Genomic DNA, 462,687 nt, shown 5'->3' with positions numbered 1-462,687 from the left:
TGGTTAGATAATAATTAATAAATATTAATTGCTAATATTAATTAAATAATTATTTATTAATTTGATAATAATTAACTATTTACTTAATTTTTAAATGATAAATGATTTTAATAGTCATTTTATTTATTTATTTACTCTTGTTCCTCTTTACTATAAATACTTACTCTTTTCCATAGGGTTCCGGCGCTTCTAGTTTTAGAAATTAAGCCCTGAGTGTAGCGATATAGAAGAAATTCAAATTAAGAGTATTTATTCTATAAAGGTGTACAAACTTGTCCCTAATGTTTGAGATCTAATTTGGCTGAAATTTAAATTAATTTTTTGCTAAAGCCTACTTTCGGTCCAATTGTTTCTGCAGTACTTGTTTCATTTAGAAATCTTAGTTTACTTGTGGCTTTTTTTTTTTTTTTTTTTTCAAATGAACTCGCATAAGCTTTTTCTGTATAATATATGATTAATTTTAATAGATTTAAAAAAAGAAATTGCATAAAATTATAAGTGGCTAGATAATAAAACTTGTTTGTAATTTCTTGATGTAAAGCAGCAACAAGAAACATAAACAAATGAACTATTCAAGCTGTAACTGAAAGGAAGTGTAATACTTAATCAGCAGACTCTTTAAAATCAGCAGCTGCATTATGTAATTCTATATAAAAATTGAGACTTAATTTTAATTTAAATCTTAATTCTTTGAATTTTACTTTTTAGGAAAAATAAAAAATAAAATTTCCAAAAGTATTCAGATAGAAGATGTTAACTTTTTTATCTAAAATAATGAGTAAAAGATATTAAAAGAATAGTTGCATATCCTCTATTATGTTTTGTTACTAATATTGTATATTTAGAATTTTATCTTTTAGGTTTCTATATTTATTTCACTTATGTATTGTTTAATTTATAAAAATAATAACGAAATGAAACATGTAGTCATTTTCTGGATTGTCATCCTCATTTTTTTATTTCAGACAAGTAAATCCTAGATATTAATAGGTGGTGTGGTGTGTGTGATTATGGCAAAGCCTCGAGGGCTATGCGCCTGAAGGGCGGGATGCCTTCGTGGAGGACTTTCTAAGGGAAACTGGCTTGTATACACGTCACACATGGGGAAAACCACGAAAACGCCCATGCAGCCAGCCCGTTCGCGGTATTCGAACCTCGGACCGAACTACCTCGGACCGAACTTCAGCGACTTTACTGCTCGGCGGCTGGTGAGCAGATATTAATAGGACTGAATGCTGTATGTGTTTGTTTTGGTATCAAAAAAGAAATATGTTTATATAATAATTTAAATATTACATTTCATTTAGCATATTCAGTTTAACCATTCTATGAAAATAAAAAAAAATAGAGTTATCAGTTTAGTTGTGGTAAAATATTATTCATACACAGATAAATGCACTCATAAAAACATTATGCAGTTTATTTTAACGTCATTTGACTGTCATCGTACTTTCTGTGAACACATGGAAAAAGGGTGGATGTTTATTTAATATGATTACCTGTGCACAGACATAATGATTACATTCGTAGATACTAGCAAAATATAATTCTGCAGGTAAATTTATATAATTAAATGCAAAAGTCAAAATTGGTACTAAATTTTAAACACTATATTCAACAAAATCTTAGTAAATATGGATCTTAATATTATAAATAAAATTTTGTATGAAATATACCATGGTGCACTGTATAGTAATGGAATGCAAATTTTAAAACTATAATAAATAAAACATTTGCTCAAGTTATATTATTCATTCATAATACATACATATCGCATTTTATTCTCGAGTGTCAAGATGTAGGAACATCTTTTTACTCGACTTCTGATTAGGATCGGGTGGAATCATAACAAATTATAAGTACAGTCGGTCACAAAAGAATTTGAACACCGGTACCCATTCAGAAAATTTACTTTTCCGTTGAGAAACAAAAAGGTGGCTCGTGTCAATCTTGGTTCGATCAGAACACCAAAGGATGGCTGACGTCCATCCTGGCTAGGTGTCGAGAGAAAAAAAAACACGAGCTATCTAGGTGAGCTGGGAAACAACATACAGCTGCTCCAGCGATCCAAGTTTGCGAGCAGAGAAAAACGTAAACGGTGGCTGCGGCTCGACTTGGTTGGCGAAGAGCGAAAAAACAAAAGGGTCTCAAGAGTCTATCTCAGTTGGATGGGGAAAACAAAAGGATGGTTCATGTCAAATTCGGCTAGGTGTCGGAAAAAATGCAACACGACCTATCTAAGTGAGCTGGGAAACAAAATGGCTGCTCAAGTGATCGAGGTTTGCGTGCAGAGGAAAAATAAAAAAAAAAACGGTCGCTACGCCCCGTCTCGGTTCGCGAAGAGAGAAAGAACAGAATCGTCTCACTCATCCATTTAGTTGGATGGGAAAAACAAAAGGATGGCTCACGTCAAATTTGTCTAGGGGTAGGAAAAAAATACAACACGACCTATCTGAGTGAGCTGAGAAACAAAATGGTAGATCAAGTGATCAAGGTTTAAGAGCAGAGGTAAAAAAACAAACGGTCGCTACGCCCCATCTCGGTTTGCGAAGAGAGAAAGAACACAATGGTCTCACTCATTCATCTTAGTTCGATGGATAAATAAAAGGGTGGCTCACGTAAAATTTGTCTAGGTGTAGGAAAAAAAAATACAACATGACCTATCTGGGTGAGACGCGATACAAAATGACTGATCAAACGATCCAGGTTTGCGTGCAGAGAAAAAAAAAACCAAACGGTCGTTGCGTCCCATCTTGGCTCGCGTAGAGAGAAAGAACACGACGGTCTCTTCAGAAAGTCCTCATTGGATGAGAAACAAAATAGCTGCTCCCACCGTCAGGGTTTGAGATGAGAAATAAAAGGGTGGTTCTCAAACTATCGAGGTTTAAGAGCACGAAATGGTTCGAGTTCAATGAGCTTTCGTGAGACTAGAAAAATAGTTTAGCTTATTCGTCAAAATGTCCCGTTTATTACATCTTACACTTCTTTGACAAATTGCTTCGAAATATGAAAAAGAAACTATCCAGCTCGTGTAAAGTTCAGAAATGGCAAAATATTCCCAAAGAATTCCTTTTCTTGAGAAAGCATATCCTGTGTCCAGATGAGGTAGAGGTAGAGGTAGAAAGCATGCTGCATCTTCGAGAGCCAGCACTGTTCTGAACAGAAACGTGGAATGTTTTGGTAGATAAGCGAGGAAGTGAAAGTAAAAAAACCAAATCGTCTTGGCTGTCGAGTGGGAAAGAATTCTCAGAGCTCAGAAAAAAATTCTGAGTCGCTGAGTTGTTAAAAAAAACTTTTTGTTAATTTTTATTATGTCTTTAGACATAATAAAAATTAACGATCTCCCCCTTTTGTCTGGGAATGATGACTCACCTTTCTAAAAATAGACCCTAGCTCATTGTTCTTCTTGGAATTCTATTTTTAGAAAGGATGAGTCATGATCTATTTTTAGAAAGGGTGAGACTTCATCCTTAACAAAAAGTTTTTTTTTTTTTTTTTTTTTTTTTTTTTTTTTTTTAGTTTAACAACTCAGCGACTCAGAATTTTTTTCTGAGCTCTGAGAATTCTTTCCCAGTCGACAACCAAGACGATTTGGCTTTTACTTTCACTTTAAATTCCTCGCTTATCTATAAAAACATTCCGAGTTTCAGTGCAGATCCGTGCTGTCTGTTGAAGAGGCAACACATCTCTCTTTCTCTCTCTACTCAATCTGGATCCAGGATGCTCATCAGAGGAAATTCTTTTTAGGAATTGTTTACAACTTCTGAACCTTAAACGAGTTGGATGTCAATTGCTTGCTTATTTATAAAAGCATTCCGCGTTTCAATGCAGATCTGTGCTGGCTATCGAAGAGGTGACACGTCTGTACTCAATCTAGACCCATGATGTTTTTTTAAGAGGAAATTCTTTTAGGAATTGTTGACAACTTCTGAACCTTTGAGTTGGATGTTTCTTTTCGTATTTCGAAGCACTTTGTCAAAGAAGGAGATTCCAATGGAATTGTTTAAGGATGTCGTCTATTGAAATTGGAAAACAAAAAAGGAAATATCATTTCCGTCCTGAGAGTTTTAAGATGAGAATGCTTTTCCGAAATTTATTCCTGTTTTAGTCTGGATAGACATGGTCTTCATGAAAGGTAAGTCTTTTACAAATATTTTTACTCAAACTATTCTTTTAAACACTGTCTAGTAGAGCATTGTAAGATGTAATAGATTTATAAAAAACAATTTTTTGTTCCTAATGTTATTGTCATACCGGGCATAATTCATATGTTTCACTGTACTCTTTAGATCTGATTCTCTCTTCTTAAAGAGGAGTGTAGAAAACATCTGTATGCAGAGAGAGTTGAAAGGATTTCCCCGGGCCCACCCATGATTATTTTAAAACATATGTGTGATGTTTAGTTTACTCTCTTTTGGATATCTTTTCCAACATACCGTGGGGCAAAAGGATTTATGATCGGCTGCCCCCCCTCTTTACGCTATGATTTCAAAACTGTCCTCTTAAAGACCTTCACGGATCAGCAACGAGAATCTAAAGCAAAATGCTTCTATTGATTACCTATTTCTAAAGGATCCGAGAGACATTTTTTTAGATTGGTTTTTATTTTCTGAGCTCAGAGAAAAAATAATCTCTCACAGATAATTTATTTTTTGAACTCCCTGAAATAGGTCTCAAGTGAAACGGTCTGGACTCAAATCCTTTCCGTTCTACAGGTCCCTCCGTTTAAGAGGACCATTGAGGTGTGAGGGGGGCAGTTTGTGATATTTATTTCCATTTCCACGACAGACAACATTCTTGTGATTTAGAGAGGTATGAGAGACGAGCTTGAGGATTTTGTTTTCCGTTAACATTGTGAAAGGGATCGAGTCGGCTGCGAAAAATTTATCAGAGCTCAGAAAAAAATTCTGAGTCAGTCCCGAGAGCTGACATTGCTCTAGGTTGAAAATGCTTTTAGAAATCTATTCCCGCTTTCGTCTGGATAGAAATAATTTTCATGAAAGGCATGTCCCATTTTTCATTTCTCAAGTAGTTGTTTAAAGTATGCTTCTAAACATTTCCGAGTGAAATATTGTCAGATTTTCTGTTTATAGAGTGAAACTGTATTAAATATGTTTTTTTAGTTCCTAATGTTGTTACCATACGACCCCCCTCTCTTTGAACACTTGAGAAGATCGTGTTGAGAGATCTTGTTTTGGTTATCCCAGATCACCCTGGTATAGCTAAAGCGAAACTCGAAAGTCTGTCAACAAAAACATATTTCATATTTGCTTTCAAAAGCTACGAGAATCCAAACGAGCTATGGTAATTCCTAGAAGGGGAGGGGCAGAAAATAGATATTCAGGTGAGTCCACAGCACGAACTGCACGGAAGGGAAACGGGAAAGTCTTCCATAGCTTATTGGTATCTACGATACATAGTATATTTGTAGCTACATGATAGGTATAATTCCTAAATAAATAAAATTATTGCTAAAAATTAAAATTTTTTGAATCAAATTTATTAGGAATATTAAACACGCGTACAGTCGGTCACAAAAGTATTCGAACACCGGTACCCTGTCAGAAAATGACAAGATGGCGTTTTTTCTCTCTCTCTGTCGTGTTATTCCATCCTAGGTTTTCTTCTACCCACATCTTGGGAAAAACAGGAAAAATAGTCACGATCTCTCTTTGAATGGGAACGCCATTTTGAGAAAAGCGGACAACTCCATCTTGGAGAATGAACATGACCGCTCTAAACTCTTTCTCTCTCTTTGAATTGGGAGGCTATTTTGAGAAAAGCGGACGACCCCATCTTGGAGAACGAACGTGACCGCTTTACACACCCTTTCTCTCTCTCTTTGAATTGGGAAGCCATTTTGGGAAAAAATCAGACGAACCTATCTTGGAGAACTGAAATGAAGGCCCCTCCCTCTCTCTTTGAAATGGGAAGCCATTTTGGGACCCTCTATTCTTGGGAGGAGGGGGGAACTGAACTCTACACCCCGCTGTCTCTGAATACGGAAAGCCATTTTGGGAAAAGCGGACCCTCTTCTTATCTTGGAGAACTGGAAATGAACGCTCTACACGATCTCTCTTTGAATTGAGAAGGTATTTCGGGACCTTCTAACCTTGGAGAATGGAAATGAAAACTCTCTATCCTCTCTCTTTGAAATGGGTAGCCATTTTGGAAGATTATCCGCCCCCCATCCTAACTTTGGAAAACTGAAATGAACGCTCTACACCTTCTCTCTCTCTGAACTTAGAAAGTCCTCCACGAAGGCATCCCTGCCCGTAGACAGATAGCCCTAGCGTGCTTTGCCATAATTAAATAAGCCAAACCAAACCAACTCCCTTTCTGAAATGAGTAGCCATTTGAAGACTCCCTAACTTTGGAAAAAACAGAAATGAATGCTCTACACCATCTCTCTTTGAAAATGGGGTGCCCTTTTGAGACCTAGCTCCCTAAAGTTGGAAAAAAAACTGAAATAATAACTGAATAAAACTGAAATAAAACGCTCTACACCCTCTCTCGTTAAATGAGGTTGCCTTTTGGGGACCCTCTCATCTTGGAAAAAAGAACTGAAGTGAAGGCTCTACACAATCTCTCTTTGAATGGGATCCAAATTTTGGGAAACGTGGAGCACCTCATACTGGAAAACTGAAGTGAAACACCAAGATTGGACTATATATAATATTTTTTTATTAATATCATGACCCTCCTACAATTTGTTAAAAAATTGTTTTTTGTTTTTATCCCATTTCCGATGTGATTTCATAAATACAATTCCATAACAGTTCAATTTCATTCAAGGTTAACTGATCTAAACAATCTTTGACCCACCCATCCGTATTATTATTTTCTTCTTCCTGTTCCATCAAACTTTGTAAGGCCATATAATCATTCCATAAGGGAAGGGCTGGATCCTCGCAAGGCTGTCTTGAAACACTTGGAGTCTCTTTGGGATGAGTGGGGGGATCTAGGATGTCTGGACCCGGCTGTGATTCTGCCTTCATGATTTCTGGACCCGTTGGAGCTTGTGGACCCGGCTGAAATTCTACCTCTATGACTTCTGGACCCGTTGAAGCTTGTGGATCCGGCTGAAATTCTACCTCTACGATATCGGGACAGGTTGGAGAAGAAGAAGAAGAAAAGGATATTGGAAGAGGTTCTGAACACGTCTGAGAGGAGTCCGAAAGAGGCTGCCTGTCTGAACAAGTCGGGGAAGAAGAAGATTCTGGGGTCTTGAGCGGATCTTGGACGCCAGGCAAGTTCCGGTAAGTCCACCGTTTTTCAAGAGGTAATTTTTTTCTTCCTCCTCATCTTCAATCGTGATGACTTCAATTTCATTCCGTTGACGGGTCAATCTTGTTTCGGGCCATGACGGTTTGGTCTGTCTCCTTTTATCATCTAAGGAAGGGATGGGTGAAGGTAGCTGTGGGTTCTCCTCTTCTTGAAACACCATCGGCGTTTGGAAAGGAATCTCCTTTTTCAATTGTTTTCAAAGCGTTCACGAGCACCGATCGACGAGAAAGAGGCTCTTCTGGGTCGTGACGATGAGATATTGTGTTTTTGGAGTGACGATATAGTTTTGAAAATGTCTAACGATATATTTCTTATATTTCATCCTGTCGATGACTTTAAAACTTCTTTCCTTCAGATCGGAGGACGATGATTCGTAATAGGTGAGGGCAGCGGCTGTGGTCTGAACAATATGAACTTCGTCCTTGGCCGTCCTTCTCACTCCAAACGTAAAGTATCGTTTCGTGAGAAAAATATTCTTCCACCGAAAACTCGTGCGCGGATCCGTATATCTCCGGTCTGTTTGAATGGGCCGTCTCAAAGCTCGATCCATCCGGTTCCAAGAGAAGGGAGATTCCTCTTTCGTTTGTTGCGATTCGAATAAATTTCTATATATATTCTGAACGAGCTGGTTGGAGGATTCGACATCCTGCTTGAAAGAAACGATCAAGGGCTGGTAAATGCGGAATAAATGTCGCACAATGACACGCCAAAAGATTTTCAGGTTGGCGATTTGCTTCAGCGTCTTCAAATCCTCCCCGTTCGAAATCCGTTGAGTCGGAAAAACTTCTAACAGCGACATGGCTCACAATGGAAAGAAATTATCTCCCCAGTACTCTCGCCCTTTTATATATACACACAGACATAGAGTCTGTATGACGGCCGGTTTTTTTTTTTTTTTTTTTTGCTTTTTTTGTTTCTCTCTCTCCTTTCCAAGAAATCTTATCTTCATGACCTCTTTTTTTAAAGATGAGTGGGTGGGAATGAGGAAGTGAAAGTAATAATTTTTTTTAAAAAAATTAACCAACAATGACCTTCTTCTTTTTATTGGAGTCACCCTTTTCATCCCAAGGATGTCCAGAGATAGAGGAAGAAGGGAGAGGAGGGGGAAAGGTCACACTCTCTTTCTCTATAAATAAAACGGGAGAGCCCAAAAGTCGTATTTTTGTCGAAGTGGATCATGAGGAGGAATCCCCAGCTCACCACGTGTATTCCTTTCAAATATAAAAATGTTGACCTTTCCTTTTATATCATGCAAGGAGTCGTTTACTTGAAAGCTTCCGATGTTTCAAAATGTGCGGGTTATCATATCGTGGGGAGCTGTCAAAAGATGCGGCACGAATTTCTGCCCAACGAAAATGTTTTGACGGTTCGTGGCATTCCTACTTTGGATGCACAAATTTTGCTAATGAAACAGGCCAAATATTTTTACACGTACAACTTTCTAACCGTCTCGCAAATGAATAGGATTATGGATCGTCTTGAGAAGAAAAAGGGGATTCTCGTTCATTTTAGTGAATGGTTGCACAAATGTCTGCACGAACCTCTCTCCATCGAGAGGACTGGGAAAAATTCCTATTATATTCTTCTCGAGGACCCTTCTTCGTCTCATCTTAACGACTTTTGAAAAAATTATAGAGCAAGAAAAAATAGAATGGTGGAACAACTACCCCCTCCCCCTCCCCGAGAATCAGGAGGAGCCTGTTCAGAAGGAAAGAAACCTTTCCAAAAGCCTATCATCATCCTCCTCGATGAGGATGAGGAGAAGCCTCTTCAGTTTCCTCTCCCTTTGTCAAAACCCGTCGAGGATGAAAAACCTCTCCCTTTCTCAAGACCCCTCGAGGAGGAGATTCCCCTCGAGAATGAGGGATCTCTCCCTTTGTCAAACCTCCTCGAAGATGAAAAACCTCTTTCTTTCTCAAGACCTCTCGAGAAGGAGGGACCTCTCGAGCATAAGGGACCTTTCGAAAATGAGGAACCTCTCCCTTTCACAAACCCCCTCGAAGATGAGGGATCTCTCGATTTATCAAGACCCCTCAGGGATAAGGAAACCGAAACTCCTCTCTCTTTCTCAAGACTTCTCGAAGAGCAGAGATCTCTCCCTTTCGAAGATGAGGGACCTCTCGATTTGTCAAGACCCCTCGAGGATAAGGGAACAGAAATTCCTCTCCCTTTCTCAAGACTCCTCAAGTAGGAGAGACCGCTCAATGTCTCAAGACAGGACCCCACTGTATCTCTTGAGGATCCGAGGAATACTATTCCTATTCAAAAGCAATCTATCAACGATCATCAGAAAAGATCTTCTGATGAGACTAGACTTCCATGTAGAAAACGACTCTGCCATAATAATAATATACCCACCCCCTCTCAACAACAGATCTACAAAATTTGCAGATAAAATGCATTCAAACCAATCCCTTTATAGTAACCCTTCTGATTGGAGAACCCGTGCATTAGCCTCGAAAAATGAGATTCCAGAATGTTTCTATTACCAGAATGTTAACCCAATAGACAGGTCTATCTCAGAATTTTCTTTAAAAAAAAATAAATAAATAATCGAAAGACCATTCTTAAATAAAAGGTAAAGTCTCGAGTCGGCTAGAAAAAAATTTTCAGAGCTGAGAAAAAATTCTCCAACTCAGAAAAAAAAATTGTTCATTTTTATCATGTCTTTAGACATGATAAAAATTAACTATCCCTCCCCTTTTTGTCTGGGAATGTTGTCTCACTCTTTTGAAAAACAAACCGTGACTTATTCTTGGAATGATTGCCATTAGAAAGGATGAGTTATGGTCTATATTTAGAAAGGGTGAGACATCATTCCCAGACAAAAAGGGAAGGGGAAGTTAATTTTATCATGTCTAAAGACATGATAAAAATTAACTATTTTTTTTAATCTGAGTTGGAGAATTTTATCTCAGCTCTGAGAAATTTTTTTTCCCAGCCGATTCGACACTTTACCATTTTTTTGAGAATGATTTCTCCCTGATCAATTATTTAAGAATTCCAAGTTTCGCTTCAGAACCATCTGTGCTTTTGAAGAAGTAACGTTATATGTATTTTTTATGAGTTCTGTCAAGGTTGAATTGTGCAGGATCGACGGTGCGAATTTCTTCTATGTGTCTTTAAATAATAATAATACCGAACCGCTTTTTGTAGAGCGCAATGGAAAAAACCTTTTGTATGGTTAGGACAATTCATGCGTTCGATCCCATTGTATTTGAAAATCTCTTGCGTCGATCCCGAAATGCAACAAATGGATCTTTGCAACCATTTCTCTAAAAACCGCCGTTTCGTTTCTCCTCGCACCCAAATCACGGAAAATTGTTCCGTCAACATCGTTAACACCCATGGAAAATAACTGTACGGAATTTCTCCTTCGTACTACGACAAGCCGTGATAATAATCACTCGCCCACACAGCGGTTCGTTTTTCTTTTTCGGTGAGCATTTTCCATATGAACGGGGGTTTAAAACAAATACCCCTCGAGAAGTACCGTCCAACGTGACGTAAGCCAATTCCTTCACAATAAAGTATCCTTGAGAATCGTAGAAACCTTCAAAGTCGAGCACGAGTTCCATGTTTTTTTTCTTTTTCTTTCCAAGGTGACCTTTATTATTATTATGGATGTATTGAGATGCGCACGATATTCAAAAAAATATATATGAATGTGACCTTTCCCAGAATTCATACGACCTGTCACGTGCTCCCTTCTCTCTATAAAAGAGGAGATCGCCGAGAGAGAGCGCTATCCTTTTTTTCTTCAAGACACACACAGCGAGAGAGAGAGAATTTTTTCAATTGAAGATGGACATCTTGAGTGCCAAACCTCTCAAAGTTTCCTACATTGTTCTGGACATGGAATCCTTTCTCTGCCATGATCCAAAGACTGGAGATATATGTTTCATCTTGAAAGAACTGTTCTACATCACTTACGATTTAACCTTATGCGGATTCATGATTTTTCTCCCTCCTGTCCATTACCATGATTTATCGTCCCGCAATCGAGCTGCGGTCAAACAGACCATTCGTAACTGACACGGGCTGCAATGGACCGAGGGTCGTCTTTCCTACGAGCATCTTCCTACGATCCTGAAAATGCCGACCGAAAATGTGGAGGCGATCTACGTCAATGGATATGATAAAGCCGAATTTTTCAGCAAGCTCTGCCAGCTGTCCGTTTACGAGTTTTACGTCCCGGGGAAAACCGAGTGGTGGTACAAGACGAAATGCACGCGACATCAATTTTTCCGCAAGCAGCAGTTGATTCATTGTGCCGAGAACAAGGTGAAGAATTTTCGATACCATTTGGAGGAGGGCAGTTACGTTCTCCGGAAACTACATTGTTACCCCTCCGAGAGCAAAGCCGTCGAAGAAGAAGAGGAGGCGGAAGAGGAAGAAGTAGTGTACGAGGTCGAATCTCCCCAGGAGAATACGCGCGACGATGATGATTAGGAGGAGGATGAACTTTCTAATAATAATAATATTAAATGTTTAAGTTGGGACGCTTTAGAAACCCAAGAATATTGGTCTGAACCTTTATCTCACCTAGACCTCAAAGAGAATCCTCAAGAGTACTCTTTGTGGTCCTCTTCTAAAATTTGGTCTTGGAGAGATCCCTTCAATGTTCATGAATGGAATGCTATGTGAATCCCTAGAGAAAAATAATAAAGAGTTCCTTTTTTTGTAATGTGTTGATTTCTTTCCTATCCCATTTCTTTTCCATAACTCCACCAAAATCGACGAGAAGAAGAAGAATCTTCCAAGATACACAAGACGTAGAAAGATTTCCCAACGATCCATGAATCACACTTTCCCGCATGATATATATAGAAACCCTCTGTTCTAGCCAATACGTCAAGACTCCCCTAAACTAAGAGAGACCATGAGTACCGAGGAAAGCTTAGCGGAACAAGTGGAAAGACTTTCAAAGAGATTAGAAGAGTTAAGAAGGGATAGATTTACAGTTCTGCCGGCTAAAGGGGAAACTATCATCGACTTCAACAAACCGCTGTACTTTCATACCCTACCCCCAAAGAACGAGACGAGTGGACTCGCCGTTGAACAGTTCCAATGAGAAACAGAACGTCACTCATTTGAATAACCAATTTCAACACATTAATATTTCATAAGTATTTTGTTTTTTTCCCTAATACTTCATAAGTATTTTGTTTTTTTCCCTTTTTTGTTTTTTATCATGTCTTTAGACATGATAAAAATTAACTCTACCCCCCTTTTGTCTGGGAATGTTGTCTCACACTTTCTAAAAATAGACCATCACTCATCCTTTCTAAAGAGTAGAATTCCAAGAATGTGATCTGGTCTATTTTTAGAAATAGTGAGACCACATTCCCAGACAAAAGGGGGAGGTAGTTAATTTTTTTTGAGCCAAAGAAATTTTTTTTCTCGGCTCTCAGAAATTTTCCCCAGCCGACTCGATCGACAAGACGACACCATTTTTTTAAAAAATGAACTCTCCCTGATCTCTTTAAGTATTCCAAGTTTCGCTTCCGTTCAGTCTATGCTAAATACAAACTACTACGTGGTGTATGGAAACAGACTCTGTTCATCGATAACTCATTTTTCACTGTAGATCCTCCCCCTGTTTCATCAAGCCCTCTCTATCGCTCTGCATGAAAGATATGTATCCATTAGCTTCCCATGACCACCTTTCCCTAGCCAAGATTGGATTCAAGAGGTTATCGAAAAAAACTGGGTTGAGTAAAGGAAAAAGTACATTGGATAAAACCCGTTTGTTTCTTCCTTTCCAATGTACTATTTCCTTCACTCAACGCGGTTTTTTTCGCCTCCTCCCTGACAGACGGGAAAAAAACAAAGAGCAGGAGGTACCGTATAGAGATCGTCCAAAAAATACCATCCCTTTTATATAGACCGAGTGATGCCACCTCATCTCATCATGATTTCTTTTTTTTAGGAGGGCTCGATGATGAAATTCCAATACAGATGAGAGTCCAAGATGGGCTTAAAAGCCATTGCATTGAGCATGCATAAATCTGCTCGAAAGAATCTCGAATAAGAAGAATATAAAAAAGGGGGAAGGAGGAAAACGAGTCCTTTGCTATATATATAATATTTCTCTCGTTTTGGAAGGGTTCCAAGCCGACCCGTTCTCTTTCTTGAAAAACTCCAACCAGATGAGTTCCCCCCCCAAGGTGACCTTCACGGGATAACTCCTTCAGGGTAAATCCACCCTCTTATGTGAAACGGTGACTCTGATGAGATCGAGATAAACAAGTCCTGTGAGTTGTTTTGTGACCTTGACGCGATCCAAGAAGGGCGGAGAAGTAAAAACACAAAATCTCCTCACGACCCTCAGATATCATTTCATAAATATATTTTTTATCAAAGAGTTTCTTTCATCCCGATCCTTTTAAGAAAGAGGTTGGAATGACCCTGACATTTGGATGGGGTCGCGATCCCGATAGATGTCGCGCGAGTATAAAAGTTTGTGTCTTCGAGAGATTTCTTCAGAACAGAAGAAGACGTGAACTGAGCTGGTAAGTCCTTTTTGTCCTATGAATATGTATATAAAAATCGATCTTATTCCTTGTTTTTAATAATAATAATAACTTCATTTAAAGAACTCTCTTCATAGCCCTTTGATGCTTTGAAAAGAAAATGTCTCTTTCAAGACGATGTCTCCAAAACGTTTTATTTTTTTTCTTTCTAGATGTTCCCTGTTTTTTTTTTCCTATTTGTGGGAGAAATAACCGTATTCATTTTTTCATCGGCATGGAGAGTCCAAATAACTTTATCGTGCTCGATCTAGAAGGTTTCCAGTCCTACAACCACAAGAAGGGCGAATTTACCTACGTGTTAAAAGAATTGGGCTATGCGACAAAAAATCTTTTGACCGTGGGATCGTTGACGTTTGCCCCTCCTCAACCCTTCCACCAAGTGAGTGCCCAAAACTAAAAGACAAATGCCTGGCTGACGAGAAACCGGCACGGGTTTCATTGGAACAAAGGCCATATTCCCTACAACCATTTAGGACCCATTCTCCAATCGCTCACTCACAACTTCTCCACGATTTATGTGGTGGGATGCCAGAAAGCCAATATATAACGGCCCTCTAAATCCATTTTTTGTGGCGAGAACTTTAGATGCAGTGACAATTCGCTTGCAATTTATCAATAGAAGTATTAATATTACTAACGTTTATTTTCCACCGACGGCCGATTTAGATAGCAATTTAACCGAACTTTGTTCACATATTATTCATAATGATCATTTGCTTATTGCGGGTGATTTTAATGCTACGAGTCCTCTTTGGGGTGGAAATCAAGAAGATCATAGGGCTGCTAAAGTTCTTGATTTTATCCACGAAAACAGACTGTGTGTTCTTAATTCCTCCGATTCAGAGCCAACATTCTTGACTGTCAGAGCCAAGGGTTGGCCTGATATTACATTAGCTTCATCTCCTTTTGCAATTTCTATTACAAATTGGAGGGTGTTGACAGGTTTGTCTATTAGTGATCATCAAATTATTTTGTTTGAAATTGGAATCGCGGAAGACATAATTTTGAAACGTATATTTAAAACTTCATATGGTGGACATGAAAAATTTATTGAGAAACTTCGCCCACGAATTTCTCAATTTATAAATTTATTTGAATTTAATACTTCTCGAGAGGATTTAGAAAATAACTACGACTTTTTTATTGGTTCATTGATGGATGCAGCAACAGCCTCCTATAAGTCGAAAAGAGTACGGATTAAAACCTCTACATCATGGTGGTCTGACTCGCTCACAATAAAAAGGAACAAAGTTCGTGCTTTAAGGAGACGTATGCAAAAAGAAAGGGATGACAATATAAGGCATTCACTTAAAATTTCTTATAAGAAGGAACTAGCAATTTTTAAAAGATTGATTATAAAGATAAAAAGTGAATCTTGGAAGGCATTTTGTGCTGCTATTGAAAATCCTTATGGCATCACTCAAAAGATTGCAGTAGACAGAGTATTTCGACCTCTTCAGTTGCCAGTAGAGGTAGCTCCGGACTGTACTTCTCTGGGAGAGAAATATAAAAAAAATTTAGAAGAGTTATTTCCATTGGATTTGGAGATTGACGATATGGATTTACATAAAGTAATGCGAGAAAAATTTAAAAATCAAACTTGGAATTCTACTTTAAGTGACTCTGCCCTCCTGGAGTTTGAGGAGTTAGAAAATACAATTCGTTCTCTACCGTCTAAGAAGGCCCCCGGACCAGACGGTTTTGATAATATTATCATAAAGATACTTTTCAAAAAATTCCCCCAATTGTTATCTTTATATCGAGCATGTTGGAAATTGGCTTTATTTCCACGACAGATGAAAATTGCCGAAACAGTTTTATTTGGCAAAAAAGGTAAAGATCCTGCTATTTTGTCTTGTTATAGACCAGTGAGTCTTCTTTCTTCTTTAAATAAACTCTTTGAAAAATTAATATTGAACAGATTAAATTATTTTCTAGTTGAAAATAAAGTGATCAGCGACTTTTAATTTGGATTTAAAAAGGGGGTTTCAACTGAAATGGCTGTTTTAAATCTGCTAAACAGAGTAAAAGGCAACAGGGATGGTAACAGGCACACGTTAATCATCTCCATTGATATACGTGGTGCATTTGACAGGGTCTGGTGGCCTGACATAATTGATGCATTGGATAGCGCAAACTGCCCTGTAGAAATTTTGAATTTAATTCGAATTATTTGGAACAACGCAAAATTCAATTAACCCTGGATAATGAAATTTTAATAAAAGATTTGCAAAGAGGCTGTCCACAGGGTGCCTATTTAGGAACAACCCTGTGGAACTTAGTCGCTAATACGGCCTTTGGTATGTTTGAAAATACTGAACAAGTAACTCTGCAAGCTTATGCCGATGATTTTCTGTTAATTATCTCAGGCGTAAAGGACATTGAAGTAAGAGCTCAACAAGCGATTAATAAGTTTGTAGAGTGGGCACACATGCATAAATTAAGAATTTCAGAAGAAAAAACTACTATGTTGTTTATCGGTAGGAAAAGAAAAATGGGTCGAAATCCGTCTATAAAAATCCATGGAAGGCCAATAAAATGTGCAAACACCTTGAAATATTTAGGCTTTGTTATCAGCAATACGCTGTCTTGGTTTCCACATGTGAAACATCTTAAACAGAGATGTGCCGTTCTTACGAATGGCATGACAAAGACTATGGGCCTTAACTGGGGTACTTCCCCAAAAATCTTGCGGCTGTGGTATAAAACAATCACTGAAAGAGTTCTTTTGTACGGAGTCTCCATTTGGGGTTTTGATATGAACAAAACTATGAGTGGCTTACTGAATTCAATACAGAGGCATCAGCTATTACTTATTTCCAAAGGTTATAGAACAACCTCGACAACCTCACTGCAGATTTTGGCGGGTATACCTCCATTAGATCTGCAGGCTCAAAGAGACTCTTTCTTAGGACGGATCCTACGATTACGATTGAATGGGTATTTATGGAACCAACATCACCTAGTAAATGATTGTGAACTACGGGTTCCATCTAATCTTGGCCATCCTGCCTCTTTAAAACTCAAATCTGCAGTCAATTTATACTATACGGCTCCAGTAGCCAGTGACATTGCTCTATTTACAGATGGTTCTAAAACTGAACGTGGAACAGGTTGTGCATTTTGTGTATTTAACAATACTCAAAAGGTATATACATGGACTCGAAGGCTTGATAACAGAAATACTGTTTTTCAGGCAGAACTTATAGCGATAAACGCTGCTCTCACTTATGTTAAAAGAAATCTATCGGGCAAGACTAAAATCTTCAGTGATTCATTATCTAGTCTGCAGGCTATCTCAGACATTACGAATAGAAATCCGATTGTACAAGTTATTCAAGAGAAATTGCTAAGATTTAATTCATCTGAAAGACCACTTCTTACCTGGGTGCCAGCTCATGTTGGCATACTGGGCAATGAAGAAGCAGATACTTTAGCTAAATGGGCTGCTAATGATATCAACGGAATTGAAAATCCAACGAAATTGCCCTTTTCACACTTGAAGAGCGAGACTTTAAATACACTGCTTGTGAAATGGCAGGAAAAATGGATTAATGACTCCACAGGAAGACGAGTCTTCTCTTTCTTTCCAAAAGTTTCACTCAGTCAAAGAAGCACATCGAATTTTTATACTCAATTTTTCACTGGTCATGGACCTTTTAATACATATCTCTTTCGATTTGGACTACGTACGACTGAGCTTTGTTCTTGCGGGGAGTTAGGAGACCCTGAACACGTTATCTTTCACTGTCCATTTACTAAAAACCTTCACTTGAATAAACCTTTAGATCAACACAGGCCAAAATGGGCTGAATTGATATTAAAAAACTCTAGTGAGAGTAAGAAATTTAAGGAAATTATGCTTTTCTGTCAGGAATTAAATTTTTCTGTAAATAATTCTCTCAGATCATCTCTATTGGGAGTGAGTAATTGACTTTCAGCGACTGTTAGATTTTTACTGTATAATGGTAATTGTTTAACTTTGTGTGTTTGATGCTTATTATTGTTCAGTTTTGTTGTTTCCACTACTTATGTTATTGATTTAAAATTAGAAATGGTTTTACGTAGAACAGACGTATCTGACATTGAATGCATGTATGCTCTTATAAATTGTAACGGTTACTTGTAGCCTATTACTTTCTTATATTGTACAAATAGTCGGTTTTATTTGTGATGCACATAGTATTTGTTGTATGGTACTGAAATCGTTCTTAATCATATATTTATATCATGATTATTTTGTTCAGTTTTGTAATTGTTAATTAAATTTAACAGAAAATTTTTGTGATAATTTTATTATTTTGCATATTTTAATGCGTTCTTTTGTAATTGAATCGATTCACTTTGGTGAATTTGATAGGCATTAATTGTGCATTCTATTATAAAAATTTGCATTCATGATAGTTATTTTATATTAATTTTCTTTACTTTAATCTTGAATGCATTTTGTATTTGATTTTGAAATTCTGTAAAATTTTATGTTGGCATTTTTCTAGTATTGCATTTGTCTTAGCGATGCCAGCAAACCTAATCTAGAATAATTATTTTGTATACCTTTTTGCACTTTTCTGAATTGAATAGTTGACCTGTTTTTGTGAATTTGATTGGTTTTACTTGAGTTCTCTATTGTAAAATGTGCATTTAAGGCAGTATTTTATAATAATTTTCTTTGACTTAGTTTTGAATGAATGTGGTTTTTGGAATTGGAAATTTTTCATATCTTTATGTTGGCATTATTCTTGTACTGTATTTCTATCGCGTTGCCAGCAAACCTGATGTAGAGTTTTTATATTACTTGGAGTGGTTTTGTTTTTAAACCAAATTTATGTTTTGTATTGTAATAATATCTCAGGTTCAGTGTATTTTATGATAATATTGTTCAGTTATCAAAGTTATTGGTTCTTAATTCTGAATTCATATGAAAAAATTTTATTTGGCAGTTTATTGCTGTCTTAGTTTATCTTTATGCATTTTTTTCTAAATTGAATGGTTCTTCTTGAAATTGTGAATCTAATTGATATTAATTGCGTATAATACAGTAATGGATGTATTATATTTTGTTTGTACCATAGTTTTTATTTATATTAGTTGGACTCAGTTTTGAAAGTATTTCATATTTTCAGTACAAATTATGTTAGTATACTCGGTTTATTGTTTGAATGCTTATAGGTACTACTTGTAACATGCTTTCTTTAGGGTCTATTATGACTATGTTACTTATGTTCTTGTGTTCTTGAAGGCCTTGTATGCCACTGTAAACTTTTTCTGCTTAGTCATAATAAATAGCTTCTGGAGGCAGGGGCTTTAATCCGTGTAAGGCAGACATCATGTCAGCTAGGTAATGGAGCCCCTGTTCTCTGGTTAACAGTATTAGCGATTTTATTTATCCATTGTTTATAACAAGATGAAAAAAAAGAGGTAGGATAGTTTACAGTTCAAATATAGGGGATGAAAAGGTAACTTATGCCAAACTTAGGTTTGTTCTTTATTAACAGGTCAGTTTTGGACTGAGGACCAAGACTGTTTAAATTACAGTTAAACCACATAATCGAAAATAATTGAACAAATAATAGAGCGGAATTGCTAAGCCTGTATTCAAAGGAGTCGTTCAGGTACATTTGAAGTAGAGATTTCATCTATTGAAGCGTGCAGCATACAAGGGGTAACCACTAATTGGAAGTCGAGAGATAGAGCAGTTTTTCCTACTCTGTCACTTATTGTTTTGAACAGCTGAAACAGGCAGGGCATTCATTGTTTAGGAACCTGTTTTTCTTACTTGTTCTCATGCTTTATCTAGCATTCTTTCTATTCCAATTATTGGTACTTGAAAAAGCCGGAAACCGCCTCCGGTGTTTCTCTGTTTTTCAATGAAACTGTAATTCCAGCCTGAGCTGGGCTGAAATCGGATATTTTATTATTTAACATTTTGTAATTTATTTAATTTGTTAATATTTTTATTTATTTCTTAACATTTTATTTAATTTAATCATTGACGTTTTATTATTTTATGTATGTATTTTTGTCATCATTCCGGACGGTCTTCCATAGAGCTGTAAAATTTTAGAAATTAGACCCTGCGTAATAGGTAATGCTAAACTACAATATATAGTTTTACCTATTCTTAAAATGCGAGGAAGGCACGAATTAGACCCGTGTATTACATATTTTCATAAATCAAATAAAAATTTAGAAATATACACTGGTGTGCAAAAATTAAGGACGAAGTCGAAAAATTAGCATATCAGCTGAACGAAGAGGCAGAGCGGACAGAAAGACCAATCAGGAGATTAAGTAAGGTGATGTACGGTAGCACATGCGCAGATATGCAGGTAGACGTAATGGGGGAGTGTCTGAGTAGTATAAAGCATGTTGTCGGTGTAAGATCAGTATTTCTGGCAAAGAGATTGCACGCCGTATAGCAGTTAAAATCACACCGAGTTGCTGCCTCAGCGAGAAATGGCGAATAATCAATCTGTTAGACGACATCTGGATGCTTTTACCCGAGGTCGAATCATTGGGAAGTTGGAGGAAGGCCGCAGTGTGACAAGTGTGGCTGCAGAGTTCGGAATTGCTCACAGCATCGTTTCAAGGCTTTGGAGACAATTTCAAACTACAGGAACAGCTATCCGGGGGTTTAGTAGTGGTCGTCCACGAGGAACCACACCCGCAGATGACCGGTATATTGCCTTACAGGCCAGAAGAAACAGGCGGCAGACAGAGGGAGAAATCGCTAGACACGCAACACAGCGACTGGACGACCGATATCGCGTTTTACCGTGGCCAGAAGACTGCACGGTGGTGGTCTGTTTGCACGACGCCCTGTACGGTGTGTACCTCTAACGCCTGCCCATCGGAGAAATGGCCGGGAACACCGGAATTGGAGAGACAATGAATGGGGACGAGTACTCTTTACAGATGAGAGCAGATTCAGTCTGAGTAGCGATTCTCATAGCATACTCATCTGGAGAGAGCGGGGAAGCCGCAATCATCCCTCGAACATCATTGAAAGGGACAGGTATGGAGGTGGCGGTGTTCTCGTTTGGGGAGGCATCATGCTTGGTAGTCGTACAGACCTTCACATCTTCGAGGCAGGTTCAGTCAACGGGACCCGTTATTGTAACAAGATTCTTCTTCCATATGTGCGTCTTTTTAGAGGCGCTATGGGTCCGCAGTTCCTTTTCATGGACGACAATGCACCATGTCATCGCACAGTAGCTGCTGAACAGCTCTTAGAGAGTGAGGATATTGAACGTATGGATTGGCCGGCACGATCTCCGGATCTCAATCCCATCGAGCATGTATGGTATTTTCTAGGCAGACGCTTGGCAGCTCGTACCTTACCACCAGTAACGATTCCGGAGCTTCGATTGGCGCTGCAAGACGAATGGGCAGCAATGCCTCAACAACTCATTGACACCCTCATTCTCAGCATGGGCAGATGCTGTGAAACCTGCCTAGCAGTCAGGGGAGATCATATCCCCTATTAAAGACCGGAAGTTTCTTGCTGGACACCCATCACAGGGATGTTTCGGCCTTCAGTCGCATTGCGCTCCATGCTACTTTTTCAATAAAGCTTCTTTTTATCCCTCTGATTTCTCTTTTAGTAAGTGTTGCTTACATTACTCATGTCCTTACGTATTGGGGATCTTACGGTATTAAATGTGTTGATTTGGAAAGCTTTTGTACAAAGTTATATTGAAAAAACCGTCTCGTCCTTAATTTTTGCACACCAGTGTAATTATCGCTTTTAAGTAACTCAGTTTACTAAACAATTACAAATTGAATAAATTGAAAGGAAAATTAAAGATCTTAGACTCTGCAGAATGCTGAGTTTCTCTTCTCAAGACGGCAGGGAGAAATACGCATGTTAGCGGAACCCAATACAATGAAATGAATGTAACAGTGAAAAATTTTTAGAAGGACTCTATTGAGGATGTTTCTAACAATAGAAATGCAGAACTAATGCTCGACCTTAAAATGCTATAATTCGTTTCGAGCTGATTTATGTGTTAAGTAAATAGCAATGCAAATTTAATTTTAGGAAGTAGACACTTGATATCATTTTTAATTAAAAGAAAAAATAATAATAATAATAATAATAATAACTTTATGGCGTTTCTAATTTAAAAATTATTTTAAATATTCTAATTTTAAAAATTTTGATAGTAAAATTTTCATTGAGATATTATGCTATAAATTTTCAGACTACAATTTTGTTCCTTTAAATTTTCGAAAATACCTATTATTAAGTATTTTTCGGTACTTATATTAATATTGATACAGATAATATAGAAAGCACCAAACGTAGGTATGATGTATTTCAATTTGTCCTTAGTATTTCCTCATATATATTATTAACACTTTGTCGTTTGAAAACGTTTCTAATGTTTCACCATAGTAAGCCTTCTCTTTCCGAATGTATTCAGTTTCTTTTCGCTTTCTTTTTCTGCTTCTTTTTTTATTTTATTTATTTATTTATTTAATGTTAATATATCCTGAGTTTTACTCTAGCTAGTAACTAGAGTAGCTACTAGCTAGCATTCATTATAGTACATTCATTTGTAAGGTCCCTCACTTGAAATTCGAAGTTAATGTTGGAAGTGGGGAACCTAGGAACTGATAAGCGAATAATCGCTAGAGTTCGAAGACAGGAAACAACAAGAGAGAAGGGTAAATAACCCTTTATTATTTCTATAAGATTTCACAAAACTCCGCCTGGGAGTGAACAAATAAAGTCCGCACTTTGGACTTGAACTTAAAAGACTAAGAATTAAACTAAAACTAAGATTAACTAACTAAGTATAGCCAAAGCTATCACAATGAGAGTTGGCCCCTTAACCTATTTTACTACGAAGCTTAGCAAGGGCCTGAGTACGGCCGAGCGTATAACAGCTTTGAGAGAGAGAGAGCGGCCAAAAAGGCAGACGCGAGTAGTTCAGAAACTCTGTTTCTCTTTCTGGCTAAGTAACTTCGTGGTTTAAATACCGTTCCTTCTCATTAAATATTCAGCAAATTCCAAAACTACGTTCTGGCCGGAAGTAGTAAGTTGAAGTTAAGAATTTGACAGCAATGGAACTTTAACTTAAAATTTAACTGTTAATAAAATTAAAATAATTCTTACATAGCTTCCGACCAGACTTTAAATACTCTAAAAATATGGTTTCAAAACGACCTTGTTTAAGACTTTAAAGTCTGAAAACTTACATTAACTACACTCTTCCAACTTTTACATTAACTAAATAAAGTTTAAATAAATAAAGCTAAATAAAGAACTAACTAAAGTTTCGTTTTTAGGGCCAACTTTACAACAATTCTAAAAGCTAGACTAAAGCTAGGAAAAATAAAAATTTACAATACATTCTTTCTGGACATTATATCTTGACATAAATCTTCTTCCTACATACTCTTTATTCAGCTAGACTTATTTCAGGTCTTGATCCTTCCATATCTGGAAGGAAATGTCATTAGTAATGCATTTTTACAAAACTTTACTTTAAATCCTAACTTTACGATTTTAATTCATTATTTGGCCCTTATGCACTTTCATTCATCTACAGATTTATTTCACCCATACTCTCCAGCAAATGTACTGAAATGTACTTAGGGTCTTCTATGTGGTGTTACCGCGAACAAACTACCGCTACACAACACCTAACTTTGTTAAAATTTGACACACTAGACCTGCCAAGACTCCCTACACGAAAACTGTTTCCTACTGTAGTAAGCAAAAGCTTATATTTTACTTTTAAACGTGTTAACTGGAGAGCCTAACATTAAACACATATATAAATATTACATTCTTCCGTAACTCACGTACACAGAAATAAAAATTTATTTTCTATGTCCTTTTAATCTTTACGATATTTCAACACAAAGATCAAACATTTCTACATGAACACGAACATTTAAATATTTACACATTACTTTTGAATTCATTTTACATCAACAGTCATAGTTGCTTACTTTACCAAAATTCACACGAAATCTTAACTTTACGTTAACATATTATAGTATTCCAATAGTCTTCCGACTAAACTTATTCAGAACTTACTTCTCGCAACTTGCGAGTTCTTAACAAAAAGTATTTAACGCTAGTAGCTTCTCGCCAAATTACTAACATAAAAATCTATGCTTACGAACATTTACAAAATATCGCTATCTGCGATTTAAGTTTTCTAAACAGATTTAGCAACTTATAACAATATGATATAATTTGAACTTCAAAGAAAAATTAGCAAAGAAATTTTCACTTATCTTTTCCTGTACTCCTGCATCCTGTCTTTACAGAATTGATCAAATGTAGAAAACCTGATAACCTCCACTCTTCTTCTCGATGTTCGATGTTCCGCTCCATTCAGTTCCAGTGCTTTCCTTTTCTATCCTTTATGTAGGAATCTGGGACTCTTCCGGGCAGGTTGTGGATTCTGGAATGCCAATTTCCTTTTTGACTCCGGTGGGGCTCTCCGTCCTTCAGGGTCTTTGAATCTTCTGTTGACCCTTCTAACTTGTTGCTCCGGCACGGTTGTGTCTACAGGTCTTTTCTGGCTTTTCGGTCTCCACGGTGGTCCTCCTTGGGTCTGCCTTGTAGTTGTTGATGCTGGAAACTGTGGTTTACGTCTACTTTTAATTCGTCGTTGAATTTTCTCCTTTCCTGGAACCTTGTCAGCAGGCCTCCCTCGTGTGGTCGATGGCACTTGAGTTTTTGCAGCATCCTGGGTTCTGACTCGTCGATCTGTCGGTGCTAATTTCCTCCTTTTTTGTGCGCTTGTAGCCTTAGTGGTATGGGTTTCCTTGGTCGAAGTTTGTTGGCTCTGCTTTCTTTTTTGCGTTGGGGGGACTCGAGCTGTACTCCTGAGCTGGCGGGCTTCTCTCCTTACTTCCAGAATCCTGTAATAAATCCTGCAATATTTTAAAGTCAGTGCGGCTGTAATAAGGTTTTAACTGATCGATATTTGCCACCAGTTGTTGGCATTTTCGGCCTTTAAATAAAACGTGGCTTCTCTTATTTTTTCCACCACGTACGGCCCTTCAAACCTGGGCTCAAACTTCGCCACTCTGTTTTCTGGTGCCGACGATAACGAATATTTCAACTTCAGCACTTTTTGTCCCACTGTATATTCCAATTCCCTTCTATTTCTATCATAATAAATCTTTTGTTTTTGTCTTGCTATATCAGAACTTTTAATAGCTTCGTCAATAATTTTTTGAACGTCCTTTAACTTAAATTCTTCTTGTCGCTGTTGTACAAAGAATGGCTTATCCAACGGCGTTATGATTTTTCTTCCTAAAAATAACTCCGCGGGGGTTTTCTGCTTAGTATCGTGCTTTGCGGTTCCCAAGGCAAAACCTAACTGATTGACACAGCTGTCCCAGCGGTCATGAAAGTTTTTCACATATCCTCTGATAATTTTTACAATATTCTTATTTACGCGTTCCGCTATATTCGACTGCGGTCTATATGGTACCATTTTTAGATGGCGTATGCCAAGTCCTGTGCACAAATTTTTAAATATACTACTAACAGACTGTTTTCCGTTATCTGATATTACTTTTAGTGGGGCCCCGTATTTTAATATATATTTATTTAAGAAAGAATCTTCGACTATTTTAGCTGAAGCTCGTTTAAGAGGGACTATTTCTACCCATTTTGAAAAATGGTCAACGATTGTTAAAAGATATTTGTTTTTATTTATTTTTGTCCTAGGGTAGGGTCCTAGTAAATCTATTCCAACTATTTCGTTTGGAAAAGTGGTCTTTATGTTTTTTAAATACCCGGCCGGGCTGTAATTAACATCGTTTATTAATTGGCACATATGACACGACTTAACATACGCCGTAACAACTTTCTGTAACTGCGTAAAATAAACCGCTTCGCGTACCCTCTTTAGTGTTTTTCGTACTCCGAAATGTGCTGCAGAAGTTAGATCGTGTAACTCCTCTAAAATACTTAAACGTAGACTCGCTGGGATTACTGGTCGGTATTCCTGATTTTCATTAGTTACTTTTGTGTAAAATAACAATTTGTCGATTATTTCATAATGCTGTGCCCTATTGCGGATAGCTGTTAAATCTATATGTTCAAATTTTTCATGGTCTTCCAAGTATGCGTAGATGTCTTTAAACTCTGGGTCCTTTTTTAATTCTTCGATTATTGTTTCACGGGACTCAATAACTCTTGAGGTGAGCATGGCACACTTGATAGTGTTTCCCTCTTCATCAATTTTTATTCGCGAAAGGGCATCGGCGACCAAGTTTTCCTTTCCCGGAGTATGTTTTATAATTAAGTTGAACTCTTGTAATTTTAAAGTCCAACGTATCAAGCGAGGCGATAAATTTTTTCCTGAATATAAGCGACCCACTGCCGCATGATCTGAGTAGACCGTTATCGGTGAACTTCCGAAGTAGACCCGAAACTTGTGGACTGCTAATAACACAGTGAGCGTTTCTCGCTCAGTAGCGGAATAGTTCCTTTGCGTAGCATTCAAGGTTTTCGAAAAGAAAGCTATAGGTTGCCCATTTTGGGAGAGCACCGCTCCAACTGCATAATCGGATGCATCCGCTGAAATTTCTAGACCTTGCTCGCCTTCTGGGAATTTAAGGACTGGGGCATTGATTAGGGCATTCTTTAATTGTTCAAACGCGGTGTTCGCTTCGGCTGTCCAAGAAAATCTACTTTTCTTTCTTTTTAGCACTAGAAGAGGCTCAACTATTTTCGCAAAGTCTTTTATAAACATTCTATAATAGGAGCATAAGCCCAAAAATGAAGACAATTTCTTAGCCGTATTTGGGGGAGGATAACTTTTAATTGACTTAATTTTTTAATCATCAGTCTCTATTCCCTTATTCGAGATTTTGTACCCGAGGTATCGTAATTCCTTCGCCGCAAACTTGCATTTTCTTGCATTTATTTTGAAACCGGCCTCGTTAAGTAAGGCAAAAACTTCTTCCAAATGTTTCAAAATCTAATGTTTCGCTGGTAACTATGATATCGTCAAGATAAATTATTGTGCTTTTACCTAAAACTGGCTTTAAGACTATGTCCATAGCTTTTTGGAACGTAGCTGGCGCTTTATTCTTAAAAAGACATAGACGCCTGACTTTGTTATAAGCGCGGTCTTCTGGACATCCTCCGGCTTCACGGCTATTTGAAAGTAACCCGACGTGAGGTCTAGGGTTGTCATGAATTTAATCGAGCGAATGTTTCTGATGATTTCATCAATTATTGGTAGGGGATATGTGGGATATTTTGTTATACTGTTTAACTTACGATAATCAACTACAAACTTATACGCGTCCGGGTGTTCAGGCGGTAGCCCGTTCTTTTTTCTACAAAGGACCACCGGACTTGCGTAAGGGCTCGTGCTTGGTACAATTATTTTATTCTTTAGCATAGTTTTTATATTGGTTTCCAAAATTTCTTCTTTTACTTTATCGTATCGGTAAGGTTTTGACCGGACTGGAGGGGCATTCCCAGTGTCTATGGAATGACTAACTACCTGACAAAACCCAGGTTTTTCGTTAAACAAAGAATTAAATTTTCTTACCAATTCTTCAATCTTCTTTTTCTCTTCTAACTTCAAATGTTCCAGATTCAATTCCGGCATGGAAACTTCACCTTCTTGTACCGGGTCCATGTGCACCTGAAAAGTAGAATTCTGAAAATTAAGATTTGCACCGGATGCGCGTAAAAAATCGATCCCCAATATCACTGATGTGAGTAAATTTTTCACGACTAAAAGATTAATTTTTAGGACCTCGTTTTTAATCTGAACATGCAGTACGGTTTTCCCCAAACATACGCACTGTTTGCCTTGGGCGGCAATTACTTTCTGTCCCGTGGCTTTAAACAGTCTGTAACGACGAAAATGTTTTTTGAAAAAAGTTTCCGATAGGAATGAACATTGTGCCCCTGTGTTCAGGAGTGCAGTGGTTGGTACATTATTTACCAAAATCTGTATCTCTGACATAGCAAGATTTTGTACTACGACTGTATTTAGACAAATTTCTGAGGGGTCTTCTGTCCTACTCGGTGACCGTTGCCCCTTCTCGATCACCGGTTTGCGTTTAAAGTCTGGTTACCTGCCGCCTCTTTTCGCTGATTTTTATATCCACCGCCCTTAGATTTATCTGCGCTTTTGCTATTAAACTTTTCACTTTTTCCCGTCTGCCGATATGCCTTGTACTGAGCTTGTGGTTTCTTTTGGGGAGTAAATCTTGAGTACTGGCCAAACGGACTTGCACGCGCTTTCTCTGCGTTTCTTCTACTTTGAAATTTCATTGCAAGCTGGAACAGAATTTCCAACGTTTGCGGATTACGCACTTCGAGAAAATCTTGTGCTGATGGTAGAAGACGCGGTAGAATTAGTTCGATAATTTCTTTATCGGGCCTTTTCCCGTATAATAAATTAAAAATATGTACTTTTCTTAAAATGAACTCTGTCAAATCCTCGAAACCGCCTTGGTATTTACTATACAATTCTGATTCAAGCTTCGCACGATCTTTAACCACTGGAAATGCATTTATTAATGCAGATTTGAAATTTTCCCAGTTATATGATTCAGATCCTGGGTCCCCCAACAAGAACTTTCCTATACTCTTCTGCCAGCTAAGGGCTTGACCTTTTAAGGCTGTCGTAGCGATGATCACTTTTTGTAGCTGATTCACAGGGTGTAAAGTGAAATGTAGGTCTAGTTGTTCCAAAAATGTCAGGACTGAGCCCTTGCCATCGAAAGTGGCTGCGGGTTTCATGGCTGTGTGCAGCGTTTCCACGAGGAATCCAAACCCTTCTACTGGATTCGTGGAAGTTGTAGGGACCTGAAAGGTCGGAGGGGTCAACGTAAACTTCCCGGTTTCTAACGACATGGTCCGTTTAGAATTCTTTTCGGGCGCCAATTGTAAGGTCCCTCACTTGAAATTCGAAGTTAATGTTGGAAGTGAGGAACCTAGGAACTGATAAGCGAATAATCTCTAGAGTTCGAAGACAGGAAACAACAAGAGAGAAGGGTAAATAACCCTTTATTATTTCTATAAGATTTCACAAAACTCCGCCTGGGAGTGAACAAATAAAGTCCGCACTTTGGACTTGAATTTAAAAGACTAAGAATTAAACTAAAACTAAGATTAACTAACTAAGTATAGCTAAAGCTATCACAATGAGAGTTGGCCCCTTAACCTATTTTACTACGAAGCTTAGCAAGGGCCTGAGTACGGCCGAGCGTATAACAGCTTTGAGAGAGAGAGAGCGGCGAAAAAGGCAGACGCGCGTAGTTCAGAAACTCTGTTTCTCTTTCTGGCTCAGTAAGTAACTTCGTGGTTTAAATACCGCTCCTTCTCATTAAATATTCAGAAAATTCCAAAACTACGTTCTGGCCGGAAGTAGTAAGCTGAAGTTAAGAATTTGACAGGAAAGGAACTTTAACTTAAAATTTAACTGTTAATAAAATTAAAATAATCCTTACACATTATATTCATATAGCTACTAGCTAGCATTCATTATAGTACAAAAACTAATATAGCTTGTCAATATCAACACATTTTTATCTTCAATAAAATCCACGAATTCGATTGATGCTGTAAAAATTACAATTTAATACTTTAGCCAATTATTCTGATTATAGTGATTTAAATTCGATTTTAGGCAACATATGCATTCTTTCAGAAAACGCGATATTTTGAGCACCACTGTTACAAGTAAATACTGTACATTCAACCATTTCATAATATGTAAATGTGGCATAACTTCTTTTCGAGTGCTTGCACTGAGAGTCTCCTTCAAGTAAACTTTAATGGAACTTTATTTCATGAAAATTTGAAAGTATTATAAAAGCCTCAGAATTATTTCCATTGCAAACTTTTATGAATTAGGCAGAAAAATATATAAGAAAAACATCAATGAGAAAATATTATCGAATATACATTTCATGACAGTAGTAAAACATTTTTTCAGTACCGACGGTATTAGAAAGCTCAATATTGTGATAAGCTAAATAAAATAAAACGGTATTAAAAGTTTAATATTGTGATAAGTAAAAGTATACTAATCTATAACACTCATTTGATATTTTTGCCATTAGAACTATGATGTAATTCTAACCGCTAAAGTAACATTGTATTTGTATTAACTATGATTATAATTGTAATTTCAATTAAATTTATCAGTACTCGTTGTTTTCTGCACCTTGAGGGAGACGCATTATTTTTTTTTTTTTTTATTATTATATAAAATACTGTCCTCGGAAAAAAATGTCTCTAGACATGATTCTGCCTCCAAAATTAATGGATGAGATGAACAGAAATAATCTTGGAACAGCCTTTGGGCAAGCGCTGCGAGTATGCGAAATGTAAGACTGTAATTAAACTTCGACCATCCTGGGGACTACACTTACTTAGAATATTGCCATTCGACAAATTATAAGACCTTTCATTTATCTTTAGAGTTTAAGCTATCTGTTATTGACTGAGAAAAGCTGGTAATTCATTGTAGTTACTTTGTAGTTAAAACTACAACTAATGCAGTTATAATTGTAATTGTGCCGTCCAGATAGTATAGTAGTTAGGGAAGCCTGAGTGCGATACCGAAGGGCCTGAGTTCGAATCCCGGAGAAGGCATGGTTATAACTGTTCGTTCTTTCATAGGAGGCGATGGTGGCTCACATATTAGGTGCCTCCATAATAAAGAGACCACCCCATCTGGCCTTGTATAGACTAATGGACTGTGTTACACTGTAACTGTTCACAATCTGCCATTGGGGAAAAAATAAAAAAAAAATAATTGTAATACAATGATTGTTCGAATTACAATATAACTTCAAAAGCAATTAGATTTTTCGCTCAGCAGAGTAATAAGTCTGCTTTTGAATACTGCTAGATCAAATCGGATGCCAATTTCGGCAAACAATCTAAACGTTTATATAGCTCCGTGGATTTCCTTATGTGTAACATGAATACAAATCATTTTATTTTAGAAAGTTCTCTATGAGTACATCATTCTTCTTAAACGTTTCGTTGAATTCAATTAAATAAAGATCTTTTCCTGCTTTTATTAACGGGTGATGTGAACATGAGCCAGCTTCCCTTAGAAAGTCATCTACAGAAGCATCTTTGCAGTCTTTACCGTAATCCAAATAATATAACAATGAGAGGTGCATAAAAAACACCTTTATTTGTTGTTACGTGAAACAATGATGGAAAATAGTTCATGCAAGTACTTTCACTTGTAATTGAATAATGCATTTTAACTATTTATGGAAAATGTGTGTTATGTTGAATAAAAGACCAATTCGTAATTTTTTTTTCCAATGGCAGATAGTAGCCGTTTATAGACATTGATCACTACTAAGGCCGGTCATGTTATTAAAGAGGGAACTAATACGTGGGCCACCGTTGCCACCTATGAAGAGGACGAACAAATTACATTCATGCCCTATCCAGGATTCGAACCCAGGCTCTTCGGTACGGCAACCAGAGTTACGAACCACTTTACTGTCTGGGCGGTAATTCATAATAAATGGATTTAGTAAAATGTCTAGTAGACACAGTAATTAAGCATACTGATTGCTGATCAGAATCCTTTTTTTACCAGCTAAAGCAATAGATAAAATTATGAGACTTAGTTTAGTCCTTGATGATCCCCTTTCAGAAAAGAAGAGGATAAATGTAATTTTTATGATTTATTTCTTATGTAATGTAAACAAGACAAACTTCCCGTAACAAATCCTTTGCGAAAACATCCCTTTGCACTGGCATAAACTCTTTGCTTGCTTTTCCTTAATCTTGTAATTTACGTTCACATGTATATCGAAAATCATAAACATGCATATTTGCTTACTAACGTTATGTGCATTTCGGTCTATATAAAATATTTCCTTTAAATAAACTCCAATTTATGCTGGTACCACAAACTACAATATATGTAAGATGATTCAGAAGACATGACAGAAAATATTAATATTTTTCTTATAGGTGATTGTCCCGTTGTATTATTTAAAAACTCATTATCCAAAATGCAGAAACATTTCGAATATAATATTATTAACTGTAATTTTCAAATATTATCACGATTTCCTTAGCCTCTGTCACTGAAATTATAAGGGGCAGTTGTTTTTCTGATCAAATAATTACAATCATCTGCTGCGCAATTTTAATTAAGAGGTCATTACAATCGTAATGTAATTTTTGTTAGATTATATAATTACAGTTATACTGTTTATTCAATTATATTTCACAATTAAAATGCAATTATAATTAAAATGCATTTGCGTAAATTGTATATGTAATCAAAAATTGTTACATTGTAATTACAAAATAATTACATAATATTATTACAATTACCATGTGTTTTCAATAGCATTCTACAATTACATTTGCAATTAAGATCATGATTTTCCTGGGCTACGTAACTGCTTTTATCAGAAACAATTGCTATCCTAATTACATTATTATAATTACTTACTGGAGTTACAATGACAGTGTAATTGTAATTAGATTATATGATTGCAGTTGCATTGAATATGAAATTGGATTTCACAAATATAGAGTAATTGTAATTTAAATGAAATTACGTAAATTGTAATTGTAATTAAAAAAGCGGCTACTTTTTAACTATAACTACTTATTAATTGCATAATTTTATTACAATTGCATACTACACTTAGAATTACAATTATGATCATGATTTCACTAGGTTAAGTAATTCTAATTATCAGAGACAATTACTTTCCTAATTACGTAATTATAATTACCTACTGCAATTGCAGTTAAAAAAATAAAAATTGTAATTAGCTAATATTACCGTAGTTGTGATTAGATGCAATAAAATTTTTAATTGTAATTAGATTATATAATTATAATGTTTGTGATTATCATTGCATTGTAATTGTAAGACTTAAGAATTAAAATGCAATTACATACATTATTGTTACATTTAAAAAGTACTTACTTTCTAATTGTAATTGCAAAGCAATTGCGAAGCTAATTATAATTGCAATATAATTGAAATCACATATTTCAAAATATTGTTGCAGTTTCTTGCAATTTTAATTTTAATTCCAATTACATTTTGCAAACTGCATCTAAAATTTGGAGAATAATTAGGCTGGAAAATGAAAATTCTCTTTACGAACATAAACATTTAAGTTTAATATAGCCGGTATAAGCACAGAACAGCAGGAAGTTTTGAACGAGCTATTTATTCGGAGCTTATTCAAAACCTAACGATAAAACCCATTTGCCCCTAGCGAATAGATAGTTTCCTCTCCTCAATTACCTCCCGTAGAGAAAAATTATCACCAGTCAGTTTACATTAAGAGCAGAGAGGGGAGGGCACTCTGAGACAGGCCGTATATATGCTGCTTAGCCGTTTCGTGCCAAAATTTAAGTTTACGTATATATGCTGCCTTGCCACTATGAGAGCCATTATTTTCGAACGCATATATACGGCCTTGCCGCCTGGAGGTGAGTCATCCAGGTATGTAATTTGCTGTGTTCTCTAAAATCAACTGTTAAGTAATCTTTAATGTCAAAATGTTTTCTTAAGTTAACTGCTAAGTTAACTGACCCTTCGTGTTAAATAAACATATGGTTATAATTCCGGCAATAAACATGGCGGAAGTTTTTCGTCAGTTTTAGCTGAAGCGTATTTGGATGAAATCAGTCGAATTTCTCTGCGTCGGCAGCGAATTTTCCGTGATCGAAGCAATGCGTTCTATTTACATACAATATAGGCAAAGGATAATTAATTATCGTCAAGATTAATGACTTCCGGGCCCAGGAGAGTGTCGTTGGTGAGGTAAGTAGTTCAGCTTCGTATTTTAGAATCCATAGAATGTTAGAAAAATTACTTTTCGTATTTCTTCAAAATGAGTACTTTAATTTCACTGTCACTTATTGACGATCAACTGATTTTATAAATACAAAATCAATTGCGGAATGTGCATATGTTTGTGCAGTAAAATGTCGCCAATACTGTTGGTGATGTTTCTTTTATTATCGCAAATAGTTTATACTGTTTGTAAAATTGTATCCTACGTTTCATGTAAACTTTGTGCTGGGTTATCACAAAGGTTAAAAATGTGATGCGCCTTATTTTTATTTAATTTTACTGTACGACTGGTAATTTAAAGTAGCATTCTATTTTGATTCTAATATATTGTCGCCAAATCTGCTAGTTAGCGCCAGTGTTAAAAACTTGATAGTGTGATATAAATTATAAATAATTTTGTTTTTTCTTTATAGTAAGATCAATATATTCTGCGTTTTTTAGGAATTTTGAAGAAGTTAAGTATTAATTTAAATATTCGACAAATTGCTTTGAATTAATACTTACTTTTGAGCCCATTATCATGCTTTATCTAGTAGTAAATCTTCATGTTGTATTTTTAAGTATACTTTAAATTTATTTAAATGTGTGAACAAGAAATATGTTTTAAGTAGCTTTACAAAATTAATTCTATTTTTGTATAAAAATTAAAATTTATCAGAATATTGCATTCTTAAAAGTGTGATTAAATTCATTTAATACATGTAACTGTTATTAAATACTAGTGTTTTAGATTTTAATGTTAAATTTCATGCATGTTTTTGTTAAATTTGCAAGTACATTTTAAAGAAAATCAATTTGTTCATAAATTTGTCGTGAAAGATTTTATGTTCAGCTAAATCAAATTTACTTTTGTGTGACCTCAATTTTGAGGCACCGAAAGTGAATTTGTTTTGGCGTTTTCATAATTTTGATTGGAAAACTTAGTGCTACTGAGAAAGAATGATCAAACGATTTTTACCTTATTATTGTAATGAATTGCAGGATTTTTCATAATGTGATGTTGCATATGTTTTACTCTTCTTTGTTATTAAATACATAAAAGAGTATATTCCTAATCTGATACTCCTTTTGTAAGAGTGTAATGTATCATAATGTGATACTTGAGATTTGTTTTTAGAGTACATAACAGTATTTTTTTTGGACATGCTAACAGAACCAGTGTATTTTATATACTTGTTGCTTTAAAACATGTTTTAAATCAAGGCTATTTTTTCCTGCCTTCTCAGTATGCACATAAAACTTTCTTAAGCTATATTTTTAACGAATTAATGAGGTACCGTATTTATGCGAATCTAATGCGCCATCGAATCTAATGCGCATCCCCATTTTAAAACTTTAAATAATAAAAAAATTGTTTGTCGGCGAATGTAATGCGCATCAATGATATAAGGAATTTATTGAATCTTATTTTATACAACAATGGATTTGTATATAAACTATCAATTAATGGTATGATAATTTTATTTAAATTTAGATACCGTATTTTATACAACAATGGATTTATACATAAAGTAGCAGAACATAGAATTAACCTATTAGTGGGCTATTATCATGTGAAACAATCATTGTTAATTAGCATTACCGTATATACGGTACCTATCGTAAAATATGAACATGAAATAAATCGTAACATTTCTATCTAGCTAACAGTTTCTACAATCAGTGATTAACCTTCTTAGTGGCCGAGACCCTCAACTAAAATCTCTTCATCTCAAGTCTTGAAAAGAAACCAGATTCTACTATTTCTTCTGCCCATTCTGTATTAGAGCTGGAGCAAACCGCATGTATTCGTTACCGAGTAACGGGTACATCGGTTGACTCGAAGTACCGATTCGGTACTCACAAATCAATTTCGTTACTCGCATCCATTTCGTTACTCATACGATGCGAGTAGGAATGATGCGGTTTCTACTCGAATACGAATGATGCGGTTGTTCGAATACGAATGATGCGGTTGTTCGAATACGAATACGGTTGCTGTTCGAATACGAATGATGAGGTTGCTAACAATACCTGTGCGTCACAATGCGCGCATATTTTTTTTATTGATAATTTCGTACTTTTTTGTGTAATTCATCGGGTAAACTCTTATTTATATTATGTGTTTGTATTTTAGTTGAAATAATACTTAGTTGATGATATTTAATAAGATGAGCCATTTTGACAGCGTGAAGCGTTATTTTGTACTTACATTAAGATTTATAGTGCATATTATGTTTGTAATTTGAAAATTTGGATAATTTAAATAATTATTGATTTTCTCTTGAGGGTGCCATTGGGATATTTTTATTGATTTGAAATATTTATATACTGCACGTAGGTATTGTTTATATAAGAATATGTAGGTCAATATACGTTCTTTACTTACTTGTACGAAGTAAAAAGGAAGTAAGTACTGTAATCGCGAAAAATATTGGGCATCATATTTCTACGGAAACATCCATTTTTGACCATTACATAATCCATGTGGATAATGTTTTTGGGTGACGTATGTACGTACGGACACAATGAAGGACTCTTTCTTCCCAAAACGGATTGCTAAGTAGGATTAAAGGGATATGATTCTAAGCTGATACTTAAAAGGGATTTTTTTCATGACGTGTACGTATGTATGTATACATTTCTCATAACTCCAAAATGATTACTTGTAGAACGTTGAAAATTTGTATATGGGACCGCTGTAACATCTAGATGTGCACCACCCATTTTTATTGCAATCGCCGATACTATCAAACGTAAATATATATATTAAATAAATTATAATTAAATGCAAAAGTATATATATATATATATATATATAAACTATAGGAATATAGTCTATATATCATATATAATATTATATCCATCTTCCTTACATGGCTTTTATTTTCGCAATCGTTGGCTGCAGTCAGGGTTTAATTTTTAAAATTAGAAATGATGGAGCCTACGGAAGGCTATCAGGAAAGATGAAAATAAATAAAAAAGTTAAATAAAAAAATCTGAAAGGTTTTAGATTTTAAATTACGTCCAAAGAGGCCTTTTTTTAACGTTTTGCGTGCTACCTTTGTTTATTAAATATCATGTTCTACGTACTCAAACCATAAAATTCAGTTCAACAGCAATATCGCAAAATAATTTTAAAATGAACATATCTTTAGAATTTCCGATACACAGTCTCGCGCGCTGGAGATAAAAATATTTTTTTTTCGTACATTGTTGCCACTCTTCACTTTGAAATCTCTAAGTTTGTTAATCAAAAACAGTGAAGTGTTACAAAATATGAAATCGATAATAAAACAAATTGCAAATTCAAATTAGGACTTATACATACCCATATTCTATGGAAGATTACGTTATTCGAATTTCCATGGCTCTAGGTGCCGCTGTTTTATCACAAGGCGAGAAAAATACTTACGTTCATACAGATTCTTCATTATTTAATTTCTTTAAATATAGTACAGGGAGTGCTGGAGATAAAAACCTTTTTATCTCCAGCACGCGGAACTGTGTATCGGAAATTCTAAAGATATGCTCAATTTAAAACTACTTTGCGATATTGCTCTTGAACTGAATTTTATTGTTTAAGTGCAAAGAACGTGATATTTAATAAATAAAGGTAACACACAAAATGTTAAAAAAAAGTCCCTTTGGACGTAATTTAAAATCTGAAACTTTTCAGATTTTTCTTTTATTCTGCAAATGTAAATAACTTGGATAAATTAAAAAAAAAAATCATTTTGTGTAGTTTCATTTTAGCCCAAAGGGCATTAGCCCAGAAAGGATATTAATTTCGTTTTGGCATTTTGCGTCCATTCACTTTCTGTGTTGATTCACTTTTCTGGAAGCCCTAATTTGGAGTTTGGTTTACTATTTATTTCATATTTTGTCAGACATTAAAGAATTTTTGATTAACAAACTCAACAATTTCAAAGCGAGAAATGACAACATTGTAAGGGATTTAAAAAAAAAAAAAAATTACCTTCAGCGCGCGAGACTCTGAATCGGAAATTCTAAAGATCTGTTTATTTTTAAATTATTTTGCGATATTGCTGTTGAATTGAATTTTATGGTTAAGTGCGAAGAGCATGATATTTAATAAATAAAGGTAACGCACAAAACATTAAAAAAAACGCCCCTTATTGCATAATTTATTATTTTAATAATATATATTATTAATAAGTATTTAATAATATATATTATTAAATAATTATTAATAATATATATAATATTTTATAATTTATTATTTAAATATTATTTTATTATTATTATCATTACTGTTTTATCAGTAATGTTCACAATTTTGAAATTCTAAGTTCCATAACCGACAAAATAATTCAAGCTTATGATATTTGTTATTCTTCTACAAAATCGCTTATCCTATGCGCTTTTTAATTGCAATTCCACACCTGCGTCCTTAGATATCGTTTTCAAGTCCCTAATGAAGGAAGTGCTTTTAATCTTATATAAATCCGTGAATTCCATTATATAATCAACGCATTCATCTTTGATGTATTCCTAGAGAATATATGCATTGATTGCAGATAACTGAAGTGAGTTCTAATTTGTTCATTGTTTTCATGTATATATGATATGATAAATTATGTTTCTTTTTCCTAGTACATTGATCTCAGTAAACAGTAGATCGTTTATTTTCATAAAAGAAAAAAAAAAAAAAAATTCTTTAAAATAACTATATTTTCAAACGAGGAAAACTTAAAATTGATTGCAATCAAAAAACATAATATTTCAGTAGTTTGTTTTCCTTTACTTCGAGAATAAGAGTTTCTGCAGAGCAACTTTCTTCAATGCCTTGCTTAGAATAGAATAGCAGAGTTTGGACACTATGATAGTTAGTTTAATTAATAAGGTATTTTCCCCCTCCTTTACGTAATCCATCGCGGTGTAATTAGAAGCATACTCGACGCGTATTCGAGAGCTCCAAGGTTCGAATCCCGGCAAAGGGCAATGTACATTTTTCACGTCTGCACCATCAAAAGCCGTAATGACTCAAAGTCCGTAGAAGAACAGGTTAGCTCACTTGAGTACCAATGATTATGCTATATAAATTTAATATTTGTGACATAAAAAAATTAATTTTACAGTCACGTTCAAATTTACATTAAACTTAAATCAATGCAAAAGTCTATAAGAGCCAATATAGAGCGAGAACTCACTTTCGTTTGTTTACGCAAGAGAGGTAACCTACGATTCTTCTTAACTAAGAGACTAAAACTATCTGCCTATGAACAAGGATGCTTTCGTGAAGACTTCTGAAGACAAAATATCTCGTATTCACGCTACAGAAAAGGAAACCATTAAAACTCCCATGCAGTCCACCCGTTCACTAGGATTTCAACCTAGGTCAAACTACCTGTTCAGTGACATTACCGCTAGGTCGATACTATGAAATTGAAGAATTCTTAAAGCATACGAAAAATTTACTGCATTTTTCTACTTCTTCACAATCAAATTGAAATATTTTCCTCTTTTGATCTTGTTTTTGTTATAAATACGTATTTTTTAACTAAAGATTTGTCCATAACATGTTGAAATGAATGATAATTTGGAATTAATTGTTTCTCTTTAATGCATAGCCGATAGATTGCAATTTTCTTGATCTAATTTAATCCTATCAAAAATTCTGTTCTAGTAACGCTTACAAAAGGCACTAGTAGTATGTTTTTTTAAGTCTTGAATAACTTCTGAAACATCCATAAACAGTATTATTGGGTTTGATTGCTTTTTTAATTAACTATAATGAAAGAATATAAACTTTCCCGAGTTTGCAGCGCACCTGATATAGCATACGAGGGCTATTAACCTAAGGCAAAGGACGCATACGAGAAGGATTTTTCAAGGGCAACTAGCTCGTGTTCGCATTGCTCATGGGGAAAAAAAAATGCAAAAACGACTAAGTAGCCACCTCATTCTCTGGGTATTTTAACGCCGGCTTAACACAATTACAGTACTCTTATTCACTCTGCCAGTGGTTGGCCTTTTACTAAGGCTGAGAATTTTAATAATATTAGTATTTAGTATTGCAAAACATTTACAAATGAAATTGATGCTTTCAAGGAAAAGTTTAGTTCAATCTATTAATACCGAGAAGAAGATAAAACTGAAAGCATATTGATCAAATATCAGGTCTGTCTTCTAAATTGGGTATTAAAAATCATTCAAGTGATTGTTATAGATTTGTGCATATTGTATGGATTTTTTAAAATTCCCAAACCGAAATTGCGGTAACACCATTAATTTCTTTCGACATATTTCATCCTCTGAAAATTTCGCTCTCTGTTTGAAAACAAAATAAGGATCCTGTTAACAGCTGTACGAAAAGTGAGAAGCTCTTTTTTTTTTTACTTCTCATTCACTGCTTTATGGCAGTGTTTAAGCAACACTTTTTACAATACACTATAATAAAATATGTATAACATTTTTTTACGCATACGTATTAAACGACTACGTTTTCATACTGTTTAGATAATCACTAGACGTCTGTGTTTGTAGACAGATTTGATAAAATTAAATGGAAATGCACGGAAAAGCTATTTACCTTGAGGTAGACATCTTTATAGAGAGACTTTGTAGGAAAAATTGCTGGTATTCACGTCACAACTGCAGTTTTAATGAGAAGAAAAAATAAATAAAATCTGAAAACGTTTTCAGATTTTACATTACGCCCAATTTTAAGGTTTTGTGTGTTACTTTCATTTATTAAATATCATGTTCTTCGCACTTAAACAATAGAATTCAATTCAACAGCAATATCGAAAAATAATTTTAAAATGAGCGTATCATTAGAATTTCCAAAACACAGTCTCGAGCGTTGGAGATAATCCCCCCCCGTACAATATTGTCATTGCTCACTTTGAAATCGTTGAGTTTGTTTATCAAGAATTCCTTACAGTGTTCCAAAATATGAAATCGATAATAAAACAAATTCCAAATTAGGGCTTCCAGATGACCATATTTGGTGGAAGATTACGTTATTCAAAATCTGATGTCTCTAAGTACCATTGTTTTATCACAATGCGAGAAACATACATACATTTATGAAGATTCTTCATTATTTAATTTCTTTAAATATAATACAGGGCTGTAATATTTGATGGCAACAGTTTGAAAAGTGAATCAACGCAGAAAGTGAATCGACGTAAAATGCCAAAACGAAATTAATAGCCCTTCTGGGCTAACGCCCTTTGGAATAATAAAATATTTTTATTCGGATTTAAATTGCTCATTATTTGTAAGATTGCTGTTATGAAAATTAGTCCATTTTCCCAAACATATACGAAACAATAAGCTATTTAAATATATGTTTATTATACTATAGATTACTGCGGGAGATGAATTCAATTATCTCCTTTAAAATATGTAGTGAAAGATCCATAAGTAGCTGGTATTGGTATAATAATAACAATAATTTTAATAATAAACGAAGTTAAGGAAAAGTTGTATAGAAAAGAATGATAATATTTATTTTATTACTCGTTTACTTCTATATTTAATAAAAATCACTCTGCTCATTACTGTGCTTACTTAATAAAGTTCAGAACCTCTAACATATGATAGCATACGTCGAGGCGTTGCAACCATGGCCGGCGCTAGGCATTTTGTCGATCGGCGTAACTTTTGAAGGTTTTAAATTTTGCTTTCCGGTGCATTACTAAATTAAAAAAACATTTTCAGCTTCTAAATGCCTCTGCCTTGTGTATTACCTAAAGTCCAAAATTTTTGCCATCCCTAAATTTTGCTGCTCAGTGTTTTTCTAAATTCTAAAAATTTTCCCGCCTTTTTATTCTACCGCTCCTGCTGTGACGTCAGTCCTGGTTTCAACGAGTATCAGTTTAAAGCTTACGATTATTTAAAATTCTTGTAACATGTTTATTATTGTAGTATTTCCGAAAATAAAGATGTTTCTATGTTTATAACGTTAATATCAGTCTTATGCTGTCAAAAGTCTGTGATTAAAACATCTCTTGTATATTTAAATTTTCAATACTATACCGATATGCTTCTATTAAAACAAATCTTCATTAAATGTTAAGGTACGTTAAAACATTAACATTTTTAAAATTTATTTTAATGATTCTGTTCAACTTATTGTGTTGCGGATATTCGATTCTAATTAAAAAACAGGAACTTTGATTAAATACTCTGGATTTATATATTAGCTTCAAACTGTCAAACCAGATTTTAGTTGAAGAGCGGTTATTATTCAATTATTTTTATTCTCCATTTCAGATACTAGATGAAGAAATAAATTCCATTTTTACTTTCAGTACGTGTTGAAAGTATTTCTGCTGTCTTGGCAAATTCGATAGCAGTATTAAAAATTCGAACAAAACATAGATGTTTGGCGACTCAACAGTTATGTGCAGCAACCCCAAAATAACAAGCTAAATTTCAGAAAAGCGAAACCCTTCCCAGCAGGGAGCCTATTAGTGCAATCACTCCCGTCGAAATTGCTGGGGGAAAGAAATCCTAACGCGAGCGTATATATGCTTGCTGGCCGCTTAGAGCAATATTTTGGTTGGACGTATATATGCTTGCTGGGCGCTTAGAAGAGGATTTTGGTTGGACGTATATATGCTTGCTGGCCGCTTAGAGCACAATTTTGGTTGAATGTATATATACGGCTCGGCCACTTGGAGGGTTAATAGTAAACGTCTTTATTCACTAATGTTTTCATCACTGGAATCCTCGCAGCTCTTTTCGTCAGAAGCAGATTCATTTCTTCTTTCCTCATCATCGTCATCCTCGGCGTTCCAGAGCACGTCATCGTCACTGCCATTCAATGAATTTGAACAGCATTTCTTGAAAGATTTCATAATCATTGGTGCTTCGATGCTTTTCCAGGCAGCAGAAACCCAGTGTGCAAGAATGTGCGGTGCAGCACGCTTAATTTTTCCTGTCGGGGTCAATACAAGGTTTGGCTCACAAAACCATTTTTCGTACTCCGCCTGAACGTACCCCTTAAAAGGTTTATTTATACTAACGTCCAGGGGTTGTAACACAGATGTAATCCCTCCAGGAATGATAACAAGATCACTGCCTAGGCTGTGCATCATCTTTTTTACGTCGTCGGTGAGATGACCACGAAATGCGTCCAGACAAAGCATTGATGGTTGATTAGAGAGCCCACCGGGACGGCGTTTCCATACATTTCGGAGCCAATCAAGCATTAATGATTCCGTCATCCACCCCTTCTCTTGGTTTCGAATCAGGACATCATCTGGGAACAGCTTTTCATTCTTAGGGGTTTTAGGGTATGTTTTCCGTTTGAAGATTAAGAAAGGGGGAAGTTTGCACCCGTCTGCTGTTATTGCCAGCATCACTGTTACGCGTTGTTTTTCACATCCCGAAGTTTTGATGATAACTTCCTTAGTCCCCTTATCCGCAATGGTGTAGTTACGAGGCATATCAAACCAAATTGCCGTCTCGTCAGCGTTGCCAATTTACCCCATTGAAAAATTCTTTTCCTTCCGAAGTGTGATGACATACCGCTGAAATGTTAGTAGTTTTCCCTCAAAATCTGCAGGAAGCTTTTGGCATATTGTTGTACGGCGTCTTAGAGATAAGCCCATCCGCTTCATAAACCGATCCACCCATCCACGGCTAGCCTTTAACTCTTGTTTCGGTATTCCAAGAACTTCAGCCTCCTCTTTTGCTTTATTTCTTATGGTGTCACTAGTCACAGGTTGTCCATTCTTCCTCCTTTTACGTACAAATTCCAAAACTTTTTCTTCAATTTTAGGGTGTCTTCCTTTGCGAGGGCCAGTGAATTTCTTTCTATTAGCTTTAGTTGCAAACAGTGCCAATTTCTGTTGCCGCCACAAGCGAACATTGCTCTCAGCTACGTTGAACTCTCTCCCTGTCTTTCTATTGCCATTTTTTTTTCAGCATAAAGAATTACTTTACGTTTGAAAGTAGCATCATATGACATTCTTCTCTGTTTGCCCTCCATTTCGTGACTACGTACTCTGCAGTTTGTATCCTCTATGCAATAATGTATCAACGATAAATGTAACGGTAAACGTAGTCGAGAAATTTGGTTGACGTCATCGGCGAACTTTTCACTCGAATCTAAAGGCCCACTAGCGGAACTTTGAGCCTAAGAAACGCAGGCGAATTTAAAGACTCGTTTGAGAGCTTTTTAACAGCAATTTTTTCGTATTATGAGGGAATATTTAACTCTTAAACTCTTGAATAATGTTATAAGTTAGGCTGTTTATTTAAATGTGTACATATTCAGTTTCAGTTTAAAAAAAAAAAGAGTAACATTTTCGCCATTTAGTGAAGCTAGCAACTTCCGCGTGCATTTCTTAGGCTCAAAGTTCCGCTAGTGTAAATGGGCCTTTATGCGCCATCGAATCTAATGCGCACCCCAATTTTGAATACTACATTTGGCCAAAAACGATGCGCATTAGATTCGCGTAAATACGGTATATGTTTTAGGTTAGCTGCTTTAGTAGAAAAAGAACTAAACTAAAATGATATACCTTAACATTTTATTGAAAATAAGAATATTATCTTAGCAGTGTTGGCTAAGATTTATTCAGACCTTTCCCCCCCCCCCATTTATTTTAATATTTCCATATACATTCATTTAAATAAGAATCCAGTAAAGTAAGATCATTCTATATAAAGCTGTTGAAAATAGAAAAAAATATCAAATTACTGTTGTATTTTAATAAGATTTTAATATAATGGAATAAATTGCAAGTCTTTTTCCTAATGTAGTGCAATTTATTTCTATTTTTGCATTATTTTCATTATATGTGCTTTGCTAATGCTTGTTACAAGAGGCCTTAATCTACAGATCTGTAGATAAATGATATTTTTATGTTTTTACATATGGAAATTAATTAATAAGAAGAACTGTGATTTAAGCATTGTCCTTGCAGTGGTAGAGATTGAATCTTATATAGGTTATGGAATTATTATTAAATATTCAGATAAGTGTAATATTAACAGCATACGTATGTTTTTTTCATCATTTAATGCATGTAAATTCTTATAAATTTATCAGTATTTTTTGTATGTATTATAAAAAGTAGCTATCAATAACAAATAATTGATTAGTAAATAATACCTGCAAATTCCGTATGTAAAAGTATTATTTTTATTTATTTATGTGTGTATTATTTTTTAACTTCGTTTTACCTAAATAAAGGTGAAAAAATGTTTTTGATGTGGAATTTTTACTCTACTAAATCTATACAAAAATTTATTTTTTTGCCATCAGAGAACTGAAGTATTTTTTTCAGCATTCTGCACTTCAATCTAAGCATTTTAATTTAAAGGTGCATGTCTTGAACCAGTATTTAAAATCATAAAGCCTTTAGCTGCCTTTTCTGGAAACACATGCAAAATAACATTTTTAACCAGTTTGCTACAATAATAGATGTTAGATTCCATACGAGCAAACTTCAAATAGCATATTTAAAATAAAAAACATGCTTTATATGCAGACATGCTATTAATTTTTTTCAGAAGTTTAAACTATGAACTTGCTAGATATATTAAAGCGCCAGCATGCACTTATCAGCATATACTTATATTTATCATGTAAAAATTTATTGACAATTTTAAAAAATTATCTGTTGATTCAGGAAAGCTTTAGAAACTTAAAAAATATTGAAGTTGTATTCATACCAATTTGTACCCACAGCTTTAATGGCCTCTAAATATTTTAACATGTAATGTAAATAAAATTAATATGCTTAACTCCATCAGTACTGAAATGCCATAGCTGAGAAATTAAGAATTATCATACAAATAGAGCACTGAGAGACTTCTAATTTTTATATGACACATGAAATTACCTTGAATTCTAAAAGGAACCATGCCGCCAACCATGTAGCATCAATGTCTCTCTTATGTATAAAGTAATCTAATTTAATGTTATAAATAAACAGTAATTTAGCTATGTTTGACGAGTCAACATATATAACAGAGAAAATTGACAAAAATCTAATTCCTCTTACTCTTGTAAAAAGCGCCAAACAAATGAGTGTGCGATTCTGCACTTTAGCTATAAAATTTATGTGTTACTAAGAAGATCATCTGTTATCAGACAAACAGACAAAGTAGACAGATGTCTTGTTTTGCACCCGCTAAGTCTTTCTGCACCGATGGGCGAAAAATCAAGCATAGGTGCGAAAGAAAGGTATATAGAAAGGGGGAAATTTTCGTATTTGAGGAGAGTAAAAAGGAACTTCGTACATTTTTTACGAGTTCAAAAGGCCAGAAAGAAAAGATGGGACAAAATAAAATTTAAAATAAATGGCCCAAAAATAACAGAAGGGAAAAAAAGGGCCTATAGAAAGAAAAGGAAAAGAAGTAGAAAATATCTTAAAATACGATTGTGTCCATGAGTGTAGTTAAGGAGTTCATCTGCAAAAATTAGTGTCTTTAAGAAGCAAACTTTAGCTAAGTTTTATTAAAGTATGTTAATAAAAATAATAATAATATAATATATAGTTTAGATACGTTCTGGCAACAGTGAGTGTTGTCGTCATCAGGAGATCGTGCTTCGCGATACTATCGTTCAAAAAATAGCTGTAGTCTGTAATTCCAATAAAAAGCATCGTATTTTTGCTCTGCTATTTGTTTTCTCTCTATTTTTAGAAATACCTTTTTAGGTTATGTATTTTTTAAGAAATACTTTTTTAGGTTATGGGTCAAGCAAACTCCCATATTGCGTCAAATGTTTTGAACTGATGTTTTCTCGAAGAAACGGAACTCCTTAACACTAATCAAGTAAGTGTTTTGTTTTCGTTATAGCAATCGAAAGTTGTTTAGAAATCAAAGTATGGAATTATCTAAGGTCCAAGTAAAGCCTTTATCAGGTGAAAGCGATTGGCTTTTATGGAAATACAGGATAAAATTTGTTTTAAATTATCATCCTGGTGCTTTAGAAATTGTAGAAGGAACTATAGTGAAACCAGAAATTCTTCCTGTAGATGCTCCGATTGCTCAACAAGAGAAATATAATGAAGCTGTTAAGAAGTTTCAAAATGCAAACACTAGTGCTATGATGGTATTAACGAATTCCATGACGGAAGAAACTCTGCAAAAAGTTATGAGATTTCAGACTGCTAGAGAAGTGTGGTTGGAATTACATAAGTTATTTGAAGCATCATCAGAAAATCAATTGTATAATATATGCATGCAATTTTTTCAATTCAAGTGGAATGAAAATGATAATATGGCAGCTCATCTTTCCAAATTAAAAAACTTATGGAATGAGTTGAATTCAGGACTTGAAAAGAAAAATGAAAATAATTTACCTGACATGCTACTCAATTGCAAGATTTTAGATGTCTTACCAGGACAATATCATTTGTTTAAGTCAAGTTGGTTACTCTTGGGTGAAGACAAAAGAACAGTTGATGAGTTAACAGCACAGCTTTGATCTCATGAAAGAGAATTTAAAAGTAATGAGAAAGGCAATACAAATGAACAAGTGGCATTAGTAATGTCAAAATCTGAAAAACAAAAGCAATATAAAAAAGACAAATTCAGAAGAAAACCAAGAAAAGAAGATATTTGGAATTATTGCAAAAAGAAAGGACACTGGGTAAAAGATTGTAAACAGTGGATTGCTGATGGAAGACCACCCAAGAATACGTTAACGAAAACCAATGACGGAAATACAGGCAGTGTAATATTGATGTCCATTGACGAAGAGGCTAAAGGCCTCATTCAATTGAAACAGCGATGATCGCTCAAACAGCGATCGTTGTATCCAGCATTAGCGATCACTTTTGAAAACGAGTGATTTTTCGTATTGATTTGAAACACTTCCCTACCAGTCGAACTCGTAGGGGTTGCCAGAGGTTACTTGATGCGCGATGCTGTTTGTTACGTAGTCGGAAGCTGTGTTTGTTTCGAAATAACCATTTTGCCACCTAGCGACTTGGAAGTTGGTGAGCTCTTCAATTTATGCTTTCGTTTTGTATTTCTAAGTCCATTTGAATTGTGACTTTATGTGTTTCATATAATTTAAGTGTTACTTCATCTAGTGTGACTTTTGATTTTGAGCGAAACTGGTAAAATAATTAACTTTTTTTGTGCTGCGCGATGCTAAGCCTAATTAGGCTTAGTAAGTGCAACATCATATCCGAGCTGTAATTTATTCTTTTTGGTCATCCTGATTCTAAGTTGAGAGTCCGTCTCACGCGCTATAATTGTTTTTTTTACGAAGACGATATGGAAACGGTAAAGGATACGCACCTTAAGGATCTGGACTTACTTCTTACCCTGGAAAAAGAAATTGCAAATTATTCGGCGAATTTCGTCGACGGCAAACCGAATAGTGAGCAACTAGCTGTGCTAAACAATCTGAGGCAACAGTATCATAAAACCCTTAATGATACTTATAACACTCCCGAAAGCCTTGTAAAACAAGTAGAAAAAATAGCCATTTCACAAAACACTAAAACCAAAGATGAATGGAAACAAGTTCCCAGAAAACGCACACGAAATAACAGTAACTCCTCGGTTAAAGAGGATTTACCCCCCTTAAAAAGTCAATCAAAATTTGACTCTCTTCCTAGCGAAGAAAACTTAGATAATATGGAACAAGACACTGAAATTGATACTTCTGCGAGTTACACCACGACTTCTGCAATTAACGACCACGACTACTGTATCACAGGATTTAAACAACCACGTAAATATGCTGGCAAAATTCCACCACTTATTATCACAGACCCTAAAATAAATTGGAAAGAATTACGTAAAGAAATAAAAGAAGATTTAGGCATCGAAAAAGTTGAAGGAAAAATAGAAGGCGAAAACTTCAGGATTAAGCTGTTTTCTGCCGACGACTACCGCAAAGTTCAGGATAGGCTTGATTCTCGAAAGATTCCCTATCACACATTTTTACTGAACTCTGACAAAATGGTTAGAAGCATAATAAAAGGGTTATCAAATGACACAGACATAAAAGAAATTGAAGATGATCTTAAATCTCAAAACATTCCAGTACTAAAATGCAAACAAATACAGCGCATGCGCGATGGCATAGCTGTGAACCTACCCGTTTTTTATGTTGAAACTCCACGCACTGAAGCTGGAAAATTAATTAATCATGTACGTCACATTACTGATATTAGAGTAAAAGTGGTTTCGTACAAAAGCAGGCCCGGACCGACGCAGTGTTTCAACTGCCAACGGTACGGGCATACTCAACGTGCATGTAAAAATATGCCCCGGTGTCTCAGATGCGCCGAGAATCACAAATCCTTCCAGTGCCCTCAAAAAGTTAAAGAATTTCCTGCGAAATGTGTCCTCTGTGGAGGAGGGCATGCATCCTGTAGTAAGGAATGCCCCAAAAGACCAGGAAATACAGCTATTGAAAAAATTAATGAAGAAGAAACACCAAAAAGTTCCCAAAATAAGCAAGATCAACAGACTCCGGCTACTCTCAGCCAATCACGTAATTTGGGCACTGCCCCGTACAACCAATCATATGCGGCGATTACCAAGAGCAACCCGAAGACGGTTAACGACAGGAAATCCCTCAAGAATAATAAGAAATCTGTAAATAACGATAAAGAAGATCAATCCTCCAAAAATAAACGAAAATCAGTAAACATAGACACAGAAGAACAATCCTTTGAAGAATTCACCGGGTTCATTACTGAAATTTACCAAATTTACCAGCAATACAAGCAGGCTTCTAACCCCGACTCCAGGCTCAAGACTGCAATGACAGCACTAAAGATATTCATCCAGAACGAGCATGAATAATTACGCCCATACGGCTAATCCAAATACCATGCAACATATTAATTATGCCAAGTTTATGTTTTATAATAGTAATGGTATTAAAAATCAAAAAATTGAAATTCAAAACTACATCAACCAGCACAGTCTGGATGTTATTTTATTAAGTGAAACCCACCTCAAACCGAATGACAAATTTAAAATTCCCAACTACAACATCTATAGATCTGACCGTCTTCATAACCGTGGTGGTGGTACAGCTATTCTCATGAAAAAATGCCTAAACAGTACCATCTTTCCTCTTCCCCTTACGAGCTTTGAAGCAAGTGCATGTATTTTGAACAGTGACAATAAAGAATATCTCATCATTGCTGTTTATAAGCCACCCAACAATAGCCTCAATACTCAAGATCTTGACTATATTCTCAACTTAGGTTATCCAACTATTATTGCTGGGGACCTAAATTGTAAACACGCTAACTGGAACTCCAGGCGAAATAATCCAGGCGGAATTATTCTTAATAATTACATCATCAACAACCCTGATATCAACATTTATGGTCCAGATGAACCTACGCATCTTCATCAAATCTCAAATACTTCTGATGTATTAGACATCTTAATTACCTTCAATGTTCCTCAAATACCTTTTCTCCAAGTGGATAATGAACTTTCTTCAGATCACCTACCAGTACGCTTTATATGGCTTAAAGCATGGTCTTCTGCCTATAAAGTGTCGCATTAATTGGGAAAACTATGCTTATCACCTTGAAGAAAACATATCTGCTACCACTAAAATAACTAATAACAGCGAAATTAATGATGCCACAGTCTATCTTAGCAGTAAAATCAACGAAGCCATCAACCACGCCAAATTTATTCCAAAACAGACTAATTATACACTCCCACACAATATTAGAAAGAAAATTACAGAGAAAAATAGACTAAGAAAAATTTATCAACGTTCACACTCCACCCAAGACAAAAGAAGATTTAATGCTGCAAATCGAAACCTCAGAAAACTTATCCAAGAGTACAGAAACAATTGCTGGGATAACTTCATTGAAAGTCTTTCGCACACCGACCACTCTGTGTGGAAAGTTACTAAAGCTATCCGAAGCACTCCCTCCAATATTGGACCCATTCTTGATGATAATAATACCAAAATTTACGATCATAAGAAAATTGTCAACCTCTTCGCTGATAACTTTAATATAAATATTTATATTAACAACAGTTTAATATAAATAATTTCCCACACCCGAATGATATCAATATTATCAATCACGTGACCGATTTCAAGCAAAGATCCTGAAAATCAAAACAACCCGACTTCTCCCAAAGAAATACAGAAAATTATAAAGAAACTTTGTAAGGATCTTAAGTTTTACTAACGTTTATTTTATTTTAAATCTTTACTATCACTTCTTATTTTCTACTTCCGGCCAGAATTATAAGCGTTAAGGATTTTATGCAAAGTTTGTCTGGCGAACGCCAAGTATTTAAGTGGTGGCCTTTTGCCAAGCGAGAGAGAGGAAGCAGTGAGTCAACGCAGGCCGCTTACCTTAGAAGTTACGCAGTTGCTGTTTGCCTTCCAGGCCAGAGATTTTAATCCTCTTGATAAATTAAAACGTATTGTAGTGTTCACAGTCTCTGTGCTACATACGCTTCCTGTTATTATAAGGCCAATCTTCCACGTGTATTATTCTAAAGTTAAATTAGAGTTTAGTTTTATTTTTATACTTTTACGTTAGACCCCGAGTGGCGGGTCAGTGTATTCCGAAGTACGGAAGTTATTGTATATAGAGAAAAATAAAGGGTTTTGTATACCCTTCGTCTGTATCCTGTCTACTTACTACAATTAGTGAACATAGCTTTAGTAAGCTCTCTGTTCCGAGTCAGGTCCTTGTATGTTCCCGAAGAAGGTTAGAAGGAACATTGAACCTGATAGTGGCGCCCAACGAAGAAGAATAACCATGGCCGAGTTTCAAGAAGAACCTGTGCTGCCTGCAGAAACGGCTCAGAATCCAGAAATGCCAGCTGCCGCCCTGGAAGGATTCGGTTACATCGTCCAGACCATGCGCGCTTCGATGAAACCAGAAGCAACGTTTAACGGAAACTCACCGGTAACCAGTTTTTTGGAAAAATTGGATGACCACTTCATGCTCTACCCCGTGCACGAGTTTCAAAAAGTTACCTTAGCTACCAGCGCTTTGAGGGGCCAAGCGCTTAACTGGTTCAAATGTATAGGCAGAAGTCTCTTGGGTCAAGCAGGAAGTCCCACCTATACTTACGAAAATTTCAAGACTACCCTACTAAAAGCCTTCCCTGTTGTAAGGGATCGTGCGAAATTAGAAACGGAACTTTTCAGTATATATCAACAAAGAATCGAAAACCTCTCGAGCTTTATTTTAAGAAAAATTCACGTTTTCAAGCTCTTGTATGGAAACCGTCCGGATCCTGAAATAATTCAAGTGATTTTGCCGAGGTTACTGCCCCAAGTGCAAGACTTTATTGAATTAAGAAATCCGACTACACTGGAAAAGTTATTTGAGCTAGCAATCCAGTTTGAAAGTAGAAGAACGGCGGACGTCGAAAGAAGACGCCAATATCAACAGGGAAACCAATTTGGTACGCCAAGACTACAGCAAACTCAAGCATACGGCTACGGAGAAAAAGCGAATCAGTGGGCAAGGAAACCCGAGCATTCAAAAACAGCCGGCGAACGTCGACAGTTCAATAGCAACCCAGGAAAAAAGTCTCAAGGCCAGGGCAAAAAGAAGGAAAGCACGGAAAGGAAAAGTAAGTTAAACTAAAACGGATTTCTGCTGACGAGAGGGTGCGGAAATCCGAAGGCCACGAAAACCCCTCTTCCTACAAGTTAAATACAGTAATGGTGAAAAATTTGACTCTTCCGAAGATCGAAGTCTTGGTGAATAATATCCCAGCCACCGCACTCCTGGATATCGGCGCGCAGTGTTCCTGTGTGGCAGAAGAGTTTTTTAGAAAGTATTTTCGCAAATACCGCATATATAATGCGGATAATACAACAGTGTTAGCGGCGCAAGGAGAAAAATGTAAGTGCGTAGGTAAAGTACCTTTGTATATCCGTATCAAGGACGAACAAATAAAGGTGATGTTTTTTATAGTAAAGAATCTGCAAGCACATTTAATCTTAGGGATAGATTTTCTTTCAGACGGACAAGCAACACTGGATTTTAATGAAGCGTCCCTTAAGCTGACAATGAGACCAGTTCGTACTGAAAAGGCTGAACCGCCAAGGTTAAATCTTGACCACCTGCCTAATGACGAGCAAGATAGAATCCGACAAGTGGTAAGTGAATTTGCTTCGTTATTTAGTGATATTCCAGGATTTACTCAGGTTACTAACCATAGTATTGACACCGGAGATGCATTGCCAGTTCGTCAAAAACCATACCGGTATGATAAGAATAAGGAAAAAAATTATAGAATGGCATATTACCGATATGGTACGTAAAAAAATCATAACGCCCATCTCAAGTAGTTATGCTAGCCCGGTGGTTTTATATAAGAAAAATAATGATTATCCTTTGGAGCATCCAAAAAGGTGGAGATTCGCTATTGATTACCGTAAATTAAATTCCATAACAAAATATCCGGTATATCCGTTACCGATCATAGAAGAAATTTTAAGGAACATAAAATCAACCAAATTTATGACGACTTTAGACTTAACGACTGGTTATTTTCAAATAGGGGTGAGGCCTGAGGACGTGCCTAAGACTGCTTTTATAACCAAGTCTGGCACTTATGCATTTTTGCGTATGCCGTTTGGCCTTTCAGGGGCCCCAGCAACATTTCAGCGATGCATGGACATTGTGTTAAGACCTGTTCTTGGAAAGTCCACATTTATCTATTTAGACGATATCATTATTACTAGCGATAATCTCGACCAACATGTACAGGATTTAAGACAGGTGTTTTCTTTATTAAATGAGGCCGGTCTAAAAGTTAATGTCGAAAAGTGCAAATTTGCAGCCCCTGAATTAAAATATTTAGGTTACAAAATATCTCAAAAAGGGATCGAGACAGATGAATCAAAAATAATCGCTGTACAAAAGTATCCGACTCCAAACACGGCAAAGAAGCTCTCTTCTTTTCTAGGACTTTGTTCATATTATAGGTCCTTTATAAAAGATTTTGCGGCTATCGCTGAGCCATTGTTAAAATTAAAAAGGAAAAAGGCAAGATTCTCGTGGACGGCCGAAGCCAATAGTGCTTTCGAAAAATTAAAACAAGCATTAACGCAAGCCCCTGTATTGAAATTTCCTGAAAAGGATGAAAATTTAGAAATTTCAGCGGATGCTTCGGATTATGCGGTAGGAGCGGTACTTTCGCAAAATCAGCAGCCCGTGGCATTTTTTAGCCGAACTTTAAATCAAACACAAAGAAACTATTCCTCGCCCGAGAGAGAGGCACTTGCAGTTCTGTTAGCAGTGCAAAAGTTCCGAGTGTATTTTGGAAAGGCGCCGATAACAGTATACTCTGATCATGCGGCGGTAACTAGATTGTACTCAGGAAAAAATTTATCCCCAAGGTTAATAAGATGGGCACTCAAGCTGCAAGAATATAATCTGGTAATCAAGCATACCCCTGGAAAGGAAAATATCGTAGCAGATGCCCTATCAAGGATTAAAATAGACGAACAAGGCAATACCGTAAAGATGGCAATGCTTACAGCGTGTACAATAAATTCCCGAGAAACTGTAATAACCGAACTGGGTAAGGATCCTGAGTTTGGAAGCATTTATGAGTATTTGAAGGATCCTGAAAATTTTAGCCACCAAGATATTGTGGCGATAAGAAATAGGGCGGCCCATTACGAACTAATAGATGGTCTATTATTCTATACAAAAACTACGAATTCCAACAACGAATTTCGACCTGTTATCCCAGCAAGTCTTAGATTAAATATCCTGCAGGAGCTCCATGACAGCCCTTTAGCTTCTCATGCTGGTATTCGAAAAACTATCCAACGCGTACGCGAGGCAGTCTACTTTCCTGAACTGCAAAAGTTAACAAGGGCGTATGTCCAGTCCTGCCCAACATGTCAAGCAGTTAATTATATTAATTTCCGCCCGGCCGGGTTTCTAAATAGTATTAAATCCGAATTTCCAAATGAAATAATTGGCATCGATTTATTGGGTCCTTTCCCAAAAAGTCAGTTAAATAAAAGTCGCTATCTCCTTGTTATGGTTGATCATTTTAGTAAATGGACCGAAATTGTTCCCTTAAAACGAGCCTCCGCGAAATTAGTTACTGATTCTATTTTAAATAAATATATTTTAAAGTACGGGGCGCCCCTAAAAGTTATATCGGATAATGGTCCTCAATTTGTAAGTAATATATTTGAAGACATGTGCCAAAAACTGGGCATACGTCATTTAAAAATGGTCCCGTATCGGCCGCAATCAAATATAGCGGAACGGGTCAACAGAAATATAGTGAAAATTATCCGTAGTTATGTTAAAAATTTTCATAAAAGCTGGGATAACTATGTCAATGAATTTGCTTTCGCCCTTAGGACCGCAAAACATGATACAACGGGCAAAACTCCTGCTGAGTTATTTCTAGGCAGAAAGATTATAACACCGTTAGATAAATTATTTTATGTGCAACAAAGAGCCCCAGAATTTAAAATGGGTGATATAGAAAAACTAATAAAAGAAGCAAAAAAGAATACGGAAGTAGCACAAAGAAAACAGAAGCTATATTATGAATTGAAACGACGGGGAGTAACTTATAAAGTAGGGGATGAAGTTTTAAAAATTAAGCATTCACTTTCTTCAGCACCAGAAGATAAAACTGCCAAATTTTTTCCACGATTTGAAGGACCATATGTTATAGAAAAAATAACTCACCTTGTTGTAGTGTTAAAAGCCAGAAATGGTGAAACCTGTTCCGCAAACATTGATCAAATCAAGCCCTACTTCGATCGTAATAAAATGCAAATCTTTTCAGATCTTTTGCAGGATCCCGCACGGCAGACACCGCAGGTACAAGTTCCAGAGGTGGAAAAACGACAAGTACAAGGGCAAGCCAATGAGAGACAGAAGCAAGTGAAAAGAAAATTGCCCCGCGGAAAAATTGAAGGTAATAAGAAAAAGAAGCCGTTCCACCGTCCAGAAAACAGAGTTCACGAACACCCCCAGAATGAAGAAGGGAGAAGGACGACGTATGTGAAGAGGACCAGGAGAAATGACGGCAACTATAACCCGGCTTTCAAACGGAAGATCTACTCATCCGACAGAACTCTCCGCAGCAAAAGTCGCCGAACTGCGGAAGGGCCATCAGCGGCGGAGGAAAAAGAACAAGGAAAATTTGAACGGCCAACAACGAGGTCCAAGCAGGATCACGACAGAATTTTCCCGGTTCCGCCAAGACCAGCTGCCTTCAAACGGCCAAGACCACAAGCAGAGGAGAAAAGGAAGGTGTTCAAGGGTGGCCGAACTGGTGAAAAACGGAAGCTTCCAGAGGAAAGCACTGAAGGGCGAGCCCGTACAAGAAGGAGGATAAATCAAGCTACTATCTGCAGTACCTTTAAAGACTGGGCCCAGAAAAGGATGTCCGAATATTACAAAGATAAGTAAAATTTTATGTTGCTTTGCAAACTTAAGTTAATCTTTCATTCTTACTGCAAGTGGCAGATTTCAAGAAGTTTACCTCATGCGAGGTCTACCTTTATCGCCAAAAGGGCGAGAAATGAGTTGTGACCGATTTTCTTATTATGTTTTTCAATTACTCGCGCGTAAAACTAAAGTTGATGTATAATAGCGTTGTGTAAAGACTTAAATATTGTAAAAAGTTATTGTATAAATTTTTTTTAAAACATTCTAGCAAGAAAGAAGTTTTAGTCTGAAAGACTTTTTGAAATGTAGTATTATTTCAATGTAGAAAGAATTGGCACTTGCTTTGAAAAGAATAGAAGTTAACAATGTACTACTAATGTATGTTTTCAAATGTGTAAAATTAACGGCATGTTGATATGTGCTTATATACATGTGAACTGTTATTTTAAATGTTAAGAAATACCGTGATATGGTAAAAGTGAAAGTAATGTTAAAAATTTGTTATTCGTGTGACTGTAAAGACTAAATCATGGCGAATATGTGTTAAAGGTTGAATGATGTAGTTAGGCTCTCTGACGCTACACTTTAGAGTTAGCCACTTTTAGAATAGTACCTCAGGGTTTAGAGTTGAAATTAGGGTGTGTTAAGAGGTCTCGTTATGTTGAATTTTAACACGTTAGTGTTTTGATTGTAGGAGGAAGTGTGGCACACGTAGACAGAAACACATTCGTGTTTGGTGTTCTTTTACAACACATGTCAGAGAGCACGGGGAGAGATAATTAAAATAGTCATGAATGAAATAAGAATGTTAAGAGCAGTATAATTGTATATGTTACTTGCCATGTCATTGTGTAACATTTCATTAAACTAGTTTTCCTTCCAGATCTCTGGAAGGAACCAGAATTGAATAAAAGCTCCTGTTTAGATGCAGTACAGATGAAAAAAAAAAGATTGTTGTATATCCTGGGAGCTGCTATTGTAACAAATTTCTTTCTTTTAAATTTCTAGTTTCTAGCGAAGTGTGTTTGTAAAAGGTTGGCCTCGCGTTAGATTCTAGAGCTAAAAGTTTTCAACAAGGTCGTTTTAGACCTCAGTTTCAAACTAATTAACTCTGGCGGGAAGTATGTAAGGATCTTAAGTTTTACTAACGTTTATTTTATTTTAAATCTTTACTATCACTTCTTATTTTCTACTTCCGGCCAGAATTATAAAAGTTAAGGATTTTATGCAAAGTTTGTCTGGCGAACGCCAAGTATTTAAGTGGTGGCCTTTTGCCAAGCGAGAGAGAGGAAGCAGTGAGTCAACGCAGGCCGCTTACCTTAGAAGTTACGCAGTTGCTATTTGCCTTCCAGACCAGAGATTTTAATCCTCTTGATAAATTAAAACGTATTGGAGTGTTCACAGTCTCTGTGCTACATACGCTTCCTGTTATTATAAGGCCAATCTTCCACGTGTATTATTCTAAAGTTAAATTAGAGTTTAGTTTTATTTTTATACTTTTACGTTAGACCCCGAGTGGCGGGTCAGTGTATTCCGAAGTACGGAAGTTATTGTATATAGAGAAAAATAAAGGGTTTTGTATACCCTTCGTCTGTATCCTGTCTACTTACCACAATTAGTGAACATAGCTTTAGTAAGCTCTCTGTTCCGAGTTAGGTCCTTGTATGTTCCCGAAGAAGGTTAGAAGGAACATTGAACCTGATAACTTAATCCAAAGACAGCATCTGGATATGACAATATCACTAATGAGGCCCTGCAATACCTCCCAAGGAAAGGTATCGTTCTTATTACAAATATTTTTAACGCATGTTTAAGACTTAATACATTCCCAAAAAATTGGAAACACGCCATTCTAACTGTCATTAAAAAGCCTGGCAAAGCTGGAAATCTCACAAGTAACTTTAGACCGATCAGTCTTCTGCCTGCGATTGCCAAACTTTTCGAAAGGCTTATCGAGTCTCGACTCACCACTTTTATTAATGAAAATAACATCATCAAAGACCATCAATTTGGATTTCGCCAGGGATTCTCAACGACTCAGCAGATCGCCCGAATCGTAAAATTCATAGGCGAAAATTTTAATAAAAAGGAAGTAGTTGCTGCTATTTTTATGGATGTAGAGAAAGCCTTCGATAAAGTTTGGCATCACGGTCTTATCATCAAGCTGATGAACTATAATTTCCCACCTGCCATCATCCATCTAATCGCTGATTTTTTAAAGAACAGAACTTTTCAAGTTAAGATTCAAGATAATTATTCTACCACAAGAAAAATTCACGCGGGTTTACCACAGGGGTCGGTAATTTCCCCGCTTCTCTATAATTTATTTATTAATGATCTTCCTAATATTGAAAATATTCTCACTGCATGCTATGCCGATGACACGGCACTTTTATGTCACTCACTTAATCCATATCATGCAAGAAATAAACTACAGAATGCCATTAATTACATTTCACCCTGGTTTAAAGGATGGAAAATTAAAATTAACCCCGAAAAATTAAAAGTGATTCACTTTAAAAAAGGAAATATCCCTCAAGACTTAGAAGAAATTACAATGGACGGACAAATCGTGTCACGTGACCACCAAGTAAAATATCTAGGTGTTTATCTTGACCAGAAGTTAACTTTCAAATTTCATGTTAATTATATCAGAGACAAAGCACAACGTGCCTTAATGAGCATATACCCTCTGATGTGCAAATATTCGAAGTTAAATATCAACGCTAAAAGAACACTTTATCTACAGGCAATCCGACCCATAATTCTATATGCCGCTCCGGCGTGGGCAGCTACTGCACGTTCAAACCGAGCAAGGCTTCAAAGTTTTCAGAGTAAAACTCTCAGATTCCTCTCGAACTCTCCGTGGTTCGTTAGGAACACTGTCATCCATAATTCTTTAAAGATTTTACCATTAGATGCTGAATTACTAAAGATTACATTCAAATTCTACGAAAAATGTGATTCCTCCACTCACGAAGTTATTAAAAACATAGGGGAGTACGACTATCTAATCGAACAGCCGCATAAACGGCCCAGAACTATACATCATAATGTTAGATGGTAGTTCTTGTATATATTTTATTATTTTCAACTATTTAATCTAGATTTTGTTTCATCTTTATCATCCTTTTCATCTTACTAATGTACGATACTGTGTCAAATATACGATAATGTGTAAAAGATATGCCAAAATTTAGTTGCTATTATAGCTTATCCAACGAAGACTTCATCTGTGGCCGATATAAGTCGCCACTCCTGATCAACTTCTTCACTACTGAAGACTTTGCACTTTTATTACAAGTGCACAGGTCTTTTCCAGTTTATGGAATTTAACGAACTTTTACAGGTCCTTAGGGGATTGATAAACATGTAGTGGTAAAGGCCCTCGGGTCGAACACCACTTAACGAATGATGATCTCCGATCTCCGATCGAAATAACCAATGAAAGAGCTACCAGATGTGCAGGTTGACTCCTCGTAACCATTCTTTAGGGTTGCAGTTCACGTTTGGTGTGCCATCTTTGGCTTTTCAGCGCTATTGTTTCAAAGTTTTATCTATGAAAATTCTTCAAAGGTATTATTTTATTTTAATTCTTTTATGAAAACAGCTAACCTAAAAGACACATTCCATTCACATAAATCATATACATGTGAAAAATATAGGTCAAGTAATTTTTGCATACTGAAAAAAAAGTGATTCAAAAGACCTTTTAAAGCAAAAGAAAAGAAAAATGTACTTAGTTCTATTAACAACTCAAAAAATACAATGTAATATATTCTAAAAGGAAAATTATATAATACACAATGATGTAAATTACATATATTTAATAAATACATAAAACTCTATAATGACTCTAATGTTCATAACTATATAATAAATGCCAACACATATCACATCATGGTACATAACACTGCTATGAAAGGAAGAATTTTTAATTAGAAACATACCTTTTATATTTATTTGATAACATAGACGAATAAAATATAAAGATGACAAGAAGTTATGAAAACAACGTTATGCAACTTAAGAAACAGTAAGAAGCCTTTTAAGTTATTGCAATATCATAAGGCACTGATTAGGAAGTAAATATCATTTTTTCATTCTTTTACATAAGTAATACTTTTTTTCATTAAAAACTTTAGCAGTGAAAGCCAAAACAGATTTATCATTGGCGCCTCTAATGCAAGGTCACACAAAAATAAACTTGATTTAGCAAATTTCTAAAACATTAAAATCAAAAATAGTAAATTACAGTAACATATATTATTAAATTATTTTAATTACACATAAAAAATTGTCTGAATTAAATTAAGAATCACTAACTAAGCTTGTACAGCATTTTAAAAAATATTTTATGTTGATACATTGGAAATAAATTGACAGCAATCGCAGTTAAATGAAAGAGCTGGAAATACAGTCTACATGATGTATAAATACAGTCAAAATTATTCGTTAAATACCTAAATTGATGCTTACCTTCTTCAAAATGAATATAAATACGATATATTAATGTTACTTTAAGGAAACATAATATAATGTATAATTTCAATCATGTTACCCAATGTTTAAATTTTTTTTTTTTTTTTTTTTTTTTTACATTAGAGGCCGACTGACAGATTTGGCGACAATATAATAAGGTCAAAAAATAACATACGATTTTAAACCATGAATCCCGCATTAAAATTTAAATAAAAAGTGCACTTCGTAGTTATAATCACGCACAAAATTGAAATCAAATGTATAATATAATTATTTAAACTTTGTCCTTTCGCGATAATAACAATAAAGAAAATCACATCAGCATCTACTTATCGCCGTCGGTATCTGTGTATTGACTATACACATTCTGATATTCATTTTGTACATATAAAATCAGTTTGTCATTAATTAGCAATACTTAAATGATAATACACATTTCGCTGAAACATGAACAGTTATTTTTTTAACAATTATGAAAGCATACGAAGCTGAACTTACTTCAAAAGCGCACGGTCTTGCGATCGGAATCTATTCCAATGGACAAGAATTAATTACCCATTTTCTTCGTATTTCTTCATTTCTTGGGAAATAGAACATACTAAAGTTATTTCTGGAACGATATGAATAATTTGATGCAGTGCATCCACGCATATTTCTCTGAATTAGCTAGCAATCCATCAACACAAATGTAAACAACACAACGCTAAATCAATGTCCACTAGCAACAAGTGCACTTAATTTGGATATAACACAGATGATGTGTCTGCTGCCCTTGCTAGGATCCTTATACACCCTATACTTTGATATAAGTTGATGCTCACTCAGCAGATCTAAAGCATTTCCTTTAGAACACTTGATTTCTGTCCTCGTGAAAGCACAAACAACACAGCCGCCATATTGATTCGATCGTTTTTCGCCGAGGAATGATGGGTTCCAAGTGATCGCTATGAGAACGAGCGATCGCGAGCTCAGAGTGATCGTTGCGTTTCAATTGAATACCAAAACAGCAAAATCAGTCGCAATTGATGACGTTGTAGGGTTTATATTTATTTTAACTAACATTTATTTTAAGTTTAAACTATCTTTCCTGTCAAGCCTTACTTTCCCCTGGAACTGCCAATGCCAGAATATGTAAATTTTAGTAGAACGCGCAAGGATTCAAATTATCAGCGGAAATATTATGATTTAAATAGAAAGGAAACGAGTTCGGTGTGTGATGTTCTTACTTCACGAGCGCGGAGGTAGTTAGCGAGAAATTGAAGAACCCCGCGTGTCGGCCTATGTGCTTGCCGGGAAGTAGTGTTAATCGTTCAAGTGAGCTTCAGTTTGCTGAATTAGCAGCGGTATTGTAAAACGCGGTGAGTTAGTTATTTTTAGAGAGCCTCGTAGTTAGAGTCTTGTCTTTAGTTTCTTTTCAGGTTATTATTTTTATTTGACCGCCGAGTTGGCGCAGTCTGTGAGCGTCAAGAGCACGCAATTGTAAATTTTTACGTTGAATAAAAAGGGACTTAAACCCTTCACAAGACTCTGTCTTTTATCCAGTTTTCACAGTCACCTCTTGGTTGCGTGCAAGTTGGAGGCGCGCAACGTTACAACGTATGACGACTAAATGTTTCAAATGAATGAGGCCTTAAGACTGATCAAACATCTTTTTTGATTGATAGTGGAGCTACAAGATATATCATGAATATACATTGGCACCCGAACACTTATCGAACTGAAATGGCCGAAAATTGGATGGAAGCCGCTGGACAACACCAAGAAATGGCAAACCAGTTGGAAGGATTTGGATACCTGGTCCAGACTTTGAGAGCGTCAATCAAGCCAAACGTCCATTTCGACGGAAAAAATTCGGTGGCGGTATTTCTAGAAGGTCTAGAAAACCACTTTCAGCTCTACCCTGTTCCTGAAAGACAAAAAGTTGCCATCGCCACATCAGCACTAAGAGGACAGGCCGCGCTATGGTGGAAAATATAGGCAAATTTTTATTAGGGGAATTTGGAAGCCAGACATATACATTTGAAAATTTCAAAAAATCGTTAGTAAAGGCCTTCCCCATAGTGAAAGATCGCGCACGGCTGGAAGCCGAACTATATAGTTTCTATCAACGGGATATAGCAGAATTGACGGACTTTATTCTACGAAAAATTAAGCTAACGGATATGCTGTATGGGAAGAAACCCGATGCGGAGATTATTGAAATAATCTTGCCAAGATTGTTACCCGCTGTTCAAGACTACTTTGAAATTAGAAACCCAAGCACATTGCAGGAACTCTTCGAATTGGAGGTGAAGTTTCAAAATCGCAGAATAGCGGGAAAAGCGAGAGGGGAAACATATTCTCAAAGTACCCGAAGGAAATCTTCAAATGAGGAAACCAGAAATGGAAATCGCTCTTATGGGGGAAAGAGCTATCAAGCTAACTCATCGAAACTCGAAGGTCAAGGCCCAAAAAGAAAATTTGAAAATAAACATCCGCGTACCCAGAAGGCACAGATTGAAAGGAAAGCTTTAAACGAGTAGAGGGGCCTGTGAAAGGGAGGGTCCAGACCCCGGAAGTTTTAAAAAAACCCTCAAATAGACATTTAAATATGGTCATCGTAAAAAACTCACAGCTACCAATTATACAAGTCCTGGTTGGCGATGTACCAGTAGAAGCCCTCATCGATACAGGAGCAGAAGGAAATTTTATGAGTGAAAATTTCTTCAAAAAGAATTTTTATAGGGTACGATTATTTAAAACCAAAAATACGGAAATTATAGCGGCGCAAGGAAAAACATGTCACTGCATCGGGAAATTATCATTAAACTTACAGGTAAAAGAGGAAAGTCTCAAAGTATTAATTTTTGTAGTGAAAAATCTGCAAAATTCTCTTATTTTAGGTATGAAGTTTTTAAGGGCCGCGAGGGCCAAATTAAATTTTCAAGATAGTTCCGTGGTGTTGGAGATGGACCAGAGGGTGGTGGAACCTGTGGAGACACCGCAAGTGGACCTTAGCCATCTGAATGACCATGAAAGGAAAGCAATACAGCAAGTGGTGAGTAATTTTTCTCATTTATTTTCCGAAAAACCAGGAAAATGCCAAATAGTCACGCACAAGATTCAATTAAATGCCGAAAAACCTTGTAGGACTAAACCTTATCGGTATGACAAACAAAAAGACGTAATCATCGAGGAACATATTCAGGAGATGTTAAAGAATAAAATAATAACGCCCATAAATAGTGAGTACGCGAGTCCAGTCGTACTATGTAGGAAAAAGAACGAGTTTCCTCCTTCGGATAAAAGGGCTTGGAGGTTTGCTATTGATTACAGAAAACTAAATAGTATTACCAAATTTCCAGTTTACCCTTTGCCGGTTATAGACGAGATCATTAGACAGATCAAATCGACAAGATATATGTCTACTTTGGACTTAACGTCTGGCTACTATCAAATAGCTATGAGACCCGAAGATATACATAAAACCGCGTTTATAACAAAATCGGGCACTTATGCATTTTTACGCATGCCTTTTGGGTTGTGTGGGGCCCCATCAACATTCCAGAGAGCTATGGACATTGTTCTAAAGCCTGTCCTAGGAAAATCAACTTTAATTTATCTAGATGATATAATTATAACGAGTAGTACGTTGGAACAACACATTAATGATCTAGAACAAGTTTTTAAATTATTAAAAGAGGCCGGTCTTACAATTAACGCCTCAAAATGCAAGTTCGCAACTAAAGAACTTAAATATCTCGGTTATAAAATTTCGCAAAAGGGTATAAAAACGCAAGATTCAAAAATAAAAGCTATTAAGAATTTCCCACCGCCCAACACCGCCAAGAAACTTTCTTCCTTCCTTGGGTTATGTTCTTACTATCGATCTTTCATAAAAGATTTCGCTAATATTGTTGAACCACTCTTAGTAATCAAAAGAAAAAAGGGTAAATTTACGTGGACAGCGGAAGCTAACACAGCTTTTGAAAGATTAAAAGAAGCGCTTATTAATGCCCCTGTTTTAAAATTCCCGGAGGGGGACGAAAACTTGGAAATTGCAGCAGATGCGTCAGACTATGCGGTGGGTGCGGTTCTTATGCAAAATAACCATCCTCTGGCTTTTTTAGTAAAACATTGAATCAGACACAAAGGAATTATACAGCTACAGAAAGAGAAACATTAGCCGTATTAATGGCTGTACACAAATTTCGAGTTTATTTCGGCAAAGCGCCAGTAACAGTCTTTTCGGATCATGCGGCTGTTGGTAGACTTTACTCGGGGAAATCCTAACGCCCAGGTTAATAAGGTGGGCTTTAAAACTCCAAGAATATAATATCACAATAAGATATAAACCGGGTAAGGAAAACAATGTAGCTGACGCACTTTCTCGTATAAAACTGGACGATGAAGGAAATGAACTTAAATGCGCTGTGTTGACTTCAAAAATTTTAGATTCTAGAGATACGGTTATTACTGAACTGAAAGCTGATCCTGAATTTGGAAATATCTATGCTTATTTGAAAGACCCCGAAAGCTTCGAGCACACAGATATCGATGCGATAAGAAAAAGAGCAAAAAACAATGAAATAATAGATAATTTATTATTCTATACGAAAACAACAAACGAAAATCTTGAGTATAAACCAGTCATCCCAGCCTCGCTTCGATTAAACATTTTGAAGGAGTTGCACGAAGCAAAAACAGCGGGCCATCTAGGAGGCAGAAAGACTTTAAAAAGGGTACGCGAGGCGGTATATTTCCCGCAATTATACAAAATAGTAACGGCGTATGTCAGGTCCTGCAATCAATGTCAGTTAATAAATGATATTAATTACAGCCCGGCCGGGTACTTAAATAGCATTCGCGCTACATTTCCGAATGAAATTTTAGGCATAGATCTTCTTGGTCCCTTCCCCCAGAGCGAGTTAAATAAAAATCGTTTTCTTTTAGTAATAGTAGATCATTTTTCAAAATGGACAGAAATTGTTCCACTTGAAGAAATTGTCCCACTTGACAGAAATTGCGCGTCAGCCAAAACAGTCGCAGATGCATTCTTACACAGATACATTTTAAAATACGGTGCACCGATAAAAGTCATTAGCGATAACAGAAAACAATTCATTAGTCAAATATTTGAAAACATATGCAATGGACTTGGCATACGCCATATCAAAATGGTTCCGTATAGACCACAGGCTAACATAGCAGAAAGAGTTAATAAAAACATAAAAAAAATAATTCGCAGTTACGTGAGCACACATCACAAGCGCTGGGATGGCTACATAAATGAATTAACTTATGCTTTAAGAACGGCAAATCATGATACTACGGGGAAAACTCCAGCAGAATTATTCTTAGGCCGAAAATTAATTACGCCTTTAGATAAATTATTCTTTGTGCAACAAAGAGAGCAGGAGTTTAAACAAAAAGATGTGCAAAAGCTGATTGATCAGGCGCTTAAAAGCTCGGCTACGGCAAGAAAAGGCAGAAAATATATTATGATAGAAAACGCCGTGAAGCAGATTTTAAAGTTGGGGATAAAGTATTGAAGCGGAAATTTTCTTTATCAAGTGCCCCAGACAATTTTACGGCAAAGCTAGCTCCAAAGTTTGAAGGCCCCCATGTAATTCAGGAAATCAAAGGAGTAGTATTATATCTTAAGAACGAGAGAGGGGAAATCTGTAAAGCAAGTCCCGACCAGGTGAAAAAATACTATAATCCGAATGATTTTGAAATCCTTAAAAGTTTCTTGCAGGACTCAAGTCTAAACGAAACAGAAGGTCCAGAGACAACAACAACTATTCCACCACCCAAGAAACAGAGAACTGAAGAGAGACCTAGCCCTTCTACAACCCGGACGTCGGTATCAAAAAGAAAAAATAATTTTCAAACTCCAGCGTTTAAGAAAAACTAAAATACAGATACACCGGGTAAAGAAACCGTGGTAAAGATAAAAACACCACCTACAAAGGATTGCAGGAAAAATTATACATCAAGGAGAACGCGCACACGGCCACAGAGTCAGGTGCCAGCAAGGCCGCCGTTCCGGAAACTGAAACGGCAACAGGAGGCACAAAAATACGACGAACAGAAGAAATTCAAGAAGGACTCCAGACCGGAGGACGTCAAGACCAGCCGTCCCAGGGAAAAACGGAAATGCCAACAACCAGACGATTACTCCGTTAAGAGGCCAGCATGTAGAGGACGCAAAAGAAAAAGTAATATGGACGACACTCGGAGATCAATAAGAAGAAGATTGCAATCCATGAAACCTCTAACTTGGGAACAATATTGCCAAAAACGAATGACGGAGTTTCAAGCATCGAAAACTCAAAGATAAGTTAAAACCTTCTATATTTTTTTTTTCCTCTTTTGTTCCGAAATGCTATGCATAAGTACGAAGTTCTATGTTTTGACGAAAGTCAATATGTCTCGGTTGAGACTTAGTTTTGTTTTACTTTATTTAGCTAAGGCAAAAGTATTATTTTCCTTAAGTAGAAAAGCTAAAAACAAGCATTTTCTGTTGGTCGAAAGACTAATTCTGTTATGTTAAAGCCAAAATTTGGCCGAAGATAAAAATAACTTCGTATTCTTGTATTAATAAGAATTTTAGTTTCAGTGCCGCCAGCTTGGCGAAGAATGAGTAAAGTAAAAATTTATTTTCTCTTATTCATTTTATGGTAAATTGTAAAAATCATATGTATTAAAATTTTGTAAATGTACGTAAATACTTGAATGTTATGTAAAAGTAGAATTTAGTCTAGAAGCATAAAATTGTAGATGCTAAAAGTGAATGCTTAAAAGCAATGAAGTCAAAATTTAAGTATTAAATTGTAGATAAAGTCATGCTTTAGAGCGAAAGCCTGCATGTTTAAAGATGAATGAGGGGGAAGTTAGAATGAATGTGTTTTGTAGGGTTCTCCACCTACATTTGAATTTTTAAGAATATTAAAGTAGCTCATTGAGTTGTAGAATGTCGAGTAAGGTGTGTCTATTTGGTCGTTGAATTCTAACAAATCATGGTGGTTAGGGGAAGTGTTGTAAGACTAAAACACGAATATTCCCGTTTGACACCACACACGGTGGAGAGCCAGGGTAAAGTTAAATTAATGCTTGAAAAATTGAATGAATGTGAAGTAAGCAATAACTAAGAAAAACGAATCGTTTAAAAACAAAAATTTATTGTGTCAAGAAAGTGTAAATTATAATGTATTTAGAAAGATACTGATACTTATTCCTTCCAGATGCTGGAAGGAAAGACCAAGATTGATTGATGAAGTCCAGGAAAAGTTGCTGTAAGAAGAGAAAGTTATAACTATCAACAGAAATTTTAGTATACAATTTGTTACATAAGATTTTTTTTGTGTAAACGAGGTTCTCGCCAGTTAGTTCAGAATTAGAGAAACTTACAACAGGTCGTTTGTAGGACCTGCTTCCAAGTTTTCCAAATTCTGGCAGCGGCAAATGTAGGGTTTATATTTATTTTAACTAACATTTATTTTAAGTTTAAACTATCTTTCCTGTCAAGCCTTACTTTCCCCTGGAACTGCCACTGCCAGAATATGTAAATTTTAGTAGAACGCGCAAGGATTCAAATTATCAGCGGAAGTATTATGATTTAAATAAAAAGGAAACGAGTTCGGTGTGTGATGTTCTTACTTCACGAGCGCGGAGGTAGTTAGCGAGAAATTGAAGAACCCCGCGTGTCGGCCTATGTGCTTGCCGGGAAGTAGTGTTAATCGTTCAAGTGAGCTTCAGTTTGCTGAATTAGCAACGGTATTGTAAAACGCGGTGAGTTAGTTATTTTTAGAGAGCCTCGTAGTTAGAGTCTTGTCTTTAGTTTCTTTTCAGGTTATTATTTTTATTTGACCGCCGAGTTGGCGCAGTCTGTGAGCGTCAAGAGCACGCAATTGTAAATTTTTACGTTGAATAAAAAGGGACTTAAACCCTTCACAAGACTCTGTCTTTTATCCAGTTTTCACAGTCACCTCTTGGTTGCGTGCAAGTTGGAGGCGCGCAACGTTACAACGTATGACGACTAACGATCACTAAATGTTTCAATTGAATGAGGCCTTAAGACTGATCAAACATCTTTTTTGATTGATAGTGGAGCTACAAGATATATCATGAATTGTTTCACATACTTTATTGACTTTATGAAGTTTGATAGTCCCTATAGCATCAAGGCTGCTGGAAAAGAAACTTTAGTTGCTCTTGGTAAAGGTACAGTATGTGTCAAAACAACTATTAGTAGTAAAATCCAAAGAATTTACCTTAAAGATGTTTGGTATGTCCCTGAGATAAACAGAAATTTGTTTTCTTTACTTGCTGCTCGAGATAGAAACCCGAATAGTAAATTTATTTCAACAGTTACAGAATGTTGGTTAAAGATTAATGGTCAAGTAGTGCTTTTTGGAACTCGCAAAGTATATGGTACTTTATACAAGGCAGCTATCGAACCTATTATGCCTGATAAAATTATAGAAGTTCATGCTGCTGAAGCAGACAATTCCTTGTTAGAGTTGTATCATCAGAGATGGGGACATCAAGATAAACGTCACATTAAGAACATGCTTGAGAAAGAATTAGGAATTAAAATCCCATTTGAAAGAAAATTGTGTGAACCATGCATTTTTGGCAAAGCATACCGTTTACCATTTGGCATAAGAAAGCCAGCCAGCAAGCCTGGTGAATTAATTTCAGCTGATGTCTGTGGACCTTTTGATGAATCTTTCCAGAAGAAAAGATACTTAGTTGTGTTTAAAGATAGCTACACAAAGTTTCGTTGTGGGTATTTTATCAAGGAAAAATCTGCTGTTGTAAATATGTTACAACACATGCTTGCACACGCTAAAATTTTAGGACATTCAGTCAAAGAATTTCTCAGCGATAATAGAGGCGAGTTTGACAATGACAAAGTGCGTGCTATTTTGCATTCTGAAGGTATAACTCAAAGACTAACAGCACCTTATTCTCCTGAACAAAATGGCTCTAGTGAAAGAGACATACGTACAATAATCGAAATGGCAAGAACATTTAAGTACTCAAATTCTGAAGCTCATTTTCCTGCAGCAATGTAGGCTGAATTAGTCAACACTGCCATATATGTACTAAACAGAACTGGCAAATCATCAGTAGAAGGCATGAGTCCTTATGAGCTAAGGTTTAAAAAGAAACCTCGAATTAAGCATCTTCGTATAGTAGGATCTGTGTGCTATGCCCATATTCCTAAACAAAGAAGAAGGAAAATGGCTAATAAGGCTACAAAAGCTTATTTAATTGGTTATGATGGAGACGAAAGATACCGACTATGGATCAAAAAAACCAATAGTGTGATCTGTTCATGTGATATTATATTTAACGAAAAGCTCACAAATTGTGAAGAAAGGGTGCAGTTACCTATTCAAGATCAAGATAGCCTAATTTCTGGCTCTGAACATCAACAAAATTCAGAAAAAGATAAGTCAGAAAATCTTTGTGAAGAAGATAATTCAGAAAAAGAATACAACAAAAAAATATCTGGAAATATATCAGAAGAACATTTTGAAAGACAAGAATGTGAAGATATTAATTTTCAAAATAATGCACAGTCAAGATACCTAAGAGATAGAGCTGACTTGAGAAAGCCAAAGCCTTTTGAAGATTATATAATGATAAGTGAAGCTTTTATTATTGATTATGAAGAGCCCGAATCTTATGAAGAAGCGATCAACTGTAAGCAAAGTGTTAATTGGAAAGAAGCTATGGATTCAGAGATGAAATCATGGATAGAGAATGAAACATGGAGTTTAGAAAAATTACCAAAAGATTCTAAAGCTATACCATGCAAGTGGGTTTATAAGATCAAAAGGAATCCTGATGGATCTATTGATAAATTCAAGACTAGACTTGTTGCCAAAGGATATACTCAACGTTTTGGAGTTGATTATGATCAAACGTTTAGTCCAGTAACAAAGTTAGGAACTATTCGTTCAGTTTTGAGCATCGCAGCCAATGAGAAAATGCACCTCTCTCAGTTTGATGTCGGTTCAGCATTCTTCTATGGAAAACTTGAAGAATCTATATACATGCAGCAACCAGAAGGATATAGTGACGGTTCGAAGAAAGTCTGTAAGTTGAAACGCAGTTTGTATGGACTAAAACAATCATCACGCTGCTGGAATAAATATTTTGGAGATTTTATGTCACAGCTTGGCTTCAAGACAAGTGAAGCTGATCCATGCTTATATATAGAAACAATAACGGCAAGAAGCTAATCGTATGTTTCTATGTAGATGATGGTTTAGTAGCATCAAGAGATCTACAAGAATCTGAAAAATTTCTCAGAGTATTGTAGTCGAGATTCAGAATCACAACTAAACCAGCAGTATACTTTTTTGGACTTGAAATTAAACATCTTGAAGATGGAAGTATTAAAATTAGTCAGCAAGCTTATGCAAGAAAAATTCTTCAAAAATTTGGGATGGAAGATTACAAGCCAGTGTCAACTCCTATCCTGAAGGAAGGTCTAACTGAAAAGAAAAAGGAAGATAAATCAAACAGAGAAATTTTTCCTTATAGAGAAGCTGTAGAAGCTTTAATGTATCTTATGTTAGGCACAAGACCAGATTTAGCTTACTGTGTTGGCATTCTATCACGTTACTTAGAAAATCCTTCGAAAGATGATTGGAAAAAAGTGAAACGTGTATTCAGATACATAGCAGGTTCTCTAACTAAAGGTGTTACATACAAGAATAAGTACAAACCAGGAATTCTAGAATGCTATAGTGATGCAGATTTTGGAGGCTGTCAAGAAACAGGAAAATCAACGAGTGGAGTAATAATATTATATAGTGGTGGAGCTATATCATGGATTAGCCAAAGGCAAACAGTTGTTGCAACTTCGACGACTGAAGCAGAAGTAATTGCAGCTAGTGAATGTTCTAGAGAAGTAATTTGGTTAAAGCGACTATTTAGTGATGTAACCAAGTTACGTGAAACTCCAGTAATTCAAGTAGACAACGCCGTTACAGTGAGACTGTCACAAAATCTGGAGTTTCATCGACGCACAAAACACATTGATATCAAGCACTTTTTCATACGAGAGAAAGTTCTAGAAAAGGAAATCATTGTGCAGCAGGTACCTACAGAGGCGCAAGTTGCTGACATAATGACTAAACCTTTATTTAAACCGAGACTGTTAATTCTTTGTGATAAGATGGGACTTTTGTGACTTTTTTCTTTTAATTTATTATTATTATTTTTTTACAAGGAGAAGTATTAAAGTATGTTAATAAAAATAATAATAATATAATATATAGTTTAGATAAGTTCTGGCAACAGTGAGTGTTGTCGTCATCAGGAGATCGTGCTTCGCGATACTGTCGTTCAAAAAATAGCTATAGTCTGTAATTCCAATAAAAAGCATCGTATTTTTGCTCTGCTATTTGTTTTCTCTCTATTTTTAGAAATACCTTTTTAGATTATGTATTTTTTAAGAAATACTTTTTTAAGTTTAATAAAAAAAATAAATGAATAAATTCCTACATGGTAATGTGTATGCCCTTATCTTGAGATCTAATTAGAAAAGGCATATATCATCACAAAGATGTACATAATATTTTAACTAAAGTAACATTAAATATTATCCAAAATATTCATGTATATTTCAGAAAAACAGTAATTGACAAAATCATAAATCCATACACAGTGTGAGAGCATTTCAGCAAAAATAAATTATACAGTTTATTTTTCTTAAATATTAGTTAAATATAAAATTAATTTATTAATTTAACCGTTGTAATTTATTATAGTACAAGTTTAACAAATTCCGTCACACTGTATTTTTATTTGCTCATAATTTTAAGCTTGAGACCTGAAAAAAAAAAGTCGAGGATCTTAGTTACAAAAATCACAATCTATACTCATCGATGGTCAAGAGATCCCCATTTTTCCCTCACAAGAAATTCCTAAGCACGAAAAGGGGGGGCCTCCGAAGGGTGTGAGTTGCTAATAAGAACGGACTACTGATAAGGAATGTGGCGTCTCTACGGAATAGTTACGAAGAAAAGAACCACATGACCTGCTACTATTACCAACTATTGTATAATGTTAGAATCTTATGAAAAATAATAAATAAAGAAATTTAATGGCATTTTAGTGATAGAGAAACAGATATTGTATAGAGAACAGAATGTTACTTATCTGAATATTCCGTGTCAGGGCCTCTTTTGGATTTCTCGTGTTGATAGTGAACAGCTAACAAAACACCTGAAGTTTCGAAGAAGCGAAGTTTCCTTTTTCAATTTGATGAATGAGACATTGCATAGGAAAGGTGCATTAAACTTTTTTAGAGTGTTGAAAACATTTACTTAAACACTTATTTAAAAAATTTCGGAGCTATGTTTAGACACTGCCTCTAGCTTTCGTGATCGCATCGCCAGTCAAGAATGTAAACTTATACACCCTCATCTATTATCTGTAGTTTAAAAAAAACCTTGCAACGTTAGGGTCACCAGTCTTTTAATGTGGGTAATGATGGAAAAATGAAATCAAAATTAAATAACCAAAGCATTTCATAATTTTAATAAATGCTTATTTTGGTCTGAAAAAAAGCAACATATTTATTTTTATCTGACTTCCATACTTGTTTGCAAGATATTACTTATTTTTTTACACTTTTGAACTGAGGTTTGCGGATATATGCGACGACAAACGCTGAGAGTTTACAGAAGTTAGCGGGTCTCACGTGACGATGGCAACACTAAGGTTACCGTAATTTGCGCCAAAATTGAAAAATGAAGCCAAATGTAATTTTTCGAAGTAAGCAATACACGTTTTCGCCATTTTGCTTGCACGTGCTGCTGTGGGGGAAGCAAGGTACGTAGTATTAGCGCTGATATTTTGTGTTTTAATTATCTTATTTTAGTTATGTGTTTGTCTAAGCAATCTGAAAAGATGAAAATACTCATAATCGGGGATTCTATGATTAAATATTTACAAGAATATTTGTCTGCGAATTTACCTGATTACGAAGTTGATTTTCGTTGCTTTTCAGGAGCTAGGATTGAGAGGTTGACACGTGAGATTGCCTTTATGAACAACCATTTTCATTTAGTTTTTGTCCACGTTGGTACCAATAATTCAAATGACGATTTAGATGAAATTCATCGTAAATATGGTTGTCTATATAAGGGAATTGAACGATTAAACCCGAAGGTCATTCTGTTTTCAGGTGTTCTCCCACGATGCCCGGATTTATATCGAGATTGTAACACGTATCACCTACAAGAACTTAATAGGAAGATACTAAACATAAATTCAAGATTTCTCGCAACATACGAAGGTAAAGATGGGTTTTTCTTTTGCAGCTCTTTTGACTATTCTTGGAGTACTTGTTTATCCAGAGACGGTTTACACCTAAATCGGAGAGGTAATCAGCAGCTGGGGAAAATTTTTGTAAAAGATATCAGGATAAGTTTGACTGTTGCAGAGGTAAGCGCACCATTTTGTTCTACATCCCTTAGCAGTTTCCCAGCATTAACCAGTATTCCTTCTGTTCTGAGTACTCATTTGGGTAGTAATGTTGGTGCTTCTGTTTCCAAACCACTCTTTTCAGATGTTGTGAAACGTTCTTTAGTTTCCAGTGTTCGGGTTTGTAATTCTAGAGATTTTTTGTCCCCTGTTTCTTCTTCTAAACCGCTTTATTCAGATGTTTTAAAGCATGATTGTTTTACTAGCTCTGTTTTGAATACTAATCCCAATATTCCGAGTTTATCAGATTTTCCACTTCTTGAATATTCACTTGGCACTAGTGTAAATTTTTTGGATCCACCTCCTAAGCCACTTTACTCAGATGTTTTAAAACATGGATTTTCTAGTATGATTTTAGATAGCAGTTCCAGTGTTTTGGATGTATTGGATTTTCCAACTCTCGAATGTACTGTCCACACTACATCAGGTGTTTTAAATTCTACTGGATCTCAACTTCCTGATACTGTAAACGTAACTGTAAAATTTTAAATAAGGATAATTTATGTACTACCATAAAGAATGATGAAATAGAAAATAAATATCCAAGAACGTGCGAGGTATGCATGAAGTCATATGCTTCAAGACAGTCATTTTTTAATCATAAAAAAAAGGTGTAAATCTGTGTCTTCTGAAATTGATTCAAAATCATATATTTGTGACAACTGTGAAATAGACTGTAAAACCCGCAGTAACCTTTTTCATCATAAGAAGTTTTGCTGTTCTAAAAATAATTTAAATATTCGTAAACCGTGTGTTTTTCCTGATTGCAAGGCATCCTTCCAGTTTATTAGTGATCATAATAAACATTTGGCTGAATTTCACAATTCTGAGATGGATGTGAAGGAGCTTACATTTTCATCAATGGTGGAGTTTCAGCTGTGGTTAGAATGTCATTCTAAGGAAACATTCAGTTCTTTTAAGAAGTGTTCTGGAAGTAAACATAAAGTTAATAAAGCATACCATTATTATTGTTGTCACTTCACTGTAACACAAAAAAAAAAAAAAAAAAAAAAACAGTGCCAATTTCAAGTAGAAAAAATCTTAGTTTCTTTACCATTAGGCTTCAGATGTCCATCCAGAATTTTAGTTTCTGAGGAACAAGATCTTGCGACAGCTATTTTTTATTCAGGTCACAATCATAAGCTGTCGTTTGAAAATACCAAATTTCAACAGCTTAGTCAGAATTGTCGTGATCAAATCAAAACTTATGCTCAGTTAGGTGTTTCTACCGATCAAATTCAAGAATTTATCTGAGATGGAAGTGGATCACGTGATAATAGAGAGAGCTTAAGTATTAAAGATAATTTTGTAACATGTAGGACTATAAATTACTATGTAAAGCATGTAATGATTTCTTCTCTTAGTGATGATTCACTTTCTGTTGCTGCCATAGTTGAGAAACTTAGGCAGGAATCGTATGACCCTATTCTTATTTACAAACCTCAAGGAAAACCAGCATTGTATGGTCCGAAAGGCCTTGACACACTGTCTTTTGCACTAGGATTGCAGACAAGGGAGCAAAAAGAAATGATGATTAAAGGTTGTAGCAGGATTTTATGTATAGATTCTACTCACAAAACAAATCAGTATGGTTTTTATTTGCTAAATTTAATTGTCCCAGATGAATTTGGTAGTGGTTACCCCATAGCACATTTTATTTCAAATCAGTTGGATCAGGATACGATGTACAATTTATTTCTTAGTATCAAATGTGTAATACCTGAGCTTATTGTTAATGACAGATGATGATAAAACTACACATCCTGCATTTGAAAAACCATTTGGTCCAGGTATTAAACATATACTATGTAAATGGCATGTACATTGTGCATGGCAACGTAGTTTATTTCGAATGGTTTCAAGTCAAAAACATAGGGATGGAATTTATTTTAATTTAGTTATATTGCTTGAAGAAACTAATTCTTCTTTATTTATTTCTATGATGGATAATTTCCTTCAAAAGTTTCGAGCTGTTGCACCATCGTTCGTAAATTATTTTGAGGAGTATTATTATCTGTGGTCAATGGCATGCAGAAACTTCCCTCATGCATTCACAGATACTAACATGTATTGCGAGTCATTTCACAATAAATTGAAAACTATACTTAAAACGTAAATTTAACAGATGCCTCGATAATTTAATTAATGTGCTTTTAAAAATTTAAGAAGATATTTACATGGCTTATAAGTATAAAGTTGAAATTAACTGTAAAGAGAGCATCTACCCGCCAACTTATAATAAATGACATGAATCTGGAATAAAAATACCTGATAGTGATGTAACAGAAACACATCCTTGTTTGTGGTCTATAAAATTACAGACATGTAAAAATATTCAATATACAGTTAAGCGGTTGCATGAACTATGTTCAGAAACAGATCGTTATTCAAAGTGTATTAACCTCTCCTGTCTAAATCTGTGTCATCATTTATATAATTGTAATTGTCCAGACTTCAGCACACTATGTAAACACGTACATAAAATACACTCAATTACATGCAGGCAACCAAGTCCTTCTGTAATTGCAACAGATATCCTTAAAGAAGAAAACTCCTCCCCTCTAGAATTGATTAAAAAATCTAATGCTATTTCAGATACTGTTGTGTGTAACACTGAACCTAAAATTAACACTTGTAAGACTTTAATGTCTGAATTATTAGTTATATTGCCGCATCCAACAATCCAAAAGATATTAATACCTAGTATAACAAAGAATTTAAAAGATATAGTTTCTAATTGTAAAGGTGCAATAAAATCAAACCATTTGAAAGATTTTTTTGATAAAATGCCATTTACTCAGATTGCTCCAAATTTAAAATTATCACGTCAAACTCTGTTTCGTACAACATCTGTGAAAGGTATAAAACGTAAAATTCTAGATTATCCCGATACTTATAATAAAAAAAATGTCACGGAAGGTTTGTTAGGGTTATCAAATAATATTAATGTGAATGATCATAAATCATCACAGGATACCACAATTAAGGTTAAGGGTAGCAATTTACTTAAATATAATTCTTTTACCTCTGAGCTTAATGTATCTGATATTTCAAAATGTGTTCTGCGAGCTGGGGAAACACTTCTAACATTTCTCGATATAAAATCTCTTGATCCTTATATTTCAAATGAAGAAATTTTAGCCCTGAAGGCTGTAAATAATAATTTTCAGCTTGGCTGGCTTAGTGACAATATTATTGATGCTTTTTGTTTTTACTATTCTTCATAATACTTCTTCCATAGCTGTCAAATGTTACCATACACCATTTTTTCAGTCAGGTAATAAAACTCAAAATGTATGGAAAAAAGCTGATTTTGCATCTGTTGATTTCTTTTTTATTCCAGCTCTTATCAATAATAATCATTGGGTTTTACTTGTTGCAAAGATTAGAGATAGAATGTTTCAGTTTTATGATCCACTTGGTTTTAATGCCGTTCAAAATTCTGTGTATTCATTAATTCATTTGTGGCAAAGTATCCTTAATAATGTTTTAGATATATGTGATAATTGGTATTGTTCGTTTCCCAATCACGCTATTCAGAATGATGGCATGAGTTGTGGAGTATTCATTTGTTATTATGCCTATCAGATTAGCAGAAATTTAGATGTTAAACAGGCTTTCAATTCATATGAATTTAGGAAGTTTATTTTTACACAATTAGGTGGAGAGATTGTGAAAATATAGATGTTAAATATATAATTCATTTGTTTTAAATATTATTTAATTTTTGTTTTCTGACCTATTGATATAGCATTAAACTCACGTAGGTAGTATTTTATCTTGTGTTTCCTGTGCCCTAAGCTTTTTTATATATTTTACTGTCGTAACTTGTAAATTCAAAGACTGCATTTAGTATGAATTTTCTTTTTTCTTGAAGAACCTTGAATTGAGTGTTTGTAAAATTTAATTCCGAAATGTATTTCCCGTATTAAATTGGTCTTGTCTTGTTATTTTTAGTAACACTTGATGGTACTTAGCTTCAAAATTGGCTGTTTAAAGCCTTGTAACATAGTTTTTATGGTGTGCGGAAAAAATGTCACCCGGAAAAAAGGGAAACGGAAAAAATGTCACTCGGAAAATAAGGAACGGAAAAAAAGGAACTCTAAAATGTCACCGATTGGAGATAGGGAAACCTGCCAAACTGGCAGGGTTATAGCGGGCTCTCTTGAGGGAGGTTTTAAGGGTAAGACGTTGAGCTGGCTGCAGCTGAGCAAGGTCATTTCGATAGCAGGTTTTTCCAACTTGCCTGCGGGAAAATCGTATGTTCTCCCCCGTGGTTTGCTTCACCCGTTTCCTTAAAGAAACCGACCCACCTCACCCGGAAGGAAAGAATTCACGGGGAGCAAATGTTTCTCCTCTGTTAAATAATGATTGCCGGTCTTTAAACTAAATTTCATCCATCCGTAACTGGAAACTAACAGCTTGTTCACATTAAAGTGTTGATAAATGACGAATTGTCAGTAAAGACGGCACACGAAAGCTGCTAAACAGAACTATTGGCGTAGTATAATCTGTTATTTTTTATTACGATTTAACGAATCTAGCAATAATATTATATTATGCATTCCGTTATTATTTAAGCTATCCGTAATATGAAATATAATTTTCTAAACATTAACGGTTTATCATCAGTTAATTTATAAAACGACAGATATTTTATAGTGTAATTTTTTTTCCACTTTAACGGTTTATCATTAGGTGGTGTTCCAAAGAGACTTTTATCCTGGAGGACTATTCTTTTCGTTTTGCGATTTTGCGCTGAATCACTATAAACGGGGAATCACTTTTCAAACTGTTGCCACCAAATGTTAGAGTCCTGCATTATATTCTAAGAAATTAAATAATGAAAAATCTGCATAAATATATCCATATTTCTCGCATTGTGATAAAACAACGGTACATAGAGCCATCGAATTTTGAAGGACATAATCCTCCTGCGAATATGGGCATCTGGAAGCCCAAATTTGATATTTGTTTCATTATCTATTTCATATTTTGTAAAACTTTAACGAATTTTTGATTAACAAACTCAACGATTTAAAAGCGAGGAATGGCAACACTATATGAAAAAAAAAAATTATCTACAGCGCGTGGAACTGTGTATCGGAAATTCTTCTAAAGATATGCGTTCTTAAAATTCTTTTGCAACATTGCTATTTAAATGAATTTTATGGTTTAAGTGCAAAGAACATGATATTTAATAAATAAAGGTAGCACATAAAACGTTAAAAAAAAAAAACGCCTTCTTTGGACGTAGTTTAAAACCTGAAACCTTTGAAACTTTTTTTTTTTTTTTTTTTTTAATATGAATGATGGTCCTTCAGCCGACTTCGACTTGACCAGAAGCAGTTGTCATTTTATTATGCAGTCACCTAATAGGTGGGCCACCTTTCCCTCCTATGAAGGGACGGACAATTAGAACTATGCATTTCCCTGGATTCGAACCCAAGCCGTTAGGTATCGCAGTTGGCTCCCCTAACCACTACACCGTCTGGGCGGCATTTATCATTAGTTAGTTTATAAAATATTATATTCTATACTAATTAATATAGTTATTTTAAAATAATTAGCTAAACCGGCTTGGCTAGTTCCCCCACCCGCCAAATACTTATTCGAGGAAATAACTTAATTATACGCTTTAACGGTAACATATATTTTACAATTTATTTATTTTATAATAAAATTTTTCCCATATATAAATAGATACGGCCATACACGCAATCGAATCGGCTTAATGTACTTTCATTTATAGAATAATGCACTTCCGAATGTGAACAGGGAACTTTCTTCTGGTGATTATCTTCCTATGATGATCAGTATTTCTGAGAACTTGGACATCAGTGCTGAGAGCTATTTCTCTAATTCGCAAAAGCTCAAAATCTTATGAACCTGTGGTCATCTTAGAAAGGGTTTACTGTACTTTCTGTCTCTAACTCTGGCAATTTATTGGTATGAAAAAATTTCTTGTAGTAGAATATAATCCATTCATGCAAGCCCTGTTATAAGAATAATTTAATAAAGAAGCAAAATTATCATTTTATTCAAAATTGCATTTTTCGAGTGAGGTAGTAAGTAGTTCTGACTTTCTTATCAGTTAAATGTTGCTATTTCTGACTTTTAACTTGGTAATTTAACATTTTTTTTTTTTTTTTTAGCCCAAAGGGGCATTAGACCCAAAGGGCTATTAGTCTCAAAACGACATTTTGCGTGGTTTCACTTTTCAAACTGTTGCTACAAAATATTATTGCCATGCATTATATTTAAAGAAACTAAATAATGAAGATTCTGCATGAATGTTTCTCTCATTTTCAAAAAACAACAGTACCTAGAGCCATCCAATTTTGAATAACGTAGTACTCCAATCGAACATGAGCACTTGAAATTTGGAATTTGTTTTATTAGCTATTCCCAAAAATACATTTTGCAAAACTTTAACGAATTTTTTAATTAACAAACTCATCGATTTAAAAGCGTGCAACGGGAACACTGTACGAAAAAAGAAATGTATCTCCAGCGCCCGAAACTGTGTATTGGAAATTCTTAAATTTTGCGCTTTTTAAATATTTTGTGATATTGCTGTGGAATTGAATTTTATGGTAAAGTGCGAAGAACATTATATTTAATAAATAAAGGTACCACACAAAACGCTAAAAAAATCCTTTTGGGCGCAATATGAAATATGAAAGCTTTCAGATTTTCCTTTAAATAATTAAAAATATGCATAAATGTATGTATATTTCTCGCATTGTGATAAAACAATGGTACATAGAGCCATCGAATTTTGAATGACATAATCCTCCTACGAATATGGGCATGTGGAAGACCAAATTTGAAATCTGGAATATGATTTATTATCGATTTTATATTTTTCAAAACTTTAACGAATTTTTGAGTAACAAACTCAGCGATAAGGGAGCAACGGCAACACTCTACGGGTGGAAAAAACCTTTTTGTCTCCAGCGCGCGGAACTGTGTATCGGAAATTCTAAAGATATGCTGCGGCATTGCTATTGAATGGAATTTTATGGTTTAAGTGCAAAGAACATGATATTTAATAAATAAAGGTAACACACAAAACATTAAAAAAACGCCCTTTGGACGTAATTGAAAATCTGAAAACTCAGATATTTTTTTTTTTTCCCAGTGGCGTGGTAAAATGAATCATTAAAAACGAAGCTGAGCTTCTTAATTACATTTTGCAGCTTTAGAATGATACCGCCAATTTGATTATCCAGAACTCGAAATATTGAATAAATTTGAGTTAAATAAAATTCAAAATTAATGCGAAAGAATTTGTTTTAGCAAACTTCGTGAGATAGATTATGTTCTGCTGTTCGGTAATTTTTAATTAGGACCGTAAAAGAAATGTTTCTTGACAAAGAGGCGAAAACTGTTGAAAACAGTCAATTCCCTATTTATGAGAAAATTTATGACTTTGGAGATAAAAAAGTACATATAAATATTATAGTTCTCATGTTCATGTTTAAATAATTAGTAAGAAATATGGATTCTAATGCAGCAATTGTAGTGTAATTCTAAATGAACTATTTATAACATTGTTATCAATGAAGCAACAATCGTATAGTTAAAAAAATGAATGCAAAATTCTATTCTTATTGTTTTGAGCTCAAGTTCTATGTTTCAAGAGCTTTCAAGTCTGAATTAATTACTTTTCAGACTTAAAATTGCAGTATAACTTTTGTATTTAAAATTTTGTTAGCAGTTTCTTAGCAGTTCTAAAACAAATATCATGCAGAATTTTAGCAGTATTAGAAAAGGACTCAAAAACAAGGAAACTTCCTATCTTTTGGCTTTTTTAATTGTTGAAGTGTATGGAGTCAAAATTAAAGCTACTAACAACCAGTTTTTAAGGTTGTTATTAATTAAAACATCTGTAATTTTTAATAAGCATCATGTTTATGAGGAAATGACAATTCAGATAATAAGTATTATCTGAATTATCGTTTCCTAGTCATTCCTAGTATCATCAGGGCTGGTGCCAGAGCATATGCAATCGGTGTGGCCGCACCTGGCGGCAGAATTGAGAGAACGCAAAATTTTTAGAACTTTGTAAAGAGCTGGGCGGCAGAATTTTGAAGTTGTAAAGCAGGCACCGTGCGGCAAAACGTCTAGCGCCGGCCTTGAGCATCATTCCAAGTCTTAGTAAATCAGCTTAGAATAATTAGAACTGATTTATAATAATTTAGCAAAACTGCGCTACAGTAACATATCATTGATAAAAGTATATCCCAGGAGAAAATATTCTTATCATTATACTATAATGTTCCCTTAAAAAGAATGTAATATTTAGCAATCATACTTAGTATTGCCGATTTTTCAAGAAACACAAAATTCACAAGGTTTTGCAAGCGAGTACACCATTCAATACTTTACAAATGAATCGCACTTGATCAAACAAACCATAGGCACAACCGTCCAGGAGTAATTTAGTCAGGTATTTTTTTAAATGTTAATATGCAAAATATAGAATTAATACTAAATATGCATAAATTTTAGACTTGAGCCTTCTTGACGTGGTGTAGTGGTCTGCACGCTGGGCGCGTATTCCAGAGATCCGCGGTTCGATTCCCAGAGAGGGGGTTGCTCATTTTTCAAGTCTTCTGCTTCCATAAAATATCGAATGTCTCTGCAATCTAAGTGAAGAAATATTCGACATAACAGACATTTAACTTTTTCTTATAATATAAATTTTGCGTGGGAACAGTTTTACATTGAGCTGAAAATAAATTTATGTATTCTGCATTAAAAATTTACATTCATTCAATTAATTATTTATGTGTACTGAAAATTGTTTTTTCATTTTATGTAAAATTTATCTGGCGAAATTGAATTTAGAAATTTTCTGCATTGGCTATAATTTTCTTCCTTCTGCAAAGATTGGTATATACGTAAACGAGACATATTTTGTCGAATGCCGTAACAGCATTGCCGTATCCTTTTGTGTTAATATATTCAAAAATTTTAAATGCTATTACGTAAATTACAGCATTATATGTTACATGAAGGGGATTAAATTGAATCCAAATTCAAAATATATACATGTCTTTTCACTCATATTTCTAACAATTTTATTTTCATAGGAAAAGTTACCAAACACTGACGATATAATAAAATTGACAGTCATTTGTGTTCTATATTCTTAAGCAGATTACATAATGCAGCTCATCAGCACTCCAGCGGTCGCCAGGGCTGTAGCTAGAAGGGGTCAAGGGGGGCATCTGTCCCCTGGCGCAGAATCCAAGGGGCGCCAAACTGATATTACGACATTGTAGAATTAAATGTTTTCCATCCTTAGCAAGCAGTAAGGGGCGCGAAATCTTCAGTTGTTCCTGGGCGCTGAAAACCCTAGCTACGACTCTGGCGGTCGCTTAACACTGATAGTTCGACAGGGGCTCAAATCCCAGCAAACAAGCTGGTTGCAAGATAATTTAGTTATTTCTTCATGTGTAAGGTAAATACAATCAAGTTTCCCTTTCTCATACTTCATTAAGTCCTCCACGAAGGCATCCCTTCTCTTAGACATACATTATGCTTTGCCATGATTCAAATAACCACCAAAGAAGAAATGAAGAGAAAATGCAGTAGATACTAGCTATTCAAGGGATAGAACAATTATTAATAGATGTAGAAGAGCATTTTTGAAATCATTTCTTGAGTACCAATTCCGGGGAGTTCTAAATCACCGAGAGTTCTTAAATGTTAAATAATTTCAGTGCCTTTAATTGAGTCTGAAAACTGGATTGATGGAGTTGAATTTTTTGAATTTTAAAATTTGCAATTTGCTAGAAAAGACGAATTTTCTGCTCAAGTGCTTGCAACAATATTGAAAATTCAAAATTTGCGAATCTATGGGCGACGTGCGTCATTAATTACATCAAATGCTTCTAATAATTCTTCTAATAACTATTTTAGAGTTTAACATAAAAACTCTAAAATTGCAGGGACTGTAAATAATCTAAAGATATTTAGAAATACAACAAGATTTGACAGTTGAGGAAAATTGAAAAATACACTATTTATCATAAAAGATGAACTGAAAATAATTATAATGTAAGAAAGAAAAATGTTTTCCTTTCTTTTTGTTTATTTTCACAATTTAAAACAAAATGATATAAATCTAAAATTTGGTTACTTAGGGAAATTGCTATAAATTATGCATAAAACAAATCAGTGCGAGAATGGTTTTGCATACGAACTGCGACTGCAACACATTTCAACCAGTTTTAACCAGCTTCAGATGTTAAAAAGTTCCAGAATTAAGATCTTCTTATTGTAAATGCACAAAGTTTAAATCTTGGCATAAAATTAAATAACTTGGGCATTTAAAGCCCGAATATTGGAAAATATCATAATTAAGAATTTTAAAATTTTTGCAATAACATACGTACAAAATAATGATCAACAATTGATTCAAGGCTTTCGTACGAATACAATAATCCGAATGGAATGTAAAAGATTATTACTATTCTATTTTATATTGAAAGTTGTTACACTACCTTGAAAAATCAATATTATAATTTTTAAGGCATACATGTAACTGAAATTATTTAAATGCCACAAAAATGCAAATATAATGAGACTTTTCTATAATGCGACCACTAATGGCCGCTTCAAGCGATTTTTAAGCCACTTATATAGATGGTTGCATTAGAGAGGCAAATGTATAAAAGCCTGTTTGTTTATGTTGTAGGAAACACTTTTAGAGTTCACCGTCATGAGATTCTCTGTACTTATATGTAAAACAGTTACAAATAATACGTCTTGATAAAGCGATCTGACATATTTAGGCTTCTAAAATGATGTCAAAAATTTCAAAAAGGAAATGTAACAGAAAAAAAATCCTGATTTGGTTAATTTAAAGCAGTTAACACAGTTTATGATAAATAAAACATTAATTAAAGCATCACAGGCTTCAGTATGAGAAAAAATTAGCATAATCATCAAATCAGATTATTTAGGTTATGACAAAGTACCATAAGATTATCTGCCGAAGTGAATATGGATGCCTTCATGGAAGACTGTTTATAGCGAGTAATTGACAAAAATTATTTCATACGTCTGATAGAAACTGACTTGTATTTATGTTACACATGGAGAAAAACACGAAAATTTCCTGGTAAGCAGCACATCCGCCATGGTTTGAACACCAGTCGAACTACCAATATTCAACGATTTTTACCTCTCGACTGCTAGTGGTCGAAGGCCATTTAAGTTATCCTCTGAATTTCAAAGTTATCGGTCTATGCTTTATTACACAATTATTCATGCTCAGAGTTTTGGAAACAAGAGATAAATTAAAAACTGGAATTCTAGATAACCAAGTTAAATAATTAAATTTATTTAATTTTCCATTTTGATACGTTTTACGTTATGAATACGAAAAGCTCCCACGTATGACTTATTTGGAGCTCAATTTGGAGAGTAGAAGGAATAAGCTTCTTTAATTTGGTTTGATTTACTTGACTATAACAAAGCGCACGAAAGGTATCTGCCTAAGAGAACGGTTGCCTTCGTGGAGGGCTTCCTAAGGAAAACTAACTCGTAACCACGTTATATCGGGGAAAAACCACGAAAAGCTGCTTTGCTAGGAATCGAACCCAGATCTAACAACCAGGGTATTCAGCAACTTAACCGGTCGGACGCTTTTAAGTTTCCATAAGCTTTACACGTAATTGTAATTAATATAACTACTATAAGTAAAAATACTTTCTAAGATATCCATCAGATTTCAGCCTATCAGCGGCCGAGCGGTAAAGATGCTGAACACTGGTAGTTCGGTCCGAGATTCCAATACCGCGAATGGGCTGGCTGCATGGGCACTTTCGTGGTTTTCCCCATGTGTAATATGTATACGAGCCAGTTTCCCTTAGAAAGTTCTCCACAAATGCATCCCTCCCTTTAGGTAGATAGCCCTCGTGCGCTTTGCCATAATTGAATAATCCTAATCCATCCATGTTTCTAGTTGATTTTTGGTATTCTGTGAAGATCACCACCCTAGAAAGATGATATTCAGTGCAAGCGTTTGTTTATACCTATAGAAATGCCTGTCACTTTTGGAAGTGATCGTCTTAAGGAGATGGTCGCCAATCGTTTATGAGCTACTAGATGGTCAGGCTCTGAGTAGGTTACGCATTGGTGCATTGTAAAATGCATTAAATCCTCTCTAATACGATCATCCGCGTTTCTAATTATTTTGGCCTTTGGTGGAAGTGGTCGTGTTAAAGAGATAATACTCGGTACAAGTGTTAATTTCTACTCTGAGAAATTATTTTGGAAGAGGTCGCCATAAGAGGGTTCATTGCATATTAAATGTTTAAATCCAGATCGCGTGGTTATAGGATCCATTTTAATTAGATTTTAAAATTTTAGTAAAATAAAAAATCTGAAAGGTTTCAGATTTTAAATTACGTTCAAATGGGCCTTTTTTTTAACATTTTGTGTGTTACTTTTATTTATTAAATATCATATTCTTCGCACTTAGACCATAAAATTCAGTTCAAGAGCAGTATCGCAAAATAATTTTAAATTGAGCACATTTTTAGAATTTCCGATTCACAGTCTCACGCGCTGGAGATAAAAATGTTTTTTCTGTACAACGTTGCCATGGCTCGCTTTGAAATTCTTGAGTTTGTTAATCAAAAATTCGTTACAAAATATAAAATCGATAATGAAACTAATTCCAAATTTCAAATTTGGGCTTCCAGCAGTAGGATTATGTCATTCGAAACTCGATGGCTCTAGGTACCGTTGTTTTATCACAATATTTGGTGGCAACAGTTTGAAAAGTGAAACGGACATTCAGAGTGATTCGACGCAAAATCACAAACTGAAAACATTAGTCCCTCAGGGACTAATAATTTTGAAATAAACCTCTTAATTTTAATAACTGTGGTATTCTTGTTTTCAAACTTAAGTGAAATTAAACAATTGTTTCCTGTGCAGATGCGTTACTTTTAATCAAAATCAAATGAGAAAAAAAAATTATGCGAAAATTAATTAGGTAAAAAATTTAGTCCTGTTCTTATCGCAAACCGTAACTTGAAATTGCATCTACAACTGTTGCTTATACCAAAGCTCAGGATGAATTAGTTTTCTATAGTGCGTCAATAAATGTTTCACTAAACCGCAGCTTAAGGCTATAACTATATGGGGTGCGAGGAGAGTAATTACTAAAGACCTGACAATGACCGACGCTGGACAACCCGCTTTCCCCCCTGGCTTCCATCGCGAAAGCTTTCTTCTCTAAACAACCCTCTATTTTTAACCTTAACGAAGAAACCATGGAGGTAGGCTCCATGGAAGAAACAAGCAGCCAACACATCTGCTTGCTTCTACTCGCACATGTTTCCGGTCATCCGAAGTTACGGTTGTTGAGATAAAACTTTTATCACCCAGCTTGGCGATCTTTCTAAACATGCCTTATATTTCTCATTGCAAACGAAGGGTGACATTTTTTCCTTTCCTTATTTTCCGGGGACATTCTTTCCGTTTCCCTTTTTTCCGGGTGACATTTTTTCCTACAACCAGTTTTTATATAGGCCTTAAATTATCATTTTTCTTTCAACTAGCTGATATAATTTTCTTTGAATGTTCAGAATTGACGTTACCAAAAGAGCAGCTATGTAAAAATGTTAGTTTAGGGGAACCAGCATGGTAACGAGCTTGCACAGTACCTCTTGGGTGGCATGGAAACCTGTGTATTTTTATATTGTCTCAATGGATTTGAAAAAAAAAAAATTTAAGTATTCTTTATAGTTAATGCTTAAGTTAGATTTTCACAATGTGTTATGTGTTAAAATACTGTTTTTATGCTTTTCTAGTACTATAACCTTTTAACAGTGACAGGAGGATAAAAGCACCAAAAATAAACCCACTGTGGTTGTTGCCTATGCGACAAAAGTAAATTCTTCTAGCTGTTGCCTATGATCTAAAGTGATACTTCGGTTCCTTTGCAAAGTAGTATAAACACAAAGTAAAGATCCAATTGTAATTCAAAAAGTAAAAACTCAAAATATATGAAATACTAATTAAGAAAATGGTGAAAGCTTAACTTGATTCAAAGTTAAAAGTTTATATGTATGTAGAATAAAGTTTAAGCTATCTCAAAACATATTAGAAAAAATACTACAAAAAATGTTAAAAAACAAAAACTACTACTAAGCAGCGGTAAATGGGAAAATGCAAGGCGACGCTGCTTAGCTGTAGTTTTTTTGGGAGGGTAGTATTTTTTCTAATGTGTTTTGAGATAACTTAAACTTTATTCTACATATTAACTTTTAAGTTTAAATCAAGTTAAGCTTTCTAATTTTCTTAACTATTATTTCATATATTTTATGTTTTTACTTTTTGAATTACAATTGAATCTTTACTTTGTGTTTATACTACTTAGCAAAGGAACCAAAGTATCACTTTAGCTCATAGGCAATAGCTAGAAGAATTTACTTTTTTAATTTTATTTACATAAATATATTTAATGTACATGTAAAATTTCTTTTTCATACATTCTTAATGTTAAATTTTCATTTTTGTCTTATGAGAATATGTTTTTGTACACTTGTTTTTACAAAGTTTGCATTGTTTTTAAATAATCAAAGGCAGAAGTGTCATAAAGCAATTTTTTCAGGTAAGAAAATAAAACTTGCTCTAATAAGAATTATACATTCCGATTTGAAGATTGCATTTCAAGTTTGATAGAATGACCAGTTTCTGTTTTTTTATGAGCAATTTGAATAATTTTACTAAACAGCTTTTTAAATCTTGATTTTTACTGGAGAAAAAGACGAAACTCTTTCACATCTATTAATTATAAAAGTCAACTAATTTCTGGTCAGGACAATAATTACTTGGTTTGTTGATTGCACTTCGCTTTTAATTCCATTTTAAATATGTTAATGAGTAAATTCATTCCTTTTAATAGAATTCTATTTTTATTTTTCAAAGAAGAAAATGTATTCAATAATCCCCCTGAGAAAATTCGTAATATCTCAATTTAATTTTTATTATTACTAATATTGGGAGAGTCAGCGGTGGTCCTAAACTGACTGAGTAGTCTTAATTTTTCACTTGTCAGATATACTTTCTTTACTCATTAGCAGATGTTATTTCGTTGACATTTTTAAATTAAGACAAGTTGTTAATCAAATCTATTATTTATAGCTATATATCAAAAGTGCATATACTAGTTTCAAATTTTCTTTTTTTTTTTTTTTTTTTTTTTTTTTTTTTTTTTTTTTTTTAATGAACCATTAAAACCCAGCAGGTAATCGAATATATGTTTATCAGTAGCTATCTGTAGAGTGAAACAGTAACTGCCAGCAGTGTGAAGCTAAAACACAACTTTTAAATGTTTTAATTTTAATAAAATACAATAAGGTATTCGTATTTGCATAGAGTTGGGGATTATCATCAAGATAAAAAATTTGGCAATTAGGGCATTAATGTTTTAGAGCTTAGGATAAAAATGCAGATTTAAAATAGTTAATTTTCATGGTGTTCCAAATGGAGGAAATGTAGATTGTATTTATAAAACTACCTTTTAATACATTTTTGAATTGCCACAAGAAGGCATGCAGCTTCTCTTAAAAGATCACAAGATAAACTATTTCGTATTTCAAAATTTCACAAAGGACATTATATGACCTCTAATGCAAAAGGATATTGTCTGATTTTGACTTAGCAAGAAAGGAAGGTAAGAAAACAGTTATAAAGCAATTCAAGAAAGGGCCAGCTTACCAAAAATTTTAGTTCAAGGAATTCGACTTTCAAAAAGGATGACTCTTAGTTTGTAATAAGTACTATTTTCACAATAAAAACTTCTTAATATTCAGTTAATTGATTAAAAAAAAAGCATACGACTGCTGTCACAAACATCCTGAGGGTAGTTGACCCTATCAGTTTTACCTGTGGCTAAGTGAATAAAACAGCTCTAAACTTTTATCACTTAACAAAGGTTTGAATGCTGGCAAAGAGGCTAGTTTCACACTGCTTTTATAGCTTTGCTCATACTGTGTATGTAAATATTAGCCAGTCTTTATGAAGTTCTCCATGCTGTGAGGAATTCAGAAGGCAAGAGGTAGTGTAAATAAATTTATTGGGGTTCTTTCTAGGCTATATGCAAAAATAAATAAACTCACTGTAGGGTGAGGGGGGGAGAACTATAACAACCAGACATTGTGAATAAAGTTTCCATTTAGCACTGATTGTAGATAAAAGCTCCTGTTTCAAAATAATTCAAGACGAGGCTGTTTAGAATTAATCGTCTCTCCAAGTCAGTGGTTCCCGGACTGAGTTGGATGCTGTCTGGTAAGGTAACGCGAGCCCGGCTACCTCACTGTAAACTCTTGGCAGAGATACTAATGTCACTCTACGCAGAGCGAAATAAAATTTGCGCAAGCTGGAAAAACCAAGATAATGTTTCTCTCTTCACTTATTGTAACTCACTCTCACTCCTTCCCTAAAACTGTGTTCCATGATTTTGTTCCATTTGTCCTGGGCATGTTGAAAAAATATTGAGGATCCTCATTTGTTCGTAATTTTAAAAGTTCCTCTTGACTGGCAAGAAAACCTTGATTAAAAACCGGATATAATGAAGACAGCCTGGGGGCTCAAGCCAGGTGGTCTGAGACAACGCACCTATAAACTGATGAAAGGGAACAGAACAATGTCTCCCTTCGGACAACTATAAGAGGAACAAAAACTTGAGTTTGTTTTGTGGCTGCTGGTCACTTTCTTTCTGAGAATTCGTTAAGAAATGCTCTGTCCATGGGAACTTTCAAAGCCGCCATTCTTTTTCTCAGAATGTTGTGGTGGTCGATACAATAGCTTAAGCCGTTACAATGCCCTGTTCTGTTAATCAGTTAAACATTAACTTTTGCAAAGTTCGAACATAGATAGAATTTTTTTTAACAGATCAGTGCATATTTTGCTGATTGGAGATTTTCCTTTCTGGGAGCTATAGAAAAAGTTATTTTTTTAATCAAAATCCTCAATGTCTTGGAGTCAGTCTTCATCTTATTTTGAAAAATTCCATAACTTGTTCTGGAATTTTCAAATATATTTTAGGAAATGACTGAAAAGAATTAAGCATAATTTCCTGCTTTTTATATGAAAACCAGATTTCTGTTTTTCGGTAACTTATTGGGAATTTCTTCTTGTATGACTGGTTTCATAAAGGCTGATTACGTACAAAATATACAGATGATTGATGAATTAGATATTAATGAAGTTTTTAATTTGGTTTCATAAAGGCTGATTACATACAAAATATACAGATGATTGATGAATTAGATATTAATGAAGTTTTTAATGTAACAGGATATTTAATCTTGATTGTGCTGTTATTAAGGATTTAAATTTTGTGTAACATTAAAAGTGAAATTATAAATTTAAGTTTTATTGTCTTTATGTAACATATTTTTTTATGCTTTAAAACACTTTTTTGTTGAAATAATTTTTTTTTCTAGTTGCTTGGTAGCTGAATGATCTCTTATATGGATGGATGCCATGCCAGTATAAGAAGAGATTAAGTCCCAATGGCAATTGTTTTTGTGATTGACTGTGCAATATATTTGTAAAGCTTTCAGAAAATAATTGCTTTTAGGACTTATAAAAATATGTTTCCCATATAGAATTTAAAGAACATCTGGTAAAGTTACATTTGAATTCTTGTTTATTGTTAAAAAAGCAGATGGTATATTTCACAGAAGATCGATGATATGTTTCACTTGTTTTTATTCCAGATTTCTGTTATTTTCAAATATTGCAACTATAAATATTCCTCAGATTTAAGAAATGTGGCCAGCTCATCTCTAACCATTTTGAGACGTGGAATTGACAGAATAATAACGAGCTTTAAGTGAACTATCAGTATCTAGTTGATCATTTATAAATGAAATCTAATTAATTTGTTAACTTTATGGCTCAGTCTTAATTATAAACACTAGTCATTTTTTAGTATTCATTCCTCCCATCAAATATAAAAAAAAAAAAAATAATGATACATGAAGTCATCCTGTGGTCATATATGGTTTCGGATTCACAAATCAATGACTTAATCATATATTTTTTTTAAATCTTTAGAATTCTCAATATAGTGTCAACTATGTCAGTCCATTTCTTTGTGTAGTTGCTAAATTGTATCCTTAAAAATAACACATAACAGTAACATTTGGTGGAAGCATTTTTATTGGAAAAGTGAAATAAATATGAAATTATGGACTAAGGCTAATACATTTAATTGCTTCATAATGAATTTATTCTCATAGCTTTTAGCACAATTCCAAAATACATTTAACGCTTATAAATATAATATGTTGTTCTCAATCACGTACCTATTTTAAATACCAAATTTCAGAAGTTTCTCTTGTCTTTTTACAAAAGCTTGTTCCAAGTGTTAAAAGTATCACTTCCAGTGTATTAATATTAAGAAAAATCTAGTTGTTCCCATTGATATAAAAGTCTTAAATGCCAAAACTGGAAAGTAAGAAGATGCAGATTTGATATAGTATGGAGAAAAACTGTAAAATTAAAAAAGATATGAATGGGTGCATTAAATACAAAGTAATGCTTTTTGCTTTAATAATAAGCAAAAACCACTACTTTGTATTTAATGCACCCATTCATATCTTTTTTTTAATTTATATCCTTTTTTATACTAAGTTCCAATACAGCTTGCAAAAGAATTTTTTTCCATTAAAAGAAAAAAAAGATAAGACCGGATTTTAACCATATTTAGGCATAAAACTCTTGAAGCAGTTCTAATTGAAAAGTTAACCCTTTAACTGTCAAGTTATTTTGATGATTTGGGTACACAAATTGTCAAATTTTTTTATTGGAAAAACCAAATGTACCCGAAATAAACATCTCCCGATATATATTCGGGTATGACAATACGATGCACTCAAAAAAAAAAAAAAATTACCCTGAGAAATACTCGGGCATGACAGTTAAAAGGTTAAATATAATGGGAAAAGAAACTTTATTTAAAAAATTCCATAATTTAGAGCTTAATCTTACTAAGCATGCTACCTATAAATATTTATATTCATTATTTGTAAAGAAATTATAAGTAATTTTATGATCATTATATGTACTATTCTTCTGTATCTAAAATTCAATTTTTTTTTAATTTTATTTTTCTGTAGAAATCAGAATTCAGAAACCTAAATATATATGATTTATGGATTCTAATTTTCTCTATGATTATTTTTGATTTAAAATATTTGCATCAATAATGTTTTAGTAAATTTTGATATTTCTGCTTTAATAAAAGGAAAATTTCTAATAAAATATGCATATAATTTATAAGATTTTTATTTATTCAATTTTATATAGAGAGATATTTTAAGCTAATCTAATTAAATGGATTACAATTAATGATTTAATTAAAAATTAATAAATGGGTAATAAAAATATGCTTTATTGGAAGTTCCAGCAAGCGTTATTGTTGATGAAAAAGTTTTCACACACAAACAGACATCATTCTAAAAACAGCTGAAACATGTTGTTGAGTTCCCTAATTCGCGCTTTTTCGTGGAAAACATCCTTTAGAACAGCGAAAAAAAGGTTGTAAAGCCCTTTAGAAAGGCACGATCCAAATCACTTTTCTGCCCTCCTTTATTACTGTTCCCTAATGAGAAGAGTCATTATAGGGGCCCACCAGCGGCCGAGCGCTAACGCCGCTGAACACTGGTAGTTCGGTCCGAGGTTCGAATCCCGCGAACGGGCAGGCTGCATGGGCGTTTTCGTGGTTTTTCCCATGTATACGAGCTAGTTTCCCATAAAAAGTCCTCCATGAAGGCATCCCTCCCTTAAGGCAGATAGCCCTCGAGTGCTTTGCCGTAATCTAATAAACCAAACCATTATAGTGGTTATTTGTGCCCTCCCCATGAAAGTAGTAAAATTTACAGAATGAAAAACATTCTAAAATTTCGTAACATGAGTTTGACACCTGAAGAGATATGTAGCTAGCCACTGCTCAGAAAAATGAAATGTAAGTGAAATATAAACGCATAAGCATAGGGCCCGTACGCACTTGGGGCTATAGGGCGTATGCACTTGAGGTTACGCATGTGTTCCTCAGCGGACACATGCGTTAGAACACATGCGTTAAGACGGCCTTGGCATAACTACACTGAAGTGCAAAATTAAGAAAATTTGCAAATTATGTCTATTTTTACAAAAAGTATTGAACCAAAGATACTAATTATGGCTCTAAAGAATTATGATGAAACATGTCGAATATAAAGCGTACGCATATCTGCGGAGGGTATCTAGGCCGCACGAAGGGTTTTCGGCGATTTGTGTTCTTCACAACATTTGCTGTGTTTCTCGCAAGAGTGGGGGTAAATTTTATGACGTATCAGGTAAAATTAGTAGCCAAAAATGTATAGATGATGGAATAAGGGGGGGATTATCAGTAGATTGGAGATAGGACAGTCAAAAGCGCAGATGGCTGCAATGTAAAGTCCAGTGTCATTTGCAATTTCCGGAAGTAGTTTCAGTACAATGGATCTATATCGTTCCTATTTTATATGCACTTCCGAGAAGTACACAATGGATCTATATCAAGAAGACCTGGACAAGGTCCACAAACATTTAAAACGATGAAAGAATCATAATTTAGCACATTCAGGGTGGCGACACAGGACCGCTACAGCTGTTACGTGAGATGTGTGCCGTCAATGTAACTCGAGGTTTACGGTCTACAGTTGCCTCAAAGCTTCGTGAGATAGGGCTGTATGCCAGGAAAATCTCTGGTTGCGTTCTGCTCACTGCAGCACGGAAGAGAGCATGTTTAGCATAGTATAGATGACACGTGCCTTGAGCCAGATTTCAGCGGAACAGCGTGCTTTTTCACAGGTGAGCCGCGATTCATCCTGGGGCACTGATTCTTAGCGTATCTTTATCTGGAGAGAGTATGCAACAAGATACCACCCCCTCTTCATCAGAAAAAAGATCATTATGGTTGTGGAAGTGTAATGGTTTGAACAGGCATTATGTTGAATAGCCACACACCCTGCATGTGTTTGACAAATGCTTCCAGACTATTACAAGGTACAGAGAGACCTTAGAGCTCTCTTTTCGACTTTCCAGGAGCGCAGTTGGTGGTGGGTTCCTGTTAATAAACGATAACGGTCGTCTATAAAGGGCTCAGCTAGTCAACCATTACTTGTAAAGTAAAGTAAGTATATTTGTCAACATAGACTGGCCAGCTAGATGTCCTCACCTTAATCCTATAAAACATGTCTTCGACGACGCTTTTGGTAGTCCAGTTTAATCTCGCCATTTCCCCCTCCAAGAACTAAAGCGAAGTTGAAAACTGCCTTGCTGTAGAAGTGGGATCGCCTGACACAAGGATTCCTTAACTGCCTCATGTCCAGTATGGCGTCACCTTGCGCGACCTGTCTGGCTGTTAGAGGGACACATAGCCCATATTACACTTATTTTTAGTTCGATATCACAACGTGGATTTTCGACATCCTTGCATCGTGAACTTTATTGACAATCGCGCATATATGATATGATTTTTGAATAGTACATCTCTTTCTCTGTTATAAATGTATATTCATAGCAAATTTCGTTTAAAATCTGCTCATTAGTTTTCAGAAGTTCATTGCTAGTTGCCTAAAATATGGATACTTTTGTGGAGGAACCCACCAGCGAAAGAGTGGTAAGATCGCTGAACACTGGTAGGTCAACAGGGGTTAAAATTCAGGCGAACATGAAAGGTTTCATGGCTTTCCTCATATAAAACGTGAATGTGTGCCTGCTTTCCTTAGGAAGTCTTCTACGATGGCATCTCTTCCCACACAGATAGTTCTCGAATTTCTTTAATTAATTAATTTAACTTTTAAGTTCGTCGAAGACTTCGAGAGAAAGCGGCTTATAAATCACGTTAGACACGAGGGAAAAGCAACAAGCTGCAATTTCGAGTTTTGACTTCCCAGCAGCTACACTGACTACCAATAAGTATTTGGACACCTGTGATAGAAAAGAAAAAATAATTTTATTCAAAATCAATAATTGGTAGAGCCTCCACGAGAGGTAATTACAGCGTGGACCCTCCAGGGCATACTTTTCACAAGTCATTGTATGACAGCTAGTGGTATATTCTTCCACTCGGCTTGGAGAAGACATAGAAGTTCCTTTGCCAATTTTGCACGGGTATTGCACCCCTGAATTCGGCGATGCAACTCGTCCCAGAGGTTTTCGATAAGGTTCAGGTCTGGACTCTTGGCAGGCCAGTCCATTCGATGAACTCCATTGGCACCATACCAAGCCTTGGTTAACGTCGAAACATGACAACTGGCATTGTCGTCCTGAAAGTAACAGGGGTCCAACCCGTAAAACTGCCACAACGTAGGAAGCACATTATCATCCAAAATAGTGCAGTAGGCATCGGAGTTGAGCTTACCATGAATGGGGACCAAGGGTCCCAGCCCATACCAGGAGAAACACCCCCAGACCATAATTCCACCTCCGCCGAAATTGACTGTTGGCACAATGCATTCTGGCAGGAGACGTTCTCCAGGTAGACGCCAGACCCAGACCCTGCCATCCGAACGGTAAAGGGTGAACCTTGATTCGTCACTCCAAAGAACCCGTTTCCACTGATCTACGGTCCAATTTCGATGTGCTTTGCACCACATTAACCGAACAGCGCAGTTGGACTTTGTGATCAAAGGCTTATGGGCAGCATCACGACCATTAAAACCAAGCAAATGTGCTTCCTTACGGATGGTATGCATTGAAACAATACTCCCGGATGCCTGTAGAAACTCCTCGCGGATGAGGGACATTGGTTGGGTGTGGTTCTTCCGAATTTCTCTGGACAGCACTCGTCGGTCTCTATCTTCCAGTTTCGTTGGTCTGCCGACTCGGGGCACATTCCGACAATCATTGCACACCTTGCACTTCTTAATCACATAGGCCACTGTCGATGTACTTCAGATCATTAGATATGTCCCTTAAGGATCGGCCACATTTGTGATACCCGATAATTATACCTTTCTCGAAATCAGAGAGCTCCGAACTGCGAGGCATCTTGCACGCGACTAAAGCCGATGCTGTTTCCTACACGATATATACCTGCGGAGTCCGTGACGTACCTTAGGACCGCAGATATCATCATTTGCATAGGTGTCCAAATACTTATTGGTAGTCAGTGTATAACCACTAGATTATGCATATGAATCAACATGAAAATGTCAAGCTTATTTTTCCAGCGTAGAGTTGTCATCCCATTTGTGAAACGCACTGTTCGTTTCTCCTCTATTCAGATATTTTTTCCCTTATATTATTTTGGATATGCTTCCTATACAGAATAATAGTTCAATATCCATTTGTTTTATTTTCATTTAATAAATTTAAAAAAAAGTTTGGGGGATGAAAAGAAATTACCCATCAATAATTTATGGCCTTTGTTTTTAAGTGCCACTCCTTTCTTTCACGACATTATAGGATACCAACAAAATGCTTCGTAACTTGCCCAGAAATATTATCAGTAAATTTGCCAGCATACTTAACGCCTGTTTCACACTAAATTACTTTCCTGATCTCTGTTATCAAGCAAAGACCTTTCTTCTCCCCAAACCTGACGGATATCGACCTATCAGTCTGTTATCCAGCCTAGGAAAAATTTAGGAACGAATTATACTTACAAGAATCGAGCCATATTTTCATCTTTTACCTAACGATCAATAAGGCATCAGAAAAAATCTTAGTATGACTTGCCAACTCGTGAGAATTGTTGAATTCGCCGGATCTGCATTTCACAATAAGTGTTGCGCTCCTTATGCTGGACGTGGCAAAAGCATTTGACCGCCTCTGCCATGAGAGGCTCATCTTCAAGCTTATCAAACTAGGACTTCCTAGAGAACTTATTCTTCTGATCTTCTCCTTTTTGCAAAACTGTACATTCTTCGTTGCACAAGGAAATGAAAAATCAACTCCAAGACCTATAAGATCCAGTATCCCGCAAGGCAGTATCCTTGGTTCTGAGCTTTACCGCCGAATTTCGTGTTTTTTTTAGGGATGCATGCCGCTCCAAATCTGCAAGAGTAACGATGATTTTCGCCAGCTAAACGCTTTTACTTACTGCTCAACAACAGCCTGTATCCCCTCAAAGCACACATATTCCATTACAAAATCTCTTTATTTCATCCCCTCTATCTGCCTTTCATTTTTGGCTGATATTTTTTAATCACTTTGTATATGTGTATGTTTGTATAAGATAAAAATTCTATTTTTATTTCAGGCCCTTTAATTTTTAATATGGAAATTCTTCCTTTTTGAATTGCGTTATATACCAGGCTCTGTTTTATTTCAAATAAAATTTAAGAAGTAAACATTATTTACCGATAGCTTTGAGGGAACGCTTTGATGATTCAAAATGTCTTATTGCAACATAATCTCTCTCCAAAAATTCAAAATATTTTAAAACGCGGCAAACTCTTCCAAGCCCGCATCTGTTAACATAATTAGTACCTAATTTACCTGCTGAAATGTACATGTGTGTGCAAATTAAATGCCCATCACTTGAAACTGTACGTTGCTAAAAACGAAGGATCAAATATTTCGAATCATAAATTCGTCACAATCAAGAATAACGCCATAATAAAAAAAAACTGAATGATTTTTTTTAAAAGTACAAATTTGGTAAATTACTTTAGAAGTTCCAAAAACTCTTGATTTGGAATATTATTTTTCGTCCTATCTAACGGTACAAAAATCGAAATTCTGCACTGTTTAAAACATGGATATGAGAGAAAATACATTACCCAACATTGGAAAATGCAGCACCAAGCAGAACAGGCCTAAAAATTACGCAAATTTCAGGGTAGACGCACCTCACCGAATTATGCGAATGATGTGAGATGTGCAGCTCTCCAACGCACGTTGAAAAAGATATAAGGGAAGGAATTTGCAGAATGTTCAACTTTAGTGCCGTTATTTCTGCTAGGGAAATCATCGTACAAAATCTGTTCTTAACTTAGAGGACGCGTCTAATACCAGAGAATGCCAGGCCGTCAACGGAGGCAGTTATAGCAGAATTTAAGAGGGGCATGGTGATCGGACTGAGAAATGCAGGTTGGTCCATACGGCAAATCTCAGCTGACACACACCTTGATGCGTCCACAGTACCAGCTGTGGCAACGATGGTTGGAACAAGGAAATGTGCCAAGTTCGACGGGTGCCGGTGCAGCCAGAATGACGTCAGCACGTATGGACCGACGCATTCGACGACAGGAGGTGGTGCACTCGCAAGTCACTTCTACCTCCATTCTGCAGCATGTTCAAGACAACCTGCATGCTCCAATATCGACCAGAGCTATTTGCCGTCGATTGGTGGCTAGTGGCCTGCATTCGTGGCGTCCGCTAAGAAACTGCAATTGACCCCACATCATACACTCCAACGTCTGCAATGGTGCCGTGCTCGAGCGATGTGGACGACGGAATGGCACAAAGGTCGTGTTCTCAGGATGAGACAAGCTTCTGTTTCTCCAATGATAGTCTCCGTGTACGAGTGTGGCGTCGATGTGGAGACAGGTTCAATCCCGGCAGCAATTGTGGAACGCTCCACTGCGCGACATCATGGTTTGGGGGCCAACTGCTTACGATTCCAGGTCACCTCTAGTTCGTATTCAAAGCACTATGACGGCCCAATGATACGTGGATTATGTGCTGCGGCTGCTGACACTTCTGTACCTTCAGGGAGTGGCCAATGCCCTCTATCAGCAGTACAACGCCCGACCACACACTGCTCGCATGAGCCAACGTATTCTGGAAGGTATCTTTTTGTTAGTCAAATTGCGCTTTGCGACGCTGCCAACGGCCTCACAGGCCACAGAACAACCCTCTTTTCGGCCTGTGTTATTGAAGTAAATCCACTTTTCATCACAAGTGACGATCCGGTCCAGAATTTTGTCCTTGCGTTGATATTCGAGCAGATTAGTGCAGGCCCAAACACGTATATCCTTATCTTTTTTAGGCAGTTCATGTGGCACCCAGCGATTGAACTTATACGTCAAGTTTATGCGACGTATAGCGCGGCTAATTGATATGGGACTAACGTCTAACTCCTTAGCAAGCTCTCGATGAGTTCTATACTGATTTTCTTCTACAAGTTCTCGCAAGCGGGCCTCATCAACGTCAGTAGGCCTGCCAGAGCGCTCTGCTTTTGAGCCCAGTCCTTGTTTTTGAACTTTCGGTTCCAAACCTTTTTAGTGTCATATGTTACGACATTAGTACCTAAAGCTGTAGCACATGATTTGGTGACATTTTGTAGCTGATTTTTTGAAACAGAATTGGAAGTAAATGATGGTTCTAATCTGGTAGCGTGATAGTTCTATTTCAGACACCTTGTACTTAATAGTAACGATAATTTTTTACAAATTTCACAACACAGTGTATAAGCTAGTTCTCCCGCCTTATTAGCATGCATTCGCAGTTTAGTGGTCAGCACGCTGGGCGCGTATTCCATAGGTCCGTGGTTCGATTACCGGCGAAGGTGTTGCTCATTTTTAACTTCTCCTGCTCCCAAAACATACCTAATATCTCTACAGTGGCGCCCGAACTAAAAGGGTGGTTGATGATGATTCTCCACACCCAGGATTTGGCGATTGGGTCCCCTAAAACCCCAGACGCCCTTTAAAAGGGAGAGTATATAAAGAATTTCTCCTGCCTTCGTAGTGTAGTGGTCAGCACACTCGGCGAGTATTCTAGAGGTCTGTGGTTCGATTCCCGGCCAAGGTGTTTGCTAATTTTCCCCTTGTTCTGCTTCCAAAAAATACCTAACATCTCTATGAGTGTTCTAAAACAAATCTCTTTTTTTCAAATGCCAAAAATCATTTGACAAAATATGATTAAACACGCCAGCGTATTATGTTTGCGAAGACGTTATTTGCGGTGGCGGGAAAGTTTCGTTAAAACCCAATATTGATGTATGTTATTGATTCCCCTTAAAAAGTCGGGATCTGTCCATGGAATCAGCAATAATTCTTCTGCTTTACTCTACTATTTAGTTTTTATTTACACTGCTGTACATTTATTTATAATCTGGTAGCTTATATTCAAATCTAAAAATGCTTTCTTAATTGTCAATTATTACCACAATAGTCCACTTTTGCATTCTAAATTTCATTTCGAATTTCCCAGGAGAAAATTTCCTTTATTTTGCTTTGTTATTCTCCCTCCTTTCAGCATGCCTTCGTGATGTAACGGTTAGCACACTCGTTTCGTATTCGAAAGGATGAGTTTCGAGTCCTGACGACGAGGGTATTTCTCATTTTCCATATCCTCTTGCTCGAAAATAACCTAATGACTCTACAGTGGCCCCGACCTAAAAGATGGTGGATGATGATTCTTCGATCAGGATTTGGCGATTGGGTTCCCTAAGGTATTTTCCCCCCTCCTTTCTCCATGCTTTCGAGGTGTAATGGTAGTACACTCGGTGCGTATTCGAGAGGCCTAGGTTCGAGTCCCGGCGAAGGCATTGCTAATTTTTCACATCTCCCATATCAAAGAAATCCTGACAATCTATAACTGAATTGAATTATTTATATAAATATAAAAAAGAGGGATTGTCATTGATTAGAATGAACACAAAATTATTTCTGAAAACATTTTTTAGAAATTTGATATTTAGCTTTAAATATAAGTAACCTAATCTGAAGAGAAGGTGAAAATGTAATAAATTGATAAAAGAACTAATTTTGTAGGGGGGGGGGAGGAATTCTCGTAGTAGAAATGAAAGAAGTAATATATGTTTTAATCTTACAACAACAACAAACAAACAAACAAACAAAAAAAAAAAAAAAAAAAAAAACTGAGATATGTAAATTTAACGAGTTATCTTTTGACTTTCATTTTCTAATCAGTGAAAAATTAACATTAATAAAATTTAAGCTATCCAAATGAAGAAGCTTATAATTTAGCATTTAAATACCTAAATGATATACAAATAAAAATTTCATCACAACTTTCTAGCTTTAAAAAACAGTTATTTGAACAGTAAGACTGCTTTAAATCTTTTGAAGATAATTCTCTAAATACAGCCTAGTTCAATCATAATGAAATTTGAAGCTGAAATAAGGCTAATATTCCCAGTTACTGTTGCTGATGGTAAGAGAAGCTTCTATAATCTTAAAATAAGAAAAAATTATGAAACATCTTCATCTATTCTCTGTATAGAATATGAATTAAGCTATCAAATTCCTTCTGGAAAAAATACTGATGATTTTATTCTATAAAGGTAAGGAGAATTAAATTATATACAGTCAAAAGTCTTTAATCCGGACTCGTCGGGACTTCGGCGATTCCGAATTATCGATTTTTCCAGATTATAGATCATCAGTTTAAATCTGGTAAGATGGCATGCAGAAGTTATAAAATTAAAAATATGAAACCGTAATTTATGAAATAAAGAACAATTATGATCTAAAGGATATCAAAATTGACAAAAAAAAAAGCTTAATATTTATTTGTTTTTTTTATTAAACATTTCTTTCAATGTAAGTTGTTTAAGTTGCTTTGTTTTATGTGATAATACTTTATCTTTAATTCTATAAACAGACATAATTTCTTCTTCAGTTACAAAGTTCCGCTGTTCAAGTCCTATAATTGCTGTGTCGAGAATACCGACTAATTTGTCAATCGAAATTTTTCCGTTTTCAATAACCTCTGTGTGACTTTCTTCACTATCGGAAGCGAACTATAATGAGGAGGAATTTGATTTAAATCATATCAAAGACGGAGTACATGGAGATAAAATACTGCATTTAGTAAGGAATTATAAGACAAATAAAATAAAAACATCTGCCCTGAAGATAAGGATAGTGCTGACAGATCAACTTCCAATTCATTGCGCGCCGTGTCGTTTCCCTTCCCCCGCAGAGCAGCGTGAAATTGATAAACATATTTCGGAATGATTAGATAATCAAAGGATATGCCTTTATCCATTTTTTGCAGCAATTCCACTTTTGGTTTAATGGACTTCGAAACATACTTTCGCTTTGTAGATCCTTTACATATTAGTAAATATATATCGGAAATTCTATTTGACATAATCGAAAGTTCAAGCTTACTTTTATACAATTGCTGTAACAGTCTGCAAAAAATAATAAGCCGTATCCAATTCGAAGATTAAGGAACAACGCAATCTGCAACATTACCTGAATTAGATAATTTCAGCTTAGCTTATACCGTCCGTTATACATTAAACGCGCTTGCGTAAACGTATTATGCGCATGCGCACACGCATATTCGCAGCCGTAAAGGTCTTACACGCATGCGTCAAAGCGACGCATGCGCAGAAATTTTGTAGATTTGAGGTCCGGATTATAGATCATTCCGGATTATGGGTGTCCGAATTAACGACTTTTGACTGTATATAAAATTACATAATTAGTACAGCATTTTTTACATTGCTATCTATTCTGTTTCTTTGATATTTGCTATTTTTTAAACATTTCTCAGTTTATAAATATAGATCATTAATTGTAACATAATTTTTCTGAATATATAAAGCTATGATTGAACATATTATAAGTGTTAGAATGTTGTGATTTGAAATATTTATCTTCAATGAATATGAAAGCGTATAAATATCATTAATTTCAATAAACATAGGGGTATGCCTCTGCTTAAGGCAAAAAAATATCTATGTAATGCTCTACTTAGTTAGAGTCAGCATTGCAATATATGTTTTAAAAATTCCTCAGTGTAACCTCAAAAATATGTATTGATATTTATAATTATAAAAACACATAATTTCTAGACCTTTCACCAGAAAACGTTGAGGCATTATTTCCAATTCAATCAGTTCTTATGATTCAGAGAACGTAAAGAGATAATATAAAAATCAGCTCTGTGCTTCAAATCCTTAATGCATTATTTATGGAACTCCTAAATGTATTCTTTTCATGTGGTATCTATTGTCATGACTTTGAGCACACATGTTTGGGACAAGAATATTTGCATCTGATAAATGTTTGTTAATATAAATATTCAGTTTAAATTGAATTTTCAGAATATATTTTCATATGTGAAATTTTCAGAAATTTTTATACATGGAACCTACCTTCATCCACATTAAGAAACCTTATAATGTATTTTGCTTATATCATTTAATGACTATTATCTAAAAATATGTCGCATTACTTAGCATTCCTGACTGCATAACTTTTCTTCTGTTTTATCTTCTCAGAAACAAAATAAATCATTATATTTTAATGCTTTTCTGCATAAATTATTTTCTTTTATTTAGTCCCAGAAATAAAATAAACCAACTTACTTTAATGTTTTTTTCTGAAATAATTTAAAGTAGTCTTTTAGATATTTTCAGTAAAAATTTGGATATAAAAGTTCAGCTGAACTTTGGGAAGTGGCCATTACATGTTTTGCTATGCTTTTGTACACTAAAGCCTACATTTAATAATTTTATTGCATCGAATCTACTGTCTCTTATTTTAGATTACAAGTGAATCATTTCTTATGGGATTCACGATTAGGCCTTTTCAACACTAGATTTTTTTTCACTTGTTGTAATCTCAACTATTTCTAAATGTTAGGTTAGGTTATTTAACTATGGCAAAGCCTTGAGGGCTATCTGCCTAAGGGGAGGGATGCCTTTGTGGAGGACTTTCTAAGGGAAACTGGCTCGTATACACGTTACACATGGGTAAAACCACGAAAACGGCCATGCAGCCAACCCATTTGCGGGATTCGAACCTTGGACCGAACTACCAGTGTTCAGCGACTTTACCGCTCGGCTGCTGGTGGGCCCCTATTTCTAAATAATGTCATCTGGTGTGACCGCACAGATTCTAGTGCCAGCTCTCATGAGGTTTCAGGTGGTTTATAGACGTCTTTTATTTCCTTTCAGAGGCAGATGTAAATGCTCCAAGTCCTTATATGCATCATAAGAGAGTGATTTTTTATTACTGAAAAACAGCTAAAACGGAAGCAAAATGCATGGTCTTTTTCTTCACTATGATTAATTAATTATGATCTCCATTGTTCAAGTTCCTGATGCAATGATTTGGTGAATATTTTCTAAAATAAAATAATTATCCCCTTTCTCTAGCAGATCTTTCAGTTCTTTGGCATCACTTACAGAAGGATTCTATCTTATCACATCAATGTTGAAGTACATTACTCAATTTCTTTTATGAAGAGAAAAATGCTAAAGTAATGCAATTATTGCTCTCATTATTACTAATGTCAAAATTACTAGGATAACACGTCCTGATTTTGGTGGGACAGTCCTGCTTTTTGGAGGACTATCCCGTGCCCCACAGATTTTTAAAAATGTCCCGCTTTTTTAGAAAACATCTGCATTTCTTATTTTAAATGTACTGTTAAAATATATTACCTATTATTTATTAATTATTATAGTAAATATAAAGAAATAAAAAATACATAAATAAAAAAAACACATAAAATGTATGCAGAGTACACTAAAATAGGCGATGTAACGAGTTAGATTTACTCGGTGGTGTTCGATCATTGTCACTACGTCTCGTCAAGGAATATCTATTGTTAATGGAGGAACAGCTAGCATTAGCTCAAGGGCTATTTGCTTTCCACACTATAAACCACAATCAAAGTTTCAGATCAATTGATTGTACATCGTAAATGATCAAAACATTGTACGACAAAAAATTTGCAGAAGCAACGACAAAAACTGAAGCAATTATTTGTAATGTTTTTTCACTATATTCGTTTTCACAATTGCAGAAACATTAGATTTTAAATGCACATTTATATCCATATATTATGATGCTTCCAACCACAAAAATTTTAAATTATTTTCCACAATTGTTAAACTTTTTGATCTAGAAACAGAAATTAAAATTAGAATATTAGATTTTATTTCACTGCCGGGTGAAACTTCAGAAATAATTTTTGATTCAATAAGTACTATTTTAAAAAATAATAATTTGAACTATAAAATCATTGCCTATTGTGAGGATAACACTAATGCAAATTTTGGTGGAAAAGCTAGAAGAAGCATCAATAACGTTTTTACGAACTTAACGAACATTTGAACCACAAAATTATTAGAGTAGCTTGTTGGAAAGAAGGAACGGAAGACCCTCAGATGTATCCCCAGGGGTGTTCTCTATCAAAATTTGGATGGCTGCAGCATTAACGCAGTGGAATTATACCTGTATTACCAACAGTTTAATTTGCATATTCCACCACATGATGAAATGATGCTTGGTACTGAATTTGGAAAGAAATGAAGGACAGAAGATATGCTTCTAGTTCCATATAATTTGATATTAGTCTAACACTGACATACAGTGTGTTCATTTTAAAGCAGGTAAGAAACAAAATCATTATTTCAGTCTTGTATCTCTATTATTACAGTTGTTTTAAAGGGAGAATCAAGTAATAGAAAATAAAATAAAAAATAGAAATGCAAAACTCAAATAATGATTTTTTTAAATGATCTGTCTTATAATAAATGCACTGTGTTATGAATAACACAACATATTGCATTACACTTTACTCATATCTCATCACAAGCAACTTCAGTCCCGTCTTCCCTAGGATACTATGTTCAGCTGTTTCTTTGTAATATACATGTCAACAACCTTATATTTATGTTAGAAGATAGGGATGTAAATGTATTGATGTATGCTGAAAATTTGGTGACATGGTCTTCCATCCTCAAAAAAGGTACACAGAAATAGTTAATTAAATGATGTCATGAAGACTTGAGTACTTGGTGCCAATTAAATAACATGCATAGAAACAGAAAAGCCTGCCTGTATAACTTTTGTATTGTGTCACAAGCCTTTTGACTTGGAGTTTTATATAATAATATCCATGTGCCTCAATACTAAACTTTTAACTAAATGGGAATTGTCTTAAATAGAAATTTGTCTTGGAATTAATGGATTGGAGGAATTATCATTGAAATAATTGTTTCTAAACTTTTAACTACATGGTAATTGTCTTAAATAGGAATTGGTCTTGGAATTAATGGGTGGAGGAACTACTGTTAAAGATAAATAATTTTTTCAATGTAATTAAACAACAGGAGTAAGGTGGGGATATGCGACTTCCACTTTATTTACAACTTACAAACCTACTTACTGTTATGAAATATTCCAGCACTCAATTAATAACTGCCTTTGAGGATTTGAAGAACAAATTGGAACAAATGCAAAATCAGATTCTTCACCTTGACTGGCATTGAAAAAAACAACCTTAAGAGTTACTTTTATACTGAACTGGACAACTGTGCATGTCTCATGAGATACAAATTTCCAACTCAAGTTTCAACAACATTCTTAGACTTTCATAGATGTCTCAGATAAACTTTGAGCCACAAAGCTTAAAATTCAGCAGGGTTTTGTTTAATTTACATTGAGGGAAAAACTCAAGGATTTTGATGATTTACTAGACTGGTGCCCTAGTGAAGATACAATAGTTGTGTTTTGATTAGCAGTGGAATATCATTGCTGGGCTGTTCACATGAGTAAGACTGGAATTTTTAATAGTCTTGATTATCTCTGCCATTCTGGCTTTATGGATAGTGATCACTTCCTTCTTTGTCCTGCTCTAACAAAGAATTCTCTACTTAAACATAATTGGGAAGCTCGAAATAACATGAGACTTTTTACACACTATTTTAAACTTTAGTAATTTAAATTTAGCATTTTAAACTTTAGTAATTTAAATTCTGGCTTGGCTATTGAATTCTAATTTTATGCTTATATGCTATATTTTAATATTGTTTTATCACCTAAGGACAAATTTTCAAAGGTTTTTCTTTTTAAGTATATAGTTTACGAAACTTAACTCATAATATCCTAAAATATGATTTTAACTAACAAGGAATAAATAACATTTTTATGACTTGAGTACCAAGTATAATAACTGAAATTCAAATATTTCTTATTCGTAACATATTTTACTTGTATTCACTATCAAACATGCCAAACTTGAATAACACTGAATCTTGAAGGATCTTAATATCCAGTACTGTAAGCCTGAATACAGATGATACTGTAAGCAGCTTCTGTTTTATTACTTGATAAATACAAAGTTCTAAGATTGAAAACGAGGAAAAAAAAAAAAAAAAAAAAAAAAGGATTAAAAACCTAGGAATTGAAATACCACAACATATAAGGGAGAGTTAAATAAGCACGTAACTAAAAAAATAAGAAAACTGTAGCATGTTTTTCTTTAGTACTACTACTTTAATACATTTTATTACCTGTTACAAGTTTGATTGTTATGGCATTTGGATTTACAAAGTAGATCAGCTGATTTGCACAAACAGATGTTCGTAGTACACTTTTTTTAACAGCTGCATTTTCTAAGTCCTTGTACCCCAACTAAAGAAATTTTTTTTTTTTACTATTTCACATACACTTACTTCTTCTATACCAACTTCTTCAATGTTCAAAAAAATTTTCTTTACAAAAAATAAACTGCATTCCTGTTTACAACGATTTTAATTTACCGAACTTACTATCAAAAACATAAAAACTCATCATCTTAAATATCTCTAATAACGGCTATTATTGATTTTGGATCCATTTTTGATCTATCAATATCAGGTACTTTTATTTTAACATTTTTCCAAAAGTATTTGTCCAAATGTAGGTTTTGGAAAGTTTTTAGTAGACACAGTCTTCATCTTCTTTGCCTGCTTCTGAAGTCCTTCCTTAACTGTCTCTCGAAACACTTTCACATTTTGAGTTTTCTTGATAATTGCACCCGTTGTGTCAGAGCATATATCTGGTTCTTTCATTTCAATTCAAACTTTAGTATCTGCTTCCATTGTTATGTCTGATTATTTTTCATATGCATTATTATTATCTTGCAATTCTAAATCAACTGTTGATTCGAGATTAGTTTTCCCATTTTCTGTATTAATCACACATTCATTAGTAATACATACTTATAACTTTTTTCTAAATCCTGTTCAGTGGTCAAGTTACTAATCAAATTATGTGGCAAAACTGAGTTAGCAAGTCCTAGCTTCATAAGACAACTTTGCAGGACATCAGGATAGCTTCATTAAGATGAACATTTGAATCCTTCCTGATATGCTTTGTTTTTTATTTTTGAACAAATTTTAATCCTTCTGACCAATTTCCTATCTTATTTCTTTCCAACATGTTCTCAACATCTTGGTTCACCCGTTCGACAGAACTTTGTGACTGACTGTGTCTCGGTTTTCAGTGAGCTATTTTTATATCACTCCACATTTCACATAAACTGTTTATGATTTGATTTGGTTGCAAAATTCCCTCCTATTATCAGAGTGAAGAATGCTCAGGGATCCAAAAGCTATGAAAATATCCAGAAAGTGATATGCTACTTCAACAATTCTTTTACTGTGTAAACATCGGAGTAGGACAAATTGTGTAAGATGATCTTGATGCACTCAAATGAATTTCATATCATGATCAGTATTGGACTGCATATCTATTAGGTTGACTTGGCATCGAGAATTCATTTCACTATGCACAACTGATTTAATTACAATCCCATCTTTCACAGTTTTTTGTTTCTTCTGACATAGTTCGCATAGTCTTAAATATGTGAAAATAGGTTCTACTGTTACATTCTTGTACTTACGATTCAGTTCTTTAATCATGCAAGTTCCTTCACCATGGCCAATTGCAATATGAGTGCTGTGTTAAAGACTTCATCAGTTGTAACATAATATAGGATTTTTGCAAATAGTGATATTATAAGTTTGTCCTTTCCTCCAATTAGAATACGACAGCATTTCAACCTTCTGTAATGAACTGTTTGTTTCTCCATCACATATTTCTCACTTGTTGAATAAAAGCAGTTATCAGGCTTATTTTTTACAAATTCAGACAAAATGTCATAATGTTTTTCCGCATAACATCACTCATTTCCCATCAGCAAAATAAAAAAAGCAAAGTATGTAAAAATGGAAACAAACTTCAGGGAAAGTGCAGAATCACCCCTGTTTAGCGCATTTCTCAAAATCGCCAACTTGAAAATAACAAGTCTAAGAATTGCACAAACTCAGTGTCCATGTAAACAACAACCTATTTTTGCTTAAAATAACATCAGAGAATTACACAAACTCGGCACTATGCACTCCCTTGACTTTGTCAATGTGAACATCGATAAGTGGGCGATTCTGCACTTGCGCCCAAACTTCTTCTTTTTTAGATCGTAGCTGCTTACATTTGTTTAAATTATGTCCAAGTTAGACTGCGAATGGTGCAAATAAGGAGAGGCAGGAACAGAAAAGTGTCATGACGGAATTTGTGTGCGGAGGCTTATTCAAGGTTGATTTAAATCCCTCGTTTCAGGATTTTACCAGAAGGCATTGGTAACTCCTCGGTTTTACCTCAAAGGCTGAAGTGGAATCATATTAAAGCATACTTCGAGCTTTTAACAAGCTACTTTGGTAAAAAGCTAGGTTTTACTGGTAAAACCTAGGATTTACCAGACTTTAGGATCTTACAGTAACATATCTCCATTCATACTGCGTATAATATTTTACTCGTAAAATGTATACGATTCTCTGATATTCTTATATATATTGATTCAAATAATGAATAAAACTTAAATGCAATAATGAAAAATATGTGCAAATGATTTTTTAAAAAGTACGTAGCTTTTTCATAATATTTATTAAATTATAAAATGAACAAATATAATTTTTTCACAATTTTTATTTATTAAATTATAAAATGAACAAATATCATTATTTCACAATTCACTTTATTACAGATACTTTAATAATCCCATTAAAATATTCTCGTGCTTTCATGAAAAGCAGTATTCAGCAGAATTACTAGATTTTATTTTAAATGATTTTATTTTAAATTAGATTTTATTTTAAATGATGTTACGATCATCAGTTATGTTATGATCATGTTATCAAAAACAGCAGAAATATTAAAGAATATGAAGATTTAAAAATTATTAGAACACTGCTCGTATTTTGTTATACTTCTAACTCGGAAAAAAAAAATCTTCCGGATTCTACAATTCTGAAGTTTTAGTTACATGCTCCATTACATAACGCATTTGTAATCTAAGTTTGTTTTATTTGGTTATTAATGCAGTTATATGTAATCATGTCGAAACATTTATCAATACGTAATGGATGTAGTTACCAAATAATTTTTTGCCATCGGTGTTTGTTTACATCATGATATTAAGGATTTTCTATAAACTAAACTTCTCGAAATTCACATAAAAAAGTGGAAAACAGCCAATTATAGTAACCCAGACAAATAGTTTGTGACGTATTGTTGCCACCAGTCACGTGAGACCCGCTAACTTCCGTAAACCGTCAGCGTTTGTAGTCGCATAATTGTAACGGACTTTTTTGAACTCAACTCGTTGGTGCCATATAGCCTTACACAAAGTTAACATACAATTAAGTGGTGTTCGACCCGAAGGCCTTTACCACTACATGTTTATCATTCCCTTAAAGACCTGGAAAAGTTCGTTAAATTCCATAAAAATTTAAAATCCTGCGCACTTATAATAAAAGTGTAAATTCTTTAGCAGTGAAGTTGATCAGGGGTGACGCCATCTATTGGCCATGGATGAAGTCTTCGTTGGATAAGCAACTGCAAAGAAGTATGCAAAATTATGTAGCCAATTAGAAAATCTTAATAATTATATAAAAACATTCAATTATGTTCCACTACGCCTATTCTTACAGCTTCTATCTCTGCTTACTCCAATTTTCGAGTTACAATAGGTTATTTGAAATACTGTAATGTTCTTTACTGTTTATATTAAAATGTCGGTTTCTGTTGTACGTTTTTACCAAGACAGATAAATTAATTCTGATATTTGGCTTTACGGGCAGTGCAGGATTTTTACATAAGCTATAAAGTAGGGCTTTCACTTTCTTGGGGGCCCCCAAGATTATAATATAATATAAAAATAAACTTATAAAGGGCTCCCATATCTCAAATACCTTAGGGTCTCATCAAATTAAATCCGGCTCTGCCTAAAGTTTCTATCACAAGTCACATCATGCACTTCTCAAGCGTTGGATAAAACAAAAGTTGAATGAATTTTTCCTTGGTACGGCATTTTATATGATAACGAAAACACCCTTCTTTTTTCCGAGCGTAAAATTATGAAATTATGAACCTGTAAAAGTGTAAGCCGCATACAGAAAATTTACGTAATGTGAAGGATACATGCATGTTTTTTTTTTAACGCCATTTATTTATTTTAAAAATTGCGAAATCAGACCTAAAGATAGTGCATTTTTTCCTTGATCTAAACTCGGGTTTTGCATGAGAAAAGTACTTGTGCTTGACGTCGGCAAGAGCGCGTCGTAACGGCTGCGGAGTGAGATACAACCAAGGAGGTTAGAACTCTTGGATACAACGGCTCTCAGAGCAAAGAATCCAAGGAAGTTAGAATAGAACGTTCTTTGTTGTTGTAGTCAGAGGTACTTGGTTTTAGCTATGTGAAATTCTTTTAAAGACTTTTTAAATGTAATGCTGTAAGTGAAATGGTTTTGACTATTGGGTGAAAACTTTGCTCTTGATTTTCATAATGGTTATTCAAAATAATTGTCTAAACGTTTTCATGGTAATTTGTTTTTAAAGTTGTTGTCGGATAATTATAATGTATTTCAGTGTTTTCAATTTATTTAGGGGTGCCTTTAATTTTCTTTAAATATTTTTTTCTGTTTCAGTTAGTTATTGCAAATTTTGCTTTTAAAATTTCACTGTAAAATTTTAACTATGGATTCATAAAAATTTATTACGTTTTGTATGGCATGTGTTTTTTCCCCTTTTTAAGTTTACAGAAGAAATTAATTAAGAAATTTATTTCATTTAAATTTTGTCTTCGTATGGCTCGCTGTTTAAATTGAAAGTAAAAATTGGACAGGATTTCTATAATTCGCCCATAATTCCAACTAACATCCTTTTTCTCATAAAACTCCAGAAATGTATGAAAATAAAACATTTTGAGTTATTTCAAAGAAAAAATTTATTATCTCCTCGAACTGCGCTGTTTAAATTTCACCCTGCGCTGGTGTTTCACTCGGTACAGCGGCGCAGAGGCGAAACAGGTTTACATTGCGTCTATGGAAGCTTTCATTCTTCTCCGTAGAGATTCTTTGCTCAGAGGGAGGTGTTTGTGAAGTGTAACGGGCCGACGTTGCGGAAGATGTTTGTAAATAAATGCAGTTTGAAATACCGAAATCTTTCCCTCTGCAATATAATTTATTCTAAGAATTTTGATTGAAGAAAATAGTTACCCAAAATGCTTTATATCATAATTGTTATTTAAAATACTAAACATAATTATTTTGAGAGAAATGCTTTAGAAAGATGAGTATCAAAGCGTTTGACTTAGTTCCTGCAATAGAGAGAGTTTGTTGGTCTGAGAAAGTCAAAACAGTGGTACATTAAGTTATCAGTTTTGCTTTTCCTGATGTATTTATATTGTGAATAACTGGTACTTTATTGTTTAACTTAAAACCTATAATTAAGTTGTTTAAAAAAGCGTTTATTGAATACTGTCTATAACTATGCCGCGATTAATTTATTGGAATATGCTTATTTGTTCAAAATTGAAAGTTAGCTTCTAAAATCATACTTATTGAATTCTTTAAAACTGTTCGTTAAAGAAATTAAATTCAGATTGTCTTGGAAGTTTTATAGAAATTGACTATGAACCAACATATATAAAACTTAAATTAAAGTGACCAGATATCCTGAATTTAAAAGCAACATCGCACTTCAGGAAATGTTTTATAAGATATTGTATATCTTGTAAACATTCCTAGATTTTTCATAAACAGATGACAGGACTTTTATTAGTGTCACGCTTTGTGATCTTGGAAATATTTCTCTGGGTATGTTTAATAGTAAAATAAATGCATTCTAAATTTTTGTATGTTTGTATATAAGTATTTTGAAAACTCGCTAAGTCTACAAAAAGAATAGTTCTAAAAGAATTTTTTGAATTTCTGTTCTTCAACAGTGTTTCATACTTAGAGAATATGCAATGCCATTAAATAATTTATAGAATTTTAAATAGGTTACCATTGTAAAAAATAGTGCAGGAAATTAAAATTTTTCAAGAAACTGTTTCATTGAAGATCTGATAAAAATTATTTCATGAAATATTATATTTAGAAAGATGTGTAACAACTGTAAAAGTAAACAGTTGTCTAAGTCCAAAACTGAAATCGAGTAAAACAAACAGGAAATTTTCCAACTTTTTTAACAATCTTGTGTTTTTGAAATATATAACATTAATTTATTTTACAAATTCAAAAGTAACTAAGCTGAACTTGTTATGAACAAATACAGCAATAGGACATGTGAGTAGATAATAAATACAGTAAAACTGATGGTGACGATTTCCTTGGATTATCACATCTAAAAATGATGATATTTCCAAGAACATTATAAATGTTGGTATTGAATATTACATAATATAATATTCTAAGGCAGCCATTTCTGAATGTAACTAACTACATTCGGAATTAAGCCGCCCAGGTGGTTTAGTAGTTAGGAGAGCCAACTGCGATACCAAAGGGCCTGTGTTCGAATCCCAGAGGTCAGTCCCGTCATAGAAGTCAAAGGTGACTTAAATAATAATAAATAATATTAAATAATAATAAATATTAAATAATAATATTAAATAATAAACTTAAATAATAATAAATAATATAAAGGTGACTTAAATAATAATAAATAATATATTTAGTTTCTTTATTTACTCCCAGTTAGTCAAATATTGTAAATAGTGGTAGTATACCACTTCTGGCATTAACTGTGGTCAAGCCGAAGTTGGCTGAGAGCCCTGTACAATATTTGACTAACTGGGAGTAAATAAAGAAACTAAATATATTATGTTAATCATTGGATGTAATATGATTATGCTTCAAATAGAGGTTTTTAAAATTTTTTTTTGTCGACAAAATTGTTTTTTCCGTGACAGAAATCTGGTCACTTTAACTTACATGCATATTTATATATGCACACTGTGCAAAAAAAAAAAAGGGGGACAGTTATATAACTCTTGTCTAGCACAACTTAGGATATGTATTAGATTTATATATAGCGTTGTTCTAATTAATACAGGTATTTTGACAAAAAATCTGACATTTTTCTGAAATGACGTGACAATTTTTTTTCCATATTTTGATTCTGTGATTCAAATTATAGTTTAGTCGTTATTTTTACAAATTTTTACGAAAAGTTTTGTAAAAGTTTATTCGATTCTTCCTTTCATATTTTAAATTTTTTTAAAAAATTTTGAATTATAACCTATAAAAATTTCGGGTTAATCTTTGGATTATGGTAACTTGGCGATTTTTTGGCGAAAATTTGGCGACCAACCCTGCAACCGCAACCTGTTAGTTTTTGTTTGGACGCCATTTTGTTTTCATAGAGTAAAGGCATTTTTTTTTTTTTTTTTACTCAACAATTTTTTTGCAACAATCTGCTAGCCGAATTACGCTTATGCTAGAACTTTTATGGAACAAAAGTGCTTAATCATGACGAAGATTAGGTGTGAAATTGGGAGAAGGTGCAGAATTGCAAACTGCTTGCTGCATTTTTAAGAATTGCACATACACGGTATCCATGTACACGTCGACCTATTTTCACTTAAAAAAAAATCCCAGAATTGCACAAAAATAACATTGCGCACACTCTTGACTTTATCCATGTACACTGCTAAACCTAGCTAGTAACCTTTATTGCCTTACCAAAATGTCTCCAAACTACCTGTTACCATATTCTAAAGATTAGCCAAATTTCGCATCATCTTAAAGTAGATGCCAAGCATACCTGCAAAAATTAATGTTTTATTCAAAATTTCTTAAAATATACGTGAATTTACATTTTGGCATGTTTTGAAATTTGCTGTATTCTTTATAAGCAATAATAAAGAAAATGTGGTTTACGCACTTTGTTAAAATTATTTGAAAGTATGAACAATGACTTTATTTCTGCTTGTGGACAATGAAGAAAAGAGAAAGGGAAGATGGTTTGCTATAAATTAAGAATTTCTCCAAGTGACTTATTTTTGGTGCAACTAAAAAAATTCGCCATGATAAATTTTTAAATTTCACACCAAAAATTACAAAATTTAATATCTAGGTATAATGAGTCATAGAATCGAAATATGGAAAAAAATTGGTATGTTATTTCAGAATAAGTCTGATTTTGTGTTTAAATACCTATTTTAAACAAAGTTATATATAAATCTAATATATATCCTAAGTTGCTCTTTCAAGACATGGAAAACTCAATTTGAATTTCGTCAACGGGCCCAGTAGAACAGGAGATATATAGAACTGTCCCATTGTTTTTTTGTGTGCAGTATACATGACCTCATTTATTATGTCAACAAGTCCTTTTTATGATTAAGAGTTGGAATTTCAGTTAAAAGTTTTTCAGGTATTTCTTAAGTATGTGTGTGCATTTAAAATATATGCATATATGTTTACATCCATCCATAAGTAAATGCATGTACAAAGTTTTCTGAATTTTCTTTCTGAATCCAATCCTGATAACAGAAGAGTACCCACTTTATATTTAACCTCATCATTTCACTCCTTATCTGTTTTTTTACCCCCTAATTTGCCAACTAGACTCTTTCCTCACAATAGAATTTCTTATTTCTAGGAAAATTCATCTTTTTATTATTTATGAACAAAACAATATCTGTGAGCGATAGAAGTAGCCAATTAACATAGTTGCCAATGAATTAGCAACTATTTGTAGGGTGCTGATAATCAGATAAGTTATTCATGCCGATTTTAAAATAAATATCAGTATAATTTAATGAAATATGAAAATTGTGCATTGTGCATACCTATGGAAAATTGTAAATAAATATGAATTAAGTATTTTTTATGTTACATATTTATGTAGTTCCACTTGTTTTGGTATAGATGAAGTCAATATATGTGAAACATTAATATAATAATACATGATAGAAATATCCAACTAACGCAAGACTCAGAAAGTTGCTGTAATAAGTTAGGGTAGGGATATAAAAATTATGCATTTGTTTTTTGTGTTCTTATATAAAACCAAAATAAATTATACTTCCATATTGTTATGGATGCTGTTATTTAAAAATGTTAACATATGTTTTAAACCATCACTTTACGGCCAGCAACTCTAATCATAATGACTTGATAAGTCTCTGCTCATCATAAACAGAGCTCTGAGTAAAATTTCCACTTTGGCATAGTCCGTTGACAGCAGGTCTAACAGATTTAAAACTGCAAGTTTAGGAGTTGCCTGGTGGAAGTCCTTAGGGAAGAAAGAGAAAATGTTTTTGATGCTGTATTTTAAAGCCAGCTTGGAAGTATTGATCCACAAAACGTATGTGTGAAGTAAACATGTTTGTTATTCAAGTTCTTAAATTTTTTTTCATTAAAACTTGCCATTTAACTTGGCTTTGTTTAAATAATGGTGCTTTAATGATTAGGAAGCATGAAATAAGTTTTGTAGTTTCACAGACATTATGTTTATGATAATATATTTCTCTACTTTGTGTTATGCATAAGTATGTCTGCATATTTTACAGATAGAATGCTTGGAAAGTTGTGGGAAGAATCTATTTGTTGGAACTCAAGAATGGTTTGTGATTTTGCTTGAATTATGAATTTAGGACGGTTAAATCTGAAAAATATAGTGTTTTTTTTTAGTTCTGGTTCTGTGTTTTTTTTTTTTTTTTAGTTCTGGAGTCATTAATCATCTTTTGTAGGTTGATTGCCGGGTGACTGAGTTTTTGAAATTTTCAAATTTTAATTGATGTTAGGTTTTATTAAATATTCTTTTTCTAAATATTAAAATTTTTGTTATTGGGTGTACAAATAAGTTTTGAGGGATTTACTAAGATGGCATTACTGGTATAAAATCCTATCAGACAATCTTGTAACTATAATTGTGTTAAAGTGCCAGCATTTCCGTCTAAAAATCAGTCCGTTTCATTTCGAAGTGTAAACTATAAACTTTCTTTTTGCTCAACTCATGTCAGCCTTTGTACCAACAAAGCAAAACTTGTTGGATGCGCTTTTTTTTTTGTTTTAATATGAAGAAAAGTGTAGCTCTTGGACATCGATTGCTGTGTGAAGCATATGGGGAACATGCTCCATCAGTAAAAACATGTGACCCATGAAGTTTGAAGATGCTGAGTTGGAGAGGTTATTGGACTTTAAGATTCATGCTTCATTCATTCACCTTGAGGAGCTTCCCCAAACCTTGGGAGTTAATCAAAAAGCAATTTCAAAGCATCTCAAGACCATGAGTTTGGTGCAAAAACAAGGAAATTAGGTTCCTTATGAACTCAAGCCAAGAGATGTCAAACGGCATTTTTTTCATGTGCGAACAACTGCTCCAAAGGCAAAATCGAAAGGGGTTTTTGCATCGAATCGTGACATGGGACAAAAAGGGAACAAGAAATGGGGTAAGCCCGGCCATGCATAAAAAAAAAAAAAAAAAAAATCTTTAACAGCCAAACTGAATACTCATGGCAAGAAGCCTATGCTATGCATCTGGTGGGATCAGCTTGTAGTGATCTATTATGAGCCTTATGAAACCATCACTGGGGAATGTTACAAACAACGTTTGATGCAACTGAGTCGAGTATTGAAGCTCAGACACGTTCAGTATGCCAAAAGACATGACAAAGTGATTTTTCAGCAGGACAACGCTAGCCTACATGCTGCAAAAGTTGTCAAGGGAATTTTGGAGGCGCTTCAATGGGATGTCCTACCCTACCTGCCGTATTCACCAGACATTCCTTTTTAGGATTTCCACTTGTTTCGGTATATGACTTATAACTTATCCAAGCTGCACTTCACTTCATAAAAGAAGCCAAAAATTGGGTCAGTTCTTGGATTGCTCGAAAAGATTAGGAATATTTTAAACACACAATCGTATGCTACATGAGAGATAAGAGAAAAGGGGAAGCTAATAATGGCAGTACTTAGTATAAAAAAATTTTTCCAATTTCTCTGAATAAAGCTTTAAAGCTGGAAAAAAATGATAAACTTATTTGTACATCCAATATTTATTGTATAAAAATAAATATTGGTTGGTGCAAAAACAAGGAAATTAGGTTCCTTATGAACTCAAGCCAAGAGATGTCAAACGGCATTTTTTTCATGTGCGAACAACTGCTCCAAAGGCAAAATCGAAAGGGGTTTTTGCATCGAATCGTGACATAGGACAAAAAGGGAACAAGAAATGGGGTAAGCCCGGCCATGCATTAAAAAAAAAAAAAAAAAAAAAAAAAAATCTTTAACAGCCAAACTGAATACTCATGGCAAGAAGCCTATGCTATGCATCTGGTGGGATCAGCTTGTAGTGATCTATTATGAGCCTTATGAAACCATCACTGGGGAATGTTACAAACAACGTTTGATGCAACTGAGTCGAGTATTGAAGCTCAGACACGTTCAGTATGCCAAAAGACATGACAAAGTGATTTTTCAGCAGGACAACGCTAGCCTACATGCTGCAAAAGTTGTCAAGGGAATTTTGGAGGCGCTTCAATGGGATGTCCTACCCTACCTGCCGTATTCACCAGACATTCCTTTTTAGGATTTCCACTTGTTTCGGTATATGACTTATAACTTATCCAAGCTGCACTTCACTTCATAAAAGAAGCCAAAAATTGGGTCAGTTCTTGGATTGCTCGAAAAGATTAGGAATATTTTAAACACACAATCGTATGCTACATGAGAGATAAGAGAAAAGGGGAAGCTAATAATGGCAGTACTTAGTATAAAAAAATTTTTCCAATTTCTCTGAATAAAGCTTTAAAGCTGGAAAAAAATGATAAACTTATTTGTACATCCAATATTTATTGTATAAAAATAAATATTGGTTGGTGCAAAAACAAGGAAATTAGGTTCCTTATGAACTCAAGCCAAGAGATGTCAAACGGCATTTTTTTCATGTGCGAACAACTGCTCCAAAGGCAAAATCGAAAGGGGTTTTTGCATCGAATCGTGACATAGGACAAAAAGGGAACAAGAAATGGGGTAAGCCCGGCCATGCATTAAAAAAAAAAAAAAAAAAAAAAAAAAAAATCTTTAACAGCCAAACTGAATACTCATGGCAAGAAGCCTATGCTATGCATCTGGTGGGATCAGCTTGTAGTGATCTATTATGAGCCTTATGAAACCATCACTGGGGAATGTTACAAACAACGTTTGATGCAACTGTGTCGAGTATTGAAGCTCAGACACGTTCAGTATGCCAAAAGACATGACAAAGTGATTTTTCAGCAGGACAATGCTAGCCTACATGCTGCAAAAGTTGTCAAGGGAACTTTGGAGGCGCTTCAATGGGATGTCCTACCCTACCTGCCGTATTCACCAGACATTCCTTCTTAGGATTTCCACTTGTTTTGGTATATGACTTATAACTTATCCAAGCTGCACTTCACTTCATAAAAGAAGCCAAAAATTGGGTCAGTTCTTGGATTGCTCGAAAAGATTAGGAATATTTTAAACACACAATCGTATGCTACATGAGAGATAAGAGAAAAGGGGAAGCTAATAATGGCAGTACTTAGTATAAAAAAATTTTTCCAATTTCTCTGAATAAAGCTTTAAAGCTGGAAAAAAATGATAAACTTATTTGTACATCCAATATTTATTGTATAAAAATAAATATTAAATGTATAATTAAGTAATGCTAGAATAAATAAAATTGAAAATTCAATATAATTTAAAAATTTTCTTAAAATTTATTGAAAGGGGGGGTGAAAAACTTTGCTAAACTATTCATGTATAAATTTTCTAAATAAATAGCTGAGTAAATTAATTATATGATAAATATCAATTTGAAAATTTTCAGCTGAACTAACAATTTTCTATGGTTTTTTTAAAAATTGTAATTGCAAATCTAATACCTGATGTAAATAATAAAATGTTTGCTATTCATTTAATACTACAGTACAAAGTCCGTAATCCGGACTCGTCGGGATTTAGGCGATTCCGCATTGGGTTTTTCCCAATCCGGATTATGTCAAAAAGAGTTTCCGATTCTGGATCTGCCAAAGGATCTACAAAGCGAAAGCATGTTTTGATGTCCATCAAACAAAAAGTGGAATTGCTGCAAAAAATGGATAAAGGCATATCTGTCTCAAAATTATGCGAGGAGTATAACATTGGAAAATCAACTGTATATGACATAAGCAAAAAGAAAAAGGAACTTTTTGAAATTTTTGTGGATTCCAACACCCCACCTGCAATGAATAACAGAAAAAGGGTTCGTTATGCTAAAAGTGACAATCAGGACAAAGTGATGATTGAATAGGTCAGACAGAGGGTTCCATTGATGGGTCCAATGCTAATGGCTCAAGCCAAAACAGAGAGTGCACATATTCGACAGGTTAGTTTATCAAATTTAAAAATCGCCATGGTATAAGACAATTAAAAATTCCAGCTGAAAAAGCTTCAGCTAATACTGAAGCTGCTGAAAAATTTACAGATGAATTCATTGAACTCATTACTAGTGAACAATTACCTCCAGAACAAATTTACAACGCTGATGAAACTGATCCTTTCTTATAAAATGTACCGTGAAATACCTTGGCAACCTCTACAGAAAAGGCTCCAACTGGTGTCAAAGATTCCAAAGCGAGACTAACAATTTTAGCGTGTGCAAATGCTGCAGGAACGCACAAGTGCCAACTTTTCATAATCAGAAAACATGCACGACATCGAGCATTTAAAGGAGTAACGATGTTCCCCATTATATATAGCGCAAATAAAATAGCATGGATGACAATAGTTGATGAATGATTGGTATGAAAATCATTTTATACCCGAGGCTCGGCGACATTTGAATTCGGTTGTTTTACCTGATGACTCAAAAATAGTCCTGATTGTTGATAACTGTTCAGTGCATACATCACTTATAGTTTTAGTGAAAGATAATGTATCCCTATTATTCTTCCCTCCAAATTGTACGTGTATCATTCAGCCTATGGATATGGGAATAGTGCACACGCTGAAATGCAAATATAAAGTAGCATTTTTAAAATCTCTGTTAAATTTCTTGAACAGTGGCAAGACTATTCGAGACATTTTGAAATTTTTTAGCATAAAATCTGCTGTGTGGAGCATCGCAAGATCATGGGAGGATGTGTATCTCCAGATATGTTAAAAAATGCTTGGCATAATTTATGGCCAGCTACCATATTTAATGGTGAGGACGATGAAGATGATAGCTGCGGATTTGAAGGTTTTCGGACACCTTTCTATGTTTTAATTTTCTAAATGTACTACAACTTCATACGTACATTTTTTTTTTTTTTTTTTTTTTACAGAAAAAACCTATTACTGTACTGAGAGCTTTATCTGCTTTAAATCGGATCTTACCAAAGGTGAAATTTTCCAGTTATTGGATCTTGTAAAAAAATGTGGAGAAGCGGTAATAAATGAAGATGATATTTTTCATTATGATGACAATGCCCCAATCATCTATCAATTAACGGATGGCGGAATCTGTAGTATGGTTCTAGATCCAGAAAATACTGCTTCCGATAGTGAAGAAAGTGAAAGAGAGGTTACTGAAAACGAAAAAATTTCGATTGGCAAGTTAGTCGGTATTCTCGACACAACAATTACGGGACTTGAACAACAGAACTTTGTAACTGAACAAGAAATTATGTCTGTTTATAGAATTAAAGAGAAAGTATTATCACAGAAAACGAAGCAACTTGAACAACTTACATTGAAAGAAATGTTTAATAAAATAAAGAAATAAATATTAAGCTTTTTTTTTTTTTTGTAAATTTTGATACCCTTTAGATTATACCTGCTCTTTATTTCATAAATTACGGTTTCATATTTTTAATTTTATATTTTCTGCATGCCATTTTACCAGATTTAAATTGATAATGTATAATCTGGAAAAATCCCTAATCCGGAATCGCCGAAGTCCCGGCGAGTCCGGATTAAAGACTTTGTACTGTACAGTCAAAAGTCGTTAATTCGGACACCCATAATCCGGAATGATCTATAATCCGGACCTCAAAGCTAAAAACTTTCTGCGCATGCGCCGCATTGGCACATGCGCACATGCGTTTTACGCGTGTGCGTAAGACCTTGACTACTGTGCATATGCGTGTGCGCAAGTGCAGAATACCTTTTCGCCTGCGCGTTTAATGTATAACGGACGGTGTAAGCTAAAATTATCTAATTATCTATTTCAGTTAATGTTAATGAATGCATTGTTCCTTAATCTTCGAATTGGATCCCGCTTATTATTTTTTGCAGACTGTAAGAGTAATTTTATAAAAGTAAACTTGAACTTTCGATTATGTCAAATATGACAAATAGAATTTCTGATGCTGGAACTTCCAAAGGATCTACAAAACGAAAGTATGTTTCGATGTCCAACAAACAAAAAGTGGAGTTGCTGAAAAAATGGATAAAGACATGACGAATGTGACAGAGAGGTTAGTGAAAACGAAAAAATTTCGATTGACAAGTTATTAATCGGTATTCTCGGCACAGCAATTAACGGGACCTTGAACAGCAGAACTTTGTAACTGAACAAGAAATTATGTCTGTTTATAGAATTAAAGAGAAAGTATGATCACATAAAACGAAGCAACTTAAACAACTTACATTGACAGAAATGTTTAATAAATTAAACAAATAAAATATTAAGCTTTTTTTTTTTTGTAAATTTTGATACCCTTTAGATCATAATTGTTCTTTATTTCATAAATTACGATTTCATATTTTTAATTTTAGAATTTCTGCATGCCATATTACGAGATTTAAACTGATGATCTATAATCTGGAAAAATCGATAATCCGGAATCGCCGAAGTCCCGACGAGTCCGGATTAACGACTTTTGACTGTAATATGTAATGTCTGGGTTAAAATGTCTTTATCAAAATTTAGCATTACTTCTTTGATTATCTATGATGTCATTTAGATAAATGATCGTAGGCATGTTTATAGTACTGTTTATTTCATTAATGAATTTATAGAATTTAATTTGTATATTTCAGACAGTTTTGTATGTGTATGCGTATTGAATTTTTACCTTATTTTTTCTTTTAGTTTTATTATTCATTACATTTTGGAAGAAAAACATCACATCGAAGGAACTGTAATATTTGAACCAACAAAACAAAACCAGAAATATTTTGACTATGTGAGTATTTTTTCTACCTAAATTTATGTCATTTCTCCTATTTATTCACCTTTCTATGTTTTAATTTTCTAAATGTACTACAACTTCATACGTACATATTTTTTTTTTTTTTTTTTTTTATTTACAGAAAAAACCTATTACTGTACTGAGAGCTTTATCTGCTTTAAATCGGATCTTACTTCTATGTGATGGGAATCTTGTGGTGCTCAATATGTTTGATCTGGAGGTGAGCGGTATGGTAAAAATATATTTCAGGGTACCCTTTCAGGGCCATTTAAACCTTCATTTTACACGCCAGTCAATCAATGTTTTCTTTCCCATTAGTTCCAAAGTGTACAGAAACTACAGGTTAATCATACCACCAGCAGGCATAATGGTGTATAACACCAGATAAGCAACATACTTCGTAACCAACATCCAACACATAAATAAGCCCTTAAAAATATTTTCCCAACTGTCAAAGTCACCACAATTACACATTGCAACCAATCACATCATAATAGGGTTTCCATAACATTCAGCTGCTCAAGTTACCATAAACGAAGCAACAACTTTGGTGATAATCCAAGGGGTACTCTAAAATATAAATTAGCCAGCAGTATTTCTTAGTAAATTTATTATGTAATGTTAAGCTGAATTTTTCTTTTCAAATTTAATTTGTTTTTATTGTTTTGGCTACAAATTTGAGTAAGCTCTGATTAACCACCAAACCATCTTGTAAAGCCGTGAGTCATTGGTGGCTAATTTTTTGCTAGTCTAATACATGAAACACAGTAACCATTTTAAAAAATGGTGGCACACTGAAAATTGCATTAAACAACAATGAATTAATGAAATTAAAATCCGTAGTGAAATGCTGAAAATTACATGAAACAACAAAAATTAACAAAATTAAAAATGCAACAAACTTTCATAGTAAAACACTTTACATTTTTTTTTTCAGTCTTCTGCCGATGTGTACAGTGATCTGTTTTAACTTAAAAAAAGGAAGGGGGAGAAATTCTAAAGTTTCAGATTTTAAATTACGTCCAAGGGGACTTTTTTTTTTTTAACATTTGTGTGTTACCTTTATTTATTAAATATCATGTTCTTCGCACTTAAACCATAAAATTCAGTTCAAGAGCAATATCACAAAATAATTTTAAATTGAGCATATCTTTAGAATTTCTGATACACACTCTCATGCGGAGATAAAAATATTTTTTCTCTACAACATTGCCATTGCTCGCTTTGAAATCGTTGAGTTTGTTAATCAAAAATTCATTAAAGTGTTACAAAATATGAAATCGATAATAAAACAAATTTCAAATTTGGGCTTCTAGATGCCCATATTCGCAGTAGGATTACATCATTCAAAATTTGATGGCTCTAGGTACCGTTGTTTTATCACAATGCGAGAAACATACATACATTTATTCAGATTATTCATTACTTGATTTCTTCAAATATAATACAGGGCGATAATATTTGGTGGCAAGAGTCCGAAAAGTGAAACGGACATTCAGAGTGATTGCAGAATTCTCAGCATTACAGAGTAACTGGATACTGGGGTCCATGTACATATCGACCTGTTTTTACCTGAAAAAAAATCAGAGAATTGAAGGAAAAGCTATCAACACAAAAATAAACCAGAGCACTTATTCGTGAAAAGGTATCATCACAGTCATCTAAGAAAAGCTGATAAAGAAACATCCACAAGGAAACATTAGCGATAAGAAACATTGATAATGAAACACTGAAAATTATACAAAACACCAACAAATATACAAAATAAAAATTTTTTTGGCACAATAATAATAACATAATAAAACATTTTCCTTCCCCCCTACATTCTTTATTACTCGGCAAAACACAATATTTCTGAAAAAAGGCAGTACTTTCTTTTTCATTAGCAGACAAACTCCACAGTGACTATACAATTCATTACATGAAAAAAACAAAATTACACACTAACCACAACAAGCAGAAACCAGAAGATGTCCTTTGAATTTTGAAACTGCAGCTGCGTGCCTCACATGCTGATATTATGTGCACACAATCATTCATATGTTGCCAGATAAATACATTTTAATAAAGTTCTGGGTTGCTTTCTTTGGCAGCATAGCGCTTCTTTGTCTGGTGATTCTTGTTAGGGCTGGGTGGTTAATCAGAGAGTACCGAAGTTTGTAATAAATAAAAAATGTGGAATATATTTTTTGTATTAACTCTTGTTCTAAATTAAATTCAATTATTTCAAGTAATAATTTTTTAGCAGTTTTGTAATAAGCTGGAAGTTTTATTTATGTGTAAAACTAATTCAAATATTATTTTCTTTTCTTCTTCTTCTTTTTTTTTTTTTTTTTTTTTTTTGTTTTTTTTACTATCCCCTCCCTGCAGAAGGGTCACAAAAAGTGTTGATGAATCAATGCACTATGTTGTCAAAAAACATTTATTTGGCAACTCACACTGTCGCTCAGAAGCACTAATGCGCCAACTGAGATGTGGGTGTAGCATTTTGCCAGTCGGCTTCCAACTTCTTTGGACACCTTTCCTAGTGTGACTGCAGATTATGATACTTTCTATGGAAATTTCATTATTTTAGCATAACACTAGAGAACATGCTGTAGTTTTTATCATCTTTCGCGAAATTTCAGACTTAGCATTGTGTGCACATGGAATATAATGTAGCTTAGAGACATCATACATTTTTTCTTCCCTTCTCATTTTAGGATTTTGATGCTGTGTTTGTGCATGAATTGTGTGTGATGTTATTTTTCAAAGTTCTCTGATTTAGAAAAAAAAAATGGATTGGTGTGGACATGGGGAGAACAAAGTCCAAAAACCGATAAGTGTACATGTATCGCAAGGAAAAAAAAAAGTAGCAGTATTGGATGCATTGGGCTAAAGTAGATGAAAAGGTTTTCCTTTCCAAGGTTGGCAATGAGTTCATGATTTTTTGAGTGGGGTCTAGATGATTAGAAAGTACCATAATTTCTAGTACAGTACAAAGTTTATAATCCGGACTCGTCAGGACTTTGGCGATTCCGGATTAGGGGTTTTTCCGGATTATAGATCATGAATTCAAATCTGGTAAGATGGCATACAGAAATTATACAATTAAAAATATGAAACCGTAATTTATGAAATAAAGAGCAATTACGATGTAAAGAGTATCAAAATTTACAAAAGGAAATCTTAATATTTATTTGTTTACATTATTAAACATTTCTTTCAATGTAAGTTGTTTAAGTAGCTTCGTTTTTTGTGCTAATACCTTCTCTTTAATTCTATAAACAGACATAATTTCTTGTTCAGTTGAAAAGTTCCACTGTTCAAGTCCTGTAATTGCTGTAATTGCTAACTTGTCAATCGAAATTTTTTCATTTTCAATAACCTCTCTGTCACTTTCTTCACTATCGGAAGCGGTATTTTCTGTATCTAGAACCATTCTACAGATTTCGCCATCCATTAATTGAGTGATGATTGGGGCATTGTCGTCGCAATGAAAAACTTCTGTTATATCATCTTCATTTATTACTGCTTCTCCGTATTTCTTTACAAAATTCAATAACTGGAAAATTTCACTTTTAGTTTGCGATGTCCGAAAACCTTCAAATTCGAGGCTATCATCTTCATCGTCTTCACCATGAAATATGGTAGCTGGCCATAAGTTATGCCAAGCATTTTTTAATGTATCAGGAGACACATCCTCCCACGATCTTGCGATGCTCCATACAGCAGATTTTATGCTAAAAAATTTCAAAAAGTCTTGAATAGTCTAGCCATTGTTCAAGAAATTCAACATAGATTTTAAAAATGCTACTTTATATTTGCATTTCAGCGCATGCACTATTCCCATATCCATAGGCTGAATGATAGATGTACAATTTGGAGGAAAGAATAATATGGATACATTTTCTTTCACTAAAACTTTAAGTGAAGTATGCAGTAAACAGTTGTCAGCAACCAGGACTATTTTTGAGTCATCAGACTAACCAACTGAAGTCAAATGTTGCCGAGCTTTGGGTATAAAATGATTTTCATACCAATCATTCATCAACTATTGTCATCCATGCTATTTTATTTGCGCTATATATAATGGGGAACATCGTTACTCCTTTAAATGCTCGAGGTCGTGCATTTCCGATTACGAAAAGTTGGCACTTGTGCGTTCCTGCAGCATTTGCACACGCTAAAATTGTTAGTCTCGCTTTGGAATTTTTGACACCAGTTGGAGCCTTTTCTGTAGAGGTTGCCAAGGTATTTCACGGTACATTTTATAAGAAAGGATCAGTTTCATCAGCGTTGTAAATTTGTTCTGGAGATAATTGTTCACTAGTAATGAGTTCAATGAATTCATCTGTAAATTGTTCAGCAGCTTCAGTATTAGCTGAAGCTTTTTCAGCTGGAATTTTTAATTGTCTTATACCATGGCGATTTTTAAATTTGATTAACTAACCTGTCGAATATGTGCACTCTCTGTTTAAGTTCATTTCTGCATGAAATATTTTTTGGCTTATTAGCATTGGACGCATCAGTGGCATGCCCTCACTGCGACGCTGTCTGACCCATTCAATCATCACTTTGTCATGATCGTCACTTTTAGCATAACAAACCCTTTTTCTGTTATTCATTGCAGGTGGGGTGTTGGAATGCACAAAAATTTCAAAAAGTTCCTTTTTCATTTTGCTTATGTCATATACAGTTGATTTTCCAATGTTATACTCATTGCCTTTATCCATTTTTTGCAGCAATTACACTTTTTGTTTAATGGACTTCGAAACATGCTTTTGCTATGTAGATCCTTCGGCAGCTCCAGAATCGGAAACTCTTTTTGACATAATCAAAAGTTCAATCTTACTTTTTATAAAATTGCTCTTAACAGTCTGCGAAAAATAATAAGCCGGATCCAATTAGAAGATTAAGGAACAACAGTGCAATGTGTAACATTAACGAAAATGCCTTAGAATCAGTAAAGATAAATTTAGCCTAGCTTATACCATCCGTTGTACATTAAACGCGCATGCTTAAAGCATACAAAAAAAAAAAAAAAAATGTTTGTGGCTTTAAAGTCCGGATTATAGATCATTCCAGATAATGGACGTCCAGATTACAGACTTTGTACTGTATATGAATTTGATTAAAAATTTCATTGTGATTGCTAAATTTCTTAAATATATAGAAAATTTAAAGGCTAGTGAAAAATGTGTCTTCATTGCATTTTTAAAACTGCTATCATGTATATCTGTTACTCTGTTATGGTTTATTATGGTAGATAGCAATTCCCTTCAGAAACATAGTCAACATATTAGTGTACCTAACCTCTGACAATAAAGAGAAAAACCATTTGTTTTTTCTTTAAATGCATCAGCTGGGCATTCCATGAAAAACATGTTCCAGAGCATGATGCTATCTTCACTATCTTTTTTGATATGTCACATTCATATCAGTATCCATTCTAAATTGAGAAACAATAATTCATTGGAGATATGTCTTAGCTCCATTCCTGGTTTCAAAAAGCCATGCAAATTGATGTCATTTTTCCTACAAAGCAATCAACATTTGTGCTTTGCTAGTACAGTAGAAGTCCAGAAATCCATACTGCTTAGGACCAGAGATTGTGCAGATTTTAGGATTTTGCAGAGTTCAGAACAGAAGAGATAAATCCTAATATTCAGACTGAAAGTGCAAAATAAATAAGGCATATTAGGTACATTTAAATAAATTTTTATATACATTATTACATTAATTTATTATATGCATTAAATTATTATTTTATGCATATATTTATTAAACTATTTATTTATATTAGTGATTACAAGGATATTTAAAAGCATTAAGGATGTATACAATAAAGACATATAAAAATAAGGGATATTAATAAAGCATAAAAGGGTTTATTTATTTTTTTTTTTTTTGTTTCAAACATTTTTGGATTGAGGTTTGTTTTAAAACTTTTGGTTGCTCTAGAGTAACGTTTTACTTCCTTGCACAAAGTAAAAAGGAAGTATTGTTATCAAAAAAAAATTTCGGGTATCATATTTCAACAAAAATATCCATTTTGACTGCTATCGAATGCAATTTAATTATGTTTTTGCATGACATCTGTATTAAGGACAGAATAAAGGACTCTTTCCCCCCCAAAAAATTATGAAATTGATTAAAAATGGATTCAGAAGAAATTTTTTCGTGGCGTGTGTGCATATGTACAACTTAAAAACGAGTAGACTCAAAAGGTTGAAATTTTGTATATAGGACTGCTATAACATGTAGATGTGCATCTCCTATTTTGCTTGTAATCAGCCACACCAGAAGTATATATATGTGTATATATATTGTTACGTTTTTCTTTTCTGACACCAACAGTTACATTATTTTCTTTTCTTTACGTTCGTACGGGGTTCATGTGGATTTGGAGTGAATAATGACAACACTACTTGATGGAATATCGAAACACACTTTATTTACCAATGTTAATCAGGACAGCTCCAAAATCACTTTTAAAGTCATCAAACTGTTATAAACACGCTGACATGTTCAGCGACACAGCCTTCACACTGTCTGGCAATAATGGTGGAGACAACTTCACTGCAAAGCACCAGAGTACGGCTCCCGACTCTGCTCAGGCATTCTCGTAACTTCACATACTCTCGAAACTCACGACGCTACATCTTGTCGTGCACTCGATGACACACAGAGCACAGCTCCCGTCTTTCCGGTTCAGTCGTTCCCGGAATTCAACATACTCTCTCGATGATGCACTACCCGCGATACACTAAAAGACTCCTTTGGTGCACTTGACGACCCACTTTTCACTTGCTGCCCGGCTGTCAACTCGATCGACTCCGCACAGATTAACTTGAGACACACTAACTATCTCGCAATCTAGACGAGACACACTCACTGACCAGCAGGTTTTATATAGCTTTCGGCTTGTGTTCGAAAATATTCTAGACTAAACTGTTAAGAATTTGTTCCAGAAGGTTCTCCATCCGTTCATTGCATATCGCCAATTTTGTCACCAAATGTTGCCAAGTAGACGATTTCATGCCAAATGTGGCAACCTTGCCTTCCCTTGAAATTTTTAAGGCAACCGTAAAACTGCTTTGCGTGGAAGCTATCCCACTGCACCTGTACATTTCGTAACACTGCGTCCTCCCAAGAACTGCACGTCCCGGGCAGTACAACCCTTGGTCAGAAGCCAAATTCGATACAATCAAATCACTTTAAAACATACAGATAACATAACCAAAGAAACAAATATTTGCACTATGTACAAGTTACATTCACAAATTAAACACGTAACAGTTTTAAATTATACAAATTAAAGTTCTGGATGAATTTCATTCTGTCTTTTCATTAAGTTATACTCGGGTCAAATACTTTTCCACTGCAGTTCTCAGACGCATTTCTGTTTTGCATATCACAATATGAAGATGATATAGTCCTTTCAGACCATCCACAGGAAGGTGAGAAACAGTTTGTTCACCACTCTGTAGTTCATTCGCAGCATGCACACAGTTCACCTCGATATTTTTAGCAGCTGGTACATAATTGTTTTCTCCCCGTTTCCTGGGAACCAGCTTCAAATTCTGCATCAGGGTCATGAACAGAACCCGATTCTTCACAAACAGAAGCATCCTGGTTTAGAATCAAGTCCTTGTCTACAAAATCTGCACTATGAGACACACATATAGTATGCAATCGTGGGTGAATTTTCTTGCAATACTGGAGCGCACTACCTAAGCTGTATATCAGCTTCTTCCATCTCTGCATCACATGCACTTTCAGATGGTTCAGTTCTTGCTAACTGCGACTTTGTAATTTCACTATCAGTTTTGTTGAACTAAACAGCCGCATTTTCACTTTCTTCCATTTCCACTTCAGGCACTTGAGAATCAGGAACTTTATTTACATGAATTATTTCTTCACCTCTTTCAGAAGTTTTACAAGCCACTTCGTTTGTTTCTTCATCTTTACAAACAGTATTATCACTGTCTTCCAGTTCAACTGCGGACACCTGGGGATGAAAAGCATCTTCCCTGTCTTTTTCTTCATCTTTTCGTTCTCTTTCTTTAATCTCGTAAGATGTTTCATCCTTTATTTCTTCCGCATTCTTGGATACTTCAACAGCTACTTCCTTCATTTCTTCATCCTCTGATTCTTCAGATGCCACTTCCATCATTTTCGCATCTTTTATTTCTCCAGTTTCTTCTGCAAGCTCCACTTTCATCTGTGGGAGTTGCTCTTGCAGCTTTTCTCAGACGGTTTTCATCTCTTCTCATCTGGTCTTCATCTCTTCCAGTCTGGCTTTCGTCTCAGCTGTCATCTCTTTATATCCAGATTTTATCTTATCATATCCGGCTTTTATCTCGACATATCCGGCTTTTAACTCTTTCAGTTCAGCTTTCATCTCTTCCTGTCTGGCTTTCATCTCTTTAGTTCGGCTTTGAACTCGGCTAAAAAGTCTATCAAAGTCTTTGTTTCCTCCGCCATGACTTTCCTCTGCAGGCGGGTCACTGGCATTCACTCGCAAACCCCACTTCTGACACCAATTGTTACGTTTTTCTTTTTTGACACCAGTTGTTGCTTTATTTTCTTTTCTTTACATTCAAACGGGGTTCGTGTGGATTTGGAGTGAATAATGACAACGCTACTCTTTGGAATATTGAAAAACATTTTATTTACCAGTATTATTCAGAACACCATCAAAATCACTTTTTCAGTCATCGAACTGTTATAAGCACGCTGACACATTCAGCGACACAGCCTTCACACTTTCAGGCAATAACGGTGGAGACAGCTTCACTGCAAAGCACCAGAGTACAGCTCCCGACTCTGCTCGGTCGTTCTCGGAATTCCATGTACTCTCGAAACTTTCCACGCTACAACTCAAGATGCACTCGACGACACACAGAGCACAGCTCCCAACTCTTCGGTTCAGTCGTTTCTGGAGCTTAACACACTCTCTTAACAATGCACTAACCGTGATACACTAAGAGACTCTTTGGTGCACCCGACGACCCACTCAGCACTAGCTGCCCATCGATCAACTCCGCATGGATCCGTCAACTCGATCGACTCCGCATGGACTGACTAACGACGAGGCACACACTGACTTGCCCTCTCGATGAGGCATACTAACTGACTCACCTCCAGTAGAGCGGTGCTTCGTGACACCCGGGGTACCTAGGCTGAAGGCACTACCCCCTGTAGAACAATTTTGGACGTTTCAATTTGCGTTAAACACCAGCCAAAAAATTTTCCTCAAACGTTAAAAAGAAGAAATTAAATCGATAAAAGCTGTTGGTAATTAAAGATGAGTAGCTAAGCTAAAAATTTAAAAAATAAGGATAACAGATTTTGAAAGATGCAAAAACTTAGTAACTGAAGGCCAGAGGGTCGTCGAACAAGTGAGCAAGAAACATGTTGCTGCAATATTCAAAAAGTCCATAAGAAGTGAGAAGTAAACAAAAGTTTACTCACTGCTGGTCATCTGCATAACTTGCTGCACGGTCAAGTATTCCTCTCAATTTTTCCGCTAAATTGGCACTCTGAAGGAAACTGAGAATTTCTGAGAAAACTTTTAGCAGTTCTTGGATTATCCGGGCCTAAAAACTGGTATAGAACACCTTCCAGAATGTTTGTCGAGGCTGCGGGCCTGCTTCTCACTTTCTCACTGTAGCTAGCACTACCTGGGGTTCTGGTCTGCTGAGGAACTGACTTAGATAATTCCGGGAAATTTTCTCATGTGGCATATAAGGTGGTTTCTTTCCTTTTATCATGCTGCATTCGGCGACAAAATCTTTCTTCCTGAACTTTACAGGCATCGATCTAGTGGACTGGAACGATTTTTGATACTCCCCCTCGCTTGACTCATCATCCATCCCATCATTCGGCATCCTAAAGAAGGACATTTTGAATCGTACCTGCAGGTACCTCCTTAGTTAAAGAAATAAACTCGTAAAAGTCACAATAAATCAGAGCTCACAAAAGGTACAACCGTCTCCTATCACCGTCACTGCACTAACTGACTGCAAACCAGCAGGGTTTGTATAGCTTTTGGCTTGTGTTCGAGAACATTCTGGGTTAAACCGGTAAGAATTCGTTCCAGAAGGTTCTCCATCCGTCCATGGCATATCGCCAATTTTGTCGCCAAATGGGCAATTTCATGCCAAATGTGACAACCCTGCCTTCCCTTGCCATTTTTATGGCAACCCTAAAACTGCTTTGCGTTGAAGCTTTCCCACTGCACCTGTACATTTTGTAACAATATATACACTGGTGTGCAAAACTTAAGCAACAGCAGGTTTTTTTGCCATAACTCCACGAGAAATCAACTGAGAGAAATGAAATTCAGAAATGAAGGAGAGTATTATGTACGTAAAGCATGATGAAAGCATCGGAGCTGAAAAAGGAATAGAATGCATACGGTATGGAATCAAACAAAAAAAAGCTTTATTGAATGCATAGTATTGTGACTCATGATTGTTTTTCCACGAGCAAGAACGACAATCAGATTTTCCTTAATATGGGATATGCCCTTCCCTGACTGCAATGGTTGCTTCGCACCGTCTCCACATACTCAGAACCAGCTGGTGCAACATTTCTTGCGGTAGGAGTGTCCATTCCTCAATCAGCATCTGTTTGAGTTGTTGGGTATTCTCCGGAGGATGTAAGCGTGCTGCAATGCGTCTCCCCAAAGCATCCCACACATGTTCGATGGGATTTAAATCTGGGGAGTACGCTGGCCAATCCATTCGAGTGATATCTTCACTTTCCAGTAGCTCCTCAACAGCAAGAGTCCGATGTGGACGTGTATTGTCATCCATAAAAATTAAGTCTGGGCCAATGGCACCTCGGAACAGACGCACATGGGGAAAGAGTACCTTCTCACAATAGCGATCCCCGGTTACAGACCCTCTGTCGAAAACGTGGAGCTCAGTTCGCCCGTTCAGCATAATGCCTCCCCAGACAAGAGCTCCATGACCATCGTTACGGTGTCTTTCCTTGATGTTACTGGGATAAAACCTGGTCCCGACCTCTCTCCAAATCAAAATGAGTTGAGAATCGCTTCTGGTACTGAACCGACTCTCATTTGTAAAGAGGACATGACTCCATTGATCAGTTTTCCAGTTTTTGTGCTCTCTGCACCACTGTAAATGGTGGCGTCGGTGGCCAACTTTCAACGGGAGGCAGTGTTCAGGAAGGCGGGCGAATAGGCCCCTTTGTGAAGGCGTCTGGCCACAGAAAATCGTGACACTTGTTGCCCTGTTGCTGTACAGAGTTGCTGAGCAATGGCACTTGCTGACTGCTGTAGGCCTCTTTTCGTCTGCAGGACGATATATCGGTCATTCCCTGCAGTTGTCGTCCTCGGGCGGCCACCACCAACCTTTCTGACAGCTGTACCTGTGGTTTGGAACGCTTTCCAAGCGTGCAAAATGACACTTTTGTTGATTCCGAACTCTGCAGCTACACTGGTGACAGTACGCCCCTCCTCCAGCTTTCCGAGCATTCTTCCACGTGTGAGTCGTCCAGGTGATTTCTTCTAGCCATATTTCACGAACTGGCTCGCTGGCACTTGCAGCGAATATGTTGAATTGCGTCTCCGTCCTTCCTTTTATTCTACCGTTGAGCTGCGCGCGCCAACATCATGCGTTTTGTGTACGCTCACGATGCCTCTGACGTTTCGTTTCTGATATTTGCATACGCATGACGTTTCTACTGACTTATGTGTTCATTGTACTGATCTCCAGACCTCCTTTTCTGAAATTTCGTGGCTATCTGCTAAATTTTTACATTGTTGCTTAAGTTTTGCACACCAGTTTATATCCTCTGTGTTACTCGGCTCAGTAATATCAGTTTCTTTATTCTTATAGGTTTGTAAATTGTGCATTTTTTTGCTTTAAAAATGATTGAATTATGTTGTTCTTATTTTCAAGTTAAGGTTTTTATGCCTTTAGTCAACCTGCATGTTATAGTTGTAGAATGATCAACAATTTAAAAGTTGTTTAAGTGCAGCTAAGCCTAATTCTTTTTGCCATAGCAACCATATTTGTTTACTTTTGAAACTTAGCAGGATAGTGGATTTGTTGCCAATATAGAGAAACTAAGCTTCGCTACAACAAAGTAATGTCTTCTTTTATTATTGTGAATTAAATTTATGTTTAATCCATTGTGGAATTATCATTTAAGTTATTAAATTATCTCATATATTGATTCAGCGTAGCATCCAAACAAATTAAGTCAATTTCTATGCCTTCAGTGTCTTTTTGCCGAGTGAGACAAGAAGTAAACTTTCAGTTTTGTGCACTCACACAAAAAAAATCTTCTTGCTTGTTGGCCAAATTGCTTGTTTTTATCAACAAATTGTAATTTTAATTGTAAATTTTTTAAAAAAGTTTTTTTAACTGAATCTGGTACGTTATGTTTTTCTATATTTGAATTTTTAATGAAGATATTTTGAGTTTCTATTATTTTTGCCTTGTCGCGAAGTGAGAACTGAATCAATTGAATGAGAAATACATCTCTAATAAAATTCGAGGAAATAAGTATTTCACATTAGTAGAAAATACTGTCTCCAGTCTGTTTAGGACAAAGGAGAATGTTTACGAGTAGCACATGCACATTTACATAAGCAGCTTTGTATCCTCCGTGAAAAACTGTTTAACTTCTTTTATACATCATTTTAGATTTATTATAGTTTTTGAATAGAACTTCGGCAACAGTGAGATAATTCTTCAGATGATATAACTTTTTTGCATTCTGAATTATAAAATGAATGAGATGTAATGTTATTAAGTGAAACTAGTGACGGAGTATCGCTATAGTAAATAAATATAGTGAATTTTAAAAAGCACATTTATTATGTTGTGTTTTATGCACTATCGACGAAGTAGATTTAATTAAATTCAATAAATTCAAATGAAATGCTGGAAAAAATGTGCATAATTTCATGTTCTATACAAGGAAGTCATGTGGTGTATATGTCAGATTTTTTTTTGCAAATTATATAGAGTCGTAAGCTCTTGCTCTGTGACACAGCTCTGTTTTTCTAAAAATTTTAGGTATTTTTCACCATGTACCAAATCCTTGTTAATAGATATTTTCTCATTTATATCAAATTCACTATCTGTGTCGGTGTCGGAATCATTTTCTTGATGTGGCAAGTTCAAAACAGATCCAATGATTTCATCATCGGTCATCTGATATGCCAGTGTTGGCTCATCTGTACACATCATCCATTCAATGATATCTTTTCTTGGAAAGTCTCCTCATATATTCTTTCTTTCGAATATAAAAGCAATTCTCTTGTTTTAACATTTGCTGCACTGACCCTAAAACCAGAAAATTTACTGTTATCACTCTCAGTTTCAGTAAACAGAGAAGGTGGTATTAATACATTTAATACTGTGCATTATGCCCTGGTCCATTGGTTGGATCAATGATGTAGTATTTGGGAGCCAAAAAAGGGGGGCACGGCATTATCATATGTTAAAATGATTGCATCTGGATGTGGAGAGCAGGTGTCTAACGATAGTAATATCTTGCAATTTGATGGTAACCTCACACTGTTACAGTGCCTTCTACCCTCATTAATGAAATGCTGCATGAATCATTCGGTAATAAGTTGTTTTGTAAATCAGGAATTTTTATTATTCCTGTGAATCACAGGTAAGGATTTTACTCCTTTCAGAGCTCTGGCATTGGAGCTCTTACCCAGTAGCACTAGTTTACACTTGTAAGTTCCAGCTGCATTGCTGCATATTAAAATAGTAGCTCTTTCTTTAACTTCTTTCATCTCTGAAGGTGCTTTTTTTTTTTTTTTTTTTTTTTTGTGGGTTGTTACAAATGCTTTTCTTGGCAAACATCACCAAAAATGTGCAGTCTCATCCATATTAAAAACCTGTTCTGGGCTAAGATTTTCTTCTGCCTTTAACACAAAATTCATCAATACATTCCTCTGCAGCATCTTTATCTGCAGAAAGTTTTCCCCTACATACTTTCAAATAACGTATACCCTGTCTCTGCTTAAATCTGTCCAACCAACTGCTGCTGAAATCACATGGCTCCTCTATTTTTAAATCAGCATGAATGTGTTTTCCCTTTTCTCTCAGGAGCAGTCCTGAAATTGCTGCCTCATCACTCTGCCACAGCCGAAACCACTCATACAGACAGCATCGAGGTTTGCCGATTTCACCTTATCCAAAGATTAACGGTTTGAGATACCAGTGTTAAAGTCAGGGCTGTGGAGTTGGTGTCGGAACTGGAGTTGCTAAAAACAGGTCAAGTCCGATTCCAGTTTTTGTTGGACAGTTTGAATTTGAAATGAAATTAAAGTGAATTGAAAAAAAGTAATGACAAGCTGAGTTATTATTTTTGTTTATGGACTACATTGCTAAATAGTTATTTTATATTTTATCAACATATTAATAAATAAATATAAGGGTTTAGGATGGATGTGATATTTGCTATTAGTGATTAAACTGATTCATTAGTTACTTCATTTAGTTACAAATCTCACTGGTAAATTTAAGTAAGCAGCAATAGCAGCAAGAGCTTTCAAAATTGATGCCATTCTTAGGAAGTGAGCTGGAAAAGAAGCAATTATTGAACAAGCAACACTATGGGGAAGTACATATGTGATGATATAGAGGTTGTTAGAATTAAAAACTTTTTTAGAAAATTTCAATAACCCTAATGTTTCACTAACAAAAATCTTGCAGAATTGCAAACTCTTCTTTCTACACCATATATAGCCACAAAAATGCTGCAATCTGAAGAATTAACAGGAGGCGAGAATGGAAGAATGTGATGTTTGTACTTTTTTTAAATGGAGGGTTTATTGCTGAAGGAATCATTTCATCAATGAAGAAAAGAGAAACTAGTTTGCTAGGCAATGAGATTTTGCTGGGTTCAATATATATAGATCCAAAACACCAAATTTTGTTGGATGACGAACAAATTAAGAAGGCAAAGAAATCCATCTATGAACTTTCAATAAGAATGAAATTATTTTCAGAACAATTAGAGTATTCCAATCAGGACAGTCAAACTGCAGACATTACAACTGAGTCTCTATCATCCTCTTTCAGTGATGAATTAGATTTTGAGAAATAGTTTTGGATAATATTGAAAAGGCCAAGGCAAAGTGAATGAAAATAAAGACCCAAGAGCCTTTAGATATAAAAATGAAAAAATACAAACAAGATTTCTACACCACCTTTGAATAAATAGAGAAATATAATTGCTGTTGCAGGACACCTCTTTTAGAACTTATAAAAATCTATTCTGAAAAGTTAAAGGAAGTAGCCCTAACAGTAACAGCGCTTCTTCCTACTCAAGTCAGGGCGGAAAGACTCTTCTTAGCTCTGAAATTTATGAAATTTGATCTATGGTCCTCTAACAAAGAAGATCTTGCCGAAGTTTTACTGTTTCTTAGAAATAACTAATGCCAGTTTTTCCATTAATAAATGCTAATTAATATAAATATAATTTGCTATGTCATCAATTTTTCTTTTCTGTAGCATCTGTTACTTCTTTTATATTACAGGGTTCGTACAGTCCTTAAGAGTCCTTAAAAGTCCTTAACTTTGGCCAAAATCAGCAGAAGGTCCTTAATTTTAATCATCTGAAATTTCTGTCTGTTTTTATGACTGCCATTTTGTGTGTGAATTAGCATTTTGGAGGAATATTTTTGGCGATTCACTGACACATACGGTTATCTTTTGAATGTGTTCATGGGTTGTAATTTGTTTCTATTTCTAATAAAAATGATGGGATACTCGAGTTTCTAAGCAAGAAGTGAAACATAAACATTTCGAAATTCCTTTTTTCTAATAAAGAACTCTTAAACAACTTTTCGCTTTTATCGATGTGAATTCTTTTATTAAACAGCTCTAAATTTGGCGAGTTGTCAATATTTTGGCGATTTTAGGATCAGTTTCTATAGAAAATTTTTAATTCCGAAATCTGACAATTTTTCGACCAGTTTTTTTAAAGCATCATAACATTGATAAATTTCATTAAAATAATGGTAATATATTGAAATTATATATAAAAAAAAACATTAAAATAAAACATTCTGTTTTTCGCTGTCATATTATAAAGTTTCATTTTGGCAACTTATACAATATTATGAATCTGATAAATAACGCGTATTGCTATAAAGCATAATTTACGAAACAGCTCTTAGCAAGAGCAAAATTAGCTATGCAATTAATTAAAAATGTCTTCTTTTTAATTTTTTCATAGTAAGCGTTTTTCCCATGCAATTGTCTCGGAATATTCAAAATTCTCAGAATAGGCATCAGTTTTCTCTATAAGATTAATTTTACACTTTTTCCCTCCGTCTTTTTTTTTTTTTCAAAATATTTCTGACTTTTTGCTGTTACAGAATTGGTTGGAATAATTTTTCTTTAATATTTTAGACATTGCAGCTTGGAAAGTTTAGAAGGGTTTGAAGTCAAGATTTATAGACCCACGATTCTAGAAGATTCGAGAAATATGTGACAAAATGAAAAATGTCTCCATGATATCGACACGTAATGGATGTATTTTACAGAAAGTTTGCGATGAATTTCTTACCTTTTGGAGAACGTCTGGAAGAACAATGAAAACATAATATTTGAATGTCTTACTCCTGATACTAGAATCTTTTTCTTAACATGTTTATCTTCCCTTTATTTTCTCTACCTTTCACTAGTCACAAGCATAAAAAATATCAAAAATGCTTCTCATCTTATCACTGGGCAGGCATTATAGAAAGGGATTTTTTTATTAATAAAGAAATTGAAAACTTACAGTTTAAAAGATTCATCTAATATGCCTTAATGCATCATACACAGAGCTGGCACAAGGCATTTTCCCACCTGATGCAATCTCTGTGGATCCTAAATTCTAAACGTTTTGCTATTTCTAGATTTTGTTGTTTGGTGTGTCACTAAATTCTAAAAATTCTGCCACACCAGCTTTGTAACCTGGTTTTACCATATATATTTCATATTTCTTCTGAATGTTCATATTACTAAAGAAATAGGATTGGCCACTTTTTCTATACATTCTAAATGCATTTAGTGTTTTTTAGAATAACAGAAATAATTAGATCCAAAAATTCTAAAATGAAAAGGAATTGTGTTGAAGAAAGAAATTGAATACATAAAGAAAATTACTCCTCAAAGATATGTGCAGTTATTATTATGTAACTTACCAATTGTTTATAATTTCAGCCTTTCAGTTTATGATTCAGTCGGGAGTCTGGGACTATTTAACTTTTACCAGATCAAGTAAAGCCTCATAGGTACCTTGTGGAGATGTTGACAAGTTAGGAGATAAGCACGCAGAAACTAGCGAGAGCATTGGTTTGCATATTGAGACAACTCTCTAATTGTTAGAAAAGATGCTTAAAGAGAAGGAAATCTATATAAACTAGCCAAAATGTTTGGAAAGGCTTCAAATTAAAATGATGAATAAATGTTTTGTAACAACACTCAACAAAACATAAATGTTTTGTAGCTTTTAATGTGTATCCTAATATCGTTTAAGAATCAATGTCATAGATTACATGTATTTTAAACTGTGAAATTTTATTAGATTTTAATAGGCTTTTTTAACAAATATTGTTAAAAAATAAAATTTAATAGTGCCATGTAAATCCATAAAGACTAAGGTTATCTAATTACGTAATTTAATTATTTATAACTAACTGCTTACCCTTAAAAGTTATCTCTACATATTAAAGCGAGTTATTGCCTTTCATTAACACTTACTGTGGTCACAAGATAAAACACAAAAATTTAAAAATTCAAGTAAAACTTATTCTTTGCATCTAGTGAAACTTAAAAATAATACAAAATAACTTATCATCTCTGGTACTTTAATCGCTTATTAGAACATTAAAGTATATTAACTGGGCTACAATCCCTTGGAACTTTACACAAAGCTGTGACACTAACTGCATCACACAGAGCCTGACTAAGTTTCAATACTTTCCAACTGTGTCTACATCAGACCTTTTAGGTTTGTTCTAATGAGCAGGTCTCTATCTAGACAAGCAACAGCATTGACAACATTCAATCTTTTGTTATGAACCATGCTGATTATATGATATTACTTCTCATTTTAACCTATACCGTTTGACATAAAATCTACCTGCTATTTACTAAACCTCTAGACTGACTAAGTATGTAAGAAAATGAGACACAAAAAAATCAACATAAAGCTAACTATTAGTAAAACGTAAGTAAATGTCATCTTCTTTCAAATATGTCCAACTATTATAAGTGTAAAATATTTAATCCTACCAGATAAATTGTATAAAGTTTATTTTATTCTCAAACTTATTAATCATTGTGTTAATTAATTCATGTTTAGTAATAATGCATACTACTCAGGGATCTATTTTATTTTTAGGATGGTATTACAAAAGTGAAATTCAGGCATAGAATAGTATTTTTAATTGAATTTATTCAGTTTCCATTTGCTCATAGGTCCTTAATTTTTTCATTAATGGTCCTTAAAAGTCCTTAAAAGTACTTAATTTCTGTGTGCAGAAATGTGTACGAACCCTGTATCGGGGGAAAAAAAAAAAAAAAAAAAAAAAAAAAAAAAGCTGCAATGTATATGTTTACATATACATATGTGAAGGAGTCTTTAAAATCCCAGGGTTCAGATTTGGAGTCTGTCATTCTCCCTCCCGACTCCACATCCCTGGTTAGAATCATTGCTGCTGTAAAAAAATTCAGGAGCTTTTCTTTAATTTTCCATATACAGTCAAAAGTCCTTAATCCGGACTCGTCGGTACTTCGGCGATTCCGGATTATCGATTTTTCCGGATTATAGATCATCAGTTTAAATCTCGTAAGATGGCATGCAGAAATTCTAAAATTAAAAATATGAAACCGTAATTTATGAAATAAAGAACAATTATGATCTAAAGGGTATCAAAATTTGCAAAAAGAAAAAGCTTAATATTTATTTGTTTACTTTATTAAACATTTCTTTCAATGTAAGTTGTTTATGTTTTGCTTCGTTTCATGTGATAATACTTTCTCTTTAATTCTATTAAACAGACATAATTTCTTGTTCAATTACAAAGTTCCGCTGTTCAAGTCCTATAATTGCTGTGTCTAGAACACCGATTAATTTGTCAATCGAAATTTTTTCGTTTTCAATAACCTCTGTCACTTTCTTCGCTATGGAAAGCGAATTATAATGACGAGGAACTTGTTTTAAATCATATCAAAGATGGAGCATATTGAGATGAAATACTAGATTTGGTAAGGAATTATAAGCCAAATAAAATAAAAACATCTGTGCTGAAGATAAGGATAGTGTTGACAGATCAACTTCCAATTCATTACGCGCCCGCCGCGGCGATCCCCCCCCCCCCCGCCGAGCAGCGTGAAATTTATAAACAGGTTTCGGATTTCAAAACGTACTTTCGCTTTAGATCCTTTACATATTAACAAATATATATCGGAAATTCTATTTGATATAATCGAAAGTTTAAGCTTACTTTTATAAAATTGCTCTTACAGTCTGCAAAAAATAATAAGCCGGATCCAATTCGAAAATTAAGGAACCACGCAATCATCAACATTAACTGAAATAGATAATTAGATAATTTTAGCTTATACGTCCATTATACATAAAACGCGCACGCGAAAACGTATTCTGCACTTGCGCACACTCATATGCGCAGTCGTAAAAGGTCTTACGCGCACGCGTAAACGCCTATGCGCATGTGTGAACGCGGCGCATGCGCAGAAAGTTTTTAGTTTTGAGGTCCGGATTATAGATCATTCCGAATTATGGGTGTCCGAATTAACGACTTTTGACTGTATTCCATATTGCAATTCCATACAATTCTGTTAAAACAGGGTTCGTATCCGTCCTTACAAGTGCTTTTAAGTCCTTATATTTGAAAATAAAATATAAGGGCCTTATAGGTGCTTACGTTTTCTTTAAAGGCCCTTATTTTTTTTGTTTTTAGTGCTTATTTTTTGCTTTTAGTGCTTTTTTTTAATGAACGCGCATTTTTCCTCCCGTACCAAAGCCGAAACTAAATAAACAACTTTTCTTCCTTATATGGAACGTCAAATGGTGAATCATACTCCCGGAAATAGCTTTCCCCCCCTTTCTCTGCATGGAGGTCCTTACTTCCTAGCTCCATGTTTCTCTGCATTAACGTAACCTATGGTGTGCGCGAGAGTATAGACAGGTGCACGTCGTTCTTTTGGTCAAAGAATTGCGAAAACCGTAGAAAATTCCGGTAATTCGGTATTCTTTTCCGCCCACCCAAATACTACACACGTTTGAATTTCTATCAAGATTTTAATTTGCATTCTCGTTCCGCGTGGTCAGTTCATATTTGTGTTTATTATGATCGTTATGCTTATATTATGAGCATATGTATGAATATTTATAGTAATATAGTTGCAGTAGCTCCTGAAGTGTAGATAAACTTCCAAAAATGGGTGTATTTTTACACAGATTAGCTTTCTAAGGAATAATATTCGGAATGGCTTAAATAAAAGGAAAGTAATCGAATAGTCAGAATATTCCCCTAATACATTATACAGTACGGAGGTTGTGAGGTTCTCCCCTTTCTCCGCAAAATCTCTAGTATTGAAGCAGCGGACTTTTTTTGTCACTGTCCAATTTGGATTGAATACGACTAAAAGTTTTGCGGTCTACCCAACCCAAGCGAAGAATGAAAATTGCGGAAATTTAACGCAATCTGTTCAAAATTAGAATAAAAAAACCCCAGATTAGCAAGTCTCTTTCTTTTCCTTTATTTAGTTCTTTATTCTCCGAATACCGGCAGTTGTTGATTCCGATTGCGTAATATCACATATGGAAGAATTACGCCGCACGTATTGCGCAATAATGTTTGCGATATTTTGCAGAGATAATTAATGAAAATTTAGAAAATGTTCAGAATTTTGATTTAAATTATTTAAATATTAATATGAGTGGGAAAATAAATTGTATTTATTATTAGATGCCAAGCGAATACAATTAATATGGCTTATTATTATTTATTTTCTATGTTTTGAACTGAAATTTCATCATTAAATCTTGTAATATAGTTTAGTTCTGCATAGTTCTTTTTTTTCTCTCATTGTAAACTAATTCTGTAAATTGAACTGTCATTTAAAATTATATATATATATATATATATATATAAAAAAAAAAAAAAGAGTTGTTTTCCATGGTTGAGGTAATGCTCATTCTCTTGATAAATATTGCATTGCTCATATTTTAAATTGCAAGTCTAATTTTTCTTTTAAGGTTATGCAGTTGTGTATAATGTAATTAGACGGGTGCTTATTTTTTTTCTTAAAATGTGCTTGAAAAGTGCTTATAGGTGCTTATTTTTTTTTAATTAAAATGTGGCTATGAACCCTGTATAAACCAAAGAGTAATACCTGCCAGTATCTTTCGCAAAATTTCCACTTTTTGCATTACCATCATTGCAACGTCTATACTTTTTCTAACGTTGTAAGCAGTAAAATCATGATCATGTTTGTATTAAAAAGCGCTGAAATTTAAAATATTTTAAAATTTATCCACACAATATCCGGAGAAAAAAACAAAACAGCAGCATTAAACAATCTTGTGAAATAACAAAGCTCAGAAAATACAATGTGAATCGTGAACTTGAAAGCAAATTTGAGTGAATCCTCTGCAGATTGGAGGGGAAAAAACTTTTACCATGATGTCAATATTTTAGTATTTCTATTATGACTTATTATTATTTGGTAAGTTATTTTTCTTCGGTATTTCATTCTCCATGTAACAGTTTCCGGAACCTATAAATTGAATGTTTATATTTTGAGAGGCAACGCGGATTTCAGCTCGGTGGATTTTCGGTATTTGACTGTATGTACTTTGACTAAAGCACTACCAAAGGAAACTTAAATCAGAACAGGATTCATTGTAAACTTGTATTGAAGATGTACCTAGTGACCCTATAGCTCATAGGCTGATAGGCCATATAACTCATTGATCTGTATTAATTCATCAAGCATTTCAGACCAATTATTTCAGCTGATGTTCATTTTAGGTGTAATAGCTTGTAAGGCTTTATATAGATGATAAGTCATATAATCATAATTATCCCATTCTTACCATAATATAATTGGCTTTTACATGTGTAGAGTGATAGAGTACCATCCTTCTCTGATAGATCACCTTTCTGATTTCTTTTTCTAATCATCCTTTTTCTGCTTTTTTATAACAGCAGATATTACTTTGCTTTTGGACAGTAAGTATTAATTCTTTGCTCTTGTACTCTTAATCTTTACTCTTGTACTTTGTGTTGCAGTCATTATGCACCTGGAAAGCCTTTTATTAAATTTCTCTTTAATTTGTGAACCTCTTTTTCTTTTTGTTTGCCTGTTTGTTTATTTCAAGAAAACCGTATCTGGCATATCATAATTGTACTTTGAATTCTTTTCAGTAGACACATCTGAAAAACATAGTAAGTTTTATAAGGGTTTTCTTGCTTGTGACATACTTGCACATGCTGTACTTGTTCTCCATATTTCTGCCACAGGTTAAGTTTTGCTAGAGACTGGCTATTCTTATTTTCTTTTGAATGGCATACATTAGTCTTTCTCTTCATGAAAATCAGGGTATCTTCTGGTTGCATTCTGAAGGCTGTTATGAATTGAAAATTAATTCCATGTTAAATTCTAAGGAAACTCAAAGATTAATGGTTGAAAACAAAAACAAATTTCTTAAATTATCACAAGAAAAGTTGACGAACGATCTCAAAATATTTTTATAAGTAGATTACTGTGACAAAATAGTTATAAAATAAAAAAGTGAAAATACAGAACTTGATGATAAAGAACTAAAAATGATTTTTAATGTTTCTAATCCAGAAACATAGAATGTGGAGGAACTAACATGCCCTGTAAAGAGTAGGGGGGAAAAAAGGGATACAAACATTAAATTAAATAATTAACCATGAACTGAAATCAAATTACTGTTTATTCTGGCATATGTGCACTTTTAATACAAAAATTAAGATAAAAATTTGTGGGTGTGCATTATATGCTGGATATAAAAATGATAGATTTAAAAATAAGGAAAACATGAGCATAAAAAAATTTGATTTCTGAATGTACATAAAGGCTAGTGATTCTAGATTACTGGCGATTCTAGTGATTTTCTAGGATCCAGTTCACAACAAATTCTTCTAGGATAGGCCATTTCGTTACTTCTTTCCACAAAGTACATTCATTCTTTGGCATATTAATTACTATATCATTTTTCTTTCACTCACATGTGGAGATTTCACCAATATCAATCATCCTAATATAAAGAAAGCTAAAATCATTATGGAAACTATGATTATTAGTTGAAGTTTAAACTTTTAACTTGAATAGTAAATCTGCAAGAAAATCTTTGGTTGTATAATATATTTCATTTTTTAATGGCAATCTCTTTTAATGGGAAACTCTTAAGAAAATTTAATCCTAAATCTGAAGTAATTTTTTTTTTTTTTTTTTTTTTTTTTTTTTTTTGAAAATGTATATGTGTATATTTTTAACAACTGAATGTTAGAATTATTACAAAGTAAAATTAGAAAACTAGTTCTAAACTCTTTATTTTTTTTTAAAATTATGTTAGGTGCTTATTTTGATACTCTTTTATAATGCTAGTTACCAGTTTGATATCATTTATAATTTTATATGAAGGCAAAACAGTAATTCAAAGATTAATTTCTAGTCAAGGTACTATATTAAAAATTTCTCTTTCACATTTGAATTTTAGGCTCAAACTCATGAGATAATAAAATTTTCAATATCATTGATGTTGCATGTTATAATTTAAACATGGCAATAAGAGTATATTTTATTGAAAAAATATATAGGCATTTTAAATAAGTATTAACATTTCATGTATTTCAGTTTTATTTTAATTAAGAATTTAATTTAATTACAGATTAACTACATCCATGTAACTTAATTGAAATTTTTTTGTTTCTAGATTATTCCAGCTATGACCAAACTAAAAGGTATCTCTTGTTTCTGTCTGAATGAAAATCCAGATACAAATAATCCTTTTAGTGTTGAAGTAAGTTTACTTCCTGCTTTCTTAAGTGAGGAATATTTGCATTAAATTTAAGTAAAATTAAGACAGGGAAGGACATATTATTGATATGAACAGCTGTGAAATGCCAAATATTTTCTGTTAGCATTCTTAACATTGACTATAAATCTCATTTAAAACTTGAATATTATAAATAAATTCCCTGGTGATATATATACTTTTTCTTTATTCTAAAAAAGATTTTTACGTTAGATATTTTTGAAGGCATAAAAATATCTTTATATTCTTTTAAAGGTAATTGAATATAATATCTATGTATCACAATAATAATAGTTACTATGTTATTTTTATTGAATATTTACATTTTTTTCTGCTTGAACTTTGTATTCAATTAATACCGTGGAACCTTGGAACACGAACATTTCCCATCTCAAATAAATCAATTCACGAACAAATTATCTGAACAAGAAATCTCTCAGGTTACAAATAGTGCAAGTTATAAACACTCATGTGGCTTCAAATGTTTTTCAAAGGTGTTTTGAAGTAACTTCAAATACAGAATAATCCTTAGGGATTTCTGGAAACACAATTTTAATATTTTTCATTGCTTTAATTCTGATTAATTAAGCTTGGCTGCAAATGGCTTGGATAGAAAAGAGGACGTAAAAAACAAGGATGGAAAGAAAAGGAAATAATCTGAATGCTAACAGTATAATTTTCTATAATCTTATGGAACTGGAGCAAATGTTGAATGATAGAAAAAATTATCCTCTTGTTTGCCCCTAGTTACATGTTCTTTTATCTCCATTTGTTGTGTATTTAAATGACCTCATTTGAAGTGCCCCCTTAAAAGGATGTTTCTAGAATCCACCTTGAGAGTAAATAGGAGTTTTTAGTGTCTTTTAAAGTTGTTGTTTTTGAATACAAAATAAATTGCTTATTAATTCTGAATGTGTCATATAAAAGTTTTAGATAAAAAAATAATATAAAGCTGTGTTTAAGGAATGTTAATCAGGAGGCTTTGCTTTTATCCAGTTTTAAATAATAGTATTTGGTTCTTACGTTAAACACCTTAGTAGAAGTCGCAAATTTTCAGAATGTGCCAAACTCTGGTAACTATGCATATAAACATTGTGCAGCAACCATGGTCATAATAATACTTCATTCAATCAACATTATGATTTTTGTATTTGTTCTATTTTAAGTCCAATGGTTTTTAGAGACAAATCTTGATATTTTATACATTCAACTTAGTTTTAAAATATCACATGTGGAGTTTGCCAGCAACTAAAGGAACTGTGGTAAATAATCTAAAGGCAACAATGATGAGATGAATTTGGTTGATAGCCAGTGCATAATTCGGAAAACATGAAATTTTCTGATTTTTTTTTTAAGTGAAAACAGATCACCATGTACATGGGAGGAACAATAGTGCTTAAAAATTAGAGTTTTGCCAAAAATGTATTTTATTTTCTAAATGTATCATATATCTTTATTTAATAACTTACATTTATATATTAAAATGTTTCTAAATTGATTTGCTGATTTACAATAAGTATCGATAATTTGGGAACGTTTTTAAAAAAAAAAGTTGAAAAAATCATTAACTTGTAGTGGTAATTTTTACCTTTTCATCTATAAAAGAGTGCCTGATTGTGCCTAGATGATTGCATTAATATGTAATTTTGTACTATTTTACTATTAATATTCATTTTCATTTCTAGATATGTGTTGCAAAAAGAAAACAGTTGATGATTTGTCATGTAACAGATGATAAAATTATTCATTTGCGGGACATTGTTATATCTGAGCCAGCATTAGTAATGGTATGTGACATCAAATATGAGCTATGATAAGCTAGTTTTGCTTGTATAAATGTATTCTGGAGATACTAAAAATTATATGACTAATTGTTTTAAGATACTCACTTTTATAATTTTGCAATCATAGGCTATGGATGGTCAATATGTTGGTCTAGCTTTATCTTCTAAGTATGTTGTACTAGATACGGAAAGTGGTCATGCTCAAGATCTTTTTCCATATGATAGTAATACTACTACTCCTCTAGTCAAACGCATTACCAAGGTTCTATAATTTTTATTTGCTATTTTTCATTTATTTTATTTCATTTAATTAAAATGCTTCATTTAATTTAAATGCTTTATATGTAAATATAGTTTTCATTTTGGTTTTAAAATTATTGCCTATTTAAGCAATGTTGCTGATACACATTGTAGACCTTTGGTTCATTATCAAAACTTTAAAAAGTGTCATAATCATTTCAATTTATAATAGTTTAAAAGATTTGGAATATTTGAAACTAAAACCAGTACTGTTCTGTTATCGGGACCGGATTCAGAAATGTATGTGCATGTGTATGTAAGTATGTGCATATGTATACACACACATGCATTCGTGCTTACATATATACATGCATATGTGAACATGTATTACATACACAAATTTCTAGATCTGGTTCCTGATAACAGAACAGTACCCTAAATTCATTTAACTTTCTTTGTTTTTATCGTATTGGTTAAATATAGGAATGAAATAAATCTTTAAAAGATTAATTTAAAAGTATTCCTGTCATTTTATCTTCTGGTGTTTTCTTCATTATAATGAGAACTAATTTAATGAAGAATAAAAAAATATAACTTTTTGTATGTAATTATGAATTAAAGTTGTATAATTTTTAATAACAATCTTTTATTTTGTGCCATATCATATTCATAGCAGTTTGTAGATTTTCTGTTCTATGAAATGATTTGTGTTATCTTCATTCATTCTTTCATCATCAAGGGAAGAAAAAAAATATGATTTAAGATATTTGCTATATACAGTCCGTTATCCGGAATGATCTAAAATCTGGACCTCAAAGCCACGAAAATTTTTTTTTGGGTATTCTTTATGCATGCACATTTGATTTTTCTTTCAGTAATAAAACATGTGGAAATTTTCACTTAAAAATTCCGATTCTTAATTTCACTTAGGCTCTAAAACAATCATGGAAGCATAAATTTGTGAGATTAATAATTTGGCTGTGTAGCTGAGTGTCTGCTTGGCTTACATCTCAAACTGAAACATTCACCTATTTTATATACCTGACGCCAAACTGGAGAGTCATTATTATACAGTCAAAAGTCGTTAATCCGGACTCGTCGGGACTTCGGCGATTCCGGATTGTCGACTTTTCCGGATTATAGATCATCAGTTTAAATCTGGTAAGATGGCATGCAGAAATTATAAAATTAAAAATATGAAACTGTAATTTATGAAATAAAGAACAATTATGATCTAAAGGTTATCAAAATTTACAAAAAAAAAAAAAGCTTAATATTTATTTGTTTACTTTATTAAACATTTCTTTCAATGTAAGTTGTTTAAGTTGCTTCGTTTTATGTGATAATACTTTCTCTTTAATTCTAAAAACAGACATAATTTCTTGTTCAGTTACAAAGTTCCGCTGTTCAAGTCCTATAATTGCTGTGTCGAGAATACCGACTAATTTGTCAATCGAAATTTTTTTGTTTTCAATAACCTCTGTGTCACTTTCTTCACTATCGTAAGCAAATTATAATGACGAGGAATTTGATTTAAATGATATCAAAGACGGAATACATCCAGATGAAATACTACATTTAGTAAGGAATTATAAGCCAAATAAAATGAAAATATCTGCTCTGAAGCTAAGGATAGTGCTGACAGATCAACTTCTAATTCATCGCGCGCCGCGGCGTTCCATCCCGCTGCCGCAGAGCAGCGTGAAATTGATAAACAGATTTCGGAATCGTTACATCATTTTTTGTAGCAATTCCACTTTTATTTAATGGACTTCGAAACATACTTTCGCTTTCTGTAGATCCTTTACATAATAGTAAATATATATCAGAAATTCTATTTGACATAATCGAAGTTCAAGCTTACTTTTATAAAATTGCTCTAACAGTCTGCAAAAAATAATAAGCCGGATCCAATTCAAAGATTAAGGAACAACGCAATCTGCAACATTAACTGAATTAGATAATTTTAGCTTAGCTTATACCATCCGTTATACATTAAACGTGCATTCGTAAACGTATTTTGCGCATGCGCACACGCGTATTCGCAGCTGTAAATGTCTTACGCGCATACGTCAACGCGACGCATGTGCAGAAAGTTTGTAGCTTTGAGGTCTGGATTATGGGTGTCCGAATTAATGACTTTTGACTGCATTTTGCTTTCATCACTGCATGTTTATCAATACGTGACAGCTTCAGTAATAACACATGCAGTGATGTCTAAACTTTTTTATTATATTAGTAATTGAATAACAAGAGTATGGCAACCTTTTATGCTAACATTATGCTTGGCGATGATTATAGATTTTTAAACGCTCTAAGAAATGTTGACGAAGAAAAATTCAACAAAAATTTCTTTTCATATGCTAAAAATAGATCTTGTTAATGAAACTCATAGGCCAAAAGATTACATTTAGTGTTATTTAAGAGTAACTGATATGTTATTCACCATAAGCCCAGAAGCGGCTTCAGAGAATATGTCGGCACCGTATGGCATAATTTAGGGAAGACAAAATTTTTGGAATTTGGGAAGCACCAAGGGGCAAAATTAAGGATGAGATTTTTTTTTTAATGCAAACTTTTCGTAATGGGAAAATATGCACAACATCGAGCATTTAAAGCAGTGACTGTTTTGCCTGTTATATATCGTGCAAATAAAAGAGCATGGATGACTCAAGCGTTAATGAATGATTGGTTTGAAAATCATTTTATACCCGAGGATCGGCAACATTTGAATTCAGTTGGTTTACTTGATGACTCAAAAATAGTCCTGATTGTAGACAACTGTTTGGCTCAAATTTCACTTGAAGTTTTAGTGAAAGATAATGTATCCGTATTATTCTTCTCTCCAAATTATACGTCTATCATTCAGCCTATGGATATCAGAATAGTGCGCACACTGAAATGCAAATATAAAGTAACATTTTTAAAATCCATGTTAAATTTCTGGAACAGTGGCAAAACTATTCAAGAATTTTTGAAATATTTTAGCATAAAATCTGCTGTATGGACCATCGCAAGATCATGGGAGGATGTGTCTCCAGATATGTTAAAAAATGCTTTGCATAATTTATGGCCAGCTACCATATTTCATGGTAAGGATGATGAAGATAGCTGCAAATTTGAAGGTTTTCAGATATTGAAAACTAAAGGTGAAATTTTCCAATTAATGGATTTTGTAAAGAAATGTGGAGAAGCGGTAATGAATGAAGATGGTATAACAGAAGTTTTTCATTGTGATGACAATGTCCCAATCATCAATCAATTAACGGACGAGGAAATATGTTGTATGGTTCTAGATCCAGAAAATAGCGCTTCCGATAGTGAAAAAAGTGACAGAGAGGTTATTAAAAATGAAAACATTTCGATTGACAAGTTAGTCGGTATTCTCGACACAGCAATTACAGGAATAGTGGAAGTTCGTAAATGAACAAGAAATTATGTCTGTTTATAGAATTAAAGAGAAAGTATTAGCACAAAAAACAAAGCAACTTAAACAACTTACATTGAAAGAAATGTTTAGTAAAGTAAACAAATAAATATTAAGCTTTTTTTTTTTTTTTTTTGTAAATTTTGATACCCTTTAGATCATAATTGCTTTTTATTTCATAAATTACGGTTTCATATTTTTAATTGTATAATTTCTGCATGCCATCTTACCAGATTTAAACTGATGATCTAATATCCGGAAAAATCCCAAATCCAGAACCGTTGAAGTCTTGACAAATCCAGATTTCGGACATTGTACTGTATAATGATGAAGTACTTTATTTCCCAACATATTTAATTTTAAATTTTATTCTTTGCACATCATAGTACAGTGGATCTAGCAACAATACTGCCAGCATTTTAACCTTTTTTAAGACATGAAGAGAATGTTTTAAACTTTTTATTTGAAAATAAATAGAAATAATAATTAACTAAATAAGATTTAAGCTGTGTTTACCTCTATTAAATTGTCTTCTTTGAAATCACCGTATGACTGATGCTTATAAATTTTTTTAAATAATTAAAAAAAAAAAAATATTCAGTAGAATATTTCTGAAATTTTAATTTTATTATACTTTTGAGATATTTTAATGTTAAATACAATGCGGTTTTTATATTCATTACCTCCTGTTAAATTGCATTATGCAATTAGGGCACTTATTATCCATGTGGTCTGACAGTGCAGTTCTGAGAAGTGTTGCTATTCTATATTGCATAAAATCATTGTCTTTCAGTTTAAAAACAGGTTTTGCATAAAGAATTTTAATGCTCTTAAATTGTATACTTCTTAATAACTCTTCTTACTTTACTTTTAATAATATTTGTAAATTATTTAATCTGTCTAATTTGTAATATACAGTTCAATCAGTTAGCATAAGAAGCTAAAAATTTGACAGTTTACTTATATCAGCTGTTATTCATAATATCGTTATATAAATTAAAAAATACTGTACATACCATAAAACTTCAAAATATTAATTAAGTAGCAGCTATGCCCCCAGCCTTCATCTGGCTTTTAAATGTACTGGAAAAATGATTGAAGAGATTCTTAAATGTTAAATTTAAAAACTGTGCAGAATTTTACTCTGGAGGACAACTGTATGTATATATATATACAGTCAAAAGTCGTTAATTCGGACACCCATAATCTGGACCTCAAAGCTAAAAACTTTCTGCGCATGCGCCGCATTGGCACATGCGCACAGGCGTTTTGCGCGTGTGCGTAAGACCTTGACTACTGCGCATATGCGTGTGCGCAAGTGCAGAATACGTTTTCGCCTGCGTGTTTAATGTATAATGGACGGTGTAAGCTAAAATTATCTATTTCAGTTAATGTTAATGATTGCGTTGTTCCTTAATATTCGAATTGGATCCGGCTTATTATTTTTTGCAGGCTGTAAGAGCAATTTTATAAAAGTAAACTTGAACTTTCGATTATGTCAAATAGAATTTCCGATGCTGGAACTACCAAAGGATCTACAAAACGAAAGTATGTTTCGATGTCCAACAAACAAAAACAAACAAAAATTGCTGCAAAAAATGGATAAAGACATGAAGAAGGTGACAGAGAGGTTAGTGAAAACGAAAAAATTTCGATTGACAAGTTAGTCGGTATTTTCGGCACAGCAATTAACGGGACTTGAACGGCGGAACTTTGTAACCGAACAAGAAATTATGTCTGTTTATAGAATTAAAGAGAAAGTATTATCACACAAAATGGAGCAACTTAAACAACTTACATTGAAAGAAATGTTTAATAAAGTAAACAAATAAATATTAAGCTTTTTTTTTTTTTTTTTTTTTTTTTTTTTTTTTTGTAAATTTTGATACTCTTTAGATCATAATTGTTCTTTATTTCATAAATTACGGTTTCATATTTTTAATTTTAGAATTTCTGCATGCCATCTTACGAGATTTAAACTGATGATCTATAATCCGGAAAAATCGATAATCCGGAATCGCCGAAGTCCCGACGAGTCCAGATTAACGACTTTTGACTGTATATACAAATGTATTACATATAACAAAATTACAATGAAATAAGCAATATCCCTTAATACAATTATTAATTATCCTAATAAATAAATTAACCAACTTCCCATTGCCTTCTCTCGACAAACGTCCAGGTATCCAAGAGAAACATTTGATTTAAAAACTGCACAGAATTATCGCCCTATTTTTCCAACGGGCAACAGTGCTGATTTTCAACAGTCAGCATTCCAGTATACAATTGAATGAAAAACTGTTGCCAAAACCACATTTATAAAAGAATGAGACTATTTAAAATGATGCAATAAAATCAAAAAAGATAAAATAAAAAAAGAAATTTGATTCGAATTTTGAAAAAATAGCTTTGAGGTGCACTGGCTCTTGTCTAGAAGCACCTATATACCAAATTTCGTAGCCCTGAGTCTATTAGCTTACATGCAGCATGAAAGAAAGACACACAGACTCTTTCTTTTATTATGTGTAGAGATTAAATATAATATAAAAGAATTTAAAGTACTTACATATTATGCTCTACACCAGGGTTTTTTAAACTGTGGGTCTCGACTCCCAAGGGGGGGGGTGCGGGACCTGCAGCAGAAGGTCGCCAAAAATTTTAGTAGTTTTGCTATTTTTTTAATTTATTATAATAATTTTACAATTATCAAATATTTTTACATGATGTATCTGAAAATAGATAAAGATAAGACAACACAGACAAAGAAAAAAATTAAAACCTTTCGACGCATTTCTTTTTATAATATAAATGTTCATTTTCCTTGCTTTGCACGTGACACTGTCATTTTGTCTGTTACTTATTTAAAATTTTCACATTGTTCTGTGTCTTAAAATTATAAATTAATGACCTAAAACTGCAATAGTGTATTGCAGTACAAGTGAAAAAAAATTGGCAGTTTCACTCACGCGTGTGTCAGATTTACACAATATTTATGGAGTCCCACAAAATTTTTATAAATATTGTGGGGTCCTGAGGATTGTGAAAAATCTTAGTGATAGAAAGGGGTCGCGATTGAAAAAGTTTAAGAAGCCCTGCTCTAGACCAGTATGAAATAGTCTCCAAGCAGCATGATTTAGCCATAATTATGGATTGATGCAAATATTATTGCATAGAATAGGAAAACATATGAAGAAGGTGAAGTAATTGAAACTGCATTTTTAGAAGGTATATGCATTAATTTGATAGTTTCAAAAATACAACTGAGATAATGTTTGCTGTTAAATCTGTACAGCTTTCTACAAATACAGTAATGAGAAGGGTTGAGTTTATGAGATCAGATGTTACCTCACAACTTAACACAGATTTTGTTTGCTGCACTATTTCTCCCTGCAGCTTGATGAAACGACTGAAATAGTTGATACAGCTCAATTGACCGTTTTTGGAAGAATTGTTTCTGATAATTTTGATATAAGAGAGCAGCTGGTAAAGATTATACTGTTAACAGGACACACTACAGGACAGGATATATTTTTAGCAGTTAAAGATCTTATCAACACTGAAAATATTCCTATAAATAAGTTAGTTTGCTTAGCAAATAAAGGAGCTTCTGCGATGGGAGGTGTAGAGAGAAGGGGTGCCTTGTGCCGTAATGACATCTGCTTTCCAAAATTTCTGTCTTACCATTGGGGACATTTCTGTCTTAGCATACACCAGGAGGCACTGTGTGGAAAGTTTTTAAGTATGGACAATGTAACGAAAACAGTGAACAAAGTGAAATAGTTATGGCATATGCACTCGGAGACGTTTGTTCAGAGGACTGATTGAGGAGCTATATTGCCAGTATGGTGATTTAGTGCTTCATACAGAACCTCGTTGGTTGAGTGGAGGCAGAGTTTTACAGCGTTTCCAAGAATTTCTTCCTGCCTTAGTAGAATTTTTGAAAGAATGAAGTGAATCTTTCCGGGAATTAAAAGATCTGGTTTGGCTGCAGGATTTTGCTTTTCTCACAGACATCACCGAAAAGTTAAATATCCTTAAGTTGCAGCTTCAAGGTAAGGATAATAAAAATGGCAGAACAATTTCAGATGTTGAAGGTTTTATTAGAAATTAAAGATTTATTAAAAATTAAATTGTCAGAAATTAAAGGTTTTATTAGCTCTTAATTTAGAAAAAAAAAATGTCCTGCCTCATCTGTCTGAAAATGTTATATTTACTGAATGCACACGAATCTTAAGTCAGAGATTTTGAATGCAGCCTTATTTCCTTGTCTACAAACATTTCTTTTCTTGGCAATTTGCCGTACCTGTGTTATATCTATTTCTAAAGCAATCCAACCACCCATTATAAAAATCACCATGTCGAAATTCTTGGCAATTTTTTCAGCTAGAAATTTCATAATTTTTCCATTAATTAGGAAATCAGCTTTACACTAATTTTTGAATCACAGTAACAAACATTTCTCAAGATCTCTCTTTCTTTTCTTTTGCTCTTTCTTTTCTTCTTTTCTTTTTTCTTTTTTTTTTTTTTCATCTTTTTTCTTTTTTAACATTGTCATTGTAGATAAAGAGAGATTCTATTTCTTACACACACTTATTTATTTATTTATTTTTCATGCTGCAGTCTGATAAAAATAACTGTCTACCTGTTTTACGAGTTGACAGAGCTTTATGTTATAAGTTGTCATATCTTTTTAGAGTTGAAAATAAATCTAGTTTTTTTTTTTTTTTTTTTTTTTAAATCTTTTCTCTGAATAACAGAATATATGTTTTTTTCTGAAAAATGTTTATCAAGAAGCAAAGATTCTTTCTTGTGCACATGAAAACACAGCTATTGAAAAACTGATTTAAGAAAAACCACTAAATTCTAGGACATTCTGGGGTACAAAGTGATTGTCTTTCTTTAAAACATTTTGTTATATCTAGCTACTTAAAAAATGTGAAAATAAAAGTGTTTATCTGCTGCTGTAAAAGAGAATAGATTAGGAATAGTATTCCAATAGCTAAATATTTTAAGCATACTTAAAACTGACAAATTTTTATTTCTTAACATCTTAAAAAGGTGTCTTTTAGAAGGACTGTGAATAATGGAGAGACTGAATTATTGAATAAATCATCATATAGGAATTTATATTGAAAAGGATATTAATTTTTTTTGTTCCTCGTAAAATCATGAGAATTCCAGTACATTCCAGTGCATTATGAAATCTCAGACTAGAATTTACACTAGAAACAGTCAAAACTTTCATTTGCATTAAAATGCAAAAATATTCTTTCTTTTTTTTTTTTTAATGTATGAGAAAAATGTAATTAATATAATTAGCAAACTAAATTTAGAATAAGAAATACTCATTTTTGCCATTCTCATTTTCATCAAGCTCAATTTATAATTTTACAGACATGTACATCATAATTTGCAATTAATAAAAGATATCTATAGTGCGATGTACTATATATGTTAAATCGACTAACTTCAAAATATTAAATATAATTTAATTTATGAAATCTGTCCAGATCTGCCGCTCTCATGGATTATACCTTAACTAGTTTAAGATATAATCCAGGAGATAAAGGCTAAAAAAAACATATTTTTGTTTAATTAACTTAGAAGCCAAACAACAAAAAATCAGTGTTATATTTTCAAATTTTTCACAGGACTATACTTCAGGTCAACCTAACTTGAGAACACTGAATATAGTAGAGAGTGTATGCGTCCGCCATAGAATATAGTTCTACCATTTCAAGAAGTAATATTGTAAAAATTATGCTATGAAAACATGAATGCTGTTAAACAAAGAGAATGGAAGGAAAAAATGTGTGAAACGATAGATTATGTTGCGTCCAGCTTCTTGTTTAAAAATTTGTTAAATCGTGTCAATCATTCAATGACCAGCAGGAAGGCATCCCCCTTTTTTGGTATTATTGGCGAAACTGGAAATTCCAGCAACACTGACCTCACTCCACTCTTAAGGAGAAAAGCAATTAAAGCATTCATTCACTGACTGGGAGGAGAAAAAAGTAATTGTTGTGGTATCTGCTTCATCTTGGACATATGTGTATAATTTTCAACCTCATGAAGCTGGAAAACTTCATAAACCTGAAAAACCAGTACCGCTAAGATAATCATAATGAATGCTTTTGTCAAATTACGGGAGCATTTTCCTAATAAATACGGTAGTGATATTCTTACTTGTTATAATCTTAGCGGGACTGAATCATGGAGGTAGGAAGTTAGGAAGTTCTTACCTCAATGGACTGAATACCTCGGTTAAAAAAAAAGCCCTTTTCCGGGCCACAAATTAAAAATACAAGGGCCGTTTTCAAGGCCAAAAATAAAATTTAAAAAAAAAAAAAAAAAAAAAAGGGGGGGGGGCAGAACTATAAACAGTTGTAAATAACATTATAAATACAAGCTAACAAATCCCTTAGGAAATATAATATGAAAGTGTCCCACCAATAGCCGTGTGGTTAAATCGCTGAATACTGGTAGTTTGACATCGTTTGAACTCAAGCGAATGGGCTGTATTTATGGTCGGTTTTGATCTTTTTTCCATGTGTAATGTGAATACGAGCTTGTTTCCTTTAGAAAGTCCTCCACGAATGCATCTTACCCCTTAGTCGAATAGCTCTTGTATGCTTTGCTATATTCAAATCAGTTAACCTAACCAATACAGAAGTACTGATCAATTAACTATGGTAGAAGAAACAAGGGTTTCTGCCTAAAGAAAGAGATGGCTTCATGGGGATTTTATAAGGGTAAAGGACTTCTTTTATATAATATACTGAGGAACTCGTATGCAGTTCAGAGCTTACAGTCATTACAAACGAACTTGTTGCATATTACCAATGTTTCACGGCTTAAGCAACTCTATCATTAATACGCTTGATTTGCAGATGATTCCATCTAAGGAAAGGCATAGCCCTTTTATGCTTGTTGTTTTTATACCTCGAAGGAAATGTATATTTTTTTGACCTAGCTTATACAGCCCTACACGACAAAATATAATTCGCAGATTCTCAGAGAGCTGAATGTCTGCTTTTTATAAATTGATAAGTGTAAAAACAATGTATTCCCCCTTCACAAAGCAAAAGACGCACCTTTCACGCCACATCGCGCATAGACGTTTTATTCTTCAAAGCATAAAAACTAATTTATTTTTTAAATACAAGCAAAATGTCGTTTAATATGGTAAATGTCTTAAAAGTAGTAAATGCAATGAACCTTTCAGATTTTCTTTTTTTAATACAATTTTATTTTTATGAACTAAAAAAGTTGTAACTAATATAAGACATTTCTAATGTTATAATTGTAATTGATTAGTGGAATTAAATGGTATACGATTAATTAGTTGGTATAAGATCATTTGTTTCTTAACTTTTATGTTTCATAATTTTAAAGTTTTAATATTTTTCTAATACCTTGAAATTTTTAATGGTAAACTCTTTAGTTGTTAGACTGCAATCTGAAGATCTCAGTTTCCAGTCTTTTTATTCATTTTATTTTTGATTTTAAACAGTAATCAGAAAGATAGGATAAAAACATACTGTAAGAGGGTGATTATGTGGGTCTGACTGGGAAGTGTATGTGTCTTAGGATGCAATTAATATAGGATATAATTTTTAAAATGTCTGCTATAAAATATTGTCAGTTTTTTAAACAATCACAAATTAAAATCAAATTAACGTCTTTAAAAAATTTTCCCCTCATTCACTGTTTTGGTAGTAACAAGCTGCATAAACTCTTAAAATTTAAGAGAAAATAATACCAGATTTTCAAAATTTATATATTTTATTTTTAACTAAGCGAACGGTCTTGGGGGAAAAAATTTGATCCAAACTGCAAGCAATACATTGTTAGCTCTTCCTTTTCAAGTTTTAAGTAATGATTCTGGTTTTAAATGTCATCAAATTCGTATACGTCACATTTAAATAATAGTGAAATATTTCATATAAATTAAGGTAATGAATAACATGCCCTACATTTTACACTACAGTGAACTATCAATTTCAATTGCAGCTTGACTGCATAAAAAGATTCTTATTTAAATACGCTGGAATTGGCAAGAAGCCGCCAAATGTGTAGCGAATTAGAGGAATTGAATATCCGCGGGCAGTTAACTGCGTATGGATAACTTGAAGAACAGGGTGAGAAGCTGTGAGAAGGTCGTTCTAGCCGTGTATGTATTCTCAGGTTAGCTTGTCGCGAAGTATAGTTTCGATGGTTTTACTGAACCATAAGCCTCAGCTGCAAAAGTGTAAATGAAGGAGGTAAGATATAATGATTAGATAAGATAAGAAAACCTGGACAAGGAGATAAGCTACTGGCGCCATCTGTTGATGAAAAGATGATGTTTTTTTTTCTGTTAAAAGAATCTTTCTGTTCTAGTTAATGACACTAATTCCAATGCATCTTTGCCTTCACCCTTTAAAGAAATTATGTTTTAGTTCTAGTTTCATCAACAGATGGCGCCAGTAGCTTATCTCCTGTCTGGGCTTTCTTATCTTATCTTATCATTATATCTACCTCGTTCATTTACGCTTTTGCAGCTGAGGATGATGGTTAGGTAAAACCATCGAAACTAGTCCTGTGAAAAATTTTAAAATATAACCCTGATTTTTTGTTGTTTGGCTTCTAAGTTAATATTTGTTCAGCGTGTTATTGTATCTTAATATTTTTGTCTGTTTATTGCTAGAATTATGAGATTTGATGAAAAAAATCAAGGAAGTTTACTGATAAAGACAATTATATCATGACGATAAGAAAGAAAAGTCAAGGATGAATGATTTATTTTAAGTTTATTTATTTATTTACTTAACACATTTGTAATGTAAAATATATTTATGCACTTTTTTTTTTTAATGTTAAGGAAGAATTTCTACTTGGTGGTCCAAGTGCCTTAGGTATGTTTGTAACTACGGCAGGAATCTCTGAAAGACCTCCTTTACAATGGGGAGATAATGTTATATCTGTTGCATATTCTCATCCGTATGTTGTTGTGCTAAGTTCAGATTACTTAACAGTTTACAGGTTTGCATATTTATGGTTGTTCTAAATTGTTTTTATATAATTTTTCACAGATTTTAAATATGAATTGTTAAGATGGCTTTTATTAGAAAATTTCAATTCATTTTAAGGTTTTCTAAAAAAGTTTTTTTAAGAAGTTTTCTAACATGTTTTCCTTATAATGTTAGAGATAGAACTTCATTTATGATCTTTCTGTATTGCATACAATGCATATTTAAATTTTATGACATTGATACTGAGGATTGTCATATAAATGGCAATTGTTTTATTTTGCTTTGAATTGAATGGTTAATAATAAAATACTGGATGAGATAACCTTTAACTGGTGCAAGATTCTACAAATTTACAAAGCTTAATTTGATGCTGATTTCAACTGGCAAATATCATTTTGTTGAATTTTGTATAAACTAATACCAATGAACTAGTGCAAATTATTTTCAGACATTTTTTAATACAAAAAGGCTATTAGTCTCAAAATATAACTTCATATTGTCCATTTTAAACTCGTTTCACTTTTCATTCAATGAAAAGGTAATCTTACATCTTGCAATTAGTTAAAATATAAGATATTCATCTTTCAAATCTAATCTGTTATTGATTAACAAGCTAAGCTATTTAAAAGCAATAAACATAGTTCTTAAAAATATTATTATTATTTACTTTTTAATCTGATTGATTTAAAAGGCATTTAATTTATCATATATGTGATTTAAAACATTAAATATTTTTATATAATTGCATGATATATTTCTCCAGTATTATCATCCTGTAAAATGTTTTGCTATTTTTCCCTGCGCCATCTCTATTGATAACCATACTAATCTGGAAGCCCTTTAACGTCTAAGCCCCTTCAGTTTTTTTTTTCCTCCTTAATGTGCGAGGAGAAAGAATTTTAAAAGAGCTTCTTGACTAATGATGCAGAGAATTATTAACAGTGTCAACGACATAATATTTACAACTAAATATTAAATATGTAAATAAGCCTGCAGTATTTTCATGTAACAAAAGTATCTTTTCATATTTATTTATTCTGTGATTAGGAATTGATTTTAGTTAAAAATGAAATTTCTTTTCAACAATTTCCTAACAGTCTCGCCAAAAGACTAAAAATTCTTTACATGATTTAAAGATTAAAAAAATGTAAATGTAATGTATGTAAAAATTATTAAATGGTTAATTTCATTATTGAATTTTGAATACAATGCAACTGAAATTAGGAACTGATTTACTCCGAATTGCCTTAGCCATAGCAGTTACTCATTTAGCACTACCCAGGAGGCATGTGTGAATTAAGGATATCATGGGCACGAGTAGCATTGCCTCCCAGAACATTGTGAAGACCAGATGGAAGGAGCAGGAATCAAATTACAAATGAAATAAATTAGGCCTACCTCAAGGAGCAATTAACAGCTGCATGCTCTTTAGCATTTATATAAATGATTTGGTAACCAAGTTAAAAAAGGATTAAAGGTATTAATGTCTGTATGTTCACAGACGATGTTGTTATTGCACAGAAGGCAGAAAATTCCAGAAAATATGAAGTCCAAAGGAAAAACTTAAAATTATAATGAATAATGCACTTGAAGTCCTGCTGACCTGATCCAAAGAGAGCAATATTATTATACATACATACATACATACATACATACATTATATATATATAAAACAGTTTACCAGTTCTCTCTGAGACATGTGAACACAGACTTTGAATTAAATACAGACAATGCTACTCTTCAAAAAAAGCACTAGTATCACATATTTAGGCGTAGTGCTGGGCAACAAATTAAACTTAACTAATCATGTGAATATTGTTATAGAAAACATAGAGAAAAGATCCTCAATTTTGAAAAGACTAGCCAGTACCAAATGGGGAAGCTCACAGACTACTCTAAGTAAAACTTACACTTATATTAAACCTATTTTCAAATATGGAAGTGAGGTGTTAATCTCTACCACACAAGGGAAGATTGATTTTTTGGAAAGAGTGCAAAGCAGAGCTTTTCGAATTATCACAGGAGCAGTGAAAACTACCCTGATTACAGCTATGCAAAGCTATACTTCCAACCCACCAATTGCTACTGAAATCAAGAAACAAGCAGCTGGTGCATTCATTAAAATGAAAGCATTGCATAGAGCACAGTGGATGAATGAATGCAAACCAAGTACTATGAAGATCCAAATGTTTCCCCTAGAGGCTTGTGAGAAATTATTACAAGAAATAGATGAAAACAAACCAATGAATTGTAACAAGGTAATGGTTAATCCATTGAAGATACTGATATCAAATACCAGCTAGATATTAATGGCTTGAGAAAGATAAACATTTATGTTGCAATATTAAAAGCAAACACATTATATATGTGTTTTAATAATGGGAAGTATATTTAAGTTGTGGGATTGTTTTCTTGTTTCCTTGCAGAGTATGGGAATATTACAGTTACGTAGAGTTCAGTGAATGCGCATGGGCTGTCATCGATAATCACAGCTGGATTCGTTTAAACTTTCCAATTTTTATGGATGACTTTTAAATGTGTGAAATTTTGACTGTTCAATTTTCTTAAATTTGTTGGCAAGTTATGGCTCAAAAGAAAAGTTGGCGTTGCTATAACATAGCATATGAGCTATGTATGATTGCATATGCTAAAGGACAGGGAAACAGGGTTGCAAAGAGGCATTTCGGGCCACCCCCAACTAAGAAAATGATAAAAACTTGGTGGAATCAGGAAGAGGATCTAAAAAAAAGCAACTGTTAGCGTAAATTTAGGTATTTTGCATAATGAAACTCGAAAGGCATACGAAACGAATGTACGCCAAGATATATATTGGCGAGAGAAAGTAAAGTTCACGTGCAATGCAATATGTTTGACTTTCACCTTAGCTACGTGGAGTATATCACGCCCGAAGGTCTAAATCAGTTAGTGCTTTCTCTTTCAGGTACTGTGTCGAAGTATGTTCATGTTTCTTTTTTTTATTGCCTAAATAGGTAAGCCTGATGATATTTAGAACTGATGATGATTCTATGTAAGTTATTCTTTTCAATACTTCAAGTTTTAATGTCTGTGAAGATTATTACTTTTTGTTATGCTTAAGTTAAGCAAAATTATCCTATTTTATTAAATAAATACTGTGCGTGAGGAAACTTACTCATTATGCCTTCAGTGCTAATGCACAAACCAACAAGAGGTTATAAGACTGAGTACGGTAATTGCCTTGTGGAAAATGAAATTCTAAAATTGAAATTTTGTAATGTTTTGTAATGTTTAATTTTGTAAGATTCCAGAGGCATAAAGTGTTAAAACTATTTGTTGAAAATTCTAGTTACAAAGTTTATAAGAATAATTGTAACAAATAATAATGTCTATTCTAAAAGAATCAATTTGTATAGAAAAGTTAACAGATGAAAATTACTCAGTGTGGAAATTTAAAATAGAACAACTTCTAATAAAAGAAGGTTTAGATGATGTTGTTTTTGAAGAAAAATCGGAAAATGTTACTGATATTTGGTTAAAGAATGATCGTAAAGCTAAAGCTTTAATATGCCTAAATATTTCGGATTCGCAAATTATCCATGTTTTGCATAGTAAATCTGCAAAAGAAGTTTGGCAGAAGTTAAAATGTGTCCATGAACGTGTAAATTTCAGAAACAAGTTATTTCTTCCTAGAAAACTATATTCCATTAGATATGAGAAAACTATATTCCATTAGATATAGATAAAGTTCTAAAATGCAGGAACATATCAAAGGAGTACTAGAATTGGCTGAAAAGCTGCATAGTATAGGTGAAGAAATTAAAGAAAATAACTTAATAGCAATGTTACTATGTTCTTTACCAAATTCATACAACTCCTTAATAACTGCAATAGAAAGTAAATCGGAAGCTGGATTGTCGCTAGAATATGTTAAAAACAAAATAATAGATAAGTATTGTAGATGTGTGGAAAATAAGAAAGTTAAAAAATACGATTCACTTGCTTTAAAAAGTAAAAGTGAAAATAAATCAAAGTATGTTACACGATATTGTACTTATTGTAAGAGAAATAACCATACGATAAATGACTGTTTTCATTTAAAACGCAGCGCTAGAACTTCCCCGAAAACAGATGTAAATAACAGTAAAGTAAGAAATTATTCTCAAAATTATAAAAGTAATGCATGCCAAATAGCAAATACGCAAAGTGTAGAAAACATAACAAAACTTAAAGAAAATAAGTATCTTAAAAGTATTGAAACTGAAAATTCGCAGATTCAGTTTAATCAAGTTCTAAAAGTGGAAAATAAACATGAAAACACGCAAACGCAAGAATGGGTTATCGACTCAGGAGCCTCAACTCATATGAGGAGTGATAAGAATTTTTTCTCTCAGTTAAATGACTCTAATAAACAAATAGTAACTGTAGCCAATGGTGCTAAATTAAATTCTTATGGTATTAGTGAAGGCTATTTTAAAGTTCAAAACTTAAAGGGTCAGGTTACACAAATAAAATTAGAAAATGTATTGTATGTACCATGTTTAGATAGTAATTTACTTTCTGTTCAATCTGTTACGAATAAAGGTTGCATTGTTACATTTGATAGTAATAAGTGTTACATAAAGCGTAACAATATACTCGTAGCCGACGGCAACGCTCAGCAAGGTTTATATAAATTGACCGTAAACTCAATTGACAAGAAAGCATATTTAGCTAATGATGGTTCATGTTCTAATACGAACTGTATACTAAAATGGCATCAAAGATTAGGCCACAGAAATATAGATGCCATAAAAACACTTGAGAAAAATGATTTGGCAGACGGCATTAAACTTGGCAGATGCACTCATAGTGTGGAATGTTCTACTTGTGTAAAAGCAAAACTAACTGAAAAATCTTATCCCCAAACTGTTTTTAGATCTAAAAATCCACTGGATTTAGTGCACACAGATGTGTGTAGGCCAATTGAAGTCAACAGCTTAGGAGGGAAAAGATATTTCGTAACTTTCATTGATGACTATTCGCGTTATACTCAAATTTATTTTATTACTTCAAAAGATGAAGTATTCGACAAACTTAAACAGTATGTTGCATCGACAACAAATAAATTTAGAAAGAAAATAAAGGTTCTCAGATCCGACAACAGTACAGAATACTGTAACGAAACTACTGAAAATTATTTAAAGAAACTTGGTATTTTTCATCAAACTTTGGTTCCTTATTGTCCAGCACAGAACGGCGTCGCAGAAAGGAAAAATCGCTCTTTAATAGAAATGACAAAAGCTATGCTAATAAACTGTAAATTACCGAAAGGATTCTGGGCTGAAGCAGCAGCTACTGCTGCATATCTTCAAAATAGGTTACCAACTAAAGCCACAGATAGAACACCATATGAATTGTGGAATGGTAGAAAACCAAACTTAAGTCACTTACGAGTATTTGGCTGTAAAGCATTTTATTATGTGAACAAACAAAAACGGCGAAAATTCAACAACAAAGCTGAAGAAGGAATATTCATAGGATACGATTTACGAAGTAAGGGATACAGGATTTATGTAGGTGGAAGGAAAATAATAGTAAGTAGAACTGTTAAATTTTCAGAAAACGTGTCTTTATCTGACAAACATACTGAAAATAATGCTGCAGATTTAGAATTAATTCACTTCAATAACTCACAAGAAGATGAAAAAAATAATGAAGAAACATCTCTTGACGATGATTTTACAGAAGATTCAGAAAGTTCTGAAAAGTTAATTAAATGTGAAGAAAACGTAGAAAGAAGGGTTTCTAGCAGATCAACCGAAGGGGTCCCACCGGAAAGATTCTCTTATAAAGCAGAAGACGAAGAATCAATCTTACCTAAAAATAAAGATTCAGAAAGCTTTGAAGAAATTCTAAACTTACCAAAACCCGAACAAGAAGCTTGGATCAAGGCTATGCAAGAAGAAATACATTCTCTAAAAGAAAATGAAACCTATACACTTACAGAATTACCATCAGGAAAACATGCAGTAGGCAGCAAATGGGTGTTTAAGACAAAATATGATGAAACTGTTAAAAATATAAAATACAAAGCACGCTTAGTAGCTAAAGGATTTACTCAAAAATACGGCAGTGATTATGATGAAACGTTTTCACCAGTAGTGAAACACACTACGATAAGAGTTTTCTTAGCATGGGCAGCGTATAATAATGCCAAGGTACATCAACTAGATGTTAAAACAGCTTTTTTGTATGACAACTTAAATGAAGAAATATATATGGAACAACCAGAAGGATTCGTGGTTCCGGAAGAAAGACATAAAGTTTGTAAATTACAGAAGTCGATTTATGGTCTCAAACAAGCAGCTAGGTGCTGGAATGCAGAAATTGAAAATACATTGAAGAATCTTGGGCTCAGTCAAAGCAAAGCAGATCCATGTCTTTTCACAAAAGTGGTTCATGATAAAAGAATTAATTTAATAGTGTATGTTGATGACATCCTAATAAGTTCTACAGAAGGACTAATTCTTCAAGCAATTAATGATTTAAAGAAACGTTACCAAATAACGCATCTTGGTGAAGCTAAATATTTCATAGGCATGGAAATAAATCGCAAGGAAGATGGAAGTTATCTCTTATCACAGAAAAATAAAATAAATCAACTTGTCAAGCAATTTCAACTTGAAGAAGCGAAACCCGCTAGCACACCAATGGAAACAAACTATTATAACCTAAACAAAGAAGGAAATCTCTTATCTTCAAATGATAAATTTCGCCAAGCTATTGGAAGTCTTTTGTATATATCGTCTATCACAAGACCAGATATCACAGCTTCAGCTCGCGTACTCAGCAGAAGGTGTAATAATCCACATCAAAAGGACTGGAATGCTGTTAAAAGAATCATTAGATACTTAAACATGACAAAGAATCTATCCTTACAAATTTCGTCGAGTGAAGAACCTAATATTACAGTTTATTCAAATGCTGATTGGGGACAAGATATTGAAGATAGAAAATCTACATTAGGAAGTGTTATTTTATTAGGAAAAAACTGTATTTCATGGTTTTCAAGAAAACAAACTTGTGTTTCTTTATCCTTAGCAGAAGCTGAATGATATTATGACTAAACCAATTCCTAAAGCTAAATTTCAGTTTTGCAGGAATGAATTGCAATTGATATGAGTTTCATTAGCAAAACAGGGGCAATGTTAGCATAAATTTAGGTATTTTGTATAATGAAATTCAAAAGGCATACGAAACAAACGTGCGCCAAGATATATATTGGCAAGAGAAAGTAAAGTTCGCTTGCAATGTAGTATATTTGACTTTCTCCTTAGCTACGTGGTGTATATCACAGCCAAAGGACTAAATGAGTTAGTGCTTTCAGGTACTGTGTCGAAGTATGTTCGTGTTTCTTTTTTTTATTACCTAAATAGGTAAGCCTGATGATATTTAGAACTGGTGATGATTCTATGTAAGTTATTCTTTTCAATACTTCAAGTTTTAATGTCTGTAAAGATTATTACTTTTTATTATGCTTAAATTAAGCAAAATTATCCTATTTTATTAAATAAAGATTTCGTAGTTAATTTTTTGACTTATGATTGTTTAATGAAAACTGCGCGTGAGGAAACTTTCTCATTACGCCTTCAGTGCTAATGCACATACCAACAGCAACTCTCAGTAACCTTAACGTATGCAGGGGAACTGCACAATAGCAAGCAGCAGCACTTGAAGCAGAGCTGAATACGTGGATTTTAGACCACAGAAAAGCGGGACTTTCAGTCTCTACAAGAATGATTATTCATCAAGCGAAAGTGACAGACAGAGAGATTGCCGATTTTACTGCATCAACATCAAGGTGTTCAAGATTCATGAAGAGAAACCAGCTATGTATGCGGACTAAAACAAAATTATAGCAAAAGATGCCAGACGAATATGAAGAAAAAAGTATTGAATTTCATCGATTCGTCATAAATGCACGAAAACGAGAAAATTTTGAACTGGCACAAATAGGAAACATGGACAAGGTTCCTCTGACTTTTGATGTGCCCTCAAACAAAACTGTAGATTCCAAAGGTAAAAAAAGTGTTACTGTTAAAACTTCAGGGCACCAAAAAAATCACAGCATGTTTATTTTATCTTGCTGTGCTGATGGAACAGAATCCAAGGAAAAATTACCTAAAGGAGTGTTTATACATGTCCATGCAAAAGCCCGGATGTATGGAGGAGGAATGAAGGTATGGATAGATAAAATTTGGTTGAGGCACCCTGGTAGACTGTTGAAGGAACCTTTACTGCTAGTATGGGATCAGTTTCATTCTCACAGAACAGAAGATGTTAAAAATAAACTCAAAGAATTGAAAACTCTGTTAGCTGTAATTCCAGAAGGCCTAACTAGTCAGCTTCAACCTTTAAGGCTCGTCAACTCGAAGCGATTTTCTCATAGAGCAACAATTTTAAGGATCTGCGCATGCGTCAAAAATCGGTCATGTTCTCTGCCGCAATTTCAAAACTGGTGTTCACTGCTCACTAGTGTACAATAAAATCGGAGTCTCTAGCCAATAAGATTGCTTTGAGTGATCACGTGTTTTTCTCCTCATTTGGAATAATAAACATGGCTGTATTTCGTTGGAGCGAAACTCAAATTTTTGAACTAATAGATTTCTATAGAGAAAATGTTGTGTTGTGGGACACAAGTAATGGAAATTTTAAAATAAAAAATTAAGGGATTCTCTTATTTTGGTAAGCTTTGTTTTCCCCATTATTTTATATATTCAAATATTTTCTATTTGGGGTGAAAATTATTTTAACCCCAAGAAAAGTTCTCAAAACTATTAATGATATCATGTCATGGGTACTAGATGAAAATATTCAGAAACTACTTGAAACTGTAGTCACACTTATTGAAAAAATTCAGAAAGCAAAATCTCTAGTCGAGAAATTACAGGCCGATTTAAAGCAGTGCAGAGATTCATTGACTTCGCCGAAAATGGGAGTTAATCAGGTGACGAAGTATATAGCTTTTCTGACATCTCCTACACGAGCGATCATAGCCCAGTGGTAAGGAGCAGAGCAGGCTTTCTTCGTACATCGAGATCGTGGGTTCGATCCCCCACCTTAATTTTGGACTTTGTGTGCCTGGAAGAACTTTTTAATTTAGTTTCTCCATCACTAAATTCGAACTGCATGACTTAAAAGCCACTTTTTATTTTTTTGCCTTTTTATTTTTCGAATGGTCGTTGGCATGTGTTTTAGGTCTACTGGTCGAAAGAAAGTCAGAAACTCAGTTTTGTGTTAATTGAGTTTTGTGAAAGCAAATTACAGCCCAATTTAATACAATATTGCTAAATTTTATTAGCTGATTAACTGATAGCATCATATGATCATAGTTTTCAGGCTGTATTAGTTACTTAATTATGCTGATATTAGTTTTTTAATGTTCAATAAATATACTACTTAAGACTTTGTGATATTTCTTATTTGAAATTTTTGCACTAAAATTACACTGTTGCTTTGTAATGTAGTAATCTTTATTACTACTTTTTACTTATACTGGTTTGATATTCGTGACATTATTGTCTATTTATTCATTAATAAAGGTTTTGATTTGAAGCACAGTAGTTATTTATTTTTTCTGAAACATGGTTATTTTATTATTTCAAGATTTAAGTGCACAAATAGGAGTGCTAGAAAATGAAATTTAAAAATAAATAAATAAAATAAAAAAAAGGAGTAATCTGTGTACTCAGTACACAGAAGAAAAGCATATTTTTTTTTTTTAAATTTTGCTGCAAACTAAATTTAGCAAAAAATCAGAATCACGGGGCATAATCTGTAAATACTTTCCGAATAGTACCGTGTCTTCAATATGCAACTCCCGGAGCAGGGTATTACAAAGGCACCATGAATTTCTTGTTGTTTAACCCAATTTCCAAACAATTTTCTTTTTTTTTTTTCCTTCTGTAGCAGTAGCTAAGTTCAAAATTGTAGCTGTATCTATAGTAGAAATTTAAAATAGTCATCCATTATTTCGACTATTTGACAACACCGTAAGCTTTGTTTACAAATCATAGACAGTGTGACGCTATAGAGGGTGAAAACACTTCCTTTCACAGTGATTGGCTGAGTGAATTCCTGTACTATCGAGAAAATCGTTCCATGTGGCAGGCGAGCTATCTCAGATATTGTCCGCCAGCGAAGTTGGCCGAGAAAATCGCTACATGTAGACAGGCCTTTAGATGTCTGCATTAATAAACCACAAGAGATTTATGAAGGAGAAGTGGAACAGTTAGATGCAGTCTTCAGATTTTGAGGTTGCACCATCAGGAAGAAGGAAAAGGCCTAGCAGTTCACAAGTTTGTGAATGGTTCAAAGCTTCATGGGTTTCTGTGAAAACAGAGACAGTAGTTAAATCACTTACGAAATGGGGCATTACTAATGCACTGGTACAGAGAGCAATTTGTTGTATGAGGACTCAGAGTCTGATTTAGAAGAGGTTTCAAGTGACTCTTCATTGAGCTCGGGAGATGAGTGTCTGAGTTTTCAGGAAAAAGATTAAAAGGTGTTCTTTCCCAGATAGATTAGGTATTTGCAGAAAGTATTACTTTGTATTTGTATTGCTTTATATTTAAAATATTATAAATTCATTATGATGATCAATAATAAAGTTTTATCCTTCAAAATGTGTATAAAAAGGGGGTTTATCAGTGGAAATTATTACGAGTAATAGAAATGGATGGACTAGGGGAAATAATGAAACATTTTGTAGGATTCCAACACCAGAAAGTTATATGTCTTCTGTATATTTGAAAAATGAAGAAAGCTATCATATAATTATACAGAAATATTTAATGTTTTTAGTACGATGTATCATGAATTAAATGCATTTTAAATCAATTGGATTAAAAATAAAGAAAAAAAATATTCTTAAGAACTGTGTATATTGCTTTTAAATAGCTTACCTTGCTAATCAATAACAGATTAGATTTTAAAGATACCTTACATTTTTCCAAATTGCAAGATGTAAGATTCACTTTTCATTGAATGAAATACTGGATGAGTTGAATTCATGGAATGAAAAGTGAAACGAGTTTGCAATGAACACTATGAAGTCATAATTCGAGACTGATAGCCCTTTTGGATTTAAAAGAAAAAGTTTGAAAATAATATGCATTGGTTCATTGGTATTAGTTTATGCAAAATTCAATAAAATGAGAATGAATTTATTTTGCAACACAAAGGTAAAAATTTCTATCTCTCATGAGATAAATGAAAAATAAATAATGAACTGCATCTGGTAACATTTTACTACAACACAATTAATTAGCAGTCACATGCAGAAAGTAAAATATGCTCATGATAAGCAATATGCTGTTTTAAAATTTTGAGTTCATCTGCAGAAAACTGTCACAGAAGTGTATTATATGTTTCAATAGGAGTAGATGAAGATATTCTACCATAATCAACATTTCAGTCCTTTAAACACTGGTGGAGCAGTGTGTAAAGATGAATATTTGAATTTTGTTCACAAAGCAAGGATGGTTTCAGCACTTCAGCTATTACTGTGAACAAGATTATAATAAATATAGCAACAACAGTTGTCTATGAATATTGATGCATAACACTGCCTGAACTAGTGAAGATTTCTTATGGTAGTATATACAGAATCCTGAAGCAGATTTAAAACGAGATGACAGTGCATGCATTTCCATTAATTGAAATATAGATTTAACCTTACAAATCTCTGTTTTACATGACTTGTCGTACTCTTCAGATAGATAGTAGATAGTACTTGTGTTGCGGTCCACTATTTTTCTTTGTTACAGCTATGAAATAAATATATGTCTTTCTTATTTAAAATCCCCCCCATTTCACGTTTGGATTACTTTTCAAGAATTAAGGAATTTGGTTATTATTACAATATCTAAGTTAAAATAACATTTCAAATAACGATTATTGGGGATTTTAAGGCAATAAAAATTTTAAATTAGGTTAAAAAGCAACCTAATGTGGCATATTTTAAAATTAAACTCTATTGACTTCGAGGACAGCAAAAGGTCCCTCTTTCTTAGGGAATTTAATCCACTATTTTTAAATACATTTTTTCCTTTGCATGTTATAATAATTGAAACAAAATTTCTCTGCTACAGTAAAAATTCCTAAATGCAAGTATTTAAAATGACAGACATACTGATAAGAGATGAGACAGACATACTGATCACATTATGAACAAATTTTTATCAAAGAATAATTTATTGAATTTGACATTTTTCTTAGTAAATTTTAACTGTTAGATTATATTATTACACCATGTTATCAGTTTGAAAAGCAAGTTATATGTCAGATTTTGGTTGACACAAAATAATAAATAGATTTTTGGAAAGTGAGGTATATCAGTATTTATAAATATGATTAACTGGAACAGAAAATTTACTATTACATCCACACTCTAAAATTAAATGTGTTGTTTTGATTATTTTACAATATTTAAGACATGGCTTTAAATGCAAAATTGTGTACATGAGTTAGTTAAAAAAAAAAAAAAATCAAAGACTAAACGTCATGAAAAAATTTCAAAAACAATACAATTTAATTTAAAAAATTTAATTCAAAAACAATACATCCTTTTCACTCATGATAAATAAATTTTACAGACTTCTTCATCCAAAATTAAATTTGACTTAACCTAAACTAGTTTGACCTCCTTAGAAATTCTTCAGCAACAGTTTTTTCAAGTTTTAATATCAAATTCTAACCAGTTGAGATCCCTTCAGAAAGTTTGATAATGCAATTAATTGAATTGTGAATTAATAGAATAGAATAGAACAATTAATAGAAAAGTATAAAACATCATTTAAACTTAATTAAAAATTTTGGTACTTCCTGACTATCTGCAGAGCAATGAAAATTGAGAATTTTGAGATTTTGTGAATTGCGAAAATGTTTGTTTGGTTAGTTTATGGTTCATATCTACTGTTCTATTCACAAATAGTAATCAAAAGTAAAAACAGGCATTCTATAAGAAACAGGAAATTTTAGGAGACAAAAAAACAACAATAATAAAAAAAATCTGTGGGGCTGATGTTGACATATTTTTCAGCCAGTAAAATGCTATTCAGAAATAAAGATTAATTTTTTTTCCCAATGGCAGGCACAAATAAAGGTTAAATATAAAGCATGTAAATACATGTGTGTGGTGTGTATATTCATGCTTGCTATTATCATGCATATATGCTTGCAAGTTTAGCAAATGTTGAAGCTGTGAGTGCAGATGATCAGAAAGTACTAAAATTTTTCGTGTATAAGAAGAAATTACCTTGATAATAATAACTCAGTTTTTTAGCATTTATATTTATAATAGTGCATTAGAAATAAACAGCAACATATATACCGGGTGGTTATAATTAAACTTCACCTATAAAAGGCATCCTACAGCATAAGCGCGTGAACAGAATGCACGAAATTTTATATATGAGCTTATACATGAGATGCACTCACGGAATTTAAAAAAAAAAAAAAATTTAGCTCCAAAATGTCCAGCAGAGGGCACCTTTTCGGGAAAACATGAAATTTAACACAATAAACGACCAAACTGGAATACAGAAACAATATTAACATTTATTGACTAGATTCTGAGCACCTTGTCATCGAACCACATTAAGTAAAGGGAAAAACAAAAACAGTTCAGTTTGCAGAAACAAGAACAGATTAGAATGAACTTGGGCAAGAGGAGCAGTTCTTAATTGTTTCCAAGATGATGTAGGGAAAGGTGCTCCATGTGACCACCCTCATTCACCTGCAAAATTTCAAGTCGATGAACAGTGTGTTCAACTGAGGGTCATAACTGATCAGTTGTGAGGCTTCTCACATGAAGCGTTATGAAGTCATTAAACGTTGCAACACCTCCATGATACACCAGACTTTTTAAATAGCCCCATAACCAGAAATCAGAGTTAGATCCAGCGAATGTGGTGGCCATAGATTAGAAAAGGAGCGACTAATAACACGTTCCTCTGTGAAGTGTTAGAGGAATAGTGACTTCACAGACCCATGGATATGTGTAGGCTCACTATCCTGCATGAAAATGGTCGATGTAAAGACCTGCCTTTGCTGTAATTGCAGCACAACAAACATCTGCAACATATCATGGTACCGACGGGCCATAACGAAACATGTGACAGGCCCACTTTCACCGATTTCCTCAAAGAAGAATAGTCCAAGGATGAATGTCGCCGTGAATCCACACCAGACATTGACCTTTAGAGCAGAATTTCAGTGTGGATCCACGGATTTTCCTTAGCCCAAATCCGGCAATTCTGTGTGTTTACTGTCCTATTGAAGTAAAAATGAGCCTCGTCACTCCACAGAATATTAAAAAGCCATGCCAGATCAACAGTCATTCTGTTGAGAAAACTGACTGCAAATGAGAGATGTTGTGGCTTGTCCATATCGAGCAGCTCCTGGGTGTGGCAGATCTTGTATGGGAAGTAGTGTGTTATGTTTCTGAGTACTTTTCGGACGGTGCTGTAAGAATAGCCTGTCTGTCGAGAAACTGCACGCACACTACTGCCCCGAAACTCTGATACCTGTGACTTGTATCAACAGCTGTTTTGATGGCATCAACAAGTACCCGTGTAACATGTTTATGGCCTCTTCCAGGTTGAACTCCTAATTTCCCCATCTCTTCAAATCTCTTAATCATGGCCCAGATACTTTTAGTAGACATTGGTCCATGCCGTAAGTTCTTTCTACGACGAAATTCAGGAGTGCAGCAGAAGCATTTCCCTTGTTTTTGTAAAACAGCTTCACCAATAATGCATGTTCAACTAAAGAGACTGTCATTAGTACAACCAAAAACATCAACTTAAACATGACAAGTCTGTAAACGTTTTATACACTAACTTATTTTACATAAAGATTCCTCTTCTTCCCAAGCATGCCAGTCTCGACATTTTTCTCCTGCAACTGACCGGTTTTGCATTTTATTACTCATAATTCTTGTTCTGGATTGTTAATATTGTTTCTATACAAAATTCATATATGAATTTATATTTAGTCTCATATACAAAATTTCATTGCATTCCATTCACCTGTTTGCGCTGTATGATGCCTTTTATAGGGAATAATTATAACAACCCGGTTATATTCTTATCAGATGGTTTATGTCAACTTAAACAAAACTGTCAGTAAAATTTGGTAGTAATAATTCTGGATATTTGGCAACTTTCAAGATTCAACAAAATTTATCAATAATTATATAATAATGACAATAATATAGTAACAGGAACTTAATATTAAACTGCATATGACTATAAAATAAACCCGTATATAAATAATGGTGCACTGGTTTCTAAAACAATGCGCAGGTATATAAAAATACATGTATTATGGTAGCCAGAGGTTCCCAAACCTTTTCAGTATGCAGCGCACTTAGAGTTTTTTTAAATTTTTTTCATGGCTCAGAAATAAAAACAACATTTTAGTGGAAAATATAGTAATTTTAATTGATCAAAAACATAAAAATAAAAGAAACCTTCAGTAACAAATAATAAACTCATTGTGACAGGTGAGCTTCTTAATACCTGTACAGTTTTTCAAATCGCAGAAAACGACTTGAGACAGCTATTCTCATTTTTTGCTTTATGTTGATTTTTGAACCATATTTGGATTTTATTTGAGTGACAGCTGAAAACCAAGTTTCGCACAGATGGGATGCCGCAAAGGGAGTGAGGATCCTTAGAGCTTTAGAAGAAGTTAGATATTAAATTTTGATTGAAATTGAAAACTTTTAAAACTCCAAAACTTTTGATTGAAATCCGAAACTAATTATAGTCTTTTCATCTTGCGAACGAAAAGGATCTTGGATCAACATAAATTTCTCTACGTTATCTTCCACAAAGTAATTTTGCAAACCAGTTAATGAGCTTTAAAAGGCATTCCAAGAAAAGGGACAGTAAATCCTATAGAACAAGAACTTTGTTAGAAGTTGTGTATTGGTACAATGTAGTTATCCTAAGTGCCAGCTTTTTCCTAAACCTAATCTTTTCTACAAGTTTCAAGATGTGCATACATTGCCCTGTAGTGACATAGTCAAGAACTTTAGTTTGTCAAAAATGCCGCCGTAATGTGATAGTGTCAGCAGAAAGTCTGATTTGAAAAAATTCTTAGCAATCGCATGACCTTCCTCTTGTAGAAAAGTGTGAAATTCTTGATGCCGTCTGAAGGCACGAGACTGGGCGTTATCAGGCAAAAGCTACAGTGAAGTGCAATAGTATAGCATAGCCGTGTATTGAGTTTCCATATCCTTGCATAGGTTTTTGAAAAAAAAAAAAAAAAATTGCTTACAGCGGTTTAGTTTTTATGTATTTCCCTAAGTCTAAGACACATTGTATTGCCATACTCAACTGAGGACTAAACAACTTCTATGCAAAACGCTCCCAGTCAGTAATGCAGTGAGTCCACACAGCATGCGGTGTTTCACTGCAAATAAATGCCTGTAATCCCACATAGCAACATTACAATGATTGAGCACCATCAGTACATACACAGATGCACTTTTTCCAACCTAAATCATTTTTCATTATAGCTTTATCGAGCATTTTGAATAAGTCTCAAGCCTTTGCACTTCAGATATGCTCTTACAGAACAGAGGATCTTCAACATTATCATCCAGGAAGCATACATAATGCACAAGATTTGCATCTTTATTACTGTCAGTAGCCTCATCTAATTACGAACCGAGTTCATTTTCTCTATCAAATGATCACTGAGATTCTGAGCTACACATTGAATTCTTCGACATATGAGCTATACATTGAATTCTCATAGTTCTGTTGCATACAAGTGCCTTAGAAATGAGTTCTGTACCATAATATTAACTATGGCAGTAGCAGCTCTTCTGCGATAGTGTGCGGTTTTTTGCACTTAATCATTCTGTGAGCTATCTTGATAGATGCTAGCTGTGATTTACTTGGAACTGACACTTGTTTCGTGAACACACTGGTTTGCTTTTGTAAATCTTGCAACTTCCTACGAAACAAAATGCGAGATTTGTCGACCAAGTAATGGTGAATTGCCTCAAGATGTCCCTTTAGCTTACTTGAGTGCATACATCTGTCATCATTGTATTTCATCGTTGTTTACATCTGCTGAAATAAAGCAAAATCAAAGTAACTTTCCTTGTAGTTATGACGTTTTCGCTTTTTTTATTCTATGCCAGTTTCAAAGCCTTGTCACTCAAACTTGAACTATTGTTACTATCTGTTTTCTTGTTTAATAAAAAACTTTTTATTCTGTCAAATATCAGTATGGATTCAACTGATATTTCGAATCATACTGATATTTGACATACTGAATCGTTCTTTATTGCAATATTTCATCGAGATCACGACTTTTTTTTCATAGACGAATAAGATTGTACGACCTTCCCCATCTGTTCCTGAGTTTGATACTGATGGTCGCAAGTGAGAAAACAAAGCATCAACAGACGCCACTGCTGTGAATCGAAAACTGCAGTCTTGTGACAAAAGTAATAGCTTCAAAACTATATGAGAATAATAGAGTACAATCTGACGAAACAACATAAAATTATTGAAAACTGAAAGAACTAAATGACAGAAGAAAATAGCGCTTAAAAAAACGGCATGTTAAAAATATAATTTTATATTTTAAATATAATATTAATGAAAGTATAATTAATAAAAAATATGGCCAAGCTTTCAACGAAAATCTTCTTGCGGCACACACTTTGGAAACCCCTGGTAGCTATTCAATTTCTTCAGCTTTGCTAATATTTTCATGTTCATTTTAGATAACTAAAGTATTTAAAAAAACAATAAAAGTGCTAAGAATATTTATAAGCAAACTTAAAAAAAGTTTTAAGCTTTTGATTGAATGACCATATTTTGTCTTCAGTCACAAGTTGAAGCTTAAAATGATATGCAATTTTAAAAGTGTTTAATATTTGTTTAAATATTAAAGAGTTTAAGAAAAACTTCTAATCCCGCATGTTTTAAAATTGAGCTATAAACTAGTTTAAAATACTGTTTCAACCATGCATATTTTTAACAAAATTATATAAACTCTTATTTTTATATAATTATTCAAGCTATTTAGTGTAAATTTATTGCTTCAAAAAATTAATAAGCAATCTGATCATGCATAATATTTGGTGTGTGGTATAAACTACATAAAAAAATTTCAGCCACACAGTTCATTTATACTGATAATCCTAGTGCTTAAAATTGGATTTTGCACAATGTTTTTTTTTAATTAATTTTTTTTTGGGGGGGAAGTGCTAGATATTAAAGACAAGACTTTTTTAGTCTTGTCTTTAATTAGACTAGATATTAAAGTATTAAATATTTGTCTTTAATTAGACTAGATATTAAAGACAAGACTAGATATTAAAGACAAGACTAGTTTTTTTTCACATTTTATGCAATACATACTAAACTGAAACCATAAAACAAAAATGCACAAAACGTTCTTTTTATTTATTTATTTGTTTTTAAATAGCTTCAGAATGAGAAAAAAATTAGATTGTAAAGTTTTTCCATGAAATACTTTATATGAAATGCACTTTACATGATATATAACTTCCATCCATTTATTATGTTAAAGCAGCTAGAGAGAAGGTTTTAAGATAAAGCTTGTTACTTATGCTTCAGTAGCATAAGTAACAAGCTTTATCTTAAAACCTCCAGATTTTTTAATCATGTCCTGAATGATCTATTCAAAATTTAATTCTACACCTTTTGGAATGTGATAAAAACTTTAAAAAGTATCTCAAAAGCTGTTGAGATAAAGTGTTCAAACCAAAAGAAATAAAACAAAAACTATATTGCTGTAAATGTATCTGAGTTAGAAGAACACTTTGCAATGGAAGATAATATTGAAAGTGCTGGTTTTATCAACATATAGATACAATGGCCAAAAGGCAAGAAAAAAATTCTTCATAAATAAGATAATAAGGAATTTGCATTTGGCACATGCGAAACACGTGGTAAGCAAGCATTTATCATATTTGGCATAGTGTAATACTTGCAGAACAAGATGAATTAGTACATTTAGATAAGATGAGATGAGTTATCATGTAAGAAAAGGCTCTACGAAAAGAAATTCTTTTACTTGACGATTAAAAACAAAAGTTAGGGGATATTTTACTGCATTTGGTGTTGGGGAAAAAAAAAAAAAAAAAAAAAAAAAAAACTGCATTTAAGTTCTACAATGAAAATGATTCAAAATATAGAGTTTTAAATGTTCTATTGCCCTGAAGTGATCAACGTTTCTCAGCATTCTCCAAGCTCAAACACTATCAAACATGTAAAGAATTAACTGGAAAACAGAAGAAGAAAATATAATAGTATTTCTTAAAATGCCAAACTGAAAATAATTATGACGAAGAGATGAAATAAAATAGCCTGATAGTACATGAAAACATTTGTGAATTTATGACAAAATGTGTGTGAAATATAATTTAATTAAAGAACACTATAATAATATAAATATTAAATGTTCTCTTGTTTGCAAATTTTGTTAAATGTCAATTGTGTGTTTTTATGTATACAAGCACTTAACCTTTTATTTATTCATATGCTACTTTTGAGACTTTCATTTATAAATCTTCTGGTAATTTCAAAATAAATTCATTCTCATTCTTCTCAGTTTAACTAGACTGGAGAAATTTATTTTTTCTTACCCTCCTACTTGCAGTGCATTATAAATATTTGAAAGAGAAACAATTTTTAGTTCAACCACGTCATTAGACAGTGAATGTCTGTTTATGTTACAAATTCTGCAAAGCATCTGTATAGCAACATTATGAAAGCAATGTACATGATAGTGGTGAAGACTTAATAATGGAACAATAATGGTATGTTTTAATGAAGTGATGGTAAGAGATTCACACAGCACTTCGGGGGGGGATGCATTGAATCTGAACAATGTAGTGAATGAACCTTAACAGAAAATACTGACAGCAGCAAAAGGGAAAATTTTAGAAATAAAGGAGTTTTAGATAAAAGTAAGGAGGCCCATCATGCAGCAGCACCAAAGTCCAGGGTTCGATCCCCGGGCTGGGCAAGGTCGACTCAGCCTTTCATCCCTTGGGTCGATAAAATGAGTACGAAGTTCGCTTGAGGACTAAACACTGGGGTTTCTGCGACAAGCTGACCACTTGTTCAGGGCATATGTTTATGCACCCCAGGGCCCACAGTCAAGAAAGCAGGTTTCGGGGCACTGTTGTTGGCTTTGGCTCACTAGGGCTGTTGCACCACTAAATTTAGTTTAATTTAGGTAAAAATAAAGATACATATGAAAACAGCACTATAGAGGGTGTAAAAACACTATTTTTAAAAAGAAGACTTTGAGAGCTAGAAGAAGAAGAATTATTTTATGTATGGCAGCTATTACACCATACATCATAGCTAGAGAGAAATGTAGAAGGAAAGGCTTATATTAAAGATATCATTAAAATCCAGACCTGTACAAGATAATATGAAATGTCAGCTACAAAATCCTTGATAATCTCGTGAATTGTATTCCATAGTAACTTCTAATCACAATAAACCAGAGAATTTGTATCAGTTTATGATGATTTATTACTTAAAAAATATATAATGGGCTTTTTATGTGATAGGATGACAAAATTACAGTGTAAGGAAGCCAACATGCATGTAATGTTCTAATCTTAAATTTAACAACTGTATATGAAACAGAGATTTAGTAGATTTTAGAGGTGCAGTAGTTAAAATTTTCAACCATTTTTATGTTTTTACTTTAGAAATGATTTATTGATCTATCTATTTCCGAAACATGTTTAACAAATAACAAATGCTTCAAAAAGTATTGTACTGTTACTATTTAGCAATGGTCTTGCAATTGTTTTTTTTTTTTTTTTTTTTTTTTTTTTTTTTTTTTTTTTTTTGTAGTACTTGCAAATTTGCATCTCTTTACTGTGTCAGTGAAAAAGAATACATGCATAAGTTCAGTTTTTAGTCAGCTGTAAAAAAATCTTGGTAGTACTTCTGTTTTATGATGTATGAAAAGTTTCATTACCTTCTGTGCAACAAAAGTTAATGATCAGTTAAAAGTTAATGCGAGTTCTTTTGCAACACTTTCTAGACAAATTATATTTAAAAACATTCTCAATTTAAAAAAAAAATGCTTTTTTGTAACATGTAGTTGGGGGAAAATAAATAATAATATATATGAATAAAATTTGAAGTCCTAACCTAGGTGTTTTTTCTGCATAAAATTTCAAAAAACAAGTGTCTGAAAACAAATGGGAACAATTATGCACTCGGTAAAAATAAACAGCATAGATAAAATTGGCAAAGCAGTTTAAATAATAATAATAATAAAACTGAGTAAACTTATGACACTGTATTTCACTTGTTTAATATACACTTGGATAACAGCTCAAATCATGTATTTGAAAACATGTAATTGGGATATACACATAATTCACTTCCCATTCAGAATATTTAAAGTATAAAGCAAGATGAAAAAAGTTAAGTGTCAGTATACAGTTTTTAAAGAATTATGCAATGTTTATAACAGAATGTTAACTCACTTAAATATAAAGCTGAAGATTGATAACACATTTAACTGTCAAAATTAAATATAAACAACAGTGGTTATGTTGTACCAGTTATGTTGTAAATTCAAAAAGCAAGAAAGTAAACATGCAAGTATTACAACAGAACTCAGTTCATATGCAACAAAATATCCATAGAACATCTAATCTGTATAGCATAGCCATCTTTACTTTTCAAATCAGACCTTCAACGGGAGAATGATGGTTATTTTAGGAACTAGCAGTTTGCTCGGACAGAATGTGCAATGCCATGAAAGAATATGGTTCTACAGAAGTTTTTACATTATTTCATAATAAACTATTTATTTCATAACTTTTTCTTTATCTCATAAAATAATTAATGGGATGATAGTTAAATAATGAGGAATTCATTAAAATGTAAGATTTTGCTGGTACAACATAATCACTAATGACAACCACTAATATTTTTGAACATATAAATGATTTTTGGAATCTTAGAGTAATCGTAAATAAATGTATAGAACATCACCTCTCAAATGATCACTTCTGAAAGTGACCAACATCTCTGAGATTGTAAGTAAATATGAATAATAATATTTCCATAACACGATAATTTCTACTGAAAACCAAAACTTCTGGAATCGTGGATTGTCATCAGAGAGAATTCTTAGTGCAAAATTATTGCACAGCTGTAATTCATTACCATTAACAGTGTATGCTATTGAAAAGTATTTTTTGCCCTGTAATTTAAAAAAAAAAAAAAAAAAAAACACACCTTTTTTTAAAATTTGCCTACATTTATATGAACATTTGTAATCTGTAAGTAATTATACAAGCAATTTAAACATATTTTTATAAAAAATATGTGCTAGTTAGAACATAGTAAATGCACTAGAAACTGGTAATGCTTATATATATTTTTTAAAATGCCTGAAAAAATAGTTAAAATTTATATCAAAATAACAAGAATAACCTGAATATCAATATTTTTATTGTAGCATTTAGGAACAACTCTTAGCAAAATATGTAGGAAAATGCAAATAATTTGCATGCTTTTAGATGTGCAATGTCAAAAAACTAAAATTTTTAGATTTGAGAACAAATATTCTCAGAATGTTTGACAATGGAAGTCCTCCAGAAAATGCAGTATGAATATCCTCAGGATGTGAAATTGGGGAAGTCCTGAGGACATCTGATAATCAACATCTTCAGGACATCCTCACATATCCTGGGACATAGTGACTTAAACGAGACATCCTCAGAATGTTAAATTATAATGTCCTCAGGAGATCTGAGAATCAACATACTCAGGATATCCTAAGTATGCCTCAGGATATTGCGACTAAATAGGACATCCTGAGAATATTCTGTGCTATGAAAGTCAGAACATTCTTAGGATATTTTTGTGCTATGTGGCTAAGGTTTATGGTAAAAAAATCGTGTTTCTTAATTTAATGCTGTCAAATGAAAATTTTGAAAATTCATTAATTATAAAATTAGGGATATAAAAATTGTTAGTATTGAGATAAATTTCCAATATATGCGTTGGCAGTGAAAAGGTTTTCAAACAGAAGCTTTGTAAATCATTTATGATGAAAAAAGCTTTATTCAATAGTTTAAAAGTGTTCTACATTTGCATTGTTATGATATGAAATTGGATTCATTATATTATATTCTGATTAAAAAATTTTTGTCATATTCTTTGATTTAAAAAATTTAATTTTATCTGCTACTGTACTTCTTTTCTATAATTTATTCTAATAATCTTTGAAAACTTCTGTTACTGTACATGCTTTAAGGACAAAATGTTCTTTAAGAGACAAGCTTGTTTTAAAATTTTATATTAAACCTTATATAGTTTTCACACCTTTAAAGTTAGATGCCATCTCCACATTAAATTCAAAAATATGATTTAAAATTTATTCCAGACCTCTTAGAAAATGTATAGTAAGTTAAATAGCAAACAATAAAAAATATACAGTTTTTTATCGGTGAGAGAGTTTGTGTATCACAAATATACCTTTATTTTACAACAGATTTTCCTAAAGAATCATTTAGATGTTTAAATTCATTTTTGAAATAGTAGTAGCTTTATGCTTAAAGGGAAAATATACAAAAGGGAAAGGAAGGTGGAATATGAATATTTATTCATACTGTAAGGAATTAAATATTTCATTGATATTATACAATGATTTATATTAAAAACCAAATAAACACCAAATATATGTACATTTAAAATAAAAAGAGTTAATCTGTTTTTATGCTTATTTAATCTTTTGTAAGATACTTTACTATTACATTGATTTCGGTTTTTTTTTTTTTTTTTTTTTTTTTTTTTGCAAATGCTGTTAATGTAAAATGTTATTTTTTATTAAATGATTAGTCTTATTGCTTTTCTTTTATTTTTTTCTAAATAAATATATAAGCATATTTTAAAAGTGTCTGAATATTTTTTATGTGTGCCAGTTAAATTTTTTTATGCAATGTACCTATATCTTAGCCCTAAAATAATTTCATAATGGTTTTATGTATTTAACAGCTGTAATGACTAGGCGCTTAAAAATCAGCAGTTTGAAAAAATATGAAAAATTTAGAGAAAAAAATATTTAAATATATTTTTCATTACATTGATACACAGCAGTGATTAATTAAATATTTTTATATTATTTACACTGATATATCAAAGGCTCACCAACGGCCTAAGCGTTAAAGTCACTGAACACTGGTAGTTTGAATCCTGGTGAATTCGCTCACTGTATGGGCATTTTCATGGTTTTCTCCATTTGTAATATGTGTATGAACCAGTTTTCCTTAGAAAGTCTTCCACAAAGGCATCTCCTCCCTTAGGCAGTTAGCTCTCCTGTGCTTTGCTGTGATCAACTAAACCAAACTATTATATCGAATGTGTTTATACCATTTTATACATGTTCTAATTTAACCCTAATAGTTATCATCAAGTCAAATTATAAAATTTTATTTTGACATGCATTAGTTCTTAGGAATTATTTTTACAGTAAATTTCTTTTGACAGTGTATTGGATCAGCAACCCAAGCAGCGTGTTACTTTCCATGGAGGTAGCTGTTTAGATAACTTTGATGGTAAAATGTATGTAGCATCAGCAGATATCATATGTGCTTTGCTTCCAGTTCCATGGGAGAAACAAGTAAATGTTATTTTTTTAATGAATAATTTATTTAAAATTAAATACTTCTTTGTAGAATTTCTTTTTTGATAAAATTATCTTTTATAATTTCATAATATTGTTTTTTTTTTTATTAGGTACAGTCGCTTTTAGCTGATAAGAAGGTGGCTGAAGCTTTGGAACTTGCAAAGTATTCAAATAAATCTGAATTATCAAAAGATCAGTTTAGAAGTGTATGTTGCAGAAATTTTATGTATAATTTGAATATTCTCTTATTAGTCTTCATTACCTATATTTCAGCAAACTATTTAATAGCATTATATTTTTGATTACAAATTATTATAATATCTGGTATTAGCTTATGCAGTTCCCTTTTTAATTTTCAAAATCATTCATAGATATTGAGGCGAATTCATCAACAAGCTGGCTTTATAGAATTTTCATTGTTTCATTTTGATGAAGCTAAAGAACACTTTCTTGAAGGGCAGTTGGATGTGCGTGAGGTAACTAACTAATGCATAATTTTGCAATTTATTTTTCAAAGTATTGTATAACAAAACTATGTTATTGCTGTATTTCTTAGGTATTGTAGTTCTACAAAGAAAATTGAAAAATTTGAGTAGAATTAGTTATGTCTAAACCTGTACAATTTTAAAATAGTGCTGGATAGACCTAGCTGTCATTTAGAGCTTAACACCTTGATTTAAATTAGTCATAACATCAGAAAAATTTTAAGTAACTACAACTTTTTAAAGTGTAGAACTCGTAGATTGCAATAGAAATTATATTAGAGCCCAAACTCTGATATCTCTGTGGGTGATTAAAGGCTGGGTGTGATCAGATGTAAGTAACTGTGTTGAACATTTATACAGAAAGATAATCAAAGTTAGGGATCTTCAACCTGTCATGCCCTAGGGCTACATCAATAAATTCATAAATATTTATGAGTCACACGTCTGTCAAATAAGTAGCATAGGCTGAAAATTTAAAAAAGAGAGGCAGGTTTACAAGACTACAATTAAATTTTAAGGAAGAGAAATGGAATTACTGATTTTTGTCGTATCAAATATTTTGTGCTTTTTGTTCAAAAGAATAAAATTTGTTGGAAGTCAAATCAGTATACTTTTTTATGAAAGAGAATGGAGGTACATAACGATTTTTTTCAGTTTCTCTTGACACTTTTCTCTGCCTCTGAATGGTGATGCAAAAATCAGTGGAAACGCATTGATTTAGATAACTTTAAATGGCAATAACGTGAACTTTAAAACTTGCTTTCTGTTTGTTTGATGCAGCTCGAATGCTGCTGATGAGAGGCTAAGTAGATTCTAGATTAGATCAATTTGTTTGGTATTCTGATAAATTCCCTTTTAAACTAGATTGAATATTAATTTAAATATAAATACAACTGAACTACAGATATAGAAATTTAGCTGTGGCATTTAGACTTTATGTAGAACTTTTTTAGATACGCTATGCCATTATTGTCTATTGAACATTTTGGTGTACTAGCCAGGAATTTGTATTTTCAATTCTTTGGTTCGATGCTTTCTTTATGTTTGGATTTATGTTGGTTCACTTCAAATGAGCTGAAAAAGGCTGCATTTGGATATTATCTATGTGGGTACGTATTTACACTTCTTGTTCTGTTTCATTTGAACTGGCCTAACTGTCAAGGTTTTGATTCTATCAAATAGTTGGATATACACCTGAAGGGTAAGGACATTTATTTTCTTTATGTCAGTGGAACTGAAAAAGGTGAAAAATGTAAGAGCTCAATAACAAAGCATATTAGTAAAATAAATAAGAATATTGAAGGAAATAAGCCTCCGAGTAATGAAAAGGCATTATTAAATCAGTTGAAGCCTAAAATGGAAAATATCAAATTAACTGATAATTCTATATTGAAAGAACTTGTGGAAGTTAATTCTGTAGAAGAGTAGGATTATAATCTATTAGAATACAAAAATAAATTGTTGAAATAGAAGAATTATCAGAAAGTAGTAGAGATAGCAATTCTGATCAAGGAGTAAATGTGTCTATTTCAAATTATCTTCTGATTTGAAGCATGGGAACTTCATTTATAAAATTACCTAAATTGACTACAAATAAGTTTTTTAGTGATTCAAACGATTGGCAGGAATTTTGGAGTCTGTATGAAGCAGCTATGCGTAACAACAACTCATTATCAAAAGTAAATAAATTTAATTACTTAAAGTCGCTATTAGGTATAGTAGTGTATAATACCATTTCCAGACTTTCGCTTACAAATGAGAATTATGAGTCAGCTATAGAATTGTCAACTAGCAGGTTTGGCAGAAAAGATTTAGCAATAAATTCACATGAATAAACTTTAAAACTTTTCCCTGCAGAAATGTAGGGGATTTAAAGAAGCTTAGAAAACTATATGATGAGTGTGAAACTCAGATTTTTAAAGTCAGTGAATGTGATATTAGAAACGTATGGTAGCTTACTTTGACCAATATTGTTAAAATTAATTCCATTGTATATTACATTAGAATATAGTTACAGTAGAAACAGTGACCACATGTTGAATGGTAAAGAATTAATGTAATTTATTCATAAAGAAATCGAAAGCTGGGAAAGAGTTGCGCAGTTGAATAACAGTGAAGAAACAAAAACAAAACATCAAGCGAAATTATTCTTAACTTAAAGCATAAATCAAACAATTGTTTTTACTCTCCACATGATAATGTAAGCAACAAGGTGCAATAAACAGTTTGATAAAAGTTTGCCCAAAACTTATGAATACATTGCTCCAGTCACTAGAATTGCATATATTGCTATGAACTGCACGATTCTCAGCATTATGAAATTAAAACCATGGATGAGAAAAAAGAAATATTTAAAAAAATCAATTTGTTGTTTTTTTATACCTTAAAACCTCAGCATAGAATAAAAGAATGTAAAGAAAGAAAAATGTGGGAAATATGTAATAAAAAAACACAATCGATCTATTTGTTTCCAATTTGAAACAAGATCAAATAAAAGTAAAGTCATATTAGCAATTTTGTTCTGTAAATATGTTCAAATTAGTCAATTAAAAACTGAAACTTCTCAATGTACATTGCTACAAATGTGTACTATAATGATATGCCCATTCTCTGATAAGGGTAATTTAGAACCAGTTCATATTCTATAGGACAATGGTTCAATGAGAATAATTATAATTCTGGACAGAAGCGAGTAAAATACCTGCTGCTCGAAAAGAGAATTTGTTAGTATTTGCCTTTGGGGTTATCCAGGCAAGAGAACAAAATTATAATGTTGTTGAAAGTCAGAATCGAAAACAGAAATCAACCATCCCTAAACATAGAAATTGAAGCTTAGAAACTAAGAAGAACTAACCAAACTATTATTAAAGTAAAACAAAACTAAACTATTAGTTTGATTACAGTTGGCTGATTCTTGTAAATGCAGTGGCAGAAATATTGCTATTCTGACTGGTGCAGATAACTGTCATGAAGTAATAACAGTGTAAGGTCCAACTATGGCCGGTATGAGGTTTTGTATGCAATTAATGGATTCAGATTATTTTTTTCATTTATTCACATGCACAACATAGTTTATACAGTCAAAAGTCTTTAATCCGGAATGATCTATAATCCGGACCTTAAAGCAACAAACTTTCTGCGCATACATAACTGCATAATGCATGTATGCATGTGCATAATACCTTTACGCATGTGCATATGCGTTTACGTATTCGCATAATACGTTAACACATGCGCGTTTAATGTATGACGAACGGTATAAGCTAAGCGAAAATTATCTAATTATCTATTTCAGTTAATGTTGCAGATTGCGTTGTTCCTCAATCTTCTAGTTGGATCCGGCTTATTACTTTTTGCAGACTGTTAGAGCAATTTTATAAAAGTAAGCTTGAACTTTCGATTATGTCAAATAGAATTTCTGATTCTGGAGCTGCAAAGGATCTACAAAGCGAAAGCATGTTTCGATGGATGTCCATCAAACAAAAAGTGGAATACGTAAACACTGCAAAAAATGGGTAAAGGCATATCCTTTGTTTCTCTAACCATTCCAAAATCTAACCGATAAACCAGAATCGCCCGACGCGTCCGGATTAAAGACTTTTGACTGTATATATTTTATACAAATGGAAATACATCAGTTGATCAGTTGAAGTTCCAACGTGTCCGGATTAAAGACTTTTGACTGCATATATTTTATACAAATGGAAATACATCAGTTGATAGAATTCTAAAAATTTATAAAACTACCGCACTGAGCATTCGGCCTTTTCCACTATAAGCCAGTCTCGAACTCACCCTTTTTCATCCTGAAGAGCGCTATTTCTTTTAGGGATTACTATTTTGGAAGACTAGGCACTACAAACAGGTAGACTTAAATGTTTTAAAAATAAAGTTACAGCTTCCGAAATAATTTTTGGATGGTGCCTTTAAGGCCAGAATTAATAAATGGTTCTCAACTCAGTTAAAGCAGTTTGGGGAATTTGAAGTGCTGGCAATTGAACAAGGAAAGAAAAGTAGTAAAACAGATAATTATATTGTGAAGAATTTTAACATAACTGTCAAATTTAAAGAAAAGCGATACAAAGTTAAATTACCTTGGAATGGAAATTCATCTGATTTAAAATCGAATTATGTAAATGCCAAAACTCTCCTCAATAAATTGGTTAAAAGTTAAGAAATGATCCACTGCTTCATCTGCAGTATCAGCCAATTATAGAACAGTATTTAAAAATGAATATAACTGAGGAAATTAATCAAAGTTCTGAAGAAACAGGAAGAATTTATTACATGCCTCACCACCCAGTTATTTGACCTGACATACTCTTAAAAGTTGTATTTGATGCATCCAGCCATTTTAAAAATGAATATTCTTGAAATGATTGTCTCTATTCAGGTCCTAATAAATCCACTGTTGTTAAGAGATATTAATACACCTTTTAAAACATAATATAGAATTTACTGCGAACATCGAGCCAGCCTTTCTCAAAATTTCTTTGTCATCTGAAGATAGGGGATGCTGTGAGATTTTTGTGGGTAAATAACCTTACAGACAAAGATGGAAAACCCACCACAAAAATGCTTAGTGTGACTGTGTTTTGTTTGGCCCTACATCCAGCCCATTTTTGCTTGCCACTACTATCAAATACCACATAAATACCTTTATAGAAACAAATCAGAAGCAGTAAAACTACTGAGTGAATGTTTATATGTAGACGATTTAAAAGGTGGTGATGAAGAGGAAAATAAAGCTAAACACCCATATAAAGGCATCAAAAATATACTGAAAGCTGCCTGTTTCATCATAGGAAAATGGAAGACAAATTTTGTGAATTTGCAGAATGTTTTTGACGAGCATGAAAATATTGAAATCTGAAAGTTCTGGAACAGAAGGTGTTGAGATATAAATAGAATTACAAGGAAGGTATTTTGAAGATGGAATCAAATCTAACTTATCAGGCTAAAATAAAGTTAATCACAAAGCGAGAACTTCTGAAAAACTATTAGCAAATTTTATAATCCTACTGGATTCCATTCACTAGTAGGGCAAATACACTCATGTCCATAAATTAAGGATAATTCGGAGTCACGCGGAAATCGAACTCTAAAATAAATATATCACCTGTAAAATTACTACACTCATCTTCAAGAATCATATGCAAATTTCAGGAAGTAACCAGATGACACCGATGGTACGTCACAATGACGAGAGTGTAAGAGAGTGATATATAAGGAATACAGGCAAAGAAGTAAAATTGTTTGCAGGTGCTTTATAAGCATTTCAGTGCAATAACTGAATAGTTATGACACAAAGGACGCATTTGGATGACTTTTTTACGTGGTAGAATTATCGGCCGTCTGGAATGGGGGCGTACCCAACTGGAAGTATCAGACGAATTTGGAACTTCCCAGAGTGTCATCTCCAGGCTTTGGCAACGATTCCAAGATGATGGTAATGTGAGTAGACGTTACAGCACAGGTCGCCCCAGAGTTACAACGCCGAATGAGGACTGGTATTTGGCCGTTACTGCCAAAAGAAACAGGCGGAGCACAGCCTCAGACCTGTCTCGTCAGCTCTCTTCAGCCGTTGGTACGACAATTTAAAGGCAGACCGTGTACAGACGCTTAGTGCAAATTGGTCTATATGCTCGTAGACCTGTCAGATGTGTTCCACTTATTGCAACTCACTGTCGCCTGTGGTTAGCCAGGAGTAGAGAGCATGCATTGTGGACACCGCAACAGTGGGTTTGTGTGATGTTTTCCGACGAGTTCAGGTTTAGCTTGCAGTCTGATTTACTGCCTTGGCTGATTTCTTTGGCCAATCTGCTACTGGTTCTAATATAGGTATTTTGACTCAAAATCGGACTTTTTCTGAAATTACATAGCAATTTTTTTCCATATTTCGATTCTATGACTCAAATTTTGGCAAACTGCCAAATTTTGTAAAAATTCCATGAGAAGTTAAAAAATTAGCTCTCAAAATTTTAGCTTCTTAATGTTAATTGAATTTTATGTATATTTATTAATATCTCTTTTTTAATAAACTTGCTTGATTTCTTCTTCCAGGATTCGAAATTTAGATTCATTCCATATAAAAGTCACCCATTTTTTATGATTTATTTTTTTTATTTGTATTTTTAAATAATTATTAGAAATTTTTGAAAAAAATTTTTAAATTATAACCTATAAAATTTTGACCAGCATCTTAAAGTAGATGTATTTCTAAGCAAAACTGCAAAAAATTACAGTTCTTTATTTGAAATTTCCTAGGATATACGTGAATTTGCATATTGGCGTATTTTAAAATTTGGCATATTTGCTATAAGCGATAATAATCCCAAATATGGTTTACGCACTTTGTTAAAATTATTTTAAATAATGCATGATGACATTTTTCCCTCGCTCGTTTACAAAAAAACATACAAAGGAAAGGAAAATAGATTGCTATAAATTAAGAAGTTTGCCAAGTAAATTATTCTTGGCGCAAACTGAAAAAAAAAAAATGTGCAAAAATAAATTTTTGAATTTCTACATAAATTTTGCACCAAATTTTACAAAATGTAATATTTAGGCATAATTCGAGTCGTGGAATCGAAATATGGAAAAAAATTGGCATGTCATTTCAGAAAAAGTCCAATTTGGGTCAAAATACCCATATTGCAGTAAAGCTATATATAAATCTAATATATATATATCTTACATCGCGTTTTCGAGATATGAAAAATGAAATTTGAATTTTGTCAATCGGCCCAATAGAACGGGAGATATAGAACTGACTTCTTTTTTCCCCCTGCGCAGTGTACTTCTGCATAATCTTTTTTGATGCTGAAGAACTGTTGAAATTGCCTGTGATTACATCCTTTGAACTAGAAGAAATTAACCAGTTTTGCAGCATCAGTCATCACATGTTCAAAGTTTGAGAAGGACATCCTACACAAATCTTGATGGATGATTCGGTGGAAAGCCATAGTACTATTTCTACATGCCTTCACATCAGATTTGAGTATTCCTGTTTCTCTTGTTTTCTGTCCACTATCTGTCATTATTACAAACATATTGATAAATTTTAACACACATTTAGCCAAGGTTTATGCCATACTTGAATACAAATTTGATCCTAGTGTTGTACCTTTAAGTGCAACAACACTGGTTTATTCCTGTATAATTGTGAAGTTACTATCAGTGCCACAAATACAAATGGCCATTTGTGGACTATCTGTTGCATCCATTGATTCATCCAAGGCTGCAGAGTAAAGCTTGAAGTCCTTGTATTTGAATTTTAACTTATTGAATATACCTATTGCCAGATCCTCCTTGCATCTCGCTGCTGTTACAGACAAGCTAATTTTTAAATAGCTTGAATCTGTGATGGAGAAAGCACTTCAACTGCACACTGGAAACATTCTGGTACAAACTCTCTCTCAATGAAAGGTTTTCCAATTTTGGTAATTTTTACTGCTATAACACAGCTAATGTGAACACCATTTTTCTACTCTATTCGCTCTGAAGAAAGAGGAAAAAAAACTATCGACAATTTAGCTTTGATTTTTATTCACTGGCTTTATCACTTTGAAAATGTTCTTCCAGTGGAGAATATTTCCCAATGTACTCAGGCCATAATGGCTCTTGATGTTATATATTCTTTCATTACTGTTACACTCTGATTGCAAATAAAGCAAACAGCCTTGTATGAAGGTATGAGAGAGACCTGGATGTAGTTTTCTTTGTGTTTATTTTAGTGAAGAAGGTCAGCAGAGTGAGGTGTGTAAAATATATTGACCCTCAACAAAAGCAGATTCCATACAGTTGATTTAAGCTAGGTTATTCAAATTCATATCAGATTCTGAAATTATGAAGTATTTTAGGTGAGATAAATAGCAGACATCTCTCAAACTTCTCTGTGGGAAAGTTAAATTAAAGCAAAGAATTTGAAACAATTACATTGTCAGTTAAGGCTCAATGGGCCACAAAAATATCTGATAAGCCACAGGTTGAAAACTCCTGATCTAAGTGAAGTTCAGATAATTCTTCTGTCTACAAGAATGTGGTCAATCAGTAGTTTAGATATTCACCTGGCTAAATATAGTGTCAGAGTATTTAACTAATTTTCTGTATTAAATACTGGATTTGTTCTTTGTTGGATAATGGAGTAGTTTTCAAAGCTGCTAATGGAGCTGTCTTTGCACAGCTTCATGCTTAGCTATTATATCTCTGAGGCAGGTTGCATCTTCTGAGATATTTACCAAATTTGCAACATTGTGGTATCATTTGAATTGAAAATAAGGTAAAGAAAAGCAAGAAGATATTCATTGTTTGTAGCTTGAATGAGCTTTCCTCTTTATCATAGATAACAATAAATTGTCACCCAGAATATTGATGGATTTGGTCAATCTTATACATGTTTTCTCTGCATTAATTCTAAAAATGTGAGGATTTTTACCTGGCAATGAGATAAGTTAGAACTTTTTTTATATTACCTTGCTTTTTAAAATACTTATCTCACGTATTTTTTAAAGATTAATGATCGGAAGTTTATGAAAAAAGTGACAGAAATGTGAATAGTTATGCAAATTTGGCTAGTTATTTCTATATGAATGTATATAGGACTTAACAAATTTTCATAAAATGTCTTGATACTTATGAAGCTAAATATTTACATTTAATCATTCAATTAAAATAGGTTAAAAAATTGCTTTTTAATCATTTTGCTTCCTTGTGCGAAGTAAAGGAAGTATTGTAATCGTGAAAAATTTCGGGTATCATATTTCAACGAAAATATCCATTTCAAACACTCTCAAAACCATTTGAACAATGTTTTTGCATGACATCTGTATGTATATGGACATAATAAAGGACTGTTTTTGCCAAAAAGGATTATAAATTGATTTAAAATGGATTTAGAAGAGATGTTTTCTTGACGTCTGTACGTATGTATATATAAATGTATCTCACGTAACTCAAGGACAAGTAGGCTCAGGGCATTGAAATTTTCTATATGGAATTGCTATAACATGTAACTGTGCAACTCCCTTTTTCGTTGTAATTGGCTGCACCAATGATATACCGGGTGGCCATAATTAAACTGACAGTGCTCACAGTGTTCTGTAGCGCGATCTATTTGTGAAAATGACACCATATTTTGTAGGAAGATTAAACAAGGCGGGGGACGAAGGATTCCGTGAAAAAACAAATTAGTTCCAAAAGTCACCGCTAGGGGAATATTTGGCGCTGTGTAATAGAAAATAGAGTTTTAACAAATGCAAATTAATACGGAATAAAATTACCTTTTATTATGCACATTTTCTGATTTAGTTCAAGTGCAATATGGCAATACTTTTAAAAAAGCGTAAAATCTACATAAACACCAATAAAGTCTCGTGATCTGCAATATCACGTACGCTGAGCAGAAGAAGTTCTTTATTCAAATTTCACATTACATCCATTCGCACAGTGCCAGCTGCTTGAGTTTTAAAAGGCAATGTGTTACGTTTCGAATCAATCGGATTGAAAGTTTATTTGCAATGTCTCCTTCTTTTATCGAGCGTGCGTTACTGGTAAAATTTTTTTACCTCAACCAGTGCAACGCATCAGCCGCTCTTCGTACTTTTAGAACACACACACACACACAAAAAAAAAAAAAAAAAAATGCATAAAGGTAACGGTCCTGTGTCAGTTAATGGGCTAAAAGCAATTTTTGCGATGTTTGAGAAAACAGGTTCTCTGAAGGTTCAGTCAGGCAGAGGACGAAAACCTGTACCACAGGATACAATCAAAACAGTTGCCACGGCGATTGTCGACAGAGGACCAGACAATATTGCTGCCACCTCTAGCGCTCGTGGAGTAGCTCGGAATATGGATATACCTTACAGTATGGTATGGAAAATCTTACGAAAGATTATCAACTTCTATTCGTACGAGATCAGCCGTGTACAGGAGTTACTGTACCCCGACCATGATAAGCGATTGACTTTTGCTCTCACCTTTCTTGCCAGAATGGAGGTGGATGATGCTTGGCCATGGAAAATCTTATGGGGAGACGAGGCCCACTTTTACCTGAATTGAACTGTGAATACCCAGAACTGCCGAATATGGGATGACAAACCACCACATGCAATCAGAGCAATTCCCTTACATTCACCAAAGGTAACTGTTTGGTGTGGGTTCACAGCGGAATTTATCGTAGGTCCATTCTTCTATGAGAACATTACCGTGAAAGGACCGGAAACCTGTTCTCTTAAGCCCCGTTCATGTGCAACGCTCCTTCGCACAGCTACCGTTAGCAAGGGGAGAAAAAGGAGACATGAAAGAGTTTCGTCTTTAGAACCCGTTCAGAAGACCACCGTCTTCCTTCCCCTTTACACCTAAAGCCTCTGTGAATAATCACGTCTCCGAATTGGCAGATTTCTAATACTGTTTACACATTTTTAACGTGGTTTAATGTTGTTAATTTTGTAATCTGTACTTTCGCAACTGGTACCTGAACTTTCGTAATGGTTCCTTAAAAATATATGCTTTTTAATTATTATTAATATTTTATAAGCTGTTATTTAGTTCACTCTTGGTGCTTGTCGCTATGGTTAAAAGATGGTAATGGATTTTTAAACTGCTTCCCGATAAGCTATAGAACTCAAACTTCGTACATACACTGCTTGTGGATGTGGTGTCATGCTTTTGATTTTTAGAGGATTAGATTTTTTTCAAATTTAAAGTTAAAACGACTTTTTGCAAATATTAACAAATAAACTGAGAATCTCAGAATATTATAGCTTCACCATAACACACTGTGGAAGAAAAAAATTAAATGAAATTTTTAGCGTAATTTTTTTAAAAATATTTTGGGAGAATTTTTGAAAATTATTCATATTTTTAGACTTTTTGACGCCCATTAATTTTAAAATTTCATATCTAAAAATACATCGGTTACAAAATTCCGACATTTTCACAGCTTATAGAACAAACTTTTCGCATTTAAAAAAAATGATAAAGGAAATTAATTGGATGATTTTTTTTTTTTTTTTTACTTTTTTGAAAGATATGCAATGAAGCAGAATGGGAAATATTGGTTTTTCTTGGGCATCAATTGGAAACATCGGTTTCAAAGTAATAATCTCATTATACCACACTATTTTTATGACATTATTTATGCTATATAAGTTGTTATTGTTAGCAGTTGTTAGTTCAGCGGGAGATTGTAGATATTTCTGAGTTAACTTTCTCTTAAGATGGGTTTTGCATTCCGTTGTGTTTAACGTTCTTATTAGATTGAAGCATAACTACTGATAATACTTAGTGATATTCTAAACACCACTTGTACGAGTATTCTGTGAAAAATCCCAGAACTTTGAAGTGTTTATGTTGATGAAATAAATTTAATTAAGCTATCATCGGATTTGAGTGCAATGACAATCATTTACGAGCTATTATCAATCTATTACAAACCCGTACGCACGCAACAATATTATAATTAATTAATGTAATAAAATTGTTTTGAACGTGTTTTACAAAACAAAAACAGGTAAAGAAAAATTCTGCTTGCGTTTTATGAGTTTTTGCAATTTTTCTGGCCACTTAAGGTTTTAAAAAAAGGTTTGTAATTTATGTTTATATTTACCAATTGAATAAATAGTACTAGGTTTGATTTATATACATATGTGTGTATTGAAATTCAGTAATAAAATTTTAAAGATTTGAAATGATTAAATGTCTATTTAGACAGTTTGTATTCTTTAAACTGCAAATGCAAACTGAGAAACCTTTTGCACTTTTTTCAATAAATCCTTTTACTTAAAGTCCTAAAACACATACAGGTATGGACTAAATTTTTTATTATTTTTACTGCTTATATAAAATTATATACTTTATAGAAACAAGGATGGGTTTTGCAAAATACTGAAAGGAAAAAATTATTTGAAATGAAAATGTGACTGAGATCATATTTGTTTTAAAGATTTTAGATAAAAGTGTATTTTTTTCCCCTCACAAACTAATTCATTAATTGCAAAATCATTCCTTGAAGTTATTAAGAACACTCTAATAAATACAATAAAAAACTGTGGGGGAGACATTGAAAATTGTAGGAGAAGAAAGACATTTTAATTGTAAAATTTTTCTTCAAAAATTTAAATTAAAAAAAAATATTAGCAAAATTTTTTTCAGCTTAAAATTATTTTGTCTCACAAAACCATTTAATAATATTCAAGTAGATGAAAATGCTTAAATTTTTTTTAAAAAAATCATTCAAAAGGTACCGAGTCCCTTTTCGCATTGAAGCCGATATGCACTTGTCTTAACTTTAGTTTTAATTTGAACGATATTTCTGGAATACCTAGCATCAGATAACCTTCTCTGTATTTGTCTGTAATTTCCGTATCTTATACAGTTCTATCTAATTTTTGGAGGGATGCTATCACATCCCCAGACATCTATCAGCTCGATTGTTTCGCTGACAGTCCAGCGAGCAGTAACTAAAATTATAACTAAAATTAAGTGAACCGCACAGTATAGTACGGGAAATCTCCCCATTTGCCCTGCTCCCGAGAGGTAAGGAACATTCAACCAAGTTCTACCTCCAATTCGGCGAGGCAGTTAATGCTTGTCCCATGTGAACAGGACACGTTGGAAGAACCGGTTTTCGCTGCCGGTCGAATCTGCTCTTGTGAACGGGGCTTTACTGGAGAGAAATATTGCCACATGTTTAACAGCTTTGTAATTCCGGCACTTCAGCAAAGACAATGGCTGGGGAAATCATTTTCATGCAAGATGGAGCACCTCCACACATTGCTGTACAGGTGCAACAGATGCTACGACAGAGATTCACAACAGAAAGAGTCATTAGCCACTACTTTTCAACTGCATGGCCACCTCGGTCGCCTGATCTTACCCCATGCGACTTCTGACTATGGGGGTTACCTTAAGTCCAAGGTCTATCAAGGAGTGGTCCAGGACCTGGCTACATTGAAGGATAACATATCATGGACTGTACAGGAGATTCCTGCAGACATGTTACTTTCTGCTATTGTGCATACTGTGCAAAGAATGCAATATGTGGTCCACAACAACGGCAGCTACATTGAACCTCATTTGAATGTAAAATAAAAGGTTCATTAGCATTTGTTAACACTCTATTTTCTATTACACAGCGCCAAATATTTCCCTAGTGGTGACTTTTGGAACTAATTTGTTTTTTCGTGGAATCCTTCGTCCCCCGTCTTGTTTAATCTTCCTACAAATTGTGGCATCATTCTCGCAAATAGATCGCACTACAGAACACTGTGAGCACTATCAGTTTAATTATATCCACCCGGTATATTATATGTATTTATTTCTTAATTATTGTTCATTGAACAGCAGTTGGTTTGTTCTCCTTGAAAAGTCAACTAATTTCCGATCAATGGCAATTAATTACTTGCTTTTGATTTATTTCTTTTTACAATTGAAATTTGTTATTCATGATTTAATTCAAGTCCTCGTTAAACATTTTTAACAATTTACATTCAACTTACTTACAATTTTCGGAATTGAACTTACTAACTATGGATTCGCTCTTTTAAGATAATACTACTAAAATTAATCTTAGGAGATAATATAATCAATATTTCTTTCGTAAATAAATTATTATTAACTTACTTTGCAGCAATTGCGCAAGTAATAGAATAACTGGATTTCGCATGAAGTGAATTTAAGGTCATACAACATTTATATGTGTATATACAGTCAAAAGTCGTTAATTCGGACACCCATAATTCGGAATGATCTATAATCCGGACCTCAAAACTAAAAACTTTCTGCGCATGAGCCGCGTTGACACATGCGCATAGGCGTTTACGCGTGCGCGTAAGACCTTTTACGACTGCGCATATGAGTGTGTGCAAGTGCAGAATACATTTTTGCATGCGCGTTTTATGTATAATTGATGTATAAGCTAAAATTATCTAATTATCTATTTCAGTTAATGTTGATGATTGCGTTGTTCCTTAATTTTCGAATTGGATCCGGCTTATTATTTTTTGCAGACTGTAAGAGCAATTTTATAAAAGTAAGCTTAAACTTTCGATTATATCAAATAGAATTTCCGATATATATTTGTTAATATGTAAAGGATCTAAAGCGAAAGTATGTTTTGAAATCCGAAATCTGTTTATCAATTTCACGCTGCTCGGCGGGCGCGTAATGAATTGGAAGTTGATCTGTCAGCACTATCCTTATCTTCAGCGCAGATGTTTTTATTTTATTTGGCTTATAATTCCTTACCAAATGTAGTATTTCATCTCGATATGCTCCGTCTTTGATATGATTTAAAACAAGTTCCTCGTCATTATAATTAGCTTCCGATAGCGAAGAAAGTGACAGAGGTTATTGAAAACGAAAAAATTTCGTTTGACAAATTAGTCGGTGTTCTCGACACAGCAATTATAGGACTTGAACAGCGGATCTTTGTAACTGAACAAGAAATTGTGTCTGTTTAATAGAATTAAAGAGAAAGTATTATCACATGAAACGAAGCAAAACTTAAACAACTTACATTGAAAGAAATGTTTAATAAAGTAAACAAATAAATATTAAGCTTTTTCTTTTTGCAAATTTTGATACCCTTTAGATCATAATTGTTCTTTATTTCATAAATTACGGTTTCATATTTTTAATTTTAGAATTTCTGCATGCCATCTTACAAGATTTAAACTGATCATCTATAATCCGGAATCGCCGAAGTCCCGACAAGTCCGGATTAACGACTTTTGACTGTATATATATATATATATAAGTAACAGAGTGTATATATATATATATATCTACACAATCTGTTACCTGGATCGGAGAGCTTAATTTTATAACATGTAATTGTGCAACTCCCTTTTGCATTGCAATTGGCTGCACAAACCGTATATAAATGTATATACCCACTCTGTTACCTGGCTCGGAGAGCTTACTTTTTTTATTTTATATGTTAGTAAAATGTTCATTTTTTGCTTTAAAAATGATAGAATGATGCGGTTTTAGTTCCGGTTAAGGTTTTTATATCTTTAGTTAGTATGCATGCAATAGTTGCATTGCAATTGGCTGCACCAACCGTATATAAATGTATATACCCACTCTGTTACCTGGCTCGGAGAGCTTACTTTTTTTATTCTTATATGTTAGTAAAATGTTCATTTTTTGCTTTAAAAATGATTGAATGATGCGGTTTTAGTTCCGGTTAAGGTTTTTATGTCTTTAGTTAGTATGCAATCAATAGTTGTAGAATTATCAACAATTTAACAGTTTAAGTCGCAAGTTAAGCTTAATGAACCACTATTTGTGTACACATGAAACTTGGTAGAATAGTGAATTAAGTCAGTTCCTGCACCTTCAGTGTCTTTTTGCGTAATGGAATCAAAAGTAAACTTTCAGTTTTGTGCACTGGAAAATCTGCCTTCTTACACGCTGGCCGAATTGCTATTTTTGCTTATTAAGTCTAATTTTAATTGTAAATCTTTTTAAAACTGTTTTAACTGTATTTGGTGTTTTGTGTTTTTATGTCTTTTACAATTTTTAATGAAGGTGTTTTGAGTTTTTATGTATTTTTGCTTTGCTGTAAAGTAAGAACTGAATTAATTGAATGAGAAATATACCTCTATACAAATTCGAGGAAATAAGTTCAAATGAAATGCTGCCCAAAATGTGTATTATTTAATAGGCCATACAAGGAAGGCATGTAGTGACAACATCAGATTTTTTATCATTTGTAGAGCAAAACTTATATGTTATGATTATATAAATGTTATCCCATCTCTTTTAATGGTCATTAAAAGAAACAATGTAAAAAATCTGATGTGTACACCACGACTTCCTTGTAGGGAATATTAAATTATATACATTTTTTCCTTTATTTCATTTAAACTTATTTCCTCGAATTTCATTAGAGATATATTTCTCATTCAGTTAATTCAGTTCTAAATTCGCAGCAAGGCAAATATACTGTAATTTCTGGAAGAAAGGCCGCATCAGCGTAAACGCTGCACTCGAGAAAAATGACGGGGAAAAAATTAAAATTACACATAAGCACCGCATCAGCATAAAGGCCGCAATAGATTAAATTGCGCATGACATCATCGTGGGCCGTATAGATGCAAAATCTCAACTTGTGTCTTGATATATGACATATCAGTTAAGAAAAATGCATGAAATGAAACTGTAACTCACAAATAAATTAAAGGTAAGAAATGTTAAATATATTTGCATTCATGAATATATTTATATTTACCCACTAAAGAAGTCCATATTTGTAATACTCAGACTATGTCATAAAAATGTTTCAACAACGAAATATTAAATTTGGATCACAAAAGGAAATTTAAAATTTTACTTACAAAAGGAATTACAGCAAACTATACATCATATGAAGCCATCAAAATCTGATTCTTCACTATCTGAATTAAAAAGATTTGGTAAATCTTGATCTAAGTCTTCCAGATCGTCACATTCATCCTCTTGGTTTACAGTCTCTTTATCTAAGGATTTAATTTCAGCTTCTTTGAAGCCTGCTATTATTGACGGTGTTTTTACCGATTTCCACACACTTCCTACCCACTTTGCAACTTCTTCATAAGATGCTCTACGCATTTTACCGCTTTTGGTATACATATGCAATCCTTCACTCATCCAACACTCCCACCGCTTTTGGACTTCAGCTTTGAAAGATTTATTACCTGACAAATCTAATGATTGTAAGATTTTTGTCAAACCACCAGGAAATATTGCTATGGTTGTAGACAATTTTTGACATCTGGTTTTCACTGACTCAAGTAAATGAGCACGCATGGAATCCATTATCAATAACCCTTTTGGTTGGAAAAAAGATCCCTTACAACACTGCCAAACTTTTTGTAGCCACTCATGCATGAGTGTTTCGCACATCCAGCCGTTCTCGTTTGCACAAATTATTACGTCATTAGGAAAATCTCCCTTCGGAATAGTTTTCTGTTTAAAAATGATCATCGGCTTTAGCTTGTCATCGTTTGCGGCACAAGCTAATGCACATGTAAATGACGTTCTTTCACGCCCCATCGTAAGCACAGATACAGTTTTTGCACCAGTTTCATCAACAGTTCTGTTTACAGGAGAGTAGAAAGCTAACGACGTTTCATCCATTTATTATCTGTGACCGAAGAAGTTTTTTTTTTTTTTTTTGTCAATAATATCTGTCACATATTTTAGAAAAGATGCCTTTCATCCTGCCATTCCATTGGTAATTGCTGCCCGACTGTTGTTCTAGTACGCACAGAAATATTTTTTCTTTTCATAAATCTGCTACACCAGCAAGGTTGAAATCATTTATGTTCATTTGTTTTGCTATAAATTTTGCTTGTAAGCGAATTTTTACAGTCGAAATTGCCATTCCCTTTCCTCGTTGCTCCTTTATCCAGTTTGCAAGGTCATTCTCTAGATTCAGCCACCTTACAGTACCACTTCTTTTGGCTCGTTTCTGTTGTAGCATATTTTTAAGTTCTTCTTTTTCAGTTCTCCAACGTCGAATACATCTCTCGTCCACTTCAAACTCTTCGAGCTGCTGCTCTATTTCCAATTTGTTCAGCACGTGAAATTACATTAAGCTTAAAACCAGCAGTATAGCTTCTGTGCGGTTTAGGTGCCATTTTCATCCAACAAGTACTTGTACCCAAACTGATGGGATCTGTATCTGGCAGAATGCCAAGAAAATTCGATTCATGCTGAAGGGGAAATATGTCAGAGTTCGTTATTGCGAAGCAGGTGGAGTCGTGTCCACCTTTGAAAAAAAAAAAAATGCAGAAAAGGCAGGGGTGGGGAGAGGATGGGTCCTGGAAGATTCATCGAATGGCAGAGGAGAGAGACTATTCAAAATGATGAGAAGAATGCTGATTTGAAAGGGGGAAGAATGTTATTGTTCTGAGATCCCATTTAGGGTGAATAAGGCATGTAGGTCCGTTCAAGGGAAAAAATGTAAATAAAATAACGTTCGCAAAAAGCAACTCAGTGGTCTTTTGTGTGGGAACAGCACCAGTCTATGTACAATGACAAGGCCATCCAAACTATGAACAATGACAAAGTTATTCTAACTATGTACAATGACAATCATAGGAAATCAATAGGAAATATTTTATTTTTAGTGCACCTAAACCCCGCACCCGCTGAAAATTTAAGTTTTAAACACTTAAACACCGCGACATTTCTTTCTGAAATTACGGTACATAAAACCTAAAAATATATTTATTAAAAATTAAAAGATGTATGAAAAGTGTAAAACACCAAATACAATTAAAACGATTAAAAGTACAATTTCTATGGAAAAACAAGCAGTTTCGCCAGCGGAAAGGCAGATTTTTTCTTGTGCAAAGCTGAAAGTTTATTTTTGGTGCCACTTGGCAAAAAGGCACTGAAGGTGCAGAAGCTGACTTAATTCACTATTCTGCTGAGTTTCAAGTGTAAACAAATATGGCTGTTAGGGTAAAAAAAATAGGCTTTGTCGCACTTAAATAACTTTTAAATTGTTGATAATTCTACGACTATTGAATGTAGGTTAACTAAAAGTTTAAGAACCTTAACCAGAACATAAGAACAACTTAATTCAATCATTTTTAAAGCAAAAAGTGCACAATTTACCTGCATATATACTCACTCTGTTATATATATATATATACTTTTGGTGCAGCTGATTGCAACAAACCAATCCTAGGAGGTGCACAACTACATGCTATAGCAGTCCTGTTTACAAAATTTCAATGTTGTGGGGCTACTTGCTTTTGAGTTATGCGAGATACATACATATATACGTACATACGCACAGATGTCATGAAAAAATCGCTTCTGAATCCATTTTAAATCCTTTTTGAAACCTGTTTTGGGGAAAAAGAGTCCTTTATTCTGTCCTTATGTACAGATGTCATGCAAAAACATTGTTAAATTGCATTTGATAGTGGTCAAAATGCATATTTTCATTGAAATATGACACCCAAAATTTTCAAAATTACAACACTTCCTGCACTTCGTACAAGGAAGTGAAAAATGTATGAGGAAGGAAAAAGTAGAATGAACTCCCCCCCACCCTCTGTTTTCTGCTTTGTATAGGAACATAGCTCCAACTTTTTACTTTAAGAAGGCAGATGAAAGAAAAAATGCCAGTAAAATTTAAAATGATAAATGCATAAATATTTTAGTAATTACTAAATATTTATGCATTTTTAACACCATAGTAATTTTTGCTTCCATATGCATAGTTTTATAGTAAATTCCAGAGGAGGGAAAAAATGTTTTGTACAGTGTATGGATATAATTTTATGATGATTTTTAAAGTGTATTTTATTGATTTCAGTTAATAAGTATATTTCCTGATCTGCTTCCATCAAATTCTTCATTTGCTCGGATAAATCCTCCTCTGCATGATATTGGTAATGTAAATGAGATGTGTTCATATGACTCGCAGGCTATTTCAGACTGTAGACAATTTTTGCTTAGCTATTTAGAGGGTGTTAGAAATTCTGCTGATTCTGCTGGATGCAAACTGGTATGTTTATTCTTTACTACGTTGAGTAATCTAAGTTATCAATGAATCATTGTTTAAGAAACAGTTATTAAATATAATTTTATAATTGAATATTTAATTTTTGCATTAAATTTGATTTTTAGTAATTTTTATAAAATGCATGACAAAATGTAAGCTAGAATAAATCTCTAATAAATAACTAACTTAATTAGCAATAGCTCTTTAAATTTCTTCATTAGATTTTGATGTGCCCCCTTCTCGCATTTGTAATGCATGAAAATTTCTGTCAACTGCATCATTTCTAGATTAATCCATACATATGACTTAATAACAGTGATGATGTTACTAATGCGGAACCTAAACCAAAACTTTGACATAACTAATTCGGAACATGAACTAAAAATTTCGAGAACTTAAACCTTTCTCTTAATAGACTGCCATATTGGATAATTGTGCAGTTTTGCTTCAGTTCTCTCATCATTAAGATGCTCGCTCACTAACAAGTCACTTATCTTCTGCTAGCTTTTGTCCATTGTTCTAAAAATATAATCCGTACAAGATTGTGGGATGCATAGCACATCTCCAATGATATCTTCTGAAAATATAATCCGTATAAAAGATAATCTGCAATGAAAAAATATATGTCCTAAGAATTAAATTATAAAGGAATAAAATTATGTGTGGGATTTATGGTTACATGTATCTCAAATATCATCTTTCTAGCTAAGCAGTAAAGCCCCTTGTAGTTATTACAATGTAAAGAACCATCGGCAGTCCATAGCAGCTTTCTCCAAGTCATCCTAGTTTGATTTGGTTTGGTTTATTAGATTACGGCAAAGCACTTGAGGGCTATCTGCCTTAAGGGAGGGATGCCTTCATGAAGACTTTTTAAGGGAAACTGGCTCGTATACACATTACACATGGGGAAAACCACAAAAACACCCATGCAGCCAGCCTGTTCGCGAGATTCGAACCTCTGACCAAACTACCAGTGTTCAGCGACATTACCGCTCGGTCACTGGTGGGCCCCAAGTCATCCTGTTACACATATATATAATAAATCCACTGGTGACTTGAGGATTAGAAGATAGCTGTTAACAATGAGCATTATTTATAATTACGTGGCAAGGCTTTAATGTGTAGATTCACCAGATGATATATTGTAGACAGAATCAATGAAGATAACACATTTATTTATTCATGAGCATTTTCAATAAGCATAAACATGTTCACGTATCATTTTAGGTGTGCTTATCATGCCTTCCATACTTTTATATAATGGGTTGCATTTTAGAACAGTGGACACAGCGGAATAATGTGTACACAAATGTTGTCAGTAGCAAGCAAGGTGAAGCAGGGGGAAGAAGGACATACAGTAGCTCAATTATTTATAAGCTCTGGATCTATTATCCAGCTGAATTTTGATTGGCTATGAGATAGCTACACTGCCGAGAAATTTTGACCCATTGCAGATGGTAGAAGGAGGGAGGGACATGTAAAAATCTAAAAAGAAAATTTAAAGGTCTAATTGCCAATAGTTAATAATTTTGTTATTGATTTATTTTTACATTTTATGTTTTACATATTCCCCCTTCAGTGAGAAAAAGCTTTGAAAGCCTTTTGAGAAAAAAGCATTATGATGTTAGCAAAGCAAGAGAAATGTGGTGGGTTTTCTTATATCTTAAAATATAAAACATATAAAAGTCTAATTTGGAAATATTACAGCATAAAATTAGAATGCAATTTGAAAGTCTCTGAAATGTAAGTTTGGAAAAGTTCTTTCAGTCCTTGAATAACATTCTTTAATAAATTTTAGAATTCTGGTGTTTTGAAAGTCTGTTCTAAAATCTATTCAGTGTATAATCCATATATTTGAATTATATATTCATGAAATCCTATAAAAATTAAAAATTATTTATTTAGTATAAAACAAAATTACACGTTCTTATTTGAAATCAATAGACAGTAATAAATACAACACAATAATTTAATAATAAAACTCTGATAAAAATGGGCATGTGTTCACCAAGCAAATCAGTGTGACTAGCTGCTGATGGCTGTGGGATGAATGCTTGTATACAATGACACATGTTACTTATAAAACGTAACTAGATTTTAGCATTTTTTAGTAAAATCAAAGCTTCAGTTTAGTAAATAATTTAAAATTTAAATAAAGAAATAAAATTTCTTTTACATCATGTACGGGTAATGAAAAATAAATATACAAAAATTAAAATTCAAGTTAAAATAAATAACTTGTGTAATCAAATTATGTCTTAGAAATTTAGTAAATGTAATTTTACACTACTTTAAAACAATGATTTTTAAGAAACCTTTTAATTAAAAAAAGCCAGATCTCGAGGGGGGAAAATCAAATTTGGAAGTATAATTGTCATAATTAAATTTAAAATCATCAGAGTTGTTTAGGGAAGGCCTTACTTAAAAAATTTATAACTATTTCTCATTAAATTTAACATAATTTGAAACAGCTTTATTGATATTATGATTTTTATTATTATTATAATATTTTTTAAAATTAAAACTGGAAGACCTCACAGCTTTGTCTAAATACTAACTAACATATCCATCTTATGAGCAAATCCAAGTTAACAAATTGTTGTATGTATTTTCACCAATGGTTGAGGGGTGCTCGCAGCATCTACTAAAATGCCTCTGTTCCTTGTTTAAAGACAGTGCCTTTTTGAACTGCATTAAAAAATTTCATTTATTTAAAAAAATAAAAACGCACTCTATTATATAAAAAAATAAGAATAATTCAATGAAAAATTTCATTATTTCATAAGGGAGTAAAAATTTTCTCATAGTATATTCTGTAACATTCAATTACTTTTGACTTTCATTTATCATATTTTTATATTATCTGTATTGATTTCACTTCTTATTATATTACTCATAATCAGTTTCATTGTAATAATTCAAATTCTAAAATTATTAATATTTTTTAATTAATTATATCATTACAGTATTCGCTATCAAAGTATTAAATATTTTGTATATTATACTGAAAAAAATTGTATCGTATTCTACACCATATTTTCAAAAAACAGGTGATTCATTTAAAAATTTTTAACAATTGAAAATTTTTCAACATGAATTCAAATTATGATTATATATCTTAATGACGATCTCTAAAAGTAGTTTAAAAATTCTGAAAATTCATTACATAATTTTATTAAACATAATTATGAATAATTAAATTTTTTGATACTGTTATTGATTTTGTATTTATTTACTTTGCTATTTTTAATAGAATTGTTTCATTTCCCCATGCAACGCTGCCTGCGAAAAATTTGAAGAGAAAGCTACGCCGGAAAAATAAAAAATGCAGGACCACGAGCATTTAATAAATAGATATCTCGTAGTTGCTTTTGCTATCCAGAAAAATTGGGAAAGTGTGAGAATGTGCTCGTGCATAATAAAAAGTGTATAAAAGCTGGAGGGAAACATCTCAGTTCAGTTCTGTTGTTTAGCAGTTGTTTACTTATTGCTATTAATGATTGTAGCACATTTGCGGTGAAATCCAATTCTCTTTCTCTGTTTTGAATTAAGTTCTGTTGAGCGTTTTAGTAGTTTAAAATATAACTACTGTGAGGTATTACAATATTGTACGAATATCTCAGGAAATTTACCATTTTGTTTTATTTGTTTAACAATAATAAATTTTATTCCCTTTTCATTGGACTTGTGCATTCAATTCATTACAAACCTATATGCATTCAACAATACTATGAAATTTTAATTTTATATTTTCATCAAACAGTGCTACATTTAAAAAAAAAATATAGTAACAAAACTACATTATGTGTTAAAATTTCAGAATAGAACCAATTGATAAATAAATTATTCATATCATTATGATTAGAGAAAGCAGAAAGGAAATATCATCTAGCACACAGTTCAAGCATAATTTCCACTCCTGTACCACTAAAAACGAACCTAATTTAATTGCATAAGAGCCAAAGGAAGCTACACAGTTCTGTGACCCTTCACAGCGTTTTTGAACATATCAGCAGATTACTTTTATTCTGTAAATGCTAGGCGTGAATATTTTTTTAAGAACTGGTAAGCATGGCAGAATGATGATAATTTTTTTTTTCACTTCTGAATACTGAGGAAGTGGTTTAATATAATTTCCATTCCGAGGATTAGAAGATGGCTAAGAAAGGCTTTAATACGTAGATTCACAAGATGACATAACAGAGACAGACTTTATGAAAACAACATATTTATTTATGCATGGGCATTCTTGATAGGCATAAACATATTCACATATCATTTTAGGTGCTTATCACAGCATCCACTCTTGTATATAACAGATTACATTTTAGAACATTGAATGAAACAGAAAATGAATATGCATGTTGTCAGCAGGAAGTGAGGCAAAGCAGGGGTGAAAAAAAGTGTCACAGCCTCCAGTGGAACGGTGCTTTGGTACACCAGGATACCTGGGCCGAAGGCCCTACCCCTTGTAGAACGTTCTTAACTTTGTGAATGTTGACAAGAAATAATCTATTCATTCTAGAATTTGGATAAGCTAAACATTAAGAAACTTCGTTAAAAAGATTAAACCAAATGATTAAAAAAATATTTTTTGAAAAGTGAGAAAAACTAGGGAATAATTGATTTGTAATATTTAAGGATAGATAATACACTAATAATAGAAGGTTAGACCAGGTCATCGAGCTGATGATCAAGTGGTGATTAATGAAGCATAAAGCCCAAAGTAGAAAGTAATTACTCCCTACTAGTGTATTCCATAAGTTGCTGCACAGTCTGGAACACAGTACGAAGTTTCTACGCAATATTAACATTCCGAAGAAACTGAATATATCCATGATGAGTTTGTCTAGTTTCTGGATGTTCGGGCTGGATAAGCATGAGAAAAGTCCATCAAACATGCTAGGCACAGAGGTTCGTCTATTCTTAACTTAATTGCTGCATTTGGTCCTACTAGTTGTCTGTGCTGCAGGTTTGTCTGTCCTACGTAGCTCAGGGAAATTCTCTGCTGATCCTTCAGGAGCAAGTTGCCGCTGTGGTCTTGGTTGTGTTTTCTTCGCAAATCTCGCCTAGTAAGTCTCACACCCACAAAAGCTGCTCACGTGGTCTTTGGCGCAAGTAAATGCAGCGTGGCTTTTCATTCATTTTTTTGGACACATGTTGCTGCGGTGCAAATCTCCACATTTGGCACAGCACACAGGATTGTTACACAGATGCTGTGTATGTCCAAAGGCCTGGCAGGGAAAACACTGCACAGGCCTTTTCCTCGGCTTCTACTTTTCGACACGAATGTCGAAACTGAACATATGGTTCAATTGAAAGATGTGATTACCTTCAATGTTATGCTTCAATTCAATGAGCAAGATAGGCTGCTTCACCCGAGCACCAATCTTAAAGCTTGAGAACTGCTTAACTTTCACTACCGAAAATTTTCACCCGACCAGATCATTGTGAATCGCCTTTTCCTGAATCGATGCCAGGAGATCCTTAATGATCACCCTGATATTTCTCTCGTTCTGAAGCTGAAACGTATGAAACGCAATGCCTCTTTCACTTTGAATTTTCGTCATTTTCTTGAAATCAGCTTCATTTTTCACATGCACATGAATCGACCTCAACTTAGCACACGATTTGTGACTTTCGGTACAATTCTGGGCGAAAAAGTCGTCGATCACTAACCAATCAGGAGTGTCACTGGGGAACAGAATGGGCAGGGGCGTGTCAACTGCTGGCGCTTCTCCTCCCTCCTTCTCTGTGCTGGTTTGATCTAAGACCTGGAAACGATTGCCTTGCGAAACGTTCATCTTTTCCACAACTTGCGGCACCTTTGCTGTTTTTTTGGGTGATTGCCACTCAATATCTGTCTCACTTTTCCTTTCCTTATGCTCAGCAGGCTTCTCAGGAGTTTCCCGCATTGTAGTCTCCTTATCATGTCGCCCATTCTCTGATTCTTCCATAAATGGTAATCTACAAAATTCCTCCCATGAAGAAGCTCCACATATGCCGGCCAATTCCATCAGCATTTCCATCCTTTGGGCCTTAGCCAAGTCATCCACAGACTGACTGCTAGTAGAGGGTTCTTCACCTTTCGCATCCATCACTTTCGCCTTCTTACTTTTATTTTTTATTGGCTTCTGTTCTAACAAAAAGTCTTCTTTCCTCAACGGGAAGGTTTTGTTTGACTTAAACGAGACTTCAGATTCTCCTTCGCTAACTTCCACATCTGAATCTTTGTTCGTCCAAAAAGACATCTTAATTTACCCGAAGGTAAATCTTAATTTACCCGAAGGTAAACGAAAACTCAGTCACTGACTGTCTATGGTTACTGGGTCAGATACGTTAAAAAATATAAGAGATCCGGTCTGCGAACTACACACCTGCAGTCCTCGACTCGCTCACAAAAAGTGACACAGAGTAGCTCAGCTTTTTATAAGCTCTGGAAATATTTTTTCCATCTGAATTTTGATTGGCTACAAGATAGCCACACTGCTGAGAAATTTTGATGCATTATAGATGCTAAAATAGGGACATGCAAAATTTTCAAAAGAACTTTAGAAGTCTAATTGCAACTTGTTAACAATTTTGTTAATGATTCCATTTCATATTTTATATTTTACATATATATTTTCATCTCCTTTAAGAACATAAGATATTTAAATAAACATGTATGATAAGAATCACATAGAACTGCTTTAAGTGCACCTTTTCATTTACTTTTTGTTTCTTTTTTTTTTTATTTCATAAGTTAAACTAAATAGCTTTATCAGTTTTGTCATTAGTTTATTTGCAAAATTTGTTCATTACTGTAAAGTTAAAACTTTATTGAAAGACTAAAGTTGACTAAACATAGTTTGATTCTTTAAAAAATTTATCAATTAATTTTTATGGTAAATAATGACCAAATACTTCTGTGTTGTAAGAAATTATGGAAAAATAATATAAATCATATTATTCTGAACAATATCTTTTATCCTAAGAAAAGGACAAGATGTCTACTTCCATTCATATATCTCTTTTACTGAGTACAGAAAAAAAAACCTTCATCAACATAATTTTTAGCTATTAATTAGGTTTTAAAATATAACTGTTTATCATTATTTTATTATTACTTTTTGTTTGTCAATATTAATATCCTTTATATGTTGCTCTTAAACAATATGAATGATGGTTTATTTGACATGGAAAAATATTTTAATTCTTTCAAATTTTAAACATTTTACCTATGTGGAAGTTTTATGGCAACATTTAGTTTTAAATTTGCAAAAATTTGAAATTGAATTTTTAAAAACAATTCCTTTAAAATGTAGTATTTTTGGAGTTTTATGTAAATAAAAAAGCAATATATTATTGTGTGTTTTTTATTATATGTAAGCATCCATGTGCAGTCAACCTCTGTGTAATAATGCTATTACTTTAGGAAGTTGACACAGCACTATTGAAACTTTACGCTGAAATGGATTATCCTGCTCTTTTGTCATTTTTAAATGGTCCAGACATTGGATGTCAAGCTAAAGAAAGTGTTGATGTTCTTACTTCTCATGAAAGATATCATGCCTTAGCTTTGTTTCATGTTAAGTTGGGAGAAAATGACTTGGCACTTAGCATCTGGGCAAAGTTTGTATATATTGGCTATAATTATTAGCAATTATTGAATCACAATTTTATAAATATCCATTACTATTAGCCATTGCATGTAGAACAGTTTTTCTGTTTGCCGATTTTCCTTTTACTGTTTCGAAAACAAACAAGCAAACAAAAAATCAAACTTTTTAATTAAAAAAAATTTTTTTCCCCAAAACTTTCAATTTTTCCATTGCTTTTAAATATTACTTAAAAATTACAAATTTGTGAACTGGAATTTATTTAGATTTCAAATTGTAATTTTTTTTATCTATTGACTTACTTAATTTTACTTTGAAATACAGGAATTATAATATGAATATTTTCCTTTAAATGTGATTATTATGTACATATATAATTAATTATGTATATGTATATGTATATATATATATATATATATATATATATATATATATATATAAATTGCACTTTAAAAGTCATGTTTAAATTAATTTCAGTATGGCATTTCAGTGTATATTTTTATGAAAATGAAAAATTCTTTAGAAATTGCAATAAATAATATCAATAATGTATTATCATGTTTTATATATATTAACAGAAAAATGTTTAAATATCATCTCTTTAGATGGTTTAATGCTAAATGTTTGTCAAATTTAATTTCTTATGTTCAAAGAATTATTAAATGCTGCTGTTCTAATTTTGTGATGAAAAACGCATTCTGTCAGTTATCTTTTGTTACACTTATATCTGACTTCTCTTTATTTATGATCTCTTCCATTATACCCTCCAACATTATTTCAAAATATTTTGCAGTCTTTTTATTTTCTCCCAATGCTGCTATATTTCTTTGAATTTTAAGATTCTGTCAATTATAAGTCTCTTTGCATAATTTCTGTACCTGTAACAGAACAAAAGCCTTTGATTCTAGACAAATAAAATAAGCAAATATTTCTTTGAATTTTAAGATTCTGTTAGTTATAAGGTTCATTGCATAATTTCAGTACCTTTAATAGAACGAAAGCCTTTGATTCTAGACAGATAAAATGAGCGTAATAAAACAGTGAGACGTATCTAAAAATATTTTTAATATTTATTTTTATTTTTTAACAAATCCATTTAAATAAATAATGTAAAAAATGAGTTATTTCAGAATAATCATTAATTCAAAAACTTATGATTCATAGATACCACTAATTCTAAGAACTGACCTATTTTTATAACTTTTATACAAAGAGAAAAAGTGTGCCTTAAAAATCAAAGAATTATAATACAGTCAAAAGTCGTTAATTCGGACACCCATAATCCGGAATGATCTATAATCCGGACCTCAAAGCTAAAAACTTTCTGCGCATGCGCCGCTTTGGCACAAGCGTTTTACGCGTGCGCGTAAGGCCTTGACTACTGCGCATATGCGTGTGCGCAAGTGCAGAATACGTTTTAGCCTGCACGTTTAATGTATAACGGACGGTGTAAGCTAAAATTATCTAATTATCTATTTCACTTAATGTTAATGATTGCGTTGTTCCTTAATCTTCGAATTGGATCCAGCTTATTATTTTTTGCAGACTGTAAGAGCAATTTTATATAAAAGTAAACTTGAACTTTCGATTATGTCAAATAGAATTTCCGATGCTGGAACTTTCAAAGGATCTACAAAACAAAAGTATATTTCGATGTCCAACAAACAAAAAGTGGAATTGCTGCAAAAAATGGATAAAGACATGAAGAATGTGACAGAGAGGTTAGTGAAAACGAAAAAATTTCGATTGACAAGTTAGTCGGTATTCTCGTCACAGCAATTAACGGGACTTGAACAGCAGAACTTTGTAACTGAACAAGAAATTATGTCTGTTTATAGAATTAAAGAGAAAGTATTATCACATAAAATGAAGCAACTTAAACAACTTACATTGAAAGAAATGTTTAATAAAGTAAACAAATAAATATTAAGCTTTTTTTTTTGTGTGTAAATTTTGATACCCTTTAGATCATAATTGTTCTTTATTTCATAAATTACGGTTTCATATTTTTAATTTTAGAATTTCTGCATGCCATCTTACGAGATTTAAAGTGATGATCTATAATCCGGAAAAATCAATAATCTGGAATCGCCGAAGTCCCGACGAGTCCGGATTAACGACTTTTGACTGTATTAAGTTATATTGATTTATTTTTTGAGGGGGGGGAATCATCTTAAGGGAAATCTGTGTTACTTTCAAGTATATACTATTTCTGGTATTTGCAAGGTAATTTAATACAATCAAAATTTGCAGCAATACATCTGTATGTATTTACTTATAAATATTTTTTTTAAATTAGCTAACTCTTTTCATTAACATGGATTGAAGTATGATGGAATTGTCAGAACATTTATATAATAAAAAAATTTTAATGATATAGTAAGCAATCTATCGCTTTTAGTTATTTATTTTTTAGATGAGTTAAAATGCTATTTATAAATGTAAAAACAAATCCAAATGATTGGGAATATATAAATGAAAATAGTTCTATCAATTAACTTAATAACCTGTTACAATTTTAATTCTCTTAAATTTAAATTCTTCTAATTTTACAAAACAAACAGTTTTATGAGTTGTTCAACCGTATACATTAAGAATCTTGCACAGCATTGCCATAAAATAGTCATCACATTTATTAATGGATGTACATCATGCTTCAGTGAGATAACGTGTAAGCACCTGTGGTGTGGTACTCCATATTTCAGTAGTTTCATTAAAAAAAAAAAAAAAAAAAAAAAAAAAAAAAACAATAAAGCTTTTACTATATTTGAACGTGCAGTAAAATGGTGAGGGGGGGGAATGATTAAAATAACAATCAATTTAGTGACACCATCTAAAAATATAAATTAATAACGAAAAGCTGCACATCACATACCACATCATTATCAAAAATTTTATACATCAAAATTGGGGGGGGGAATTCTAGAGAAAAGTTTAAAATTGTACATTTAGACATTCACTTTAACTTTTGAAATCAAGTTATCAATGTATGTTAAATAAACATTTGTTAATCAATGAGGAATAATGTCTCAGCTTATATTATTATTATCATCATCTTAATATTAAGTCTCAGCTTATCAGCAAAAATTAAAACTAATGTTTGGATTTATGTCAGAGAAGCTTATTTAAATTTAATTAACATATTTGTTTTATGTTTGCTGAAATGATTCTAACTTTTAAGTTTTGTATTACAGTTTATTTAGCTTGTACATGAAATTATGAACTAACTAGTCATACAATATTAAAATTCTAATTAATTTTTTTATTTGCATCACCGTAAAATGATAAAACTAAGTTATTGTAAATGGCAAACAAAACTGAAAATAAGTAATCATGCTGTTAGTAATTTAAACTGGGCAAAAAAGCATGTGTAGCTCGGCATAAATTTTGAATAAAACTCTGTTGATTTTGAGAACATTCAGGAATGAATTCCTCTTTTTTCAGGAGCAAAAGGAGCAATAGACATTTCATAACAAAAGCAATGAAAAGGATAAAATGAAAGTACATCTAATGCCATTTCTCAAGAAAAGTAGTAATATACTATAAAAAAGCTGAGATATGAGAATTTCAAAAGCATTGAGAAGAATGGATTGGAATTAATGTCGTTAGCTAAAGAAAATAAATTTTTATGTATTTTGAAAAACTTCAAGGAAATTAGTTTACCAGCTGAAGAAGATTTATGGATAATATTTTTAACCAGAGCTAAAATTATGATTAAAGGCCTAAGTGTTATTAATTAATATATCTTTTATGGTACTTAATGCTTAATATATCATTTAAGCATTAAGTACCATAAAAGTTGTTATTAATAATTATAATAATTACTGTATTTGACGGCTTATAAGATGCACCCTTATGTAGAAGGCCACACACAAGGAAAAAATGTTTCAATAGTCCGCGCGGGGTACCACAATAACTTAAAATGCGGTTTCTTTTAGTTATCGCGTTTCGTAAAAGCCAAATAAACAATCCTTGAATGCAATTACCAAACATATTTTTATTACGGAAAATTAACAAACGGCAAGCTATTTTAAACATGATATGTAAATTTCAATAATGAATAAATGAATAAATGACAAGCAATCAAACATAATACAAAATATAGCAGAAATAACAAAAAACACAGATTCAAGGAAAATGTTGCCTTTCATGAAATTAGACTTTAAACACTTTCAAAACCATAAAAATCCTTTTTACTATCATCATCATTGAAAACGAGAATATCGTCATCACTACTGTTTCCGTCATTGCTAGTATCACCTACGAATAATGCGTCATCTTCTGCACAACATGTTAGAACTACCGTATATTGGGTTTTTTCATGACCTGTGGTTTTTATGGTTATTGATTTAGACCCTTTAAAAACTCACAGTCTTGTTGGATGGTACATCAAATGTGAATGGAATTTCATCCATATTTCCTATTTGACCGAGCTCAAAAGAAGTTTTCTTGCATGCATTCATAACAAACCTATGAAATGCTAGTATTTTTTCTTCAGAATCTGCTGTCATTTTCTGTGCAATAGTTGTTTTGTGCGCATTGATAAGCCTTGCCTTTTCATGAACCTGAAGCACCAGCCCTCAGACCCTGAAAAGTTCTGATTCCCATGTTTTTCTGCAAATCCTTTGTCCTCATTGATTATCATTTTAGTTGAAACACTTATCCCAGATTTCCTCTTATCTATCTCCAACATTTTTACAGCATTTTTAAGTTCAGGCCAAGATGGAGCTGGGCATTGAAGGTTATGTTTTTGTTTTTTAGCAGTCTTCAGTTGATCTTCTTGAAAAAATGATACGTACTTGCAGTCGCTAAGTACATATCATTTTTTCAGTAGGTGGTGGACCGAAATGCCTTGCTGCTGCTCTGTTTCCATGTACTTTGTAGTTTAACACTCCTAATTTATACGCAATTGTATAGCTTAATCTCTTGATTCCAGTAGTCATATTTTCCAGGGTATTTTTTTAAAACAAATAGTTTTAAGCACCGATACCAACACGTTAATTCTGAGTAGCACGATACCGACACGTGTGTCGGCTGAGTCAAAAAAAGTCTATGTAAAGAAGGAAAGGCTCCATAGACGTAATGTGACCGTCGAACCTGTTCGAACTTCGACATCAGCTTCGAGCTTGGGCGCTTTTTGGCGACTGATATTTTACGCATGCGCAAAATAATTATGGCAGATGTAGAAAAAGTTATGTGTGTCTAGACCTTTATGCGGGCTAAAAATAGCATTCAGTATTGAAAGTTAACCTGTGTCCTTCACGTATAAGACGTAGGTAACTTTTTTGAGACCAAATTTAGGAAAAAAAGTGCGTCTTATATGCTGTCAAATATGGTAAGTTTGATAATTGAATGAAAATCAGGCATAAAGCTAAGAAAACACAGATGAAATAAAAAATTAGATTGCTGTAATACCAGTTACCAAAATGTATCGAATGAAGTTTGAGAAAAATGTCAAATAAAGCAAATATCATTGGAATAGAAGATAGGATATATTTTTAATAATTAGGAAATGAAAAAATTTTTTATCATGAAATCAGTTAAATTTATGAGCAAAAGAAAAGAAACCTTTTTTCCCTTTTCTGTATTACCCTCCCCCCCCCTTTTTTTTTTTTTTTTTTCTGGCGTGTAGATGAAAATGTGATGTGAACAAAATATTTTTTTTTAAAGTTTAATGTACATTAAAATTAATAATTCATGTTTCAAAATCTGGAGAAGTGTAATATTAGCTGTAACAAAATGAAAGAAACTACACAAGAGGTGTAAAATAAGATACCTTTCTGGTAAAGCTATACGATTTGGTACTTTTTTTTGTTTTTGTTAATTTTGTTCTGGCATATTTCATTGACACCCATTGCCATCAATTTGGTTTGGCTTCTTTCCTGGTAATTAGTTTTATAGCCATCTCTCATTAAATCTTTTTTTTTTTTTTAATTGCAATGGATTTTACTTCTTCAGATTTACCATGGAAAAATGGTTATCTTGTTTCTTCAAGAGAGAGAGATTCTTATTGAAAAAAGATTGTGTTTGACTAAGTACATGAAATTAAAATGTGATTCAAAGCCAGAATGGTTAAGCAACCACAAACATGGTTTGTAGGACTACATATTCCTTTTATTACTCCTGATTCATATGTGTCAGGAAAGTACAAAGTTTTGTTGACTGAAGCTTGTTTCAATTGCATCAAAACATAACAGATAATTGGAATAATTGCATGAGAGTCTCATGAACTAGTTCTTGTTATCATCCTTGTAAAATTGATGGATGTTGCGAAATTGTTGAAATTGATGAAAGCTTAGTCGCAGAAAGAAAAAAAGTAACATATGCCATGTCTTTCTCCCACAATGGGGTTATAAAGGATTTTGCTATAAAATTAGAAAATATTTCCGTGTTTTCCTGATGATTATTTTTCATGTAAATTCGAGACAAAGGCATAGGGAAAGAAAGAAACCAAAATGAATATGTGTGGCTCTGAAAATGAGTGATGTGGTTTTAAAAAAAGTATCCAAAATTATATGAATATTAAAATGAATAAAAAATTGATATAATATACATGGTATAAAAATTAATTATAAAAAATGATTGTGCTAAAGCAATTTTAAAATGATTCAAAAATCAGAAATATAGTAAAAATGTAAAAAAATAAAATGCTAAAAATGAAAACTGAAGCAAATTTGTCAACAGTAAACTGTTCAAGAAATTAGTCCTGTGTTCTAATACATTGAAATGGAAGTAATCCTCACACTTAAAATGATGACCTTGTAGTAGATACTGAATTTTTAATATGCTGTAGAAGAATATTGCATGGGAACCATAGCTGTAACTTTTATTCTTAGGCATTACAATAACAGTAACTATGCTTAAAAAAGATATTATATATATTAGGTGTTAATTTACAGTAGGCGAACTGAAGTAAGTTTTTTCATTAATTTCCCAATTTGTATCATTTGTTTGATTAAAAATATGTAAGAAGTATTCAGTATTTGTTTTTACTTCTTTGAAGAAATTTCTCATAATTATATTTTATTTACATCAGCATGGTACAGTAATACTATTAGACAATTTATAATTTGCTTATTGAGGAATATTCATAAAATATATTTTGCAACACATAATCTATTATTTATAGTTTTTGTACAGTGTTAACTTTTTCATTAAGTTAATGTATAGTATTCATGATTATAAAAATATTTTTAAGTAATGTGAACTGAATTGTTTAATTTTTAAGTTCTGGGTTCAAATAATATTAATTTTTGTATAAAATCTTTGGGAAAAGTAAGGAAATCAAAATGCTTAAACTTTGAGTAATTAAATTAACCCTGCCTTTAACGTACTAGTCAGATAACTGATTAATATAGAAAATACTGAGATTCTTGAATTGCTGAAATGTTTTATTACTTATGTTTCACTGTCAGTTGCAAAATAATGTTTGTCTCCCATCTTAGGTTTTCCATTAAAAATGTTTGATTTTAATTTTGTATTAGATTTATTGTGTTTATTTGCATGTAAAATAATGTGATATTTCAGTCTTTAGAGTCTGTTAATAGACTTGCATTATCATTTATAGATGCAAGTTTACTAATGTAATAAATTATATAATAAGCTGTGTAAAAGGTTTTTAGAAATACCCTACAAAAATTATTTTTCTTAAATAAAAAATTATGAACAGTGCAATATGTTATACCTTAAATATATTGCATATTCGTAAGGATGTAGTATTCCTCATTTCTTTTAAGTAAATATGTTTCCAAGTACTCATTTTTTTAAATGCATTATCTACTTTTTACGGTTGTATGTATGCTTTTGATTGCTGTTAAGTACATGCATTTATGCATAATACTTATTTTACATTTATTCTTAATTTTTAATACAATATTTTTTCATTATATTAATTATTTTTAAAATTACAGAATTATATCTGAAGAGTATTCAGACTCACAGTATCCAGGATTATCTCATTTTGTAGAATTTCTATGCAAGTAAGTACACTCATATATACATCTATCAAAAATTATGAGTTTTGTTTTTATATAGTATAAGGGACATATGTACGATTTAAATTTTTTCCCCGGAAAACATTAAAAATTGCACAAGTATGTAATTATACTTATAGGACTGTATATTTGAATTTAGTTTTGTGTGAAAGAAAGATAATACTTGAACTTTTAAATATACAGTACAAATTCTGAAATTCAGAATGATCTGAAATCCGGACCTCTGGACCACCAGGAACCATTTTTCATAAAAAATTTTTATATGTTTTATGGATATGCATTTGATATTTTTCCATTGTAAAACAAGTGGAGAGTTCTGATTCTTAATTTCGTTTTTGAACTAAATAAAATGCCTTCATGTTAACCCTTTCAGGATGGGCGTCCCATCCACGCATCGCTAGAGACTACATTCAGAGGACAAGGGATGCGTATTCGCATTTTAAGCTGGAACGTTTTTCTGAAGGCCACTAGATGGCATTCTATGTTCATTACTTTTGAAATTAACACAGTTTTAGGTTCCTGACCTTGAGTTTGATATATTCTGTCTGACTTTGGCATTTTACTCATCAACTGTTGTGAGGGGGGGAAGCAAAAGCGTAAACAGAAGTGGGCTCTTTAAATTGCTGCGTGCTAATGTAAATATTCGCGTGCCTGATTTATATCCAATTCCTTTTTTAATTCTATTTTTTCCTTTACTATATACGGTCTTCCAGGGTTACCCAGTCAGTTTTGCATTGACTTCAAATATATTCCCGTTTTTTCTCTTTTTATTTCTGGAAGTCTTACCTCTTGTCTATTATGGCGCCAAGGCGCTATTTATCAGAGGAAGAATACCCTCGTATGGTTAATGAACCATTTACTAACGCAGATAAGAGTGATGATTCTTTTTCTAAAGATTTAAAAAGTGATACTTTTTCTAAGAGTTAGAAAGTGATACTTCTCCGTGCTTCCAGATTTACCACACTCAGTCTTCATTTTAAATTTTGTTACTTCTTACTGTAAATAGGCTTTATTGTGTTGTTTTATTAATTTTAGACTGTATTGATGGATTTTATCAATTAAAACTTTGGAATAATTTGAATAGCGCTTCCGAAAATTATTTTACAAGATAAGGAAATTTTTAAGTATATTTTCATGTAAAATTAAGAAAAAAACGTTATTAAGTGCTAATTTTAACATATATAAGAGCTCAAGTAATAATCTAAAATGATACCAAAATTTATGAGGCTAAAAGTGAAACTTTTTTTTTTTTTTTTTTTTCTGATTTTTTTTTTTTATAAAATTAGGCTTAGCGATGCAAAACCTCCGTCCTGTACGGTGACTGCATTCGATTCCCTTCCGCCCCGCACGAGCGACTTAAACAGAGGTGCGCCGTCGCGAAAAGGTTAAAGAAACAATAATCAAAGCCAAACATTCTGCATAAAAATCCTTGATTTTACATTTATTGAATAACTGTATTCGTGATGCCAACCTAGCAAATCATAATTTATTGTTTTTTTCCTGTCATTATTGTGGGACTACTAACATAATGCCAGCTTGACGAATGAGTCACACAATGACAGGGTTCGTAGCGGTCCTTATAAGTGCTTGTAAGTCCTTATATTTGAAAATAAAATATAAAGGCCCATTACCAAAGCCGAAACTAAATAAACAACTTTTCTTCCAAATATGGAATGTCAGATGGTGAATCATACTCCCGGAAATAGCTTTTCCCCTTTCTCTGCATTAACATAACCTTTGGTGTGCACGAAGAGTACAGACAGGTGCCCGTCGTTCTATTAGTCAAAGAAATGCGAAAGCAGTAGAAAATTCCGGTACATTCGGCATTCTTTTCCTCCCACCCAAATACTACACACGTTTGAATTTCTATCAAGATCTTAATAATTTGCATTCTCGGTCTGCTTGGTCAGTTCATATTCATGTTTATTATGATCGTTATACTTATATTATGAGCATATGTATGAATGTTTATAATAACGTAGTTGCAGTAACTGCTGAAGTATAGTAAACTTTCAAAAATGGTTGTGTTTTAACACAGATTAGCTTTCTAAGGAATAATATTCGGAATGGCTTATATAAAGGGAAAGTAATCGAGTACAGTCAAAAGTCATTAATCCGGACTCGTCGGGACTTCGGCGATTCCGGATTATCGATTTTTCCGGATTATAGATCATCAGTTTAAATCTGGTAAAATGGCATGCTGAAATTATAAAAGTAAAAATATGAAACTGTAATTTACGAAATAAAGAACAATTATGATCTAAAGGGTATCAAAATTTACAAAAAAAAGCTTAATATTTATTTGTTTACTTTATTAAACATTTCTTTCAATGTAAGTTGTTTCAGTTGCTTCGTTTTTTATGTGATAATGCATTCTCTTTAATTCTATAAACAGACATAATTTCTTGTTCAGTTACGAAGTTCCGCTGTTCAAGTCCTATAATTGCTGTGTCGAGAATAACGACTAATTTGTCAATCGAAATTTTTTCGTTTTCAATAACCTATGTCACTTTCTTCGCTATCGGAAGCGAATTATAATGACGAGGCATTTGATTTAAATCATATCAAAGACGGAGTACATCGAGATGAAATACTACACTGAGTAAGCAATTATAAGCCAAATAAAATAAAAACGTCTGCTCTTAAGGTAAGGATAGTGCTGACAAATCAACTTCCAATTCATTGCACGCCGCCGCCGCGTTAAAGATAAACAAAGTTTAGATAAACAAACGTTTAAGTTTAGATAAACAAAGAATATGCCTTTATCCATTTTTTGTTTAATGGACTCCGAAAGATACTTTCGCTTTGTATATCCTTTACATATTAGTAAATATATATCGGAAATTCTATTTGACATAATCGAAAGTTCAAGCTTACTTTTATAAAATTGCTCGAACAGTCTGCAAAAAATAATAATCCGGATCCAACTCGAACATTAAGGAACAACGCAATCTGCAGTATTAACTGAAATAGATAATTAGATAATTTTAGCTTAGCTTATCCCGTCCGTTATACATTAAACGCGCAATCGTAAACGTATTTTGCGCACGCGCACACGCAAATTTGCAGCGGTAAAGGTCTTACGCGCATGCGTCAAAGTGACGCATGCGCAGAAAGTTTGTAGCTTTGAGGTCCGGATTATAGATCATTCCGGATTATGGGTGTCCGAATAACCGACTTTTGACTGTAGTCAAAATAATTTTGTTTTTTTGGCCAATACATTAGACAGTACGAAGATTGGGAGGTTCTCCCCTTTCTCTGAAAAATCTCGAATATTGAAACTGTTACAGTTCGCTGCAAGCAACAGATGGTTTTTTTTTTTTTTTTTTTTTGTCATTTTCCAATCTGGATTGAATAGGACTAAAAGTTCTGCGGTTTACCAACCCAAGTGAAAAATGATTCTATTCCGGAAATTTAACACCGTCTGTTGAAAATTAGAATGAAAAACACACCAGTTATTTAGTTCTTTATTCTCCCAATACCGGCAGCTGTTGATTCTTATTGCGTAATATCACGTAGGGAAGAATTACGGTGCATGTATTGTGCAATAACGCTTGCCATATTTTGCAGAGATAATTAATTTTGATGTTCTGTCTGAGATTTGTTTATGAACATTTAAAAGAGTTTTACTGTGCTTGCTAAGCAGAATATTTTTCAGTTCCATTGATTTATTTTTATATGATGCGCATATCGAAATGTCAAAAGCATTTATTTAGCGGAAAAATTTTAACGAGCGGCTACAATCTACCCCTCCACTCCTCTTTTTCAAGTTACGCTCGACTGTCCGAATATTTGCCAATATCTAAGTATGCGGGTTAGTTAAGCTTTTACTGTTAAAGGATGACTGCATGAAGCAAATTTCTGTCTTCTGATTTCAGAAATGTTCCTCTTTTTTACTTAAATTTCTTTGCTTGCAATATCTGTTAAGGGAAATCTGATATACAATGAAAATTTAGAAAATGTTCAGAATTTAGATTTAAATTATTTAAATATCAGTCTGAGTGGAAAAATAAATTGTATTTATTATTAGGTTCCAAGTGAATACAATAAATATGCCTTATTATTATTTATTTTCTCTATTTTGAACTGAAATTTCATCATTAAATCTTGTAATATAGTTTAGTTCTGCATAGTTTTTTTCTCCTCTCATTGTAAACTAGTTCTGTAAATTGAACTGTTATTAAAAAAAAAAAAAAAAGAAAAGAAAAAAAAGAAAGTAATTATTTTCCATGGTTGAGGTAATGCTTATTCTTTCTTAATAAATACTGCATTTCTCATATTTCAAATTACAAGTCTAATTTTTAAGGTTATGCAGTTGTGTATAATATAATTAGACAGGTGCTTATTTTTTTTCTTAAAATGTGCTTGAAAAGTGCTTATAGGTGCTTATTTTTTTAACTAAAATGTGGCTATGAACCCTGAATGATGTCTAAACAATATTTTTTTAACATTGTTGCATTTGTATGGGTTCGTAATAGGTTGAGTGCACACATGTCTAATGATGGATTGATAAAATTAATTTTATTAAAAAAAAAAAAAAAAAAAAAAACTTCAGAGTTCTGGAACATTCTACAAAAATACTCCTATAATCTTCACAGTGCAGTCAAAAGTCGTTAATCCGGACTCGTCGGGACTTTGGCGATTCCGGATTATCGATTTTTCCAGATTATAGATCATCAGTTTAAATCTCGTAAGATGGCATGCAGAAATTCTAAAATTAAAAATATGAAACGTTAATTTATAAAATAAAGAACAATTATGATCTAAAGGGTATCAAAATTTAGGAAAAAAAAAAAGCTTAATATTTATTTGTTTACTTTATTAAACATTTCTTTCAATGTAAGTTGTTTAAGTTGCTTCATTTTATGAGATAATACTTTCTCTTTAATTCTATAAACAGACATAATTTCTTGTTCAGTTACAAAGTTCTGCTGTTCAAGTCCCGTTAATTGCTGTGCCGAGAATACCGACTAACTTGTCAATCGAAATTTTTTCGTTTTCACTAACCTTTCTGTCACCTTCTTCATGTCTTTATCCATTTTTTGCAGCAATTCCACTTTTTGTTTGATGGACATTGGAACATACTTTCGTTTTGTAGATCCTTTGAGAGCTCCAGTATCGGAAATTCTATTTGACATAATCGAAAGTTCAAGTTTACTTTTATAAAATTGCTCTTACAGTCTGCAAAAAATAATAAGCCGGAAATAATTTGAGGATTAAGGAACAACGCAATCATCAACATTAACTGAAATAGATAATTTTAGCTTATACCATCCATTATACATAAAACGTGCACGCGAAAACGTATTCTGCGTTTGCGCACACACATATGCGCAGTCGTAAAGGTCTTACGCGCACGCGTAAACGCCCCAGAAAGTTTTTAGCTTTGAGGTCCGGATTATAGATCATTCCGGGTTATGGGTGTCCGAATTAACGACTTTAGACTGTATCACAAAGTGCAATCAGTAGTGACAGTTCAAACTACTGAGAACATTAAACACAATGCAAATCAAAGTGCAGCTAAAGAGCAAAGCTAAACCAGGGATAATACTCAACTCATGCTGATCTAACAGCTGACAACAACAACTGAGAGCAGGTAATCCCTCCAGCCTTATATACTTTTCACCTAGCCGCCGAGAAAATTCTCGTACTTTCGAAATTAGTTTAAGGCAACACGAAGGTCGAATTATGGTTATAGCTAATATACTGATCAATAACATTCATTCAATTACAATACCTCTTACAATGATACACGGATTGGACCAAAATGTTGCCTAATGGGCACCAAGTTTGGTGACTTTTGGTGATGGCAGCAACAATTAATCACCAAAACTTGCCAGCTTGATGAATCTGTTGCCACTTGGTGAAGTACTCAATGACCACCAGGAGGTATTTGTTGCCATCAGCAGTTCGTGTCAGGGGTCTCAGGATGTCAAAGGCGATACAGTCAAAAGGCAACTCCTACGTAGTAACATTGTAGCTTCCCTTAATTGTGTTACTTCAGTCCTTGCATGACCGCAGTAAAAGTGCTCTTGAAATCTCTTAATTATAAAAAAATGTAAGTCTTCATTATTCCAAAGTGGCCTCCTGTAGGACTGCTGTATGGTTCTTAAAGGACGTCCAGGATCTGGGATCTTGGGAGTATCACCTGCCATTGGAAAGCCTTTCCACCTTCCGATTCGAACTTCCAGTGCAAGACGCCGCTTCGAATATGGAGTAAGTCCTAGTATTGTTTTGTTGTAAGACTATAGATCAAAATCCTGCCAGGCAGGTTTCCTGTTTGAAGATTCCATTAAATCAGTTATGAGTTTAATGTCGTTGTCTGCCAAGTAGTCTTTCCTGACTTCTTTTTCTTTCCACGGGTCTCGGTCAGTCACTGTTGAGGTTGTAACTTGTCATGCAACCGAATTAAGAAGCTAGTATTTCGCTTTGTCTCAGGAACAATATCTGCAGCCTTCTGGGCAGCCCGAAAGACAGGGCATCGTCATTTCCATATGAAGGTCTCTTACGATGATGGATAGTTATGTCACATTCCTGGAGCACATATCCACCTGGCTATTTGATTCTCGGGATTCCTGAAATTTAAAAGCCAGGTAAATAGTGCATGATCTGTGTGGAGCAGGAATTTTCTGCTGTAGAGATAATCATGGAAATATGCACCAGGTGTATGTCTTCAAGTATGTGAGCACTCTTTCCTGGTGACACAGTAATTCCTTTCCACTTTAAACAGCCACTTGCAGCAGTATGTGACAACACATTCTTTACTGCTTATTTCTTAGAGCAAAACAGCATTGAAAGCATCATTGCTTGCATCCATGTTGAGAATAAATGATTTGTCGAGCTGAGGGTATGTTAAAGCATCCTGCAGTTTGTTAAATACACCCTTACAATCTTTTGTCCACAAGAACTTTTGCTTGCTCTCTGTCAACATATGAAGGAGTCTTGCAGTTGAAAAGTCCATCACAGATCTCCTATAGTAGGTACAGTCAAAAGTCGTTAATTTGGACACCCATAATCCGGACCTCAAAGCTAAAATCTTTCTGTGCATGCGCCGCGTTGACGCATGCTCATAGGCGTTTTATGCGTGCGCGCAAGACATTTACGACTGCGCATATGCGTCTGCACCAGCACAGAATACGTTTTCGCGTGCGCGTTTAATGTATAACGGACAGTATAAGCTAAAATTATCTAATTATCTATTTCAGTTAATGTTGATGATTGCGTTGTTCCTTAATCTTTAAATTGTATCCGGCTTATTATTTTTTGCAGACTGTAAGAGCAATTTTATAAAAGTAAGCTTGAACTTTCGATTATGTCAAATAGAATTTCCAATGCTGGAGCTCCCAAAGGATCTAGAAAACGAAAGTATTATTCAATGTCCATCAAACAAAAAACGAATTGCTACAAAAAATGGATAAAGGTATATCCTTTGTTTATCTAACCAGTCCGAAATCTGTTTATCAATTTCACGCTGCTCTGCGCGGGAGGGGGGGGGACGTAGCGGCGCGCAATGAACTGGAAGTTGATCTGTCACCACTATCCTGATCTTCAGGGCAGATGATTTTATTTTATTCGGCTTATATTTCCTTACTAAATGTAGTATTTAATCTCGATGCACTCCATCTTTGATATGATTTAAATCAAATTCCTCGTCATTATAAATATCACGAATACAAATCAAATAGTTTTCTGGTTGCAATTTTCTAATTTCGGCTATGCGTAAGGTACGCATGCGCGCATTGAAAGAAATGTTCAATAAAGTAAACAAATAAATATTAAGCTTTTTTTTTTTTTTTTTTTGTAAATTTTGATACTCTTTAGATCATAATTGCTCATTATTTTATAAATTACGTTTTCGTATTTTTAATTTTATAATTTCTGCATGCCATCGTACCAGATTTAAACTGATGATCTATAATCCGGAGAAATCGATAATCCGGAATCGCCAAAGTCCCGACGAGTCCGGATTAAAGACTTTTGACTGTGTAAAGTCCTACAAAACTTCTCACCTGGTGTATATTTTTGGCGCCTGTCTGGTCTTTAACTGCTGACACTTTTTCTGAATCCATACACATACCTTCGACAGAGATCAAATGTCCAATGTAAGTCACTTCTTGTCTGAATAATTTACATTTAGCAGGCCTCAACTTTAGATTGGATTCTTTCAGTTTCTGAAGTACCTTTCTAAAGTTTTCTAGATGTTCTTCAAAACTCTTTTCGATGATGATGATGTCATCCAAGTATATTAGACAGGCTTCATAGGAAAGTACTCTCAACATGGTCTGCATGAGGCGTTTGAATGTTGCCGGAGCATTACATAATCTTAATGGCATCACCTTGAACTGTAAAAGTCCTTAATATCCACTCTTTAAATCAAACATCGAAAACCACTTGCTTCCAAAAAATGTGTCCAAAATATCATCAGTTCTAGGAAAAGTGTAGCTGTCTTTCTTCATAACATCCTTCATTTGGCTGCAGTCAATGCAAAATCTAGCTGAACTGTATTTCTTTCTGATTAAGATGATGTGAGAGACCCAAGGACTCGCTGAAGGCTGATGCCACTTTCTTCCATGCCTTTAGAAGTTTTCTCACCTCTTCCTGTTTAGCAATTGGTAGACATCTTAGATGTTGCTTGATTGGTGGATGATTTCCTGTATCAGTTCTATGCTGTGTCAAACTGGTTCAGCCTATGTCAGAAGAAGAGTGGGAGAAAATATCTTGAAATTCTTAAATGACACATTCTGCAGCATTACTCTCTTCATCACTTAGTTGTGCATTCTGCAATAACTCCAATGTTAGCTGTCTAAAATCAAGGATTCTGTAGATTTACCATTTGGTATAGTCACTGGAGTACATTGTGCATTACCCTTTCCTAATAACTTTGGCCATATCAGTTATATTGGCAACTCTTACCAGGGCAGCAGTCCTTGGTAGGTCTATGAGTAACGAGGCTACTAGTACTCCTAGCGGGGTGTTACAGATTTTAGGATATTTTATTATATTGCACCAAAAATTTTTGTATTCGACTGTATTGAAGAGAGTGACAAAGAGGTTTTTGATAATGAAAAAATTTCGCACTTTAGTGGGAATTCTTAACGAAGCATTTTCAGGACTGGAACATTGGACTGAACAAGTAATATTGTAACTGAACAAGAAATTATGTCCTATGTATTGAATTAAAAAAGAAAGTACTAGCACAAAATACAAAGCAATTTAAATTGAAAAAATGTTTAATAAAGCAAACAAATAAATAATAAATATTGAGCTATTTTTGTAAATTTTGATTCTGCTAAAGTTATAAATGTTTCATTTTTTCATAAACCACTGTTTCCTATTTTTAATTTCATAATTTCTACATATCATTCTCCTAAATTTAAACTGATGGTCTAATATCTAAAATAATTCAAAATCTGAAGCACTATCAATTCCAGATTTCAAACTTTGTACTATTATATATCTAATTATTCATCTCAGTGCCTTATATGAAAATAATCAAAATATTTGTATTTTGTTACTCAAATATTAAAGGTAGCTTTATTGTGAGAAGTACAGCAAAAGCTCTTAATTATTGTTAAGCACCAGTTGTGTTAACACCAAAAATAATTTATCATTACCTTGTTATCTCTACATATAATAAAACAGAGTCTGTCTGTGTGTGTCTTTCGTTCACGCTGCACGTAAGCTAATAGACTCACGGCTACGAAATTTGGTACATAGGTACATCTAGACAAGAGCCAGTGCACCTCGAAGCAATTTTTTCGAAATTTGAATCGGAATTTCTTTTATTTTATGTTTTGTGACGAAATCGCGTCATTTTGAGACATAATGGGCTATAGCAAAGCGAGATTTTACTCTACACACTCCATTTTCACATCGTCATGAAACGTAGGCACTTAGCTATTTTACGAATTTAAAATAAATTCCGTGTTTCAATAAATCGGTTAAATACGAATTTATTTAACAGAGGGAGCTTAACACCTTTTCAACGGGATTTTTTCTAAAAAAGTTTATTTTTTTTAAATGTACAGTTTATTTTTCTTTGATTTTTGGACACGTTAAACTTTCATCCTTGCGACTGCTCTTACAAAAAGAATTTTGGAAAAATTATAATATTTAGTATTAAAAAAAAAAAAAAAATTAAATGAAGCTTCCGAGTACACTTCTCACATCACACATCTTTAAAAATGTGATTTTGGCAACAATTTTCCTGTCTTGTTGTTGATAGATTTTTGATGAAATTGCATCATCATTCTTTTAGAAATATGGGTTTGGCAACTTTTTTTTTTTTTTTTATGACTTTGTTGTGCAGAGTAAAATTCTGTGAGGAATTTTTTGTTTTTTGAGTTTCTTTCATGTTATTTTTTGCTTATTTCACTATTTGTAAGATATTGAAAAGTTTTGCATGATTTTTTTTTTCTTCAATGGAAAGTTGGTTAATTTTTTTATTAGGATGATTAATATTTGTATTTAGGGATATAGCTTATTTCATTGTAATTTATTTCTCTTGAAAATATAAGATAAAATATCATTAATTATACTTTGCTTTTCAGAATTTTTTATTTTTTGTATTCTTTTATGTTATTTATTGCTCATTTCACTGTTTTTAAGATATTGAAAAGTTTTGAGTGATTTTTTTTAGTTCTTAACCTCCTTTATACCATTTGAGTTCTTAAGATTTTGCAAAGGGAAGTTGGTTAATTTATTTATTAGGATAATTAATATTTGTATTAAGGGATATTGCTTATTTCATTGTAATTTTGTTATACGTAATAACTTTTTTTTATGAAGTTCTGCAGAGTAAAATTCTGCGCAGTTTTTAAATTTAACGTTTGGTGTTTTCTTCAGCCATTGTTCCGGTACATTTAAAAGCCAGACGAAGGCTGGCAGCGAAGCTGCTAGTATAATATATATATCTTAAAACTATAGAAAGATATCAGTATCTTTCTATAGTCTTGCTTTAAAGTATAGATTAGTCTGTATGCTTTTCATTCTTAATGCTCTAAATTAGTTATATTTTTTAATCCAAATTAGTTATATTTTCTTGTATATCAGCAGTTCTCAACTTTTGACTAACATGTACCATATAAACAAAAATGGAAAAACTTTAGTACCACTACTACATTTTATAATGATTATTTTGTCAGTTTCTCAATAGAAATATTAAAAATTACTGTGTGTGTGTGTAATTCATATATATATATATATTGCCATTTGCACAACCTATTCGCTATTTGAATTAAATATACACACATTAAAAATTATATTAAAAAATTGGTTACCATACCCATCAAAATTTAAGTTATAATGCTTTTATTTTAAACTTTAGTGTGAAATTTAGGCCTGTTTAAGAAAGATCAATTGCTTTACATCTGGTCTTAATTTCACTTAGTTTTAACCATAAATTAGAATGCACTTTAATTTTGTACTGTATTTATTTTTCAAATACAGTACAAAGTCTTTAATCCAGACGTCCATAATCCGGAATGATCTATAATCCAAACCTCAAAGCTACAAACTTTATGCACACGCATAAACACATTAATGCATTTACGTTTATGCATGCACCTTTAATGCGTGTGTCCGCTATGCATGCGCGTAAAGAGAAGAGATACTGTTTATAGAGGGAGACTGTTTATAGAAGAGAGGATTAAAGAGAAAGCATTAGCACAAAAAAACGAAGCAACTTAAACAACTTACATTGAAAGAAATGTTTAATAAAGTAAACAAATAAATATTAAGCTTTTTTTTTTTTTTTTTTTTTTTTTTTTTTTTTTTTTTTTTTGTAAGTTTTGATACCCTTTAGATCATAATTGCTCTTTATTTCATAAATTGCGGTTTCATATTTTTAATTGTATAATTTCTGCATGTCACCTTTACCAGATATAAATTGATGATCTATAATCTAGAAAAACTCCTAATCCGGAATAATAAAGTCCCGACGAGTCCGGATTACGGACTTACATTACATGGAAGAAAATCCTTGTTCACACAAATAGATTGTGCAAAAAGGCAATAAAAATTTGAAATGCCTTTAAATTCTTTTCTTTTTCTTTTTTTCTTTTTTTCTTTTTTTTTTTTTTGGTTCAGCCAAAAGTTAACAAGCGTGTTATTTTTGAAATCTTCAGTTAGAGTTCAATCACAGGAAATTTCCATCAATTGGAGATTTTTGAATTTAATTGTTAAAAATACTTTGTTTCTTTGTGGTATCACCTATTTTTCTCTTGTGTACTACCGGTTAACAATCCCTGGTCTAAGCAGCTGTTGACCTTGAAAAAAGCTCAGATTGCAAACATTTACGAGTGTTGGAGAAAAAACTCAATCAGGATGTTGGGATTTTAATTTTTGAATTTAATAGTTCAAAATACTTTGCTATTTTGCGTACCACATATTTTCTCTTGCATACCACCGGTTGAGAACCCCTGTTGTATATGTTAGAGCGTTTTACTCTTGTATTTAAGTTACAAATTTTTAAATTAATATTTTTTAAACATATGTATATATGTGTGCATTAACACTTTAAATGGCTGAATTTAAATACTACATTTCCTTTGAATTAATTATTATATATATATATGTAAGTGGAAAATATGTAAATTATAATTTATACTAGCAGTAACCCCTTAATTCCCCCTCTCTCTTCTAAAACTCATAACTTTTCTGGATGACATCATTTCTAGATCAATTCATCTCGCACGGCTTGCTTAATGCTGATGACATAGCTAATTCAGAATTTGAACTGAAAATTTTGAGAACTGAATGAAACCTTTCTAACCTAAACCAAAACCTCCTGTGGTGAGACTCCATATTGGATAACTGCATACTTTTGCTTCAGCTGTCTTGCATTCAAGATGTTATCCACTCCCTTTGCTTTGTCGTGCTGCTAACTATGCCATTATTTAAAATGTGATACTCTGCTATAATACACACACACTAATATATCTAATCTTTTTTCAGTCTTAGTGATCATTTATTGTTGTGGAAATATGTGGACTTTATTTTGGAAAAAGATGAAGTATTAGGTGTAAAAGTAAGCAGAATTATTTTATTTGTTATATTAGTAAACAAGCTTAGTTCTTATTGACTTTATATTGATAATATTTTATGTGAAAGAAGCAGACAATTTTTAAATATCTAATTTTGACAAAATAAAAGAAACTTGCTTTTAAAGTAACTAGTATGTTGTTATGAGTGTTTTATACACTAAACTTTAGTATAAGTAAAAATAAAGTGTGAACTTTACGAAAAAATAAGTCAATTTTTGTCTAAAAGGAACTTAAATTTAATTCTTTTATTAATTGTGTATATTTTTATTAATTAGTGATAAATTCATGTACATTTATGTGGTTTTTCTTTTAATCACAGTAGCAATTTTAAATGTCAAGAACTACCATTTACTACAGAAATTATTAATGATTTTATTGAAAAATTCCTTTTTATAGTACATTCATACTAAAATGTAGCTCCAAATTTTACATTTTGACAAACCATTTCAGATAGATAAAACTTGAATGATATGTTATTAAATGCTTTTGAAATCAGTGTCTTCTAATTTTTTTTTTTTTTTTTTTTTTTGTACATACGTTTTCCAGCCACAAAACTGTAAATAACTGTAGTAGCAAGAGAATTATCTTAAAAAGAAATATATTCTATGTATGTATTCTAGAGGCATGCTTATTTTATTTTCTAAAATTTTTTTTGTTTTGTTTTTTTTTAATTCCATGCTTATAATAGAAATTATAATGACAGAAAAATAAAGAATTAACGAGTCATAACAGGACTAAGTAATATTAGCAAAATTATAGTGAAATTACATAGTTCAATAAGTTATTAGGAAGTTTATTTATCAAAGTATATTTGAATCCTCTGATGATAAGAAAAAGAAAAGATTGTCAAAGAATATGCACTTCCAAAGAAAGTGTGAAGGTAAACTTTTCAAATTTATAGGTAAAGGTAAAATTTTAGGTAGAAAAAAGGAGTATCCAGTAAAGCTGTCTAAAGAATATTTCAAGTGCATGATATTTAAATGAGCTAGCGATCTGAAAAAAAAAAAATGTCTAATATTAACATGATAAATAAGAAGAAATGTAAAATTTATTCAAAGATCTATGTAAAAAAGCCTTGATATTGCGAAAAGGTAATAAAGACTGACAAAAGCATAATGGAAGAAAACTTGTTTGGAAAAGATTAGCATATATCTAGAAACAGAATTTAATTTCAGCTGTGAAAGGATCTGTATCGTTTGGAGTTGCATGGCAGGAAAAGTTGTTGACGGTCTGTGTCCACCACCAGCCAAATGGTGAAAAATGCTTGCCGTATGTAAATACAGTAGTACTTTGAGACACAAATGCCCAATATATAAGTTTTTGAGATATGAGTAGTTACTAGCTCCAGTTCTTGTTTTGTATTACAGGTCAAAATTTGAGATACGGGCTAGCATTGGTGAGGTCTCAACATTTGGTATGTGCAAGACTTGCAAGTCTTGCACATGCTAACTGGCTGGGATGTCACCATTGCTCAGACTCACCAGCCATTTCAATTCACCTTCCCACTGAAGCATTCCTATCATGTTGTTTTAATTTTATGTTTTTTTATTGGCACAGACAGTTGTTTAGTTAATTTATTTTTCGTATAACCATAAGTCCCAAGAAGATGAGTGTAATGAATAGTGGTGAGGGGAAAAAATGGTGATACCTATGGAATTAAACCATGAAGTGACAGACAAACATGAGCAAAGTGTAAAAGACAACAATACAGTATTGTCGTACTTCTATGATATTTACTATTCTGAAACAGAAGAACTCAATAAAGTCTATGACTGCAACTAAGGGCATTAAAATTATTTCAAAGCTTTGCAACTCTGTCCATGGAAAGGTGGAGAATCTGCTGTTATTGTGGTTGATGGAGAAGCAGATCACTGGAGGCACTGTAACAGAGACTATAATTTGTGAGAATGTGCAATTTATTTACACAGATTTGCTGCAGCAGAACCCAGGTACTTCATCGCAGGAAGCATCAAAGGAGCAGTTCATAGCCAGTCGGAGATTATTTGTGAATTTCCAAAAAAAGAAAGGACTTGTATTACTCACACCAATGTCAGGCAGGGTGAGGCAGAGGGCTGTGATTATAAGGCAGCTGAGCAATTAGTAAAAACCTTTACTGAATTTACTGAAGCCAAAGGATACATCCCTCAACAAGTGTTCAACTGTAGTAAGACAAGGCTCTTCTGGAAGAATATACCAAGCAAAACTTACCAAGACAGGTAGACTCTCGCACTGTGTGCAAATGCAAGTAACGACTGCAAGATGAATTGGCTTTTCTTATACTACTCAGAAAAACCATGAGTTTTCAAGATTTTAAAAGAGAAGCTACAGATTATGGGGAGGGCAAACCCCAAAGAATGGGTCACCAGTAACACAACTGCTATCCTACAGCCCATGGACCAACAGCTGATCTCCAATTTCAAGAAACTTTCCCCCAAACACATGTTTCAACACTGCTTTGAGGTTACAGAAGAAAAAAACCTCACTCTTCAAGAGTTCTGGGAGAACCACTGTGACATTGCCATATGCCTCAAAGTTATTGATATGGACCAGCAGGGTGTTACAAAAAGGACCTTGATCTCTGCAAGGGAAAAGCTGTGGCCTGAAGTTGTAACTGAAAGGGACTTTGAAGGATTTAAACCTGAACAGAAAGTGGATGAGGGTGATATCAAAGAGCTTGTCACTGCACAATCCGAAGAACTGACGACAGAGGAGCTGATGAAACTACAGATACAGCAAGTGGAATTTCTGCAGGAGGTTGCTGAGGAGCCAGAAGTGGAGGAGGCTAACTTTTCAAGTGAGCTAAAGGATGTGTCAGCAATATGGGAAAAGTTTCGGACTTTGTTGAAAAGAAACACCCTAAAAAGGTTACAACTGGTCATGCAGCGATGCCATTTAATGACACTTGGCCTAACTCATTTCAGAAACATTCTAAAAGGGAGAAAGAAACAAAGTTCTTTGAACAGGTTTCTATTGAAACTCCCTTAAAATGAAAATGGCGAAAGCATAGCAAAAAAGAAAAGAACTTCTGAAGAAGAAAATAAAGTTAAGCAAAAATGGGGGGGGGGATTTGTTACGTATGTCATATGCCAATCTAATACATATGCATGTATTTATTTCATTAAATTATCTTTTATTAGGTTTTATTAAAAAATTAAATTACTGTGTTTTATTTTGTTTATATATAATATTTGTTCATTATAAATATATATATATTATGTTGAAAACATTTAACAAAAAAATTGGAATGATTTTTATGGGCTCTTGGCATGAATTAATCACATTTCAATTAATTTCAGTGAGAAAACTGATTTGAGATATGAGAGTTTTAACTTGCGAGCAAATGGTTGACTTAGAGTGTGTGTTCACTGTGTTTATTCTATAATACATTTTAAATGAAAAATTTTTTGTAATATTTGATTTATATACTGTTTAAACAGAATAGTCAAATTTTTAGAGACTAAGATGTGAATATTTCTTCATAAGTGAAATATTTATTTATTAAATACATCAGTAATTTTTCTGTTTTTCATGTTAATATTTGTGATATAAATGACATGCAGTTAAAAAGAGGATAATATATGTTTAAAAGTGTATAATATTTTAAAGTAACTGTTATTTAAATTAACTGGGTGTTTATGATTTGCATTTTACTATATTTTCTTCTTTCTGTTCCCCACCAGAAGGCAAATCAATTAGTATTTAAACTGGAATTTTTGGATTTTAAGAAAGCGTTTGTTTCTGCCTTTTGCAGCAAGTTATGTTAGCTCCTGTCAGCTCTAAACAGTTTGTAATTATTGTAGGGTCATTAGGATTTTTGAAGAAACATAAAAAAATGAGCAGTGCCCTCACTGGGACTCGAACCTAGACCTCTTAACTATGCACCAAGTGTGCTACCATTACACCACAAAGGCATGCAGGAAGGAGGGAGACCTTATATACTTCTCTTTTTAAGGGGAGACTGGGGATTATGGGATCCATTTGCCAAATTCTTCCAAAATTCATCATCCGCCACCTTTTAGTTCGGGTGCCAGTGCAGATTTCTTAGGGTTTTTGAAAAAGGAAACACGTAAAATTAACAATGCTCTTGCCAGGATTCGAACCTGGATCTCTCAAATATGCACCGAGTGTGCTTACTGTTGCACCACGAAGGCATGCAGGAAGGAGGGACAAAATAGCTTATATTATTTGGCTTTGAGTTACTGTTGCCGACATTTACATTTGATATACTGGTTAAAAGTTCTGAGCAAGCTTAGATTAAAGTTTAATTGTGTAGTCTTTGACTACTATTCTACTTTTTTAAATTGGAATTTAATTGTTTAGTTGCATGGGCATGAGTTATAAGGTATTTTTTCACTCGCCTCAGCATGCCTTCATGGTATAACAGTAGCACATTGGGCACATATTCGTGAGGTCCAGGGTCGAGTTCCGGTGAGGGCATTGCTAATTTTTCATGTCTCCCGGTAAAATAATAATGATAATGTAGAGTTGCCAGCTCTCCTGATTTAAGCATGAGACTCCTGATTTCCGGCCATATTTCCAACCTGATTTTCAACATATTTCTCCCGACCTTCTCTTATTCTTAAAATTTCTCATGATTTTTATATAGCTTTGCTTAATACTTCGCTATTTGCACCAAAAAAATTAATTTTTGGCATCGGAAAATGCTTGCTTTTCTCTAGATATGTATAAAAAGAACTGAAGTTATTTCGGCGCATTTCTGCTTAAACCCCTATCACATCTAGCAACGCGCACTGTTAGGCGGGATATTTCCGAGGAATGAGATTCTGGTAGCATTGGTTTGAATGGCAGGATTCCAAGAAAAACCAGCATAACTGTAGGTGATGTTCCATCTATCTGAAGAAACAATGTCCCGGCTGTGTGGGACATTTTAAAACTTTGCCGAAAATTTTCTGTTTGCAGCAGAACTTTTGTCTGCTGCAAAAGTTCTGCTTCTGAAGGATAACGGATAATTTCCGATATGGTGATGGCTGTAGTTTGACATCGTGGATGATAGAAATTGAAGTAGATTTTATTAAAGAAATACAAAAAAGTATATTTGTATGCTGTATTTTTATAATATAACCATCTAAGTTATTTTTAAAATGTTTATGTAGTGATTGTATTTATAATCATGGAAATTACAGGGTAGACAGTATTTTAGGACATTTTTGTACTTTAGATGATTTATTTGCAAATTTTTCGCTGCGAAATTCGTTATATTTCATATTGACCATAGCGTACTGTGCAGAAATATTATCATTATTATATATTAATAGAATTTGTTTTTACTAAATTTAAGGTGAGTAATTTTTTAAATTATGTTCATATATGTGCAGTTTTACTATTTTATCAATTACTTATAATTTAAATTGTGTATTGCATAATCAGCAACATACTGTAAAGAACATAAAAGGTGCATAAAAAGGAAAGCATAGCTTATGTAATAATAAGAATGCTCATTAAATTTGTATGCTATTATTTTTATGTTACTAATAAAATATTTTTTTGATTAGAAATACATTAGAAACTATAGTTTTATTGTAAATGCCACATATTGAAACATTTGAAATGTATGATTTATTATTATGCACGATGAAAAACATTTGTACATATATTCAATAATATAAACCTTATTCAGTACATTAATACTAATGAACATCCATCAACAACTTCTAAATTGCATCTCTCTTTCTCTGTGCATATGTAAATATATGACTTATTAGCTGTGTATATATGAATATTAAAATGACAAAATGTTTAATTTGAAGTCACATCTAATTCATATAATGATCATGTAATTGACAGCTACTGCACTCATCAGTTCTTTGTATGTTATCCTGGCTATGGAATACAGAGTTGAAAAATAATTGATGAGCATAGACACAAAAGAGTGTACACATTTTGTTTGTGGGATAATACATAATTATGTCCTATGTATAATTTACATAGTATAATCTTATGAGTAACACGAAATGTAACAGCTTTGCATTTATAAAACATTTGATCACTTAAAACATACAGTGCACAACTGATTATCATTTTGATGTAAGTTTATGCTTTCCTCTAGCATTCTGTTATCTTCCATAAATAACAAACAAGTTTAAAATGAAAAAAGTGTGAAGGATACAAAAAGAAATTTTAAAGCAAATGTCTCTTTTGCCAATCTGAGCAATAATTTGTTCTAGTTTGGCTTTTAAGTCTGTTTACCTAAAAGGTGGTAACCCAGCTATGTAGCTTTCTTTGAGAAATGTTTCTTTCGGTGGCATGTCCCGCTTAGCAATAGTAGATGTGATAGCAGTTTTAATGTATGAGAGTCTGAAAATGTCGTGTCCAGTCCTCCAGTGAGAATGAGAAACAAGTGCCGCTACAAAACATCTGACATATATTAGCCAATAAGCACAAAGCAAAATCAAGGTTGTTTATTTCATTTGACTCACCAGTGAGCAGCTTAAGTTTTATTTGCTTCCCAGAAACAGGTTAAGAAACTGCAATCTTTTCTCTTAGTTATGTCTGCGAAAAATGTAAAATATTCATGTACCTTACAAAAATCATACACAGATTGACTTTTCTTCTATTATTTCATTAAGGGAATGTAATATTGCAATGTGTATCATTTGTCAGTGCGATTTTGTATGGTGAAAGGGTCGATGTTCTTAAACATGTGCATACACAAAGGCAATGTGAGTTGTATTGAAAAAAAAATTTTTTTTTTTTTTCTGTGGAAACAAAGGACCAAAAAGTTATGAATGCAGAATGTCTGTTTTCTGCCTTTCTACTGGAGCACAACTGCCACTGAATGCATGGGTTCATGCTACAACTTTTTTAGAAAAATGTTTGCCAGCGGTAAAATCTCTAAGAAATACTCAAATGCCTATATAAAAACCCTATATAAAAAACCCATATATAAAAAACAATAAATATGATTTCAAAAATGATATCAAAACAATTGTGAAATTTACTTGAGCTCCCTCAGCTTTTCGTTTTTAAAAATTTTTCTTCTAGTTCATTGACTCTAAATTGTGTTGCATATTTGATCGATAGATCAGCTCTATAAAAATAATAGTAATAAAAGGGAAAATATTGTTAAAATGAGTTTAAAACAAAATTTATGCACATTAATACTAATATTATAGAATTTATTGCTCTAAATTTCGAATCAGTTCCCTCCCTCCTATTTCTAAAATGATCAGGCACTTGTTTGTAGCCCGTGCATAATATGTTCGAAATTCATTCTGCTGGTTATTATGTTGCTAAGAACTAAACAATTGAAATGGCTTAAAAATTAAAGCAGCTCCAGATTTTTAAATAACATTGCAAACGAATATAACAGAAAAAGAAGGTAACTTTTTTTGAGCAGTTAGAATCTGATGAAATTAAACATTTTCAGCAATAAGAGTGGAATATTAATTGAAAAAGATTACCAGTTTAAGTAAAACAAGAAACAAAAAGAAAATAAATTGCCAACTCAAAATAGCAATGTTAACAATCCAAACCTGAGAAAGCACCTAAAAATGGATACGAGTGAATTAATTGGAAATAACAACTTAAATTAACTTAATAACTAAAAATTAGTTAAAAGAAAAATGAAATTCAAGCAATCAAAAATTTGAAATATTATTTTAAGATTTTTGTCAAAACTATTATATGTAATATAATGACTAAGAATCAAATTACAATCCTTAAACTACAGAAACCTCGACAACTAAATAACATTGCAAACAAATATAACAAGATCATGTGATGATGTCAGACATCATGTAACTACGTGATGATGTCAGACATCATGTAACTATGTGATGATGTCAGACATCAGACATCATTTAACTATGTGATGATGTCAGACATCATGTAAGCTTACGAACCTGTGATATCTAAAAAATCACATATCTCTGAGATCACATGCACTTTTTATGACTTTTTGGTTTTTCTCTCTCTACTTCAGCTAAAAAATTTCAAGGTTTAAATCTGGGAATCTGGCTGACCAATCGAACCATTTAATTTCCTCACTTTCCAAAAGATCACCCATTTTATTAATTCTAAATGAATGAGCATTGTCATCCATAAAACTGAACTGAGGGCCGGTTGCATCTCTGAAAAGGTGAACATCAGTCACAAAGTCACTGTCAAAAACAAAGGTTTGTATGCCCATCAACATGGTGCCTAGTGCAGAAATGAGACTAGTTTGCATAGAGACTCATAACCGGTTCACTTCCAGTATGAAATCATATTGTAAGAGTTTTATAACCATTGGAGGTGGCTGTACCTCATATTAACCATGTTGCTTTCATTTCTCCCCCCCCCCCGATTTTACACCTTCTGTTTTAAACTTTCTTGTATTGATGAGCTTTACGTATAATCTTCCATATGTACTATGATTGTTGTATAGCTGCTAGCTCTCATTTTCCTTTTTTTTAATTTTTAGCCTTTACTGAAGAAAATAAATCCTAGCAATTAAAGAGAAGTTAATTGAATTCATGAAACTTAAGTTGTGGCATACTCCCACCCTTAGTGGTTTTCAGCATAAATTTTCATACAGTAAAATTCGAGAAATCCGCAAAGCTTGGGACCAGAGGTTGTGCGAATTTTAGGATTTTTCAGATTTCAGGACAGAAAAGATAAAGCATAATATTTAGACTAAAAGTGCAAAATGAATAAGGCATATTAGATGCATTTAATTAAATTGTTATATACATTATTGCAATAATTTATTTTATGCATTAAGTTATTAATACATACATAAATTGATTATATTATTCATTGTATTATATGTACACAGCAAAGAGGTTTGCCGATTTCGCCTCATGCAAAGATTTCCGGTTTGTTTCGGATTCCGTTGTTAGAATCACTGTTGCTGTAAAATTTCAACAGATGTTTTTTATTTTTCCGTATATCACACACAGTCGTGTCACAATTCCATACCATTCTGCTATAAATCGAGGAGTAGCACCTGCTTCCATCTTTTGCAGAATTTGCACTTTTTGTGTTACCATCAATGCAACGTGTTTATGTTTTTCAACGTAGCAAGCAGTAAAATCACGAGTGTGTTTCTTATCTGTCATTGTTTTAAAAAGGGCTGAAATTAAAAATAATCTTAATTTATCCATAAAATATCCGGATTAAAAAAAGACAGCACTAAACAATCTCGTGAAATCAAATAACAAAGCTCAGAAAATATATCAACATGAATCGTGAACTTGCGTTGAGTGAATCGTCTTTTTTACCTCGATGCAGATTAGAAGAGAAAAAACTTATCTTATTTTTTAAAAACTTTTTTATATCAATAATTTGGTATATCCGTTTTGACTCATTATTATTCGGTAATTATGATGTCATTATTCGGTAAGTATTTTTTTCTTCGGTATTTCGTACTCGATGTTGCGGTTTCCCGAACCTATAAACTGAATGTTTATATTCTGAGAGGCAATGTGGATTTCAGGAGTTGGCGAATTTCAGGTCGGCGGATTTTCGGTATTTGACTGTATTGAGTTTTATTTGATATGAATTGTTTTAATCTACTCTAGGTGTGGGTAGAACTTTTTATCAAAATTTAACCAATATTTAATCAGTTAGTATTTGTATTTAATTTTATTTTATATCAGTATATAGTACATTACTAAATTTACTAAATTTATCCACATAATAGCGTGTACGTCAATTATTCGCCCAAAAGGGCTATTAGTCTTAAAACGTGACTTTGTGTTGATTCTTTATAAGTTTTGTTCACTGTAAATGCATTGTTTCAGTTTCATTCAAATCTATTTGGCAAAATTTAAGATATTTATTATTAAGATATTTCAAATTTAATCTTTCTGTTGGAGATTAGCAAATTAAGTGATTTAAAATTTACACTTATTATTTTTAATGTGATTTATTTAAATGAAAAAACATTTAATTCATGATATATCTAATTAGAAACATTTAATACTTTCATTGAATTATTGCCCCAAAAGGGCCTATTAGTCTCAAAACGGGACTTTGCATTGGTTGACTATAAACAGTGAATCACTTTGCAAATTGTTGCCACCAAATAATATCACTGTGAATTATCTGTAAAGAAATTAAATAATGAAGAATCTGCATGTATGCAAGTGCATTCCTTGCATTGTGAAAAAATGACAGTACCTAGAACCATCAAATTTTGAAATAACATAGTCCTTAGCCCAAACATGTAACCAAAAGCCTGAATTTTGAATTCGTTTTATTATCTATGTCATGTTTTGTAAAACTTTTAATGCATTTTTTTATTACAAAACCCAGTGATTTGGAAGCGAGCAGTGGCAACACTCTATAGAATAAAACTTTTTTATCTCCAGCACACAAGACTCTTATTCTAAAGATATACTGCTTTCAAATATTTGATTTTGCTGTTGAATTGTATATGGCACCAGTGGGAAGAAAATGATGCTTAATAATAAAGCTGAAAATAAAAAAAATTACCAATGTTCAGTGCAAGAGCAGACTGGTAGACTACAATTTCAGTGAGAGCATAAAAAACCTTAACAAACACTTTTGTGTGACCATTAAAATATATACTCTTTTCATATTTTTTCTCTTTTCAAATTATATACAGAACACATAAAACACTCCTATGTTAGTCTAAATGTATATTTGTCTAGTATCTTATAAAATATTTTGCTGTTCCACATCAATAGATAATTGACAGACTCTACTCATAAATCGTATTAAACTTTAAAAGAGCGCTTTTGGGTGACGATTAAAATCTGAACCTTTTCAGATTTATGTTTTAAATTTTAATTTTTATCTTATTTAAAAATACTTTGAGGCATAAAAGCTTTCCTTTCCGATTTGGGAATTTCTCAGTATAAAATTCTGAGAAAATTACAAAATGAAATTAACTTAATGTCAAATTAAGAATTTGTATATAATGATTAATATATTTTACATTATAAATAATTGAATAACCTGAATCATACATTATGAAGTGAATATTAGTTAGTTACGAGTTCTTTTGAAATGGTGGCACTGCACAACATGAAAACCTCATTAACTTTGAACACTAGTGTTCATTTTTGAGATCATTGTTTGAGAAAGTAAAGCTCATAATCATATTGTTTGTCTTGTATACTATGTTTGTATTTGTATGTGCATGTATATGTGTTTATCTTGCATATTCCTTAAATTATGCATATACATGTATATGAGGGTTTTCTAAATGAAAAAATATGAAACACTGTAACAATCAAACCTGTTGAAATCTGAATATGCTGCTTTGGGATAACATAATTGGACATGTAGGGATGTGAATGTAGTATCTAGTGTGGTAATGTGCATGCGCGATTGCCCACACATAATACAGGAGAAAAGGAGGCAGGTATGTGTTCCGTCCAGTTGACATGGCAATGTGTGTGAATGGTGTTCATATTGCAAAATTCAACGATTGAGAAGCAGTGAGGTATTATGAGATTCCTGACTGCAGAAGGGGTTAAACTGGCCAATATTCATAGCCATGTATGAGGGAGGCTGTGTGTCCGACAAGTCAGTGAGAAAGTGGAGTGCCCATTTTTGTGAAGGTAGGGAGTGTTTTGAATGATGACCCGGGACAAGACCTGTCAGACTCAGATATATATATATATATATGATATGATAAAAAATATGTGGCTTTGAATTGTACTTTAAGTTAGATCCTTAATTCTTCTTTTTGGTTTGGGCACTTCCTTCTGTCTATTCTGATAACAGTTATAACTTTTTCAAAACTGCATCATATCTGAAAAATTTATTCCCTCATTATGCCATCTTAACGTTAACTACGCTTTCTCTGTGTGTGCATGGTAACTAAAAGATGGATATTGCCGGGCTACTTCTATTTAAAATGTAATGCATCATCAAAATAGAGGGATGTTGAACACCCCTCATATATATATATATTTAAAGCGTCTAAAGTTAATATTAAATTGGAATCAAAGCAAGGCTATTCCTTAAAAATATTATTAATAATTGCAACCGTGTATAAAAGGTTTGACACAGTATCTAAACAAATCAAAATTAAAATAAGAATTCATAGTACAGTCAAAAGTCGTTAATTCGGACACCCATAATCCGGAATGATCTGTAATCCGGACCTCAAAGCTAAAATCTTTCTGTGCATGTGCCGCGTTGATGCATGCTCATAGGCGTTTTATGCGTGTGCACAAGACATTTACAACTGCGCAGATGCGTCTGCGCAAGCGCAGAATACGTTTTCGCGTGCGCGTTTAATGTATAACGGACGGTATAAGCTAAAATTATCTAATTATCTATTTCAGTTAATGTTGATGATTGCGTTGTTCCTTAATCTTCAAATTAGATCCAGCTTATTATTTTTTGCAGACTGTAAGAGCAATTTTATAAAAGTAGGCTTGAACTTTCAATTATGTCAAATAGAATCTCCGATGCTGGAGCTCCCAAAGGATCTAGAAAACGAAAGTATTATTCAATGTCCATCAAACAAAAAACGAATTGCTACAAAAAATGGATAAAGGTATATCCTTTGTTTATCTAACCATTCCGAAATCTGTTTATCAATTTCACGCTGCTCTGCGCGGGAGGGGGGGGACGTAGCGGCGCGCAATGAACTGGAAGTTGATCTGTCACCACTATCGTTATCTTCAGGGCAGATGTTTTTATTTTATTCGGCTTATAATTCCTTACTAAATGTAGTATTTAATCTCGATGTACTCCGTCTTTGATATGATTTAAATCAAATTCCTCGTCATTATAAATATCACGAATACAAATCAAATAGTTTTCTGGTTGCAATTTTCTAATTTCGGCTATGCGTAAGGTACGCATGCATGCGTTGAAAGAAATGTTTAATAAAGTAAACAAATAAATATTAAGCTTCTTTTTTTGTAAATTTTGATACCCTTTAGATCATAATTGCTCATTATTTTATAAATTACAGTTTCATATTTTTAATTTTATAATTTCTGCATGCCATCTTACCAGATTTAAACTGATGATCTATAATCCGGAATCGCCGAAGTCCCGACGAGTGCGGATTAAAGACTTTTGACTGTATAACAAACTTGAAAAATAAAAATGTGAAAGGCAAAATATACACAATTATACAAATATAAGAATTGATCACCTGCTACTGAAACTACAATTCAGAACACATCAGGGTAAAATGAATTAAAGCTTCATAAAAGTCGATTAATATATTTCGTTCTCCTGATTTATTTGAGATCAAAAACCAGAAAAAAGATTCAATTATATTTTCATTTAAGACATTAAAATTCACATAAAATCGAGAAAACGAATCTCAAATGTACCAGAATTTTCCCTACATGCTTTCAAAACACTTAGAAAAAAGAATAAAATATAACATTGTGATTCAGAGTTACATGTTTTTAGCTTATAGTACATATCTATGTGTGTGTGTGTGTGTGTGTGTGTGTGTGTGTGTGTGTAAGATAAAAAATATATAACTCTGAAATGTATATTAAATTAGCAATAGCCTCTTTTTGGTTTGGGCACTTCCCCCTCTCTATTCTAATAATAGTTATAACTTTTTCGAAACTATATCATATCTGAAAATTAATTCTCCCCATTATGCCATCTTAGCCTTAACTAAAGGATGTCTTTTGCTTGGTTGCTTCTTTTTAAAATGTAATGAATGTATCATCAAATTTGTGGGGTGCAGATTGTCCTCATTGTTACGTACCATACTATGAAGCAATCAACAAGTAGTAACAATATATGGATTATCAAGTGATTTTATAATTCTTCATAACTTCCTGGCATCTACTGTGTACTCAAAATTTTAATGATCTAACTTCAATCCACTCACAACTGCAGAATGATTGGTGTCTTCCCTAGGCAAGCACTCATCTAATACCAAATTATGTGCAATAAATTAAATTAGGTTCACACATATATATGCATAAGATGTATGTAAGAATGTAAGAAAATTTAAACTTTTAACTTATAATAAATCATTTTGTGAGTGTTATTTCAAGATTAATCCTTGTCGTATGATTCTTATATATGGTACATAATGTGCATATTTACATAATTGTAAAAGTGAAATGGAGCTCTTTTAGTGAATAATGTATATAGAAGAGCATTCAAATCAAAAGTTTTTAGCTCAGAAATAGCAATTGAGCGATACTATGCCTCTCTGAGAAGTATTAATATACCATGCTTTTATATTTGTCGTATAATCTTCACTGTCCTCATGTTTGCTTGTGTGCTGATGACATGCTGTATTCTCTTCCCCCCCCCCCGTTGCCACCTATAATTATGTGAAATGTAAACTTAAAATTGTGGAGCAACAAATTTACTCATCTCTAAGCTCATCTATTGTTTAATTGGGTTTTAAAATGTCATGAAATATAAGGAAATCTGTAAATATCCATGGCTACCTGTTATTAGAATAAATAATCACCAAAAAATGTATGGATTATCATCATGTTTTATGTTCCTACACTAAATTATTATTACATGTATGCATACACATAGTTATAGACACAGACACACATAAACACATATATAAAATAATATTAAGTATTTGAAATTTTAAATTCATATGCCACTGAAATAGCAATCAAAAAGTAATAAAAAATTAACAGTGTAGTCAAAATATAATCATGAAACTGAAAAGTGAAAACTGAAAGAGTGATGCCGTAATGTAAAATTTTATTGAAAAATCATAGGATCATAAAAACCAAAAAAAGGTTTCACATTACTTATGACTTCTTCATCAGGCATTTAGTGTACTGAGAAATGTAAAAAATCATAGCCTGTTTCTGAGCTAATCAGGGAACATTTAAGGCCAAACAGATTTAATAAATTTAAAGTTTAGATAAAAATCTTATATGAAATTGAGCATTAGTTTTTAATATATTAAAACTACTTTGCTTTACAAAATTGTTCATTGGTTAGAATAGAATATAATTTTTATATTTCTTGGAGCACCAACCCCATGATGAGATGTCATGTGAAATGTAAGTTTTTTTTAATGATCTTTTAAAGAAAATTTATATAATATGTATTTACAAAATTTTTAAATCAATTTCTGTTATTTCTAATATGTATAAGGCTAAAAGCATATGAATTAATCCTAATGCAATACATTATTTAAGTTACATGTTGTAATAAAATTAATTATATGATATTTTATGTCTAAATAGATTTTTACAAATCGTCCATCATCTGAACCTGTAACTGAAAGACTGCGACCTGATTTTATAGTAGAATATTTACATCGATATCCAGTGGCTTTGATTAAATATCTAGAATATTTAATATTTGTAAAGAAAATAGAAGTAAGTAAAATTTGTATACAGATTTTTAATCTGTTTTTAAAAATCAGTTTTGAGAATTTGGATGGTCCTGTGATATATAACTATAGTATAACTATATTGTATTAAAATTTCAGTAAAGTGATGAATGTGCAAAAAAATGCTTACTGCAAATTTCTACTTATGCTAAATTTTACTGTTTTGCTTTATTTTACTAAATTTTTTTTTTCGAGTTTTTAATTTATGTTGTTTGGTACATTGTAATTTTATGAAGTGGTGCATTATAAAAACCATGATGTAACTCTGTGCCAAAATCCATGTTTTCAGTGTTAGTAAGGGAGGAGTTCTTGGATTAAAAAAATTTAAACTTTGGATGCTTGTCAAAGAATACATGCAGCGACCTTTCATAAGTTGAAACTGAAGGAAGCAAGAAAAGCAAATAAACAAACAGAACAAGCAAACAATAAATAAACAAATAAATAAAATAAAAAGGGAGTAATCAAAAGTTTGACCTAATTGAAAAGAAGAAAAAAAAAAAAAAATGTTAATTTTGAATTCTGCATTTTAATGTTTAGTTCAACTAATAGAAATCTTAATGTGTGTATGTGCGTATATGTATATAAATTTCAGAATTTCCTATCCTTCCTAACCCTGATCTTGAAGAAACAAATACAAATTGGCTACTGTGTACTGAAGAAGTATTAGAAAATTATGTTTTGTTATTTTTAATGCATTAGTATGTGAATGTATTGGAGGTGAGTATGGCATAGCAATTAAGTATTTTCTATACATCAGTGTTAATTTGTATTAAGAAAATATATCACATTTTATTTCATTTATTAATGACCATGACAATATGTCAAAATTTCAGATATAACTACCGTAAATGACGGCATATAAGATGTACCTTTTTTCCTAAATTTGGTCTCAAAAAAGTTACCTGCATCTTATACGTGAAGGACACAGATTAACTTTCAATACTGAATGCTATTTTTAGCCCGCATAAAGGTCTAGACACACATAACTTTTTCTACATCTGCCATAATTATTTTGCGCATGCGTGAAATATTTGTTGCCAAAATGCGCCATAGCTCGAAGCTGATGTCGACGGTCAAAGTTCAAACAGATTCGACGGTCACATTACGTCTATGGAGCCTTTCCTTCTTTACATAGACTTTCTTTGACTCAGCTGACACACGTGTCGGTATCGGTGCTACTCAGAATTAACGTGTTGGTATCGGTGCTTAAAACTATTTGTTTTAAAAAAATACCCTGGAAAATATGACTATAGGAAACAAGAGATTAAGCTATACAAGAGATAAACTAGGAGTGTTAAACTACACCAAAGTACATGGAAACAGAGCAGCAGCAAGGCATTTCGGTCCACCACCTACTGAAAAAATGATACGTACTTGGCGACTGCAAGTACGTATCATTTTTTCAAGAAGATCAACTGAAGACTGCTAAAAAACAAAAACATAACCTTCGATGCCCAGCTCCATCTTGGCCTGAACTTAAAAATGCTGTAAGAATGTTGGAGATAGATAAGAGGAAATCTGGGATAAGTGTTTCAACTAAAATGATAATCAATGAGGACAAAGGATTTGCAGAAAAACATGGTTTGCAGAATCAGAACTTTTCAGGGTCTGAGGGCTAGTGCTTCAGGTTCATGAAAAGACAAGGCTTATCAATGCGCACAAAAACAACTATTGCACAGAAAATGACAGCAGATTCTGAAGAAAAAATACTAGCATTTCATAGGTTTGTTATGAATGCATGCAAGAAAACTTCTTTTGAGCTCGGTCAAATAGGAAATATGGATGAAATTCCATTCACATTTGATGTACCATCCAACAAGACTGTGAGTTTTTAAAGGGTCTAAATCAATAACCATAAAAACCACAGGTCATGAAAAAACCTGATATACGATAGTTCTAACATGTTGTGCAGAAGACGACGCATTATTCGAAGAAGGTGATACTAGCGATGACGGAAACAGTAGTGATGACGATATTCTCGTTTTCGATGATGATGATAGTGAAAAGGATTTTTATGGTTTTGAAAGTGATTAAAGTCTAATTTCACGATAAGGAACGTTTTCCTTGAATGTGTGTTTTTTGTTGTTTCTGCTTTATTTTGTATTACCGTGATTTCCGGAAGAAAGGCTGCATCAGCGTAAATGCCGTACTTGAGAAAAATGGCGGGAAATGTGAACGTATTGGAGGTGAGTATGGCATAGCAATTAAGTATTTTCTATACATCAGTGTTAATTTGTATTAAGAAAATATATCACATTTTATTTTATTTATTAATGACCATGACAATATGTCAAAATTTCAGATATAACTACCGTAAATACTTATAATATAAGATGTACTTTTTTTCCTAAATTTGGTCTCAAAAAAGTTAAAGGTAAGAAATGTATAGCTTCTGTACGATTTAGAGACATTTTCAAAAATTTTCCGCTCCCTTCTTACTTAAAAATTATTCAACAAGTACTTGTACCCAAACTGATGGGATCTGTATTTCGCAGAATGCCAATAAAAATCCATTCATGCTGAAGGGGAAATACGTCAGAGTTCGTTATTGCGAGGTAGGTGGAGTCGTGTACACCTTTGAAAAAAATTGCAGAAAAGGCAGGGGTGGGGAGAGGTGGGTCCTGGAAGATTCATCGAATGACAGAGGAGAGAGACTATTCAAACTGATGAGAATGTTGATTTGAAAGGGGAAGAATGTTATTGTTCTGAGATCTCGTTTAGGGTGAATAAGGCATGTAGGTCCGTTCAAGGGAAGGAATGTAAACAAAATAACGTTCGCAAAAAGAAACTGAGTGGTCTTTTGTGTGGGAACAGCACCAGTCTATGCACAATGACAAGGCCATCCAAACTATGTACAATGACCACCATAGGAAATATTTTATTTTTAGTGCACCTAAACGCCGCACCCGCTGAAAATTTAAGTTTTAAACACGTAAACGTCTCGGCGTTTTCTTCCGGAAATTACGGTATGTGTTTGATTGCTTTCCGTTCATTCATTTATTCATTATTGAAATTTACATATCATGTTCAAAATAGTTTGCCATTTGTTAATTTTGCTTAATAAAAATATGTTTGGTAATTGCCTTCAATGATTGTTTATTTGGCTTTTACAAAACGTAAGAACTAAAAGAAACCACATTTTAAGTTATTGTGGTACTGTGCTGTCGTGCGGACTATTGAAAGTTTTTTTCCTTGTGTGTGGCCTTCTAAATAGGGGTGCATCTTATATGCCGTCAAATACGGTAATAGAGTATAAGGCAGTGGTTCTCGACCACTTTTGTCCTAGGCACCCCTTTCACCATTGCTAGATCATCCGCCTTCTTTCCAAAACTTGAAGAATGCATATACACATTTATTTGGGATTTAGATTATTTTCTAACATGCTTTATATATCAAACAATAAAAAGCATAAAAAATGTTGATTAGTAACAAAACTTGAATATAAGTAGCTTTTTATATTCATAAACTAAAATTAAATACTTAACAAATAAATAAAATGTTAACTACATTCCCCCTGAAACTTTGAAATTCCTGCCCTTCAGAACCTGTGGTGTGAGCAGGGTCCTTAAAAGTCTTTAAGGTTTTTGGGAACAATTTTTGTTCCTTAAACGTCCTTAATTTCAGCCGAATCCCTCAAAAGGTCCTTAATTTTACTCATCCAACATTTCTGTCTATTTCTTTAGGACTGCCATTTTGAGTGTAAATTAACATTTTGGAGGAATATTTTTTAGCAATGCATTGACAAATATGTATTTGATGGGTTAACGTTTGAATTCTTTCCTTCCTATTATAAATGGTGGATACTCGTTTTAGATACGTAGACCCTGTTTCAATTGAAACATAAACATCTTGAAGTAATTCTTTTTTTTTTTTTTTTTATTTTTGTGTGTGTGTGTGTGAATGAAAATTCATAAAATATTACAAAAAAAAAAAAAAAAAAAAAAACAACTATTCATCTTTTAAGGTATGATTTCTTTTATTACACGGCACTAAATTTGGAGACTTATCAACATTTTGGCGATTTCAAAATCAGTTTGTATGCAAAATTTTTAATTCAGAGATTTGAGAGATTTTGACAATTTTTTTTACAAACATAATAACTCTGATAAATATCATAAAAACAATCATAATAAATGAAAATGATATTTAAGAAATAAAATTAAAATAAAACATTTTTTCCCCTCCTGCCATATTTTGAAGTGACATTACTGTCCATTTTTGGTGACTTAGAAATATTTGATTCTGAAAAATAAATAAGATAATAAATGCTATAAAGCACAGTTTCCAAAACACAAAACACTTCTTAGAAAAATCAAAAATTCAACTGTAATTATTTCAAAATTAATTTCATTTTTCTTTTTTTCTTTTTTCATATTTTTTAATGTTAAGATGTGATTATTTCAGGATATTTATGTGTGTATCAGTTTTCTGTTGAAAATTCACTTTATCTTCTCTTTTCTGAATTTAAAAACTCTTCTGGCTTTTTCCTCTTACAGAGTTCATGTTCATAGGGACAATTTTTCTTTCAGATTTTAGACCTTGCACCTTAGAAGGTTTAAAGGCAAGATTTATAGATTATTATTTCGATGAAAAGATTTATAGAAATATAATTTCCAGAAAAATGTGACGAAATGAAAAGTGTGTTCATGGTTATTAATACATAATAGATGTGTTTTATAGGAAATTTGCGATGAATTACCTAACTTTGGGAGAATTTTTGGAAGGACAGTGAAAAGGAAATTATGTAAATTCTCACCTTTTAATCCCAAAAATCTTTAGTATGTTTATCTTCCCTTTATTTTCTTATCTTTTCACTATGCACAAGTATCAAAGGAGTTAAATCCGACAATTAATTAAAAGGTTCATCAGATATGTCTCAGTACACAATACATACCTCAGTGCCTGCCAAATTCTAAAAAGTTTGTCCTAAATTTTGGTGCTTGGTGTTTCGCTGAATTATAAAAATTCTGCCACAATGGCTATGGTGCCAGTCTTGACCTTATATCTCTTCATATTTACTTTCAATGCTCACATTATTAAAGATATAAAATTGCATTTCTTCTTTGCTTCTAAGTACAAGCAGTTCTTTGGAATAATAAAAATATTTTATTAAATCTGATTATTCTAAAATGAAGAGGAAATTCATTTTAGAATGTGGATTCGTTGTGTGTGGAATAATGTATTACTGCCACATGATATCTTACTTCAGATGGCTAGTCAAACTGGGATATTTTAGCATATTGCTATTGAGCTCTCCATTCCAGTATCGATAGAAAATCCGAGGATCTTACCCCTCTTCCTCTGCCTCTCAAGTGGAACTGATACCATTAAGATCTTGATTTCTTTTTATACTGAGAACATGTAAATTAAAAGTGTATCAAAGCAGCTCCTTATAAAAGATCGTTTCAACAGTAGTTGAATGGCTAGCAGTGTAAAATGCTGGTAGTTGCATGCAAGGTTTGATTCTCAGTAAATAGGATGACTGTGTTATGTTTTTATGGTTCATTGCATTTGTAATGTAAATGTAGTCTTACCTTAGAAAATCCTGCACTAAGGCATTCATCATAAAAAAATAGCATAATCTTAGAATTATATGCCATAGGGAATGAACCTAGATTTTTGTATGAAAAATAATATATCTAGTACTTTTAATCTTTGAAATTATAATTAAAATCCTTTATATACAAATTCAAAAAAATGAATGCCAAGTTTATGAACTGCAAAATATGAAGAGGCTACTTTTTTACTTGTATTAGTGAGAAACCATGTAACTTTTTTGTGGTTTATATAAAGCTTTACATATATATTACTTTATTATAAAGTTATATGTATATATTGTTTACTTGTAATACTACCAAGGGACTTACTGCATCTTTTTTTTTTATTTTATTATTAATATGTATGCTTAAAAGTATCTTCTTTAAGTATTTCACTACTCTATATTAATTATTTCAAATGTACATAGGCCTATTTTTAAATAAGGACCATTTGGCAATAAAGTTTGCATAGCATAATTGTGCATGCATGCAAGACTTCCTAATATGTCTTTTACACATACATACATTATTTAGTATTATGTTGACAGTATATGCTTATTATACCATTTGATAGAAATGATGATCAAGCAGCCTATTCATTACCTGCAAAATGAAGAATATTATTTGCTTCCCAATAGTAACATGTGACATCAACACTAATTCATTGCTGCATATGCATCCAAATGCCTGAGTGATGGCAAAAGTTGTGGGGGAACTGTTTAAGGAAAGCAACAAGCAATGCACATGACAAATTGCACTGAGGTCAGCCATCTGTATTTGTCTACAAGCTTGTGAATTTAATAGGTACCATGACTCATAGTAATCTCTTTGCAAAATTCTGTCATAAAAGTTAGGTGGCAGGAAGTTATGCTATCAGTTGGTTCCAGAGATGCTTGAGAAAACACAAAGCAAAGAAACTAGTGAATAATTGAACATTTTTGGCTCTATATCATGAAAAGGATGATGAATTTTTGGGCCACATTATCATAGACGACAAGTGACTTATGTGACCCTTGAATCCAAGCAGTAGTTGCTGGAAGTGCAACACATGTCATCTTCATTTAGAGTGAAATGTAAATAGACAATTTCAACTATGTTATGGCAACTGTGTTCTGAGACAGGTATAGTATTTAATTGTTGGAAGAAGGAGAAATAATTAATGCTGCTACAAATTATCAAGCTTTGAGAAAACTTTGTCATGTGATCTAAAATAAATAATGTGGGTGTATCTGCTAGAGTTCTGTTCTTTCACAGCTATTTGAAATCTAGTACTGCTGCTCAGAAACTCTTGTTGGTTCTTTTGGCTGGCAGTAATTGGATTGTCCCACAAACAGCTCAAACTCAGTGCCAACAGACTATCATGTCTTCATGCATTTGAAGAGATTTCTTATCAGTAAGTGTTTCGAACTGATAAAATGGAAATAACTATTTAGGAATGGTTAATCCTTTTAGACACCCCTTTCTGTGGCAAGGATCTATAAAATTTTATCTCATGCTTTAATATATGTTTCAACAATGTATAAAACTTTATGAAAAATTAGCTGATTTGGAATCTGAGAAAAAATAATATACCCAAAATGCTTAGTCATTCATTCTTTATTGTAAAACAATCCTTACTTAAAAAAATATTTCTCATAAAATTTTTTGGGTTTTTTAAATTAATTTTAAATTACTGGATTTTAAAATTAATCTTTTATTTTTTTTTTGTCCGTTTCTATTGATATGTATTATATTTATATCTATAGAATCAAAAATAGTTTGTTTGTTTTTTATTATTATTGTTTGAGCTCAGGTAACTGTCCACTGTGTAATACAGTGCAGTCCAAAACCTGGATGTCCAATATCCAGAATTATCTAATCTGAACCTGTAGCAACATTTTTTTAAAGATTTTTTTAATATGAATATTTGATATTTTTTCAAAATAAAATGTGGAGAGTCTGGATTCTTAATTTCACATTAGCACTAAATAAAATATCTCCATACTAAAAAAACAATCATTTATTAACATAAAACTGTATCATCAGTATTTTATCTTTTTGCTTGGCATACATCTCAAATCAAAACATTTTATGTAACAACATTGTTGGTTTTATATCTGCTGAACAATGATGCCAACCTCACAAATCATTATTTATTATTTTTGCTTTTATCACCATATGACAATTAACACACTGTAGCTTGAGAAATGACTGACGCACCAATGTCTAAATGATATTTTTTTAAAAAAATATTAGTAAGTAAAAATAAAAGCATGGTGACCTTCTATGTTGACATTACATTTCACAATGATTACATACTTTAGTTAACTGTCCTGCCAAGTGCTGGGGAAGGATTACTTTCTATACACAAAAAATAGATTTTCATTCAAGCTTTGAACTGATAGGATGCCTTTTCTCCTGTTCCCTGTAGAAGACGAATATACTGATTTTGTGTGCATGAGTAACTCTAGCCTCACTGCTTCTAGTAAGCCTACTTCGGAATATCTTACAATGAGCAGCGTCAGTTTGCCCTCGCCTGTGAATAAGAATTCTACCCTTTTGGATATCACAATAGATAAACAATAGAGAGTGACAGTAGCCAAACATGTGGTGAGCTTGCTGCACACTTTGAGGTATCTGATCAAATGATCAAACTCCATTTGCACTGTATAGGAAACACATACAAACTGAGCAAGTGGGTACTCCACTCACTGTCTGATGCAAACAAGCAACAGCGTGTCACTGCCAGGTTTCGTTGCTTTCTCGGCACCACAATGCATCCATATTTGATTGAGTACTCACAAGCACTGAAAAGTGGGTCCAGTATGACGCACCCGGTGTTCCAGACATTGGTTGTCACCACGAGTCCCTGTACCTCACACTGCAAGACCATCTCTCGACCCACGCAAAATTATGCTCTTTATCTGATGGACTAGTCACCAAGTGGTGCACTATGAGCTTCTGCCAGTGTTCCAAACCATCACGACAGGTCTGTAGGCTCAACAGTTGGAACATGTGCATCAGGCACTGATGCATAAAGAGTCAGCATTGGCCAATTATAATAGCGTACTCCTCCTCTATGGCAGTGTGAGGCGGCATGTGGCTCGGGAGGCCAGGAACACCATCCAGCAACTGGGCTGGGAGACACTATCCCACCCACCATACTCTCCAGACCTTGTGCCAACAGACTACCACCTTTTCCATTACCTGGACAACCATCTTCGTGGGAAATCGTTTAACAACTGGCCAGACTTCAAAAAGGCCCTCACATATTTCTTTGTGTTCAAAACTCCTGAGTTTAACAGCTACTAGCAGCTTTAAAGGGATGAAACGCTACAAACGAACGCGAACAGGCAGCTAGGTGACGGAGAAAAGAAAAAACTTTGTAAGAATACAAGCGGAGAACGTTATCCCAGCTTGCGCATGTGCTAAGTTCAGTATGTGCTACTCCAATGGAATCTACGGATTCAACAGATTTGTATCTGCATCTACTGCGCCTGTGTTAGGTTAAGTCAAGTTGAGTCAACTATTGTGTCTGTGACATGTGTATTGTGTATTCTGACCTGTCCAGAAACCTCTTGAAACTAATCCATTTTTAATTGCCCGTTCAAACCGAATAGGATTCAGTGATATTACAAACGTAAAAACGTTATATATATTATATTACATTATTTCTAAATAATTAAATCGATTATAGTGAACCCCACTATGTCAAAAAAACGACAATGGAACGATAAGTATGCCAGTTATGGATTGGATTTACCTGCACAACTGAAAAAGATGGCACACAACGACCACAATGCATCTTGTGTTCCAAGATATTTTCAAACAGCAATCTCAAACCATCAAAGTTATTAGAGCATTTCAACAATCTGCGTGGTGGCGAAAAAGCGCATAGCATGAACAGCTTGAAGTCAAAGAAGGCTCGGTTTGATACCAGTGGAACTATCCTAAAATTATGCGGACCAGCAATTCAAAAACCTTTATTAGAAGCGTCATATCAAGTGGCATATTTATGTGCAAAAAAGAAAAAGAAACCTCACATGATCGCTGAAGAGTTGATTAAACCTTCTGCTTTAATTATTGGTAGAACAGTTTTAGATTCGGAAGCACATAAAAAAATCCAACAGATTCCATTATCGAATGATATTATACGATCGCGAATACAAGATCTCAGTGAAGATATTTTAATGCAAGTAATTGAAGACATAAAAATCAGTCCACTAAAAATAAGCATGCAACTGGATGAGTCAACTGATGTTGATAATTGTAGCCAACTTTTGGTATTTGTCAGGTATGTGAAGGAAAAAGAGGTGATAGAAGAATTTCTATTTTGTGAGCCACTGGAGGTGAATACAAGAGGAATTGATGTTTTCAATCACATCAAAGATTTTTTTACTAAATATCAATTACCAATGAATGTGATTGTCTCAATATGCACTGATGGAGCCCCAGCAGTGTTAGGCAAAAATTCAGGATTTTTTTCACACATGAAAAGAGAATTATCGGAAGTTATAATAAAGCGTTGCATGTTGCATCGTCATGCACTTGCATCAAAAGCATTGCCAGAAAGTTTAAAATAACATCTAACTACAGCAGTAAATGTAGTAAAATACATTCGAGGGCAAACGCTTAATCATTGCATTTTTCATGCATTTTGCGAAGAAATCGGTGCTGATCATACCATGCTCCTATATCACAATACGATGGTTATCTAAGGGTCACATGCTTAACAGAGGTTTTGAATTTCGTGAGGAATTTATTCAATTACTGACTAGTCAAAACTGTTATTTAGTAAAAGATTTTTAGAGTAATGTTGCAATGCTGAGGCTGGCCTACTTAGCAGACATATTTAGCCATTTAAATGAATTGAATCTATCAATGCAAGGATTTGGTATAAATATAATAATATCTAGTGAAAAATTATCTTCATTTATCGCAAAATTAGAAATTTGGATACGTCGAGTAGAAAAGGGGAATTTTGCAAACTTTCCCTTGCTTGATTCTGTTATTGCGAAAAATGAAAAGAATACAATTATACCCGACATTGTAATACATTTGAGCGAATCATTCAATGGATATTTTGCTACCGGAAATATTACCAAAACTCAGAGATGGATACTGGATCCATTTGTATTTGACTTAAATTAGATGGATGATAGTGATCTGAAAAAAGATCAACTTATTGAAATGCGAGCAAGTGGACATGTTCAAATGGAATTCGAACAATTAGCATTGCAACAATTCTGGTTTTCACAGTTACAACGTTATCCAGAGTTGGCGTTATCCAGAGTTTTCATCGCTTTTGCATATAAAAACTAAAGTGAGAAATCGTTTAAATGCAAGTGATGACTTACGCGTATGTCTTTCAAAAAAGGAACCTCTCTTTTCCAGTATAATAATGAACAAACAACAACAGACTAGTCATTAGTAAAAATAATATTGTTTTTTATTTATATAAAATGTACAATGTTTTTCAATAAACAATAAGTCTTGTAAAAAATGTATTTTTCTAGACTAAAAAAAAAATTTTTTTTTAATTTTTCAAAGGGGTGCAGAGATATATTTTCAGATTCAATGGGATGTGACTTGCTAGAAAGGTTAAGAAACACTGAATTAAACTGACAATCTAGAAAAAATCCCAAATCTAGAATCGCCAAAGTCCCAGCAAGTCCAGATCTCTGACTTTGTGCTGTATAATAAATGCAATGCAATATTAACTGTTTTTGTATGTTTGTATGTATGGTATGATTCAAAGTAAAGTTACTCTCTTCAGTACCTTCCTTCTCATCAAAGATTAACCAGTGGGAGAAAAATGCTTTGGTGTGTACATTTTTGAAATCATATGGAAAAGATATCTCAGAAGTTGTTGCTGCAGAATTACTAATGACTGCTGGAATAATTGTTACCTTTTATTATAAGCTAATCATTGTTAGAGTTAATATTAATTAATTTTATAAATTATTCACATTAGTAGTTTTAATATAATCATTGTTGTATTAAGCATTGCTTAACCTTGGATGATGATGTGAAGTTATCATAAATGGATGTTTATTATGGCTTTCAGAGAAATGGTTATTTCCTTATCCTATTATCTTCAATTCTGCCATTTAAAATGCTATTTCCTTATCCTATTATCCTTCAATTCTACCATTTAAAATGCTGTTTGATAGTTTCTGTTACTGCTGAACAGTTCTGAATGGTAGAATTCAGCTCATCTATTGTTATAATATAGCATTACAGTTATGGTATAATAATACTTTCCAGACATTGCAATTTGGGCTGCAGTTATCCCACAAGAAACGTGTCAAGCATACATATTCAAATTTCAGACTTACTCTTCAAAATACCAAGAGTACTATTTTGAAAGAAACATGGATGATTATTATGGCAGACATTTTTGTTGGTTCTGGTAATCGGAGTAGTTTTTTACGTGACATGAATATTCTCATTAAATGATATAATTCAGTTCTGCTTTTTTTATGATTTCAAAATTTTGCATAGATGCAGATGTGCCTCAGTGCTGCATAAAATGTTTCGTGACCATTTTCTGCCATATTTCTGCATACAAAAAAGGAAAAGAAAAAAAAAAAAAAGTTTAAAGGTTGTTTTACCATGTAAGATGTTTTGTCTTCATTTAATTGCAACTAATTTTATAGAGATAAAAGTAAGATGCTTTGCAGTATGTTCTCCAAATGATGTGTACTGCAGTAGTAACTGTATAATTAAATTTTTAAATTAGAGATTATCACAGTTTTTGAATGCTGGCTGTTTTCATCTTATCTTTTATGAAATCCTCAGATTTATGAAGTATTTTTTTGCATCCTTTTTTGTGTATGCTTTCCTTAAAATATTGAAGTGATGTAGTCTAATCAGTGCAATAGAATCATTTTGCAAAGAAAGTGCAGCCAATCCGTATCAAAACTTACAATTATCATGCTCACTGAAGAGCGATATTGTACATTTCTGTGATGTTAATTTTGTGTGTTCACATAATACAAATTCTCCTCTTTACATCACTTGCTTTCTGCTTGCTTGCTTTAAAAATATGTTTTTGATATTTTTCTGTGCACATACTATTTATTCTATTCACCTTCTCATAATCTGTGTAGAATTTGTAAATAGATTAATTGAATTTATAAATAGTTAATCTCATTATTGTCACAGAATTTGACTGTATAGAATTTTGATAAAAAGTTGTCTCCATCTGAGTTAGTTTAATATTCTTACTTTCTTTTATCTAGAAAGAAAAATTCCATACACATTTGGCTGTTATGTACATGGATTCTGTTCTGCAAATCTTGAAATTTCCTGAACCAGAGCAGAGTGATTTAAATGATTCTAGGTATCTGTTCTAAAATAATCTTGAACTTTTTCTACGTTATTTTGTTATTGATAGATCTTTTTTTTTTAATGGCCAGGAGGTATATTTAATAGCCATTAATTAGCCTTGCACCACTACAGGGGCTGGAAGTGGTGGCTATTTCATCACAAAAGTGCCTAATAAGTAACCACCATAGCCTCCTGTGAAGGAACAGACAGTTACAACCATGTCTTCTCCGGAATTCGAACTGTGGCCCATCACTATGGCAGTCAGGGTCACTAACTACTATATGGGCTGGGCAGCTCTATTGTTAGATCGTTTAAATAGTCATTAAAGCTGGAGGAAGGATTTATGTATTCTTAGAAATTGTCACATGCCTTTGCCTTTCTAATAAAAAGGTTTTCCTTTTATTAATAAGCTCAATGTGTCAGATTTGTATGTGGAGCAAATGTGTATTAAATAACTTTTACTATATATGTAATTGATTAAGATTTCAGCAATATGAATTCAAAAGTATAACTTTAGTATTAAAATTCATAAATAAGAGAGAGCAATCTTAAGAAAAACCCAGTCTAAAAGAAATTTACTTCATAATGATTTTGCAAAAAAGAATTTGACTGGTCATACTTTTATCATCAGGAAAAAGAGGAAAAAGTGAAATGTGAAAGTTGTTTTTATATTGCATTTTTGATATTAGAATGAAAATAAAATTTCAAGTATTAATTTGAATAATTATTATATGTATTTAATTTATAAAATATTAGAAATATATCTGTATTTTGCTGGTCTTTCTTCATTAATATATATGTGTGAGCTAGAATAATATCTGAGTTAAAATTCTAACTTTTAATTTGCAATAAGCCTTTAATTCTCTATTTTAATGTGAATAATTTCCCTTTCCATCCCTTACATAATACTGGTGACACAGATAATTTATGCTTTGAAACTCAAACAACTAATATTGGAACTTTTAATAGCCAATGAAAACCACCATTACAATTTTTTCTTTTAAAACTAATCCTTCATCATAGAATGCTAACCACAACTTTTTCTTTTTGAACTAAGCTTTCATTTTAGAATATGTCATATTTTGCTTAGAACATTCTATATTTTTGAAGATAATTTCAGCAGCAAGTTGTCTTCAAAATTATAAAAAGTTCTAGAACAGGTGTGCTTATGAGATCCACTTATTTATGTTGGCTTATTAAAATGTTTGGCTAGCAAGAATTAAAAGGTAGTAAATCTGGTTATGCCTGTAAGCCTTGTTCTCTTTGTATCTTCTACGGCATCAACTTAACCCCTTATTACATATATATGAAACAATTTACTACTTATTACATATATATGTGCACAGGAGGGAGTATCTAAAAGGTATCCTGCTTTGGGTGGAGAAACTATACTTCTTATGTAATGGGAGTGGTATCCTAATTCTCTTCAAAGTAGGCTCCTTGCACCTCCATGCATTTAGCACACTAAATCTTTCCATTGCCAAAAACACTTCTGGAAGGCTTCTTTTGAAATGGTGTTTATCTCCTCCATTGTGTTTTGCATTATTTCTTGTCTGTTCTCAAATGGAATCTTTCTCTTCAAACTGGACACCTTTCATTGTTTTCTTCAATTTTAGAAACAATCAGAAGGAGCCATGTCTGGAGAGAAGGGAGTTTGATGAATGACTGGAATTCCATGTTCACCAAGAAAATCTGGATCAAGTGGGGTGACTGTGTTGGAGCATTGTCATGATGCAGCTTTTAGTTTTTTTGCTATCAAGAGGTCAATTCTTTTGCATGGACTGCATTACAGAGTTGGCTACTGTTTGTCCTTCTAGTGCATATTCATGATGCACAGTTCTATGGATATTAAAGAATACAATTAGCATCTCCTTTATTTTGCTTCTCACCTGCAGCTTTTTTTTTTTTTTTTCCTTGGGGGGGGTCTCAGAATGCTTCCACTGCAACGACTGTGTTTTTGTTTCTGGGCCATATGCGTACACTCATGACTCATCTCCACTTATCACAATGCTCAGAAACTCAGTGCTGGTAGTGTTCAGCAGGTTCTGTGCAACCTCAAGATGGAATTATTTCTGTTCTGTCAACAATAGGTTGGGTGCACATTTCACAGCTATTCTGCCCATGTTCAAATCAGCACTCAAAATTACATATGCAGAATCTTTACTGGTCTCAGCCTCTTTGGCAATCTCTCATGTGGTCAAACAATAATCTTCCTTTATCAGATTTTCCACTCTCTGAACAACCACTGCATTCCAAGTGGTTTGTGGCCTCTCTGAATGCTTGTCACTTGTTACTGATGGGCAGTCATTTTTTAATTGGTTAAAACACTCTTTAATTTGTGTTGCCTCTATCTCCAAATATCTGATAAATCAAGCAAATTGTTTCACTTTGAGATCATCAAGTTTTGGACAAAATTTTATGCAGTATCTTTGCTCGACTCATTCTGTCATTTTAACTCATTATATCATCGAAAATTTAGCAGATGCATATAACAGCAGCACCTCATTTGACGGCAAGCAGACAGTGGCTGGAATGCTATGAAAAAATTCAAGCATGTTCATTAAGCTCTCTCCTGTCACTCTGAACAGTGATGCCACTGTAGCAACACTATTGTGCATGGGAAAATTCATATGTATAAATATTAAATATATGTAAAAAGTATATAGATAATAGTTATAATAATGTAATACATATATAAAAGTAACTATAATATTCTCATTTTATATTAATGAAATTGCATCACAAAATTATATTAGTGCATTTCTGAAAATAACACCTAAAATATTGGCAAATGTATTTTGGGAAATAAATTTTGCTTTCAACTCTTTAAAAGACACTGAGAGTCACCTTGTGAATACTGAAAAATAAATAGTAACTCTGTGCCACTTTTTCATAATTAATAATTTAAACCTATTTTTTAAATAAGTAGTGACGTTTGAGACATCCTGTGTATTGTAATTTTCAACAAATTATCATTTTACTTAAAGTGAAGGCATGTGAAAATTTTATCTGAGTAAAAGGAATTGTGATGCAGAATTTGAGAAACCATGCGGTAGAACAAGGGTGGGCAAAAGTGGCACATGCTGAAATATGTTTCTATAGCTTAATATGACTTGTTACAAAATTCTCTGCTATGACAATTGCATCCTTTTTGTACCTGGTTTTATACACAAACTACCAAAATTAGCATCATGGGTGCACACCAATTGTTACAGTGTATGTGCACTTATGAGTGATTATACTGTTGGCTTCCCTTAGCTGAAAACACTAAATATGCTGGAAAGCATGTGCATATACCAAAGAATGTAGTTCTATCATTTCTAGCAGCTTTAGTTTAGAAATTACACAATGAAATATGAATGTTGTCAAGAAGAAACTACTTGCTAGAAAGGGGAGCTTAAGGAAAGAACATTTCAACCCTAATTTTTCTTAATTAAAAATTAAACTAGGTGTTAAATCATTTGATGATTAGTAGGAACAAATTTTGTTTTCTACATATTTGGCAAAACTGCATATTGCTAGTAACCCAAACTATACTTCCTCTCTCTCTAAGCAAAGCAATAAAATAATCAGTTGCCGCTGATTGAAGAATAGAAAGCAATTGTTATGAGGCATTCTGCTCAATTCAAGCTTCATCATACACCCAAGCTCTTCTGTCTAAAAAATAATTGCTCTTTAAACTTGCCAGGTTCGGTAAGCGGCTGCTAAATGTATATACATGTTGAAGAGTTCAAGAAATCAGACATTTACAAATGGCTACTGCTTATAAGTAACTTGAATAACAGGAGGAAAGGCTAGTATTCTGTTGTCCTCAGATTGGTACAAAGTGTAGTAGCTCGGTGGGGATAGTGAGAACAGTAGTGGTACTTTAGCAATGAGTGCACAGTGTACTTTCTTAGTGTAAGCTTCAGATTTTATATGCACTATACATCTGAGTGTGCCAAACTCAGAATATTTGATATTAAATATAATAAAGTCAAATAATATTAGATTTTAAATAAAATGCAAGCTCTGAAGTGGAAAGCTTATGAGCAAAAACATTAATAATAATAAAAGCAGAAAATGAGAAATCTGGTAATGTTCCTTAAAACATTGTTTGTAACTTGGATTAACTATGGACCAATATTGTATATTGTTAATTAATATTTCTATACTATAAGTTGTAAGTTAAAATTCTAAAGAAAATGTATATAGTTTATTTCAAAGCTATTAAATAGTTGAATATGAGTATGCAATAATAACTAGATTTTGAAAATGTATAACTTGTTAACTTTTTATTTGATTTACAAGCTTCTCTTGATATTGATCTGCAAATGTGAAAGGATTTTGAATAGGAAAGATATTACAGATTTTTACAGAATCACACAGCAGTTGTTAAGTAACTTCCTTCTACAGATAAATACTAGAAGGTAATTTTGGTTAGTTTGTAAAAATAGATTTGTATGAAAAAATTATAGGAACAACTGTAAAAAGGTATTTTTTCTTAATTCTTTTGAGCAAGGTCTAATGAAAACTACTTGATTGATAGCTCAAGGTCATCATTATCACATGATCTAATGGGCTCACCTGTATGCAGAAATGTGCATACTTTTGCACCTGTCCTTTTGAAATATATGGAAAGAAATTCAAGGGGATGCTTCAGATTCTAATTTTAAGACTTGTACGAGTAGTTGAATAACATTTTTATGTGAGGCAAGTTGAATATTTTTTTGATAATGAGTTTAATGGATTGTAAGAAATGGTGTACGATGCGGAGAAAGCAAGCTGGACTGACACTGATAATGTTTGCAAAGACCTAACACAGGTCTGTAAGGATCTAAAAGTAACTAAAAGCATTATGTCAGAGCACTTCAAAAAGACTGTTGATGTATGCAAACAACCAGGAAACTATGCCAGAACAGATTCTGAGATTCATTGCTTGCCAATGAATAGACAACTACTATCAGCCTAGTTTGTAAAAGAATTCACTGCAACTACAGAAACTGATTTTCTAGTTATAATGTGAGTGATAGACTGTATAAAAGTGGACAATGTAAGGATATCAATAATTTGTGCCCACTAACTTGAGCTGCAGAATTCACCAGTTGCAAAGATTATTATTGGAGTATTATTATTGGAGCTGAATCTCATTTTTGTTTAGAGAGTGATTCTAGATGTGTTACAATGTGGAGTGAGCAAAATTGTAGAGACATTAGGTTATTTAGAAACAGGAGAGATGAAAAATGAGCAATGCCCTCACTGGGACTCGAACCACAGATCTCTCGAATATGTGCCGAATGTGCTTACCACTACACCACGAAGGCATGCTAAGAAGGGAGAAATACCTTATATACTACCCTTTATAAAGGGCAACTGGGGATTAGGGGACCCAATCGCCGAATCCTGGTGGTGGAGAAGCATAAGCTTTTAGTTCGGGCACCACTGTAGAGACATTAGGTTATTTAGTAGCAGGAGAGATGAAAAATGAATAATACCCTCGCTAGGACTCAAACTGTGGACCTCTCAAAAGAGCGCCATTTGTGCTGACCACTACACCATGAAGGCATGCTAAGAAGGAGGGAGAAATACCATATAAAATAATCTAAAAGCATATAATGTAATGCACGTAAACGTATTCATTGAAGGCATTGATACAAAGGTGATGGATTCATAGTATAGGCAGATATCTTTTTGGAAAACCACATATACCTAAACATTTTCACCAGTGCATCTATAAATCCATATGTCAAGTTTTGGAGTGTAATCGATAATAACTTCAATACTAATAGATGATAATGCTTGTCTCTGTTGTGCTGCATTAGTTACTGATTACTTTAAGAATGAAGGAATTCTCCAAATGAAGTGACCTTTGTATTCTGTGCAGTTAAATTATGACTCTTGAAAGAAAAATACTCTGAAAAATATATGGGAAAAATATATGGCCCAGTTAGAGAAAGTAATGGATGGAGAATTTTGTTTAACCATGTAATCTATAGAAGATACAAATAACTTGATAATGCCTGAGTCATCAAATCTTATCGTATCAGGTGGCTTGGACATATTTTTAGATGTGACAACTTGAACCATGTTAAAAAGGTGACCTTTGTAAGTGTAGATGGTACCAGGAAAAGAAGAAGACCTCGCGCAAGATGGATAGACTATGTGGATCTCAAGACTTTAAGTCATCGGCAGATCGTAGTGGCTGATTAAATCCTTCAGAGGAAGCCTGTTGAGACGACCTTTTCCTGTAATAGGCTGTAGTAAAAATGAAGAAGAAATTTTGGTAGAAAAGTGCGGATGTAGAAGGCAGCCTGTGAGCATCATTGCAGTCTTTACATTTTGCTATTGCAGGAACTCATGTAAGTTTAATACATAGCATAGAAAATCACAATAAAACTTGCATTTTGTTGTGGGGTGACCACATATCTTATTAATTTTTCCTAAAAAGTTTCTTTAAAAAGGTGTAATATCAACTTGCAATTCTGCATTTAAAAAATATCTCCTGCACGAAAAAATTAAAATCTTATGCAAATTCCATGTTCTTAGCTGCAAAATCATTCAAGTAACTTTTTTTTTTTTTTTTTTAATTTCTGTAATTACTAGTGTAGCTGCTTGGTACTTTTTGAACATTTTGTGCTGTGCTTCCAATTTGGTATTTATCTCATTGTATTCACTGTATCTATGATAATTAAATTTTATCTTATTATCTATAATATAATGTAATAGATATTTATAATATAATACGAGGCGTATTCGGAAACTAAGTACCGTTTTGAAAAAAAAAAAAAAAGAAAGAAAGAAATAGTAAAACAATTTTTTCGAATCCAATTTTATTTTTACATGAAAATACATGTCTTAAACGATTTTTCAACATAGTTTCCGCCAATGATCAAACACTTGTCATAGCGGGTGACCAGTTTTTGTATACCATCGTCAAAGAAACTTCCCGCCAGTTTCGATAACCACGACTCCACAGCATTTTTTGTGTCATTGTCAGATCCAAAGCAATTGCCTCCAAACTCACGCTTCATGTGCAGGAACAAGTGATAGTCGGACGGCACCAAGTCCGGGCTGTACGGCGGGTGATTGAACTGCTCCCAATGAAACTGTCGAATTAACAATTGAGTGACACCAACAGTATGGGGATGAGCATTGTCATGGAGCAACACAATTCCTTTACTGAGCATTCCTCTTCGTTTGTTTTGAATGGTACGTCTTAGTTTTGTTAAAGTCTCACAATATCGTGCCGCATTAATGGTTTCACCTCCGGGAAGAAATTCAGTAAGCAAAACGCCTTTCCTATCCCAGAAGACAGTGCACATGATTTTTTGTGATGACATTGTCACTTTGAACTTTTGTTTTTTTCGGAGAATGAGTGTGTCTCCACGCCATCGATTGTTGTTTTGATTCTGGTGGGAAATGACACACCCAAGTTTCATCACCTGTCACAACTTGGTTTAAAAAGTTTTCTCCCTCATCACTGTACCGCGTGAGAAATGTCAGGGCATTACCAAGTCGCTTTGTTTTGTGAACATCAGTGAGCATTTTTGGAACCCATCGGGAACACAGTTTGCGATAATTCAAGCGGTCAGACACAATTTTGAACAAAACAGTACGTGAAATTTGTGGAAATGCCTCTGAAAGAGTTGTCATTGTGAAGCGTCTGTTCTCATGAATTGCTTCATCAACTTTCCGTACCAAATCATCGGTGACAACAGAAGGCCGACTACTCCGAGCCTCAGCGTGGACATTTGTTCGACCTGCATTAAACATTCTTACCCACTTTCTCACCATTCCATCACTTATCGCGTATTCACCATAAACTTCTGTCACTTGACGATAAATTTTGGTCGGTTTAACATTCCTCGCCTTCAAAAATTTAATCACGGCGCGAATCTCACAGTCAGCGGGAGAACTAATTGTATTAAACATTTTGAATGTGCACAGCAAACTGAAAACACAACATAGAGCAACCAAAATGGTGACAATTGAAAGTCAGTGAACAAGAAAGACTAGTGCGCATGCACGGGATGCCTACCACAGTGCTGTGACGGCACTAGAATGAAACGGTACTTAGTTTCCGAATACGCTACGTATAATAGATATTTTATCTTGAATAATATTTTATCCATTATATTTTATCTTGAAATTTTTAGCAATGTAGTTATGATGAATGCTGTTTTTTTCAACTTTTTGTAATGAAAAGCCTACCTGATTAATTATGTTATATTTAAATTTTACTTTGTCTCACTTAATATTTTTGATAAAAGAAGTATCTTTTAACTTTTTATAATGCTGTAAATTTTATTTTAAAGGAAAAGACTTCAGCATTTTTTGCATTTATCGTCATTGTATAGAGTTCAGTTACTGCTGGGTAAAGCTATAGAAAATGATCTCCACCAAGAGTGTGCAATTCTATATGGAAAGGTGTGTTGAAACTCTTCCGTAATATTTTTATATTCTAAGGGAAACGGTATGTAATCAGCAGAAATTTTTCTGCTTAAGCAGTTCTCTGAATAATAAAATGCAGTACTGTTCTGTTATCAGGACTGGATTCAGAAATGTATGCATGTATGTTTGTGCATATATGTATATATGATAATTCCGGAAGCATAGAAGAGGAATTAGCTTACAGTCATTGTAGTGAGGGTGAAGCTTACAGATGAAGATACCAAAACATGAACTTGACGAATTTCCAGTCTTTATTTCCATGCATATAAAATCATCTCCATAGATGTTTATCCAATCATAATGCAGTATGATAAATTACCATGTACATTGATTCTTAAAAATAAGATGTAGACATTTTAGATAAGGAAGCAAAGTGAGGAGATATTAGAAAGTAGAAGCTAGCAGGACATAATTATCTGCCATACCAAGTTTGATGTACAAGTGCAGATAATCTATGATTCGTTAGTTAGTAGCGTTCCATAACATAGAAAAATCTCGAATTTGGGAGAACAGATGAATTCAAGGGGATAGCACCAAATTTAGAATGCCAATTTTGAGGTCGCCAATTATTTTTTAAAACAGCTATCGTATTTTGTTATATCTTGCATATCATAAACAGCTATCGTATTTTGTTATATCTTACATGTTATAAACCGCTATAATATTTTGTTATATCTTACATATTACATAGCTGTTTTAAAAAAAAATTGGCTATCTCAAAATTGACATTCTAAATATGGTGCTCTTCCCCTGAATTCATCTGTGTTCCCAAATTTGAGATTTTTCTACGTTATGCACTATTAACTAACCAGTCATAGATTAGCTATATTTGTACATCAAACTTGGTATAAATACTCCTGGCAGCTAAATTACGTCACTTCTGCTAGCTTCAGGGCCCTTTCTGGCAAGGGTGCAGGACGTAAAAGTATGCAGGCGACAAAAATCAGGGGCAGTCGGACTCTCGCAATACGACTAAATATTTTTTTTAATTCATTGTAAGTACTTATCATATGTAAGTACATTTTATACAATTTGTCACATATAAGTATTTAGTGAGTATGAAATAAAACTTTTATAAATCGTTAAGCTTTTTTTTTTATTATTATTATTTGGGGGTGGCATTCTGAGGAAAGTACACTGGCAGCCAATGACCTAGGAACGGTTCTGGCTAGCTTCTAACTTGCTAATATCTCCTCGCTTTGCTTCCCCGTCTAAAACGCCTGCACCTTAATTTTAAGAATCAATGTACACTGCTAAAAAAAAAAAAAAAAAATGGGACAGTGCTATATCTCCCGTTCTACTGGGCCGATTGACAAAATTCAAACTGCATTTTTCATGTCTCAAAAGCATGACTTAGGATATATATTAGATTTATATATAGCACTATTCTAACGTAGGTATTTTGACACAAAATTGGACTTTTTCTGAAATAACATACCAATTTTTTTTCCATATTTCGATTCTATGACTCAAATCATGCCAGAATACCAAGTTTTGTAAAAATCGTACGAGTAGTTTTTAAAATATTAGCTCTCAAAATTTTAGCTCCTCAATGTTAATTGAATTTGGCAAATATTTATTAATATCTCTTTTTTTATTAAACCTTTTTGATTTTTCCTTTCACATTTTGAAATTTAGGTTCATTCCAAATAAAATTTACCCATTTTTTGTGTTTTATTTTTTAAATTTCTATTTTTAAATAATTTTTATAAATTTTTCGAAAAAAATTTTGAATTATAACCTATAAAAGTTTTACCATCATCTTAAAGTAGGTGTATTTTTAAGCATAACTGCAAAAAATTAGACTTTTTTATTCAAAACTTTCTAAGATATACACGAATTTACATATTTTCGCGTTTTGAAATTTGGCATCTTTTTTTTGAGCGATAATAACGCCAAATGTGGTTTATGGATTTTTGTTACAGTGAATTGCCACAGCTATTTTTAACTTTAAATTTCAAGTAAAATTTTACAGAGAATTAATAATATAATATTGTTTCTCTCAAAGATGCGTAATAAATATTTATTAATACTATATGAAAAGCTATTTTTTTTTTAATTATAGATGATATTATTCAAATTTTTAACTATTTTTTTAATTTCTCTTTCTTCCTTTTTAAAAAAAAAATAAGAGTAAATTTTTGTAAGAGTAAATTTTTTTTTTTTATCGTCTGCTACTTTACTTTAACTTCGCTTAATTCGAATTGTCTAAAACTGAGAATTTTCGTTTGATGTTTATTTGAATTTTATGAAAATATTTTATGACATTAACTGCATAATTTAATTCTAAACAAACTGTTGCTTATGAAGTGGCTGAAAGAGCGGCTGATACTATCATCCATATTTTTAAATCACAGTGTATTTTTATAGAAATATAAGATTTAGAATAATCATTTTTATAAAAGTCAAATTATGATATAAACATACAACCCTCTAGAGACTGAATTAATGGAAGTTCAATGGTTATTAGAAATGATCTGCAGCTACTTAATGGCTGTATAAGTCAGCAGGTTCTGTGGATAATCCTTAAAATTCTAATTTAGAATGTAATTGTCAAGAACTGAATCCTGATCATCGGTAGTATAATAAGTAATTATTATGGTTATTAATAAATCCTTCTTATAAAGTAACTGCAAATATTTCAAAAAACTTTCTGTCTGAATGCAAATATTTTTCTATGCAAATATCTTTAATTTTATATTAATCAAGATTGCACACGATATTATTTATTTACACTTCAATTTTTACCGTCAACTCTAGTAGAAGTTACAAATCAATTATATTTAATTAAGGATTGAATTGGATTGGATGGATTATTTAATTATGGCAAAGCACACGAGGGCTATCTGCCTAAAGGGAGGGATGCTTTCGTGGAGGACTTTCTAAGGGAAACTGGCTGGTATACACGTTACACATGGGGAAATCCACGAAAATGCCCATGCAACCAGCCCGTTAGCAGGATTCGAACCTCAGACCGAACTACCAGTGTTCAGCGTCTTTACTGCTCGGCCGCTGGTGGGCTATTTAATTAAAGAATGACCATCTACGTTTAGAAACAGCGTACCGTAACAGCAATTCAATTATTTCATGTTACTCCCGATTGGCAAGCTACATGATTTTTAATGAGTATTCGAGTTTTGATAGTAACTTCACTTGGAAATAGCGCTTAAACTAAGTTAGTTGGTTATTTGAACATAGAAACAACATGGGAGCTATTTGATTAAAATGCTTTCATAGAGAACCTTTGTAAGGAGAACATAGAAAACTATGAAAACCAATTCTGCAGCCTGGGTTAGACGTCGCAACAAACAATTAGTATTTAACAATCTTCAAATGCTAGGCAACTGATGAGGCTCCAAGTAAATCTCCAATTTAATATTTTATTTGTAAATATTCAAAAAAAATATTGTTGTATTCCTAGACACAAAAAGCAGAATTTTTGTTATTTCGTTAGTTAACTACCAAGCCATAGTGCAACTGAATATTCAATTTCTTTTGCAATAATTGTATTCACTTAATATTCTTGGAATATGAGCTAAAGAAGGAATGTTCTCCTAAGATTAAAGAAGTGTTTAAATCCAGTGATATTAGGTTTGTCTTACAAGCTCAGGATCAAAACGATTCTGCAATTGCCGAGTAGTTGACTTGTAAATGGCTCTTAATTAAGCAGATGACTTTTAATCTTACATTATTCAGTCAGAAAACGTATTTCAAATGTTTTGTATTGCATGACAATGCATCTTTTCATTATTCAATAACCAGTCGGAGAACCGCTTTTGTTCCGAAAATAAGTATGTGTACTCAATCGTCCTGCATGTTCTTCAAATTTGTCTTCTTGTGATATTTTTTTCTTTCCCAAAAACTAAAGTTGCCTCTCAAAGGAAAGTTTTTTGACATTGAAGAGACAAAAGGAGTATGACATCTAATTTTAGAGGCATGTCAAAAACAGATCTCTACAAGCCTTCTCTTCCATTACATGTTGTGCAGTCAGACAAAAAGTTGCATCAGTGAAAATTCTATAATCTATTTTTATTACACTCTGATTACATTATTAACATACAGTGAATATATGCTAAATCTTTTACTTCAGCTTAAGTAATTCAGAATTCTTGACGGCATTGTTGTCAGAAGTAGGACTTAGAAATAAGTCAAATTAAATATTTCGATAACCCAATAAATTCAAGGTCGAAGTTTCAATATTTGATTTTTGGAGGGAGGGGAAATTTTTTCAGTTTTGGTCCATTACCCTAAGTATATTTGCTTCGATTCTTTATTTTTCCATAAAAGCAAAAAATTTACGCATGGTATACATATAACGCATAGCTTCAAATTAAAATTTAATAATAAACAGAGTAGTTATAATTAAAGTTCCACATTGAAACTGTCATAAAAGGAAAACTGGAAAACTACTGGATCAAATGTTATCAAATTTGGTAATCGTGTAAAGGAGGTCATGGGAATTTATTTTCCGCGAAAAAAGGAAGTTCAAAACCTCACATCCAGGGCAAAATGGCGCTGTATACAATATTGTTAAACGAAATATGGGTCGGAATCTAACTTAACCTTTTGTTACACGAGTTTAATATGTTGTATACCCTTAAGAAACTTTGAATAAAGCAATATATCATTTAAAGGCGTTAAATTCGATAAACGTCGAGTGCGCCATCCGTGTAAGTGAGAAATTCGTCCGTGAAAGCCACGAATTAGCGATTAGAAAATGTGAGATCGCAAATCACTCGCGCAAGTGCGTACAATCTGGAAATCGTTTTCTGACAGATCGCTAATTTGTAATTTTTGAACCCTGAATTCGGCCCTAAAACATGAAGACACTGATTCAAAACGCTTTTAATCGATTTGGGCAAAAGAAGTCCCTCATGCTATCTACCTAGTTCCATTGCATTCTCCTACTGCATTCGATTGCACAGCAGTCATTCCACACCGTTTAGTGTTGGATGACAGTTAGTTTTATAATTGAACCATTTTTCTCTGAAGAGCAGTCGACAGTTGGACCACTGCGATTGCAGCTCACTTAGAGTCAATGTTAAAATGTTTCGTGATACATGAACTGCAGTAACGTGGCATTTTAGATACTACGATTTTTATGCAGAGTTGGGCCTAACCTCACGTGTGTCGCACAGTTACTTAGGCAACATTTCACGAATGAACATCTTATAAGCCAACGCTTCCCCTCTTCCCACCAGACCTCAACCTCTGTGGCTTTTGGCTATGGGGTTATCTCAAAAGCACTGTTTATGGTGATAATCTAAACAATTTGGCAGAAATGAAAAATGTGATACACTGACATGTCCGTAGCATTCCTCCTGATATGCTAAGAGCTGCTGTTGAGAATGCAGTAACAGGATTTAACTTGCTTTCGGAAAATGCTGGACGCTACATTGAACATGCTTTGTAACACGTTTCGGAAACTATTAAACACATTTTAAACAGATGTTTTCATGTCTTTATTCATTTAACAATATTGTATACAGCGCCATTTTCGCCCTGATGGTGAGTTTTTGAACTCTTTTTTTTTTTTTTCCGCGGAAAATAAATTCTCATAACCTCCTTTACACGATTCCCAAGTTTGATAACACTTGGTCTGGTAGCTTTTTTTTATGACCATTTGAAATTGGAATTCTAATTATAACCACCTTGTAAATTTAAAAGTTTGACAGTTTGGTTCCTGTCCCAGCTTTAAAAATATATATATAAATATAATCTTTTATATTAATCTTCTTAATTTTTTTCTAGCATTATAGATTGTATAAAAAAACATGATCTTTAATATGATTTAGATTGTTTCAGCCGATATAAGAATCGGGTCACTCGGTGGTACAGAATAAACCCTGCTGGACTGTTTTATTTCTTTGTCATTTAGCAAAAATCTTTTAATTAAAATATTTATCCTTTGGACTTCGCTTTAAACTTTATTTATAGTTAAAATGACTAGAAAATGAAAAGCTGTCTTCAGCTGAAACGCAATTCATGTAATTCATATTTTAAAAAATTGAGAAGAATGCAAAATTTATGGGAGTCTAGCAATCGAAAAATCTTAATTTTCTTGTGTGAGCACTGAAAATAACTGTAGAAGGAAAGAAGAAAATTAGGGAGAAAAGTAAGCAAAAATTTGCAGGGAAATTTGGCTGTCAGACATACCAAGATGTTTCAAAAAGTTGGACGCTTTTGAATATACTTTCAGTATACTTCAAAGAATTTAGGTGCTCAAAGAGAAAACACTTGGATGTGTACACCAGCAAATACCATCAATTGAGTTTGTGTTAACAGAAAAGATAAAAACGATATCATTGCAGATTAAAGTTAAGAGCGACTGGTTTTAGACTATATTGTTGTATAAATTTAAATTACGTTATAGAACATCATATCGTATCATAAATGGAGAATCCCATGATTTTCTCACTCGAATTATTTGAAGATTCAGGAGTTAATCCAGTGATGTATGTGGATGTCACCTAAAGAGGTTTTTTTTTTTTCCTCCTGGTGAAACAGCGGCCGAGCGGTTAAGTCGCTGAACGCTGGTAGTTCGGTCCGAAGTTCGAACCCCGCGAAAGGGCTGGCTGCATGGGCGTTTTCATGGTTTTCCCCTTGTGTAACGTGTATGCGAGCCAGTTTCCCTTAGAAAGTAATCCACAAAGGCATCCCTTCCCTTAGGCAGATAGCCCTAGTGTGCTTTGTCGTAATTAAATAAACCGAAACCTCTTGATGAAACCAGTCTTTCCTTTCATCTCATACTTTCAAAATGTTTAGCCTGTAAAGACTGATAAAGGCTCTGCCCAAATATTGATGAAATGGATTGAATTGGATTAGGGACTTTCTAAGGGAAACCAGTTGGCATACACAATACACATGAGAAAATCCACGAAAACGCCCATTCAACCAGCCCGTTTACCGGGATTCGAACTCCGGAGTGAACTACCAGTGTTCAGAGACTGTACCGCTCGGCCGTTTATGGACCTTTATGAAATGGAAGGCGATAACTTTATTTAAAATGATTGTCAGAAATAACAAGATATTTCGAAAAGTTGGATGCTTTTTAATATACTTGCGGAATGTCTAAAGAAAAAGAGCAAGAATAAAGTATAATGTCTGAAGAAAAAGAGAAGAAAAAAAAAATTGGGGGTAAAATTTAGTATTTTTATTTTTTTTTAAATTTAAAACTTTTTAATGTTATGATATTTGATTTTTACGATTTCAAAAATAAAATATTTGACTAAAATATGAATAACATTTAAGAAACCAAATGTAGGATAAAATTGTGTAAAGCAATGGGCACAATGATAAAACTGTTTAAAGCAGTGTATGCAAGTCATCCTAAGTTATAATGTCGGTTATACATTTCTCCTATTTATATATATCTTTTCTGAACGGAACATTGAAAGGCGTGTTAACTTTGCTTTGCTGTATTTTCTCTTTTAATAAATGCAGTTTTCAAACGCATCGTAGTCTGGGTTACAAAGTATTCCTCCCAAAAGAAACGCAATTCAAATAAATAAAATAAAATTCTGGAAAATTTATATTAATAAATATATTTAAAATGCTCAGTTCGAAGGAATAAATAGAAAATTTTAAAAAAATTATCTGAAGAGACAATGCAACACAAACAATTAAAATAAAAGTATAAGAATTTAAAAATTACCTAAAATAATAACTATGACAAAAAACATATATAAAGAAAACTATTTGAAAAAAAAAAATAAACGCTGCACCCTTATTTATGCAGTTCGAATAGGTAAATAGAAATTTTTTAAACAGTTATTCGAAAAAAATCATGCAACTTAAACAATTAAAACGAAATTCGAAAAAGAAAAAATTACTTAAAATAATAAGTTATGATTAAAAATATAATATAAAGAATATTATTTAAAAAAAAGGAACGATGGTGACTTTTTTTCCTCTCACGGGAAAGGAAACTAGGTTGCCATATATTAAGAAGTTCGCCAAGTGAAGTATTCTTGGCGCAAACTGACAAAAAAATGCCAATACAAATTTGTGAATTTCTCCGTAAATTTCGCTCCAAATTTTACAAAATTTCATATTTAGGCGTAATTTGAGTCGTAGAATCGAAATATGTAAAAACATTGGTATGTTATTTCATAAAAAGTTCGATTTTGTGTCAAAATACCTATGTTAGAATAGTGCTATATATAAATCTAATATATATCCTAAGTCGCGCTTTCGAGACATGAAGAACGCAATTTGAATTTTGTTAATCGGCCCAGTAGATCGGGAGATATAGGACTGTCCCCCCCCCCCTCTTTTTTTTTTTTTTTTTTTTTTTTATTTTGAGTAGTGTACATGGCAATTGGCAATTTATCATACTGCATTATGATTGGATAAACATCTATGGAGATGATTTTATATGCATGGAAATAAAGACTGGAAATTCATCAAGTTCATGTTTTGTTTTCTTCATCTGTAAGCCTTCACCCTCAGCTACGACTGCAAGCTAATTCCTCTTCTAGGCGTTCGGAATTGTCACATATATATGTAAACACACACATACATTTGTATGTACACTGCTATAAAAAAAAAAAAAAAAAAAAAAAAAAGGGACAGTTCTATATCTCCCGATCTACTGGGCCGATTGACAAAATTCAAATTGCGTTCTTCATGTCTCGAAAGCGCGACTTAGGATATATATTAGATTTATATATAGCACTATTCTAACATAGGTATTTTGACACAAAATCGAACTTTTTATGAAATAACATACCAATGTTTTTACATATTTCGATTCTACGACTCAAATTACGCCTAAATATGAAATTTTGTAAAATTTGAAGCGAAATTTACAGAGAAATTCACAAATTTATGTTGCCACTTTTTTGTCAGTTTGCACCAAGAATACTTTACTTGGCGAACTTCTTAATATATGGCAACCTAGTTTCCTTTCCCGTGAGAGGAAAAAAAGTCACCATCGTTTCTTTTTTTCAAATAATATTCTTTATATTATATTTTTAATTATAACTTATTATTTTAGGTAATTTTTTCTTTTGGAATTTCATTTTAATTGTTTAAGTTGCACGCTTTTTTTTTTTTTTCCGAATAACTGTTTTAAAAAATTCTATTTACCTATTCGAACTGCGTAAATAAAGGTGCAGCGTTTATTTTTTTCTCAAATAGTTTTCTTTATATATATTTTTCGTCATAGGTAATTTTTAAATTTTTATACTTTTATTTTAATTTTTTGTGTTGCATTGTCTTTTCAGATAATTGTTTTAAAATTTTCTATTTATTCCTTCGAACTGAGCATTTTAAATATATTTATTAATATCAATTTTCCAGAATTTGATTTTATTTATTTGAACTGCGTTTCTTTCGGAAGAATACTCTGTAACCCAGACTACGATGCGTTTGAAAACTGCATACTATATTAAAAGAGAAAATACAGTAAAGCACAGTTTTATACGCCTTTCAGTGTTCCGTTCAGAAAAAATATATATAAATAAGAGAGATGTATAACCGATATTTTAACTTTGGATGACTTGCATACACTGCTTTGGACAGTTTTATCATTGTGCTCATTGCTTTACACAATTTTATCCTACATTTGGTTTCTTAAAATGTTATTCATATTTTAGTCAAATATTTTATTTTTGAAATCGCAAGAATCAAATATCATAAGATTGAAAAGTTTTAAATTTAAAAAAATACGAATACTAAATTTTACGAAAAAATTTATTTTTCTTCTCTTTTTCTTTAAGCATTCTGAAAGTATATTGAAAAGTATCCAACTTTTCGAAACATTTTGGTATTTCTGACAATCATTTTAAATAAAGTTATCGCCTTCCATTTCATAAAGGCCCACAAATGGCCATGCGGTAAAGTTGCTGAACACTGGTAATTCACTCCGGGGTTCGAACCCCGGTAAATGGGCTGGTTGCATGGGCGTTTTCGTGGATTTTCTCATGTGTACCCCGTATGACGGCTGGTTTCCCTTAGAAAGTTCTTCACGAAGTATTTCGTCAGAGCCTTTATCAGTCTTTAGAAGCTGAACATTTTGAAGGTATGAGATGAAAGGAAAGACTGGTTTCATTAAAAGGTTTTGGTTTATTTTATTATGACAAAGCACACTATGGCTAAGGGGAGGGATGCCTTCCTGGAGGACTTTCTAATCCGTTCGCGGGATTCGAACCTCGGACTGAACTACCAGTGTTCAGCGACTTTACCGCTCGGCCGCTGTTTCATCAGGAAGGGAAAAAAAAAACATCTTTAGGTGACATCCACATACATCACTGGATAAACTCCTGAATCTTCAAATAAGTCGACTGAGAAAATCATGGGATTCACCATTTATGATACGATATGATGTTCTATAACGTAATTTACACAACCATATAGTTTAAAACCAGTCGCTCTTCACTTTAATCTGCAATGATATCGTTTTGTCTTTTCTGTTAACACAAGCTCAATTGATGGTATTTGCTTGTGTACACATCCAAGTGTTTTCTCTTTGAACACCTAAATTCTTTGAAGTATCCTGAAAGTATATTCGAAAGCGTCCAACTTTTTGAACATCTTGGTATGGCTGACAGCCAAATTTCCCTGCAAATTTTTGCTTACTTTTCTCCCTAATTTTCTTCTTTCCTTCTACAGTTATTTTCAGTGCTCACACAAGAAAATTAAGATTTTTCGACTGCTAGACTTCATTTTAGATTTTGCATTCTTGTCAATTTTTTAAAATATCAGTTATATGAATTGCATTTCAGCTAAAGACAGCTTTTCATTTTCTAGTCATTTTAGCTATAAATAAAGTTTAAAGCGAAGTCCAAAGGATAAATATTTTAATTAAAAGATTTTTGCTAAATGACGAAGAAATAAAACAGTCCAGCAGGGTTTATTCTGTACCACCGAGTGACCCGATTCTTATATCGGCTGAAACAATCTAAATCGTACTAAAGATCATGTTTTTTTTATACAGTCTATAACGCGAGAGAAAAATTAGCTTCTTAAAACATTCTTTCTAAGATGATTAATATAAAAGATTATATTTATATATATATATTTTTAAAGCTGGGACTTGAACCAAACTGTCAAACTTTTAAAGTTTAATTTACATGGTGGTTATAATTAAAGTTTCAATTTGAAATGGTCATAAAAGGAAAACTACCGGACCAAATGTTATCAAACTTGGGAATCGTGTAAAGGAGGTTATGGGAATTTATTTTCGGCGGAAAAGAAAAGAGTTCAAAAACTCACCATCAGGATAACTATCTATGAGCTCTCTTGCTGGGGATCTGACAACCGTTGCCTGCAATAGGGATTGAAATTTGTCATCATCATCTATATTTACATCTTCATCGATCTTCTTAAACTCTCCCCAAAATCCTAACCAATTTCAGGTCTCTCGGATTGAAATTTGTCATCATCATCTATATTTACATCTTCATCGATCTTCTTAAACTCTCCCCAAAATCCTAACCAGTTTCGGGTCTCTCCATTGAATTTTTGAAGCTCCAACTTTGGTAATTTACAGTTCCTTTTAAGAAATTTTCTAAAGTTCCAGGTGTAATTACAGGAATGGAATTCACCATTCTATTTTCTACTTTTATTTTTAAACTGATATATTTATTACGATATGTTTCATTCGCATCAAAATCAGCCAAATATTCACTTTCGTTTTCACTTTTCAACAAAAGTTCAAAAATTTGTGATTGAACTTCAACTAATCTGTTGAATTTTCCTTCCAACTGTGAGCTCAATACGTGGAGTTGATTAACCTCCACGTCAGGCTTTAGAATTTCAGCATCTAAAAGCTTTGGCAGTAATCATAAACGATTGCCTTAGTGGCTTACGCTTTCTTAATCAAATTTCCATGATTTTAAATTCAATGTGTCCAATATAATCAAATAATAAAGGATATAATCAAATAAATCATAAACTCACTTGATAAATTGCAATAGGAAATCGATCTTTCGTTTTCAAACCATAATTCCGTTTTCTTCAAATAGCCATTCCATCCTGTCACAGACGCCAGTTGTATGAAATTAATATATATCAATTTCTTGACTTATTTAATAACGAATGCGGAACCATTCTTCGGACGAATGAATTGAGAAATTTATTACCATTCATTATTTATTACCATTCTTTGGATGAATGGTAATAAATTTCACAGAGAAAACCTTTTTAATTAACAACAAACTTATTATTTAGCATTCTAAAACATATCAAAAGTAACATTCCATGTGTTACCACGCTTAAAGCAATATATAAAAAACATCACTGTTGCCACAAAAAATCTACATTACAATGAACATATTAAACTATTGTGTATTAACTGAGTTCGTGCACATTCCTGAACAGTTACTATTCTGTTGCTGCCAAAAAATTCACCAAATTTTGAAGTCCAAAATAGTTTGGCGCCAACTTACCCCACTTATGGAATATTAGGCTACTTTTTATTGAGTCAGGTAGCTTTTCAAGGCATAATGTTTTGATTAAAATTTCTGACACATCCATAGTAGCAATTGATCTCAGTTTCTGCAAAAGTTTTTTGCAACTCAGTTTGGGTTGGTTTCATATTGCCAAGCTCAATACCAGTAATCAAACCTTTAATGTGTACTTTTTCACTTTCCTTAAGTAAGTGTAATAATTTAGTTTTAGCATCCGAATATTTTGTGGCACTTTCGTTCCTTACAGTATCCCAAATATTTTCAACAAAATTTGGTTCAGATTGTGAAACTAAATAGCTAACTTTTGTTTCTTCTGAAATAGTATTACTGGTTTTGAACTGTGCTTCAACTTGGGGGGAGGGATATTTCCACTTATCAGTCCAAAAAGGAGGTATTTTTACACACATCTTATGAAGTTCCCTTAACTGCATCGATTCTTTCTCAGCAGTTTCAGAAGACTCATTTGTTGTCATTTCAGAAGTAAAATAGGGGGGAGTGCAGAATCGCCCACTGCTTGGCATGTCTTTTAAAATCACCAACTTGGCACGCTCTTGCGTCTTGTCTCCTGGATTTGCAACTCCTCCAGAAGCCACTACGCAAGGCACGACATTTACAATGGAAAAAAGTTAAAATAAATACAAAATAAAAGTTGAAGCAAAATTTTTTAAACTGAAAATCCTTTAAAAACAGCTTAATAGTTTTAAAAAACAAACATGGTTAAGAAAACATATTATGCTTCAAAAACATAAAATCATTACAAAACAATGAAGAATTAAAATACATTCACCTATTAAAAAATTGGGGAAAGTGCAGAATAACCCACTGCTTGACACGTTTTTAAGAATTGCACAAACTCGGTATCCATGCACGCATCAACCTATTTTCACTTAAAAAAACATCCCAGAATTGCACAAAATAGCATTGCTCACTGTCTTGACTTTAGCCATGTACACATCAACCTATTTTCACTTAAAAAGTCAAAGAAAATTGACAAAAATCCAATTCGTCTTACTCTTTTAAAAAGCACCAAACAAGTAAGTGGGAAATTTTTAAAACTGAAAATCATTTAAAAAAAGCCTAATAACTTTAAAAACTTAAATTGTTTCAAAAACATAGTAAGTTTAAAGAACATAAAATCTTTACAAAACCCTGAAAAATTAATTTTTTCACTTTCAAAAATTTTAAAATATGAAAATCCAGTCCTTACAAAAACATAATTTTAAAAACTAAAAATCGTTTCAAAAACATATAAGTTTCAAACACTTAAAATGGTTACAAAACACTGAAAATTTAAAATACTTTCACTTACCTGAAAAGGGGTAATCCACTCCACTCAGCCGATGAACCAAAAGTAACGAATTCTCAAAATGTTCTCGAATTATTGTTTAAAATAACTGCGCCTCTATTATTACACCAATCAGAAATTCTAAATTTTAAAATACTTACTGAGCATGCGCAAAAATGCTCCAAATTTCGCGCTCAAAAGAAATTCTGGTGAAAATGTGCTTTAGCCCACTGCTTGGCGATTTTCAGTAGTGGCGATTTTTTGAAGATCGCCAGTAAAATCTCAGAATACATTGCATAAGCAAAGTTGTGAAGGCAGAGCTATGTGACGTCCATAAATGGGTGGGACTAAGATTGTGACGTCACAATGTATTCTCTACAGATGTAGAAATAAGTATAATAAATTGCTTATATTTCAAATTACCATGATACAGTAAGTGAATTGTAACAGTTATTAAAACTGTAAACAACGTTGCAGTCTCCCATACTTGTATTTCATACAGGGTGAATATTTTTAAGCTTTAGTATTTATACAAATAAAAAAAGATTTTTTAAATTTAAATTTCATATTGTGGAACATGTTAACTTTATCATCTTTACAAAATTATCTTATTGCTACATAACAACACTATTTCTTACATACTAGTAAGTATACAATCTTCATTATTTTCTAAAAATTTTTAAGCTTTACATTAATTAAAAAAGAAAAATATTTATTATTGAATATCAACATCATACACAGCTTTCATATCCCTGTTTCTTAAATTCCTAAACCACGTACCATACTCTCATACTAGAATTCTACACATTAATAAATTTTAAAAATCTTAATTTCTCACAATGAAAGAAAATAAGATAAAAAAATATTAAAAATAAGCAACTTAAAAAAGAAAAAATTTTTTCACTTACCCTTTTCAGGAAAATAAAAAGTCTCTTTTTTTAAAATTTATATCGGGGAAAGACCTCCCTTGACCCCCCCCTGTCTTTAAGAAAATTTACTCTGTTTTATTGGTAGTTCCTGGCAGTTAAAATCTTTATGATTGCCGCTAAAAAGGCACGATAATTTTCATCATTTAGTGAGTGGTTGTGCCATTTTCACCACATATATTCCGCTAAAAATGAATCAAATTCGCCATCTACGTGGTTAGTATGGCGACCTAAATGACGTTTGATTGCAGACCAAGTACCCTCCATGGAATTAGTGTGCGCATCTGTCTCGGGATCACGGAAGTACAGACTGTGGTTGACAGTCAGATGGCCATAACCTAAATTTTTTAGTCCACTATATGCCTTCCAGCAGTATGAAACCACAGTTGATCCTGGCAACACCCATTCAACTATCACTCTCTCCAAACTCACCTTTGATCTATTCTCAACCTCTCTAAAAAAACATCTGTTCTTTCCTCTGTCTATATCACCAATTACCCAATGACCGTCCACAGGCTTTCCTCTTCTATACTTCATTTTCCCGAACTTGCTCTCAGCCACTTCAACTATCACTCCTTCATCACCAATTGGAACACTATCATTTATCACAGTCGTCATATCCGAGGTTCGAATCCCGCGAACGGGCTGGCTGCATAGGTGTTTTCGTGGTTTTCCCCATGTGTAACGTGTATACGAGCCACTTTCCCTTAAAAAGTCCTCCACGAAGGCATCCCTTCCGTAACCCCTTCGCACAGACTGTCACATCTACATGCCAGCAACGAACACACTCACTTCCCAGCCGACACGCAGGCGTGCCAGAGCGTTTTCCCGTTCAGCCGCGACTGTCACGTATTTGTGCCAGTGTCCTGGAATGTTTTAAAAACTATAACTTCTGCCACAAGATGGCACTGTATGTCCATATGGTTTCAGATACATGTACATTAGACCTTCTACTCGAAATGAGAGAAGTATGACTCACATACACGTTTTTTTGATTATATAAACAAAAGGGGAAATAAATGTTTCCGAATGGCGTGATTTATGACGTCTCTTTAAATTCGCACTTGGTAGTTGTTTATTGTAAGTAGAGAAGTTTTATTTTCGCTATAGCGTTGGGTATTTCGGTTTGCAGTTCAGTTTTTAGAAAATAATTAGATCTTGTTAGACGTGAATTCTTTCTGTTTTTACCGTTGCAATGTCGAAGCGTCAAAAATGTTTAATAGAGCATGAAATAGCAGAAATGATGCAAAATATTTCAGATATTGATTCTGAAACAGATTCTGATAGTAGTGATAGTGATACTATGATATATTCTGATCATAAAGAATCTGGCGAATCTAAACGTCGGCATACAGATGTCCGAAATGTACTCATCATCATAAATCCTTAATTAATTAATGTCCTCATCATCAATGTCGTTATTACGAGTGCAAGGAATGTAATGTAGGACTGTGTAGATCTCTGTTTCCAAATTTTTTCATACGAAAAGAGAATTTTAAGTAATATATTTAGTTTTCAGATGTATTATGTTAAAAGTCATAAAATGGTGAGTAATGAAAATAAAATGTGTAAAATATGCATTTAAACAAGAAATAAGGTAATTAAAGTATATATAAAAATATCTATAAAGCATAAGCCGTTTAAATACTCTATAGAGCATTATTAAACAATGTGTTGATACTTTGGAAATTTCATGGATTTAGGCTTAATAGCAAAAAAGCCCCGGCCCTGGACAGACGCTCGCGTAAGACACTGCCGGCCTCCGCGATAAGCGAGCGTTTGCGCTACACGGCGCGAAGGGGTTAAGGCAGATAGCCCTCGAGTGCTTTGCCGTAATCTAATAAACCAAACCAAGCCAAAACCTCAGTCGTCATACACACTTCTTTGCAAAACATAAACCAATCAACAACAGTATGTTCATGCACTTTCACTTCTTGAATCACAGATTCATTTCCTATTTTCAAAAACCAACATCTCGTATTTCTCAAAATATCACATATACTCAAATTGCTATGACTAAACCATGAACCTTTCCTTATACTCCTACAAACATCATGCGTATTCAGTTTTCCTTGCTTTCTATATCGCCATTCAAATCCATGCATACTTCCCTTTCTCTCACACAAATGCATATTATCACCACATTTCGGACAAACAAAAAAAGTTGCAATCAAACCAACTTTCATACACCATTCAATGACGGCACGTTTTCCTTGCACTTCCAATAAAGTAATAAATTTACATCTACATTCACTCACCTCTCTCAGCATCACAGATAAATCCATAGCGACTGTTTATTTAACGAAATATATGCAAAAAAAAAAAAGGCAAAAACACACAGAAGAAAACCACTCGATTGGATAACTACCACATAAGAACATTCAAATGGCAACTGAATTAAAAGCTCAAATTAGGGAGTAAAAAGTCCAAAAAAATCGTCTGCTTGGAAATTCTTTTTAACAGCTAGTATATTTTTGAAAGCATAAATTATCATCTGCTACTTGATAATTCGTCTTCGGACATTTGTGCTCTCTCCGAAGAAATTTATTCGTATCTAGTTATTAAAAAACACTGTGAAAGCCATGGCTTTTCGATATCTAAAGCTACGGTAGGTAATATTGTCAATGATAGGAAATTAAATAGAAAATTAAAAAACGATAGGAAATTAAAATATATATATATGTAATAAGATTTAAAAAAAAATAAAATCTGAAATTTAAGATTTTACATTATGCCCCAAAGGTGCATTTTTTTTAACATTTTGTGTGTTGCCTTTATTTGTTAAATATCATGTTCTTGCACTTAAACCGTAAAATTCAGTTCAACAGCAATATTGCAAAATAATTTTAAAATAAGCATATCTTTAGAATTTTCGTTACACAATTTCGCGCGCTGGAGATAAAAATATTTTTTTCCCTGTACAGTTTTGCCATTGCTTGCTTTGAAATCGTTGAGTTTGTTAATCAAAAATTCATTAAACGTTTAACAAAATATGAAACAGATAATATAAAACAAACTCTGAATTTGGGATTCCAGATGCCCATATTCGGGTTGAAACGTACGTTATTTAAAATTTGATCGCTCTGGGTAACATTGTTTTATCACAATGCAAGAAACATACATGCATTTATGCATATTTTTCATTATTTAATTTCTTTAAATATAATACTGGGCTCTAATATTTTGTGGCAACAATTTAAAAAGTGAATCAATGTTTGTAGTGAATCATAAACAAATTCTGAATTTGGGCTTCCAGATGCCCATATTCGGGTTGAAACGTACATTATTTAAAATTTGATGGCTCTAGGTTAACATTGTTTTATCACAATGCAAGAAACATACATGCATTTATGCATATTTTTCATTATTTAAATTCTTTAAATATAATACTGGCCCCTAATATTTTGTGGCAACAATTTAAAAAGTGAATCAATGTTTGTAGTGAATCATAATATCGAGTTAGCCATGTTGGCGCATTTATTGCCCATTCAAAAAAAGTCGGAAACAGTGGGCTAAACCTCATTTCAACCGAAATTCTCAATTTAAAATACATACTACGCATGTGTGAAAATGCTCTGAAATTTGCCTTCCAGAACGGCAAAATTGACTTGAATACCACATTTGGCATGCTTATCAATCTTGTGAAAAGCGCCAAACACATTGCACCAAAGTCTTGACTACCAGTATTCAAACTGAATTATAATTTAGAAACAGCAAGAATTACTAAGTTTACTGCTTTTATTTTTTAGCTATCAAAATGATCTGATGTTTTGAATAACAAAAGCAATAAAATCAAAATTCAAAAAAAAATAATCATGAATAGCTATTTGTTGCCATTCAGTATAAAAGAAATATAAATATGAATATCAACAAGGATTAAAATTAATTTTACAAAATAATTAAATGCATGCATAAATATAAAATACTTGAAATTAAATATAAGTATCACTAATGCAATGACTGAGTCACTACAATAGTTTACTTTACTATGCATAGAAAATATTTCACTATAACAGTCTGATAAAAATGTTTTTAAAAGAATGGAGTTTGCAAGAAATGATCTGCAATTGTTTCTGTAGGAAAGTGTGTGAGAAACTGATGATTTCTAATTTTGGATATTTTATTTAAAATTTTTCTGTATCAGAATGTATTGAAATCATTGTAGTGATTGCACCAAAAAATAAAACAAACAAATTTTTAAAAACGGGGAGTGAGATGCATGTACTTGGCAATTTTTTATTGATATCTGAGGATAAATGATATAAAATAAATGCTTATAAAATGAACATATTCCAAAAAAGTCATAATGAGCCTTAAATGTTTTTTCTATGTATATTAAATTGTAGGGAAAAGTATATGTTTTTATGATGTTCATAACAAAGTTTGGTATTTTAAGGATCAAAGCTTTTACTTTTTATAATTTTTAATTAAAAAAAATGGCTTTTTTTTTAAGGTAGGACGATAAATACTTGTAAATTACTTTTTTAATTTTATCCCCCCCCCAATCTGCTATGTTCATTGGAGATTCTTAACATTTTCTTCAGTAAAAGGATATATTTGTAAGCATCCCTCTAACAATTAGGTGGTATTAAGTGATGCACCATGAAGAAATGATCAATATTGGCTCCAACTATGTTGTTCTTTATAAGGATATTCTTAGCAATCATTGGAAACTTAAATGAGAAAATGATTGGCCTGATTGTGTCAGAAAATACATGTGATGGTGACAATATAATAATTTCAGTTATAAGCGTGTATTTAAATTTTACTTTTTTTTTCTGTATTACATATTTGTATTTTTCATGAAGTGTTTAAAATATTCAAAATATGTAAGCACTTGATTAGTTTATAGCCCAATTATGCATATATGTATGTCTAGAATATTTAAGAATAGGCTTTTATGAAAAAATTGTTTTGTAATGAAAAAATAATTGCCAGTGATAAATTTTTGCATTTACTTTTTATTTTGAGTAGAAGCATGTCTTCTTTTAAATATGACTATTGTAACTGTAATATGTGATTCTTATCATGTTGTTTAAGCTTATTATTTTTTTTTTAATTCAAATGCAGTTTTTGCTGTTATCATGGATGCTTATTACTAGAAATAAATGTTCAATATTCACTGATTATATTAGCAAACTTGTCCCTTTTTTTGTATATTGTGGAAACTGTTAAAAATATATCTATCTTGCTTATATATAATCATAAATGTTAATTAAATATGTACTTTAAACAGGTATTAAAATTTCGCTATTTTCTACTGTTTTCCTTTTGAGGCTTATTTTTGTGATTGATTGTTGAAGATGTGAATGTAATTTTAATTCATAAAGTAATTTCAGCTTGGAGAACATGAAAAGGCGTTAAAAATCCTTGTTCATCAAATACAAGACCATGAAGCTGCTGAAGATTACTGTATAAGAATGTCTGTTGGGAAAGATAAGAAATACAGGCATTGGTTGTTTTATATATTGCTTGGAGTATACCTGGATAACACTTTAGAGTATGTTGTATTTTAATTCTAGCTTATTGCAATGATGTATAAATGTTTTGATAGTTTCTGATGATTAATTCTGATGAAAATTGTAAGTGAATGCTATGTATTTAGTTGCATTTGTAAAGCTTTAAAGCTGAAGTAATGGACCAGTAAACCTGCCAAATAATAACTAGTGATAAGTATTAATTTTTATTAATCCTTTTTATTTTAAACATTGTCTTGATTTGTCTTCTGTGCTTTGTTCTTTATATTGGAAGAGGTGGAATGTTGTAAGGAATTTAAAAAAAAAATGCCTCCATTGCTGTAGTGTAATTATTGGCATATCTATTATGATTATTAGTATGATTATTATATTAATATATATATTGATTGGTATACGCTTGGTCTAGTAATGCTATGCAAGTCCTATTACCCTAACATACATGAAGTGAGTTATCACTATGCCTGAGATTAACAACAGAGTCTCAAGAAGGTTATAATAACCTTTTCATTTAAACTGAACTTAGAATATAAATGCATGCTCTTATGCTGTAAAAACTCATGGTATGCATATAAATTTAAAGCAAATTAAATCAGAGATTGAAGAGTAGTCGAAGATTACATAATTAAGTATTATACTAGAAGCTGGCTGCCAGCATGTCAAAATCAAAGTGTTGGCAGCGAGAGACCACAAAGCCGAATTAATAGCAACCAAAACTGGCAGAAACCAACCAAGTAAAGCATGCAATGCCAGAAATATTCTATATTTCAAATCCAAAAACCTCAATGTAAATATTCACAAAGTTAATTTGAATTCAGGTAAAGGAGAAGTTATAGTAAAGACTGAAACCTAACTGGTTAATTAACATAAAATTCCCTATATATCAGAGCATCATAAACTTTTAGGTTATGTTCATTAATCTCACCATCCATCCCTATATCAATTACCTGTTCTGAACAGTAGAGATGTAAACAACTGGAAAAGCTCATCCAAAAAATGAGTATGTTTAAAGAATTTGCCACCTAAATTTTGAATTTTAAGACTTTTATTGAATTTGTATAACTTGACTTATAGTTATTATGGCAAAAATGCATAAATCTACCAAAACAAAAATTTCTCTGTCTAATTTTACAGAATAAAAGAGTGTTTTGAGGCTTTTTTATTGTAATGTTAGTGCATTTAAGCATTTTCAGAATCAGTAAAATTTTAATGTAAAAATGGTAATTGTTCAACATTTTTTTAGATAATTCTGTGTTTTCTGCTAAATACTTATTTTCAAAACATTCTTTATCTCTCTTTCAAGTTTTTCCTCAGTAGTGGCTGCTTCCTCCTTCCCAACATTGAGTTTTAGCCCTTTGTGCTCTGTTGGCTCCACTACGAGGCCATCCGGCATTTGTTCTGCAGCTCCATAGGCTCTGCTGCAGAGCCAAATGTTTTTAGCATGATTACGCTTAAGATGCTGTATTATCATTGGCGTTATCAATTGTTATCTGCAATTAAAATGTGTGTCTCTGTATTGTTATGATTAAACCATTTTTTACCTTTTTTTATCATTAGCGACATGGAGAAAATTATTATGATGAGAATTTAGAGTTGAGTAGTAGTGAAGACGTGTTTGATTTTCAAGTGTTAAAAGATATTGCAAAAGACGATGTTAATTATGATTCTTATATTTCAAATAGTGGTTCCAAAATTATACTACTAAAGAGATGGTGAATGAGAATTATTGAAAGTGAAGATTCTCAGAAAGACTTCGATGTGACACTTGCTCAAGTAAACCCAGGATACACATGGGAGATGGTTTCCAAATAAATCACACCATGGTGAATTTAAAAAAATTAATTTGCAAGAAGAAAGTGCATATGGATAAAATAAATGAAGCATGTCTACTTCTTTTCACTTAAAATAAGTGTCTGTTTCACTCGTTCCGCTACGAAAATGTGCTGGAGTTGCTGGTAGGCAGTGGTACGAAAATATGTGGAGTGCTAAGGGTTAGACTTCCCAACATAAAGAGACAGCAGCAATACTCTCCTTCATTTTAGCAGCATCCATTATGACAGGGTTCTTTAATTTTCATCTTCATTTCAATGAAATTCTCCTTTGTTTTTTCCTGGCTGGCAGCATGCATTACCATTATGGCTTTCAGCTGCTCTACTATCTTCTTTGTTGTTGGCATTCCAAAACTATCTTCTTTGTTATTGACATTCAAAGAATCCTACTTCCGACACCAGTTAATTGCAAGTTACAGGTTTGTGGATGTCTCTTTAAATAATCACTTCAGATGAGCAGGAAAAAAGTGACAATGTATTTGAAATGAATTATGACTCAGAGCAAAATAAAAAGCTGTAAATAGATAAAAAAGGATGGAGTTATTAAGTAAATCCTCTTTAATACATAAAGAATATTATAAATTACCTTTGTCACTTGCACGGTAAATTATAAAATACAAGGTCCGGCTATTAATTTCCAGGACTCATGGAATAACTCAGAAGAAAAGTTAAACACATAGCCATTTAATATGATTCAAAGTAATCCCCATCAGCTGTAATTCACGTCTGTGCTTGGCTGTACAAATTTCGGAAAGAAGTTTTAAAGTCCTCTTTTGGAATGCTCTTTAATATTGATGTTACAGTTTTCTTGATGGCTTCGACATCCTGAAATCTTGTTCCGTTCAGCGAATTTTCCAGCTTAGGAAACAGGAAAAAGTCTGCAGGTGCTAGGTCTGGAGAGTATGGTAGATGCTGCATTTCAACGACACCATGCTGGGCTAAAAATCGCCTCACAGGCAACGCAATGTGTGGGCGGGCATTGTCCTGTAGCAGCAGCCAGCTCCCATTTTGTTGAAAATGAGACCTCACTCTGCGAATAGATTTTCGAAGTTGGTCAAGAACTTCTGTGTAGAACTGTCCATTGATAGTCATGTAAGGAAGAAGAAATTCATGATGAATTAGTCCATCACAATCGAAGAAAGCGATTAACAGGACCTTGATTTTGGACTTTTCAAATCGAAATTTTTTCTGCCTTGGTGAACTTGGAGACCGCCATTCGGAGCTTTTACGCTTGATTTTAGGGTCATATTGATAAGACCAAGAATCGTCTCCAGTGACTATCCTATCCAGGAATGCAGGGTCAGCATCAGCGTTGTTGATATGTTAATTCTTTGCTCCATTTTCACTTCGACAATAGGAATTTAAGAGCTACGTTTTAATGTGCCTTTCCATGAGAACCACTTACTTCAGAATGACACCAATTGCACTGCACATGCGCAAGGAAGCGCTCTTCAATATGCAATCATTAGCGCCATCTTCCGACTTTTCGTTCTCCTACAGTTACGTCAGTCCTGGAAATTAATAACCGGACCTTGTATAATTTAGGTAATGCTTTGAACTGCAGTCTTTCTGAAATACTCAGAACTGTATCAGATATAATTAATAGCTGGCTCATCTATCTGTATGTATATGGTGTTGTACAGGCTTTCAAAAGCTTTGGTGGAATGTTTTCTTTCGGCCATACCTTGCATTCTAATTTAACTATTTTTACAATTTAAATGTTGCTTTCCAATTTGAAAGATCTGTAATTCAGTGCAAGAAATTAGTATTTATATACAAAAATGGTAGCCACAATTTTAATTACATACAAAATAAACCATTTTACCATGGTCTATTACCCTTAAAGTAACAAATAAGTAAATAAAACAATATATAGTATTAAGCAGTGCATATGAAGAAAAATGCTATCAAAGAAATCAAGTATTTACAGAAGTTTATAACCATATGTAAATAGTCTTCAGTTAACCCTTTGCCCTCGGGGCCTCTTTCATGCGATGCACGAGCAACTCAAGGCGTTTCGAAGCCTTTGTGATGCATTTCTTACCAGTAACTTAAAATCATTACACACACAAGTTAATGTATAAAATATTTATATTTTAACATTTTATGTATCTTTACACTTCTATAAACATAATTTCTTAAATATTAGCATCTGTATTTTTTCTGTGCATGATATTTTATGTAACAATTCCCAAGATGCATGCCTGGCTTGTCGGGGCAAGTATTGCAATAATATGTTGTTTGATGCCTTTTTCCGGGTTCATTTCTCTGAGAACAGACATTGTGATAGATAAGAAAAGATAAGATTTCAGATAAGAAAGTCTTGTCTCCATTTAAAGGCGTATCATTTTACACTTCATAGGATAGGAACCCGCTTCAAAGAAACTAAACGTAAACAGTTATTGCCACACATCGAGTTTCCACATCAAACCAAGTGGTGAGCGAGAGTCACCTCTTGAGTTGTGGCATCAAATCACATGGTGAGTGAGGGTCACCTCTCGAGTGCAAAGGGTTATTAACTATTAACGCCTTAAAGAGTTTGGAACTTCTTTTTTGAGCAGCTACAAGCAATTATAAATTTATCATCAGCTGTTCCTTATGTAGGAGTAATGCTAGTAGAGTTAGTATGGGGGGATTTACAGTAAGGAATCCTACTTAAACTAGCTTTCTTACATTTCATTTCATTTTGCCATTTGTAATTTTATTTTTTATTATTTTACATTTATTATTTCTTCATGAGACAGATTCCGAGAATACAACAAGGTTAAGAAAAGACGTAGATAAGATTGTATTTTATCCTTATTTTAGAATTAAGGATATATAGTCAGTAGCATATAAAGATATAGATAGTGCCTTCATATGTACTGCAAATATGTTGTTTTTTTTAAATTTTAAGGTTATTTTAAACATATATACATGTAATATAAACAAATTCAGAGAACTACTCATGTAGAAATACTTAGAAGTAGAAATGCAGAAATATTACAGATGGCGGAGCACCTATAGTTTAGAACATAATAGATCTACACTGAAGAGGAAGAGTCCTGATTGCATAGTATGCTAATGTGTTAAGTTTATAATATTTAAGAAACTTGGCAGTCAAGGCGGATTAAATTCCATTTTTATTTAAAATGACATTTGGGCCACAATTCACTTGGCACTCTAATCATCCCTATTTTTAGAAAATTTACATTTTTGATACTGTTGTGATAGGAAGAGAGCACAGTGAAATAGCATCCAAATGGCACACAGAGAGAAGCTAAAAGTGTGCATTTATCTAGTATAGAAGATCATCAAGAGGAAGCTTTTAGTTTAGGTCAGAAAGGTTTCAATTCTCAAAATTTTAAGTTCCCACTTAGCTACGGCATCAGCATAACGCAAGTCATGTGTCTTAGATTGATCTAGAAATGACATAGTCCAGGTTATTATTGCAGTTTTTAGAATACAGAGAGAAAATATCCAAATTAAAAATGAAGAATAAAGAAGCTATTATTAAATTAAATTATAAAGCTGATTTACATATTTTTATATTACACACACATACACACACACACACACATATATATATATATCTAATAAAAAAGAGAAAAAAACATCACAAACGCTGTTTGAAATAGAACAGTCCATACTAAAGAGGAAGAGCTCTGAGTGCATAGTATGCTAATATGTTGAGTTCATAATATCTAAGAAACTTGGCAGTTGAGGTGGATTAAATTGCATTTTTATTTAAATTGTCATTTGTGGCCACAATTAAGTTGGCACTCTAACCATACTTATTTCCAGAACATTTAACATTTTTTAATACTATTGGGACAGGGAGATAGCACAGCGAAATTGCATCCAAGTAGCACAAAGGATGAAGCTGAAAATAGCAATTATCCAACAGGGAAGCTTGCTAAGAGAAAGGTTTTGGTTTAGGTTAGGAAAGTTTTAGTTGTCAAAATTCTGAGTTCTGGTTCTGAATCATCGTCGGCTTTATGCAAGCTCTGTGGCATAGATTAATCTAGAAATGGCACAGTCAGGGAAGTTATTACTACTTTGAGAATACAGTGAGTAAATACTCAAATTAAAAATGAGGAATTAAGAAGCTATTAATAAATTAAATTATAAAGCTGATTTACCCACCCACGACTGCAAAATAATGTCTTCCCTAGGCAAGCATTTGTATCAAATTACTACAAGGAAAAATTATACTATCATACATATACAGGTGATTATCAAAATAATGGAAACACCCGTGAATAAAAGTGACATCTAAGTATGCGTTTTGTTAGGAATAAAATATAATCCCAGCTACCAGTTTTTTTTAATATAGTTTAGTATAGTAAGTTTTTTTAAAAAAAATATAAGAAGTATATATATCATAGTAGCATGAGGTAGCTTTAATGAAGTTGTATAAGTCTTGAATTTTCATCAGAACCGTAAAATGTCAGACCTCACAGAGTTTCAAAAAGGCCATACTGTAGGAGCCTGACTAGCTGGAGCAACTGTGACTGAAACATCCGAGCTATTAGTAATTTCTAGAAGTATAGTGTCTACAGTCATGACAGCATACACAAAGCATGACAAGAGAGGTTCAGCAAAGCAAAATAGTGAATGGAAGGAAAAGCTGAGTGAAAGAGACTGATGGGTATTGAAGCAGATTGTAGTGTCTAAAAATGAAATAACTGCAGCCAAAGTGACTACAGAGCTCATTCAGCATGTGGATTCTCCAGTGTCAATAATTATAGTTAGTAGGCATCTTCATAAACAGAATATTTACGGCAGAGTTACAATTCCCAAGCCACTTGTCACACATGTTAATGCCAAACGTCATCTGCAGTGGTGCCACAACCACAAAACCTGGTCGATTGATAAATGGAAGACTGGAACACTGTTATATGGTCAGTTGGTATCATCTTTTACACTTTACCATACAACAGAATGTGTGCACGTTTGGAGGACGCCTGCAGAAGCGTATGATTGTGATTGTCTCTTTCAAACTGACAAATATGGAGGTGAATCCATCATGGTACGGGCAGCTGTGTCATGGTTTTCTGCTGGCCCAAAATCGTAACCCTGCAAGGAAGGATAACTGGGAAGAAAGTATAAAGAAGTTTTAGCTGACCAGGTCCATCCTATGATGCAAACTTTGTTTTATGCAAGAGATGGAATTTTCCAGGATGATAATGCAGGAACTTGTCCAGTCATGGTTTGATGGACATGAGGATGAAGTAAACATCTACTTCGGCCCGTGCAGTCCCCAAACCTCAATATAGTGGAACCATTATGGTCTGTTTTAGAGTGTTCGATCCGGAATCAATGTATTCCACCAGCATATCTCCTGGAACTTTCACAGCATCTCCATAGGTACAATATTCCTCTACACACTATTCAACACTTGTATGCTTTGATTCCCATACGAATCCATACTGTATTACATGCCAAAGGCGGTCCTATGCCATATTAATAAAGAATTCCTTATAAATCTAAAGAGTTTCCAAATTACAAATATATATATAATTACAAAACCATGTTTTAAAAATACATAATATAATTATGCCTAGTATTGTCATATATATATCGATATATATATATATATATATATATATCGATATATATATATATATATCGATTAAGTTAAAATGAAAACTAAACAGGCAAAAGAAAAACAAGTAAAAAAATAAATATATTATTAATTGAGCAAATTATAAATGAAGTTAACTGAAATTTTTTAAGGAATTAAAACCTGAAAATAGTCCTAAAATAAAATTTGCCATGTCTTATAAATGAAATATATCAATGACTAAAAAGTGGAAAAGGCTGTATTATTATCATCTTCAGACGCTTATGTTGTCAAGAGGAGGTAAAGCCTTCTTATGACAATACACTTTTTCTGGGTAGATTATTTTGTTTTTGTAAGCTTAAAATTATCCGTAGGCACTGAATTAATAATGTAAATATTTTTGGTACACCCTGAAAATTAAAAACTACTCCTATAGAACAAATCTATCCCATGGAAAAAAAAAAAAAATTTAGTAGTATCAGTCCTGTACAAGTGAAAAATTTAAACAAATATTTAAAAAAAAAAATATATAGAACTTCTAAAATTTGTTATTAATATATTATACTTTCATGAAAAATTTTTAAAATGAGCTTCATTATATACAAAGGAAAGAAGACAATACTGCTCAGGGAAGAAATATTTACAACAGGGAATGCAATGCTAAAATATAATTACTTGCATCTCATTGAACCTGTGTTACTTTTGGCGAATTTATACCCTTGCCATATAGTATTCACGAAAAAAACCAGAATTTAAAAAAGCCATAACTTTAAAAAAATTGATTTTGTGAAGTAATAATGAAAAATGAAAATTACATTGCAAATGTTATAAAATATTCATGCTAATCGGCAAACCGTAATGACTAAAAGTAATTGTTACTTCTTTTTCATCCAAGAAAGAGTAGATACATACAGAAATATACAAATTTTACAAAAGTAATTTTACAAAAGTAATAATTTAAACACAGAAATTGAAACAAATTGGCCATACTGACCAATCTTCAAAGCGTTCTTTTCCATTATGATGATTCTCAGCCTCACATTTCGATAAATGTCGGACAAAAACTTTATTGAGTATGGCTAAGATGTTTTGTTTAACCTCCCCATATGAATATTGAGGTGGGGGGGTTACACAGATCTTAAAAAAATACAAAAATTTAGACCTTGCTGTTTTAGAATTTCATCTCTTCAGGTCATTTCAGAATTATCTGAACAATCTTGACTTCACTTCTTTAGAAACTGACAAATAGAATGTTGATAATTTCTTTCTGAATAAATGATTTTTTCAAAAAGAAATTTTTCAGCTACCTGTGAGATGGAAAAAAGTCAGAGAATAAAATGGTTCTTAAGTGATTCAATGAAAGTTTCGTATACTTTTGTATTACTTCATTTGTATTTACCATAAAAGAAATGCAGAACTTTTTGGATGATCCAATATTCTGTATGAAGGCATAGCAAAATTTTCAGAATCCTGATGTTTGTATAATCTAACTGTAGACACATTAGGAAGCAGGAGACATGGAAAATGAGCAGTTCTTTCGCTGGGACTTGAACCTCAGACCTATTGAATACGCGCCAAGTATGCTGACCATTACGTCATGAAGGCGGGAGAAATACCTTATATATGCCCCCCTTTGGGAATGGTTGACTGGGGGATTAGAGGACAAAGTCGTCAAATCCTGGTGGTGGAAAATGATCATCTACCACTTTTTCTAGTGCGGGCACCACTGTAGAGACATTAGGTTGTTTTGAAGCAGGAGATATGCAAAATGAGCAATTCCCTCGCCAGGACTTGAGCCTCGGACCTTTCAAATACGTGCTGAGTGTGCTGACCATTATACCATGAAGGCATGCTAAGAAGGCTAGAGAAATGCCTTATATAACAAATATATATATACAGTCAAAAGTCGTTAATCCGGACTCATCGGGACTTCGGCGATTCCGGATTATCGATTTTTCCGGATTATAGATCATCAGTTTAATCTCGTAAGATGGCATGCAGAAATTCTAAAATTAAAAATATGAAACTGTAATTTATGAAATAAAGAACAATTATGATCTAAAGGGTATCAAAATTTACAAAAAAAAAAGCTTAATATTTATTTGTTTACTTTATTAAACATTTCTTTCAATGTAAATTGTTTAAGTTGCTTTGTTTTATGTGATAATACTTTCTCTTTAATTCTATAAACAGACATAATTTCTTGTTCAGTTACAAAGTTCCACTGTTCAAGTCCCGTACTTGCTTTCCCGAGAATACCGACTAACTTGTCAATCTCAATTTTTGCGTTTTCACTAACCTCTCTGTCACCTTCTTCATGTCTTTATCAATTTTTTGCAGCAATTCCACTTTTTGTTTGATAGACATCAAAACATACTTTTATTTTGTAGATCCTTTGGGAGCTCCAGCATCGGAAATTTTATTTGACATAATCGAAAGTTCAAGTTTACTTTTATAAAATTGCTCTTGCAGTCTGCAAAAAATAATAAGCCGGATCCAACTCGAAGATTAAGGAACAACGCAATCATCAACATTAACTGAAATAGATAATTTTAGCTTGTACCGTCCGTTATACATAAAACGCGCACACAAAAACATATTCTACGCTTGCGCATGCGCAGTCGTAAAGGTCTTACGCGCACGCATAAATGCTTATGCGCATGTGTCAACGCGGCGCATGCGCAGAAAGGTCCAGATTAGCTTTGAGGTACGGATTATAGATCATTCCGGATTATGGGTATCCGATTTAACAACTTTTGACTGTATATATATATATGATTATATGAAAGTTATATAGTATACTTATTTAAAGAGCTTATATAATTATATAAATTATATATATTGTTTATTTGTATAACTAAATTGTTAGAAGTAACTTTTTTGTATATAAAGTCACATGAAAAATGATATAAAATTTTAGAATTCAAAAAACTTGATTCTAGTCCAAATTGAAATGATTATGTGCTTAATGATTTTTCATTAATTGCTAACTCTTCATACAATTTGCATTTTTAAAGAATTTTTGATATATTAGAAACTTGTATGTGAGTATGTTTGAGTGTATTGTCTGATGTAATTTAATTATGGATAGCATTATACTCAAATATTATTGTGATTAATTATTATATATAATTGTGATTTACCGTAATTTCCAGAAGAAAGGCCGCATCAGCGTAAACGGCGCACTCGAGAAAAATTGCGGGGAAAAAATTAAAATTACACAGAAACGTCGCATCAGCGTAAACGCCGCAATAGATTAAATTGCACGTGACATCGTCGTGGGCCGTATACATGCAAAAACTCAACCTAAGTCCTGATATATGACATACCATCTCCCTTTGGAATAGTTTTTCGTCTAAAAATGATTATCGGCTTTAGCTTGTCACCGTTTGCGGCACAAGCTAACATACATGTAAACGACATTCTTTCATGCCCCATCATAAACATAGATACAGTTTTTGCACCAGTTTCATCAGCAGTTCTGTTTGCAGGAGAGTCGAAAGCTAACGGCGTTTCATCCATATTTATTATCTGCGACCGAAGAATTTTTTTTTTTTTTTTTTTTTAAATAATAGCTGTCACATATTTTAGAAAAGATGACTTTTTATACTGCCAGTCCATTGGTAATTGTTGCCCGACTGTTGTTCTAGTACGCACAGATATATTTTTTCTTTTCATAAATCTGCTACACTTCCTTTGAAATCATTTATGTTCATTTGCTTTGCTATAAATGTTGCTTGTAAGCGAATTTTTACAGTCGAAATTGCCATTCCTTTTCCTCGTTGCTCCTTTATCCAGTTTGCAAGGTCGTCCTCTAGATTTGGCCACCTTACAGCACCACTTCTTTTGGCTCGTTTCTGTTGTGGCATATTTTTAAGAAGTTCTTTTTCAGTTCTCCAACGTTGAATACATCTGTCGTCCACTTCAAACTCTCGAGCTGCTGCTCGATTTCCAATTTGTTCAGCACGTGAAATTACATTAAGCTTAAAACTAGCAGTATAGCTTCTGTGCCGTTTAGGGACATTTTCAAAAATCTTCCGCTCCCTTCTTACTTAAAAACTATCCAACAAGTACTTGTACCCAAACTGATGGGATCTGTATCTGGCAGAATGCCAAGAAAAATCCATTCATGCTGAAGGGGAAATACGTCAGAGTTCGTTATTGCGAGGCAGGTGGAGTCGTGTCCGCCTTTGAAAAAAATTGCAGAAAAGGCAGGGGTGGGGAGAGGATGGGTCCTGGAAGATTCATCGAATGGCAGAAGAGAGAGACTATTTGAACTGATGAGAATATTGATTTGAAAGGGGGAAGAATGTTATTGTTCTGAGATCTCGTTTAGGGTGAATAAGGCATGTAGGTCCATTCAAGGGAAAGAATGTAAACAAAATAACGTTCGCCAAAAGCAACTGAGTGGTCTTTTGTGTGGGAACAGCACCAGTCTATGTACAATGACAAGGCCATCCAAACTATGTACAATGACCATCATAGGAAATATTTTATTTTTAGTGCACCTAAACGCCGCATGGGTAGAAATGCCGCACCCGCTGAAAATTTAAGTTTTAAACACGTAAACGTCGTGGCGTTTCTTCCGGAAATTACGGTAATTATGGATAGCATTATACTCAAATATTATTTATTTTATCCCCTTTCCCCAAGGGGGAAAACTATGCATTCTAGGTGGTAATCTCAGAACTATCATCTTTAACTGCTTAAGGACCAAATTATTTTTTATTATCTACCAACAATTTGCTATTTTTTAATTGTTGATTTGAAACGAAACCGGTGTCCCTAATCTAGTTTAAAAATATTTTTGCCAATAAGGAGCAAATGTGATAAAAAATATTTCACTAGAAGTTCAAAAAATACATAACCCGTGTTAACTTTTTATGTGGGCAGGGCAATATATAGCATATAAAGAAAGATAGTTGGCTTATGGAATCAGTAAGATCTTCCATATTCCATTTGAATATCAGAACTTACAGGAATATCATTTTCTAGCTGCTCGCTGATGAAACCTTTGCTTTTAGCTACTGTGTTCTATATTCCATACTGAGATGCATTTCTTTTCGCACTTTCCGTTCCCCCATGGGAAGCACATTCGTCACCTTAGAGACAATGCTGCTCAGAGTTTAGAGAGAGAGAGAGTCTGAAAAACACAGTAACCCAAAAAAAAAAAAAAAAAAAAGCAATACAGGTTCTATTTGAACAATGTAATATAAGCAATATTTTAGGCAGCTCCAAAATATGCAGCTGCTCAAAATAAAATGACTTAATGAACACATACTAACATAAAAAGTAAATATGAAATTATATATATGAGACATATACACTATCAGAAGTTAATACAGTCAAAAGTCGTTAATCCGGACTCGTCGGGACTTCGGCGATTCCGGATTATAGATCATCAGTTTAAATCACGTAAGATAGCATGCAGAAATTCTAAAATTGAAAATATGAAACCGTAATTTATGAAATAAAGAGCAATTATGATCTAAAGGGTATCAAAATTTACAAAAAAAAGCTTAATATTTATTTGTTTACTTTATTAAACATTTCTTTCAATGTAAGTTGTTTAAGCTGCTTCGTTTTATGTGATAATACTTTCTCTTTAACTCTATAAACAGACATAATTTTTTGTTCACTTACAAAGTTCCGCTGTTCAAGTCCCGTTAATTGCTGTGCCGAGAATACCGACTAACTTGTCAATCGAAATTTTTTTGTTTTCACTAACCTCTCTTCTGTCACATTCTTCATGTCTTTATCCATTTTTTGCAGCAATTCCACTTTTTGTTTGATGGACATCGAAACATACTTTCGTTTTGTACGATCCTTTGGCAGCTCCAGAATCAAAAATTCTATTTGACATAATCGAAAGTTCAAGTTTACTTTTTTAGTATTGCTCTTACAGTCTGCAAAAAATAATAAGCCGGATCGAATTCGAAAATTAAGGAACAACGCAATCATCAACATTAACTGAAATAGATAATTAGATAATTTTAGCTTACACCGTCCGTTATACATAAAACGCGCACGGGAAAACGTATTCTGCGCTTGCGCACACGCAAATGTGCAGTCGTAAGAGGTTTTACGCGCATGCGTAAATGCCTATGCTCATGTGTCAACGCGGAGCATGCGCAGAAAGTTTTTAGCTTTGAGGTCCAGATTATAGATCATTCCGAATTATGGGTGTCCAAATTAACGACTTTTGACTGTACTACAATATTAAATTAATACTATTAGAAGTATTTTAAATTTGTGTAGTAAAAATATATTTTCTTTATAATTTAATTTTTCTTATGAGTGAACTGATAATATTGATAAGGCATCAGCATTCCTGTGTGAACTGCATTTGCAGTGTGCCACAGTCATGTTGTAATGCTAAGGCCCAATGAGACAACAGCATGAGGGGCGCTTTGGGTCAAGTAGGTGAGGGGGATTGTGGTCATACACAATTTGCACTTTGGCACCGAAAATCCAAGTATTAATTTTTTTCAAGAATTCGATGACACAAAATGCTTCTATCTCGACGGTTGACTATCATTGTTGACAGAGAGTTAGTTTTTTGCTGAAAAATGCTATGGGAATTTCTTTGCCATGTTCATCATTTTGAGCTGAACACACTCCAACTGCAAATGCAGGTGCATTTGTTTAGAGTTGAAAGGGCTTGTCGATATCCGGAGTATGCAGGGATAGCATTTTAATCAGCTCTTCTTTAAGTCTGTTGAAAGATGTTTCCATTTTACAGTCCTACGGAATATTATTTGGAGCACTCTTTTTCTGTAAAGTTTGTTAATGGCAAAACTATTTCAGAAAAATTTGGAATATAATCCTTATAATAACTTGCTAGCTCTAAAAGACTTCTCACTTCTTTTTTAGTGGTAGGCTTAGACAGATTCCGGATGACTTCTACTTTCTCAGTATCTGGAGATTGAGTGCCAGAACCTATTACATGATCTAGGTACTTCACATGACTCTTTCCAAAATCCCATTTTTCTAGATTTGCTGTTAGTCCTACGTTTTTAAGTATCTAAAACACTTGGTTGATATGATGGAGGTGGACATCTCAAGTCTCGGAAAATATTTCTACATCATCAATGTATGAAAGGCAGTAGTTCTTATAGTTGGCTAAGTATGCAACACATACTACAGGTCATACCCATTCACTGTCAGTGGGCTCTATAAGATTCCATTATAACAGTTCTTTAACTTTATGATCAACTTCATATTGATCATCAAGTTAAAGAACTGTTATAATGGGTTCTGTCTTGAAGCGAACAGGCACATGATAGGGTCTTAATCTTTTTCGACTACAATCTGCTGTAACCTTTATGGCATGACCATCAACAATTTTACCAAAGACGTTGGAATAGGATTTTAATACCTTAAATCGTTACCCATACTCTCGGGATGTCCTGCAGTGGAGAATCATGGAGATACACCAAGCAGGTACTCAAAAGCTTGGGCGAGTTTGGCTATGAAATTAGTTATCTGGTCGGAACAAATCATTTTTGGAAATCCCGTTTGAGAAAAAGTCCTCATCAAAATGTTGCAAGTTGTTTTCGTACTGATCTCTGATGGAAGCGCCTTCTGCCCATCTAGTGCATAGGTCAACTGCACGTATCACAAACTAATGAGCTCTTCCGGATGGAGGTTCTAATGGTCTGATACTATCCATGCTCCTTACTTCAAAGGGTGTTCCTGCTCTAACAAAAGGTTGAATTGGGATTCTATTTTTATATATTATTGTCCTTCTCAATTGCATTCTTTACAACTTTTGCAGAACTTTTTAACATCTTGCTTAATAGTAGGCTAAAATAATGAGTACTTGATTCGTTGAATTTTCTTTTTCTCACCAAGGTGTCCAGCAAGAGGGATTTCATGTGTCATTCTCAGAACTTCCTTTCTTTTTTGTAAAGATAACACTGTTTGCTTAATGCATTCACCACAAATATATTCGGAGTGAAGTAATATGCCATTATCAAAAGCATATGAATTTTCATTCTTATTCGCCCATTCAAAACACTTTTTCAGAGTCTGATCTTGTTCTTGAAGTGCCCTAAATTATAGTCTTATTTGGTTTCTTGTTTTCACGGTTTATGTGTCTCCTTGGGAAATCTGATTAACTACATCTAAATGTAAAGTATTGTTTTCAGCTGGTGAGGGTTTGTTGTCTGATTCATCACAGTCTAAGTAAGATGCATACCACTGACAATCACTATGACACAGTTCAGTATTTTCGCAGAGCATTTCATAAGCTGAAGATTTCAGTAACAAGTCAGTAACTAGCTTTTTTGAAACAGCACAGGTAAAGGGCACTCTACCATAAAGATCATCTTTCATCTGGGAAATTTTTAGTGGAGTAACTTCATTTTCACCAAAAGCAGAAGATATCTCTATTTTGCTTCGCAAATTATGTTATCTACCAATCTCTTGTAGATTACTGAAATTTGTGCTCCCATGTCTATGATTCCATTTAGAACAATATCTCCATATTTAACTTTTAGCTACTCTATTCTACATTCCATGCTAAGTTGCATTTCTTTCCGCACTTTATTAAATTTCAGTTAATAACTGCTCTTGAAATGAAAACTCAGAATAAACAAAACTATTTTTGTAAATATCAACAATTTTATTAAATTTTAAAAGGGGCAAAAATATTAGCTACTCTGTCTAAAATATATTACTTATATGCCCAAAAATCTTTGGAATATCATTCTGATGGTGCCATTCTGGAAAAGTGCAACTCTTTTAATCATATTTTATTTAATATCTGTAAGCAATTTATATGGCGTGGGGATGTGATACATATGAAAACACAGTACGACATATAAGGGAACGCCAGTCTTTGCAATAGCCATTGCTATATGATTCATTTTCACTAACACCTAAAGCTCACTCAATTTGACCCACCAGAATATTCATATTCACTTTTGCCATCCAATAATTTGAACATGTACAATAATAGTGTGAAATACTGAAGAATATATGAACAGTGTGACTTGACTCCACCTGTGTAAAGAAATACCAGTAGGTACTCATGACCTAAACAATATTCATAGTTAGTGATGCCATCTAGTGTATCAAAGTATCTAGTGTATCAGTTAGTGACCAGCAACTTAAGTGTATCAAACATTTTAAATAATTTGGGGTTGTGAGGGAAAATGATTTTTCTTTAGTTTGTAGCAAAGCTTGGGACATTATTCTAGTTCAAAACATTTTGTAATGTGCTAGAAAATCCTGCAAATTATTTTCAAGTATACTCAGTTCTGCAAGATCGTAAAGCAGTTGTACTTGATCATCATGTTAGGGTCTTATTTACTGTATTATCTCTGTTCCATCTCTTCAGTATTTTGATGGAATCCCTCACTTTATTCAACCTTCAAAGCTCCTGAGTTCTCAGTGGAATATTCTTGGTGAGAATGTAGAAAGGGAATTTTGTGAGACTTCCTCCATTGTAGCTAGTGGTTACTATTGCGGAGTTCTTAAGCCAGTTTTCAATATTTTTCTACTTCATTATTTTTATAAATTCACGTTCCAATTTACCAAAAGCCTTTCATTCTGCAACTATTTTATTGGTTTATTGATTGATGAAAGTTTTTCTCTTGTAAGATTTTCTAAATTTGGGAAACAATGAATAAAGTTATTTATTAGGCTTAATTTGATATGCAAAGCAGGGAAAAGTATCTGAAGGCCATGCTAAGGGAGTGTGTTCAGAATGATTGAAAAAGACAGGGAAATGTGTATTTAGTACAGATTTTTACATTAGAATCTGAAAATACTTTTCTTCATTTGAAAAATTTTATGATTGTTATGTATGTGAGCATTAATGTTTACAAAATATAGGGTATTTCCAACTATAGTACCTATAAAAATAGAATTCTTCCTGACTGATGCGTTTTCTTCTGACCAATTATTTTGATGTACTTGAAATTTAGCTACATTTATTTTGTCAAAATTAGTAGTTTTTGAATGCCATTCAAAATTCTTGGTTGCATTGTTTCCATAATGATGGAAGCTGAAAATACGCAAAAAGTGTTCCCACAAATTTTGTCTAAACTAAATCTCATAATCAAATAATTTATGAGGTAGTTGATAGTATATTTTATATTATAATGATTCTTGTTGCCGATGCAAGCAATTATGTTAATGCAAGAAAGTATGTAATTTTTGTTAGCAATACAAGTACGAAAGGAGTTTTAGGATTTACTATAAAATGGAGAGCAATGAAATATTTTCTTAATCTAAATCCTCAACACCATATGAAAATTGACTCATAACATAAGAAAACTGACTCTTTTTTTCAGTCATGTAAAAAAACTTTGTTAGGAAGTGTATTTGAACTCTGAAATCCATTTGTGAATTGTAAAAAAGAGTAATGTAAGCAAAAGAGAAGCATATTAACGGAGATTGTTTAATTATAGAAGAATTTTTTAACAATTTAGGTTATATACACTCTTTTTTGCAGAGAAGGGGGGAAAGCATTGTGAAGAAAGTGACTGTTTTTATTGAAATTATGCATAAAGCTCATACACAGGTAATGAAATGATTAAAAATTCAGTGCCATAGGATTCAGTGCCATAGTTGCTAGCAATTGCATGTTGAATGTTCAAATCTGTAATTAGTAAAGGCCTGCTGGGAGCGATACATTGCTAGTAAACATTGAGGTAAGACAAATATTATTGTGGATCATTGGAGTGGATAGATATTCTTGTATCTAAGGCTTAAACTTAGTGCACTGATCTGCCAAATAGATAGAGCTGTAAACAATTTCATTGTTAATGAAATAGAAGGACACACAATCATAGTAGGTTCCCCCTTAGTAGAGTGATAATCTTTTGATATATTCTGCCAGCCTCAATTATTGCTCCAGATCTACGACATTTTGAACTGCCGAAAATCTGGTGGCTGACCATATCCCTTGCGTATTCGATTGGTGAAAGATCTGGTGACCTTGCTGATCAAGGAAGAATAAACACAGCTCGGAGACAATCCAGAGATATGTGAGCCATATAGGGGGCCTAGCATTATCCTGTTGGAAAATGGTTTTAGGATGACTTGCCGTGAAGGGAATGCAAATGGCCGCAGGATGTCATTAACATATTGTTGAGCTGTTAAAGCTGCATGCAGGATGACCAGAGTCGTAGGGTCGACCTGCTGTCATAAGTCACACCATCACACCAGAGATAATGGCTGTGTACCTCTGTAAAACAATTGCTGTTAGCCTCCACACAGGGACCCAGTAATTGTCTGCTCCAAGACTGACATAGCTGAATACTATGTAATACCATCTGCCTGGCAGCTATGATGATCGGCTGTGACACCATTCCAGAAGACTGTATTGATATTGCAGGGTAAAAGCAGATATCTTAAAGACTCATGTAAGCGCAACCCCACCTCAGGCAAGTGCCGTGAGATAGTGGAAAGTGGCACCAATGGTATGGAAGAAGCTGTGCATGTTGGATAACAGATAATGATGCCATTGGGCAGTCCAGGCCTGTTTCACAGTCATTCAATCTTGTCTTTTATCCATTTATGCACCTTCACTTTCCAGAGTCTTGGTTCAGTCAATGAGTACCATATGGCAGCCATTGGTTCCAGCACTTTTGCACATCTGTGTCCCTATGGCCTATTGCTTGGCATGACCAGCCCACTTAATGCATCCCTAATATGTGACCACATTTAAGGTTAGGTTAGGTTATTTAATTATGGCAAAGCCTCGGGGGCTATCTGCCTAAGGGGCGGGATGCCTTCGTGGAGGACTTTCTAAGGGAAACTGGCTCGTATACCTGTTACACATGGGGAAAACCACGAAAACACCCATGCAGCCAGCCCATTCGCGGGATTCAAACCTCGGATATGACGACTGTGATAAATGATAGTGTTCCAATTGGTGATGAAGGAGTGATAGTTGAAGTGGCTGAGAGCAAGTTCGGGAAAATGAAGTATGGAAGAGGAAAGCCTGTGGACGGTCATTGGGTAATTGGTGATATAGAAAGAGGAACGAACAGATGTTTTTTTAGAGAGGTTGAGAATAGATCAAAGATGAGTTTGGAGAGAGTGATAGTTGAATGGGTGTTGCCGGGATCAACTGTGGTTTCATACTGCTGGAAGGCATATAGTGGACTAAAAAATTTAGGTTATGGCCGTCTGACTGTCAACCACAGTCTGTACTTCCTTGATCCCGGATCTTCCGTGATCCGTGATCCCGGACCGAACTACGAGTGTTCAGCGACTTTACTGCTCGGCCGCTGGTGGGCGACCACATTTAAAGTTGTCCAATTGTTTATAAAACCTTCAACATGATGGCATTACCAGCTGTGTCTCCAGAGAACTGCAACACTAGCAATGAGAAAAGATAAAGTCTACAAAAGTTACTTGTTTTACGGGATACTAGAAGCACAGTAGAAACATGCACTGTGACTGAAGTTAACATACATTGGCCTTGAAAATTTAATCATTTGCATACTGGGCATGACGAAATTTGCTTACAAAATTTTGAGATGATCGGATTTTTTTTAAAGTGTTTCCTTCTCTTTCTCTTTTTTTTTTGGGGGGGGGGAGAGTGTATATTTCTTAAAGGATCATTCATTTAAAACCACTTTTTTTAATTGTTTTAGTGAGCATTACAAAGAAGAAATGCTACCTGCAGCTATCCAGCTTTTAAACAGTGAATTAGCAGAATTTGATGTTACAAAGGTAGATTTTTATGAAACTTTTGACTGTTTTAATTATAAAATACTAATAAAGATTTGAAGCTAGAATGTAAATATACATATTGAATTATTTATATTTTCTCTTTTATTACACATTTTTATGGAAAAATTATATTGTAATTTATTCGTTGCATTTTTGAATTTCATAGTGTTTATATATTCATAATATTCATAAGATTGTACAGTAAAAGATCAAAATCCCTCACTGCTTGAGACTGAGTTGTGTGAATCTTTCGAGTTTACATAAAAGCCATTAGATTTGAAGGAAAGAAAAAATTAAAAATATATATATAAGAAATTAATTTTTAACTTTATCTTAAAAAATATAAATTAAATACATTTAAATTCTGTATAAAAAGTGTACAAAACATTACTCTAACAGTTTTGCTTTAAAATTTTAGCATGTTCTAGTTTAAGTACTTCTTCAAATTATACAGAATCATTATTTTCTGATCTGTTACATGGTTTTATTATTCTAATTTTTCTTCTTTAATATTTGCAAGAAAATTATTACTTTATTTAGAAACTGTCATTTTGATATTGCAAAAAAATAGTATTTTTAGTTCTAGTAGTAATAAAAATATAAGTTTCTGGTACAATATAAATAGTAATATGAAATTAACACTAATATAAATAATAGAAAATTTTTAATATAGTAGTAGTAATACTACTACTACTATACTAATTATACTATACTATTTACTATTAGTAATACTACTAAATAGTAGTAGTATTACTACTTAAGTAGTAGTAATACTACTACTATTTAACAGCTTTAAAACTTTAATATAAATAGTAGTATGAAATTAACACTAATATAAATAGTAGTAAATTTTTAATATAAATAGTAGTAATACTACTACTATTTATATTAACATTAATATAAATAGTAGTATGAAATTAACGTTATGGCTAAAGAATTTAATGATAGACACATTATTTTACAGCTGCTAACTAAAATCTATCTTGGTTTCCTCATCAAAATCTAACAAAACGATAGCATTTAAATATTCATAAGATTTATTTCATGTCTGAGTTAAAACATTTCGAATTACAATATTTGGTACACTTCACAGGGTGAGGTAAATTTTTGGTGCATGTGCACATATTTTGGCTGCTACTTCATTAATGTAAAATTATCAAAATTCTAATTACTGGAGTCTTGCTTGATTAAAACAGCACAGAATGATTCTTCAATTAGAGGTATAAAACTAGTGACTTCTGACAAAAGATTTATGTGACTGCAGTTAAAAAAGAATTTTTTAGTGGATTGTAATATATTGCTTCAATACTGAATATGAATTCATCTCCAGTAATGTCCAAATCTATTAAAAAATTTCTAATGCAACTAACTGCGTGCCATTGTTCACATTTGAGAGTTTGCTAATGGGTTCTTAAGCTTCTATATTTTCATACATATATTTCTTTGTTTAAACTGGATTTTATATATTGTGCTCTTCATCATATATATATATTGTTTTCTATTTTATGTAACTAGGTTCTTCATCTTATTCCATCACACTGGTCAATAGCAATTTTAGACCAGTTTTTGATCAAAGCTCTGCGTTCTAGATTGCACCAACGATATTGTTGCAGACTTCAGAGTGCTCTTTCTCGGGGAGAAAATTTGCTTGTCAAATTCTCAAAAATTCACATGGAAAGTTCTTCTGTATTGATGACTGAGGACAGGTGAATTTATATAGTGCTAAATATTTTTATTTTTAGTACAGTCAAAAGTCGTTAATCCGGACTCATCGGGACTTCGGCGATTCCGGATTATCGATTTTTCCGGATTATAGATCATCAGTTTAAATCTGGTAAAATGGCATGCTGAAATTATAAAAGTAAAAATATGAAACCGTAGTTTACGAAATGAAGAACAATTATGATCTAAAGGGTATCAAAATTTACAAAAAAAAGCTTAATATTTATTTGTTTACTTTATTAAACATTTCTTTCAATGTAAGTTGTTTCAGTTGCTTCGTTTTTATGTGATAATGCATTCTCTTTAATTCTATAAACAGACATAATTTCTTGTTCAGTTACGAAGTTCCGCTGTTCAAGTCCTATAATTGCTGTGTCGAGAATAACGACTAATTTGTCAATCGAAATTTTTTCGCTTTCAATAACCTCTGTCACTTTCTTCGCTATCGGAAGCGAATTATAATGACGAGGCATTTGATTTAAATCATATCAAAGACGGAGTACATCGAGATGAAATACTACATTGAGTAAGCAATTATAAGCCAAATAAAATAAAAACATCTGCTCTTAAGATAAGGATAGTGCTGATAAATCAACTTCCAATTCGTTGCACGCCGCCGCAGCGTTAAAGATAAACAAAGTTTAGATAAACAAACGTTTAAGTTTAGATAAACAAAGAATATGCCTTTATCCATTTTTTGCAGCAATTCCATTTTTTGTTTAATGGACTCCGAAAGATACTTGCGCTTTGTATATCCTTTACATATTAGTAAATATATATCGGAAATTCTATTTGACATAATCGAAAGTTCAAGCTTACTTTTATAAAATTGCTCTAACAGTCTGCAAAAAATAATAATCCGGATCCAACTCGAACATTAAGGAACAACGCAATCTGAAACATTAACTGAAATAGATAATTAGATAATTTTAGCTTAGCTTATCCCGTCCGTTATACATTAAACGCGCATGCGTAAACGTATTTTGCGCACGCGCACACGCAAATTCGCAGCGGTAAAGGTCTTACGCGCATGCGTCAACGCGACGCATGCGCAAGAAGTTTGTAGCTTTGAGGTCCGGATTATAGATCATTCCGGATTATGGGTGTCCGAATTAACGACTTTTGACTGTATATTATAATAAGAAGCAAAATTTTATAGTTTGCAGAATTATTTCATAGGGCATAAAAATGGGGCATATGTCGCCTAACAGGGAAAATAAGTACAAAGTCTAAAATCTAGATGTCCAATATCCAGAATGATCTAAAATCCGGACCTCCAAATCACCAGCAATTTTTTCCCCCTTAGAATTTTTTTGTATGCTTTCTGCAAGTACATTTGATATTTTTCTTAATAAAGCATATGGAAAATCTTGATTTTTAATTTCACTTTGGCCTTAAATAAAACACCTTCCTACTACAGAATTAATCATTTATTAGCATAACTCTATACTCAATGATTTGATGCATGAGTTTTCAAATACAGTACAAAGTCCGTAATCCGGACTCGCCGGGACTTCAGTGATTCCAAATTAGGGGTTTTTCCGGATTATAGATCATCAGTTGAAATCTGGTAAGATGGCTTGCAGAAATTATACAGTTAAAAATATGAAACCGTAATTTATGAAATAAAGAGCAATTATGATCTAAAGGGTCACAAAATTTACAAAAAAAGCTTAATATTTATTTGTTTACTTTATTAAACATTTCTTTCAATGTAAAATGTTTAAGTTGCTTCGTTTTTCGGTGCTAATACTTTCTCTTTAATTCTATAAAGACATAATGTCTTGTTCAGTTACAAAGTTCCACTGTTCAAGTCCTGTAATTGCTGTGTCGAGAATACTGACTAACTTGTCAATTGAAATTTTTTCATTTTCAATAACCTCTCTGTCACTTTCTTCACTATCGGAAACGCACATGGGTAAATGCTTTACTGGCTTTCTGCGCATGCATAGCGGATGCGCACATCAAACGCGCATGCATAAGTTTGTGGCTTTGAGGTCCGGATTATAGATCTTTCCGGATAATGGACGTCCAGATTATGGACTTTGTACTGTATTACTTTCTTCTATGTTTCATAATTCTTATTTCTTATAAATTAAATATTTGAACATACTTGATTTTAAGTACTTAGCTGGCATGGATACTTAGTTGTGACAGTGTGTTTAACTGACAATGTGTACATTTAGACAGAAAAATATAGCAATATTTTAATAAAATTGTCCACATTGGTCCAATAATTTAATACTTCTGTGAGTTTCAAAACTCATCCAATTCTTCATAAGTTTAACTTCCAAATCATTTTCTCAATTATCAGTAAATTCAATTATTTGATTCTTAGAGATCCCACTTCTGATTTTAATGTGTGCAGAATTTTAGCATATCATATCAATATGGACGGCCAGATAAAAGCCTTCTGCACAAAAGCCCTTCTTCCCCCCAAAATTTGATGATTACCTACACAACAAATATCTATATGGATGAAACGAATAGCTAAAAACCCACGTTGACAAATACCCATGTGAATGTATATGCTGCATAAAGATAACTTTTCCATTATTTTCAGCTACTCGTATTTTCCATGCATACTACTTAGCTAAGTATGTTGTTTCATTTTCTTGGAGCATTGGTATGTCATTTGAGTAATTTTTTAACATAGTGAAAACCCTAATATGAGTGAGAATTGTGAATATTTGATTACATTGTTTTTAAGATGATTAAAATAAGCATCTACTGATGTATAAACATGTATGTAAAGTCAAATTTTTTTAAAAAATAAGATTTTAAAAGGCACGTCAGGAGAAATGTGCAAGTGTAATTATGATTAAATTTAGAAAGAAATAGTCAAAAGTCTTTAATCCGGACTCGTCGGGACTTCGGCGATTCCAGATTATCGGTTTTTCCGGTTTATAGATCATCAGTTTAAATCCGGTAAGATGGCATGCAGAAATTCTAAAATTAAAAATATGAAACTGTAATTTATGAAATAAAGAGCAATTATGATCTAAAGGGTATCAAAATTTACAATAAAAAGCTTAATTTCTTTGTTTACTTTATTAAACATTTCTTTCAACGTGTGCATGTGTAAAGCATAGTACATTACTCATAGTCGAAATTAGAAAATTGCAACCAGAAAAATATTTGATGTGTATTCCTGATATTTATAATGACGAAGAAAATGATTTAAATCATATCGGAGTACATCAAGATGAAACACTCCATTTAGTAAGGAATTATAAGCCGAATAAAATAAAAACATCTGCCCTGAAGATTAGGATAGTGCTGACAGATGAACTTCCAGTTCATTGCGGGCCACGACTTCTCCCCCCCCTACAGAACAGCATGAAATTCATAAACAGATTTCGGAATGGTTAGAGAAACAAATCACCTTTCTGTCACTTTCTTTATGCCTTTATCCCTTTTTTGCAGCAATTCCACTTTTTGTTTAATGGACATTGAAACATGCTTTCTCTTTGTAAATCCTTTGGCAGCTCCAGAATCGGAAATTCTTTTTGACATAATCAAAAGTTCAAACTTACTTTTATAAAATTGCTCTAACAGTCTGCAAAAAATAATAAGCCTGATCCAATTAGAAGATTAAGGAACAACGCAATCTGCAATATTAACTGAAATAGATAATTAGATAATTTTAGCTTAGCTTATACCGTCCGTTATACATTAAACGTGCATGCGTTAACGCATATGTGCATATTGCAGAAAGTTTGTAGCTTTGAGGTCCGGATTACAGATCATTCCGGATTATGGACGTCCAGATTAAAGATTTTTGACTGTAGTAGCATATATTTAGTCTAAACTTCTAAGTGCTTTATGGTTATTTTACTTGTGCATAATCTACAGCAACCTAAGATAGCTTTTTCTGTCCAATTTTAAAATCTGTACTCTCTGCAGCATTAAAGACCTAAATGTGATACTTGCACATAAACCTTCTTGTTGCATATTATGGAAACTGCATTTTGTCAGAAAAAAATTGATAAGTTTATTAAAACATTGCATGTTTTTATCTAAATGTATATCTTGTCAGCTAAGCGTGCTATCAGTTTAATGTTTGTGTCAGCTAAGTGACACAGAGCCCCAAGTAACATATCGTGTGATGACAGAAATTAGTTTTGGCTACAGTAATCATTGTCTGTGTGTATTTTATTGAAAACCGCCTATTTGCTTGATATGTATCTCAAACCAAAACATCTACATCAAAACATCATTGATTTATTTAAAACCTATTGAATAATTTTTATCTTTGACACTAATCTGACAAATCATTATATTTTTCTTTCATTAGTATATGACTATAAACACACAGTAGCTAAAGAAATAACTTATGCAGCAGTGTCTAAACACTTCTATATTGAGTAACTGAATATCAAAGAGTATGATAACCCATTATGTCGATATTACGCTTGGCAATTATTGCAAAGTGCCAAGGACTTTAACAGAAATTTCTTTTCATATTCAAAAAATAGATTTTGTAAATGAAGTTCATAGGTCAAAAGATTACATCTAGTGCTTTGTGAATTGAGAATAACCGATTTGTTATTCAGATAAGTGCAAGGCTGGTGCGGCTGCACCAGGTGCAGAATTTAGGAGAGGGAAATTTTTTTAGACTTTAGAGAAGCACCAAGCAAAAAAATTAAGGAATGGCAAGATCTTTAGAATTTAGGAAAGGCACTGGAATGTAAAATTTAGAGGCAGCAAAATTTTTAGAATTTAGAGAGATACTTGGCATTCAAATTTAGGACCTAGTGAAACTGCATTGGGTCACCCAATGTCTAGCACTGATTCTGGATAAGCCTTCAGTATATGTGGGAATTGATTTATTCAAGTTTCAGATAACCTTTAAATATGTGCAGAAAACATGCATGAGTATAATAAGTAACTAAACTAATATAATTCATTCTTAATGCTTCATCAGCAGGATACAGAAGCAAGACAAAATTTAGCAGGACAACATCCCTTTATCACCATTCTCATAGTACAATGCGTATAGTATATAGCGGATGCTAGTGAAGCTTTGTGATGATGGCCATGAATTTGAAGGTTTTTCATATATCACAAACAGAAAGTGAAAGTTGAATTTGTGAAGAAATGATAATAAATGAAAAGGGTGTAACAGAATTTTTTTGATTGCAATGACAATGCTTGAATCCTCAATCAACTAGCAGATGGTGTGCCTGTACCATGCTTTTTTAATCCAGTAAAGAATGGCTACTAGTAATGAAGAAAGTAACAGAGTGGTTGTTGAGAGAGAAAAAATTTTGACTGACAATTTAGTGGAAATCTTGATAAGACAGTTACAGGATTTGGACATTCGAACATTGAGAGTGAACAAAAAATTATGTCTTACGTGTAGAAATAAAGAGAAAATATTAGCACAAACTATGAAGCAACTTAAATTGAAGGAAATGTTTAATAAAGCAGACAAATAAATGTTGAGGGTTTTTTTTTAATCCAAAGGGGTTTTGTAGCTGAAGGACTATTGTTTTCTTTTTGAGATTTTGCGTGGAATCACTATAAATGTCCGTTTCACTTTTCAAACTGTTGCCACCAAATGTTAGAGGCCTGCATTATATTTGAAGAAATTAAATAATGAAAAATATGCATAAATGTATGTATATTTCTCGCATTGTGATAAAACGACGGTACATAGAACCATCGAATTTTGAATGACATAGTCCTACTGTGAATACGGGCATATGGAAGACCAACTTTGAAATTTATTTTATTATATTTGTTTCATATTTTGTAAAACATTAACGAATTTTTGGTTAACAAACTCGAGGATTTCAAAGCGAGCCATGGCAACGTTGTGCAGACAAAACATTTTTATCTCCAGCGCGTGAATCTCTGTATCGGAAATTCTAAATATATGCTCATTTAAAAACTATTTTGCGATATTGCTGTTGAACTGAATTTTATGGTTTAAGTGCAAAGAACGTGATATTTAATAAATAAATGTAACACACAAAATGTTAAAAAAATGCCCCTTTGGACGTAATTTAAAATCTCAAACCTTTCAGATTTTTTTTTTTATGTAATTATTTTTTTCATTCTGTGAAGGTCATAAATGTTTCATTATTTCATATTTTTAATTTATAATTTCTACATGTCATCTTACTAGATTTAAACTGATGATCTTGTATATGGAAAAGTCCCAAATCCAAAATCTGTGAAGTTCTGTTCTCAGACTTTGTGTTGTACTATCCTTTGATATAAACTTTTATTAATCTGTATATGTGAAAGCCATAGTTGGAGCTATATGCATTTAATTAATGGAGTGTGTTTTTGCGTGAAATTATTGTCTAAGTCCTAGTAATGGTAGGCTTAACATGTACAGTGATGTTTTTGTTGAAACTCAAGAGGAAAAAATTACCATGGTTTTAGTTTGGAGATCCATGAGATAAAGAGCACAGCATGTGTATAACATAATTTTTGCAAACTGTGAGAAATATATATATATATATTTATACATACTTCTCAGAGATCATAAAAGTTATATTTTTAGGACATATTTTTACTTTTTATCATTTTTGCAGTATTCTGGACATACACTTTTCATAAGTTTTCTTTTAAACTAAAATAGCAAATTATATTATTAAAACAAGTTCTTATAATATAACATTTTTAACTTGTGCAAATATTTGCTGCATTTTGAGCAAACAGTAATCATGTGTATTGTTTTATTAAACTTAATTCAGTTTTTAATAATTTTCATGTCTCCCTCCTTCTTACATATTTGCTAGTCACACTTAGTTTTTATTAAATAAGTTATTGATAACCTCATTTTGATAAGATCTTGCATATTATTATTTAATCTTTTTGCAATGAGACATAAATTTGACTGATTATGTGTATTGTATTCATTAACCACTTGTCTTATCATTTTACTTTTATTGTCATGTTTACTTTTGTTAGTTCCCAGCAGGATTTAAATTAGTCAGTGCATATGAGAACAGGGTTCTTCATTTTGGCAGCAACTGCTAACCATCTCAATATTAATTTCTTCTAGCTTTTAAATTTGCCTAGGAGTCTTTTGTCATTACACAAGTACTCTGGTGATCTAATAAAAATGTTTGTTTTCAACTTTCTTCTGTATCCATTGTTGTCTGGAGAAATTACGATTAGGACAATTAGTGTTAAATTTAAAATGTTTGTTTTCAACTTTCTTCTGTATCCATTGTTGTCCGGAGAAATGATGATGAGAGTAATTAGTCACCTGGACATCTACATAGAGCCAGAGTCACATATAAAGGAGTATTCTGTATTATTAAGATAGAGAAAAAAATGTATATCTTTGGCAACCTATCAGAAACACAGATCTGAAAAATCACTAATTAGCATCATCACTCCTGACATTGAGACAGTGAAGTTTCCCCATGTGCTGGTGACCTTGAAGCACTGAACATCACTGTGTGCCTAAGCATGTTTTGCATTTAAGCCTAACATCCAAAAATGATTCCTTTAAAAATCTACTTTCATTGAATTATTTGGATTCTTGCTATTTCTTATAATATAACTGAAAAGCGTAATACACTGATGGCCACTGTAAATGCAACACCCTGAAGGAAGCATGCAAATAACATGAAATTTACAATATGCATTAGTGGAGGTGAGATATGCAAATGATTAGAATTTCAGTGCAGATGCACATCATGTGCGCCTGTGGCGCCACTTCAAAGCACAATTTAAGGCTTGGAGTTTTTGATGATTTCAAGTTCGACAATTGTGTTTTTCTTGTGGTTTTTTCAAAAAAAAAAAATTTGCCTTGTAGTAAACAGCGATCATCTTGTGATCAAGTATCCAACTTCGACAGAGGAAGGATAGTGGCCTACAGAGAGTGGGGTTTATCTTTCAGGGAAATCGGTAGTCGTGTTGGACGTAACCATACAACTGTAATGTGGATATTTGACTGTTGGATGCAGGAGGGTACGACGGACCGACATGTTCGATCGCATCCACCTCAGTGCATCACTTGACATGATGACAGGAACATTGTGCACATGGCAGTGATGGATTACTCAGTCCCATCACGAAACAAAGCACATTCAGTCTGCAACGCATCATCCAGTGTCAGCGTGTACCATTCGACGTCGTTTACAGCAGAGTGGTCTGTCCGCAAGATGTCCATTGCTTTGTCTACTCTTGACACAGAACCACAGACGTCTCTGCCACCATTCGTGCAATGAAAGAAGGATGTGGATTGCGAATAGAATGAAATTGTCTTTACTGACAAGTCATGCTTCTGTCTGCAACACCATGATGATCAGATTTGAGTCTGGAGACACTGTGGAGAGAGAATGCTGAACAACTGGGTCATGCACCACCACACTAGTCCCGCACCGGGTATTATGGTATGGGGCGGTATTGGATATCACTGTCGCACTCCTCTAGTATGCATTGCCGGTACTTAAAATAGCCAACGCTACATCTCCGAGGTGTTGGAGCCAGTTGGCTGTCCTTACCTTCAGGGCATGCCCGCAGCCATATTTCAACAGGATAATGTGCAACCACACATGGCACGCATTGTCCAAGGGTTCTTCATCAATTGCGAGATGGAATTGCTTCCCTGGCCGGCTCCCTGGTTGCTGAACGATTGACCCAGATTACATCCCAAGCTGCCACACCAGGTCAACTTTGGCAACGTGTGAAAGCTGTTTGGTCTGCTGTACCCCAAGAACACGTCCAAAGTCTCTTTGTATCAATGCCGAGGCGTGTGGCAGCGATGATCTCCAACTATGGTGGCTACTCTGGCTGCTGATTCTGGAAGGAACCACACTTCACAGAAGTATATAAATTTAATGATTTGATACTTGGTCAACATGTTATCTACTAAATAAAGTTTGTTGTGATATCTCTCGTCTTTCTTGGTGTTGCAATTTGGGTGGCCAGCAGTGTATTTACAATTGAAATCAAAATACATTAATGTGCAATATTAGCAATAATGATGGAATTTACATATTTAAATTATTTTCATAAAATAATAAAGTAAAAACTTAAGAATTCAAATATCAGTACCTATTATGTCATATTGCTGTAGTCACATACAAAATTTTAATCTGCTTGCACTGCATGACACATTTCTAAATTGTAAATGTGCATTGTAAAGATTGCGCATTTTACATTTATAGAATAAAATAACAAGTAGGATTCATAACAACAAGGCTACCAATCAAGATTCCTTCACAGCATTCTTACGTAATTTATATGCATTTAAAATAGAACATTACATTTGAGTATATCAAATATGATATGCTGGGCCACCAGCACCACTTTACTATTATATCACATTTGACATAGTAGGTCCACAGAGGGGAAACTGAAGTGTATCATATATGGTATGCTAATTAACCCCTTAACTGCCGCAGGCGTATATATACGCCTTGCTCAGCCGATGCGTTAACTGCCCCCCAGATGCGCAGCCGATGCGTTAACATTGCGAATAATTTTAGGTGTAGCAGCGCAAAGCAAATGATAGCAGTTTGGAAGGACGTATATATACGCCTGGGGCAGTTAACGCATCGGCTGAGCAAGGCGTATATATACGCCCGCGGCAGTTAAGGGGTTAATGAATGTGACTTTCTGAGATTATTAATATTGTCTTTATTTGATGTGTTGTTATTTATTTGATAAGTGTGTCTTGTATTTGATGTGCTGTTATTTATTTGATATATATATATATATATGTATGTATAAGTCAATAGCCTTGTAAAATGTTGAAATTATTTACATTGTTAAATTTTCTGTACTCATGCAAAATCTTTTTTACCTGTTTTTGTCATTTCTGAAATAGGATATGTGCTGTGTGTAAGCGCTCATTTGTGGAGCCATCTTTTGCAAGACATTCCAATTCAGCCATAACTCACTTACAATGTGCCAAACATCTTAGTGTAACAGTGGAATCATCGAAATTAAAGACAGTTCAATCAAATATAAGATGATATAGAAAGCAACTTATAGTTGTTAAAGCCATATGTATACCTATAATATATATATGTATGTATCTATGCATAGATAAGTTTCAGTTTTTTATACTGTATAATCACTGCTTTAAATACATATTTATTTTCTTTTGAATACATACATAATCCTAAGCTTATCATATTACAAATAATTGCAATAAAAGGAAGGATAATTGTTTTAATGATTAATGAAAAAAGATGCTGAAATACATATTGTGAATTTTCATTTTTATAAACCTTTATGTGATAAATCAGTATTAAAAATAATGTAAATTAAATTGTATATAAAAATGATTAGAGTTTTTATTTATTTTTAAATACCTTTTATATCATATTCAGTTATAAATTTTCCACATTATTGCTCAACAGAATACCCATTAAATAAATTTCATAGATAATTTACATGAATATATGGAATTCACTAATAGCCATATCCAGAAAATAGTCTCCATTTAATTATTAACAAAAGATTAAAAAAAATTAGCTGGACAAATTATTTGTACTTTGGAATATTATTCCACATAGGAACTTACTATAGCAGAGCTATAAATGCTTCATACGTTTTTATAATTTATGCTTTAAGAAGTGCAGCTATTGTGCTGAAGTTCTTCGTTGTGAGTAAAATGCTTTCCAATCAAAAATTGCTTTAATTTTGTGAAAGGTGATGGTTACTGGAAGCAAGTCATGATTGTAGGTGAGGTATTTCCTAACCTACAATTGAATGTTCTGTTGCAGATGTATTAGATGTGACAACATGCAGTTAGACATCATTGTGGAATAAGTTCAGTTTTTGTGAAAAGTACTTTGTTAATATCCAAAAGTTCTATGAGTAGAAGGATCATCTCTGCATGAAAGGGATTTTGACTGTCCTATTTAAAGTAGCAAGGAAATCCAGATCTCATTACTGCATATAAGAAGCTTAATTATTTCCATATCAACCATTATCCACTTCCAAATCAAACATCTTATTAGTTCCTAGAGCAACTGAAGTTAGACCCTGCAAGTTTCATTAAGCACCTAACTAGATATTGAATTGATGGCAATCAAAAGTGAAATGGAGGCATATCTTGTTCAACAGTGAATTTTACCGTCTTGTAGGTAACAAAGGCTGGAGAATGGCATAGAAACAATAGATTTGAAGCTACAAGTAGGGGTCAGAAAACATGCCTCCTCTCAAAAATCAAAAAAAAAAAAAAAAAAAAAACTGATATAATGCAAGATGTATTATATAATAGAATATGTTTATCTGAGTAACACACTTTTCTTTCCTAGGTAACTTTTAGACATGATTATAGCTCATTTTTGTGTATGTTATGCTTGACAATTTTATTAATCAATTGTGGATGGCATGCTGTAGATTGTTCATATGATTATGCTAACAGATCTCTTCTCTTGTTTGCAAAGGATTTAATATAAATTCCGACTTTTAAATTATGTATCTATTAGTTGCTGAATGGATAAAATATGAAATAGAACACAAAGCAAATTCCAAATTTGGGCTTCTAGATGCCCATATTCAAATGGAGAACTACGTTATTAAAAATTTGATGTCTCTAGGTACCGCTGTTTTTTCACAATGAGAGGAATTTCTTTAAATATAATGCAGGGCTTTAATGTTTGGTAGCAAGTTTAAAAAGTGAAACACTGTTTTATATTGGACGATGCAAAATGCCAAAACAAAATTAATAGCCCTCCTTTGCAAACTGCGTCTTTGGGCTAAAAATTAAAAACTTAAACCAGTATTTCAACGCTGATTTTAAAGCTAGAACTATATAAATTCACGTGTATTTAAAGAAATCTCAATTTATGTGCAGTTTTCAATTAAATGGGCCTTTTGCACGTACATTTTTGCTGCAGTTTCAGCCACAGGTTCCGATAATAGAAACCTGTAATGAATAATGACACCCTAAAGTAGAATGAAAAGGCAAAACAAAATGCTGATTTTTCACTCAAAAATAACTTAATTTATTACCTTTTGTGTTGTGCTTCATGTAAAAAAAAAAATTTGATTGCAGAACAAATATAGCCTACCAGGACTACAAATAAATATATTACATAACTGCTGCTGACATTAGTCAGGATCCAGTGACTATTATAAGAATTTGCAGTCATCGAATCCAAGAGGGACACACAGAGCATTATGTTGGATCTCAACAGCCACACTCACTGGTATGCAAGGCGACTGACATTTTGTCTGATTATTAGAGATCATATAACCACATCAAGTACACTGGATTAAGAAACTGAGTTTCTTAAAGCACTAAGTATCTGCATGTATGATGACGACTCTGCAATAAATTTTATAAGCAAAGCAATTATTGTTTTGACTTATTTTATGACAAAGCTTAGGAATCAGCACCTACAATGATGCACCATTGGCATGGCGTGATTTTTTTCTTTTGCTCACAGCATCATGAAGGTTATACCTGAATGTGAAAGCAACAAAAGGAATGAACACTATAAACTTGTATTCTTGGCTGCTAACTGCAAGATAAAAAACTAAGAAGTTTCAGTGCTGTGCATCGATGCAACTTCAAAAGTACTTTAAACTGACATAATTTAAAATCAAATGCCTAATCCAGGAAGTTATGTTTTAATGTATATGATATATAGAATTTGAAGTAATAAATTGAGTACTAAGCTATGATTTTTCAGCTAATTTCATTTGATTTTACATTTATTTTTTATGTTGGTGATGAGAATTTGAAAAGCAAAGAAATCATTTTTTTATCCAAATGTTTTTAAACAAGATGAAATTTAAATGAACATTTACAATTTGAAGAAAAATTTAATACAAATATTTCTGTATTAAATAGTAGGTACATCTTCATAAGTACTCTACAAATCTCTGTAATACATTAAAATATTTCAAACTGAATACATTTAATTAGTAAAAGTGCTCTTGAAAATCACTTCAGAAAAAAACAATTTTTTAGTTTCATTATAGACTGCCAACATTGTTGCCTTAGCTCAGGGCTTAATTTCTAAAAGTAGAAGTGCCAGAGCCCTCTGAAGACAAGGAGAAAAGAGGAACAAGAGTAAATAAACGGATAAAATGACTATTACAATCATTAATAACTTTAAAAATTGAATAGTTAATGATAATCAAATTATTTAATTGTTGTGACTATTCATGTTAACAATTAATATTAATTAATTATTTAATTCATAATTAATTTATTATTCATTAAAATAATTAAAGTTATTAAATGATTAAAATTAAATAGAATGCATGAAAAAATTAGTTTAATAAGCAATTTTTAATGTAATTTTATTGCTAAAATTAAATTTTCGAGATTAAATTTCTATTGAAACTGTTGTTCAGTTATATAAAAGTATCCATCAGGAAATGTCAGCATCTGAAGCCTTCTAATTTAGGGCTCCGGTGCGCTCCACCTAGAATTAGAATTTATCTTAAAAACTAAGAAGTAACGGAGCTGGGCTTCGGTGCAATTTAAGCTCTGCCTTAGCTGTTTTCTTAAGAACTTGCCACCAAAATCTTTTTCGCATTTCCCTTGATATTGAGTTATTGATATTTCTTGTTGACTTCTATTTAAAAAAAAAAAAAAAAATCTAAAGAAAAATTAAAAACTTGGAGATTTACCAGGAGATAAGAGGAAAAAGGAATATCTCAATTTTATTGGGAAAGTTGGCAACTGTGCATTATTCATAGCCATACCAAGTGAACTTTCGCCGCTTTTTCAGATGGCATAGACTGTCCTTCACCATCGATAAGCAAGTGGGCTTTGCTTATCGATAACGAAGTTTTCAAATAAAATAAAACTGAAGGATTCTTTTTTCTCATGTGCTTTACCATTCATAATTATTATTTTAAATCATACATATACAAACACTAGATTCTAACATGTATTTCATAATCATGCATTATTTCTGCTTAGACAACAATAAAAACATGCATTAATGTTCATTACTTTTTATACTCATTACATGCATAATTATTTTATTAACAAGAGAAGTAAACTAAGCATATCTATACTTTTGATCATTGTATCAGCAATTTTCTGCCAGTTTCTGTTTATTAAGACTTTTGTAAAAGTCTAACGATGAATTAACTAGAATAATGGAAATCACTTACTTTATCATAGAGATTTATTCACATTGCATCCAGTCTTGGATATAACAATAAAAATAATTAAATATGAAGGTAGGCCCTTTTCCTTTCTGTAAGATTTTCTAATACAACCTTACCACAATTCCACATAAAACGTAAATGAAGCATTGAGACTTCGTAATCGATTACATAGTATATCAACTATTCCCCATTGATGGTGAAAGGATAGCCTGTGCCATCTGAAAAGCAGCGACCCAGCTGAACTGATAGTACAAGGTGCCATCAAGTACTTATCCTGCTTAGCTTTAGTTCTTTGATTAGCCATTATTAAAGTTCTAAGGTTTAATATGTATAGCAGTGCTATATCTTTAAATGAGACTGTGCAAGACTGCTTGCTGCCCACAATGTTCAGTATTTCCTCAAAATGACACCTGTCTCATCTGGCACATTTTCCACATCTCTTACCAATTCAAAATGTCTGGTTAATAGCTGCAAAGATACTGGCATGACAGTACCTACCAGGCAATTCAACAGATGGATTCTGACATGGAAATGAAACAATATGGACTGCAACATCCCAAAATATGTTTGTGCCCAACATGTAACAGCTACTAACTCACAAGAGTAGATGCACAGGAACAAAATTTAATTATTTCATCCTTCCAATATAATGCATTTGTAAAATAAACATGATTCTGCTAACTGCCTTATTTAATGGTATAGAAATTTTAACGGCAGACAGTATATTTGTCATCAATGAAATACATGTGGCACATTACCAATTGGTAACTGCAAAGAAAGCCTCCAGCTGTCTGATTTGAGGGGATGCAGCATGACACAAAATTCCTTTACTTATGAGCATGCTGCATGATACATATACCTTTTATTAAATAAATGATAATGATTTTTCTCTCTTTGAAATATTATTAAGAATTTTACCTTTCTGTCAATCTTCTTTCCTGACGTTAAAATTTCAATGCTGAAAAGTGTTATTTTGGAATATTGATATACACTGGTATAAAAAAATTAAAAAGAACAACTATAAAAGAATGCTTTATAGTTGTTCCAATATGTTAATTAAGTCCAATGAAAGATGGCTGGCAGCTCAAGGTCAAAGTTTATCATGGCAGTCTAATTGTATTCACCTTTGCTAAACAAAAATATATAAAATTTTGCATCCATTCTTTTAATGTGTGGATGGGGATGTTTCAAATTGATTTAATTTCAAGGACCGTATGAACAGTTGGATAAAATGTTCACAAGTGGTAGATGAAATATATTGCTGAGAAGGCATCTGGCAGGTTGTTAGAAGTGGCATGCAATTAGGAGAATGCAAGCAGAACAGATGCCAACACATTACTAAAGACCTAAAACTAACCAAAAGCATGATGTCAAGAATCTGGAAATGACTGAATTGCTGATATATGCAAGTAACAAGTTAAAAATGTACCACAACAGACTTTCAGGACCATTATCTAGCAAAAGATTCCTAAAAAAAAAGAGACAAGTGATGCCAGTCCATATTGCAAGGGGCACAGATACTGTTGTTTGGATATACTGTGAGTGACAGGCTGGATATAAAGACTGTGTGCAAAGTAACATACGATTTGTGTCGAATTGTGAAACATGGCCTTTCACAATGGGGGACAGATCATCATAATTGGAGCTTTACAAACTGGAGCTAAGTTCATTTTATTGATGAATCTCATATTTGCTTAGAAAGGAATTCCAGAGGTGCTGCTATGTGGAGGGAATAAAATACAGACAATTAGCCTCAAAAATATTCATTAAAGGCATCAATATAAGCGTGGTGGAATATGTTGTTCAGGTTTGCAGTCAATAATATTTTTTCCCTGAAGGACAATAATACCTGTCCCCTTCATGCTGTACAACTGTCCAATTATCTTGAGGATGAAAGAATCTGAAAGAACATTTGTAGACTGTACAAAGCTACTGATGAGAATCACTGCTGCCCCCATCGAGCATTCTGCAAGTGCTTGTTCAAGGCAGTGTTTTATCATGGATACATTTTATTACTGCAAGAACTCCTGGGCAATCTAATACACAACACAGAAAACTGCAACATTTACATTTTGGTCATGAGTGACCAAACGTCTTATAAATTTTTTCTATATATCTCTAAAAAGTTGTAATACCAACTTTCTGCATCCCACTTTACATCACAATTTCTATATTCTTATTTATTTTTTACAGAAATATGCAATTTCCTATTTTGAGGATATGTTAGGCATGATAAAAGAACTTGTGCAAGTTCCATGTTCGTATTTACAAAATCATTTGAGTTCCACGAGTTTTTATAATTGTTCTTTAAGTTTTCCTGCCAGGACTATAATCAAAATTTTATTGAATTTGTGTGGTTTAATAAATCTACTGATTTATTGCAAGAAAAATTAGGGTATTTTATTAATAACAGGTGAAAATTTATTTTGGCAAGACTTAAGGTTGTTGAATATTAGTTAAAGAAATTGAATTCACAATATTATTTAATCATTAGCCAATTTTAAAAAGTTTCAAATGATATAATACTTTTTATAAAGCACTGATACCTTGATAATCAAAATATGTTTTGTTCTCAAAATTATAATTAAAGTTTTAAATATATATAATTTGTACACTCCAACTACATCACCTATGCTAATCTGTCAGATACCTGGCTTGTACTTAAAAGCTAAAAGAAAAATACCAAGATTTATGCACTCTGAATTAAATAAATAGATCCTGCACTTTATACAAATTAGTTAAAGAGAAAAAAAAAATATTTATGTATGTGTGTTTATTCCCATTTTTTATAATATAAACCGTGTTTTTGTCTCTCAATTAAATATAACTCCCATTACTTCTTATTTTAAAGCATTTTAGAAACAAATAATGTTTAATTATTTTACTTAAGGAAGAAAATAAATATTAGTTACTTTTCAGAATTTGGTAAGTGCAAGTTACAGTATTAGTATGGCAATAGTGCAACCAATAGACAGAAAGGAAACACACTTCTTTTTACATAAAATTTTAAACTTTACAGGGAAAAAAAAAAATATTTTTAATTCATTTCAACATAACATAGAAATAAAATGTAATTTGCAAATACTCAACATATAAAAATTACATAAAAATAACATATTAAAATGGAATGTCTCCGACTAGTAACATTACAGATAATTGCACAGATTTACAGTAAAAGCTCAATAAGATGACCACTTGTGTTACAGAATTTTGGTCTTCTACAAAAGTGATTGCTTTACAGAACATGATTATAGGTAATGTTTAATGCCATCAAGTAATTATGTTCTCAGATGTACTCTCATTTTCAGAAGTTGTTGTTTCAAGTGGTCACTATAACAGGTTTCACTATCTATTTTTAATTTTTTAACCTGGAATTTATTCATATTTTAAATTCATGGCAGATTTTTTATAAATTACGTTTGGGCATACAGGTCATTTTCAGAAGTGGTGACTGCAGGTGATCACTATGAAGGGTTTCATTGTATACAGTACAAAGTCCGGAATCATCAGGATTTGTGTGATTCTGGATTTCAGATCATTAAATGTAGTTAATCTCGTAAGATGACATGTAGACATGCCAATTTTGGGGCTTCGCTTGTTATTTAGGTTAGAAGAATGCTAACCCTCCAAACAGGACCAAAGCCAGTGCGGCCAACTTTTGCAGCAGAATTTAGGGGCCACAACATTTTAGAATTTAGAAGAGTGACAAGAAGCAAAATGAGGAATGGCAAAATTTTTAGAATTTGGAAAGCCAGCAGAATTTAGGACTCGCAAAGTGAATGCGTAACACGACTGCCCTTTTCCCTCACAACCACACAATCAAGGCCCGGAAATGTAATTCCAGACATCTTCAATACAATACTAATCAACATACCATTATTATGGTGAAACACCCCAGACAACATGATGTAGGAATCTTGGTCAGGAGAAAAATCGAACTTAATGGCTCACTTGCTTACCTTAGTTGAGTAGTATATTCTTCCATTCCTAAATTTTATAAGGATGGGAATTTTTTTTTTATTTAATTATTCAATAACCCTTTCCCCCCCCCCCCCCCGTATGTGCTGTTGTTTTGGATACTGGATATCCACATTTTGGATTTTGCTCTGTACTTATGTAATTCTGCACCTACAGTTTTTTCACATTGTAAATATTTAAAAGATTTTATAGGATTTAGCTTTAGTAATTTTGGTTTAAGACTAAATTAACTGCATAATGTTTCTTTAAAATACACATAAAAATTAATGCAAGTTAAATGCTTAAAAAGCATGTAATATTTAGAATCAGTGATGGCTCACTTTTAGGAATTAAAAAGCTTTTTTTTTAAATTGTTTTCAGACAGATACAAAAAAAAAAAAGTTTTAATATCAGTTACTAATTATTAAATAGCTGATAAAAATGAATTATAAGAAAGACTTTACATAGTAAATTCCACAGTTTAATATAGCAATATAAATGGTGCATTAAGGACTAAACCAGCTTACTATCAAGCTGAGAAGCAAAAGCAACCAGTGATGATCAGTATGAACTTCATCACTGCTAATAATGAAAATTACATTTCAAAACTGATTTGCATTCGTATATAAGATAAACAATCTGCTTTATCATTGTTTATAGTTTTACACTTTTCATTCTAATCCTTTAAATACAGAACCAGAATTTAGTATTCTAAGGAGAAATGTTCAGTTCATAAAATATTTACTCATACATTCCAATTTTTACTTATGACACTTATTTTATAAGCCCCCATTGCTAGCACTAATGTGCAAATCCACATAATTTGATTTAAAGTATTTCCAATCATAGTCCCTTTTTCAAGCTGTCAATTTCATTATGTATGTTTGATCTGGCTTGCTTTTCATATTTTTCACGAAAAGGTCTTGTCGCATAAATATTAGGTACCTGCAAGAACAGCTCAAGCACCTAAAACCAAGAAAAATAAGTTTAAAAACATGTCAAATATTGATACACATCAGATATAAAGAAGTATCAAGAAAAAGCATTTATTTCATAAACTGTTTCTAATTTAACACTAGAACTACCAGTAATTAACTTATGGCTGTTTCTAAGGTAAGAAGAATCTACCATTTAGGCAGGTTGGTATTTCTGGAGTAAGCCCTTGCTCGTATCTTTTAAACTGCACCAACATTCTGTTTAAAAATGACAGAAATACCACTGACTGGACAACTATCCCATTATTATAATCAGTGTTTATTCAATGGGAAAATCTATTATTCAAAAAATACAAGCTAAACAATAAAAAATACTGCAACAATATTAAACTTTTAAAAAAGGCAAAGTAAAACTGAATTCAAAGATTTAACAAGGATAATCTACACGCACATAATTTATATATTTTTACATGCAAACAGGTTCCTAGCAGACTGAATGCACACATAACCGATGAACAGCTAGATAAAATTTATTTTTCCAAAAGAAACACTTTACAGTTCTTGAACTTTCCACAGAATCATTTGTACAGCTCTTCTCAATATCACAGAGCACAATCAATAGTTACACTTCAAACTACTAAGAACGATAAACACTATACAACACGAAGTGCATCTAAAAGGTGAAGCTCTCACATATATCTCAATACTCTGAGGTCAGCTCAGAACTAACAAATGAGAACTGATGCTCTCTTCAGGCTGTTACAGTCTCCCCCCTGACCGCCGAAAAATTTCCAGTATCCTCCATTTCTTGAAAATACTGGGAAGCACACAGTTAAAATGACATATTAGGGCTGGATACAGTTACACACAGGACCTATTACAGTTATTCAATTACAGTACTTCTTAAAACTTATTTTGAAAATAAAAGAGCAATTGCTGATTCTCACATAAAAAGTATACTAAATCATGAAAAAAAAAAATCAACAATGAATCCTCCCCCCAGGAAAATACGCCTATTATTGGATAATATAAAACATAATTTGCGTGCATTAAAAGTTTTGGAATCTGAACGCAGTCACTTATCTGAGGCCATATTAATGAATATATTGATCCAAAGTATAGATAAAATAAACACATAAGTTCATGATAAAAAAGAAGTTCCTGCTTTAGATGAATTTTTAGGTTTTTTGGAAAACAGAACTTTATATTAAAAAGTTTGTATAAAAACACTAAACAAAAACCAGTGCTGAGTAAAAATATTACCGTAATTTCCGGAAGAACGCTGCGCTGTTTACATGTTTAAAACTTAAAATTTTCAGTGGGTGTGCCGTTTCTATCCATGCGGCGCTTAGGTGCAGTAAAACAAAATATTTCCTATGATGTCATGCATAGTTTGAATGACCTTGTTATTGTATATAGTTTGGATGACCTTGTTATTGTACATAGACTGGTGCTGTTCCCACACAAAAGACCACTCAATTGCTTTCTGCGAACTTTATTTTGTTTACATTCTTTCCCGTAAATGTACCTACGTGCCTTATTCACCTTAAATGGGAATCTCAGAACAATAACATTCTTCCCTCTTTCAAATCAGCATTCTCATCAGTTTGAATAGTTTCTCTTCTCTGCCATTCGATGAATCTTCCAAGACTCATCCTCTCCCCACCCCTGCCTTTTCCATTGTAAATCTACTGCAATTTTTTTCAACGGTGGACACCACTTACTTACGTTGCAATAACAAATTCTGACATATTTCACCTTTAGCATGAATTGATTTATCTTGTCAGTCTACCAGATACAAATCCCATCAGTTTGAGTACTACAAGTACTTGTTGGATATTTAAGTAAGAAGAGAACAAACAATTTTTGAAAATGGCACAGAAGCTATACTGCTGGTTTTAAGCTTAATGTAATTTCACGTGCTGAACAAATAGAAAATAGAGCAGCAGCTCAAGAGTTTAAGTGAACGAGAGATGCATTCGACGTTGGAAAACTGGGGGGGGGGAGAAAACTTAAAAATATGCCACGACAGAAAACAGCCAAAAGAAGTGGTACTGTAAGGCAGCCGAATCTAGAGGATGTCGTTGCAAACTGGATAAAAGAGCAACGAGGAAAGGGAATCGCAACTCTGACTGTAAAAATTCGCTTACAAGCAAAATTTATGGCAAAACAAATGAGCAAAATGAATGATTTCAAAGGAGGGACTTGCTGGTGTCGCAGAATTACGAAAAGAAAAAATATTTCTGTGCATACTAGAACAACAGTCGGGTAACAATTACCAATGTACTGTCAGGATAAAAAGGCATCTTTTCTAAAATATGTGACAGATATTATTGACAAAAAAAAATCTTCCATCACAGATAATAAATATGGATGAAACACCGCTAGCTTTCGATTCTACTGCAAACAGAACTGATGATGAAACTGGTGTAAAAACTGTATCTGTACTTACGATGGGGCATGAAAGAACGTCAATTACATGTGTGTTAGTTAGTGCCGCAAACGGTGACAAGCTAGAGCCGATAATCATTTTTAAAAGAAAAACTATTCCAAAGGGAGATTTTCCTAGTGACATAATTATTTGTGCAAATGAGAATGGATGGATGTGCAAAGCAATCATGCACAAGTGGCTACAAAACGTTTGGCAGTGTACAGTGGCGTAGGTAGGGTGGGGCAAGGGGGGACATCTGACTCCGGGCGCAGCATTCAGGGCGCGCCAAATTGATGTTACGAAATTTTAGAATGAAATTTTCCCGTTCTTGGCACAGAGAAAGGGGCGCAAAATCTTCAGTTGTCCACGGGCACTGAAAACCCTAGCTACGCTTTTGGCAGTGTAAGGGATTCTATGCATGCTCATTTACTCGAGTCAGTGAAAACCAAATGTCAAAAACAGTCTACGACCATAGTGATAATTCCTGGTGGTTTGACAAAAATCTTACAACCATTAGATTTATCAGATTATAAATCCTTCAAAGCTGAAGTCCGAAAGCGGTGGGAGTGTTGGATGTGTGAAGGATTGCATACATACACCAAAAGCGGCAAAATGCGTACAGCATCTTATGAAGAAATTGCAAAGTGGGTAGGAAGTGCATGGAAATCAGTGAAAACATCATCAATAATAGCAGCGTTCAAAGATGCTGAAATTATATCCTCAGTTAAAGAGACTGTAAAGAGGATAAATGTGACGATCAGGAAGACTTGGACTTTGATCAGGATTTTACTAAATCTTTCTAATTCAGATAGTGAAGAATCAGATTTTGATGTACAGTTTGCTATAATTCCTTTGTAAGTAAAATTTAAAATTTTCTTTTATCATCCAAATTTAATATCTCGATGTTGCAACATTTTTTATAACATAGTATGAGTATGACAAATATGGACTTCTTTAGTGGGTAAATATAAGTATATTCGTGAACGTAAATAAATTTTCAACATTTTTTCCTTTAATTTATTTTTGAGTTATAATTTTGCGTCATGCATTTTTCTTAACTGGTATATCATATATCAGGACATAGGTCAAGATTTTGCGTCTATGTGGTCCATCGCGATGTCACGTGCGATTTAATCTATTGCGGCGTTTACATTGATGAGGCCTTTCTTCCGGAAATTACGGTAGTTCAAGTCAAGAGGATATAAAAGCCTAAGAGTTTAATTCTAAGTGCATCAATTCAAAATATTAAACCCTGTATTCTCTGTAACACAGAACATTCTTTAGACAAATGTGCTAAATTCCTTAATACGAGTGTCTCAAAACATAATCAAAGAATTCAAGAATTGAAGTTGTGCAAGATATGTTTTATGCATAAAGAACCATGCAAGACAAACTTTATGTGTAAAGTCTGTAAAAATCCAAATCATAATAGTTTAATTCATGTTGATTCAAATGATTCGATGATTAGTGGCGAGAAGAAATAAAAAAATTTCCCATCTGTACCAATTAAGCAACAGTCTGTGGAAGTGTTATGTCAAGGTCACCACTCAAACAGTAGAATGAAATTCCCTGACTCTGCCAGGTTTCCCAAGTGTGTTTCAAGAAAATTCCAGGCTATCCATGTAGTGTATGTTAGCTGTGCTGAGGCTAAAATTAATTATAGTACCACTTGAAAACACAAAAATTTGCCAATTACATGACTTCATATATATATGTATCTATATGTAAGATAAAAAATATAACAGCAAACTTCTAATTTTAACTGGCTATAACCTTTTTTATTTTTTATTTAATTTGGGGACTTCCTCTACCTTAAAAATAGCACTATAAGCTAAACTAAGTAATTCAAATTAATCATGCAATCCTATGTAAAGCTTAATGCAGATACCGCTTGCCCAATCACTAAATTGTAAACCATTAAATTGTAAAACTTTTTTAACTCAAACTGAAACTTCTGACTCCCTTTCTTCTTTCTCTGAATTGCTACGATACTTTTGCTTAAGCTTTCCTCCTGGCAAGACACTTTCAGCTACCTTCTTTGTTCACTGAATATGTTCTTAGCTAACAAAAATAAGGGCTCATAAGAAGCCTGTCAGTATGTGAATCAAATATTGTGAATGCAGAATTACTTTCCTCAATAAAAAAATTACCTTGAATCTGATCATGTCTGCCTTGCCAAGTGTCTTCGCTACATATCTATTACACCACAGCCAAGTTCCAAATCATTCATATCATGTCATATATATATATATAATCCCCAAAAAACTATAACTGCACTGGTGGACAAAATTAAGAGATGGAACACTTTCTCGAGAAATAATGAAATTAGGTATGGATATAGCTTGTTGCATTATGAATAAAAAACAACAATGAAAATGAGAAGTTATGGCCAACAGTCCAATGTGGTTGAGGTTGAAAGATGGCAATAAAAATGTGGCTAGTATGGTGTGCGGTTGACTCTGACAGATAAGCAGCATGCATAATGAATATGCTATTAACACGAAAGTTCAAGAATGCTTGTGGAAGTTGCACCTACTCCTCCACCACAGGAGTTTTTAACTCATGAATGGTTCTAAGTGAGGGTTGGCGTATTGCAATAGCCCTCCCAGGAGTATTCCAAACATGTTTGATAGGATTAAGGTTAGGATATTTGGCTAGCAAAGCCATTCAGCAAATATACTTGCTTTCCAGATAGTTGTCAACCATGTGGGCCCTATGTGGTCATGCATTGTCGTCCATAAAAAAGAACTCATGGCAAACAGCATCTCTGAAAAGTCACATATAAGGCCTTAGGATCTCCTGCCTGTACCTCTGGGCTTTCATGAAACCTGTATCAAACACATGGAGCGGCATGTATACATGATCCCCGCCCAGATTATTACTTCTCCACCACCATATTGATCCCTTTCCATGATATTGCTGGAATGGTATCAGGTCTCAGGTTCCCTCCATTTCAATAATCGCTGAGAATCGGGTTGTAGACTGAATCTGGACTCATCCATAAAAAGAGCATTAGCCCACTGAGATTGTGTCGAGTGTTGGTGTTGCACCATTGTAAACGCTCTCTTTTGTAGGAGGGAGTAGGTGGGATGCAAATAGTGAGCTTATGGCATACAGTCCTCAGGGTTCGTACACAGCACACGGAAATTAAGTACTTTAAGGACTTTTAAGGACCATTAATGAAAAAAATTAAGGACCTACGAGCAAATGGGAACTGAGTAAATTCAATTAAAAATATTATATCTATGCCTGAACATGTGTAGGATGCATTATTATTAAACATAATTAACATAAATATTAATACGTTTGAGAATAAAATTAATTTTATGAAATTTATCAAGTAGCATTAAATATTTTACACATATAATAACTGGACATATTTGAAAGAAAATAAGTGACATTTTAGTTACGTTTTATTAAGAGTTAGCTTTTTTTTTTTTTTTTTTTTTTTTTTTTTTTTTTTTAATGTCTCATTTTGTCACATAGTTGCTCAGTCTAGAAGTTTAGTAAATAGCAAGTAGATTTTATGTCAAGCAGCATTGGTTAAAATGAGCATTAAAATCATAATCAGAATTATTCATAACAAAAGAATGGCTGTTGTCAACACTCCTACTTCTCTATAGAGAAACCTGCTAATCAGAACAAACCTGAAAGGCCTGATGTAAGCACAGTTAAGTAAGTTTTGAAAGTTAGCTGACATCTCTCTGGCGCTGTTAGTGTCGTAGCTTCATGTAGAGTTCCACGAAGCTACGACACTTACAGTGTCAGACAGTGTAGGGGTTGTAACTCAGTAATATACTTTAAGGTTAAGCCACTAAAGCATTAACGGTGATAAGTTGTTTTGCATTAAGTCTCACTAGATGCAAAGAATACATTTCACATGAATTTTTATATTTTTGTGTTTTACCTTGTGACCACGGTAAAGGTTAACACGTTGAGCCCGGCGCCGAATTTGATATCCTTTCCGTTCAGCCGGCAGCAAGCGATCAAGCGGTGCCGACTGAAATTAATCATAAATTATACAAAAAGGAAGGAGACGCACATGAAGTCCAAAAGTATTGCTCGAAATGTTATGATGACAATTCAAAACTATTTGGATGCAAGATAGCCAAAAATGTTACCAAAATAGTTGTTTCGTATTGTAATATGTGTAAAGCTAAGCTGAATGTTTGTTTAGAATGTTTCAATAAATTTCATTAAAACTACATTTGATCACATTTCTTTAAAACTATACTTATTTTTTAACTTTAATACTGTAGGTCCCGCGGACCGACGCCAGCTAAACAAAAATTACAGTGCTGGTCCCTAGGGACCAACACCTAGCTCAGTGTTATAACGAAAGGCAATAACTTGCTTTAATATAGAGAGATAATTTTAATGGGAATGCATTTAGTTATAATTAAATTAGGTATTAGATAACCTTAGTCATTATGGATTTACATGGCCACTATTAAATTACATTTATTTTTTAATATTTGTTAAAAAAACCCTATTAATATCACAATCTCATAAAATTTCACAGTTAAAAATACATGAAATTTATGACATTGATTTTTACACACTATTAGGATAATTATACATTAAAAGCTACAAAACATAAAACTAAACAAAATAATTATGCGTCTTTTTAATTTGAAGGCTCGCCCAGACATTTTGGCTAATTTATATCGATTTCCTTCTCCTTAAGCATGTTTTCTAACAATTAGAAAATTGTCTCAATATGCAATACAATGTTCTCATTAGTTTATGCGTGTTTTATATCCTAACTGCCAACCTCTCCACAATGTACTACCCATGAGGGTTTACTTGATCTGGTAAAAGTTAAATAGTCCGACCCCCTCCCCAGACAGATGTGAAATTATCACCATGTCTGAAAGTAAATATAAATCAGATAATAAATTTAAATAACGGGTTTAAATAAGCTTCTTATTCAAAAAGAACTTGGAACAAATAGGCATGTTCTTATGCTAACAAAATAAAATACAGTTTGTGGTGATATAATTAAACAAGAAGAGTGAAATTCAAACTAAAAATATGGACTAGTAGTAAAAAACTATACAATTTAATCTGGTTCAGTAACTCTATTGTCATAATAAACTCAAATGTCAGCAGCAGTAATGGAAAGACTAATAATTACCAATCCTCAAAGCTGACAGGAACTAATGCAAGGAGCAAGTGGAGTTCAGAAACACTCGTCTTACACTCCAAAAAACTCAGTTTAAAAACTGTCTAAGTGATTTGCATTCTGATGAGGAAATAGAAATGGGAAATTATAGTAAAGGCTGAAACTGTAAACAACTGGGTAATTTACATAATAATAACTGTACATATCTTTGAAGAATAATTTTCTTTCTCTTTACACATTTAGTTTCTTTTTTCAACACGTTTCCTTTTCACTTTAAATTTTTTAGATTTAATTAAAGACTTCTGTTATTCTAAAAGACTAAATGCATTTAGAATATATGGAAAAATCTGCTAATTTTATTTCTTTAGTAATACGAACATTTAGAAGAAATATGAAATACATATGGTAAGGTCTGGTCACAGAGCTGGTTTGGCATAATTTTTAGAATTTAGGGACCCACTGAGCAAAAAAATCTAGAAATGGCAAAACTTTTAGAATTTAGAGCAGGCATTGAAAGCAGAATTTAGAAAGGCACCAGGCATCAGAATTTAGGATCCACAGAGACTGCATCAGGTGGCAAAATGCCTAGCTCCAGTTCTTTGTATGATGCATTAAGACATATTAGATTCATCTTTTGAATCGTCAGTTTTCAATTTCTTTATTAATAAAAAAAATTCCTTTCCATAATGCCTGTCCATATGATAAGATTAGAAGTACTTTTGATATTTTCCATGCTTGTATCTAGTGAAAAGTAGAGAAAATAAAGGGAAGATAAAAATGTTAAAAAAGCGATTCTAGAATCAGAAGTTAAACATTCAACTATTATGTTTTCATTGTTCTTTCAGATGTTCTCCAAAATGAAAGAAAAATTACCAATTCTGTAACAGCAAAAATCCAGAAATGTTTTTAGAAAAAATCGGAGGAAAAACGTGTGAAATTAATTTTATAGAGAAATATGCATTTATGATGCATATTCTGAGAATTCTGATCATTCTGAGAAATGGGAAAAATTTTTTCCATGAAAAAAATTAAAAAGACATTTTTAATTAATTACATAGCTATTTTGCTTTTGCTAAGAACTGTTTCGTAAACTGTGCTTTATAGCATTATTCATTGCTTATTTTTCAGATTTAAAAAAATTGTATAATATATGGCCAAAGTGGAACTTTATATGACAGTGAAAAATAAAAATGCTTCATTTTAATGTCATTCCTTAAATACAATTCCAATATATTAGCATTATTTTAATGAAATTTATCAATGTTAGAATGTTCTAAAAAAAATCGTCAAAAAATTCCCAGATCTCGGAATTAAAAATTTTCAATAGAAACCGATCTTAAAATCGCCAAAATGTTGATAATCGCCAAGTTTAGAAACGTTTAATAAAAGAATTCACATCCCTAAAAACGGAAAATTGTTTGAGAGCTCTTCATTACAAAAAATGAAACTCGGTTCAGAAACTCGAGTATCCCACCATTATTTATATTACAAATAGGAACAAATTATAACTCATGAACCCATTAAAAAAATAGCCTTATTTGTCAGTGAATCGCCAAAAATATTCCTGCAAAATGTTAATTCACACCCAAAATGGCAGTCGTAAAAACAGACAGAAATTTCAGATGATTAAAACTAAGGACTTTCTGCCGATTTTGGCCAAAATTAAGAACTTTTAAGGACCAAAAACTTTTATGGAACTGATGTTCCCATGGCAGTAGCATGATTATGAGACATTTGTGTGGCTGTAGATGGCCTCTGGCGTTTGGCTGAAAGTACCAAGTACCAGTCGTCATTAGTTGTGGATATTGGGAGACCTTGGCCTGGTCTTCTGGACACTGTCCCACTGTTTTCAAATTGATTCCACAAATTAGAGGTGACACTTGGTGTTACATCTAGTTCTGTTATAACCTGAGCTTAGGACTTAGATAAGTACTCATTCTATCTAATAAACAGCAAAATTATTAAAGAAAGACCATAACAATCACTACTGTGTTACAAAGTGGAATGAGGTGAGCAGCTGGATGCGCAGTTTTATACCTCCTGCTGACGTAGCAACGCCCACAGGAATATGTAAACTCATCTCAGCAACAGCAGCACCACAGTAACATTGTATCACAACCAATTGTCCAGACTTTGTGTGGTATTTCAGGAGAAATGTGGGAAAATGTATCCCATTTCTTAATTTTTTCCACCATAATAGTTGTTGTTTTCTCCCCTGAGGATTAAGATTAGAAGCTGCCCAATCAGAATTTAAAAATGTCTTTTTGGAGACATTTTGCAGCTAAAGGAAGAAAGAAATCTATTTAATGATATTTTTACATAAATTCAAGTATTTTATATATATTTAGCAGCATACATAAGTAAAAAATATGTACACTAAATTTCGTGATGGTATGTCATATTACTACTAGAATTAGGTTTACATGTATGCCACAGAAAATTGCCTGAAATTTAAAAGTATTATTAAATAATAATAAATAAATTCAGAAGGAAGAAGACACATTAAATGATACAAATAATATTAAAATAAAGTCAATTACTTAAGGATTAAAAACTGAATTACAAAAATCAACGGTATTTTGGTGAATATAAATATGTATTAAATAATTAACCCAGATAATTGATTATTATTTGTTTTAATTTTGCTGCAAAATGAAGGTAAGGCATTTAAGAATGAAAAAAAGGCTTAAAAGATTTTTTGTTTTATACGAGAATGGGGGAAATTTACTTTCGTTCAACATGCACTGCACATGCAACTCAAGGTTATTGGAAATCAGAAATGCTAGAAACTTGCTTTGCCTTTCTAAAAGAAATTTTGATTGGCGCTGCAAAAATTGCCTGTAGACTAGCTGTCCGAATGACACTTATGCGATACATACTTCGCCAAAAAAGTGATCGCTTCCAATGTTGGCAAGAAAATCGCTTTTTTGGGGGTCACAAATTCCTTGACTTTTCCAGATTTTGACCAAAATATTTAAATTCTTTGGCTTCTTTGGTCAATTTTTGAATTCACTGACTCTTCCCAGTTTTCCAGGTAGCATGGCAACCCTGGTTAGGTGTATTTTAACAAACAAAGGTAAACAAACTGGGCTGCTGTGTACGGTATCATTATTCATTGAAACCAAATGTGAGAAAAAAGTAAAATTAAAAGGAATATTGGACTCTGGAAGCAGCTGCAATATATTGTATTAACTACTGAAGCTGCTGACACACTGGAACTAAATAAGCAAAAAATAAATGCAACCATAATGGAAATCAGTGGAGGCGAATATTTTGTGAAAAACAAGACAACCACAAAAATCTCAAATGAGGATTGTGATTAGTATAGGACTTTATCCTTTTTTTATTTTACTTCACATTACAGAGCCTACACCTACAAATAAAACAGATACAGTCAAAAGTCGTTAATTCGGACACCCATAATCCGGACCTCAAAGCTAAAACCTTTCTGCGCATGCGCCGCGTTTACATGTGCGCGTAAGATCTTTACGACTGTGCATTTGCGTGTGTGCAAGCGCAGAATACGTTTTCGTGTGCGTGTTTAATGTATAATGGATGGTATAAGCTAAAATTATCTATTTCAGTTAATGTTGATGATTGCGTTGTTCCTTAATCTTCGAATTGGATGCGGCTTATTATTTTTTGCAGACTGTAAGAGCAATGTTATAAAAGTAAACTTGAACTTTCGATTATGTCAAATAGAATTTCCGATGCTGGAGCTCCCAAAGGATCTACAAAACGAAAGTATGTTTCGACGTCCATCAAACAAAAAGTGGAATTGCTGCAAAAAATGGTTAAAGATATGAAGAAGGTGACAGAGAGGTTAGTGAAAACGAAAAAATTTCGATTGACAAGTTAGTCGGTATTCTCGGCACAGCAATTGCGGGACTTGAACGGCAGAACTTTGTAACTGAACAAGAAAGCCTCTAAATTGAGGAGAAATCATCGTGAGAATGCCGAATTTGTGCTTATTTTGTTTGTGAGTATCTGCTCAACAAGAAATGTTGCAATGCTAATCGTGAATCTAGTGGTGAAATAGTGTCTCTGTGGTCTATAGTGGTCTGTGGAATATAGTGTTCGTGAAATAGTGTCTCTGTGGAAATAATGTCTGTCTCCAATCACTGTAGTTCCAGCAGTTCAATATTTGGATACCCTTATTAGCTTTGTGCTTTGGTTATAACGTCGTAAGTGCTATATCGTATATCCTTCATTTTAATCAATTATTGTGTTCATATTGAAAGGTTGAATCTCAGAACTAATTCATATGGAACCAAAAATAACATACAACAGTAAGGCATTTTCTGGTTTTGCTGAAAATGCAATCAATACAGAAGCAACAACAATCCAAGCTGTTGTTATGTTCATTATTTTCAAAATACAAAAAAATTATTGGACTGGTACCAGTACTTAATATGACTGAGGACGATGAATTAGATATATGTAATAGCAAGAAACAATACATTAAAATTAATAATAATGCACATTTTATAAGTATGTTGTCTTTTGTATAGTATGCAGAAAAGGTTAATGATTTTAAACAGTGTATGAAATGTATGATCGAAAAAATAGTGTTAAGGAAACATTAGCATTTCTATAAAATATTGTAATCTATAATTATGTGATATTTAATTGTGTAATATTAAAAAACACTAAATATTTTTGATTGATTGCAAATTGCAGTTTTATTACTTTTTGTTTGGTATCTATTCTTCCAAACACTGTGTAAATCTTTTTTTTTTTTTTTTTAAATATTGCTGTTATGTACGTTTATTAGATTATCTCAATAAATGAATGTTGGAAATCAGCTTTTATTTTTTATTAAATTTTAGCATATTCTATTCCCATTATGTATGTTTATTAGATTATCTCAATAAATGAATGTTGGAAATAAGTTTTATTTTTAATTAAATTTAAGTATATCCTATTTTCTTCGCTTACTTTTTATGTGCTTGTGATAACAAAGAAATTCATAATAAATAGAAACAAAAAGTTTCATCGTGTGCTATTTAACGAAGAGCTTACTTTAACATACTTAGCTTACTATAGTATACTATATTATTTTAATTATTTCTGTACAGTAACAAAAAGGAAAGTTATTGATTATAAAAAGTGCATGAAATAATCATTGTAATCTACCACTATTCTAAAATGTAGAAACTAAAAATAAGTAAATACATTAACATATGATCAAAAGAAATGGTGTTAAGAATCATCAGCATTACTAGTGTAAATACTGCAATCCATAATTATTGCACTTTTAATTGACTGCGATCCATAATTATTGCACTTTTAATTGCTCACTATTTAAAAAACACGAATTTTTTTTTTTTTTATCAATTGGAAATTTTAGTTCTGTTACCTTCCTTCTGCTATTTATACTTTCAAACACTACTAGTTCATGTTTTTTTTTTAAACAGTGCTGTCATGTATGTTGTTTGTTAGGTTATTATTTCATTTTAGATATGAATATGGGAAGTTATTAGATTTAGGTATACTTTTGATCACATTTATTAACTACTTTATACTGTCTTTCATTTGTATATCTTGTTAATGGTTATATTTTTTACTGTGAAACGTGAGTAAATTTATTTATACTTGAGTTCAGGTAAAATACTAATTGTGTTACCTTAAGAACCGCTTCTTAATTTATCATGACAGGGGCAATTTTCAATGCATCTGAGATTTAATAGAAATAAATGTGATAATGCTGTTATCAGAAACGTTATCTTTATCTTTATCTGTTGTTATTATCTTTATCTTTATCTGTTATCCTTTTTTTTTGGCCCATATATATATATATATATATATATATATCTTTACTTTTATTTAGGTCTAATTGAGTTTAATTTACTTGAAACCTATTATTAATGATATATATTTATTATAACCACTGTCATAATTACTCTCATTTAACGGGGAAAATGATAAAATCTTAAATAATCGTAACTTAGAATTTAAGTTATTTAAAAATATAGTTTAAAGTACTGAAAATAACTAAGGCTATTATTATTAATTATGCATATTTAGTCTAAAGAGAAAAAATTATATTATTTTCTGATTTTCAGGAAATGATAAAATATTTAAACTTTAGATAAATAAAAGGAATACAAAATTTTATAAAAGAGGAAAATATATTAATTATTAAGTTTATTTTTCTGCATAAATCAATATGTAGCACAAGGACATAATACAGTCAAAAGTCGTTAATTCGGACACCCATAATTCGGAATGATCTATAATCCGGACCTCAAAACTAAAAACTTTCTGCGCATGCGCCGCGTTCACACATGCGCATAGGCGTTTACGCGTGCGCGTAAGACCTTTTACGACTGCGCATATGAGTGTGCGCAAGTGCAGAATACGTTTTCGCGTGCGCGTTTTATGTATAATGGACGTATAAGCTAAAATTATCTAATTATCTATTTCAGTTAATGTTGATGATTGCGTGGTTCCTTAATTTTCGAATTGGATCCGGCTTATTATTTTTTGCAGACTGTAAGAGCAATTTTATAAAAGTAAGCTTAAACTTTCGATTATATCAAATAGAATTTCCGATATATATTTGTTAATATGTAAAGGACCTAAAGCGAAAGTACGTTTTGAAATCCGAAATCTGTTTATCAATTTCACGCTGCTCGGCGGGGGGGGATCGCCGCGGCGGGCGCGTAATGAATTGGAAGTTGATCTGTCAACACTATCCTTATCTTCAGCGCAGATGTTTTTATTTTATTTGGCTTATAATTCCTTACCAAATGTAGTATTTCATCTCGATATGCACCGTCTTTGATATGATTTAAAACAAGTTCCTCGTCATTATAATTCGCTTTCCATAGCGAAGAAAGTGACAGAGGTTATTGAAAACGAAAAAATTTCGATTGACAAATTAATCGGTGTTCTAGACACAGCAATTATAGGACTTGAACAGCGGAACTTTGTAATTGAACAAGAAATTATGTCTGTTTAATAGAATTAAAGAGAAAGTATTATCACATGAAACGAAGCAACTGAAACAAGTTACATTGAAAGAAATGTTTAATAAAGTAAACAAATAAATATTAAGCTTTTTCTTTTTGCAAATTTTGATACCCTTTAGATCATAATTGTTCTTTATTTCATAAATTACGGTTTCATATTTTTAATTTTAGAATTTCTGCATGCCATCTTACGAGATATAAACTGATGATCTATAATCCGGAAAAATCGATAATCCGGAATCGCCGAAGTCCCGACGAGTCCGGATTAACGACTTTTGACTGTACCAACATTTTCACAAATGTTGCAAAAAGTTGGAATTTTGCGAACATTTAGGTGTCGTTAAGGCGTCGTGATACGATGCTTTCACAACCAAAATATCCCCTGTGAAAGATGCATTAACAATGTCTATGTGACAAAAAGCTCATCTGCAAAGACGTAATAAAGACATCTTTCTAACAGTTGCAAAACAGTGGAGTTTCGCAGAAATGTAATACAGTACAAAGTCCGAAATCCGGATGTCCAATATCCAGAATGATCTAAATTCAGACCTCAAAACCGCCAACAACTTTTTTTTTTAATGCATTACGCATGGGTATTTGATTTCCCCCCTATAAATAAAACATGTGGAGAGTCTCGATTCTTATTTCCCTTCGGCACTAAATTAATACCTTGTTACTGAAGAAACAATAATTTAGCATAAATTTGTGTGATCAATAATTTGGCTCCATAGCTGCATATCTGTTTGGCATACATCTCAAACCAAAACAATCTAGATAGAAACCTCCTTGATTTTACACCTACTAATGTTTTTTATCCCTGATGCCAACCTAGGAATCATTATTTATTATATTTTGCTTTCATTACTGTATGCTTATCTACACATGACAACTTCAGTAATGACTAATGCAGGCAGCAATGCCCAAAATTTTTTTTTCGTATTAGTAATTTAATAACAAACAGTATTGTAACCTTTCATGTTGACATTATTACGCTTGACATTGATTACAGATTTAAGTTAAATGCGCCAAGAAATACCCACGAATAAAAATTTAGCGAAATTTCTTTCCATATGTTAAAAACAGATTTTGTAAATGATACTCATAGGAAAAAAATTACATTTAGTGCCATTTGAATTAAGAATAACTGATGTGTTTTTCACATAAACCCAGAACCAATGCCAGAGCTCATATGACCACACCGGGTGACAGAATTTAACGAAGATAAGATTTTTGGAATTTAGTAAAGCACTGAGCAACAAAATTAAAGGGATGAAAAAATTTTTAGAATTTAGGGAAAGCACTGGGATCCCACATTTAAGGCGCGGAAAAAATTTAAAACTTAGGGAGGTGCTTGGTAGCAGAATTTAGGATTTGCAGAGGCTGCATCAGGAGGTAAGATATCTAGCACTATCCTTCGATAAATCTTAAGTTTATGCCGGAATTTATTTTTTCAGGATTCAGATAAGCCTTAAGTATGTGCAAGAAATAGAAGTGAGTATAATGAATAGAAGTGAGTAAATAGTTAAATAGAAGTGAGTATAATAATGACAATCAGGCTTAATTATCTTAGTGTGCAAGAGATGCAAGACAAAATTAAGCGGATTAACTTGTTTTTCGTCGCCAATCTCATAATACACAGCCAATAATGTATAGCAGATGCTATTAAGCTAGGCTAAAATATATTTTACTAATTCCAAGGAATTTCTGTCAATATAGCATATTGTGCTGTTCCTTAACTTTCTGATTTGATCTAGCTTAATTATTTTTTGCAGGCTGTTATTATTACAGCAATTTGATGAAAATTAAAGTTTCAACTTTCAACCATGTCAAAAAGAGTTTCTTATTCTGGAGCTGCAATAGGATCTACAAAGCGAAAGCAGGTTTTGATGTCCATTAAACAAAAGTGGAATTGCTGCAAAAAATGGGAAAAGGTATATCCGTCTCAAAAATATGCGAGGAGTATGGCATTGGAAAGTCAACTATATATGACATAAGAAACAGAAAAGGAACATTTTGAATTTTTTGTGGATTCACACACCCTGCTCGAAATGAATAACAGAAAAATTATTCATTATGGTAAAAGTGAAGATTGAATGGGCCAGACAGCATCACAGCGAGAGTGTGCCATTGACGGGTCAAATGATAATGGCTGAAGTTAAAATATTTCACTAAGAAATGAACTTAAAAACTGAGTTCATATATTCAACAGGTTGGTTAACCAAATTTAAAAATCTCCATAGTATAAGGCAGTTAAGAATTTCAGATGAAAAAGCATCAGCTGTTACTGAAGCTGCTGAACTATTTACAGATGAATTCATTGAAATTATTAACAGTTAACAGTTATCTCTCCATAACAAATTTACAATGTTGATGAAACTGGTCTTTTCTGACAATATGTAATGCAAAATACCTTGGAAACCTCTACAGAAAAGACCGCAACTCGTGCCAACGTTTCCAAAGCGAGACTAACAATTTTACCAAGTCCAAATGCTACAGGAATGCACAAATGTAAACTTTTCGTACTCGAAAAAATACACAACCTCAAGCATTTAAATGAGTGGTAAAAATTTTCCTCGTTATATATCAAAAATAAAACAGCATGGATAACACAAGTATTAATGAATGATTGGTTTGAAAATCATTTCAGACCCAAGACTTGGCAGAATTCCGTAGGTGTACCTGATAACGCAAAAATTATCCTCATTGTAGACAACTGTTTGGCTCATGCTTCAGTTACGTTTTAGTAAAAGATAATGCATCCATATTATTCTCCAAATTCTATAATTAAGCCTCTGGATATCGGAATAGTGTGCGCGCTGAAATGCAAATATAAAGTAGAATTTTTTAAATCCATATCAAATTTCTTGTATAATGGGAAGACTATTCAAGAATTTATGAATATTTTTGCATAAAATCTGCTTTGTCGAGCATCGCAACATCGTGGGAGGATGTGTCTCCAGATACTTTTAAAAATGCCTGGCATAATTTATGGCCAGCTACCATATTTCATTGTGATGATTATGAATATGATAGCCGTGAATGTAAAGGCTTTCGGATGTCACAAACCAAAGGTTAAATTTTACAATTAGTGGATTTTTAAAGCAATGTGGAGAAATGATAACAAATAAAGATGATATAACAGAAGTTTTTCATTGGGATAACATTGCCCCAATTATCAATCAATTAACGGACGCGAAATCCGTAGTATGGTTCTGCAGTTCTAGAAAATACTGCTATTGATAGTGAAGAAAGTGACAGAGAGGTTACTGATTAACAAAAAAATTCCGATTGACAAGTTAGTCAGAATTATCGACAGAGCAATTACAGGACTTGAACAATGGAACTTCGCAACTGAATAAGAAATTATGTCTGTCTACAGAATTAAAGATAAAATATTAGCACACAAAAAAGCAACTTAAACAGCTTGCACTGAAAGAAATGTTTAATAATGTAAACAAATAAATATTAGGCTTTTTTTGTAAATTTTAATAGCCTTTAGATCCTAAATGCTTCATTATTTCATACATAACGATTTCATATTTTTTAATTTTATGATTTCTACATGCCAACTTACAAGCTTTAAACTGATGATATAATACCCAGAAAGATCCCAAATTCAGAATCACTGAAGTCCCGACGAGTCTGGATCTCTTACTTTTTACTGAACAAACAATAAACATTCTGCTCCACTGAATCTCATTATCAAATTTTGTGAGGTTTGAACTTATATGACCAGGCACACAAATATTCTTTAGTTCAAGAAAGAAGTGAAACATGCCAAAGTAAAACATAAAATAAGGAAAAGCAACAACTTTGTGTTTAGTATAGATTTTCATAAAGACTATTGATTTCAAGCATTTTTGCAAACATATATAAGCATTTATATTTTATAACCCTATAAGGTATTTCTCCTGCCTTCTTAGCGAGCCTTTGTGGTGTAGTGGTCTGCACGCTCAGTGCGTAATTGAGAGGTCCATGGCTCGATTCCCAGCGAAGGTGTTGCTAATTTTTTATCTTGCCTGCTTCAAAAAAAAAAAACACTAATGTCTCTACAGTGGTGCCCGAACTAAAAGGGCAGACATAGTGATACAGCCAGGTACATTCATAACAGATGTCCGACTAAAAACAGATCAAAACCACCGGAAGAAATATGATCTAAAAGAAAGCCTAACGTTTCTCATTTCAGTATAATAGGAAACAAAGCTTTTGTGTTAACATCAAACAGAAAAAAAAAAAAAAAATTTCTCCCAAAAAGTGAAGAATGCATTCTTGTTGGATATTCTGAGAAAGCAAAAGTGTATTGTCTTTGGAAGCCTGGAACTTTTGAAGTAACACAAAGTCGTGATGTCAGATTTTTGGAGCTCCTGGAATCTGAATCTGAAACTAGCTCGAAAACTTCAACTGAAGGCGAACAGGAATTCATAGAATTTGTCCCTGCTAGGTCAAAGTTCAGAAAGAGAACCAGGACGACTTCTAAAAGTTTCTAAAAACAGGAAAACCATGTAGACCAAGAAAAATCCATCAGCAAAAACAAGCTAATTTGGTATATTCTGAAGTTTTTGCGGATCCAGAAACTGTTGAAGAAGCTTTATCTAGACCAAATGCAGATAATTGAGAGCAGCTATGCAAGAAGAATACAATTCGTTAATGAAGAACAATACATGGGAATTAACCAATTTCCCAGAGAAAATAGAAAAGCCATTGGTTGCAAATGGGTATTCCGAATAAAGTGAAAAGCGGACGGCACAGTCGATTGGTACAAAGCCAGACTCATCGCCAAAGGATGCTCGCAAAAGTATGTAACAGATTACACGGAAACCTTTTCACCCATACTTTGCTACAACTCTGTACAGACATTGCTCGCTTTAGCTGCTGAATATGATCCGAAAATACATCAAATGGATGTTAAAAAAGTTTATCTGAACAAAAAAATTGATGAAGAAATTTTCAATGTCTCAACTAGAAGGTTTCGTAACTTTCGAAGGCAAAGTTTGCAAGCTGAAAAAGTCAATCTATGGACTTAAGCAAGCAGATTGAATGTGGAATATGAAACTAGATGAAACTTTGCGAAAACTTAAATTCAAAAAGTTTACGTCAGATAACTGCATATACGTTCAAAAAGGAACAGATAACTGTACCATAACCACTCTTTATGTAGATGATTTAATAATTCAAACTAAAAGTTTATCTTCCATGATACATATTAATAAAACTCTCAGCAAAACCTTTCAAATAAGGGATTTGGGTAAAATAAAATAGTGCTTAGTAATTAACATCCAGCATAATGAAAATGTATAAATTAGCCAAATTCAATGCATAAAAGAACTCTTGGCTAAATACGTTATGCAAAATGTAGACCTATATCAACATCGTTAGATCCCAACATTAAACTATGCAATTCAACAAACGTCGCCAAAGAAAATGAAAGTGTAGACAAAATTAAGTATCAATCATTATGTGATACTTAATTTACTCAGCTGTATCTACATGACCTGACATTGCAAATTCTGTTAGTAGACTTAGTCAATTTAACAGTAACCGAAATATTTTCACTGGATTCAAACAAAACGCGTACTACAATACTTTAAATCTACGATAAACTTGAAGATAACTTATCGCAAAATAAATGAAAATCTGAAACGTTATGGAGACGCAGATTGAGCCAAAACTAATCTAGACAGGAAATCATTTAGTGGCTACAGTTTCATATTAGCAAGCAGAGAATTGTAGCACTATCAAGCATTATACATAGCAAAATACATAGCGTTGACTTAAGCTTCAAAAGATGCGATGCACTTGCGTTTCCTATTAAGAGAGCTAGGTTTTTTGGAACTGTATTGTACAATGACAATCAAAGTATACAACATTTAGTGAAAAATTCAGTTCATCACTCTCGAACAAAACACATTGATACTCAATTTCATTACATAAATAAGTTATATGATAATAAAGAAATTGACATTAAATATGTGTCTACAACAGAAATGCCAGGCAATATTTTAATGAAGAATCTGAGCAGAGACAAACATAGGAAAGGCATGAACCTATTAGGACTTGAACTAACTGATGAATGTCATTTTTATTTTATTCCCTTTTCAGCTCATCGAAGGAAAATGCTGGAAACAGAAATTTGCATTTCTTCTGTTTGCGATTGCACTGAGCAGAAAAGATGAACTATATAACTGTGTAGAAGGTTACTTCCAACGGAGAGATGAACGGACAGAGAGAGAAAAGGGTAGTGTGTCTTCCCAATTCTGATGGTGTTTGCTGATGTGGCCAGCAGCTGTGATTCTCTCAAGCATGATGTAGAAATGTGATGCATAGTCCTAACACGGAACAGCACAGTGAAAAAAGGAATCTACTTAAGCATTCCGGATTACCTTTCTACATTGCCAAGTACATGCCTGTATGAATAGGACTGTCAAGCAGATCAAATCATGTTGTACCAGTCAAATGCATTTATATGTTATCCATCATATAATTTCATTAACATGCCATAGTCTGACATGATATGTTCGTCTAAGTTGTTAAACTTAAGGTCACTGCTTAAAACTTGTCATTTCAACTTAGTGTAATTATATACTCGGCTCTACACCTACCACTACGCAAAATTCTCAAGGTAAATACAACAAATTTTCAAAAACCACAAAATTAAATATCTTGATCAATTTTTATCATATGGAATCTAACTTCTAATTTTATGTTTTCATAATGAGTATAAAACTTTCTCAGATAGTGGGAGGATATAGGAAGTGGGAGACCGCATTAAAAGTTATATTTTGTTATTTATCGACAACAGAATTTCTTCTAAAATTTGATATTGCCAGAACATGAATACAGTCAAAAGTCGTTAATTCGGACACCCATAATCCGGAATGATCTATAATCCGGACCTCAAAGCTACAACCTTTCTGCGCATGCGTCGCTTTGACGCATGCGCGTAAGACCTTTACCGCTGCGAATTTGCGTGTGCGCAAAATATGTTTACGAATGCACGTTTAATGTATAACGGACGGGATAAGCTAAGCTAAAATTATCTAATTATCTATTTCAGTTAATGTTGCAGATTGCGTTGTTCCTTAATCTTCGAATTGGATCCGGATTATTATTTTTTGCAGACTGTTAGAGCAATTTTATAAAAGTAAGCTTGAACTTTGGATTATGTCAAATAGAATTTTCGATATATATTTACTAATATGTAAAGGATATACAAAGCGAAAGTATCTTTCGGAGTCCATTACACAAAAAGTGGAATTGCTGCAAAAAATGGATAAAGGCATATATTTTGTTTATCTAAACTTTAACACTTGTTTATCTAAACTTTAACGTTTGTTTATCTAAACTTTGTTTATCTTTAACGCGGCGTGCAATGAATTCACTATCCTTATCTTTAAGGGCAGATGTTTTTATTTTATTTGGCTTATAATTGCTTACTCTATGTAGTATTTCATTTCGATGTACTCCATCTTTGATATGATTTAAATCAAATGCCTCGTCATTATAATTCGCTTCCGATAGTGAAGAAAGTGACAGAGGTTATTGAAAACGAAAAAATTTCGATTGACAAATTAGTCGGTATTCTCGACACAGCAATTATAGGACGTGAACAGCGGAACTTTGTAACTGAACAAGAAATTATGCCTGTTTATAGAATTAAAGAGAATGTATTATCACATAAAAAACGAATCAACTTAAACAACTTACATTGAAAGAAATGTTTAATAAAGTAAACAAATAAATATTAAGCTTTTTTTTGTAAATTTTGATACCCTTTAGATCATAATTGTTCTTTATTTCGTAAATTACGGTTTTATATTTTTAATTTTATAATTTCTGCATGCCATTTTACCAGATTTAAACTGATGATCTATAATCCGGAAAAATCGATAATCCGGAATCGCCGAAGTCCCGACGAGTCCGGATTAACGACTTTTGACTGTATTTTAAACATTTAAAACAATCTTGTGACTAGTAAACAATCCTGTAACTAGAATCTTGTAACAACCAATGGTTGCAAAATAAAGGTCAGATAAGGGGTGAACACACACACACACACATATATACACATAATATACATATATATATATATATATATGCATACAAATGGTTTGCATTGGAACTGGATGATCTCTAGTAACAAACTAGTTCTTAAAACTATGAATTCACTTAAAATAGACCATATCCAATGCTACGACTTTGAAAATCTCTATACATCTCTACCGCTTGAAGAAATTTTTACAAGTTTACTAGCTCTTCCAGATTTATTTCCGCAAATTTCTACCATTCTCAGCAACGAAAAATGGCAACTATTCCTCACCAGCGTGCTCTTCAATAATTTTATTCAATTTGACAATAACATCTATAAACAAGTACAGGGAATCCCTATGGGCAGTAATTTTTCAAGCTCTGTCTGTGAATTATTTCTGTTTACAAAAGAATTGACCTATGTTCGTTCACTCAGTACAGAAGAACGTATCTTTTACCAACACATCTATAGATATATTGATGATGTCATTGCATTTGATAACTACAACAAAATAGAAATAGCTAATATCTACCCTGCATGCTTAAAACTAAATAAAACAAATACAGAACAGCATAATGTAGTCTACCTTGATTTACATATTATAAATTACAATTTTATTAAAGTTTACGACAAAAGAAGAGAATTTAATTTTTCCACACTTAAATTAACTAACTGGAATTCAAATATTTCCAAAAGAGTCATACTCAACACATTTTATTCACAGCTACTTAGAATAAAAAGAATCTGCAATACTGCGAAACACTTACAAGAAGAAAAGTAACCTAATTCCTCATAAAATAATTAAAAATACCCTAACAAAAGCTGGCATTAGCCTTACCTATTTTTAGATTTTTTGAATTAGATAATGATATTTTATGCCTAAAGCCCGAAGGACGGTTTAAGATGAATGACTGATTCAAAGAATCTAATGTAAAAATGTACAGATAATTCTTGTTTATTCATTCTCTTTCCTCCAAAATTTTGGCACTTTACTTTTAAATACTATTGTGTAAATAGTTTTAAATTTCTATAATGGCCAATTTTACTGCTTTTATTAACAAATCGGGCCTTTTCGTTTTTCTTAGTAGCTTGATCGCCCGCTAGCTTGAAGAATTACGACTTTTTTAACAAATGATTGTTTTTTCCTTTTACTCTTGCTTTAGTAGCCAAGTTTTTGTAGTTTTAGCTGAATTAGCCATTTTTACTTTGAGACAAATTTTTTTCCTTCCAACTACATGTCAGGCGCCATTTTTGAGATCTTTTCACGTTTTTCCGAGTTTTCCGACCTTCTTCGATAATAGGAGACGAGTTGCAGATAACGGACAACCTCTTCGTATTGCTAATGCCCACAAAACTTCACTCCCCCTACATACGTCATACGACTGAAGTACACAGAAGGGAATTACAACCACTTTTCAATTAGTTTTAAGAGGGAGAGCTATGCATCGCCACAAGTCAGTTTTTTGTTTCTTTTGTTACAACTTTTTCTTGGTCTTAGCAAGACCCACTTAGTTTGTTATCATCTTAATTTTCTTTTATTTTAATTACAGATTTCTAAAATATATAAAATTGTTAATCTTTAAGCTTGCAGGCCCAGCCCGTATGTTTTTTTGTATATTTAGGACTAATAGCAGACCGCTATTTATTTTTGTTTCTATTTTGATTTTAATTTTGATTTTAGTCTTGATTTAAGATGTTTCGGTATAGTTTAACATATTTTAACACCTTAATGTGTCATTTTGTGCGGACGCATCGGGAAATTGGAACAGAGAATTGAGACTATTAAAATTTTCCAAGACACTTTGTCTAAATTTAAAAAATTTTTGTAGCGAAAAAGTTTCAATTGTCTGTTTCGGCGAAACGCGTAATGAGGTTAGCTTGATTCAACGTTCAAACAAATTAAATTTCCCTTGAAAAGCCAGTTTGGAAGTCGAATTGGGCTAATTTACCATTTTCCGCTTACTTTTTTATCTGATTCTGTTTTTTTAATGTTTTACATGTTAAATGGTTTGATTTTCATATGTATTAATTTTTTAAAACATGTTGAACTTTTTGGAGCAGCAGCTCCTGGTAACTTTTAGGCGAGCTTACTACAATTTTTATATTTTACTTATTTTGCAGCATATTGCGCAAGATGTTTTCTAGACCAAATTGGTTTTTCAAAATTGTAATTACTACCTTGCTTGATATATATATATATATATATATATATACACACACACACACACACACTGACCTCCAAATGTTAAGGAACAGCATGTTTTTTGTGTCTAATTTGAGAATGAAGCAACACAGAAACAAGAAATTTACAGGACATGATAACTAAACAGTTCTATAATGAATGCAACATAGAATGTCTTCCCCTGGATGACTTCAATGCAAACGACTTCTCCTGGACACTGAATCGACTCTCCTGGATACCGTCCACGAAACTTTAATAACAACTGAAGATCAACACTTGTGGGAAAAAAAATTACAATGTTTGCATTTTCCCACCAACTCCTATATAAGTATTCATTTCTATAAAATGAAAGTGGTAAGTATTGTTTTTGCACATATTTTCTTAAACTTCATTACTGTCATGCTTACGAACTGTTAATTTAAACATTACTGACATTTTTGTGATGAGGAGCTTCGAAAACATGCTACTCTTTAACTTTTGGATGGCAGTGTGAGTGTGATATATATGAACATGGGCGTAGCCAGCTCAAATTACGGGAGGGTTCCCGTTGCGACTCCTATGGCTATCCCATTCTTTACGGCATTTTCAAATATATAGGTAATTATTATGTGACGAATACATATTATGTTAATAGCAGTTACCTTAATATAAATCATAATTATAAATTTTATTAGTCATAAAATTATGTAAAAATTATGGATATATTGCATTTAATTATCATATTTATAATTATTACCTTACAAACATATTAAATGCGTAAATCTGTTTTTGTTTTTCACCTTTACCACTTTAACCTTTATTCAAGCAATTTTAAAAAGCATAATAAAGGAAATAATAAATAACAAAAATAGAATAATGCTAGTAAAAATACTTTTAGTATTTCACTTTCATTTCTACCGTACACACTTGCATACATACAAAGAAATATTAAAAGAATTTTGAAACTGATCTTATTTTGGTTTCATAATACAACTATAAAGGCAAATAAATGTCTAAAATTCATGTTTCTGTTCTATATAATTATATAATTTTAAAAATTGACGTTACGTTACGTGATTTTACGTTAAATATGTAAAAGTTGTAAATGCATCATTTATGTTGGACATAAAATTAAACTACATATAAAAAAAAGCAAACATTGTTCTGGCCTTTCATTTTGATTCAGCAATTAAAATATTCCCGAATTCTATTTTTCGTGGCTGCAAACTGGCAAATATATCAATAACTTTGTCAAATAATATTTCTTTGGTATATAATGAATATGCATTAATGCCAAAGAACTTCTGCGCTTCTCTGTCTAAACTCCATTATCATTTTCTAACCTTTTCAAAGCACTTGCGGAACGTTCACATTCGCAAGATGTCATCGGCAGTGTAGCTGCTATGTGCAAAAGCACATCAATATTTGGGAAAAAGATTTTATTCGAAGCTTTTAAAGCTAAAACTGGTGTATCTGGGAGCTTTGCTTTGGGAATAGATATAAAATGCAGTCACCAACTTTTCATCTCTTTGTTTAGAAGTTCCGGAGAGGGTATAAATCATCTTTTATGTCCCCTTCAACTCATTTACAGCAATTTCAATTACATGATCAGTGCAAACTGATGGTAAACAGGGATGATGCATTCTTAAGTTGAAAACCAGAATTTTAAATGGAAAATGAGGTGGTCAAGTAAAGGGATTGCTAAAATAGCTTTGTAATAATTAAACACAGAATCACAATGAGCATTATTTGGCTAGACTTGCTTTCAAATGATGCATGACATTTTAAGCTCTACAACTAATTTTTTTACACATTTGCAAAATATGATCAAATATATTCTCAAAACTCTTTTCTACATTTTCCCGCTTAGAAATGTAAAACTCGGTATTTCCTAGACCACGTTACAAGCTTCCACAATATCAACAACTTGTCCCTGAAGTTTAACTGCAATTCCTTCTAAATGAGATAGACAATGATATGATGTTATGAATGTTACAATGAAAGCAAATGAAATGATTGACTTCGGCAGAACCATAGCGTCTCGCTTACACTGCGCACTTCATTGATTATGCACATAAACATCTGGCTTGGTTGAGCACACTGTGCTCTAGGGCTCCAATTATATCGAAAAAGCTTTGATAAAAATGATGGTATGCCTTATGCCGCATGGCCCTTCTTGTCCGGCAAAGGTCTAATATTATTTCGTCGACCTAAATCATATGAAGAGACTGGATCATATCGGTTTAATGTAACAAAAATTCAAATTTATTAGCCACCAAAATGTAAGACACTATAAGGTACTAATATACTTATATTTAAATTTAGCCATTTAAACATTATTACACAGAAGAGCAAATATATTCATAACAGCAAAAGAGAATATTGAAAACACCATTTAAAACTATCATATGATAGATTCATTTTGCAGTTTTTATCTCAATATAAGTAATATTTTTAATTTATAACAATAGTTTGAATTTAAATAAAAATTGGTTTCAGGCAATGCTTTATCTGCAAGATAAGATTTATTAATGACCGCTAAGCAACAGAATGCGATTTTGCACTTTTTATATTCTAGTCGATATCCTGAGGGATTTACGATTTTTCTCTTAGCAATCTTCTTTAAACGATTTATTGGAATTTATTATTTGAATATAAAATTTAATTATTTTATCTGTATTATTCAACTATTTTATCTTTGTGAAATTTGAATGCATTAAATACTATGAGTCATTTTTAAAATGACAGTCATTTATTGCAAATAGTTTTGATCTGCTAAGTAAATAGTCGCCATTCTCAGAAATACCGATCACTTTTATAGATGGACTTCTAAGGAAGATGATCACCATAAGATTTCTTGTATTTAATTTGTTTTTAAAACAGAAAATGGAAAGTGTATTTTCCCCTTGGTAAAAAGTATTCATATAGTGGATATATAGCTGGAAACACACTGTGCTCTAGGACTCCAATTATATTGAAAAAGCTTTGATAAAAATAATGGTATGCCTTATGCTGCATGGCCCTTCTTGTCCGGCAAAGGTCAAAGGTATCTTACAAAAAGAAATTATTGCCATCTGTTATTTTGTATTAATTTACTTTTATGTCATTGGGATTATCATTTAAGTATAAAATTATTTTTAAACTTTTATTTTAATTCTGAGTTTATTTAGTTTATGGATTAGAATTTTACGAAAGCTTTAGATATACTCCATCACATTTATACTTTTTCATAAATTAGCGAAATTACATATCGACTCGGTCTTTTAAATTGACAGATGGTTGATTTATTTACAGTTGATTCTTCAATGTAAAAAAAGTTAGAAAGAGGGCTTTTTCTTCCGCCACTAAATCAATGAGTCTCACATCTCTTAGAATTTTTCATAGAGAACAAGAGATTACACAATTCAATTCTTGGATAAAGGAGCAAGGAATGTGTCACAGCATACGGATAAATTGTAAAAGACATTTTCCTTTTACAGCTCTCTAAAATCAGTGAAGTAGAAACATTATTAGCAAATTTTAATCTAGTCATTCCTTTGTAATTAGTGTTGCTCTTCGAAAAAAAACTCCAAATAAGAATTAAAATAACTGCCCCCTCATAAATATCCCACATTCAAGAAATATAAAAATAATTATTTAAATAAAAAATATATATAAAAATTATTTCCTCTAACTGCGCAACTTGGAAGCATTAACTATATATATGATAATCAGGGTTTAATTTCTGAAAGTAGAGGTGCCGGAGCCCTATGGATGACCGTCAGGAAAGAGCAATAAGAGTAAATAAATAAATAAAATGACTATTAATATCATTAATTATTTAAAAAGTAAACTGTTACTGAGTATCAAATTAATTAATAATTATTTAATTGATATTAAAAATCAATATTATTTAATTTATTATTATTTATTAAGATAAATAAATATTAAAGTAATTAAATAAAATGTAGAGATAAAATTTAATAAGCGATTTTTTATACAATTTGATTGCTAAAAACAATTTTCTGTATCAAATTTCTAATGAAATAATTGTTCAGTTACATAAAAAAAAAGAGCCAAAGCCTTCCAGTGCGCTCCGGCTAGAATTAGAAATATGTCCCAAAAACTAAGAAGTGCCGCAGCCGAGCTCAAGTGGGCTCTGGCACAAGTTAAGCTCTGATGATAATATCTCTGAATAGTATAATTAAATAAAATTAAGATTATTGCAAATGAAACTAATGTTTCAAGTACAATTTATAACTGCAAGTAATTAATAATTGAACAAGTTTACACATTACATTGATACATTTAAATACACAATAGCACATACTGCATGAATTTTGGATGGTATAAAAGGTTATTTTATTTATTATAATTACATCTATTATTATAATAGCTATAATTAGTCAGAATCTATAGTCAGAATTTTCAAATGAGAGGGAAAAGTTGCTTTTCTTTTTCCACAACAGAAATGCTTCAACTAGAGTTCACTTCGTTACAAAATGTATCAAGTTTTTGGAGAAAAGAACTCTCAAATTTTTTACACTTTTTTTCTAATTTATGCTTTCTTTTTTCAGGGCATCTCATATTAAATTATTTATATTAACTCAACACAATTATACTCAACACAAGTATTATTGCTAGTTACACAACACACAGCAGAATTTGTAGGAAAAACCTAGTAACTTTTGAAGATGTTAGAACTGATCCATTATATTTCACTTTCTCATGATAAAATTGGCCGGATCCCTCATAGTTTATCCCTAAGGGCTAACTGAACCTCTTACAGCGATTCTCGCAATTTAGTAAAATGCCTTGGTCCTGTTCGTCGACCCGATCTGTTCTTAAACAGAAGAAGAGAGCAAAGAGTATGTGTCTGCATTTTAAGTTATTTTTAGATGTTTACCTTTTTGCTTAAAAAGGAACAAAAACTTTAAAACTGCAAATTAAATACAGTTTTAAGAATTTTTCAAAAATCGATGATCTGCGCTATAGAATTTAAAATTGAATAACTATCATTTTAAAATTTTAGGCCATGAATCTAAACTATTATATAATGCAAATAAACCAGAAAAACATGAACAATATTTTCACATTCCTGTCTGAAGACAAAGGTGATACCCTTTAATTTTAATATTAATTCTTTTTTCTGTTTTGCATTATGATCAAAACGTAAAATGCATTTGTTTTTGATAAACTTATTAGAACTATAGTGTAGAACATTGATTTTTGTAAAATAAAGCCCATGCCAATAAAATTCTTTCCATCAGAAAGGGATGTTGTTGATTTGTGGTTTGGGGTTGATGTCAACGATGTGCATGATTTTACAATTAGGTCAAATTTTTATCATTATAATTAGTATTTTATATATATATTCTTGCTACGGTTTGTTTAAATCAGCATAAAAAAACATACAAAGATTATCGGCCCCCATAGACATGCCTAGGGAAGGGATACCATCCCATTTGTAGATGACTTTCTAAGGGAAACTGGTTTGTATTTACCTTATACATGAGGAAAATCATAAAAGCTCATTCTCTGATATTCTAATCCATGTCGAACTATTATTGTTCAGAAACCTTATAAATTTTGCCCACTAATGGACAATGTATTTTTTTCATTCTACTAAATTCTCTTGTTTTATACTTTCTTTGAATCCATAATTATTTATTATTTGCTCCAAACACACAAAATAAATAAATAAATCTGAAAGCTTTCATATTTTATATTACTTCCAAAGGGGCCTTTTTTTAATGTTTTCTTTCTTAGCTTTATTTATTAAATATTATGTTCTTCACACTTAAACCATAAAATTCAACTCAACAGCAATATCAGAAAATAAATTAAAAGGAGCATATCTTTAGAATTTCCAATACACAGTCTCGTGTGCTAGAGATTACAATTTTTTTTTTTTTTCACAGTGTTGCCATTGTTTGCTTCAGAAGAATAAATCTAAATTCAATGAAAACTTCAATTTTGTGACATTAAAAAAAAAAAAATTAACACTTAATCACACACAAAAAAAAAAAAAAAAAAAAAAAAACCTCGGAAAGGTTTCCGATTTTAAATTACGTCTAAAGGGGCATATTTTTAACGTTTTGTGTGTTAGCTTTATTTATTAAATATCATGTTCTACGTACTCAAACCATAAAATTCGGTTCAACAGCAATATCGTAAAATAATTTTAAAATGAGCATATCTTTAGAATTTCTGATAAACCGTCTCACGTGCTGGAGATAATTTTTTTTTTTTTCTTTTTTTCCATACAGCATTGCCACTGCTCGCTTTAAAATCGTTGAGTTTGTTAATCAAACATTCGTTCAAGTTTTAAAAAATAAGAAATAGATAACAAAACAAATTTCAAATTCAAATTTGGGTTTCCAGAAACCCATATTCGAGTGGAGGACTACGTTATACAAAACTTGATGCCTCTAGCTACCATTGTTCTTTCACAGTTCGAGAAAATACATACATTCAAGCAGATTCTTCATTATTTAATTTCTTTGAATATAATGCTGGGCTCTAATATTTGGTGGCAACAATTTGAAAACTGAAACGCAGTTTATAGTGAACCAACGCAAAATGCCAAACCGAAATTAATAGCCCTTCTGGGAAAATTGCCCCTTTGTGCTACTAATAAAATAAGTACTTGGCAGTTGAATGAACTATCTGCGTATTTAACAACTACCCTACTAAATAATTTTAAATAACAAGAATTTAAATTGCTGGATGATTAAGAAAATAAAATTCATTGCATTGAAATCATCGAAGTTGACATGCTCTCTATTATTATTTAAAAAAAAAAGTTTAATATTTTTTCTATGTATATTGACTTAACTGAAATTTGAAGTTAATGTAAAAAACAGTCACTCAAAATTATTTTACTGTGTTTCTCTTTTATATTATTTGCAGTATTTAGATAATAAGTAGTAAATCTTAAAATTAAATACCCCAAATTAACTTTTTCTTCCTCTTTTTTTTTTTTTAACTTATTTTCTTTTAAACATTATGCTTTTAGATGCTTGGTCCGAAATGAAAGGGCTTTTTCTTTAGTGACATTATGCCTGATAGCTAGAGGGAAAAGGGGACCGGATACAGAGGACTATTCAAAGCTGTAAAAGAACAAAAGCTCTACGACTTGAGTCGCATAACCTTTGAAGTATTTTCCTGATACTTGTTTGCTGAGGAAGGGCGACTTTTCCTGATCTTACTTCTAAATGGAAAATTGCCCCCTCCCCTAGCTACGTGCCTCATGAAGGTTGCTATTTATAGTTCTACAACAGTAAGTGGTGCTAGGTGACCACAGAAGATTCCAATCAAAAGTTTGATATTTTTAACCATAACTTCTTCAGAACATTTTGCCATTTTAGCGTGATTGGTGTTTTTTACAGTAAACTGAAAAATTTATCTTGGGCAAAAATGAAATTGACTCATGAACATTTTCATGCGATTAGTTTTCATAATTTTCGACATGGATTATCTAGACAAGAGTGCTTTGATGAACTTAATTCTTGATAAAGTACCATCCTACAGCACTGTAAAAAACTGGTATAATGAATTCAATCATGGTCGACGTTCGCTCCAAGACAATTTTCATGAAGGTAATCCAAAATCGGTTGCTGTGCCATAAAATATTGATGCTGTGCGTGAAATGATAAAGCAAGATCGTCATGTGACATACTTTGAGACTGACACATGCATTAGTATGACAAGCATCAATAAGATATTACATGAACATATGGCTGTAAAAAAGATTTGTTCACGTTGGATCTTGCATACTCTGACAAACACTCAATAAAGGGTTGTGTCGATTGGTGCATGGAAATGTTGGAAAAATACATTCAAGGTGCATCAAAGGCTGTCTATATTATTTACACAGGTGATGAATCATGGATCTATACATCTGAGCCCGAACAAAGCAGCAGTTGACTGTATGGGTTTCCAGGATGAGCCAAATCCAACAAAAGTCGTTCACAGAAGAAGCACATTGAAGCAAATGGTTGCCAGTTTCTTCAGTATTACCAGTCATGTATCGACAGTGACGTTTGAGTAACCCTGGACGGTCAATTCTGAATGATTTTCACGACCATTTTTTTGCCAGAAGTCATCAGAGAAATTCAAAAAAAGCAGAAGAGGCGAATCATTCTTCATCGTGATAATGTGAGTTCTCACACATGGGCTCAATCAAAGGAATTTTTGACGGGACATAACATCAAATTGATAGGTCATCCACCATACAGCCCTGATCTGGCACCTAATGATTTTTTTTTTATTCCTGGAGATCAAAAATAAATTACATAATGCAATTTGCGTTACCTGAAGAAGAAGTTGATGCATTCAAGAAACATTTGGGAGTTACCTGAATCGGAAAAGAAAAAGTGGCCCGAAAATTGATTCAAATGCATGCGAAAGTGTATTGATCTTCATGGAGAATATTTTGAAAAACAATAAAACCAATTCCAATCATAAACATTTGTTTTTTCATTATTAGGCCAGAAACATAAATAGCAAGCCTATATGTGTAAGATATACATATGTGTAATATATGTGTAAGATAAAAAATATGTAAATCAGCTTCATAATTTAATTTTAGCAACAACCTCTTAATTGCTCATTTTTAATTTGGGTATTTTCTCTCTGTATTCTAGAAAAAATAATAGCTTCTCTGGACTGCGTCATTTCTAGATCAATCTATGTCAGATGGCTTGTATAACGCCGATAATGTAGCTAATTTGAAATGTAACGCAAAATTTTGAGAACTGAAACTTTTTTCTTAAAACACAATCTAAACCAAAACTATTTCTCAGTGATCTTCCAGACTGGATTAATTGCACACTTTTGCTTCTGCTCGTTTCCCACTTATGATATTCTACTCTGCTCTCTTCCTAACACAACACTATCAAAATTGTAAATGTTCTTGAATAGGTACAATTACAAAATGAAATGAATTATGACAGCAAATGAAATAAAAATAAAATTTAATCTTCCTCGGCTGCTAAGTTTGCTGTTCATTACGGATTCTATATTATACGCAATCAATATTTGCTATGCATTTTCATCACATATGTTTACTTCTGGCAATTGCAACAGAAAAGGGAGATGCCCAACTAGATGCTATAGTAGTCCCATACGCAAAATTTCAATGCACTATACAGCTAATATTTTTGTAAGTATACAAGGTACACTGCTCAAAAAAAAAAATGGGACAGTCCTATATTCTCCCGATCTACTGGGCCGATTGACAAAATTCAAATTGCGTTCTTCATGTCTCGAAAGCACGACTTAGGATATATATTAGATTTATATATAGCACTATTCTAACATAGGTATTTTGACACAAAATCGGACTTTTTCTGAAATAACATACCAATTTTTTTACATATTTCGATTCTACGACTCAAATTACGCCTAAATATGAAATTTTGTAAAATTTGGAGCGAAATTTACGGAGAAATTCACAAATTTATGTTGGCACTTTTTTGTCAGTTTGCGCCAAGAATACTTTACTTGGCGAACTTCTTAATATATGGCAACCTAGTTTCCTTTCCTGTGAGAGGAAAAAAAGTCACCATGTCACCATCCTTCCTTTTTTCCAAATAATATTCTTTATATATTTTTAATTATAACTTTTTATTTTAGGTAATTTTTTCTTTTTCGAATTTCATTTTAATTGTTTAAGTTGCACGCTTTTTTTTTTTTTTTTTTCCGAATAACTGTTTTAAAAAATTCTATTTACCTATTCGAACTGCGTAAATAAAGGTGCAGCATTTATTTTTTTTTTCAAATAGTTTTCTTTATATATATTTTTCGTCATAGGTAATTTTTAAATTTTTATACTTTTATTTTAATTTTTTGTGTTGCATTGTCTCTTCAGATAATTGTTTTAAAATTTTCTATTTATTCCTTCGAACTAAGCATTTTAAATATATTTATTAATATCAATTTTCCAGAAATTGATTTTATTTATTTGAACTGCGTTTCTTTCGGAAGAATACTTTGTAACCCAGACTACGATGAGTTTGAAAACTGCATACTGTATTAAAAGATAAAATACAGTAAAGCACAGTTTTACACGCCTTTCAATGTTCCGTTCAGAAAAGATATATATAAATAAGAAAGATGTATAACCGACATTTTAACTTAGGATGACTTTCATACACTGCTTTAAACAGTTTTATCATTGTGCCCATTGCTTTACACAATTTTATCCTACATTTGGTTTCTTAAAATGTTATTCATATTTTAGTCAAATATTTTATTTTTGAAATTGCAAGAATCAAATATCATAACATTGAAAAGTTTTAAATTTAAAAAAATACAAATACTAAATTTTACGAAAAAATTTATTTTTCTTCTCTTTTTCTTTAAGCATTCTGAAAGTATATTAAAAAGTATCCAACTTTTCGAAACATTTTGGTATTTCTGACAATCATTTCTAATAAAGTTATCGCTTTCCATTTCATAAAGACCCAGAAACGGCAGAGCGGTAAAGACGCTGATCACTGGTAGTTCGGTCCGAGGTTCGAATCCCTTGAACAGGCTGGTTGCATGGGTGTTTTCGTGGTTTTCCCGATGTGTAAGAGCCAGTTTCCCTTCGAAAATCCTCCACGAAGGCATCCCTCCCTTTAGGCAGATAGCCCTCGTGTGCTTTGCCATAATTAAACAATCCAATCCAATCCTATCCTTAATTAAATATAATTGACTTGTAACTTCTACTAGAACTGACGTTAAGAATTGAAGTGCAAATAAATAATATCGTGTGCAATCTTGATTAATATAAAATTAAAAATATTTGCACAGAAAAATATTTGCATTCAGACAGAAAGTTTTTTTGAAATATTTGCAATTACTTTATAAGAAGGATTTATTAATAACCGTAATAATTACTTATTATATTACTGATGATTAGGAATCAGTTCTTCACAATTACATTCTAAATTAGAATTTTAAGAATTATTAGAATTTTAAATTAGAATAATGAAAATACGCTATGCACAAAAATACATTTTAGGATAAAAAATGAGTTGATTTTTTATGTTTTAAAACTTCTTGAATTCATTTAATAAACATCGTATCCTCGTTATTAATTGAATTCAGAATGTTGGGTGTCGTTTATATAATTATTCTTACTTGTCCACGGAATCTGCTGACTTATCCAGGGATTAAGTAGCTGCAGATCATTTCTACATAACCATTGAACTTCCATTAATTCAGTCTCTAGAGGGTTGTATATTTATATCATAATTTGACTTTTATAAAAATGATTATTCTAAATCTTATGTTTCTATAAAAATATACTGTGCTTTAAAAATATGGATGATAGTACCAGCTGCTCTTTCAGCCACTTCAAAAGCATCAGTTTGTTTAGAAATAAATTGTGCAGTTAATGTCATAAAATTCAAATAAACATCAAACGAAAATTCTCAGTTTTAAACAATTAGATTTAAACGAAGTAAAGTAGCAGACGATAAAACGCCGAAGGTAAAAATTTACTCTTACAAAAATTTACTCTTATTAAAAAAAAAAAAAAAAAAAAAAAAAAAAAGATAGAGAGAAATTAAAAAAAATATTAAAAAATTATTTAAAAAAATAGCTTTTCATATAGTATTAATAAATATTTATTACGCATCATTGAGGGAAAAAATGTCATATAATTAATTCTCCGTAAAATTTTACTTAAAATTTAAGGTTAAAAATAGCTGTGGCAATACAGTGTAACAAAAATCCATAGACCACATTTGGCGTTATTATCGCTCAAAAAAAAGATGCCAAATTTCAAAATGCGAAAATATGTAAATTTGAGTATATCTTAGAAAATATTGAATAAAAAAGTCTAATTTTTTTTTGATATGCTTAAAAATATACCTACTTTAAGATGATGGTAAAAATTTTATAGGTTATAATTCAAAATTTTTTTCGAAAAACTTATAAAAATTATTTAAAAATAGAAATTTAAAAAATAAAACACAAAAAATAGGTAAATTTTATTTGAATGAACCTAAATTTCGAAATGTGAGAGAAAAAATCAAAAAAGTTTAATAAAAAAAAGAGATATAAATAAATATTTGCCAAATTCAATTAACATTGAGGAGCTAAAATTTTGAGAGCTAATATTTCAAAAACTACTCGTACGATTTTTACAAAACTTGGTATTCTGGCATAATTTGAGTCGTAGAATCGAAATATGTAAAAAAATTGGTATGTTATTTCAGAAAAATTTTGCCGGATTTTTGTGTCAAAATACCTATGTTAGAATAGTGCTATATATAAATCTAATATATATCCTAAGTCGCGCTTTCGAGACATGAAGAACGCAATTTGAATTTTGTCAATCGGCCCAGTAGATCGGGAGATATAGGACTGTCCCTTTTTTTTTTTTTTTTTTTTTTTTTTTTTGAGCAGTGTACATCTGTACACTATGCAAAAAAAAGGTGGGACAGTTCTATATCTCAAGTGCTATTGCGGATATTGACGAAATTCAACTTGCATTTTTCATGTCTCAAATGTGTGACTTGGGATATGTATTAGATTTATATATAGCATTGTTCTAACGTAGGTATTTTGACACAAAATTGTACTTTTTCTGAAATGGCACGCCAATTCTTTTTCCATATTTCAATTCTACCACTCAAATTATGCCAAATGCCAAGTTTTGTAAAAGCTGCACGAGTCGTTTTTAAAAAATTAGCTCTCAAATTTTTAGCTCCTCAATGCTAACTGAGTTTTGTATATACAGTACAAAGTCTCTAATCCGGACATCCATAATCCGGAATGATCTATAATCCGGACCTCAAAGATACAAACTTTATACACATGCGTAAATGCATAATGCGTTTATGCATGTGCATATGTGTGTTTACATATGCGCGTTTAATATATAACGGACGGTATAAGCTAGGCTAAAATTATCTAAAGCATTTCAGTTAATGTTGCAGATTTGAGATTCCTTAATCTTCTAATTGGATCCAGCTTATTATTTTTTGCAGATTTTGTAAAAAGTAAGCTTGAACTTTCGATTATGTCAAAAAGAGTTTCAAATTCTGGAGCTGCCAAAGGATCTATCTACAAAGCAAAAGCATGTTTCGATGTCCATCAAACCAAAAGTGGAATTGCTACAAAAAATCGATAAAGTCTCAAAATTATATGCATATCCGTCTCAAAATTATGCGAGGAGTATCACATTGGAAAGTCAACTGTATATGACATAAGCAAAAAGAAAAAGGAACTTTTTGAATATTTTGTGGATTCCGACACCCCACTTGCAATGACTAACAGATAAAAAGGGTTAATTATGCTAAAAGTGACGATCATGACAAAGTGATGAATTTTTAATAAAGTAAACAAATAAATATTAAGCTTTCTTTTGTAAATTTTGAAACTCTTATAAGGTATTTTTTCATACTTTCCTAGCGTCCTTCGTGGTGTAGTGGTTCTGCACGCTGGGCTGGTATTCCAGATGTCCGTAGTTCGATTCCCGGCGGAGGCGGTGCATATTTTTCATCTTTTTCGCCCCTAAAAAAATACCTAATGACTCTACAAGTGGCGCACGAACTAAAAGGGTTATGGATGATGATTCTCCGCACCCAGGATTTGGCGACAAGGTCTCCTAAAATCCTAGTCGCTCTTTAAAAAGAGGAGTGTATTCCAGAGGTCCGTGGTTCGATTCCCGGCGAAGGCGGTTCCTAATTTTTCATCTCTCTGGCTTCCAAAAAAATCCTAATATCTCTACACCCTTTAGATCATAATTGCTCTTTATTTCATAAATTACAGTTTTATATTTTAATTGTATAATTTCTGCATGCCATCTTACCAGATTTAAATTGATGATCTATAATCCGGAAAAGCCCCTGATCCGGAATCGTCGAAGTCAGGATGAGTCTGGATTACAGACTTTGTTCTATATTTATTAATATCTCTTTTATATTAAACTTATTTGATTCTCCTTTTCACATTTCGAAATTTAGATTCACTCCAAATAAAATTCACTCGTTTTTTATGATACATTTTTAAAATTTGTATTTTTAAATAAATTTTATAAATTTTTCAAAAACATTTTGGATTATAACCTATAAAATTTTTACCATTATCTTAAAGTAGGTGTTGAAACTCTCACTGACAACCACGTGATTTGCGCATGCACGCAGCAAAAACTAAAACAGACCTTTTTTAACTGAACTTTTAGAACTCGTGATGGACGTTTGAGTGAAACATGTAATCCTTCTCTTCTGTGTTATACATATATATTTTAGTTTAGTGATGTGATTGTAAATTAAATATCTTATTATCTTAGAAGCCTCTCTCTCTTTCTGTGAGTAGTGCATTGATGAATGAAATAAAAATATTCCTGGATATGCCTTTGGATTAAAAAGAAGATCGATTAAAAGGTAAGTCTTTTTACCTTTTATTTTCTAAGAATTATACATTTTTTGGCATCCCGTGCCGCAAATGAAACCGAATTGTTGATACTTGTTGAATTATTGAATATTAAATAATGACGGAATTCATCGATACATTGAAAAGGAAATGCGGCCACATAAGGGCTGCCGTTACAAAATTAATTGGCCGAATCGAAACCGAATTACCAAAAACAGAAGTGAATGCAGAGGAACTAGAAATTTCCTTAGAACTCTTAAATGAAAAATCGAACGAGTAAAAAAAATAGATACTGATATAGAAAAATTAATAGACATAAAGGATCTAGACCAGGAATTAAACGGTGTTAAACGAATATCGTGAAAGAATAACTACATTTAAATACAAAGCTAACAAAAAATTGAAAAAAATTAATATAGAACAACAAATATTTAGTGTGTTAAGAAGCACTGAACAGTTAAGTGAAAGTATTATAGAAAACGTTAAAATCGAAAGTCATAATGTGAAGCTACCTAAACTTACGATTCCGAAGTTTTATGGCGAGAGCTGCGAATGGCTGACATTTTGGAACGCTTTTTCATCAGCCATACACCAAAACAAAACGCTTGACGCTATAAGTAAATTTAATTATTTGAAATCCTTTTGGGGAGGTACTGCTTATAACACCATTGACGGTTTCGATTTAACCGAAGAAAATTACAAAACTTCAGTTAAACTCCTCACAGAAAGATTTGGAAATAAAGACGTACTGATAAACGCCCATATAGATAAATTACTGAAAATAAGACATCTAAAGGATTCTAATGACATTCAAAATTTCCGTAAGTTATTCAATTACATACAAAAACATATTCGATGTCTTGAATCATTAAATATGACCTCAGAAACATATGGAGCTTTATTAACACCTATTTTGCTTAAAACATTGCCCGCAGATTTGGTTTTGGAATATAATAAAACATTTTGAAAATCAAATTACGATTTGAATCACCTAGTAGAATTTCTTTCTCAGCAATTAATTGCACGGGAAAAAACAGCTTTGCAATCGAAAGAAGCGGCGTCAATTTCTCCTCTCCCCCCCCCCCCCCGGCAAACAAAACGCGGAAGCAAGCTGTCAACTTGGCATGATAAATGGGTACCAGATGTATTGTCTGCCTGGCAGTTGCTGTCTACAAATGAGAATCAAAATTATAAACATACGAACTGCATATTTTGCGATTCAGATCATGAAAGTTCTGAATGTCGGAATGCAAGTTGTTTAACCTTAGATGAAAAAAAGCAAAAACTGCTGAAGCACAGATTCTGTTTTAAATGTTTGAAACGGAACCATATTTCCCGCTTATGCAAGACCAAAGTTAAATGTTCCATATGCAGTAAAGCTCATTTTTCAATAATGTGTAACTCTCACGGAAATAATTCTACAGACATTATTGGGGATGAAAATGATAAAAAAGACTGTGTTCTGACAAATAAATCTTGCATGCAGTTAGTAAATTTGCAAACTTAAGTAGTAAAACTTCGTGGGGATGGGATCGAAAAATATGTGAGAATTTTAATAGATAGTGGTTCCCAGCGATCCTACATTTCGAAGTATGCAGTTAGTAAAATGAATTATAAAACAAGTGGTAAAGAAGAATTAATCCATGGTTTGTTCGGAGGAACTGAAAAGAAATAAACTCATAGTAAATATTTAATTAGATTGAGTAGTCTTAAAGGTGATTATCACTGTAATTTTCAGGTTTTGGATCAGGATAAAATATGTACTGACATTCCTCAAATTCGTAGAGATACATATCTTACTGAACTGCGAAAACACGGAATTTATTTAACTGACATGCAGAATAAATCTGTGGATTTGATGTATGAAAAATCACTTTGAGAAATTCATGTTCTTTTAGATGCAGATGTGGCAGGAAAGCTTCTAACAGGGAAGGTTAGACAAATAAAATGTCGGTTATCATGCATACACACTAGATTAGGATGGGCAATGATGGGAAAAACTGAAAAGCGTGAGTTCTCTGACAGTACGAAAACTGTATTGTCACTTCATGTTAATGATGCTAAAATTTTTAGATTTATGGTGTCTTGACTCATTAGGAATAACGGATCCTGCTACAACCCACACAAGAAAGGAAATTAATGAAATCGCTAAAACATATTTTCGTCAGTCATTGAAGAGAGATAGTGAGGGTAGCTATCACGTCTCTCTTCCTTGGTTAGAAGGGTATGAGGTTTTACCTGACAACAGATTATTAGCAGAGAAAAGGTCAAAATCCTGCGTCAAAAATCTTCAGTCAAAAAACTGTCTGAAAGAGAATGAAAATATTTTTAACGAATGGGCTGTAGAAGGTAATATAGAATCTGTTGAAGATAAGAAAACCGAAAATTGTCATTACCTACCGCATCGGGCTGTAATTAAGGAAAGATTAGAACTGTGTTCGATGCCTCAGCGAAGGAAAGGAATGGTGTGTCCTTAAATGACTGTTTAGAAAAGGGTCCAAATTATTTGGAATTAATACCGAGTATTTTAAACAGATTTCGCCTAGGTAAATACGGGGTTATCTCAGATATACGTAAGGCCTTTTTGCAAATAGGTGTCTGTCCTCGAGATAGAGACTTTCTTAGATTTCTCTGATGGGAAGAAGGAGATTCCGAAAAATTAAAAATATATCGACATAAGTGCATTGTGTTTGGCGTCATAAGTGCACTTTGTCCTGTGACTTTAAAGATAGTTCCGTGAAACAGCCTATCAGCAAAAGGAATATATTGTCAATAGTACACAGGATTTTTGACCCGATTGGGTTTACAGCTCCTGTTATACTGATTCCTAAGCTAATGCTTCAAGAATGCTGGAAACAGAAGATTTCATGGGATAACAATTTACCTAAAGGCATTTCTGACAAATTCGAAAGTTGGAAAAATAAATTGCACAATTTGGAAAAAATAGCTATACCCAGAAGAATTTTTGCTGACTCCGAAAGATTTTCCGAATTATCTTTACCACGACTAGAGCTCTAGCTTGTACGATTGGTGTTAGACTGGCACATCGTGTTAAGGAAGATTTGAAACTAGAAAGTTTGCCTATTTATTATTGGAGTGATTCTATGGATGCATTATTTTGGATAAAAAAGAATGAAAACTGGGCCGTTTTCATTCACAATAGAGTGAAAGAAATCCGTACTCTAAGTAATCCAAACGACTGGAATTATATTCCTGGAACGCTAAATCCAGCGGACCTCCCTTCCCGAGGATGCAGCCCGGAAACCTTAGTCAAATCGAAATGGTGGAAGGGTCCCGAGTGGTTGAGAAATGATCCAGAAAAATGGCCTACCTCTGAAATTGTACCGAATTTTGACATTATAAATGCTGAAAGAAAGAAGACAATAATTTCTGCAGTTAATTCAAATGCTATGACTGAAGTTAATTTTTATAAGATTTCTTCGTACAATACCATTCTAAGATCTTCCCTTTTGTTAAAAATGACAGACTAAGTCCTAATGAAAGAACTTTTGGAACAATTACAGCGGAAGAAATTAAAGGAGCCGAATTAACTCTTTTGAGATTAGTGCAGAGTGAATCATTTTCTGGATTAGATGACAAAAGATTACGTGTACTTCAAACCAATGATTGATTCTAACGGAATCCTTAGGGTTAAAACCAGAATTCTGAGAAGAGATGATAGAGAAAATTTTCGATTTTCTATTATTCTTCCTTCAGATTATCCTATTGTAGTAAAATTAATTAGAGCTAAACATGAAATGAATAATTATGCAGGAGTACAATTTTTAATATCCGCTTTATGAGAACAATATTGGATTTTGAAAACACGAAAGACTGTCAAGAAAGTCATAAGAAGCCGTGTTGTATGTCAGAGGTTCAATACTAGTTCTTCGAAAACACCCATTGCTCCTCTCCCTCAAGACCGAGTAAGAGAAACAGCAGTCTGAGATTGTAGGTGTTGACTTGACTGGACCGTTGACATTGAAGGGAAATCAAAAATCATGGATAGTGATTTTTACCTGTGCTGTTTTTCGCGCAGTACATTTGGAATTGATTTTCTCGCTATCAAGTGAAAGTTTTCTGCAAGCCCTGAGACGTTTCATTGCTAGACGTGGAAGACCCCACACCATCTATTCCGACAATGGAACGAATTTCAAAGGAAGTGACAGATTATTCAAAAGCTTAAATTGGGATAAAATCTTAGAACAAGCTAGTATCCACAGGATCACATAGAAATTTCTTCCGCCATGAGCTCCCTGGTGGGGAGGATGGTGGGAGCGATTAATAGGAGTCCTGAAAAGAATCCTTCGCAAAGTTTTAGGACGATCATCTCTGAATTATGAAGAAATGATAACAATTTTGTGTGACTGTGAAGCAATAATGAATAATTGTCCATTGAAGTATGTCTTGGAAGATGTTGAAGATTTATCTCCAATCACACCTTAAATGTTTCTCCATGAGATTCGACAAATTGGAGTTCCTGATCTGGTGATTTGCGCATGCACGCAGCAGAAACTAAAACAGACCTTTTTTAACTGAACTTTCAGAACTCGTGATGGACGTTTGAGTGAAACATGTAATCCTTCTCTTCTGTGTTATACATATATATTTTAGTTTAGTGATGTGATTGTAAATTAAATATCTTATTATCTTAGAAGCCTCTCTCTTTCTGTGAGTAGAGAAATGAAATAAAAATATTCCCGGATATGCCTTTGGATTAGAAAGAACATCGATTAAAAGGTTAAGTCTTTTTACCTTTTGTTTTCTAAGAATTATACAGTAGGTGTATTTCTAAGCATACATGCAAAAAACTAGACTTTTTTATTCAAAATTTTCTAAGATATACACAAATTTACATCCACGAGCATTTTGTGAAGCTTGGCTACATAACCCGTTTTGATGTATTGATTCTTCATGATTTAATAGAGAAACATCTGATGGATCACATCTCCATTTGTGACTCGCTCTATAAATGCAACGAAGGGACACCATTTTTTAAACAAGTAGTGACGGGTAATGAAAAATTCACCACTTATGTTAAGCAAAAAGGATCTTGAAAAAAGTGGAATGAACCACCTTTAACCATCCCAGATAAGATCATGCTCTGTGTCTGGTGGGAATGGAAAGGTATCCTCTTTTATGAGCTTTTACTAAACAACATGCTGACAAATTCAGAGAAGTATTGTTCCTAATTAGATGAATTAAAAACAGCAATTGAACAAAAATGTCCAGAAATAGCGAACCAAAAAGGTATTTTGTTTCACCAAAAAGGAATCGTGTTTCATCAAAGCAATGTGCGGTCTCATGCATCTTTGATAACTCGATGAAAGTTGTTGGAGCCTAGTTGGGATGTTCTACTCCTTCCACTACCAGATCCCACACCTTCTGATTTCCACATATTTCTCTCATTACTAAACACCCTTAATGAAAAAAATTTCAACTCTTTAGTCAAAATAAAAAATCATGTAAAAAATTTTTGCTATAAAACTTGAGATTCTAGAAGGACGAAATTTTCAAGTTGCCTGAAAGATGGAAAAAGATTGTAGAACAAAATGACAGTGGCAACTATATAATTATATAAATGTATACTAAAACTGAAATCTGCCGCATTTACAACTTTCCTCCAAAATTAGCGCAAACTTTCTAAAAAACTCAATAGTTTACTTAATATTGCCAAGAAGTGCTGGATACGACAGATAAAATTATCATCTAAAAGAATAATTATCTTTTAGAAGTTTGCATTTCTGAAATAGTAGCAGAACCAAAGTCCCCAGTATCTAGACTGCCATCAAAGTGACAACTATTTCTGGATGCTTGTAGTTATAATGGAAGTACTTGGAAATTTTTAACTAAATGTTCTTTATATTTTTAATGCATTTAAAATGCAATACATCCATGCATTTTATTAAATTATTCACAATTACATACTACTACAATGCTATAAAAATCTAACTACGAATATTTTTTTCTACACTATATTAACAATTCAAACACTCAGTAAATTATTTCATACATCAAAACCATTGTAATTAACGTCTTTGAAATAATTAAGCCGAAACAATACAGTTCATATTTCACTTTTACAAAAATTAAATAAAATTAATATTACTAACAAGAATTAAAAAACTAATTGGAAAAATTAAAGAAATATATAAAGGGGAAGGGCATAATACATCCTTTTCACAAAAGAAACTATTATCACAAATCAAAGTTGATACAAGTTATTCCAATACATAAAATCATTAGAAAACAGATGTTGGTACTGTTCTGTTATCAGGTCCGGGTTCAGAAATGTATGTATATATGCATATATGTATGCATGTACAAATGTATGTGTATACACATATATGCACATACGTGTTCATACATTTCTGAATCCAGTCCTGATAACAGAACATTATCCAGATGTTTAGTATGATTATAAATACATACCTTAGAACGCATAAATTTATATTTTGAAGATGGCAAAAAAGCGTATTCTTCTGCAATTTGTGAAGCATATTTTTTATAATCTGTAAGAAAAAGGAAGGTTATAAACATTCCTTTACAATTAAAAATTAAATTCAATACAAATATAGGAAACTGACTCACCTGCAGATTCCGCACCTAAAATACTAACATCAAAATCTAAAAAATAATGCATATCTTCAGTTCCAAACATTCCTTCCTGTTTATGTTCTTCTGTACAATGTGCTTTCGATGCCATGATCAATGCTTCAACTACTTCCATTAATTTATGATCCTAACATTAAAAAATATTAATTTAAACAATAAGCATATAGTAAAACAATCATAATTATAAATTATTTGCATTACTATGCTCTGTTACTTAAGAATAGATACTTTAAAGTCATTTTCCGTTTTGGTTTGCTCTGAAACCATGATAACTGCTGCAGAAAATGGTAAAGACCTCTAATATGCTAAAACCTCCTAATCTCCTGTGTTCCATTGACATGCATTATCACAAATAAAGGAAGGATAATTAAAACTTTGAAGTGACTATTTTTAAAGTAGCAGACTAGAATTATTAATTTTCCATTTTACTTGCAAAAAATATCTTCAATACTTGCAAAAAATATCTTCAATACTTGCTCATCAATAATCAATCATCACAATACGATATTTTTTTTCTATACGAAACACCCACATCCCTATCTTAAAATCTATTCAGTCAAATATCATCAAATTATGGCCATTAATTGATGAAATGGTAAAAGAATGAGAAAAATTAAGTCATCATCAGCCAAATAGTAGGGTAGAAATTACTTTAATATAATAAAAGATATCAGTATTACATATTAACTCAATAATCTCCAAATTGCTGTGCTAAAATAATATGTTTCAAATACACCACCATTCCCAAATGCCTTGTCAAAGTACATCTTGGGCACAAATTTCTCCCTACTATGTGAGCATTCCTCAGAAAATAACATTTGCTTATTCCTATATGTACAAATTAATACAACAGAGTTTTTATTTAATTTGAATGGCATTTTTCATAAAATGGAGATAAGTCTTTATGTTAATTGAACATTTTATGGATGATTTAGATTCTTCCATTTATGGATGATATAGATCTTCCATTTTATAGAAGATAAATTTGATCATGAAGATGTAGAGACAAGAGGTTTAATGAAACTGAAGAAAATGATTTTTAAAGTAACAGAAAATTGGAATTATTATGAAAAAGAATTATTCTAAAGGGCAAAAGAACGATGTAAAATAACTTATGAACAGCTCATGTCTTCTCAGTTCCCTTTCATAGGCACTTAAAAATTACATCAAGTAAACATGGTTGAAACAGGGTTAGTAGCCAAATTTTAGCTAAAAAAATAAGCACTTTTAAGCACTTTTCAAGCACATTTTAAGGAAATAAATAAGCACCTGTTTAATAACCTACAAGTGCATAACCTTAAAAGAAAAATAAGACTTGACTTGTAATTTAAAATATGAGAAATTCAGTATTTATTAAGAGAGAATTAGCATACTCAAACATAGAAAACAATTATTTAATTTTAAATAACAATTCAATTTACAGTTTACAATGGGGGGAACCTATGCAAAACAAAATTTAATGATGAAATTTCAGTTAAAAATAAAGAAAATAAATAATAATAAACCATATTTATTATATCCACACAAAGTATTTTAACAATAACATAAAAAAGGAAACAAGAAAAAAGCTTTATACTTATTAATGAAAAATATTACTTTTATTTTTGATTTTTCTACTCTCTCTTTTCATTAATCCCTGAATCAAGTTCTCTTAACAGCATTTGTTTTTCACAAATAGTTTTTAACATTTCTTTAGATTTATTTAAAAGATTAAGTCTTTTGTAATTTTTCAGCAACTTCATTTGCTTTATTTTCAAGAACTCTTTCTGAAAGAGTTTTGTTTCGTTTAAGAAAAATGAATTCATTTCACTTTTTTTAATCTTGAATTTCTATCATACAGTTCTCACAAGAGCTTATCAGCTCTAAATACTAAACTAATTTTGCTTATTTCATTAACAATAACCATCTCAGAAAAATCAAAGTTACACAAATAGTTCAGTGATGAACTGATTTCCAGCATGTACTCTTCTTTTATAATTTTGAAATGCCACAAAAGTTGCTTTACTAATTTGTGTAAATCAAAACCAAAAAGTGAAAATGTGGTTCATCACTTTGGTACAGTTCCAAAAAGGGTTTAACTAACTCAGCCACACATGAAAAAAAGGAATTTTACAGGCATTAATTTTCTTTAATTGCATTTCTTATTATTGACGATTTTGAAAGTTATTTTTGCATATTTTTCACGTTAAAAAATCTTCTCAATGTGTCCTGGAGAATCTTTAAATAAATGGTACATTGCTCTTAGAAGGTATATCCCAGCTTGCAGTGGATGCTACTTTACAGAAAGCATTGTTCAAAATATGCAAGCTGCAACGACCAACAGATATGCATTCAATGCTCTCTATTCCAGGGGTTCTCAACCGGTGGTACGCAAGAGAAAAATAAGTGTTACGCAAAGAAGCAAAGTACTTTTAACTACTTAATTCAAAAATTAGAACCCCAACATCCTAATTGAGTTTTTCCTCTAACAATCGTTTATTTATGCGATCTGAGCTTTGATCAAGAGTGGTGCTGATAGTAGTACTTTGTAGTGGTGGTACTACAGGCTTTCAATTTTTGTTTAGATGGTACAGAGGCTGTTCGTACATTTTTTAGACGATTTTGGTAAGCGGTAATAAAAAATCGTTTGCTGCAAAAGAAGTAATTGCAATTGTACTATGTTTTTAAAAGTCAATATTATCATCTTTGGCTTGAAAGTTTTGTTTTTATTCAAAATGGCGAATTTAACAAAGCAGTGGTTCGAAGGCTACATTTACGCTCTTTCCGAAGAGAAATATGCATACTCCGTTATCCAAAAATGATGTGAGAGTCATGGTTTTGTGACATCTAAAGCGTCGATAGGTAATATCATCAACAAGAAAGGAAACAAACGTCAAATTGGAGCCTCAAGTGGGACAAAAATTCCAAACAAGTATCCAAGGAAAAAACGGACATCTTCGACTATTGCAAAGGTACGTTGTTTAATGTTAAAAGAAAATCTCCCTATTCAAAGGACAGTTGCAAAATCATTAAAATGCTCGATGTCCACTGTAAACAAAATGATAAACGTTGATTTAAATCTTAAGAAAGCGAAAAAACGCAATGTGCATCGTCTTCTTCCAAAACATATCGCTCTACGCAGGACACGCTGCAGAATTCTATATGAGAAACACTTATCCAAAGAAAAATAGAAAACAATTGTCACAATAGATGAAGCATGGGTGTATTTAAATGATTGTAACAAAAAAAGAGCCATTTATTATCATAAAAGGGAGGAAAGAAATTTAAGTACATGGTTCAAAGAATCGAAAGAAAGTTTTTCTAAGGCATTCATGATTGTTGCTGGTTTTTCTTATAATGGCAAGTTAAAAATAAAGAAAGTGCAAAAACAATGTCAAGATTAACTCCAAATACTATCAGGAACATATTTTATCGCCAATTTTTCTGAATGAAATACCATCGCTTTACCCACAGTGCCATCAATCTGTGAGACTCCATCAGGACAAAGCTAGCAGTCACACATCAAAATCCACTGTAAATTTCCTAAAAGAAATGGAACAAAAACTGGTATCAAGGCCATACCCTTCACTGATATCCCTACTAAATCTCCCGATGTGTCACCTATGGATTTTTGTGCTTTCGGACTTTTAAAAACTGCCACTTCAAAAGGCATCATTATCCTGGAAATTGCGGTGTCAAAAGATAGTTCAGAATAAGGGATGTCAAATAGAACATTTAAAACACAAGAATTTTATGTAATTTAGTTTTGTGAATACAATGTACTTCGTCTAAAAAATGTGCGAACAGCCTCTGTACGCATTAGTCAAAAGGTTGAGAACCGCTGCTCTATTCCTTTCTCAACTCATATTGGAGGGTTTCATAAAACTTTTAAAGTAAAGTGGGATAACTTCTTAAATTCATCATAAATAAGACTCTGCAAATAAAGTGCTAATCCAAAATGGCAGAGATAAGCACATTTTCTTTCACTACAAGAAAAGTATCTTGCTATAGTACTGTCAGGGAACATCCTTCAAAAATGTTTGCCCTTGTCACTGCTAGATCTATAAGAATAATGATTTGTCACCATTTTCAAACATCACAAAATTTCAGCATCCAAAACATTTTTTGAAGCTCCTACAGCATCATCTAAAAGTATCTGAATTCCACGAAGCACATATAGCACCTGAAGAACTGGAAGGTACAACACTAACAGGATTTGATTTGGGAAAATAGCTTGTTATTTTACCAATAGCTGTATTTTTCCCTTTCAGAAAGTTTTTATGCTTGGCACCTAGAAATAAATAGAATTTATTGAACATTTATTTATTTTCCCACTTATATTAATACTTAAATAATTTAACTCAAATTCTGAACATTTTCTAAATTTTCATTATACGATAGTCTTTCCTTAACTGTTTAGTTTTTTCCCTTAACAGATATTGCAAAGTAATTTACGTAAACATAAGTAAAAAAAAAAGAGGAATATTTCTGAAATCAGAAAAAAATATTTTTTTTTTTTTTTTTTTTTTTGCTTTATGGAGTCATCCTTTATAATGTAAAAGCTTAACTAACCAGTATGCTCAGGAATTGCAGACTGCTGGGTATCTGAAAATTCCAGTTAGACAAGTGTAACTGGAAAAAGAAGGAGGGGGTAGACTGTAGTCATCTTTTAGATTTTTCAGCTAAATAATGTTTTTGACATTTAGATATGGGCATTGAATATAATTTTTAAGAACATGTTTGTATATTTTGTAACATCGCAATATTTAGAATACTAAATATCATTGAGATTATATTTAACAGAGTACATAACAAATGTTGCTCTTTATTAAAAAGGGGGGAAAACCATGATCTGTAGGCCAATTACCACTGTAAACATACAGATTGTAAAAATATACTTATAAACATATAAAAATAGCCCAACAAAATTGAAGAATATTCTACACAGCAAGCACAGTAAGACTCTTAAGCATTCATAAACAAATCCTAGATTGGATATCAAAACTAATTATCTTTGCAAAACATTGCAACCATTATTGATATTAACCGTTATTGATATCACAACTGTTATTGGTAATCGTAAGCATTACTAGATTTAAGAGGCACAATATGCGCACCTTAATTCTTCCACACATGATATTATGCAATCAGAAATAATAGATGTTGGTATTCAGAGAATAAATAACTAAATAAAGGAAAACTTACCAATCTGGAGAGTTTTTCACTCTAATTTTGAACAGACTGCATTAAATTTCCGGAACAGAATCACCCTTCGCTTGGGTTGGTAGACTGCAGAATTTTTAGTCTCGCTCAATCCAGATTGAAAAGCGGGGAGAAAAAGAAAAAAAAAAAAAAAAAAGAAAGAAAGAAAGAAAAGAAAAAACCTCCATTGCTTGTTTTGCTACAAATGTAATGGTTTCAATATTTGAGATTTTTTGGAGAAAGTGGAGGATCCGGACTATTAGGATTTTTTAAATCTCAAAGGTTTCAGATTTTAAATTATGTCCAAAGGTGCGTTCTTTTAACATTTTGTGTGCTACCCGTATTTATTAAATATAATATTATTCGCACTTAAACCATAAAATTCTGTTCAAGAGCAATATCGCAAAATAATTTTAAATTCACATATCTTTAGAATTTCCGATACACTGTCTCACGTGCTGGAGATTAAAATGTTTCTTCTGTACAACATTGCCATTGCTCACTTTCAAATCCTTGAGTTTGTTAATCAAAATTTCGTTAAAGTTTTACAAAATATGAAATCAATAATAAATCAAATTCCAAATTTGGGCTTCCAGATGCCCATATTCGCAGTAGGATTACGCCATTCCAAATTTGATGGCTCTACGTACCGTTGTTTTATCACAATGCGAGAAACATACACACATTTATGCAGATTCTTCATTATTTAATTTCTTCAAATAAAATACAGGGCAAAAATATTTGGTGGCAACAGTTTGAAAAGTGAAATGGACATTCAGGGACAAAAAGACCCTTTGACCTTTAAAAAAAAAAAAAAAATTGCACAAACCTTGTAAACATCTTACTTTTTTAAAATCCTTCACCAACATTGGTATATAGAACTATGCAAGAAATATATTTGGACACTGAAAGATAACAGTTATTGAGTGTTTGACGTAGTCATTTAATGCACGTAAAAAATTTTAATTTATTAGACATTTAATTAAAAATGCCATTTTATATATTGTTAAATTATATATAAATTAGTAAGTAATAACAGTTTCACTCTGGAAATTTCACAAAGAATGGCATTTTTGTTATGATAATGAAATGATGTAGAATAATTTTTTTTTCTTACATTAGTAATTAACAGTACTGACTTGGGTTATAAGATAATTAAATTAAAAATTCTATTTATGACAATATTCTTTCCCATTTTGTTTGTAAATTAATTTAAAATAAATTTACTTTCTCGCAGAATTTTTTTTTCTAACATTAAAATATTTCTAAAAGTTTAGATGTTAATCTTTGACATGAAATTGATTTTATACATACACTTATTAATTATTATATTAATATGTATTATATTTAAGCCACAATTGTTACTAAAATTTTAAAAATTTAACATGAGGTTGCAGATTAAATTCAAAGAGACTATGGCTGATCTTTGGAATATGGTAACTGGTAGTTTGGCGACATTTTGGAGGCGATAAAGGTTACTACCTAGGACTTTGGTAATAATGTGAGAAGTACTCAGTTCCGATTACGCATTATTTTGTGTGAGGGAAATGAGAGATCATGAGATATGTCATGTGACATTAATGGACGAATTACAGTTCTTTAATCGGAAAAAGGGGGGAATTTGGAAAACTGTAGTACTATATTATTTTGTATTAAGCTTCATTGTGTGTTGCGTGAAATAGTGGAAGTGTGTGTGCCACGTAATGAAGATTCTGAAGATTAGGTAAGTTAGTATTTTTAATCATTTGAGGATATTATTTTTATGCATTGTTCTAAATGTAAGGAGTAAATAAATTAATATGGTATTATTGGAAAATTGTTATTAGCAATGATTTAGTTTAAAGTAATTAGGATTGTAACCTAATTTTTATTAATTTAATGTATGTGCTTATTTATATTTTAAGTAGTGTTTTTTAATTTAATTATATTTTAATTTAATTATCATGATTTTGTGAGTTATATGTTTGTAGTATTTTGGAATACGTTTGAGTAGAATACGTTGAGTATTTTCATGCATTTTCATGAAATTTTTCTAATTTATGAGAAAAAAGCAGTGTACATGGATATAGTGAAGAGTGTGCGCAATGCCATTTTTGTGCAATTCTGGAATGTTTTTTTAAGTAAAAATAAGTCGACGTGTATATGGTTTAGTGATATTTTGATTAAATGATATGTATTTTGTGAATTTTATGATTGTGGGAATTTGGTATACGTTTAAGTTGAAGTAAACTTGCATGGAAATAATTTAAATATTTGACACTAAGTATTTGTAATGTTTGCGGTATAAATTCGTTGGTGACGTTTATAATATAATAGATAATTTAGAGGTAAAAGTTTTTGGATATTTTATTTATTTTATACGTGGAAATAATCATCCTTGAAAAGGGTATATACTTTTTCGCGATCAGGTAATTTCATATATGTGCTTTTTACCGAGTTTAAAGATTCACAGAATGTTTTTGCATTTTCATGCAAATTTTTGTAATTTATGAGAAAATAGCAGTGTAGATGGATAAAGAGTGTGTGCAATGCCATTTTTGTGCAATTCTGGGATTTTTTTTAAGTAAAAATAAGTTGACGTGTAAATGGTTTATGTGTATGTGCTATTCTGAAAAACACGCAAGGAGTTTGCGATTGTGCACTTTTTCCCAATTTTGCAGTTAATATTTGTCATGATTAAGCAGTTTTGTTACATAAAATTTCTAACATAAGTGTAATTCGGCTAGTAGATTGTTGGAAAAAGTGTTCAGTAAATAAAAATAAAAGAAACATGTCTTTACTTCGTGAAGACAAAATGGCGGCGAAAAAAAAAATAGAGGGTTGCTGTAGCAGAGTTGGTCGCCAAAAAATCGCCAAGTTACCATAATCCAAAGATCAACCGAGACTATTTTGGCATCTTCCCAATAAATAAGGTAGTTTATTTAGATTGGTGCCTATTAAAAAAAAACTTACTTTTCAATACCCATTAATATTAATTTTATTTCTTATAAATTTTCCAACTGTATACTATGGCTTGAATTCAGGGTAATACAGTACAACTATTTTAAAAGGCTTTAAATTAAGAGCAACTATTGTATGTTAATTTTTAAGCAGCAATAATCACATATATACATATATTTTTTTTTTTTAGTACAAGAATAAAAACTGCAAATCTTAATTTTTTTTTAAAAAGAACATTATATTTTCAGTGCAAGCTTCAGTACCTGTATTAACTTAGAATCTTCAGAAAATTGCTTAAAATGTTTGATGCTTTCTTCTTCATTCTCCTGGGAATGAATATCATATTCTAAACTATACAAAAAGACAAAAGTACAATTACATTAAAAATCAAAGGAAAACATTTCTTAAAGATATCAAATTATTTAGCAAGAATACATGAATGTAATGCTTATAAGAAAAATAATAATAAACTTTTAATATTCACATACACACGGATAGGAAGGGACTCGGTAGTTGTGAAGTGGTGCCTTTTTAAAATTCTATCAAAAAATTAAACCTGTTGCAGGTTAAAAAACAATTCCAACAAGCTTAATTTATTATTACCTGATGATAATAGTCTTATTGAATTAAAGAAACGTACAATTAAAAAAAATCCTATACTATCATTATAGCAATTCATTGATTAAAACAGTTGTATAGCTTGAAATTATTATTAACAACAAAACTGGTTGTGATCGAAAAGATTATTTAAAAAGGGAAACAAGCACTTGCTGATTTACCTGGGTTGAAACTACTAGACATCCCACAAACTAAGAACTCAGAATGCAGAACAGAAGATAGATAGGAAGGAAGCAGCAGCACAAACACACAAGTCTTAAAAGCATCTAAAGTCATACCTATGTGTATTACTACGGTAATCAGCTTATGCTGACCATCACACTCTTGTGAAGGGGACTAAGAAAGAACATTATATGTATTTAGTCATATATACCTTTTTTAATTTAAATCTTAATTTTTTTTATTTTAAACCTTGAAAACAAAAGAGGAAAAACATACAATATACATAATATTTGAAAGGATGATTCTGTAGATTTTTATAATCAATAATAGCCTATGGCTACAAATTTTGAAATGATGTAAAGAAGCAAAAAAATTAAAACAATATTTGGGGGCAGAAAGTTGAAAATTATGTTTAAATCGATAATTTTTCAATCGTGTGATAAAAATGCAGTGGTAAAATACATGAAAACAAGAAAAAAGCAATTAAATATAATAATAATATCATTGAAACTTCAAAAATAAAATTTTGTACTTATTTTTTGTAGCTGCCTTGAAAAGAACTTGAAGCATTTCCATCTTGGCAAAAAACAATTGCTGATTTGCTTCAGTGCACATCATCAGCTAGACAACCTCTCATTCAAAATATAGTAAGTCTTTTTTCCCGGTGTCTTCCAGGCGTGGTGGTAAATATTTTATATGCACATTTCAGTCTCAAAGCGAAATAAACAGTTATCAATTTGTGCATGTGCATACGCTTTATATATCTTGAACTACTGAAAATTTTCTCTTTTAAAACTGGTGCGACTAACAAAAACATGGAACAATAATTAACTAAGTAAGATGTGAGAACTATGGTGCTTTCAATTAAGCTGGGATGCAAGACTTACAATAAAATAAGGTATGGGTGAACTTACAATACATAATCATACGAGTTGAAAGCAGATATGCACAGAAACTAAGTGAAATATGAGCATACACGCTGCAACAGAAACATACATAATTAGCAGACAAAATTACAAACAGTAATTAATCATTATTCGTGTTTAGAATAGACATTGGTCTATACGATTTCAGAGGGTCATTGACATTGTAGTGACAGATTTTGATAACAGGATTATCTATCAATTTTTGATTTTCATAAAAGTTTTTGGCAAGCCGGTAGTAAATGGTTCTTAGTATTTCGACTTCAGTTCCTGGCGAATTCTGTTGTTACGTACGTAGTCATTTGGAGTTTCTTTCTATTAGTGCAACAAGAGTAAGCCCATACAGACACGCATAACATTATATTGGATGCAAGATGGATTTGTAAATGAGTAGCTTAATTTGTAAATCAATAGATACAACGCTATTTCAAGCAATTAAGGGGAAGAGTTCAGCTTTGCGCACTCGAAATATCTTAACAATAGATATAATGTGTGGGGCCCATGTGAGAGAATTACTACGGATCAAACCGAGATAAGGGACCTTACTTGGCCTAGAATATAGACGTACCATAAAATTTTGGATTTTCCTTAATTTTTTTCTTTTTTAGTGTACAGGATGGCTTGAATCTTGTCTACATTTACTAATATGTTCCATTGGTTAAAGTAGACTGAAGGGTACCCCTTGTATTATCGCGTTGTTGTTGTTTCATTTATCGCCAAGTTGTTGTTTCATTTATGGTAACCTGAGTAGTTGAATGTTATGGAAACCCTATTGTGATGTAATCGGTTGTATGATTGCAATAAGTTTTGAGTTATGGGATGTTTTGTACGGGCTTCTAGTGTGTGTTGGTTAGGAAGTACACTACTTGTTTTGTTGTTTAGACAGTAGAATGACTGAATGCAGCAAGATTAATTTGAAGTTCCGGTACGATTTGGAGCGAAAGAGGAAAAGAGCATTAATTGACTGGTGTGTAAATGAAGGTTTACTTAGTAGCCATTTTCCGGACAGTCCGGAACTACGAAAATATTTTTTACTCTTATTTTTGTGATCTTACGTGGCGACGCCTATATACGGATTCAAGTTCAGATACTTTTAGAAAGTTTTTAGATGCTGTTAAGGAATTATGTGTGCCACAGACTAAACACGAAGGAACTTCTAAATAGGGTAAGTGGATATTGGCATTTTGTAGTGCTTAAATGCATAACATGTTTTTCCTTTTTTACGTTATTTTACTGTTTAATTTCAAATGTAGTTTATTGAGATTATGTATTTTTGTTTGCCTCTACAGTAGAAATGGGTGCTCCTTTGACTTTTAAGTGAAAATATATCAATGTGTACATGGACAAAGTCAAAGGAGCACGCAATGCCAAGTTTGTGCAAATTTCTGATGTTTTTTTGAAGTGCAAATAGGCCGACATGTACATAGATATAGTCAAGAGAGTGAGCAATGCATAGTTTGTGCAATTCTGTGACGTTTTTTGAAGTGAAAATAGATCAATGTGTACATGGATACCGAGTTTGTGCAATTCTTTGACTTGTTATTTCGTCTTTGTGTAGGACCGATTTTTGGTGCTAAAATCAAAACAAAAATAAATAATGGTAGCCAAGTATCAGGGAAGTATTGCCTCTCGAGGATTATTTTTGTGAATATAAATACTGTCTTTTTCAGGAAGTTCTTTATTAATGTAATGGTAACTTTGCCGAAGCCAGGACTTTTCTTTTTTTTCAGCTGCTTGATGTAACTAAAGACTTCCGATGGTAAGACTAGAATAATGTTGTCTGTGCTTGGATTTGGAGTGTAAGTGAAGTGAAAGCTGTTGTTGTGTCATGACTGTTCTACGTGCGAAACTGAGACTTCAGTAGCTGGGCTAAAAGTTCTGCTTTCTCAGTATTGGTGTAGTGGATCCTTTGGAGCCCTTTAAGAGGCGAAATTTTATTGTGGCATTTTGTATACCTTTGCATTGGTTTCCACAGCGAGTTAAGGTAGTTCATCCAGTCGAGTTCTGCTTGTTTATTTGTATGAAACTTGACAGCATTGTTCAGTTGATTTACCCTCTGCTTGTCTACAGGATTTCGTGTACACTGAAAATGCCTCCTTGTTGCACTGTGCTAATTAATATGTTGCTGGAGCTCTTTAGATCTACAGTGTCTTTTATTTGGCACTTCCTTTTTTGCTTGATCGTACTCCTTCTTGGCAGCATCAGCAAACTTCTTGATTAAACTTTCAATGTTATTCCACGAATGTATCACTGGAAGGTATAATGCCTGCTGTTTTGAGCTTTGGCATACAAGTGCCAGTCAGTTGTAAAAACTCTAGTGTCTGGTGTGATATAACTACAGATACCAAGAATTATTATGACCAGATTGTAGTGAGAAAAAAATTCATCCAGCACAGAAATATCCAGCGGATCACTGAGCAGGAAGAAATCAATAATTCCCATAGAACCAGCAGTATGCCATGTTGGAGGTTTTGGAGCTGCTATGTGTAATGCCACCGAGTTGACCAATTTTAAAATTATGCATCGCATGGGGTTTGAGTTGTATCAATTCCACACACGGTGTTGTGCGTTTAAATCTCCGCCTAAAGTAACATAGTTACTAAGTAAGAATAGAATGTTTAAGTCGGCAGCGAGACATTATTATGTGAGGGTGGCATGTAGATGGAAATAAAAGTGTATGTAATGGTAGTGTTTGTTGTGACTGAAATAGCTGAGACCTTAACGACTGAAAGCTGTGGAACTGTGTAATGGGAAATGTAACATTTCACAAGGAGTGCTGTTCCTCCTCTGGGCCTGCTTCCATGTGTACCTCTATTAAAACTTGTATATAGTATAATTGGGTACATAGATAGGACTATCTAGGCCAAGTTTGTACTCTTGTAGGAACATATTGGGATTGTACTCATTTAAAAAACCATGGAGTTAATTAATTTACAGGATAATCCATTTGCTTTCCATGTAATCACATTGATAAACTTGTATACATTACTATACATGATTTACATTCATATGGGAACTAAAAATTTCTTTGAACAATGCAAACAGAAACAATTTATCCATGATATTTACAGTAGCTTGAAGCTCTGGTAGTTTATCAGTAATTTTCTTAAAGATATTATACAGAGAAAAACCTTTAACCCGTAACAGGGGAGGTCAAATATTAGGACGTAACCGAGAATGTGCGGTCCCAGAGACCACGTCTCTTTATGATTTAAACAAGTTTTATTCAAAACATTACAATTTTATTTTACCCATACAATCTAAACACTTATCTTCAAACATTATTTTTGCTTTGTGTAGTGGTGATTTTTGTACCAAAAATCAGTGCTACACAAAGCTAAAATAACAAGACAAAGAATTGCACAAACTCGGTATCCATGTACTGCCAAAAATCACCAAGGGGTATCCATAAATATATTTTTACCTATCAAGACTTCACAGTTAAAAAAATTATATGGGTAGAGTAGACTTTAAGGTACCCCTTGTATTATGACAAAGTTGTTGTTTGATTTATCGCCAAGTTGTTGTTTCATTTATGGTAGCCTGAGTAGTTGAATGTTATGGAAACCCTATTGTGACGTAATAGTGTGCACGATTCTGGGAAATTTTGAATCATAGGATGTTTTGTAAGCGTTTTTGTGGTGTGTATGGTGGTTTGATTCTTTAGAAGGTAGAATGGCCGAATGTAGTAAGATTAATTTGAAGTTTCTGTACGATTTGGAGCGAAAGGGGAAAAGAGCTTTAATTGACTGGTGTGTAAATGGTTTACTTTGTAGCCATTATAGGTGTCCTGTATGTAGGAAGGATATGCATCTAGTCGAATGTAAAAACCGTTTAGATGGATTTGAATGGGTTTGTAGGAAGAAAGGTTCAGATGGTCACTATGTGAAGCGTTCGATCGGAAAGAGTACCTGGTTTGAAAAATGTCATTTGAGTATGATTGATATTTTGATTTTTACGTGGCTCTGGGTGTACGAAGCGAACTTGAAAATCATGGTAAGTGAATATTTGCTTTTGGTAGTGCTTAAATGTATAACATGTTTTTCCTTTTTTATGTTATTTTATTGTTTAGTTTAAAATGTATTTTATTGAGATTATGTATTTTTTGTTTGCCTATATTGTAGAATTTGGTGCTCCTTTGACTTTTTAAGTGAAAATATATCGATGTGTACATGGACGAAGTAAAGGGAATGTGCAATGCAAGTTTGTGCAATTCTGTGATTTTTTTTTAAGTGAAAATAGGTCGACGTGTACATGGATAAAGTTAAAAGAGTGCGCAATGCCATTTTTGTGCAATTCGGGGATTTTTCTTAAAGTGAAAATAGGTTGACATGTACAGGGATAAAGTCAAAGGAGTGCACAATGCCATTTTTGTGCAATTCAGGGATTTTTTTTTAAGTGAAAATAAGTCAATGTCTACATGGATACCGAGTTTGTGCAATTGTTTGTCTTGTTATTTTTGGCTTTGTGTAGTGGCGATTTTCGGCGCAAAAATCGCCACTTCGCAAGCCAAAATAACGAGTCAAAGAATTGCACAAAATCGGTATCCATGCACCGCGAAAAATCGCCAAGGGGTACCCTAATCTATACTTTTACTGAATTAAATTATTTTTATCATCAATTACCACACAGTACGATGATTTCAGCTTTGAGAATACAATAACAAATACTTACTCATGGAAAAAAATGGCATATGACATTGCATCTTTATGTTGAATTTCATTAATATGAGAATCCATGTGATTAAACATATTCTGTAGGTGACTGAATGTGTGATATTTGCGTGAGGGATCTGTATATTTTGATTTCAGGATATCCCACCATTTTTCAGAAATTCCTTTCTCAATGTTTGCTGTTAAACTCATCCATCGATCGTGCAGAGGTGATGTTGCTTCACTTTCATCAGTATCCATAGAAAGATGATTTTATTCTTAGGCAACAGAAATATATGGCCCTAGATAGAAAATGTAAAATTAAGATAAATAGCACTTTTTCCCCTTAATAAGTAATATAGCCAAAGATAAAAAGAAAATACAGGAAGAATTTTAATATCTAACATTCTGCATAAATATTTTTAAAAACTTTTATGGTGCATAGAAACATCCCTTTTTTTAATATCGATACATAATTAGTCACATTTCTTCTCCAGAAGCCTTTCTGATTTTTTGCACCCTTCACTAAAAACACTAAAAATCACTAAAAACCACGTTTACAAAATATCACGCTTACGGCTCGGCTGGTTCTTTTCCGAAGCGCCAACGGGTTCTCTGCGGATGAAAACCCCTTTTTCATTTTAGATAGCTTACATCATTCAATTATTTAAAAGTCTTATTAGTATATGTACAACAAGGTTTTTGAAATGTTTGTTGCCTCTCCATATTGTTTAGGATATCATTATTTGCAACATAATGACAACGGTTTAATAATTAGGTTCTATTAAAACGCACAAACGTTACAAAATTTAAATCCTCTGCAAACTCATTTCTGAAATTAAACGACGAGAAAAAAATATTTATTCTTCCATTTCAAAATGTTGATATCAGTGACCGATATCTATAATTACATATAAATAAAAATTCTTGAACGCAATGTAACCGATAAACTTTTCCGTAATGAAAATACTTTAGCTTCCTCTTAAAGTACTATATTTAAGGATTACAAGAAAACTCAGCGCGTCTTTAATTCAAAAATCACCCTGCAATTTCGCGCGCATCTTTACTGCGATAAACTGAAAATGAAATTACTTACAAATAAACTGAAATCTGTCTCAATTTATTTTAATAGAATGATTATTAAAATTTTAATCATAGGATACACACATACAGAAAAATTTACACTATCAACCACCATTGGCGTAAATCTACTCTTCAAGCGTACGCACCTTTGCCGCTTCTTCTAGTCTTCACATGACTCACGTTTCAATATAAATTAAGGATAAATGCCTGGCCCAACCCACCACCCCTTTTCTTATTGGTTACCATTTATGATGTCAGGCTTACCTTTTTTTTTTTTTTTTTTTTGCTAAAAATAGCGACCTGTCACTTGACAATAAGATCTTGCTTTATAAATCAATAATAAGGCCATCCTCATGCTGGACGTGGCGAAAGCTTTCGACCGCGTCTGACATGAGGGGCTGATTTACAAGCTTATTAATTTCAACTTCGAAAGGGGAATGATTGAGCTCATTACTTCATTCATCACAAATAGAAGCTTTTCTGTCTCCATCGGAAAAGACGTCTCTGACACTAGAAAAATTAATGCTAGTATACCACAGGGCAGCATTTTAGGACCAATTTTATATTTATTATATGTTGCAGACTTTCCGCGCTAACACTTGGATAAAAATAACCCTTTAGGATGTTATGCAGACGACACAGCTTTAGCTGGGAAGTCTGCTAACGCAAATCATGCTTTAAAGAAGCTGCAGGACATTATGCCCAATATTGAATCCTGGTGTACTAAATGGAGGATATCGATCAATGCGCAAAAGTCGCAACTACTTGTCATCAGGAGAAAACATATGTGGCGTTCCGACAGATACTTCAACTTATATTCATGAGATGGCGCCACGTGTAAAATCCAGTAGTTCTAAATCGGAGCAGCAAAGCGACGTCTTTACTCACTCAGACAACTGTACGCGGCGGTAGCATGAACTGTGTTCCGAGTGTGTGGTGTTCTTTTGACTGAGCACGCTACTGAGAATGGATTTTCAACGACCCTAAGCCACGTGCATCCAAGGCATTCTGAAGAACTGACAAAAAATTCTAAAAGCAAAATCATGTAAAACATAATGATATAAATTAAATGTATATAACAAATATATAAAGCTCTATAATGAATAATGATCATAACCGTATAATAAATGTGAACACACGTTATATCACGGTAAATAACACTGCTGTGAAATGAAGAATATTTCATTAGAAATTTACCTTTTATATATATTTGATAACAAAATGTTATGAAAACAGGTTATGCAACTTAAGAAACAAGTTATATGAAATGCCTGTTAAGTTACTGCAATATCATGACACTGTAAATAAGCATATCATAAGACATATTACCAAGATAAATATAATTTGTTCCTTCTTTTACATCAATAATAAGTTTTTCTTTAAAAATTTTAGCACTAAATGCCAAAACAAATTTATTATCGGTGCCTTTGATGCAAGGTCACACGAAGATAAACTTGATTTAGCAAATTTCTGAAAACATTAAAATCAAAAGTGTTAAATTACAGCAACATCTATTAAACTATTTTTTAAGCAATTGCCTGGTAAATTTTAACTTTTATATAAAAACTGAATTAAATTACAAATAAGTGACTAAGCTTGTACAGTATTCATGTTCATACATTGGAAATAAATTGCACTTAAATGAAAGAGCTGGAAATATAGTCTGCATGATGCATAAAATATGATCAAATCTATTTGTTAAATATTTGAATGAATGCTTACTTTCAGGGATGTAGCTAGAGAGGGACAGTTTTATATATCACTAGCGGGCAAGCCCGCTACATGAGGGAAGGGATGCTTTCGTGGAGCGCCCGCTTTATTCACGTTAGGTCACTTGATTTACGTATGCAATCACAAGATATACGCTAGCTCGCATGATTGTTAGCGGGTAGGCCCACCATTTGAGCGGCCTGAAGCCTGCTTTCATTGGCCTTTATTCGAAAGTTGGACCGAACTACCAGTGAAGCCCGCTTTCATTCGACGGGATTTAAAATTTGAAGCAAACTACCAGTGTTCAGCGATTTTTTTCCTGGGCTGGGCCAGCTGTATTCACATATGCATCCACAATTTCTGGCCAGTACGCCGGGATTCGAAAGTTGGACCGAACTACCAGTATTCAGCGATTTTACCCGGGCTGCACCCGCTTTATTGACGTTATGCATTCACAAGATACTGCCAACATGTTACACATGCGGAAAATCACGAAAACACCTATGCAGTCAGCCCGCTTGCTGGGATTCGAAAATGGACCGAACTACCAGAGTTAGCGCTTTATTCACGTATGCATACAGAAGATAGTGCTTAAACGATACACATGTGTAAAATCAAGAAAACACCCATGGAGTCAGCCCGCTCGCTGGGATCGAAAGTTGGACCGAACTACCAGTGTTCATCAGTTTTGCACGAATATGCATCCAGAAGACACTGCATACCCGATACACATGCAGATTTTTATATATCATTCTAAAAAATAACTTAAGATTGATTTGCAACATTTTGTATAAATAAAGATATTTTTACCAAGGAATTAATATTATTTTCAGACTTTTTACTGTCGCACTAAATGTAGAAGCTGGACAATTTGAATATTTCATCTAGCCTCTTCATTTAATGATTTAATGTACTTTTACTCCTCCGAAATATTTTAATGACAAATTTATTCATTCATTTACAATGTTTATCAGATAATATCAAATCAATATGTATATATGGTGTCACCAAAGGTTTTATTATCTTTAGCATTTTTTATATGTACTATAATTTTCTTAGTAAAAGTGCTGTATGCAAACAATTACATACTGGCAATGAAAATTTTGAGATTGTGCCAGTAAAAAAAAAAAAAAAAATCGCTAAATCTTCTTAGCATTGATGAGGCATCCAATATACATATATTTTCGATGAGGCTTATAGTTACAGGTATCAATACTGCATAGAATCGACACCAATTCTAGTTACGAATATATAAGCAACACGATAAAATCAAATTTTTATAATGACAAGAGGTAAGAGACAATAGGTAAGAGAATTAATGCATATTTGCCCCAGAAATACAATTACGATAGAATATGTTTGAGATAATAAATATGGTTGCATCTTTAAATAACTATGCAAAATCTTATTTCTTGCAACTAAAAGGCTGTGTATTCATGTATTATTCTTATTCTACTAAATAAAAGCTTGTTATAAATAAAACAGGAATACATAAACAATCTAATAAATTACTGAACTGATCCAAATCCCTTGTCCTTGCTTTTATTTGCTAACCTGTATATCTGTATACACATGTCTGTGTACGCTGTTTAATTTACTCCAAAGTTATTTAGTTATATGCAATCATATTTTGAATAATGGCTGAGAAATGAAATTACTTAAAAGTCTCTCCCCTATCAATATTTATCACTGAACAAATACTTGGGTGTTTTACATTACAGAACAACAGATTTTCTCGAAAAAGATACATGTGGCCGTTTGATACTTCAAGTGAGAAAAAATACTTGCATCATTAGCTAATTTTCACCATGAATAAATTTTTTTAAGCTACTTTAAAAACTTTTTATTACTAATACTTACTTCAAAACGAACACTGCTATAAAAGATAAGAAAAAACGTAACAATGGTATGTATATCATTTTATAAGAAATTGTTTGGTGCATGCTATTCTATAGTGGAAAAGATTTGATATCTGTAATACCTTTTATACTATTACTCATACTAGATCATCATACCTATTTTCTGAACTGGAAATTTTTTATGCTAACTATCCTGAACCACTGTAAACTGTTCTAAATAGTTTAACAGGAAATGACTCACACAAAGAAATTTCAACATTACTAGGCTATGAAATTCAAAGTTCATCATTAACGTTAAAATAATTAACTTTTACTTTTATATGTGTCATTCTATAAATTTTCATTTAAATCATTGCTAACATAAACTGAAACAATTTAAATTTCTGCAGGTAAAATATGCATGAAAGCATAATTGTATATGTATATTAATAATATTTAAGAGATTAATGAGCTATAATGATTTATACTTCAATACACTAATATGCATGTTTACTTTCGAAGAATACACATACACGTTTATATGTATGATACACGAGAAAGAAATTTTGCATATATAAAGAAAACTTTTCTTACGAGAAAAAATGTAATCAGTTTTTTTTTAAATGCTTAGAACGCACGTTCATATAATGTCCCACTTTCTTTCCAATTCGAAATACGCGAATCCACCCTCTTCGTTTTGCTATCTCGTTCGATATTTTTCGAACCAAGAATGCGATTGAAGCATAACTCAGGTTCCTTGCAAGCTCGTGATTACACTGATGTACACAACAAAACATGCGGTTTGTACTTCTTTTTAAGTTATACATATGCCCCCAACAATAAAAAATAAAACGTTTAATTACTTTTCGATCACAACACGCTTCACAAAATAGGTAGCATTGTCAAACGTAAATACCGAGCTTTAATGTTTCCACCTTTTAGCCACTAGATGGCGTATCAGAGCGCTGGAATCGCGGTTAGGATGTTATGCAGACGACACAGCTTTAGCTGGGAAGTCTACTAACGCAAATCATGCTTTAAAGAAGCTGCAGGACATTATGCCCAATATTGAATCCTGGTGTACTAAATGGAGGATATCGATCAATGCGCAAAAGTCGCAACTACTTGTCATCAGGAGAAAACATATGTGGCGTTCCGACAGATACTTCAACTTATATTCATGAGATGGCGCCACGTGTAAAATCCAGTAGTTCTAAATCGGAGCAGCAAAGCGGCGTCTTTACTCACTCAGACAACTGTACGCGGCGGTAGCATGAACTGTGTTCCGAGTGTGTGGTGTTCTTTTGACTGAGCACGCTACTCAGAATGGATTTTCAACGACCCTAAGCCACGTGCATCTAAGGCATTCTGAAGAACTGACAAAAAATAACAACGAATATGGACATTAAACGTATGCTACAACGTACCCCTTCAATTATTTCTAGAAGTATTGATATATATTGCTTGTGTTTTTTTCAAAGTCTTGCATATCATCGCAAGGAGCTTCAGCAAATCATCAATGTGATCTGTTCCGTTCCGCTGACTTCGCCAGTCGTGCAATAATTCTTCGATCATTCAACCTTTGTGACAAGTGTGATACAATAGTGATTTTCGCTAAATGTGCTACATCAGTAATTTTTCTGCAACGTGCTACGGCAAAATTCTTCCCTTAGTGTTCGAAAGTAGTGAATTTTTTTTCCCATGTGCTACAGGAGTGATTTCCTTTGAAAGTGCCTTAGCAGTGTGAAGTGGTGATTTTGTGTGTGCGCAATACAAAATCAACGCATCATTTTTTTTCTGAAATAGGGGTTTCTTTTCAAATGCATTTCGGTAAAATATTATTTGTGTGTGTAATTGCTGACCCTGTTTTATTTGTGTGTGTATCGTTACTAAATTTTTTCTGCAAGGTTAAAATATTTATTGTTATCATGGTAAAATATCAACAGTGTATCCTCATACTACAATATTTGTGCTGTTAAGTGTTTATTAATTAAAGTGAAAATTATCTATCAGTATGCCCGACGATATTCCACCAGAGCCACAAATCACACGCGTTGCGGTGAAGCCACTGCCTTTCTGGAAAAATAATCCTTCATTGTGGTTCGCTCAGATCGAAGCACAATTTTCTATCGCTCGCATTAGTGAGGATTCTACAAAATTCAACCATGTAGTTGCAGCAATTGAGTCTGATATTCTGAATTCAGTGCATGACTTAATTCTCAAACCACCTGATTGTGATAAATACTCCAAACTGAAACAGCGGCTCATTGAAATCTATTCAGAAAGTGAATCTTCAAAAATACGTACTTTACAACAAGGACTTGAACTTGGAGATCAGCGACCTTCATACTTGCTGTCACGAATGCGTGATCTGGCAGGAAGCCATTTTAGTGACGACTTGTTGAAGTCACTATGGCTTTCGCGTCTCCCTAATAACATACAAATAATTCTTGCTGCTTCCAATGAAGATCTAATCAGTTTAGCAGCAATGGATGACAAAATTAATGAACTTGTTACTCCAGCTTATGTCAGTGCTGCTAATGCTGCACCTTCCAGTTCATCGCTCGAACAACAAGTGGCTGAATTGACCAAAAAGTATCTGAATTCTCTACAAGTCTTCATGCTTCACGGAGATACAATCGATCAAATCAGGGCCCAAGTAATAAATTTCGCGGCCGAAGCGGGAGTCGATCTCGTCACAATACTCGAACGCAGTACAAAGAACCCACAAGTGGCATATGTTTTTATCATATGAATTCTGGCGCTCAAGCTCGCAAATGTGCCCCTCCATGCACTTTTGAACAAGCGGGAAACTAAATGGGCGGTCTTCTGCTGGCCAAGAGAATGTCCGCCATATCGACAGAATAGTACTGGCTGATCGTTCAACTCAGTTATGTTTTCTAGTAGATACTGGAGCTGACATATCAGTGCTCCCGAAAACTAAAACAAATGCTCACCAACTTAATAAACTTGTACTGTATGCAGCCAATGGTACCCAAATTGCAACCTACGGCACCAAACTATTGACACTTGATTTAAACTTGCGCCGGACTTTCAACTGGCCTTTTATTATTGCGGATGTAACTCAAGCAATTATTGGTGTCGACTTTGGTGGAAATGTTGACACATTTCCACCTTCTAGTGGATGTCAAGAATAATTGCTTAATTGATGCTACAACTCAGCTGACATCACAGGGCCAAGCTTCTCATATGTTGAACGTACCTGCCAACATAAGTGTTGTATCGGGCAGCACACGGTTTCATCGGTTATTAGCAGAATTCCCTGACATTTTAAACCCATCCAAATCAGGGCAACATACTATCAGCCAGAAGTGTATCATCACATTGAAACACATGGCCCACCTGTATTTTCCAAGCCTCTTCGTCTTTCTCCAGAGATGCTAAAAGCTGCTGGCAAAGAATTTGAATTCATGCTAGCACAGGGAACCATTCGCCCATCTAAAAGTCCATGGGCCAGTCCACTTCACATGGTTAAAAAGTCTAATGGTGACTGGCGGCCTTGTGGAGATTATCGTCGACTTAATGCCGTCACAGTCCCTGACAGATATCCAGTCCCACATATCCAAGACTATACCCATCTTTTTCATGGAACAAACATATTTTCTACCCTCGATCTTGCCAGAGCATATCATCAGATCCCAGTGCATGCTGAAGATGTGCCCAAGACCACAGTGACTACACCATTTGCTCTCTTTGAGTACTTATATATGCCATTTGGCCTTCGCAATGCTGGCCAAACATTTCAGCGTTTCATACACCAAGTACTGTCTGGCCTCGATTTCTGCATTCCATATTTTGATGATATCCTGGTTGCATCTACAGATGCGGAAGAACATTTTCAACATCTGCGTCAGATTTTCACTCGCCTTAAAGATCATGGATTAAAACTAAATCCATCCAAATGTGTACTTGGTCAACCCTCAGTTTCCTTTCTTGGATGTCTTATCACCCAGAATGGAGTCAAACCTTTACCGAAAAGAGTGAAAGCAATTAACGACCTACCTCAGCCCAAAACCATCTCTGAACTGAAGCGTTTTCTAGCAATGTTAAATTTCTACCGACGCTTTCTGCCAAATGCCGCAAAAACACAAGCCTGCCTACATGAGTTTCTGAAGAATAGCAAAAAAAAAAGATCAACGAGCTGTCCCTTGGACTGAATCTGCATCTTCAGCATTCGTGCAATGCAAACATGATCTGGCAAATGCAGCCACACTTTCTTATCACTCACCTAGTGATCAGCTCTCTATAATGGTAGATGCATCTGACACGGCCATAGGAGCAGTGCTTCAAGCCCATACCACTAAAGGACTTTCCCCCATGGCATTCTTCTCCAGAAAACTTACTACTGCAGAAAGGAAATACAACACATATGACAGGGAGCTACTTGCTGTGTACTGTGCTGTTAAATACTTCCGGCACAACTTGGAAGGACACGATTTCATCATTTTCACCGATCATCGACCATTAACTTTCGCTTTTAGAAAAAACTCTGACTCATGTTCTCCTCGTCAGCTTCGACATCTGGATTTCATCGCCCAGTTTAGTACAGATATCAGATATGTCTCTGGCACTGATAATTGTGTCGCTGATGCCTTGTCTCGGGTAAACAATATCAACCTCACTACCCCAGATTTCTCTGAAATTGCAAAAGCTCAGTTGCATGATGAGGAACTCAAGAACCTAATTTCAAATCCACAAACCTCCCTTCAGTTACAACCGCTGCACATTGATCCAACGCTTAAAATTTACTGACATAGAGAACAATAGAATACGTCCCTATATTCCTGTCAATTTTAGACGTGAAGTGTTTAATGCCTTGCACAATTTGGCACATCCTGGAATCCGTGCCACCAAAAAGCTGATCGCAGACAGATTTGTCTGGCCAGCAATGAATCAAGACATCACAGAATGGACTCGTTCATGTATTAGATGTCAACGGTGTAAAGTATCCCGTCACACTCACAGCCCCATTCAACAATTTAACTTTCCAGCAAAACGCTTTGATCATGTGCACTTAGACTTGGTTGGCCCATTGCCTCCTTCAAATGATTACACTTACCTCCTCACTTGTATTGATCGGTACACAAGTTGGCCTGAAGCCATTCCTATTGAAAATATATCCGCTGAAACTGTAGCTCGAGCATTCATCTCCCAGTGGCTTTCAAGACTTGGCATGCCTACCACCATCACTACTGACCAAGGCCGACAATTTCAATGTCACTTGTTCGCATCCCTCACCTTTCTTCTTGGCATTCGCCATATTCGCACAACACCATACCATCCATCTGGAAATGGGATGATGGAACGCTTTCACCGATCTCTCAAACAAGGTCTGAAGTGCCACAGTAGCACACACTGGACAGAAGCCTTACCCCTAGTCTTGCTTGGTCTTCGCACAGCATTCAAAGAAGACATTGGTAGCACTTGTGCTGAAATGTTATATGGTGCAACCCTCCGTCTGCCAGGTGAATTCTTTCACCCAGAATCTACTCCAGTTATAGACCCTCCAACATTCCTTCAACGTTTACGTGAGACCATGACCAATATCTGGCCAACCCCAGCATCTTCGCATAACCAGCCAAGCTATTTTGTACATCCTGCGCTTGAGACATCTTCGCACGTATTCGTGCGCAACGATGCAATTAAGCCAACTTTAACACCTTCATATGATGGTCCATTCAAAGTTATCAAACGAACACCGAAACATTTCACCATTATTTGCAATGGCAAACAATCAGTGATTGGAATCGATCGTCTCAAACCAGCATTTCTAATGCAAGATCCAACAACTTCCTCATCAACATCACTCCCGGAAGAAAGCTTACATCCCGTTAAAGAGCAACCTAAAATTACCAGATCTGGAAGAAAGGTTAAATTTAACCCAAAGTACTTATAACGTACCGATGGTACTTGGGGGGGGGAGTACTGTGGCGTTTCGACAGATACTTCAACTTCTATTCATGAGATGGCGCCACGTGTAAAATCCAATTCTTAATCGGAGCAGCAAAGCGACGTCTTTACTCACTCAGACTTCTCGTCAGACAATTGTACGCGGCGGTAGCATGAACTGTGTTCCGAGCTCTGCGTTGATCTCTGCAATGTAATTTAAATTGTAATTTAGTACTTAATATATTCTTTTGTTATAGGAGATTGTCTACTCTTATTTTCTTTAATTATATCATGCATTAAGCACACAAACCACCAAACATACACGGACCCCTCTCAAAAGGAAACTTTATCTTTTCAATGAACAGGTACCCCAAGTCACAAAAGCCGAGTACCTCGGGGTAGTACTGAATCAAAAACTAACTTGAAACGACCATATTACTAATGTGAGGAAAACGGCTTTCGCTGTAATCAACAGTTTAAAGCCCCTTCTTAACAAGTTTTCAAAATTAGATCTGCGTCGAAAGCGGCTTGTGTATATAATGAACATACGGCCTATCATTACATATGCTTCGCCAGCCTGGAATACGGCTAAAAAGAGAGACCTGTACATACTGCAAGTAATTCAGAATAGAATACTTAGAATGATTACTAATGCTCATTACTACGTCAGCAACACCACTCTACCCAGAGACTTGAAACTTAGTACAATTGAGCAGCATTTGCACAAACTCAACAGGAATTTCTTCATGAAAGCTCTTAACTGTGCACATTTGTCTAATTTAAACACACTAAATTATACAATTCTAGACGAGGACTGTGAAATTCGATCACTAGCGGCCCACCTTGCAAATGACTCTAACTTTCCTACTTAATGATTAGTAGTGTGCAATATAGTGCAATATCCTGTATATATCGTACATACTGTATATATTTTTCTGTTATATTTTTACTCTTTCTGTATTTGTATTGTACTGTTACTTTAAGACACGTGCTTTTTCTTCAATTAACATAGGACGTTCCACTTGCTGTTCATTTGAAACAAATTGAAAATTCATCTTTTGAAAAGATTCGTTTTTTTATTGATAAATTTCCATTTTTGTTAACAATTAAAGAAAATGAATGCCATAATGATGCTTTAGATGAACTACAGAACCAATTTTCTGCTGCACAGTTTGAAGACTTTGCCAGTTCTGGAGAAGATAGACTTGGATGTCCTCGTTGGTACCTTAAAAAGAATAAAAAGAGCTGATGGAACACCAAAATTTGATAGACTAGCAAGAGTTTTATGTGCTATTCTCGTAATTTCACACAGTAATGCTGAGTGCGAGAGAATCTTCAGTGTTGTGAAGAAAAACAAAACTATGTTTCGTTCTTCAATTTCACCTAAAACTCTAGAAAACATTTTAATTGCTAAATGTTATGAGGAAACTAATTGTTTCCAAAGAATTTTTGGCTAAAGCCAAAAAATGCTCTCTAAATTCATTGCAATAATTTTTTTTTGTGTAACATTAAGTTCTTGTTTTATGTTTCCTAATAAATTTTTTAGTTACTACTTAATTGAGATTTACTAATGTAAGTACAATTTTCTTTTTTCTATTTGTATAAATTGTTTTTTTTAATATCAAAGCATGATATTAATTCTTCGTGTTCTTCTGAATTTTGGAGAAATCTTCTGAATTTGGGGGAGAAATCTGAATTTTTATCTTTAGAGGTTGGCAGGTATGGCAGTAAAAACGGGACATATACGATGAGTAGTAAACGGGTCATTCAAAGAATGTATATAGTTATACATAGTATATACTACCTTGGCGCGATTTTGAAAATTATTGCCAACACCAAAACTGACCCAAAAAACTGACCAAATGATAGTATATAGTGTATAGTATATACATAGACGTTCTTTGAGTCAGTTTTAGTGTTGGCAATAATTTTCAAAATCGCGCCAAGGTAGTATATACTATGTATAACTATATATATTCTTTGAATGACCCGTTTATATTATACATCGTATATGTCCCGTTTTTACTGCTCATCATAAAGTCGCCAAAAGTAGCCAAATCCCGTGCGCACCGGATACTAGGATTAAACCCGGAAGAGTACCAGCAGTCGTTTTTAAAAATTCAAAAGTCTACATTTGATTAAAATGTGATATTGCGCGATTGAATTACGTTAGCTATATCTACATTAGAGTAATGTACACCAGATTATACACGCTCCATCAGTATGATATATGAAACTTTTTCTATCACCTTCTTCAAAGCTAAATTTAAATTGAAATGATTTTATGATGCCTTTTGTTCTAACATTTACTATTTTAAATTTTGTTTCCTGATAGATAATGTTTGATTTAATAATAATAATGTAGGAAAATAAATAAAAAATGAAATGACTGAATATTGGCTAATTTGTCAAAATATGTGCAATTTTCTCTCAAATGTAAGTAACTAAATAAATATTTTAAATTCTATATATTAATTTTGTCTCATTCTTGCACATTTGTCAGAAATAAATTTTAATGTGTATTTTACAAGCGTAGTTATAAACAAGACATCATGGATGTTGCAAGTTAAAAAACACATATTTTCAATGTACTAGTATATCAATAGTGTATTTTGAAATACATACGACTAGATATACAAACATACACATTTTAAGCCTAAAAACAAGTAAGCATTATTTACTTTTGCAAAGTTAAATCATTTTCAGCAATTTTCCAAATCAAGTTTAGTTTTGTGTGACTTTGCATGAAAGGCACCAATAAACCTGTTTTAGCAATGAGGCTTATAAAATCCAAATGAAAAAGTTAATTGCTGTAATGAATGAATAAGTAATAGTATTATACAACATCATAATGAGTATTGATGTATTCCATATATTTTCCGTGTAAACATTTGCACTGCTAGAGTACATAATTTTTGTGCAGGTGTGTGGGAAGACAGTATTGCGCATGTTTGAACTTCTGTATTTCAGCTACGAATTGATTGCATTTTTAAACTTGTAATGTAGGAACTTAAGCAATCCCCTCCCAACTGCAGCCATATTGAATCAGTGGATATGAGGACATCACCATATAAATAAAATTCATAAAGATGAATAAATGAAAAAAAATATATTATTATTGATTTAATTTTTTATGTTGATGAAGATTTTTACAAATTCTTGGAAGGAAAAAAAAAACATATATTTAGAATTGTGAGAAATTAAATATTCTCTCTAATGTATACCATATTTGGAGAAAAGTTACTGTTAAATAAATACCAGCAAATATAACTTATGAAATAAAATTGGATAATTTTCCTTTTTCTATTATAAGAATTGCATGCTGATTAAGTTAATAAAATTATTATGCCTATTTCTCATTTAAGCTTATGATGTTAATACCAGCATTTAAAAATGCACACTTCAATGTCTCACTGAGTTTGCAAATGTTTTTACAATATTTCACTATAGGAATTGTGATATCAGCTTTTGTTAGTGTAGATTATGGAATGACTATACAATTTTAAGACTGCAACTATGGAAAAAATGACATGTCAAGTAAAAATGTCATTTAGCATTCATATATATATATTTTTTTAAACTGATGTCAAATGGTCATTCATTTGTATACTTATAAGAACTCCCTTAGACAAGAGCAGGATACTTTCTCTTTCTGACTATTAGGAAAAAACAATCAAACATTCATTTATTTCATTATACATTTTCTTTATTAGAAAATACATGTTTATATGTCCTTTTAAGTTAGATACTGGAAAAGCTAAAAAATAGTATGATCAGACATTCTCAACACTTCAAAATGTTTCAGTAAGAGAGTGAAAGTTGAATGAAACTGAATTTCAATAATGAATTTAGATTTTAATAATATTAATATGAATTTTTCAATATGAAATTAGATTTTAATTATTTTAATAATGTGGTATGTAATTTATTCTATTATTATTTAGACCATTTTATAAGGCAAGCATTATTCATCTCGTATATATTAAACCCAGTTTCCCTTTCTAACTATGTTAGTTGTAAAATAGACTGGCTATTTCTGCCAGTCTTAAACTCTGTTGCCCAGGGTTGTGAAATGAACTGAAGTAATAACCGGCGCGAGGCGCTGCTGTTTGTGACGTCAGCCTTCGTGCTGAGTGTTTTCGAATGTTTTGCTTGTAGACGAAAGAAAGCTGATCTCGGAAGAGTGATACTATTTTGATGGAAATAAAGAATGACTTATTACGAATTTTTTGTCTTTATTCATAATGCACCCAGCCTCGGGTAGAGGCAGGCCCGCAACTGAACGAACTGTTTTAAATATATTTGATTTATATATTTTCTGTGTTCTTCGTTAGTGGTACCCTCGGCGGGACCGGGTGCTATGAATTAGAATTTTCCGATTGAACTTTTGATATTGAATTTCGATTTTGAATATACTTTGAAGATGGATTCGATCGCTTTAAAGGCTCAAAGAAAAGGACTTAGAATTGCGTTTTCGCAAACCTCAAGGAAAACCGAAAGTGAATTAACTAAAGAAGTAAGAGATTTAAAAATACTTTCGATTTTGAAGTGTCAACTTTGTGATAAATTCCAGAGACTTGACGTATTCCTTTGCTGTAATTTTTGTGAAAAGAAACATTTTAGTGAAAAATGTTACTCTGCAAAAAAAAATGACTTTAGCTGAAGAACAACAATTGTTGTTGAAAAAAGGTGCTTGTTTTTCTTGTCTGAAAAGAGCGAGTCACATTAGTAAATTTTGTCCTTTCAAAGGTAAGTTAAGTTGTTCTATTTGCAAAAGTTGTAATCATTTTGATGTAATGTGTAATCAAAAGCTAAAAAATAATGATCAGATAAATGTTTCAAAAGAGAGTTCTCTTTCTAACTGTGGCAGAAGCGAAACTGTATTTTTGCAAACGCTTTGCGTTCGAATTCGGTGTCAAGGTCGCGAGAAAATTATTCGCTGCATAATTGATAGCGGTAGCCAAAGTAGCTACGTTAGTGAAAATATGATGAGTCAGCTTAAAGCATCTCCACTTCGGGAGGAGACAGTTATACATGCACTGTTTGGGGGGCACGAAACGAAACCTAAACAACATGAAGTGTTTTCGGTCGAGGTCAGCAATTTAAAAAGAACATTCGCATGTAGTTTTGAGGCATTATCGGAAAAAAAGATTTGCGGTTTTATTCCTAAGGTTAAAGATAAAGAGATTTTGAATGAATTAAAAGAAAAAGAAATCGAATTTTCTGATCCATTGCGAAAGGAAATTGAAATTAACCTTTTAATCGAAGCAGATGTTATAGGAAAATTATTGACGGGAATTCTATTGAATTACACTCCGGGGTAACGGCTGTCGAAACGAAACTTGGGTGGACGGTATTTGGAAAACGAAATTCGGGTGAAAAGGATAATATTTTGAAAACATTTTCAATGCATGTCAGGAGAATTTTTCTCAATGAGTTATGGGAACTTGAAAAAATAGGAATATGCACTCCAAACGAAACTGTTAAAATAATGAAAGTTTTAATTTATCTGAATTTGAGAACAAAATGAAAATTCTTCCAGATGGAAGATATGAAGTAGAACTTCCGTGGAAATGTGATACGACACATTTAACCGATAATAAAGAATTATCCTGGAAAAGGTATCAAAGGATGATCTATAAACTCAGATGTAGTAAATTTTTCGATGATTATCAAAATGTGTTCAAGGAATGGAAAAGGTTGAATATTATTGAACGCGTACCAGAAACCGAACTGAATAATGAATGTCATTATTTGCCGCATAGGCCTGTAATCAAATTAGGAAGTGAAACCACGAAAATTCGTCCTGTTTTTGACGCTTCTGCATCTGAGAAAGGGAAACTCTCTTTGAACGAATGTTTGTGTAAAGGAATAAATCTTATTGAATTAATGCCTGATATTCTAGATCGTTTTAGAATGTATCAGATTGGTATTAGTGCCGATATTGAAAAAGCTTTTTTAATGTTATCCGTCGCATCTAAAGATAGAGATTTTCTCAGAATTTTTTTCCCATGCAATGAAGGGCAATTAATTTATAGGCATTGCAGAGTTGTGTTTGGAGTTTCTTCCAGCCCGTACTTGTTGAACGCATCTATAATGCATCTATTAGAAAACTGTCCACGTCAATATAGTGAAGTTGCTCAAAAATTAAAATCGTCATTTTATGTGGATAATTGTTTATCTAGTGTTTTTAGTATTGATGAACAGTTTACGTTTATTGAACATTCCAAATTAATCATGTCAAATGGATGTTTTAATTTGCGCGGTTTTGAAAGCAATGTGGCTGGTACAAATGTTGACAAACATTCAGGGGATACTTCCGTTTTGGGGGTAATTTGGAATTTGGATAATGACACACTGAGGTGCTGCACAGATACAGATACATTGACCTGTGATACGAAAATCACAAAGAGGACAATTTTGGCAATTGTGCAGACAATTTTTGATCCTATTGGTTTATTAACGCCAACTACATTGCTTCCAAAACTGTTGTTGCAAAAATTGTGGAAAGTGAAAATTGCATGGGATGATGAATTGTCTCCGAATGATGTAAATATATTTTTGAACTGGTTTAAAGAACTTAATGTTTTGAAAGATGTTACTTTGCCTCGATACTTGTTTATCAATGACACGTCTGAACTACATGTATTTGTGGATGCTTGCAAAGGGGCGTATGCAGGGTGCGTCTTTGTTCGATCAATATTTAATTCTGAAGTAAAAATAAATCTCGTACGGGCGAAGTCTAGAGTATCGCCTTTGAAATCTTTAAGCATTTCTCGCTTAGAATTAATGGCCTGTTGTATAGGTTCTAGACTTGCAAATTCTATTATCAAGGCTCTCAGTTTGCCCGACTTAAAAGTTACCTTCTGGTCTGATTCAACCACTGCCCTTTGGTGGATAACACAGCAAGGAAATTGGTCCGTTTTCGTCGAAAATAGGGTTAAAGAGATTCGAGAGTTGACGCGAGGTCATTCATGGAGACATGTCCCAGGGAAACTAAATATTGCCGACTTGTTATCGCGCGGATGTTTTGCGAAGCAAATGCTTCGGTCTAGATGGTGGGATGGCCCCTTGTGGTTGCGAGAAGGCCCTGAAAACTGGCCCACTGGTGAGATTATTTGTTTGCATGAAGAAATAGAATTGGAAAGGAAAAAGATAAAAATAGTGAATATTGATCTATCAAAACATGCACCCCCTTGGCATCGAATCGATGTATCCAATTATGACAAAATGATTAGAATATTTGCATGGATATTTAGATTTGTAAATAATTGAATGGGTGTTTCTGAAAAGAATAGAAACATTGAACTTTCACAGTATGAAATTGAAAATTCTGAGAAAAATTTAATTCGTTTGGTTCAAAATTATTATCTGACTGATAAGAAATATTATAATTTTATTGAAACGCTCATTGATGATGATGGTATTCTAAGAGTTAAAACGAGAATACTAAATAGAGATGACCATGAATCCTTTCTGTATCCAATACTGTTACCAGAAAAATGTGATTTCACTAAGTTATTAATCAGAAATGTGCATAATAAGAACTGTCATGCTGGTCTTCAGATGATGCAATGTATATTACGAGAAAGATTTTGGATAGTCAGAGCTAGAAAAGCCATTAAAAATGTTCTCTTTAACTGTATCGTTTGTAAAAGATTTAAAACTAAGGCTATGTCAAGCGAACCGACACCTCTGCCACCAGACCGAGTTACGGATTGTGCGCCCTTCGAAATCATAGGAATTGATTTGGCCGGACCGCTGTTTTTAAAAAATGGAGGAAAGGTGTGGATCGCGCTGTTCACCTGCGCTGTGTACCGTGCCATTCACCTTGAACTCGTAAATTCTCTTTCTACTGATGCGTTTCTCCTAGCGCTTCGACGATTTGTTGCTAGGCGCGGACGCCCTAGAATAATCTATAGTGATAACGGGACAAATTTTCGGGGTGCATCTAATGATTTATCAAAACTAAATTGGGCTAAAGTATTAAAGGAAACAGGAACTGAAAGGATAATCTGGAAATTTATTCCACCTACTACAGCCTGGTGGGGTGGCTGGTGGGAGAGGTTGGTTCGTATAGTAAAAGAATTGCTGAAACGTACTTTAGGTAAATCAGTGTTATCATATGAAGAACTTTATACAATTATTTGTGATTGTGAAACTATAATTAATTCTAGACCCTTAACTTATGTTTCTGAAGATCCGCAAGAATTAGTACCTCTGACACCCGCCATGTTTCTTATCGAGAACAGAAATTCCAATGTTGAAGATCTTGATGAATTAAATTCGTCAAGTCTTAATAAGAGATTAAAGTATAGAACTAAATTGTTAAATGATCTGAGACAACAATTTAGAAAAGAATACCTTAGTCAACTGGTTCAAAAGCATAATGAAAAACGATCTCGGGAACCTGTAGTAGGAGAAATAGTACTGATGGGGGATGATAACAGAAAACGTTTATTTTGGCCTTTAGCCCGAATTACAGAATTGATCCCTGGACGTGATGGAAAGATTCGTACGGTTAAACTTAAGACCCGGCATGGAATAGTTATACGACCAATACAACGCATCTTTCCTCTGGAGATACAGTCCAATGATAGAAACATAATTCCTGATAAGAAACTGGGTGCAGAGGAATCTAATTCTAGTGCTGGGTGTACGTTAAAAAAGGGAATTGCACCTGATAAAATGGTGATGCAACAATATTCCTCCTCTGGACGACTTGTAAAAGCTCCAAAAAGACTTGATCTTTTAAATAATGTTTGTTATGAGTTTGAGACTCAACCTGAGTCTCAAGGGGGGAGGATGTTGTGAAATGAACTGAAGTAATAACCAGCGCGAGGCGCTGCTGTTTGTGACGTCAGCCTGCGTGCTGAGTGTTTTCGAATGTTTTGCTTGTAGACGAACGAAAGCTGATCTCGGAAGAGTGATACTGTTTTGATGGAAATAAAGAATGACTTATTAAGAATTTTTTGTCTTTATTCATAATGCACCCAGCCTCAGGTAGAGGCAGGCCCGCAACTGAACGAACTGTTTTAAATATATTTGATATATATATTTTCTGTGTTCTTCGTAACACCCAGCAAACCCTTTATTTTGCAGCCCATTGTCTCCTTCTGAAAATTTTGCTTAGTGCTTCTCTGAATTCTAAAAATGTTGCTGCCCAAGCCAGGTGGTTCCAGAAAAAAAATATTATAATATTGAGTTTATAAAGATGAGTCACAACTTAACAACGTTCATGTGATGTTTTGCAATTAGTACTTTGAACAGTAAATTCTGATTCAGTTTTCATACAATATCTACTTATTTTCACACAATATCAACTTTACAACATTTTTTTAACTCAAAGTTATTTGCTACTCTCAGTAGTTATTAGTTTATGGAAAACATTAAAGACATTTGTAAATATTAATGAGAAAAAATTACATTTCAATCATTCATAAACTAATTCTGGATAATTAAACTGATCACAAGAACATTATTCAATACATAATTTAATTAGATTTATAGTTATTTATGTAAAAAACAATATTATCCAAAAATATTCATTTCAAAAGTATTCATTAAAAAATATTCCTTCAAAGGACTTTCAAAGATAACATACATATAAAAATAAAACTTTATAAACAGAAATATATAGTTAAATATATAATTTATGATCATTCAACTTAACAAATGCTACCTAAAATTAAAACAAATTAATGGCATAGAGGTACAAACATTGTGTAAATTAGTGGGATAGCAGATATGTACACTGCTCAAAAAAAAAAAAAAAAAAAAAAAATGGGACAGTCCTATATCTCCCGATCTACTGGGCCGATTGACAAAATTCAAATTGCGTTCTTCATGTCTCGAAAGCGCGACTTAGGATATATATTAGATTTATATATAGCACTATTCTAACATAGGTATTTTGACACAAAATCGGACTTTTTCTGAAATAACATACCAATTTTTTTCCATATTTCGATTCTACGGCTCAAATTATGCCAGAATACCAAGTTTTGTAAAAATCGTGCGAGTAGTTTTTAAAATATTAGCTCTCAAAATTTTAGCTCCTCAATGTTAATTGAATTTGACAAATATTTATTAATATCTCTTTTTTTACTAAACTTTTTTTATTTTTTCTCTCACATTTCGAAATTTAGGTTCATTCCAAATAAAATTTACCCATTTTTTGTGTTTTATTTTTTAAATTTCTATTTTTAAATAATTTTTATAAATTTTTATAAAACCTATAAAATTTTTACCATCATCATAAAGTAGGTGTGTTTTTAAGCATATCTGCAAAAAATTAGACTTTTTTATTCAAAATTTTCTAAGATATACACGAATTTACATATTTTCGCGTTTTGAAATTTGGCATCTTTTTTTTGAGCGATAATAACGCCAAATGTGGTCTATGGATTTTTGTTACACTGAATTGCCACAGCTATTTTTAACCTTAAATTTCAAGTAAAATTTTACGGAGAATTAATTATATGAAATTTTTTCCCACAATAAGGCGTAATAAATATTTATTAATACTATATGAAAATCTATTTTTTAAATTATAGATGATATTATTCAAAATTTTAACAATTTTTTTAAATTTCTCTCTTTCTTCCTTTTTTTAAAAAAAATAAGAGTACGTTTTTCTAAGAGTACATTTTTACCTTCGGCGTTTTATCGTCTGCTACTTTACTTCGTTTAAATCGAATTGTCTAAAACTGAGAATTTTCGTTTAATGTTTATTTGAATTTAATGAAAATATTTTATGACATTAACTGCATAATTTATTTCTAAACAAACTGTTGCTTTTGAAGTGGCTGAAAGAGCGGCAGATACTATCATCCATATTTTTAAAGCACAGTATATTTTTATAGAAATATAAGATTTAGAATAATCATTTTTATAAAAGTCAAATTATGATATAAACATACAAGCCTGTAGAGACTGAATTAATGGACGTTCAATGGTTATGTAGAAATGATCTGCAGCTACTTAATGGCTGGATAAGTCAGCAGATTCTGTGGACAAGCAAGAATAATTATATAAACGACACACAACATTCTGCATTTTTGTATTTAATGTCAATTTAATCTGTAAAAATGTATTTTTGTGCGTAGCTTATTTTCATTATATCCTTAAAATTCTAATTTAGAATGTAATTGTCAAGAACTGAATCCTAATCATCAGTAATAGAATAAGTAATTATTACGGTTATTAATAAATCCTTCTTATAAAGTAATTGCAAATATTTCAAAAAACTTTCTGTCTGAATGCAAATATTTTTCTATGCAAAATTTTTAATTTATATTAATCAAGATTGCACACGATATTATTTATTTGCACTTCAATTTTTTACCGGGCCCACCAGCGGCCGAGCGGTAAAGTCGCTGAACACTGGTAGTTCGGTCCGAGGTTCGAATCCCGCAAACGGGCTGGCTGCATGGGCGTTTTCGTGGTTTTCCCCATGTGTAACGTGTATACGAGCCAGTTTCCCTTAGAAAGTCCTCCACGAAAGGCATCCCTCCCCTTAGGCAGATAGCCCTCGTGTGCTTTGCCATAATTAAATACACCAACACCAACACCAATTTTTACCGTCAGCTCTAGTAGAAGTTACAAATCAATTATATTTAATTAAGGATTGGGATGCCTTCGTGGAGGACTTTCTAAGATAAACTGGCTCGTATACACGTTACACATGGGGAAAACCTCTAAAACGCCCATGCAGCCATGCCCGTTCGCGGGATTCGAACTTCCGACCGAACTACCAGTGCTCAGTGTCTTTACCGCTCGGCCGCTGGTGGGCTATTTAATTAAGGAAGACCATCTAAATTTAGAAACAGCGTACCGTAACAGCAATTCAATTATTGGCGCCGTATCTTTCATGTTACTCCCCATTGGCAAGCTACATGATTTTTAATGAGTATTCGCGTTTTGCTAGTAACTTCATTTGGAAATCGCGCTTAAACTAGGTTAGTTGGTTATTTGAACATAGAAAGAATATGGGAGCTATTTGGTTAGGATGCTTTCCTAGAGAACCTTTGTAAAGAGAACCTAGAAAACTACGAAAACCAACCATGCAAAACCCTGGGTTAGACTTCGCAACAAACAATTAGTATTTAACAATCTTCAAATGCTAGGCAACTGGTGAGGCTCCAATTAAATGTCCAATTTAATATTTTATTTGTAAATATTTAAAATATTGTTGTATACTTAGACACAAAAAGCAGAACTACCAAGCCGTAGTGCAAATGAATATTCATTTTCTTTTGCAATAATTGTATTCACTTAATATTCTTGGAATATGAGCTAAAGAAGGAACGTTCTCGGAAGATTAAAGAAGTGTTTAAATCCAGTGATATAAGGTTTGTCTTAAAAGCTCAGGATCAAAACGATTCTGCAATTGCCCCAGTAGTTGACTTGTATTGGTGTTGGTGTATTTAATTATGGCAAAGCACACTAGGGCTATCTGCCTAAGGGGAGGGATGTCTTTCGTGGAGGACTTTCTAAGGGAAACTGGCTCGTATACACGTTACACATGGGGAAAACCACGAAAACGCCCATGCAGCCAGCCCGTTCGCGGGATTCGAACCTCGGACCGAACTGCCAGTGTTCAGCGACTTTACCGCTCGGCCGCTGGTGGGCAGTTGACTTGTAAATGGTTGTGAATTAAGCAGATGACTTTTAATCTTACGTTTTCAGTCAGACAACGTATTCGAAATGTTTTGTATTGCATGATAATGCATCTTTTCATTATTCAATAACCAGTCGGAGAACCGCTTGTGTTCCGAAAATAAGTATGTGTACTCAATCGTCCTGCATGTTTTTCAAATTTGTCTTCTTGTGATTTTTTTTTCTTTCCCAAAAACTAAAGTTGCCTCTCAAAGGAAAGGTTTTTGATATTGAAGAGACAAAAGGAGTATGACATCTACTTTTAGAGGCATGTCAAAAACAGATCTCTTCAAGCCTTCTCTTCCATTACATGTTGTGCATTCAGACAAAAAGTTGGATCAGCATAAATTCTATAATCTATTTTTATTACACTCTGATTACTTTATTAACATACAGTGACTATATACTAAACCTTTTACTTCAGCTTATTAATTCAGAATTTTTGACGTAATTGTTGTCGGAACTAGGACTTAGAAGATAAATCAAACTGAATATTTCGATAATCAAATAAATTCAAGGTCGAAGTTTCAATATTTTATTTTCGGAGGGAGGGGAAATTTTTTTCAGTTTTGGCTCATTACGCATGGTATACATATAACGCATAGCTTCAAATTAAAATTTAATAATATACAGGGTGGTTATATATAATTAAAGTTTCGCTTTGAAACGTTCATAAAAGGAAAACTACTGGATCAAATATTATCAAATTGAAACTTTAATTATAACCACCATGTAAATTAAACTTTAAAAATTTGACAGTTTGGTTCAAGTCCCAGCTTTAAAAATATATATATAAATATAATCTTTTATATTAATCCTCTTAGAAAGAATGTTTTAAGAAGCTAATTTTTCTCTCGCGTTATAGATTGTATAAAAAAACATGATCTTTAATATGATTTAGATTGTTTCAGCAGATATAAGAATCGGGTCACTCGGTGGTACAGAATTAACCCTGCTGGACTGTTTTATTTCTTTGTCATTTAGCAAAAATCGTTTAATTAAAATATTTATCCTTTGGACTTCGTTTTTTTTTATTTATAGTTAAAATGACTAGAAAATGAAAAGCTGTCTTCAGCTAAAACGCAATTCATGTAATTGATATTTTAAAAAATCGACAAGAAAGCAAAATTTATGGAAGTCTAGTAATGGAAAAATCTTAATTTTCTTGTGTGTGCACTGAAAATAACTGCAGAAGGAAAGAAGAAAATTAGGGAGAAAAGTAAGCAAAAATTTGCAGGGAAATTTGGCTGTCAGACATACCAAGATGTTTCAAAAAGTTGGACGCTTTTGATTATACTTTCAGGATACTTCAATGAATTTAGGTGTTCAAAGAAAAAACAGTTGGACGTGTACACCAGCAAATACCATCAATTGAGCTTGTGGTTAATAGAAAAGACAATATGGTTTAGACTATATGGTTGTATAAATTTAAATTACGTTATAGAACATCATATCGTATCATAAATGGAGAATCCCATGATTTTCTCATTCGAATTATTTGAAGATTCAGGAGTTTATCCAGTGATGTATATGAATGTTTTATAATAATTATATTATCAGGGTCAATGTTCCTTCTTACCTTCTTCGGGAACATACAAGTACCTGACTCGGAACAGAGAGCTTACTAAAGCTATGTTCACTAATTGTGGTAAGTAGACAGGATACAGACGAAGGGTATACAAAACCCTTTATTTTTCTCTATATACAAGAACTTCCGTACTTCGGAATACACTGACCCGCTACTTGGGGTCTAACGTAAAAGTATAAAAATAAAACTAAACTCTAATTTAACTTTAGAATAATAAACGTGGAAGATTGGCCTTATAATAACAGGAAGCGTATGCAGTGCAGAGAACTGCGAACACTACAATACGTTTGAATTTATCAAGAGGATTTAAAACCTCTGGCCTGCAAGGCAAACAGCATCTGAGTAACTTTTAAAGTAAGCGGCCTGCTTTGACTCACTGCTTCCTCTCTCTCGCTTGGCAAAAGGCCACAACTTAAATACTTGGCGTTCGCCAGACAAACTTTGCATAAAAAACTTAACGCTTATAAATCTGGCCGGAAGTAGAAAATAAGAAGTTATAGTAAAGATTTAAAATAAAATAAACGTTAGTAAAACTTAAGATCCTTACATACTTCCCGCCAGAGTTCATTAGTTTGAAACTGAGGTCTAAAACGACCTTGTTGAAAACTTTTAGCTCTAGAATCTAACGCGAGGCCAATCTTTTACAAACATACTTCGCTAGAAACTAGAAATTTAAAAGAAAGAAATTTGTTACAATAGCAGCTCCCAGGATATACAACAATTTTTTTTCATCTGTACTGCATCTAAACAGGAGCTTTTATTCAATTCTGGTTCCTTCCAGAGATCTGGAAGGAAAACTAGTTTAATGAAATGTTACACAATGAAATGGCAAGTAACATATACAATTATACTTCTCTTAACATTCTTATTTCATTCATGACTATTTTAATTATCTCTCCCCGTGCTCTCTGACATGTGTTGTAAAAGAACACCAAACACGAATGTGTTTCTGTCTACGTGTTCCACACTTCCTCCTACAATCAAAACACTAACGTGTTAAAATTCAACATAACAAGACCTCTTAACACACCCAAATTTCAACTCTAAACCCTGAGGTACTATTCTAAAAGTGGCTAACTCTAAAGTGTAGCGTCAGAGAGCCTAACTACATCATTCAACCTTTAACACATATTCTCCATGATTTAGTCTTTTTACAGTCACACGAATAAAAAAATTTTAACATTCACTTTTACCATATCACGGTATTTCTTAACATTTAAAATAACAGTTCACATTGTATATAAGAACATATCAACATGCCGTTAATTTTACACATTTGAAAACATACATTAGTAGTACATTGTTAACTTCTATTCTTTTCAAAGCAAGTGCCAATTCTTTCTACAGTGAAATACTACATTTCAAAAAGTCTTTCAGACTAAACTTCTTTCCTGCTAGAATGTTTTAAATAAAATTTATACAATAAATTTTACAATATTTAAGTCTTTACGCAACACTATTATACATCAACTTTAGTTTTACGCGCGAGTAATTTAAAAACATAATACGAAAATCGGTCACAACTCATTTCTCGCCCTTTTGGCGATAAAGGTAGACCTCGCATGAGGTAAAACTTCTTGAAATCTGCCACTTGCAGTAAGAATGAAAGATTAATTTAAGTTTGCAAAGTAACATAAAATTTTACTTATCTTTGTAATATTCGGACATCCTTTTCTGGGCCCAGTCTTTAAAGGTACTGCAGATAGTAGTTTGATTTATCCTCCTTCTTGTACGGGCTCGCCCTTCAGTGCTTTCCTCTGGAAGCTTCCTTTTTTCACCAGTTCGGCCACCCTTGAATACCTTCCTTTTCTCCTCTGCTTGTGGTCTTGGCCGTTTGATGGCAGCTGGTCTTGGCGGAACCGGGAAACTTCTTTCGTGTTCTTGCTTGGACCTCGTTGCTGGCCGTTCAAATTTTCCTTGTACTTTTTCCTCCGCCGCTGATGGCCCTTCCGCAGTTCGGCGACTTTTGCTGCGGAGAGTTCTGTCGGATGAGTAGATCTTCCGTTTTAGAGCCGGGCTATAGTTGCCGTCATTTCTCCTGGTTCTCTTCACATACGTCGTCCTTCTCCCTTCTTCATTCTGGGGGTGTTCGTGAACTCTCTTTTCTGGACGGCGGAACGGCTTCTTTTTCTTGTTACCTTCAATTTTTCCGCGGGGCAATTTTCTTTTCACTTGCTTCTGTCTCTTATTGGCCTGCCCTTGTACTTGTCGTTTTTCCACCTCTGGAGCTTGTACCTGCGGTGTCTGCCGTGCCGGATCCTGCAAAAGATCTGAAAAGATTTGCATTTTATTACGATCGAAGTAGGGCTTGATTTGATCAATGTTTGCGGAACAGGTTTCACCATTTCTGGCTTTTAACACTACTACAGCGTGAGTTATTTTTTCTATAACATATGGTCCTTCAAATCGTGGAAAAAATTTGGCAGTTTTATCTTCTGGTGCTGAAGAAAGTGAATGCTTAATTTTTAAAACTTCATCCCCTACTTTATAAGTTACTCCCCGTCGTTTCAAATCATAATAGAGCTTCTGTTTTCTTTGTGCTACTTCCGTATTCTTTTTTGCTTCTTTTATTAGTTTTTCTATATCACCCATTTTAAATTCTGGGGCTCTTTGTTGCACATAAAATAATTTATCTAACGGTGTTATAATCTTTCTGCCTAGAAATAACTCAGAAGGTGTTTTGCCCGTTGTATCATGTTTTGCGGTCCTAAGGGCGAAAGCAAATTCATTGACATAGTTATCCCAGCTTTTATGAAAATTTTTAACATAACTACGGATAATTTTCACTATATTTCTATTGACCCGTTCCGCTATATTTGATGGCGGCCGATACGGGACCATTTTTAAATGACGTATGCCCAGTTTTTGGCACATGTCTTCAAATATATTACTTATAAATTGAGGACCATTATCCGATATAACTTTTAGGGGCGCCCCGTATTTTAAAATATATTTATTTAAAATAGAATCAGTAACTAATTTCGCGGAGGCTCGTTTTAAGGGAACAATTTCGGTCCATTTACTAAAATGATCAACCATAACAAGGAGATAGCGACTTTTATTTAACTGACTTTTCGGGAAAGGGCCCAATAAATCGATGCCAATTATTTCATTTGGAAATTCGGGTTTAATACTATTTAGAAACCCGGCCGGGCGGAAATTAATATAATTAACTGCTTGACATGTTGGGCAGGACTGGACATACGCCCTTGTTAACTTTTGCAGTTCAAGAAAGTAGACTGCCTCGCGTACGCGTTGGATAGTTTTTCGAATACCAGCATGAGAAGCTAAAGGGCTGTCATGGAGCTCCTGAAGGATATTTAATCTAAGACTAGCTGGGATAACAGGTCGAAATTCGTTGTTGGAATTCGTAGTTTTTGTATAAAATAATAGACCATCTATTAGTTCGTAATGGGCCGCCCTATTTCTTATCGCCACAATATCTTGGTGGCTAAAATTTTCAGGATCCTTTAAATACTCATAAATACTTCCAAACTCAGGATCCTTACCCAGTTCGGTTATTACAGTTTCTCGGGAATTTATTGTACATGCTGTAAGCATTGCCACTTTTACGGTATTACCTTGTTCGTCTATTTTAATTCTTGATAGGGCATCTGCTACGATATTTTCCTTTCCAGGGGTATGCTTGATTACCAGATTATATTCCTGCAGCTTGAGTGCCCATCTTATTAACCTTGGGGATAAATTTTTCCCTGAGTACAATCTAGTTACCGCCGCATGATCAGAGTACACTGTTATCGGCGCCTTTCCAAAATAGACTCGGAACTTTTGCACTGCTAACAGAACTGCAAGTGCCTCTCTCTCGGTCGCGGAATAGTTTCTTTGTGTTTGATTTAAAGTTCGGCTAAAAAATGCCACGGGCTGCTGATTTTGCGAAAGTACCGCTCCTACCGCATAATCCGAAGCATCCGCTGAAATTTCTAAATTCTCATCCTTTTCAGGAAATTTCAACACAGGGGCTTGCGTTAATGCTTGTTTTAATTTTTCGAAAGCACTATTGGCTTTCGAAATAGCTTTCGAAAGCACTATTGGCCGTCCACGGGAATCTTGCCTTTTTCCTTTTTAATTTTAACAATGGCTCCGCGATAGCCGCAAAATCTTTTATAAAGGACCTATAATATGAACAAAGTCCTAGAAAAGAAGAGAGCTTCTTTGCCGTGTTTGGAGTCGGATACTTTTGTACAGCGATTATTTTTGATTCATCTGTCTCGATCCCTTTTTGAGATATTTTGTAACCTAAATATTTTAATTCAGGGGCTGCAAATTTGCACTTTTCGACATTAACTTTTAGTCCGGCCTCATTTAATAAAGAAAACACCTGTCTTAAATCCTGTACATGTTGGTCGAGATTATCACTAGTAATAATGATATCGTCTAAATAGATAAATGTGGACTTTCCAAGAACAGGTCTTAACACAATGTCCATGCATCGCTGAAATGTTGCCGGGGCCCCTGAAAGGCCAAACGGCATACGCAAAAATGCATAAGTGCCAGACTTGGTTATAAAAGCAGTCTTAGGCACGTCCTCAGGCCTAACCCCTATTTGAAAATAACCAGTCGTTAAGTCTAAAGTCGTCATAAATTTGGTTGATTTTATGTTCCTTAAAATTTCTTCTATGATCGGTAACGGATATACCGGATATTTAGTTATGGAGTTTAATTTACGGTAATCAATAGCGAATCTCCATCTTTTTGGATGCTCCAAAGGATAGTCATTATTTTTCTTACATAAAACCACTGGGCTAGCATAACTACTTGAGATGGGCGTTATGATCTTTTTACGTAGCATATCGGTAATAGGCCATTCTATAATTTTTTCCTTATTCTTATCATACCGGTATGGTTTTTGACGAACTGGCATTGCATCTCCGGTGTCAATACTATGGTTAGTAACCTGAGTAAATCCTGGAATATCACTAAATAACGAAGCGAATTCACTTACCACTTGTCGGATTCTATCTTGCTCGTCATTAGGCAGGTGGTCAAGATTTACCATCGGCGGTTCAGCCTTTTCAGTACGAACTGGTTTCATTGTCAGCTTAAGGGACGCTTCATTAAAATCCAGTGTTGCTTGTGCGTCTGAAAGAAAATCTATCCCTAAGATTAAATGTGCTTGCAGATTCTTTACTATAAAAAACATCACCTTTATTTGTTCGTCCTTGATACGGATATATAGCGGTACTTTACCTATACACTTACATAGTTCTCCTTGCGCCGCTAACACTGTCGTATTATCCGAATTATATATGCGGTATTTCCGAAAATATTTCCTAAAAAAAACTTCTGCCACACAGGAACACTGCGCGCCTGTTTCCAGGAGTGCGGTGGCTGGGATATTATTCACCAAGACTTGAATATTCGGAAGAGTCAGATTTTTTCACCATTACTGTATTTAACTTGTAGGAAGAGGGGTTTTCGTGACCTTCGGATTTCCGCACCCTCCCGTCAGCAGAAATCCGTTTTAGTTTAAATTATTTTTCCTTTCCGTGCTTTCCTTCTCTTTCCACTGGCCTTGAGACTTTTTTGCTGGGTTGCTATTGAACTGTCGACGTTCGCCGGCTGTTTTTGAATGCTCGGGTTTCCTTGCCCACTGATTCGCTTTTTCTCCGTAGCCGTGTGCTTGAGTTTGCTGTAGTCTTGGCGTACCAAATTGGTTTCGCTGTTGATACTGGCGTCTTCTTTCGACGTCCGCCGGTCTTCTACTTTCAAACTGGATTGCTAGCTCAAATAACTTTTCCAGTGTAGTCGGATTTCTTAATTCAATAAAGTCTTGCATTTGGGGCAGTAACCTCGGCAAAATCACTTGAATTATTTCAGGATCCGGACGGTTTCCATTCAAGAGCTTGAAAACGTGAATTTTTCTTAAAATAAAGCTCGAGAGGTTTTCGATTCTTTGTTGATATATACTGAAAAGTTCCGTTTCTAATTTAGCACGATCCCTTACAACAGGGAAGGCTTTTAGTAGGGTAGTCTTGAAATTTTCGTAAGTATAGGTGGGACTTCCTGCTTGACCCAAGAGACTTCTGCCTATACATTTGAACCAGTTAAGCGCTTGGCTCCTCAAAGCGCTGGTAGCTAACGTAACTTTTTGAAACTCGTGCACGGGGTAGAGCATGAAGTGGTCATCCAATTTTTCCAAAAAAACTGGTTACCGGTGAGTTTCCGTTAAATGTTGCTTCTGGTTTCATCGAAGCGCGCATGGTCTGGACGATGTAACCAAATCCTTCCAGGGCGGCAGGTGGCTTTTCTGGATTCTGAGCCGTTTCTGCAGTCAGCACAGGTTCTTCTTGAAACTCGGCCATGTTTATTCTTCTTCGTTGGGCGCCACTATCAGGGTCAATGTTCCTTCTTACCTTCTTCGGGAACATACAAGTACCTGACTCGGAACAGAGAGCTTACTAAAGCTATGTTCACTAATTGTGGTAAGTAGACAGGATACAGACGAAGGGTATACAAAACCCTTTATTTTTCTCTATATACAAGAACTTCCGTACTTCGGAATACACTGACCCGCTACTTGGGGTCTAACGTAAAAGTATAAAAATAAAACTAAACTCTAATTTAACTTTAGAATAATAAACGTGGAAGATTGGCCTTATAATAACAGGAAGCGTATGCAGTGCAGAGAACTGCGAACACTACAATACGTTTGAATTTATCAAGAGGATTTAAAACCTCTGGCCTGGAAGGCAAACAGCATCTGAGTAACTTTTAAAGTAAGCGGCCTGCTTTGACTCACTGCTTCCTCTCTCTCGCTTGGCAAAAGGCCACAACTTAAATACTTGGCGTTCGCCAGACAAACTTTGCATAAAAAACTTAACGCTTATAAATCTGGCCGGAAGTAGAAAATAAGAAGTGATAGTAAAGATTTAAAATAAAATAAACTTTAGTAAAACTTAAGATCCTTACAATATAAGATGTTTTTCTTTTCTTCCTGATGAAACAGCGGCCGAGCGATAAAGTCACTGAACGCTGGTAGTTTTGTCCGAGGTCCGAATCCCGCGAACGGGCTGGCTGCATGGGCATTTTCGTGGTTTTACCCATGTGTAACGTGTATGCGAGCCAGTTTCCCTTACAAAGTCCTCCACGAAGGCATCCCTTCCCTTAGGCAGATAGCCCTAGTGTGCTTTGTCATAATTAAATAAACCAAAACCTCTTGATGAAACCAGTCTTTCCTTTCATCTCATACCTTCAAAATGTTTAGCCTCTAAAGAGTGATAAAGGCTCTGACCAAATATTGATGAAATGGATTGAATTGAATTATTAAGTTACGTCAAAGCAGGGTTATCTGCCTAAAAGAAAGGATGCCTTTGTGAAGAACTTTCTAAGGGAAATCAGCTGGCATACACGGTACACATGAGAAAATCCACGAAAACGCCCATGCAACCAGCCTGTTTACCGGGATTCGAACCCCGGAGTGAACTATCAGTGTTCAGCGACTTTACCGCTCGGCCGTTTGTGGGCCTTTATGAAATGGAAGACGATAACTTTATTTAAAATGATTGTCAGAAACATCAAGATATTTCGAAAATTTGGATGCTTTTTAATATACTTGCAGAATGGCTAAAGAAAAAGAGCAAGAATAAAGTAGAATGAAGAAAAAGAGCAAGAATAAAGTAGAATGCCTGAAGAAAAAGAGAAGAAAAAATACATTTTACGGTAAAATTTAGTATTTGTACTTTTTTTTTTTTTAAATTTAAAACTTTTTAATCTTATGATATCTGATTTTTACGATTTCAAAAAAAAAAAAAAAAAAAAAAATATTTGATTAAAATATGAATAACATTTAAGAAGCCAAATGTAGGATAAAATTGTGTAAAGCAATGGGCACAATGATAAAACTGTTTAAAGCAGTGTACGCAAGTCATCCTAAGTTAAAATGTCGCAATCCTAAGTTAAATGTCTCTCTTATTTATATATATTTTTTCTGAACGGAACATTGAAAGGCGTGTTAACTGTGCTTTACTGTATTTTCTCTTTTAATATACGCAGTTTTAAAACGCATCGTAGTCTGGGTTACAAAGTATTCCCCCGAAAGAAACGCAATTCAAATAAATAAAATCAAATTCTGGAAGATTTATATTAATAAATATATTTAAAATGCTCAATTCGAAGGAATAAATAGAAAATTTTAAAACAATTATCTGAAGAGACAATGCAACACAAACAATTAAAATAAAAGTTAAGAATTAAAAAATTACCTAAAATAATAACTATGACAAAAAATATATATAAAGAAAATTATTTGAAAAAAAAATAAATAAATGCTGCACCTTTATTTACGCAGTTCGAATAGGTAAGTAGAAATTTTTAAAACAGTTATTCGAAAAAAAAAAAAAAAAAAAAACCATGCAGCTTAAACAATTAAAATGAAATTCGAAAAAGAAAAAATTACTTAAAATAATAAGTTATAATTAAAAATATAATATAAAGAATATTATTTGCAAAACAGGAACGATGGTGACTTTTTTTCCGCTCATGGGAAAGGAAACTAGGTTGTCATATATTAAGAATTTCGCCAAGTGAAGTATTCTTGGCGCAAACTGACAAAAAAGTGCCAACATAAATTTGTGAATTTCTCCGTAAATTTCGCTCCAAATTTTACAAAATTTCATATTTAGGCGTAATTTGAGTCGTAGAATCGAAATATGTAAAAATATTGGTATGTTCTTTCAGAAAAAGTCCGATTTTGTGTCAAAATACCTATGTTAGAATAGTGCGATATATAAATCTAATATATATCCTAAGTCGCGCTTTCGAGACATGAAGAACGCAATTTGAATTTTGTCAATCGGCCCAGTAGATCGGGAGATATAGGACTGTCCCATTTTTTTTGAGCAGTCTACATACAAAAAGAGAGCAAAATCTAATGAAATATGTTATCGCCCATTAAACGATCATTTAAAATAATTACAGTCAAAAGTCGTTAATTCGGACTCCCCTAATCCGGAATGATCTATAATCCGGACCTCAAAGCTAAAATCTTTTTGCGCATGCGCCGCGTTGATGCATGCTCATAGGCGTTTTAGGCGTGCGCGCAAGACATTTACGACTGCGAATATGCGTCTGCGCAAGCGCAGAATACGTTTTCGCGTGCGCGTTTAATATATAACGAATGGTGTAAGCTAAAATTATCTAATTATCTATTTCAGTTAATGTTGATGATTGCGTTGTTCCTTAATCTTCGAATTGGATCCGGCTTATTATTTTTTGCAGACTGTAAGAGCAATTTTATAAAAGTAAGCTTGAACTTTCGATTATGTCAAATAGAATTTCCGATGCTGGAGCTCCCAAAGGATCTAGAAAACGAAAGTATGTTTCGATGTCCATCAAACAAAAAACGAACTGCTACAAAAAATGGATAAAGGTATATCCTTTGTTTATCTAACCATTCCGAAATCTGTTTATCAATTTCACGCTGCTCTGCGCGGGGAAGGACGTCGCGGCGCGCAATGAACTGGAAGTTGATCTGTCAGCACTATCGTTATCTTCAGGGCAAATGTTTTTATTTTATTCGGCTTATAATTCCTTACTAAATGTAGTATTTAATCTCGATGTACTCCGTCTTTGATATGATTTAAATCAAATTCCTCGTCATTATAAATATCACGAATACAAATCAAATGGTTTTCTGGTTGCAATTTTCTAATTTCGGCTATGCGTAAGGTACGTATGCGCGCGTTGAAAGAAATGTTTAATAAAGTAAACAAATAAATATTAAGTTTCTTTTTTTGTAAATTTTGATACCCTTTAGATCATAATTGCTCATTTTTTTATAAATTACGGTTTCATATTTTTAATTTTATAATTTCTGCATGCCATCTTACCAGATTTAAACTGATGATCTATAATCCGGAAAAATCGATAATCCAGAATCGCCGAAGTCCCGACGAGTCCGGATTAAAGACTTTCGACTGTACATGCAAAAAGCAAAGTCGTACATATTTCAGTAACTTCATTTGGAAATTAGAAAGAAAGAATTTTCAATCTGTAGACCCTCTTTTAAAATATAAATGATCATTAGAAGGATCAGTAATCACTAGTGGTTGGCCCATTAGTGTGTTTTTCAATTTTCTGCTTTCAGAATTAGATGGATTTGAAATTTTCATCTTTTTTGTTCGGTTTTGTTTCTTAACTGAAAAAGAGCTTTTTTGTCTGGTTAAAAGTTTATTTGCAGGTTCCAAATTGTTCTTAGTTGAGGTTTCCTCATGTGTGTTTGGAAGTTGGTTAATCTGCAATAAATGTTCAATGGCATTTAGGTGTTCCATCATCTTCTGAGCTGTCATGCTATCAATATGTTGTGCAGAATTTAATTTTGAATATAAGGAGTTGTACGTATTAATGACTCTATCTAAAAGAACTGAATTATTTTTGCTTACTTCTAATGAAATACTTGGTGCAGGAGATTCATTTTTGTTTAATGTGCCTGCGTAATTACACTGTTGATTTTCTGACATGACAACAGCATGTATATGTTTGCACATGTTATTAGAAATTGTATAATCAAAACAAGTACAGTCATATGCAGAGACACAACAACATATTCTACATGCAATTATGCATTTGTCATTACAAGAGTGATTTTTTTTAATGTTATAAATGATTTTGTCGTTGCAAGAGTGATCTTTATGAATGGTTTAATCTGACAATATTTCCCAGCTATTACTGGATATTTTTTTATAATAATGTATGAAAGATTTGGCAGTTTTATGTCGGTTAAAATTCATGGTACACTTTTTTGTTATTTTCCCTTTTTGTTCTTTTATAAATTTATCAAATTGCTTATCATTAACTAAATTAATTAATTCTGAAATACACTTATCTAGTCGTTTAACTTTTTTACCATCCAGATATATATGTTTTAGTGTCCTATGAAAGGACTCTACATGCATATTTGTGTTCAATTTTACATTCTTGCGAAAACAGTACGCCCACATTTTTATGCGTTTATGGTAGTATGTCAGAAAATAATTGTAAAAGTCTTTAGTTTCACAATCTTCCTCCAATTGCTCCATAAATTTTTCAAGCATTAAGTAAAATGAATTTTCATCTAATTCATAAAGCAATGTTTTTAAAGTTTTATACACAGCTTCTTTTTTTTCTTTATTTTTAATGCAATTTAAATGTCCTCTCCAAGCCCTGTTAACATGCCATGAACATAACAGCCTGTGCTCACAGATACCAAATACTTTTTCCCACGCATTGTAAAACATAGGTGCATCATCGCTCATGAAAGTACTGGGCTTCACATTTGGCACTACACTCTTTATGCATTGAAAAAAAGTACATAATATTTGCGTGCTTACACTTGATGATACACAAAATGCAACTGGTATGCCCTCCTCATATTCATCTATGACTATCAAAGTAATTAGTTCAAATGCACAGCTTGATATATTATGAGTTGAATCGATGCATAGGCTGTCAAAGCCTAAATTTTGTAAAATTTGCCTTTGAAATGGTGTCATCAGCATAAGAAAAAAGTCCTGCTTCTTTAGTTCCAAGAATTCTTGGCCTTGCTTTTTATACATGAGCACAGGATTAAAATATTTTTGACTCATTTCCTGTACCCATGCACTTGCACTTTCCTCATCTGTTATCATCCCAGATCCTTTGGAAGCAAGTTGCACTCCAAAAGATTGTTTTACATTGAAGATGTCTTTTCGTGTCACAAGATCGGTTAAAGTCGATGTCCATGAAACAAAAAGTGGAATTGCTGCAAAAAATGGATAAAGACATGAAGAAGGTGACAGACAGGCTAGTGAAAACGAAAAAATTTCGATTGACAAGTTAGTCGGTATTCTCGGCACAGCAATTGCGGGACTTGAACGGCGGAACTTTGTAACTGAACAAGAAATTATGTCTGTTTATAGAATTAAAGAGAAAGTATTATCACATAAAACGAAGCAACTTAAACAACTTACATTGAAAAAAATGTTTAATAAAGTAAACAAATAAATATTAAGCTTTTTTTTTGTAAATTTTGATACCCTTTAGATCATATTTGTTCTTTATTTCATAAATTACGGTTTCATGTTTTTAATTTTAGAATTTCTGCATGCCGTCTTACGAGATTTAAACTGATGATCTATATTTCGGAAAAATCGATAATCCGGAATCGCCGAAGTCCCGACGAGTCCGGATTAACGACTTTTGACTGTATATAAATTCATAAATAAAAAATACCTGCTATAATTTCTTTTTCTTGCTTTGGAAAAGGAAGATGAGAAAAGGAGTTATGCTTATAATGGTCTTTGAAGTATGTAACTTCTAAATGCGACTCAAATATTTTCACATTAATGCTGGCTGGGCAGTGATATCCAATTTTTGATGTTCCTTGAGCCTTTAATTGTCTCTTGCCTAGCCCATCAGATTTAAATGTTCCAGATCTGTTGCATACGTAAACTATAACAGAATGGCTATTGTATTTTCTCTCTCCTCTAGGTTTAACAGAATGAGTATTTATACTCTGTTCCTCTTCATATAACCATTTCTCAAATTCTGCGAAAAAAAAGAATATGCTATTATTGAATTCATAAAATATTTAACTTTTAAGAAGTAAATAATTGTAATAAAATTGTAAATAAATTAAAGTAAAAATGTTTGTTTGCTAAGCTCTATGTATATAACATAATAAAATCAAGAAAAAAGTCGGAACACTGTTGATGCGTAGTTATTCTATGATGAAGAGGAAGCATTATGATTGCGTGGTAAGCTTATGTGTTGACTTCGTAAATAAAACTTGGCAGTCGAGGCGATTTTAATTCCATTTTTACTTCCAATTGACATTATGTGGCCACAGATCACTTGGCACCCTAATCGTGCCTGTTCAAGAACATTTACATTATTGATATTATTGCAATAGGAAGCACTGTAGCAAAATTGCGTTCAAGGGCAGCACAGACGAAAGCTGAAGAACGTAGTTATGAAAGATGGAAGCACGCAAAGAGAAAAGTTTTGGTTTACAATGGTAGTTTCAGTTCCCAATTATTATGTCATCAGAGCTGTGCAGGCCATAGAATGATCTAGAAATGACACAATCCAGAGAAGTTATTGCGATTTTTTTTAATAAAGGGAGAATTAATGTTTTACCATTAGTTTAAATTATAATTTTGATTCACATATAAACCATATTTCTTAGCTTCCAGTCATATGCCTTCTGAGAAAACTATAAAATTATAAATAAAAATTTGTACTATAAGTTATTTCCAGATCTTTATCTGTAGACAATACTTTTTTTAATATTTTACTTATTAGTCAATTTAAACGATAAAGTAAGGAAAATAGATGAATTAAGATTTTGTTTTTCCTTCTATATTTGATGTAAATTTAGCAAATTTAAATAATTTTATCATTTTTTAAATTAGAAATTCCTTTCTTTTTCAATTGTTAAATTATATCTTAATTTTTTAATGAATATTATTATATACTCAGCCTTTTTCTATCAAAATAATTATAAAATCCTAGGAGATTACTGAATATTTTAATGTTTTGCAGGATAGAAATTGTGTCCTTAAAATGCGAGGAATCCAATTTAACTGGACTTTGGTCATAATGCAAAATCAATATCTGGAGGCTATTATTTAAAAAATTATAATAAATATTTTAAATTTGTAATGATTCAACTATTCTAAGATTTTTTTTTAAAAAATAAACGCTGCTTATTGAATAAAATGCTATCTTTTCCTTGTAGTTTTATGTCTTTGAAAGTAATATTTTTTGGCCATTTATAAAATTTATATCTATGGTTTGCTGTTGAATAAAAAAAGCTTATCAGTATAACAACATAAGAAAAGTATAGTTCTTTTAGAATTATGTGACATTTTTTTTTGACTAACTTATTAATTACAGCACTTGAAAACTATCTTATTTCATTTAAAAACTGCAAATAGCAAAAAGCTGCTTTGAAAAATGAAATTAATTTAATTGCTGCTTCTAATAAAATTAAAATTTTTATTTAAAAAATACTTTTTAGAACTTTTGAGAGAATTTATGTTAAATTAAAAAAGAATTTAAATTATGAAATTATTTTAATATTATGTTAATTTTTAAGAAAGTCTGAAAGGTGTGAGGTTGAAGCACAAGGTGAAATTCCAAAAGATTCATGTTTAGGTTTGCCACAAGAAAACATACAGTCGGAAACCACAACCAAATTAAAATCGCGCCAAATAAAAAACTCTCGCCAAGCTTGGCGATTATGGAATTTTAACCGTGCAGTTGATAACAGTTTAGCAGTATTTTTTGTCATTAGATGAACATCGAAGTTAATCGTCCATAAGCACTTTTTATAAGAAATAAATATTAAGAAAATATACAAAAATGCATAAAAAAGCATAATTCCAATTGACAAAATCAAATAAACGATGTTATAAATGTTCTCAAAATATTTTTATCTAATTTTTAACCGTCAATGAAGAGAAATTAATGCCTAGACTTAGAAAGTTAAAAAAAAAAAAAAAAAAAAAAAAAAAAAAAAAATCTGATAACGAGCAATTTTGATTCCAAACAATCTCATAAATGAAGGGAAGGTTATTTATTTAACAAACAGTTCAATTTTATGAAGAAATAACTAGCTTTTACCTTTATATCGTTTTTAAAAACACTTCTTTGTAAAAATAAACAGCTAATTCACGAAAACTGCGGCAGACAAGGGTAAAATCCTAGTATACGGTGCAGCCTTGGCGCAATCCTGCCATATGAAGTTATTTAATATATTTCTTAAATATTAGTACAGTGCTACGAATTGCACTGAATACTGATGATGTCACATTCTTGCCACTAGGTGGCGGGCATCTCTTCCTTTACTTTTGCTGTAATTAAGTTCCGAGAAGCAGTCGAGATTGGAACCGCTCTGAGGAGCGTTCATGACTCAGAATTAAAAATGTACTGTCTTAAAATAATTATCACCTACCTTGTAAATAGTGTATATTAGCGTTTTCTTTGAATAAATAATTAAAAGACAAGATGGCCTGCTAATTTTAATAGAAACTTTTACTGGAAAACGTGATTATTAGAAGCCTGGCGTCGAGAACACTGAAGATGCAGCAGGTAAAGAATTTTACATTAATTTTATTGTAAATAGAAGAACCTGATGCAACATTTTTATGGCGCCCGAACAGGGACGCCAGGTTTTTTGAAAAGTTCTAATAAAGTGAACTCAAAAGCTGAATATTAAAATTGAAGATTTTAATACTTGTTCTTGAAGTATTCAGCAAAAGAATAATTTTGTTTTCTAAGTAAGAGTTAAATATTTGTTTTTCATGAGACGTATATTTTTTGTGTAAATGTTTGAATCTAAGAAAGATAATGGCTGAAGTAGATAAATTAAAAAAGAAAAGAAGTATCTTAAGAACTGCCGTTACAAAGCTATTTAAGAAAATCGAAAGTGAATTAAATAAATCTGAAGGTAGTATTAATGAGCTCGAAGAATTGTTAGAACAGCTTAATGCTAAAACCGAAACACTATCTAATGCCGATGTGGAAGTTGAACCAATTCTGAGTGTAGATGAATTCGAAAATGAATTCGAAATTACAGAACAATATCGCGAGAAGATAACGTTATGGAAATTCAGGCTTAAGAAACGGATTAAGGAACTTAATCATGACTTAAATGCACCGAACACACAGCAAAATATAAAAGATACACCTAATGTTAAATTACCAAAACTTTCGATTCCCGTATTTTATGGGAACAGTAGTCAATGGCTTACTTTTTGGAATAGTTTTGAGTCCTCAATACATAATAACGAATCATTGAACAAAGTAGACAAATTTAATTACCTGAAAGCATATTTAGGAGGAACAGCTGCTAGCTGCGTTCAAGGACTTCCGTTATCGCCAAAACATTATGATTCAGCAATTCAAATCTTACACGACCGTTTTGGAAGGAGAGACATTCTTATTAATGCGCACATGAATAATTTGCTGAATATTGAATCATTAAAAAATGCGAATGACATAAAAACATTTCGTAACTTGTATGATAAAGTACAAACACAGATTAGATGTCTCGAAGCGTTAGATGTTGTATCGGAATCTTACAGTGCTTTGCTGTGTCCGATGATTTTGAAGTTATTGCCTTCAGAATTAACGCTTGAATTTCATAGAACACAAAATGTTGGCACCGATTATAACATAAAAGATTTAATGTCATTTTTACACGCAGAACTTTCATCCCGCGAACGCACAAGGTCAACGCTTTCGCAACAGCAAAAAGTATCCGATCGACGACAGTCTTCTTCCGACCCTGCAACGAAAAGCGCATATGGTCTCTCAAATAGACATAATAAACCAAAGATTCCGACCGCTACAGATTTGTTTACAAAATCCGAATGCAGAGAGGAAAATATGAACTGCGTCTTCTGTAATCAATTCCACGAGATTCATGACTGTAGTTTCGTTTCCGGATTATCATTACAAGAAAAAAGGGACATTTTAAAAAGAAAATGTGCTTGCTATAAATGCCTAAAGTTACAATTTGGCTCAAAACTGCAGAACAAAAATAACTTGTTCTATTTGTAAAAAACAACATGCAACTATTATGTGTAATAAACAAAATCCTTCTGTCGAGGTTTCGGAAATTAAAAAAGACGAACAGATAGAAAATAAAGTACTTCCAAATCAAGCAGGATGTTCAGAAGTATATTTGCAAACTTTAATTGTTCGCATATATGGAAGAGGGAATAACCAATTTGTTCGAGCGATAATTGACACCGGAAGTCAAAACTCATACATAAGCAGGTATGCAGCAGAAAGGTTACAATTAAGAAGCTTAGGTGAACAAAGTGTAACCCACGGACTTTTCGGTGGCTTAGAAGTTTCGGAAAAACATAAACGTTATAGAATAAAATTGGGTAGCGTAGATAAACGGTATAATTGCGAAATCAATGTATTGGATGAAAGAAAAATATGTTCTTAGGTCCCTAAAATCAAAAATATACACTGGATTAGGGAACTTAGAAGAAGAGGAATTTACGTCAGTGATGTTTTTGAAAATGGAAATTGCAGATTATTTCAGAACCCCCAAGACATTCAATTGTTGTTAGGGGCAGATGTTGCTGCAAATTTATTTACAGGTAAAATCGAAGTTCTTCCTTGGGGAAGATTAGTTGCTGTAAGTACAAGACTTGGGTGGACAGTCATGGGGAAAGCGAACACTGACAATTATGAAATAGAAAATTCCTTTTCCACGCTTTCGTTATCTTTACATATTTCTGATGCCACGCTGTCAGAACTGTGGAGGCTTGATGTTATCGGAATAACAGATCCAGTTACAAAAAAGGCTAGAGAGGAAAGGGATTTGCAAGCAAAATTGCAATTCGAAAATTCTGTATCTCTAAACGAAGAGGGGCGTTATGAAGTCGCACTTCCGTGGGCGGAGAATCATGTACCACTCTTCACCCACAAGGATTTAGCGTTGAAACGTCTACAATCTACCACCCAGAAACTTTTATCTCAAAATTTATTTTCTTCATACAATGCAGTTTTTAATGACTGGTGTAACTTAGGAGTGATCGAAGAAGTTAAAGAAAATATTGCGGTTGACTATGGACATTATTTACCGCATAGACCGGTGATCAAAGAAAATAGCTCAACACCAATTCGACCGGTGTTTGATGCGTCTGCGAGGAAACAATCGTCTCCTTCTCTAAATCAGTGTTTGGAGTGTGGACCAAATTTGATAGAACTAATTCCATCTCTTTTGTTGAGATTTCGGGAAGGCAAGTTTGCTGCTATAGCAGACATTGAAAAGGCTTTCTTACAGATCAGTGTAAGGCCTCAAGATAGAGACTGGCTTCGGTTTTTCTGGTGGAATGATGTGGAAGAAAGGAAAACGAAAATATTTCGTCATACTAGGGTAGTATTTGGGGTTAAGAGTAGTCCTTTCCTTTTGGCAGCTGTTATAGAATTCCATCTACAAAAGTACATGAAAAATTCTTCATATGATACGGAGATAATAGCTAAACTCTTGCGTAGCTTCTACGTAGATAACGTTGTTGCCAGTTTTGACAAAAAATCCGAGATGATCCAGTTCATCGAAAAATCTCGAGAAATAATGTATGAAGGAAAGTTTAATCTTCGAGGTTGGTTACATAACGGAGATAACTTGAAACATGAAACTATTTCACCCGTATTGGGTCTGTTATGGAACTCTCAGAAAGATAATTTAACTTTGAATCTGAATTGGCTAGAAGATTTTGAAATGGGTATAATAACGAAGAGAACAATTCTCGCTGTAACACACAAAATATTTGATCCTATTGGTATTGTGAGTCCTGTTCTCTTGTATCCTAAAGTATTGTTGCAGAACCTATGGAAAACAGGAATTTCTTGGGATACTGAAGTCGACGAGACTACAAAACAAAATTTTGTGAATTGGTATAAAAGCCTTTTTCTCTTAAATAAGAAATCTCTTTAAGAAATATCCCTCCTACGTTGGATACATTCCAGCAAGGAAAATTGGAAGTTCTGCAGCATTCACACATTCTATGATGCCAGTAGTAAGCTGCTGCAGTTTTCTTGAGAACTGTGACGAATTCTGGAGTTGAAGTTCATCTGTTGGCATCGAAGTCTAGGGTAGCTCCCGTAAAATCTATTACGATCCCTCGTCTGGAATTGATAGCTGCCACGATAGGTGCCAGACTATGCTCTTCTGTTTTAAATGGTTTACAATGGCAAAATGTGGAAACGCATTTTTGGACGGATTCTACAACAGTTTTGACATGGATTCAAAGGGAAGAGATTGTCTGGGCTGTCTTTGTGGAAAAATCCTGTCTCTGTTTTCCACAAAGGCAGCCCAGTCAGGGAGATTAGAAAACTCACAGATCCAAAAACGTGGAAACATATTGCTGGAACAAAAAATCCAGCTGACCTCCCATCAAGAGGTTGCACCGCTAAACAATTTTTAGCAGTTAGATGGTGGGAGGGCCCCGACTGGCTGAAGAAAAATCAGGAAGAATGGCCTAGACACAGGGAAATACCGGACATGGAAATACTGAATTCAGAAAAAAGGAAATCAGTCATTTCTGCACTAAATACGCAAAGGGTAGAACATTTTTTTGAGAAATATTCATCTTACCATAAAATGTTAAGAATAACTGCTTGGATATGCAGATTTATCAACAACTGCAGAAGACCAGATTCTAAACAATCAGGAGAACTCACGGTCCCTGAAATAGAAACTGTAGAAAAGAAAATATGCAAGATAATACAAATAGAAGCATTTGGCAAAGAACTTAAAGTTAGCAACCTTTGTACCTTTTTTGACTCAGATGGCCTTATTCGGTTAAAGACCAAGATTACTAGAAGAGAGGAAGAAGAAAATTTTCTCTGTCCAATTGTATTGCCCTCAAATCATGACTTAGTTCAGAGGTTAATTTTAGATTACCATTTGCGACTATCCCACGCTGGTGTGCAATTCGTACTAGCCAATATTCGACAGAAATTCTGGGTCCTGAGAGGAAGAAAAACAGTACGTAAAGTTCTTATGAAGTGTGTTCGCTGTAGAAGATATAGCGCAAAGAATATAGAGACTGTTCCAGCACCTCTTCCTGAAGATCGAGTTCGAGATGCTCTGGTGTTTCAAGTGACCGGAGTCGATGTAGCCGGTCCTCTTTATTTACGAAAAGGAAAAAAGGCATGGATCTTGCTCTTTACTTGCGCGGTCTATCGCACGATACATCTTGAACTGATAGAAAGTTTATCAACAAATGCGTTCATCTTGGGATTAAGGAGATTTATTGCCAGAAGAGGTCGTCCAAGTATTATTTACAGCGACAATGGCACTAATTTCGTTGGAACTGAAAATCTGTTAAGATCGATAGATTGGAAAGAAATAGAATGTCATTCAACTAGTATGAGAATACAGTGGAAGTTTAATCCCCCAACTGCTTCATGGTGGAGCGGTTGGTGGGAGAGGTTGGTACAACCAGTGAAGAAGATGTTGAGAAATGTTCTCGGCAAGTCCTGTGTCTCTTACGAGGAAATGTTGACTATACTTTGTGATATCGAATCAGTAATCAACTCAAGACCCCTTACGTACCTTTCAGAAGATCCAAATGATCTTACGGCACTAACTCCTTCAGTGTTTCTACAAGATGTGCACGACGTCGGAGTGCCTGACTTAGACTACCTGGATACCATTAATCTGACAAAAAGATACAAGTTCTTGCAGAACTTAAGAGAAAATTTTCGCAAAAGATTTCGTGATGAATATTTAGCTATCCTAGTGCAAAAACCATCTAAACGATCTACTCGGACTATCAACAAAAATGACTTGGTGTTTGTCGGCAGCGACAACAAGAAGAGAATAGATTGGCCAATAGGTCGTGTTGTAGAACTATATCCTGGGAAAGACAACGAAGTACGTGTTGTCAAAGTGAAAACTGCAACGGGTGAACTCCTAAGACCTGTGAAACGTATTTATCCTCTCGAACTTGATAGACCTAACTTGTTTAGTGACTTCACCATGAACAGAAAAAACTCTGCCGATAAGTGTGACAGTGATATGAACTATCAAACTAGATATGGACGTAAAACTGCAAAACCTGTTACATATTTTTAAATTGCTATACTAATTTTTGTTTCTTTTCAGTATTTTAGAAATTTAATTGTCCTAATAGTAGTCAATTGGAACATGTTATCTGGATATGGTATGAATGTAATGCAGAAAATGTTTAGATGTGTAATCCTTCTTTGTAAGTATTAATTTTAGAGCATTTATTACTTTTCATATTTGTGAAAGTTGTACTGGAATTTTTGTTTGATTATTGATAAATTTTGTTTTGATTTTCCCATCTTATCGAGGTAAAATCAAAAGGTGGGAGGATGTCACATTCTTGCCACTAGGTGGCGGGCATCTCTTCCTTTACTTTTGCTGTAATTAAGTTCCGAGAAGCAGTCGAGATTGGAACCGCTCTGAGGAGCGTAAAGACTCAGAATTAAAAATGTACTGTCTTAAAATAATTATCACCTACCTTGTAAATAGTGTATATTAGCGTTTTCTTTGAATAAATAATTGAAAGACAAGATGGCCTGCTAATTGTAATAGAAACTCTTACTGGAAAACGTGATTATTAGAAGCCTGGCGTCGAGAACACTGAAGATGCAGCAGGTAAGGAATTTTACATTAATTTTATTGTAAATAGAAGAACCTGATGCAACAGATGCTAAGCTAAACGCATCATAAAGTTTTATCGATTAAAATTAACATGATTTAACAATTCAGATAAAACGTGGCCACATATTTTCTTATAGTGTTATGTTTGTTTTAATTGCGAATATTATGTTACATTCCACAAATTCACATTGATACAGGAAATAAGCAAAACCAAAGCACTATAAGCAAAGAATGTCACTGGACGTAACTCAAAGAAACACATAATGGAATATTTTTCATGGACCTTATAAGAAATAGACTAACCCAAACGGGTTTTCTCCCTTGTATGAGGCGTTGCCGGCTGTCACCTTCATCACATCCGGAAGAGTAGGGACGACTTCCAGAAATTTACATTGATTGCCTATTGCAGCGTGTATAATTGTCAAGAAAAAGCTGGTTGTAACGCCTCATTTCACAAATTAGAATTTCTACATGTTTTTATTTTTGAAATTGAGATTGATTTTTAAAAATGTAGCATATTTATCGAGCATAATTAACATTCCAAATAATTGTAAAGCTATTGCATGCTTTCAGGACTGGATATTTTTTAGCTTTTCCTATGCTGTTAGGAAATTTGTAACTACTTCTTTTAGAAAATAATATTTTAAATCTGAACTAATAGAAAATTTCAAACATGCAATTTTCTCTTGCAATTTTTATGCTTTTTTTGGTGTAAATAAGTAAAAAATATTAAAATATTTAAAAACGAATTTTTGAAAGTTTTGTTTAAAATTCTAAATTGTGCTGCTTTTTTAAATTATAGATGAGTATTATAGCACAATTTCTATAAGGGAATTTTATTTCAATTATATTTCATAATACATCATAGTGATAAACACTTGACTCCTTAATAATTTTTATACATTTAATTCTAATATTAAAATTGTATTTAACCGTAATTTTGCATGTATTTTAGGTGCTACTTTGGTAGACGGTTGCACGGATTTTTGGCGATATACGTTGGCGCAATCAAGGAGCGGCACCATTCTAACCTCGTTGGGCGCAACTGTTGGCGCAGTTTTTACAAACGTCAGCCATCTTGAAAAACGCTGTTTTTACGCATAGTAAAGTATTCGAAACTTTAAAAAAAAAAATAAATATCGTTAAAAGTAATGGATTAATTTTTTGTTGAAAATGTCGTTTTTTAAGATGGCAGGCAAGTGTAAATAAATACAATTACTACGAATACAAAATACCAAAGTAAGGTTATTATTACTTTCGGTACTTTTCCGTTTGGCCGGCGCAAATCTCGCCAAGCAGACTTTATTGGCGACAACATGCAGTATACACATAAAAATATTTAAAAAAATGTTAGTTTTAAAGAATTCTTTTTTTTTTTTTTTGAAGGCATAAACATTTTAATATAGCTTAAAATTTTATAAAAAGTCAACAAGTAAAAACAATTAATTTGTAAAAAGACATTAATTTAAGAATTTACTATGCTTTCATGGTTCAACGTCCTGATTCGCCGATTCATATCACGTGACCCCAAGCGATCTCATCTCACGTAGACTACTCTACAAAAATCTAATTCTCTCAGTAATTAGCTACATTAATTTCAAGTTAAATCTTAATTTGGAATACAAGTTTAAATGAAAGAATTATTTCAATTCATATGAATAGCTTACTCACAAATTATGTAAAAACTGCAGTGCTTTACTTCGCTAATGCATTCTCATTAGAATTGATGAATTTAACCCTTGACTGTACATTTTCTATATTTTCGGCTTCGGGTAAGCGCTGTTATTGCATCCTAATTGACTTAATTACCGAAAATGGCTTTAGACATAAAACTGAACTATCTGATAAAAATTCTATGTAATTATATGCCCGTATTGAAAGAAACGATCAATCTGATAAGAAAAAGTTTTGAAAATGAGGCGTAAAAGGTTAGCAGCGAGAATATTCCGTTTGGCATCGGTTGTACCATTATTGGCGATTTTATCGCTTTCGCCGGCAAAACGGAAAAGTACCTTATTTTCATATAGCAAAGAAGAGAATAAAAACACCGCTATAAAAACATTGGGCCAACGTTTAATTAGATTAAAATATTACAGAAATTGAATATCGAATTAAAAACCATCATAGCAACATTTAAAAGAATTAGAATATTATTAAATTCAAATACTTTAAAATACGTTATATAGAATATAATTAACATTAAAACATATGGACAATAATTATCTCAGCAATTTCTGAAAATAGTGTATTAATTTTTTTTAACAAAAATTGAAGTATACAATTATAAAATAAAAGAAAAATATGTACTGACATTTTTTTGAGTATTTAACCTGTTGTTTATTGATAAGTACCACAAAAAAACCAGAATCATAATTTAGATAACATCTTTGAATGAATTCGAAGATATGAATTAAATTTTAAAACCAAGGAGGTTAGAATAAGGGAAAAAATAATAAGGGAATTTTTCTAATACAGTAAGACCCCGCTTAACGCTGTTTTGTTTAGCGCTGTTTCGGTTTAGCGCTCTTTTATTTCAACCCGGGGATTCTCCGAAATTGTGCGCAGCGCTAGGTTTCCAAATAACATATCCGAAACAGTGTAGTTGTGTTTCTTGCTTTGTGGACGCATTTTTATCATTTGAAACATTTTTTGACATTATTGTAAGTTTAAATTTGTATAATACTATAACGATTAATACAGTGACAAATATTATGATCTTTAGTTTTTATCATGGGTGATAATAAAAAACAAGAAAAGAAAGCAACCAGAAAAAGCATTTCACTGGAAACTCAAATGCAAGTGATTAGAAGATTAGATTCTGGTGAACGTCAATCTCAAATTAGTGCTGCATTGATTTTGGCAACTTCAACAATAAGGACAATTCTTAAGAATAAAGAAAAAATACTGTCATCGGCAACTGCAACTACGTCAAGCTCTGCAATTAGAATTACCCGTTCTAGAAATAACATTATAGAGGAAATGGAAAAACGACTGTCTATATGTATTGACGACGAAATTGAACGCAATATGCCATTAAGCTAATCTATCATAATGCCTTCTTGACAAAAAGGCAGAAAATTGGAAACCCAGAATAGACTGAATGATCTGACTGAGAATTTTATTTGTTTTTAAAAGTAAATGCGTTTATATTGCTTTTATTTTTGTAAGAAATAAATGTTTGATTTTATTTTTATTAAAAAAACATTATTAAATTTAATGCCTAACCATTTTTTATCCGTCTTCCCCTAACCCCATTATTTACATGTTAAGATAGCCTCGCTTAGCGCTGTTTCGCATTACGCTCTACTTCGATGGAATGTATCCCCCGCGTTAAGCGGGGTCTTACTGTATTCTATGAAAAAATACGAAGCTGCACCTACCTCACAAAAACACGCTCCTGCGACCGAAATCCATTGATCTCGACCAGAAAGAATTACTTCTTCTTCGTCTCTTTTCATTTTTTGCGAAACAAAACATCCTAAAGTTATTTCTAGAATGATTTGACAATTTAGTGCAGCACATCTATCCATATTTCTCAAAATCAGGTCGAAACGATCAACAAAGCAATGCTGAACTAATAGCGAGTAGCAATAAAGTCAGAATAATAGAAATACTAAAATATCTGTTTATGGCATTTACTTATGAAATTAGCTGCGTAGCAGCGGGAATGATTGACATCCTTCACTACATTCACCAATTTTATCTGGCTGAGCAGTTTCAATACAATTACAAACAAACCTTTCGTCTTATGCGTACGCTACACGGCAGCCATGCTGGCTGATCAGTCGGGATGTCACGCTGTCGATCCTTCCTCAGCTTCAATTTTGTGACGTCATGCTTACTCCATCTATTCTAACTAAGGCTACTATAAAGGGGAGCTGAATCATTATCCATTTTGAAGCTAACTTGTTGGTATTCGCTATTGGATTAGCACTGATTTCTTGACATATTTGTGGATCGATTTCGACCTAATTTTCGGGAGCGACTAAATTTCAACTCGGCAGGAAAATTTGATTGGTCAACGGTACACGTCACATGTGACGTCAAAAGCGGGGTGTTTTAGATTTACCCCACAGGATAACCTGCCATTTTCGGTTGCTTGTTTTCTGAGCTCTGCAGTGATATTTTTTGGCGAGCTAAAAGAATTTTTTGATAAAATATTTTAATTGGTAATTTAGATATTGTTTGCTTGTAATTAAACACGTGATTACAAATTATTGTAAAGTATTTATTTTTGAGACAAACTTTTTGTAATCTATTTATTTTTCATATATTGCCTTTTGAGAACAGATAAATTTAGCTGAAATTTCCTTTGTTGAACAAAGGAAAATAAAAAATGTTTCAGAATAGCAAACCGTGTTAGTTTCAGTCAAACATTAAATATTTTATACCATTTTTTGTGTCAAACATTAAATATTTTAATATCATATGCTACCATTTTTTTGTGTCAAACATTAAATATTTTAATATCATATGCTACCATTTTTTTTGTGTCAAACATTAAATATTTTAATATATGCTACAGTTTTTATTCATTTTTTTAATATTTCTGATGACAAAATAAGTTTTTTATTTTCTATTGTAGTACATAACTTTTTGTTATAACAATGGAATATGAAAAGATAGCAGTATTTGAATGTATGTACTGCTGCAAAAAGTACAAAAAGAAAAAGGTTTTATATGAACACATTCGGGAAGTACATAAAGTACCTGTTGTGGCTGAAGGAAATTTGAAATGTCCTATTAATGCCTGCAATTTTTCATGTAGAACGTTTGAAGAGTTAAGAAATCACGCAAGAGATCAACATGGATACACTCTTAACTCCGTTGAAATGACATTTAATACATATGAAGGTAAGATATTAGAAATTTGCATTTTCTGCGATAAACGTTTTTAATTTGAATTACCCCAAACTGAGTACAAATTACTATTTTTGCAAATTCATTCATCAAGTTGGGGAATAAAATACATCTATTTTTGTGAGTATAATTGATAACAGAATAATTTCTTTAGCATCTTGCTTTTTTCTGTTAGCCTGATAAACCCCCATTATTCTTCAGTAAAAATATTTCAAATAATAATTATTATTAATAATATTAAGATTAAGTAATATTTCTCTTCCTCAACTATTTGAAATATGAAGTAAACATTTTCTAAATAATAAAAACATATATAGAGATGTACTGCTACATAATTATTTATACATGTAATTCAGTGCTTCATTAAAAAAAAAAAAGACTCCTGTTATTACACAAACGGATCTCTTAATGCATATGTATGATGAAGATATCAAAAATAATGTGGACCTAATAAAAAAATTGTTAAAATCTTTATTAAAGTGGCAACCTTCAATCGTAAGTTTAGTATCATAATGATAGACACTTATTTTATTATATGTAAATGAGGCTTAAAATTTATTATATGTTATTTTAAAACTACTTAAAGAAATTTATTCAATGTCTTAAAATTTTAATAACCTATACACATTGTATCAGTTATCAAGAAACAGGCTACAATGTTTTTTTACTTTAGACATAGGCCAGATGACACTCATGCTATGGAAAATGTCTGATGACAATTTGTCTCTTAAGAATAAATTTCTTGCATTATTATACAACTTTGGGGAATATGTTTTAAGTCTAGTTTAGCTGGAACATGAGTACTAGTAACTGTCAAATAGGAAGAAAAATATGCCAATGTACAACTTAAAATAGAGTCGTAGCTAGGGTTTTCAGCGCCCAGGGACAACTGAAGGTTTCGCACCCTCTACTGCTTGCCATGGATGGAAAACATTTAATTCTAAAATGTCGTAACATCAGTTTGGTGCCCCTTCGAATCTGTGCCCGGGGACAGATGCCCTCCTCTAGCTACGCCCCTGACTTAAAATTAGGCAACTTTATTTCAGTGTAGATTTTAAATAAAACTATCAGTTTTGAGAGCAATTAGACACAGGTCCCTCTTCTTGAAGAGAAAAAAAATTCTGCTAAAGTGCCAAAATAAGATTTTGGTTAGTTTTAAATTAGTAATTTTGTTTTAAAGATTAACTAGTTCACAATTATAATGGGCTTTTATATTGTATGTAGGCTAATGTTTACCCTTCAAATTTAGATTTCTTACAATGGAAAATTGAGGAAGAACGAAGGGAAAAAATTTCTTACTTTTTGAGAAGTACAATAACTCTTAAAGAAGGTGGGAAAAAGAGTTACTTCCTTTGTAATTGATCTGGATTTTATAATTCTAAAAGTAAAGGTGTAAGAGCTATAAAATCACAAGGTACCTGCAAAATAGAGGGGCACTGTCCATCTACTATTGAAGTTACCAGTAATGGCATTATTAAGATTTTATATTTCCAAACACACGTGGGACACACAGTAGATCTAGAACATTTGCCGTTAACAAAAGATTTGCGAGAAGTGATTGCAGGTAAGTTTCTTTATGAACTTGATTGTGAAATTCAATATAAAACAGACATTATTATACAACATTATCATATAAATGCAATATTTTCAGGTAAGTTAAAAGAAGGCATTCCACCACAGAAAATATTAGATTCCACAAGGAATAGTATTAAAGAAGACATTTACAGGGAGCATTTATTGACAAAAAAAGACATACATAACATTTCTAATTCTTACTGTATTGGTAATGATGAACAATATCATCCAACTGATGCTGTCAGTTTAAGGATCTGGATAGAAAAAAATGAAATGTTTAGATGATAATTCAGTTCTTTTTGTAAAATTCCAAGGAGAAGCAGCAGATCAGCACTTGGAAATTAGTGACTTCTGCATCATCATAATGACAAATGTTCAAAAGCATATGCTTTTAAAGTTTGGATCCGATAGCATATGCATCGATAGCACACATGGGACTAATGCTTACGATTTTCAATTATCGACAGTTTTAGTCATAGACGAGTTTAATTCAGGATTTCCTGCTGCTTTTTGCCTAAGCAATAGAATAAATTTAGGTTCAATGCAAAAATTTTTTCAGTGTATTAGGGACAAAGTTGGACTGCTGTCTGTAAACTGCTTTATGAGTGATGATGCACCAGTATATTATACTGCATGGACATCAGTAATGTGTGATGCCAAATTTAGGATTCTATGCACCTGGCACGTTAAAAAGGCATGGCTGCAAGCAGCAAATTCAATTATCCCCTCAAAGCGAAAGGAAGTTTTGAAATTTTTAAATGTAGTATCTGAATGTCATGATATAAAAGAATTTGAAGCACTGATATCTGATTTCCTCAGCAAACTCTTTGCTGATAGAGATACAGACAAGTTTGCTAATTATTTTGCTTCAAATTATGCAAACAGATGCGAGTTGTGGGCTAAATGTTATAGAAAAAGATGTAACATCACAACTAACAATCATCTTGAAGCACTGCATCGAGTTTTAAATTATTCTTATCTTGATGGATTGAAAAACAAGAGGGTTGATAGGTGCATTGCAAAGCTTATTAATATGGTGCAAGATAAACGGTTCCAGAGATTTATCAAAACAACAAAAGGGCCAAACACATCAAAGATCAACCAAACAAATTTACGACACAACAGAGCAATAAATTTTCCAGCTAATAATATCACAGAAATCAATGAGTTTTCTTGGCATGTGATTTCAGAAAGTGACCCTACTCTTGAATATACTGTTACTCAAATACATACACAATGCATTAATTGTAACATTGTTTGTAAATGGTGCAAAATTTGTAACGATGCATTTGTATGCACATGCACAGATGCCACGATTAAAGGAAGTGTCTGTAAACATATACATGCAATAATTTTAAAGACAAGATTACTTAATAGAGAACAGTCAGCTAAAACTAAAGAATCAAATGATGTAAAACTCTTTCTTGATCTATCAGCACAAAAATTAAAAAAATCAGGAACCAAGCACCATATTATAAATCAACTGAGTATCATATCAAAACTTGTAACATCAACAACAGTAAATAATATAACTTTGGGAGATATTGAAAACACACTGAATAAAGTGATTACAAAATTAAAGAACGAAAAGCCGAAATTGAAAATGGTGAACTATGAACCTACAAATAAAAAAGTAGGGAAACAAAAGAATTTCTTTTTTTACGAGAAAGAAAAGAAAAAGTCCATGCAGTACTGAAAATATTGCAACAACTTCATACAAGAAAGCTGCTATAGATGCCATTGGAAATAATGAAACTCTTATAATTCATGATTCTTTTGATCATATATATTGATATCTCATCATGTAAATATATTGTATATAAAATAATCTCTAAATAGTTTATAAATTAAAATATGATGAATTAAAAACAGTATATAAATTTAAAATGCTCTTAATCTTGTCACTACTTCATCCTTGCTGGTTACACAAGTAATTTATTAATCAGTTTTTGATCTCATATTCTGTCGCAGTATTTCACTACTAAATTATTAGTGTAAAGTTCTCCAGTTGATGGTACACATACAGTACAGTTAGCAACATCATTTTACAAAACATCGACATATAATGTGTTTATTAGGACGTATCACAACAATATGTGCAAAAGAACTAAAAGTTTCAGCATGAAATATGCAGTTACAGATTCAGTCAAATATAGATAGTAACATCATATACAGATAGAGAACATAATAGGAATAACAATCGCACTTGATTATTACAAAGGAAAATCATAATTCAGTATCTGCTGACAAATCAGAGCATGCTGGTATTTCTTTAAATAAATGATTAAAAATGCCACAAAAATATAATAAGTGCTTTAAAATTCTTAAATTCATATAAGTGTAAATCTTAGTGTTTTTGAAAATGCTACTGTATTTTGTTATCAAGCATTTTTGAATCGCTAGTGATTACAATAACAATTTATGAATAGTGAAAACTTAAATTACTCGTATTCCAAGAGAATTGATTAATAAATTTCATACAGTAAATAAATCATTGGGCTGCAAAAGTATGCAGATATATGACAACCAATAACAGAAATAAAAATAAAATCTTGAAAAATTTTATAAAGTGGCGAAGCATGCAAGAGCTATTTATTTATCTTGTAAACAATACATTTTCAGTAGAATCAGTACTTTAAAAAATTGATATACTTTGGAAACATGCTCTGCAATGTAGTTGTTTTGTGATGAAACTGTTGATAGTGATGCTTTGATAATGCTTTTGTTGATTTGCTCCACACAGTAAAACTGTAGAATTTATGTATACATAGCTCTTGCTTTTATGTATGGATGCAAATTATACAGCTTTTAATTTTTCATGAAACTTGCATACATATTAAAGTCAAGCGACTTTTCAGAATATTACAACATTATAAATCTCACACCTTGAGATTACTAAGGCTTATACACAGATTTCAAAGGAAAGAGTTTGTAAAGTTGTATAAGGGCCTTATTATTATTGATATAGACACAAGTATATAGTTTTCATTAATTAACACATTGTTATTGATGAAGATCTCTTTAATGATTCTTACATAAAGCTATTTGGATTTTTTTCCAGAGGAAAAACAAAGTTTCATTTAACCTGCGAGCACACGCACCGATCCGACGAACACTAGAACACGCGCCGGGTATGTCATACCCGAATAAAACGTTTGTAATTAAAAATTTGCCGAATAAAATTAATCGATTTTTAAAAGAAATTAAAATGTAAAACCAAGTTAATACTTCATTTTAGACAAAATATGAAAGAATAAGGAGAGGTAAAATTATTTACTTACAATATTTTGAACATTGTTTACAAAATGAGGTCATATGTTCCATACATATACTCGTACTTTTGCTACAATTTTCACAAATGTATCTAGTCTTTCTATCTTTTTTCTTGGGGCACTCTGTACACCTCTTGTAATTTTAGGTTTTTTGGGGGGTGGTTCATTGTTAACATGTTCATCGGTGGTCAGTGTTTGTCTAGAATCAGGAACTACAGATGCTCGTCGTCGTTCATTTTGAACATTTTCTATTAACTGCATCCCTAAGGCTTTGAGAAAAGTACGCCTGGTATGGTATTCCGTTGGTAGTTCCTTCTTTGATAGTAGAATTATTCTTGCATTAATGGCAGCCACGTTTAACACTGAAAAGAAAATCACCATAGGCCATCGACGTGCTACTCTTGCTGTAGAATACGCAGCTGCCATCTCATCTACAACATCGACTGCTCCTTTTGTCATGTTATATAATGTAATGATTTCAGGCTTTTTAGATTCCCCAGTAGATTCATCGATTTGATCGCCGGAATGCATTGTGGATAACAGGATCACACTCTTATTTTTTTTCGGCACATAAGATACAAGTGTTGCTTCTTTCTGAAAACCGAAAATTGAAGAATATACTTCTCTTTTCTCTGCCAGAAACTCAGGTGGGATTTCTCTCTCATTTTTACGCATTGTACCTACTATCGTAATTTTCTTCTTTAGGAGATCTTGAGATAATTCAAATCCCATATACCAATTATCAACTGTTAAATTTCGACCAGGGTTGTATAAGGGCCTTATTAAACGTTTGACAACTTCGCATGCACCAAATTCAACTTGAAATGGCCCATCTGGTTGTTTACCAGCATAAATTTCCATACTCCAGGTATAAAATACCCTTGCGTCTACAAGAGCAAATATTTTTATGCCATACTTTGCTGGCTTGTTGGGCATATTTTGTTTGAAGGAACAACGACCTCTGAATGATTCCAACTTCTCATCAATGATCACATACTCTCCTAAAGTATAAGCCTTTTGGCAATTTGTGACAAAATTTCCAAAAAATTCTCTGATCGAAGCTAATTTATCAACGTCTCTTCTACTGGGACGATCTCTAATGTCATCAAAACGGAGGCATCGTAAAAGAAAGAGGAATCGGTTCATTGACATTTATTCCCGAACTATGTCCATTCCCGTTCTGCCTGTTGCCCACAAATCTCTTACGTTCACATGGGATGATTTATAAACTCCACATAAATACAGCAATCCAATTAAAGCTTTGATTTCCAACTCATTTGTTGCTTTCGCATCCCGTTCATGAGTGAAATTTCCACGTACAATCAATATAAATATTTGTATTGTCGACTACATGTTTTAACATATCTTCATCGATAAGCAGTGACCAGGAATCTAAAGGTGTTAAGACGTCTTTAGAATACTTCGTATTTCTAGGGAGTTTAGTTATAATATTTTTGGCTCCAATTCTAACATTAGTCCGGAATTTATTTTTGTTCCATTTTTTCCAACATAAAACTCATTGCTACATTGCAAAATTTCCTTTTCTGTTTCTGTATCTGAATCACTACTCTCTATGGATGAATCATGATGACTATTATATTCTTCGTCATCAACATCTTCATCGTCTTCACTAAATGAATCCTCATCAGAAGAAACTGTTTTAAGAATATTTCTCAATCTTTTCATCTCTTCATCGTAAGGAATATACGGCGTCATGCTTACAACTCAAGAAAAACCTATACTTGAAAAAAAAAAAGCTTGAAAACGAGAAGTGCGAAGTGACTCACTGAGAAACATGAGTACATGCGCGGGTATGAGATGCCCAAACAATGCTGTTCCTAAAAAACCGTTGCACCTGTCACCTTAGGAATTTCCCGCATTTAAGTATGTGGCCTTGAACTCAGCTACACCAAGTTTCGTCCTTTTATGAAAGAATAAGTGATAAATATACAAAAAGAAAAATGCCCATGGGTATGACATACCCATTGCGTGTGCTCGCGGGTTAAGAAAATAAACCATAGAATATTCTTAATTTTATTATAAACTTTCATTACATCACATGAATCTGTAAACACTGAACTAATCGTTTTCAATTTAAATCACAAATGTATTCTTCATATTGATTTATTGACAGTATGAATAATGACCAAAACTTAATATTATCTGTATATAATAAGAAATCATTGATACATAGGGTAAAAATAAGCATGAAGTTAGACTATATTAGCATGCTAATGGATCAACTAATGGCAAAAGACTTAAAAAACTTTACCTAATCATTTGTACAAGATTATTTAATGAACACAAAATGTATAGGAGTTACTCCAACCCTTTTTTGACCGCAGACACATTCTAACATATATTTTGAGATCTTGTACCCTTATGACTCAACATTCAAGCAGATTTCAGGCATGATAGACTTTTAAGTGCTTCTTTGTCATGAAATTATCTTATGATCATTTCATTCAACTACTACAAATCAAGGAAAGGAGAATTAATTACCAGTGTTTTATACTTTTAGCCACTTGATAACGTTACATAATATGGATTAACTCAAAGCAAATTCTACTGATTATAATCAGATAATTGCATATCTCTTCTGAGAATTTAGATTCTTCCGCATTCATTTCTTTGCAGATCTTGCTCTAAATGGATTTCAATACATATTTACCACTAATAATCGCAAATGATAATAAATAACAAATTAATTTTTATTCTAAAGATGATTTGGGGTAGTTGCATAGGCGTTTTCGTGTTTTTCCTCATGTGTAATGTGTATATGAGCCAGTTTCCCTTAGAAAGTTCTCCAGGAAGCCATCCTTCCTTGTAGGCAGTTAGCTCTCGAGTGTTTTAATCAAATAAAAACATATTTTTAAACTACAATATCAAATTTTGTATTTTGTCCTTATTTATTTCACTAAATAATTAAAGTCCTCTTTAGTACAAACACATATCAGGCGCTATTTTATCTTCATTTACAAAATAAAACAGTTGAAGCAGTTTTAGGACTTTTCTCTCATGGGGAAAAAATATCTGCATTTAATCCATTTGCTTTATGAAAACTGAAGTTTTCATACCAAACGAACTTCTTACAATATAACCTTCCTTACGAACTCTCTTATTTACCATATAAACCATTTCGGATCTTTGCTTTGGTAAATGGTCTAAGGCCTTTTACCAGTATATGGCTGTCATAATCCCTAAGGAAGCATATTAGAAAAACAAAACGGTCAGCTATACGCAGGGTTTAATTTCAAAAATTAGAAGTACCAGAGCCGTATTGAAGACCTTCAGGAAAGAGGAACAAGAATAAATAAGAGAATAAGATGACTAATCAAATCATTAACAATTAAAAAATTAAATAATTCATTATTAAAAAAATTAATGGTTAAAGTAATTAAATAATTAACATTTAATAGTATGCAAAGTGATAAATTAGAATTTAATAAGCAATTTTTAATATAATTTTATTATTAAAAATAAAGTTTCCAAGACCAGATTTCTACTGAAATTATTGTTCAGTTACATAAAAGAAGTGCTAAAGCCTTCTTGTTTAGGGCTCCGGCTAAAATTATGAATTTTTCCTAAAACTAAGAAGTATCGGAGCCAGCCTCCGGTGGGCTCCGACGCAATTTAAGCCCTGGCTATACGGATATCTTGGTAAAGCAAGAGAAGAACCCATCTTTGGTCATGACCAAACATGGCGCATGATGTGTTTTGATTGTAAACCACATGAGAGGCGGAGTTTAAATACGTCAAAATGACGTCACCAAAGCCAACCAATCAAAATTTCCTACCAAGTTGAAATTTAGTCTCACCCCTAATTTTCAGAAAAATGGGTGGGGGTTTTCATCCGCAGAGAACCCGTTGGTGCTTCGGGAAAGAACCCGTTGGCGCCGTTGCATTTTTACTCGCCAAGCTCGCGGTTTATCGGCGATGAGCCGAGCCGCAAACGTGATATTTTGTAAACGTGATTTTTAGTGCATGTAAATTCAAGTTAGCAGACAAAACAATATATTAAGCATATGGTAGTAAAAATTCACAGATAATAAGCATGTAGATGTAAAACTAACCTGTTAAACGTGATATACGAAAATATATTAAATTCAATTTAGCACAGAAAAGAATATATTAAGTATAAGACAATATATAAGCATTTATAACGGAAATAAAAATTCATTTAAAAAATATAAATTAGTATTAATGTTCTGAAATTAACCTGTTAAACGTGATAAACAAAAAAAAAAAAAAAAAAAAAAATTGTCTTAAATTCCAGTTAACACAGAAAACAATATATTCCTTATACCAGCAGTGGTTTGCTAATTTTGATGACCATGGTGATGCATCAAACTATTCTGTCATGTTAGATAATGAATAATCTTTTTTATTTCAACTCAATCATCTATTTATGTCACACTTGCCATCATCTGAAAGGTTATTGTTAGAAAAGCATTAACAATATATTATCTTATTAAAATTTTACTCCAGAAAATTGATTTATTCTCATAATTTTAGATGACAATAACCAATAATAAAAATAAAAGCATTATTTAGTAATTTAAATTGCTGGTTCTTAGAGCTGTTAATAATTAAGAACACAACGTGAACAGCCGTGTTACAAATTAGCTTCACCCCTCCCGCCGTATTTTCTTCCTTTCATCCCGAACCGAGAACCGGCATCTATCTACGAAAATATTTCTATCTATTCATTGTTAAAAAAATCAGAAAAAATAATAATAAGTAAGAGAAGAATAGTATAAATCTGCAAATGCGAACAACGACAGTGATAATTCAACAAAATGAACGCATGAGGAATGGTTGCAAACTTCGAACAAGCGAATAGGATAAATCCGCTGGGTTACCAGGTTTGAGCTATTATCGCCAAAGTTGGCGATGTTTACATTTACCGGGTTCTCTGCGGAAGTGCTTCCATGGGTGGTTGTGCTGCACCAAATTGTTCGAATCAGTCTAAAAATAACTTTAGGATGTTTCGTTTCCCTAGAAATGAAGAAAGACGAAGAAAATGGATAGTTAATTCTCGTCGAGATCAATGGATCCCGGGCCCAGGAGCGTATCTTTGTGAGGTAAGTTCAGCTTCGTATTTTTCCATAGAATGTTAGAAAAATCACTCTTCTTGGTACTTTGAAATATTTATTTTCATTTAACTGTCACTTATTGACGATCAACTGATTTTATAAGTACAAAATCAACTGCGGAATGTGTATGTGTTTGTGCAGTAAAATATCGTTGTTTCACGTTGTTTCTTTTGTTATCGTGAAAAGTTTATACCGTTTGTAAAATTTGTATCATACATTTCATGTAAACTTTGTGCTCAGTTAGAAATGTGATGTGCCTTTTTCTTTTCTTTAATTTTACTGTACGATTGGTGATTTAAAGTAGCATTCTATGTTTTGATTCTTATGTATTGTCGCCAAATCGGATAGTTGGCGCCAATGTTAAAAACTGGATGGTATGATCCAAATAATAAATGATTTTGTTTTTTCTTTATAGTAAGATAAATATATTCTGTATTTTTAGACATTTTTAAGAAGTTAAATATTAATTTAAATATTCGATGATTCGTTTTGATCCCATTATTATCCTTTATTGTAGTAGTAAATCTTAATGTTGTATTTTTAACTATAGGTACTTTAAATTTATTTTTAGTGTGTGAGCAGGAAATATGTTTTAAGTAGTTTTACAAACATGATTACTTTTTAAAAATTTTGTTCTATTTTCATAAAAAAATTTAAATTTATCAGAAAATTACATTCTTAAATTATTATAATATATGTAACTGTAATTTAATACTAGTGCTTTTGATTTTAATGTTAAATTTCATGCATGCTTTTGTTAAATATGCAGGTACATTTTGAAGAAAATCAATTTGAATGCTCTAGGCAAGATGGGCGTAAAAAACTCAAGCCCAATGCTGTGCCAACTCTTTTCACTGTGCCTAATCCCCCACAACTGTTGACCCCACAGCGTCTAAAAGGCATTGGTTTACCAAAGCACCGTTCAGTTACATCCAATTTTTGTAATGTATGTGTTTTTTATTTTTATGGTTTTTCATAAAAAAATATGTTTTTATTACAAATGGACTAAATTGCTTTATAAAAGAATCAAAATATTGAAATTAAGGCATTATGTGATAAAGCTGTAATTACAGTCCCTAAGATTAGATTAAAAAATTAAAATTTTGCTGTTGTTATATATATAATTAAGTATGTACTTTGTTACTATAATCATATATTGAAAATTAAGCATAAAACCTCAATTTGATGTAGTTTTTGGATAAAGTTTTTGTAGTTTTTCGAGGACGGTCATACATGGATCTGGTTTCTTCAAATTTGCTCCTAAAAGAAAGAAACCGGTATCTGATTGCCTTCAAAGTCAAAAGAGTTTAAATCAAAATTTGTATTAAACTAAAGTTGCTCTTTTGCTTAATTTTAAATTCCAGCTAAATAGAGAGAAATATGTATGGAGTAAGTAAACGAAATAATATTGAAATTAATAACTTTAATTTTGAGTAATACAATAATATAGTTATAATACATTGATTTAAATGTATATTTTAATGTCTTATATGTCTTGTCTGAATGTTGTTATTTTTTGTTTAAAGATTTACAAAACTTATTAGGATTATTTATATTATTTATTATTAAAATTACATTAAGTATATTTTATTTATCAGCATTTTCAGGTATCCTTACTTATATGTGTTTCATAATTTTTGCATCTTCAGGGTGGCTTGCTGCACGGTTTACCTTTATCAACTGAAGCGATTTCTGTTGCTGAACCATCTGTTGTAAGTCTTCATTTGAACAGTTATTAAATATTTAGTATTATAAACTTTTTCTAAAAAGTATTAACACTGTTTCTAAAATTAAAAAATATATTAACGTAATATTTACTTATGTTTAAGAAGTATGAATGCTATGAACAGTCCAATGTATTTATGCTTTTTTATAAGTTGAGTTACTTTGAAAATGGTAATGATTATTTGTATTTATTTTTATCCAATCAGAGTTTATAATTTCTTTTACTTCCACATATTTCATATATTATAATTTCTTTTAGGTTCATTTGCCACAACCTTCAGCTTCATATTTTGGAGAAGTAAATTTTGCTGCCGAAGTATCTGATGTAAATTGCCATTTTGCACTTCTAAAAAATTTTAATAGTTTTTTAACATCTATTCGTAAACTGTACTATGTTTTTTTAAATGTTTCCATCCTCATAATCATGCACTTTATTTCATTTCACCAGTGGTTGCAAATGTGTACATTACAGTACATCTCAGGTGTGTTTGCAACAACATTTAGCATTACCTTCTGATTAAATAACAGCTGCTAGTAAAGAATCTATTCTATGTTTTCATTTGAGCAGCTATTAAATGTCATATGTTTTACATATATTAATGAATTTTTATACGATTTCTGAAATATGAAATTGTTTGTCTTATGGTTGCTAAACAGCTGTACTATATCTGGCTGTTGTGCTATGGAATTATTTTTGAATTTTGAGTGTTAACAATTTATTATCTATTTATGAATTATAAAATGTTATGTAAAATAATTATTTCTTAAAATGAATGTAGTTTATATTATCTGTATTTCTAAATTTCTTATATATATATTTCAGGTTTGTTTGCAAGAACAAGCTTCAACTTCATCTTGTGATAAAATGCCATCTATTTGTGAAGGATCTCATGTAAGATAATTAGTGTATTATTAAATTGCTTGCTTATACAAAACGTTTCTATTAACTTTTTTTGGGGGGGGGGGTAAAAGGAATGTAATTAATTTCATCAGCATTTACAAATTCTTTGTGTACATTTCAGGTTTGTTTGCAAGAACAGCCTTTAGCCTCATTTTGCAATGAAATACCATCTATTTGTGAAGGCTCTGATGTAAGTTGATAACTAATGTATAATTAAATTACTTCCTTATATGCATTTAAAATGTTCTATAAAGTAATTTTTTGGTAAAAGGAATGTAATTAATTTCATCAATAGTTGCAAATTCTCTATGTAAATTTCAGTTTTGTTTGCAAAAACAACCTTTAGATTCATCTTGCAACCAAATTGTAATTAATTTTAATTAATTTCATCAGCATTTGTGAAGGCTGTGATATAAGTTGATAATTTGTGTTATTAAATTGCTCATGATTATGGAGATAATCGATCCCTTGAAAAGCTGGAAATAAACTTTAAAAATCAATTTTTAAGTGAAATAAATTTTAAATATTAGAAAATAAAACAAAAATAATCTAGAAAATGCTGAAAACAATAGAGTCAAATTTAAAAACCCACCACAGTATAGGAAAAGAGACCTGGAACTTGCATTTTTATTTTGTGGATTTATTATCTGTTTAAGTTTGACATTTAATCCAAAGGGGCTTTGTCCCTGAAGGACTATTGTTTTCGTTTTGTATTGAAACACTATAAACGGCTGCATCACTTTTCAAATTGTTGCCACCAAATATTATCACCCTGTACTATATTTAAAGAAATTATATAGTGAATAATCTGCATAAATGCATGTATGTTTTTTGCATTCTGATAAAACAACGGTACCTAGAGCCATCAAATTTTGAATGACTTAATTCTACTGTGAATATGGACATCTGGAAGACCGAATTTGAAATTCGGAATTTGTTTTAATATATATTTTATATGTTGTAAAACTTTAACGAATTTTTGATTAACAAACTTGAGGATTTCAAAGCGAGCAATGGCAATGTTGTACAGAAAAGACACTTTTATCTCCAGCGTGTGAGACAATGAATCGGGAATTCTGAAGATATGTTCATTTTAAAATTATCTTGCAATATTGCTGTTGAACTGAATTTTATAGTTTAAGTGTGAAAAACTTGATATTTAATAAATAAAGGTAAAACACAAAATGTTAAAAAAAGGCCCCTTTGGGTGTAATTTAAAATCTGAAACCTTACAGATCTTTTTTGTTTGTTTGTTGTGTTCCCTCCCCTTCTTTGATGATTATTCATATAGATTTTTTCTTTATTCCAGGATGTTCTTTTAAGGAATTTTATAAAACAGCAGACTGAATTGATCTCGCTTCTGCAATGCCAGAACAAAATATTACTGAAAGAACTTACAGCAACCAAAAAAAAAAAAAAAAATGAAATTAATGTTTTAAAAAAATGGCATAGCACTGAAATTCAACTTCATGACCTTCAAGTACAGCATGAGGAATTGCTGAAAGGAGTGAAAACATTTCTTTCAGATGAACAAATAGCAATGTTGAAAATTCCTCGTAGAAGCATTGCAAAATGGTCTAATGAGGGAATAATAAAAGGCCTCAAAGTTAGATTTGCCTTGGGCAAGCATGGTTATAATTACTTGCACAGAATAGGTTTTCCGTGCCTTCATACAGCACTTTAAATAAAAGACTTCACGGTCTTGAAATGAATGTTGGAGTCATCAGTGAGATGATTGAACCTTTGAAAATTAAAGGAGAAAAAATGAATGCTAGTGATAAAGACTGTATTTTATCATTGGATGAAATGGAGATTTCTGGCAATCCTGATTTTGATATTTCAAAACGTAAATTTATTGGTAAATGTACATTAGGAAATCAAAAGGGTGCAGGAAATCACTATTTAGTTATTTTACTAAGAGGTTTGAAGCTGAAATGGAAGCAAGTGGTTGCCCATGAGATAACTGGACATGTAACAGGATGCCAGCTCAAACAACTTGTTGTCAATGTTATCGAAGCTGTCAATTCTGTTGGATTTAATGTTGTTGATATTGTTAGCGATATGGCAGCAGTAAATAGAAGCCTGTGGAATTCTTTGGGAATATCTGTTTCTTGAAGCCAAAGAAATAATTTCACTACTGAAATTAAGGGCAAAATTATTTATGTATTTGCAGATGTGCCACATCTTTTAAAAAATCTCTGGTCTGCAACTCTTAATCATAGTATAAAACTGCCCAGTTATGTTTGCAATAAAGAAAATTTGGTTACTTTGCATGTATCTGCAGGATTTATAAAAGATATCTGGATTACTGAAACAAACCAAAATTGTGGTTTGAGAACTATGCATCATCTCAGCAAAGAAGACCTCTTCCCCTCACATTTTGATAAAATGAATGTTGCTTCTGCTGTGAGGTTTTTTCCAATTAAAACAGCTGTGGGATTGGAGAAGGCAGTAGCTTTAAAAGAGATAAGCCCTAATGCTCTTACAACAGCATGGTGGATAAGATTTATATGTCAGTGGTTTCAAATGCTATCCTCTAGATGTAGAAAGAACTCAATTTCTGTGACAAATAAAAGCAAAAAAATTGAGTTACTTTTGAATTTATTAATGTTATACAGCTTATAGAAATTGGTAAAGGGTGGAAACCATTACATACTGGTTTGATTCTTTCTGCGTTATCAGCCATACAGTTAGCAGAGGCATGTTTTCTGAATAATTTTTCAGTTTATTTTGACGAGCAGATTGACACAAGATGCTCTAGAAAATGTATTTTCTCAGATATGCAGAAAAGCTGGTTTGAGGCCAAGTGCTTTGCAAGCTGTGAAAGCATTAAAGCTTATCTGTTTATCTCAGTTTATATCTGACATTAAGAACTCCAGTTATGCTACTGATTCAGATATTTACTTATTAAACTATGCGAAAGATGAATTTGAATTTCTGAAGGAGAAAAAAGCTTTAGAGCCTGTTACCATACCAGAAGTTTCTGATGTATCTCTACAGAATCTCACCCTTAGTGAGGAAAATAACATCTGTTATGTTGCAGGAGCTGCAATAAATTCTGTTTTGAAAAATGCATGTAATTCATGCTCACAGTTTCTCTTAGTTTGTGAGCAAAATACTCCTTCCATTGATGAAAATAAGCAGTACATAATTAATTTTGCAAATTTAGGTGGGCTTAAATGTCCTTCTCCAGAAATTTTTAAATTGTGCCTTCTGTGTGAAAAAATAATTCAAAATTTTCGAGACAAAACAATACATGGAAATGTAACTATGGATGTGGAATTTGTTAATATGATTTGTAAGAAAGCAGGCGAGGTAAATATTCCCTCCTTTTGCAATATCAAAACAAAGATAATAAAATATTATTTGACTGCCCGTGGAATTGGTCTCAAGAAGCTTCTTCAAAATAAAAGGCAGCAGCGGCAAAGTTTTGCATCTCCTGCTTTTAAAAGGAAGAAATTAACTAGAATCTAATCAAGAGTTTAAGAAGTTTTTGCTGTTCAATTCTGTCTGTAAAAAAGTAGAGTAGTTGTCACTGAAAAATTGCTGTTTGTCTCTTCGAATAATAATTAGGCCCACCAACAGCTGAATGGTTAAAGTTACTGAATGCTGGGAGTTCCATCTTCTGTTCTATTTCCGAACAGGCTGGCTGCATGGTTGGTTTTTTTGTGGTTTTTCCCCATGTGTAATGTGAATACAAGCCAGTTCTCCTTAAAAAGTCCTCTACAATAGAAGATCTCATAGTCAGCTAAATCGGATTTACTTTTGTGTGACCTTAAATGAGGCATCAACTGTGAATCTGTTTTGGCATGTTATTAGGAATTTTAAATGAAACATTTATTGCTGTTGTGAAAGAATGATCAACTGATGTTTACCTTACTAATCAATGTCTTATAGTATTGTAATGGCTTGCAGGATTTTTCATAATGGAATGTTGCATATGTTTTACTCTTCTTTTTTACCAAATAAATAGAGTATGTTCCTAATCAGACATTTCTTCTTTTGTACCAGGGTTATATAGTATGATGTGATAATTTGGATTTGTTTATAGAATACATAACAGTATTTTTTGACATTCTAATAGAAACAGTGTATTTTATTTATTTACTTATTGCTTTAAAACAGATTTTGAATCAAGGCTTACTTCCCACCCCCTTTGGGTATGCACATAAAACATGTTTAAGCTATATTTATAATATATCAATGAGATACAGTGGATGGACAAAAATATGGAAACACCTTGTGAAATGCATGTTTGAAAAGAAAGATTGATTTTAATGAAATGTAGGTGGCGCTGGCGTTTTTGACTACTGACGCCACCTATACAACTTCGTAAATGTGCTAAACAGTTCAGTTGTTGTCGGAGTACTGTTATGTGAGGTTGTCATTGCATTATGTCAGAGTTAACAGACTTCGAACGTGGGCAAATTGTTGGAGCACGTATGGTAGGTGCTTCCGTAAGCAAGGTAGCCGAGGTGTTTAGTGTTTCAAGAGGTACTGTATCAAAGATTTATTCCGCATATTTGAAAAGCGGAAAAACATCATCTGCTAAATCACAGGGCGGACGAAAGTGTGTCCTGAGTGATCGTGACAGACGATCATTAAGGGCAATTGTGACGAAAAATAAGAAGACCACAGCTGCAAAAGTTACTGCTGAAATGAATGTTGTGTTACCGAACCCTGTGAGTACCAAAACAATTAGAAGGGAGCTTCATAAACAGGGAATTGCTGGCCGTGCTGCAATTGAGAAGCCACTCATCAGTGACGCTAATGCCCGTAACAGGAAAAGGTGGTGTTTAAGTCATAAAGCCTGGACTATAGAGCAGTGGAAGCGAGTAATATGGTCTGACGAGTCTTCTTTCACATTGTTTCCCACTTCTAGCCGAGTTTACGTCTGGAGAACGCCATCTCAAGCCTATAATACAGACTGTTTGTTGCCAAGAGTGAAACATGGCGGGGGTTCTGTTCTGGTTTGGGCAGCCATATCGTGGTTCTCTGCTAGCCCCAAATGAACTGTGTCAGGGCACATGACTGCCAAGACTTATGTGAACATTTTGGCTGATCAAGTTCATCCCATGGTACAAACTTTGTTCCCCAATGGTGATGGTGTCTTCCAAGACGACAAAGCCCCTGTTCACACAGCTCACATTGTCCAGGACTGGTTTTCTGAGCACGAGGATGAGTTGTCCCATCTCCCCTGGCCACCACAGTCACCAGACCTGAATATTATCGAACCTTTGTGGTCTTAGGTTAGCTCCTTTAATGGAAAAAGAACAAAATAAAAATGATATACCTTGAAAACAAGAATACTATGTGAATAGTGTTGGCTAAAATTTATTCAGATGGTTTTTTGCATTTATTCAAACATCTCCGCATATAAATGAGAATTAATTATATTATATTAATTTTAAAAGTAAAACTAATATAATATCATTCTATATAAAGCTGTTTGATGTATAATGGAAAAAATTCAATTACTGCAGTATGTTTTAATAAAATTTGAATATAATAGACTGAATTGCACTACATTAGACCAAAAAGCAAAACATTTTTATTTATTTATCTTTATTTTCACTATATGTGTTTGTCATATGTTTGTTACTAGAGGACTTATTTTATAGATTTGAAGCTAAATAATATTTTTATGTTTTTACTTATGCAAATTAATTAATAAAAAGAACTGTGATTTAAGTATTGTCTTTGCTGTGATATAGATTGAATCTTATTATGTTATGGAATTATCATTTAAATATTCAGATA

At 33.0% G+C, this 462,687-nt stretch overlaps 3 protein-coding genes and 1 long non-coding RNA gene across 11 annotated transcripts; 2 read left to right on the top strand and 2 right to left on the bottom strand.

Annotated features, from left to right (window-relative positions):
- The first annotated feature begins 113,051 nt into the window (after window positions 1-113,051).
- LOC118198788 (transforming growth factor-beta receptor-associated protein 1-like) lies at window positions 113,052-327,072 on the top strand. Of its 4 annotated transcripts, none has more exons than XM_085814824.1 (22): window positions 113,052-113,372; window positions 117,529-117,581; window positions 124,041-124,134; window positions 124,262-124,360; window positions 148,117-148,203; window positions 149,904-150,005; window positions 150,130-150,264; window positions 162,536-162,696; window positions 187,238-187,370; window positions 187,487-187,582; window positions 187,748-187,852; window positions 207,183-207,374; window positions 214,789-214,985; window positions 222,883-222,951; window positions 235,921-235,993; window positions 251,141-251,275; window positions 264,050-264,150; window positions 272,432-272,543; window positions 292,531-292,691; window positions 312,654-312,732; window positions 314,248-314,438; window positions 324,257-327,072. In XM_085814824.1, exons 1-22 carry the CDS (start codon window positions 113,301-113,303, stop codon window positions 324,402-324,404), a joined length of 2,595 nt encoding a protein of 864 aa, XP_085670950.1. In that variant the 5' UTR covers window positions 113,052-113,300; the 3' UTR covers window positions 324,405-327,072. The 4 variants fall into 4 exon arrangements, with proteins under 4 accessions (XP_085670950.1, XP_085670952.1, XP_085670951.1 ...); XM_085814826.1 differs by having other exon boundaries at window positions 113,317-113,427; XM_085814825.1 differs by lacking the exon at window positions 113,052-113,372 and adding an exon at window positions 113,601-113,827.
- Window positions 327,073-331,530: 4,458 nt separating this feature from the next.
- On the bottom strand, window positions 331,531-395,321 carry LOC118205394 (uncharacterized). Of its 4 annotated transcripts, none has more exons than XM_085814831.1 (6): window positions 395,108-395,321; window positions 393,593-393,872; window positions 387,479-387,566; window positions 379,071-379,221; window positions 378,912-378,991; window positions 331,531-333,441 (listed from the first exon to the last, which is right to left on the bottom strand). In XM_085814831.1, exons 2-6 carry the CDS (start codon window positions 393,829-393,831, stop codon window positions 333,319-333,321), a joined length of 681 nt encoding a protein of 226 aa, XP_085670957.1. In that variant the 5' UTR covers window positions 393,832-393,872; window positions 395,108-395,321; the 3' UTR covers window positions 331,531-333,318. The 4 variants fall into 4 exon arrangements, with proteins under 4 accessions (XP_085670957.1, XP_085670956.1, XP_085670955.1 ...); XM_085814830.1 differs by lacking the exon at window positions 395,108-395,321 and adding an exon at window positions 394,800-394,906; XM_085814829.1 differs by lacking the exon at window positions 395,108-395,321 and adding an exon at window positions 394,742-394,821.
- Window positions 395,322-405,173: 9,852 nt separating this feature from the next.
- Window positions 405,174-444,722, bottom strand: LOC146997542 (uncharacterized). 2 transcript variants are annotated; one of them, XR_015040647.1, is made up of 4 exons: window positions 442,879-444,722; window positions 430,567-430,881; window positions 415,034-415,120; window positions 405,174-405,336 (listed from the first exon to the last, which is right to left on the bottom strand). It is a non-coding gene; the product is annotated as an uncharacterized LOC146997542 (long non-coding RNA). The 2 variants fall into 2 exon arrangements; XR_015040648.1 differs by lacking the exon at window positions 415,034-415,120.
- A 9,423-nt stretch (window positions 444,723-454,145) lies between these two features.
- On the top strand, window positions 454,146-458,306 carry LOC118186322 (peroxynitrite isomerase THAP4-like). Its single transcript, XM_085814823.1, has 6 exons — window positions 454,146-454,289; window positions 455,071-455,247; window positions 455,951-456,013; window positions 456,286-456,918; window positions 457,049-457,117; window positions 458,237-458,306. The coding sequence occupies exons 1-4, from the start codon at window positions 454,191-454,193 to the stop codon at window positions 456,541-456,543; spliced, it is 597 nt and encodes a 198-aa protein (XP_085670949.1). The 5' UTR covers window positions 454,146-454,190; the 3' UTR covers window positions 456,544-456,918; window positions 457,049-457,117; window positions 458,237-458,306.
- The last annotated feature ends 4,381 nt before the right edge of the window (window positions 458,307-462,687 follow it).

Source organism: Stegodyphus dumicola, chromosome 4, assembly GCF_044657685.1.
Source record: "Stegodyphus dumicola isolate Sdum_Otavi_A_Nest chromosome 4, ASM4465768v1".
NCBI lineage: Eukaryota > Metazoa > Arthropoda > Arachnida > Araneae > Eresidae > Stegodyphus > Stegodyphus dumicola.
This window is presented reverse-complemented; position numbering and strand designations above follow the sequence as displayed.

Excerpts from the sequence above, each read along its gene's own strand:
- LOC118186322 (XM_085814823.1), top strand. The coding sequence starts at position 454,191 with ATGTTTCGTTTCCCTAGAAATGAAGAAAGACGAAGAAAATGGATAGTT. Across the intron at positions 454,290-455,070 it reads CAGGAGCGTATCTTTGTGAG|GTACATTTTGAAGAAAATCA; the intron begins GTAAGTTCAGCT and ends TTAAATATGCAG. Across the intron at positions 455,248-455,950 it reads TTACATCCAATTTTTGTAAT|GGTGGCTTGCTGCACGGTTT; the intron begins GTATGTGTTTTT and ends TTGCATCTTCAG.
- LOC118198788 (XM_085814824.1), top strand. The coding sequence starts at position 113,301 with ATGAGTATCAAAGCGTTTGACTTAGTTCCTGCAATAGAGAGAGTTTGT. Across the intron at positions 150,265-162,535 it reads TAGTCAAACGCATTACCAAG|GAAGAATTTCTACTTGGTGG; the intron begins GTTCTATAATTT and ends TTTAATGTTAAG. Across the intron at positions 314,439-324,256 it reads GTATTGATGACTGAGGACAG|GATATGTGCTGTGTGTAAGC; the intron begins GTGAATTTATAT and ends TTTCTGAAATAG.
- LOC118205394 (XM_085814831.1), bottom strand. The coding sequence starts at position 393,831 with ATGGATACTGATGAAAGTGAAGCAACATCACCTCTGCACGATCGATGG. Across the intron at positions 387,567-393,592 it reads TATGCCATTTTTTTCCATGA|TTTAGAATATGATATTCATT; the intron begins GTAAGTATTTGT and ends CTTTTTGTATAG. Across the intron at positions 333,442-378,911 it reads ATAAATTTATGCGTTCTAAG|GTGCTTGAGCTGTTCTTGCA; the intron begins GTATGTATTTAT and ends TCTTGGTTTTAG.